This window comes from Falco punctatus (assembly GCF_963210335.1).
Source record: "Falco punctatus genome assembly, chromosome: 5".
Lineage (NCBI taxonomy): Eukaryota > Metazoa > Chordata > Aves > Falconiformes > Falconidae > Falco > Falco punctatus.
In genome coordinates, this window is record NC_137584.1 from 39,080,795 (window position 1) to 39,642,038 (window position 561,244).

Below are 561,244 nucleotides of genomic sequence, written 5' to 3' on the forward strand. Positions count from 1 at the left end.
ACAATTTCATGGAATGGGAGTCATTAAAAGATAAATCAGAATTTTTAGGGTTAATTAAAAAATAGATCAGAATTTTAGCTTATCCATTACAAAAACTATTGCTCATCTCGTTCAGTATTTAGCTGTTTCCTAATTTAAATGTATCTCGTGCTTTTAGTCTGCAATATATTCAATATTCACCATGAGAACAGTCTTTCAGAAGGTGAAGAACTCACATGTAGGTGAATGCCAAAATTAATACAAGTTAACCAGTCCAACTTACCTTCTTAGCACGTTTTCTTTTGACCCAGTTACAAAGCCCAGACAGCCTTCCTTGCAGACACTTTGTGCTTCACCTTCGCACTGTGGCAAGTGGAAAGGGTTTTTTTCTTTTTAGCTATTTGAAAATCTGCATGTTATGCAAATGAAGCTCCCACATACAGTTAGTTTTTGTTTGTGTGTTAGAGCTCTGAAAGGAAATCTACTCTCGTTTAGCTAATATGGTTATTGTGGTTTCTCAAATCTTACCACATGTTAGTTTTCTGCCACCACTAATTAAGGAAAGAAAACATTGAAAGATAAGGAAAACAAAACCACCACCTGAATTATTCCAGAATCCACATGTTTCTTCTGGAATGACTAGGGATGTTGGGATTTTTTAATTCTAAAAGAAAGGCAGCACACACACACACACACACCCCCCCACAGTTCCATCCTACTTTAATGTTCATTCAGCTAAATTTGGATCAGCCTAATCTGATTCAAAAATCTAGCCATCAGCTGAGGTTCTGGTCTCTCTTATTCTTTCGGGCTACAAAATGTAAACTATACATTTACATTCAGGTTGCTTATATTACCTATTTAGTTTTTTTAACACTACCATCTTATATTATCAATATATTTTTTCTCATTAATTCTTCCAAACTTTCCTTCTTTTACTTGCATCTGGCTTCTCACTCCCTGTCAAAGATGCTTTTTCTGGTTTTGGTATTTCTGTATTTAGTTTTTTGTTCTCCCTATTTCTTCCTCTTTCTTTGTTCAGCTTTTCTAGATTTCTCTTATTTCCATCTCTTGTTGTCTTCATAATTTCTCTCCCGCATTACAATTTGTAGCACAACTCACTTCCTTCCCCTTTGATCTTTTTTTGTTCCTATTTTCAGCCTACCTCCCACATGATTCCACCTACCCCCCTCGTGCCAGGTGCAGCCCTCCTCACACATTATGAGGTGTGACGGTCTGAAATAGCATGAAACCAGCACTGACATTGCATTGACTGGCATCCATCATTACTTGATAATTACTTGATCACCTCTGTCAAACCAGTTAGAGAATACAGAGCCCTCTTAAAGGCCTTCTACAGGGCTTTTGCCATGGGAGAAGATAGGGTTTAGGAGATTTAATGGGTAGCAGTTGTCAGTAGAGCACTTGGGAAGGAGAGGTACTGTATAATCAATGTTTAGGTCTTGCTCCTAGCCTGAGACATATGATTGCATTTGTAAAACCTCCCAATCCATCAGTTTTCTTCCACCAATGCTTTTGCTATTTAATTTGAAAGCAGTGGGAAACCAAAAAATTGAAGGGAAACAGTCTGCTGGTCATGTGAAAATGGTAAAGATTCAGAGGTAATTTCTTCTCAGACTGAATGTGGAATTTTTGAAGGAGGAGCACAGTCATATTCAGAGCACTCCTCTGCTTCACTGCAGCATCACTTCTTAGAACCAGCACAGCTCCGAGCTGGCCTGGCTTCCAGAAAGAAGCATAGTGAGCAGTAAGTGTATCCTCCCATTGATAATCACTGGCTTCAGGAAAGCTGGTTTAAAATACTTTATTTTTTTGGAGAAAATGTTAATGAAAACAAGAGTTTTAAACAAAAAGTTGACAGTTTTGATGGAAGTTTGTACAGCAAAAATGCCAGTTCAGAAAAAGCACCAAGATGAACAGGTGAGTTCTGATCCAGTTGTTTATGCTTTTATTCTGAGCTTACCAATCAGACTGCATTTCCTTGCTTTGAATAAAATAGGCAATGAGTAACATCATTCCATGGCCTAGGGTCTCACAGAAGCCTAGGCAGGAAAAGACTTGGAATTCATAAGGAACAACAACCCCCATGAGACATAAGAGTAGCAATTTCCAATTAACACATTTCAATTTTTCATCAAAATGTTTCAGGGATAGCTAAAGGCATTCTGCAGGAAAACTCTGTTTTATTGAAATCATGCTTTTTTCCATTAAGAAACAATTTCAGCAGACTATTTGCTGTCAGTTATATTCCTTTAATTTAAGAACTTTTACCTGAATTATATTTGGTCTGTTTTCTACTATTGCCCTTCAGCTGCTGATCTTAGAGGTTTAAGAACCACTTCTGGTGAAACCATGACCCAAGGTTATGCCAGAAGTAATGAAACTTTACAGTGATGAACAGAATCATACAACCTGTGCATTGCCAAGGGACAACTGAAAGAAGATGCCAGGCACTTGTAATCTCACTTATCTGCATTCTCTGCCCACAAGAAACTGTTTTACTGTCCAGAAAATACATAATTGTTCCTGAAATCACAAGGAAGAAAGTGCAACATGAGTCCCCGTCCCTTATTCTCCATCACCTGCACAACGCTTTGCATACAGCTGTGCATCACCCAGATATTTTCTTTTCTCAGTGGGACATGATTGCTTTCATTGTAAATGTCCTTTCTGAGGTCACGGAGGGGGAAAGTGGCTTCATTCCTGTGTCTCCCATGCCCAGTGGGAGACTTTACATATTAGAAGTACCTATTACAACATTCTTTGATCCCGTCTGGGTGAATGAATCCATGTAACTAAGCCCATGTTACTGCAACACTTAGACAATATGTCATTATGAGACCGAGCTTAACACAGCAGCTACACTCAAAGGCTTAAAGCTAGATTCTTGCTAAAGTGGATCTAATTTTTTTAAATGAAATGTATCACTATAAAGAAGACAAAATATTGCAAAGTATGTCCAAGTAACTGCTGCTTGCTGAAGTAAATGGTCCCCTGCAAGAAAGTTCTGCTGAATTGGCTGCCAATGTATGACTAATTTACATTAGGCTGTAGAAGACAAGTGAGTTTCTGTATCAGAAATGCTGCAAACACAATGCAAAGAGACAAGCAGAGTTAAATATGCAGTCGCTGACATAATTGCTATGGTTTTAATGCTGTAGTTAGACCATACCCATTGCGGTAACACTTTTTTTTCTTGCTTACTCAGTCACTCACTCTCTGTTTCATGTCTCATTGAAATAACTACCAAAGTAGTTTCTCAAACCCTGTCATCAGCCTGTACTCCCAGGCACTGACATTTCAACCTGAGCAAGTTGAATTCATTGACCTGATTTCTTTTTAGAGTTATGCTTTCATTATATGACTATTTTTACAAGACACCCACAACCATGGAATACCCCAATGACCTCTCTTCGCACAGCAGTGGCCTTCATGGCTAGGGTAAGAGCAAAAAAATAGATTTTAAAAAGTGTTTATATACCTAATGATGCAATTGGTTATGTAGTATGGAAATTTTAAGGCATCTGGGATCCTGGCCCTCAACTAAACACACAAACGCTGAAATGGAAGAATGAAATTTGAAATTGTGTCTGCAAAACATGCAGTCCCTGGATTAGCTGGATACAGCTCAGAGATTTCTTTATTCCTGTATGAACCAAGACGCAGCACTTGCTTTTCAGCTGGTGGACTGTAATTTTCCCAGTTGTAAAGACAAATTAGGGGGTTTGGCTGGCCACTTCAATGAGATAATGACTCCCTTACTTTACTTCTACACCATAGTGTAGGCTATAACCACTAACCACACCTATAATCTGAGGCACCCTGGAGAAAAACTCTCACAAGAGATTGCTCTGCAGGGAGGAAAATCTTCCAGATTTTCTGTACAGCAGGAGTTACTGTTCCTAAACTGTCACCACTGAGATGCCACTGGTATAGGAAGGCGGTTGTGTCCTAATCACAGACCCTCTCTATGGTCAGCTGTGGATCAGTGTCATAGTCAAGCACATGTTTAAATCCTTCTGCTTGCAATAAGCTTTAAATGTATTGGTCACTTAACTGTTGCTGTGGTCAGCAGAAGCTAGGTACCTCAGTCCCTTTAGAGACTTGAGCATACACATGAACTTCCATGTGGATTGGGAGGGAATGTTAATGCACATTGGGGTGCTGTGCCATGCAGATGACAGGGAGAGCAGTTGCTGTCACAGGATCCTCTGCTACAAACAGCTAACACAGCTCTTAGAATTCATACTGCAGCAGATAGTTCACCTTTCACTTCCTTTCTAGGAGTGGGCAACTGCTGTTATCATTTGATCTCCAGGCCTTCATGCATGCAGTCACTTACTGGTGGTTACTGCTTTGATAAAATTGATTTTTCCACTGTGATTACAGAGCTGGTAAAAAACCCAAAACCTAAAAAAAACCACCATAGAAGTAACAGGAGGCACATTACTGATCACTTCTTTGCAGAAGCAGCCATCTGGCAACTGCTGTCGATTAATTCTGTACTGTAAGAGAACGGAATCATGTCCTTACATCTCTTTGTTGAGAGATAATGGGTTTGTTTCTATAAATATAAACTAGCCCACACTGAGAGAGGCACCCCATAACACTGTGGGGCAGGTATGTTGGAGAACCATGCTGCACAGCTATATTAGATCTACTGAAATAATACTCTAGGGCAGCAGGCTGGATAGCAAAGAACAGGAGGTGACTGGCCCAGATAGCCAGGTATATCTCTCCTGCCGGGGGCACTGGTAGCACAACGGGACAGATTCAGTTATGTCGGCTTTCTGGCACTGATTTGAACTTAGAACTGTGTTGTAGTTTGACGCTGGCTGGACACCAGGTGCCCACCAAAGCTGCTCCATCACTGCCCTCCTCAGCTGGGCGGGGAGAGGGAACGTAACGCCAGGCTGCTGGGCTGGGATCAGGGCAGGGGGAGATGGCTCAGCAGTGACCCTCACGGGTACCCTGACTCGGCCTGGGGGAGTTACTTTAATTTATGTAGTTATTATTAATATTAATGTATTCTTTATTTAAATCAGGAAAAAACCACCTCCCCCCCCTGCCTCCCTTCTTCCCGGTCTGAGCTTCCCTCGCGGTTTCTCTCCCTGCTCCCCCAGCAGTGCAGGGACACTGGCATGGGGCTGGGGTCAGTCCCTCACACGCTGTCCCTGCCGCTCCTGCCCTGGCCTGGGGGCTGCAGGGCTGCTGCTCTCACACAGGCCCACTCCTCTCCCCAGCGGCAATTGCTGTTGCTCATAATTTTCCGCCCCCTTCTTAAATCCGTTATCCCACAGGCACCGCCACCGTGGCTGATGGGCTCGGCCTGGGCCAGCAGTGGGTCCATCCTGGAGCCGGCTGGCATGGGCTCCATCGGACATGGGGCGGCTTCTGGCGGCTTCTCACAGAAGCCACCCCTGTGCCCCCCGCTACCAACACCTTGCCATGCAAACCCAGTACAAACCAGAAAACCAAAAACCTGGTTATGGATCTTGGCTGTAGCAAGGAAACTTCTCCATCTGCAGCAAGCCCAAGACTTTTTAACAGGTCCCTCAGTATATCTTTCCTATCCAGTGCAAAGCTATGCCAGATAGCTCAGGTGTCAGATGCAGTACAGTCCCTAAAAGATCCATTTATTTTGCTCCAAGTTAGATCGCTTTTGATGCCTGCCCAGGCACCTTGCTCATCTCTTCATGTCATTGTCCCTGCTCATTGTAGGGGCAGTGGGACTAGAGGACCTTTAAAAGTCATTTCCAACCCAAACTACTCTATGTTTCTATGATTGTGTTGTGCAGCACAGACATGTTCTTTAATGAAGGGAAAAAGCATGGATGTTCGTGAGGACACACTTAAGAAAGCTGGCAACTGATAGCTACCCTGCTCCCTCCTCCCCAGGATGTTTTGGTTACCTCCACCATTGAGATTTAGGAAAGTGTGCTAATATTAACCACTCCCTGCTCCGCTGCAGCTTCCTCCCTCTTTGTTGACCAGGGTTGGTGTCATGCTTTACAGTTGGCAGACATCCAGATTTGCATCAGTCCTTCACTCATCCCTAGTGGGCTCTCACTGCCCCAATGTTTCAGCACCTATCCCAGGAATCACCACCCAGACACGAGCAGGGACACCCTCACCAGAATCTGCAGCAGCTCCCCATGGCTGCTCTCTGTGGCCTCACACAAAGCAGTCTTGGCTTTATCTGCTTCCTCCTACAAAGAGGGACAGGGAGGAACCACGCTTAGCATGCCCCAGCATAGTTCCTCCCTTCAGAGAGGACTATCTGACACATGTTTCTTCACCCTGAAAGCATCTTTCTGTCCATATTCAACTGACCTCACCAGTCTGTGTTTGGAGTCAGGATCATGCCTCAGCTGGGAATATCTGAGCCAGCAGTCTTCTGCTTTGATTACTTCACAGGCACAATATCCCTTTTCCTATTTCAAAGCTCAGTTTCTCTCCAAAATACCTCTGATCCTTGTTAGCTGAAATGCTGAAATGAGACCTGGTCCAGCCAGTCATATCATTCTACCTGCTAGCAGTCATCAAGGCAAAGATGCTGCTCCTCTGCACTTTTTGTCCATTTGTTTCGAGTATACTCTCTCTGCTCAGTCCTGAGTGCCAGGACTAAGTACCCTAACTCTCGAGGCACACATCACAAGAACCATTTAGCAGATTACCTTTTCATATCAAAGGTACAAAGCCAGAATCCAGAACTGTAATTGGTTTCTTAAAGCAATGTTGGTTACATGAAGTTTGTGTAATCCATTCCTTGACTTCTCAACATTAGTGTAGAATGAAGGCATGGGGTCAACACACCCACTGCTAACCACTGTGATTCATTTAACGCTGCAGCATCGACTCTTCAGCCCCGTCTGAATCAGGGAAGACCTCGGTATCGTGAGACATTCAGATTTCTGTCTACTTCCAAATGTGGGCATAGTCCCAAAGGTGTTTTTCAGTCAGATTTCAAAGGACAGTTGAGCCCACATGGCAGCTGCCACAGGCAGCGGTCCCCTACCTTCTCCTGGGCTCTGGCATTTGCCTTTCTCTCTGGGTGGCTGGCTTACCTTGAACAGAAAACTGTTCATTCTCTTTGTTGGTTTGTTTTGTTGTTTGGGGTTTTTTCCCCCAAGTAAGGACTTTCCTCCTTGTTTAGCAAACACAACCGACTCTTTCAGGGGTCAGGCAAAAGCCACAAGAAAAGCCCAGACCTTGGTCCTAACTAGAGTTGGGTCTAGCTTGCCTCCCCTCCCTCTGCTTGTGGAAAAAGGGTTCTCCTTGATGAGATTTGTCATTCCCACCTGTGACCAAGAGGGAAGGTCTCACCCACACAGGTGAGGTTTGCCCACACTAGCCCACAGTGATACGTGAAGTCTGGAAAGGATCCCCTACGCCTCACTCTGGCATGGTTCTGGAGGGACAATGGCATCTTCCTGGCAGGACACAATGTGTTGTGCGTGTTGGTCATGCCTGAGTCGCCCTGCTGCAGCTGGTGCATAAAGCAGCCCATCCTTCAGCAGCCCCCTTCTGCCAGTCCAGCAGAAAGAGGTTTCTGTTACATTCTGTTACGTTGATGTCAAGACTGGCATTCCCTGCCAAGCCAGGTCTCTGGGGACATCTTCATCACCCAGCCTCACAACGGAGTGTGTTCCTCATGTCCAAGTTCACACAGCAACCTACTGTCAGCCAGTGTGTGTCCAGGGAGGTTGCTTTCCTTTTTCCATTTTGACATATACAGGTGGTACATGACATGAGCTTGAACTACTGCCTTTTGTAAGGACAGAGGGAAAACCTGCTTCCCTGTCATCACCAGTCCCAGCACAAGCGGGAAGGGGACTTCTAGGTCTCGGCCTACATGGCTGCAAAAGAGAAGGATGTAATGCCACCTCCCACGGCAAACACAGGCAGCAGGACTAGAGGGGTTTGTTCCCCTTCAGGTGCTGCCAGACCTGTCCAACCAGCCTGATCAACACCACCTCTAGCACAGGCTGGCTCACACCTTTGTCAAAGAATCCTTGTTGTTAATACTTCAGTGTTCCTAAAACAGGCAAACAGCTTCCACTAATACAGGATTTTTGCTGCGATTTTCCCAGCAATTTTATGTGATAAACACCGTGCCTTGGCTGTGCCAGAGAAAGGCATGGATTCCTACTAGCTGACCTCAGCCAGAAGGTTCCTGGAAGTTCTAAAGTGATAATGTGGGGCTGCTTAAAAAATTTAATGCAAAAAAATACAACAAAAGAACTTGCACTATGATGCCTTACTTAATGGTATTACTGAAAAGTAACTATGAAAGGAGCTGCACTGTAATTACTAGATTCATGTCCTTTGTTACTGAGATGCTACTGCCTGATAACTGTGAGCTACACCTCCAAATTCAGAACTTCCCCTGGGTCTTCCACAGAAGTGGAACTGATGGCAGGATTAATGACTCAAGAAACAAATTCTTGTTATGATATGGTATTGTGATAGTAATTTATCTCTGCGGGTTCCTCATCATGTGAACCAGCTGCAAAGCTTCAATATTCAGGTAGACACTTCTCCGTGCAAGGTGTGGTAGATAAGGGATAGGCTGAACTTCTCAGCTGCATGACCCTGCTCACCAAGGGTGAGACGGAGGCCACGCTGGCAGCGGGAGAGAAGCCCTCAAGTACGTAACGTAGATCCTGCCTGATTAAGTGAAAATGGAGGGTAAGCGTGAGGCCATTCCAGCCTGCGACAAAAGGTGTGTGGGAAAAGCCAGCGTTTTTGCAGCTCTGCCCAAAGGATTTCTTATAACTTTTCAGTAACCTCTGCTTACACCAATTTTACTTTTCTGTCACAGCTGAGTGCAACAAAAATTGTAAAAGGTGAGGCAATGTTAGACTGAGACATTTTTAGAAGCAATAGGACATTTGTGGTTACAAGTTATTTGAAGCTCCTACTATGGAAGATGTTCCATCACTGAGGGCAGTACAAGGTTTTATTCTTAACAGCTCCCCTCTGATCATATGTTAAATAAAAAGCTGCTATTTGAATAAAGAAGAAGCTGAGAGAGTTCTGTTTTCTCTAAGCCATGTACTAAGGGTGCTTTGGTTTGGAGAGGGCTTCAGATAATTTTTGCTGAAGTTGAAATCTTATTATTCTAATAATTGGAAAAGACTAGAGTCAGACCTGGTTTTTTTAATAGTCATAAATACAGAGTTCACTCACTGTCTCCAACTTTATCTTGATATATCTGAGGTGGCAACATCCTACGTTAAATGTCTTTCATCTTCTCTCTCTCTGCTGTCCTGCAGGGCCCAGGGTGGTTTTCAGTCTGTGTTAGAGTACCTTCACATCCAGCTCATACTGAGGCTTTAATGCTCTTGTAGACAGCAGCTTCTTCCTGGGATAGTTCCCAGCCTGCTCTCAAGGTGGGTCTCTTCCATCCCTATCCCACTCAAATGCTTTGAACTTCAGACTAGTCTCTGAAGCAGTTCCCCTGCACTAGGACTTCTAAGCATGTCTCTGGGGTGCCCAGTTCTGCCAGCAGCACCTCCTGAATGTTTAACCTCTCAGTCTGCCTGCGTCTCCTCTCACCCCACAGCAGCTTTAATGTGCCCCTAAAAGTGCAGGTCTCCACTGCTGAGCTTCTCAGGTACTTGTTCAGTGTTCTTAGGGGGAAACCCAAGTCTTCCGCTTGAGTTGAAGGCAATTCAAGGGTTTTCTTCCAGGACCCTGAGAAGACCAGTAGACATATTAGTGAGGCCTCCCACCCACATACAGAAGTATGAACTGTCTTTACTCTCATTGAGAGCCTGTTACCTTTCTCTTTCTCCTCTCCAGATTGCTCTAAAGGCTAGGATCATCACCAGGGTGGGTTTCAGTTCCTTCTGAGCAATAGCTTTGCCGTCTCCTCAGACCTATCCCAGACTGAACTGAAACAGTGGGTCAGCTACAAACCATCTCACTTTCAGCAGAGTTGTAATGACAGACCATTGTCCTGGGTCAGAGAGGAACAGGGTGACTGGCCCAGCATGGAAGGAAACCCACAGGGGCACTAGTGGTGCTCAGGGATATAATGAGCTTCACAAGCTGTACGGTCTGACAGATGGCTGGCTTGCAGCAAGGGCATCCACCCACATTTTACAGTTGAGGACCTGGCAAACAGAAACATTAAGTGGCTTAGCTTAGCCAGAGTGACCGTGGCAGACCTGTGAACACACCTTGGGAGATGTGGGTCGGTGCCATAAGGACTAGATGGCCCTTCCTTGGACCATCTTCAGATAAAAGTAATTTCTCCTGGTGCTGGGAGCAGGGGTGGCTGGCAGGAGCACAGCTGCATCTGTTGGGTTTGCTGTGTCACCTTGCAGAAACCAAGTGCAACTGGGAGCTGAGGAGGAGATGGGATGAGCAGGGGCAATGCAGGGACAACAGAGGGAGAGGGATCCAGTAGGAGACATGGGGGAGTAAAGGCAAGAAAGGAAGTGAGGAAAGTCAGAAAGGAAACCAAAGAGGAAACATACTGTATACAAAGGGAAGGAGCTTGAAATAATGTCAAGGGACTTTTTAAGCCACCATACTGTGGCTACCTATGCTGTGCTTAGCGTGGCTGAGTTCCCAGTCTGACAGTCTAATGAATGCAGAGGGCGTCGCTCGGAACAGTGGCTTTTACCTTCCCACAACCCATCAAATTAATGGGAAGGAGGAATACCCCAGCATCTTGCTAATACCATTGTACAAACCCGAGAGCAGGGAAGGCTCTGCGCTACAGGGCCTGAGTTGCCTCACCATGCTCCACCAGAACTTCAGCACTAGCCCCACATTGCCTCACCACTGACCGTTCAGGCTCCAACATTGGATGATCCTCCACTGCCCTTCATACCTCCTTTCTGTGCCTAACAGACTAGATACAAATCTGTGCTTGTGCAGCTTTCTGCAGGTAGAGGTTAACACATGGCCATAAGAGACATCAGTGTCCCTGCCCTTAGTCACTTCGGTAGGTTTTCCATCACACCATTAAATTCTTTTCCCCTGGTGCAGCCTTGCGCACAGTGCAGGGACTGCTCCTTCCCCGCCAGAATGCTCAGTGGGGACCATCCTCTCAGCACCTTCACGCTGGTGGGCAATACCTTGAGTGGTAAAACCGTTTTCCCCAGATCCCTGGCAAATTCTCCACCATCAGAGCTTTTTCTGCACTGCCACAGCTGTAGCATTAAATTCTGTGAAATACCATATTTGTTAAAATAACGACCACAGTTCAGTAACAACCATTCCAAATAACTGCACGGCCTAGGTCAGTAGCAAACAACAGGCTACTGTGGTTTTAGATTAAACCCTCACATTAAGAACAAAAGCCAGGGGAGAAAAGGATCAGCTGTACTCAAGAAAGCAGTCTGTCTTTATCTGTGTGGGCAGTTTATCACAGCTTCTGGACTCCCATACTGTTGGAACCAAGGAGGGAGAAAGTAAACTCCGACTGATTAGGTTTGCTTGATCTGGATGATCTCTTTTATATTCCTACCTGTTGAAAGTTTGTTTCAATTCACTTCCCCAACCCCTCAAGGCAGCGCAGAGAGGATCAAGTAACAATAAAATGATTCATTAGCAGAATTGGACTCTACTGTGCGGAAAAAAAGCAGTCAACCTGAGCAAAAGTGCAGTAATTACGAGAAAATGTATAGACAGTATTTATTGCAAAAGACCATGCAACTGGACAGTCTTCAGTTTGCTTCCCATGACCGACAGATCCTTGGTGATCAGTAAGAACATTGTCAAACAACAGCATGAGTCAGGATGCATCCTTTTTATTTTCAAATTCAAAGGCCACAAGAGCAAACCACATTGGGAGATGAGCAAACAAAAAAGAAAAAGGCTGTTCTGCAAGATTTCCTGTTCCATGATGCATGGGTAATTGGCCTATATTTGTGACCCCATTTTTATTTCAGGTTTTTAGCTGTACTGCAGAGATTCAATCCTTTGGTACAAAGCTTGGGCTGTGAAGGAGCAGAAACAGTCAATGCTGGGTACAGAGCAAGTCTTGAATGAGGCACATGGCTCTCTAACTTGCACGCTTTCTGACTTTCACATTGCCTTAAGCCTGAAACAAATTTTAAATGCTACTTCTCCAGCAAAGGGATGAAGGAAGACATAGAAAGAGATAAACAGCCTCCTCCCTCAGGTACCTCTTTCTGAACTGCACGCAAGCCTGAGCTGCTGGGTAGGACCCTGGCCCGGGGAGGGGGCACTGGCTGTTGCTGGCTGTGGTGGTGAACGTGCTGTGGCGTGGGAAGGGAACCTCTGCGGTTCTGCTCCTGCTATTAACAAGGGAGAGGGCAGTAAGTGACATTTGTGGAGCTACCCCTAGAAGTCATGCATTTCACAGGCAGAACAGCACTTTACATGGTTTGCACTGCAAATAAGTCATGCCCACTTGGTGCACTGCTAGAACTGTTGGGTCACAAGGTATTTCTGTTACACAAAAACCAGTGGCCAGAGCTATGACATCATATAGTCTACATGCACTGCTACAGCATGCAACGCTTCATCTTTTCCCAACAAACATTTTCTAGCATGCTCCCTACAGCACCAGGCCACAGCCAAAACCAAAGTCCACTTTCTAATTTTTGTTTAGAAATGGGATTCTGACTTTCTGCTTCAAAACCAGAATGCTCCTCACCATTAATCTCTAATGTGCTGATGTTATTTTTTCAGACTTTTCAATTTTTATCCTGAAACTATTCCCCACACCTGCAGCTCCCTGCTCTAAATTGCCCAAGTCACTATCTGCTTCACTGTCAAGCACATGGCCGCACGCCCCAGGGAAGGGAGCACAGCTTCAGCCGTCCCTTCCGCAACGCAAAGGCAGTTTCCTGCACCAAGCCACAGCTCTCCTGCTGGCTGTGGGCACTCTTGCTCTTTCAATCAGTTTTACCTAACTTTAATGTTCAATCGGTTTTACATAACTTGCTCTCTGCTACCACCCATTGCCTCCCAGCTTTGCTCTTCTTTGGGCTATGTGCTTGATTTCTTTTTCTTAGTATAAACTGGATTAGCTTGGGTTCTTTGACACTCATTTCTGCCTATACTTTTAGTACTTCTCTGGACTCCTTTGCATCTTTCCACAGTTTAGCTTAATTCATTTTGATATTTAGTGCAAAAGGAGCATGCATGCAAGGAAGCAGTGCAGAAGAGCTACTGAGCATTAACATCACACTAGTTTATCCTACTTCAGCTTCTCAGGTTAGATGGCCCCAATGCATTCACATTTTTTGACTGGTACTTGCAACTCCTTCAAATGAAGTACCATTTCATTCATAGCACACACATTGAAATCAGAAACTAGTGGAAGAGAAGTTATTAATGAGTTTTAATTTCTCTTTCATGGAAGAAGTCCATGAGAATTTGTCTTATTTCTCTCCAGGAACATTTGATTTCTAATGTCAGCACCTCCCCACATCTGTAACCACACCTTAGAGGGACCTTCAGTCAAAAACCTGCTCAAAATTCAGACTGTCTCATAGTTTTGTTTAACAGTTCCTGTTCAGGTGCTCAATTTAAAATTTCACTTAGGGCTTAATTAACTTAGTCTACTGACTGAGTGTAACTGAGGAATACCAGTTTTGCATGCTACAGTTAACAACAGCGGGGCAAGGAGGTGGTGAGTGTTGCTTTTTTATAGCACTCTGTTAATCTACAATTTATTCCTTAAAGGGTTATTTTAAATTTCATACTTCTCCCATTAATGTGTGTTAATCTATGAAGTTTAAGTGTACATAATACTAATCTCCAGGATTGCTTTAGTCTTTGAAAACCAGAAGCAGTATTTTGTAATTCCCTCTTGGTTTGCTTGGATTTTTTTAACTACATATCTTTCCATTTCATCAGTTTCCTTTTAATGAAGAGCACAGCCCTCCTACCTTGCAGTTCAAAGGAGATGAAGAAAACATCAGTCAACATGTCAGCCACTCATTTGAGCTACTTAACAGCATAAAGGTGCCTTTTCTTACAAAGGTTGCCAGAATAATTTTGTAAAACCCAGCCTCTGTAAAACTTTTCTTAGGTAGGCAAATACCACATTGATTTCTAGGAAATGTACACGTCAAGATTTTGCGTAAATTCATCCCTAATTAATCCACAAGCCAGAATTATTTAGACTGTTTTAAGCATCTTTGTGTTTAGAAAGGGTTGGAAACAGTGCTCAGGGAGGAGACAGGACACACATTGCTGGTCAGGGGCCAGCACAGCTGGAACAGCTGCTGAGCAGCAGCCTGTTTGCACACAACCAGCCCCTTTTATACTCTTACCCCTCTGTTTGCCCATGCTTGTTCCCTCAAACCACCGTGATCGCTCCCCTTTTCCCCCTTTTGGTCCTTGCCCTAAATATAACAGGATTTAACCTAACACTCACCCACATAAAATTAGGTGGACTGCACCATACCCTCTCCTTGCACAGTGTTTCACCTCCTGGGTGGGCTGCACTCCCTGAGCAGAAGGCTCGGTGCCACCGCATATCACCTCCGAGGGTCTTGTTGGTCTGCGTGGCTGTGGTGGGCTGAGCCTCACAGCCCCACGCCTCAGGAACAGAGCTGCAGGATCAGAGTACACCCAGCCGTGGCAGCTGGACTGGCAGGAGTTACCTCGTTCCTCTGACCTCCTTTCCACTTGTGGAGATGAGCTTTTAATCACATAACCTAACAGAAAACACCAGAACTATATGCCTAAAACATGATGTGAACATCAGTTTAAAAGTGATTCTGCATCAGCATTTAAGTAAAAAATGTGACTGGAAACACTGCTTTGCCATATGCCATCCCCTTCCCAATAGTGCCCCTTGCAGCATGCCCTGAAGGACATCTGTCAGCCAAAGTAGACCATGTTGTGAGCACAAAGTAGAAGTTTTTCCATTTCAAGGCAAAAAAAAAAAAGCAGCAGTTTCTTGCTATGAAGATGCATGTCATACTTTTACAGGGGAACTGTGCAAATGACCTGATTTTATTGCCTTGTATCTGTTGTGGTTTCCCTATATGGAAACCACATTGAAACAAAATCGTGATTGAAACAAAACAAAGCTGCTAAAGAACTGAAAAACAACTTTTAGAATCCTTGCAGCTTGTTTTTAAACATAGATAGATCCAAGGGTAATGATCAGCTGCAGTTACTTGCACAGCGCACTACCCAATTATATCCTAAATTCATGTCTTCTGAGAGTTTATGTAGTGGTTTAACCCCAGCCAGCAACTAAGTACCACGTAGGTGCTTGCCCACTGCCCCCACCCCCAGAGGGATGGGGAGGAGATGCACAATACAGTTGCTCACCACCCGCTGACCGATGCCCAGCCAGCCCCCAAGCAGAGGCCCTGGCCAACATCCCCCAGTTTATATACTCATCATGACATTCTATGGGATGGAACACCCCTTTGGCCAGTTCAGGTCAGCTGTCCTGGCTGGGTCCCCTCCCAATTTCTCGTGCCCCTCCAACCCTCTCACTGGCAGGGACCAAGAAACTGAAAGGTCCTTGGCTTAGTATAAACATTATTTATCAACAACTAAAAACATCAGTGTGCTCACTGTTCTCACGCAAAACCCAAAAAACTCCAGCTACTAGGAAGAAAATTTGCTCTGTCCCAGCTGAAACCAGGACAGATTCCTTCAAGGACATAAGGTTTAAAGCCTTACAGTACAGTTGATGTTAAATTAGTATATTTTACAAATACTGGCTTTTTTCAGTGGGACAGTTTGCATGTACATGAACATCTGCAACAATAAACCATAGCAGAACTGTTTACATACAAACGAGGTAGTTTGCACGCACAGAAGCGGCCAGATGGAGTCAGTCTATCCCATAACAACTAATCTTCTGTCTAATGTCTGCTTTGCTAGAGTCATGGAATAGTTTAGGTTGAAAGGGCTCTCTGGAGGTCCAGCCTCCTGCTCAAACCAGACCTAACTTCAAAGCTAGATCAGGTTGATCCAGGTCTAGTCCATCTGAGTTTTGACAATTCCCAGTGAGGGAGAATTCACAGCTTCTCTGGGCACCTGCTCTAGTCCTAGACCATTCTCACGTTGATTTTTTAGATTTTCTTTCATGTATGCAGCTGGAATTTCTCTTTATGCAATTTGGCTGTTGTCCTTCCCCTGAGCACCTCTAGGAAGAGTCCAGGTCTGTTTTCCATACAGCTCCTCATAAGCATGGAAGACCAAAGCTTAACCACCCACCTTTACCTTCTCCTCTGCAGGCAGAACAGCCCCAGCTCTCTGTAGGCCACATGCTCCAGGCCCATCACCATCCTCTAGCTCCTCCACTGGACCCTTTCTGGTTTTTGGCATCTCTTGCACCAGGGAAACCCAAACTGAACACAATACTCCAGGTATGGTCTCACAAGGAAAGGGATACAGGGGAAATAGCCGCTTCCTTTAGCATGCAGGCTACATAAGCGTGGCCAGCAGGCTGAGTCACTTCTCCAAGCTTTCACTCTTCACAGCTGCCCCCAGGCCCTTTTCTGCAAAGCTGCTTTTTACCCAAGCCCACCTTTCTACAACTTGGTTACATAGATGCTTTGGGAGACTGGCTAAAGTCAAAGAAAGTGACAACCACTACGGCCCCAAGAACCACGATAGAAGGTAATCACATTGGTCAGTCATGATCTGCCCTTCGTAAACCCAGGCTGGCTCATTCTCGGGTTCTCAATCAATTTATTTTCATTCATTTACTTTGAAATGGCTGCCATGAGAACCTGCATCAAATTTCCCAGGGATGAGGTGAGGCCAACTGATCTATAGCTTGGCTGGATCCTCTTTCTCACCTTTTTAAAAGCTATGCATACCATTTTCCTTCTCAAGTCATCAGGAACATCCCTTGATAACCACCTTTCAAAGAAACCTGGGAGCAGGCCTTGACAGTAAAGACAGGTGAAGAACAAACAGTACCTCGGTCTTTTTTACTTTACCTTCATGACTAAGTCACCCACTCCATTCAGCAGTGGGCCCACATTTTCTTTCCTCTTCCTTTTACTGATGCCCTGCTTGCAGAACACTCTTCTTGCTGCCTTCACATCCCTTGCTAGTTTCAGCTCCAGCCAAGCCTGGATGTCCCTCACACCATTCCTGTATGCCCATGCAGTTCCACAGTCATCCCTTGTAGCCCGTCCTCACTTCCACTTTCCACACAATTTTTTGCATTTGAGCTGAGCCAGCAGTTTCTCAAACAGCCAGCCTGTCCTGCCTCTGCCTGTGCATTGTTTTGCACAGTGGAAGGAATCCTTTGGAAAGGCAACCCCATACCCCTCAGGGCAGCCTCCCATGGACTCCAACAGAACCCTGAACAAGAACTTCACCACCCTGAAGTCCAAGACTATTACTCTGCTACTTGTCTTCCTCTTTGCTCTCAGGATTTTTAATACTGTCATCTCATGGTTGGTGTAGCTAAGGTTGCCATTGACTCGTGCATCTGAGCACGTATTCCTTATTCCTGGGTAGAAGATCGAGAGTATCCACCCCCATCCTGACAAGCACCCAGGTAAAAGATGATCCCTAACACCTAATACACAAAGTCTCCTGGCTTGTTTGCATTCTGCCATGTTGCCTTTCCTGCAGATCAGAGGTGGTTAAAAATCCCCATGAAAACCACAGCATGTGATTGGGAGACTTCTTCAAATTGTTTAAGGAAGGTTCCATCCTCTTCCTTTTCTCAAATGGTCTGTTGCAGGTGCCTGCCACAATATCCCCTTTGCTGGCCTCCCCCTTACCCTTGACAACAAACTCTTGGCGAGCCTGTCATGAGGGCTTTTTCTGTTCCATTTATGCTCTGCACATTCAGACGACTCCTCTGTGAACCTCACCTCCTCCATTTTTCTTCTCTGCCCACCCACTGTAGCACTCCAGTCATGCAAGCTATTCCTGTCATCCCAGTGATGTCACAGCTATGTGACTACAGACTTTCCCTTTCTCTTTATTCTGTTGCACATTTTTGTGTGGAAGAAAACCTCAGACGACCCCAGTCACCCTGACTGCTTGCAGTGAGGGATGTCCCTCCCTCAGACTCTCCTGTGTGTGCTCCCTTCAGCTCCCACAAACCTGTTGAGTGTGGAGACCAAAGCCTGCAAACCCTTCACAAGGTTAGCAGCCCTTTCAGTAAAGATACTCACCTTCATCAGGTGCATCCTGTCTTTTCCTAGCAGACTTCATTCCTCAAAGAGTGTCCCATAGCCATAAAAAAATTCAGAGCCCTGCCCACGACACCAGCAACATACTAGAGGTGAGCTTGGGCAAGGAACAAACAGGTCTGACGGGCAGGGGACATGCCTTCATCCCTTTGCAGAAGGAAGTCCCTGGGTACTGTTACCTGTTGCTTTCTCTCAGCCTCACTGGCTCCGGCACCATGGTTGGATGCGTCCCCCAACAAAGCTCGCTCCCCGTCCCGTTGGCAGGGCTCTGCAGTTCTTTCGGTGAGCACCTGCAGCTAGAGAAAAAGCTTTCTTGTCTCCTTCATGGGAACCCCAGCCCTCCCCTCGCTAAACATTGCCTCTGCCCTTCCCCTCCTGCCATGCAATGGGCGATTGGGGTCTTTGCTCTTACAGCGGCCACCAGGTACCTCTGCCCTCCTCCTGTTGGCATCCCTGATGCCATCCAGGCTGCTTCACCGGGCAGCTCAGTGTCCTGACCAGGGCAGAGCTCCCGCAGGCGAGGCTGCTGTTGTCTCCAATCTCCAAGAAGCTCCAGGCACTCCCTGCAGCCCACATCTGTGCAGCCACATCTCCACCAGGGCTGAGGTCCCCAGTACACTGTGGTAGTACTCTGGCTAGTGTTAAGGACTGTCTTGTGGCTTGTCACCAATATCACTTGTGTCCTCCACTGGTCCCAAGAACTGCCTATGGCCTTACTGTTCACCCTCTTCCCCTAGCTCCTCCCTGTTTGCACAGCTGGTCGCAGTGGTCCTTAGGTGTTAAGAAAGAAGATGAACCTGTTCAGCCTCCCCGGTACGCAGCAGGCAGCTTCTCACTCTCTGTTTCAGCTACATTTCTCCCACCTAAGGAATGCCGGCTGTGCCCTTATGCACCACCCACGGACCAGGACACACAAGCCTGACACACACCTGCCTCATCCCCATTAGGTTTCCTGCACAGTCTAAAACTCCTCACCCTGCTTTTTGTTCCCAGCTGCAGTTCATTTAAGTGTCAGGTCTGCATTTTTTCTCCTGCACCGCACAAAGCTTTAGAAAGCTTTTTTGAGGTGCTTGCAAACCATTCTGTTCCCCTAGGCCAGGGGTCCTCAAACTTTTTAACCAGGGGGCCGGCACGCAGATGAAGTGGCAGGAGGCCATCTGCAGCTGCTTGGTTTCTCCCTGCCCCCCCCCCCCCCCCCCCCCCCGCCGGCTGTAAATACCGGGGGCCGGATTGAGGACCCTGGGGGGCCTTATCCAGCCCCCGGGCCGTAGTTTAAGGACCCCCGCCCTAGGTCAAATGACACACTTAATGAAAAAACCTCAACACTAAAAGCAAACATTCAGTTCATTGAACAAAGGAAGGGTTCCCCCAAACAACCTGTTAAGTGTTTGCTCAACTTTGTTGTCATCTCTCCACTGTTCTCAGCTACTGTACCAAGACAATGCTTGACAACTGCACTTGTAAAAAAGAATGATGTCCAATCTCTTTCTGTACTGAAAAGCTCGCTACTCATTCATTGACCATTTTCCCCTGAGAGGTACAATGGACTTAGATGACTAAGGCAATTCATTTTGAGGCCTGGGAGGGAACAGTTTGTAGCACTTCTTTGAACAGAAAGTTATATACTTACATTATATTTCTGAAATACTAGAAAGAATAAACGATTTGAAAAAGTCACACAGGAAGTTTTGAACTGTGATTGACTAAGACAATTATGGACATATTCCAAAGAAGTGACATATTGTACATGCAATGACAGTTAAATGCATGTTTCCTATTATTCTGTAGCAAAGAAAAAAAATAATAAAAAGTCACAGCAGCAACAAATTTTAATACCACAGAAGCCTGAAACCAGAAACTGTATGCTTGAGGTCACTGGGCTTTTTGGCTTTATTTTTTTTTCTTCTCATTTTTATTAGAAGAATTGAGTACTATTTGCGATATATAACCAAAAGAACTGATGCTTTTTGATATCCATTGCAGTTCTGTGAGACGTTCAAACTTTGGCTAAGTCAATGACCTTAGATAGCCCAGTTCCTTTTTTTTGTTAGAAAACAAGATAGTCATATGTTACAAGTTATGAATGCAGTATTGCAAAAGCATTATAGCTAGTCCATAGAGGATTTAGATAAACGAGATCACTTACAAATCTACCAAATCTGCACCACTTAAGATTCAGTTCAGCTGCTCTCTTGGCTCACTTTACAAAGGAAACATCAAACCAAAAAGACCTACCAAAAAGATGCATCTGAAATGAATATTTCACCATTTCCTGAAATGAACATGAAGCACTGTAGTCATCTTGCTGAGTCTGCTGCCTAGACAATGCTAACACTAGAAGTTTGTTAGCTTTTATCTACAGCTGAACTGAAATACCCACAGATGCATTGTTTCCTGAAGAGAAGGCTGGGCTTTGTAGAAGGTATTTATTTCATCAGTGAAAATTTCTACACCAAGAAGCAAGCAAAATAGTAAACCCCTTTTCTATTATCACCCAATCCATCCTTGTTAATAGTTCCATACCATTAATATGGCTGTAGTAGCCATAGCCGAGTCCTTAACTGTTTACTTCTGGAAATCACATTATTTCTTAAACAAATTACAGCATACGAGTGTTTAACAAAAAACCATGTTTCTAACCAGACCTAGCTGCTACAGACCAGTCAGTTGTAAGTGCCCCTCGACACACTTCCTCCTCTGCTCACAGAGATGCCTGCAGAAAAGCAGAACCAATACAGAAGAACACTAAAACAGGAATATTCCCATGTTTTATGACAGGGCTCTAGTTGTTAATTCTAACATACAGAGGAGGTTGGGTACTCAACTGCATTAGGTCCTTTAGCAAGAAGCCTAATTTAAAATACCAACCAATATAGTTTGAAGTGTTCAGCAAAACAAGCATTCAAGAGAGCTTAGCTTGTCAGTCATGTTTAAGTAACTATTAATGGTAAACAAGACAAATTTTTGCTCATCAAGATTTTATTTTTTCCCCCCATTGTCTGTTGAATCATACACCATCTGACAACTCTGATATCCAGTAACCCTAATCAGTCTGGTCTTAATTAGACTTTAGGATTCACCATCAGGAACTGCAAGATCCTTTGGGCTTACAAAAAACCTGAGCACGCACACATTCTCAGCTGCAGACTGGACTAACGCGGAAAAAAAATCCTTCAAGAACCCCCCCTAAAACCCACAGGGCTTCCCGAATTTCCTAAATGTCAAGATTTTTGGTTCAAGAAGTCTCTAAAATACAATTTAGCCAGCACAATAGCTTTATTTTGCAATTTGAATTATTATACACAACTCGGTAAAAGCCTACAAGAGGAACAGCAAGGAGACTTACCACTTTTTGGCATTTCCTTATGTTAGAGTCAAAGTGCAGGGTCTCCAATTAATCCCCAAGGTAAAAGAACAATATTTTGCTGTTAACAAAAGTAATGTTAACACTTAAAATATCTAATTAGTTATTTAAAAGGCCACATCTTCAAATGCAATTAGAAATCATTTAATAAATTTTTGTTTCTTTTGGTATGATAAATTGCCACATATCCTACAGCTAACTGGTAATGGAACATCAGGCTTTCCCAAGACATGTAAAAAAGCCAACACCGTCTCTACATTATTCCATACACCTTAAAAATGAATGGCAGAAATCAAATGTTCCCAGGTGTTCAAGTGGAATTTTATTTCCTTCAGACATGCTGTTGATCTTATTAAAAAAAAGGAACAAACAAACAAAACAAAAAAAGAAAAAGCCCAAACCAAATTTTTTATACATAGTATCTCGAGGCACAGGTTCCCCACATACATAAAAAAAATGAGAAAAAAATTTATTTTACACAGGATATATCCTATGTTACAACATTGTTGCTGTTTGTAACCTATGGCACATTGATTTTTTGGGGTGAAAAAAAATTCTCTGTGTTCAGCTGCTACAATATGGCACAAAGTTAAAAATTAACATCATGACTAAATATCCTGATGCTTTTCTGCTGGCTATTTTGGGGTGCACATAAATAAAAGGCACACTTTTCCTCTCTCCTCTCAAATCATTTATGTACTGTACAAGCCTAACTGTACTGCTCCATGCCTGCTGGCCCAGTGCAAAAAAAAGATTTAAGTCAGCATCCAATGCTAGTAGCTGCTCTATATGCTTAACCAATGGCTTTAGATTAGCATGCTACTTCCACTGTGGTGAGCACTGAGAGGCCAACAGTGTTCCTGAAAAAAATTACAAAGCCAAAAAAAAAAAGGAAAAAAGAAAAAAATTAAGTTATTTATATTCACTTACATGTATATTTTTCAAATGTGTTCACAATGTTCAGAAAGTGCACGTTTTGAAGTCTTGTTTCTGTATTACAAATGTCCATGACCTATATATTATAGCAGCGCCATGTACAACAGTATCGTTAAAGAGCTGTCAATGTTTCCATTACTGACCCTGTTTTGCAAGAGTATAATGAAAATACAAGAATTTGCTCTTAGCTAGAACTTAGTGTCCATAAATGTCTTCGGTATGGTATCTTTAAATATTTGGATTCAATTCTGTACAGTAGTCAGAATCTGAAAAACAGCACACTAGTGGTTTCACTTTTTGGCGCTCATTTTTACATAACAAGTATTTTCAAGAATGAAAGTGAGCACATGAAGAGCCCTCCATAATAAAAGCTCCACAAACCATTACCACACTGTTAAAAACTTAACAAAACCCAGTAAGATTTAGTTAATGATTTGTGGATCCTTACAAAAATCACTTTTCATGGTTTAACAACAGATAACATCAATGAAATTATCATACATAAAAACAGCTTAGGTCTTAACATCAATGGCCTGACAAACATTTAAACAAGAATATCCGGTGTTAAGACTAGTGCTAAATTTAGCTCCTCTCAATTTGATATGCTGTTAAAAAAAATAAATTCCAACTTTCAGAAGAGTCTGAAAAACAGCAGTTTCAAGTAAGTCTGGAGCAATTAGGTATTGTGGCTAGAGTTACTATAAATACATACTACTTGCTGACTTGACAAAGTTGTGTTAAAAGAAGTGTGAGTTCAACTGCTACCTCTGAAGGTTCTTGCTTTGGTTATCTTAAAAAAAAATTAGACTGTTATAATAGCAGTGCAAGTTCACTATAAAGCCACATGCATCTCTGTCAGTGTTTTCTTATCAATTGGGTTTTATTATGCCCACTGCCAGCAACGGGCATTCTGCTTGGAAAATTCATCTCCTGCTGTAAAAGATTTGGCTGAACCAAATGAAGAAAATAATTCTGACATCAGACTCAAATGGGAATGCACCGTTTCATTTAGTTCTTGTTAAAGAGTATTTAAAAGCCTTCTCCACCTACAGTCTTTTTGAAACACAAGGCACAAATAGGGAGTGGACATTCCAGCAAATAGTGATTGTCTGAAATTAACAGTCCACAGCAGTCTTCTAGTCCAGCATAATGAAACACTTTTGCTGTCCAGTTTTATGCCACATCTTCTAGATAATCTGCAACGTCACTTAACTGAGAAATGGTAAGGTCTTGTGTGATGCCTTCAAGCTAGAAAATAAATGAAATTACAAACTCAGAAATCATAGAAACAGTAAGTATAAGTATTATTTCTTGTAGTCCCTCCTGTAGCATCCCATTCTTTTGGCCTCACGCTCTTTTAGTGACATCTCATACTCCTGAAGATCTGTCTGAGTACCTCCTAAAGATATAAGGATAAGACATTCCTATGCCAAATACTAACCCAGTGTCAAATACATTTTACATGGCTAGAAACAGACAGTGAATTGTGTTACAAAACAATTGTTGGGGGGGGGGGGGGGGGGGGGGGTGTTTTGTTTTTTAATCAGTGTAGTATCTAGACTTGGCAAGACTACTTGGTGTAAAGATACAGAACATAACAAATAATACAGCCTTATCCTAGGAACATATGATAATGGCACTTCCCTTCACGGAAGGTTAAAAATAAAAAAGGCAAGATCACAAGAACATGAAGAACAATTTTAGAAGATTCATACTTTATCACTGGCATTTGACTCTTCTGTTTCCACAGAAATTTCATCTATTTCTTCACCAATACTGATATCACTTTTTTCTGAGCGATGGCTAGTACTAAAGAGAAAGAAAACCATAAATGAGGAAATAAGACTTTCTTCTTGAACATCCAGGTGTTACGTTCACTTTATACCTGACATTTGACTGGGATTTCACTTCCTAGCAATTTAAATATGAAGTTACTTAAAACCCCATAACAGCTAAAGACTTTCTACCTAGATGAAGCCATGATAAATACTTAGGCCTCAATCCTGTAGTTTACAACACCAATACCTTAACATCGTAAGGTTAAGGCTGTTCAATATTTATTACTGACTACTCATGCATGATGCTTTATTTCTTTGTTGAATATTTCAGCACACACCATATTCATTGTTTAATAGCATTGTTAAGTGAATGGTTCAGGAATAAACCAAACACCTTCCACAAAGAAAGCAACAATTTATAATAAGTTAGTACCCGATTTTTAAGGAACTCATTACTACCTACACAAAAGGGATCAGGTACTTTCATGTTTGTAACCACATGTACTAAAATAGCAAACGGAAGTTTAAAGGAGTTCCGAGATACTGACAGACTCCAGCAATAGTGACTAGCCGAAATATTATGAAATAATTCAAATATGCTACTGTATATGCTTATAATGCAAGGAATACTATGCTACTGCAGTATCATCCTTCTCTTACCTGTTGAAGTCATCAGCATACTCATCGTCATCTCCATTTCCTAAATAATTTTTAAAAGGTATTAATCAAACAAGTTTTATTGCCAAGAAATGCAAAAAAAAAGAATCTCTTCCTGCACCCAAGCATATGGTTTGGTGGCCAGCAAAAGTGTCAAGTAGATTAAATTACTTGAGCAGGTTAGGAAGAGACAATGACTTCATATTTGTCACTAATTAATCTCAAGCTCATTTATACAAACCGTTTTGAAGTTGAACATACATTTTCGTGATATTGACTACATTGCTGAAGTCAAAACTGAAATACATGGCAACTATTTTGAGAGAGAGCTGATACTTCTTATATCACATCATCTTCATATTGCTCCTTCATATTCATATCGTTTACAAATAAACTTTCAAATGTGTGGATGACAAGAAAATAGGCCACTGAAAAACAGTAAGACTTGCCTGGCTATATTTTTGCACAAATATAAACCCCCTCTTTTCTTAGAAATCTAGACAACAAACAAAATTTATCATTTGATATTGGCAAACATATGCATAGAGAGAATCAAATTTTTGCCACACATGTAAAATACTAATCCACATACAAGACACCCATTTTGACTTTTCTGTATTCCTTTAGATCAGATCTTGCTCTTAACTCCAGTAAGTTTCAAAACGGTGTTAAACAATGACAGAAGTAAAAGCTGAAGATTTTAGTTCAATATGTGTATTTCAGTTTCTCAGATTCCTCTAAGAAGCTGGGCCAGAACTTAAGGGTTTACAATATCAGAGCTTCCTCAGGTTTAGCAGTTACTTGCCTAATTCTAGTGATCCCAGTTTTACATTCACCAAAAGCAGGTCTTTCAAAACAGAGTTTCTATTCAAATCTGTAAGAAAACAAAAGCACTTATATCAGAAATTTGACTTATGACTCTTTAATAACATCCCACTAAAACATATACATCAACCATTTATAACAAATGTTCTTTTATAATAATCTTATATAATTTTATAGTGTAGTATGCTAATATTATATGCAATTTTCAGGTCTGAACTCCGCTAACGTTTAAAAACGTGAGTAGCAAACATGGACAGTCTCCCAGTATTCAGGATCAGGTTTTACAACATGAAAGCAAATATCCTTAAAGAACTTCTGCAAATAATTTAAGGTAACAATACAAAGGAGTAAGTCAATTTCAGTTAGAAACCAAGCAACAGAATATTATACTCCTGAAAACTGCCTTATATAGACCAAAAAGAGGAGTGTATATAAGTATTTCATGCTCCAAAACCTAAGATGCCCCAATGATGACATAATACATCAAAACCGCTAAAAGATCACTCAGATAAAAATGCATTATTATAAAGCATATTACACAAGAAGGGGACCACATACTTAATCACATTTGCATCTGAATATGTAGTGCAGTCATTGTATTACGGGAAATATATCCTACATTTATCAAAACATAAGAACATGTAAAAACTTACTACTATCAGACTCCTTTAGCGAAGGTGCACCAGTCAGGGAGCTTAATCCACTTTTTATAGGTGGTGCATCAGAAAGGGATGCTAGACCTCCTGCTTTATTAGCTTCAGTTTTCCTAAAACAAACCAAACAAATAAGCAGTCTACAGAGCTGTGAAATGTGCGTAGTGACTTCTTTTTCTATGATTTACTAAATGGTCGTAAAACGAGAACAGCAATATTCACAGCAAAAAGAGCTAGGGACAAAGGACTAATCGTTCTGTAATCTTAACAGTAGGCAGTTTACTGGCACAAGTGTCAAGCGAGACTTCAGTAAGACAGTCACTTTCTCACCTATGCAAAGACTTCTGCCTGCCTTCTTTCACAGACAGAGCTCCTGCACCTCCATCAGCATCACTGTTTTTATCAAAGGGCCTTTCATTATTCCCACATGAAGAAAGATTCAAATATAAATCAGTATTTAAATTGGTTTGGTTTACAACTAAAACTACGTCTGACAAAATTAAGAGTAAGCATCTACTGTAGTGATAATACAAAACAGTTTATGCTGTTCTGCCTGCTGTCAACACAGTTGGAGGAAAGTCAACATGAGGGGATCTGCTGTCAAACTGACTTGCAAATGCTTCTGCATTTCTTCTGGTAACATCTACTAAACTAGAGCAACACTCTTATTACTTGAGCACAGCAAAAGAACACCATGAAATGATACTGCATATAAATGATATTTAGTTTAGATATCAATAGATATCTAAACTAAACTTCAAGATAACTTGACATGATAGCACAAATACAGTTTTTTTCAGTTCTGAAACAAAGCTATTTTATAGTCCAGTCACTATTCTTGTTTCAAATGGTATTTTTCAGTCATCAGACTCCATAGAGGAACAATTAAAAAATGCCCTTTGGAAGCTTCTGCAGAATTAGCATACGCAGAAATAACAATACTTCACTGAAAGCATAGAACTGCACACAAAAGGTGCTGCAATGTGAAGAGGAAACCCTCGTCTGTTAGAAAACTGTCCTCATTCTCACAATGGAGCCAGTTGACACTTTCACCAATTTTTTGTACAAAGCCATCCAGAACGCTAAAGCATTATCCTTATTATTGTGCACTTCCTTTAGTACTGATTGCTACTGCAGCTCTGCTGCAAGAAGAAAAACCAGCATCCATGCTTTATGCATGTTCATTCCACCAAATATATAGCCTTACTGATGCACCTAAAAGTGATACAGGTTTTTCCACTCAGTGTACATCCAAGAGATCCCACAAGACACTGCATTTCAAAGAACAGAATCATGGAAATGCACCTTTCAGAAACAAAATATTGCAGAACAGATCTAAACACTGGCATTTACAAGCATAAATAATCAAACATCTGCTAGCTCAAAGGCCTGCAAGCATACAGAGGACAAAATAAACTTGCATTAAGGAGATCATCCATGTCACCTACCAGCCATAAGTTCTTTCTGGTTTGGGTATAGGATCATCAAAAAAAGAATCTCCCTCTACATCATCTTCATCCACACCTGGATCGCTTTTTTCTTTGGTATTTAAGTCTTTGTTTTCTAGTTGAGGATCTAGTTTTGTTTCATTAGGCAGAAAATGAATGCTTTTTTTGCTTGCTTCCCCTGATGAGACACTTGTATCACTTTGAGTGGTTTCAGCATCCTTGAAAGATAAAGAATGAAAGGAGTTAAGAGTATTATAAGATGTAAACACTTAAACAACATATACACCTACCATTCCTTTTGAAAAAGTTAGCTCAGACTTATTAGTATTTTTCAGGAATTTATTAGTATCATCAAGAATCACACAAAAGGAAAAAGTTAGATTTACCACTTTTATAAAGGAAATGCTATTTATTGTTGCTGCCATCAAAATTTTTTGTTCATCCTCTGCATTGCTTTACTATCTAGATCACCTCTACCATAAAAACAACCAATTTTAAAAGATGTTGGTCATCAAATAAAGAAAACTAGACAAATTGATTCTTATCTCTTAGCTTTGAATATAGAGGGGGTTGTTTGTTTTATAGCCTGGAAATTATGTGATGCTTTTAGTGTTATTTTACATCCCACCTATAAACAAACTTTTTTAGTTATAACTATTATCTTCAAGAGAAATCAATTTAAACCCATGCAAGTTACCCTGACTTCCATATTACAAGGTAACCTCAGCAATATAATATTAGGTTTTAAACTAGCAAGTGTAAGATGACTGCAGTTGATGACACTTTCTCCCTTCAAATACTAAAACCAAAAATGACATAAACAAGATACTTTGAAAGTACATAATTTTCAGTCTTCCATGCTTATGGCTCCGTCCTAGATACTCAAGCATGTAAGGACTATTCTATGTACTAACTTTACATAATACAGCTCAAGTTGTTATCTTTGCAAAACTTTGTGGCCCAAAGAACAATATTCAAATTTACCTAGATAATTAAACTCACTTGAAAAAAATGGATTCTTATTTTTAACCAATAGCGTCTTTCTAAGTAGCAAGCAGTACTGCAATTTCTATCTTCTCCTCATTAAAATTAAGCCACTTAATATCTGTTTATTAACTTCCTTCCTGCACACTAATAGCAACAGTTTTAGTTTTAAAACAAAAACAACAGTATTGCTTAATTCAGATAATCAATATGTAGCTTGCACTGTGTCAAGTATTTCTTTATCAGGCTGAAGTATAATTTTTGAACTGCAGGCCATGAAAGTTGAAAAAGGCCTGCCAAGGTCATTTTATCTCAGTCACAGAACCACATTCACTTGCTGGCAACAGCTCAGTTGTTCTAGGGCAAGAACAAGTAAGTGGCAGCAACAATGAAATTTTAATTTCCTATCCTAGAGGAACAGAATCATTGTTGAAAATTAAGAGCCTAGTGATAACCTGACTGGAGTAAAAGGGAAGTTACTGCTACTTTTCTATTCTGGGCCCTGAGGGAGTGAGCTGCTGCTATCTCATCTGAGAAACTACAAGCACAACAGTTGGGCTTTGCTTGGATTCATATATCATAAAGCTTTGCTAAAGTGCACTAACTACTTTACAATTGTAGCGATAGGTTAATGATGGCTGAGGGTTCAAAGAGCAACATCCCTACCTTGAGTTTCAGACTTAATGGTGTTAATAAATCAGAATGTGGTTTCACACTTGTACTTAAACAAATGCAATTCTCTGCTGCTGCCAAGAGCTGTGGTCTTGGTCTCTCCCAGCACACTTCCTTCTACATTACATGTATTGGTTGCCAAGTCACAGTCAGAGCCAGTTAAGCTCACAGGTTTGCTGAAAAAACACCAAAGAATCTCAAGTTTGATCAGGAAGCCTAAAGTGTTCAGGCAACTTCCATCTTGCTCCAGCTGGGACTGGCTAAAATTTCCTCCAAGTATGTTGCACAGGCAGAATATTTTCCCATCCTGCCTTTACCAAAGAGAGAGAGAGAGAGAGAACCAGGAAGAAAATACATCTAAAAACTGTAGTCCCATTAAGATAGCCACTACTTATTCTTAGAGGAGTATGTAGTCCAACCAACAGCTGTTGCTATTCTGTAAGAATCATCCATACAGAAACCAATTTTCTCCCATTTCTGAGATAAATATATTTTCATGGAGGATTCAGCAATATATTATGTAAAGAATTTCCAGAACAAGTTCATCTCCCACTGCAATAGAATTATGATTTGCCTGCCATAGCAGATGAGTATAAAGAATATAAAAAGCCTGATCATAAATTCCAATTTATTGGAAATTATATTCTACTTGCAACCTCATTACATCAGAAAAAGCATGTAAATGAAAGTGTTTTTATCACCACCTCAGCTGCTGCTGCATGCTATAAGTATTCAACCCTCAACAACACACAAAACTCTCCTGAACAAAAGCAAACATGACTCAATGAACCATCTTTTACCATACTTTAATACTTCTTGCTCAGATTTAAATACTATTTGGTAGTTTCTTGTGTGCTCCCCTTCCCCACACCCCTCCCCTCCACTCTGACCTTTATTCCTGTAACAATGATCAAGTGATAACCATCAGTGGCAGTCCTAATGTATGCATCTGGTCCTGATGGCTGCATCTGACTCAAAGTGGATTTGGGGGAGACTGATAATGCAATAGCCAAGGGCTAATTTGAACAATATGCTCACTTAACAGTGCTGGTCAAGGCCCAACTCAAGCCAGGTTTGAAAGAAACTAACTTCTGTAGTTGGCATGCAAATATGACTAAGTCGATCATCTTACTCCATAAATATCAGTGCCCAGGGCTCACTGTGCTCTCGTGCACAGCAGTGGGCTGCACGCCAGGATCTCCCCTTCATTAGGGACACCGCTCAAGGTTACTCTTCGAGGCTGAGGGATTCCTTGCTGTGACAGATACTCAGTAAAGTGATTAATAGCATGCTAAACTGAAATCTCAGCTAAGTGGTATAAAAGGATTGATTGTGCACATACAACTCTTTAGATACAAAACATTGATCCAATTTGGGACGAAAGTCTGGATGCAGCTGCACCTAAACTCTCTGAGAAGGAGTTTAGAACAAAACAGGGTCCTTTCTGAACCTCATGACTCGATGGGAAAATTTCCTTGGCAGTTTTGTCTGACTGTCCTCTATGCAGCAAATAAGTGTCCTTTGCCATCGATTCTTGTTAAACCACTGTCACATCTATTATCAAACTTTTTTACATTTCTCTTTTATGTCAATAAACATATTGCTACATCTTTCTTACAAGTGAAGTACATCATTTCTTTATAACTTAGACCTTAGAATAAATCCTAGCATCACTTTCTTGTGTCCATATACCTATTGGGGATTAAGTATATACACATTAAAAAAACACCACTATTGACTGGACCAGTCCCAGTCACTATAATTAAGCTGAAGTCAGTCAATAGAAGCTTGTGCATCTATAGATTAGTAATGTAAGTAGTTGATAGCAGCCTGAAAAAGAATTCTGACCTCAACACATAGAACAATGCAATGCAATGCAATACAGTATCACATAGAGAAACAGCATTAATCTTTGGAAATCATTCAGGCATGGTTTATATTTATTTTCCATGCAGTTTCTACTAGTGTACCTAGCACTGTTTGAGCTGAGTACAGGAGTTCCTGTTTTGATCAGGCCCAAATAATTGTGATAAAAGAACTAAGACTGCCATTTATTCCCTCCTCCAAAGCAGTTTCCAGGCATAACTTAAAACTCATTCTTATCAATTTAGTTTCCTAATGAAACGAGTCTTAAGACACTATACGCCTTTGTGCTTGTGACTCTGTCTCCCCTAACCAATTTATTTTGGACTGGCTGGCAAAGTTTAACCACAGTAATAAGGGCAGAAGTTTCAAAAAAGCCCCAAACATCTGCATAACTGCATTGCCAAAAGTTCTGCCAAGAATAGACATAAAGGAATAAGATTTATACCAGACAGCAGACGAACCAGCCTTGAGGCGTGCATGGACATCCAGAAAAACATCCATATGAAACCTGGTTCAAACTACAAGCTATTGGAACTACTTTTTTCCTCTTCTAGACTTCTCCTGAGGAAAAGCCATATAACAAACACTAACCTCTTCTCTTTCTGACCTACTTATTTCAAAAAAAGTAATTTAAAATTGAAGATGAAAGGTAGTATATGCAAGGGAAAAGGGAATATTTATGACTTCTAACCCATCTTCAGTAGTTCTTAGCTAATCTAGTACAACCCCAAGACAAAAGTAAGGGCTCAGGTATAAAGCAACAATATTAATAACAGAGATGTTTAATCAGCATTCAGATCTTTTTAGGGGGGTTGTTTTACTATGAAAGCTAGTGCCAAGCAAGAATTATCTTCTACAGCAGGTCTGAAATTATTAGAATTTCCATTCAAATGTCAGTTAAAGAAATATTAGCTTTTAAAATACTACCAACAAGCACAGCAATTAATATAGTAACTCAATCTTGAAATGAAGTTTGCTTTTCAAATTGTATAGTTTCTGGGTTTGCATGGCAAAAAACTAAGGAAGAGGAATAAAATGAAGCAGATCCAACCCGAGATGGTCATATTTTCTTTTATCCTTACCAATCCCTCTCCAAACGCATGAACTAACAACAAAATCTATGTGATGTTTTATTTCTCGGCTTTGATTAGTGAGTTGGAAAGCTTCCAAGTAATTTCCCAATAATCCTGAAAAAAGGTATTAAAACTTTTTATGTGATCAGATTACATCAATAATTTGAACAAACTTTAGTACTTGAATCAGGGTTGTTTTCCTTTGGGTTGTTTTGTGGTTGGGTTTTGGGGGATTTTGGGTTTGTTTGTTTTTTTTAACGGAGTGTAGTGCATACGGAAATGCTGCTTTTCCTGCTCCACACTGGTAATTTGTGTCGATCAGTTCCAGTCAAATGTAAATAAGTATTAGAGCCTGGAAGATATTAGTTAATACCAGTTTTGTGCTAACAGGAAGCAGCAGAGAAAAGACAAGCCAGAGGCCCCAACACAGAGACAGTTGTATCCTAACACCCTTATCAATGCCAAGGGCAATCAGCCAGCTGCCTGATACACAGGGCAACGCAGCTCCAACCTGTCTGCATCTCACAGAGGCTGCGTGTATGTGCTGTCATGTACCCAGTCAGAAAGGTACAGGACTTTACAGATCATTTAAATTAATGCCATTGTATCTGCAGTTTCATAACAGTTCTCTTTTACTTATTACACATATGTTATGTAGCTTTTTCATTATATATAAACACAATCTTACCTTATTTGGTATGGGGTTTGTACTTGATCTTCCATCAGATGATTTTGATGTGGCACACAGGCTATCACTTAAAACTGGAGCCACCTAAGAAATTCAACATAAACACTTCTTAAAAATACATTGAATTTTGTCGTAATACCATCCAACAAGAAACAAGACTACCATCTTCACTCAGTATGCAAACTGCAACGCTGTGATGTTATTTTAGGAAGTCTATGACAACTACTTCTGAATTTAAGCTTTTATTGTGGTAATTAATATATCCTGGGTGCAGAGAATTCTTCTTTCGAGCCACAATCACAGCAGACTAATCAAATGCTTTTTCATTAATTTAATTTATTCCATTAAAATATTACTGTCATTGCCTTTAGATAGTTCAATAGTTCCCTATATTAAGTTTTAAATGCGTATGTTTTCAGAACAGCTTTAAAGCTTTTAACAAAACCAAACCTAGGCTTTTCAGGTCATATTAAAATTAGAAGTATGCCAAAGAAAATAGGTACAGCTAAAAATGTTACCAAACCACACTAGCAATTAGAAAATAAGTGACAGTGTTGTGTGCTATTTAACTAGGTTCACTCTGTGTTACTATGTTGTAGCAGAATATTAGTAAAGCATACTAGGGTGACATCAAAAGTAACAGATTAGTCATAATTTTATCTTTCAGCATTGTTTTCTGATAAGTTACATTGAAGGCATAATAAAATATAATAAAGCCTTGAAGCAGTGAAATACTATAATAGCCAAGTGTTCTTAATTTCAGTCATGGTTTTCATCACTGAAATGAAAATGAATAAAGAATTATGAAGAAAGAAAGAAAATACATGTTAACACTACTTACTTCCCCACTGCCTGAAATCTTTTTCTGCTGACATTTTTTAACAACCTCCAACAACAGGGGACCACCCACAGTACCTTCTGCTTCTATAATTCCCAAATCTCGAGCTAGGTTTTCTCGACCGTCAAGGCCATTTAGCTGGGGGGGAACAAAAACAACACATTAAAAAAAATAAAATCACAACACAGAAATAGCTGTCAGAAAACAGTATATATTTTGAAATATAACTCCCGAAGTTTTTTATTCTTATTTAACACAGCAATATTTTGACTAACCAGTGATTATTTAAGACTTCTGTTAGCATGTGGGCTAAAGTAATGATAGCCTATTGCATTATTTACATCTGACCTGTACCTGAACTTAGCACAGACTGTTGTAAATATGCAAGTATTCATCATTATCATGTTTCATGATTTAAGGATTTATATAGTCAAGTTACTTTAGCCTATCAGATTTAAAAGTGGATCCTAGGACACCTAGCCAGGGGTTCCAGCAAATACATAGATGAGAGAGTCCCCATTCCTGTGCATATAGAAGTGCACCAACAGAGGTCAACACTTACTTTCAGTCTCTGTTTCACTTTAAAAAACTATGGATTTGGACAGAAACAAGAAAGAAATTCAGTATCAGCCCTCCAACCAAAAAAATTTGACACAAAAAAAATAAAAGAAAAATACACTTTTTAAAACAGAACTTCACAGCAGAAGCAGAATGTTGCAGCAAATTCAGGTTGGTTGGCATAACCTCCAAATGACTATACTGCAAAGCGCATCAGCTCATCTTGAAGTCACAATTATTTAGTGACGCTTCCTATCAAAACACGGGTCAAGCAAATACAGAAGCAAGCCACCACTAGCCAAGCACACTGAAACATGGAAGATAAAGAGACAATACAACAGACTGCTCAGAGACGGGGGCTAGTAGATGAAGTAAAATCTTTCGGCACTATACACAGCAGCCTTGGCCAATTAGCTTAACTTTGTCCAGATTTCATATATGTACTGCAAGAGGTGAAAAAGACCCTTACTAGAAAAAGGAAGGTGGCATTTCAAAGAGTATGAGATGCCGTTACAATGTGCATGAAGCACTGGTCCCCAGATTGAGTGGCAACATGACAGAAAGCTTGACTTTCTATCTCAGGGGTCCTCAAACTATGGCCCACAGGCCGGACACAGCCCCCCAGGGTCCTCAGTCTGACCCCCTGGTATTTACAGAACCGCCGGGGGTTGGGGGAAACCAAGCAGCCGCAGATGACCTCCTGCCACTTCATCCACGCGCCAGCCCCCTGTTTAAAAAGTTTGAGGACCCCTGTCTGATAGCATGAACATAAATCTATGTACAGATGTGTCCTAGTGCAATAAATGCAGTTATGGATATTTGGTAAAGGACAAGAGTGTACAGGATTTTCTTCGATTAAACCCCTAAAAAGAAACATGAATTTCTGAGAAACAGAAGTCAATTAACTGACTTAACAAAAATAAATTAACTATTCAAACTGACATTAAAAATAAAAACGAGTATTGGGATGTAAAGATAAATCCTTCAATTAAATGGAACTGTTTCAAACCCAAATTTATTACTAAAATCTTTATACCATAAAAGGGGACAAATGAACAAATGTGATGAGAAAAAACTCTAACTTGGTATCAAAAGCCTAAAAGCAATCAGTTGGGCTACATGATCATTTTAGGTCCCTTCCAACTGAACTGTTTTTTTCAATCACTTTTTGTCATGTACATCAGCACAAAGTCCTTTGTTTCACTGAAATTTCTCTCAGAGTATATTACTGACATTTTAATTTTCATGTAACAGTATTACCTTAATATCATGACACAGTAAAATTATTGGCAAAAAATGTTGCAGGAGTATTCTGTTGTATATACTGCTATATGATTTCACAAAAAAAATAATAATTGTGGATTCAAAATTAACATATTATCAAGCATTGATTTTTGATAAAGGGAATACTCACTTATTAGCACACTCTCCTGGAATATGTGTCTTTAAGGCAGTAAGTACCCTTTACAAACTAAATATAATTTTTTTTTTAGAATAAACAGAAGCAAGCGGCTTAAATAAACCTACTATAGCTTCTGTATTCATTGCCATACACTCCAAACGATCAATATAGCATACAAATAAAACCAGTATATCTTACTGTGCTTGATTCAGGCTGAAAAACAGCCAATGTCAAATCAAGATTGAAAAACCGTAGAAATTCTGCAACAAGACCTGCTACCAAGCGACCTAAAAACAAAATGCAAAGAATAAAAATACACCAGACAGACACAAATATTTAACATTAACATGACTTCAGTATGAACGTCTGCACTGATTCAACAGTCCTACAAATATCATTTAGACATTCAGCAAACTACCACTACATCGCTAATTTGTGTACCAATTTCTAACTCAGCCATCGTATAAAAAAGCAATACTGCAGGAGCATAAATAGAGACTGCTTACAAAATGCAGGTATAAGATTATTTTTTTAGGCTATTCAGCTGTTCTAAAGACAACATTTTGGCATTTCTCCTATGCATGCATTCACTACTGTGCCTCTGCAGTGTGTTTTCACTGATTACTGTTTCTATCAGTCCAGAATGCTTCTGAGTTTGCGTAATCATAACTCATAATGAAGTATTAATTGAAATGCTTTAGTCACCTCACTTCAGCAATATTAAACTTCAAAAAATACAGATTTAATTGTATTCTGAATGAATAGTATTTATGACATCCCTTGTCATAAATATGAACAAAACCATGAACAAAAGCATCCTTTATGTCATTAAGACTGTACAGGTAAAAGATACAAAGATTTAATCCTTTGTTTCCTGGTTTTATTATTTTGAGAAGTATACTAAACAAAGAACTTACCGTCTTTTGTACCTAAAAAACTTTTCAAGCTTTCATTTACCAGAGGTGCTTTGTTCTGTCAAAAAGCAAAAAACAAACAGTAATTAACATCAGCCTCATACTAGCAAGAAACTGAAAATCACAGCAAGGTGGTGTTTTGTTGTACACTGTTCCACAACGATGCCTGACACATTTAATTCACCTCTTTACAATCTACCTTTATATTAATTCTACCACCTACAAGTAAAAGCTGGAGAGCCACACATTTACTTAGGAAAAATCAAAATCGTCTCAGTGTTTCTATTATAAAAGCTACAAAGCTAGAGTGATTTCACCAAAATTCTTGATAGTACACTGATTTTTATTTACTTAATGATTAAAAAGGTAACTTAACTTCCCAGATTGCTCCTCTAACATAGCGCCAGTTTTAAGGAAATTCAGTCCCACTTTACAAAAAATGGGAATTTACAAATCATCTAGATAAAACGTGGATCGTGCTAATTAGTAGTTCACAGATCAATATTAATCTTCTATTAATCAAAAGACCTTCAAAGATATGAAAACGTTCTTTTTCTCCCTTGTTAGATTTGCCCTCTTCAACTTTGATTTTTAAACAGAGATAAATCAATGTGCTACGTTTAAGTTTGTCAAAATTGTTCAAGGATTTTTCAAACCAAATTCTACGCGCCACTCCTAACATACCAAAATATCCTGGGTAAGAACTTAAGTTGAAGAAAAGGGTCTGTTACAGGGATTTATCACTACAGCCGTAAATGCTAACACACACAAAGAGCTGCACAATAAAGGAAATCTATCTTGCTTAATATTTAGGAATTCAGAGTACTGAAAAGTATTAATGTATTTCCAGCATCTCCACAGCATAAAATTAAAATATGATACTTTTAAGCCTTCTGAAAAAAGGGTGAGCCAAGGTCAACTGCAGCAGATCTCTCTTCAGCCCTGGTGCTCCTCAGATAGTCTGGGAAGTTGTTCTCTTGGTGTTCTATAATATTCTGAAGCTTCCCATAAGAGATGGCACTGTTCCGCTATATCACTCTTCCATTATGCCTTCTTCATAGATTTAGATTTCTGGAATATGAAATCTCATACCATAGAATAACTACTTGCCTTCCTTACTAATGTGACTGTAATGTCTGTTACAGTTGTGCAGTTTTCCAGAAAGAGCACAACTGTCTAACCAGTAGAGGAATAGTGCAGTTTTCCATTCCTGTCTTGAAACAGAGCCTGAACATACAGCACCCTCTCCCCTTTAGTTCTAGAAAAAGGAAAGACACAGGGAAACGAGGCAATGCCAACAGTAGAAGGGGTCACAAAACTAGCATCTGCATACCACTGCAGTACTGTTACTTTATGGTGCTAGTGTCACATACCCCTAATATTGTCAAGGTATCAGTACATATTCCATCTCTTAATTCAGAATTCCTTCTCAAATATAAGCAAATTATCCTGAAGTAAGCCTACAACATCCATTTGAGAAATAGCAGAAGCATTAGCATACTTTGCAAGTTACTGCATTAAATTGCTTTCACAATAGGCTTGTCAAAAAAACCACTACAATATTTTAAATATCAAAAGATGTTATTCCAATTTGATAAAACCTTAATCAGTCAACTAGGTATTTTTTTTTTACGGAAGTATTTAATGGAAAAGATATTTAGTTACTCCAGTCAATTGGACAGAAGCAATATAAAACCAGTAGAGAAAGTTACTTAAAGTTACAGTCTCAAAAGGCTATGTAACAATTCCTGTTCTTAAGCATCGATACCCTGATAGTCCTGTTCTGCATTCTTTAAGCATCATGCTCTTATGCAGTAATACATAATTTTCTCTTGTTAAATTTCACAAATAGAAAGTATTAAAACTACTGTATTTAATTCCACATGAAGAACTATCAGAATGCTGATTTTTTTAAGGTTCTCTTACCTCTACTTTCTCTTGTTCTTCTAATGCCAAAAAAACAGCTGCCCGCAACTCTGCCTGCCAAAGAAAAAAAAAAAAAACAACCAACAAACTACAAACAGCGTTTCTATAAGCACTGTTTTCCCTATGCAAATAGAATGCAAAGAGCCAGCACTTAGCTTAACAGCTATTTGTTTCTCCTCAAGCAACATTGGCATTGATTGTGATCTACATCACTGCAATTAATACACTTGAGATTACAGGCAATGTGACTTGAGGCTGACAAAGAAGAGCTTTCAGACATAAGTTAATAGCTTGTGATAATATATTTTGGAAAGTTAATGTTAAGACATACAAATTGCTGTGATTTCTTGTCAGATCACACTCAAAGAAACAACTTCTCAAGGAAAAGACAGCATGATTGAGTCACTCAAATACTCCTATGGTGAGGTTTTACCTAGCTGATTTTGAATGTCTTAATATCAAGGATCAGAATTCTTCCAACAATTGTTTTGCATATTTAAGCTTAAGCCTTGCTTACTTTTTTTTTTAATACTACAGTTTCACTACTTCTTTCATTGAAAATATCAAATGGACAACATACATTGCATTTGATGAATTAGTTTGCCATTTTCATCAACTCTTGATCTGACATTTTGAAGTAGCCAGCACATAACACACTGCAGTAATAAACTGTAACAGATGGTACTACTCTGTATGGTAGTTTTCTTAAGAGAAAAGCAGCAAGCAAGCTTTAAAGAAAGATTGATTTCTATAACTAAGAATAAGAACAATACAGTGAGCATCTGGATTTTCTCATGTATATCATGAAAGGTAACTAAACATGGATTACCCTGCAACTGTTCCCTCCCACAGAAAAAAAAAAAATCATGGCAAAAATAAAATAAACCTTTCCTTTTTAAGCATAACCCTCTTTGGACATGTTTTAAAGGGACAAAAAGTAATGCAACAAAGTTTAACATGTTTCCCATCAAAAGAAGTGTGAAATGCTTACCACAATTGTATGCAATGGTCATACTGCCAGTGCAGTTACATTTTTTCAGGTGCTGGGGTACGCAGAGCATTCAACCAGCAAATCCTCTCAGAATCCATTAATTTAAATACTATTCTTACAAAATCATTTTACATTTAACTTTCTGACCAACAGCTAGCAACTTGTTTATTTAGTCTTATGTCAATATGAAAACTATGTTTGCAAGGCTGACTTTCTGTTCCACTGATGCTACAGAAACCAAGTATACTGACATAAAAGGACAAGAAAAAAACAAACAAAAAACCCATTAAACTGTTCAAAATGAAAGACACATGGGTAGGGGTAAGTCCCTTTAAGGGTCTGCATCATGGGACAGTAGAACAAAGTTGTCTGTAAGTAGTTGCCATTACATCAGCTGATCCAGAGTCTGACCTGTTTGAGATTTTGCAACAGTATCACAATTGTTATTCCTTTTCTCCTAACTGTGATTGTTTGTCTGTTCTACTCCTCTAGGTCAACCCAGTGGCTTTTAAATACAGACTGCATTGCTTTTCTTCCTCTTCTCATTCATTTAATGACATAGTGTCAATTTATCTCAAATGTTGCCATTCCCCATTAATAGCAGGTTCACCTTTATTTCATTTAGTGCCCAATTAATATCCTTATGGCTAGGACCTCATCAACAGAAAATAATCCCACTGGTATTTACTACATCTGCCTTTGGTTTACCTGCAACATCTAGAATACCACCCTGTAGAGGAATGAAGGCAGTGGGCTGATTGACATGGATGATGTGCAGCTGTAGCTCATTCCCACTAAGTAGTTATATAGCCCTGAGGAGTGTGGGAGAGGGTGTTGGACAGAGGAGGAGCAGTGTGGTCTGACCTCTGGAGGAAGGAGAAACAGCATGGACAGTAGAATCTGACTGACGGTAAAAGCCTTGTTGTGGCCTACTAGTTTGGTTGTGCTGCAACGCCACCCTTCAGCCTTTCCACAGTTAAGCAGCCCTCCAACTGGTCCTTCAGTCCTGCAAGTGTCACAGCAAGTTTGAAGTTAAACACTCCTGTATTATCTCCACAAGAAAGCTTTCACCATTCTAACACACTGACCTTCACCCTTTGAGCTGGTTATATTTTGAGAATATCTTGCCATCATCTGAGCAGTAATCTCAATAAATTTAGACATGGAACCATACACTTCAATCTGTGTGAGGTTAAAGCAGTAACTCTCAGGTTCATGAGGAAGAAAGTAAAAAGCAACAACGACAAAGCTAAGGCCAAGGGAATAATCACCCCAATACAAGGAGACAAATCATACTACGCGGTAGGATGGACAATGTCATATAAGCTTTTCAGGACCTGACAAGTCACAGAGAATTTGAACACCAGAGACTGAGACCAATATCAGGCATGGTCACAGCAATTTGCTCCCACCAGCAGATAAGCAAGCTTATGCAGCTACAAAGATTAATCCATTTAAAGAGCATTCTTCTCCCTGCCCACCTTTTTTCTTTTTTAAGTAAGTGTGAAGGGTTTACATTTGTCTTTGCCCTAGTACCCTTTGGCACCAGTCCAATGAGTTCCATATATTGTTACAATCTGCTTTTGCCATCCTCCTATTCCACACTGCTTCATTCTGCTAGCAGTTTTCAACATAATTCAAACATGTTTTGAAGAATTTTATTCTAGTCTAGTAGTAAAGCAGACCAAAGCTTGATATGCAGCTTCCCCACCATATCCTTCCTAAGTCTTCAATAAAACAGGGTTATACCAATAAAGCAAGATGCTGACAAGTAAGGTGACAGTGTGTATCTACCACTCTTGCATTCACCAAAACAGCAGGCTTCCTTCTCATCCTGTGGAAGATGCCCATTCCCTTCTATCCCCAAAGTAGTTTTACCGGGTGAGAGCTCATAATAATGAGACAGCTATTTGATTTCACTGAACTTAGCTAAAACGAGTAAGGCTAACATATGACAACCACTGTCTGTATGCAGTGGGGAAATCTGTGGGTCAGTATTTTGAAACAGAAGTACATTTCCACTTTTCCTCCCAGGCATGTACAGTTCGACAGAGAACACAGTCTCTTGCCAGTTGCTGTTGTACTATAAATCAGAAACTTGTAGCCCATGAAAGCATCTTTTCTGCACCTGGGCTATAGCATCCCTCTTCAAAAACTGGATAAACTTATTCTGTTCTAAACACAGAGCTTCTAGCATATCTCTGAGGTAGAGGAAAACAGCTCAGAGTCCGCAGTTCCCTGGAAAAGGAAAAACAGTTCTTACTCTGTCAAGAGCTCCCCAAGCACAGTTTTTAGGTGGCATCTCAAAAATGCCAGTCTAATTTGGTAATATGGTCTTAACAGTAAGATAGCAAGCACCTACCTTGACAAGATTATTAGTTTGATATAGTACACTAGTAAAAGCCATCCACAGCAGCTTACATAGCCAGATGCCAGATAAAAAAATAAAAGGATAAGATAAAGACTGTTCAGGACTGAAGGATGACCTGTAGCCTCTAACTACCTCACACCTGCAGACTCCTTCTGACTGGAGGACCATTCCCTGAGAAGGTGGGGGAAGCAGCAGCAGCATGGCAAGTGCTAAGTAAAGCAGAAATTGAGATTCACCACAGAAAATATCAGGGACCAAGTGAAAAAGGTAGGGTTTTTTTGTGGTTTGGTGGGTTTTGTTTTGGTTTTTTTTTTTTTTTTTTAGGTACTTGGTGGATAGCAGGCAGTACAGTGATTCCTCCAGATAACCTTAAGAAAAATCGGAGAGCCACAAATGCCCCAATCAAGGAAGGAGTTACAACAATTAATGGTAACTTTAGGATATTGGAGGAAGCATGTATCTGCCATTTCCTGTCCATTGTACTTGCTCTTACAGAAAGGTAAACCCTGGGAGTGGAAATTAGAACATACAGAGGTGGTAAAAACTAAAAATACTGGGACCGCTACACCCCCACAACCCTATTATAGCCAAATGGGGTTGAACGGAACACAATATATGCTGTAATCTGTTCCAAACTGGTCCCCATAGGGCAAAAAAAGACTTCTATTGTTCAGCTCAAGTGCACTTAAAGAAACAGAACAATGATTCCCTGAATGGGAAACCGGACTTTTATCTTCAGTCTGAGCAATTAAACAAATTGAGAAAATGCATCGGGGACAACTTAGGCAAACTAAAGGACACATTACTAGAAGCAATCCTAAAGAGGTCTTCTCCCCCAGAGGAATTGCACAAAAGCGCCGATCAGAAAATGGTATGCCTACCTAAGGTTTCCAAATAGCAGATGCCCTTTTAGTGTTACAACAACTTTTGAAACCTTCACCCCTTCTGGATGTACCACCCCTCACTGAGGGTACACCAAAAGAAAACATTTGGTTTACAGATGCATTAGCAAAAAAGGTAAATAAGGCTGGCAAACAAGTAACAGAGGAAAGTGAATACAGTGCACAAGTAGGAGAAATAAGAGCAGTTGTTCTGGCAGCACAGAATGGAGCAAAAACCATCTATGTAGACTCCTATGCTGTGTGGGCTGGTGCCACAGTGGCTCTGTCATGAAAAATCTTGAATCGGGAAGTAAACAGATCCCCAATTTGGAGAAACACAGACTGGCAATTATTACTATACATAGCCAGGAAAACACCTTTCAAGATGGGAGGGGGTAAAAGCTCATGCTAAGGATAATCAACCAGCCACAAAGTGGAATCAAAGATAACTAAAATCAGTAAAATCAACTTAAATCCTGAGTGGTATTGTTTGGGAGAATGGTTACATCAAAACCTAGGCCACAGAGCTAAAGAAGCACTTTGCTGCACAAAGGCCAGCCCATGAACAGAAAAACTTGTGAAACTATGTTTACAGAATGTCCCCAGCACAGACTGAAAATAAAGCAGAACACCCTGCTAAAGCACCACCTCCACATATCAATGAAAGGAAAACCTTACGGTCTACACTGCAAATTGATTATATAGAACCATTCAAATCCTCTGTGGGATATCAATACATTCTTACAGGGGTCGAGTCATCGGCTTGCTTGTGGTGGTGACCAAGTGTCAGGAAGCCAATGGGCAAAACACAGTGTGAGGGCTATTATTTTGGTTCTCAAATCCACCTACTCCTGATGTTATCCAAAGTGACAATGGCACACATTCTTCATGCAAGATTGGGCAAAAGGAGGGAACTGAGTATTCCACACCCCATACTACCCTCAATCAAATGGGATGGTACAGTTAATGGCTTATTGAAAAGGAGTCCCAAACCAAGTGAGGCTCCATGGGATATGAAACTTCCCGAAGTACTCTATCAACTAATCACTAGGAGCCCACTGGAAGCCCTGTAAAGTGAGCATTCTTTGTAAAAACCTACCACAAGAAGTGATTTAAATTAGAATGCTGGGAACTAACCAATAGCTCTTGTCTGAATGGGAAATAATTAAAGGAACCACCAACTCACTGGTGCCACAACCACATGGTAAAGACCAAAGTGTTGTGCTGGCTCTTTAGTTGTATCCAAGCTCACCTGTGGATGCCATCTACAGTAGCAGCAATTACATAAGAGGTGAAGAAGGCACCTTACCCACTGACATTTGAAAGGTAATTTTTGATAATATAAAAAATTGGAAATATAATTCCACACCTGATGGTATTTAATCAATTTTACTTATGACCCCACCAAGAATAAGGCCACAGCTTTTGTCTTAACCATATGCAATGCTTTGGTATACACCATATTCCCAATCATTGCACTAGGATTAAATCACAATGGAGCTATACTCTATCCATTAGAACACAGAGTATGGGCTCAACAAAACAGAAGCGAATGGCAAACTATTGATGTTAATGCATGCATTGTATGGGAAGAACAAGTATTTATTTGTGGGACCATTAACACCATCAAAGCCCAAGACATTTGCCTTGACACTGAACAAAATGTCTGTCATTTTGAAACACATCCTGATAAAATCCCTGAAACTGTACCTGTATATAGTGGGAAAGGATATGTTCACATGAAAACTCTTTGTGATTTTATATGTGTAGATAACATTACTGTAGATAAAAGCAATCACCCAAATACTTCTGTTGGTAACTTTAGTCAAGTTGTGGGACATGACTTTAATTATTCAGCTCCTGTTCCGTCTTATCAATTGTGATCATTATATGAGTCAACATTTATTGCCTACTCCCACTGGCATTAATATTAGATGGGTGAAGAAACTACTACAGCACAATGACCTGTGTCAATTGCTAAAACATGTCTCAAACAATGGATACAAAACTGTCCATCATGATACAGAAGAGATACACCATGTCTTAGGTAAGAGTGAAGAATGATGGAGAACACCATTGGCAGGCAGCTCTTCCTGGATGGTCACCAACAGCAACAGAAGTGTTTAATCTTATGTTTCACGCAGTTGTGATTTTGCTGACGCCAATATGTTTACCGCTTAAAATTATATATAAAACAAATAACCCCATTTCAACCACACAAAACAAACAAATTAATGAATAAGCACTATCTACTTACCATGGACCTATAAGCACACAAACCATCAGTATGCTATTTATGGCACAGAGGGAACAGATGACCATAACACCACTCTGTGAAGGTAAGATGAACTGACTACAGTCACAGGGTGGAGTGTGGTGGTGTGCTCCCAAATTACCAAGAAATTAGCAACAACAGTATCAGCTGTCCAAAAGCATTACTAAGTCTTGTGGTATTAGTGATGCTAATCTCCCTCATATTTGTAGCAACAGCAAGGTCCAGAGGTGAAAAATTCAGGTGGCATAAACTTTTTTCCAGAACAAAAGAGATTAAAAGATACAAACCAAAAAACCCTAAAGTAATACAGGAACACAGTAAGAAGCATAATAGCTCTTCTTGCTCTGATGACAGTTCCGATAGGAGAAAGAAAGATCACATTCTCTTCAAGACAGAAGAACATCTCCATTTGTACAGCATGCATCACACAGTATCGGTGATAATTTTCACTGAAGTACAAATACCCACAGTTACATTCTGTATGTTTACAGAATTCATTAGGAAGAAGCCTTATCCCTCAGACTTATTCCAGTGATTAACAACTTTATATACATACACGAACGCACTGCATTTTAGAGAACACAGGAGATTCTCAATTACGAGTGGCAAATATATTTACACATCTTTCAGTTTTCACAATATGACTTCATTAAAAACTCCAGTGCTCAATGTCTATGGTAAATAGAAAAATCATGAATGTATTTTTAAATTAAATTTTAAATTAAAGATTTTTAAAGTATTATACAAGTAACATTTTTCCAGCTAAATAATTTACATCAAATGTACCCAATAAATTAATCTCAAAATAAGAGTAAACTAATAAACTGCAACCCATTATAAAAATCATATTCCATTAGAGAACAAAGGCATCACCCTAAGTTTCCTTCTAAAAATCACTCCATCATTATATGTTACAAAAGGTATTAGCTGACAGCCTGATATATTCTATCCACTGAAATTATTCCCCTTGAATTCCAGTCCTTCCAGAACTGTTTCTACCTATAGTGCTTCATTCCAATTCAGCTATACATTGACCATATATCTTTCTCTTCAATATACCTACTTCAATGAATCTTAAATATATTATACTTAGCTTTCTAGCCTCATCAGTCTTGAAAAAGTCAGCACTCATTCCGAAGTATAAAATAAACAACTGTTTTGATAACATGTAAATGTTCATTCAGTTCTACCACATACTAAAAAATACTGACACACAATTGATAAAGAAACACTATCGATCACAACTACATTTGTTATATTTTAATGGAAGGATGATGGTGATTTTTTTTTTATGCATGGCATAATTAATTTCAATTAAAAGCTGACCATTTAAGACTACTTGTTCAATCTTAATTCTTCTGGAAGACAACTGACTTTTTGTCAGGGACTAGCAGAAAAATTCTGTAAGTCATTGATACTATCAATCCACAGAAAGTCATCAAACTTGCATGCCAATTTGAATTCCTCAAATGAACAGCCTTGACCGTAATCATACCATTTATTAAACAGTAATTCCTGATATCAAAGAGAGACATAACCCAGGAAGTAGGATGCAGTTTGTATTTGTCTGTCATTTGCTAGTTTGCCTTAAGGATACCTTACACCATATTGGATACTATACACTTACAGCATTATGGTGAAGATCACAATAAGTTGTTGTGTGTGTATATATGTAACTATTTAACACAAATCTCAATGAACTGACAACCATGGTACAAAAACCTGCATACTGCACACAGACATTAATTAAGAAACTACAGGTCATGTGCTCAAAATGACCTAATTTGCTTGTGATTTTTTTAATCATCACTATATGTTTATTGGTTAACACTATGTGAGAGGTTAACAGGTGGCCCAAAAAGCCTATCTGATGCTTAGATAGAAAAAAGGTCTCCTGCTCAAAACAGTTACATGAGCTAGAATCTTCACTACTTAAGGAGTTTAAACGAGGATTATCTATTTGAATATGCAGAACACACATTTCAACAAAATAGTAGCATTAAAAATGTGACGACAACTAGCCCAAAATCCAGTGGACTTCAAAGTACACACACAAAGATGTTCTCACTTCTATTAAGCACTTAGTTGTTGAACTGTTGCTGAAACATCAGCAATGGTCATCTACCTCTTCAAGGTCTAAAATAGAACGCTGTGGATAACCACCACCACAACTGAGCCAAAATCCAAACTCCATTTCTCCTTTAGCTTGGAACTGAATCCAGCATTTCTTATGCTTCTGTATCCGCATGGCTCTTTGCTATACTCAATAATTATTGCTAGAAGCTTCTAACTTCAAAAAGAATACTTGAAACCAATTTTCATATCCTTTCTGACACAAGCTCAGGCTACACTACAGGCTTGGAAGCAGCATACACTCCAATATAAGAAAATACACAGAAGATAGTGTTTAACAGCATTATTGGCTCCCTGTAGGCAATCAGCATCCCCAGAGTTTCCAGGTTTAGGAAGTCTCCAAGACACAGCTCAAGCAACCCACGCTCAAGAAAAGCAACGTTTAAACAGCGACCCTCAAGAAAACCCGTTTGAAATTTTCAATAGGGGCTTTTCGTATCGAAGCAGAAACTATAAACCCTGTCCCACAGCACCCGGCGGCTGAGTATTTGCCGTGGGTTTGGCAGCTGCCAAGGTGAGCCCCTGCGGCCGCACGGTACCTAGGGGGGGCGAAACCGCAGAGCCGGGCGCCGGCCCCCCGCTCCCCCCCTCGCCCCGCCCGGGCGACCCTGCAGCTCCTGCGGCCGCCGGGCGGACCCACGCAGCGGTCAGGCCTCAGGCCCCGGCCTCCGCGTCGGGCGCGTACCAGCTGCACCGCGCAAGGCGGGCGCTGGCCGCGGCTCCCCGCCGAGCCGCAAGCCGAGGAGCACCGCGGGGGAAGCAGGCGCCACCGCCAGGCCGTGACGCCAGGAGAGGGCCCCGGCCAGGAACACCGGCTGGAAGCGGCAGCAAGAGGGGACGAAGCCCGTGGAGCCTCAGCCCCTCCCCCGCGCTCCGCTGGGCCGTTAACCGCCGCCGGCGCCGGCCAGCGCTGCCCCCTTCCCGCCGGGCGACGTGTGCGCGGGCGAGAGCCTCTCCTTTCCCCCACCTTAATCTTATTGAGCACCCCGCTGCTCTCCAGCGTCTGCACCAGCAAGTCCCGCAGCTCCGTGTCCTCCTCCGTCGCTGCGGCCGCCATCTTGTTTCTCCCTGACAACCGCCCAAACTGCGCTAGCGGTAGGACGCGGCCGGCAGATTCGCCTCCGCTGCCCGCGGAGGCACCAACCCAGCGGCGGAGCCGCGGCAGCGAGGCGCGGCGGGTCGGTACCCACCCTCAGTACCACTTCGAAAAAGGACGCAGAGAGGTCGCGGCCGCCCGGCGCCTCTGCCGTCCGCGGCGCCTGGAAACTGCGGCGGCAAATAGGCAGTGCGACCACGGCGCCGCGAGCGGCGGGCGGGAAGTTTAAAGCGGTGGGTGGCGTTAACGGCCGGGCTGGGCGGGGCGGGGCGGCCGTGCGGCCGTTCGCCCCTTCCCTCAGCCCACCTCCCGCCACGCTCGGATCCAACGACGGTTAAACCAGCCCGCCCACGCTCTCCCGCGCCCCGGGGGGTCCAGCCACCCTGTGCTCGCTCTCTCACCCTGACGCGGGGTTAAGGAGGGACCACCCTCCGCCCCGGAGCCGCGCTCGCTCCAGCAGCGAGGACGACAGTCCCAGGCCTCTGAGGGGGTAACACGCCTCAGGGCGGCGGCGGGCCCCGGGCGAGGATAGCGCCGCCGAGCCTGCCTGCTCCGCCACCCGTAAGAGCATTAAATAAGAGTATTAAAAGGGCTACTAGAGTCCTTGTTTCATAACAACCGCATTCGTTGCGTTAAAAGCGTAGGGCGGGGATGTAGGTCTGCGAGGCTTCAGCGTTATTGTGCCTTATGAACAAAGGTATAAATCTTTGCAAGTTGTAATGCTCAATTTGCAGCGCTACGTGTTGCTTTCAGGCCTTTTTTCCCTTTTTTTTTTTTTTTCCCCACGCTGAACTTCCTGTGATTTTTTCTTGACGAGAACTCAAATGTATGATAAAGAATTTCAGAAGCTACGAATACTCAACGTGAGCAAGTACACACACACCCGGGATTGAGCAGGGCGCTGCTGGAAGCTGATTTTCGAACAGATGCAGTAGGTGGCACTGGTTCTTCAGCGATTCCTAAGGGCTCAGTCACGCCTGGGAGGAGGGCAGGTGTCATTCATACTCCTCTGCTTCTACTGAACCCACGGGAGATACCGCTGGATGCACGAGCCGGTTTCTGTAGCTGCCCAAAGAATATAGCACTGCATCTTGAAGTCCTGAAGTTTTGGAAACACTAGCAGACTTTTGCTTCAGTACAAAATTGTGTTAAAGTACACCTGCAACACTGCACTTCTGAAGCAAGATAGTGATAGTTTCCATCTGATTTTTCAAAACCCTATCAGAATATAAATGCAGAAACGTGTCTGGTATTACAGTTATCGTGGTTTTTTCTCCACTAAATCTCCAAACTTCATGCAAAGATAAAACCCACTTGACAAAATACTTGATGGAGATTGCAAAGCAAAGGAAAAAGATCAGTAGACTTACAAGAAAATTTATAAAATTCATTGTCAGCATTTCAGTAACAGTGGCTTCCTGCTCTCAAATACACATAAACTATTTCGAATCCAGTCTACAGATAGCCCTTTTTGAGCGCTGCAAAATATCAGAATACTACTTAGCTAAACGGTCACCTTGTAGAGGGCAGCAAAGCATTCTAATAGTCCAACTTCTGACTCAGCTCACAATGTACTGTCGCAAACTCTTTCATATTTGAAGGCTGCCATTTTGAATGTATGCAATTCCCTAGTCTATCTTTATGGAAATAATAGAAACCCATTGAGGAAGATAAACCAAAATTATTTTTACTGTTTGTATAGCAATGTAAATGTGAGTAACGTGTTACCACAAAAAGAAGGAAAATGTTTTTTCATGGGAAACCTAATATAGCTTTAATAAGATTCTATGAAATTAACACTGCATTATTAAAAAAAAACAACCAAACAAGCAAACCCAAAATGCTGCAGTGGCATTGCTACAGGCTCTCAACACAATTTAAACCAAATTTAAGCTTTCAAAATCATGTGTGGACCAAGTCTATTGACTTTAAATTTGGACATGGGATTATTCCTACATTCCAAAATTTATGCATCTGCTTAGAGTATTGTAAATGTCTTATTAACACACAATTAAGAACAAAGCTTAGTTCAATTTGTTGGTTCTATTTGTGCAATGGGAACAATCAAAGCAAAACAATGCATTGTTTTAGGGAGACAAAATTTGAAAGTCTCTATCCTGAGTCTTAAATCCCAATCTAAATGTAAACTGCTGGAAGCTGGAAAAATGCATTCTTCTGAAGCGTTTTATGTAAAATCTTTAAAGATGAATCATGCCAACCTCATTTTGAGTCAGGTTCTTTTCAGGCAACACATTTCAGCACATAAACATACAAAAATCTAAGATACAACTACATTTGTTCAGAACTTTTTTGAGGAAAATATTGTTTTCATGAAAAAAATAAAACTTTTCAAATGCTCTGACATTTCCTTAGTTTTCCACCACTAGCATCTAGTCATAGCATCATGAGTGTTAACAGGGAGTGATCAGGAGAGAAAAGTCAGTGCTGAAATAAAATATCATAGTAATTCTAACGAGAAATTCCCAAAATGAGGACTATTATTTTTCACTACAATGTTTCTCACATTTTGGAGACCAACCTGTTCTCAGAATTAATTACACAGAGCATTAAAAGTCCAGTTTAATTCTTAAATTGGTGTTGGAGGCTTTAGTTCAGGAAAGCACTTCAGTAATTTTTAGTTTTATCCCAATTCAGAAGAATATTCTAAGCGTGTTGGTATGTGCTCATGTCCTAGGATTTGAGTGTGTGTGTGGAGCCACATCCCCATAATGCAGGACATGGATATGAGTCAGGTACCAACCCATAATCCAATTTCAAGTTGTCACACTTCAGGAACACTCAAAGGTCCCAACAGTTGCCATGGCCTCTATGCAGATATTCTTCCATGTTAATTTCTAGTCCTTTCATTATGACTTACGTGGTAAATTCTTTCTGCCTTACTTCTAATGAACCGCCTCTTATGTTGTGCGTAATTCCACCGAAATCAGTGGATGCTACCAGCAGCATAAAGTACAGCTCAAACTGACCAAAGTGCCTCAATCTTTAATATAACCACATGTCAGAACATAGAAGAAATAGTAAATTCCAGGCATTAATTACTAAACAAAGTCTTGACACCACTTTACATCTTATAAACCTGGATATTTACATATGCTTGTCAACAATCCCTAACATTCTGAGTTGTATTAAAGTTGCCTATCTGCCAACTATTGATGAAAGGTGAACATATTTTTGTTTCACAAATGATTATTTGAGAAAGCAGTCTCATGATGATTGGTTTTATTCATCAAACAGGTTGCAACAACAACTGTTCACATTACTGAAGTAATTTCTTAAAAGCAGAATATTTTTGAATCTTGAAAATGCTGAAAAAACTGAAAGAACTTGCCTTTCTCATTACAGGTGTCAGCATCTACATCTGACACAATGTTTGACTTTAAATTATTGATTCATTAACAATTTTCTTGTTTCCAGTAAACAGATAAATATTAAATGGAATGTCTTAAGGATATAGTTATCCAGCGTAGCTCTCCATTGTCTTTCTCATATTCCTCAAAAACACTCTCTTTAATAATAGCCACCATTAACATGCACTATTTTGTAATGATACTGTGACATAAAAATATGGCTTCCTTGTCCTAATATCTTAGGAGCCTACAGTATTTCAGAGTAGCTTTGGATCTCTCTTTAAAACCACCTTAATGGGAAACTTGTCTTTGGGCTTAGCTTTCACAAAATGCTGAGTGCTAACTTGGCAGCCTCAGAGTGTAAATCCCTATTGCACCTCAAAACAGGACTAACATTGGAGCACAGTACCTTGCAAGCTAGATTGTATGTGCAGTACAGCGCACTCTTTACATCCCTAGTCTGCAAAGATAAAATCTGAGGCTGAGAGAATAACTCGGTTTCCTGACTCTTCATGGGCAGTGATGAAGACTTCAGTGCCAGATGGAGTGGCGATGCCCTCAGCAGGAGGAGGAGGAGGAGCAATGCTGAATACAAGGATCTGGAGAGCTTCACTATTTTTAACTCTACAGCAAAATTTCTGAAACTTTTGATACCTCTCAGACACTGTCAGAGACAACAGCAGATGGATTCCATCCAGCATGACATTTTCATGTTTCCATGGAAAGGTGGGCAAAGAGATTCATTTCGCCTCATCCTCCTTATCCTGTGAATGTGTAAACATAATGAAAAAATTGTTGCCAGTGAATAATACTGTAACTTTGAACAAAGACCTATTACACAGACTGTAATTAATCTGTTCAAAACAAATGTTGTTTTGCTTGTGGAAGTAGATCTGCCCACATATTTCTCAAGTGTGTTAATGGATGATGGTTGTGACAGATCCCCCCCAGTTCAAAACTATGTAATAGTTATTAATAATCACACTTTGTATTTATGATTCATGCACCAGCAAAGAGGGGTTGGAATATGTTTCATGGTTTACTATAGTGGTGAGAAGACAGTGAACCATGACCTGCCTCGGATATTTATGACTCATCCCTTTGGATTCCTTTTTCCAGAAACTTTCTAGTGTTTCCAAACATGACTGTTACCATTTCAAAATTCCCTCATGATTTTGGAGAAGTACAGGTGTCAGCAGTCCCCTGTTCCCCTCGGGCTGTTTTTTGTCAGCAGTCTCCAATTTGCTACTCGAGTAGACTACTTCAAAACACAGAGCGTCCTTATTGCACCCCTGAAGACCTCTGTGCTGCACCAATGTCCAGTAGGAAATCAAAATTAAAACCTGGATTACACTAAACAAGGCCCAACCAAAGCATCCTAATGGATGAGCAAAACCACGCATATAAATGGTCTCCTCCGCGGGCACCTGGTGTTTCATGCCTCGGCCGCGCACACAGGGGCCCGGCCCACTCCGCGGGGAAACCGAGGGGCGCCCCAGCCGCTGGACAGGGGCTCCGCGCCGCCAACCGCCACGCCGAGCCGCCGCCGCCAGCGAGAGGCGGGGCTGGCCCCGGCAGGCCTTGCGGAGGGCCGTGGCCCGCGGGGCGGTGGCGGGGCGGCGGCGCGGCTGCCTTCTTCCCGCCCGCTCTCCCGCCCCCTCTCCCGCCCGCGCCCTCCTCCGGGGCGGAGGCTGTGCGAGGGCGGCCCAGCCGGGAGCGCCGCCGTGCGGGGAGCGGCGCTCGACCCTGGAGAGAGGCCCGGGCCGCGGGGTTGCTCCGGGGACAGGGCCGGAGCAGCGGGCAGAAGGTAACGCGGGCCGGCGGAGGCAGAGGTGAGGCCTCGGGTCCGCGGCGGCGGCGGTCGGGCTGGGAAGCCGCGCTGCTCCGACTCGCTGTCGCTTCCCGGCCCGGAGGCCGCGGCCGCGCAGGGGCCAGGTAGCGTTCGGCTGCCCCGGGCGTTCCTCTGTAAACTGCTGTGCCTGCTGCCTCCCGTGAGGTTACGGGTTTACACCGAGCGAGGTGGGGTTTGCGGGGTTTGGTAAGGGCTCAGGTTGTCTCAGGTTCTATTTCTTACGCCTTAAATTCCCCTTGAAGCAAGTCGGCCAAAGACATTGCAATATTTCCCAGAGTTGGGAAAACTGCTTGTAGTTCTTGGTACAGTTGTCATCAGGTTTAGCACCCACCTGTTTGCTGCTCGTAGGCATCCTGCTTTGGGTTCTCTGCAGTTTTGCCCTCTTTACAATTTATGAGAACACCTTTGTAATATAATGTGATGATTGTTTATCTCGGGAAAGCGCTTTGTGGTGTCGGGAGGCCGGGCAACGCCGTGCTGGTGGTGGAGCAGCGTGTTGGCTGGCGTGCGAAGGGGACATGGTCCTCGAAGGGGACACCATCCTCTGCTTCCTCAGGAAGGCGGTGGCAGGGCAACTAAAACCTCTGCGCCACGAGTTCTGCTTTGGACTGTGTGAGAGAAATCATGAGAGTTTTGCTCATAAGGTTGCTGTGTCGGGGGGCGTGGGTATTGCCGCTGAAAAATCTTCAAAGCGCTTTTTGCAGTTACTTGGGCCAGCACTTGGGCTTGGGGTGAGTGGTTAGCAGGGCACGGTCCGTGGAGGTAAAATTTGCCAGAGCTAAGAACGTTGTAAATTAAATTAATGCCTCTGGCATACAGTTTTGTAACATGGCTGGCTGACTCGTGGCAGAGGTTGTGTGTGCTGGTTGTTTGAGATAGTCCTAAAACCTTGGGTGTTCATTTTTGTAGTTCTAGATGCCAGGCTAGGTGTCCTCATTCGTATCTCTGGCAGTTGTTGTCGACATCTAGCTGTATGTGCTGTGCTGTTAGCCGTGGGAGTCCTCTCACTAATGCTTAAGCGCTCTTCTGCAGGCTCTTTGCTGTTTTCTGTCTATATGCCTGAACTAAAGTGTAACCCAGGAAATTCGGTATAAAATATAGGGTTTATTAGTCAAGTTAGTTGTTAAAAGGAAAAAAAAAAAAAAGTAGATTACAGGTAACTAATTGCTCATGTCCAAAAGAAGCATAAGGTTTTATATTAGTATTCAAATGATAGTAAATGTGTTAAAAGATTTCATCGCTGTTTTTGACAAGTTCTCCCTAGCCCTTGATAAGCCTGGGCAGGTGATTTTGACACCAGCACTGAACAATGCTAGCATAGCTGAGTAGTGACCTTGTCCTGGCTCAGTTATGAATATGCCCACAAGTGCTGTGCTTTTGTATCCAGGTGTAGTAAACCAAGAGTCATTCCAAAGCTATTCTTATTTGGAATTTTATCATTTGTGAAAATGAGTAGACAGCCTAGTTTCAAATAATGATTTTATGTATATTTAATTTTGAAATTTTAAGTTTTCTTCATTATGAAGTCTTTTGGAGGTCATGACTTCTTTATAACTAACTTTAATAATATGAAATCTCTTTTTCTTATTAGAATAAAATGGGTGTAAGATTTTTAATGTCATCTTTCTTGTATTTTTTGGAATTATCCAGTGCAGTTTTTATTAAACAGAATAAATTTTTATTAAAAATGGATGTGCTTCATACATCTTAGTTGGTTATACAATTTCAATTGGGATGTATGTCCTCAAATGTGCATCATTTGGGTGCTTTTCAGTTGGGATTGGTGTACTTTTCATCTCCCACCATGAATGTCACAGGTGAATAAAAGATCAGTTTGAGTAAATAATTCTGTCATGATAGCTGCAATATTGTCTTCTGAGATAAAACCTTAAAGAAAGTTTATATATTGTTTATGAGTGGAAAAAATGTATTTTGTTATGTAAAAGTTACAGATCAAGGACTTTAAGAACTGCTCGCTGTCTCTCTTGTCTCTACGTTCTGGTTCCAGGGTGCAGAGCAATATGCAGAATAAACAAGTAGACAATATGCAGAATAAACAAGTAGATTCCACTGTTCTGATAGCAGCATTATTTTTTAAGCCCCCCCCCCCCCCCCCCCCCCCCCCGTTTCTGGTCATTATTGGATCAAATGTAGGAGTCCAATAAGAAAGGGATATGATTGCCTCTGTGCTTTTTTGCAACTTAGTTACTGGGAGTAAAATGTTTCTTTGTGCCTGCTGACTTAAGTCATAGCAGGTTGCAAAAGAAACACCATAATGCTTGCTGACCTATTTTTCTTTCATAATCTACTTCCTTAAGATGTTTTTTCCACAACCTTGTACAGTGCAGCCCTTTTTGGTGGTGGTGTGCAATGTTACTGTCTTTAAGTGGTACTTTCTGCTCTCTGTAAAAATGTGCTTTTTATAGGTAGGGCAGAATCTTACGTGAAGACTCCTTACATCTCTCAGTGGTTTATCTTGGGTACATAGTTTATCATGCAGAAGAATAAGGTCTTGCTTGGTTGATTATCAGTTGAAAATAACAGTAGATGAAATCATAAACAGGTCTGTGAGGCTGAATCTCTCATCAATTCCTACTGCTCAAGTTATGAGACTTAAGATCACTTCAAATGCAGAACTTGTAGGGAAACTGGATAGTTAATTACTTATTTTTAAATTTTTTGTGTGTTATGTGGATATATCAATTTCTTTGCACATCTTGCTTTAGCTTTTGTTAAAGATTAGTTCTGCATTATCAATTGCTTTTGTACACAAGTAGTACACTCTAAATGATTTGATTTTTTTTTGTGCTCATCTTGCCTGGTGAGTGAAAATCCTTCAGGCCTTTTTTTAAGAAATTAGGTCAGAAAATTAACAGTTGCCAATCAATATTTATCTAGTAATATCTTCTGTTAGGTCAAACTGTTTACCTTGAAAATATAGCCATTGCAAATTAGAGAGACATTAACATATGAAAAAGTTGAATCCCTTAAAGACTAGTTGCTTTACAATGTAGCAAAACCTTGTGATAAATCTAGCTGGTTAGCTCTTACAGTTGTTACCCAAACCCCTCACCAGTTTTGAAATCTTGGCAGATTTTGCAAGTTGGGAGGCTGCCTCCTTTATACATCAGCTCTGCCATGGTATTTGCAGGGCTGTGGGGTAGGGCTTCTGGGGAACCTACAAGCAGGGTCCAGAGCCATGGGACAATGGTAGAAAAATTGATTATTTTTTTGTGTGTGTGTTTTTTTTTTAATGAGGTGTGGTTCAGAATTACACTGAATTTCCTGAAGTTAGCCTTAATAGCTGACTCAGCAATGTCTTTACTGGTGTCAAAACAGGCTTTATTTGAACAAGAAAGGTTTAATTTTAAAAGCTTCCTAGAAAAATGGATATGACGTGTGTAGTGAATGATCTTTGAAGGGACACATAGGTTACATGTGGTGTCTTGTAGTGCTTTTTTTAGGGTTCTCAAAATGAGAAGGTCGGAAAGTAGGTTTGGTGAGGTGTTAATAACCACATGTAAATCCATGCATGTTTCTGTTTCTGGCTTCGGGGAGGTAGCATTTGAAATGCTGTGAAATAGTTGGCAGATACAGGAAGCAGCTGGTTCTTTTTGATCTCTGTCCAGTGAAAGTCCTCCTGTTGGTGAAAGTGAAGTTTATTTGGGTTTTTTTGCCTTTTGTCATCACCTTATTTCTAAGGTTCATGAGCTAGTAGGCAGATTGCACGTGGTTACATAGAGGCTCTCTTGGGTTTATAACAAGAACAGAAACTAATCTGGTTTTAGCAGCAATTTTTTTAACAACAGTTTAGTGGTTGACTGGTGTTTAGAGAGTCTCGTCCTTGGACATCATACTTCCAGTGAGTTTCTAATATCAGCCTTCATCAACCTAACACGAGTATTCAATATGAAGTTCAAAGGTTCTTTAACGAATCACTTTGGGCATTTCAGCTGAACACAAGTAGAGTCTTTATGGTTCCATAGAAGATTTATGAATCTCTCTTTATTGGAAAGTGGCTCTATTGGGACTGTGTGCAAGTAAAGCAAAAAAAAAAAAAAGAAACAGTGATCTCATCCTTCATCTATTAGCTTATGAAAATTGGTGTACAGGCTGGGGAATTGAGCACAGCCTTGAAAGAGATCCTCATTTTACCCGTGGTTTTAAATGTAGTCTAGAGTTGATTTTACCTGCTGTTTCTGAGATAGTTGTGTTTTTAATACTTGTGATTTAGTGCATTGGCTAAGTAACAGATTTCTTCTTTTAACATCTTTTTACAGCTATTTGATTAACAAAATGAAGCCTGCAAAGCTGCACTATTGGATTCTGGGTTGGTGTTCTATGGCATTATGTTGTTGGTGTACTTCAGATAAATTCACTCAAAGGTAAGTTAGGCTTTAAAAAGAAGCCCTGACAGTTCTTTCTTAAATGCACAGCAGAATACTTCTAATGAGTGTAAACTTTATTTCATTATGTGCTGTATTTCCTTAGACCATTGGTAAATGAGGCATCAACATTAACTGGAGTAGTGGGTGTTATGCCTAAGAAAACCTTTAAATTTATTAATGTGTCAGCATGAAAAAAAGAGGGAAACTTAAATTACATTAATTGCACTTAAAAACTTTGCAGTCTTTCTTTAAATGAGTCATTTAGACTTGTAATAGTAATGACAAAGATCAGAAATATTTCTGGGACCTATAACGAAAAACTGGGATAATCCTTATGGCATGAATTGTATCAACTGTTACACTGTGTATATTTTTTTAGTTGCTGTTTTCTCAGTTCCAGTAATTTTAAATTCCTTTTCACACAGCATCCCAGCTGGGGTTGTATTAGTGCCGCACAGCCCTTTGGTGGTTGGCGCTTGACAAAATCTGAGCTTGAGTACTAATAGAACCCACACCCCAAATCACACCTTTCTGTAGTATAAGCTCAAATTCCTGTTGCATTGTACTAGGAAATAAACTTTTTGCATTCCTTAAATGTCTTGGCAAGAGAATGGTTAAGGGTGCTCAGTTAAGTGCTGAACTTCATGTAACAGCTACCTTGTAGCTGGTTGGTAGCTTAGATGCTATACTGAGGTTTCTGGAATCCCCAGGACTTGGGCTATGGCTTGGCCATCCGTCCTGGCACAAGAGGCAGCTCTAGAGAGGCACAGTGCTGAACTGCATAGAGGAGGATAATTCAGGCCAAAAAAAAGAGGGGAGATATCCCTGAAGCTGGGTAGGTACTGAAAATGGCTTTCCTTGGATTCCAGTTCTGAGCTTAAATTTCTAAATTTTATTTGGTTAACTAATTAACAATTCGTTAATAAATTGGTCTATTTAATAACGAAAATTTTATGACCTGTCCTTAGCCAAAAAGTGTGCTTTGGGAGAATTTGTTTTGGCATGTTGGTTGTTGCAGAAGTTCAGCTGCTATTTCAAATATAGATGAAAGATGGTATTTTTCTAAGCAAGGATTTTTTAAAGCAAGGAAACTAACTGCTGTACAATACTGGGGAATTACTCTATTCAGGTTTCCACAGCATCAGCGAAGACCAGTTAGAAATGTTAATAGTTTTCACTGTGGCTATAACTGATGCCAGAGCTATTCTGCTAAGTTACTTAAACACCACAGATACATGTGAATGCTTAAGAGAACGTGTCCATTGCAAACTGGCAAAACTAGAGGAAAAAATTGAGATGTAATGTGGGAGCATCCTTGCTTCCTCAAGTTGAGAGGAATTAGTTTTTCTCTTTTTCTTCTTGTATAACCTCTGGCAAGCAGTAATGAAGGACATGTGTCTATTAGCTTCCAGAGAATAGCAATTTATTTTGACAGTACTGCACATAGTGCTGTCAGTTTGAACAATTTACTGTTCTGTTTTTGTTGATTTTCCTACTTGCTGCTCTATTTAATAATTCAGTGTGGTTGCCTAATAGCTGAATTTATCTACTGTTTTGTCTGAAGCAGCAAGTTTTTTTGTCTACTCCTAGTTTATCCAGAATAGATCTGCTCCAGACTTGGAAAACTGTTGGAACTGTTCCCTCTGTAGAAGTGGTAGAGACGTGGCATTGGCTTCAAACACCTTTTGAACAAAATTTTTAAACTTTTTTCTTTTCCCTTTCCCTCTGCACAGGAAAACGATAATACTGATGCCCAGTACTGGGCTGCACCTAGAAGATTCTTAACATCCTAAACAAAGATATCAGGGGGTTTTGGTAATTATTGTTGTAAAAGCTTGCCATTGTGCACTCTCCTAAATATAAAACAGAACAACGTGTTTCTTCCATATTTAAGAAATGGGAAGCATATGGAAATAGGATGACAGGAGTAGAATTTGTTTAACAATGAAGGGGTATTAGCAGGTTTCTAAATATTTTGTTTCTATGTGAGTTCTTAGTTTGGTCCTGCTGTGTTTGGAATTCTCAAATATTGTGATAGAAGCTGTAAGCAACAACCAGCTCTAATAACAATGCATTATGCTAGTAAGCATTGTGCTGCTGCCTGAAGGTATTGTCCTTTTAAAAATGCATGAGGAAAAATGAATATTTCTGTGTTTCTCCAGTGACAACCACCCTCATAGCTGGAAAAAGCTGTATCTTGCTCATCATTGGCCAGTGACTGTATGTAAGGTGAGATTTTTGTGTTTTGTTCTCTTTTATCCTGACAAAGGTAGCCTTAGATGATGTGTTTAAAAACAGACTGAAAGAAGCCCACCAAGCATTTAATCATGCTTATGCCCTTATATCTTTATAAAAGCTTTTTCTGATCTTGGTGCAACTTTTGCTGCTTCCCCTGCACTCCAGAGTAGCAGTAAACAAGACGGGATGTGTTGTTACAGCTCTAGTAGTCAATGTAGGACATACTGTATGCTAAGCCTTAATTGCTTGTTACGTATTTTGTGATGTCTTGTTAGTTGTAAACTTAATCCTAGACTTCAACCAGACTCTTAAGGAGACTTGCCTGTCTTGTCTGACTGAAGACAGCAGATTAGTACTTGAACTGGTTACTGCATGATGAGTTCTAGCTTTGTAATTTTGGCTCCAACATTTTAATAAGCCATCAAATATGGATTCAGTCAGGAAAAAGAGAACTATAAAGCTGTTATGGCAACTATAAAGCTGTTATCTCTGAGCATTTCTGTATTTGAGGGGTGGGAACCAAAAGCGAACCAAACTTTCCAACATGTGTCTGTCAAAAGCACAGCTAAGAGTTGTACTTAAGTCCCTTTTGCTATTAAATACCTACTACCATCTGATAAATAGAACCTTTTTGCTATGCTGGAAATACTTGAAGGCCTCTTCTCATGCAGGTAAGTTAAAAATACACTATACTACAAAATGGAAGATGTATCAGATTTACTGACACAGGGATGAAAAACCCTGTGGATAATAAGCTTCAGTTTCAGGCATATATCTCTGGAGTCAAAAATGTCCCGATTCTTGGAGACTTAGGTTTATTTATTACAATATCAGAGTCCTATTTTTTGTGCTTTAGGTACTTCTTTTAATTTCTAATTCCTGTTTCTGGAAATATGTATAGAAACAGTAGCAGCAAAAGTCACGTACTCCCAAAATTTCTGAGGAAAAGTAGATGTACTTTATATTAGTTAAATGTGGAGGGGAGGTATCAATAGCAAAGCAGATATGTGTGACTGAGACCAGGGAGTGGCCACGGTTACGGTTTTTGTTTGCCTGTTTTTGAGGGAGAATAATGGCAGATTTGATGCAATTTGTGTCTGATTTTCTGTTGAGTAAACACTTCTGTTGCTGACTTTAAGCAGAGAGGTTGATGTTCAGGAGCTTGTAGTGCCTGGCGCAAGTGGGCATTCAGAGTCAGTAGCAGTGCAAACCCTTGCTTACATGAATGAAATGCAAACAATTAAAAAAATACAAATCAAAACCCACTACAAACCAACCAAACACAAAAATCCTACCAGCCTGTTTTCCCACTGAATATTCATGCTAGCTACTACTCTTAATTCCAGGATAGTGCTATTGGTAAATTAATAAATAACCTTTATAACTTTCCAGTGAAATTGTAATGAATAATTGAAGATAGTAAGCATCAGAAAATGTAGGCTTTCTTATACTTTTTTGATTTGTTGTGATCTTCTTTAGTAAGAGATGGATGGAAGCATTGCAAAGGAGCAAAGAAAAAGTGAAATTAAAATCATAGTAAGTGACTTTTTGCGCAGTTTCACATCACTGAGTCATATGAAGAAACAAAATCTCAACTGTACTCCCCTAAAGGCTTTCTTTTGCTAATATTAATGTAAGGGGAGTTCCCAAATTCAGCTGTGGGCTTTTTTTTTTTTTAAGTACCTAGATTCTTCTGCATGTTCAGTGTATTTATATTTGATAGCTATGTTATTTCAGGAAGGAAGTATTTTTAATGTCATTCTGCAGTTTAAAACTGTTGACATGATGTTGAAAGGAAAAACAGCTGAGTGAAGGAAACTGCAAAATTCATATCATTTATGTAAAAACCTTTGAGACAGTACTTTGTGCTTATTAGCTTGTTTCCAATGTAAAGGCACCTGGTTATAAACTACTTCACTGGTTATAAACTACTGTGTTCTTGGTAGGTGTGTGGATGACCTACATCTTAATTCCTACCTATTTTGCATATCTGTGTTAAAGTTTTTTGGCTTTTGAAGGCCTGAAATGTCTTTTTTTAAATTTAGTGGGCACAGTTCAGCATGCCAGAAATTTGAGAGTACACATCTCCCAGCTCTTTCAGTGCTTAAAACTGTAACGTGTTCAGTTGGTGCTTTTTAATACTGAGTGTGATCAGCACCATTAAACTGGAAAGTGTTTTGTAACCATATCTTCTGAACTAATTCATTCAAATAAAATAACGAGTATCATGGAAGCAATAATAATCCCAGGACTTAACTACTGACTGCTGCAGTGAAAGGGTGAAGAGAGATGTTTTTCCGCATCATGTGATTAGAAATTCCAGTACCATGTAATTGACCTAAAGTGACTATGTCTTCTACAGAGATATCCAAGATAAATTCACAGACCTCAAGTGATTATGAATTCAATGTTTCTTTAATAAATTGTGCCTGTGGTGTAACTTACTGAACTTCATGTTGTTAATTCATGTCACATTTAAACTTTCTGGTCACAAATTAACATGAATCCTGTTGGGTGGAAATAGGAGCAGCTCAAAAGCAAGAAGAGGCACTTTCCCCCTCCCTTTTTATGGAGTTGTGAAGATCTGTAATTCAAAGACTTAAAAAGACAAATATTATTACAGCTTTTGCATCTTGGAGATGGCAAGAGAAAAACTTATGTGGGTGTTTCCTTTTGAAATGGGGAAAATCTGGTGCAAGTTTGTAGGCTGTTTGGTTCCTCTTCAGTTGAGAATGGGAAGGATGATAAAGAAAGGAGTACTAAAACCTGCTGTCATGTGCCTTTTACTGCACATATGTGCTGATGAAATGAAAGAATCAAAGAAAGGACAACAGAATAGGCTGGTGAACGGAACAGCCTGAATTCAAGTTTGAATGTAGTGTTAAGCAGCAGATGATTTTTTTTTTTTAATGTGTGATAAAATGTTTTCCTAATTTCAGGCTTTGGCAATAACTTTATAGCAGAGGCTTAAAGGAAGAATAGAAATTACTTTTTTTTTTGTTTTGTCTTAAACAGAAGTAGTCACATAATATAGAAAGAATTAAAGGATTTAAGGTGGGGGCAGTACACCGTTGTGATCGAGCATTAGATCAAAAAGTTCCTTAGATAAAGGGATACCTTTACTTCTTTGTTTGTGTGCTAAGCCAGGTGTGTCAAAGTGTGTGTCCAGCTCTTGACATGCTATTTTGGAAGAAAAGAAAGTCTGTTTGTTTTGTGGTTGGTTTTTTTTTTCTTTTTCCCCTAAATGCTCCTATAACTCATAAGCTAACTCTTAATCTGTACCTCCAGCTTCTCTGTGAATCAGCTCTGGTTTAGATGTTTTTGTGGGTCTTTATCTTCTGTAAGGATGAACACGTGAAAGGTTGTAGCTTATCAGCTTGTGCTAGAGAGGAATTCAGCAAGAATTAAATTCATTTTGTTTCTCTCCTCCCAAATTTTTTCAGCAACCTTATAAATTTGGTTCATTCATTGATTGGTTTTACCCCAGGAGATGAGGGGAAGGAGGAAGGGGAATAATTAAACACTTTTTGAGGGAGAGAAATTGAAGAGGTGAACTCTCTCTGCAGCTTCAAAAGCAAGGATTTTTCATAGCAATTGTGATGTTTCATTACAAAATAACACTTAAAATTAATCCTAATTAAACAGATGGTCTACTTAAAAAGGTGGTTAAAAGGGAGAACAGGATTAAATATTTCACTTCCCAGAAGATTACTTTTTATTTAAACTTGGAGTGTCTGTATGTGATCCAGTAGCACTACCTTCTCCTGTGTACAAGCCACCAAACCAAGGGATTTATAACTTGGGCAGCTCTAGAGGTAACACTTCCATGACAGTTTGATGTTTCACTTTCTGGCATTTCAGAGGTGGAAGGAGCTTCTGCGCTTCTGACAGCTGCTGTTTATCCGATGTCTTGCTATTACAAATCAGCTAATCTCTCTGCTGCAGCATTCCCTCTCAGCATGGTGGGTGCTGTAAAGGCTCACTGGCACTTTTCTTAGGGTTATAGATCATGTATAGTTAATTTTGATTGGTTTGATTATCAGATTGCTTTAAAACAGGAGAAAACAATGTTCCTGTTTCAAATTAATCTAGATACAGAAGGCTTTCTGGGGTTCAATGCCTACTTGAAAATACACATTTGTAACTCAGTTTCACGTCAGCAATTGCCTGAGGGTGAATTAATTCTTCAGCAATCAGTACATGATAAACAGGAAGGTTGATAAACAGTGTTTTTGCAGAAGCAGTAGGGGTACCCAGCTTCTGAGACTAACATTTGCTCATTTTATGATACTGATTTGAAATGAACATTGGTAAAATACTGTGACTACAACTAAATAACAGCAACAAAGAAGGAGGATGAATGAAGCTGACCAAAGTATGCAGAATGTCAGCTGATGCATTGTAGCTGTTGCATTGACCTCACAGTTCTGACAGCACACAATATAACACCAAGAGCCTGGTGAAATGTGTAGAAGAAATTCCTAATAAGGTTAGTGTTGTGATAGGGGAGAACTGGTTCCAGAATTAAAATACTTCTGGCTTTCCTTTAAGCTGTCTGAGAACTGTGGTTCAAGATTGGATAAGGAACACAATTGCACTGTTCTTGTTACTACCCTTGGTTGAGCAAGCTGGTTAGCTGTCAGGATGTTTTTCAGGGGATGATGCATTAGCTGCTGGCTATTAATTTGCTGTATTTTGGGCTAGATAGCTCAACTCTTTCAGCTCCACAAGCTTGTGTCATGACAGGAGCAGTATTGTTTAGGTGTTTGCAATGTGTGTTTGTTGAAACTACTTTCAGGAAAAAAGCTGTTGCTGGGTTTAATTGGTTCTGTTATTGGTGGCAAGAGAGGAGAGGAAGGAAACTAGCACAGAACAAGAAAGTCTTGCAGAGCTTGCAGTTTTGCTGCTGCTAGCCTGTGGCAGGTGGAAGGCAATTAGTGAGATTACAGGCCTCTGCTTTTCTCTACACTGCTTTTGCTCTGGCATCGCATAAAAGGCATTGTGGTATAATTAAGACAGGATACACAGCTGAAGAAGGAAGCTATTATTATGGGAAAAGAAAGTCTGAGGAGGTTGTTATTTAGTGGCAAAAAGTGTTTACTAAAAAGAGCCATAATTACTAAGCAGAATAATCAGGGAAAATACAGTAATGGTATTCTGTGATGATGAACATGGACTTTTTTTGACTCTGTTCAGGAATGTGTACTGTGCTGTAAGCAGTAATTAATCATAGAAGAGTTTAGGTTGGAAGGGATCTTAAAGGTCATCCAGATCCAGCTCCACTGCTGTGGGCAGGGACACCTTCCACTAGACCAGGTTGCTCAAAGCTCCATCCAGCCTGGCCCTGAACACTTCCAAGGAGGGGACATCCACAACTCCGCTGGGCAACCTGTTCCAGTGCCTCACTGCCCCTCACAGTGAAGAATTTCTTCCTATTACCTAATCTAAATCTATCTTCTTTCAGTTTAAAACCATTACCTCTTGTCCTGTTGCTGCATACTGTAGTTAAAAGTACCTTTCCAGCTTCCCTGTAGGTCCCCTTTAGGTACCGGAAAGCCGCTATAATGTCTTCCTGGAGCCTTCTCTTCTCCAAGCTCAACAATGCCAACTCTCTCAGCCCGTCTTCTTAGAGAGGTGCTCCAGCCCTCTGGTCATCTTTGTGACCCTCCTATGGACCCGTTAAAGCAAGACCAGGTTGTCCTTATGTTGGGGGCCCCAGAGTGGCATGCATTGCTCCAGGTGGAGTCTCATGAGAGTGGGAGCAGAGAGAATCACCTCCCTCAACCTGCTGGTCATGCTTCTTTTGATGCAGCCCAGGATTTATCTGGCTTTCTGGGCTGCAAATGCTCATTGTCGGGTCATGTTGAGCTCCTTGTCTATCAACACACCCAGATCTTTCTCCTCACAGCTGCTCTCAATTCATTCTTGGCCCAGCCTGTATTTGTGCTTGGAATTATCCTGACCCACGTGCAGGGCCTTGCACTTGGCACTGAACTTCATGAGGCTCACATGGGCCCACCTCTCAAGCCTGTCCAGGTCTCGCTGGATGGCATCTCCTCCTTCCAGCTGTACTACATGGCTTGGTGGTGTTGCCAGACTTCCTGAGGGTGCACTCAATACCACTGTCCATGTTACTGGCAAAGACATTAAAAAGTGCTTGTCCCAATACCAGCCCCTGAGGAATGCCATTCGCAGGCATAGGATGATTATGTAGGCTATTTCTCCTGCGTTATCAAAAGTTTTTTACTAGGGACTTTGTGTTTGGTGTTTTTTGGGGTGGTTTTTTTTTGGAATGCATATGGTCTTTCCTCTTCTCTCTGTTCCCTTATCGCTCAAGTCAAAATATTAAAAAAAATATTTCCTAATCATTTTACTTGCAATAAGCAACGTATTTCATATCTTCTTTGTATTCTTCCCTTTAATGCAACATTAAAACTACTCCTGGGTGCTTAAAGATGGTTTTGTGCTTGTCTAATATTCCAGTTTATTTTGATATTTTTTATTTTAATGGCTCTGCATTCCCTGAAAAGATCCGATGATGAAAAAAATAAGTGAGCTGCCAGCTGGTGTATCTAGTGCCATTCATTTAGCATGCATCAGGCTACTTTGTTTCCTGAGAACCTGTCCTTTGTCTTATTTTTACACTGCCTGTTCAGGATACCCCCTGGTATTCACTTGATCTGCTTCAGAATTTTAATGCTAGTTGTTCTCTGCAAAGTGGCACAACCAAGTGGATACTTTAAGTAACTGAAGTTTACCAATTCCTGATTTGGGCAAGCAAAAGTTCTCATGTCTTACTAGAGCCTTGGAACACCAGTGAATGATCTGCTTTTTTTTTTCTCTCCTTTAAAACATCATCCCTGGACTCGTATAACAAACATTCTGTATTTTTGTTTCCCACAGATGAGTGCTAATGATTGTCAAGACCCACCGGAGTACTGGACAATCCATGGACTATGGTATGATCATAGAGTGTTTTTATTTCAGCCTGGAAAGGAAAAATCAAATTTTGTACCAGGATGTTAGTATTTTGTTTGTTTGTTTTAGGGCTTAATCTATCTGGTTTTATGATTCCCTGAAACAAAAACCTTCACTTTGTTGGAAATCAAAACCCTGTTGTTTGATATAAAACTGAAATACACTTCTGCATGTCATGATTTGCAAAGCTCCTGAAATAGTCTTGCCACATGAGTGTTTTGTTTATACATTTTCTAAGATCAGTAGTGTTCTCAAACAGAAAGGGAAGTAGTGTTTCCCTTTTTTTTTTTCCCCTTCTCTCCCAGCGTACACAGAATTTCTTAATGTCTCGTGACTGCATGTGGCTTTAAGTATCTTAACTCAGCACAAATATTGCAAAAGTACAGGGAAAAACTAATTGCTTCAGGGGAATCAACTCATGGGAGTTGGTGCCTATGGCAGCATTTCAAAGGTTTTCCTGACAAATGCAGGGGAAAATTCAGTGCAGGACTTTAAGCTATCCATCCTGGAAAGGTGAACAGCATTATGTCTAGATTTCCAGTGAGTGTCTTGGTGGTACTTGCAGAATCATCACTTGGTGCAGTGGTTGAGGAGGTCAGTGTCATTAGGGGCATCATGTGCAAGACCCTTCCATATCATTTACTCCCCCCACAGAACTTTTACACATAGGGAGAGGGACTGGAGGGCCTAACAAAGAGCTTCTGTGTGGAAATGTTTTGGCCATAATTAATGTCTTGAATTTTTATTTCTGAAACATTGCGAATGCTGATGGGTTACTTGAATTGTTAAATAAAATCTTTAGCTATAATCTTCCATATTTAAAATTCTGGCTAATGAAATAAACCAGAATGATATTAGTTACCATTAGTGAGTTAGGAGACATATATTTTCACTTTTGTTTTCCTTCCCTAGGCCTGACAAAACTGAAGAGTGTAATAGGACATGGCATTTCAATGTCACAGAGATTAAGGTATTTACTTAAAACAAAAACAATTGTACCAAGCAGAGCTATGCAATTACTTCTACACATCCTATATGCAAAATCTGTAGCTTACAATTTATCACTGTTAATGTTTGCTGAGAGGTGTGTTCTTTTAAAGACTCCACAAATTCATTAGGTGCTTCTGGTACTACTTGAAGTTGCAGTGCTTGTGGTCATTAGCAGCTGTTCCTGCTTGGTTTTGTAGGTGTGAGGTTTGACTAGTACAGCCACATCCTCCTTAAATATAGAATACAGGCAGTGGATTTGCAGTAGTAAGAAGTACTTGTGAAAATGTGGTTACAGTCAGTCCATGTTCTCTCTTCCATTTTCTACTGCAAAGAACACAGAAAGTGTGAGTTCAGAGTACAGTTTTCTGGGTGTTTCCTCCCAGGGAATTAAGCATTCTTAATTTTTTTTAATTAAAAAAAAAATCCATATTTCACTCAAATGTGTTGTGAACGGGGAAAGGAGGCTCGAACCAACAAATGTGAAAAGCTGTGTGATTGAACAACTTCTGCAGGGACAGTTGAAGGAAAAGCCTACTTTGAGGCAGTGTGTTGGTATTAGTACTTTCAGATGTTTAGCCAGTTGTACCTACCTGTTACCTTCAACAGCAGCATGTTCAAAATATTGGGGAAAAAGACCTTTTCTCTTTCTGTGGGTAAATGTTTTAGTTGGGGGTGTTGAAAGATGAGGCCTCAGTTCTAGAGAATGTTGCAATGTGTGTAGATTTTGTAAGAAATACTTTTCAACACTGTAGGTTTATTGTGATACTTTTAGGATCTTCTGTCAGACATGAGACACTATTGGCCTGATGTGCTTCATTCGTCTCTGAATCGCACCCAGTTCTGGTGAGTACAAAAAAACCTAAGAAGTATTTTGGATATTGTTTTATAAAAAAATGAATTGATCTGACTTGGTAATTCTTCAGGTGAGACATTGTGCCTGGGAAACGGTGTCCAGGAAGCCACTGAAAGTAGTCTATCTTGTCAGTCTCATTTGCAAAATAGATCTATTTTCTTGTTAGAGCACCTGCAGGTTGCAGCTGTTGAGAAGGCTATAGCAGAGGTTTCAGAGAAATTAAACTTAGTGAAAGAGAATGTGTTTCCTTCCTTTACCCCCAGGGAGGAGAAACAGCTGCTGTTGACATATTAAATCTGAATAGCAGTAGCGCTCCTGGGGTGTCACATTTAACTGCAAGAGTAGCTTTCAGACCTCTTCTAGCTAATTTCGCTGTGTTGCTGGCCTTGAGAGACCTTTCCTTTTGGGCTTTCAAATTTTTTGAAGGGAATGTGCATCTCTCTTAGTCTTGTGCTTGCTCTGCAGAAGGCACTTCTCAGAGTCTTAAACTGGTTCCGCAAGTGTCTTATGGCAACCTAAACTTGTACCTGTTGAAAGTGGTGGTCTCACTTTTTTCTCCCTCCACACCTTTGTTCTTGCACTGTGCCAAGGAGAGCACGACTGCTTCTTTCTGTGGTAGCACAGTTTTATGCCACCTTAAACTGTTCCTGGAATTAGAGTAAGAAAAATGTGTCATAAGTCTAGCATCTCTCATGTGCTGGCTACCTACCTATTTATAAAAACAGGTGCATGGCAGTTCTTATTTTACTAATGGGTGGTTTGGTAGGCAGCAGGTATGAACAAATACAGTCGAAACCTTTTCCCCTTCAGTTACAGGCTAGCAAATAACACTTTTTTTTCAATACCTGGAAATAAGAAATATCATAAAAGCAATACAAATGTCAGGTTATAACACTGTAACTAATATTTTGACTGACAAGTTAATTCACTCCCTTTCAGTAAGGTGACAAGTGCACTGTAATTGGCAGCTCTAACTGCATATTTTTGTAAATGTAAGCTTTTAAGCCAACTGAAAGCCAGTAAAATCCCATTGTATGTCCCCCTTCAGTTAAAATACTGTATTTACTTAAAAATTAACAAAAAAAATCAAAAATTGTCTGTAGCATAAACTTCCTGATACAGCAGAAATAAGAATCTGAAAGTAAAACTGACTGTTCACAGTTATTGTAGACTAAGGGTATCTTAATTGGGTAAAGATTGTGAGCAGTCACAAACCAAATGGATATTGACTATCTTACTGTATCATGTCAGGGTTTTCCCAAGGCTGCTATAATTGTGTATGTTTCTTCTTGGATTTACCTCTAACTGTAGCCCTGGCTTAAAAGGGGAGGTAAAGAATATTTTTTCATGATTTTAGTATGGCTGTGGGTGCTTCTGTAAAGGTAGTTGCACATCTCTGTTCACCTTGTTGACTTATGGGCTGTGAAAATTGCCCCCCAAGAGCTTGAACTGGTCAGGCTAGAATGCCTTAAGGACAAAGGGTTATATGTGCTTTATATCTCAATTTATTAACTGAAACTGTCCCTCTTATAGTAGTTAGTAATTTTTTTGACCAAATAAAAAATTCTACATCAGGAATCCCTTCAGGATCAGTTTCTACATATACAGAGAAGGAATCAGTGTTTAGCCTATAGGACAGCTGGGTCTCCCTAATCTACATTTTGTGGGCAGCACTTGCAGCTGTGCTCTACAGACCTTTGTTCCTACCCTAATAATGAGCCGGTCTTCCAGCTGGGTGGTTTCTATAAACCTCAGACCCACCTGATATGTGTCCTGACTTTGTCACATCTGTGTGACTTTGTGCCTGGGGGAACTCTTGCCTTGTACACAACAGGGAGCAAAATCCTTTCAACAGAGCTGAGTTGTACTAGTTTTGTTCCTTTGCATTTCTGCAGCCCGCTAAGACTTCATTTGTAGGACTTGGCTATGAGGTATGCTAGTGGAACACTTACTCTTAGCAGTGCCATAGAGGAATTGGTGGCTAGTGGAACCCAGTCTAGTGCCTTAAGCCTCACTCCTGTGTGGCTGAGAAAGTACTTGTGCCTTCTTACAAGGAGGAAAAGATGAAAGCAAAGTTCTTGACAACTAGCCTGTGCTCTGTGCTACTGCCTAGCGCATTGGTATGTCTAGAGGTACAGAAGGATGGGTGGCCTTCATGAATATCCACCTGCCATCCCGCTGTGAGCTGAGGCTCAAGTAGAATTACCTTGTCCTCTTGTGGTCTAGGTGAAGGGTAATGTGTCTCAGTGAATAACATTGAGACATTAATTCTTTTGATTTCTAAACAGATTATTTTATGTTATTCCTTAGTACCTGCAGCTCCTTCCTAACTGCTTCAGTTTGCATGTAAATGGAAGAGGTGAAGGTGAAATTTCATATGCCTGTGCTGAATGGTCAGAATTAGCTGTATCTGCATTTTTTTTCACAAAAATTTTTTATGCAAAAATATTTTTTTGCAAAAAAAAAGTAACGCTGTCAAGAGTGTTATCTTAAAGTTTCACTAATTCAGTAATTAGAGTCTCTAGTGACTCTAAAGTAGTTTTCCATTCGGGAAGTTCACAGGACTGATTAAAAAAACTTGGGCACAATGTATTCTTGACTTGTGGCAGCTGATGATGCACAGGCACTGTCTGTGGGTAGGTCTGTGTATTTTTACTTGAGATCCCCACAGCCCCATTGCCTGGGCCATGTATCAGTGCAAACTGGACCAAACCACTCCAGCAGCGGTCCCATGGTAGCAGTAATATGCTTCTTGAGCACCATCAGATCTTTACCCTTCTCTTTCCGCCTTCTTTCTGGAAACAGCAGGGCACTCTAATACAAGTACTACAGAAAGCCTTCCAAAGACAAGCACAACACTTTACCCTTACTTTTACACACATGCATGCATATATTCTCTGAAGAAAAATTGACATCCTACATGCAAAGCCTTGCCTCCAGCTTACTGTGGTTCCAGTAGTCCTTTGGATTTGGCTGTTGTCTGCTTCTGGTCCAAGCTAACTGCTCAATATCTCTTGCTAAATTTATCCCTAAACAGCTTCCATTTGTTTTAAAACTGTGGTCTCTTTTTCTCATCAGTAATTTTAATTCCCTTGTTGAGAAATCTGCTCTTTGGCCCATATAAAGTGGACATCTCCAGGCAGTAAACAATTCACTTGAGATGCAGTCAGGTTCAGTGTTACAGCGAAGATGAGAACTCTCTACAAGGCTGAATTTGGGAACATACAGTAAAATCTTCTAGTAACACATCTTCTCCCCTGCCCCAAATCTTTTGACCCCACAGCTGCTTTATTCATTCTCTGTTCAGAAGTAGTGTACGAATTTCTCTAGGTAAAAACATAACTTTTAAAAGTGTTATCATTCCTGAGGAAAAATATGAAGTTAATAGGAATGAGCAATTCAAAGGCAGGCTTTCAAGTGAATAATAGTTGTCCTTGTACTTCTCTACTTTTCTGTGACATACTTAATGTATCATAAGGCCAGAGAATGCTGTGGTAGTGGCAGGAATTTGTGATTAGATAACTTTTTGTGTACATCTGCTGAATTGATACCTATTTAATACAGGGCTCATGAAAACTTGAAAAGAAAGAAGAAAAAAAACCCCCATACTCCTTCCCCCCCTCCCCAATTCACAGGTGGCCTTATTAAAGATTATACTGTTTATTCTTTCAATAGACTTTAGAATTGATATAAATATATTTTGAGCTTTGCCCCCCCCCCCTTTTTTTTTTTTGGTCCAATTTGAGTTTGTCATAAAATTGCAAGAATTGCTTTCTTTTGCACTGTTCCTTTTTATTAGAAGACTTGGTGGGGGAATAGAAGAAAGATTTGAGAGCAGGCCTGTGAAAGTATTTCCACAGGCCAAAGTAAAAGCTGATGCAACAGTCTTGTCTCAGTAGCTTGTGCAGTTTGATTGTTCCACCCTGTCATGGTTTAACCCCAGCTGGTAACTAAGTACCTTGCAGCTGCTTGCTCACCCTCCTCCCTCACCCCAGAGGGATGTGGAGCAGAATTGGGAAGGGATGTAAAACTCGAAGGTTGAGATAAGAACAATTTAATAATTGAAATAAAATAAACCCAACAATAATTATTATAATTTTTATTGTTACAATAATAATAAAAGGAGGGAGAAGGGAGAGGAATAAAATTCAAAGGGAAGTGAGAAAAGAAAACAAGTGATGCACAGTAAGGTTGTTCACCACCCACTGACTCTTGCCCAGCCAGTCCCCAAGCAGCGATTGGCAGGCCCTGGCCAACATCCCCCAGTTTATATACTGAGCATGAAATTCTGTGGTATGGAATATCCCTTTGGCCAGTTTGGGTCAGCTGTCCTGGCTGAGTCCTGTCCCAACTTCTTGTGCCCCTCCAGCCTTCTTGCTGGCAAAGTCCAAGAAACAGAAGAGTCCTTGACTTAGTGTAAGCATTACTTAGCAACAGCTAAAAACATGAGTGTGTTATCAATGTTGTCCTTAAATCAAATCCAAACCCACAACACTGCACCAACTACTAAGAAGAAAATTAGCTCCATCCCAGCTGAAACAAGGACACACTCAAAATAAGGGTTAGTCTGTTCAGTTTTGAGAATTTTTTAGTGCTTTGAAAGTACATTTGACAGATAAGATTCCACTAAAACTTATACAAAATTCAGAAATACTTATATTCTAGGCATATTCTTACCATTCTGACCTCCAAACATCTCTTTGCAATACATGGAGAGATCTTTGTATCATAAGAGCATGATACGTGTTTACTTCATAAATTCCTTCATTTAATTATTTCAAAACCGAGCTGATTCAAAGGAGACAGCTAAATAAACCAAACACTCCAGCCGTTGGGGCTAACTTAATCTAAAAAACCCACCCAAATTCTGCTTTTGGCTTCATAAAGTTTTGTCACACTCTTGTGACATGAAGTATTCTTAGTCAGCTTTGGAATGAAGCAATGATTTGCTCCATTGGTATCTATCTTACCTTGTCACCTTGCAATGCCTAATCTTACAAAGACAGGTGATGGACGGGGGAGGAGAGTTTTTTTCCTTTTGGTGGGATAACAGGTGAAGGGTTGAACTATAAATTACTTTCACACAAATTCATACACATAATTTATAGGAAAACAGATTACTAATTCTGAATGTCCCAGGTCATCCAAACCGTTAGACCATCATCTCCTTTGTCTTCTGCAGCTCTTACATTAATTTGAAGTCTCTCTTTTGCAACTGCCGCTGTTAAGGCCAACTCATTTGTATTGTTTTAACACCACTTATTATCTGAAAGGCTTTTTCCTTAGTCTGATGTTACAAACCATAATGAGGGACTTTGTGGGCTTTTCCCTTACTCTCCTGGTAGGTCCAAAATCTTGGTAAATGATACTACTAAAAAAACCCAATATATGGATATGGTTGTAATTGAAATGGTGGGAGTTCTCTTGGTTTGCCTTTTTGCATGTGCAGTATTTTTCTGAGTGCAGTGTCTTACTTCACACATACAGCCTTTCAGATGCTTGCTTTAATTGTATTGGCTAGCTTGTGCAGCATATAATGTTTTCTAAAACTTAAATTTTGCTTTTCTCCTATAGGAAGCATGAGTGGGAGAAACATGGCACTTGTGCAGCCACGCTTCCAATCCTTAATTCTCAGAAAAAATACTTTAGTAAAGCCTTAGAACTCTACCAGCACATTGATCTTAACAGGTATGTAAATGAGCTCAGTGGTCTGCCTCTTATTTCAAACAGTTCCTAAAAGGTTCAAATCTAGCCTAAAAAGAAAAATCTAAAAATCTGATGGCAGAGGGGAAATGAGTATTAACATAAATTATTTTTAGTACTGGAGTTCAGAGGAAGGATTGTCTACTCTGGGAAGCATGTCTCTGATCACCTCAGAGTCTGGTAAGCCAGCAGTGTTCTTTGCAGCATAATTCTAAACAATGTGAGCCAGTAAATTTTGAGAAGCCTTATCACTTATATCTCGCTACCAAAAGCTATTCTACCTGTAAACTTACAAATCAAGTGACAACCTCCCCCAGACTTCTGAGTCATACAGAGGGCCAAACACATGCTTCTAGAAAAGACAGTGCTGTGCTCAGAGGAAAGGACAAGCTGTGGGCAAAATCCTGAAGGACGTCCTGGGAAGAGGCTGAGAGGTAACAGCAAGAGAGGGTGTCCTGAAGGGCAGTGTTCAGTCACTGCAAGCAGCCCTCTGCTGTCCTTTCAAACAGCGGCAATGTGACAGTCTTGCTTTGTCCTAGGGGCTGATTCCTCCTCATGGTTCCAAAGTGCTGGCCATTCCAGATACAAAATGTTGGTGGGAATGTTGTGGCTTGTCCAAGCACTGTATGTACACGTTCTGGCTGCAGGTGAATGGTAGAAGGTCAGAGCCCTTTCCTGATCAGTGCTTGATATGAGTAGGAGAATGTTTCACACAGCTTTGTTGACCTTGAATTGTGTCTCTCTATCAGAGAAAGGAGAGAAGTTATTTTGTATCTAGAAACATATCTTAAAAATAATTTAAAAAAAAATTAAAAATAGTGTTCTGTCGATGTTTTTTTCCAAGCAATCTCCTAAGACAGACTCATTCACTTTGCACATGCACAAAGGAAATATGTCTTTCTCCCACCCCCCTCCTATTCTTGTAGGTGTCTTGTAAAACTTAATCAGATTTTTCTAGACACAGTGCTTAAGAGCATGTCGTATGTAGTATTAAAATAATAATGTCTGATAAGTCAGTTGCCGAAGTAGCTGTGATGGTGTGACTAAAACATTTACAGATGGCACAGTGACCAGTTATGTGACTTGATACCAGCATGTGTAGCACTGAAAAAGAGTAGCAACTGAAACATAGAAATCAATTGCTCAGAGCATATTCTCCGCTGTAAAAATGCGTATAATTAATCTTTACTGAAAAGAGTAATATTTTCTCTGATTTTCTGATACTCTCTGATATACACTGCTGGTACTCTCATTGTACTTCATTTTACCTGAATGAGAAAAAGTAGTGGTAGTGATTAAGAGACTGTTTCCAGAAAGGGAATTATTGAAAAGAAGTTATCATGCAGGCTCTTGTAAGAATGACAGAACATTGCCTATTTTATTGGCCTCCTTATACCCCGTGGAAAATGGCTATGATGAACAGCTAGACCTTTAGTAAACTGGGTTCAGTCTTCCCCATGCAGAACCTGACCTTGGAAGGGTTGAGTATTATTAGCACTCATGGATTAAATCCATGTGAGATGCTGAACATTCCCACTCCTTATGGAAGAAGCTGGGACGTAGAGGCTTGGATCTATTGGGTCCTGACTCTTGTCAGCTTGGAAGTGTGGACTTCCCTCAGGGCTGAATCTAAAGGCGTATATAGGCCTGAGGTTTTTGTGAGTTACCTTGTTTTGCTTATGTGAACAACCTTTCCTCTTCAAAAATCTGTTCATTAGGAAGTGTTTCTGCCCTGGCATTGATGTTAATCCAAATCCACAGACCATGTTCCTCTCCCAGCGTGCTGTGCACCTCCCACCCCAGCAAGCCCACCCCACGTTAGAACATGAGGGTGCCTAGAGCAGCCTCACAAGTCTGTTTCCATCCCTTCTTGGTGGCCAGAGCGTAGGGGTGTGGCTCGAGGCAGGGGAAAAGAGGCAATTAAACTACATGTACTGCCACTCAATGGAGTATTCTGAAGGTTCAGTAAATAACAATGATACAGCCCTTTCCCCTAGCCGTGTCTGAAGACTTGACTCCCCCAGCTCCTCAGATTAAGGCAGGGGAGAGGGTTCTTCCTGACCCTACTGAGTTGGATGGGAAGTAGCCTTTCAGAAAAGGGGAGTCTTTCCTAGGCTTGGTAGTGGATGGAAGGCAAGTTTCCCTTCCTCCCCATTGTTGTGATGATTCTCACTAAGATTATCTGTTTACCTAATGACTATGAAGTTATGTTTGCGTACAGGAACTGTGGAAAAATGTTTTGTCTTTGTTTCAGTTGTCTCCTGAAAGCTGGGATAAAGCCAAGCAGTTCGTATTACCAGGTAAGAGGCAATCTTTTATAAAATAAAATCACGTGCAGGTACTTTTTTTCATCAGGAGTCATGTAATTTCTAGAGAATAAGTGATCTTTTTTAAATTGCTCTTTAACATTCTGATTTATCTAAAAGTTTTTGTGAACTTAACGAGTGTGGGAGCTGTTGGAACACGTGCTAGTGACTTATTAATTTCTTTAAGCTTTTTAATTTTTCAGATGACTGCCATAAAGGAAACTCTTACGAAGTTTTACGGTGTAACACCAAAGATCCAATGTCTTCCTCCTGAAGAGGTAAAAACTCCAAACACACACATATACAGAGCCCAAACCCTGCAAAATCAAAAAAACAAAAAAAAAAAAAACGTCTAGCCAAACAAAAGACCCAACAACTTTTTTAAAGACTACTTTTTATCAAAAACCAAAAGCAAAAATAGAGTGAAAAATCTTCAGCATGGTGAAACTTAGGTATCGGTGTTCCTTGTGTAATCTCTTTGCAGATTAGATATTGCTCAGTTCTTGGAGTTGAGTTCATAAAAACGTTGCTTACATACTGGCATCACTGAGTTCAGCTTATATTACTGTTGCCACAGCCTTTTCTTAATGCAGAAAAATTGTTAGTCAGGAAGTGTCCATTCTTCACCTAGTAACTTTGCTGTTGGTATACATACTCAGAAAGTAGGAGCGCTGGGTTTTAAAGTTCTCTTTGTCTTTAAAAATTTGAACCTGCATCTCCTGCATGTGCTGTAACCACCATGCTAGAGGTACTGCAGTAACTGAGTACTTTTCAATCCTCCTGCTAGGGCTTAATTGCCATATAGCAAATTACTGTAACCAACAAGAGTGAGCTGAATGGAGCCAGCGACTGTCAGCCCTGACAAAGGTACTGCCTGTCAGCAGCAGTCTTTCCTTCGCAGGGCATCGCTCATGTTCTGCATGAACTGCCTCCATGGACAGACTCCTTCAGAAATAAAGCAGCCCGGAGGCTCTTCTCTGAGGTTGTTCTTAAAAGCCTGTACCTAAAGAGGTAGAAAAAGGCATTTTGGGCTTCACTGTCGTTCAGGATGACTATATTCTTTCCTCTCGAGCCAACAGTGTCTAGAATTTCCATTTCTTTCTACTTTTCCTTGCCAATGATTATACTGTGAATCACAATCCAGTAGAGAAACACACAGATGCTGTAGCATAAAATACAAGTCTCCGTATCGAAATCAAAATGCCTTTGGAGGAACAAAATAGTATTTTGAGCAATTAAATGGGTAGGCTGCATAGCTGTTTCTTCCCTTTTTCAGCTAGGTTTCTTTGCTTTTATCCAACAGGAAAACAAAAAAACAAACCCAAAAGATAGCTTTCCCTCTTATGAGTATTTCCTTATTATCTCAGCTTGATAAAAGTGGTTTACTACAAAACACTTGGCAGAGTTATTGCCCATACACAGACAATTTTATGAAAAATTGCCAAGATACAGTTGAAGTTCAATAGCTTCTGTGTTGTTAGCTCATTTACTTTAGTAGTGCTCTGAGTTTTTTATGCTCAGATGTTTCTTCATGTGAAAAAGAATTCTAGGTTACAGCATTTTCAAAAAGTATTTTTAAGTTACTGTAAGCAACAGAGGAATGTGAGTTGGATGTGGGTTGCACACTCACCCACCTTTTGATGTTGCAGAAATACAGAGCTAACACAGACTCCAGTTTCTAGCTCTGTTCACTGGAGTTCTGCCATTGCTTTTAGTACAGTTGGGGTACTGCTCAGATTATGTGGAAGTAATTTAAAGCTTGAGTCTCCTGTGCTTAACAGCTGAATCTAATGGGTAATAGAGAGGAAAGAGTACACCACAGCTGTTTGAAGATAACCCAATTCAGAGCTCCAGCCTTGTCAATGCCTGAAGTGCGTTATGGAGATACTTTGATATTTAAAACATTACACATTTGCTGTGTTCTTAAATTTCTTAAAAAAAACCCACACCCTAAACAAAAAATAGCCCACCAAAACCCAAAGAAACCCCAACAGTAAAAAACTCAATCACAAACAACAAAAAAATACTCCACCACAGTTACTTTTGTCTTGTATGTGTATTTTGGTTCGGCTCAAAGGTTTCAAAACCAGTTTTTTCCTACCATACATTTTGTCACACCTGAGCATTTTGGGGGATTTTTGTATAATCTTCTGTCCCACATGAAAGGCTTCCATGCCCGTCTGTCTTATTCGTGGCCAATATTTTTCTTCCTAATCTGTCCTGTAGTCCAAAAATGACATTTCTGCTACTTTTGACAGCTTGCTTCTGTGTTCTTTTCAGTAAAAGCTATTACAAAACCAAGTTTCTTTGCTCCTTTTTGGAGAACTTTCTTTGCCTCAATTCCCATCCTGCTACAAGAGATTTGGTGAAAGGTGGCTTTCAGGTCACACATACCTTTCAATATTCAGAGTTCAGCCATAACTCATCAGTAAGGTGAACAGCTTCTGTGTACTGTGCAGATTTGATAAATGGCAAGATAATCTGTGTCGCGGTATTTCATAATGAGACTAGTTTGGCAGATTCCCCATGTTGCTGAATAATGTTGGGATGTGTTTTGTTTCTGTCCATCCAGAGTGGATACCTCTGGTACCCGTCTCCTTCACATTTTTAAATGGCAAATACACAAATAAGCACTACTGTATTCTATAGATAAATAAATTCTTCAGACATACTGCCTTATTTTCTTCTCCCCATTAAGCTGATCTCATCCCTCATGTTTCTAGGGTGAAAAAGCACAAACAATTGGTCAGATTGAATTCTGCTTCACCAAAGAACTGCAGCTGAGAAACTGCACGGCACTGGAGGGTGAATCTGACCCAGTGCAGGCTGACTTGAAGCTTGGAACTGAGGAATTGTCTGTCTGCAGTGACTCTCTCCCAACCTATTATCCTTCACAGGTCCAAGATCACAAATGAAGCCATAAGAGTTTGAAAAAGTTTTTAAGGAGCAACAAAACCCAAACCCTTAAACATTGTATCTTGGAAAGTGGCCTTGACTTAGTAATATTCCAAAGCCCTGTCCAGATTGCAGGCATGCTGGGAAGATTTCTGCTGGAAAACATACTTCTTTCGCCATTAAAGGAGAATGGTCCACATTGTATTATCAGTTACACAGGCTAAAGTATTGAATTGTTGCTTGGATATTGATGAGATCAGAATCTGATTTACAGCTTTGCCTGGACTTTTTGGTTTGCTCATGTTTAGAATCAATGTTCAAAAGAGAACTGTGACTTCTTAGTTAAATCTGCCACTTCTTGGTTTCTGCCAGTGAGTTGGGGAATTTAAGTTGTTCTTTGTTTTGAAAGAATGCTTGTCTTTCTGAGATTACTTTCTTCTCAAGAAATTGTCATCTAATGTAAACAAAAAGAACTTGGAGACCTGTCAGAAGATCCTTTCCCAGACATAATACCCACTGCCTTGTGTAAGTTTCCTTTCCAGAAGTGCTGAACAGAGGCCAGGTCCTCTGAGGCATTAAACCTTTCATCACTCAGGAGATCACGGTGGACCAAAGATGACAGCTTATGCATAACTACATAGTGGATGAAGTAACATTCATCGGGTTTTAGCATTTCTGCGTAAAGGTCCTCAGGAAGACTATTTGTAGCCTTACTTATTCTTTGATTGATTTTGCTACGTTAGCTTGATATAGTCTTGAAGAACAGCCAATCTTAGAACTTAACTTGCTAGTGTAGGAAAACGTTAGGCCCTAGAAGTATGTTGTTATTAATTTTTCATTGTATTTGAACATTTAGCATTACCACAGAAGTGTGAGTGCCTGCACTTTTATTCAAAAATGATTGTCACGTAATCACTTTGTTCCAAGAAACAGCTTTTTATAGGTGAAACAGCAAATACCACAGGATTTTCAGTGAGAAGTACAAATGTTAGCAATAGTGCATCTCCACCCCATAATAATAACATGCCACAAAGTTGCACATTTCCAAAGGGGACAAAATTTGGGAGTAACCCTGTACTTTTTTAAACTTTCTCTTCATCTCTTTCAGATAGTACTTAGACAGTACATCGGTTTTGAGTGGACTAAATAGAGTGCAAACAACTTAAAATGGACATTAATTTACAATTCACATCATAAGTTGATTTTTTTAAAAAGAAGCAAGACTCACCTTTTCCTCAAAACTGTGCAATTTTTTTAATGGTTTGGATTTTTTTTATCCTTGGAAGTCCTTTGTTCTTCTTTTCCTTTCAAGGTTCTCGGGGTGCAATGCCATATCCTTGCTTGTTAAGCTAATTAGCAGTGAGGGAACTGGAAACCTAGGCTGGTAACTGCCATCGACTATCTCATAAACATCTTGCTGAGTGCTTTTCAGTCACCAGTTCAGTTATGAACACAGTCCTTAATCAAAACAATAGACTTCTCAAAATCTCACTATAAATATTGCCACCTTGGATGAGCAGGTACAGTATAAAAACATCCCACGAAATCCTCAGCAACATGCTGTGCTGCTGCCAAGTGAGTGATTGTTGGGTTTGCCTATTTTTCTGCAATTTTAATTCCTTGGTCCTCTTCACGTTAGAAGAAAAGCTGAAACTTGGAAGCAATGGTGGCATTGGTTCTTGCACGGACACATGCTTAATGGAAGCTCAAATCAATGGCCTAATTTTTTATTTTTAATTGCAGTATAAGTTATATATTTTTTTTATGAACCACATAATGCTTAGGGAGACAAATACATTATGAGTTCTCTGCAGTTCAAATGTAATGCATTAATTTAAGGAAAGCCAACAACTGCAAATAGGTACTTTGCACGGAAGTGACAACAGACGCTTAATAACATCCACAATGTGAGGTTCAAAGTAAACCTGATTCTTGCCAAATAGTCAGTGGATACAGACAAGAGTTAGAAATGACCAGCCTCTGCAGTAAGTAGATCATATAGCTTCCATGTGGTTTTGAACTTCATTTTCAAATGCAAGAAATGCGAGGGACGTGCTAAGTTTTAAAACTTTGAGGAGAAACTAGTATAATCTGAAATGAGAAAGGGAGAGGAAGGGAGGGAGATGGCAAATGCAGCAGCATGCTAAACAACAGCCTGCAACTGAGTAAAACAGGTCGGATGTTAAGTCAAGGTTGGCTAAAAATAACCTCACAGACTCTGAAGTTGTTTAAAGGACATACCTGAGGTACTGCATTAACAAAACCACACACGTTCTTTTAATTGTACTGATGTTATTAAACATTAGATTTTGTAATTTGCTATGATTAATTTATTAGTAGTAGTAATAAAACACTGTGTATGACTGCCATTGCTTGGTTTTTGACAATCCCACCTCCCTAGCTTTTAGGAAGATAAAAATGCCTTTTAAAAGCTACTGACTGATTTTTATGCAGAGAAGTGCCAAGACACTGTAAAGTTTTAAGTGATACGTTTAAGGGCTATGTCTGGATGTGGGCAACCAGGAGAGGTGAATGAATGGTGGCACTGGTTCAGACCAAAGATCATGTCCTTTGTTCTCTCTAGCAATGGCTTACAGCCAGTTACCAGCCTTGGCGGTTGCTTTTCATCAGAATGTATAATCTCAAGGGTTGGATTAACACAATTTAAATACAGGAGTTAAACATAGGTATATTGGGAGCCTTAAAAATCACTTCAGTTCTTAAAAGTGTCACTCACTTTCTTAAGCAAAATAAAATCTGTCAGCCTTGAAGATTCAGTATAGCCTGGGGAAGATGTGGGCTATATTCTTTTCTGCATCATTGAATAAATTAGGTAAATCCCTGCAGGGGTGTTGTTTGTGCAGTCTCAGTGCTCTATAACACTAATCAACTCCACAAAGGGAATTAGCTTGTTTATACTGTTTGTCTGAGTGCCCTCATGCAAAATGCATAAGCATCCCATGGCCCATAGGTTAGAGCAGGGGCTGTCTGTCCCCTTTCCAAGGACAGTTTCTCCTCTAATACCATGGGAAGGTTCTCTTCTCTCATTCTCTCACTGTCTTCCTGGCCTGCCCTGAGCCCTTCTCGGCTGCACAGGAGCCCAGCTTCAGCCAAGTTTACGATGTGGAGGGAAATACAAGATTGGAAAAAACAACTTCTAATCAGTTTCTCTAGGTAGCTACCCATGCATGTGTATGTTGTACTGAAAGCCATGTCTGTCTCTCCCTACCAGCAGCCGGCTGCTCTGCCACTGCCAGCAGGAACAGGAGATGGGAGAAGCAGAAGGGTCTTCTCCCCATCTCCCTGGTTCTTAGTGGGGGCAGCAACCAGTTGCTGTTGCCCAGTTGATAGGTAAAGATACTTTTGCAGGCTGAAATGGAGGTGGCACAGGCCTGTGTCCTGTCCCCACTCCACTCTCAGTAGCTGGCGAGCACGGAGCTGCGCTGCTGCCCATCAGAAGGAAAAAAGCGGCAGCAGGACCGCAGTACCCACGCAGCAACATCAATACGCTGTGAGTCGAGTCCCACCGAAGTGGACAGCCTAGGTGTCTAGAGCAGCAAAGCGGCAGCTGCTGGCTTTTGCAGTGGGAAGGGGGATTTTCATAGGGGTGGGTTCTTGAATTTAGTCACCTCATTTCTGGTGTGGTTGTGCTTCAGGCTGTTGTGCGTTTTTTGGGTCTGGCTCTGAGCACCATTAAGCCAAAACCATAGAAGGTTAAGGGTGCTACTAACAGTATTATTGCTGCCTGATGACGATACGGATGATACAAAGGGAAAATGTCAGGACTTTGCAAGTCACTTTCCTGGGAATGGAGCAATCGATGATGAGGGATGTTGTATTTATTCTAAATTCATACTGTTTTGCTGCTCAGACAGCTTCCTTCACTTTCTTCCTTTTTCCTTCACTTCCTTTTTCACTTCACTTCCTTCCCTTTCTGTGTGTAAGTACTCCCTGCTCCATAAAGTTGCCCTAGAAGGGATTTCCATTTCTTGTGTTTTGGCAAATAAGAGCTTTAGTACACAAGCTAAGTGAGACCTGATGTGGGAGATGGGCAGATTATTTTATGTTTGTGTTGTTCATTATTCCTTACCCCAGAGCATCAGATTGGGCAAGGATTAGATGAACCTAGCAGCCAAGCAACCAAGCCCAACCATGCCCGCAAATTGGTGGTATGAATCCTATCTGTGTTCAGCATGAAAACCACAGTGCTCAGTATGAAGGACTTTCATTTCAGAAACCTTTTATAAAAAAGAAGGAAAAGTGACCATGTTTGATAAGAAAATTTTTGAGCAGGTGATAGAAAATACCTAAGCAAGCTGAAGAACACCATGATGCTGTCTGTAGGAAGCACTTTTCTGAATACAGCCTCACTTACAGAAAAGAGGCTGTTCACTTCAGATTTTTCTGTAACTCACACAATTCTTTGTGTTAAGAAACCCGTGCTCTGCATGTAAATCAGAGATGAGCCAAACAAAATTAGCAAGAACTAAAAGCACAGCGGTTACCCTGTAATAATTACAGTCCCTATAAGTAAGTGTGATGCATCCCAGCAGGTACCCACCATTAGATCACTTACTTCTGCTTAGTATTGTTGAGTAAAACTTAAGTGCTGGCAGCTTTGGAGAGAGGCGTCTCTCTTTCCAGAGTGCTCAGCTGAGGGAGGAGTAGCTGTGCATAGTTGCAGCAGAGGCTGGAAGAGCTGTCATTTTAGCCCATCAATCTTCCACAGATCCATCTCCCTTACCAAGATTTCATATTGTTACAATTGTGAAGGCCACACGTGTCCAGGTGACTTGTGCTATCAGTTCCCGGTGCCAGATGTTGCAGGTGTGTGTTCAAAAAAATATTGTGCAGGGAATGTCCCTACTCGTAAACCTTGTTTTGCAGGTATTTGCCAAATGCCTGAGGCATGCATTTGTCAAGGATTTATTAGTGAGGAGGCTGGCTGACAGATGCGAGAAGTAGGAACCGCTTTCTTGTCTCCCAGGCTCTCAGATGTTTGGGGCTGGCCCTGCCTTCTTTATCCTCCCTCCCTTGGATATCTTAAGAGGTTTCATCTCTCAGTGTCTGTGGGATTCAGTGAGCAGTTGTCATTTCTGAAGCCTACTGCAGGGTGATCACTGTAACAAAATAGCTCTGGGACACAAACTACCCTTTCATTTCCAGCACCTCATGTTGTTTGCAATTCCCTTAATTATCATCAGTGACTTGAGGCATGAACATACCGTGCTCTTCAATCTCGCAGGGTAACCAAACCATTTATGGAGGCACAGATATTGTAGCAGAGAGAAATCTCTTAGGTCTCATGGACAAAATACACCCAAAATAAATACCTTTCTTACCCCCCCCCCCCCCCCTTTCCCTCCCCTCTTATTGTTTTGAGAGATTCTGACTGCAAGTATCACCAGAGTCCTGGAGGAAGGTAAGCATATTAATGGATAGCTTCTGATCCTTTCTGTTATCCTGGTTTTTGGCATGTCTGACTGATTGACAGGCTTGCTGTCACACTCACACCAGACCAAGAACAATGTCTCAATAAATTAAAATCGATGGCAAAAAATGGATATTCATTAAATGAGTTAACAGTCTGGGGCCTCCATAATTATTTAAACAGAAACACGGCATGGATGGCCTGGTCTCTCTGGGCAGATGGAGGAACAGGGAAATGAGAGTATTTCTTACTTAGCTCTGCCACTACCCCCCTGTGAGTGAAATTCAACCTGAAATCGCGTGACGGTTTCAAATCCTACACAAATCAAGTAATACTTACATGCAGTTGTTGTCTGCAGAGGGCATTTCATCATCCCTCGCCCTGGGCAAGTAATTAAAGTCTAAATGCTTAAAAATATCATGGCTTTTGGAAGCAATTAGAATATCTGGTCCCTACAATGGAATCAAAACCCAGTTTAAGTAGCTGAGCTCCTTTGTGCTTGCATGGTGGGAACTATGTGGCGCTGCAGAGGGTTGACTAATGCAATAGTTGGACTAAGTCTTAAATCCAGCTCCTTCCCAGGGTGGTAAGGGAGCATTGTCCTGCTCTTCTGGGGCAGCTCTCCCTAAGCCTTTTGGGATAAACCAGGTATGGCATTCCTGGCAGGAGCCCCAGATAGCGCTGGTTAGTGTAAATATGCACTGTTGAGTCATGTGGCACAGTCATGGTCCTCCTGTCACCCAGGAGAGGTTTCTGCTAATACAAACAGCCCCTGGAGAAAACGCACAAACAGATTTTATAGTAGACGTGAGAATCCAGGGCTTCTCCCTGCTTGAGGCAATTGCAGCCAGTTTTCTTCACAGGGGGAGACCTGGAGGAGGCCCTGTGCAAAACAGCCCCCAGTCTGGTGGTTTGGGTGCTCAGTGGGGAAGTCCTGGAGAGTCCTACAAACAAAGAGCACCAGCCCTTTCAGCTCTGTGTTGGGCATAATGGCTGGTGTCTTTTGCAAAAAGCTTTATCCTGTTGGTGTGAGTGACGTGGGCTCGTAGGCAGCTGCCCCAGGGACTGGTAGGTGAAGGAATAACCTGGCCAGGCAGGAGTGCATTGGGTGCTGAACTCCTCCTCACCCAGATGGGCCATCCTCAGCAGCACATCTCCGAGTGCCTGGGGAATATCAACATAAAATGGTGGGAGTGAGGACCTTGCAGGACTAGGTGAACCAGAGTTTCCTAAGATCAGATTTTATGCTTTGCATGCCTAAATTCCCCCAAATCTCACAAGAAGTACACAGGCTTTTTCACGTCCATCTGTTAAAATTTGATAAGCAGCATTTCTGTGCATTTCACCTTCTCCAGCTGAATTCTGCTGGAAGCCTGCAGTGGTCAGTGGTAGAAATTTTAATTACTGGCAGCTTGTTTTATAAGCCACAGAGAGCCAGATGGAGCCAATTCCACAAAATCCCGAAATATAAATAATGTAGTATTTAATACAGATTCTGAAGTTGCTTCAGGTTTGCAAATCAGCTAGTTAATAACTTTTCATTTTAGACATACTGAACACTGTAATAACCTGATGTCATTTTGAACACAGTGATTAAGTATTCAGTTTACAAGACAAATGGAGACTCATTATAATCAATCAGGGAGGATTTACATGAACATGAATTGCAGGTATTTATCACAGTTTCTCAAAAGAATATTTTGCTAGCTATTTTGAAAGAAAGAGCTGCTTCTTTGCTATTCTGTAAAAGCACTGTCTTCTTTATAAAGAACTTCTAATGAGATCTTTTTCCAATCCTAATATTTTACAGTATTCTGACTGCATTATGTCATCATGGGTCGTTGTGACGTTACATAGTGAGTGTGACAAATGTATTTTCTACCGACAATTTCTTAGCAATCTGTTTTGAGTTTTGGTCTTTGTGATGACTAGAATGAGAGGAAGCTTTACTTTAGATAATGCAATAGGAACTGATTCAGCAGCCAGTGACTTCCAGTACACTGGCCAGAAAGAAAAAAAAAAAAAAGAAAGAAAAGAAAAAAAAAAGCAGCAGCAAGGAAAGTAGTATTTAATATGCTTAGTTTGTCATGTTTGCTTCACTTGGAAAATGTTGGGATTTTTCCAGTAATTTAGAGCTCAGTGACATAAGTAATTACAAGGTACCCGTAGTTAAATACATACACATTCAGTTTTTTTGTTATTGTAATTTTTAGTGATTTCAATTCCACCCATCTCTGAAAGTTTTGCACTGTATTTATCTTTTTTACGAGATCACCTAAGCTGTAATAAGAGAATTACCAATAATGGGGTATTACTAATATATTGTAGCAGAGGAATTGGAATAAAATTGGTTCCATTTAGCCAAGATTTCAGAGTGAAATATTAAGTAGCATCATCACGAGATTTAGAGAAAGAAAACCAAGCTGAGGCTGCTTTTGTGAAACTTGCTGGACATTTTTTCCCTTGGATTTCTTTACAGCACAGAAGGCCAATGCTATTGCCCCCAGCTACAGCACCAGGGACTCCTATTGCTTTAAGATAAAGTTTTATTATTGGTTGAACAAATCACAGTCAGACTCTGCTAATCAATAACCTTTGCATCATGAATGACTTACAGTAAAGCTCCTGGCTTATCTCCCCATTTTCAGTAACAGCATGTTTCTTTTCAAGGTTATTTGGCATCATTCATATTTAGACAAAGAGGTTGTGTTTTGTACTCACTTTTTGTGAAGATACCATTTACATGAGCATTCCCTGATATGTCACAGTCAACTTGGCACATTTTCACTGAGAGATGTTGGTATTCCAAGACAACTGGAATTTGTGTTCAAATAACAGAGCAGAAGGGTTGAAGAGAAAAACATATTAATTAAGTAGTTTTGCCTTAGAGAAGGAGTTACATTTCCATGGGAAGAAGGGAGCAGTTTTGTCGTAATTTTCTTTATTCCACATAGATAATTAGATATAAGGACTCTGAGACAGTGAACATGCCTCAGTGCAGCCTGACTATGCCAGACAGTTTATTACCAGATTTTATTCTGGACTTTATCTATTTGCTGGAATAAACTACCATGTGACCTGCTCTCAGAAGCATCTCAGTGTAGTTTATGAAATAGAGAAAATTGTACCATTGGTGTCATTTCTGTGAGACAATAAGCAGTTCCAGATTCCGATAGTTGTCATTTTTTTGGAAACAGTTTTGAGAAACGCTTCCCAGTTTTTCAGGTGAAAAGTGGGCTGTGGTTAGAAGAGGGGATCGTCAAACTAGCTGGCATGCCAACTGTGTCCAGGCTGGATTTATACCAGGACTCATCCAGAACATTTCTGAATCTCCGTTACTCACACTGTGGTCATTGGCTACATATCCATTTCTGTCCTGGAAGAACAACTTCCCAAGTCAACCATTTTCAGCAAGTCAGAATTTTATTTCCCAGTGAGCCTTTCCTAGACTTCAGCAACCACCAGAAATCGTTCCTATTGCAGCCAAGATACTTGCAGTTCTGAAAGTATCACACTGCAGAGATGTGCTTCATCCTGTAGCCAGATCAAAGCTTTAGCATTTCAGACAGTTCAATTCTGAAAATCTGGGATTACTTGTACTTCTAATCTGAATTTCTGCCCTGTTTACATTAGCCTTCTTATTCTGGTTTCTATAGAAGAGGAGGAGAAACCAAAGGACCAAGCGACTTGCTGCATTTTATGCTGAGAAGTAAAACCAGCCATGAGCAGAACCTCATTTAGTGTTTCATGTTTTAGGTGAAATTAGATTTGCAGCATTAGTTGCTCTGTTTTGTTGCATAGTATTGTAAGGGATCTGGCAGACGGTTGGTTTATGTGACAGAGCTGAGTTATAAATAATTATGTTTTGTTCCTACAGGTGCTGGTTTACAAATAGAATGACTGCAGGAGAAACAGAGTCTGAAAATACAAGTGCCACATATCTGAGCTCAAAATGTAATAATTTATAACATTAAGGCAAGTCAACATGCATTTTGAAACACTTCTTAGAGGTGTTTCATTTTCCCCAACAATGTGCATTGCCCATGTGGAGATGAATTTTCACTGTCCTTGAAAACCTTGTAAACTGGAGCTGGTGGGAAGCTGTGCTGTCAGTCGTCCTGAAGAGCAGGGCTCTGTGCAGTACACAACTAAGAACACTGACCCCTCGGGAAACGTTCCTAAACTTCACGAAGGGTGCTTCCCTGTGGGAGGCATTTTTGCAAATTTCTGTTCTGCTTGATTTGGGTTACTCAGGATTAAAAAGCTTTTCTTCTTATCAAGCAGCATATGCTTTTATATCAGGGTGCCCCAAAAACTGAGACCATACCTAGAGGTTGCAAAGCCTGATGCACATGGGCTGTTTTCCCGACAGCTTTGCAAGAGGTTCAAGGTTTTCTTTGAAATAAATTCACCACCTTGATTGCTGCTGTGAGGCAGGAGAGCGCTTTGCAGCTAGGATGGACAGGTCAGGAAGTGCTGGTCTTCCTGGTGGATATTTTACTTCTGATTCTAGGTCTTTTGAGTGTTAGAGGTTTGGAAACAGGTAGCAGTTTCACGGGGATTAATCCAGTCAATCAGATTCAGAGAGAAAGGAGTAAACAAACTGAAGAACTTTTTTAATAGCTATTTGCTTATTTTTTGAAATAAGCACGAGTGCGATGAGTAGGCTGGGCCAAACCTAATGTAATTACTTGGCTGGTGATCTGTGGTGGAGTTTGTATGTTTTGATCAGGAACAGATTTCTCTGGCTGGAACCAAGCAGAGCAGGAGCCCAAGGAGGAAAATTGTCTCTTTTAAAACCATTTGGAGGGTGCTGTCTGAGAGGTCTGGTAATTAGATATACGTCTAAGTCAGGGCAGCTGTTTGCCTTGCGGGTTTTTTCTGGTATGTGACTTTTAGCTACTTGGCCATGTTGTATTGCAAGATAATACAGGCACAGAAATGGTTTAAATTGCTTTAGGTAAGAAACTTCTAGTCAACCATGTCACAGTAATGTTTCAAGGCAAATTGCAGCAAAATTGTACAAATGTTTTGCCAGTGATTTAGGATGTCATAAGCAACATTTGTCTGGTTTTAGTGATACTGAGATATCATAATTATTCAGGTAAGCCTTTGCCTCTCCAGTGATAACAGACAGATGATTAAGACACTGTTTGAAAATAATACTATGTCTCATAGGCCTTCTTCTCATATGCTACTCAACAAGGATGATAATTTTTTCTTTCAGCAGGCTATTGTGAGGCTTTATTATTGCTTATAATGAGGTTGATGATATTAGGGTGGAAATTGTACCAGTAATTACTCAAGTCAGAATATTCTGACATGAGAAAATAACATTTTCCAAGCACCAATTAACTGAGCTGAATGAAGACTCAGAGATACATACAGAGCTTATTATTGGTGACCTATAGAAATGATACGGGTATAACTGGTTCTAGAACATTCAAGCCAGCAGTTATTTTAGCCAATTAAGCAGTGGAAGCATGTTTAGAGGTTTTTTATCGAAGCAGTAAAAGAAAGTATTTAAACCACTATGTTTTAAATGTGAGGTAGGAACGTAGGGTTTTGGAAAACGGCAAATTCTAAGATAAAACTATTTTTTATGAACAATTTAAAAGCTGAAATGATGCAAAAACCCCAAACTATTAAAGTAGCTACAGCAAACAGACATTTTTCCACATTAGACAATACACGCTCAGCCATCATTTTGGTGTTAAAATCAAGATAAATTAGATATACTTAATAACCATATGTGTATCAACTTTGTTGAGCAAGGTGCCTAAGAACATGTATCCAAAGATGAAGCATCGCAGAATTGTCATGGAAACCATTGCAAAGTTACATTTGCATATAATTACCTGTGTTGCAACCATAAAGGAAGAAATGGGAGGAGAAAAGACAGAAAGACAGGAATATCCAGCACAAAATAAGTTCCAGACTTCTAGTGGCTGTGGCTATTGAGCTCCTTTTGATTCTCATTATTTGCCCAGTTTCCATTCACCTATATCTCAAACAACCACCCCCAATCAAAGTAAAAAAACCAACCACAAAACACTAAGTGGAATACTTTTTAAGGAGGTCTGGGGAAAGAAGACAAAATCAGTTTCTGAAAAACTGGTTGTACCCTTACGTGGAAAAGCAAAAGGGCTGGATTTCACTCTCTGTTGTATCTATGCAATTACAGCAGAACAAAATGTGTCTGGTTTGGGCTTATGCCATCTACAGAGTAATTCTGATCCCTCTGATCCTGTCTTCTCAAAGTTTATGGGATAGTAATGATATATGTAACAGATACCAGTTGCTAGCATGGAGTATTTGTCAATGTAATTCGAGATTTGGTTTTACAGAAGTGCCTGAACTACTAAAACCTTTGAAGGTTATTTATTTGGCCAGTTCTTTTCAGCTGAAAAGCTACAATTCTTTGTTCACTACAACACTGAGAGCTTTGCTAGAGGGCTTTCACTTATCTTTCTCCACTCTTAAATGTGAGGAATAAACCTAGCTCAGACGGTCTGGGCTGTACAAGTGACCCCTGAGGACACTAGTATTCTTCATGAGGACATTGTATGCGGGAGGTTACCCGTAAGGGCTGATGATTATCTTGGAAAAAGTATAAGTCTTGAAGCACCTCGGCAAGGCCACAGGGCTTCCTACTCTTTCAACAGCTGGCACAGAATATCAGGTACAACAGGAAGGAAGTAGAAGAGTTTCTCATAGCGTTAGTAGCACTTCTTTTTCAGGCCAAAATTTAATTATAAAAAGAGGTCTTCAAGGTGATACGAACCTGTACCTAAATGGATTTCTAGAGGTAATGATTCATACATCAGAACAGTCCCTCCAGCACATACATGAATCTCTGTTCCTGTTTTAAAAAAATTCTAGAATGTAGAAAGACTTTTAAGCAGATCTGATTTTTTTCTGTAATAGTACGATATGTTTATGCTAATGTATTGCAGCATTTGGGGGAATTGATGAAGACATAGATTTGTTTACATAGAAAAAAATTACAGTTTTCTAATTGCAGTGATGTTAGGGTCTGCATGAAGTCAGGCATGTCATTAAAACTATCTGCATTTTCCTTGCTTTATTTCTGGCTGACACTGAAAATGCTAAATCATTCCTGCTGAAGGAACTTCTGACCCTCAGTTTCAAGTCCTGTTTGTAGAGTCTACAGGCAAGTCATTACATTTAAAACCTTTTGAGGATCTCTAAGTATCCTTTTCCTTTGTTGTATATTAATGCTACTAAGAAGGTCTAGGAAAAGTTGTGCATGTGTAAAACCAGCCCAAATCCTAAGAACATTGATTTAAGCTGTGACAAAGATGTCTTACATAGCCATTTCATTTGATTGGCATTGAACAGTGGATTCAAGTAGTCCTTCTCTACTTGACAGAAATTCCTGCTTACCTTCTGTGCAGTTAACCTCATTTTGCAGCCTTCTGGTTGCAATATCCTTTGCTCCTATGATCCTACTTGGTCTTAAAGCTCATTTTCAACATCAAGATAGATAGGATCTTATCCTACTTTTACCATAAAGGAATACTGTGTGATACTGCTGCCTGAAAATTACTTAGAAAAGTTAAACAAGGGCTTAAATTGGGGCAACTTTGTAGGAAATGCGAGGATGTGTGAGACAGAGCAATACCTCTGATGCAGAGAGGTTGAAAAATACTTCAGTTAAAGCCAAGTGAAAGCATGAGATCCCAATGATTTCAAAAAGTAAATATGCCCTTATAAAGATGGATATAAGGAAATTATAAAAAAAATAAAAAAAGCAGCACAAATACTAAGAAATCCCCTATAAGGTGACACTTTGTTAAGAGGCTAAACACTCACTCGGGATGTAGGGATCCTTCCTTTAGCTTCCTTTTTTGCCCAAGAGGCTCCATGCTTCCTACCACTCACGAGAGACCCTCGCCTGGCAGAACAGCCTGGTTTGGATTGCATCAGCTGTTTGTGTTGCTGTTTCCCTTTGCACAAGATCAACAGTTTTTGCTGATGTGACTGGGTTTCGGGACTCTTATCCATCTGCTGAACACCTGAGATGCTAAATACAGTCATGATTTGTCCTTTTTCTACATCTTAGTGAATTTTCATATGTTTTATGAAAGGTTAGGCAGGTTTTTCAGCAAGACTGAAGTGTTTCTGTACCCAGAGAATAACAATTAAGGACATCCACCGGTGTGTAGAGAGCAGGAAGTGTAGGCTAAAGTGCCTTCAGGGCAAAGCAGTGGCAGCAGATCTGCAGTGCTGGAAAGGAAAGGCAAATTATGCAATGCACTCCTTTTCCTTTGCTTCCTAGAAGACATTTTCATATAAAAGAATGAGGTATGGGGTAAGAAAGTGCTGGGAGTAAGTACTATAGATACAGTCATCACTGTACATATCAACTAATCAGGAGACTCATTATTTCATAATTATTTTGTTAGAGATGAACGTTATTTTTTCTGTCTTCCTGTGTTTTGTTTTTATAAGGGTTGTCATTCCGCAATGCAAGTAATTTAGAATCCAGTTCCCCTTCACTGAACTTGGTAATTGCCTCCAGAAAACTTTAAACTGCTTTCTAGTTGAAAGGATGGAAAGAGACTCAATGCATCTTATTGAAAAACTTCACAGACAGGCTCCATGGCCTGGGGATTGTGCACTTGCTACAGGAGGCATGAGACAGCCCTTGCAGGCACCTGGGAAGCACGAAGGTGAGAGCAGGTTCATGCAGTGTCCCTTAAGATGCCAGTTCAATGTGCACAGCCTGTAGAGTTGGAGAGCAGGAGCTCACTCCGGCCAAAGGCTGCGTGCGGAAGGGATCAGTACAGCCTGCTGCAACCCTGCGGAGAAGAGCTGATTGAACGTGGTGTTCCTGTAATAAGGTGCACAGGACTTCTGTCAACATTATAAAGACCCTAAAAGACCTTACCAGTGGCATTTGTACGGATGGTCCAGGTTAGCTGGACAGCTGAAAATTTAGGGTTAATTCCCAACTTTAGCCTCGAAAAATCAGCTGAAGGCAATCATTCTGTGTAAGAGTTAATTAAACCCTGAAGACCCAGATAGACACAATGAAGCTAGAGTGGGGAAATACTAGGCCTTTGAGAAAATGAACACGTGTGGATACATTAAATGAAGCTGGGGAATGAGGGAGGAATTATCCCTTGCATTTTGTATTACTGCTTATTGAGGATAGATGGAAATGCTGTGAGGGACTTTTACCACACTGTTCCAGATTTGAATTGACTGAGAGCCTGTGCAATCCAGCTAAACTTGAACCTTTTGTTTTTATTCTTTCTGCTATGACCTTGGTTTTATACAAGCTTGCTAAAGCTTGAAAAGCAAATTACAGGTCTAGTGGGTAACAGCAGCTCAGAGCCTGCAACATACCCCATGTGTCTGTTGGAATGGCTCTAATGAGGCCAAGGGAGCTTTGTTTTGAAATCTAGAAGCATGACTGCTCTTGCAGAATTCTGCTCTTTGCAAGGAAAATTGTGCCTCATTGGCACAAAACTAAGACCTTTGGTTTGCTCCTGGTTGCTATCGCCCTGGTTCCTCTGATTGAGTGCTGCTAGGGAAGTGCTGCAGCTCTGGTCTAGTTTTGTCTCTTTTTGTTAAGCCTTTGGCCAGCTGATGGTCAGGCTCATTTGGTCACCTGTGTGTAAGGCCTTGAAATTTTCTTGGAAGTGGCCTTAAAAGTAATTTATGATAATGAATTCTGCTATTCTTGCAGAACAGCTGTGTTTCTTTTCTAATACAAGTAAGCTTTTATCTATCAATACTCATACAGCAACTTTGGCAGGCTTTTGCTTGTCATGCTTTGCCTTCACAAATTGTGCTTTGAATTTATTTAGATTTTTTTTGAGAGGTACAAAAGCAAGCTAGTGACGTATAATGGTTCTTGTAGCAGAACATGGAAATCATAATTTATAAGGGAACATCAAACATAAGCCAAATATAAAATTCTACTGCAGCCTTAATTTTATTTACAGTCAAGAAAAACAGATTAATATTGGAACAAATGTATTAACCTACATGTGTTTCAGAGCTTTTCAAACTTTACAGATAGCAAGATAACAAATGGATGATAAAAGAAAACCCAGGAAATCAGTAACTCGGAACACCAGATTGTTTTACTAGTTGGGATTTATTCTATTATACCCTCTTTCTTCAATAATTATTGTTAGCAACAAAACACCACTATACCTTACTATTACTATAATTTAACACTCATCTGAATCAAAGTGGCAGTGAGCTAGTGCCCACCTGACTGACACCCCCATGGGCCAGATTCGAGGCTATGTGGGTGCTTGCGCTCCATGTTTCTTCCCTCACAAACACTCTGCCCTTGCTTGAGGGGAGGATGAGTGTCTGACCCGCAGCAAACAGGACCACAGGAGGCTGAGAGCTGCTGATGCAGCAGGGAAGCAACTGCTCCAGCCTACCCAGGAAACTTTGTTCCTGGAAAAGTCCAGTCCAGAAAGTGTTCCCAGCACTACCACCATGAGTACCTTACTTTCCCTCTAAGACCTAGGAGCAGGTGGCTTGTGCCCAGGTGTCCCTTGCTAAGCTGATGAGGAGCTATAAATTAGTATGGGCTGGGAACGTAGGAAGCTTTTTTGCTTCTTTGGCTGTGGTCTTGTCTGTAGCTTATGCTGCCTCTGTGTGGGAAGCAGTACTCTAGGGCAGCAACATTGCCTGTACACTGGATTTGGAAGTGATCTATGGATGTGGGCTTCTGGAGCTGCTCTATCTTGACCTGTGAAGGTGGGAAAGTGGCTTTGAGCAGCCCCATTTCCTTCCCCCTTCTCAGGTGGAAGAAGGGTACCTAGAGGGAGGAAGGTATGTGCTACCAGTCTGGCTTATTCATTGGGAGGAAAAAAAAAAAAAAAAAAAGTCACAAATGGTGTGGAAAATGTATTCCCTGTGCTAGTGGGCTTACTGCTTCTATCTGGGTCGTCCTGCTGTTGTGCTGTGAGGAGGGAGGCTGGCTGCAGGGCATGACAGGCTCACCCACAGGTACCCCTGTCCCAGCCTTGTGTGATCCTGTCCTGCTGGCAGGTAGGAATTCTGGTTTGGGCATGTAACTCTTGGTGATATTGCCATGGGAAGTACTTGCTTGACCTGTAATGTCTACTTTAGAAAGAGCTGCTATATTGCAGCTGGGTGTCTGCTCTGCTAGTGGGCAGTGCAGGTGACACGTAGTTTGATCCCTTGTGCAGCATGGTTTTAACTTGCCCATCAAGCTGGTTTTTCTTTTCTTCCCCCCCCCCCCCCCAAAAAAAAAAAAAAAAAAAAAAGAAACATGAAATGTGAGTTATGTGGGGGTGGTATATAGCTGTGCCATGTCGCCTGGCTTTCTGTTCACTCTCACAGTCTGACAAGACTGTAGTTCCAGCCTGTGGCTTTCTGTCCCCTGCTCTTGCCTTTGCTAATATCAAGTGCAGTGATGAGGGGGAATATTTGCTGGAATTGGGCAGTTGATAGATACAGGTTGGGCTGCAATCTAAAAAAAACATTCAGTCATCACCCATAATAAATTTCATTTCTTGAGCTTGGATATTCAGGGCTGTACCTCAGTCATCTCACATACTTGTCTGTAAAAATAAGCAGCTACTGTGGTGTTCATTTGGAAAAAGTAATCAAAATACAGCATGTGACACATTTTAAAAAAAAAACAAACTACAAAACCTGTCACTTCTGTGTGTTTAAAATTCAAAACTCTGAAGAAATTCACTCAGTTTTGGGGAGTTGGTGGTATTTTTTGGGGTGGGATTTTTTTTTCAGATACAGATACTTAACACCTATAGCATTTAGCACCTCTATTTTTGCTTTCTCATCTTCAAGCTAAGATCATCTTAATCAATAATCAAATCATCTCATCAAAAAGACAAGTGTTAAGTGGTTGAGGGGGAGAAATCATACTGCATATTTGTTTTATGGGTTAGAATTTCTTGATTCCTATTTATTTTGTGTATGTGCTTTCTGTAGTCTTTATTGATTTGAATGTCACGTGTTCTGTTTGAAAGGTAATAATTCCCTTTGAAACTAAGGGTACTTGATGTTGCAAAGCTTTTAGAATAATAGAGGATTGGGGCTGTTAACTTTGAGGAGACTTCATTAGCTTCCTGACTGTAGATTAGATCACTCAAAAAGGAATTTGTGAAGCTGAACTATGTCACTGACTTCAGTCGATGCCGCATTGGCTCCTGTTCTGAGTGGGTGAGATCAGATTTACTGAGTGAAAACCCAACCTGTGTGCACAAGCCTCCAAAGTAAATTGAGAATGAAACGCTCCAGCATCCTGGTCCTCCCTTCCACTCAAGGGAGCAGCTTCCTCAACCTGCCAAAGCCAGAAGGACTTTGCAAGAGTCTCTTGAATGGGTGTTTTTTGTTTCTCTGCCATTCCTGCAAATAATATTGCAGTTGCTGAAAAGCTTACGTGGCTGTTAAAGGTTGGATTAGTTTCTTTTGTCTGAGTAGACATGCTAAAAGGAAAGTGGTCAGTTAGCAAATATAAATGCTCTATTTCAATGTCCTTTTTCTTGACACACTGCCACTTTACCTAATGTTGACTGAAAAATTGATCTTCTTTTAGGAACACTGTAATTGACAATTATTATTTTATTGCTGTATGTTTAGGCAGAGTGCATGTTTAGCAGGATCTAAATGAAAGGGTGCCCAAAAATGAACTGGTACCCTTGTCCTCAGTCACCTAAAGTGTCTGTGTCACAGTTATTGGGTAAATTACTGTGTGGGATTTTTATGACTCGGCGTGTAATCTTGTGTCACGTTGCTACCCTTGTTGATTTGTGCTTGGGAAGTATTGCTTGCAGTCTCCTGATACTTTTCTATATGTTTCTAGGCAATCTTGCCTTCTCTGCTATCATAATGTTACCTCAGCTACTTAATTTTCCTTTCTGTAATGTCAGTTTTTAGTTGTCGGTTCAATTTTTTTGAAGTTTATATGGAGAATTTAATTTCTGAGCATTCTGTCACCAGAATAATGTTGTTCTGTGTCTGAAATAACTTCATCATGTAATTAGGTCACTTAGTCAGTAGTTACATTTAGAAGTACAAGAAAATTGTCAACCTATGTGAGAGCAGTCTGTTCCATCTGTGAAGGTTAATGAAGACCTAAATTTATTTCTCAGGTTCAATTTCCCCGGTATGCAGGAGTAGGACAGATGCTTTTACCCTGTATCAGCCACATCTGCGCTGGTGAGGTGCAGGCTCGTTGCCTTCCCTTGCTGGTGTTTCTGTCCCAGACTGTTCGTTGCTTTCTTTCTGCGTGGTCCAATCGAGGTAGCAAAGCTGTCCCTGCTCCTTGCAGTAAGGAAGAGTTTAAGCACCTGGAGGGGGTTGGTTGCAGCTACCGTCTCTCTCCCTTGTGCTCTCTAGGCCTGGCTATGTGCCCTGCTGCTATGGCATTGAGGGGACAGGCCTGAGGCAGCTTCCCTTGGTCCTTGTGGAGAGGAGGAGGGTATTTTGGGGTGGCGGTGTCTCTGGATGCAGTGGGTGTGAAAGGCAGGGTAAGTGAAGGGAGCCCCTGCCTCAAATGTTCTCCCATCACCGCCTGAATTGCTTTATTGCCTCCAAATCAGTCTTTCTGACCCCAAATTGAGGGGAATGTGACTGTCTTTTCCTTTCTCCGCCCTTCATTTTGGCTGCAGTAAATGTTGAAGCTCTGCTAGAGCTGCTGAGAAGCCTCGATCCAGCCTGACGTGAGCTGCTGTGTCAGGCTGTCCTACCTCTGGCAGAAGTGGCTGCAAGCAGCAAGCACACAGGAGCCCCTTTGTGTGGCCAAGGTGCCACTGCTGTGATGGTGACCAGGCGGAGGCAGGAGCGTGTCCTTGGTGCCTCTGCCCTCCTGCACTGTAAGCTGCTCCTTGAGGAATCATGTGATGTATTTTGGGGAAAACATAGTCTCTGCTGCACTTGTGCGATGAAAACATGAAGTCACAAAGTTTACTGTAGCCTTGTGCAGCAGGAAAGCCTTTCACTACAGCTAGTTTTTATTGACTGTGTTTAACTGGTGATTTTTTTTTTTTTTTAGTGTAATGGGGCTTTCTGTGTAAGAGATTGCTCAGTGGAATGCTTCTGAGTAAGCATCTTTGCTGCAAGGGTCCCTTCATTTCTTAAGTGCAGGAGATGGCACAGAGGAGTATCCTGTGTTCGGCAGCTCAGCTCTGCAAGGGGGTAATGTCTCGCATGGCCAGGAGGCCAACAAGCTTTGGATGTGGAGAAAACTGGCAGCAAATTGGCTCAGTCGCTCCAGGTGTATAGGCCCACAAGTGCAAGCATGTTGCAGACACCTAAATTGCTTGTGGAGAAACCTGTTACCACCTGGTGTGGTGTAGGTGGCACTCAAGACACAGAGCTGAGACAGGACTTTGCTGATGCACTGGTGATGCTTTTGGTCTTCTGCACTGGCTTGTGAGCCCCAGGGCACACAGACTATAAAGCCAGACCCAACACTGTACCTCAACTAAACTGATGGCACAGAGCAGGAACACAGTGGGGCTCCTGCTAGGCTAGCCAGTTAGCCCTACCGGGGACATCAGCTAAGCTGCATCTGTACTGAAGGGCGTTGGTCTACTGCAGATATCTGACCTAGGCTTTCTGTTTTCAAGGTAATTCTGGTTTATAATCAGTTCCTAATATTACTGAATAGGTAATGTAGAATGTGTCAAGTACCTGCAAGCTTAATGCGGATAATTAACAAGGATTAATGTGAGAAGTGTTTCTTTTTCTACAGCTCCTAGCAGCCTTCTTCCCTCTTCTGCAGAGGCAGCACGTTGGTTGGTAGCACCAGTCCGTTTCAGGAGCCCAATTACCATTGTTGCTTTCTAAGTATTGATTTTACTGATCAATCTAGACCTTCTTGTTAAATACAGATGGGGAAGCCAGAGCATTGCAAGGGCTAAGAATTAAGCTGACCTTCTTTCTGGTGCTGAGCATTTCATATTTCAGGCAATACAGCAGACATAATTTAATTTGAAAATGTTAAGCTATGAACGCTTTATTTTTGTCTGCCACTGTTTCCTTTTGTGTTTCTCAGAGATGGCCAGGCATGTACTTCATGACTAAATAGTAAATTGTTTTAGCAGCACAAAGGACACCTCTTATATTGAAGTAAGCAACACTTTTCTGTGCCTTGCGCACTTAGCGATGTGTAGGTGGTGTTTTGTGCTTCTGTGTTCTGTGTAAGTGATGGTGAACATCCAAGTGCTGAACTTGAAGCAGTTAATGCTGAGGCACTGAGCAAAGACAGCTTCTGCTGAGGAAATGTAGTCATTTTGTTTTAGTAATGAGCTTAAAGCATTTAAACATCTGCTCTTGGGAAGAAAAAAGTAGCATGGGGGATTTTGTTTGTTTACTTGCTTTCAATCAAGAAGTGTAGCTTTTGATAACTTTAGTATAAAATCAAAAAAGCATAGGCAACTGAGACTTCCCTCTGCCAAAGAATGGTGCATGGTTCTGTGCAGTTTAAAACCTGCCCCACTTTTACTACTTCCAGCATTTTATACCTGTCCACTACAGATTTCATCCATCTAACACAGGCTTGATCACACAGATTATAGGAGACTACTCATGCACAGCATGTTTCTTCCATACTTGGGATGGTGCAGTGACAGACTGAGGCTAATATGGGACTGGTCTTGCTTTCTGCTTCCCTGTAAGAAGGCTGCGTTTTATGGTAAACTAGAGAGGCTGTTGATAGATCCACATGTGATAGAAAGTGGGCTGTGTGACTCTAACATGATCACTGGGATGTGCTCAGACATCTCTACTTGCTGTTGAGGTTTCTGCCTGTGTATGCATTGCCTTCTGCTGCTGTGCACTGACAGCAGCCTGCCTTCATCATAGGGGGTGACCAATCCTTTAGGTGAAGGCTCTCCCATCAGCAGGTCTTCTGTGGCATAAACTGGAGGAAAACAACAACAATTTGCTGTCAACTGATGTATTTTGAAGTGTTTAAGTGTCTTTATGTGTTCCTCCCAGATCTGTGCCTGTATGTTGGAGAAGGCAATATATGTGCATATTCCATAGATACAAATATCCTCTAGAATAAGGAGGCTAGAAGTTGGCTGATTGCTTGCAATCTGTGTGTGAGTATGTGCTGCAGGCAGAGTTCCTGCCCTGGGAGGTCCATCTTCTTCGGCTGCAGTATGTAACGGGAATGGAGACTGAAGTAATCTGCAGAAAATGTTGCTAAGCCTTTGCTCCTTTTTGTCCTTCTGTCTTGGGCAACCCTGTAAACTTTGAGGCAGCTTCAGTGCACATTTCTCTGTGTAGTCCGATTGCTTTGGTGGTTAAGGGGTGATCCGTGGTTGGGCCCCTGACAGTTGAGCATCCAAGACTTTCCAGGAGCCCTTTGGCAGCAAAAAATGGCATCAGACTGGTGATGTGCTCAAGTGGCTGGATGTTCTCTAGTGCAACATCTGAAAGGGACAGGAGGGTGTTACTGAAAGGGATGGGAGAGTGTTACTTCTTTGCCCCTAACAATTTTTTTCCTTCCTCGTTCTACAGTGCTGTTGGCACTTCAGAGACCCAACCTTTTCTCAGTGCTGGTACTTGAGGTAATCCCTCATTTAAGAAAATGTTCCTTGTAGCTGTTGTGTGCCTGGGAGATGCTGAATATTAAGTTTGAGAAGCTGAACGGATGAGTAAGTGTCAGCCTTGACCTAAAAAGCTACATGCCAGAAAGGAGACTTCACTTGGGTGAAGACTCAACTGAAAATTTAAAAAAGGAAGAAGAAAAAAGTAGGCAGATAGTGCTGGTATGCCCAGCTCAGTAACTGGTGATGTTTACGCTGTGGCAAGCAGGAAGAATCATGGGCTTGGGAATGCCCTGGAAGGTGGGAGGATTTTTTTGCTGGCTTCTGCATCAGTAGTACATCTCTTGGCCATGTTCTAGGTGTAGATAGCCTGGCAGAAAAGGTTATCTAGCTTAAGCTTTGAGTGAAGATGTGCAGGCAGATAAATGCCTGAGTCTTGGTGTAAGGCGATTACATTAAACCTAACACTGAAGTCATGAACCTAGAAACATGCTGAGCTACTGACAGAAAATAATATTTCTCTGCTCCTCTTCCCTTCTGTGTATCAAATGGGAAATAGTACTTTCCTTTTTCACAAAGCAGTGGCAGTGTAAGTTACTAGTGTTAAAGTATCTTAATACAATATATAGACAATGCTTTTAAGAATTTTTCTTTTGTACTTATGCATCTCCTCCCAGTGTAGGAGTCATAACACAGCAGAATATTGATGTGTCTAATCCCCCACTCTGCATCTGGCAGCAGCCATTAGCTAGTACTCAGGAGACAGGTAAAAATAGATTAAAAATCACCATGTAAGTAGTCCAGTGCTTTGTTTCAAAGAAGATAAAAATGCTTTTATACTCTTGAAGCAAATTGAACTCATCTTCTTGTAATTCTTGGCCTAGCTCGCATATCTGCAAATATTACTTCTGCGAAAGTGTGAATGTGGTTAGCTAATCTTTCCTTGGGGAAAAAAATCCATAGCTACTTCTTGCTCTGACCAGATTTCTGGTGTCTTCAGAGGCCAATTGCTCTGAACCTCCATCTGCTGCCTTGCGTGTTTTTCCTCTGCTATGTTCCACGTATGCCATCCCTCCTTTCCCTTCTATTTCTTTACCATACTCCTAATGTGGTATTTTTGGAAGTGGACTATTCCCAGTTTTGTGATACTCATTCCTTTTTCAGACCCAATGTCTTTTGTAAGTAGATCATGCTTCCCTCCCCAAATTTCCCTCTGGATTTTTCTGCTGCTCTATTCATACCAAAGAATGTCAGTCTTGGCCACCCATTAGATGTTCCTGTAATGAAAATGACTGAGCATTTTGTGGTGACACAATTATTTCTAACACTATGTGATTAAGAAGAATTTGAAACAAAAGATTCATTACATCAAATATGCCCATCTCTAATATGGGAGAATGTAGTTTGCCAAGTACTTGGGAATCTGAAGCTTGTGGACATCTAAAGATGCTTTTCCTTGCAAATGAAGATTCTAAAAGAATACTTAAATTATTACAGAAGAAAATCAGTGTCCTTATTAATGGAGACCCTGTTACTGCAAAACCTCTAGTCAAAAACAGTCCAGAGTTCCATGGGATTACTCTGAGTAAAGGCAGGAAAATAAAGGGGAAGAAATGACTGGAAACTGCATGAATTTCCTTTTAGCCGAGGTTGAAAAATTCTGCTTTTCTTTAGGTAGGGATAAGGAATGGGATGTGAAATGCATGCTTTGGTTAGTCTAATGAACACTTAAGTCCAATTCATATCTTGGCGCTGAAAGAGTGCAGTGAGTCTACTGCAGGATACATACATTGTGCTTATAACAGAAGTGTATATGCTAAAGCAACAATGAGATCTCATCACTTGGGTTTCTCTTTTTCTACCTTATGTTTAGACTGACTGAACAGATCTGGAAATATACTGGGCTCTTCTGATACCACAGTTTAGTAACAGATTAATACTTAAGAAAGCATGTAACAGCGTGTCTCAAGAATGAAGTTCTTAAAAGGATGTAGAAACAATAGATCTGTATGCACGTGTTTTTAACTTGACTGCAGATGCAGTGATCCCAGACTTACCATCTTGATTTGCCTCCCCTAGGATTCCCTGGATATATCCCACTTCCCTAGCTCCCTACTCTCAGCCTGTGGCATCAGAGCTGTGTGCCCCAGAGCCTAAAGTGCAATCCTGTCAATTGGAGCTAAGCAGAGCTTTTTAAAATCAAAATGACCCATGATATAATCATGCACAGTCTTCTCTGGGAATGTGTCTGTTTGGATTGATGAAGGTCTCTGGGTTTTGTGAAGCAAGCATGGTTTGGGTTACAGATTTGTTGTGCTTGATCTCAGCTCTGGCCTCACAGCTGTTGGCACTACAAGGCTGTTTGGGAGAGCGTGTATGTCATCCTAAAGGTAGCAAGTACACCTGCATCGTGTGTGTTGCTGGGGAAGAAGCAGGGGCAGAACACAAGAACCAGGGAAAAGAGCAGCCAGATGCTATCGCTTCTGATTTCAGGTGTGTGTCTGTTTTGTGATTGACATCACTCCCACCAGACCTCTCTGAGCAGTGAGTAAAGCTGGTAATCTAGATATTTAATTGGTCAATCTGTAAAGCAGATGAAGCTGCATAATTGGTGTCACGAGTTGTTAGTTCTGTGTTGGCACAGATATCAAGTGTTCGTATTCTACCGCAGAAGTGAAAGACCGAGTTCTGGCAGCTGTACCTGAGCGCAGGGCTCTGTCTGTAGCTCTGGTTGGGGTCCGATTTGGTTTTTTCCCCTGTTTTGCCTTTGTAATGGTCAGTACATTTGACACATTCTCTCCTAACCCTGCTTGGTGTTTAGAATTACAGGGCAGATTATTCATGTTAAAGAGTTTGAGGGAGCTGAGAAGGGCCTGGAGGAGGAACGCTCCCCAAATGGTCTTTTGTAGGCTGGCGGAGGAGTTCTTGCTGTTCACTGAACCTTGCTCTGAATTTGTACAGCACTGCTACTATGGGAATGAACTGTGGCTTTTTGAGCATGGAACAGAAGAAAAATGCTCTTTGCACATTGGCTCTTGGTTCTGAAATTGTTCTTTGAATAGCAGTGACTTATTTAGCGGTAACGCCTTTCGGAACAAGATAATAAAGTTGCCGGAACAAGGTAGTATGTGTGTTTTAACCTCAATTTGAGGACAGTCCAAATCAACAGCTGGGTATCTGGTGCAGTGTGTCAGGCTTGTAATAGTAAGGTTGTTACAGGCTGCAACAGCTAGAGGAGGAAGGAATGGCAAATGAGTAGACACAGGTTTCCTAGTGAAGAAATAAAATAACAAAGCGAGTGATAAGCAAGATAGTCCTTTTTATAAGGCTGGAATAATACAGGGCTCGGTAAACTTGAGAGATTCTTCTGTAGCTGCTCTCACTACCAAGGGATCAACGTTTGGAATTGTGTGTGTGGGGGGGGTAACCTGCCAGTGTTAATTCCTATGTTTCCTCCTTCACCCTCGGCCGTGCCCCCTCCCCTGCCAGGTGCTGGGGGGGCGGGGGGGGGGCCGCGCTGCCGTTGCCATGGCAGCACCCGCCGCATCCTCGGTCTCAACTTTCCCCCCTCGCTTAAAAGCGGCGGCGGCGGCGGCCCGGGGGGACGGGCGGGGCGGCGAGGCTCTGCGCGGGCTGCGGAGCGGCTGCCGTCGCCTTGCCCTGCCTCCGCGCCTGCGGAGCGGCGCCGCCTGCGGGGTCCCCGGGGCGCAGAGCCATATTGCCGAGCGGGCGGAGGGTCCCTCGCCGAGCCCCGCCGGGTGTCCCGGCGCCGACCGACACCTTCCTTCTGTCTCCTTGGCAGCCGCCGCGCTTTCCTTCTGCTCGATCCCGGCTTCTGGCAGGCATCGCCCAGCATGCCGATCGCACACTTACTGGAGCTATGGAAAGGGATAGAGGTGGAGCCCATGGAGACGGAGGTGAGCGGCGGGTGCGGGCGGCCGCTGCGGTGCTGCCAGCGCCGCTTCCCGCCGGGGCACCGCCTCGGGGACGGGGCGCGCTGCCCCCCCGGGACCCCCGGTGGCTGCTGCGGGCCAGGGCAGAGCCCGGGCTCGGAAACCTGTTGCCCCGCAGCGGAGCGGTCTGGCGGGGAGCGGGGCTGCCCCGCAGCGGAGCCCGGCGGGTGCGGCTGCCTCCCGCCCGCTCCCGCACCGAGCTCCGCTCGTAGCCGCGCTCCGGGCTTGGCGTCGGAGCCCCGTTCCCGGGATTTGGGGCGGCTGGGAGGGAGGGAGCGCCTGAAACGGATGGAAACCGCCGAGCAGGCTGCGTGGGGCTTGGGCTCGCATCCAGACACGGTGCGGTGGCTGGGCTGGGGCTGGGGCAGGTCCGCGGTGTTCGCTCCCGCTGTGAGTCCCGAGCTTCCCTGGGCGCTTCCAGTACCAGCGCCAAATCGGTCAGATCCTCGCCCGCCCGTTAAGCACAGGACTGCTTTCAGGATCATGCTGGAAACGCAACACTGTGTTAACTAACTGGCTGCTGTGTTACGTGCTCACGATTTGCCTTGTAGAGTTTTCATTGCCTGCAATTTAAGATTGCCTTGTGTCAAAGAAAGTGTTCCTCTTCTGTGCGGCTGAGCAGATTCCTAAGTATCTGTGGCTCTCCAGTACTGTAATAAAAGCAAAGTATTTCAGGTCAACTGTTTCCAGCACAGGATATGTGTTTGTACCAGGTAATAGAAACAGACGAGTGAAACTTGTGAGGTGGAAAGGTTTTGTGTTTATTTAATAACACCCCGTCCCCCGGGGTGCTCTTTGATCTGGGTGCTGTAACAGTGGGTTGAGAAGAGGGATGGGGGGAGTGCAGCCTATCCAGCCAGGTTACAGGGAACACAAAATACTTCTCTAAAGAGGAGGCGCTGAACTGTGGAAAGGGTTTCATGCAGAATGTTAGCTTACATTCCAGTATCATTTCTGTTGTATGGTTTAAACATGTATTATACCAGTGTGGCTTATTCTGGAGTCCCTAGGTTAAGAACAAGTATGAGGGGCTTGCAGCGGTTTAAATCATGTAAATCACTTCCGAGTGCTGCTGCTTGCTCCACTTCATGTGATGCAAGGCATCAGAGTGCTAGCAAACAGGTTGTATTTGGGAAACAGCGTGTTGCTCCCGTCTTTGGTTTTAGATGACAGCTGCCACCTTGTGAAGTTACTTTCCTAATGAGAAGACTTGTAGAACTATAGTTATGGCAAAGTTTTCTGCCAAATATCACAAAAATTACGTTTTTTCTCGTCCCCTCCAAGTCTGCCTTTCCGCTGACCACAGTACTCAAACAAGCATGTACATGCGTGTTCTCTTCCTTCCTCCTGATCTTCCTCCTAAAAGCAGTTTGTGTATGTGTCTGGTATTTTTTTTTTCTGCCCCAGACAGAAAACACTTCAGTTAATGCCCAGATTGTCTTTTCTGCTGCCAACTTCTGGGGAAAAACTTCCCTAGATCATAGGGTAAGATCCTGCACTAAGGCCCAATGTCCGTTGCTTGGGACAGTAGCTTTCTATTGTTGCCTGTTTTGTTGGTAGAGGATCTTCAGACCTTTCTTCCAGAAGGAACTGCGTGGCTTTCCTTACAGAGTGTAACTGCCCCATTGCAATGCTACTTGGGTGGGTTTTGGTGGGGTTGCTTATGTATTTCTTGCTGTGAAGAATGCCATAGCTGTGAGCTACGCTGTTCTGTTGCTTTTGCTGAGGTTTCACTCACAACAGCTTAGGTTTTTAAGGAATTACAGGCATAAACTTTTCAAATGAGACCAACAGATAAAGCACCATCCATTTGCTCTATTTATTGCTATCTCTAAGCACATCAAAGATGTTATAGCTTATAACCCTTTTAATTCATGCTGTAGATAAAACTAAAATACTGTTTGCTCAAATCTAGTTAAGGTGTATAGAAATTAGTTTTGTCTCTTGTGGGCTATTGTCTATGAAGACCAGTTGTCTTTTCAAACAGTAATGGCATTTACTCTGTAATGAGCAGAAAGCAGCCTAAACACTAATGATTGGACTGACTCGAGGGAGTTGTCACAGGCTCTGAATCTGTGTGGGATAAAATGTTTTCATGATTGTCTGCAAGTTGTTCTTTTTCACGGAAGCTTTTCACAGTTAGTAGACAAGGAGGGAGACTATTTTATTTTTCTGTGCGTATGGACCTCTTTTGGCTCCCCTTCCCTAATGCCAAAAAACCTTTTAAAATAGAGGAATTTATGAGTGCCTGTGCATGACTCAGGTGAATGACTTGCAGATATTAAAGACAGCATTTATAGTAAATCAATCGCTTGATAAGGAAGAGTGCATTGAGGGCATGTTTTGTATTATATTTTTATAAAGGAAGATTGGAGCAAAATCCTGCTGCTTTTGCCTGTTGACTCAGGAAGTCATTAACTGTGTCTGACAAGTAAGCAAGAAAATTGGGATATTTGCTGGGTCTAGAATTTCTTTGTGGGTTGGCCAAGTTATCGATCCCTCTCAAGCTGGATGGAATGGGTGGTATGTTACAGCCTTGGGAATATTTTCCTGAGGAAAGGCTGTGTGATCAAGCTCTAAATAATTTTACTACTTGTTTTCCATAGGGTTCCTCCCTTGATAGATTTCAGCTGAGCACTCATTAAATGACAACATTTAAATGGGAGTTGCGTGTTTAAAATATTTGGTCCTATGTATGCACATATTCTCTCTTCTTAGCAAGAGATACTGTTTGAGTTCTCTAGTTAAGCTTACTCATTAATAATTCTGTTCAGTTCTTCATTCATTCCTGTGCGATTTCTGACAAATGTGTTTTTTGGCTATGCATCAGCAATTTCAATAGTGCTAGTGTTCTCTTGCTTTCTCTTATACCTCTTAGAATTTTATATATCTTGGAGAAAGCAGGTCCTCATGGATTCAAAGGTTAATTTACCCAAGTGTGAAGAATCGAACATGCCTGCGACAGTAGTATAAACTTGGAGCGACTTAACTGACTAGAAGTAAACTGACTGTATTTTGTGCTAGAACTTGGCTTAGAATTGTGTCTCTCAATAACATTTAAAAGACTTTTTTTTTTTTTTTTCCTTCTGTCTGTTTGCTAGCCTGTGGCAGAAGATGCTGCCCCGGATGAAGAACCTGTAAAAGAGGTAAATCTGTTAATTTCCAGATCACACAAATGTTAGGATATTATTATAATGTAATCTTCTGTCTTTTTGGAAATGTCTCTGGTACTTCTTCTCCCCATGCTTCTAGCCCTGAAGATGCAAAATGAGCCCATTACTTGGTCTGCTATTACAAGGTCAAGTGAAAAAAAAGAATAGACTTGTTCAACTAGAGGTTAGGAATTTTATGTGTGCTCTTTCCAAGAAAACACAAAATTTCACGAGACCTATGGATTTCCTGCAGAGATGATCTTTGTAATGACCTCAAGGAGTAGCTGTCATAATAACAATGCTTGTGGATTATGTCTGATGAATCAATTCCCAAACACTGTTAAACTGAATTAATTGCTGATTGTCCACTAGGCTGGCTCTTAGAGCATGACAGAGCTAACTCTTTCCTTCAAGTTCATCTGTTGTTTGTATTATTGTGAGAATCAAAGAAGACAAAAAACCCCCAAAACAATCCAAACCTACAGGAAAAACACAAGTCTTGCTTCAAAGTGTTTAAATGTCAAATAGAAGAGGTAGGAGGTGATATGAAGATATAAACCAGGTGAGAAGGAATCAGCCTTCACTATTACGGTGAGCTGGGGGCAGAGCTTGACTGTAAAACTGGCTGTTGTTGGTCCCAGATGTTATTACAAGGTGCTGCTGGCTTGTATAAACTGAGATGTGCTTGAAAGACCATTAGGTATCTCCTGATCTCAAAACATCAAGGAGACTGAATCCCTTCAGGTTTGAAGGGAGGCTGCAAAAAGACTTGTCTAAATAGCCACCTCTGAATGTGTTAAGCTTCCTAGTATATCTCAGACTCCTTGAAATGTCAATCTTACCTTTGTGATGTTTGGTTTTAAGTGCAAGGGTATGTTTTTTGTCACTTCCTGCCATGTTAAAGGAATAGTTTTAACACCTCATAACGATAGAAAGGAGGAAGAAGTCTTCGTTTTGAGCTCTGTAAAATGGATGCAACTTCCAAATGCAATTTTTTCTCTCCTTTTCCATTTCTTAGAAAGGGAGCATTTGAATTAATCTTCAAAAAGCTTGGGGCTGAAATTAAGTGCAGGTAACTGGACTCATCACATTATCTTTGAGGATATTGCTGAAGAATAAATTTCTGGCTTGTGGGTTAGGTTTTTCAGAGGACGTCTTTTTGTGTGTGTGTGTGTGAATATAGCCTTAATTTCCTAAATCAATTTAAACCTAGATTAGGGCTTCATCTTAGAATTCTATGTTTTAAAACTGGCAGAAAACAAATTGCTCATAATGACTACTTATATAGAAACCTGTCCTGTGTTCTCTCATTTTCTGATGTGTTTACTGCTGTATTACAATTTGCAATTTGATATCAGTAATTGCCTTTACCTTTCTGTGTGTCTACTCCTGCCTCAGCAAGGCAATCGCAATGTCTGTATGCGAAGTGGCAGGATGTACTTAGGTCTGATTGAAAAACATGCCGCACTTGTGCATTACAAAACACATACGCAGTGACCACTAACAAATTAAAATGAAATATCACTGTCCAATGTTGAAGTACCCTACCCCTTCACTCCACTTTTCTCCATGTGCCTTCATTACACAGTGCTGCAGAAAAATACAATAAGAAAAACTGGGATTGTTTTTCACCCTTACACTGCTGCTGTCGTGTGATTTCAGCTCTTGACTGTCTTAGTCTGCAAGCCCGTTCTATTTCTGTGAAGCTTGCATCCTACTGTAGTGATGTTGTAGGAAAGAAGATTATTGTTCTGGTGACTTTCTTACTGGTGGCTGTACTGTGCCCAAGCCTAAAGCCTTTTTAATTTTTCTTTTAGGAAACATTAAAGCATGACTTAGTGAGTGAATTTAAATGATGTAATACAATGGATCACATTTGCTTAAAGGTTGTTCTTGTAAATAACCTGCTTCAGGCTATGTTGGTTTCTTGTTCTTTCTCCTGTCCTGTGTATAGCATGGAGAAATGAGATGGTGACAAAATGCATTATAAAAGCTGCACTACTTTTTCTGATGTCTGATTTTGCTATTCTTTAAATGTCTTGGGGGTATAAATTAATGGGATTGTTGGATACAGCAAGCATTTTGGAGGCACATCTTGGTCAGTGTGTCAGCTCTACTTTAGAATTGTCAGCTAGATGACTCAGGGTTGCTGTCATCAGGGTGTTCCCCTAGGATGTTCTCCCAAAGCCATGGACTCTGCTTGTCCTGTGACAAAGGCTAGCAGGTTAGCTGATGGGAATCTCTTTGAGAGAACTTCCTGCAGTAGTTCTTAAGCGATGCATTTTTTTCCTGTAAGGAGATTCTTTTTGCTGCACTAAAGTTTTTTGATAGTTTGACCACCTGTGATCATTAGAGGCCCAAACATACTTAAACAAGGATGATGTGCCTTGTGGTCTGGTCTTGGTCAAAGTTAAGCATTGATATTATATCTAAATCCTTCTTGAAGGTGCAGTTGGTATCAAAATTCTCTGTCACATCTTCCTAAAATAGTGAGCATGTACAATACAGTTCAAGGCACTTTGAAATCAAAGCATTCAAAAGCTACATTGTTAACACTGCTTTGAGCTGTTTTACTCTTTCAGTGGAATTTGTATGCTGTAACTGAAAGCTTGTGTGTGGCACTTGGGACAGTAGAGGAGAGAAGCAGTGAAAATGCTGATATCCAACCAGAAGCAGAACTGGGTAAATCCTCTTAAGTTTTGCTCTATGAAAATTTCATGGCAAAACAGAAAATAGCAGGACTTGGGCTTACTGTTAACTCTTGTACAAAGTTTCTGAAGATGCATGTAACTTCTGCTGGTACTGTGTGCTCTTGTGCAAATGTGAATAATAAAATTGGAGGGAGCAAAGGTGGATGTCCTGTGTGCAGTCTTATGGTAAGCATGCATTGCAGGCACTACCACTGTTTATAGAGGGTATGGATTTATTAGATCCTTAATGAAAAATCAGACTTTTATAACTAATGGTGGTAATAGCTAATGTGATACTGTTGAACAGTCAGTGATGAAGACACAAAATCTCCACAGCAGTAAAAATTTTACATTGCTTGCCGTATAGCTACTGTTATCAAGGCAATGATAAATATTGATAGTATCATAGAAAGCTGATGTTGGAAGGCATCTCTGGAGATCCTGTAGTTCAACCCTCACTGCCTGGCTCAAAGCAGGGTCAGCCACAGGAAGGTGCTTGGGACTGCATCCAGTTGGGCCTTGAATGGACTCCACAACCTTCCTGGGCAGCCTGTTCTAGTGTGTGATAACCCTAAGAGCAAAAATGTTTTCTCATGTTTAAATATAACTTCTTGTGTCTGGCTTGTGCCCACTGCCTCTTGTTACTTCACTGGATACCACTAAAAGCCTGGCTCCATCATCTTTACTTCCTACCTTCGGGTATTTATACACCTTGGTGAGATCCACCCTCCATTCTTTCCATGCCCCCTGCATTGTCTTCTCCTGGGGAAAACAGTTCCAGCTTTCTGAGGCTTCCCTTTTAGATCAGATCCTCTTATCCCTTAATTTTTGTAGTGATCCACCTTCACTGGACTTGCTCTAGTATGTTCATGTCTCTTGTGAACTGGGAAGCCCAGAATAGGACACTACTCCAGATGTTTTAGCAGTGCTGAGTTGAAGGGAAGGATCACCTCCCTTGACTTGTTGGCAACAGCTTTTCTTAATGCAGCCCAGAGTGTCGTCAACTTTCTTTGCCAGAAGGGTGCATTGCTGGCTCATGTTCAACTTGTTCCCCAGGACCCCCAGGTCCTTTTCTGCAAAGATGGCTTCTAGCTGTGTGGCCCTCAGCCTGTAGGAATCCATAGGGTTACTCTTCCCCAGGGATAGGACCTTGAATTTCCCCTCTGCTGAACTTCAGGATGATGCTGTTAGCAACTTTTTTCCAGTCAGCAAAGGTCCCTCTGGACAGCAGCACAACTGTCTGGTCTATCAGCTACTCCTCCCCATTTTGTAAAATCTAGACTTGCAGAGTGTGTGCTCTGTCTGGTCATCCAAGTCATTAATGAAGGTGTTAAACAATATTGGACCCAGTGCTGAGTGCTGCTGTATGTCTCTAGTGACCGGCCTAAGCTGGACTTTGCACTGATCACAACTCAGAGTACAGCAGTTCAGTATTGGATCCACCTCACTGTCCGCTTATCCAGTCAATATTTAATCCCTCAGTCCAAGATGATATGGGGAACAATGTCAAGAGCCTTAAGATCGACACTCACTGTTCTGCCCTCATCCACCAAAACGGTAGTCTCTTCATAGAAGGCTGCCAGGTTTCCTCTTCACAAATCTATGGTGGCTATTCCAGATAATTTCCTTGTCATTTATATGTTTGGGAATTCTTTTCAGAGTGATTTGTTTTACCTTTCCAGGGATTGAGATGAGGCTGACTGGCTTGCAGTTCCCTGGATCGCCCTTCTTGAAGATGGGAACTATATTTTGCTTCCTTCCCCCTCTCACGAGGCTCTCCTAATTTCTGTGAGTCTTCAGATACTGAGAGTGGCCTCACAGTGGCATCTGCCAGCTCCCTCAGCACTCACGGATATATCTCATTTGGTCCCACAGATTTTATTTTTTGTATGTCCGGTTTGTTTAAATGTTCCCTAACCTCATCATTTTCCACAAGTCTTTTCCATCTGTCTCAGGGGCTTGGGATTCCCAAAGGCCTGGCATTACCAGTAAAGACCAAGGGCAAAGAAGGCGCTGGGTACCTTGGCTTTCTTTGTACCCTTTGTCATCATCCCCCTTTTCTCCACTCCGCAGCAGGACCAAAAGTATTCCTTTTGCTGCTGATATACCTGTAGCAGCCCTTCTTGTTGCCCTCCCTGTCCCTCTGCAGAGCCAACTGCAGATGGGCTTTGGCTTTCCTGATACCATTACTACATGCTTGGATAGCATCTGTATTCCTCATCGCCTCTCTGTGGTTTCTCCTCTCATTTTCATGTCTGAGTTTTGTCAGAGGCTCCCTGTTCACCCATGCAGGCCTTCGTATGATAGCCTGTTGGTCAAGGCAGCTGAATCCTGAGCGTGGAGAAGGTGATCCTTGAAAATTAATCAACTCTCCTGGACCCCTCTTCCTTCCAGGGTCATCTTCCGTGGGATTTAACCAAACAAGTGCCTGAAGGTGACAGAGTCTGTGTGGCTGAAGTTCAGGGGTGTGATCCTGTTTTTTGCTTTCTTTTCTCTCAGAATCTTGAGCTCCTCCTCATGGTAACTGCAAGCAAGACTGCCTTTGAACTTCACAATCTTGACCTGTTCTTCCTTGTTTGTAAGGATCAGGTCCAGCAGGACAACTTCCCTCATCAGTTCCTAGATTTCCAGTGTCACAAAGCACACACGTCAATGCAGAAATTCCCTGGATTACTTCTGTGCTTTCAGAAGATCCCATGGTGGATGAAGTGAATCTTCTGAGAATCAGGGCCTGCACACATAAGGCTTCTTCCAGTTATCTGAAGAAGGCCTCTACTTCTTACTGGTCAGGTTGTCCGTGGTAGGTACCTGCTACAGTACCGAGGCACATCTGTGCTGGTGTGATGCTGAACTGCCAGCATCAGCCTTCCTTTCAAAGGTATTAGAGCAATAGTCAACTGCAGAGACAATGGGGAACAATTCCAGACTGGGATTGTCACTAGGATTATCTCAAAACAGCCTAACCAGGGTATACATACTAGAATTGCTGGTATATCACTTCATTTCTCTGTCAAAAAAAAAAAAAAGGCATCTAACTTAAAGCAGGTCAGAACATTCTGGTTTGCCAATCAAAGAGTTGCTTTGGTTGCAGAATTGGAGATGTGGTGGTTGGTTTTATTTATTTTTTCAGTAGTATCTGGTGCACTTTCCCTTGTCTCCCACCTGAATTTATCAAAGGTCTCAACACCTGGTATGGACTGTTCAATCCATTATAAAACTAAATGCATGTTGTGAATGACTTTTAGTAGCAATCACGAATACATACCAAAGTTAAAACTATCTACATCTTGGTGGTAAAGCTTGCAGGTCACCAGTTAGTATGTATATTGAGGGTCTATAGAACCGAACAACTAAGTGTCTCTGCTGCCTCATTAGTTGTGAGTTTGGCTGTCAGGAGTGATCACAGAGCACAAGCTTTTCCTGGTACAGGAGGTTATTAAAAAGAATGACTGAAGCTTCTTGGTTATTTGGATCCGTGTATATGTTTTTATACGTATACACACACACACAAAGAAGTCTGTTCCTATGACCCAAGCGCGCTTTTTTTTTTTTTAAAAGGTACAGCCTGTCCTTTCAGGGAAAAACAAATAGGAAGCTGATCACCAAATAAGTGGTAAGCCACAGTGCAGAGAAGTATAACTATATAACAGGATGTGAAAACTCTTCATGACGGAAGCCTAGTTCAGTTTGCTAGATGATAGCAAAATATTTACTTAACATGCTGATTTTTTTCTTCCTCTATAAAAAAACCCCAACAATCTGAATAAAAAAAATAAAAAGTTGATAATCATGAAAAGTTTTCTTATCAAGCAATGCGTTATCACAGTAACTAAGTAACTGTGAGTCCAGATATGCTATACTCATCTTTAAAGCGGCGATGCATACAAGCATTTCAAGGTAGACTTTTTTTCTTTAGATGGAAGTAGATACTGAGTGAGCTCAATTTGCAGCCTGACTACCTGAAAATGATGACCTTGCATAGATCCTTACAAAATTACACTGGTGACGTATTTAAGAAACAACTTACAGGTAGGTGTTTTCTCCTTCCTGAAAGTTCTTCTTTGAGAATGTTATGTAGGTAGTACAAGCTGTTTTACCTTAAGTAAACTTGTGAAGTTTCTTTATAAAATCTGAAGTACTTGGCCCTTATGAAGGATTTGGTAGGTAATAACTTTGTAAATTGTTTTTTGTACATTTGGGGAGTTAATCCATAGTGTAGACTTCTAACACTTAGACAAATTGTAGTTACTTACTTTTTTGAATGAAATTGATCAGGTAACCAAGAGAATATTGGCTTCTGTTTAATTTCATGCAAAATGGCATATATGAAGTGTTTTCTTGACAGAGGTGAAGGGTTATTCCACCACTGACTTTGTGTGAATAAAACATGAGAGGGGACAGCTGGGGTCACAGAATGAATGAATTGTCTCCTCCTGTTGCACCTCGGAGCCTGTGTTCAGAATCCCAGCAGTGGAGGGAAGCTGACAGGACAACAGCTGCGCTACTGTCTTTGAAAGAGAATTTTGTTACCTCTGATTCCTTATAAATTGACTTTTTGTTGTGGCTGTTCTCATCAACTGAGTTTGGACAGACATAGGGGGGATACTGGGATAAAAAGGAGAAAATCCAATTTATTTTCTTTACTTTGATCTCTTTCTTTCTCTTCCACTTTGTACAGCTTGTCCAGCAAATAAACATAAACTTCACGTTTTGGACAAGGTATTGTGTAGAAGAAGTTATTGCACAAACTGAAAGAATTGTGACATTTGAATGGGATATCAAACTTTGGTTTGTAGCTATTTTTATTGCACAGCCTCTGCTACTTTTTTATGGTACTTCTTTGTATTGCTCTTGCTGCTTTGAGACAGCATGCTGTTGTGGCTCAGATGCATCAGAGACAGGATGATATTTAAAAAAAAAAATCAACTTCAGAAAATGTCTGTGAACCTTGTGCAGGGTTTCTTAACCCGTCTGGCTTTCTGCAGCCATTGCGAAGATGCTGATGACCTATGGTGAGTGGCAACCTGCACTCAAACTACTCTCTCCATGGCCAAAAGGTGACAGAACATGTTTTTCAGAAACCTTGGTCTTCAAGAACCAAAAATTAACTCTGGCTCTATATCTATTGGACTGTAAGTGAGGAGGTGATAGGTTTTTAGCTGATAGAGAAGGTAGCTGATAATTACAACTGGTGGCAGAGCTTTCCTTACCAGAGAGAACAGCTGATGCTTGCTCCCACTGAAATGTGACTCTCGCACATGTTGGCCGTGACCTTCTTGAGCCTTTATTGAATCAGGACTTTGCTGTGGCAGTGATCTCACTTCTGTTCCTGTTGCTCCAAGAAGTACTGACACAGTGGGGCGCTGCAGCCTGCAGAGTTTGGGGACAATGCGTGAGGGGTGGGTGTGGTGTGGTGGATTTTTTTTGTAAGCTTGCAATGTTCATCTGTAGAACACCTAACCAACCAGTTTTTTTTCCTAAGTAAATACCCAAACAGCCAGCTCCGATTTACTCAGGTAGGCACTTGGATGCATAGTAATATATATGTTCAGAAGCTTTTGAAATAAACTTTGCAGACTCAACTGTAGCAGTCGCTACTTAAGCAAATGTCATGCTGAAATGGGAAAAAATCTGACAAAGTATATGCAAGATGTAAAACAAGTCACAGAATTGAACTGCTTGATTTTGAACGAGGGTTGTTATTTAAGACAAATAAGTTCATTTGTGGAAAACTCTTCCCTCGTGAAAATTGATTTATTCCATAATGGCAGTCAGTGCCCAAGGGAGTGTGCTGGCTATGAGCAATTTGTGTCATCAGGAGAGATGAGTCACTTGGCTGTCCCTAGAAGAAAGAATAAATTGTTTCTGTGATGAGTATTGTGCCTCCTAGAGAGCTGTATCTTTTAAAGTGGAAACAAACTACATCTTATGCATAGGTGGTTACACCTTTAGGGTGCGAAAACCCATTTTTTTCCCTCCTTCATTACAATGAGCTGAAAGTCAATTGTTTTCCATCTTTCTCCCTAGGTTACTCTAGTTTTCATGCTCACTCTGAGGTTTGTTCTCTCACAAGAATGTAGGGGGTTTGTGTTGAAATAAGAATTCTTCCTTTGAATATGCTTCTCTCCTTTCCTGCTGCTTTCAAGGTTTATGCATAGCTTTCTCCAAAGAATAAGTGATGTGATAAAGAAGCAAGACAAGCACTGCTGCTGTTCTGGAAGAGAAAGCCTTCCTTTGACTGCTTTTCTCCAAAGATTTGATGGGCAAAATCAGAAGGTAGCTCTACCATCTGTGACTTCAAAAAAAAAATAATCTCAAATTAATATGGTTAGACAAAGAAGAATTATCATGTTGTCATTGTAGATGTCAAGAATTAATTTTCTTTTCCAAAGTAGTTATGTGCTTCAGAGTGCAATTTATTTTATCCAAGACCTGACTGTTTTTCCCTGTTGACTAGAAAGGGAGCTTTGGGTAATTTGGGTAATAAACTAGTCTGGCTGCATTTGAGCAAACGAGTCAAGCCCAGAACTTCTGCAAGTTTATAGGATACCTGATCAGTACACGTGCATGTTTATTACACTTAGGGTTTCACACAAATTATGTTGAAATTTACAGTGGTGTGTAAAATGTGTGGTGTGTAGGTTTTGTTATTGTTCTGGCTGCTCTAAATATATTTTGGGAGTCCAGGAAGGCCAGCTACCTCTCAAACACCTGAAAGCTTAAAAATTAGCAGATATTTTGTCTTACTTGGTCAGTTATTTCTGACAGGTGGCCAGAAAAATAATGTTGTATAAAGGACTGCATCCACATCAGGAGAGTGTGGGGCTGAATATAAAGATCTGATGTCTAGGATTGCAGGTGGGTTTTTGTACAGTATTGCCTATGTGAAGCTAATAGCAAGTTCCCGGCTGTTCAAAACTTTGATCCAGCATCTATGCAGAATTTCTTGCATATCTAAGTCACTTGAAGTGTAGGGATCATAATCAAATGTTTCGTAATTATATGAAGTTCAAACCTTAAGTCTTAACATTTTTATTCTGGATATGAGTGAGTGGCTTAGGAAATGACAAATTCTGACCTTGTTTAGACCAGTTTCATTAAAAGTGGGCTTGGATTTCCTGATTGCTATTTTTGTCTTTATTTCGTAGCTTTCTCCCCTCTTTTAATTGGTATGTTTGTGTGAAGTCAGTGATTACTAGGTTTGTTTAGTCCAGCCTAGGGTTCTTTCTGTTCGCAAACATAAAGATAAGGGGAGGTGATATTGTATGAACTCACTCTAGGATAGAATGAATTTTGTAGTTAAAATGTAATGATTATAAGATACATGACAACCCCTGTGTATTGTGTCTGCCACCATCTTGTGAGGCTGTGGACATCCTAAGCTAAAGCACACCCAAGGTTTAGGTAATCTCACACATACGAAGTGAGATTAGGCGGGTTTAGGTAATGACTATGTATAGGCATTAATTGAATAGTCATTGTTTTATGGTATAAAAGATAGTTAATTACTTTAGACATGCACGTTAGGCGGAAAGATCCCCCGTGCATCCAGCGCTGCCAATAAAGGATACTTAGTCACTAAGAAATTTTGACTTCGTTCTTTAAATCAGAGGGAAAGCATAGTGTGACTAATTGGTAATCACATGTATGATAGATGATTGAAGTACAGTCTATCCCTTTCCTTGATGTCTTGTGTTATTTGTGGTGTCCTGGGTTTTAAGTGTGGTGTTTAAGCATATTTATTCATATATTCAGGCACTTGAATAAATAGCCTGATCCTTTTGTACACTGTAGTAACCACAGTTCTCACCTCCGGTAACTGGGAACTGGGGGTTTCTTAACTTTTACCAATCTGAAACTTTCTACCTTGGTCCATTTCTCAATTTTCAACTGTGGTGAGAAGGTAATACTAATATGTTTAGTAATACCCCTTATGTTATGGAAGAAAATCTTGCAAACAGAACAATGAGCAATACAGTACAGATATGAAAAAAATAATATACTTTCCCACGTGAGACTGTTATTTGAGGGGATTGCTTCCTGGTATGTGCTAATAAGGATGCATGTCTAATTTACATAATCCCCTGTGTTTTCCTACAAGAGGTCTTTTATTATGATAAACAGTCTTGAGAGAGACTACTTGTATACATCATGGCAGCTTTTAACACAATTTGCTAGATTAATCCCTTTTTTTAAGGGGACTAAAGGTTGTGAGTCACCCTTCTCTAAGGAATTAAACTGCAAAAGTGGTGTTTTATGTCAGTGAACCTTCTCTGAGCGTCTGTCATCAGAAAACTGGTTCTGACTTACACAGGAGAAGTGTGCCTGAGTCTCCACATTCCATAGCGTGCCTGAGGGCTCCGTTATGGACTATAGCACTGGTAGCTAAAGGTGCAGAGCATCCTGCCTGAAGTGCTGCAGCTGTGGTCTCAAAAGCTACTCTGAGTGCTCTGCCCAGCTGAGTATGGAAGGAATGGTAAGGGGCAGTAGATAGATACAGATATATATATATACACATGCTTATTTATGCTTTTAGCTAAAAAAGATGGTTTTGAAGTGCTTGGTCTCTCCATCTTCTTTCAAGTCATTTTGGGAGGCTCCTTAGAAGTAAAAGGAGGAGGAGGGTTAACATCTGTTCCTAAAATCAAAGCTAGAGCAAGGTGATGATTAGCATTCCTGACTGCACCTGACAAAACGGGCCTCAGAGGTGAAGTCTGTCTAAAGCCTGTCCTGCAGCAGCACCGCAGAGGTTGTGGAGGTGGGGATGATGGAGTCCATCCAGAGGGAAGTTTCCCTAGGGCAGCCTCCTTTGGTCTGTCCTGCTTGTCAGCAGTAGCCTTGGTCCCTTGTCCCTGTGGGTGCCAAGCAAGGTCAGAGCTCCATCCCAGCAGGGGTGGTGTGCTAGCTAGGTTGATTCACATAGAAAGGTGCTTGAAGGTTCCTTCTCAAGCAACCATCTAGGTTCTCCACAGAGGCTGAAATGATTTCCTGCACTGTTAGCAACCAAATACTTGGAGAAGATCATGCCAAATCTGAATAGCTAGGCCTGATACGTGTAATGCTTTGAATTCCTGGGGGGAAAACTGCAGGAGTACCCGTTTCCTTTAAATTTGATGGGCTTGCTGTAGTCCTGCACTGGATGCACAGAGCACATCTAACTCTGAGAATGAAGTCCAAAGATCTGTCAGGGTAGGAGAATATGATGTGTGTCTGGGATTACTTCTGTGTCTAATTACATTATAATCTTGAACGTCCTGATGTCAGTTTTTCTAATCTGGCATATGGTTTCCTCACACTTGTGTGGGGAAGGTGACCCCGAAACTCCACAACATGCCTCTAGTTTCACAGGGAGAGGTTTCTCCTTCTGGAAATGGTGTACAAGAAGCAATCTTGTTGCAGATATTGACACATTTCTGTGGGTGACTGCAGGAGCAGAATCATGGACTCAACGACATATCAATATGATCCTAGTTGAAGTCACTTAAGTTTCTGCAAATTTACATACAATGTTAATATTCATACACACATCACACCTTAATTCTATTGGTTACATATGCTGTTCACATGCTGCTATATAGATACTAATTGGTTAAAAGCATACAAGTGGTTAGTCCCATCATTAAAATTGTTGACATTCTTGTGGTCATCAGTTCCCAGCTCAGCTCTTCTGCCTGCTTAACTGCCAAAGATTCTGTTTTCTTCATTCCAGGTGTCTTTCTCACACAACTGTGTGGCCTTGCTGAGCATAAAACTTTTAATCACATGAAGCTGCTAAAGCAAGAGTGACTTTTGATAGGCCAGGTGTCCTTTTTCTTCCAAATACATTGCCACAGGTGACAATCTTCAGTGAATGAGAGATTAATATAGGTTAGAGATCTGAATAGTGGTGTCAGTTTGCAGTGTGTAGTTAGGTTACCTCTGTAAAGAGCGAAGTGATCAAATCCTTTAAACATCTGAATCCCATAACCAACAAAAACTGAAGCAGTCAAGCACAATGCCAAATAAATGTGACTCGATATCCAGAACTGATGCATCTCATGCAAGATCTTACTGTGGATGTAAAAGTGAATGAAAAGATGTGACAAGGTGACAGCCTTTCTCTTACTGGTTTGAATTGGGCTTGTTTTAAGGTTGCATCAAGTTTTACTATCTCATAGGTCAGTACTGATAACTGTGCTGAAGAGTTTGTCATCATTTGGATTTGTGGTGTGGGAACAGCTGAAGGACTAATGTCATCTTCTACAGAGCAGGTGTGGGCATCTGAAGCTTGAGATGTGTTATAAACGATAACAATTAAAACAATTTTATTTGGGGTTCAATCAATTGAGGTTGAGAAACAATAAGCAAAAATGGCTCTGGGTGCGTGGAGAACTCAACTAGTTCCACGACACGCGCACCCGAGTCCTAAAAGCAGCGTCTTTTATGCCCAGATCTTGACCAACCTCCTCTGGCCGGCTGTTCATCTTGCCCTTTCCCCACTGGGCCGTTAGGGTACGCCTTCTCCTCCTCTTGGCTCTCCTTTGGCGCGCTTTTTCAAATCTCAAGGTCTTTGTCTCCTTCGGTGGGCCTTCTTCTCTGGCATGGTTTCGCTTTCCTTATCTCCTTTGGGGGCTTTTCCAGGCATCGATTGCCTCAGTGGAAGGGGAAGCCATCACATTGTCTTAAAGGAGAACCACACACGCCCACTCACCACAACTGCGATACAGGTCCCAGATTTACACAGGGTACAACAATTACACTTATCACAGTACATTCTATTTTTGATATGAATCATGACTGCATTTATCACAAAGTGCATTAGTGGGACAGGTCTTGAAAGTCAGTATAGCCTGTGTCAAAGTGTGTCAGTTCTGACTTAGGTGTTTAAGGCTAGTGGTCTTTGGCTGGGGGTTGACAGTAACTGCATCTTCCAGGATGTTTCATAATGATTTCAAGTTGACAAAGGAAGCAACTCCAAGCATGCCTGTGGATGATCTAATCCATTGCTTTAATGGGAACATTGAATCTTCTGTTATCTTTGTTCTGCAGGATGTAGGCCCTCAGCTGTACAACTTTGTGCTGGTTGAAATGATAGTGGTAGACCCTGACTCTGTGCAATGGTCATGTTTGTGGCATGTGTTTTGAGAGAGAAGGAGAGAAGCCTTGGCTCTGGAGGTTGTCATCCAGTAGCTAAAAAAATTCCTAGTCTCTAGAGTAAACAAAGCTGCTGCCTATGCTGTGGTGTCAGGGAAAGAGGGTTGTAATTACATCTTTCATCTCTGTGGAGAAGAAATAGGAACAATGTAAGAAATGTCAGTGCCCTACACTAACAGGTATGAACATTGCCTTTACAGTGTCAGCCTTGTAACCTGAGTGTCAGTTCAAGCAGTGAGTGGAGGTATTTCAGATTGCATCTTCTGATGTTTGATTGTGTCCCTGAACTCAGGCCCCTCCTTGTTAATGTGAAAAGCTGGTCATCCTGCAGATCAGCACAATGATGGTAAAGAGGATACCCAAACAGCATTGCCTGCATGGGGGAACTTATTTCATTGTAAACTACTCTAGGCATTACAAACTCTGAGAGTGCAAAGGACTGTACTTCACTTCTGTTTCCTTGCAACAAACTAGTGGTGCATATGGTTTTTTTCTTTACTTACCGTTGCTCTCAAATTTTCTAGGATGTGATGGGAAGTGGTTTGTAGCTTAGCATGTTATGGATGTTCTGTGGATCCTTCTAAACCAAACATCTGTTGCATGTTTTTTTCTGTGGTCTTGTGGGACCTCAGATGTTAGAGGTCTATTCTCTTTTTTCTTATTTACTTCAGCTGACCATCACCAGTAGCGGGAATGAGCAACCCATGAACAACAGGATAATGTATGTATTTGCACAATATTTTCTTATTTTAGCACCAGCACTATGTTGTGCAGGCTTCTTTTGCTAGTAGTTTATCTCCGTGTTGCATCTTAAGGTATTTTCTTGAAGCTCAGAATATTGTAGCATCTTACATTATGTAAAAGAAGGCCACAAATAACAGTATTTATGGTAACCCCTGAGTAAATGCAGTGATGTGTACAATGATGACACAAAAATCACGGTGATAACATTACCACTGCTTCTTCTAAGTAGTCTTTGGTCTTGATGTGCCATCCTTTCTTGGAGATAGCTTTGTAGAAGACACTAAAGGGAGAGCAGGAGATTATTGCAGTGTCATTTGATAACATACTGAGGCATAGAAGAAGGCTTGATGGCAATACTTCTGCTAGCGCTGGTCAGTATAGCATCTGTGCTTCAAGAGTACAGTAGTTCTTGGGGTTTTTACCTTGTTTCCTATCCACAGTATACTTGCTTGTGAAGCAGGATGTTTCCTCCTGGATTCCTCCTGTAGTAATTAATTGCTCAGCTCCAGGAGTAAGCAGTTAAGTTTGTGTTGCTTTGAGTTTGCTTCTGTGATCTAGCTTCCGTGAGTCATACTCGTGCTTGCCAACTGGAGTTAGTGTGAGTTTTAATTAAATGTGTAAAACATTTTGAACTTACTGAGTCATTTTCCTGAAATATGGTTTGTCGTGCTGCTTGTAGCTGGCAGACTTGCACACCTTTTTGGTTCACAGAGCCAGCTTTGAATAAATAATTGGCTTTGGGTGGGGGGTGGGCGGGATATTTGGTGTACATACTGTCAGCCTTGAAGTAACTGTGTAAAGAGTATCTAATTAGTATTTTTTAAATGCCCAAGACTAATGAGTGTATACTTAATGTGCAAATGAAAAAAACAGGTTCTTTTGTTTGCTTCATGCTCATCGTAGTATTTGAAAACCCTGGAGGTTTTTATATCTAGGTGAAGCTTATGCAATCCTACTGATGAAGAACCTAGGCAGAATTGAGCTGCTGTCCCTGGAATCATGCACCTTCCCTGGATTTGAAACAGGAAATTGGAAATTTATCCTTATTTCATACAGGCAAGCAGGAATTCTCATGCACATCAGGAGATCAGCCTCTAACATTGTGACTCCTGGATCCTCACTTTGTTTTCTCTAACACTTTAGTTCTGCAATAACCTCTTTTGTAAATGTAGCTGTAAGAACCTGAATATATTAAGCTCTAACTGTGACAAAGAATAGAAAGCTAGCTAGAATGAATTGGAAGAAAAGAAATTAGAAGTTCAGCTTCTATGTAGGATAATTGTTTATCTCTTAACTTGCTGATGATTCACTGTTGTGACTGATTAGATCAGTAGGAAATTATTCTTCTTTATTCTTGTTCCTACAGATTTTACCAGGTTCTACTAGTCTTTCTTTCAACAGTTCTCTTAAAGCAGCCTAACTTGCCTTATCGGCTTTGGGAGAAAATTTGACCAAGTTTCTCTAAAAAACCTAAAATACGTATTTAGTTCTAAATCTTGTAGACTGGAAACACTGGAGGGACCCAAGTTTTTCATCTTAACTTTTCTAGTAGTATAGATGCTAATAAAGTAATTGTACACTGGGCTGTGATTACAGGTACAGAGTGGGTTGGCATGGCAACCCATTGCTTCTCTGGCTTGTGAAATGTTTTATCACTGCAGCAGAGTTCACTTTTGGGAATAACTAGAGCTACAGAAAGTGCTTGCTACATGTTTGGAATGACGATTTCATCAGTTTGCCAGGTTTGGTGCTGGGACTGTGGTGGTTTTTGCAAGTTAGTGTAAAGGGATAGGCACAGGATGTTTTCCTGGGGATTAGCTGGCCCTTAACTCTCACCACTGGTGGCTGGAGTTGAAGATCTAGCTATGGCAGAATGAGTTGAAGTAGGCTTCAAAACCAGAAATGCCTTCCTTGTTTCTGCTATGCTTTTTTTTTTTTTTTTTTTTTTTTCCTCCCCCTCTCTTTGTGACCTATATATGGTACGTGCTTTCTAAATATTCCTACATAATGGTCTTTGTGTTTCCTTCAAGGTATTACAGCTACTTCATTGTATTTACAATAGTATCTTTGTGACTTTTTAAAGCACGTTGCAAGCATGCTTACGGAGAAGTGTACAAAATGGATGTTACTGTCTGGTGGCTTAAACAACTGTGAGTATCAGTGCACACTTGTGAGCCTTCTTTCCAACTGGCTTTGCTTATGACTCTGTTATGAATGTGAGGTAAAAGTGCTTCTGGACTAGTTAAGGTAACACTTTCTTTGCTGTGGATATTGAGGGAGAAAGCTTATTTCCTTATGTCAGTCTACAGAGCCTCCTCTTATTAATTTATGTTTTATTCCTGGCCTGGTAATCTTTGCCCTTGCTGAAGGTCTTAGCCTTCAGCTTTATTGATAGAAATCTAGCTCTACGCTTATTTCAGACTGTCCAGCAAGAGAAGTATGCATGCAGACCAAATGTTTCCAGTGTGTTCATACAGGCTAATTTGAGCAGAGCTTCTGATCCTTCCTATTGAGCAGAAGTGCAGTATCTCAGCTGTACAGATGGGATGAGATCAGTCCCAGGCCCTAGGAGAGAAATGGACCATTAAAATACTGCTTTGGCTGGCTTGCTCTTCCTGCCTCTTTTCATTCTTTAACTGATGTAGATGCATCCTGCATGAACAGTTGGAAAAGCATCTTTCTATGAGATCCAGCAGTTCATATCCATGGCTGCCAGCTGGGGGAAGTGCTTTGTAACACCATAAGCGCTATACAAAGCAGATGCTGACCCTCGGGAGAAGCGGCATAGGACTGCTTTCCCTAGATGTCTGTATATAATAGCTTGTGCTGTTTCAAAAACGAAATCTAAGGTTAATCAAAGTGTTCCTTTCATAGGAATAAATGAGGTTCTGGAGGATGGGGAGCACCTGCAAATCCTGTTCACTTGGTTGCAGCAGAGAATACAGGTGCTGGATGCCTCCTCTGTGGCAGCTGCTGGGTCAATAATACCTGAATTTCTGTCTGCAGCTGACGGGGAGCTTTGGTTTTGCCTGTCTTTCACAGGGGACAGAGAAACCCTCTGAAATTCTGTGCTACTGTTGATTTGCTGCCAGATCATCTGGAGGTGTCTTGGAAAAAGAGGTGTAGCTCTTCTCGCACTGTTTCTCTTAGCTCTCCTTTCTCCTGCAGTGGGCTTCATGCAATGTGCAAACACTGCTCTTCATCACTTGATTTTAGAGTCCCTAACTTGCATTGCTAAAACTCTTTCATCTCCCTGTAAAAGTAAAGGAGAATTAAGATCATCTAATGGAATACTGCTAATTTTTTTTTCTGTTAGGCTTTTCATAGCCAAACAAGTGAAACGTTTTCAGAAAGTATAATTAAAACAGGAGTTTCACCTGATCTCATGACTCCAGTTTCAAGAAGATATGAAACTATGGAAGACTTGCTTGTGGGGATTGGGAGTGTATAGCTTTTTGTACAGAAGCCTCCTTGCTTATGGTCTCATCAACAGCAAAACCCTTCAGCCTTTCAGTATCTTCTGCCTGTGGAATGTTTCTGAGGCTGAATAGCTGACTTTCTAATGAAGCCCATGACTGAAGACTGTATGTGTGCTGCAGATTATTAGGGGAGATATATTGCCATCCCCCCTATGAAGAAAAGAGGCCTGCCTCAGGGCCCAAGGTTTTACATGTAAATTTGAAGAACAGTAAGGGTTGGTTTGTTTTGGTTTTTTTGATCTGGTGGGAAAAGTATTGTCCTTAGGGTAGAATTCAAGAGTTAGGCATGCTGTTTATGGAGAGTCAGATAACTGCAGATCCAGGCATCCAAATCTGTCTGTATGTTGCATATGGCAAGTTATTGTAACCAAAAATTTCTCCAAGACTGAAATGAACAATTTTATTGTTTTTCTTTGTTTCTGAAACATTTTGTTTTTATATATGGTAACATAAATAGTATACTAAATCTGTTGGAAGTGGAAGTAAAAGAGCTTTCTCTGACTTCTCCAATTAGTACAAGAAAACTGGATATGGGAGTCCAGGATCAGCTTTCCTCACTGCTTGAAGACATGGAAAGGGAATCACTCACCTGGGGACTGAGTTTCTTGCAGGTGTGGAGTGCTTTTTGCTGCTGGGATGCAGTTCAGCATGTGTGAATTAACAGAAATGTTCAGAGACTGAAGGAATGGTACCAGCTATATATAAAGATGTTTTGATGCATACACTTAAGTATTTTTTTTCCCTCTGATCTTCTGACTAATTTGAAGAATAAGGCTGAAGCAGCTTCAACATAAAAGCAGCCTAAACCTCAGAGGCTTGGGTGCTCATAGGAGAAACTGGATCAGAATTATTTTCATCATGGGTTGCTGTGACATAATACAGAATTTCACAGGGCTACCAGACTTAGTGTTGTGATAGGTAGGTGTGACTTTTGCTTAAGCAAAGCAGAGATTTAATTTTGATTTTTGAGTATTAGCCTGATAAGCTGGATTCAGACATGTTCTTAGGCCAATGAGCAATTTAACATAACCTGACACCTAGAAACATCCGTAGGCAAAGGGGCCAACTGAAACAAAGTCTGTTGGGTACCTCTGTCTGTGGTACGGGAAGCGTTGCCTCTCCTGTCCTGTGTCAATACCAGTCATTAACATCTTATGTGATTTCTTTTTTTTGGGGGTGGGGTGGGGGGTAGGGGTTGTGTGTGGAGCAGATATACATAATACATACCTTCTGTCTTTTATTTGAATACATGACACTTTTGTAAAACGTACACCAAAATACTTTCGGATAACACGATGTACTCTTCTTACAAGGTGCTGCTGTCTAGCTGGTTGTGATCTTTCTTCAGCTGTGGGACAGAAAGGTTCAGTATCAGGAGTAGATAAGGGGTGGCAGCATGAGTTTAAGCTAATGACTCTGTACTCAGTGTTCAAAGACCCTAACCCATGCTACTTCAGATGTATTGCTATATTTTCTTGAAATAGCTAGGCTGAAGCTAGCAAATAAACAGCAGCCACATCTTCTAAGTGCAGTGTGGACATGCTTGCAGCCAGTTGCCATGGGGACAAAGACAAATCTCATTTTAAAGAATTGTGCTGAAAACTACCATATGCCAAGGCTGCATGACCTGTAAGTAAGCAATTATGCAGCAGTTTCCTCTTAAGGATGCTGAGGTTGAGAGAGTTGATTAATCCCTAGCTTGTTCCTAGGGAAGCAACATTTACTATCACACTGATAGTACGTCCCCAGTAGTAACTTTTGAATACTATGGCCATCTTCAGTCAGACTTGAAGTGGGGGTGGGGGGTGGGGGTGGTGTGTGTGTGGCACTTAGACCTCTGTTCTCTAAGGTTTTGTGAAAATTGACAGATGAATAGAGGTGAGAGACTCAAAGCAGTGCCCTTACCAAGGGAAGGAGAAGCAGAACTGTACTTGGCTACAAGCCAGCACTGTTCAATGAGATAAGCAGGTGAGGAAATCTGTAGGCAACATCCCTGTCCAAAAAGGCAAGAGGAAGAAAGGGATCTGAGGTACCGTAGCCATGACTATGTTGAGAAACAGGCTCTGTTAATTCTGCTACTTGAAGAAGAGCCTTACCTGCTTTTCTTTCTAGGAAACTTCATGTTCCCAAAAAGAAGGGTGGAAGTCTGCCAGCTTCTTTGTTTCCCTACAGAAACCAGATTGTGCTTATTGCAGCTACGTGTGGACTTGTGGGGTTTTTTTAACCTTTCTTTGATGCAGCTACAAGACTAGCTCAGCTTTGAGAAAGAATACATTTTTAAGGATAAAACACGTGGATTCTTAATTGTTGTCTGCGAGAACAAAAAGCAGCCTTTATTCTTGCTGCTGGAGCGCTGTGCGGACGGGAGCCCTGCCTGCCCCGCGGTCCCGCGGGCGCTGCTGACACCTAGCGTGGGCTCCGCAGAGCGGAGCAGCCGGCTGCTGCAGCTCCTGCAAAGGTCAGTAAACTTACTTTAAGCTTAAGATGTCGCAAAGATTTTGATCCTTAACAAGTTCTCAGTTCAAGCATCAGATAGCTTGCTTGCATGCCTCGCTCATCTTCCTAGCAGCGCTGTTGCTGCAGCAAGCAGCATAACCTCGGGAGCCTGGTATTTTGGAAAGTGTGGTCCCTTGTTACTTGTGGTGACTTCCTCCACCAGCTGGCTTAGTTTAGGCCATCAAATTAATAGTTTCATATTATGTAAGGCAGACACCCTGTTTTCCACAGATGTAACTGCCCCAGTTACGTTACTGTCACTTTGGGTATTGATCATGATGCCTGCACTACTGAGACTAACACAACACTCTGCCTTTTTCATTAGTGATAACCGAGTGTCATCTTGAAGGGAAGAAAGCAGGTCTTGGAGAGCTGAACCAAACCCAAAAAGCCGGGTGAAACTTAACCATGGTGATTAAGTATTTCTAATTTTGAAGTTAAGCTATTGCAGAGCTTCCAGATAAACTTTGTATGTCTGTATTTTAAGCTACTTTGTGTCTTGTATCCTTATACTCTATATACTCTAATAACTGGATGTGATGTAAGTCTGTTGTGGATGATAGTACTGAAGTGCATTTTGGAGAGTAAGTGTCATAGCTGTAATTGTTTACTTCATTTTAGCAAGTCTTCATCTTAATTTTCTGTACAACCATGCCCCAGCCACATTCTGAAAGGAACATCTCCTGCTGTCCCAATCCTGCCCCCAAAACAAATGACAACCTGCAATTCTGCCATTTCTGCCACAGATTGAGTTCAATCCAACTTGGGAGCAGCTTCTGCTTTGAGTATGAGGTTGGTCTAGATGACCTCTAGAGGTTGCTTGCAGCCTAAATGATTCTAAGAATCAAGATTTTTGGTTTCTGTATTCCCCTTGTTCTGGCTTTAAAGAGTGAGGAAGGGTTCATTCTGTATTTCTCCTTAAATCATAGTCTACCATTTGAATAGAAGGTACAAGAGAAGTGGGAGTTGTTTCTTAAATGAATAAATGATGACATTGTCAGCTCTTGCACGGTGTTGGGAATGCTGTCACAGGCATATAGCAGTGTTGCAGGCAACAGTAACTGTGGTGCAGCATATAGGATCGGACAGGGAGACTGGCACTAGGTAACCTGGGTACAGTTCTGACAGCTCTTCTGGCACGGCTGGGATGCTATTTGGGATGCTGTACCCAGCTGGGTGACATGTATTAGTCCCATTGTCATAGAGCTCAGTTCAGGCCAATCTAAAGCAAGGCTGCAATGAGGCATTTTGATGTTTGTGGTATATGCATCCATCTTGGTCTGAAATTACTTACTTTCATCTATTCCATCTTTTAAGCCTGTTGCTTGGATCTGCAGCACCTTATTTTAAGCAGCAACAGCAGTGCCACAAAGGGTGTGTCATTATGATGGCGTTGTCGTTGTCATTTTCATGTTTGTTTCATTTGAAGAAAGTCATTAGCGGGGAGGCAGTTCTCACCTCGTCTCCTTGGCGCGGCTACCTCTGCCAACAAGCCCACTCAGCGGTACAAGAGCCTGGAGTTGCAGTGCATAGCTACAACCTGTAACTGGAGCAATGGGATTGTTCTGGGATGATGAGAAAGCTTGCTGAGCCTGCACTAACTTTGTCCAGCAGTAGAGGTCTGTCTTGTTTGGAAGAAGGATTTTTATCAGTTAAGAATGAATTGTTACCGGAGAACTTCAGTAGCTCTACAGTCATGTTAAGGTGGGGTTTTCTTTCTGTTTCTTTGAATATGATTTTTTTTTTTTAATAAAAGATGGTCTGAAAGTGCTGCATGGAGTTCGGTGAATCACACTTGCCAGTGGCTGGGAAATGCTGGCAGTCACAGAACTGGTATGAGAAGCTGTAACTGGAAGCTTAAGCCTGTACCCCCTTCCCTAGCTCCAGTAGTTGAGAACAAGCTGGAAACCATGCCAGATTTTTGGAAACGTGGCTACTCATTAGGACAAACCTCGGATGGGAAGTGAGCCTGTTCTTGTCTTGAAGCTTTCAAGTCAGAACTGAATTCCTTTCCAGAAAAGGCTTTAGCCAAACCCTAGTTACTTGGCTTCAGGTAGGCATAAGTGGATGAAAGGTCATGGCTAGAAAGGAAATGTTATAGATTATTATAGTTTGGGGTTTTTTTCTAATGTTAATTCACAAAACTACAAAGCTTCTGCCAGAATTTTTCTTTCAGCCCAAATCAGCTCTAAGTATTCCCCATACCCAGTTATCTGGCAGATCTATGAAGCAGAGGAACTGTATAGGGTCTAGAAATTGTTTTACAAGCCCCTAAGAAGCACAGGTCTCTGTTATAGGTTTTCTGTGTTACTTAAGACTCAAACCTCATCTAGTTCTGGCATTGTTATCTATTAAAGTATGTGATCTTTCCTTCTTTAACCCCTTAGTTGTACTGTCTTGGTATGATATTTCCCTTTAAGGTGTGATGCTATATTGCAATGAGCTATTGGAAACTTTTTTTTTTCATTTTGTTAAAGTTGAATGATCTCAGACCAAACACAGAATCTGCCATTTGAGTCAAAACTATGATAGATCCTGCTAATTATCTTGCAAGTAAAACATCATACAACTTGGCTAACTACACAGTATACAGATGTTCTTGTTGCCTCCATCCAAACTTAATGCATGTTTGCTGCTAATCAGTATAGATTTTGAAATCCTGATTCCACTTTCCTTCTTAATTTTGCAGATAAGAATTTGTGAATTTCTTCTCTAGCATTGTGGCCATGACATTGAACTGGTTTCTCACATTAAAGAGCAATTTGTGAAAAGTTCTTTGGGTACTTGGCCATACAGAAATTTTGAGAGGTAAACACAGTGTGAAATTCTGTATAAGTTAATTGGATACCTGAAAATAAACTAAGCTTAGCTGAAGGTTACTGGCTTTTTCCTTTTCAGTGTGAATACAGTCCTGCATTAGCAAATCCTTAATCAAAGAGATCTTGCAGTTGCCTAAATCAAACTGCAGCTTATGTTATTGCTGTCTTCCTGATTTGGTTGAACTGTATCTTGTAAATATAACTTCAGAATAATCCAGTGTTGATGGTGTTTCTGCTGCCTTAATTGCTTTTAAAATTCTGGACCCGCCCACTACCCCTGAAAGGTGAAATGCCTAGGAGAAACTCAGTTTTCCAAGCATGAATCCTCTTGTGCATTGTTATCAGTTGACTCTGTTTATTTGGTAGGGTTTGTTTTACTGTCAGTTATGACCCCCTGCCAAAATTACTGGAATTATAACAGAATATAATTGCCCTACTTTACATGGGATAATGAGATGATAACAAAGGTGATGGGAAGTATGTTTTATTTACGAGCAAAGAACTTATATGTTGTCACAATAACGTTACATTCTGCTTTCACATTTTTGGTATATCCACATAATGTCACAACAGAAGAATAATGACGTCTTTCATCAGAAGATGAAAAAACACTGAAGGTGAATAGAAAAATACTTTAAAAAAATCAGTAATGTAGCTATTAGGAGAAATCTTTCAAAATCCTTAACAGTGTGTATATACATATATATATATATATATAAAATCTCTCTAAGTATATATACCTAACAGGTATAGCCCATTGTGCCCACTATTGTGTCACTGTGTGTACCTGTGGGAGGTGCAGAACACAGGCTTTGGCACATCAAGCCTGTTTCTGCTTGTGAAGTGCACAGGAGGTTCCGCAGGCAGGGGACAAGTGAATAGGCTGGAACAGCAGAGCTGTGCTGCGGGGCTGACTGTTCTCATTTGGAACCGTGTTCAGTTCCAGCCATTTCACCTTTGAAAAAGCAGAGTGAAACATGACTATTAAGAGCGAATGGTTGGTCGAAAATTATTAGAGGAAGGGAGAGATATTTATGAGGAGATAGGAAGAATATGAAACAGCTTTAGTTAAAGTTGAAACAAGTAGGAGACGGTTCTTCTGGTTTGTGTGTTTTGCTCTTGTGTAGAGGTGAGGGTCAAGGAATTTTAAACTTGTTTCCTATATGTACGTCTAAAATGTGGAAGAATTACAGAACTAAAATGCAGATAGATTCAAGTAAATGCTAGTAAATTAAGAGAATAGAACTAAGTATGTATTTTGTCCTAAAGGAAAGATGTGAAACATTTGCGGTTGTTGGCTCCCTGTATTTCACTGAAGTCGTGTATTACTTCTGTTTCTATATCCTGTATAGCCATAAGCAGGGTGTAAAGGTCACCAATTATAATACATTGTTTTTGTAATTCTGAAAATGTATGCTCTTACAAGAGTGATTAGATTGTCCAAAAAATTATGGCAGAGACACACACTTGTTAGAGCACTCTAGATACATGCTGAGATGTAAGTCTGAATGAGACATTCACTCTGGGCAATAGACTTTCCTGGTTCACTGTGCCAAGGAATTACCCACAACATGAATTCATCTTTACAATTATTATCGCAGTAAGAACAGTATATGGTATAAAAGCTTATCCTTTTTCATACCAACGTAACAACCTGGGTTATTGACTTGGAATTACTCTGCCAATTGTAAAGTTCAGAAGTTAAGAATTGGTGTTCAAAATCTGACCTTCCACAGCTGTTAAGTGTTAGATTTTAGGCCCATAATAACTTACTGATATGGTATATTTCCAGTATATCTCTAAGTTACATAAAGACACAAAAGAACAGCCCAAAGCACAGAAAGTCCATGCAACTCCAGTTTGCAGCCAGAGCTGAATGATCAGTTACTCCTCCTGCAGCAGTGTTGCTTATTTTTGTGCAGTGACTTAACATTCAGAAGTGCCTTCCTGAATATAGCCTTTTTTGGTTTAACTTTTTTTTTTTATTCCCACCTTCCTCTGCCCCTCCCTTCAGGACACTGTAAAATTTACGCCTAAAACTTAAATCTGAAAGCAGATGCATTTGTGCCAAGCACTGTCTGTGCTTAGAGCCGTGCTTTGAGTGCATCCCTCCACATGCATCTGTGTCTACGAGGTCAGAATAAGTGCACTACTGGGAAGGTGGTGATTTGACCTTGTACTTCTAACATTATTTTTTCCAGGTGCTTCTAACACAGCTCTTGCTTTGGGTTTTGGAATGGCTGTTTTTTTCATAAAAATAAGTAAATAAAAAAACTAATGAAAGAGCTGAAGCCTGTTCCTAAGATAAATAAAAGGAAATGTCAAAGCTCCAATGCATCTTGCAGATTAGGTTCTTGTTTTCCAGGCAGTCCTAGCAGTCAGCTGCAATTGCAATGAAAACAGTAGCTCGTAAGAAAAGTACATGATGCGTAAAACTCAAGTCCAAAAAAACCCCAATTTGCTTAAGTAGTCCTTGCTCACAAGTGGTTTTATAGATAGAAAGCTTTCTCTGTGATCAGAGCTTGAGCATCTGGTGTTAGTCTCCTTTGACATGAGTATTGCCTGTTGGCATGTTCTCCCGTCCATCGTAATGATAGTGGTTCATTTCTGCCTTGTAAAAATGCTGGATTCAACCTTCTTTTTATTGCTGGAAAACTAGGTCTATCTGTAACATTATGATGGAAATTAACTATTGGGGTTCCCCAAATTGTAACTTAACTCTACTTTGTGGATAAAAGTAAACGCTTGAAATAGCTGTTAAGTTGCTGGTTCTGTTGTCTTTCAAAGAAATCCTTATCTAGAGAGATATATATCATACTGAATACTGATCTTAAAATTAAAAAAAGGAACTCAGAAAAGTCAGAGTTAAAAAAATATAAATCAACCAACACCCCAAAAACCTGTTGGTCAAGGGACTATTGTGTCCTCTGCATTTTTTCCAATGCAGAGTTAGTCAGCTTACTAGGGTCTGGTACTTGCCTAGCAGACATGATGCATCGCAGTCTTGATAAGACTTCTTATTTTGCAGAACCATGCTGTTGTGTGAGACCTCAGAGATGGCTCAGCATGAGAGCAGAGCCTGCTAAGAGCATATCTAAGCTTCAGAGCCAGCAGCTTCCCTTGGGTTGCTGCTGGTTGGATTCTTCAGAGCTCAGCGATCTGTGTGCAGCCTTGTCTGGAAAGCATAGCTGTTTATTGTTATACCCCTGTGGCAGCTGGACCTTGGTTACAGCCTTGTCAGTGTGCGTGAGGAGTGAAATTTCCTTAAAATGTTGGCTGTTTCTGTGATGTTCTTCCTATGTGTGTGCTTCATTGTCTTTGGGTCTCATTTCTGCTCAAAGTCAGTTCTTTAAACTTTAGCTGCAAGTATCTGCAAGGTATGTACTTCTTGGAAATTAAACTTCTTTGAAAGTTTGTTAGGCATGTGATCTTGCCCATCAGTGACTTCCATGAGGGTCCTTCTCTGGAGCAACCTTGACTTGCACCGGACCTCTACAAAGGAGCCCTCATTTCAGTTTCAGGGTTGAAAAGTCAGGATGCAGTTAAGGCTGAGCTGTCACAGCATGGCAGCTGGCAGTGTCCTGCTGCTGGGATCACACCAGAGCTTCATGAGCTATGGTACGATCACATTTTTTGACAAGACTTCATTGGTTTTGGCATATTTGAAAGCATAGAGCTTCATTTAGAGGAAGAGTTCTCTGGCTCTTCTACAAGAGGAGTCTTTCATGAGAACAACTTAGCTGGGGCACCGAATTAGGTTTCCAAGTGTGAGACACTTCCACTCTGTACAGTGTTACTGGATAGCTACGGAACGTGTGCTGGCATTTGTGAAATAAGAGCCAGTTACTACATTGGAATACACTGAAAATATTGTCAGAAATTGTAATTTCCTTTGTTTTCACCAATGAGTGCAGTAGGAATTGCAGAGTAAAATGAGTTGCCCCTCTTTGCCTTCCAAACTTGTGTGTAAGCCTTGACTACGTTAGGAATCAGGTAGAGTCATCGCGTGTTTTAACTAATGTGAGTTTTGCAACCGGTATGCAGTGTGAAGCCCTAAACTCAAGCTTAGTTAAAAGCAGGCCAACGTTTCAGCACGAATTTGAATCATAATGCACCTCTTGAGGATAACCTACGTTTTGTATTCTGAGAGGAAAAAAAAAATAAAATTATTGTGAGTTTGTGTGAAGTCTCCTGAAAAAGCTCTTGGCTGTTGGAAAGATTTGCAGATGGCTATATTAAGCATCTTCTTTCAGTAGCTACTGTGTACTGATGTTGCTTAAAAAGGCTTGTAAATAAAAATCAGCTTGAGAGTGACTTGTATTAATCATAAAAATTTAGAGAAACAACGCAGAGCTGTTTTACCCTCACAAAACTCTGTAATAAAGAGGGGAAAGAAATCTGCATCGAACCTTGATCACTGTGTCCAGATTCACAGTAGAACATGGCGTGAATCCCTTGAAACCCTGGCCATAAGACTCCTTAAGCTTCGGGGTATAACGAGTTTCAAGAAATAAAACAGGCTTCTCTTAAAGTTGTTCTCATTTCCCGTTAAGGTATTTCTACACTTAGAACTTCTCCAGCTGTGATGTAACAGTGTTTCTCTCTCTCTTTTTTTTTTTTTTTTTTTTTTTTTTGTGGCAGAGATTTCTGATAAAAAGGTGATGCAGTCATTTCTTGATTGAGGGCATCTCAAAGGGTAACTTGGGGTCTTTAGGGCATTAGGGAGACAAAGCAGGTTCTGTGGAGAAGTTTATTTTCTTGCTTTTATTGCAGTAGTCCTTGGTATCAGTCTCCCAGAAAACTGCCTTTGTCGTAGGTGTTTGGGAAGGTGTGAGGGGATGGGGATTCACGTGAGAGTTGTTCTAAGAGCTTGAGCGGAGTCTGCCAGGCAGTGATGATCGCTAATTGGAACAGGAGGGAAAAATCACAGCAAATGCCTGCAGTGGGTGCTTCCAAGCCCAAACTGCTGAGGATTTTGGCATTGGTTTCTTTGGAAGGGGAGTGGAGTTCTATTTTCCAAAGACGATGCTTTTGATTAGCTGCCACTTACTTAGTGCTATCCAGAAAACAGGCAGTGCCCCCTGCGTTTGGGTTCCTCCTCTCTCCCTCAAGGTGGCTCTTGAGGAGCTGGAATTGGTATATGAGGACAGAAGAGGAAAAGAAAAAGGTGTCTCATACCTCTAGCCTTTTGAGGAGTAGGAAGGGAGAGAAAAAATATCTGGTTTTCTGCAATTCAAGTTTCCTGACCAAGTATACTTAGTTTGCATCTGTTTGTTGGGTATTTTATAAATACCTGTTCTGAAAAATAGCCTGAAAACACAGTCTCGTGCTGCAATCTTTCTGGATCTAAGTTATTAATGACCTGTAAGAAAACAATATCGGTTCTGCTGCTGTGCAGCCCCCCCCCCCATTATCTTGACTAGATTTGCACTAACCAGTTGTCTGGAGCATAAGATAAATATTTTTTGCACTGTAAAGGAAAGAATTCACTCCTCTGTGTATTAACCTCAAATAATTGAGGGGGGGGGAAACTTTAACAAGACTTCTGTTTTGTTTTTTAGCGTATGTAGATCAACAGCACCGCAAGCAAAGACCTTTGTGCCCCAGTGGCAGCATGTGTGTCAGCAGCTGCCACGCTGCCCCTGCTATGAGTTTGCTGGTAGAGCTGCAAGAAATGGGATTTGAGTCCTAAAGCAGCAATTTTTGTTGCTGCTGTCATGGCTGGGTCTGGTAGACAGACATCAAGGAAAATCCCTCTCCTTGCTCATGAGAGCCTTGTGTCAGGAACTGGGCTTCTGCACGTTGGATGGGAAGCATGTGGTGATGGTGGAGCTGGTAGCCCTTCCCTTTGTGAATCAGGGCCTGAGCGTGTGTTCTCAGTGTAGATGTGCAGCATTAGGGTTACCCGGAGTTGCACGTTAGAAGCTGCAGCTCTTAAAGATAACACACACTGTTTAGAGTGTCCAACTTAAGATTAAGAAATTATTTTGGAGGGTCCCATTTCTAAACACAAACAAATAGTGCTGGATTTGATCCAATGTTTACTAATTTATTGACTGATTTTTGCAGGGGGTCAGCTAACCAGGGAAGAAACTGGTGTGTGTTAAGCAATCCTCCTAGTATTTTGTAAGTTTGTGATTTTGTAAATCAAAACAGGAGGTGAATTGGAGAACTGTCAGCTACAGGGACTGATGTTTGGTTAGAATAACTTATAAAATAGTTTAATATTACTTTTTCAAATTGTGCTTCCTCTTACACTTCCTTTTACTCATCTGAATTAAAGCAGGAAGGTGTTTTATCTTCATATTTGAGTTAACAAGGAAATTAGAAAGGTAATTTAAATAGGCATAGAAAAGGATATGTCTAATACCACCTGCTTCATATTGATCTCTTTAATATTGGTTCCAGTGAACAGTAACACTATACTTAAAGAAAAATCTGAGCTGTGTTTGTCTTTAATATTAAATACTGTAATAGATGCTATATATGCAAAACTAAGTGCAGCCATAGAGTCCTTATTCCTTTTTCAGTCTTGCAAACTGTGCTTATGGCTAGCTAGCTCCTCTTGGGATGCTAATGCCATCTTTTCCATGAGAGTTAGTATTAGATGGGAGAAGGCCTGCTAAGAACTGTGTAGTTGATGATAAATATAAAAAATACTTCATTAAAAAAATGTGGCGTTTCTTCTGTTGGTTAGGTCAGAAAGATGAGATAAGCATACGTCAATGAATGAAGCATCTTTCATTTAAGTTGCCCAAGCAAAACCCATGTAGCACAAAACAGCACACAGACTTGAAAAGTAGCAGTGCCCAAATGTGAAGATGTTATGTGGAGTTTGGAGGACTTGTTTGTTTGTTAAAAGCTGCGTTTAGCTGGAAGAACTATGAATAAGCAGAGACTGTATGTGTTGGGTCTGACTGTCGCATTTAACAAAAAGCAATTACCTACCATAGTAACCATGACAGAGTTCAGAATTTATTCATGCATACATAAATACCTAACAATAATGTTAAGGTTTCTTTAGTCCTCAATGTGTTTTTTTCCCCTTGATTTAAAAACAAGAAAAAAACCCAACAACCAAACTCAGAAATTTAGATTTATAGCTGAAAGTCTACCTTGACCTTTTCTGTAATGCATCTATTTCCAAAAACTGGTGCTGTGTTAGAGGGTATGAAAGAATGTCTTTATGGTACTTCCAGATTAAATCTAATTATTTAACTTGAACTGCACTTTAAAGAGCTAGGTGAACTTAGAGGCTGTAATGATGACACATTATCTTGAAGGAAGTCTTCTGAAATTTTTAAGACTCTCTTTAAAGTATTTTTATTTGTGTATATAGAGGAAAACCTTGCATCCTTTATAGAGGTGAGTGCAGAAACAGAAATGCAGCCAAATAATTACAGTATGAAGAACTGAAATTCTAAATCAATACTGTTTGACTTTAAGCTTCTAGGTGGAAGTTGAGATACTGAGAAATGATGCAAATCCTGGTGAACTGGATTAAGAATTGTGAGATTGAAATGAGAAGTAACATGCTTCTTGGTAATGCATACCCCAAAATGTCAGGTTTTTTAACTGTATAGTTTGAAGGGCTCCAAGTTTCCAAACCAAGCCTGCCCTTTTATAGCAGAAACTATTGAGAAGGACGGTAGGGTTGCAATTTATATTCCTGCTGCATTTGTGCAGGTGGCTTTTATGGTGTCTTCACCATCCTATTTTTACAAGTAGTTTGGATTCTTCTCCACCTTACGTGGTACATGATGAGACTTTTATAAGAAATGTTCTTTCTTGTCTTTTATCAAAATTACACCCAAAGGCCTCAAGTGTATAACTCCCCAAAGAAATAGTACTTGGGTTCCCCATTTGCCAGTTCTGGAACCATTTCTTGAAATGGCAATGCAATTCTTCACCGTTAGGGTGAATATCTGATGGCCAGAATATTTTCTGAATACTTTCACCAGGTCTACCGCTTACCTTCAGCTGTTGGTTTATTTCAGTGGCTGTTCTAGGTCTCTATTTTTTTTGGTTTTGTGTGCTTTGACACAGCTTGCGCTTCGGTTCTGTGGCATCGTCAATGTGCCTTTTTGATAGGAATAGAGTTTCCCATTGGTGTGTAGTGGCATCTGTTCTCAGAGTTTGGTTCTGCATTTTGCTGCAGCTGTGGTTTGCCTGTCATGTTTGGCCCATCCTTAAATACAACCTCTGCAGCAAAGTGTGTACTTAAGTTCAAACTTCTGGTTTCCTTCGTTTGCCCTAGACCTTGCTGCTTGCTGGAGGTTGAGTATGTGTGTGTCTATAGGAGTGGAACTTTGCAGTGACACTTAAGAGTGTGGTACTTGGGTCTGAAGAATTAAGCAGCAAGAGGGCAGAGGAACAAACATGGATCTTTACAGTGAGGGGATGATGCATATGGCAGAAAAGGTGGAGAAGGACTATTACAGATTTGAGAGTGTGGGATTTTTCAGCTGCAGCTTGTGTGAAACGATATTTCTAGTATAAAAACAAGAGGTGGAGATTTGGGAGTGACTGACACTGTTTTGAAGACACTCCCCTCATAATACATTTCTGTGTATCCTCACACCTGCTGGTTCTTCAAGCGCTACAGTACTGGTCAGGGAGGTAGTTTGATGAAGTGATTTTTAAACTGATTAAACTAGCTGCTTCAGTATGTGTTCCATTCTTAAACACAGGGATTACCCCTTTGGCATAAGTGGGAGAACACACTGTTTCAGAACAGGTTGTCCTACAGCACCTTGCTGGCTTAGGACACCAGGCCCAGGAGGTGCAGCATCACTGCTGTGCTGCTGAGCCTTTGTCCTTCCAAACCTGGAGCTGGACTTTGCTTGCAAATTCCCAAAGGGAAGGCAGCGATGCCCGTGATCTCTGGTTCCTATGGCATTGAATCAAACTCAGCATTGGTACGCTCTATAAATACCTCTATGTGTATCTGTATATAGCATCTTTGTGTGTAATCTCTTTCTTCATAGAGATCTTTCTAAAAACCATTCAATGGAAATAAGTCTCCAAGTGATTTAAAGAAAACATAAATGACAAGCTGTTTCCTGTGCGTGGCTGAGTCACATACAATGTGCACAATTAACAGGTGCAGGGTGGCAAACAGCGCTCAGCAGGCAATGCCGGGCAGGTTTCAGAGTCCTGAATGTTGAATGAGTCTCTTCTGTAGCACAGGGTTTGAAAGGATCAGCAAGATACTGAGCACCTTGGTATGTCTTCCATTCTCCTGTAAATTCTTGCTTCTGGATAAGCACCTTTTTTAACTTTGCAGGTTTTCTAGGGAGAGATGCAGACCTCATACTTGTTCTCCTCTTCTTCATGCTGACAACACAGCTATAAGCTTTGGCTGGAGCTGGAGTGTCTGTATATAGATAGCTTCCTTGTTTGACTCAAAGATGAGATCCAGCCTAGCTCTTGCCTTTTAATCTGTTGCTGGGCTGGGCTGGCATCTGGTGACGCATTGAGCTAAGCTGGCTGCAGCGAGTTAATAGAGAAGACGAAAGGTGTCAAACCCCTGCAGAATGGCTCAAGTACTTGCAGCGTCTGACCCATATCCTGAATGCTGAGAAAAAGATGATAAAGCTGCCTCACAAGAAATTACAGAAATTTTTCCTTAAAAAGGTAAAATGCCTTTTTTTTTTTTTTTTTCGTTTGCTGCTTTGCTTGCTTTAATTAGGTTGATGACAAAGTTTGACAATTGCATTGTTTTTGTGCAGTCAGCCTTGTGATTTCTTTGCACAGAGATGCCTCAAACTGTTCTCCTGATGTAATGTTATCCTCGGCTTGTGGTTTGGGACATGATGAAAACCATCCAAACCATACTACAGCAGCATGCTACATGGGTTAGTTAGATTACAGCTGCAGTTTACAGGTTCTGTCACTCTGTTGTGTTATTCTGCCTCTTAACCTTGCTCCTTGACTCTGAATCTGTCAGGCAATTTTAGTGCTTTCAAAGTTTTTTGCAGTATGAGAAAGAATGCTGTTCCTTGACTGGTGCTCATTTAAAAAAGGAGTTGATATTCAAAAATGATGTGCGTATATTTACATGTAGGCTGTATATTTGTAGTCTGTTTTCAAATACACCCTTGTAACTCAGAGATACAGTAACCTCTAATAGCAAACAGATATTTTCAGTTAGAACAAGTAGTTTCAAACACAGGTTTTTAGTTTAAAACTGCCCCTAGATCATATTTTTCTGTCAAGAACTATACCTAGCTAGACATTGAGTGCTGTGGTAATTAGCTACCTGAAATAGCATCCTTTGTCTGCATTATCTATGAATCCTGTTTTCGCAACATATAAACATTTATCCCCTAGGTTATGAAAATATATATGCTTTTTCCCTCTCCCCCTCTTTCTCATCTTGGCTACTCATACACACAGTTTATTAGTGGTTGATCAGAAGTACAATCTGTTTATTCTGGAGAGCATCTCAATTCTAGTGCAGGGTGCTCTCAGTTGTCAGTTGGAGTTTCACATTTTCACAATGCAGTATAACTTTGCATGTATGGGATTTCATACTGATATCTGTAATATGCTGCCTCAAAATAAAATATTTGACTTGGTTGTATTCTTACTAAAACAATTTTAAAGGGGTGCAAAAGAAGACACTTGTGTTTCAGTGCAAGTTAGAATCTGGCACACAGTTCCCTAATTTTTGGCACCTTCACAGATGCAGATGGTTGGTTGTACCTCTTACTCTGGAGTAAGTTTCCAGCATTTAAATGTTGACATACTTATGCTGTTGAACTGCCCTTTTGGGGTTTCTTATATTGACCGAAAATAATTTTCCCCTTTTGCTAAAGTATATACTCCCTACTGTCTGCAATATCTGATCAGATGGTCATATTTCCACTGGGATATAATAACAACTATGGATTTTCTGTTATACTCTTGCATATAGGACTGAAAGCACCCCATTGATTAATGTGGGTTAAAGTGCGAGAGAAGATGAATTGTGCTAGATTTGGTTTTAATGTAATTGCTGAAAATGTATTTAAGCTACTGGTTTGAAGTGACGAAGCGAAGGTGGCTGCAACCAAGAAGGTGGTGAGCATAATTTAGCATGCAAATAGCAGTAGGTCATTCATAGTCTTGAGTCCCATAGCAACTTGCTGTCTCAAAAAGAGGTGTCTGTGTGGTGCCACGCAACAGAGATATCAAATGGGATTGTGTATTTGCCTGTGTTGACAGTTCATGTTATTTCTCTGGAGGTGGAGGAGTATTTTCAGCAAACTATGCTTTTATTTGTGGTAATGTGTGAAACAAACTGGTAAAAACATCTGTAGTCCTTCTAAGAGTTATATGCTAGTTCCCTTTCTAGAGGCCTTTTTCTAAATGCCGGGAAGGGCAGGCACCACACAAGTGGCTAGATCCTGCCCTCTGCTACGTGTGCACACCTTGGACTCAAGTGAGTGCATGAATGTATTAGGAGGGAAACTTCACTCAGACTGGCCTTGTGCTTTAAGTTACAGTAGCCTATGTGATCCCAGATTCACTGATTATACCAGTTAGTGCTGCAAATGTTTTTCCCTTCCTTCTTAATGGCTGTTGCATGCGAGCAGGCAGTGTTGTGGTTAAAAAAGAAAAATGTAATCTCCAGTAGTTGGAAGATGAATTAGGTGAATGTCTTTGAGTGGTGGTTGGGAAGAATTAATGGATATTTTCTGGGTTACTTTGCTGTAATAGTCAGATATGGAGTTAATCTAATAATTTCTTCCTTTACTTACATGGCCACTGTCACAGCCATAGCTTTTTGAAGCAAGTTTTGAAAAGGACCCATAGCTCCCACCTTTCTTTTGTGAATATAACTTTACAATTGTCTACTTGATGGCTAGCCTACCCAAATGTTGTTCAGATGTTGGTGCAATTAAGTCACTAAAAGAACATGCTTGTAACTTTGCATATGAAAGAATGCCCCAAATCAAGAAGTCCCTTAAAAAAGTAAGTATATCAGACTTGGGGATGGTCCTGTATTTTCTGGGAAAAAGTATCTGCTGAAGAACTACATTGAACTTGATTATTGCAGTGAACATCTTCTTCAGAGCTTACTCTTCAATATTATGTACTGAAGCAGCAGTTGAACATCTTATCAGATGTTAACGCAGCTTGCTATTTGTGTAGGCACCAGCAGCTCTTAGACAAGAAGTTCCTAAAAGAACTTTATTTCAGGACCAGCAAAAATTAGTTGGTAACAGTACATTTAACAATCTTGTGGACTACTGAACTTTGAAAGAAAGGACAGTTGCTTAACATGTGCTAGTGTCCTTTCATGTAAATTTATCTGTGCAGCAGGATTTCTTCTGAAAGCTTTGTCTGAAACAATCATGCAAAGGCAGAGAGAGGTTTCCTCCTACAGTGCAATAACATTGAAGTAGGATGCTTAACAAAATCAATATGCATAGAAAATTTAGTGTTGGAAGCTGTTTAAGGAATGGATATGAAAATTCCTGCTTGTAGTAAACTATAATTTAGTAACTGAGTCAGCAGGAAAAAAAACCTAATTAAAAAACATTTTGAATGGCATTCTGGCAGAGGAAAATAGGTTTTTATTAAAAATGAGTAACTTAGAGTTTCACTGTTTAAGAACAAGATGTAATTTCTGCTGATAGGAGAAAAGTAGTTAAGCAAAACAAATTAAGGCTTCAGCCAATACGCTGTTTTATAGGGATCTGGTGCTGTAAATGCTGATTGTATGATTTCTTGAAATGTGTATATTCTTGGTAGCACTAAAAGGAAGGATTTTTAATTTTCTTCAGTGTTGTGAAAAATGATTTGGTAACAACTGTAGTATTGGCAGAATATTGCTCTGTTATAGCTTGTGATAAATGTCTCTGCCTTTTTCTCATTGCCACCAGTAGATGTTTCTGTCCTTCAGGAATGTGTGAGTGAGTCAAAGGTTACAAAGGAGAGCAGAATGAAAAGATACATAGCATCAAAGGAGTCTGACAGTGCAGACCTCTTAGATGTCTTCCTGTACATTCACACATACGTGAGTCATACATATGGGCCAGGTATTTTGTGATCTTCTTAATGTTTCTGGTGTGTTTTCATATTTTATATAAAGCAATATTTTATACACATGTCTATAAGAGTAGCTTTCTTTGTCCTATGCATGCATGTAGTCTGTTGTCTTCTGAGGGACCTAGGCAGCTTGTTGAGTTAAGGGGCTGCCATATCTTGATGCTGCCTGTCCACTTGGGGTGGAACCCTTTTGAATGGAAGGGTTTTCAAGTCCTCTCCTCCAATGTGCACATACCTCCTGTGATATTCACTGTCACAGTTCCTGTCCTTGGTGATGATGTTGGTGAGTACAGGGTCAGCCCTCGGGAGCATGGGGAACTCTAGCAGTGTTTAACTGACTTCTGTTTTACCACGCGACTGTTGCAGTGGGCCTGTGTGTTAAGATACTGAAACACGCCTGATCTGACAAACAGTCTACTTCTGTCACGACTGGGACATTGTTAGAAAAAGACAGGGATAGTCCTCTCCAAATAAATTGGAGAGTGCAGAAGGAATGAGAATTAATTTGTGGACCTGCTTTGAATGAGTATGTGGGGGTTTTCTTGTGTGCTGTTTTCTAAATAACCCACTAATGGTGTGTGTGTGTGTGCATATATATGGCGGGTTTTTTTCTGTATCTAGTGCAGAGAAGGTACAGGTTGGCTCAGCTGTCAGCTGGAGCCAGCTTCCCTGGCTCAGTCTGTAAAGACTGAGGAGTTTGGCTCATGAGGGCTCTGATTTTGTGGGTGATGCTGGCCCATCGTGACCACTGATACTGCTTTGTCTCATAAGTAAATGCTAATGAATCTTCATTTTCCTATTGTAGAAGACTAAGAGGAAAGCAAAATTACTTCAGCTTGGCAGTTGTAGGGATGCTGTTGAAGCCAGGTGCAGAAAAGGAGTCTTTCCATTTATTGTCCCCCTGCGCTGCCTCAGACTGCTAAGCTGCCCAGAGCTGCTGTGGTCTGGGACCAGCAAAGCTGCTGGCAGGGTATGAGGGTGACAGGAGACTCTAAGTATGAAGACCTGGGTCTAGTCAAGCCAGGCATCTTCCCTGTGTGGCAAGGGGAGGAGAACAGGTTGGAGCTGGGACACCAGGTCAGGGGCAGAGCTCTGGAAAGCCAGCCTTGTGTGACTGCTGCAGCTACTGGAGGGATGGGGCGGGATGGGGCCGGCTGGAGAGGGCTCTGTTGCTTGTGCATGGCGTGGGGCCAGCTGCTGCCCTGCCACCTCTACCCTGCATTTTGCAACAACATCCCCCTGCCTCTCTGGGGCTGTGGTGTAGGTGGGATTGGGCAGGGGGAAGACTTGCCGCATACATCAGCCTGTTCCCCAGGTGAGCACCTGCTTTGCTTGTGCCTAGAGTTGACCCCAATGCTGTATTGTCTTCCAGCTGTAAACTGGTGTTAAAAAATAACTGTAATCTTTTGAAGATGTGGTGTTAACTGCAAGTCTGTGGATGTCTTTGCAAGGAACCTTGCTGAAAATTGTACTCTAGAAAGAATGTAATTAATTCTAATAATTTAGACCCCTGAAGTCTAGACCAGGTGATGGCCAGGCATGCCCCTTTGAGCGAGCGATAGCACACAGAGAAACCACTGTCAAAGTAACTCCTGAAGCAGCAGTTTTCTGAGGGGATGAAAGAGGGAACAACTGGATGTTATTTCTGGCTGGACTTAAAAGGAAAAGTTGCAGGCAGGAGCAGTCTAGGCCTGTCATCCTTGGTCATTTGAAAAGGCTTACCTACTGAAGGTTCAGAAGGCAAAGTCTTGGACCTGCCTGCATGATGGTGTCAGGAATTAAGGCTCTTTGAGCTTTTCACTCCCATCTTGTTACTGCAGTGAGTGGTAGCTGTGTGTTTTGTTGGTAGTCTGTTTTGAAAAATTGCAGGGGAAGCTTTCTAAAGCATGCAAGTCTCACATGCTTTTGCAGATGTGTTTCCTGTAGCTGAAGCACTGTGTTCACTTCTTGTTAACATGTCAACATGGAATGAAGTGGACTGCTCACAAAAAAAAGAGGGAGCTTCCCTTCAGGTCAAGGCCGAGGCTTTTAAAAGGCCAGCAATAAAATTCTGAGTTTAATAATGGCTATAGTTGTATCTTACAACACATATAATATACACAGCTAACTGGCCTTTCATGTATAAAACGCTATACAGCTTTTGCATGTTGCAACCAAAAAGTTTTATTCTCTGTATAAAAAGGAGTAAAAAGTTTGAATATAAACCACTCTTAAACTTAAATTGCTTGATTACTTTCAAAATTACACTGGGAGCTAATCTTTACACTTAAAGGATTATATTCTGTTCTTTCCCCATGCAAGAAGACTGGTATGTATTTTCTGCCCTCTGTATTGGTAACTGGATTGCAAAACAGTGTTGCATTTGAGGGAAGTGGGGGAAGGATTTGTTTCTGAGCTAAGCAACATACATATTTTTCTTCTCACCTTATTCTCAGAAATAGCTGAACCAGTCAAGCTTGAAAGTTTGCAAAAGAATTGAGCCCGAGGCAGTCTTCTGGCATGGAATACTTCAGTCTAAATAGACTTGATTTGGCAGAAACAGGAGCAATTGAAGCATAGTTCTGTGATGGGGATGTGTCAGCAAATTCAACAAGAGGTGGTGCTCGTGGAGGTGGCATGGGAGGCACAATACTGAGGGAGAACACAATTCAGCTGTTGGGAGATGGTCTTCACACACACACGTGCACACGCAGCCCAAACCTGTGTCTTGAGCAATGCCATGCCCAGTTCTGCGAGCACAACTTGAAAGTGTCTACTTATGCAGACCTCTACTATGCCAGTAGACAGCTATGGCTATCCAAGGGTTGTGTAACTGGATTACAGGTCTGATGCAAATGAAGATTAAACCCAATCTGAGAATTTGTTGTATGTGGTGAATGTGCCTCAGTGCAGCCTGGGTGGAGTTGTGTTGGCATGTCATTTGCTACGGGTGATATGGCAAACATTTCAAGGTCTAGAAACACCAGGGATGTGTATGGACAAGAAACTTTTTATTGCTATATTTGAAGCGTTGGAAAAATGGGTTGCTTTTCAACTGTCATGATGCCCCTAATGAGAGGTTTGGATAGAACAGCAGTAGTTATGTGCAACAGACTTATATTTTATGTGAAAACTCCCTGAATCCCTGATATGAATTAAGGAAGTGAAGTAGCAGTTGTGTTTTCCTGAGCCTCAAATGCTGGATGAGCCGGATCCATGGCTCTTTACTGCCAGTTTACTGGCAGGCTTCCTTCCCCCTGTTTACCAAAAAAACCAAAACCAACAGAGAAACAATTAAAATAATTGACAACAAAAAACCTCCAAAACAAAAATTAATTAAAAAAAGAAACAAAACCTACAAATGAAAAATCTGACAGTGATGCTGGAGGACCTGTGGAAGAGACAGCAAATTCCTACCTCCTACACATATTTGTTGCCCTCCTACAAAATTGCTTATGTGGAGCCTAACACTGTCTTAATGCTTCAATAAACTGTCGATCAAGTGTGATGCAGACCTTGGTAGCATTTCAAGAAAAATTGTATTGTTTTGGCCAAGTAAACACCCTGGGGGACTGTAACTGCTACCAGATCTCTGCCTTCAGCCTGCTGCAGCCTCTCCATGTTCTTTGCAGCACGGCTCAGGCTGTGCTGCTGGCCCGCCACCTGCCTCGCCTGGCTCCACAAGACATGTCCCCTGGCCGTGACCCACCATCAGCTGCCGAGGACCACTGGGGAGAGTGACACCTTCTGCGTGGAGGTGTGAGTGTGCTCTCAGTGGACGGTGCTTTTGCCTCCCTGGCTGAGGATGAAGGACTGCTTGAACTGTTCTGAAGTTTACATGTCTACAGTGTGTCACCAGCAGGCTCTTCAGTAGGGCTGGGAAGGCTGTGGAATAGGGTCTAACTGAGGAACGCTGCCTGGGGCTTCAAGATGGGAAGAGGCACTGACAAGGGTTGAAGAAAGGAATGGGGATTTTCACTCTAACCTTTGTAAAATCAATGCGAATTTTCTTGCTGTTGCTAACTTTGTATGTCTAGTAAGTATATCTTGTAATTTGTTATCTAGTTTAAAGAACTGATAGGTTAAGAGACTACCTGAAACACCATTGTAAGATTAAATAAAAGGAAATCAACAGAAAAGAACTGTGTGCGTCACACACTAAGCTTTGTCTTATGTAGGTGTGTGCTAGAAGAACATGAAATGTTCTTCCTAAATCCTTCTTGTGCAGGGGTGACATCTCCCCTGGAGTGCAGGACAGTAGTAAGATCTTCAGGACTAGTTGCTATAACAACTACTGCCTGAGGGCCTGGTGCTGTGTGTGGAAAACGCAAGGCTTCACTCTTATATGAAGCTTTCTAGTACTGGGGAGTTCTTTGTACTGCACAGTGATTTCTTGAAATGTGCAGTCAAACCAAAATTGAAGTTCAGGGGGAGAGGTACGGTATATCATAGCTTTCTCTCCCCCTTCTCTTCTCCAACGTGTTTCTCTCCTTTATTAACACATTGCTTGACATTGTGCAGTGTCTCTCAGAGAGATGGTATGACTAATCCACTGTTAGTTCATAAATGTCCTCACCCAAAATACCTTTTTTTCTTTTGGCTGGAAGCAAGTGGTTGCTCTGTTCACAAGGATCTTGCCACTGGCATTTGGGGAAATACCTTGAGGCCTCAAATATGTCCCTGGACTCTGTGTTGGGGCAAATGCTAGTGTTGTAAACCCTTTAAATAACAAATCTCTTCTGAGTTTTGGAAAGGAGCTCCCTGAGCGGCTGACTCCTGGCCGTACTCTGCTGCCTGCTGTGTGCCTCCAAGGGCACCCACGAATTAACTTTTACTGGCAAAGGTGCAGGAAGACGGATGTGTATTTGGTTTTTAAAGCAAAATCGATGCTGTTTGAGGCTTGCTACTATGAATATGCTTTGAATCTCAAAAAAAGAGAAACTTGTGGGAGCTGATGAATTAGTGGTCTGAAAAGGGCTAATGTGCCCTGTCTGCTCAGCTGCACAGCTGGAGGGAATTATCCCCAAGTGTGTGGTGGGTGTGTGATTGTCTTCTGAAAGGATCTTCCAAATGTCTGTGTGTGATATGGGATGAAAGTATAGGGCTCAGGAAACTATTGGATAAGAACTGGTTTAAATTAAATAAAATAACTGGTTTAAAAAGAACTGGGGTAAACTCCCTAGTTCACTCAGTTTTGGTATGTTGAAACAGTGGGAAAATATGAATTCTTAGTGCCTGTGACACAGCACACTGATCAAGTGTAACTATACTGTAGTTGCTAGATGTATCTCTGGAAAACAGCTGACACTGCTTTCAGATCAAGACTACTTTCTCTGTACTTCTCTGTAGTTCATTTTTTTTCTTCCTGTGAGAGTATATGTGGCTTTCTGTTAAGAAAGGCTTTTTTTGGTTTTGTTTTGTTTCTATTAATGACCCTTAACAGTGGTGATCTTCAGGTCAACTTATTGCAGCTTTTGCACGCTACTCTAGCTGATGTGGTACATAATGCTGGAGACTGGATTTGTTGCAGAGGACGCTGCACAGAATTCAGCATGGCTGATGTCTTTTAGTCTGCAGTGCATTGTACCTAATTCTGCACCTGCTATAGCACTTTTAGAATAGCCCTACAGCATAAAGGGCTATCCCCCTCTAGCTCCCACGGATACAAAGGCCAGAGGTAACGGCAGTTCACATACTGTTAAGGATTGCTGTTCCTGCAGCTTGGCTGTTCCTGCCCTAGGTTTTGATATACCCCTTAATTCTCCCTTTGAGCCAGTCCCACACTGTTCACTCCCCTAACACTTCATTGAGAGCTAGTGGGGACTCATGGTGAGGAGACAGTTGAAAGGAGCATGGTGAAGGAGCAGAACTGTGTATGAGGAAGTGCTCAGTCTTGGTATGCAGGGAACTGAGTCAGATGGGAGTCATCCCCATGTTCTGTGGGGCCACAGAAATGTGACACGGGAGTGGAGTCTGTCTGCAGAGTTGTTAGCTCAGCAGCCTTTGTGGGGACAAAGCTGGTGTGAAAGAATTGATCCACATTCCTCCCACTTACCCTGCACTTTTTTTTTTTTTTTCCTGTAGCCTGTTATCCGAGCTTCATGTATGTACTACATTTGTATTGCCTCTTAAAAAAAACCCAAAATGTATTACAGGTTGGAAACTCTTAGTAGAAAAGTCATTGTTAGAAATATGTAGCCCTGGCAGAGGAGTGTGAGGCAGAAAGTGATGTTTATGTGAAAGATGCTTGAAATATATTATTTATTCTCTAAAGCTGTAATTTTTAAGGAAATATAGACTTTTGGTTCAAAGATGATGATGGGTTTTTTAGGGTTTTTGCTTTCTGATCCACTGAGTGATTTTTCTTGATGCAGTTTTTTTGCCTAGTTTTGCTCATGCATTCAGAGGAGTGCATATTTCTCCATGAGGTCTGGCAGCACTCTGTGTTGGCTTTAGTCAATTCATACTTTCTGCACAGGTAGTATCCTAGGTCTTTTGTTTTAACAAGACCTTGTAATGATAAATATCATCTTCTTGCCCTGGAAATCAGAGCTTTCTCCCAAATGTCTTGATGTTCAGTGGTTCCCATCAGGTACTTTTCCCTGCATGGAGACCTGTCAGAGAATGTAGTTGTAAGTGCTTTGTGCCCTGTAGTCATTCAGATTATTTATCCTTTGTTGAACTACAAAGCTCATGATGTATTTTAGACGGGAGAATGAGTTACCAGCTTCAGAAACAATTTGTGAGTATCTCGTGTGAGCAAGTTGATTTCGTTCCAGCACTACCATTTTCTTCACAGGTATCTTGAATAGCAGTTAGAAATATGGCTCCCGCCCCCCGCCGCCTCCCCCCGGCCCCGGCACACACAGACACTTTTTGCTGTTCCATTTCCTAGCTGACTTTCTGGCGTATTTCTTTCAAAGCTTCAGTCTGTTATACTTGATTTCTCTTTATCTTGATCTGCTTTAGAAAAAGATCTTCAGTTTTAGAAAGGAATAGACTGCTAATAGCATAGTTCAGTGAATCGTGGATTCGCCTTAGAGGTTTATTATTGCCAGGACAAAATAAAACATTCTCAATTGCCTTTGAGCCCTTTTACTTGTGCTGCCTCCTCTCTAGTTTTCTTTCTTTGTTGTTTTGTTGGTTTTTTGTTGTTTTTTTTTTTTAACTTTAGGATCACAGTCTCTAATTCAATGGTGGTTGTATGATGAGTTCTATAATGTAAAAGCTTCAGAGCTGCAACACCCATCTTGTCACTGGCTATGAGTTAGTGGCCCAGATTCTTTCCTGTGCCATGTACTGGGATGCTGGGAAGTCCTTCATTAATTTGATGGTACTTGATACAACATATGTGAGCATTTCAATGCTTTAGCCTCCTAACGCTGCACCCGATGGACAGTACAGGCCACAGACCTATTCTTGCAGGGGATTCAACTTCTTCCTTCCTATTCTTACTGTTCATGTATTTCTTCAGCTATCTCTTTGGTTACACCTAGTTCTGTACATCCATCAGAAATGAACCCAAATTTGTACTGTAAATCTATACTGGTATTTGCAGGACTTGTTGAATAAACTGGGGCAGACTGGGGAAGCAAGAACTTCAACTGCTGCTAGGTGTTTAAACATAGTAATCTTGCACATCTGCACTTAAAATGTAAGTATACATGTTACTAGATGTAAGCTAAATAGTTTGCCGGGTAAGAATGTGGACATGTAGAAATTCAAAAATAAACCTTGCAGGTTAATTTGTATCTAACACATGCAATACCATTTGAGAACTATCTGTAACTGGTGCAGTAAGATGGCTACTTCCACCAAGTTGCAAGTCCAGGGTAACTACTTTTGAAGTTTTTGATAGTAACTGTGTCTACTCAGTAGTTGGCAACATGACTGAAGGCTCAGATCCTTAAATACCATTGATGCCTTTGTGCTTACCCAGAAACTTTGAGATGTACAAACAGTGGAGTAATTGCTGGTCTTGCAGTAGAGCAATGTTAAGTTCACTTATTTTTTTATAAGGCTTGTGGAAACCCAAACGAAATGCAAGGAATTAGGACAGTGGGCTGCAAGAGAGAATATTTGGATGCTGTTGCTAGCTCTGTTTTGTTATTTTGGTTGAATGTTTCTGCATCCTGGGCCACAACATCCCTAACTTGTAGCTTGTGGTAGTTTTATTTTTCTGAAATGACTTATGGGCAAAACTGTGAAAGAATAGTTCTTGTTGTTTTAAAGTTTTCCCCTTCTCAATTCCCTGCTTATTTTTTTCATGTCTCTTCCCTAGGTGAAATTTGGGAATGTGATGTAAGCAGCATTTTCCAAACTGCATTCAAAGTCAGGTTCTCCGAATGTTGTAAGGTTCAGTCTTTCTATGTGTTGCTGAATAGCTACTCTTTTGTATGCAGTGAACATGGATGTTGTAGCATTACTGTTTTGGCAAAATGTTTTTGTCAAAGTCCAAACAACTTTCTCTTGCAATCACTCAGTATTAAAGCCTTTCTACGAGTTCAGGTGGAACTCGACTCCTTAACTACATTTTTGCTTGTCTTGAGATGTAGACTATTTTGGAAAAAATAGTTTCTTCAAGCTTCTCTTTAAGGAGAAACTTCACTCCCCTGCTGAATCTAAGACATTTCAAACTGAGTATTTTCATGTGTTTCACCTTAAAGAAAAACTAGTGGTTGAGCACGGAGACTTTTCTGTCAAGTTTATCGCACCTTCTCCTTGCACTGCATTCAAAAGGTGCCGTTTTGAAAAACAAGACTCCTTTTTCATCACCTAAATGACTTTAACCTCTTTCTCTGCTAAATGCTCAAGTTGTCTCCTGTTTGCCAGCACCATCCCTGCATTGTTTGCCTTGTTTTTGAGTGATTTCCCATTTGTTTTATCTGTATGCAGGGTTCAGCACTGTAGCTAATGGTGCAGCACACATGCTGTGCACAGTCTGCTGCAGGCACAAGCCATCCTTCCTGTTAGTAACTACTCCAGCATTCCAAATGTTGTTCAGGCCAAGTTAATTTTTCTCCCCCTTTTGCCAGTGTGATCTCTCTCTGTCTTTGCCTTTTCATTTTAATTAGTGTGGTCTTCCAGTTCTGTAGTTGCATCCCCTTGAATCTGGGTATCTGGTGTCTGTGCAGGAGATATATTCCATACATATTTCTGCACGTTCAGCTGTAATTTTTTGCTTGCCATATTGAGTCCAGCAGGTATTAACAGGGACATGTCATGTTCAACAAGATCTCCAAAAAGTGGGTGAGCTGGGATACACACTAGGATTAGGGGACAGAAGGTTGTAAGTGTGTCTCTTTTTTTTTTTTTTTTTTTTTTTTTTTAATTGTATTGAAATCAGAGATGTTTATGCAATCTTTAAAAATTAAAGGGAAGCAGGCAGTGTTGAGGGAAAAGCAAATATTAATATGTCTTTAATGGCCATCTCACAAGGAAGTTAGTCTTGAAATGGATTGCCAGTGCTTTTCTACATTACAATACTACAATCTGATAGGATGTGGAAATGTTACCAAAAAATATATTTATCTTGAACTGTGGCTAGCTTTCTCTTCTTTTATCATACAATTTTATACTGAAATTTCTTGCTTTGCTCTCAGGATTCAAGTATTTCTCAGCTCTACTTTCAGAGAAGTAAAGTGTAGCAGGAGCCATGCAATTATATTATATGATTCCCCCTGGCCCCTGCACTTTTCTGAGTATTGCAGTTAAAGGAACAATGAATGGACTTTACTGTGGCTTTTTACTTATCTCTTTCTTTGGAATTTGGACTTGCCTTGGTGCCTTTTTTCCCTGTGCTAGATTATTTATTCCCCTCCACATTATGCTGCACTATACTTCTCACTTCTGAAAATTGCCATAATAAAATACCTACAGGCATCTCAATATATATTTCTTTTCTAAGTGATCATTTTTCTTTTCTTCTCAATCCATTGCTTGATGTTCTAAATGAGCCTCTACAAGCCAAGTGATAGACATATAAAGAGTCTTCTATATGGAAGTTATTCTCATCCCAAACTGGTTTAAAATTGTTGGATGTTCTCTGCATTATAACAATATAAATATAGTGGTGAGTCATTCAAGTTACCAAAATAAGAAATTAATCTAGATTTTCAAAATAAAGCTTTTGTATGAGCTTACTTGTTTGGTATAGCTCTTGGAAATATCTGCAAGATGTTGATACTGTATTTCTGTGGAAGGATAATGCAGCAAGCAAATAATTCTGTTTCTTCATGACCGAATGTCGATAGGATCTCATTCCCTTTTATTATCCTCTTCCTGGTCTGTCACCTTGATAGTTATACTGTTTTCCTCCTCCCTCAAGGATAAAGGAAAAGCCCTGTTAAAAAAAAAAAATAATAAAAGCACAAGCTTTCTCAGCTGCTTGCTCAATATAAGCAACCTGCAAGTCTGGAAGATAAAGGTGCGTTTACATAGACTGAAATGGCCAAGGCCACTGCTGCAGATACTCTAGCTTTTCCTTAAGCTTTTTAATAAACAGGAAAATGAATGCTTACTTAAATTTCATCTCAACGGGATTATCTTTGGAGGTTTTAACAGAATGCATTGTTCAGCTCTGAAAATCAAGGAGGTCTTGCAGCCACCGGACCCCTTTTTGTTTTGTTGCCTCCTCCCCAAAGAAGAGTCAGTTAACACGGGAAGGCATCCGCTGTGTGCCACTTCTGAGTCTGGAGGGAGACAGAGTGATCTTAGTGCAAGACTAACAACTGTTGTAATCAGAAGGAAAACTGACTAGAAATGTCTAAAAATATTTTCTTGACACTGCTTCAGGGGATCAGAGTTGGTTTTGTTTAACAGAAGACGATAGAAGGTGCAAGCTTGTGCAGGGAAAAATGGAAAGCATCTATGAAAGCATTAAAAAAGTAAAAGTGCCTATCAATTTGATGAGCTGTGGATTGCCATGGCTATGTGCACCTATGTATGTAGGCATTCATAAGCAATATTGTGAGTAGGCAGAACTGTACACTGAGAATTGAACCTCTAGTATTGATTTGTCTGAATTGCCTTACAGGGTGAAACTGTGAACATTCTTATTTATTTGGGAGAGAACTAGCAACAAGTGCAGGTGGCTGACAATATCTAGTTGTGAAAACAATCTTCCCTCAATAGAGGAAGAAAACATGTAGCAGCAGTAACATTGTTAAAAAAATCCCAAACCACCAAACAACAAAAAAAAAACAAGCAAAAAGAGGAAGGGGAGGGATAAAACCCCAAAGCAAACACAAGCAACAAAACCCCCACCAGACCTTAGAAGTTCCTTTATTTTCCCTGGAAGTCTCACAATTGTCTAGTGCTTCGGTTTTGGACAAAAGCTGTCACTTCAGTATTGCAGCTTTTGGGGTAATGATAGTCTGCGTTGCTCACTGAATGACACACAACCTTTGTAAGGATAGCTGAAGATGGCAGTAAGAGACCTGTTGATTTTTATTTTTATTTTTTTTAAAAAACCCAATAATTACAGAAGAAACTGTGGTAAACCTGAAGAAGTTTTCTTTGTTTTGATCTTTGCCTTCCTGTTTGATGTTGGAATAGAGTGCAGGTTTAACTCTTTTCACTTTGAATGGCCTTCTGGTTTATCACATTTAACTTTACATAAAAGGAGTGGGTTTTAAATAACCTTATCCCATTAAAAGTTGCAGGTAAAATCTCCATATTATCTGACTGTAGTGAGAAAGAAAGATTCAAGAGAGTAACCGGCTTGATCTGAAGAGAAGCCCTGCTTCTACAGATGGGTGTGCAGCTGTGTTTGCCCACTTAAGTAAGTTCAGGCTAACAGAACCGATGATTTTCCCTCGCTGCTAAACAGATTACTTGCTGCCAATGTGCTTCTGTTGTGGAACATTTCTGAGGGGCCGAAGAGTCAACTGTTGCAGATGATAAAGTTGGTTACCCAAGGCAGATGTATGTCTTGATCCTCATATATGTGTTGCGCTAAATTTGACAACAATAACTATTTGCTAACGGCTTTTATTTGGCTGCACAGCAGGTGCAGCTGGTGTTTGTCATGTGTCTGTGTCTAAGCTTTGAATTTCGTTTTTGGTAAGTTGCAGTGGGAAAGGTGGCAATGTAGGATGGCAGAGGTTAAGGAAAGGGTAACAAACTTATGCTATTAAGGCCATGCAGTTACTTAAGAGAAAGTTAAGGAAAAGGGTAAGACTCTTCTAGTACTTTTTTTCGTCTCCTTTAAACTATTTTGGGGAAGAGCTTGCCTGCAGAGCTGGCTCCTGAATTAAGCAATGTCAGCCTGTATCGGTGGACTTTGTACCAAAAAACAGTGTTAAATTAGTAAAGCATTTCTGGATTTTCCTCCTCCTTACTCCACTATACACACAAATTTGTTGGAAGAAATGGAGGGTGAATTCTCGTATTTCATGCTTAGTATTCAAAACTTAAAGCTTTTCCTCCCAACATTCATCAAAATTTGGCACAATCCTGAAATGTAAGGCACTTCCATCAGACACCAGGGAAATAAAAAGTGACAGAATGTGTCAAAGCTGAATGTTGCTATTTTTGGAAAACTGTTGTAAATATTTAATTTTTACACTGTCAACGTCTTTTGTCAGGAGAACATAGATTCAGTGTGGTAATCAAATCTCAACTTAGAGCTACCGTGGAAAAAAGAAGAATGTCAATGTACAGTCACAGGCTCTGATGAAAACTTTACACAAGCTTCTCATGTGACTCAGCAGCAACCTGTCACGAGCATTTTAGCAGCTCTCCCTCCCGTTAGACTCCAGCATGCTGCTTTCTGCTTCGGATCAGGGTGGGTGCAGTTGTGGGCTCTGAAGCTGGTACGCTGGGGGAAAAGAAATCTCTTGTTTACCCATTAACATTTGATCCGATCACTCATTCAGCATTACCAGTAGCAAACAGTAGTTGCTTGGTGTGCTCTGTGTGTGCATATGTGAATATTGAAAGCTGTTCTGCCGTTTGGTGCCTGTCTTTAGGAGGGAGGGTGAAGGAGCATAATTGATGCTCCCCTTGGACAGCCCGGAAGCCAACGAGGCTGCATGAGCAACAAGCCTCATGGGCAGAGAAGGTGCAGAACGCCAGCAGCCTACTGAATAAAATATGCCTGAGTCCTGGTTCTGTCCATCGTTTCCATGGCAGCATGGGGCACTGTGGCCAGATGCAGCTGAGCAAACTGGCAGTCTCCAACCTGGCTAATGACTCTTGGCAGGTTTGCCAAGGTGGTGAAGGGGGGAACCTCCCCACTGGGCTTGCTGGGCAGCAGTGCCTCTCATGGAAACTGCTAGAATTTATAGAAATCAAAGTCCATCAGAGAGGAGAGGTAGAAGACAGTGAGAAGAAGGCAGAAGAGCCATCAGAGACACGGGTGGCTCACACTAAGTCTCTGGTCAGAAAGATACAGGAGTAGGAGGAAAAGGTGGAAAGGAGAGATCTCAGTCTTCAGAGGACTGAGCTGGAAAAAGAAAGCAGGGTGACTCAAGAGGAGATGGATGCCTGTTTTGAGGAAAGGAAAAAGGAAGGTAGGAGGGAGCATCTGTAAGCCGTTGTGAGGAGCTGGCCCAGGTGGCGGCTGTTCCTGCAGCCTTCCGACCATGAGCTTGCCTCTCTGGGGGGAGATGCCCAGGCAGGATGCAAACAGAGAAGAAGGGAAGTTGCTTTAGCTCACTATTGCTTTACAAGCCCTCCCAACTTGCGTCACTCTAGAAGGATCTATATACACACATTTTTAATTAAGAAGTTTAGTCTGGAATCCTACAAGCCGATTTGAGAAACAGTATTTACAGATGAGTGACTTTTTTTAATTTTCCTTTTAGGTTGTCAGTGAAAGGCTTGTGAAAGGGTGGTGGGGGATGGGGGGAAGATACCCTGTCTTGTAACTCAAGATAAAGTAATGCTATAGATGTGGGAAAGGTGCTTGTGATGAACTTTATAGTCTTCAAAGTGCTGTTAGATTTGGACTAGCGTAATTTGGAATACTACATAATTTTGGCCTGAAGTTTATTTTGTGTAAACTGTATTACAGTAACTTAATGTGTGATAAGACAACTGAGTCTGCCTGTTTGAGAAGACTCTCCAAACAAAGCAGGTTTAGACATTTTTATTACCAGTGAAAAACACCTAAAGTTTATATACCTTTGCAAATAACTAAAATGCAGACTGAAAGTGACCCATAGCTGTAGACAGTTAGTTGGAGGTCAGCAATCAGATAACGTTTCACATTAACTGAATTGAATGAGGGATGAGTACAAAAACATACAAAATCCGTTAATTCCTTTTAGTCCCCCCCAATCTGTGTGATTGTGGATAATCCTTTGGGATGGCACCAAAATCAGTATGTGGAGTGTAGTCGTAAGCATGATGTTCAGCCTTGCAGCATTGCTTGTAGCCCTTTGGCACTTCTCAGAAACCACATTGAGCATCATTTTCTTCTCTGACCAAAATATGAATGTCTTCAAATTTAGAAGTGCCCCTGTTACCCTCTTCCTTCTTGTTCTCTGCCTTAGATTTCCTCAAGAAGCTTACATTGGATGGTGCAAAGAGCACAAACGTGTTTTTCCAAATAATCTAAAGATACGGGTTTATTTAGGTTGTGTTTAGTCAAGAATGGAGACATTGAAAACAGGAAAGTTCCTGACTTGCTGGAAAAAAGCAAATTAACATCTGTAAGTTCATCATCTCTCTTTACGAGTCACGTGCTGGGGCTGTTTACTTCAGGCTTAATGTTCTTTACAAAAACTGCTGAAGATTAATAATGCTCTGTCTACTTGAAGGACCATTTGACTTACCATGGTTTCCTCTCATTTATTTCTTCTTCCACCCCTGCCACTTTAAAAGTATTTCTCAAGACAAACAAGCTGAAAAATCCAAACCCTCATCTTAGAGCAAGGAATTAAAAGGGGTCTTGGTTATGCCTAGACAAGTTGATCTTCCTTGTTACATGCACGTCACTCTTCTTTCACCGATCTGTCTCCAGGTTTAAAAGTGAGTTTTGTTTTCAAAAGATGGAGGTGTACTTCAAAGCAGTCTTGAATCTGTGACACTGGAAAATGAAGAAGGCTGTAGATACGGGGAAAGTGTCATTGCAGTTGAAATAGCACACGCTTCATTAGGAATACAATTTAATTGAAAATCAGCTTTGTTTACAGTTTAGCTTCATAAGCTTTTATTTACTCTTTGCTGCACTGATGTCTGTGCAAATAGCTCATGCTGTGCTTTAGCAGCATTACCACCACAACTAGTTCAGACAGACAGATGGTGTGCTATTAAATCTACCTGCCTGCCTGCCTCATCAACAGTGAGAGTAGGCATGAATGGTTTAGCTGGTTTTAGGAGGGGCGAAAACCCCCAGCACTAATACTAAAGCAAATTGACGCAGCACTGTTTATGACAGCCCTGACACAAGTGGTAATGGGAACTCCTGAAAATCTTGCCTAGTTTTTTTTATTTAATATTTTATTAGATGGTTCTTTTACTTCACTGTTGTTCTCATGGTCTCATTCTGGACTCTTGATTGAGCTTTAATATATTATACTGGATGAAAATAAAACTTGTACTTAAAGATAATTAAAGGCTTTTATTCAATTGGAAGGGATTGGTATTTAAATATGATAGCAATTATAATAAGGTGTCTTACTAAGAAATTAAGAGCAATTTAAAAAAAAAAACCAACCACCAAATCAAAACACTGATCTTGTGTGTATAAATAAATTTGTGATTACTCATACAGGTTGCCAAATCATCTGACTCAAGGACTTTGTTTCTGGTAACAACTAATCTGTTAGATAAGGCTATGGGTATTAATCGCTGCCTTTTCTAGGCTTGTCAAGAGAGTTTAAGTCAAACATGCAAATGAAGAAGGAAAAAACCAAACCCCAAGAGATTAGCATATTTAGTCTTATCAAAAGTGTAAAATCAACTTGGTGAGTCTTGCTTGGTTCACAGTTTTCCCCTTCTGTGTGCAGTCATCTGTATTGGCCTGGGAAGCAGCTACAAGTTCTCTTAGCACTAGTAAGGGGCTTTTGTTTTGGTTCCTTGCTGTTTGTTGTGCTGGAGCTCAGTAGTATGGGGAGAAATGATTGCACAGTTTACACTTCTGACAGTCTGAGAGTTTTCTTGCATTTTTACGTGGAACTAGTGGTTTAGGATCATCTTTCTTGTTGCTTTCCACAGCACGTGGAAGCACGTAGAGCAGTTTTAATCCAAGCTAGACTCAAGACACCAAGTTGTGCAGGCTGATAGGATTTAATGTCAATGCAGAGGAACTTTTGAGTATGTTGGTTTTCTTTCAAAAACTAAGAATGCATGTGCTGCTTGCGTCTACATGTGTATCAGTTATTTCTGTCTGGTTGTTCTCAAAACTGCTCTTTTATTTATAACAGAGATGATCTATATATTTTTCTTGTTCCAGAAGGCTCAATTTTCATGACTCATTTTGAGCTAATCCATTTTTGGGGACCTATCGATGTATGGCAATCTGTGGAAGGAAAATAAAGATCAAAAGCAAGTGGCATGATGTGGGAGAGGCACTGGAAAGTGCTTAGGTTTTCTTAAATGAATAAATCTCACGTTTGTAATGGAAAAATTCCTACTACTTTACCCATGATCAGTTAATATTTTAAATAGGGGGGCAGGGTGGAGGACTTTAAATACTGAATGATCAAACACGGTGCTGTATGAAAAATACAGGAGAGCCTGCAGAGGTAATGTTACATGATATGAGACCCAGAAGCAGAAAAACTCTGACCAGCTACTTCTATCAATTTAGAAATTCATGCTCTAAGTAGTAGCTGCTGGTAAAATAAAAGGATCAGAACATATCCCCAAACACACATAACTGCAGCCTTTTCAGTCTGCTCCGAAGATTACTTCTCCACCCGCTTCCCCATACCTCTAACTCACCTATTCTGGTTTCTTATTGAGGCTTACCTACAAAAGATGTTTGTTATAAATCTCAGCAATAATAGTTCTGATGCACTTAAATAACTTCTGTGATTCTCCCATGGTCTGCTTCACCCTTAATTTCATTTATTAGAACACTAGCACCCTCCACCCCTCTCCATTACTATACTTTCCTTCTCTCAGTTGTATGGTTGAGAGTGCTGGCAATACGCTCCCATCACTCCCTGAGCTCGGGCTTGTAATGTATGGAGAAGTTGTTAAGGGTCTGAGGTATTAAGGATCGGAGCTGATGGTAAGCTTTCCAAGCATGTTGCTGACCTGATGTGCAAGGTTAATCTGTTCGATCTATTTGATGATGACCAATAACATTAAATATTTGCTGAGTAAACTTCCAAGAATCTAATCAGCTGTTACAGATAGCAGATAAAATGATTGCAAGGAGGCCTAATTCATATTAGTTTAAGAGGATGGCCATGAAAAATGGTCTTGTAGATGTTGTACTATTTAACAGCTTAGTTTTGGGCTTAATGTCAGATACTGCTGTAAAAGACTTTGTCCTCCTACTTGATGAATATTTCTAGACACTTTCTCAGATACTGTCAATAGTAGATTATTACAGCTAAATCTTTAAAAGAAACTATATTCACAGTTTTACGGTGGTGGCTCTTTTGGCTTTATATCCCTTTGATATTTGTCTTGAACTGCATAAAAAAGAGCATCAGTAGTTTCAGTGTGGTCCACAGGACCAGACACTTGTTCAACTGCATATGTGTCCCTTTTGAATTGAAACATATTTTGTATACGGCTGGAGAAGAAATTACAATTTAGTTTCTTCTGATGTAATATAGTATGCGTGCATGGAAATTGCTAGGTGATCCAAACCAATATGAATTAGCATGGATGATGGGAGGATTTGCTTCATAATCCCATTACTGCTCTTAAATAAACCAGTACTGCAGGCATAGCGATGGGAGCAGATGAACTGGTGTTTTCTAATCTTAGGGAATGAATGTTATTTTGTAATCAGTGTGTTCCCTGCCTTTCTTAGCAATCAAAGATGATTGTTTTCCACATCATTTGCTAACCTGGTCAGAACTGTCGCCTCATAACTTCATCTTGGTCTCCTTTCCTTAGCAGCTAATTTGTACTGTGCAAAATCAAGCATGTGGATTGATGTCTAGATTGTTCATGCACACAATGATGTGGATCAACTTGTTTATTCCCTGAATTCTCTTTATGGACTTATTTTGTTATGACACTTTTTTTCAGTTACTGATCTGAGTAGTTCCAGGAGATGGCTGAACACTCTACAATTTTCCACTTCAGAAATGGCCATGCAGCAGCTGGAGTGAAAATGTTCACATATATACAATATTCAGTTTGCATAAATCAAAAGGGTGATGCTGATGTATTGCAGCTGGGGATCTAGGCCATCAGAGAGATAATGTACAATGAATAAAACTTGATTGAAGCATGCTATAAGATCCATTTGTGGAAAAGATGTTATTTATGAAAAAAAAAAAAAAGAAAAAAGTAGATGTTTGCTCCTGAGATGCCCTTTCTTTCTGTTGTTGGATTTTGTGGAGTTTCACAAGCTGCTTAATTCTGTTTCCAAGCTTCGTGGACTTGATCTCACTTCCCGCAGCAAAGCCAAGCCCTGAAAGGTGGTGAGAGAAGTCTCAGCAGAACTGTTTCTCTTGCCGGTTTTATAAGACTGAGTACTAGCGAAGACCTTTGCATGATTTTCCCCTTTTTTTACTCTAGTTTTCTTTGTTTGCAGAGCAAGCTCTTATTTCTGAAATTGCTATACTCTTCCTTTGCAAGGAACAAGTGCTTTGGAGCCTGGTGCACTGCTGTGAGGAGATGACAGTCTGTATGTCTCATATTTGTTTTTCATGCTTTTCTTCCAAGAGTTTATCAATCTCTGTCAGCAGAGTCTGCAGTGGGACTTTCACTTTTATGTTCCTACTTACTTAGGATGCACCTAAAATAAAGCAGTGGTGCTCTTGTTATTTTGAAAAATGATCTTCCGCAGGCAAAAATACCCTTGAAAAGTTTTGTGCTAGCAGAGTGCTGAGTAACCACTAAGGAATATATTTGGCTAACAGGTATTTCAGCCGAGAAGAGAAAAAGTGGATTTGAAGTGCCAACTTCAAATCTCAAGTAGAGAGATTCTAGGAAAAAGGTAAGTATTTCTTGTTTTTCAGATTTGTGCTACTGGAATAAGCATGCATGATAATAAGCATCCATAAACTTACTTTAAATGAACCAAACACCTATACACAGAGACTCCTTCTGCTGTGATTTCCTCTTTTACGTTGTACCTTTAAGCCTAATGCTCTCTGCTAACAAAACCTTTCAAATATATATCAAGAGACAAAATAAAAATGATTAAATCCTTTTCTACCTCATCCTTCTGGAACATTCTGCATCAGTTCACTTAACTGTTCAACTGCCAGGAGAAGCAGCTTTTCCCTGATGAGTGGAAAATGTTCTTTACTGACAAGTGCTGAGATGTTGTTGATTCATTTATGGATGGATTGGTTAATTTGAACTCTTTCTAGTATTACCACAGATGCTCAGAATGTAGTAGACTTATTAACCATCACCACCCTTTTCTGAACTTTTCTTCCACAATTTTAATACTTTAAAATAGCAAATGAGCATTGCCATTCTGTTGTCCTAGAATTATTTTTGTGATACACAGAACTAAATTATGGTTTTAATTCATCAACAAGTAAAAGTTCATGAGGGAGAATACAGAAAACTACAGTCAAGTTGTGCTTATATCCCCTCTTTTCTCCTTGGAAATTCACCCCAGTTGGAAAGTCTCAGTTTTGTAAGAGCATCTCTGGAATAATTTTCCTAAACACTGTGTGTTAGTGAACTGTATAGATGCTCTGCTTTTTTTTATATTTCCTTGAAACAGGGTAAGCGTCTTTTAAGCTTCCATCACAATGTGTAATGTACCAATGTTTTTGAGGTACCAGCAGCATATCTAATGCAATTAACAGGTTCTCGGGACCCCACCATTTCATTGTTGAATTTTCATCTCTTCTTTTTCCAGTTATACTACATCCATTTTATTATGCTTCTTAAACTAGGACTTTCCTCCCTCTGTTTAAATATATAACCTTTCGGAGGAATTTCATTTTGGCTACAGATTTCCTTCATCACAAACCTTAATCTAATCCTTATTTTCTGTAAAACAAAACAATACTTTTTTTTTTTTTCATACAGCTTGTGCATATCATGTGCTTTATAATTAACATGCATCTATTGAAAGCATCAGCAAACTTGTAAGGGGGAAACTCAATAGGGGGATGGATTATTGTAATGTTAACCTGGTAAATGACTTGTGTGGCCATGGGTTTTTTTTAATGATTTCATGGAACACTAGTTATTCAAGTACTTGAAAATTTCTGAGGAAAACATCGTTGAACAAAACTTACGTCTTATTCTTCCAAGGCTATTTGAGTATTGCTATTTGAATTTACACAGTGAGCTAAGAAAATTTCCTTTTTATGTGCTTCAACTCTTCACGTAGATGACATTTTTCATAGCTTTAATTCTTATGTCTTTTTGTCAGAAAGAAGGTGTATAAAGAGTACAATAACTTGTATATCATCAGAGGGATTTTCATTCAGTATTATCCAAGTCATAAGAATATTTTGGGAAACTTAGAGAGGACGTATGGGTTTCAGCAGGCATGATCAGGTAAAGATCCCTGCCAGCTCCTGGTGGTGTAGGGAGTTTGAATGTGTATTGTGCATGACAACTTGCATTTGTGAAGGTGCTTTCATCCAGGGGACAATGAGATAATTCTTCAAATATAGGCGGTAAAGATGATTACAAGCAAGGTTCTGCTCTGCCTTATGCCTCTGGGAGCTGACAGCCTCAGCGCACGTCAGTATTCTCTGACAGGGCTGCAGTTTGAGCCCACTTGGCCAGGGGCAGAGACTCCACAGACAAGATTTAATGGCATGTCCCTGTTTCTCTTTTCTCTTGTGTAGATCATCACACATGGGGTGAGTAGAGGCTCATCTGATAACTCAGTCAGAACTGGGATTTTGCTTTATCAAATGCTATAGGCATTCAAGAAAGAAGACTGTCTTCTCTCCAGGCTTGATGGTTGCTTTTTATTTTTTTTTTTCAGTCTTCCTTCTCAGAGGAGCTGCCCCAGAAATAAAGTATGTTAAAACTTTCTAATCTGCTTGAAACTAATTGGTTGTCAACTGCTGCTCCTCCTGCAGATATGGGATGTAATAATCTTGGACAGTATTGATTTCCTACGGGTCAAATAAGACTCTGAATAGGAATTGTCTAAATAAAAAGACTGAGTAATTTGAGTGGTATTAACAGGGGGAAGCCTGGTGCCAGGTGGGATGGAGATGCAGATTGTTTCCTGTAGAACTGAGTGCTGGGGAACTGCTGCAGTATCCTGGTGTAGTTTCATTTACTGTTATATCATTTTGGCTTGAAAGTCCTGAATGCTGTTTCTCATCAAGAAAGCAGTGCTTTTTGGTGTTTTGGAAAAACTGTGGGTTTTACTTCTTGTTTCCTTGTCATTTATAGTGGTTATGCTAAGGATCAGCCTTGTTATGCCAAGAATCAGTGATAGTTTCCCCCTGGTAATGTTTTACTTCATATCTTTATGTTTATGCTCTGTTATTCAACATTGAATTACAGAATCATCATGTGCTGTCACTGAGTGTAGACTGCCTTATCCAGAAACACCCAGAAGAGTTACAGCTGAAATGGTTAAAACCAAACAGAATTATTTTAAAAACAAAACCAACCAAACAAAAAAACCCAACAAAAAACCAAATAAACCAAAACCAACAACAACCAAACAATAAACAAACCATGAATGGGTAGGGAGGAAGGGTTTGCACTTTCCTCCTGTTGTTGTGTCATGTAGAAGGTTTAAATGTAGCTTGTAAATCAACTTTTTTAAAAAGGAAAGATTTCCTTTCACTATATTTGAACAGTATATGGGGAAAAAAGGTCTTGGCTACAGTGGGACCTTAAGTCTTTGTTATGGACATCACTATACAGCTTTCAGAGACAGCTGACATAACTTCCAAATATCAAATGTCAGCAATCATTTCTTTTCATGTTGTCTTAAAAGTACAGAGAAGTATGGATATGATACTGCTGATAGCATTGTGAAAAACAAATAAAGAAGTGGAACAGAATAAAACATTATTAATAAAAAGAAAAATTTTCCCCCTGTTTGTAGATTATTTTGGGTTATTTGTTTTTTTCCAAGTTACATTTCCTGTTTAAAACACAGTTTAACTCAGTATTTTTCCTCAGATTTTTCAAATCATAAGTGTGAGTCAGAACTCTCCCAAAGTTATGATAAATACCCATTACAATAATTTTATATTGGCTGATGTACCTGACAAGCTGAAGAGTGTCTATGGCAACTATTGAGGATAATGAGGCAGCTAATATTTTTTACTTTAGTTTTGGTGTAGTTATTTATTTATTTTGATGTATTATGTATTTCTCATGTGCTAGCAATTTTTTATTTGAAATTTATGAAATGCAAATCTGATAATGCTGACATTTAGATCTGTTTTCCCATTGGTGGTGATGTGTGTGTGTTTTAAACTCTGAGTGGCAGTAGTGATACACACCCAGGATGGTAAATGGCCTTTTACGATTGTGAGGGTTTCGAAGACAGAGGTGCAGCAACTTGCCGAACACCTACTGAAGTTCATGACATGCTCAACAGCTCTTGAACACTGCTGTATCTAGTCTCATTAGTGCTTTTTGCAGCTTCCCTCTTCACGGGCCTCTTACTTTTGACACCAGCACAGACACCTGGTGTTGAAAGATTCCAGGTTTTGCTAACTTCTCCACTAGGACAGCTGTGTATACATTTTGTCACACGACATCCACCTATAAGAACACTTAGCAGTACCTTCAGTAAATTAGTGTATGCCAAAGCTGCTGCTGGTTTGGGCAGTCAGTTAACTACTTGTTATTAGGAGCTGGGAAGTTCTGCAGGGGCTGAGGGAGAAAGGCAGAAAGAGAGAAATCTTTACGTGCTTCCCCAGGCTCGCTGTATTGGCACCTCTGAGGCAGATGCTGGCCTGCTTGGCCTGACCCAGGATGTCCTGTTGCTCTTGTGCCTCCATCATGCTTGAAAATCACGAGTCTCCTGATGCACCGGGATAGTTTTAAATACAAGCCTGAGGGAGACTGATGCAGCCTTTTTGAATAGCTTTTCATTAAGGTTGCTGCTGTTGCAATCCAAGTTCATTGCTGTTGGGCACGGCGTCTGTTCGACATGTACTGCGTCATCTGTTGCTTCAGAGTTGACTCTGCCCTGAAGGGCAGAAAAGTTCTTTCTTCCCCTTCCCCCCCCTGTTTTTCCTCAGCTTGATATGGCTTTGTTCTGATTCAAAATAGCATGAGACTTCTGCTTCTGTGGCAAAAATGCACCCACACAGGAGGTCTACATCCCTTATTTTCAGAAGTAACCATTATGCAGACTTTTTTTTACAGTAATATTTTTGCTGTAACAGCTGTGTTTGAAACCATAGCTATCTGTATTGCGCAGTCCTTGAGGAGGAGTCTTTATTGCTTGTAAACCCATACCCATTATCAATTTTGATTTAGTATTATCCACTGTAAGATAACTAGAAAGCGATCCCTTCTTGCTACTACTGTAATCCTTTCATTTGGTCTGTATTGATCCACATATTAAGGTTGGCAACCTTTGTGAGTTTGAATCGGAAGTAATTGACATTTATGCAATGTGGTGTTTGATACTTAATTTCAGGCAAGCTATTTAAAAAAGCATTTCTTCTACGGATACCATAGGAAAAGAAAAAGGTTAGCTTTCATCACCTTCTTGCCCACTGTGAATCTATGGTGCTGGTCAATAGGCTATTCTGTGCCATAAATTTTTCAAATTGTTTTATGTATCACCATTTGAGATATTTAGGCAACAGCAAACAATCTAGCAACATGTGCAAGGAGCTTCCTTCAGAAGATAAAACAAATCTTTCTGCCCTGTTACTGCTGTAATTTCGTATGATGTTTGATAGTAAGATGTTTCTTACTATGATAGTAAGATAGTGATGATGTTTCATTTGTCTGGTTCTCATTGGTCTCACGGGTTTGTTTTTTGCAGTCCTCAGCACTTTGTCTAATGGATACACCGAAGCCAGTATGGATAGTAAGAGTTACACTCCTGTTTCGCTGTTTTGACTTAAAATATAAGCTCTAGTTCCACGTTCAGCAACAGGAATTTTTTGCTCTGAGAGGCTTCTTGGCTGTCGTCTTGCTGCACCCACCGAAGCACTTGCAGGACTGCTGGCATATTCCAGAACACCACCGGCAAGCCCATCATCCACGCAGGCAGCATGCCCTCAGCCCATGCTGAGATCACCCATGTGTCCACTTGTCCCTGTAGCAGTGCCTTAGTCCTCCTGGGAAGCCTCCTACCGATGGTCTGTGTCTCTGGGGTGCTGGCTGCCAGTGTGCTGCGTGTAAGGGAAGTGGGGCTGCTGCTGCTGGGGCTGCGTGCAGCTAGTGTCTTCCCTGATGGATACCCTATCCAGCTCCGAGGGAGGCAGGTGTGACATACATGTGACACGCAACGCTGCATGAGGCTTGCAGGAACTGTAATTTAGCACAGCTTTGGTATCTGCGTGTTTAGGACCTGGGTTAAAGGGACTCTTCTTTTGGAAACAGTTTGTCTTGTGTAAGCGAACCTTCCTTGCAGGTGCCCAAGAACTGGATATTCTGGATAAAGGTCTTGTGAGGAGTGGAGCGAGATGACCTTAAATTCACGTATCGGCTATCCAACCTGTATGCTGAATTGTAATTGGTGAAAAAGTTATTCAGTCTGCAGCTGTGAAAAACTGGCCTATGTTTCTTTTGAATCAGCTTAACCTTTTCCCCAACCTTGTTTTTCAAACCTGTTGGTACAAGGGGCAGCACGGCAGCCTCACACAGAACACCTTTGGCTGGAGGAGGGAAAAGGTTCATCATTACTTCCAGTTATGCTCAATTCACCTGTCTCATTCTTCTGTCAGATCATTAAAACTGTGTAGCGAAGCATGTCTGTAGTTGCCTGATCTGTTTGGCTCCCTGGGAAATAAATAATGCAAGCTGATATTTCCAGACTTACGCAGCACGACATGCAGCTGATTTGCATCGCCATTCATCTATTGCCAGTGGCGTGGCTGTGTGCAGTAGGAGCGAATCTACAGTGTGAGCAGGTGACAGTGTGAGCAGTGGGAATGGATGGGATGGGGTGGCTGGAAGTTCATAATACGTGTGTTTAATTAGCATCTTTTAAGTAAACATACGCCAATGCTGACTGCTTGTGAGATGGGAAGAGGTGCGATTTAAAAAACTGTAGAGATCTGAAGGGTGATCAGGCAAGAATTTACCACAAAAAAACCAAACAACCAAACCCTGAAACTAATGGTACTATATTGTAAATACTTAAATATGCTGATTGCAACCTGAGGTGCTAATGGCTCATAAGTTTTAGGAACAAGTAGGAATTAGTGCCTGCCTTGTATACCTGAGGTTATAGAGTTTATCTGAGCCATTCTACACAAGGACCAGAAGTTTTTGATTGAACTGGAGCTTATTTCTTTAGAAAGAAAGCTTACTCTCAGTTTAAAGGCTTTAAAGACTGAAAAATGTATGAGTGCAAGAATATGTGACCTTTGGCTTATATACAGCTTCATCTTCCCCCTAATATACATATCCAGTTTGATGTGTTGTTTCTCACCTTTAAATCTTTCTCCAGCTTTCTTAAATCCTTTCTGTAATTCAAGAGACTCTGACGACTTAAAAAGTTACTTTTTAATTCATAAACCCGCTGTTTTGCACCACCAGGTCTGTCGTTATCAAGTTCAAGCCTTGTTCCTGTTACAGCTTGGCACTTACTCCAGTCCAGCACAGTTCCTCTGCACATCTCTGCGCAGGCTGCCTAGGTCCGTGTGATCTGGCCCCACTGGCAACCCAATGGTTTTACTTCAGAGTAGCTTTTCAGCTCCTGCTCAGCTGTTGTGCTTAGAAGTGACAAACATGACCCTTCCGCAAAATCTGCATGCTTATCTGGCACCTATCCGCAAAGTACTTGGTGCCTATCAAATACTGATTAAAGCACTGCTCTTATGACTATGTATTTTCTCCAGTATTTTTTCAGTGAAGTAGAAGAGAGCAAAGTTGGTTTAAAATTTTAAATAGAAGGAGAAAAAAGCTCTGTTTCTCATCTACTTCTCCAGCTTTTCTCATCTACTTCTCCAGCTTTTCTCATCTGCTTCTCCAGCTTTTCTCATCTACTTCTCCAGCTTTTCCTTTTACTTGACATCATTTTTTTTTGCCTGATCACACCACAGCAACAGCAAGAAGAGCAGGAAGATACTCACAGCTTGGAGGGAAGTTTCAGTTCCTAACTCTCCTTTTGGCCTATTGTTTAAAGGGCTCAAGAGCCGTGGAGAACTTTTCAGGATTGGTCTACAGTGTCATTGGAATGTCAGGCTTTCTTAGGAAGGAGAATTCCCCCCTGCCCCATAGTCAGTGTGTTGGGTAGCTGCCAGAGGTGGAGGTCACCTCATTCCTCGCTGCCCTGCCAGAGTGCTCCCATAATCTCTTTAGTTTTGGTAATACGTGAGTTTTGGTACTTAGCAGACCTCTGTGTGGACTGATTCAGGATGCTAAACCAGAACAAAACCTTACAAAAGTAAAATTTAAAGTTTTATTTTAGTTTATCTCCCTGAGATGGTTGTGTGGTGCTACCGCCTGCACACACACAAAAGCTGTCTGATTTGAGTAAGACTGTTGAATATGCAGACAGGCAAACTTGATTAGAAATGTAGCACATGATTTGCCTGTTTTCATTTTGTATTAACAAACAATTAAAACCCATCTTGTCTTTCTCAGTTTACATACCTGCAGAATTAGATCTCTTCAAGGTGCAGTAGTCAAGAGAACTGGGTCTTGTTTCATTTGTCTGGTTCTCATTGGTCTCACGGGTTTGTTTTTTGCAGTCCTCAGCGCTTTGTCTAATGGATACACCGAAGCCAGTACGGTTCTAGATAGGTGTGTTTGGGTTTCTGAAATCTCTCAACAGTTAAAACCAAACCACTTTGTGTCTGTTATCTGCCATGTGAATCGGTGTATTTTCCCCCCATGTTTTTCTTCCCTCTCTCTAGTTTTTTGTTTGTGGTTTTGTTGCAAGTTGTCTAGGGAATGAGCTGGTTATCCTCATTTTATTAAAGTGGTGTTTCTGTCAGATAAGTGTTTTAACAGTAATGGTGTTAATAACAGGTGGAGTGGTGTTTGCTTAGTAGTCCTAGGAACCATTTCTCTGAATCTTACCTTATCCAGGTTCGCCAGGCAGATGTTCAGAGCTCACAAACTCACTTATACTATTCAGCTTCCAAAGATGGTAGAGCGAAAGATTTACAGTTTTGATTTGGAAACAGAGGAATTCAGCTCTTTACCTCAGCATTTATTGCTCATTGTCATGTTTTCTAGCATTATCTTTAAAACCTCAGACACTAGAATTGTGCTAATCCATTAGAAATGTGGCATAGATTTATTTGTTTTTTAAAGCAAAACATCTACTTGCCCTTCTAGAGGAAGCCTTGATTGTGTGAATTGGGTGCGGTAGCCTGAAAAGCTGGAAGGCAAATAGAAAGAGCTCAATATTAGTCAGTCCTGGAAGAGCTCATTGGTTTTGGGTGGGCCCCACTATTTCTAGGAGCCAAGTCTCCCCTTTTTGAACTTCAATGTTGAGCAGCTGAGCAGGCTGAAGTCACGGGGTAGGGGGCGGGGGGCTTTCCCATGTCCCTGCAAGGCGCAGGAGCTGTTGCAAGCAGTGGGTCAGGACAGGGTGCTGCTGGGCTGGGGGTGCCAGGTGGCTCCCAGCCATGGTCCTGCCTGCTGCCCCAGCTGCACCTTTGTCCTCCCACCTGCATCTTCTGCAGGAGCCCAGGGAAGCACACCTGAAATCCTGTTGCTCAGCCCCCGTCAGCTGGCAAGTGGTGGAATGCAGGGAAGGAGGTCTAATGGAATTAAACATGAGTGATATATCAATCCCCCACCTCAATTTTAAAATAAACTTATTAAGAATATAAATTAGGGCGTACAGATAATAAATAAGGTAACACAATATGAATATTGCTTTAAAGACATGTAAGCAGCACTGCTGTATGAACTTGATAGAATCCTAATGCTGATGCTCTTACCAGCTATTGAGAAATCCTAAAAGGTGGCCAGTCTGTAATGGATGAGTCTGCCCTAAGCTCCTGGTGTTAAATTTCAAGGTGGGAATTTTTGTAAGTGTACAAGCTGAGTGCTAGGAAAAGGTAGTTCCAGGAGAGAGACTTCTTTTTCTGATTGATTCAGTGATATGAAGTGGCATTATTGCAAATAGGGTAGCTGTCCATTGTCTTAAAATCTTTGGCACAACAGAACATTGGTCCAGGACTGGAGTTTCCAGATACTGCTGGTCGTCTGTGTTGTTCCAAAGCTATTGATAACAAATTCTTATTTTGCAGCAGTTGATCAAATGTGTATCTTTACTTGCGGGAGAGAGATGTACTTTTCTAAAACATTTTTTGCTAACATCAATGTATTGCTAAGCAAAAATCTCATGTTAGAAAACAGAGACAGAATGTTTTCTTAGTCCTTTGTTTATGGCATGTTTATACTCTTCATAATTTTCACTGTTCTAAGAGGTATCTGACATTGTTACGTTTTCAGGTTTTTTTAAAAAAACATTGAGTTGCAGTATATAGTTTGGCCACTGAATGTCTCTGAAAACCATACAAAGTTCCAGGAACAGCAAGTACATCACCAATAAAGAGCAGAAAACCTGCATAACTCTATTGAATTCCACAGTTTTCACTAGGGACAGTCACTCAGCAACTTTCCCCAGGTTATACATCCTGTGGTTTAGCATATCCTGATAACTGGTCCTTTTCTTTAAGTTATTCTACTTCTACTTCGTGTATTCACAGAGTATAAGGCTGGAATGCACCTCTGCACTATGTATCCTGCTGGCCTTCTGATTATCCCTGCATTTATCCCCCACACAGCCTGCAATCTGTATTTATGAGCATCCAGAATGCAGTCAGGCTTTGCTGAAAGACTTCAGGGGACAGACAGATGCCTTGCATCTCTTAGCACTTTGTTCCTGTGCCTAGTAACTCTTGCTCAAAAACTTTTTTGTCTTACTGGAAATATGAAGTGGTGGGCTTTGGCTTCTGCTACTGTTTCTTGATGTATCCTTGTCAGCTCAGGTTAAAAGTATTTTGGAGGTTCCAATATGTCCTATAGTCTTGACACTTCCTTAAAGAACTAATTGTATTGAGTTTATCAAAAAGGGAAAAAAAAGTCTCTTAATATGTTCTCTAGCTGTTGTTTCATACTCCCTGCATCTTCTCTGACTTTCTTATATTCTTCTAGAGACGTGGGCACCAGACCTGGATCAGCCCCATGTACAGAGGTAAAATTGTCACTGCAGAGCAGTGGCAGGAACGAGAATATGGGTTTCTGAATTTCCAATTTAAATCCTCTTCTTCTGAATCACACCTTTTTTTTTTTTCTACGCAGTAGTGACTGTTCTTCATATCATCTGTTGTTTGTAGTACCCTCTATCCACTTGACTTTTGTACTGCCCATTCTCTAAATTTTCTCCCAAACCTCTCCACAGAAGATCCGGAGCTTCTTGTTTCCTGACAGATGTATTTGCAGTAACCTGAGTCTGTTCTTTTGATCTAGTAATTACGAAGCACCTTGAAAGGTTTTTCATTAGCATTTAATCCTAGACTGATCAGCTCCTGGTTTTTATTTAAATACCTAATCAAACATAATCTGCTTGTTTCAAGACTGAAAGCCCTTCATCGTGGGCAGATGATGTTCAGTAGGGCACTGGGCACAGTAGGGAAAAGCGTCAGGACTTCGGTTTGGAAAGTAATACTGATTTTACGTATGGATCTGGGCTGTTTGTCTTATGGCTCCAGCTTGCTTATAAGCACATGTGTATCTGCTGCAGAAGACTATTGAGTGGTTTTAGACAGCAGTTTTATAGGTCTTTGAAATTCTGTGAGAATGGCTTTTGTATATGTTTCTGACAACAACTGATTAGAAATAATTATTTTCCTTTATTTGAACTTTGAACATCATTGAGCTGTCCTGTGTGGATTATTTCATTGCTTGAAGAATGAACTATGAAGTAATGAAATGAAAAAGCAAAAAATTATTCCCAACAAAAAAGAATCTAAATAAAATTGTTAAATGTGGATAAAAGACATGACTCACCGTGCTTAAAACACTGATGACATTTATTATTGAGTTTTAGAATAACAATTTCTAGTGGAGCTGAGCTTGTAACCAAATTTCCAACTTCTCATGCTTGTTGTGGGGGCGGAATTTCTATGTTTTGGTTGGTTTCAGTGAAAAATGTTGACCAGACCTTTTCACACAAACATTTTGTCAAGAAAGCTTCCCTCAGGTCCCGGTAAGGAAGTGTTTGTGGGGTGTGTGGATGACAGGGTGGGTGCACGTCGTGACATTCAGACCAGTGGCCCTGGCAGAGAGGCAAATGCTGCATGTGGGCTTGCAGTGGTCGCCTGTCTGGAATCAGGGCTGAGCCAGCTGGCACTTGGGAGGCATAGGAAGGAGCTGAGGAGGGATGAGGAGGGGTATTGCAGGGGGGCAGAGCTACTGTGTGGTGGGAGAACTTCTTTAATTAAAGCTGTGTTGAGTGGGAGCTGCAGGGAAAAGGTGATAGCAATATAAGATATGCATCTGTAAAATGGACTTCTTCGGTCTCCTGTGTGCAGAACAGGCTTGCTGATTGCCCCTGTGGTTTGGCAGTGTTACACGTGTCATGGTTTTTGGAGCTGTCTAACAAATTTTAGGGGAAAACTTTATGATGCCTTATGTATTTTACAATAATGTATCATTTCTATGTGAAGGCTGTCATGGGTTGCCACTGATGGATGTTGCTGGGAAGCAGTATCTGTAGTATGCATGTTTGTTATGGTTTCTGGACACTGCAGCGTGCCTGACCACGCTTCACAGCAAAGTAACTACAGTTTATATGCTACCCTATTTTTCTTATGTGTGCAGTTCTTTGTATAAAAGATCTGAATTTTTTGTTTCAACAGTGACAGTAAGTGCTGATGCTGCTAGCAAGACATTCACCCTTAAGTAACCATTTTTCTTCTTTAAATAAACCACAACTGAATTTGACCCCAGTCCATGGGTAACAGGGGTACAGTTTCCATGCCTATGTAAGTAGAAAATATGTGGAGATGATCACATGTGTAAGTGCATAGGAGGGCACTTGGGCAGGTACACTGCTGGGTAGGATTTTCCGTCACTGCAGTTCATTTAAGGCTGATCCGTCTAGGTAGCTAACAGTTTAAAATACAGATTGAGGAGTAACTGACACAAATGATATCTCTTGTTACCCGTTCGCAGTGCTTGATATACAGAATTTCGTCTGGCATATGAGTTTATCATCAAATATAAGGATAATAGTTCTCTAAAAGTTAATTTTTCTGTATTTGCCCTTTACATTAACAACAAGATGACAACTTTCTTGCTCCCTACCTCTGCAATAAAATCTACAGTAGGTGTTTCCTGAGGAAAAGAACATGTTCCAGGGAGGCAAATGTCATGTTGCAATCATTAAAATAAAATAAATTAACCTACCAAAATGTTGTTTGTACGGTTGCAATGCCTAGAGGCTTCAGTCAGAGCTGTGGAGGCGTTGTGTTAGGCACCAAAGAAGTGTGGAGGAAGGCAACTGTGGGAGAAAGAATCTAGCTGGAGGAGTTCACCAACAATCTAGCACCTGTGTTAATTAAAGTCGAGACTTCTTTGAACAGGCTTAAGCTGTGTAAGGAACTAGGAGCTTTGGTGGCCTCTAGGGCTAGAGACCTCTGGGCTACGATCCCACAGAGGTGTAAGTATCCACCTTGTAGGGCATGGGCTTTGAAGGATGATAATTTAATACTGTACTGGAGTGAGTTATGAAGTATGCTTATTCCCTACTGAGGGATCAGATAATCTACCAGAGAAACAGAAAGGGGTGTTTACAGTCAATGATCTTCAGGAATTTGAGACTGGATGAGAAATAAAACTTCTACTCTGCTCTGGGTTAGGTCTTCCAAATATATAATCCCCACACACAAGTCTGGTGAGGGAGAAGGACAGAGAGCTATTTCTGGCCTAGAGCAGTGTTTGGTTTGGTTTGCTGTTGTTTTTAAGAAGGAAAAAGAAAGTAAGAAAAAAAAAAAAGCAGCTTGATCTCATTCGTCCCAAGATTGAATCAGGATTTGTGAGCTCAAGTACTGTGAAGCCCTTTTGAAGCCGTCACTGGCAAACACAGCTTGGTGTTTTCTTGATAAGATGTTTCTGTTCACCCACTGTTGGTAAAGACCATATGTTTTAGAAAATCTTTCCCTAAAAGTAATGGGTTTTCTCACTGAAGGGCATCAAAGCCTTTAGAAAACACTCCCTCATCAGGTCTGAAAGAGGCAAAATTTCTAGCTGGAAAATTAGAAGAAAAATGATAAAGTGAAGAATGAAGGAATTAATTTGAATGTGTACTTTTTTTAAAAAAAAAAAAAACAAAAACTTTTTAAAAGAAAGGAAAAGCTAACGAGCTGCCAAGGTCTGTGTGGCTCTAACTGGTGTCTGGGAGAACTTGTGGAGATGCATGTCTAGGGGTCACTTCTCTACCTGCCCCATTTCAGCAAAACCTAAATGCAAAGAGGCTGCTTGTGCTACCTGCTGCTGCTGAGCTGGTGAAAGTTTCAGCAGTTAGGTAATTTCTTTCTTTTGCATGATTTATACAACAGCTGCTATTTATCTGCCCCACTCATTATGCAGGAAACTTTGGATAGAGTGTGCTGTTTTAAAACCATTGCCAAAATAAGAATCGTGCAGAGTATTGAGTATGTGGTGTTGCATGAGTAATAATAGCACTGAATTAGGATGTGTAGAGCAATGCTTCCTGTAGCTCTTCTGATCCATTAAAAATTATTTACAATTCTCTAATAGGACATATTTGCATGCATTTTTAATTTGGTAATTTATGCAGCAAGTCATAACTGTGACACAAGACTGTAATGAGCTTAATTTTGAGACCACCTCTTTCACAGTCCTTGCAATAAGCAACTAACTGGCAAAAATTATGTACCTGAGTTTGCCAAGAGATATGTTTTTGTAGTTTTGAGGAAAGCGCTTTAGATGGGATCTTGAGTGGAAAAAAAAAAAAGACACTTCATTCACTGTAAAATTTCTGGCTTTATCTGTGATATGTTTCAAATTTATCTAAAGAATAACTTTCTGCAGGTTTAAAGGGAATAGCTTCAGCTAAAATTATACATTTTGCCTGTCATGATAAAGTATTTTCCTCTTCTTGTCCAAAGATTTCAAAAAATATTTGTTTTTAGGAAGTACAGAAAATGACTTCATAAAATGGCTGTGATAATCATGGAATTAGGCTATACATGTTCATGTGCTCCCAACCCCAGTCATTTAGGCAGTTATACATCCTTTGGAGATAGGGATGGGATGTTACCCTAGTTTGACAGCCCAGTAAGGCAGAGGTGAATACTGTTTTCTCAGCTTTGCAACTGGAGCGGGTAACTGGGAGGGAATTGAATCCAGGCTTCTGGAAGCTTGAGCTAATGCCTTTCCCTCTGCTGTGGTAGGGAGAGGGAGCACTCAGCAAATCTGATGGATCCTGGCAGGGCTAGAGGGACAGGGCAGAGCTGTTCTGTTTATATAGAGTTCAGAGGGGTAGAGAATATCAGGGTTCGGTCCTCTTCTAGTGCTGGGTAACTACGAAATCTTTTGGAGTCCTGGCTCTCAGTGGCGTTTCTGTCGCTGAGCAGAGCTGGGTCTTTCCCTGGCATATTGTGGGCAGTTGGGTGATACTTGTGTAGCCTCTTTTTTTTGCCTTCGTTCTTTCCTTAAGAATGTTTGAAGTAAATCTACTGTTGCAGAACAAAGAGTGGGGATTTGGAAGAGTTTGGAGCCTGTCAACATGTAGAATTCCTGTCACTTCTGCTGCAGGCATGGTTTTGTTTAAGCAGGACAAAAAAATTGGCAGATACTTAATTTAAACACACAAAAAAATTAAGAAATTTGGGACTTGGCACAAGTACAGAGATCCATATTGGTTCAGAAATCTTAAATCTCTGTCTTAACAAAATGTTAGATTTTTCTTTTATTCACAGCAGTGTAAATCATAACCCCACTGAAAGCTGTTGATTTATTCCAGACTTACGCTTGCGTGACCGAGAGCAGAAGTTGCTTCATTAGTTTTGTGCAAGTGGAAAGGCTGGAGTATCCAGGTAACCAAGTGGTTGTACTTAAGACACAGGAAATAATTCACTTCCTTATCTTCCTTCTAACAAAAAAAATTTGTAAGGCATTGTGGGTTTTTTGGTGGTTTTTTTTGGGGGTGTGTGTGTTTTCTTTTTAAGATTTGTAAGGACTTCTAGCCAGCCTTGCCTGCCCGCAGCCAGCCCCTCCGCGTGAGCTGTGTGCCGTTGCCCGTGGCTTGTGCTGTGGAACTGACACCCAAGCGGGTGATTCAGATGCCTAGACTTTGGCCCAATTCCCTTTTTGTACTGGCTGTCACTTTTTCCCTTTTCTTATGCCAAGATTACCCTCTGGGTTGGGTATTGCCTCTCACGGCTCTAGGAAGGGGTCACCCTGAGGCACCTCCTTGCAAGCTGGCACCACGCGTACTGCGTGCCTAGTGCTGGAGCAAGCCGCAGAGGGACTCGAGCGTGAGCAATAAGGTGAGCCTGCAGCTGCACTGCCCCTTCCTATCAGCTTCATCACTTACAATTTTATAAAAGCAGAGCACGACTCTTCTTTTTGTGCATTGATGTTTGGATTTATCCCTGTGTATATATATAAAGGCAGTTATTTACTGAGGGAGGTGGATTCCTGCAGCATGTTCCTATTGCCTTTTTATAATAGCTCTTCTTGGCACTTTCCTGGCTCTTGTCACCCAAGAATTTTTGAGCAGGTTATGTGTATAAATGTATTTAAATATCAGTGTGCTCCTGTGATACTTAGAGGCCAGAGTAAGAAATGCACTTACACTGCTCTACTACCTGTTTCTGTGGCTATGGAAAACTACACTGTTTATACCTTCCAAAAGATAGCATGGCTAGGAGAGCGTAGGGAGCTTGACCAATATATGTTGACTCACGGGAAAAGAACAAGGATATGCGTTTCAATGGCACTTTTTCGTCTGTTTTTTGTTTTCTTTTTCTTTTAGTAATGACTGGGTGACCAGGAGCATTCTTTCCCCTCTTTAGGACTGAAATGAATGGGTTAATTGCAGGGGAAGGTGGTCAGCATGCCATAGCTAGCTGTCCTTTTGCTGATCTAGTCCTCGGGAACTGTATTGTAGTGCCCTCCTTTAGCAGAGCACTGTGCTTGCTGAGGAAAAGTGCTTTGCAGGATGAAGATACCCGTCTGTAACTGGTTAGAAACAATTCAGGAGGAAGATGCAGAGAATAAGTCGTCTTTCACCTGCTTGTCAGGTAGGAAGTTTTTTAGTGTTGTAGGTTTTTAAACGTCCTTGTCAAAGATTCATTGTGCTTGTCAAAGATTTACTGAAAGATCTTCTGATATTGTGGTTAAATAGTACATATGAAGTGGAATAGCTTTACCTTTGGATAAAATTTGGGTATATAGCCAGCTGTGCAACACAGGAACAGATCTAACGATCTCTTTGCAGGAACAATGGGATGTTTCCATTTAAGTGATTCAGTTGGGTTACTGGCATGACTGAGGTGCTTCCAGAGCATCTCTTACGATAGCGTATTGTGCTAATTGCTACTAAAACGTCATCTTAAAAAAAATCAGAATGCTTTGAAGAATCTCAGGCAAACTGTTTGTGCTGGGAAACTTCCAGGGTGATCAGTTCTGTGTTCATGATCACATGTATATTCTCAGAAACAGTGGAGTGCCTTCGCTTCAGATTTACTGTAGATTCATGAAGACTAGCAAGAAATAAAACACCTACACACAGAATCCTTTTCTTCACTATTTCTTATTTTACCTAATGAAACTTCTTTACCGAGAAAGTAATACACTTTTTCTTTCATTGATGATACCAATTAAATATACCATAGTTTGAGAGATACTGAAATTAGTAGGAAAATAATCCACTTTAAACACAGTTTCAGTTTTCCTACCTACTCCCAACATTAGCTATGGCCTGGTATCTCAGCTTGCTTGTAAATCTATTAATGTCACATTAACCTTTTGAATGCTATAAAGTTATTCAATGCTTTATTAGTATTAAAATTATAGATGCATTAACCACACGTTTATAGGCATTATTCTAGGCAGTGATTTTCCTCCTAGTTCTATAACAATCTGATTATTTTTTCAGGCTTGTACTAGTCCTTAGTTAAAACTCTTTAAATTAACCCCTTTAATAACTAATTACAGAGATAATGTTTGTGTGTGTGACTTAGTGTAAAGCACCTCTCAGGCTCCTTTCTAGCACGTGGGAAAGGAAGGTGCACACCTCAGGTTTTCCAAAGGAAGGGTAAGGAAGGAAAACATAAATTTAAGTAAGAAAACTTGAAAGTAGACATTGATGGCAGTTCTGTGATGCCTATAAACTTAGCGATTATCTCCCAAGAAAATTACTGTAGGTCATGCTATTCATTTCTTTCCAAAACAAGCAACAGGGAAGAGAGATCTTCACTCTAGGAAACAAGCTGCAGTTTAACTGTGTGGTTTCTTAAATTCGTTATTTTCTTTTATGTCCTGACCGTGTACCTGGAGCTGTGTGTGATAACAGCATGAATCTGACGGCACAAACAGAAGACAGGATTTAGAAAAACTATTATTTTTTCCCAACCCATAAAGGTTTTTATTTTCTTCAGGGGAATAACTTGTTTCCTTCAGTATACTTCTATTTATATCTTTGATGCAGCAGTTCCTCTTGCCTTTGAGGAGCTTTTACAAGGTATGTTATATAGCAATTGCAGAGTGTCAGGGCTAGGTGCTGCAAGCAGCTGGATGGGGATGGTGGCAAGGACAAGCAGTCTGGTTGGATAGCTGCTGTCTTGCTCTTTAGCCTGGTGTGCACGTGCCATGAAGTACTAATGGCAAAGGAGGTCTCCCTGCCATGTAAATCCTTACTTGTCATTCTGTTGGGATGGAGGGGCTGGTGTTGTGAGTCTCGCTTTCCACAATAAGTCTAGTAAAATTGCAGCTCAAACTAGAGATCACTGAATTAACCTGTCTGGCTAGGGGAGGACATCCTAAACAACTCCTGTTTACCAGGATGAGTAGGAGTGCTCCATTCTCAAGTAAAAGAGGGAGTGCTCATGGAAAAATATTTTAATTTCTGAGAGTTCATGCTCTTTTCCATCTGTGTGCTCTTCTAAGGGCTGATAAGGGAGCCCTTACCTGACAAGACTGAGTGAATATATTTACATCACCTTTCTGGTATGCATGAGAAAAAACGATGTAGCTACAGGCAGCTGAAAAATCAGTGCTGAGGAGTGTAGAAGCCAGTTGCGTTTGCCTTGAGCAAGAGTTAGGTAGCTGACTGAAGTGCTTTTCAGGAAAAATTGCTTGAAATACAATGCTTGCCCCTGTAAAGAAGAAAAGGAATACTGCTGTGTTTAAAGTTTTCTTAATTTTAAATCTCCAATTGTATCTTGGATGAATTCAGTCACAGGTTACCTTAAACATGTGCAATTGTCATACTGAAAAGCTATTTATGGGAAAATACTGGGATTTTTAATTTTATACTGTTTTTCTGATTGTGGCCATTTACTGATATACTATACAGTAAGTGAATAAAATATGGAAATAAGTATATCTTGTGGGTTTAAGTGAGGACTTGTACAACATTCTGACTATGTTTTAACTAATTTGATTGTACAAGCTGAAGTGTGACTTTGTGCATCTTCTATTGGGAAAACATGCTTAGCTCTTTCTCAGCTTGGGTAGCTGAAGGAAGTGAAGCTTACTAAGTCCTGAACAAACATCTGTCCAGAGTATGCAAATATTTGCTGAAGCAAAGCTACATAAGATGTGGATAAAAGTGCCTCGTTAGCTGTTGTTTGTTTCAGTTCAGGTTTCTCGTTGCAGTTTGTTTCAGTCCACAAATTAGCATGCCAGTAGCCTTTTATTGCATTGATTTCAATGTTTTCAGGGAGCAACAGCTGACTGATTGGAGGGATCTCAGACCAGCTGGCAAGAAACATGGAGCCTGATTCTGATCTTGCTTACATGAGGAGAAACAAGAAATAGTGGTGTTTACATCAGTGAACACTAGTGTAAAATAAAGTTATTTCAGAGGGATCAGAATGAAACCCATTGTGTTTTCCCTACACCCCAGAAAGTCATACAGAGTGAGACTTTCAAATCTATTCAATTGAAATTACATTCAAATGTATTTTAAATGTCTGAGCAATCTCAACCTTTGAATGCTTCAATTAACGTGCTGAGCCAAATCTTACCCTGGTGCAACTCCACTGAAGTTGCTAGACATACACTCGGGATTAAATTGGTTCCTAAATTTTACTTTAATTTTTCTAGGGCAATGTAAAACGAGTTCCCACAGATCTGATATGTCACATGTATTTATATTTTCTTTTAAAATGAACCTGAGTAGTAGTATCATCTGTTTCTTAAGTGTACTGATTTTGTCTCATCTTCTGCTTTTTGTTCTATTCCTTTGTATAGTGGTATTTGTCCTAATGATAATTATGCTTTATGTGAGTTCTCTGAAGGCACAAAGAGCTTCAAAAGCCATAATTAAGCTATGCAGCATCCTTAGGAATCAGGCAAATGTCATTACAAACTTTTGAGTGATCAGTATATCTGGTCAAAACAAAGATGGATCTTCCCCCTGCCCTGGGTTTTATGACTGGGAACTAATCAATTACCTCAAAGTGGTAGCTGCTAATCCAGGTTTGAATTAAGAGGATCCTTAATTAAAGATATGCAGTAAAATACTTTCTATGGATTGTTTTTGCAACATCTTAGTATATTTTTTTTCCTTTTAATTGTGTAAGTTGGTGAGAGATTTACTGGTTAGTTGTGTTTCCAGCACCTTGAGGCTGATTCCTGGGAAGTGAGGGCAGCTCATACACTGTCTCAGTGTTGTTTCACTTTCCCAACTGGACAGACAGGCAGAATTTGTGTACCCTCACCTGCGTTACAGCCAGCGCAGTGCATCTGCATAACGTCATTTTTTTTTTTGTGAATGCTGTAAATCCCTCATGTCAGAGCGAAGGTTGTTGACTGGTTGTTAAGAGTACAGGAAAAAAAGGCAGATAGAGTTTTTGTCCTACTGAGTAGCTTCCCCATTGAACTTTTGTCTTTAAGGGCTGCTGTTGACCTGAACTTACTTACCGTGTATGGTAGGGTTTTGGTTTTTTTTTTTTTCATTTTAGTTTTAATACGTAAAATTAATAGTCTGGCCAATAACCTTGCTGTTTAAGAGTGACTTGGAAGTTTTGTTATGTTACATTATATTGACGCTGAGTCTGCAGTCGCCTTGTTGTACACATGTCAGGATGACTGAGGCTTTGGCAGGCAGCCCAAAGGCATTTGTAGCGTATTTCTTCACAGAACTCTGCTGTAGTAAGAGAGAATTGGTAGACTTTAATTGCCAGGCTCCCAGTTTGTGAAATATGTATTCAGTATCTTTTAACTTTGGCCTTTGGTAGTAATTTTTGTTCAGCTTCATCTACAAAATTCAATTATTGGTGATTTAATTAAATGATAAGGGATAAAGCACCATTGAGGGACTTGGCAAGAGCGAGGCTGTTGAAGCCTGGAGTAGGTCTGCCCTGAGCAGATGTAATTCACAGCGCGTAGAGAGAGCTCGTGCGTGCCACAGCCACATCTGCATCAGGGCACCTGGCTGCGCTCAGGAGCACAGGCAGGGGCAGGATTTTGCAGCAGATCTCACTAGAAAATGAGTATACTGCTCACGCACGCAGGCAGGTTTTTTAACATCTTGTTACAACCTACACTGGGAAGAGGCAGAGACATGAACATACAGAAATGTTCATTTGGATGGAGAACCCCGTGGTGCAGAGCAAGCATCAAGCAAGAACCTGGCTTCTTCCACAGTCCAGGTGAGAGCCATAGCCTTTGGCCTATTCTTCCAGAATTCACTTTACAAAAACAGTGGCAGGGAAAATTGCCCCCAAAATGAAATGTTCCCAACAAATTGTGCTCAGAAGACTGAAGGTATTTTGCCTCTGCTTTCAAACTGAGGAGTAAGATTAACTTCAAGTGAACTCAACAATAATAAAACAAATCTAAACTGTTGTCGAATTCCATTTGAATTACAAAAAAACACTAGAAGGAAGTATTTTTATTGTTCTAAGTCAAAACATTCAAAAGGTTAGGGTTAAAAGGACAAACTTGTGGTTTCTTGAATACTTGTCATTATGTGGTCTGGTGCTGCATTTAATTACGTAGTCACATAAACACTTGGAAGTGTCTCATTCACTGAACAGAATTGAGTGTTCAGTTAATCTATGTTGACTTTTCTTTCATCCTTTTTCAACACATGGTTGAAGGGTTGAACTCATTACATGTTACCTGCTCTGAAGACCACGTTGTTCATTTCCTTCAGGTGCTTTTACATAGTGTGTATGGTTAGAATCTGGGGTGCTTCAGCAAAAGCACCATTATGAGATAAACAGGGGTGTTGTGCAGCTTGAAGATGGGGAAATTATGGCATAAATATGCAAATGAAAGTGTTCTGGATACAAAAATTCATAAATATTCTGAACTGTTTTAATTGAAACTTTCCTACAAAAGTCCTGTGGCAGGAAAGTGACTGTTTGGAAGGCGAAGTCCCATGGCAGTGTTTGCTCAAGTTAAAAGTGGCTGAAAATAAGGTCATGTAAAGGAAGCATAATTCTTAATGTTAAACAGCATTTTATTATATGTGCTATATATATAGTATATAATATTATAACAGCAGCAGACCTGCTTCTTAATACATTTAACAGACACAATGTTTCATTCAGCAATTTTTTTCCTAACAGTTTTATCTGTGTATTTTGTCTGAGAAAGAAGTTAGACTAATATAGGAATTGTATTTTTTTTTAAAAAAATATTTTTAACAACGCGGGGTATAGCAGAGATGAATCATATATGTCAACTTATGTAACACACAGCAAAGAGGAGACACTTTCAGGCCCTCTTCAGGAGTGTATCTACAATATGAGTCTGGTAAGTGATCAGTGTTGTATGCTGTGTTGTACTAAGCTTTTAACATGATGATGGGACATAAATTGATTGCATGGTTGTGCTATATTGTTTGCAATATCTGTTGTATTTTGTCTCAAATCAGGTCAGACCTGTTGCTATGCTGCTTTTTATGCTTATTCAGCTTTGAAGAGTGCAAATAGCAAAAACCTATTGATTCTGTTGGCTGAATTAAACATGTAATATACAGAAAAGCTAAACTGGTCCTAGCAACTACATCAAAACCATTAACTTTCCTAGTCTTTTATGCTGGTGAGATGAACGTGCTAGAGGGTTTAAGCAGATCACCTTGGTTGGTGATCTCATCACTTCAACTCTGCCAAATCCCTCCCATGAAATGCAAGAAGGCTGGTGCTGAATAAGATATCTTAGCATTGTCCCAGGATACTTCTAGATGTTGCTGGAGGTGTTATTGTCAAAGATGTTTGCACAGCAGAGCTCAAGAATAAATGCTTCAGTTGCCCCCCACAAGAATAGGGGCTGTTTACAGTGGTGCCACAGCCCAGCCTTCATTGGGTGAGTCATTAGGGCTGCAGATCACTTTCTCCTGATTTACACAGACTTGCAATGGTGTGTTTCATTAAGGTCTTGGGGGAGAAGGGTGTAAACTGTTGGAATTAGCCTACACAGGCATGCCCAAGTGACTTTCTGATGGTTTACAAAGGAGTCTGTGGCAGAGCAATGAGATGAATTTAGGACTAGCCTTCTCCCCAGAAAACCCACCTATAGAAACAGTTTGGTTTCCTTCAGACTCATCTGTAGAGCTGGAGGAGACCTCCTTCTAGGTACTTATTTTTGATTGCCAGTAGTAAAGAAATGCTAACAATTAGAGCACACACCCCTGACAGAATCTCTTCAAGCTTTCAGTGGCTGTATGGCATGTGCTACTTCTGTCTCACCGGCATCATTAGGAAAATGCATTATCAGAAAGCATTTGAGCCTCTTTCCTGAGCAGCTGAATAAACTGCTTTCTTGAGGCAAATATTGTTGTACTGTAGATAGAAATCTTTATCGCAGTTTAGTCTGGGGCTAAAAAATATTTCTTTTCTTCCTTTCCTCTTCCCTTCACCCCATCTGCTCCTATTCAACCTCTTACTAAAAGGATTTAGTATAACAAAAGACATGAGATAAGTTGTCCTCGGAAGCCAGAGCGTGTATTTGAGAGCAAAGGCAAATTTTTCCTGTTGGTCAGCAGTAGCAGACCATGTTTGCGCATCATTGATGAAGGGGCAAGGTGTTTCAAACCCCTTGAAAAAAATCTCATTCCTACCCATAACCTAGTTTTCCTCTGTTTAAAAAGTTACTAGTTAATGGTCATTCTTCCTTTTTGGTACAAATATTTATTAATTGTTTTTTCATGCAGACTTTCTGTGGATTTGATGAGGATATAGAAAGGAATATGGGAGAGCATCGTTTAGCAGCTGTTAGTACAAGAAGATGCAGGGTAGCTGGAAAGTCCGGGGAAGTATTAAGCAGCAGGATCAACTAACTTTGGCAGTCCTTCACACCTGGTATGTTCTGAATATACCATTTAGCCTGTCTCTAGCCAGCTTACGCACCTCAACCAAAGCTGCCTCCTAGCACACATCACGGCTCTGCAGAAGTGGACAGAGCAAGCTGCCTACAAGATTGGGTGACGTCTTTTGCTCACAGTGAACTTCAGTTTCACCAGTTTTGCTCCCCTGAGTTTGAAAATGGGCCTGGGTCTTCAGAGTTGGAAATGAATATCAGCTTGCTTTCCTGGAACAGTTGGAACCTCATTCAATAGGATGTCTCTTATTTCTCCAGAGACCCATATGCCTGAGAGCTCTATCTTCTCAATTAAACCACAGCCCCTCTCTTTTTCAATTTCCTGTGACTGCTGAAAGGTGATTTTTCTTGTACTTGCTACCATTTCTTTAGGGTCTTTTCTTTCTTCCTTTCTTTGTCATTATCTGTATTCCTAGTGGAATTTGTGTTAACTTGTTTGCGGGTATCTGGATAAGGATTTTCCAGGGCTGGAACGGTGATTGTTTTTAAATCATTAAAAATTATCTGTATTCCAATTCATTCAATAAGGGAGATTGCAATGGAGAGGGAAGAGAAAAACCCCCAGAATGCAGTAGCATGGAAGGTGGGGAAGACTCCCACACCTGTGTTCTTAGTTAGCACCAAAGTTACCCCTGTGATCTCCTGGATTTCTTCTACTCAGAAAAGGGAGATTAAAAAGTTGTCAACAAAAGAGGCTCCAGGCCAAGAACTGTGCCTAACAAAAATCCCTTCTGCAAAGAGAATATTTTTGTCTCCTGGTTTGATATCACATCTCAGCAATCTTCAATGGCACAGTGTGAGTTTGTGTTCTTTTCACTGTTCTTGTTAGGCTTTTCCTATTTGACTGAAAATACAGATGTATTGCTTGTGTTTTAGTTTTGTCTTATCAATTGATCTTTAGTATAGCAAATCTGGCTGATTAAGTTAGGTTTTTTTCAAGCGTGTCATGATTCTTTAGCTCCCAAAAATGAACGTAGTGTGGAGTCCCCGTTCATCACCCACCCCAATCCAAGCTCTTCGAGGTGGGTAGTGTCTGTTCATTTTGTTCAAAAGTCAGTCTCAGAATCCTCCTCTGTACTCGCCCCCTTGTCTGCGTCGGTGTGCCAGGGAGTAGAAGTTTTAATTGGCAGACTGTATTTGATGGTTTTCCTTGCAGAGATCTTCACAACTCCCTCCTGAAGAGCCTTTTGCAAAGGTTCTGCTGATGCTCAAGTAAAGCTGTTTGCCTTGTGGTCCTTCTCAGGGATGTAGGAGTGAGTGCCGAGGAGCTGAGCAGAACTAGTTTGATCGCAAATGACAGCAAATCTGACATCAGAGGAGCAGAGGCAGGAATGAGAATTATCATGTGACTGCTGAGAGGACTTGAGAGGAATCAGGGACCTGATACAAGTCTGAGAACTGCTTCCCACAATTTCAACATTGCAGGAACCCAAATAATATTGGTTGGTTGTTTTTCTTGCTCTGGGATAAATATGGACACCTATTAGCTCCAGCTGCAGCATGAGGAATGCTCAGAAATAACAAAAAATGCACATCAGATAAAAGCAATTCAAAACAAGGGAAGAATTCTGTGATGTGAGTCTTACTTGTCCAGGGTTACTTGCCACATAAATAAGGACAGGTGATGCAGGATAGCAAAACTTGATGAAGTCGCTTGCTTGATGTATTATTAGAAAAGGGAGGGTGAAGTAGAGAACCACACACTAAATTAAAAAGGAGGACATAAATTTCTACAATATATATATTTTTATTTATTAAAATAGTGTTTGAAAAAACATTAGAGGAATGGGCAAATCTTTGAGCTGTTGGAAGGATCAGACAAGTAGTTTCTGAATGAGTGTTATGGCTATCAGAGCCAGCAAAATCATGACCACACCAGGTAACTCATTAAAACTTCATGGACTCTTGAGTCAGGGAATCATTCTTTATTATTATGTTTACAGAGGTTCAGTAAAGAGAAGATGTTGATAATCTGTAACTATCAAATCCATGTTATTTGAATCCTGTTACTCTCATGTCTTTATTTTGTTAAAAGGCAGGATGTAAATATTAATTTTATTGAGAAGGAGGTAAGTGAAAGTGAAAACAAGTGTCAGCCAGGTAGATCAGTCTTAAGGGTGGGAACATGCTGTGCTGAATTGCCCACACAGTGCTGCCAACGTGTATGAGTCATGAGTACCGATGCCACTTCCATTTATAGATTCCTTAGGAACAGAGGCAGCTCTACATGCCATTGAGTGGCTTTTTTTTTTTTTTTTTTTAAGAAGGTTTGGGCTGAAACTGTTTGGCTCCACAGAACTGATTAAATCCACGAGATGTCCAGACTAATTCCCCTTTGAGAAATTACTGAAGCAGTTGCCAAATCCAACTCCTGTCCTCTGGGGAAGTTCCAAAGCTTTGGTAATTGTTTTTGTCCTCAGAACATTCAATCCATTAGAAATGTTCATATAAGACATTAAAAATGAAATAGTATGCTTTAGAAGAATATCAATATTTTGAAGTACAAACTTCTTGAAACAAAATGCTTGATTCTTATTTTCCGAAGGGAAAATTCCAAAATATTAAGAGCAAATTGAACCAGATTCGCATTCTGAAAATGTCAAAGCTAGAAGGTTGCTCAGTTCCAGTTATTTCATCTATAAGGCATAAGCTAGTCTCATGGACTGAAAGACTAGGGTACCTTGAGCTATCTGAATGTACTGTATGTGGAGTGAGCCACATAAGCTTCCAATATCTCACAGAAAGAATGATCTTCATGGTCTACATAATCCAAGCTGAAAATATCTACTGTAGACAAGTCCTTTGTGCCTGAAATAATTATCAGGCACTCTATTGGGATATTTGTTGTTTCTATTGTTTCCATTTAAGACAATATTTTTCTTTATTCCATGCTAAAAAGAATTTAGAGAATGTTACTGTTTGTACATATACGCACACATATGTGCGTATCTATTTTTATAGTTATAGCTGCACCTAGAACAGTCTCTCCATATCAACATTTATCACTTCTCAACAGACAAAGTTTCCGGCATCCAGGTGGGAGCATCTACCCTGGGCAGAGCACGCACACGATGTCACATATTTAAGTCCCAGGAATGTAGTTCAGGTTGAGAGCTTGAAATTGTCACTTGTGTCCTATATGAATGTCTTAACCTTGAGGCAATTTTTGGGGTGTTATGATTTTAGTCTCTCCTGTGAAAACAGTTCTGCTTTATGTAAGTAATTAAAATACTAATTGAATCTGGATCTTTCACAACTTGAGTTGAGTCCCATAACCAGTGGGCTTAGAAAAACAGCCTAGTTAGCCCTGTGAATGTTAATTAGTTATACAAGATGAGGTTACTCCAGTAGATTAATTGAGAGCAGCTCACCTGAGAATAGCAGAGGTGGTGGTAATTAGTGCACTTGCCTAGGCTGTAGGAGACCCACTCGTTCCTGGTATGACAGCCTGAGCTGGGATTTGAATTAAGGTACCTCATATCTCTGGTGAGGCTGTGGCTGGTTAGATTGTGGATTGTTTCAGAGAAAGCTTGTCTAGATTTTCATAAGAATTTGTAGTTGGTTTGGGGTTTCGCTGGATGAAGAACAAGAGAAAAAGAAATCCTTAAAATTGTTTGTAGCAGAACAGTTTCCTCTTCATAGATCTATTAAGGATAACAGCACAAAATCAAGATTTTTTTTTTTTAAAAAAGTATTTACAAATAATAAATGACTTCTGAAATAATTAATTTGTTTATATTATGCTTTACAATAATACATAACAAAAGTCACTCCTGTTGCTGGTAGGAAAAGTAGACAATGGGAAACATGATGTTTGCATTGGCCTGTATTTGTGTCTTGATTTCTCCAAGTGTTTATACATTTTTCTTTCTCCTGACATCAGAGCTATGCAAAAGCCTTAGCACTGTGTTTATAATAGATTCTGCATACTTAACAGCAGTTCCTTTGGGAAAACAAAACTCCAATATCTAGGAAATGTTGCAACCTGTCTGCCTTTCATAGGATATGACAAGCTTCCTCCTTGCATGGTACGTGGTGTCTGCCTGCACGCGTGCTGGCACTCCCCACAGACAGGTCCCAGACACTTCTGATACAGGCTGTTCCCTTTCAGATGTTCCCTACCCACCACGATGGATCGGTGAAGAATGTTGGCGAGACATTGTGGAGAAGCTTGTGCTGCCCAAATTCTTGAATGTATTTGTTTCTTGGAATGAATGGAGAACTCCTCTCCAAAATAGGCTGGGACTGTGTGCAGCACACCCAGTAAGAACCTGAGTTCCAAAATATTTTAAACTCTTACCGTGCTTTGAGCAGGACACAGCTTCACAGAAAATCTTTTTGCCCTCTCTAAAGGCACGCTGTTTGCATATGACCAAATAATCTGTGTCATGCCTTAGAAAATAAGAGGGTAAGCGCTCCTGCGATAATTACTGGCTTTGGCATTTAGTAGATTATATAACCCTACTCACGCAAAATTGTGCTTTAGCAGTACAATCTTACTTTAAATTGCTGAATCTGTCTATAAAGTCGATCTGTTACCTGCATCAATTGTCTGCAAGTAGTTTTGCTCCGTAATTTGTATGAGGGAACGGGCACACTGAGGCCGAGGTAAGTTTCTGTGATAATGTGTTGCATAGTGATTCTGCAGATCAAAATGGTCGCTACCCTTAACTGCAAACTCTCTTGGCTTTGGAGCCTCTGTTTTTTTAATGAAAATTCCATTGTGTTGCCTGGTGCCAGTGAATCATCCTAAATGCGCTGTTTCTCTCACCGAGGCAAGCCCATGCGCTGTGCCAGGCTCGGCTGGAGCAGCTCTCCAGCTGCAACAGAGAAAGGGTAGATGGCTCCTTCCATGGCAGCACCTTTTTATTCCTTTTGGCAATTCTTTTTGGCATTCAAAGGCAGCCTTGTTCGGCTTAACTGCTTTATCTAATGTTTAGTAATTGGAAGCACTGAGGTGAAGCCTTGATTCACTACCACAGGTAGATTGGTATTCAGTAATAAGGTCAAATTTTCTCTTATTTTTGTTATAACTCTGAGCTGCCTGGTGCCCTCTGTGTAAGCATCCTTATTTGAGACGTGTTGAAGTTTTAAATGTGAGTTGTTTCTACTCCTGCACCTTTAGCCCAGCCAGGGGACCAAACAGTTTCTCTAATGTCATGGTCCTGTAACTTTCTCTTTATGTCAATTGACTGGAGATGCCCCTCTCATTCTGTGTTACTGTTCTACTCTCCTTTTTGCTTTATTCAGTCTTCAGGTTATTACTTGATTTTAGAGTCCCATCAGCAACATTCTTAAAGCATGTGCTAATGTTGTCTGTCACTTCCTCCCTGTTAGGCTTTAATATTTTATGCCCACATGCTCAGCTTATGATGCCTGACACTGTATTTCTGTCCAAGAGATTCTGGAGTTCTCCCATGAGTTGGTTTTGTTTTGTTGGGTTTTTTTGGGGTTTTTGTTTTTTAATAAGTTGATCTCTTTTATCAAATGCTGTTGTGGAGCTCTGTGGCTCTGCTCTGGGCAAGAACAGACATAATAACATGACTGAAATATTTGTATTTAATATCAATTGCAATTCTTGCTTCTTTTTTATCCCCCTCCCTAAACTTTTGCAAGTCTATAAAAGCCAATTCCTGCCTTGCTTTTCATTGCTTGAATTGTTGGAGAGTTTCATCGTTATTGTATACCTTCTTCCTAAAAAAGTAAACCGATCTAAATTTATTGATATTCCTTTATCTGCTGTGGGGTTAGTTTGCAATAATTAACAGGCATGTTTTTTGTCTTCCCTGTGAATAAAGTGACTAATATGCTTTGCTGTGTCTGCTAATAACTGGGCTGTTGTTTTCACTTGGGAAGCAAAATGAAAATCATCCAAATGTACCATTTGTCCATGATACTTCTCAGTTGCTCTCTGCATCTAATTTTGTTGCACACCAGTCATGGCCAGTATTAACAATAACAGGAATATTATACATTCTGGTCTTATTCCAGTTATGATTACAAACAAGTGAACTTTCTGACAGCACAATGGCTATCAACAGCTTTTTGGACATCTCTAATATTTTTCATGAATGGTGCTTGTCACTTCACATTAGTTCTATAAAACAAGAATAGCCACTTGACACTGATGATTTAAAATCTGCTTAGTGCTCTCTTGTCTGGAAACCTGCTTCCTTCTTGACAGGTTGCAGAAGGAAATAACTCCTGATTTTTATTTCCCACTCTCCTTGGTGTTAAGAATAATACAGGTTTTTGCTAGGTGTTGAGGCTGACAGTGCTACCATCATCTGAAACACCTGCTCTGAGTCTTTCTTCGGTTCCACTGGTGTCTTGTACTTTCCGTATTCTTTTAAAAACCATGAGAGATGACTGATGGAGTATTTGCCACTTCTTTAACAAATGCTGTCTAACCAATTTTCCCTTTTTTTATTTACTCACTGTTGTAATTTCTGACACTTTGAAGCTTTTAAATCAATGTCAGACTGACAGAAGATCTTTATTACTAAGTCTTGTCCATCTTTTAGGCTTGATCTGTTTAAGACAATGTAGACATATCTTGAATGTTGCTTTTTCTTGGTACTTGTTCTTTACTGAGAATCTGTTTGTACGTTGGGCAGGACTGCTGTTACTGCTTTAAAAAACATCCATTGGCTGTTTAGCCTCTTCCAGTCTAATTTTGACCTTTCAATCTGTGTCTTTCTAGACTTGGCACTTATTTTTTCTCCTAGCTTCTTGCAGTCTTTTGCTTTCTTTTTCTTACTGCTACAAAAGTGACGTCCGAAAGTTACTCCATTTTTTGTTAATTCCATTAGGAAAAGTCTTCTGCTTTCCTAGCTGTACTATGGAATAATTGTAGTTATCACAAGATGCCTAAGTCTTCAAGGTAGTTTTTTTACCTTTCGGGCTTTCAGTTATGAACTGTTAACTTGAAGCCATTTTTTGAGATTCTCATCTTTGATTTTTACTTTAGCCGTGTAAAAGTTACTGTTCTACCCTATATTTTGTTCCTTATGTGTGTAAATATTTGTTGAAGAATACTATTTACTTTAAATGGGGTAAATTTATATATGAAAGTTGTACACCAATTACAATATTAGTTTCTATTTTCCTGCAAGAAAATGGGGATAGGCTTGTGCATTTTTCCCTGTGGAAACCACATAATAAAAATATTCTGATACCTAAATTAAAGGCAGTTTGAACTTAGAATTCTGTACCACCTTGGAGATAGCAGCTCTGTCATCATGAAGTAAGTAGACTTCATGTGTTGGTGATGGTTAAATGCATTTCAACTATTTTATAAAGTGAATTCCTTAAATATTCCACTGATAAACATTTGGAAACAAAATCTGTTCCTTCAGCAGTGTGCTGCAAAGATTTTGTTCATGCTGTGTACCTGTATGTTAAACTATTGTGCCAGGGTGTGTGTTCATACTGCAGCTCTCGTATGTCATTTAAAAGTTCAGTTAGTTCTTTGCTTTTCCTGGCAACATTACCAGTGATTCTAAGCTGCTTAATATCACATTAAGGCAACTGACTTCTGTGCCTCCCTGATACCCAGCGTTCAATTTCTCTGCAAGGGATTTGCAAGGATAGACATTTCCATTTTGGTGACAAAGCAAGGTCAGAGCATTCTTGTGCTCCAGCACCCAGTCCATGCAAGGATGCTTAGTTATTTTAGAGAGAGACCTATTTTAGAAATCAATTAACTGCTGTCACCTCAACTCACCAGCCTAGCAATGCTCCTCCTACTTCACTGCCTGAGAAAAAAATCATAAAAATGAGCACTGTGTCTCTACTGGAAAATGTAGTAGTTTGTCCCTTTCATATGTGTCTTTCTGCCATGCCTGAGTCTTGCCTGCATTGCAATTATTTTATTGTACTTTATTTTATTTATACAAAAGGTGTACCACTGTCACTAGCACTTCACCTGCCATGGTGGGATGCTGAGTGTACACAGCCCTTAAGTTCCTGCAGCCACTTGCAGTGATAGATCAGCCCAAGGCAGCTCAGAGCAATTCCCTGGTTTTTGAAAACAGCTGCCAGAGCTAACAAGCTTGGACTGCTGGTCCTGACAGTCTGCGTACATACAGTGCCGAACTGCTGTTAACTGCAGTGAGGATGCCTTTGCATAGATAAGTCTGTATGTGGGTCAATTCTGAATACTCAAAATCCAATGAAGACTGAGGACTTTAAATTTGCCCTTCAGCTACTTTGAGGGCAAAATAATCTCAGTTTTGCAAAGAAAACTGTCATTAAAAATGTTTTTCTTGGCATTTTCTGGAAAGATTTTTTTTTTTCAGTAGAGGAGCAAACTGCATCCATTCTTCCGTTGTGCTCACGGGCAAAAATCCATGTCAGTGAACACTGGTGTTGACATACTGTTTATAGAAAACACTTACTTAGTGGCACTATAAACAATTTAAAAAACCCCAACAAAACCACCAAACCAACCAACCAAAACCAACAAAACCCCAACACCTCCCAAAATTTTATGTTAAACATTTTGGTATGGATTTTGCCTATCCAGATTGCTCAGGGGGTTCCAACACAGAATTAGTATGCACATAAAAGGACACCAATTGAAAAACATGCACATTTACTGTTTTACTGTAACAGAATGGCCAGGGTTGGAAGGGACCTCTGGAGATCATCCAGTCCAACCCCCTGCTAAAGCAGGTTCTCCTAGAGCAGGTTGCACCGAGAGTCATATCCAGGCGGCTTTTGAATGTCTCCAGAGAAGGAGACTCCACAGCTTCTCTGTGCAGCAGATGGAACTTCTTATGTTGTACTTTGTGCCTGTTGCCCCTTGTCCTTTTGCTGGGCACTATTGGAAAGAGCCTGGCCCCATCCTCTTGATACTTGTCCTTAAGATACTTGTGGACATTAGTAAGATCCCCTCTCAGTCTTTTGTCCAGGCTGAACCGACCAAGCTCTCTCAGCATTTCCTCATAAGGGAGATGCTCCAGTCCCCTGATCATCTTTGTACCTCTCCACTGGACCCACTCCAATAGTTCCCTGTCTCTCTCCCTTGAACTGGGAAGTCCAGAACTGGACCCAGCACTCCAGATGGGGCCTCACCAGGGCAGAGCAGAGGGGGACGATCACCTCCCTCGACCTGCTGGCCACGCTTCTTCTCACGCACCCCAGACAAACTGGAGCAGCCAAGCAACATGAAACCTTTACCCTTATCTGTGGGTGAACGCTGTTACAGTCCAGCAAGGATGAGACTCAGTTTGCTCACATAAAAAAAAAAAAGGCACTGGTGGTTAGAATTGTTCATAACTGGATTCAGAAATCTTGTCTACCTAAAAGCCTGTTATGGAAAGGGGGACTTAGGTTTCTATTTTTACTTTGTATATAAAAATGGCCTGACTAGTGCCCTGCGCACCAGCTACCACAGCCAATGAAAAGTCCTAGCTTTGTACTCAGTAAAGGGTATGACGACGTCAGTATCTGCAGTGTTTCCTATGCTTCACGTCAGGTGAATGGAATGGCAAATGTTACAGTAACATGACTAAATTGTCTAAGCCAAAGTGCTGGCTGCATTCACCGAGTGTTCATTTCCAGTGAGGCTGGGTTTCTTAGACAGCTCATGTCTCTGATGCCTCTCCCCGATCTGCATCATCCTCTTACAGCTTCTCCAGTTGCACATGCATGCTGTAGGTATTGCTCCGATTCCACACACTCGGGTCCAGGCAGTGTGAAGTTTGGGGAAAGCCTCATCCTGCACAGGGGATGAGAAGTCTTGGTCTGGTTTGTATCAGCAAAGCTGGTTCTCTTGAGGTCTACAGCAGACAGCACAGTAAAATCTTGATCCATGGTTAGGACTCCCAGGTGCTGTGTAATACAGACACTTAAGAATATCCTAGTTTCAGGCAAAGTTAAATCCCAAATGTACAGATAACAGCTTTCCTTTCCGTGTTAGGAAGTTAACGCTAATCCAGTTCAACTGATGAGTAGTTGACGGCTAAAAGGAGGAAAAACTTCTGATGAAAGGTTTCCAAGATATTGAGAACAATGAGAAATTTTATGAACTGCTGATTCTAAGATCCATTTGTTCTTTTTTTTTTTTTTTTTTCTTTTCTTCTGCAGTTAGCAGGATTATTTTTTTCTTCTCCTTTAACAGCATGAACTTAAGATATGAAGCTAATGCAATTACCTCTTCCAGGGATAAATGATGTGAAAATCTTGCAAATCACTCTTAATGCTTCAGCCACACTATCATTAGAGGTTGTCCCTTGAGAGGGAAATGGTTTAAAATTGTGTGCTTGGAAGTTCTGCAGTGGAAGAATCTTATTTGGGTTAGTGTAAGGATAAGAGAAAAAGCCACAGACAGGGCTTAGGAATTGATTGTTACAGACTGAAATCTGGAGATCCATATGGTATGTCTGTCAGAGGCTCCTAAGAAAGCTCAGTAGCCATAGTAGCAATAAGAAGATCCTCTCATTGAGGAAGAAAATTTTGGAAAATGAGGAAAAGTAGTGAATTAACTGGTAAGCTTTCTCAGCGTAGGGAAGTTACTAGTGGGGACCTGGGCTATTTATAAATGATCTGGAAAGGGAGAGACAAGGGAAACAATGAGTTTAGTGGTACTGTGTCACTCAGCATCATGAAAAAGCTGATTATGAAGAAACATCAGGACCTTGCAACACTGCATGTGCAGTAAAATAATAGATTATATTCAGTATGGATAGATGTAAACTGATTTATATGTGGGAAAAAAATAATCTTAGTTTTATATACACGATGATTGGCTTTGGTTGACAATTGCCACTCTGGAAAAAAAAAAAAAGTTGAGGTTATTACAATTCTATGCAAGTGTCAGCACGGTGCTCAATAGCTATGTAAAACACAATAGACTGCTACAAATTATTAGAGAAAATCAGAGAACAAAATTAGTGTCTTTATACATTGTAGAATTATATGGTGCACCTGCATCTTCAATACTGTGTGCATCTCTGCATTTCAGAACAGGATGGTACAGAAACGAGAACAGTACAAAGAAGAGCAATCAGAGTAATCAAAGATGTGGAAGATCTTCCCTGCGAGGAACAACTAATTAATAAGAACTTTTAGCTTGAAAAGGAGACAGCTGAGGGAAATGTGATAGAAACCTACGGAATCATGGCACTTGGAGAACATGAGCAGAGGTTGGCCAACTTCTCTCCTAATGTAAGAGCATGGGGCTACAGAAGGAAATGAGTGAGGGACTTGAAAGCAATGAAATGAGCTACTGTTTTGTGGTCTGTGTAATTAAGCTGTGGAACTCCTTGCTCCAGATGTTAATAGTGTGTATAGGTTCAAAAGAGGCTGGATAAACTAATGGTATAAGAAACTCTAAGTGGCTGCTGAGTGTAAAGGCTACTTTTGGCTTAGGAATTCCCTGACCCACCACCCAGTGCTGGGAGGATATTCAGGAAACATCAGGATGTTCATGCCATGTTCTCCTCCTTCCTGGGCAACTGCTACAGGCTGCTGTTGGAGAGAAATACTGGTCTCCTTGGGCCTTTGGTCTGAGCCAGAGTGCTTGTTTCCAAGGCTGATAAATCCCTTGTTTCAGTCTTCAGTGTCCCTTTCTCCAGCTGTAGCTGACCTCTCCAAGACTCCTGATCAATTTCTAGAGCTATACATATACCAGGGACATTAAATACCTGGCATTACAGGACAGATTACCGAGGGTTCCTGTTTTGGCTGCAGTAAAAGCTTAGCCAACCTGTGATGTTTCTGAGAAAATATTAGGAGCCAACAAACAGATGCCTTTTGACAGCACTTCAGCTCATTAGGAAATGTTCGGAGCTCTGTGGTCTCCCAGGAGTTTAGGATGCACAGCAATTTGTACCCTAATAAAGGGCAGAAAGGTAAACTGGGTAGTAGCGCTGCCGCCTGTGCCTGTAGGCTATCCCGCAGCTGAAGTGGAGCAGCAGTTCTGCTCTCTGCCCTGTTTGGTGAACACTTGCATCAGTGCTTCATCACAAGTGGATTTTATCACATTTCAGGCCATTTATCTTCATAACAATGTCCTTTGGTACAGCTGTAGAAAAACCATGAAGTAGTAAATCTGCCTGCTCTGTACTCTTCAGAGGTACTTTACGGTAACTATTCCATCTACTTTTTCTTTTCACTGTGAAAATCTGAGCATAATATTCGAAGCATAGGCTACATAGGAAATCTAGTCAAAAGAAAAAAAAAAACAGCAGGGTTTACAGGTCAAAGAGGGAAAGAGAACATTTTTCTAGTTCAGTAATTCTGGCCTGTCAAATTTTCCACAGTTCTGCAATGTGTAGTCAAGTTATTGGCACACACTGTACCTGCAGCTGAGAGCCCTGACTGGGAGGACACAAGCTGTTGCACAACCATCTAGGTTGTTCTCTCTAGAGACTGATGGCATATTCCTTGTGACAGGCAATACCTGAAGCAATTATCTGCATCCAATTAATGTTACCGCTAAAAAACCTTTAGTACCAATTAAAGAAATAGATTTGGTATTTTGCAGTACTTCTCTGTATCTTACAGCACTTAGGAGCTGTAAAAGTGTAATCCGATAGCAGGTAACCACCGTTAGCACGGTCATGGTCATTCAGCTCAGCTCACAGTGCGCCTTCTTGAACAAGTATTACAAGGTTGTCTTTGGTGGAGTTACTCCTGGTTTGCAGGAAGGAGAACAGAATCATGCCCAAAATATTTACTTTTGTGTATGTGGAAACTTCACAGAGCTCTTCCTTGGAAAACCTTTCCCCATCTTACTCATCTACAACCAGTCTCAAAACTGTAAACACTTTACAACAACTCCTCTGTGGCGTAACACTGCGCTGTTTTTTTTCCTCCTTCTTTCCTTTTTCTACTGCTGTCAGTTTTGCTCAGGGAATTTCTAAGCCTGATCAGGCAGAGTACAGTTGGGGTGAAAAATTACTTAAAATAACGTGATGATGTTTATTCTTTCCCCACTCTGTGCTTCACCAGTGACCCACTACATTGCTCCTGAATCCCCTACTTTTAGCGTGCAAATACTAACTCAGCATCTGACCCATTTGTTTCTGCAAAAGTAAAGTAGTGTTGACTCAGTGTCCTGGCCACGTTTCAGCCTGGGTAATTACGTGCTTGTCTCCATAAGTGTTTCACTCTGACTTTCCTTTCAGTAAATGGCTGTATTCTGGCTGTTGCATTTCAGGTGGGTCCTGCCTTTTCTTTTACTGTTCAATTGTTGTCCTGTGTTACCTGAAAGTACCTTCATTTTGAATTGTGTAGCAGTCCAGTAAAATATTTTCTCTTTTGACACACAGTGCGTATTGAAACCTTCAGGGAGGAGATTTACTTCTATGTGTTACTGTTATTATCTCAATTATTGTTGTGTAAGAGAAAATATGGGCATATTTTCAAGTTTAAGTCAAGGTGAAACAGCAGAGGACAAACACCAAGAAAAATAAAATGTTTTAATAAAAAAATGCAAGATTATGAGTTAACCATTGAACTTCAAATCTTTTCAGAATGTCTTACACACAAAAGAATATAAGAAATGCAGTGACAGCTTCCTAAAACAAAATTTAATTTGTATTCAATTTTTTGCTTTTTTTTTTTTTTATACTATTCGACTCTCATCCTTGTACTCCTGGCCCTGAGGCGAAGAGGAGTAGGTTCCACAGAGATTTTTGCTAATTGCCAATTAGTTAATTTCCTTTTTTCAGAAAGTCATCTATTTCCTTTAGTTTGTGCAACTAGAAGAATGGGAAAGGGCCTTTACTTCCAAAACCCTTGTCATTGTTTTTCATTAAACTTGTATTTTTTCTTCTTTCGATGTGGATCCACTTCCTACTAGGCAATGGCCATCCTGACAAGCCTGCAGTCTGCTGTATTCAAGGGTTATTGTCTGTGATGTGGAATGAACTCTTACTACTGATGTTCTTAGCAGAGTCTGTTATCTCTATAGCAGAATGTCTTTCTGCATTAACATGTGTGTATATAAAAATATGTAAGTGTAAAGATTAATAAGTAACAATGCTAAATCAGTTTTTATTTTCACTTTGTCTTTAATCACGAACCGAAGGTGCACTAGGATATTAAACTGTACCTTCATTTTGTCTAAAGCTATTGTATTTCTCCACTTTGTTCTCCTCTGCTCTTGACAGATATGACACTTCCCTACTTCTGCAATTTGTTCTGGTCTTATGTTGATTCATTTATGTACCTCAGATGTTGATGGACTGGATTTCTTTCTTTCATACTGTATATAAAGCATAAACTTTTATTCCAGGCAACAGCAGCTGGCATCAATCTGCTTTGAGGGCAAACTTCATTTCAATCTTCTGCAAAAACCTTTGAGTTATTTGTCTCCCCATATCTAGTGCTTTTTAGATACAGTTACTCTTCCATCTCTCAAGAGATCATAGAATAGTTTGGGTCAGAAGGGACCTTTAAAGTTCATCTAGTCCACCCCCCCTGCAGTGAGCAGGGACACCTTCAACTAGATCAGGTTGCTCAGAGCCCCATCCAGCCTGACCCTGAATGTTGCCAGGGATATGGATATCTACCATTTCTCTGGGCAACCTGTTCTAGCTTTTCACCACCCTCATTGCAAAGTTTCTTCTTTCTATCTAGGCTGAATATACCCTCTTTTTAAAACCATTGCCCCTTGTCCTATCACAAGAGGACCTACTAAAAAGTTTGTCCCCATCTTTCTTGTAAGCCCCCTTTAAGTACTGAAAGGCTGCAATAAGGTCTCCCTGGAGCCTTCTCTTCTCCAGGCTGAAAAAAACCCAACTCTTTCAGCCCTTCCCCATAGGAGAGGTGTTCCATCCCTCTGATCATTTCTGTGGCCCTCCTCTGGGCCTGCTCTACCAGGTCCATGTCTTGTCAGTGCTGAGGAGTCCAGAGCTGGATGCAGTATTCCCGGTGGGGTGTCACCAGAGCAGAGGGGCAGAATTACCTCCCTCAACCTGCTGGCCATGCTTCTTTTGCTGTAGCCAGGGATATGGTTGGCTTTCTGGACTGTGAGTGCACATTGCTGGGTCATGTCCAGCTTTTCATCCAACAGTGCCCTCAGGTTCTTCTCTGCAAGGCTGCTCTCAATCTATTCACCCACCAGCCTGCATTGATACCAGGGGTTGTCCCAATCTAGGCACAGGACCTTGTACTTGGCCTTGCTGAACCTCATGAAGTTCACATGGGACCACTTCTTAAGCTTGTCTACGTCGCTCTGGACGGTATCCCGTCCCTCAGGTGTGTCAGCTGCACCACTCACCTTGGTGTCATTGAAAAACTTGCTGAGGGTGCACTTAATCTCACTGTCTATGCCATTGATAAAGATACTAAGCAGTACTAGTCCCATAATGGACCCGTGAGGGACACCACTTGTCACAACCTCCATCTAGACATTGACTGCTACCCTCTAGAAGCAATCATCCACACAATTGCTCATCCACTGAATAGTCTACCCATTAAATCTATACCTCTCCGGTTTAGAGAGAAGGTTGTTCCGTGGGGACCATCTCAAAGGCCTTACAGAAGTCCAGATAAATAACATCTGTAGCTATTCTCTTGTCCACTGAGGTAGTCACTTCATCTTAGAAGCCCACTAGGTTGGTGAGGCTAGGACCTGCCCTTGGGGAATCTGTGCTGTCTTGAATTACCTGCCTGGTCTTTGTGTGCTTTAGCATAGCTTCTAGGAATATCTGTTTCACGATCTTCCCAGGCACAGAGGTGAGGCTGATAGATTGGTAGTTCCCAGGGTCCTCCTTTCTACCCTTTTTAAAAATAGGTGCAATGATGCCCTTTGAAGTCTAGGTAAAATGGGTCAATATTCACTTTTGAATAGTTCACGTTCCCTTAAAATACTATGCAGTGGTAGTAACAAGGCCATCATTGCTACAAAATACGATGCTGAGAAGGAAATGTTGACACCTGAGTCCCTGTAGCCTGTAGAGACTTATTTCATTATTTAGAGCAAGGAGCATAGAAGGCGTATGAGGAGCATCCAGTGTCTGATAGGTACATAGGTTATTTGTGATAACCTACGTACTTCTTCATTGATGAGCTGCCTTATGAGTCACTGTTAATATGACTTCCAAGCTTTAGGATCTTGTGCTAGTGTTCCTCAGGCTGTTCTCTGGAAGCCCCAAGCGTATCAGCGCTGACCCTTAACCACAGCTTTTTTGCTGAATGTTGCACTGGAACTGCTCAGTCTGCCACCAAGCTTTGTTAGCGTTGGTTCCCCTTAGGAACTGTTGACTATATAGAACAAAAGAGTAATGCACATGCCTTTTGGCAGGTTAATTTATATGAAATGAATGATGGATGGTACCTTCTGGGCACATTTTACATGACTTGCTGGTAGTTCACATTCACTGCCTTGAGGCATTCATTGTGACCTAGTATAAGCAAGGATGTGTGACTCAAGGAACGTGTTGGCTGCCATGTGTCCTTGCTGGTTCACTCTTTCAGATGTGTCCCCTGAGGCTAAGCAAAAGAATAAAGCAGCTGGGAAGATTTTGCCCAATTTTAAAACACTTTCCTTTTGTTTAGCTATGACTTAATCTTTTAACCATTGATTTGTTATGCAAAAACAATTAAACATCTGTGGTTAAATTTCAGGAGAATTCATACATTGTCTATAAACTTGTTTGAAATAGAAGTGCCTTAGTCCAAAGTTATAGTTCTTGCTATAGTTTTCTGTGAAGAAGGAATTGCCCAACCTAACGCATTCAAAGTTGCGTGAGTGTTAGGGCATCTGTACAATTTTATCACTAGGCTCTTGAAACAAACCATCTGTTAGAACAATTTACATCAGAAAACAGCTTCCAATCTTAACTGGTCATGCAGCGAGAGAACACCACCGTTACTTCAGCAAGCTTTGTACTGTGTTTCAGTGTTTGATAATACCTCACAGAAACTTTATCATATGTAACTGATGCACACCTGTTGTTCACTAGAACATTTTTCATAGTTCCTAATGATTTCTACTGCCCTTCTTCGTTTTTGTTTACCTGTGATACCATGTACTCAGCCTGTAGAGAATCTGAAGGCAAAAAAGTAGCATATATGCTGGATGGGGTGTTAAGCAGAGCTCAGCCTTCACAGGGAGACAAATAGTCCTAGCGCAGTCAGTCGTCAGCTTTGATAGCTATACGCCACTGATACTCACAGTCTGAGGTACCAAACTCTTTCTGTTTTCTTAAAATGGGAGCAAGTATACAAATCTGGATGATACCACTTTGTGAATATTAACATTTTATGGCAATTGCTGTCTGTTCTGTAGAACAGAATTGATGCTGGTTCTTTTCCTTTTCTCTGGGAGTGAAGTATTCATTTCCCTCCATTGTAGTTATTAATCCACAACTGAGACATTGCCATTTGGTGCTAACAAGACCAGTAAAGTGCAGAAATGTTTTAGGCCACTGTACTCACATTTTTTCCCCCTTGGAGATAGTTTTCCTCTTGTGTGAAGAAAGGGAGCTTGTTTGAGGATTTGTAAAAAGAGATTTCACGAGCCTTAGGGTACCATAGACCTTATTCTCTCTGCCCCTTGGCCTCCCATTTCTCCTTTTTTGCTAACTACTACTCTACAGGGGATAATCCACGTTCCAGTAGAATTAGCTGTGGTTAAAGGTGCTCTGCAGCCCACGTTTAGGGTAATGTTATCTGGTGCTGAAAATTATTTAGATGCCCGTGCTTTCAGGTGCTTAATGGAAATCCTGAACTGTCTCCAGGGTTATTGTTAAAATAGTTCTCTGCTGTTCTTGTTTGAGGAGACATCTAGGCATCAGTGAGGACCGCTGCTGTTTCAGGGCTCTTCCTCAGGTGGCTTTTTCTCAACATTGAGCATCTTTTTTAAAAAAATTTCTGTTTCCCCTGCATAGTAGGTGTTCCATCTGCTTCCATGTGTTGTCTTGCAGACTCTAAAGCAGTGCAGGAAAAATGTTTTGCAAGGGAAAATGTGAACTCTTCTTCTGAGCTGTGACTTAATGTACTCGTGAGCTTAAGTACTCTAAAAAATATTTCTAGGTTTTACAAAAAGCCTTCAATTTTCAAACCATTGTATACATATGGATGAGTTTCCCAACACCTTTTTTTAATTCTGATTTGAGTTTTGCCATTCCTGAATACTGGAGATAGCAGAATGACAGAATTAACGACAGGAATAGCTGTGAACAAATACTGCAGTCCATGAATATTGCATTCACTCTGAGATGCAAATTTAAAGAGTCCCTGAACATATTATTTTGTAAACACCGTTAGTGTAAAGCAGGTGGTTTAAGAAATGGCTAATGTTGCTTAATGGCTTTCCAGCAACTGTTCCACTTTCCAGTGCTGTCCCACCCAGAAAAGCATTTTGATGATCCAAGCAGGTGTAATTGATGTAAAATATCCCAAACCCATGGAATTAACATAATTTTACAATATTTTTCTGAAATTGTAATGTTGAAAAATTTAATCTGATATGCAGCCTAAATATTCCCTATTAATTTTATCATATTGCCTCTAATTCTGATATGCATGATCCTCCCTATCCCCTTATTAGCAGCCCAATTAGCTTCTCCTTGCTTTTTTACATTTAAATTTAATCTTTTAGCTATTTCTTAGTTCTCTAGAGAAATAGAAGAGTAAACCAAAACTGTTTTCATCTCATTTGCTTCTGTGTGCTACCCTTTGCTCCTGGAGTAGCAGGTGGGTGGGGGGAAGTGGAGGGAAGGTGTGTGCAAGGACTTGCTGCCCTGCACATTTCCCTGGGGCTTCAGGGCAGCAGCAAGCCTGGAGGGAGGATGGCTGCGGTGCCTTGGGTGCTGTGGGCTTGTGCTGGGTAACAACAGCCAGAGGATGTCCAGAAAAGAGGAAAGTTCATGGCATGTCCCCGAGAATTTAACCCACAGCAGCAACAGCTCATGTTTCTGTTAGAGATGGGGACTTGGGAGAGGATGGATGACACGTGCTCTTCTCCTCAGGTGTTGCCCAGTGCCTGTCAGCTGTGTTTCCAGTAACACTTAGAGCTGTGGTCCAAGAGATGATGATCCAGCCTGCCTTAGATTGCATGATCTTACTGTGTCGCCACGCATCATAACAATGTTGCAATAGAAGTATTGAACTAAATAGTACCGTACATGAACTAAATAGTACAGTTTATTGGGCCCTGGATATTGTTTAGACAATTTTGTTAACATAAGCATAGAATAACAATTGCAGTTGAAGGAAAAAAATGCACTACAGAGATCCCATGATGAACCTATGTCATAAACTGTGCTAGTTATGGCTGTGGCACCATCCCTGTGTAAAACCTCATTAGCCATTTTGCTTCCGAGTATCAGGAGTTACTATCTAAAGAGCCAGCTATCTGTGCTATACTTCTAACTGCAGAAACCTCTCTTATTAAAAAAAACCAACACAAACAACCCACCCAAACCTCCACAACTATGTAAAAATGTATATTGGCTAGATATCTGGTAAATATGCAAATGTGTGTCTATTTCTTTTAAACAAAACAGCAGCAACAGAATGATTTTGTCTTGTTAGCAGCTGAAATTCCTTCTGCAGCTTGTGTGATAGCTGTGACTTTGCACACCAAAGGAAGCAATCTGCTGCTCCTGCTAATCCTTTCAGCCCCTCCTGAGTATTTATGGGGCTATGTAGCCTGAGTTCATTAATGTTAACATGGAATCAAATAAATATTTTTCATCGAGTATTAAAAATGTTGTTTATAATAAAAGTCCTGTAATTCCTATCTTAGTCTATTTTGAACGTGCTAGCAGATGGAAGGCTCTCCGCGCAGGCTGTGCTGGGAGATACCATCTGCTTAGCCAGGCCACCATCTCTGTGCCTCTCTTGCCAATCTGGTTCTGAAATGTGGCCTGAAAACACTTAGCTTTTGTCTCCCTTTTGTGGATGCTTTTCAGTCTGTTATGTCTGGGTCTTCCCTCGTGCACCTCTATGATTCACCTTCTCCTGCTGCATCTCTACAGATCACAGCACTCTGTGTCTTGGTGTCTTATGCCCCTAGCAGTGATGGCAGCCTTGGCTCCCCAGTAGTTTTCAGGATATCTTTTCCCAGGACACATAGTTCCCATTGTAGAGCAATGCAGTCTACATATAGAAAATTGAAAAATTATTTATGTTACTAGTCAAGCCATTTGCTTTTCTAACCTGAGAAAGTAAAGGAGGTGAAGAGTGTTGATAGCAGCAAAAGCTGAAGTATAAATGTAAAAATTTTGCTATTTTATTTCTAAAATGTTAAAACATAAACTGAACTGGCATGTTATCCCACCAGTGGCATAAGGAAACATCATAATGCATACATGCTTAGAAGAATGCTGTGTTTTAAAGGCATCGTGCCATGTCCTAAGAAAATCTTTAGAGATACATTAGGTTTCTGTCTTAATCTACCAAATGGGATTTGAATATAAGTTTAATTTTCCAAGAAGTCAATTAAACAGCATGAATATTAAAATGTATCAGCAAATCGAGTTATCCAGTTACACTCAGCATTGCATGTTTTTGCTTCCCTGCTTCAGCACAAAGCAGGGCAGCAGTAAAATTGCAACAGGCTGCTGAGATTCAGTTTCTGGCAAATGACCTTGCGGGGATACATACTCATTAATCCGCCAAGACTGTGACCCAGATCCCTGTTCCTCCTGTGGCGATTGGGTTCACCTAATTACATCAGCTGTCACCTGATTCCTGGTGACATCACAGGTTCACCTGACCTAAGCCCTGTGCTTGAAGCAGGTAATTAAGATGAGCAGAAGACAGCAGCGACTTGGAAAGACAAACTGGCAGAGACCGCTCAGCTTCTGTCTTCTTTCAGAAATGTAGTTTCAGAATGATTAGGGAAAGGAGACTGCCCAACGAAGCACCCTGGGCTTTTTGCTTGGGCTTTTTTGCAGACTGGTTATAAAGAGAAGTTGTCTTAATGATTTTAGAAAGCCCACAAGAAAACAGTATCCACCTTCCCCTATTCAAATGGTCTTGTACATACGTGGGCATCTTCTACCTCCAGCCGCCTTCCTAGGGTGCCCGTCCAGCTTTCTTAAATGCCACCAGATGTGGTGTATGTGAGTTTGGCCGCGGCCTTGCTGTATCTCGCTGGTCTAGACAGAGATTGCATCCTGATGACCTGGAGACTTCCATCGTGTGTATTCTTGTTGCTTTTCCCCAGGTGCGAGGAGGAGGGTTGCACAGGGTCTGCTAGGGGAGGCTGCAGCCTCAGAAGATGAGAAAGCCTGTACTTACTTTCTCAGATGTTCCACTCAACAGATGTGTGCCAGGGCGTAGATTAGAAAATTATCATTTTAGCTCTGTGAAAAGGCAGTTTGCACCTTCGGAAGTAGTCAAGGGGGTTGTAATCTTGACCTCAGTTGAAACTGTCTTGTTTTCTTTTGCACAGTGTAGATAAGCTCCCAGAAAAGTTTCTTCCTTCTGTGAAAGGTATGGAAAATGTTTCAAGCCATCTACTCAGTTTCAGTTAGTCCTGGTCCTTTTTCCTGGTCATCTGTGCTGGAGAAGAATAGCAACAGCCACCATGAGCTGCTCTCTACTTTGTATTGACCTAGCCTATAAGAAGCATATGCCAGAGAATAAGGGGGACCTCTGTTTCCTTCTGTGTTATCTTAAGGGTAGGACAATCCAACAAGTTGGGATTTGCAGTATGTGGATTTCCATTTGCTGAGGTTTCCTTCCTTGCTCAGAAACAAAAACTGGAACTTAAACATCCCTATTGGAATAAAGCTGGTAGCCACAAATGCCTATTTACTTAAGCAAAATTCTACATGGAATGAATGCTGCTTGTCCGTAATTTTAAAGTCGTGTGTTGATCTAGGACATTGATTTGTTTTCAGTTCCATAATTTCCTAGTTGACATCTTCTGTACTTAAATGAATAGTAGAAGCTTTAATTATTGGAATTAGTTATAGAAACTAGTTACCTATTTGAAATATTTTTTGGTGGAAAGATGCATTACTGAATAGCAAATATTCCGGCAGGAAGATACATGTTTTGATGAGGTAGAGGGACTCAACGGTTTGCTGGTTGGGGGTGGAATATTTTGTGTAATCTTTGTTTCTTTTTAAGAAAACTATTTTCTCCTGAAAATTGTCACAATTTCCCTCCCCCCACCTTTGTAAACCTTAGTCAACTGGAGAATGGGATCTTGAGTGTCTTTGCAACCTGCCTTTTCTTTACATATTAGTATTTAGTTCTGAAAATTATGACTCTTCTTCTCATATGTCAATTTAGACTATAAATTCTTGATACTCAGTTTTCCAAATAAACCTAGGAAGAATTGTCTGAAATGTACTTAATCTGCAAAGTGAATTTATAAATTGATTTTGTGCACATACATCAGGGTTAGAGGAATGATAGCGAAATGTATGCACATTTCATACCAGCGTACATCTAGTCGCTAGCTATGTGAGACCCATTTTGCACTGTTTAAAACTGTAAAGCAAGTTTCAGAAAATATTTCATTTAATCTTTCTCAGTCTGAAAAAACAGTCATTGTTCAGTAGCAAAAATTTTAAGTGCTCTTGTCAAAGTCACCTCTCTGGAACCACGTTTTAAAAGGTAAGTCTTAATTCTACTCTAAATACTACTATTTTCATAAATAACGCATATCTAGTAGTGCATGTGCTGTATTAGTGACTATCTTCATTTACAGTTTCATGAATAAGGTAGCTGGTAAAGGGAGAGGTCTGTATTCGTAATGCAATCACCACTTTTTCTTTTGTGTAAGGTGTCGAGCCACAACTTTGTATATTTACTTAAAGCTCCATAAACTGTTCTGGGACTCTGCCAGTTAATTGCAATGCATTGGATCAGTCAGCTCCTGTTACGCTCAGCCGGGTCGGCCGCTTCCATTAGCGCTTGTTCTAATGCACGCTGTGCAGTCGTCTGCGGGTAGCTATGGATAGGGCAATTGCTGTGAACTGCTACACGACCCAGATAGAAAATTATTCTTCCACTTCCTAAGCAGCAAATTTTCATCTTGACTGCAATGCACAATGTTGTTCACAACATAAGCCCTCTAGGCTGATGTTTTATAATTTTTAATTTGACTCCCTGTCAGAGAAAGTCAATACATGGAGAAATCCCTTCATGCCATAATGCACAATATGGAAGTCACTTGAAACTCTCCAGATGGATGATTTTAAAATGCTTTTTCAGTATGTATTTAATAGGAATTTGGAATTATTTTCTTCACTCTTTGACTCATTTGAAGAAGAGATCAGAGTCCTTGAGGCAAGTTTTGGTTTAAGCTGTTATTTTCATTGTATTACAAACAATAAGGAGTGGACAGACCTAAAACTGTCAAATTGTGGCTTGTCCAAGAATTTCCTCTTGCTGTGAATAGGAGCTCAGAACGAAATTTAAAGATGTCAGATGCTGTCTGCTAACATCATGCTTTTTCTATTTTGACTACCTAAAAAGGTTTTTTTTTGTATGTCTTGGCTGCGTATTACATTCTAGTGTAGTATGTACTGTGTTTTAGTATAGGTCCTGGTTACATGTTGCAGTCTACTCTGTTTTGTAGCCTTTGGCCCTTGAACTGCTTCATACAGATTGAAAATATTTCTAGTAACATATAAATGTTACTAGAAATGTCAATAAAAGAAGGTAGCTTTCATTGGAATTTTTTTCAGTGTAAATATTTACAGCCACTGTCCAGCCATGCTCTTTTTGTTATACCAGGGTGTAAGATTTTGCATAGGGATTGTTTCCTTTCAAATGGAAGGTCAGCTGGCCAGCGCGGGGGCTGGGCTGGGTTTGTTGGGCAAGCTGAATCCCATGCAGTGGGAAGAAATGACCCAAAATAAGTAATGTCAAAAGCTCCAATTCCCTGGGACCGTTACACGCCGTAGCTAGTTTTATCTTGAGTGAGGCCATGGAGTCCCAAGGAGCCAAACATCTCTGCTCTGTCCTGTAAAATATTCCTGAAGTTCTGCCAGGTACGTAGTAGGTGCTGTATGGACTTTGGCTGTCTGATTTCTTGTACAAGTTATTAGGTCATATATACCCCCTGACCCAGCCAAATTCTGGAATAACAGTTTCTTTTCAGTAGAAAATTTTATGTCTTAAGCTTAGGAAGGCATTATTCTCTTAAGTTGCATTAAAGAGAAAAGGTGACAACAAGCAAACTGAAGCAGTTTCTGCAGTTTCAGGTCCTACCTCCTGGTTTGCATGGAGAGTCACTGCTGTCATCCTCATGAGGCCATAAGGGCTTTCAACCAATGCTGGCATTTGGACAACTTATTTTCACCTCTAACCGTCATGACTGTATGGGGCAGCCCAATCTCCTCCCTCCTCCTCGTCAGTCAGTGGCTCTGTGTTGCTGCCACTGCCAATTCAATACACTGTTTCGTTTCTTTCTCTGTCAAAGCATCCAAAACGCTGTAATTTTCATTAGCTGACTAGTAGTAAAGGAGCATGACTGAGTTGAGCTACAAATGACAGATTTGAAGTTAGCATATTGTATATCACATGTTGATGGATGTTAATGAGCTTCTGGTTCTCCCAGTCATGTCACCTCTGATTCAGTCATTAAATGACAAGGGTCCAAATAACAAAATATATCTGGAGTACCAGCAATTTATTTCCTGCTATCAGAGAAGATTAATCTGTATTCATCTGTGGGAGGAAATCAACTCAGATTAAATTTTGCTTTGGCTTTATATTGGTACCAAATTGCAGCACACGGTGGTATTTTCAGGGTAAGGACAGGCAGATCCTCCTGCCTGGAGCTGACAGCTGGGAACGGAGCTTGTGTGGGACCCAGTGCTCCACAGGGCACATAGCCATTGTGATGCTTTCCCATTGCTCTGTGTATTTGCTGCTCCCTGCCCTCGTAGCCCTTCAGAGGAGTGACTAGCCTGGGCAGCACGCTCTTTGAGGTCAAGGTGATGCATATATGTCATGGTAATGGCAGAAGTGTGATCTGAGCCTTTTTTCTCCATTTCATGTGCTCTGTCTGCTTCGGCACAATTCGATGGAGTTTAGTGTCACAGAAAATGGGACCAGGAAGCAGAGGCTGGGGGGGTCTGTCAGGAGCCTGGGAAGCTGTGAGCAGGGTTTAAAAGCACAGGAGGAACTTCCACTGCCTTGGCACCCCTGGTGGGGTCTGGCCTTTACATCTCTTCATCTGCAGCTCAACAAGATAGGTGAGCGTGCACAGAGTCAAAAACAGACATAGTTCCACTAAACTCTTCTTTTCCAGTCGCTGCTGACCTTGTGCCAAAGGCTCTGGGTGGGGCCAAAGCTTTCTGTGCTTTGCCTTAGCCCCAAACTCAGTGTTTCTGGGAAGTTTGATCTCAGTCTAATTGTCACACAGCTAAAGTATTCTTTTTCTTTCTGGTTTGGTTTTGCCTGTGAGCCTGTTCGAAGGCAAAGTGCATTAGTAACAGCTCATATTAATGCCATTTGTGACTAATACATTATTTCAGATGAAAATAAGAGTAAATGATCATGCACTCCCTACAGAAATTATAGTACAACTGTATTACATTATTTCCTTGGTTTAAGGGTTTTCATTGCTATGAAACAATGATGATGTCATAGTACTATGAATAAAATCTAGTGATATGCAAAATAAGTTATACTCATTTTATGTCACTTTAACTTTGATAGATGCTGGGCAAAATGTAGAACATAGCCCAGAGTGACAAATCTCATTCAGTGGTGGCAATTTCATTTCACATAATCTTTTCAAGGTCAGAATATCTCTGTCATCTGGGATTTAAAAAAAAGGGTGAGGGTCGGCTAGTAAAATCATAAAGAATTCATATATACAGATTTTTAAACATACATTGGATGACTGTATAAAACAATCTTAGTGTTTTAAGGATCCTATCAGTCTTTGCCAGTATTCATCATCTACATAGGGGATATCTCAAAACCATTGTGTTCAAAATCAAAATGCAGCCTTTATGCTGTGCCTGCTTTAGATTTGAATTTATTGATCCATAGTACCCACACATCTCTCTACTCTTTTAAATGTCTGCAATTAATCAATAACTTAGGTTTTGGCTCTGTGGCACTTTTTTCATACTTCCCTTTTCTTTGATATGATGAGAAGCACATTATGCAGTCTCTCACGCTCCTCAGAGAGGATCCTCCATTAGACTTCTGAATAATTAGGGAAGATATTAAAAGTAAGAACATTTTCAAAGACAAATGTTCTTTCAAAATTGTAACCCCTTGCTGTTGATATTAACCAATTGTTGCATTTCAAAACAGTGTGTGCCCATACGCCTGCATACAAAACTTTCTGCATTTTCAAAGGCACAGATGGCAGCTAAACAGTTCAATCTTTCTTGGCCCAACATAGGACCAAATGTTCTGTCACAGCTGTGGGAATTAATAATGTAGCAGTAAAACTGACCAAATGTTATAAATGGGTCAGTTTTCATTTCCAGGCATCAAGCAGAAAAAGAAACGCCTTTGTCTCTGTAGATGCTGGGGCTACACCTATGTGTATTGTGGCCCCTTTCCTTCCTTCTGGTGGTATGGAGGAGGAGGAGGTACAAGCTGGTGCAAAGTGTACTTTTAGGACTCTTTCTGCTGACAGGGCAGGACAAGGTAGGTTGTAGTTAGATGATAATGACTCAAATAACTAATGATGTTTTGTCCTATGTTATTGTAATGAGGAGGGACTTCAGCTGGGACTGTGAATTTGCTCAGCTGTACGTGATGTCATCTATTACCCTTCCTTGAAGAATAACCACACTCATAAAGCATCTTTGATTAGGGAAGGGGCTAAAGTCTGGAGGTGCTAAAAAGCGTTCTGTGATAGATGTGAAAAGTGAGTTTATGAAGGCACTTACAGACCAACTTCCCTGAACATCACACAGCTCATTGCCTTTACACGCGAATTTCTTCATGAAAACTGAGGTGCAATGGGAATAAGTGCAAGTCAGGATCATGTCCTAAATCTGCAAGTAGGGAAGCACATAAATCTGTGAGTTCTGATGATAGAGGACTGAGTACTAACCCTGTTTTGATTCTGAATGTCATCGGTTGTCATTGTGGATGACGTGTGTATAATTCTGCTATGTCATCTGCATACTGTTTTAGGGAATTAGAAATACATTACAGCATTACAGGATTCAGTCCCACAAAGATTTATGTGGAACATTTTGCTCTTTTACATAAGTGTTACGAGGTGATTTATGTCATTCTGTAGGAACAAAATTTACATTTGTTTTCCTTACTAGGAAATTATTCCAGGAACAATAGTAAGGAGTATGATAAGAAAGATACTTCTCAGGTTTTGCTTTAAAAAAAAGGTAGGATAATGTATTATATTCTGACTTTCTCTGTAAACATGTTCATACCCCTCACTCTTTGTTAAATTTCGGTTTTCATCTTTTTTTAAAATGAAAATTAGAATCTGCAGTTTCATTCTGGAGCAGAAATCAGTGGCACAAATTTAATAACCCTGAGTCACATACTTGTCCTGTTAATTCTTCCTCTCTCTGCAATCCTTACTCTTCACCGTTCTCCTGTTCCCTCTCCAAGATGCCTGAAACAAAACAGGAGAATAAAATCAGTAATGTAAATTAAAAAAACCGCAGTCCTTATAGGTGGCTAATATTAAATCTGCTCTCCTGAATGTTTCTCTGTCAGCAAGTCCCAGTGACTGGGCTGCTGGGTACCTCCTGAAAGCTGTGACACTGAGAAACCAGTTTGATCTACTGAGTGGGTGTTAATCCTTGTTGGGATTAACAGTCTAATAAAATGAGACTGATAAATATTTGAGGATGGCTGAATTGCTTATAATTATACTGTTCATGAGTAGTACATAAATCATGGAGGAAAACCTTACGGTATCTGCTTTCTGTGCTCTGTTTTGATTATTTTTTTGTCATGGAAATACTTAAAATTGCAAGGAAGGTGAAGCCTTTGCAGAGACTGGCTGGCTGCATTGGCTTCCAGAAGGACTCTTTTGCTTCTGAACACAAGTGTAACTTACCCTGCACTCCATGCCTCTTCTGCCCCTGCAAGCTTATGCCTTGTTTTCTGAGCTGGGAATGTGTTAATACCTTCCCCCATGGTTATTTGTCAAAGTTAAGTCCAGTGATTAACAGATGTCAAACTTCTCAGATAGGGGAGAGGCAAAAATACTCCAAATAGGAATTGTTGTTCCAGCAGAGGGAATTTTTAGAGGACTCTGCTGTTGGCACAGAATTAGAGCATTACTTTAATTGAAAGTCTTAATTTGAGAACAATGAAAACCTAGAACAGAAGTTACATTGCTTTAACTCAAATTCCGGATGCAGCAGACCTTTCAAAGTTGCAGGGGAAAGAGGCGAATTGTGCATGGCTTTCCACCTAGTGACAATAACACTGAATTAGCATAAATGTGTTGATCCTTCAGAACAAAAATGAGTATGTCACTGCTCCCCTGCTCCCCTTACTGGCATGCTGATTCATGCTCAGTGAACAGCTGGACTAGCTGACTTTGATTTCAAATGGACTGTTCACAAAGTTATCTGCTCAGCATAACCCTGCCTGGCTGGCAGCATGCTGGGAGCACAGGATATAGAGATGATTCTGCTGCTGCATGCTTATGATTCATTCAGCCTCACAGATTTCAGTAGTGTTCTGATTTCTTTATAGCACCAATTAGTGAAAAATGAAGCAGCAACACTTAGGAATTTATCTTTGAAAAATTGTTGACATTATGGTAATACTTAACGGTATCACCCAAATAGCAAGTGTGGCACCTGTATGCTGGTCTAATTAAGTTTTTCAGACCAGGTGTTTAAAAACAAAACCAAAACACCAAAAGCACAAACATTTTAATGAGTGACTCTTCCTTTAATTATGCGCTTACCAGTCATCTGGGCTGAAATTAAGAAGTAACCTTACTTTAGTCTGGATTCTGATTGATTCCCTCCTGGTTTTATGTAGACATATTTATTTTACACACTCAGCTGTTGTTGGACCACATGTGGCTGCACGCACTCAGCATCTGCCATATCTATATCACTGGGCAGAAATTCGTGCTAAAGGAGGAGGCTAGTATCATGGATGGTTTACAACAAAATAGAGACTTCCGTGGGGATAATATCAGTGAAGTCTTTCACATGATAGGGAGTGAAGGCCCCACTGAAATCCAGCTTTTCCTTTAGAAAAGCACAGTTATGCACAGGGAAAGGAGGATGCTGATGGGTTGCAAAAAATTGTGCTTAGAAGCACAGAAAGTAATGAGTTGTTGTAGATGTGTGTCATGTTGTCTGGTTTTTTTATGATTGCCGTGGGAAGACTCATTACAAAGTACGTGAGCAGCATCCTGTCTGGACCTCGGAAAGATTATGGAACTGATGATATGGATACAAGTAGGATAGGATGTCTCAAAAAGGAATTTTCAACAAAATGCTGATCAAAATAAGCTTTAAAATTGTGTTAACATTCCATCTCATTCTCCAGATGTGAGAGATACTATGTATAACTTAAAAAAACCAAGGCAAACCCCTTTTGACGTTTTTCAAACCTAAACCTTTCTGAATGCTCAAACTTTAGGGCCTGGATTGTTTAAGAAAGTTCCCTGGGAACTGTCACGAGCGGTACGCTGGGATGGCATGAGGCTGGCATGAAACCTAGAGGGACACTGCATCGTCTCAGATAAGGTGAGGGCCAGGTGCATCTATGTGCTATATGAGGAAGTGGTAATATGCTAAAAAGACAAGAAAAATAGAAGTCCTGCAAAAAAATCATCTTTCAGGAATTTATATTGGAGTCTTTTCAGCATCCCCTGACAAACCTGTGTGAGCTGACAGAAGTAGTGATATAGAAAATCCTAATTACCATATCGGACAATAGAAGTATTTATGTATAATGAGCCTTTTATGGTAGAGTTATTCTTTATTCTTTTTTTTGTCACATAAAGAGATTTGGGAAGAAAAAAATAACATTTTGTAACTTCATCTCTACTCAAGATTTTTATAGACTTATAATGTGAGGGCACTTAATTGCTACTTATTTTCTAGCATGCAAGCTTATGGCTTCTAAAACAAACAGTGCTTTTGGAGGAAGGTTTGTAATGAAGCTGAATTTTCAGTTTCATTTTATATTAAAAAATTACTTATGGAAGCATCTGTTGGAAAAAATGCTTTTTAAAGGACGGTGCATAAAGACAGTGATTTGTGGAGTTTGAAGGGTGGGTGTGTGTGTTTGGCCATTTGAACTTTTCCCTGAAAAAGGAAAGTTTTCCATTGAAAGTATAAAAACCCCGTTCCTTGATAAATGAAAAATACAGTAATGATTTTGCTGTTTATTGAGCATCAGGTGCGTATTGGGTGTGCCTGAAAGGTGAATACAGCTTACATTCAAACAAGCATGCTTTCATTATCTCGGACGTCCCTGAATTATAGTCAGTTGGCTGTAAACCTAAGTTAAAGAAAGATTTTCTTTAATTTGGGATCTGGTAAAACTCAGATCAATGAACAGGGAAAAAAAGCATTTGAAAGCATAATCAACAGCTGTTCTCGTGAGTGTAAAAAAGGTAAGTTCACACTGTTATATTTAACATCGTGTTATTAGATATACAATGAAACCAGCTACATGAAATGAAAATTGTTGGAGCATGTAATTAATTAATGATCTGTTACTGTTTTCCTATATTTCAAATAATGAAAGGTTCTAATTTCTTTTTCTGTGTTTTTCCACATTGTCTTTGATTAGATGTTTCTATATTTTACAAAATGTTTTAGTTCCTCAAATTGATGCAGCAGTTATTGATTTTTGCACTCTTATTTTTGTATTATTCAAGCACCTAATATGCACTCAATGCTTATGTAGAGAACACGTGGCTTCTCTAAAGACTGACTGTGAAAAGGGTCTTGATCCTGAGAACAATGAATGATGCAGGTAGCTTTTTGCAGATGAGTAATCCCTTCCTGACCAAAATACTTTTTTGTATATTACCCTCTATTGAATTGAATGGAAACATGCTTGCATATACTTGCCATGGGTCCTAAATGAGAAGTAAAAAGGCTAAATATTTGCATTTGTGTTATATGTATTCTTTTTTCTCTCTGCTTAATTTAATTGGAGGTGTAAACCTGCAAGTGTTTTTGTTGGGTTTTGGGGTTTTTTGGTTGTTTTTTTTTTTTCATACTCCATCTAATGGATGCAGAGACTGAGAAATTTGGTTTGGGGGTCTCTAGCTTAGGTTTTTTTATCAATTACAGTATTACTGTTTTCCTAATAATTCACAATATTGGATCCTGCAAATCTATATTGATGGCAAGAAATCTTAGGGAATATTGTGGTGAGCTTTTGGAAAGTGCAATGTCATTGTTGGGTGCAGGTTGTCCTTCATTCCCTCCTTTCAAAAAGAGGAGAGGAGGCATCGTGTCATTGCCTGTATCAATCAGTAAATTAATAACTTCTTATCCAAGGGTTTTGAATGCAGTAATTAACATCATGTTGTGTTTCAAAGCTTGGCAACTCTGGAGTTCAGAAATGTTTTGAAGCTTCCCAGGCTCAGAGGTAAAGTCAGAATGGATAAAAGAGTTTACTGTTGGTCCTAGTCTGTGTGTGTGTGCTCAAGCCTTGCTCTGGATCTCCATCCTGTGTAAGCACAGCATACCCACAACACATTGCACAAGTGATGTGAGGTCCAGTGGACACACTGTACACAGGCGTGTGTACATATTTGCCATGGGGAATCCTAGACAGAAGTGTGGTAACCCCAGCCTTGCTGCTGTAGGTCTGCACTGGGATCATCAGAGCCATGGGCTTGCTGACAGCAAATGGCATTAGCCGTGTGGCTGCCCTGCACGCTGCTGGCTGTGCAAGCTGCCTTGTCTTGCCCATGGAAAACTTGGGATAGACCTTTGAGAACTCTAAAAAAACCACTATATCCTCATCAATGATCAGAGGAATTATTCTCAATTCATTTTAAAGAAGGGACCTGGCCCTGTGAAAGACATAAAGCTAAAGGCAGCTCAGGGTATTGTCGTGGGTGGAATCATGCACTTCTCTCATACGAGAGAAACAACAATGTACTTTACTGATAAAGCAGTCAGTTAACAAAGTTCAATGGTAAATGTGACAGTGGTTTAACAAGATTCAGTGGCAAGGTACATGATTATTTACTGAACAGAGGACAGGGTCAGACAAACCTGCCAGGGAGACCCTCCCATTGAGTCATGAGGTTCAGAAACGACCATCCTCCTTTCTAAACTCCTTCTCAGAGGGGACTCTAGGTGTGGAGACTCAGTGCCAGGTAAGGTCAACTTACCATACCACGTAAGGTCCTGTTTGGCATTACAGCTAATCCCACCTCATGGCTGGATATCTTGGAAGGGTGCAGATCAGCTAACCTGTTCTTGTATGCTCCGACCATCAACCTTTGCTCAGGTACTGGAGCTCATCCAAACCCTTGGGAAGGGGGAGCAGTTCAGGAGCTAAACCAACAGAAAATGTGTGTGTGTAGGGTTCCTCCTTGCTCCTCGGACCAATCCACTGCAGGTCCCCTGGCAAAAGGCAAGAGGATGTGTTAAGGGAAAGGAAGAGAAAAGGTGACAGAGCATGGGAACCCCTCTATCAGTAGCAATAGGGTGTTATGATGTCAAACTGGACCACTGTAATTATCATGAACTAAAGCATTGGGTGCCCATCAAGTGAAGCAGAAGGTGTTATGTGATGAGGCATGGAGTTGTAAGGGGATGATTCTGTATTTAAGATGGACTCGGTTCTGTTCTTAACTTTATCACAGACTTGCTGAGAGGTCTTGAGCAAACAGTTCCCCACCTCATTGCCTGTTTCTCCGTTTAAAGTGGCAATAATAACTGCTTTCCATTCAATAGAGGCTATTCAGGTGCTTAGATGTCCTCTGGTAGCGACTCTTATGAAAGCAAAACCATAAAGTGCAGAACTGAAAAGATGGAAAATTAGGAAAAGACATGTTAAGTTTTTGTGCTTTGGTGTTGCTTGGACCTATAGGCTTAAAAAAGCAGTGTTCTTTTAATTAAAGTTAAAGCTTCATTACTCCTGAGTAGAGAAGAGCTTAATATGAAAATATCATTGCTATTCAGAACTACCAGAATCTATTGCAAGTCATCTGTGAATCATCTCTAATTAACAAGGTACTCTATTACAGGGCTGTTTGAACGATGACAGGCTATTCTTTGCAACCCTTTAAGCTAGAAACTATTAGCTTTTCATTATCTCAGTTATTTTTAATATTCTGGAAAAGCTGTTTGTGGGTTTTGCCTGCCAAAGAACTCCAAAAAGCAATGTTGCCATTGGAGAATAAGGGTATGGAGTTTGCCTCCAGACTCCCCAAGAAGGATATGCAGATTCCCTGAAATATCTGGAAATCAGAGCTGACATGGAGTTTGTGTGCAGTCTGCTTGTATGAGCTTTAGAGACATTGTTGTTAGTCAAGATATCATCAGAAAATGTGCTAGATTTGAGAGGCAAGTAAAGGCAATAAGACCAAGTCATCTTAAATAGAGAGCAAAGATTTGCAACATGCCAATGACTGGAAGACATTCAACGTGGCTTCATAATCTCCCCAAAAGACAAGTTACTGAGCCTGATAATAACTGAGGGTGAAAAGAAAAATAAATATGTATTTTCCACACCTAGAAATTGTAAAGAATAATTTGACCTGCTAATAACAAGTTGTCTACATAGCCAGTGCACACTAGCTTCAGCCACCAACTTTGTCAGAGCGTCTGAAGAATTCAAACCCAGCTGGATGTGAATTCAACAGTCAGCGTTTAATGTATATGAAAATTATGTATTGTGCGCCTCCTGATTTAGAAATAATACAGTGGAAAGGATACTTATGGAAGCATTTGTGAGGAATGCATTTCCCAGTAAGAATAAAGGTCATATTACCTGGTTAGGTAATAACCCTTTGGTCATTGAAGGCTTAGGGCAGCTGCATTACCCAGTGTGACCCATTTGGTAGCTGCCAGCATCAGCTGGTTGCTCTTTTATCTTCCAACCTGTATTTACGAAATCTCTATGCTATAGTTCACAAGTGTTCCTTTTTCTTTCCAAGGACATGTGACTTTTTCAGATACTTTTTCTTCCTTTTTCCTTCTTATGTCTCTCAAAGGGATTATTGTTTGCTGGTACCGTCCCGTGGCTACAGAAGATAAGTCAGGCTGAGAGTACAGTGAAGATGTGGCTGGTCTGGTTTTCACTGGAAAATGGGGGCAATATGATTAGCAGAAGTTACATCACTGAGATTTGAAAGACTACATGCCAGTAGTTTAGAAAATGCATTTTGGGTGATGAAGGTAGTTAGAACAATATGGTAATTTGTGGTACCGTAATTCAAAAGGAAACAAACAAACAAAGCATGCTTGCAAACAAGAAAACTGAAGTAGGAGTATTCCATAAATCTCATATTCTCCCATTAACCAGTTTGAGAAATGTATTTTTTTCTGATGGGAGGCCTGGTATGTGCTTAAGAATAGGAACAGAGAAACTGTGAGTGATCTGATTAAAAATCAGTTGCAGAAGAACTAACATTTACTTTGGCCTAGCAGGGATATATTACATATGTTACAGGTGATTCAGCCTTTTACCCTACTAGGATGCTGTTAGCAGGGTCCAAGAATGACACAGTGACTGTATCTGCTCTGTGCACCAACAATTGAAAAGGTAGGATGTTTGGGAAGGGGTTGCAGAAGGATGGAGAAATCACACAGTAATGCCCCTGTAGTATAAGTGCCTAATAGCCCATGTACATTATCTGAAAACATAGTCACAGAGGAAATAAGAAAATTCTAGAAAATAGTAATGCCAATGCCTAGAGACATGCCAGGATTTAGTTAAGAGATTGGCATTGTGAACAACAGTGTCTTCAAAATCACAACACAGAAAACTGTCTTACCGTATCATTGGTACAATCACATAACTGTAGGAAAATTCTCATTAAAGGACACTAAATTCAGATCTAATCCAAGGAAACACACTGAGCTTGCTGTCAGAAGAGGTTAGCAATAAATGCCTGTTGTCTTGAGAAATTACTGAGGGAAGGGCAATTTATTTCAAAACTTTTCAAGTTGTACAACCAAAACAAAGGTAATCCCATATTATTCCTCAGGATAGACATGAATGCATGCAAGTTTCAAGAACACATGCCAGCATGTCCGGTGGCTATCATGTTAGTGGCTAGGTGAATTGTGTCTTGTCATCTTTTTTTTTTTTAAACATTAATTATTGGTCCATGAAAGATACTTACTGAGTTGTAAGAAACTTTAAGCAGTATAAAAAATCCCATGTATCCTTGAAGACTACTTTAAATAATGCAGGTAGTGTTTCCACAGTTTATTGCTTATCATGAATGCATAAAGGTTAGCAATAACAATTTCTGGTTCAGGGCAATTGCCTTTTTTTTTTTTTTTTTTTTTTCTGTTTTGATACAGTGAAGTTGCATGGAGAAAGCAATGCTGCTGTTGCCAGTAGTCACAGGAGTGTATGTTTGGGTTCTGATGTTGAGATTCTGGAGATAAGAAAATTTTGGGCTGCTTCACTTCTACAAGTATCAAGCAATCTGGTGAAAAGCGCATGTCCAAATGGAAGTAATAGAGACAACTAGTTAAATTACTTTATAAAATAAATAGGTTTATATACTTTTAAATGAGAATTGCTTATTTATCAAGGGAAGAAATGCACTGTTAGGGCATACAACCAATGTGGATTTTGACCACTAATGATTCCAAGAGGCAGAAAAACATGAAAAAACCCACATAAGAAAACCCAACCCCTCACAATTTCTTAATGGTCTGTAAAATTCAAGACCTGATAAAAGAATTCAGTTGTACAGAAAAGGTCAGAATGCTCCTCTGATGTGGTAATGCAACTAACTAATGACTTCAGCACAGGATTATAAAGCGGGTTTCTGTCCTGAGGGAGCGATGAAGGAGGAAAAGGGAGATGGCCTATCTGCTGTAATGCTTGCTTTCTGAATTCTAGAGGCCCCCATTTCTTTTTTGCTTTATGTCTCTCTTAAATTGATTTCCTACCTGTCCCTTGAAATCCTTCTCTTCTAACCCCCTTTCTGGAGGATCCGTGGCTAGATAAAATTGGTTTAATGCTGTATAGTTTGGGCGAGGGACTCTGTGGCTCCACAGAACAAGAATGGCATTATCAAAGAACCTCCTTTTTCTTAATTCTTTCTGAATTGGCAGCATGACAAACTTTTCTTTGTCCTCCACTACTTCTTATCTCCCATGTGTCTGAGATTGTAGGTTATAATTTGGAACTCTCTGATACAGGGAATTGGGAGAGAGAAGCGTGTGGAAGATCTATAGACAAAAAAGGCTGACAAGTGCTTGATTTTTCAAAAGTTGGTCTCATTCTCCTACCTCATATTTTCTAACTACTGCTTAAGATTTTTGCCTGTTGAATGAACATTAAAAATGGAAGATGCATGTTCACGCTGTGTCCTTAAAGTAGCCTTGGTCCCAAGTCAGGTCAGCGTATGAAATAATTCATAGCAAGAAACACTGCTTTGGAGCTGTAAAATGTTTTCGTAAGTCCAGCAGAACACCTCCCAGCCCACACAAAGCAAAGAGGGAGCCTTAGGTCCAATTACAAGCTAGATGTATGCCATTAACATAGCAAATAATTAACAACGCTTTGGTTATAGTGGTATTTCTAGCTCCAAATGTGTTAAAAATTCTGTTAAAATACCAAAATCTTAATGATTTTTAAAATGATGCTGTAAAAAAAGAAAGTTACATTTCAGGTGTGAGTTTAAATACTTTTCAGTGGATGGCTTACATTTATACTTACACAATATGTTATTGTGTATGGCATGCAATCTTTAGCCTTTGTCTTCCCCCCCCCCCTTCTTGAAAGAATATAAATTTTGTGAAAAGAAAAGGAAGAAAACATATGCTGCCCAGAGGAACATCTTCTTTGGCATCAGAAAGGCATTGATGTTAGAGGTCCCAAAGGAGTGATCTTGAGACTGTCCTGGTTTAATACTTTTATAAATAGCATCAAAACAAAAGCTAAGAAAAAGAAGGTGAAATTTGCTGCTAGCATAGAATTTGGAAGTGCCAACAATACAGAGAACCACATCATTGCATAGGAAAAGTGGTTGATGCTCATTTCTGTGCTATTAAAAATAGAATTAAATCAGTAAATCACCGAGCCAAATCAGGTACTGAAGGAAAGAATTTGTCTCACTCTAGCTCCCTAAAGTTAGACGTCTAATAAAAGATAATAGCCTAGGCTCCTTTTGCAGTCAATGTAAAGGCATTCCAGAAGATAAATAATACCTCTTACCCTGTGCACCTCAGAGGATCCAAAAAGGGGATTTCAGAGCTTTCTGTCTCTCTCCACTGAGTACATAACAGGTATAGAAATGCCAGTTAGACTACACCACTGAGGCAGACTGGCTTTGTCTCCTGCTCAGTTCCAGTGCAGGGCAACAGTGAACCACAAATCTGAAATAGGCATAGATAAATTGAGGAAAACCCTGAAATACTTCTTGCGATGAAGAACTTCTAATCAATGTTACTACTGAGGCTCTGATAAAACCTCTTCTGTTCATGGCATCTTGAAGGAAGATTAATACAGACATGAACAACTCTAGGACAGGGCTGTCTATTGGGACACAAGCATGGGGAGATGGTTGAGAGAGGGGAGGTTAAAAGAGCCCACTCACATTTAGCACAGCCAAATCAAGACTGTGAGGAGATATGATTACCTTTAAAAAACAAAATCTACTTATAAGTAGGGAAAAGGAATACTTAAAGAAAGGTGCTGGCATAGGAGCAAGTGATTTTAAGTTGGCTGTGGTGCATCTAGGGCAAGCACTAGAGTGAATAGGAAAGTGAGTTTCTGGACAGCCTCCCAAGGGGAGCAGCAAGTACTGGAAACTTAACTAACTACGCGATGACTTTGTGATGCCATTAAACCAAGTTTATAAGAGTTTGAGCAATTTATATGTGGATTGGCTGCCTGTGGTTACATCCATGTTACGTTTGATAATGGCTCTCAAATTCACTGAGCAACGTGCATCAAACATCAAAACTGTAGAGCTCGGGTCATGCCATTTGCATTCACACAGATGTCTCAGACCTGTAGCATCTAGCCTAGTTCTAAGTGTACTAGTGTAAATGCTAGTTACATACAAAGATTTGTAAGATGTGTGCATTTGCGTGTGCAGTTATACAGATGTAGCAGAACATGGAATAGCCTGACAGGTAAAGCATTAGCAGTCACAGAAGACTAGGTCAGACAAATGGCAGAAAATATTATTCAGAAAATCAGTTAGTGTGATGCCAGTTAACGCCCCTGTAAGTTTTGCCCTACGCTCCCAGTGACTGAACTTCTGCACTAAAGGGGAACGCAGTGAATTCCAGTAGGCTTCTTGGCTTTCCCAGTGGGTGGACTTGGCACCTCTGAGTCAGTAAAACAGCAGTGTAGGTTCCTGAAATCTCTTGTTCAACTTATTCATCAGTGACCTGGACAAGTACAAGTATCTTAGGGGTGAGTGTCAAGAGGAGGGGGCCAGGCCCTTTTCAGTAGTGCCCAGCGACAGGACAAGGGGCAATGGGCACAAACTGCAACATAAGGAGTTCCATCTGAATATGAGGAAGAACTTGTTTACCTTGAGGGTGACAGAGCGCTGGAACAGGCTGCCCAGAGAGGCTGTGGAATCTTCTCTGGAGACATTCAAAACCCACCTGGACATGATTCTGTGCAACCTGCTCTAGGAGAACCTGCTTTAGCAGGGGGTTGGACTGGATGATCTCCAGAGGTCCCTTCCAATCCTGGCCATTCTGTTATCCTGTGTATTTCTGCAGTGCAGTGATAGGTTACTCTTTTTCATCCTTTGGGATCTTTTTCCTTTTAAACAACTTGAGAACCTTTTATAGATTCAACTTTTTGGAAACCATATAATGGCAATGGATGGTTCTAGGTTTTGTATGTTTTCAGCCAATTCACTTCTGCTAGTTTTATAATAGAGAAAAATACTTTAGGATGTTTTAAAATACTCTTTCTGTACCAGAACTATTACCTTAATCTCTGCTATGCTCTCAAAAGTAGTTTGACATGGCCCAATCAGTGATTCTAGTTCTGCTGGGCCAGGCAGCAGCAGCATGCTCCTTTCATATCCGGGAAGCAGGCAATTCGTGTTGGTATAACTCATCCCTGTCAATAGAGAAGGCAAAGCCACCTTGCAAGCACACATTTCTGTACCCACAACAGGAGAAAATACTGAGTAGACATGGATATTTGTAGAGTGAATCAGATCAGGGAGATGAACTGCTTTAAAATTAATATTCCAGGGTGTTTTTTGTCCCGGTTTTAACTTGGACCAGTTCTTCAGTTTGGTTCATCCTGTGGCTGTGTAAATACTTGTGCCAACAGGGAGCAAGAAGGAAATGCTGGCCTGGAGATGGCAGAGTGAGGCCACAAGTGATGGCTTATTCCAGGACTAACGATATCCTTTTTATGATCCAAGATCCTTTTGTCTAAAATGCAACAAACCTGCACACAGCCTCCAAACCCACCACTAGCACTGTGAGAAGCAGGTGGCATTAGCTCCACTCCTCCTTCCCATGAACTTTGTTCCATTTCCCATTTTCCAGCATCTCTTCTAGCTGCACCCATCTTGCAGCAGGTTAACAGGACCAGGGCAACAAGTTGTATTTTCCTTTTCAGTGAAATCTGATATTTCATATGTATTGCTGTGACTCCAGAAGCCAAGAGATTCTGAAGTCACGTGTGCTAGGAGACACCCAATAATACTGCAAAAATCAGTCCTGCTACTAAAAGGATTTCTCTCTGTTACCAGCCTGTGTTGCTACACGACAGGTATAGCCCCCTGAATGTCCTTTTCTGATTCCTTCCACTCGTATTTTTTCTTGCATGTTTTTGGACCTTCTGAACTCTAGAGATGTGCCATAAAATAGTCCCTAAAAATCAACTATCAGAAAGCAATCCTTTTCCCTTCAAGCTCAAGTTTTGGTTGGTTGTGTTTTTTTTTTTTAAAATTGCTATTTCAGTTTTCAAGATTTAAGAGAAATGAAGGTAAGAAGACGTGAATCATGCATCTGAAGAGAAGATCTGAGGAATAGGGTGTCAGAGAGGAGGTGAGAACTCAGGAGTGAAGAAAGGGAGAAAAGATACTGTAAATGTTAAGAATATAGTAAAATTGCAGTGATAAAGCAGTTTCCAGTCCCCAAGATGTACAGCAGCAAGGCTCTGCTGTGCCTTTTGAAATGCTCCTTGATGGCCTTGCTTGTGTATGTTTCCTAGGAAGTCCAACCATAGCAAGCTGCCCTTTAAAAGTGCTCTGGAAGATGTAAAAAGTCTTTATTGTCTGTAATGGAGGGAGAGGGAACCTTCTTACAAGTTTGTGTAGTAATTGCATTATTTGTTCCTTGTATCCAAGGAACTTTCTCCTTTGGGAGTTGAAGTGAAAGAACAATCTCAGTCTTTGCCAGTCTCCTAATGGGTAGATGTTCTGTCCCACATCACTTTGTGTGATAAGATTGCATATCAGACATCAAAGGAGGTATCACAACACAAACCCAGATCCCAGTAATGTACTAGGACAAAAGTGTCACATTTCAGTGAACGTATAGCATGTGAATCACACGCTATACACTGCGTGCTTTATGAATTTGAGATGGCTGCTTTGTGACATAAACCTAAATTTACACTTCAGACAGAGGTGGTTCCTAAAGGATTTTTCATTGATTCAAAAACAAAGTGCTGGTGAAATAATGAAGTTGTGTTGTGTGTTGAAGCATATTTCATTTTGTTTGAATAGCAATCGCTGTATTTAGGTAGACAGTTTCACTTGGCCACAAGTGTGTGTTGTGCCCCATAGTGTACTAAGGAGGACAGCAGAAGTTCTGTAGGATTTTAATCAGTATATCTATGTGTATGAATAAGCATTTGAATTTTCTATTAAATAGTATGGCTTACTTTATGATAGAATTAATTCTACATTTTAATCTCTAGTTGATGAAAAACAGACACAACAAACTGCCAGTTTGGCATTGCACATATGGGAAATAGATTCTTGTTTCATATCTGTTTGTGTTATACATAGTCAGTGTTGCTTATTTCTGTTTATACCTCATGTTGAATTATAGAGCTATTTCAGGATTTGAGAGGATATACTAAATTCACTGAAAGATGTCAAAGACTTTAATTGACTTAGTATGATGAGTTGACACTTTTTTATCAACTGGGTTGTCATTAGATTAATCAAACATTTGGACATTGTATGTTCTGCATGCGCTCTTTGTAACTAATTTCACACACTTGATGGATGAGTAGGAAGACATATACAAGATGTTGAAATTTCTTCCAGATATTTGTTGAAGCATCAGTCAGGAAGGCTCACCTCCAACGTAGGCAGACTCAGTTATGCAGAAAGTGTATCCTGTGCTTCCTGCTGCCTGGCGGCTTAGGTGGGAGATGTGGCACTAGAGTTAAGAGAAGGTGACACTTTATGTAGCTGAATTCAAATAAGGAAAAGGTCATCTAGCATATTGAAAATAGGCAAATTATAGCAGACTCCAGCTTCGTAACAGCGATCACTCCTAAAACAGAGACATTTGTATGGCTTATCTTTCTTGCTTTCACCTATGGTGCTTTCACTGAACAACAATGCCTGGCTCTGAACCCACATAGTCCTTGCGGTATGCAGAGCCCCGCTGTTCATCCCTCTGTCTTTGGTCAGCTGTTGGGCGGAGGTCACTGATCCCAAATGAGCTGCCTACACATACACTTCTACAGTTGAATGCTGCTGTGAGGATATACACATGCAGCCCAGGGCATGGGGATGTTTTCAAACTCAGGTTTTATTGCTTCATGATGTCACACATCTTAGAGTAGATGCTAACATAGTAATTTTGCTAGTACTATTCCCACATCCTTCTCACTTTCTGGTGTTATGAAGTCCTCATGCCAATTTCTTTAGCTTTACTACATAAAGTAGATGGAAGATGAGTTTAATACTGGTTTTAGTTTGTTGGCCATAAAATGGAGCCTTGGGCTATATTGTTCTAAGTGAATTATGTGGTTTGGTAAATATCAGATGGAATCTAGCTAACTTTATTGAAGGTGAAAACAATTTTGCATGATTTTTGTTTCACACTTCCCATGGTAGCTGTATTACAGACATAAAGAGGGGGTGTATCACAACGCTTCAGACCTTTTTTTTTTTTTCCTCTGCCTGTTTCTTCAGCTTCTATTTCAAAAATAGGCAGGGAGAGCTGTGCCTGTAATCTGGACCTAAGTACTGTTATTACAGTAGTTTAAAGCAGTCCTTCAGCATTTGTGCAAAAAGAAATACAAGTCCAACAAGAAGGAACCCAGTGCTAAAGATTTCAAGAGTGGCTACTGACATTTTTATTTATGAATCTCACCTTTGTGGTATCTAACATGGGGTAGGTGTTCATACAACCTTAAGCCTGTTTTTCAGCAAGTGTTAGGTGTGTAACATATTTGAAAATATCCTGTATGTCATTTGCCCTGCTAGATGTAATGCCTACCAAAGTAAATTTGCATGTCCCTTTGGTTTAATCTTTTTCAACATTACTCATAGTTAATCTGTTTCTGTAAACAAAACCAACAAACATTTGCCAGGCTTAAAGTGAAATTTTGGCTAACAATCTGTGTGTTTACTCTGAAAGAGCTCTCATGCGGCGGCGGAGTGCTCAAGCCCAGTTTGAAACAGGCATGACTAAACTGCAGCGCAGGTGCAAACCTTTAGGGTCCATCTTGAGTTTACACACCCACTTGTCAAAATCAGGAACCTTGCTGGACTGCACTCCAGCTCCTTACGGACTAAAAATAGCTGGATTTTCTTTGCTGGGGACATGGGGTGCCAGTAGGAAAGAAGACGATAAAAACTGCAATCCGTGCCCCCATTCTAATAGAGGATCCAGTGTGTGACTGCGTTTTGTACATGCCCTGGAGCTAGACATAGCCAGAGAGTTTAAGGTTCTCCAAGGTCATACAAAATAGTCTCAGATATAGAAGAAGGATATTAATTCAGATCACTCAGCTCAACTAAATATGAAGCTTTTTGTCTACCCAGTTTACTTCTGTACTTTGGTGTATAGTTTTATTAGCTAATTGAAGGGGAAAATTTTACCTAAAATCAATGCTTTCCTGAATAAAAGTTTGCAAGTTCCATTCTACATTTGTCTCTCTCTCAGGATTTCAATGGCAAACATTGGTCTGGCTTTTCTGCTTACTGCAGTGTCAGTTCGCTCTGTCAATGATTATTAAAAGTAAAAATGAGGGTTTCAATAGCTGTTCCACATACTGTTTTTCCTGTTAGGTGTATGATATGTTTCAGAGCCTATCAAGGTAAATTTGCCTATTAGCAGATTTCTAATGAATGTATTCATTTTTAGTATTGTTCATGGCTGGTCTGAATAAACAGTAAACATGCTGCGTGTAATGAAATTCTTCCATCCAATTTTATATTGGATAATGTTCACTCAAAGTGGATATTCATAAATACTCACGTGATGAGATGTTCTTTATTGAGTTACCAAGTAGCATCCTTCTTTCTAAGAAACCTCTAGTCCATTATAGGAGAACAGACAAGATTTTCTACTTATTATCCAAAGGCAAGAAAGCAGAATTGTATCTTCAGCAACCTCCTTCAACCATGCTGGAGTAGAAGCTTATGTAATATAATGCAGGTTGGGATTTTGGGTTCTTTGCCTTATGCTCTTATCTAAGCCACCAAAATCCAGCAAGACCAGTGTACAGTATCAGCCAAGAAAGTAAAACTCGAAGTAACATCATTAAAAAGAAAAAAAGAAAATTGAAGCTGGTGCTTTTCCTGGCCTGTTTTCAATGCAGATTGGTAGACAGCCTGACCTCCATCCTAGAAGTAGTCCACAGCCAACCGACGTGTATGTGGCCAGTGATGCTGTTGCACATTTGTGTGAGTCTCTGCGTAGCAAAGCACATATGGGAGCAGTCAATGCAGCAGTTGCGACACTTGCCAATCTGATGTTCAAGAACTAACACAAGATGCTTTTGAGAGTTAAAACATCTGTCATCTGCCAAAAACTCAATCAAATCTTGTTATCTTGTCCTGAAGCTATTGTTTCTGCAGCGGTCCCAGTTCTCCCTGCACAAATAAGAACAAGCCGTATGTCCTTGCAGGGCTCCCCATTTGGTATCTCTGAAAGTAACACTACTCTATCATCATGTGACTAGTGGGCATTTAGGAGGGATTGAGGAAGTGGATTTTTAGGTAACTGCAGCAAAGAGACCTCTTCTGCACCAGCACGACACATACAGAGATGGTTTGGCCTCTCAGTGCCACTAAGTAAATTCTTTTAATCTCATCTGCTGAAGTACTCTAATGGAAAACTATGAAAGATTTTCCATCTAAAGCTACTTATATCCCTGCAAAACACCAGCTTCAAATCTACCAAGAACTTATTTTGATGCTCAGTTTTAAGAACATTTGAAGATGTTGAATGGAATCCACTAATTGGAATATCACCATATTGAGCAATACTGGTCTTTTTCAAAGAGAGTCATTCTCTCCTGTGATTGCTGCACTTGTGTTTATCCTATCATGTTTCATGTAATTGCCAGTGTGCCGGATAATGCTTTGAGCAATTAAGGAGTTACACATATGTGGGTATAAGAGGTATTCTACCTTTGTCCAGACTCCCGAGGCCTTGAGACTATAAAAGTGCAAGATTAAACAGGTATTGTAGGCCTGTTACGTTGCTCTCTGGAGTAGAGAAGGCTGTGGCCCAAGAGTTCTTTGACCATCCTGCCAGTTCATCAGAAACAGATAGACAAGGTGTATGACTTTGCTTTCTTTTCCCTTCTAAGCAGTGATTTTAGTTTGCAAAATGGCTGAAGGGGCCTGCACCTCCACTGGAAAATTCTTGCGGTTCATGTATGGAAAAGGTTGAAAATTACTGAACTTTGTGATATGCAGATAGGAGCAGGAGGAGGTGAGAGAAGGGAGAACAAACACTTTCTTTCCTGCCTATTCCCTTATATGCTCATCCAGCCAACATTGCTGATCACTTATTACTGCTGGTGAGAAGAATATCTGAGGTGGCAAGTCACTGCCTGTATTCCACAGTGCTGGTAGGGTAGCGTACCTGTTTTCTGAGAGAGAGAAAATTCCAGTCAACTAAGTGGCATGCTAAACTGGACAAGGTGTTTAACCAGGTACGACAGCTGGAAAGGCTGGGACACACATTGGTACACTGGTCTAGTGAGAGCAAAGTCCAGGCATTTATTTGGGCAAAGCCCGTCATATTTTGTAAAAGAGTCATCAATAAGAAAAATAACTACTTCACTTGTACATTGCAGAAACAAAAAACGTGGAAGTTTGCCCAGCATTCAAGACAAGGAAATGGCAATCACCGAAGGGTCATATACCATTTACTTACCCGGGGGAAAGTGTTGTTCCTTATTCTGCTATTTGGTGTCTTTTGGAAACATCTGTTCTTGCTTCTGATTTTCTTTATTGACAGCATAAATGGCACTGTCTAATTCACCTTTTCTGTAGCGTTGTCTCTTGGGCCCCTCTTGTGGGAGTCTTGTTTTCCCTTTTCTCTACATGCCACGTTCTGCTATCTTAATTTTTCTCTCTGTGGTGTCTGTGCCTCTGATGCTTTCTTACTTCTCTCTGCATTTTTTTCTGGTTTTCTGATTAACTTCTTGAGGAAGGATAGGTAATACCGATTGCATTTGTAAGGAAGATACTATCGACTCATGTTTTTACTTTTACAGCTATTGCTAAATTTGTTCAAGTAGCAGTCATTCTGGGTTTGCTCATAAATTGTTGATTCACATAAAAAATCAGCAAAATATTGGAAATAAGGTCTGATGTGTTGTATAATATAGTTATACCACATTTTTTTCAATAACTTTGTCATCCAGCCTGTGGTTTCTGGCAGACATCTTGGACTTGTGTGTTCTTTCATGCAAATGATTAGCTCAAGCTATTGTGTTTCTTTAGAAATTGATGATTCATCCAGCATCGGCCACTGGCATCCTTCTCACTTGAGTTCTGTAGAGGCTGCTTCACTGCCCCATGTGAATTTCCTAAGTCTGGGTCCTCCAGTCTGTTACTACTGTTGATGTGGTCCATTTGTACACGTCCAGAAAGGACCTTTAGCTTTTGTTGGATATTAATTGGGAATTTTCCACTTATCTTTTAAAAGCTGAAACCGTGGATGTGTAATATCTGATTTCAAGTTATTTCTGTTGGTGAGTTTGTCTTGAATTCTTGTTTTGGGCTTTTTTTGGTTTTTTTTTAAAGCCCTTTTCCAGCTGAAGTAAACTTTATTCGGGTATTAAATTCACTGGGAGGAGCAGCTGCCATGGTCTTGTATTTATTTATTTAGTGTTACCGCAAATGTGATTGTAGTTTTAAAAAGTATATTTCAGAATACAGATTCAGAATAGAATATTACTGGTTGATGACAATACATCATATGCCCCCCTCCACCAGTTTTGTTGTTTATTCTTGTCTTAAATGAAGACATTTGGTGAATTCTTTTTACATCAGGTTCTTCATCAGTTAAAATTTCTCAGAGGGGAGCCGATAAATAATTTACAGCCATGAATTTCTAAGTGCAATGAATTATTCGCGTTGTAGGTTGATCTGACAGTTATATGTTTATAAATGTAATGATTAATGTTCTAATTTATTTTTTAGCTTTCATCTTTTTATTAGAGTCATTGGGAAAAGTGGGTATTGTCTGATTAACTAAAAGTTTGAGTTAATGTTTTTGAAGCCTCTTCTCATTTACTTTTCTGAAGCAAAATTAAGTGCTGTGTTTTGAAGCATACCATGTGCATGGAACTGCAGTGGAATTTGCTCTTCAGATATTTGTCTGTATGCTTTAGTTTTACATGCTGATGCACTCTGTTTCGTTTCTCTATTTTTACTCTTTTTAATGTTCTTTTTTGCAACTCGGTTGTTTTTTATAGTTGGAAGATTACTCTGCAATATCTCTGTTGCTCTGCTGCCCAAAAGGCAAAGAGCAATGTCTTGGCACTGATGGTTGGTTGTGTTTTCTGTATTTAGTCCCTAATCACCTGGCTGAATGGGGTGTAAGGAAGCAAGGAGATCATGCCTATTGCCATGCCTGTGTCTTGACAGGGATGTAAGAGACTTACCCCTTAGCCTGGACATGCTGTCCATGTTACAGTCTAACTTTTAGCATTGAAGGCTAGCTGTTGCTCTGATGTTAACAAAAAATTACCAACACATTGTAACTGTTTTGGTTGTTTGTTTGGTGGTTTTGTTGTTGTAAAGAATAAAATTCGGAATCTAATAAGTGTACCTGATGGGTATTAAGTCATAGCCTGTGTAATCTTGGAAGTTTATTAACAGAGCATGTACATTAAATGGTGATGGCATGTCTTTGTATGTGAAAGGGCTACATGCATAATGGAATGGGAAGGTTGTGATAAATGTTTAAGTATAAATAGTAACAGGCATTCATATACTGCTTGTTACTACACAGAGTGGGATATACACCCAGCGTGTATTCAAAGCTGGGAAACTACCATTTCCTCTGCACTAATAAAGATGTTGGCGTCCAGGTGGGATTTTGTTGTATCTGTGATGGGAAGGGAACTACTCTGAACCTGTCAGAGTAGCAACCACTATTGAAAGCTTAGGTGGCTTACACAGGTAGGAATGTGTGAGGCTGCCAAAAGCCTTTGCCAGCAGGAAGCCTGGCCTCACCGGTGTCAGAAGCCTTTGCCAGCAGGAAGCCTGGCCTCACCGGTGTCAGAGCAGCCCTCTGAGAGCAGTAGCAGTGGCTGTGCGGTGTAGCAGGGCAGGGCAGGGTGGTCAGATAATCAGGTGAGTCCCTGGGGCCTTTCTGCCACTTGGGATTTTGCTGATGCAGAGTGGTGAGGAGACATGAAACTAGACAGGCTGCATCAGCAAATAATTTTGGCCTTGAGTTATTCCAACAAAATTGCTTTTTTACCTGTTTATTGTTTTGCTGGTGAAAAGGGCTTTGGTGCACCTACAGGTAGCTTAGTTTTGCTGGGACACTTGCCCCTGTTCCAGGTTGTTTAGCCAGGAACCAACACAACTGTAGTGGCAAAGGGCTCCTACACCTGACATGGCTTACACTGGGGCAGCACCCTGAAAGAAACCCTAGAAGTATTTTTGTTGCTAGCCAAGAGAATTAGAGAAGCCATCAGAAGGAGATGCTGAGAAGAGAAAGGGATAAAACAGACTGCCACTGTGCTACAGTTACCTTAGGCTGGGGAGACAGCAGTCATCCAGGCACAGAGGAGTCGGAGGCTGTAGTACAGAGACCAGCAGTAATGGTAGCCTTTCCAATCTGACCTCCTGAATCTGACCACAATCTGATCATAAATGCCAAAACCCTCTTTTTTCTTCTTTTTTTTTTTTTTTCCTTCTTAATGCCTTTCCAGGTACATATGGACTGTGGTAAGCTTTACACAGAAGAGAGGGGCAAAGGAGCTGTGAACAAAGCAGGCAGTGACAAGCATGACCACCCAATGTAGTTTGCAGCAGAGTCCAGACATGCACTTAAAGCAAAATACATTTCTTTCTTTTAAAGCAAATTGACTGGAGTGGTATTATCATTTAACCTCCGAGATTCTTCTCAGGCTGTAGTGGTGTCAGCTTTCCCTGGGCTTATTTATCTGAGTCAATAATAAGTCACCAGAGTCACTCACTTTCCATATGAGTTTATGGGAGAAAGGCATGTCTGGGTGCTCCTTGGTAGTCAGAAAGGAAAGGCTGCCAAGGGCAAGGACCCCGAGCTGTGTGCAGGCAGGCAGAGAAAGCTCTTTGGTCTCTGGATCACACTGAGATGCATCAGTTTTTGAAGAAAAGCTGAAAAATGTGATTATGTTGGGGGAGGTGGGGGTACAGCTCTGAGTCTGCATGCTTGCAGTACAGTGAGCAGCTCAAAATTACAGCCTGCAAATAGATGTACACGTTTAACTTCTTAGTAGGGCTGTAACTCCCTGCTGTAGTGCAATAAGAATAGGAATACTTAACCATTTAGATTGTGATTTCTATTTTCAGGGCTGTGCCAGCCAGCGTTAGGTACTTCAGTGTAAAGCAGGCGGGTAATCTGTGAACAGAATTTGAAGCTTTTTGATTTGGGGGGGAGGCAATGTTGTTTTGCATACTCCCCAGAATAAAAGGAGGTTCAGACCCATCTGCTCCAGCAGTGGGGTCATGGCGTCTTTCAGCCTCCTCCCAGGAGAGACTCTCAGGCAGGAGCTGATTTCTTCTCGGCTCTGACCACCATCGCCCTCAGTAATTATAGCAGCGTTGAAATTCCGAGCTAAAAACAGAAGTGCAGCATGTGCCTATTCCCCATGTGATTCAGAAACCAGGAAATTGAAAGAGCCTGACTGAGAGGAGAGGGAGTGCAAAGCAATAGACACATCTAATATTTATCTCAAACCTGCTACGCCTGGGACGCAGGAGCTGTCATCTGCCGGAGCTGATTATGCATGCAGCCGAGCAGAGCCTGATTGGGTGTAGTAGGACCTAAGGCGAGGGAGAGAGGGAGCAGGGAGAGAGTTCCGCTCGCAGCACCGAAATGTAAACAGTGTGAAGCGAGAGGGAGTGTAAAGCCTTTATGCTCTGAAGAGCCAGCAGCCGGCCGCGGGCTCCCATGGCTCCGGCAGCGTACCTCTGGCAGGTCTAGCCGTGCCCGGCTTGGTGAACAGAAGCAGACGTTTGGAGGATCTCCTGCCTGTGGATACAAATAGGGGGCAATCGGGATGCGCTAGCTTTCTCCGGCGGCGCCGCAGCTCTGTCGTGCTCCGTGCCGCAGCTGGGACAGGGCAATGGACATGAACATGAAGAAGTTCACAGTGCGACGGTTCTTCTCGGTCTATCTCCGCAAGAAGTCTCGGTCAAAGAGCTCCAGCCTCAGTAGATTTGAGGTAAAATTCGCCTTAACTTTGTTAAACGTAGCAAATGCCATTAGGTGCCGGTGACAGAAATACAAGAGAATCCTGCGTTTACTGACGTGATAAATAGTTAAAGGTGATCTTTCCCTGGAGGTGGTGATATTCGCACCTGATGTTCTTTGTTTCAGTGTAATTCAGTGCTTTTTCTCGGTAGTATTCAATACATTGCATAATGTATTTAGTGTGTTGCTAAGGATCCTTTTATCAGCCCGGCAGGGGAGAGGGAAGCTGGCTCAGGACATCATGAAGTTGCAGGAAATAATTACGGATCCACTTAAATTAGCACAAATGGCACCATACTTTACAATAGCTTCATATTATAGTCTTCCTCCCTTGTGCATATACCATTCTTTCTCAGTGCCAGATTTCCAAATAATTAATCAGTTTGCTAGTGCCTTTTATTTATGCGGTATGTTAGGGGTTTGCTTGCTTGTTTGTCCATAGGTTCTTATGCTTGCACAGATTTTTGCATGTCTCTTCTCTCCCATGCATCCTGGTGTTTTGTTGTTGTAAGGAGAAGTTCTTCAGGAGCTAAGGGACAATGTCAAATTAAGCCTACGATGATTTAGCAGTGTGAGGAGATGAAGGCAGTTCAAGTCGGTGGTATTAGCAGACAGGAATGTGTGAATGAGTTAGAACCGGGATTTCTGCCTCCCTTCCTTGAACCATTGTTCTTCAGCCCTATATTTGGAGCTGTGAATAGTCGGCAGGATGTGAGATCAATTGAATAGATGTCAGTTATATTTATGTTGTTCACTTTATCATTGCAGATGATCTGCAACCTCTGCATTAAAATAGAGGTAGATGGGGCCTGATTCCCCTCTGCCTCACATTTGTTTTGTGCTGGTGTACTTCAATTGACCTCGGAGGAGTTACTCTGATTTGCACCGATATTCCCAGGAGGAGGATTAGTCTCATGCTGTGTGAATACATTTTAAAGTGTTATTCTCTTAGTGTCCCATTTAAAGTACCAGGTAATTGTTTGAATGTGAAGTTCTTCATGTGTCATTGCTTAAACAGGACATGCAGAAAAGCATGGTGTTTGGCTGGCATGTTTTGCTGTGGTTTTTTTTCTTTAACTCTTTAAAATCAGCTGTCTTGAAAAAATGGTCATGTAAGGTACCTAATTTTATTTCACTCATCCAATAGTCATGCTATGCATTTAAAACCCCTAATAAATCAAAAGCTCCCTCCTTGCACCAGCCCTGCCTCTCTAGGACTGAGGGGACAAGCAGGGAACCCTTCCTTTCCCTGTTGTGAACCCAGAATTGAAAAAGGCCAACCTGAAATAGATGTTCCTTGTAACACACTGTAAATTCACTAAGCTCGTGCTCCACTGGAGCCAACACAAAGTAGACCTGGAGTTACATGAAGAAGTTCTGAGGCAGATGAGTGTCTGTGTAGGCTGCCAGTGTCAGGGTGTGGATGTTGAGGGGAGGTGGGTCACACTGTAAATTCACTAAGCTCGTGCTCCACTGGAGCCAACACAAAGTAGACCTGGAGTTACATGAAGAAGTTCTGAGGCAGATGAGTGTCTGTGTAGGCTGCCAGTGTCAGGGTGTGGATGTTGAGGGGAGGTGGGTTTGAGACAGCAAAGCCCCACCAGATCTTGTAACTATTCATTTGACAGTGCCATAGTTTGGGAGAAAAAGATTCCACCACACTAATTGTTTTACTGGCTGACCTAGCATGAATGACCAGTACAATTCAGCATTTGGAGCAAGCCAGGCCCTTGCTTCATTAAAAAAAAAACAACCAACCCCCCCCAAAACCTTCTTTACAATTCCTTTAATCATCAGTATTAGATTTACTGGATGTTTTCAATATCTATGAAATAGTTTTCCCTTACTTGATCTTGTCTTGTAATGATTTTTTCCCCCCTGTCTTTAAATAATTTGCTTCAAGAAGCAGCTTGATATGTATCCCATCACACATGTGAGTTCAGAGCATTTTGTCCGTTTCCCTCCTGTGCCCCTTGACTTGGCAGTCATGACCAACTTTATGCAAAGTGACTCAGTATTATAATGCAGCAGGGAATAAGGGTTGTTCCAATGAAGAAGAAAAAATGATTCATAAAATCTGTTCTGCTATTTAAGTGTGAAAATCATCAGAGATGTTCTTGCTTAGAGGGGGAAAAAACAAACATGAACATCAAGCCCCCTCTGTGATTTCCATCCCTGAGTACTTCTGTGTATAAATTTGTAATTGCAGGCTAATGAGCGCTTGTCAGCCAAACATAAAGTGCAAGGAAGCCTGTTGGTCGTTGAATTATTTAGAAGTCAGAATATTCTTTGTCCTCATACGTAGATATTTCTAAAGAGGCAGTAAAAGGCACAGGTTATTACATCATAGAATGAGTAAGTGTAAAATAGAGGAAAGACATTTGGAGAAAGCACATGGCATTGCTTTGCTTAGTGTGTGTTAGCTAATGTACCTGGCAAGTTATGTGTTGCTAGATGTTACTTGAAATTTGGAAGGGGGCTGTTGTTCCTAGCTTGTGTAGGATCTTTGTTGTAGTGTTGTTTTGACCAGGTGGGTGGGATTCAAAGGGTTTTAAGATAGATACTCCGGATTCAAGCATTTGAGATCTTTAAAGTACCACTATTAAAGTAGATTCAAAATAACATAATATTAGTTATTAAGATCGTATCATTAATTACTTTTTCCAGTCTGGTATTCACTTTTAATTCATTGCAATGAGCTTCATAAATTACAGAGCAGGGTATAGATGCAGAAAATGAGTTAGCAAGTCACAGTTTGCATCTTGACCTTTACTTAATCATTTCATATGCCAATATCATTGCTGTATCAACAAGATCATTCATTGCCCTATGTAAATATCTGGGTTTCACACTTTGTCCTGCTAAAGGGAGCCGAGCACACTCTGGTAAATGAGATGTAACAGGAGTTTTGTTTCATCTTGCCCAAAATGTGTCCCCTTTTTATTATTCTGGGAAAACTTGGCTGAAATTTGAACTTATCTGGCTATACTTTCAGGTTTTCAGTTTATATTATTTTTCAGTATGGCCTGCATTGCCCTTCATTTATAAGGTATCTAGTGATGTAATTTTATTAAATGTGCAGAGCCAAGTTTTGCCCTTCTGCATGCACACAGAGTTCTTACTGAAGTCAGCTGAAATCCAGCAAAGTCAATGGGAACTGCATGTGTGCATCCAAGAGAAGGGCTTTGTTTATGGTTCTTGCTGAGTGTTGATGAACATGAATGTGAAACCATCAGGAGAAAGTACGCACAGTGTGGATCTACTAAAGACTTTGAGCCCCAGTGGAATGCATCTTATGGCAGTGAGCAATATCCCTTGATTTATAAATCAAAAGTTAAATATGCCATTTGAATAAGCTAGGAAAGACTTAAGCATGCAAAGAATTTGATTATATTTATACCAGTGACACAGAAGCATATATTGGGGTTTTTTTTGAGAAAATGACCAATTAAAACATTAAACCCTTTGATTCTTCTGCGACATGTTTCAGATTTTTGCATTCTTTATGTATTCTTAATTCATTATTCTTTAATTCTTGTTTTGTCTCACTGGTAATGGTGAATCCAAATTCTGTTTGGTCTACATATGGGGCTTTTAGAGCCTAGCAGAGTTCTTTCAAATTAATTCAAAATTAATTTGGACCCTGGTGCATCTCAGCATAGTCAGTTGTAAGAGGCAGGACCTCCTGTGGGTGATTCATGTATGGGTCCTCTTTGGGTTCCAGCATTGGCATGTGGCATATGGAAGCAAGCCTATGCAGTTTGGTAAGGCATAGTGCAGAAGGATTGGCACTGGCTTTATTATACTTTATGATGATAGATTTTTTGTTCTACTCTTAGGCTCTGATTTTGATTTCCTTTAGGTTTTAATTAGAACAGCCTTAGGAAAGTGGTCAGCAAATGCTGAGCTAGACTGCTCCTTTTACACAGTGAGCTGGAGCAATGCTTCACTTGCAAACGCTTGTGAATTCTTCTGCACTTGTATAAAGAATAATTTTGTTCTTTAGCAGTAGTGTGTCTTTCATTCTGTCTTTTTTTTTATTTTTATAGATAATAGTTGGGTAGAAGAATATATTCTTTCTGTCAAAGGTTAGACTGAAAGGGGCGAATTAAAGAACAGAGATGGGGATTAACAGCCCAAGACCAGCTCTGCAAGGTGCAAGTCCTAAGGAAGCTTTAGGTGATTTTTTTCCCTTGGTAATGATCATCTTTGTGATGTGTGTTCTTGTTACAGCAGAAGTTACCAACGCTATTGTAGTCTGACTTCCCCCAGCTGCCGGCAAGACTTGTGGGAGGAAATGCTGCAGTTCTTGTAGTCTTGCATGGCTTGCTAAGGGGGAAGGGGGGCAGGGCAGGGAATGGAGAGCAGGAGGAGGACAGGTCACTTCAGGAGCCACAGGATCGAATTTTCAGGCTCATTTTGATAACTTGCTGTGTCATTGCAGATGGTTCAGACCTCTGTGTCCTTCATTCCCCATTTGTAAAATGAAAATCTGATGAATATTCAAGTCCTTTGATACCATTCTACCTACTTACACTGGGTTTGGTGCTAAGAGAGGTTATTCACATACGTACGCATTTATAATACAGGAGTCTCTCCCCAGCTCCCCAAATACTTCTACCTTTATACCAAATAAACAGTCTCTTGCACCTCAGGCCTGCGATGTCCTCCTTCCCACAAGCCTCCAATTAACTGCTGAGCTACAGAAAGGGAAAATTATGCAAGTTGATGTAGGGATAGCTTGTCCGTAGAAAAATAATAGAAAAATAGGGCTGGGAGGGATTGAAAAAAACCTTGATCTGGACTTCCCGTCCTCCTGCCTAGGCAGCATCAACTACATCTAAACTATCACACGAAAGAAAGATGTTTTTCTAACCTCTTCTTAAAGGCCTCCGACAGTAAATGCCCATAACCTCCCCAGGAGGTATATTTTACAACATTATCCTTGGTGTCTGAGAGCTTTTCTTACGGCAATTTAAGCCTGTGTCATCTTGTCCTGCCCGTTGTTACTGTGACAAAGAGATTGTTTCCTTTTCTTTGCAGCAAGATTTTATGCATTTGAAAGCTTTTTAGGTCCCCTTTCCTCAGTCTCTGCTGTAGGGTAGGAAAATTACTTTCTTCCTTTCTGAAAGTTAGGGACTTTCAGGAGCAAGACCTTGTGCCAGTCACAGCAACATTGCTAAGGAGAAGCCCTTCCTTTCCTTTGGATGCTAATGGTCCCTTGTAAAAATCACTTTTATTTCAAAGAACCCTACCCTGTCAAAGACCAATCCAAATTGTTATTTTATGCTCCATTTCCACGATCTAAATGCCTGCGTGATGCCTTGATCTGATGGTATTTGGCATCCAGTCCAGAGCTGACAGCCTATCCTGGGCTCTCATGTTAGATCAATCCTGACACGCATCACACAGTTAAACACAGACTTTGGTCACATACCCAGGGTACACGCATGTTTGGGCATAGCGCAGGGACCTGATATCCTCTCATAACAGACGAGGTCTTCATTTAGTTGTGGTATGGGTCTTCTCTGATCAGCTGATGGGCCACACACATGTGTACCTTATTTGACTGGCGATGATGCAGTGGTATGGTGAACACGTTTGGTCATGATCACAGACAAATGATGAAGAGTGAAATGGGGAGGCTGATGCCTGTCCATTGTGTCTGTGGGCAAGGTAATGTCCTGTTTCCCTGAGCCTGGAGCATCTGTAAGCAGGTGTTCAGGAGGAAAAGAGCTGAACCTGGTGGACTGATTGGGAACTGTGGGCAGCTAGGCCCCTGCCTAGCAGTAGAGTAACTTGGTTCTATGGAAGTGGAAAACATGTAATTTTATTCTAGGTTTTAGCTCATAATGTTATGGCCTGGCTGACCCTGTGGCACAAAAAGTCTGTTCTCAGAGGACTGAGCTCTCCTGCACCTATTTTTATAATCGGTAGCATCTGATGCATCCATTTTTCTGCTAGTCTCAGGAGAGGACTCCTTTTGTGCGTGCTTTTTGTATTTGTGTCCTCACAGGTAACTGAAAATATTTCAAAGGACAGACAGAAATTAGAACAAAGAAACTTCTTAGGTTTATGTACCAGTTACTCAAGTAGAAATACTTTTCATCTAAATATTTGCTAGTCAGTTCCTTTTGCTCACTTCAACAGGACCTACTGTCCCAGGTTTGCAATGATTTGTAAAAGTATTCGGCAAGGAAGAGAAGCAGCAATGAGTTCTGCACTCAGGACATACACACTCTCTCTCTCTGTGATGCCGTCAGCTTTTACAGGGCACAGCTTTGCTTCCTGAAGAACGGTCTCAGGAAATGGAAAAGAATGAGAGTGGATCATTGAATCTACCTTGAAAATAGCTACCTTGCTATTTTCAATCTACCTTGAAAAAAACTTCCTGACTATGTGTAAGGAAGCAAGCGATACATCTGTTCAAGGTCCTTGCAGCACAGCTACCATTTGCACACTTGGACCTTTTGTGCCTTCCAGGCAGTTTGGGATGGAGGCTCCCTCAGTGGGTGCGTGCGTGGTGATGGGGCAGCCACAGCATGGATTTGGAAGACTTTGAAGGAGCAGCCATCCCTTAGCTGTGAAATGTTGCTCGCTCCTTTGAAATTTGTTGCCAGTATCAGTGTTTCTGCAGAGCTGCTTTTACTGTGGGATGTGAGAGAGCCTAGAGCTCTCCTCTGAGTGCCAGGAGTTCAGGGATACTAGAAGTGCAAACCACTGAGAATGCAGAAGACAAAACAGCGGTGTTTCCAATGAGAAGAACCTTCTTCTCAGATTGCAGTGATATTATTAGGCATTATGTAGCAGTGTGTGGGCAAGAAGGGGAGATAGAGGCTGCTAGAATGCTTTCAGGTGGTAAGTAATGATAGTAATTATGCCATGCCTCTTTCCTGCAGGGCCAAATTTGGACCTGGGCGTGACAGGCAGAAGGCAGTAAACAGTTCTCTTCAAGAGTTATTACAAATAAACTGAAGGCTTTGGGGGGGGGGGGGGGGGGGACGGACACGACATGACAACTGAGTGTGTAGGTTTTTATCTATAACACTTACCTTTGACTGTTGTTAACAGGACTGTTAACAGGTAAACAGGAGATACCCAGTCCTGCTTGTTCTCAGAAGCATCACTCCCCAGACAAGTTTGTGGTGCCCAACAGGATAATGTCAGCTCAGTGCTGCGATATGGGGCTTCTTTAGGGATATCTGAGTGCTGAGTGGTGTCAATTCCTGCTATACATTATGGGTAAAAAGTAGTGGTGAGCTGAGAGTGATGATAAGCAGGAAAATAGTATTTTTTTTCTTATTTCATGTAAACATGTGGAATACATTTTATGCACATGTATATACATTCAGGATCTCTGATTTTATGCTGTACATTTCTTTTTTGAAGTTCTGTAGGCCTCAATAAGGAGAGAACTAGTATGATTAGACATTTTTTAAAGTTTGTATGGAAATTCAATTTTAAAACTACAGAATTTAATACAGGCTGCTGCTTGTAATACAAATAATGAAACAATATTTAAGCATAATAAAAAAGACATTTCTGTTCCAGAGGAATATTAGAGCTTGCCCTTCAAAACTACAGACAACTTAACTCCATGCTGAATTTGTGAGTCATCTCATTATTTACAAGACTGAGCCTTAGACTTCTCCATAGACAAATTAACACAAAGATGTGTTCCAGACTCAAAGCTTTACCGTGTCCTTAGGAGGGAAGGAATCGAGTATTTCCTTCAGCTAGCAGTATGACATAGGCTGCTGTATGCCATAAAGAGTGAATGAACTAGTTGGTGGTGAAAACTATTGAAAAATGGTTAAAAAAGGTCTTTAAAAGCTCAAACTTACTGGTTTGAAAGATCTGTGTGTTGTAGGACGTGCTTTAGGATTGAGCCTTTTTGGGGGTGGTAACTCTTTGGAGAAATAGTGTTGTCCAAAAAAGTGGGATTGCTCACACAGTGTGCAAGAGCCAATTGACACAGAGTTCAGGTATGTATTTGTTACAGATTTGCACAAGGCTGGGGTCTAGGTGGTATTCCACAAAGCAAGCCCCAACTTCAGAAGAACAAGAATATGTATTTTCCAAGCTCTGCCTAAAAGATACTATTGGTAATTAGTTATGAATTGTAGTTTTCTATTGGTTTATACATCTTTCACTTTGATTTAAAGTTACAGCATATTTTTAATTTATTACACGTGTCCTGGGCTGGGGGAGGAGAATCTTTTAGTCCTGAATTGAGTTGGTGGCTGCAATCTCCCTATGCCACCTTTCCCTCCCCCCTAGTTACAGTCTCATTCTGCTGACTTCTTGTCTTTGTTGCAATTAGCTGGCTGTTGGCACCTGCTGGGGCAGGATGTTCTCCTTCAAGGGCACAGTCATTGATACAAAGTTACAGATAGATGACTAATCTAACTTTCCTAGAAGAGAATCATTTCATGTTGACAACAATAAGATAACAGGGATTTAATGCATAGCTAGACAGCAATAGGGTGTGTTCTTGGCATATATCAAGCCTGGCCATCCCAGAGGTCAGTATTTTGGTCTCCTGTTTGGACAGAGGACTAACTGTTCTATGTAATTTATATGTAAACTGGCCAGCACTGATAAATGGTACAACAGAAAACCTTCATATTATGTGCTTACATAAGCAATTTTCCTGAAAAATAAGTAAAAGGCTTGGGCAGATGTTTAGTCCTTTGGTGTATTAGGTCTGGGTGAGGTGGAGTTAATTTTCTCACAGCAGCCCTCACAGTGCTGTGCTTTGTGTTGGTAGCCAGAAAGGTGTTGGTAACACCAGTGTTTTGGCTACTGCTGAGCAGCGCTCGCACAGCACCGAGGCTGTCTCTCCACCAGCTCCCCCCTCACTAGTAGGCTGCGGGTGGGCAAGATCTTGGCAGGGGACACAGCCAGGACAGCTGAGCCAAACTGACCAAAGGGATAGTCCATACCACGTGATTCTGCTCAGCAATAAAAGCAAAGTGAAAAGAGGACGAGGGGGGCGGTTGTTATCATGATGCTCGTCTTCTGGAGCAACCGCTACACGTACTGAAGCCCTGCCTCCCGGGAAGTGGCCGGACATCACTGGCTGATGGGAAGTAGCAAATAAATCTTTTGTTTTCCTTTGCTTCTGCTTTTATTAAACTGCCTTTATGTTGACCCATGAGGGTTTTTTCCATCTTATTTTCTCCCCTCCATCGTGCTGAGGAACTGTGTGGTAGAGCAGCTTGGGGGCATCTCACCAAGGTCAACCCACCATATTTAGTCAGAGGGGGAAGAGTTTTTCTTTTAGAGTATTTTGTTTGTTTGTTTTGCTAGTAAGTAATAAAGAAAATCCTACTGCAGTTCAACTTTGTCTTCTTGACTTCCACATTGAGGGCAACTAGTAGACAAGTGCTGTGACTCTGGCAGATATCTTTGCCTTTGATTTCTGCGTCAGCACCTCTCCATACCAGTCTTTCCTGTATGAGACAACCTCTGCTTGTGACTAGAAAATGCCTGAGACAGCAATCAAATGTTGTAATTGCATTCATTTTAAAGTCATCTGTCTAAATATCTAAAATTCTGCTGTATTGGCTGTTGGTCTGCACAATATCTACTTTATTCCTGTATGATTATGTGCTGCAATTATTACTGAAGTATAATCTGAAATCAAGGCTTTATATTAGATTATTTCCATGACACAGTTCAAAACCATTTATAACCACTGAATTTGAATTTTTGATTACTAAATGTGTGCAGGTGTTAAATAGTGCATACTTCAAAAGTTTTTTAATAACATTTCATTATATTGAAAAGGCTTGAAGCTTTTTCCTGGCAAGTAAAATCACTAATTTTTCTTATGAAATGAACTTAATATTTTGTTAAATTGGTATTAAAAAGGTAGCTAAACCAAGACAGTTTCAAAATGTGAATGGTTTTCATGTGATGGCAATACAAAGGAATTTTAAAGTGCTGGCATTTTAAGGCTGATTTCAAGCACATTGCAGTGCCTTAATTTGAAAGAATAGATGCCCTTCTGGAAAAGACGATGTATCTGTCCTTGTTTTCCAGACTCGCACACCTTTGGGAGCTACCTTCTCCCTTCTATGTGGCAATCAGTGAATAGGCACAAAAGGAGGAAAGGAAACTGTGGTAGTTAATCTCAGCTCTTACTTCTGCATTCTGTCAACTTCTCTTCAACTTCTCCTTCCAAAGGTGGACCACGTATTTAGGTTTACTTGAGAAGTGTGTGGTGTGAATCCACACAGAAAAAGCCCTGTGTGTAAAGGCAGGAAAGCCCCCACTGAAGTAGGCATCAGCTTATCCCTCTCAGTCTCTCCAGCATTGCAGAATTGTCTGGGTTTATGACACCTGCCAGTCTGAGGTAATAAAACTGCTTCATTTTCAGTGTTAAAGCTTCTTTGTTCATGGATAAGTTTTAGCAATTGTAAAGCAGAAAATACATAAAGCAGAAGTTGGGTCAAACTAAGCTGAGGGGGAGTGAGGAGACATTTTGCTTTCTCCTTCAAAAACTTTTAGTGTACTTCATCCTTGGTTTGATGGCTAACTCAAGCCTTTATGTTATAAGGATGAGCATTTTGGGGTCATTAGCTCAGGTCTGAAGAAAAGGCAGTTGTTAACTGCAAACTGATACAAGGGAAAAAAAATCACCAGTGTTACTAGAGCTAGAGAGAAACCACAGTTTCCCATGATTTGTAACTGAGAATTTTCTTTCTTTCTCTGTGATTTCAGGGTTTTTTGCTTTTGCAGAATTGGAAGAATCCTTACTAAAATCATACTTCAATGCACCTGTTTTTTTTCCCCCACATTTTTGTGGAAAGGTTAATGTCCGATCATAATATATTGAGAAGCAATGCTGGTGACGATGATGGGCAGGAGAACTTACTATGCCTGCAGAATAAGCACAGATAATATTTACTCACCTACTTCCCTCTGTTCCACCAGTGCAAATATGGCAGCATCCAGATGTTCTTTTTTCCGTTCTACAGCTGTTAATGCCATCAATGCTATAACATCCCTCCTTGCACAGCAGAGAAATTCACTCTGTATTTACTTTTCTCTGAAAGGCCATGTCCTGAAAAAACATAAAAATCAAATGACATCTTTTTGCCTGATGGTATGAAATTAATTTCTAAAAGCCTCAGTAACAGGGATTTTGTAATCTAGCAAATAAAATTCTCATTTTTCCCAGATAGGAAAATCTGGATGGGACACTAGGAGAAATACCATTAATGGTTCTGAAGACCGTTGCTTCCAAAGCACACACTGCCTATAGTGATTATCTGCCAAAAGCTACTAATTTTATCCCAATTGTCTTTTTGAAAATAATCTCTCCAAACATCAGGATAAAGTTTACAGACAATTTACTTTTGAAAATGGGTATTTCTCTATGAAAGGGTCTAAGTTACTTACAATCATATTGTTTGCTTAGGAAAAGATAATTATGTGATGGTGCCAACTTGTTCTTCTGCTTGGTTTAAAAGCATTTTCTCCTTCTGTAACAGGCTTATAAAAGAAGCCATAAAATTCATTTGAGTAATGTTTATATTGAAAGAAGTGCTGTAACAAGCAGATACATGTGATTTTTTGGAGGAGTCGTTCTTGGACATCTTCCTCTGTGTAGAAGTTTTTCCTTGGAGTTGTAAGGAAAGTCTTAAGTTTTTTATTTAATATTTCCATATTTCTCATAATGCATGTCAAATGAGTGGATTAAAAATGTAATCTTCTCTAATGAAGGCACTCTGGGTCATTGCAAAACCAGAGCTTTTCGAAGATTCTTATTTAGGAAAAATAGATCAGTCCTTTGCTTCCCCTCTTGACCACTTGTTCTATTATTGATTGGTTTAGCTTTTTTTCTGACTGTTTTGTGCTTGTCTTCTCCTCCCTGTTATTTTTCACGTGCATGACCATGGCAGTTATAACCCATCCCTGGGTAAGCGGGGACTTACAAACCATTTAACATACCGTACACACAACACAGTCAAGAGAAAGATTGTCCTTTCCCCCTTGCTTTCTAAATCCGTTTGCTGGTATGACATTCATGAGGCTGAGACAGAAATAAGAATAGAGCTCTCTCCATGGAGTACCACTATGGTCCACACGCTCTCATTTATCTTTCTGGTGATCAGACAGCTGTTGCTGTCTGGGATTTTGAATCATGTCTTCAGGGAGGCACATCAACTCCCCATTTTCCAGTTACTGAGGAGAAGAAATGAAGTTGTTCTGCCTTCCTGGGATCTGGTTCTTTATTCTTGTCTTTAGGCTTTTCTTCCCTCTTGTAAATAAAGGTTGAGGATTTGAACATGCTGTGCACTGGCGTGTAGAGTCCCACAGCTGGACTGCAAAAATGCTGAGCTCCACACTGATGGAAACTGTGCCATTGAGACAAGGCTCTTGGCTCCTGGTGCCTACTGAAACTCTCACTTTGCCTTCTCAGATGTTTCCCTTGTAAGGTAACAAGTTCTGCTTTTTCCTTCTCCCTCAACCTATCCTTCATCTGATTCAGCTTTTTTTAATTTATGCTTTAGACTCAGACAATGGGAACCACATGTTTTTTCTTTTCTGTTTTGGTACTTCCTACCCTCAGTTTACTGGGGTAACTTGGGAGTCATCAGTAAAAACAAAGCTCTGTTTGAGGAAGTGCTGATTCAGAGGAGACGCTCAGCTCCGAGGCTGGGCAATGGTCAGATAGCTCCAAAGAAAATCCCAACTACAATACTTACTACATATCTCAGAAATGTCCCCCTCTCCTATAGCATAGTCCTTACCTATTTCTCTTCAAATGGATCTGCATTCTGGCTTTCCAGAGTTTAAATGTCTTGTGATTGTTTCAGGGAGAGCAGCAGCAAAAAACTCCTAGAGAGTCTCCTTGCATCACAGGCTCCCGAATGCATTGTTGAGGGTTTCATACCTATGACTCAACTCTGCTTCCAACTGTGCGTGAACGTCTGTCTGGGATTTTAGCTCTATATAGTACCATTTTCACAGCACTGTACTTTGTTTTTAAAGCACAGTTACTATGGCATCTACAAGATCTTGGAAAATAGTGAAACAAAGATTTCCATGTTACTATTTTACTTTGCATGACAGCTTCTGTGTTTTCACCCTCTGGATTTTCTTTTGAACTTTGAAGGAAAAACAACCTCAAAGTGAAAATCAGCTGCCAGTTTTGGTTCATTTCAGGTATATGAAGTCACGCAAAGCCGGATTTCTGCTTTCATAATGTGGTTTCTGCTCGGTCATCATCCATTTCAACTTGCTGGAAGGAGTAAACTTGTGTAGTTGTTCATCTTGGGGTTTTCATGACAAATTTCAAACTAGCTTGCATTAATAATAAAAAGATTTTCTATTCAAGGACCTTACTCTAGTAGTTAAGAGGTTTAAAATTTACAATGCTATAAAGTCTAAACCAGTGCAAACCTACGCAATTCAAAGGGAAAGCAAAGCAAATTGCTCTTCTCCCCCTGCCCTCCCCCCCCCCCCCCCCCCCCCCCGCCCCCCTTCCCCGGAATTGTAATTAGAGCTGAATCAGAAGAAAACTTGAAAACTTGTATTGCTTTTGTTGTGACACTTAACACATTACCAGATTGGCATTGTTGCTGTTGATACAGCAGTATTCCTTCCTCCCTGCCAAAACACGAGATGTAACAGAATGCATTACCAACCTACTCTAGGTAAACCTCTTTGGCTTCTGCCTCTCTCCTGGTTGGTGGCCTCAAGCTGTCAGCAAGGACTACACAGAACAAATGTTGCCCTCTATTTAAGTCCATCTTAAATTATTACCAGCTTCTGGGCTAGCATAAAACTGGACATGTAAAGGAGTTACACCCTGGCCGGTGTCAGGGTCTTACATTGTTTCTCATTTGCTTTTCTGAAAGGGTGATCTGTCGGTGTGCTGCGTGCCTGTAGCGCAGTCAGCTGAAGGAGGTTGTCTGTGTGTGAACACAGGAAATTATTCAAAAAGGGAATTGTTGGTTTGGATTCATTTTTAGCCTAGTTGTCTAAAGAAATGAGGCATAATACATCCCCTTGCCCTTTTCTGGCCTTTGCTTTGAAAGCATTGTCAAATTCACAGAGACAGACAGATGAATAGTGTTCTTAAAGACATAATGTTCATGTAGGAGTCATGAAAATACAGGGCTAGAGAAAGAGACGCCCCTACTACCACAAAATGAAGGAACAAGGGGAACAAGAGTGGAAGCATACTCCTTAGCCACTGAAGGAGCCAAGCAGAGGAAAGTGGCAGAAGAGGGGGGCAGCCTGGTAGGAACCTGGGATACATCACTGCACTGTTTACAGAACAGTTTCTATACTTCAAAGCCAGGAAGCAAGCTAGGATTTTTTTCTGAGGACTGTGTTTGAATTTGCTGCGGAACCAAGTGGATCAGTCTACCTGTATAAATATTTGGGCTTTGAAATGCTATAGACCCCAGTGATGAGATTATTTATCATAATAATGCAATCTTTTAGTAATATCTTTTCCCATCCTATGAAATAAGATGGCTCTTTTGTTTTAGCAATTTCTACTTCTAATCTAATGGGTGAAGCAGGAGTGACTAGTAGCAGTATTTTGTCAAGGTTGCTGAGATGCTTTTGATATAAGGGGCAGGCAACATAGCATGATGCTGGCTGGTTTTCTCTTTGAAATTCAGTGATCATCTTTGTGTTGAAATATATTAAAGATGTTTGTTTGGAGTTACTTATCATATGGTGTACTGAGGGAGAAAAAAGGCATTGTACTATAATTTATGGAGAAGAAACTCGCGAAACTTAACATCAAATGACTGATTGATTCATCGGTAGAATTATTTTAACAATCCTATAGATGTTAATAGAAAGCGCAGGCTGCTAAAGTAAGAGTTCATCAGAATAATTATCATAGTACAATAACAAATTTTTAAAATGCTTGTTACAGAATTATAATAAAGCATCAGTGTTTTCTTGAAATACCCTGTCTTGCTAGTTGATATCGGCTTTGCTGACAAGAATAATTAATTTCTCTGGATGAAAGTGGGTATTTAGACTGTCTAGCCTTTGGAGTGAGCAATGAGGAGTCCTCAGGCAGAAATCTTTGGTGCAAGCAAGTCTGGGAAAAATATCGTTTCCCACTTGCACTCTCATTGAAATAATACATTATAATAATTATTACAAAATTCTGTTGGATATGATTAAATTTATAGAGTATCAAATTAATTAGATAGTTTGATGTCTTATATTTGCATGCTGAATGGTCAAGTGGGTCAATATACAAATTTTTGACATTTTCTGATGATTGCAGGATGTGTAAATAACAAAGTAAGATTTCTACATGGTAACACTGCAGAGCTGCTAAACTTCTTAGCCAAGCCCTGGCCATATACCTATGCCCCACAACCTGGAATTAAAACTGACCTGTTTTGTACAGCCTCCTTACACTTTGCTTTGAATTACAAGTGAGACATTAATGCATACAGGAGAGAAGGGGACTTATGTGGGCACATATAATAAATGTTTTACACTAACCAGATTATACACATCTTTTTGTCAGACATTCTGTTCTGTTGTTCACAGTAAAGGGAACATAAGCATTTAATGCCTAGTGGCATTTTTAATCCTTTTTAGGACAGTTTCTGAACAGGATTCTGTTTATACAACTATAAAAGAATATTTTGTAATTACAGCCATATTTGTGTGTGTATGTATATAGTATTTATACAAATAATGCATGTAATAGTGTAAACACAAATAGTATGGCAGTTTTTCCATGGAAAATGCTACTAAGAAGATTAGAATTTCATCTCATAATACCATACACAACCTCTTATTGACTCAGAGTAGAGGTTTGTTTAGTTCTGCTGGACACCAAACAGATTAGCAGCTCAGGTTTTGGCTGCTGACATTCCTTTTGGACTGAAAATTACTAGAAAGTTCTTTTTTTTTTTTTAATTAATGGAAATCTCTCCCCAAAAAAGGTATTGTGTAACTTATTTTAGAATTTATTTCTCCTTTCAAGGATCTTCACTCCACTTAAAGAGATTTTTCAGGGCATGACTGAACAATTTCTGACCATCTTCCTTCCCTTTTGTTCTCATGACTGAGCTGTTTTTCTACATCATCTCCTGTACCGACAGACACAGGCTTCTCCCCTTTGGTCTTCAAAAGCCTCTTCCTGCCCCTGAAAAGTGCTGTTAATGAAATCATCTTTTCCCCAGTTGCTTCAGATGCATCTTCTATTCCACTGCTGAAGCTCATCCTGTAGACAAAACCACTTCCCTCCCCTTGTTTAAATATCTTAAAAACACCCATTCTGGCCACTAACAGAAGAAAACAAGCTCAATAGAGCATGTCATGCTGCAAGTGTCCTTTCCTTGGCACTCCCGTGTTTCTTCTGTTGCTTTCATTTCCACTTTGTAGCCTTCCTCTTTGTCCTCCCTTCTGGTGTCATAGCAAAGGCTGTGGACCTGCTTTGCCCAGGGAACATCTGCTAGTCATTGAGGGCAGATCCACATTCATATTTAAGTCCTAAATACTGAAAGATATTATTACCATTGCACAGATGTTTTTCTAATTCACACTGTGCACCATCTACTAGTGATGTACACCGGTTTTCACCCGGCAAAATTAAATCTAAAATCGCTAGTTGCGCACTTTTTTGGAGTTGTTCAAATATCTGTGATCTTTCACAAAGTCCTCCAGCTTTTGCTTTCATAGTGATACCAGGGAAGCAAATGTCTTGCACTCAGTGCTTCCCCTTAGCTCCCAATGTATTTACTAGCATAATGTTAAAGAACCATCAGTTATCAATTCTGTATGATAATCAAAACTGTTTGTGTGATTATAAAGGTAAAATTCCAAAGCAGAATTCCAGACATTTATTTTGATCCAAATCATAGATTTCTGTGTTCTGAAGGGCTCAATTTCATGATGATAAATAGCTCTTATTACAGAGAATACACATGCTGTCAAGTTTCCTCAGTATTAGTGCATGTGTGTTGTATTTCACAACCAAACCCTACCTTCCCCTCCGCCGCCCCCCAGCTCACAAGCTGCTTATTATTGTAAGAAACTTGAAGATGGGAAGTACTTGGTTTATTTGCTGAACAAGTGTCCCGCAGACCAGATGTACACTCCCTGTGGCGTGGACACTGGATTTTGCTGTTCTTTACTGTCCCACCATGGTGGCCCATGCATTCTCATCTGTCCTGATGTCAGTTGTGCTGCAGCCAACTTCTAGAGAACCAGCTTACTACTCCTACACTAAAGAGACTTTATGTGTCTCTGGACCAACTAACACTGAACTTCCCAGTAGCCTCTAAGTGTACTTTTCCCAGAACGTTCATCGTGTATGCACTCTGGATTCATTCAGGGGCTCCTGGTAGTTTGAGCAAAGAGACACAGATATTGAAGTTCTTATCCTTGGAAGACATAAGACAAGATTAATGACATCAGCTAGAGAGGATAAGCTGAGGAAGGTAAGGTAACGTGAAGTTCCCTGCCAGCTGCGGGGAAGGATCGGGCATGCAATCGGAGGATCACACAGATCAATACCTGGTTCCAGGCCTTGTCTCAATGGCTAAATTTCAGGTTTTTTGATCATGGGTCAGTTTACATGGCACCAGGCCTGCTGGCACCCGGTGGGGTTCACCTGTCTGAAGGGGGGAAAAGGTTCCTAGGTCAGGAGTTAGCAGGGTTCATTGAGAGAGCTTTAATCCGGATTCAAAGCAGGAAGGGAATAAAACCAAGCTTGTTAGAGATAAGCCTGGAGGCAGCATGCCAGGATTGTATGTGGGCTCAACATCATGACTGAACTGCATCTGTGCCAGGGCCTGAAGCATGGGCAACAAGCAGGAGGAGCTGGAAGCCATCGTGCTGCAGGAAAACTATGACACAGTCACCATCGTGGAAACATGGTGGGATAACTTACATAACTGGAGTGCTGCAGTGGGTGGCTACAAACTCTTCAGAAGGGATAGACAAGGAAAGAGACACAGTGGGGTAGCTCTGTATGTCAGGAAGTGTTTTGACTGCCTAGAGCTGAATGATGGTGACAGTAGGGTTGAGTGGTTGTGGGTAAGGATCAGGGGGAGAGCCAACAAGGTGGATACCCTGGTGGGAGTCTGTTATAGACCACCCAACCAGGATGAAGAAGCAGCAGAAACATTCTACAAGCAACTGAGAGAAGTCTCAAGATTGCTAGCCCTTGTTCTCATGGGGGACTTCAACCCCCTGGATAGCTGATGGAGATACAACACAGCAGATAGGAAACAGTCTAGGAGGTGTGGCAGATAACTTCCTGACGCAGCTGGTCAGTGAGCTAACTGAGGGGGGAGATGCCCCACTGGATCTGTTGTTTACAAGCAGGGAAGGACTGGTGGGTGATATGCTGTCTGGAGGATATCTTGGGCATAGCGATCTTGAGATGATAAAGTTTTCAATTCTCAGAGAAGTTAGGAGGGGAGTCAGCAGAACTGCTATGTTGGACTTCCAGAGGGCCAACATTGGCCTGTTTAACAGCCTGGTTTATAGAGTCCCTTGTGAGATAGCTCTGAAGAGCTAAGAAGTCCAGGAAGGCTGGACATTCTTCAAGAATGTAGTCTTAAAAGGTGCAGGAGCAGGCCTTCCCCATGTGCCAAAAGACAAGCTGGTGAGGGAGAAGACTGGTTTGACTGAACAGAGAGCTTTGGCCAGAACTCAGGGAAAAAAAGGAGAGTTTACCACCTTTAGAGGAAGGGGCCAGCAGCTCTGGAGAACTATAAGGATGTCATGAGTTTATGCAGGGCACAGATTAGAGAGGTGAAAGCCCAGTTAGAACTCAAGCTGGCCACTGCCCTAAAAGATAACAAAAAATATTTTTACAAATACATTAGAAACAAAAGGAGGGCCAAGGATAATCTCCAGCCTTTATTGGATGTGAGGGGGAACATTGCCACAAAGGATAAGGAAAAGGCTGAGGTGCTTGATGCTTTCTTTGCCTCAGTCTTTAATAGTAAGACCAGCTTCCCTCTGGGTTACGCAGCCCCGTGAGCTGAAAGACAGGGATGAGAAGGAGCAGAATGAAGTCCCCAGAGTCCAGGAGGAAATGATTAGTGACCTGCTGCTCCACTTAGACATGTATAAGTCTATGGGGCTGGATGGGATCCACCCAAGAGTACTGAGGGAGCTGGTGGGGGAGCTCACCAAGCCACGATCTATTATTTATCAACAGTCCTGGCAAACTGGAGAGGTCCCAGCAGACTGGAGGTTAGCCAAGGTGACACCCATCTACAAGAAGGACAGGGAGGGGGATGCAGGAAATTGCAGGACTGCCAGCCTGACCTCAGTGCTGGGGAAGGTTTTGGAGCAGATCATCGTGAGTGCCATCAGGTGGCACGTGCAGGACAACCAGAGGATCAGGCCCATCCAGGATGGGTTTACGAAAGGCAGGTCCTACTTGGTGAACCTGATCTCCATCAACAAGATGACCCTCCTAGTGGATGAGGGAAAGGCTGTGGATATCGTCTACCTGGACCTTAGTAAAGCCCTTGACACCATCTGCTACAGCATTTTCCTGGAGAAACTGGCTGCTCATGGCTTGGATGGGTGTGGTCTGCCCTGGGTTAAAAGCTGGCTGGATGGCTGAGCCCAAAGCATGGTGGTGAATGGAGTCACATCCAGCTGGTGGCTGGTCACAAGTGGTGTTCCCCAGGGCTCAGTGCTGGGGCCAGTTCTGTTTAATGTCTGTATCAGTGATCTGGATGAGGGGTCAAGTGCACCCTCAGTAAGTTTGCCAATGACACCAAGTTGGGGGGAGTGTAGACCTGCCTGAGGGCAGGAAGGCTCTGCAGGGGCATCTGGACAGGCTGGGCTGATGGGCCAAGGCCAGTTGTATGAGGTTCAACAAGGACAAGTGCCGGGTCCTGCCCTTGGGTCACACCAACCCCACACAGCGCTACAGGCTGGGGCAGAGCGGCTGGAAACTGCCTGGTGGGAAAGGGCCTGGGGGTGCTGGTTGACAGCCAGCTGAGCATGAGCCAGCAGTGTGCCCAGGTGGCCAAGGTGGCCAGCAGCATCCTGGCTCCTATCCAAAACAGTGTGCCCAGCAGGACTAGAGGAGTGATTGTCCCACTGTACTGGGCACTGGTGAAGCATTGCCTCCAATACTTGTGTTCAGTTCTGAGCCCCTCACTTCAGGGGGGAGTAGAGGTGCTGAAGCATGTCCAGAGATGGGCAATGGAGCTGATGAAGGGTCTGGAGCACAAGTCTGATGAGGAGTAGCTGAGGGAACTGGGGTTGTTTAGCCTGGAGAGGAGGATACTCAGAGGAGACCTTACTGTTCTCTACATCTACCTGAAAGAAGGCTGTAGCGAGGCGGGGATCAGTCTCTTCTCCCAGATAACTAGCAATAGGACAAGAGAAACAGCCTCAAGTTGCACGAGGGGAGGCTGAGTTTGGATATCAGGAAAACTTTCTTCACTGAGAGGCTGGTGAAGCATTGGAACAGGCTGCCCAGGGAAATGGTGGAATCACCATCCGTGGAGGTATTTAAAAAAAAAAATGAGTAGATGTGGCAGTTGGGGACATGGTTTAGTGGTGGACTTGGTAGTCCTGGGTTAAACAGTTGGACTTGATGATCTGAAAGGTCTTTTCCAACCTAAATGATTCTATGATGTTTTAAGGATTCCAAACTCAGTTTTATCTTATGGGGGGTGGGTGGGAAAGCAGTGTTAAGAAAAGACAAACATTTTCATGTGTTTCCTTGCCTTTGTGTCTTCCCCTGCTTAGGTGTTCTTTGGCTTTGATCAGGCTTCTCTTAAGAGGGTTTATATTCAAATCTCTGTTTCTGATTCATCTTAGTAAAAAGTTTTATATCCTACCCGATACTGTATGGCTTCTCATCCCAATTGCTCTTCTCAAAGGATTTGTGCTCTAACCACATTGTTTCTCTTCCTGACAAGTCACATTCAACAATACCCCTCTCTGGAGGGATGTATAAACAGGAAAACAACTAAATATAGATCACAGAGAGAAGGAATAGAATGCAACAGTGTATAAAAAGGAGTGCTTGGACAGATGGTGTAGGGCCTAGAGGAAATCTAGAGGGAGAGAGAGAGAGGGTTGAGAAAGAACAATGGGGATTGGGGCTGGTGTGTGTGTGGGGAATTGACCTGCAGCGTAACTGGTCTATGGGAGAAAAGAGGTGGGCAGAACATCCCTCTGCTCCCTGGAGCAGCCTATAATGAACAAGGGCCAAACCAGACTTGAAACCTTGTTTACTTTGTGTGTATCTGCCACCTTGATCACAAGCTCATCAGCAGAACAGTCCTGGGTACCGCAGCCACATCCTCCTGGGCAATCTTCTTTGGCAAAGCAGAGGGCAGGGGATGTTAGTCTTTGTATTAAACAGAATATAAACATTATTTAACGGAATGGCAAACCATGAGAAATTTAGTAAGGTACTATTTTTGCTATCTTCCTGCTCGTTCTCTTATGGTTTTTAGTTTTATTCTCTTCTGTATTAACGCAAATTCCTTATCCAGAGCAGTCTAACAGATGCCAGCCAACAGATTGGCTTAGAGGAGAAAGAGGGGCCATACATCTCATCCTCACTGCAGCCCTTACCCAGCTCTTACCTTTCCTGCCTAAGCAGGTAGAATGTGACCACAGCACGTTGCTGTCTGCTTACACACATGCACCAGGACTGGACTATATTCCCAGTTACCATACACTGCAACTCTCAGCAGGCATGCATTGCTACCAGTGCCTCTAAATTGGGAAGATGAAGTGCTCCTGTGGTGGGTTCCTGTAGAGGGATGAAGGCAGTGGGTTGATTGGCATTGATAACATGCAGCTGTGGCCTTGCCTTGAAGGTAGTGGGTTGATTGACATGGACGATGTGCAGCTGTAGCTCGTTCCTGCTAAGTGGTTAAATAGCCCTGAGGAGGGGCAGTGTGATCTGGCCTCTGGAGGAAGGAGATGCAGCACAGACAGCAGAATCTGACCAATGGTAAAGCCTTGTTGTAGCCTACTAGTTTGTTTGTGCTGCAACAATTGGTGCCCCCTGTGAGGCTGACTGAGTTGGACTCTGATAAGTTTATGTAATGTCATTGCTAACTACCATCCCATGGGATTGCTGGGCCAATGGAATGAGTGCTGGCAAGATCCGCTGCGTGTCTTAGAGTGGTTATTTTTATCTGTACAGCCACGGAAGACAGTAAGTGCTCAGATTGAACTAGTATCAAAAATCATCACCAAAGGATGTACACGGTGTGTTCAGCTGACGGGCCAAGATCCCAATTACTTGATAATTCCCATTGAACATGTTCATGTAAGCTGGTGTTTGGCAAACAGTTTACCATTTCAATTGGCTCTGGAAGGATTCAAGGGACAAATATCCTATCATCTTGCCGGTCATAAATTATTGCAAACTTACTTGGACATACAAATACTTAAAGCTGCTGGTAGCAGATAGCCCAGTGCAAGGGCCCTACGGTCTTTACAGATGGTTCTGGGAAATCGGGAAAGGCAGTGGTCACTTGGTATGGTGGGAAGCAATGGCAAGAATTAATACACTTGACGCAGGGATCACTTCAATTGGTTGAACTTAGTGCTGTTGTTGCCTTTAAAACGTTTTCTTGATGTGCTGTAAACATTGTTAGACTCTGCTTATGTTGTGGATGTTGTGCAACGCATTGACCATGTGCTGCTTGAGGTAAATTCAGAACGATTATTTTTTTTTTATTAAAAACATTATGAGTAATAGTGAGTCAACGTACACATAGATATTACATCCTGCACGTCTGCAGTCACACCGGATTGCCAGGATTCATATGTGAAGGAAATGCCCGTGCTGATGCTCTTTCAGCTCCTGCTTGGACTCCTCCAGTACCAGATCTGATATGACAGGCCCTCATATCTCATCAATTTTTTCATCAGGGGGCTCAGACACCGGTCGGTCCATTTAAAATATCTTTTGCGGATGCAAAATCCATCATTGCTGCTTGTCCAGAGTGTCAGTGATTGGGTCCCAGACTAATGTTTCCACAAGGGGTCAATCCATGCAGATATCAGTCCTTGGATCTGTGGCAAACTGATGTCACACATGTGCCTTCTTTTGGTCATTTATACTCATGTGTCTGTTGATACCTTCTCAAAACTTGTATGGACACCGGCCCATACTGGGGAGAAGGCTCTGGATGCCATTTCACATCTTCAGCAGGCTTGGGCTGTTCTGGGGGTTCCAAAGCGTCTCAAGACAGACAATGGACCAGCATATTCATCTGCATGCATGGCCAAGTTCCTTGCCTCTTGGGTGGTGGAACATGTTACTAGCATTCCGCATTCCCCAACTGGCCAAGCCATTGTGGAACGTATTCATCATACTTTAAAGCTACTTCTTGAAAAACAAAAAGGGGGAATGGGTTCTGAGACTCTGCATGCTCGTCTATGGAAAGCTGTCTATACATTGGATTATTTGACTGTGCTGGCTGGGAAAGGATGTCCTGTGATTCTCTCACATTTCTTGTCTTTGCAGGGAGGAGATCCTCCTATCTGAGCAAAGGTTTTAATGCAAGATCTACAAACGGGAAAATGGACAGGCCCATGGGATTTAATTACCTGGGGATGAGGGTACGCTTGTGTCTCCGCAGATGCAGGGCCACGGTGGCTTCCAGCTAGGTGTGTTAAGCCTGTTTTAGATCCTAGAATTGACAAGAGGACATCAGATACTGGCAGTTCCACAGAACCCTTGAGAGGGGGGTCAGAATACCTGGGTGTCCTGATGTGGAGGCTGAATCAGACGTAGCTTTGTGCCTTCTTAACGCAACCTAAACAGCCTTTCCACATACCCTGCCACGGGCCCTACAGTAGGTTATGGACACAGCCTTTTTGGTGAAAAACAAAAAGAGGGAATTGTAGGGGAATGAAGGCAGTGGGTTGATTGGCATTGATAACATGCAGCTGTGGCCTTGCCTCAGAGGCAGTGGGTTGATTGACATGGATGATGTGCAGCTGTAGCTTGTTCCTGCTAAGTGGTTAAATAGCCCTGAGGTGTGTGGGAGAGGGGGTCAGATGGAGGAGGGGCAGTGTGGTCTGGCCTCTGGAGGAAGGAGATACAGCAGGATCTGACCAATGGTAAAGCCTTGTTGCAGCCTACCAGTTTGTTTGTGCTGCAACAGGTTACCTGCCTTGCAGCAATGGCAACAGGAGGGAATGGGTGGCTGTATCTCTGCAGACAATTGCTTGGTGTGCTAGCCCAAATCATGGATGGAGCAGGACTGGTGCTAATATGCCAGGCTGTGAAGTAGGGTAGTGATGGGCAGATGCACTATCTGTTCTGCTGCCTCCAACATAAGGGCAGTAACCTCCAAGGGAGATGGAGCCAACACTGGGAAGCAAAACATCTTTGCCATTGCTAAATCTGACAGACCCTGGTGGTTGGAGCCTCAGGTCGTTCATGGAAGGACACCCAAGGATCTGTGTAAGTTAGGGCTGGATTCAAAACCTTCTGTCGCTTCTCTCTGTGCTCAAGTGGTTTCTCTACAAGTGTGTGCTGTCTTTCTCTTCCCCAATATGCTTCCAATGGATCTGCACAGGCTAAACTCTTTGTTGCTGATGACCTCTTTTTGGAACGGTGATGATTCCATGGGGCTTTTTATATTGCCAAGAATTTTTATACTGTTTTGCTTTCTCTTCTGTGTGGAAGTCTGCAATTGCTCATATTTCTTTAGAAACACATTTGGAAAAAAAATCTAGTGCAGAAACTAGCTATCCTATGTCTCATTTAATATTGAGAAATATTCTCGTCCTATCTCTTATTCTTGAAGTGAAACATATGTTCATTTCAGGGAAATTTTTCTTGTTTGAACAAACATGAGGAAAAATAAGATCATTATAGAAAAGGCATACTTTTTTTGGAAATCAGGCAAGCAGCACAGGTAATAGCATTTTATAATGTTCTAAAGTGAGGAATAATTCAGTTATTTTGTTGTTTTGTTGTTTTTTTTTTAATCACCAACTTGATTAGAAGAACATTATTTTACAGTTAATTTCTTTTTTTACAAACTAAACGTGTATGTATATTGCATATAAGGCACAGCAAGCTAATTCTGATATTAGTCTGATTGTGGAAATGTCTGTCATCTTTGATGAGACTATATTCTATATGCACAAATCTTGTTGCTTCAATGCAGGACTGAAGCAAGGGTCTTTATATTTCTTAACTGTTTCACCCAAGTACCTCAAGCTTTAGTTTTTTCAGGAAGTGATCATAAGGGACTTACTCATTTTGGTATTTTATGAGTTCTCAGTCTTAGAATATTTTAACATTGCACAGTCTATACAGAAGGGCACAGAAATTGGTAAAATTAAGTTCTCTGATGGCAGAAACATTTCTAAAGATCATTTTTAATATAGCCTGAACTCTAAAACATTTTTTTGCACTTGTAATTACTCAACCTTTAAAATGAAAGATGTGAATGATCAGATATTTTGGATTGAGTTTACTTTTTTGTTCTGACTGTCCATAAATACTAGTTAATGTTGAGGAAGAATTAGTAACTGCATTTATATTACAATAGAAATTTATTGGGAGTAAAGACAATGTACACCATTTTTTTTCAATAGTCTTCAAAATGCTGCAGACTGGCTACACTCTGTATTCTCCTCTGTGGTAAAACCTATGCGCAAACCTGCAAGGTTTTGGGTTTATTTCCTGACTTCAGCCTGTCAGAGAGATACTTTATTGTTTGAAAAGGTTAGATTGATTAGAGCACAGTAATAAAAGACCACAAATGTTACCCCATCTGTCCCCAAGAACAAGATCAAGGTACCACTGGCAGGAGAACCAGTGCAGAAAAGGCTGCGAAGTGCTGTGCCCATCCAGTGTCAAATAGAAAGACACCACTGGCCCTTTAGAGCTGGGGGCCTCCTGCAAGCTACAAATTGTTCCATGACTTTTTTGTACCAAGGAGGTTATCTAATATTGAATTTTAATTATTTTCTAATATGGTATTAACTGGCATTATTTCTGATGTGGAAAGTCTTAACAGCAGTGCTTGTTACATACAGCTAATATGTGTTAGACAAGTAACCATGAATTAACAAGTAAATCATCAAGAATTTGGTTTCTATATGCCAAATAAACGTTGCTGTCATGTGTTGCTAACAGATCTCTGCATTTTTGCTGCTCTACATCCTATTCTAAAAGTATATGATGTTTTGTGCGCTTTAAATGTTACATATTTATGTGAGATTATAATTCAAATGGACAATCAGGTGGTGATGAGTTGAAGCGTTCAGTTTCTCTACCACAGATACACACAGAGCACTGCGGTTTCTCCATGACCCCTGTCTGCTTTCCCCAGTTCTAGCTCCTGATGCCATCAGCAGTCTTGCTGCAGCCCCTGGATGTGCACAGGCATGTGCACACAAATTCATGCACACATGCGTAGACACATCTGTCTCTCCAACCTTGTCCATGCTCTAGACTGCTTATTTCACAGACTTACAAGCCTGTCCCCGCCTGGGGACCAGCAGCCACCACAGCCTGACTCTTTGGCCCATGCCCTGAGCCTCAGGCATGCCTAAGGAGGGGCTGGGACGTGAGGGAGGAATGATGGATTATAAATACTTTCCTTTTTAAGATGTTTTGCCATAACAGATTTGTAAGAGCAGCAGTGAGCTTTCAGTTTGGTTGAGGAGCTGTCACTCTTGACTGTGGCTATTCTGTGTCAGTACCTACCGGTTGAGTGAGAACGGGCATGGCTGTGCTAGGTGTTTTGGCTGAGAAGAGACAAAATGCCCCAAGGACTTTGCGAGCAGGGGATGTGATGGGGGAGCTGGCAATGAGGGGCTATAGCAGGGAGAGGAAGTTCAGCAAAACTTGGACTGATAAGGTGCGGTGCTTCTGGAGGCGAGGAAGGCTCAGGTAGAACTAAATCTAAAATGAGGGAACGGAGGAGAGAGGAACATGGGAGAGAGGAACATGGGAGAGAGAAGGAAAGGAGGCAAAATGAAGTAGAAGGCAGAGAAACAAGCGTGTGGAGATGGTTGAAGTAAACAAGTAATCAACACAAGGCTGAGAAGTTCTCATCAGAAGCATGCAGAGTGCTGGATGTCTGGAAAAAAATAGCCATTTTGACTGTTTCAACAGCTGTTCCTGCCACCTGGTTTTGTACTCTGCAAATCTTGGCCCCTGCCCTCCCCGAAGTGCACTGTGGTGAATCACAACTGGTAACTCCTTCTGCTGTAGATGCAACAGTTTGAGCTGAGGAAAGCAAATATCCTCCAGTGTTTCCAGTTTTTGGCTGGAAATCCTGTGATTGATAGATAATCCACAGGCTCCTACTTTTTCTAGCATAACAAAGTCCAGCAAAGAACATTCAGCTTGCACTGGTATTACAGGGGAACGCAGTAAAACGTCTCCCTGAAAGATGGAAGCAAACCCAGCAGGATTGTGGCTGGTCAAAGTTACACCTGTGTACCAGGCAACATTTCATTTTCATGTTCTCGCAAATAACAAAGCTAGGCCAGCAAAAGCTTGATGTTGTAGATCAGACCTAAAACACTAGAGATATAAGCCCAGCAAACTTCATTTCCCATTTTCAGTAGCATCTTTTCCAAGTTAGATTTTGCTGTTTTGTAGCGCACTCAGTAGAGCATCACTGGCAACCTGCCATTTAAGATTTTGTTTAAGTGCTTTACTAAAAGAAGAACTTGCCCTTTACAATGTACATGCAGTTTGTATACATTACTGCATGTACATGGGGGTACAGTCATGACCAGGAAAATATCACTAGCATGATGTTACTAGGTTATTATCCGTATGTTTTTCCTAGATCGTGTTTTTGTTATTCTGTAATACAAAAGTGCTACTGATTCTTAAAATCTGACTTGCACTTTCCTTTCTACATGGTTCATATATTTTGAATTCCCTTAAGCTTGGACAATGAATCTAAGCCAACAGATTCTGGGTTTTTTTTCTTTACAGACTACACTGTGTTAATTTGATTGGAAAAAATGGGCCCAGAGACTTAAATGTTCATTTGTCAAGGTCACTAGCTATTGAGAATATAGGGTCCATGCCAGTTTTTTACAAAATGCTGTGTTAATGTCTGTATAGTATATGAGACTAGAGAGAAAAACGTTGGTGTGGCTCTATCGCTACAATGCATTGAAGAGGTACAAAAAAAAAAAAAAGTCTTTCATTTCACTCTTCAATAATTATTTCATTTACTGAAATTACCACTATAACTCTGAAAAGTAATGCTATTCCTTTCAAAACCAGTTCTATTGACTTTAAAAGGATATTTTAATATCACTTCATTTGATGATAAGTTTAAGCAAGGGCTTCAACACAAAATTTAGGTCTTGAATTTAAAATCATATCATATATTTTCATAACCTAAGCCAACGTTACTGGCTGACATAAGGCTCCATTTAACATGGAATATAAAAGCAATACTTTAGAGCACAATGAAAGATAAAGCTTAAGGCTTAGCTATTATAAATTCACTCTGAGGCCTTGACTGAAGCTTGGACCGATGTGATGGCCTCTTAGGTCAATTTTTCATCTGAAGGGAGCTTTTCTTCTAGCTGTTGTGTCTGTGTAGTACTGCAAACTGCAGAAGACACAAATAGCAACCTACAAATGCATGCTCCCAGTCCTGTGCTTATAATGAGTGTGCATTTCTAGTTGGATGCAAGTCAATAAGCATCTAGTAGTAAATTGGACTGTGGTACTGACTAACATTTCCAACTGTTAGCCAGTGGAATGAGTGATTTTCTATGAGCAGAAGGTGTACGCAGATGATCAGTTTTCTGTTGGGATTACGTGTTACCAGTGCAGTTGTTCACTGGGCTGCCCAGGCAAGTGATTCAGGGCTGCTGGTGTGTGAGCTCACTGCTGTAAGCAGCACAGGCTGGGTTTTTCTAAGCCTTCTCCAGTACTTCTAGCAAACTGTGATTCTCTTCATTTGAGATCTAAGCCTGTAAGATTGTGGGATCTATAGTGTCATGTGAACTTAGCATTAATGTGGAAAAACAAATCGGTAATACACAGCACGCTTGAGTCAGCAAGTGACTGTCCAGCTCTTAGGCTATCTTGGGCAGTTTTACCACCAGTTAATGTAAAAGCCTAATGCATCCTCTTCCTGGCAGTTTTGTCCCCTCACTGTTGACAGGATGTAGTAAAAATAACCTCCAGCCTATAGATATCTAAACAATGAAACTACCGATACAACTTGGGGGGGAGGGGTGTTTGCCCCCTATTCATCAACACTAAGCAGCAGCAGGAGGTAAAACTAGTTTCATTAGATTTAGCTTAGTAAAAATCTCTCATAAGACTAGAATATAGTTTCTTCATTTTGTTTTCAGAGAATAGTTGAGACAGGTTAGAAATATACTTTCCCCTTGAGGATCAAAGCAGTTTGTTTTAAATGTCCATGGTAATCTGTACACAGCTCAGAAATGTGTCTGGTAAGACTGAAGGGTAACTGAGCTCCAGCATGCAGAAATTAATGGAATTTCACATTATGCTTGGGACAAATATGACTATTTCCAGTTAGGGTGCCTGATTAAAGGCTTTAAGTCTTAATGGGTACGAATAAGTTTATCTTAGGTGAGTTGGTCCTGGCTCATCTTGTAAAATGGAGCGAGGTAGAGATTAATATCTGTACTCACCTCAAGGCAGAGAGTGAAATTCTGCCTTCTTAAATAGGTTTCCTGTACTGGTCTCTGTTGAAGCAATTTATGCTCATTCCACTTGTATTTTTACTCCTTGCACTGAGTATTGTTAAGACTCACAACCTCTGTGCCAGTGTCCCCAACAAGAAGTACAAGTGGGGTCTTTGGCCTTTTCCCACCTCAGGTCAGTGGGTGTGTTGTGGCACACCATTATTACAGTGTACAAGGAAAACTGTTTGCTCGGGGAGAGGTCACACAGGACCTGAAGCTCCTCTCCCCCTAGACCTGCTGGAAGGATTCGAGGAGTCCAGGCAGGGCAGCAAAGGTATGGATCTGTGGCCATGGGCCAAATGCAAGTCATATTCAACAGTTTATGAGAAAGGCAAACCAGTTTCTTTCCCCATCATACTATAAAATTTGATATAACTTATGTTGGAATGTGACATCTGGACTGTATTTATGCTCTTTGGTGGGTGGGTGGAAGATAGGAAAACTATTTTACTATGAAAAGCAATGTGTGACCTTGTGCTGTTTACATGCTTATTATTAATGGTACAGCCTATTGCATACTAGGAAAAAAAATGCAGATGTTATACTGCTGCATTTGTCATAAAAATCATAATCACTAGACAAGTCCAGGCAAAGACTGCTCAAATGCTTATGAATAATACAGCACTGTGTTTTAGTTGTGATTGGCTCTCTACAAAAATTTTTACTATTTCAGGAAGGTGAATGAGCTTCCTCTTAAATAACTCTTGCTTGCTCTCAGAGGAAAAAGATTGTTGGTCTGCACATCCTGTAGCTTTTACTTCTCACCACCACCCACTACTTTGTCCCAGGGTTTTTTTTGTTGACCTCAGGCTGTCTTCTCTGCTTTGTCTCCTTCCTCTGCTACCTTCTGCATAGTCCCCTGTGTAGTCACTGCTGTTGATTTCTCTATTTCTCGTAAGTAAAAAGCATTGTCCCTCTTGCATGGAGGTACACAGTGTTAAGCAAGGGAGGCTGCCTGTGTGGCGTGCAGGCTTCTTATCATCCATAACCATGACTGGCAGTAAGGTCAGACAAGGTGTTCAAGAAGTAGCTGCAGGGACAAGCAGCTGCAAGTCACCAGCCTCCCCTCATCAGTTCTACTCCCAAATTCACTTGTGTCATGAGGCTAAAGCAATACAGTGCATGTGTCTCCCTCTGCCCCAAAGCCTATGCACAGCTTGATCTCATGTCATGCAACTGAGGGACTACAGATGACAGGAAATTTCAGGAACCTTCATTGACCAATGCATCCCAGGTTCCGGTAGGCATACAGGCTGACCTGCAACCTCCTGAGATTTCTTTTCAGGCAAGAGAGTAGAACAGTAGAGATGTGGGATTTACTTTTGCAATAAAACAGTAATCTGAATATAAATGAGGTTGAATTTTGGAAGCAGCTAAAAAGGGAGATTAACAGAAGGGATTTACATCTCTGTATTGGTTCACAGTGTTCTTTCTCTCCTCCTCTAGTTGTTCAAGGGGTTTCCTGTGGCATGTGTCAAAAGTGTGTCTCTAAGCACTTGGCTAGTGAATTATGCCTTTGTGATGAAGGTTCCAGGCACACTTCCACTCTTCTGCTGTCTTTAGGTAGAGAGGCATTTCTGGGGAGCGGGTACAAATTGTGATGAAAAAACTGCCTGAGAGAGTGTGTCCTAAAGATGCTCTCATTCCAGTTGACCTCATCCCCTCTGGAAGTACCTTTTACAGCTCAGACTTTTTGTCCAGAAATACTTTACCTCTAGTTGTCACATGCTTTGCTGTGGTCTCTGCATCGACATGCAATGATGGAGTTCCCCTAGGTGATCATGAGGAAGGAATGCAAGTCATGGGCTACTTCATGCCTTCCACCCTGAGGAAGAGTAATCAGTTCCTAGATAAAGTAGCAAAAATTTTAATGAAAACAATGATAGTAATTTATATTGACAGGTTCCTTTGGTAGATAAAAATGATTCTCCACTTAGCTTAAAGTTGTATGTATGGCTGCAAGTATTTAAAAATCTGTTGAAGTAACTTTCAAAATATGTTTGGGAACACCTGGGTTCTGAAATAGTCAGATGCTGCATGCAAGCCTGTGCTTTCTTCCCTGTCTTACTAGAAACAGATCTTTCCTCAGTAATAATTGTAATGAATCATTGATTACAGGGATTGTCCTGGCAAATATGCATTTATAGTCTCTTCATCAATAATAAGGCCCATTGTTTTCTGCTATGTGTTTTTTTTCTTGTCCATTTTTGAAGAACTGCAAGCAAGAAAAAACATATTTTTACTGACTTTTCTGAGTGACGTGACACACCTGACTGCCTCCTAGCATATTGGTTCCAATAGACATAGAATTAGTGGTACAGTTCAAAACTGCTGTGACAGAATGGCATATTTTAATACATCATTTGGGAAATGTGAAAAGGTCAGCAGTCTGTGGAGCAGACAATCAAAGAACTTTGATTTTCAAAGAAAGAATAACCTTTAGGCAACCGTGCCTATTGTTCTTGGAAGGAGTGGGGTGGGAATGTAGCTATTAGAATATGTTGGAAAGCACAGGAGATTCTTGCTCTGCAATTTCCTTTCCATGCTTCATCCCTTTATTGGCATAGTCTCTCACTTCCATCTTTGCTATACCTTTTACAGGTGGAGTTGCCATCTGACTGTTTTAAAAAAAAATATTAAAAAATGGTGACCTCAGACAAACAGTTGGTGTGTGGGCAGATATTGGATGCACAAAACCAGCATTTTCAGTGAATCCAGGACAGAGGAGACCTAGTAGAAGCGTGCAAACTGACTTGCATGTGCCCAAGTTAGCAAGCTGAATCTTGTGTGCTAACTGAAAAAGCAGTATGGCCAAGTGAAAAATGGAGAGGAGACAGCCTGTGTCCTGCCTGTTAAAGCTCACACAAGCCAGTGGGTTACTTGGGCAGGAGCTGTTTTAATAGGCAGATGCACAGGCAGTTTAGAAAACACGCTTTTGTGCTGGGGGCTTTTTCTCTGCCTTGCAAAATGTCTGGTATGCAAAGGGCACTGAAGAACTGTGGCAGCTGCAGCAGTGAGGTGGAACTGCCACTTGAGCTGTCCTTCATTTCTGGAAGTGATGGGGCAAGGTTGTTTGGAATTGTCCTGAGGGTCCAGCAGAGGACAAGGAAGATGTTCAACTGCTGCAAGTTGCCTTAGCTCACATTAGCTGTTCCCAGAGGTTTTACTCAAGCCTTATCAATAGCAACCATTTCCTTCAATTCTTGTAGGAATTTAGTGAAGGGACGAAAACTGTTGGGTTCACAGCTTTGGAAATGAACAAGTCTTTTTGATTATGAACAGCAGAATCAAGCATCCCTGTACTACTTTACTAATACACTTCAGATCTAATAGGCGCAAGACAAAATAATAATTCAGTTTTTATACCAAATCGTATTCCTGCCGATCATATGACATGTGGTAGTAGTGTTTAACACACACACATTTACAGGGAATTCATTGCAAAGTATAAAAGTAATTTATACAACTTAGTTTCTTCTGATTACTACAACCTTGCAGCATTTTACTGAATGATAAAATTAATATTTTACCAGTCAATTTTGTAGCCTTGACCTCTTCAGGTTGCAGCCTTGCTTTTCCCCCTGAATGCCACCATTTCTGTATTCCAAAAGGTAGAGTTTGTTTTGAGCCTCACAAATAGTCTGCAGGTACAGCACAAAAAATTCTCTTGCAAGAAATACAATCACTTCAGAGTTGTTTTCTCAATTTCTCATTTTCTTCTGTTTCCCTTCTCACATGCTGTTACTGTTCCCCCTCACTATGGTCTGGTGAAAAACCAACTGCTTATGGTAAGATGTGTGCAAACTACAAACAGAATGCTTCACACCTTGAGGCAGCTGCCCATAAACACATGGGGAGTTTCTTTTCACTTTTTTTCCTTTTTTTTTTTTTTTTTTTTATTTTAAACCTTCCTGAGAACTCACAGGTGTATACAATTTATTTCAGGGGGTCCAGGATAGATAGCAGCTCATTAGCAGTCCTCTTTTGAAGGTATGTCATATGCTGATGGTGACCTCTGTCATAACACTTTTGTTCTTTGTGACTGCTTTCTGGGCTTGCAAATGAAATAAGGCCTTTGAAGGTTTGTACTGTGTTGCTAGCAGTGCATCTAAGGTGCCAGCAATTGCTCACAATCGTAGAGCAACAGTAGCTGGACTGCAAAATTTGGGCTTGCTTTTCCTCCTTTGTTAGTGGCTCTTTGAAATGGTTGAAGAGACGGTCCAGATGATGAATAAGATTGCTATATATTCACTGTCAGGAACCAAATAAAGTAAAATTAAAAAAAAAAAAGTGGCAATACCAATTTTTCACGTGGGTAAGAACAGTAAAAAGAAACAACAAAAACTGTGAACCGCTGGACAAGCATATTCATAAAACTGGAGAGAGAAATGCCTTCAGTTTCCTCTTGCGTCACTGGAATTCTTTATCTGCTTCATGGCACTGAAAAATAGTAAAAGGTCATGGAAAAAATATATCTCAGCTCTCTTCTGGTCTGTTCCATAGATGAGAAGGATGAATGGGAGGTGCCTCCTTGGAACTGATGACAAAATTTGACTCATTGTATTTACTTAATTTTTTAAAATGTTGGGTTTAGTAATAGTGATTTTTAGCAGTTTACTTGGAGCATGCAGGGACTAGGGATATTCTTTGTCAGAATTGCTGGGCTGCGCCTCAGCCACACGGTCCTCATGAGATTTTGTTGTGCTGATTATTTCTGGTTCTCAAATATACTAAATTAGGCAGAATCATGGAACTGTTTCTCCAGTTCATTTTCTCTCCATTTATCAAATCTGTATTTTAAAATCTTGCTTCAGGACTGTACCTGCCATTTCCTTTTATGGGACAGTATACTGTCATACTAGTTTCCACCATTTGATTCGTAATTGATAGCTTTCTTCAGTGGGGCTGGAAAATTAACTTGGATACACATTAAAGTAACATTTAAAAGACAACACATTTTTGCTTCAGCGGAAAAGAAAAAAAGGCTTTTGGTGAAATAACATAGGGTACCTGTGAACGTGTCTTTTACTAAAACCAGAGGCTTTGTTTTGTTCCAACAAGGATGCAAATTCTACAATTTTTTGCTCTCGTTAAGGCTGTGGATGAGCAGTTGGGAGTTAGGCATTTTACTGCAAGACTGTGATAAATATTTTCAGGCATATATAGAAAGCACAGTGTGTTGCCGTGTTCCTATACTAGCTGGAGTCTCAAGAACACTATAAATCATAAGCACAGGGCTACACAATCCTGTATAGAGACAGGATTAATGACTCTGGCAAAGTGCTTGCAATAACGTGGTTCATGCTTTTCAGGTCCCAAGCTGGAGTCTCTGTTTAGCTCCATGTAACGGAGGTACTTATGTCCCTAATTGTCATATAATTGTTCATACAGTGATTTGGAAGTATGGTGTGCTGTGAGTGACTGGAGTTACTTATTTTTGTTCCAAAGTATGGATTGGAAATATGAGTGAGTTGAAAGGAAACTGGGAATTAGGCCGATATCCTGCAGACGCTTATACAGATGTAGCAGATGAGTAGGCATGCTCATATTTAATCATGTGCATAAATGTTTACATGAATAATGCTTTGGTTTCTGTTTTTAAAGGGAGGAGGAACTGTTAAATTGTTGCCTTTTGTCAATTCACATTTTACAAAATTTTAATATCTTTTCTTTATAGCTTCTTAAAAAAACTGCTTGTAGTGCAAAAGGCCTGTCCAGGTTTGTCACAGCAGCCAGGAAACTAGAACAGAGCAATGGGAATTATATAGTTCTAAATAAGTAGTGCAGATACCAGAATTATCCAGTAAAAGAATTTTGGTCAAATCAAAGTCAGAATTCAGATGCATTGTAAGTAAGAACAGTATAGAGCATATACTTTCTGACTTTCAAAATGAAAGCCCTCAATACCTGCAAATACTTCAGACACACAAGAAACTGTATGCAGCTAAGTTGTCCCCTTGAACTTAAAATTATTGCAGATTGCTTCAAAATGTTAAATTTAGAAATTTCAAGTACGTGAATGTGGTGGTTTGACCCTGGCTGAATGCCAAGTGCCCACCAAAGCTGCTCCATCACTCCCCTCCTCAATCGGACAGGGGAGAGAAAATACGTAGAAAAAACTTGTGGATCAAAATAAAGCCAGTTTACACATTACTTTTGCTTTTGTTTTATTAGAAGCAAAGGAAAACAAAAGATTTATGCTCTACTTCCCATCAGTAGGCGATATCCAGCCAGTTCCCAGGAAGCAGGGCTTCAGTATGCATAATGATTGCTCCAGAAGACAAACGTCCCACAATCGAAGGGATCTTCTGAGAGTCTAGGCAGGATAGACAGCTGTTCAGTCTTCTCTGTGTTGTTGTGTAGACTACACCAAAAGTCTACCAGTACCCCTTTGAGTCCTTGAAGACCCTCTTCTGAGGTAGTCTGTGCCAAGGCTACAAAGGGCCTGTGGGCCGGTCACAATGGAATGCCTTTCCTACTTCACCCTGTTAAACTCACCTCAGCCTCCAAAACAGACAATTTGCGGAATCCCCTGTCACTCTGGAGCTCCAGATGGGTTCTGTGCCCCATACCCTGATGGTACCAGCATGCATGTGCACCAATGTCTACCAAAGCCTTATATTTCTGTGGGTCTGATGTGCCAAGCCATCGAATTCACACAGTCCCAGTATACTCGGTCATCCCCTTCTTCTTCCTGGCCGAAGGCAGGGACCCTCTATTTCTGTTTTCAGTCAGAGTATTCACTGCCTGACCCTTTCAGTGCCAGATCAGAAGCCCCCTCGCTAGGATCAAGGGAGGTGATCTTAGTTCTTCTGCATCTGGGAGACGGCTGATTGCCTTCTCGTGTCTCTGCAGCAAATAATCTGACACTCTTCTCAGCTGACCCCTTCTTAACAGCTCTACTCCTTCTCAGTTCGTGTACACAGGCTTCCAGATTAAAGTTGGGATCACCATCCCACTTCCTTACGTGCTTCCCCTGGTCATACAGTGCACCACGCTGCATGCGCCTGGGGCTCCCTTTCCCTCTGACTGGGACAGGAGAGGGATAATTTCTTGGGGCATCCCTGACAATCAAGGCACTGGCCCATAGGCATGAGGAGGTACAGAGGTTTTCTTCAAAATTTTGGAGTCAAGAAGACACTCTCTCCACCGTTGGCATATCTATATCTAGGTAATACGTTGCTGCCAAGCTGTTAGAACATGACACTGGGGCACTTTGAATCCCCTTCCTCTACATGGCCCATGTGCACAGGGCATCCTCTGGATCTTTGGAGACCCTCATTGTTGTATAGATCACTGTAGACGACTTCCAGCACTGTTATTCCCTCAGGTACTGGATGCCTTGATCTGTGGTAATCCCCTTTCCTGGGGAGTTCACAAGATCTTCCTTGAATGGATATTTTGCCCTCGCACCTGAGAGGAGCTGTCTCCACAGACTGCAGATTGCTGCTGCTTTTCCATTTCCTCTTTAAGTCCCCAGGTTTCTAGCAAAGGATCCCAGCTGCTGGGCGTCCATCCCTTCCAGCTTCTGACTGTCAGCCCCATTATCGCAGCATTGGAACAGTCAGGCAGCAATCCGCTCGCCTGGCTGGTGGCTGTAATCTTTCTGCATGTCTTGAAGTTCTGATGAGGTCGAGGACCATGTAGTTTCCCCTTCCTGTCTGAATTTTCTCACTCCTTCCTCCACAAGATAGCTCCTCCAGCACAGCAAGGCCATCAGTGCCAGGGCAAAGCACGTGGCTGTTAATTGTATTAACGTGTCCCCAGACTCAGCAAAATAAAAAGATAAGCAGTGCAGCCAACAAACTCTGTGACCCACACAGGAACTTGCCACTTAATAACTCCTAAAACTATAGCATGCTTCATACAAAACTGACGTTGTCTCGTGCCCCATGTTGGCTGCCAAAAAGGACTGTGGTGGATTGACCTTGGCTGGATGTCAGCTGCCCCCAGGCTGCTCTATCACTCCCTTCCTCAGCACGATGGAGGGGAGAAAATAAGATGAAAAAAACCTCATGGGTCAAGATAAAGGCAGTTTAATAAAAGCAGAAGCAAAGGAAAACAAAAGATTTATTTGCTACTTCCCATCAGCCAGTGATGTCCGGCCACTTCCCGGGAGGCAGGGCTTCAGTACGTGTAGCGGTTGCTCCAGAAGACGAGCATCATGATAACAACCGCCCCCCTCGTCCTCTTTTCACTTTGCTTTTATTGCTGAGCAGAATCACGTGGTATGGACTATCCCTTTGGTCAGTTTGGCTCAGCTGTCCTGGCTGTGTCCCCTGCCAAGATCTTGCCCACCCGCAGCCTACTAGTGAGGGGGGAGCTGGTGGAGAGACAGCCTCGGTGCTGTGCGAGCGCTGCTCAGCAGTAGCCAAAACACTGGTGTTACCAACACCTTTCTGGCTACCAACACAAAGCACAGCACTGTGAGGGCTGCTGTGGGGAAAATTAACTCCATCTCAGCCAGACCTAATACAGTGAAATTCCTGCTCTGCTCACACTGGAGCTAAAGCACAGTGCAAGTAGATATTAACAGTTTCATACCAAACTATTCAACCAGGGATGTATGAGGACTCAGTCTCCCAAAGACCCAATCTCCAGTGTGCAGATGCTTAGTCAACTGTAATGCAAGACAGACTGACTTTATTGCCCCTTCCCCCAGCAAATAACTTGCAGGTATTCCTTCAGAATGCATAGGGTTAACCCCTCTAATTAACTGAAGCAAACACCACCTCACCTGAAAAAAACAAATTGTCACTGAAACATGATATGATCTTGGGTATGTGGAAATTTCAATTAAGTTTTTACTAAGTAAGCAACATTTGGCTGGAAGTTTGGGGGTTTGGCTAAGAGTTTGTGTCAGCTTTCAGCTGGCCTTAATTTTTAATAATATCTCAAAATACAGATTGGAAAAGTAGTGGTGCTCAGCACTATGTGGCAGTGCAGGCACACCATGAAATTTCAGGTGTATGCCCAGTGAAGGCTCAGGTAAAGTCTTGCTGAGGCTGGTTTAACGCATACCATTCGTTTAGGGTGAAGGTAAGCAAAGAAGGTCCTTCACAGAGCTCATAGGTAAACAGTAAGGCCCGCTACCACAGCTACAGGGTACATGCAAAGCAAAATTGTCTGAGATGGTTTGCTTAGACTCAGCGGAACGAATAAAGCTTAAGGAAACTGCATGTGCGAAGAAGAGAACAGCAAGGAGGCCCACAAAGGAGACGCCTCAGAATCTGGATTGCACTCTGCATGGCCTCTAGAGAACATCTTGCTGACCAGAGTCTTGCACCTGGGATCAAAGGCACAGTTTCTCCTCTTTTACAGCTGCCCTTATTCTGTAGATAGGATTGCATAAAGTACCTAATTCCGTCAACTCCCTTCTTCCAGTAAAAGTGATCATAAATATTAGCGTTTCTTGGATGAAAGAGGTCAACAGGTATTACTAAATAAACCCACCAGTTTTTCATCATGCTGCATTAAATTGAGGAAATTGATGTAGTTCAAGCCTTTACGTTAGAAGTGATTATGGGGATTCACTTGCTCTGGGTTTGAACAAAGTATGTACCTGTATAATGCTTTCTAAATTTCATTTGTGGATTGATAGGCAGGCAAATATTTGTGAAATATATTTGGATTTAGTTATTAGGTTTTCAACAGAAGGTTGATGGTATAATTTATTTTTCTACAAAGCATATTTCAAAGATACGAAAGATAATGGAAACCAGCATATCTGAAGCAGTAAAAGTGTGAGTTACAATAAGTAGACATGTTGTGTGGAATTTACAGAGGACCCACAGGAATCAGCTAACTATAGAAAAGCCTGGTCATTGCATTTATATAAGCTATTGTACTTTATATCTGATTTTTTTTTTTTCCAATGTGCCTTCTGTGACTCATCTTTCTTAAAATAGTTCATCTGGTAATTCAGCAAAGACAATACATCACATACTCTTTCATACCTGACTGCAGGGAGATAATGACAATGTGGGACTGGAGTGGGGGAAAGATGTAAATAAACAGATCTCTCCTACAGAAGAGAGCAGAGCTGAACCTGGCTTCAGGGAACTGTGAAAGCTCTGTCTCCTGGGTAAAACAAACATAGAAAAATGTCTGTTTTGTTATTTACAAATATAAAATTGAAGTATTTAACCAACAGAGGGGTGGCAGGCAAATGAAACAATATTTATTTCTGATATCAGTCCATCTAAAGGAAGAATATGAGGCCAGAAAAAAGAAAGAGGACTCAGGCTGGTTTCTGATTTGTGTTTATCAAAGTACTGCTGAAGAACATGCCCAGATTCTGCTGTACTCTAATGAATTTTGAAAGACAGCAGAAGCAGTAAGAGAGAGAAAAAGGAAGCCAACAAGGGCAGGGAAGTTACAGGAACAAGAACTATTTCCAACAGGGACGGGAAAAACAAAAGGATAACCCCCCCCTTTTTATGTCATTCTTCTATTACACGCTAACTTAAATATCCTTCACGGTATCATCTTAAAACTATTTACCATTTTCACCCTTTGCTTCTCTTAGGTAGGAATAAGAATTTGCAGTCATTATCAGAGCAGACAATGCAGGATATTTTTTTTTCTTTTTTGGTAGACTGTTGGCAAGGACTGTAGCAGAACATAGGCCAGTAAAATTAGCCTTGTAGTAAAGCAAGCAAAATGGTCCAGCCTTCCTGAGGAGGCTTTACAACTACAGAGGCTGCTTTGTGAGTGTTGCTGCCAGGACACCTGTCCTTATGCTGGTGGAGGGGAGCTCAGCCATGAGGGACACTGAGTAGGTAGCGTATTGTGCAGTCAGAAAGAGCCATGAAAGAACATACAGAATGGAAAAAGTAATAAAAATTGCATGCAGATCCATGCCTCTTCTCTACATTTTTCAAGAGCTTTTCAGATTAGCAGTTTTCAAAAAGAGTGTTTTTGCTAACTCCTCCTGTCTCGCTTCATTTTCTGATCTCTTTCTGTGTTTTCTTAAAAAGCTCTTGGGAGCACAACCTTCTAACAAAAAACGTCAGTTTTAATTCTAACCTTCCTATGACTCTTCTCTAAGGGCTTCAGGTTCTTCCGGTAATCGATCACCTGTTCATATATCACCATATATTCATATCGCATATTCCCCAGGTTCACGTGTCTTTCCAGTGTTACATTTCAGGATGAGAGCAGTATATGCCTAAACTGCTTGTTGGTTTGTATTTCTGCTGTTAAGATGAAACAACAGCTTTGTTTCAGGAAGGCTGTCTCTCCACTCCTTTCCATAGTGATCACAGCCTCTTAATGCAAAGCTGAGTTGATGACCTAGGTGGACCTGCTGCTGAAGCCCACAGGTGTGGAAAAGCACACAGCCCAGAAGGCAGCCAAGGAGGTAAAGAATCAGATTTGTCCCTCTGGAGGTACCAAACTTGGTTTGCAGAGGGGATGTGATTCATCCTTGCAACCAAAGTACTGTCTCTCCAAAGTAAATCCAAATTACATGCCAAGCGTTCTCACATCCCTTTGGCTGATGCAGTTAATGCACAGTTCAAATCGGAATGGAGGAAAACTATCACCCTTCACCTAGGGCTTGGACAGGCGAGCTATGGGTAGAAATAGGCTCTAACTCAGTTCAAATCTTGGACATGCAAAATAACACATGTCTATCTGTGTATAATTTTTACCTTTGGTTTTCATGTTCTGACTTTACTTGGAAGTGATTTCAGGAATTTATTTTAATGAAATCTTTATGGAGAAGGAAAACGCAGATTAGAAATTAGTTTCAGCTAAATGAGGGGAGTTAAACAGATGGCCAGCTGCTGCATAAAGCTTAGAGAAAACTACCTGCTGTGCAAACTTGGAGTTGGGGGGTTTGGCCTTTTGTTTGTCTTCAAGTTTAGAAGCTCACAAAGAGTTTAATTAAAGTTACCCACTGTTACTTAAAATAGTTCTATTCCTGCTGTGAAACTGCTTTCAAAGGCTCTTTCCAACACTGAATTAAAATGATTACAGTATTTAAGATCAAAAGTCTTAAAATATATTAAATCCCATAATTCCCATTCTTTTCCCCTTTTCCCAGAGATGTGGAATGTATCAAAAAATCTCTGCTTTGAACTCAAACGCATGGCTATATTTATTTAAGTATGTGCTTTATTTTCCTATTTTTTTGAAATGGCATTATTCCTGCTGGATTAAAGTATGAAAATCTTCAGTGCAGCAGAAATCTAGGTATTAGTCAATCAGTTTCAGTATCACCTCTGAACCCACAATTTCAAACTCTTCCTCTACCCCCCCCCCCCCCCCCCTTTTTTTTTTTTAACCTTTTCAGCTGCAGATTTCTACCTGGCCACATTTTTCTATGCAATGAGTAATTTCAACATAACAGAAGGCTCATGTTATTTAAAAACAGTTGAGCTGTGGTAGTCATGAAATTCTGGGCTGAGATGGTGCCCTAGTCTACACTGTCTGTCCGACCTATTGAAAAAAAAGTGATGAGAATGTGTTTGTGTATCATCCGCACTGTGAAGCTTTGTTGTGATTTGCATTTGTCCTGAGAACAGTGCTGGTGCAGTGAGCAGATACGTGTTAAGGACCAGTTTATAGTGGTGTGTTTTAATTCTCTGTAATGTATCTGCTTCTATTTCTTGCACATAGTGCTTGAGTGCTCCTAGCAAGTAATAATAGAGTCCTATGGACTTCAGCGAGTGTTTGAAACAGGCTCCAAGTTTCTTATTTGGGCACGTTTAAAGATAGATTTGACAGTAGCAGCAGTATCTCCATGTAGTTAGTTGTCAAGTGTATTTTATATTTGCTCGGCTACAAGTACTGCATTGCACAACACATCGCTTCCTCTTTCTCCACCTTCCCACACTCATGAAAAGTGGTGAGCTCAGCTGTCTATGAGACTGTGAACACATATGACATTTCTGTGAAAAGATTTTCCTTAGAGGATGAAGCTGCTACTTCACAAAATTAAGTATTTGAGATCTTTATCATCAGAATACTGGGTCATTTTATGGACTGACTTCCAAATCTGTTTGCAAGTATGTGTACCTTTTGTTAGTAATTCAAACTAGCTTGCTGATGTTACCCTACTGACCTTCGCTTCCAAGTGCACAGGGCAGGAAGCATATACGTGTCCCTGCCAAGGAACTGTTAGGTCTGGATAATGTTATTGTCTTTTCTTTGACTCTGTAGAAATTGTCTCTGGATACTGTACCCCTGTGTGGTTTATTCACTCTATATTAATATTTTATTTGCAGTTACAGGGCGTAAATGAAATTTGCCTGACAGCATTGTATGAGGCAAAATTTCCTAGTCCAAGGTAGAGGCCAGGAACCAAGTTAGCGTTAACTCTTGGAGCTCCTGATTTCAGGAGCTCTGTGTGACCCCCCGATACAGGTGAGGTTTGGTTTATATACTTTGGGATTGCTTTACAACAGAGAACTTGGGGCGGAATTTAACAGGTCAGCAGCATGTGTCTTCCATGGAAGCTGAAAAGAGCATACTTTAGAGACTTCCTATGTCTTCAAGGTTGTGAGGTTTTTTTGCATACTGTGAAATGTGGTGCTTTACTTGGGTGCTAGTTCTTGTGTCATATGGTTTGTTTGGCTTTCAGATCAAATATGATAGTGGTGCCTTTTTATATATGCAAAATGGCTTGTGTATTAACTTCTTTATTGTCATTTGGGAAAGAAAATAAGACTAACATTTTGTCAACTGGCTGTGCTTGCTCCTGGATTGTCTTGGAGAAATGTGAATCACTGATGTGTAAGAATATTTACCTGTGATTGTGGAGGAAATTCTAGAAGCTAAACAGATGCATTATGCAATGTCAAAAGTTTGGGAGTATTTTGCATGTGGTATTTGAATTTCTTAGATGGGTCCTAGAAGTACTGGGTGAAGTACCTTGGTTAAGCTATATGGCCAAAGCAGACCAAATTGTCAAATATGGTCTGCCTTTTTTAATGTCTTTCAGGTGAAGATCAGCTCAATGAAAAGAATAGTAGAAGACTATTCAAAGTTTTGTTGACCACTGGAAAAATTTAGTTTTTAGTGTTTTAGCCTCTGAAAACTACTTTCACATTAAAATATAGGTAGAGGAGCCAATCGCATTAAAGGGGATGCAAGATAAGTTTTCTATTCAGATGTTGAGGTTTTCTCCCATTAAGTCAGGACCAGAAGCAACACTTGGATCTTGATTTACATCTGTACGTGGGACTGGGAGAAAACAAAAAACAACAGTAAAACAATATTTAAGAAATGTAAACTATGAGGAAGGCCAATTGGGTTTTGGACCATGAGGTTTTTATTTGGGGAAGGGGATGTGCAGGAGGAGGAAGAAATGGTAGTTGACCCAGCAGTGACCAAAAATAAGCTTGGTGGTGTCAGGTTAACCAAGTGTATTAGGAACAGCTGCTTTTCATGTGTACCAAACAGGATCCCTGACTATCAGCTATCGACTTTTCTAACAGGCATCTGGAGTTCCAAACGTGATACGCCAGCAGCCCATTACTATTTTGAACAAGACCTCATATTTCTTCTTCTGAAGATATATGAGAAACTGCAGTTCTGGTGACCTCTAGCAGACCTGTATGACTTAAGCATCCAGGATCTCATTTCTTCCTTGATAATTGTTTTTCTGCTCCCTTGAAAATTGAAGGTATTAAGCTTGTTTCAGTCTGTGTGACAGTGGTACTCTCTACACTCTGCACTAGGAATCAGTGGTGTAGAGGCAGCCTGGCCTCTCTATACAGTAGGAGTTTCTGGAGGATGGAAAGTGGAGGATTCCTTGCTCTGAGTTCCTCCCTGATAATCCCAATTAGTAATGAGGAACTTTGTGAAATGGAATTTGTGTATAAATTAGCAAATTTTTTTGGCATAGAGCATGTACGTCAGAGTAATACCAGAATACCAACCCCACCCCCCAAAAAAAACAACCAACCAAAACACCAAACAGTATTTATAGGAGCTAATTGTGTAAATACCTTTCCTATTCTGTGTTACACTAATGAGAGAGGATGAAGGAGTTGCACTGAACAGGGAAACAGGAATAGCTTTCTGGCCATTGTCCCTCCTGAGGCAATCTGCAAGCTCCCTTCTGAGCCCCAGACCCTACTCAGAAAAAAAAAATCATGTTGACTTTGGCACAGATGTGTGTCTGTAGCTCTGGGAATAACTTGTCCCTGACTGGCATAGAGAATTTGCATTCAATTTTTATGAACCCTCATAAGGCCATTGTTCTCCAGTTTCTGATTGATTGTCTTTATGTAATGAGGACAACTAATATAGGCTTGTCAGAGTGACTGAGGAAGGTCAGCTGTGACTGCTTCAGTTTAACACAAGCTGCTAAAGTTGCAGGGTAAATTATGTTTTGTTGCATGCAGTGGAAAGCACATTATTTAAGTGTTGTGGTTTTTTTAACTGTTACCTGAGGAATGTGCTTTCTCCCTCTAAATCTTACTGTATTGTACAATAATCTTAATCACAATTTAGCTCAAGTTGATTGATATGCTCTGGCCACGTCCCTCTGTCAGTTTTGGAAGGTTGATGCGGAGTAAATGCTTCCAAAAGTTCCTGATTTGGGGTGCTCTGGAGGAGGGGTGCCAGTTTTCAGAGCAGGTAATCGGTCTTAACTCAGACTGAACAGATTCATAAGAATTCAGCATCTCAGAAAGCCGAGCTCACATGCTGTGGTGTGGGCATCAGGTACTATTTATTACTTGTGCTGCCATAGAGTAGGGCTAGGAAGGTGAGAGACTGTAGACTCTGCAATAAAATCTTCTTAAGGCCTGCAACTTAACTTTGTACAATCCCCAGCTCAGCTGCATTACATTCGTTACTGGGTCATGCTGAAGGGTGTGCTGATGTGGGCATGACTGATGTCTGAATCACCTGTCTGGACTTCTGGAATAAAAAAAATTCCTCGCTTCTTCCAGACAGCCTCTGTCACAGACCCAGAGCCCACTGCATTAACCCTCCACAAAACCAAAACACAGAGAGGATGGTTCTGCAGAGAGGTGAAGTAGTCCTGGGTGCACCTTTGCCCCTAAGCAGGAGTAGCAGAAGGAGGTACTGGCTGCAGTAAGCTCAGATAAGATTCCCAAAAGTATTTTCTTGGAGTCCTTTCTGTCACTCCCCCCCCTGCCCTCCCCAGCCCCCATACACAATTCAGAGGTCCCCACACCAGCCTTAGAGCCTCCCAACACTTCCACCCATTCTGGAGTTACCTGTTGATCCTAGCACAGACCTATTCATACCCCTTACTCCTCCCCAAATACGCTTCCACTTGAGCCCCACACACCACCAACCATTGTTGTAGATCCCTTCCAGCTGTTTCTACTCCCTATTTTCTCTCCCAGTCCCAAATCCCTGCCCACCTGCACCATCTTGCCAATGCCAAGCTTCGTCTTGGTTTTCCTCTCCAACCTCACCTTTAGGTCCCTAGGGTCCTACACCTGCCTTACCCCTTCTGTTTCTTTGCTCCTGCTACTGTCTTTTTGGTGGCCACTGCTGCTGCCCTGTATGTCAGACCTGTGAGAGGCCACCTCTGCTCTGGGCTTCCATTTCAGAAGAAACCTAGTCTCCTGCAGTGAGGCTGTAAAAAGCCCAAGCTCCAGCTACACACACCAAAATCATACAAGATAGAAGGCAGAAGACTCAGAGGTTTCCTTCTTTTTCCATTTTCTCTGCTCCCTGTTCAATGTCCACCTCAAAGAAGCTTGTCTGGTGGGCCAGTTGTCACCTTGGAAAAGGTGGTTCAGTTCTTGAGTCTCTACAGCTGTCCTAGGTTTAGTTTGTCTCTGTTTTGCTGCTGGATGCTGGGACCCGGCACCTAAGCTGCTGGTCCTCATGACACAATGTCTCATCTTAGTCCACTGCTTATGTTGGTTGCTCAACATTGTCCCTTGTAGTGCTCTCCACTTTTCTTTATAGCCCGAGCTTCTCCACTTCAGCCTTAGTCTGTCTGTCCGCTGGGCAAAGCTACCCCTGGGACAGCATAAGAGCCACACAGTCCTCTTGTCTTAAAGGGAAGGGAGTCTTCCTAACTGAAGGGCTTTTTCATTCCCTTGAGAAAAGGACTCTTGGAGCCATCTTTGCCCGGCAGTTCTTCACACGGAGAGTGAAAACAGTACTTGCTCAGCACGGTGTAGGTGCAGAAGGGTTTGTCTTTTCTGAATGTGACTATAAGTGTCATAGTTTTCTGGGCTTTACCACTTAGCTGATTTGAGAAGAAAATGTCCCCACGTGTAGCAAAAAATACTGTCCCATTGCAAGCAGTTCCTCTTCTCCAACAGTTGTTAAGTAGATTTGCCTCTCCCAGCGCATAGGAATGGATTGCATTGCCTTCTCCAGTGTCAGGCTGCTAGGCTGATAATTATAATAGCTCGATCTGTGTATATTTACATATATAGTTCTGAGGGTATTTGTGGTGATCTGACTTTTCAGCCCTCAAGGCAGAGAAACTGGAAAACCATTCATGGAAGTCTTGTCAAGGAAAGAGGCTTTTTGAAGTGAATGAAGAGAGAGTTCCTGGTGAGGGACATGTTATTGCCTCGTTTTTATAGCTGAACAGGTTTTAATTCTGTTGTAGTGTGAATTACTATTATAATCTGAGAAGCAGCTAACAGCATTTTTTGCAAGAATGTTAGTACTGGTTGTGTATTTTCTATATGCTGTGCTATTAAAATAAATAGCCATTGTATGAAGTTGGATCAAACATTTTCCTGCTTATAAATTCTGATGGCCAAGTCATGCCGTAAAAGACCTTGCTACCAGTCTCCACAAATATGCTGAAAATACTTTCTGTAACTGAGGCTTTTGCATCCAGACAAATGGCACTTTAGTGGGGTGAGATTCACTAATTACAGCTGTTTGGTCAGACTTGTGTGTGCTGCGTGGCTGGGGTCATGTCCGCAAAAGGGGGCAGAGCTTCAGTAAAGGTTCTGAGGGTTTCCTCAACATGCTGACTGTGGGACAGGTGGGTTCTAGGGTGGGTATTTTGGAGAAAGGTGGCACTCAAACCATTCTTTGTCTTTGCCTGTTCCCAGAGGATTTAGCTTTATTGCTGTGTTGAATGGTAACTGGTCCCCCAGGGTTTGGTGGAAAAAGGTTCTGGGGACATTTTTGGACTGTTTGTACAGCACGGCTGCATCTTGTGGTGGTACCTGGTGACCATGGCATTTCCATCTGGACTATTTCTCTATCGTTATAGAAAGCTTCAGTTGCAGACATTTTCACATAGGTGAAATAAAATGTATAAAAATTAATCATAAAATTAAGTATTGACTTTGAATTAAAGTTCTGTTAAAATAATGGCATTGATAAATCCATGGATTGCTGCTTGCAAACACAGCTCTGAGTCTGCCTGGATTTAAGTACAGTTGCATAATCTAAGGGAGCACTGTGTTAATTTTAGGATGAGAGGTGGTAATTTTTGTGCTGCGCTCCTATACCCTGTAAATCACGTATGAAATTGTGAAGATAAATGTTAAGAACGAAACACTCTCACCAACAGGTAAGAGGTTATTGTATGGAAACTGGTGGAGTTTAGACAGTGGGTTCTGATTCCTGTGTTTGTTGCTGTTACAGTTTGAAGGGACTCATACTGAGAATATACGTAATATATTCCTGCTACAAGGCCTTTTTACATTGCCAGGGTGACATGAAGAAAGGAGTGATGTAGTATGAACTGCAAAATAGAAATATCCTTGTAGACATTGATTTTCATTTATACTCAGATGGCCAAGAAAAAAATCAAAGTACCATCAAAAATGACACTTAATGCAGCCGAGGAGTTGAGAAGCTGACACTGGGAAAGGGAGAGCAAAATTTATGAAAAAAGTCCCTTTGCCTATAGCACTGCCCTCAACATCACCTCCATTCCTGCCTGTGACCTTGTCTGGCCTCAGAGCTGGCTTCAGTATAAATGCTGTATTTTCAGCATTATTCCACACTAGGCAGCTTTTTGTTTTATTTTATATTTCTTCTGTCTAACAGCAAATTTAGTCATAAATCTGTGTGAGAAATTTATTTTTAAGTTGTCTTTAAAAAATAAGTGTTCCTATTTGGTATTGTTGCGTTCCTCCGTGCTGCCATCTGTAGCTTTTCTGTGCTGGCTGAATAGAAGCTAGCTGGAAAATCTCATTTAGGATTAGGGTCAGCCTCCAGCTAAATTTGACGTGGATGCCATGGAACACTTAAGGATTCATTGCTAATAAGCAATTTTATCATTCATCTTCACGGAATCAGGGTGAACATTGTCTATTAGAGGATGAATTTATTATTTCAGCTAAAGAATTTACTAATACAAACTTTGAAACAGAAATTAAAGCATGTTTTATGCATCATATATTTCTACAGAAATTTAAGAATTTTGCTAATAAACCCAGTAATTACAACATTCACAAAGAAAAAGGTTTATCAACAGGTTGATATGAGGTATGATTGTTTTTATAGCTTTGCATACCCATTTTAAAGGGTATGACTAATGTAATAGTTGTAGCAAATGAATAAGAACATTTTTGTTGGAAAAAGGTGCATATAGTTCATTTGGGCATTCTATACATTGCTGAATTGGTTGACTTATTTCTTAATTTTGAGTGCTACTGTTAAAGTTATATTAATATAATTTTATTCAGGCTAGCCTCTAGCTTTCAATAGCAGTTACGTGATTTATTTCAATATAATCATTTACTCTTTAAAATCCCAGTAATTCCTGTAATAATATGAATTTATATTTCAATTTCTCCTTCTTTTCAGAAATCAAATTTGATAGAATTGAATTTGGTTTTGCTTCAAAAATTTTGCAGGCAGTTTTCTCTTGTCTTCTCTTAAAGGTCAGGCATTTCATTTCTTTAGTTTCAGTGTTTGAAAGCCAGAAATTCTAGTCCCTATGAAACACTTCAGACTTGTCTGCCACAGTCAGGTGCACAGCCTCAGCAGACAGGTGGGATGTAGGAAGTGGGACGAGCATTGCATGTGTGCTCAAGGGCAGCAGCAGGTCTGCTGCCTTCCCTGCTATGCCTCCGAGACGTGATCTGGTATGTGTAACACGGGGCTACACCAGGAGACAAATTCTTACAGAAGTCGTTTGTGGCCAGTGAGTGCCCTGAGATGCTGCCATACCAGGTGCTCATTGCAAAAAAGCAATTACTTACACCATGCATCCTTTGAACGTGGAGATGTTTCACACTTATCTGTTTAGAAACCCTTTCAGCATAAGGCGCATCAAGTACCCTCTCCAATATTGTCTTGTCTTATCACCTGAAATCCGTGCATTTCAGAAAAGTGTTTTGCCGTTTGATGTAACTGCTTTGAGGCACAAAATGCATTTCTGTAGTGTAGGGTCTCTTCTGCACACACTACTGTGTTGTGTTTGTAGATGTACGTACCGTTCACAGTCACTCTAATAAAGTTAAGTGCCTTTGAAGTGCAAGAGGACTTTTTTAATGAGACTTAATCTTACTATGTGCTTTTATCTGATCCTATCATTGCTTGTTCCCTACATTGTAGGAGAAGAAAAGCTCCCTGAAATCTTGTTCCAAAGTATGAAATGGGTGTAAAATCTTTCTTTTTAACAGGAGGCTGGTGGGGACGGTTGGGGGTAGATCACAGACCAGAAGCACGGTGCACCAGTAAAGTCTTTTAGACAACATTTGGCTTTGGTTTGGGGTTTATTTGTTTGCTTTTTGCAAAGCTGCAAGCTTAGAAGATTTCAGTGATTTCTCTCATTAATTATATTGCTAATCTCTGCCCTGTAAGTTAAAGCTCCAGTTCCTTTGAAGTTGTGACCCTCTTTTTGATTTATCCATAGAGCCTGTTAAGCATCTAACTATAGCAGTTTTTGTGTGTTATTACTTTCTGCAGTTGTGCTCAAGCCTATAGGGCAAGAGAGGTATTATTCAGCAAGTGTCTGTGGCAACAGTGGGTTGTAATTGCTAATTAGGCAAATGTATAGTAATTTAGCAAGTGAGTTATTTTAGACAGCCTTGATTTAATTATGTGCTATATGGATCTGAACAGCACATGAAGAACTGAAGAGGGAAAATGCGTCACAAATTGTTCAGATTGCTTCATTAAAGCAAGAGTTTGGATTTTCCTTGGGATACAGCTTTAATAAACCAGTTTAAGTAGACTATTTCCTTTAGGAATTCAGGCATAAGTCACTTCCTGAAAAAATGTCATTAATTATTCACAGCAGGTCTCAGCCATTGCTGCACTTTGGTCCCTGCTCCACAGGGGAAGCTTACCTCCTGTCCAACTGTTTGTATTGCTAAAATTCCTGCAGTTTTTTTACAGGCATGGAGCACTGCAGATCTGCTGAAATGGTACATTATTATTTCCTCCTTACATGCACAGTCTGTGAAATACTTAGAATCTGCTCAAGTAGTGGGTGTGTTCTTTTCTTCCAAAATATATTCATGGTGTGTGGGGGGCCAGGAGGAGGAAGGAGCAGAGAGAAGTGGCACGATCCATTTCCAACTTACAAACATTTTAAAATGTAGTGGGTTGGATACTCCACTCTGGCAAGTTTCTTTGCTTGATACAACATGGTATGTAGTGAACGTGAAAGACAAGTGGAAACCCTCATGGAAAACTTTTCCTTACTGGGGGCATTTCCATATACGTAGTGGTTTCTTCTAAAGAATATGCTCTTATAGAAGAGATGAGACAGAACATGCAGTGGAAGGGGATGATATTGCTCCTCCACTGGTGCTGCTCTCGTTTTTTGCCAAAAAGTGGTACTTCCAGCTCAGGAAACCACAAACAAACCTTTCTGCTTCTGAGTCTCCTGCTTGCTGTGTCAGAGTACAGCTTGGACAAAGGTAAACAGTGTGGTGTTACCTACAGAGATATTTTAAAAAGGCTGAATGTTTTTTAGCTGTAAGGATGCATGCAGAGATGATGGAGCTGCACCTGCCAACACAGCTGCATTAGGGCTTCTCGCCTCACAGCGATGTCCTCCGACTCTGCTGGCAGTGTAGAATTGCTACCTGGATCTAGTGTATAAAACAGATGACGCTGTCACTTTTGTGGGCAAGAGGGAAGTCAAAGCAGACTTGAGACGGAGAGCCATGTCTCTTTCTCAGCACGATGTCCTGCACTTCAGGTGTCCTTTAGGGAGCTGGGTGATGCAGGGATTCTGCTCTGGGCAGGAAGGGTAAAACTGACAACAGCTTTTTGATCTTAAGTTGCAATAAGGTAACAATACTTTGTGTTACTAGTTTTCTGTTCCATGTGGGTCCTATAATAATTTGTTATCAATTATTGATTGCAGGAATCGGTTATTCCAGAGTTATATTCCCTTCGCCTTTCAGAGATTATACACCCTTCTCTGCCTGACGTTTCATCCTTATTCATGAGCAGCACTAATGAAGCAGGTGTCCAATGTAATTCTCTTCACATAAGCTTAGTATCCATAGTTCATGCCACTGAGGAAAAGGCATTGAGATAGACTGCTGAAAACTAAATCTGTTCTTTCTGCTTCTGGAAACCGTAAAGATGTTCAAATATTAAAGAGAAGAACCTGACTTCTTCAGGTTGTAGCAGTAAGTAGTGGCAGCAATCAACCCTGAGAAGCAATTAATTTACACAATAATTAGAATCAATTGTTTTTATATGGAAATCAAAGGTTGACAGCCTTTCTCAAGCACTGAATGACTTGAAACTTGCTTCCAAATCCAGCTGTGTCTTCCATGTCCCAGCTTCAGTCGGGTAAAATTTGCCGTAGCGGGTTTGCTGCCAGACACAGCAGCACGTCTTTATTAGCAGCAGGGCTGCCCATCGGCTTCTCCTCGTTCACAGTGTTTTCAATCATACTTTTTTTTATGCTTCAACTTTCTGCACTCTGTTCATTACTGCCTGACAGCGTTTGTCTGTCTTTCTGGAAGGTCACAGGTAGATGGCTGGGGTTAGTTCAGGGCATGTACCAGGCTACTTTAGCAATACTACACTAGGATTTTGAAAAGCATTTCAGTACTCAGAGAATGGGAACTGAACTTTTTCAAATATCAATGCACTCATGTGAAGTAAGCTAAAGTAAAATGCTGTTTAATGATTCATAATTGCCAAGAGGCTGTGATATTAATATGTAGCCAGTTATATATTGTTTAAATGTGCATGATTGGGTATAACGGAAAATAAAAAAGCTGGGTGCCTAGTAACAAAGCTTCATCCAACCTGTTCTGGATAAATTTGGGTCATATTTATTTTAGATTGACTTCCAGAATGTCTCTTGGAGAGTTTCCAAAAGTTAATCAATATATATGCTGTGATAAACAGACTATTTTTAAAATGTGCGTGACCATTTTCCAGTTTTAGATCGGTCATGATAGGCAGATTAGCAGCTCCCAGTGAACTCCAGAGTAAGGTAAATGATTCAGCACAATGGTGGGGTCAAATTCTTATAGTCAGGGGCCTGGCAAAATACTAACAAGTTGCCCAGAATGTTTGCTGGGAATAAGCAAGAAGTTCTCCAACCCCACAGGTTCCTCACAGGGACCTTCTCCCTTTCTGCTCCCCTCAGCTGCCCTCTGATGGGTAGTCTGAGTAGAATTTTGCCTAGGGACATAAGATGAATATAAACACAGAAAACTAATAGTCACTAGTTACATCAAACATGAGTGGAATTTTCCAGCATCGTTATTACTTATTGTACGTATCACCAAAATGAACAGCATATCTGGCCAGAAGCCATGGTCCTCCACTCTGGTGCTCCACAGGGGACAGAAGATGACCTTGCCCAGGGATCTTGCCAGAACGCGCAAGACAGAGGAAAACAAGACAGACACAGCGGCAGAGAGGGAAGTACAAGCAAACTATGAGATAAAACTGAGCAAATTGTAAAGCAACATGCTCAGCAGCCAGTAACCCCAGTGATGGACAGTTTTGTTTTCCTTTTTTTTTCTTGTGAAATAGGTGTTTGACATACTCCTTATTTTTTACTATGTGCAATGTTAATCCTGTCAGTAATTCATCCTCTATGTCAGTTCCTACTAAATCTTGACACTTTTCCAGAATTCCACGCACAAGGCACAAAAATGGAAATATTAGACCGGATGTGGGGAAAACTTGCATACTTGACCTTAAGATAATGAATAAGAAGATGAAAAACTCAGTAAAAAAGGACATCTGTTAGGTTTGGGTAGTTTTCTCAGGAAAGGGTAGATGGCAAGGAATAGGGAAACATGTTTTCTTCTGCACCCTCTGCATCCTAACACTGTTCTCATCAGTGGCTTGCTTGAATAGTTTGACATGTTAATGCTGTGTGTGATGCTATTGAGGGCTGCCACAGTTGCAGGAAATCTTCAGGACTGTTCTTTGCAAGTGATGTTCCTTCAGTCTTAGCAACTTTTGAAAGTCACCTAGCATTTATGACAGCATGTAAGCAATCTTGGTTGTAAATATTAAGAACAAAGTTTGAAGATATTTAAGGAATTTCCTCTGGGAGGGTTAGCTGCTTACTCTGGAATGTTTTATGCCAACACTTAAGGATGAAAAATGAGGCCAAGGATTGCAAATGGTTAAGAGGCGTGTTACAGATCTAAAAAGCTAAGAGTTCCCTTCTTAATTGTACCCATGATGAAAACAGATTCAGATGTTAATATTTTTATTGTTTTACTATGAGGAATCTAGTGGATCTTCATATTTTTAAAATGTATTTCTGGAATGTGCAGTAGGAATTTTCGGCAGTAAATTTCATTTCATGTTAGAAATTACAGTGACCCATATGAATGATCCCCAAATATAACACTGTGAATTTTATATGTCAGATTCCATTTCAAAAATTACAGTTGCAATTAGAAATTCTTATTCAATATATATTTGAGATTGGATGGAATTTGAAGTTAAAAGATACTTTACAAGATCCTAAGGGCACTTGATATTGAACTAATAGATACTGTTAGGAAAACCATAGCTTCCAGTTCTAAAGTCTGAGGAAGGAATCCAAAAAGATTATAGTCTTCTAAAAATGAGAAACAAAGCATGCTCATAGCTTTCAGCTTCTAACACTGATGGGTACTCTATGTGCAGGTGTGATTAGCAGCATAATAAAAGTCCATTTTCTTTGCAAGAAGAAAAAGACAGTTACTTTGCCCTTGATGATTATGCTGCTAGATGTGAGTAATCTTTAGGGCTTTGTCAAATTTATGAGCAATCATCTGAAGTAACTGCATAGAGCTTTTAAAAGACAGTAGATTTTTTTTTTTTTTAATTAGTCTTTTTTTTTCTTTTCTTTTGGTCTGAAATTCAGTTCCCTATAGAGAAAGCTAATATGAATTTGGCATTCATGTGTTATTTAAATGTTACTTTATGGAAAAGTTACCAAAATCTTTAATTCTGCTGGGAGTAAAGATGGATCAGTTTGCAAGTGATTGACTACAACAGATAATACCAAAGTACTACAGCATTGTGAACTTTTTATAACTATACTTGTAGCAAAATGAAGAAAATTGTATTCTTCAGATGTGTGATATGCCTTGCTGTCTGCTTGTATATTATTTTCTGCATATTATATTATTCAGGAGAAGTTAAAATCTCAATTAATACTTCAGGACCTCTACTGCATAGAAAGGTGTTGTGCTACATTCCTCCTTATAGCAAAGTTATAAGTTAACAAAGTTAACTTTCCCCTGTTCTCAGAGGGATCTGAACCACACACTGACTGTGACTGAGAGTTGAAGACTTCCACTGGAGAATGTACCATAGGTACACTTTGCACTGGCCTTGACATCGATTTTGGAAGGTGGAACTTTCCCTGGGAAAGATATTATGGGTGCTTCTGAAATTGGCAGTATTCCCACAGCTCTGCTGATTGACAGCTTAATTACCTGCAACTGGAGTTATCCTGTGTTGAGGAAAAGGGGGAATGACAGCACTTGGGAGTTGAAAGCTCTTCTTCATGGCAAATCGTAGCAGGAGGAGAAGTTGAGTTGCTGCTGTGGGATGTGCTATAGTACCATGGCAAGAGCACCCACTAACCCAGGCTCAGCCACGAGCTCCCCAGCCCAGACTGCCGTAACAGTAATGGGCTGCACATGGCCACCCAACTTTCTTGAAGGGAAAATCAAACAAGAATAAGCAAAAAAGATGGAAGAAATATGTTTAGAATTAATTTGCTTCAGGAGGTTTCAAGGGCTGGTGAATTCCGTGAATTACTTTTGGTATGAACCTTTTTTTCAAAGCACCTCCACATCTGTGAGCTTCTCTGGTTCTTTTCCCCCATGGCCGGAGGCCTGTGGCCCACAGCCCTCGAGGCAGTAAGGGGCACCGTTACTAAGGGTGAGCAACTCCATGTTGCACAGTCAACAGGATAGCTGCAGTCACAGGATTCTGTGGTGAGTGCAGGCAGCAGAACATCTGCTTGTCGTCTCCTCAGTCTCCAGGATGGTCTGGAGAACAGTGGGTGTGTGAAATGCATGGATGTGTTCATCTTTGGTTTCTGGAGTCCTTGAAAGTCAGGGACAGGGCAGATTTACCTCCTGCTGAGGAACCAGAAGAAGGTGTGGTGATCAGAGAGACAGAGATTTTAACTCCTGCAGAGGGTGCTACAGTGAGCTGACAGAAAATGCATGGAAGCCATTGATCGACTTCAGCTGGCCTCAGGTCAGGCCGTAATTCCCTGGCAGTGCTGGGATTTTTTTGTTTTGGTGAGCCTGTGCTGTGGTAAGCTGGGCCACGGAGGACCTGACTCTTGTGGCCCGGCTAGAGGGGACAGGGGTGGGAGGCCGGTGTGTGCCCGGCACAGCCTGCTCCCCTGGGCTCCCACGGCGAGGCAGCCCCTGCCCGTCCCTGTCCCCCCGTTCACCACCACAATGGCAAGGCGCTCAGGGGCTTTACCCAGCAGCACAAGCTTTGTTTGCTTCACGTTCCTGTCAAAATGCAAGTCCTGACTTTATTTACTTTGGGATTGCATAACCTTAATTTTGTTCTTTTCGCAGTGCAGCACCTTAGGCTGGGAGAGACGGTGTCCTTAGCTGCCTTTATACAGGGGTTTTATGGCACTGCTTTATATAAGCCACTTAACGCCTTTTTTCGTGGTGGTGTTGCCAGATGGCACCTCTGGTACGTACATATTTGCCCTTTACAGATCGCTTAGCTTTTCTTGACCGGAGCTCTGCCTCTCTGCTGTACCAGCAGGGCTTGGCCCTGCCCAAGAGGGCGCGAACTGCTCAGAAATGGATGTTCCGCTCAACCAAAGACAAGGGAGCAGAGCATGGTCCCACCATCCCCAGCAGTCATTCCATAGCTCCAAGTAGCTTATTCAGCTGGGCATCTGCTCCACGCTCTCACAGTAAGTCCTGGGAAGAAAGGAGAGCACCTTTACTTTCTGCAGTGGCTATCGACCTCGCATCAGTTCCATGGGAAAAACCCAGTATATGAGTTTATGGGTGCAGCAACTCTTGAAAACAGTGTGCCACATTGTGGTCAGTGTGTTTCCTTTATTTTAAATAGGTACATTGGCATATCCAAGCTGCTGTCACAAAATTTTCCAAGAATTTGAAGTTTACTGAGGTCTAAGATTTCCCTTTCTAAAGTCATCACTGACTGCAGGGTTCCTCATCTGGTCGGTGGCTGCATGTAAGGTTGCAGAGTGAACGCCCTTGTTCCCAGGACAAGCGTTCAGTCACCAGCTCGATCTAGATGAGACTTCAGTGAGACCTGGGGTGTCTCCGGCAGCATGACCAGTCTGGTCCCTGGCAGGGCAAGTGGTTCAGTCCAGGCTTATTTTTCTAATTTGGGAGTTAATTGGTCTGTCCTGTGCTGTTCCCCATGTAAAGAGAGGTGCTATGAAATTATGTCATTTGAGGTAACAAGTGATAGGGAAGATTTTTGTGCATGTGTGTGCCTTCCATCTCAGCCTTACCCACACCTTCTGTTACTCTGATAAGTTTACTGCTACAATACCAAATTTAAATTACAGCTATCTACTAACATGATTTTCCATGCAGACATTTTTTATGTAACGAAGGTTTTTTTCTTTAAGTCACCAAGTCATAAGATTTATAACAGTTTTCAAAAGTTCCTTCAATTTTATAAACATTTCCCCAGAATTTTTGCTTGAAAAAAATATCATGCTTTTTGTATGTAATTTTTCAGTTTTTGTCTTGAAATGGTTTTGAAAAGCAATGTATTAATTTTTTTCAACTTACCTTCAAACTAAGATGAAAATTTAATTTTAAAAAATTAAGGAAAATGAGTTTTTCCAGCATCTTCTAAAGACCTATTGTAAAAACCCAGCTCAAAAACTGTTCTCAAAACATGCTCAATTAAAAGAAAATCCAGTTCTAGCTTTATATATGTATTTATCTCAAGTGAACTTTTTAACAAAATCCAAGATAGTTAATTAAATTTTCCAGCAGATTCTTAGTTGACTACAGTAGTCTTTCCAATAAGTAGATTCTTCAAATTAAAAGCAAAGCAAGATGAAGTCTATTAGAGGTTAAAAAACGTTCTTACATTACAGTTGAGCTGATGTTCTTCGAGAAAGCATGTCTTTATTTTAGCATTATCCAAGTAACTGAGATAACTGGATGCCTCTGGTTCCAATATTAAGCGTGTGTATGCTATTGTATGTGCAAGTAGTCCCAGAAGCTCATTAAGAGGTAATTGTCAGTGAGAGCTGAAGCTGTTACTGGCTCAATGTTTTTGGTTTTCTTTCCCTTGTGCTAAGTAGTCTCTTATTCTAGAATCGATTAATCACTAGAAGCACAACACAGTCTTCATTTAGCAACCCTGCAAACACCAATTTCACTGTTTATTTCCTGAAATACTGGAATTGATGTTTTTTTGGAAATAGAGAAACCTGTTTCACTGTGGGTTCTACTTAGAAGATTAAAATACTCTTTCTGTGCAAATACAGTCTACCTCTAGGATTATTGTAATTGATAGCTCTGTCTGTTGGATTTGTGGAGATAGCTATTTTCAGAATGTCTGCAGGTAATGACTGTTCTCTGACTTGTTAATCTCTTCTCTTCTAATTATCCGAGTGGATGTTGCTTAACCCATGAAATGGCCGGGACCAGTAAGATCTGAGAGACCAATAAAGCATGTAAGTCAGGGGGGAAGCTTTAACAAAAAGTTGGGGAAGGGACAGTCAGTTAGCAAGAGAGATGAAGGCATGATGAAGACAGTGAAACTAAAAATAAATTTTGAAATTGTATTTTTCAAAACTTTCTGGAATGGCAGACTTTGGGTTTGGGTGAGTACTGGCGGTAGTTTCTGAACACAGAAAGGGTTGTCCACCTGTATAGTGGTCTGAAGCGAGCACGCCTCTTCATGCTGCTTCTGTGACCTGTGCAAATGATGAATTTCCAAAAGCTGGGTACCTGCAACTCGTCAGGGCTCTTGGGACCTCTGGAAAAAGAGAATTTGGGGTTTCTCCAGAGCAGCATGTTGGGCTCGCACTGATAACAGTGGAAAAGGGACTGGGGAGCAGGCAGTTGAATCCTGCAGCAGTTCCTCTAGTGACCTGCTGTTTGACCTTTTGGAAAGCAGAATATTGTTTGAGTGCAGAGTAGGTAACCCTCCTCCAACACACATTTGGTACTTATCCCTCCTAGTGAGCATACGCTGAAGATCTGTACAATCTAATGGGGCTGACCTCTCATTGTGGCGTTTCAAGGGATCTGTGCCTGCAAGGGCAGGGTCAAGGTTACTCCTGCCTTACACAAAGAGGAGCCGTATTGAAATGTCCCAGGCAGCCCTGTGCATGCGGACCTGAGCACTGCATTGCCAGCTCTGGTGACATGAGTAATCAAACCTGAGAGCTATATACCTCACATTGCCATACAGTTCTGCAAGCATTAGCGTGCTCTAGACTGCACGGTGTTTTGAGATGGGCCATTTAATTTCCATTAAACTAAAAACAGCTTTCAGTGTACTGTGTGCGTATGAACCTGAAGTAAAACATTAATACCTGCTGTTACAAACTCTGGAGATTTAGAAACATGAATTGTAGAGACCATTAAATTCAAACTTAGCAATTACATCAGCGTTGTCTTGTGATAGGGCTGGGGAATCAGGAAATGTGGGCTTTATTCCTGGTCCTGTCAAATTCACTGTGTGACCATAGGCAAGCAGCTTAACCTCACAGCATCCAAGGTTAATCGTTACCCAACTTGCAGAGTTTTCTGAGACTAGATTAATGTTTCCGTTGTTACTCTGACATCCTGCAATGGATGGTGTTCACAGTGCGTATGCTGTTGATAATAACAACACATTAAAATGAAATGCAGATTACTCTTTTTTTTTATTTGTTATAGGTTAAAAAATGCAGAAGTTACAGCCTGTGTGTTTTGGCATAGTATTTGATAGAAATGGTTACACATAATCAAGCAAGTCAATTTATGTAAGAATTAATTTTTTTGTTTTTAGACATGAGATTAATCCTAGGTTTTTGATGACCCAAACTAGGTCAGCAGTGCAGTCACTTCAGCAGTGCAGGAATACAGAAACTCTCCAATGGAAAATTATAGCAATGGGTTCCCTGAGGAAAGAAATGTACAAAGCAGCCCTTTCTAACGGCAGTCAAAAGGAAACCATCAATTTTTCATTGCTTTATAGACGCAGCTACAAATTGCAAAACTCATCTTCTTTCAAAGTGGTTTTGGGGCCTTTGGCGTTAGTGGCCAGTGGAGTAAACCCTGTATTTGGATTGCTGAAATGTTTTTCAATGTTAGCAGAAACTCTGAAGAGAATTTAATTTACCCTTCACAGAGAGGGAAAGCAAAAATGAAGGGACATTGCAGTACTAATGCAACGCTGGGCTGTTCCTCAGGCAGTTACCCTCTGGGTTTATAAGCAAAGGTTGTGTATTCACCTTCTGTACTGAAGTAGTTTTGTTTGGCAAATAATTTTAACTGGATTACTAAAGGCTCTGACTCTTTCGTAAACCAGGTGAACCATGCAGCTTCCCATTTCTCTTTCAGTTGAATTAGTTTTGAATTACTGGATTTGATAAAGCTCTATATTATCAAAAGATTTTTTTTTAGAGACTGCAACATCTGCTGGCATCCTGTGCAAGGAGCTTTGAAATCTGGATGAAACCCTAGATTTTCATAACCATTTTCTATATATCTGGGGGTTTTTTTATTTAATTGATCATGCATTCAGATGTGTATCACTTTAGGGAAAGTTACTTTACATACTTATGACAGTTCCAGGGATCTTTTTTTTTAATCCAGTTTGTTTATGGTTGCTTTTTGTGTAGCATTATATTCTGGAAGTAAGCTCTTTCACACTGAGGAGTGCTGAGTTATAAAGCTAGATACTAAAGTAAGGGGATGAAGTTCTTCTGGCTGGGGTGGCGTATCAGGAGCACTCGGCATCCCCCTTGGCAGATACTCACATCAGGAATACGTGGTCCAGGTGCCACCTTCTGAATACAAAAAGAGTTGGTGGCATTTGTCTCTTCTCAGAGAAGACTTTAATTCTGAAGGGAGATAACCTGGTGGAATTCTGGGTTTTCTTCTACTCCCTTTTACAAAAATAGGTGAACTAATACAGCATTATCTGGTTGTTGTCTAGACTGATGCAGCCAAGCAGCAAGTAAAATAAAGGCCTAATTCTTCAAGCATTTGACTAACTTTGTCAATATACTGCAGTCACACTGCTGGAAGTCCACAATCAGGATCTAATAACTTCCTCTTTTTCTCAAATAACTTTTAAAAACCCAAGTGAGGAGTGTGGTTTTTTTCTTCCATGAAATGATGCTCTTTATGTACTTTGATGTTGATCTAAAGTCTGTAGAAAGTCCTGTGGTGGTCTTTGAATCGAGCCAGTAATTTGTTAACAGGATGTTTCCATGTTCTTTTACTGCTTCAAACTTACCAAAACCAACTTTAGAAACTCTCCATTTACAAAGGAGATGACAGCACTAGTTGATTAAAAGGGGCATAATTTGTTGCCCCACTTAATCTCATTTTGTTGATCAGCTGCAACAGACAGTGATGCCCAATTCACTTTTTAAATGAATAAATTTGGCACATATGCCTGACAGTTCTTCCTCTTCTTGTACATCAGCAGCAGCCTCTAACTAGCTGGCATTCTGCCACCGTGAAAAGCAAGAGTTGTTTTCACTCAGTGTGCATCTTGTGTTCACCATCTGTATCCTCCGTTTTTAGGGCCTGATCCTGCAAAAGTATTACAAGAGCAGTTTCTTCTCAAACATCTACTTACATTGCCAGCAGTAATGGAGCCAAAAACAGAGATCAAAATTATGTCTATTAATAAAGTGAGGGTTTTTTCTAGATCTGGGCCCTATTTTCATAAGGTAAATCCTGCATATCTGTTATAAATCTTGTAATAGCCGCCATTTGTTAATAGTATTTATTGTATTTACAGCCATGTGCACACACGAAAAAAAGAGTATAGTATCAGATAAAAAAGAGACAGCTGAAGGAAGGTAGGATACAAGCTGGTTACATGTTAAGTGGCATCTGTTCTGGTGTTTCTCTGCCCTGGCCAGGGAATGATTTTCCTGATGTTTAACCTGAATCTTTCATGTTGTGATTGGGTTTATTGCTCCTGACTTTATCCGTACTATAGTTCAGATTTGGTGCATGTCTCCAGTCTCACATAGTTGGCTAATTAGTGTAGGCAGATACTGTAACAGGCTTTGTTTAGGGCTTGCAGTTTCCACACGTAGATTAGAAGCTGGGGAACAGCCACAGTTTAGACCAGCAGTGTTACTGGTTTTTCCCTATGTGCCAGAGCAGGTTGGGAGGTAATTAAGAGACCAAGTCTGAGAACTGGTCGCTGGTACCTGTCTGCAGTGTTCAAGTGGGTTACAAACCTGTTTGTTGCCGCCTTCTCAGGATTTCTGTGGCATTTATAATAGCCAAGGGATTACCCTGCAGTGTTGAACGGTTGTGCAGCTGTGGCAGGCTGGGAGGTTGTGTCAGCTTTGTTCAGTGTGACTCTTCACAACCCAAACCCTTCTGTCGTCACTTTGAGGCCACGCTACTGGAACATGCCCCATGTTTTTTGCTTTTCATCTCTTCCAGAGCTGACTGCGAGTACAATATGTCCTGGTGCTTTTCTTTAATGCTGCTTCTCTGGGGTGGTATATGTTATGTGAGCTACAAATTCACTCGCCTGTGGCTCAGTTTCAAGTTGGGCTTTAAGGGACTGGTTACAACATCCTGAATGCAGAGCAGCTGGAAACCTTCTCCAGTGTTGGGGAGCTTCTGAGGGGCCAAGGGGCAGCTGCTCTGCTCATCTCCCCATCATGTCCTTCATGATGCTGGTGTGGCCCCCAGGGACCTGCAGCTGCATCCCACCCCGGCTCCTACCCAGCCCAGACCTGATGCTCCTTTCAGCGCTCTCCCAGACTGAGCTGGCAACCCAGATTTTTGAGATGGGGTGAGTGGAAGGCAGGCAGGTGGTTTTCAGGTAGGGCAGGGAGGAAGCTGGTTTGCTTGTTTGTTGGTGAAGAAAATACTGCAAGGGCTTATGTGCCTTTCGTTGGTGACTGCTGAGGGAGAGGTGTTCAGTAGCTAACTTTGCTGATTGGCACTGTTTAGTGTGATGGCCTCCTTAGGCCTTTCAGTGAACTTTTACAAAAAAATAAAACTAATTTTCTTCTGATTATTCTCCAGATAAAACCCAGTATATACATGTATAGATATTTTTTTTCTTGTTAATAATTGGAAATAATGTTGTGCATTTCCTATAATACTGTGTTTGATATGTGTCACCCTGGGTCAACTTGCAGCCTGTGTATAAAAGGCTTACCCTATTTTCAGTACTCTCAACTGTGAGAAAAATGGCTTAGATTGCTCTCTGCAGTTCCAGGAATCTTAGTTATAAATGCACTTAATCAACCTCCAGTGTCCTTAAAACATACAGCTTGTTGACGTAAAAGTAGTTACAGAAATGAGAAGCTGATGTGAATCTTTACTTCTCTTTACTCTTACCTCCAAATGAAGACTATTTACACAGCAGTGTTATATGTCACCCAGCTTTACTACTTCATATAAATGGAAGTTTAGATACTGCAACTGTGCAGGGCTGTAATTCTGATGTTACTTTACTCTTCAGATGGATCCGGTAATGCAAACAGCTTAATGCAAACTCACTGATGACCTCCATGTGTATCTTCACAAACATAAGGAGTTTTATGAGGACTAAAGACTTTGATATTGCCCTGTACAAAAAATTTCAGTTATAAGGTCTGGATAAAGTTCAAGGATAGCAGATGTCAATTTACTCAGTCTTTGTGGGTAAAGAAACATCTTGAACAGTGAAACCAAATCAGAAAAGACACAGGCCAAAAATAATATTTTTGTGAAAACTGAACACGTAACAAAGCAAACTGGAACTCTGCTTTGGCACAGCAGAACCCTGCTGTGTAATGGCAAAGGAAAGGAACAGTTTTAAATGTAAATAACTTAAAGAATACAAAATGCAAAATTTGTGACAAATTCGTAATCAGCTTTTCACTGTGTTTTACATTAATTTTTTTTTTTTTTTTACTTACAGTATTGGCTTAAATTACAGAAACTTTTGGCTTCTTGGGAAAACTGGCATTGCTTATTGTTTATGACAGGACAAATGGGGAAAACAAATGAGCAACGAACGTGTGTTTGATTAAGCACTTCTTTGAAGTAAAACTTTAGTGTGGTTTCAGCTTTCCTCTTTGGCTTTCACTTGTCATCTTCTGATTGTATTGTCTCGTTTTGCTCAGTCCATAATATTAATTTTAGCTTCCTGTTTTCACTGATTGATAGAATTGCTTCACTTACCATTTGGTTGTCTTTCTGCTATTATTTATAAAACATGAATATAGTAAAAAGTGGTGCAGGTTTGGTTAGTTGGCTGGAGTTACAAGACTCAGTAAAAAGCCTATAATCTATTGCAGATATTGCCTAGGATTCTCTGAGGAGCACAGTAAGTGCATTATCTGTAAAGGAGCATGAGTAACTGTTGTAACCCTGTGTTTTGTACAGGATTACTGAGTTCCAGTGGGCTTCTGATTCTTTATGTAGAAAAAGCAGCTTGGTGATTTTACTGTTGCATCAGTTTCTTCTTCAGAATTTTGTCTCGCAGCTGCATTAAGGATTTCACTGGCATCGTAGCCTAGTGGACCGAGCTGGTGATTTTGACTATCAGTGTGATAGTGTCCACCATACAGAGCATCAAAAATCATTTTTATTTTATTAGCTTGATATTAAAAAAATGGATTATGCATGTAGGAAGTGTGGCATTGTATTTTGCTGTTCATTTTGCTTTGCTCAGGTTACTAACTGAAACTATATTTGAAATGAAAGTTAGAAGTATAATAGGAAGAACTCCTGTAGGCTGTGCCCGTGTGGTTTTCTCTGAATGGAAGAGTTTGGGACTCCAGGAGTCCCAAACAGCTTTGTGGCTGCTTTGAGCGTCGGAATAATCTCACAGTTTATTGTCCAGTAGCCTTTAATTCCTCCAGCTTGTTGGCGATGCACTTACGGGACAGGTTACGGAGCTGCACAATGCTCCTTTCTGTTGATGGCTCAAAGATAATTAAGATCTTTAGCTGTGTAGGTGTAGCTCTGTAATCACGTATGGGCAAATCTGTCTGTTTGGTAGGACAGCAAATGTGGGTTGGTCTCTCTCATCTTGTGCCTGTACAGTGTACAGCGAAGGGGACTGCAGAGACCCCTTGTCCTTTGGGACTGGATTGCCTTAGTGGGCCAGAAAGAGACGTATCCCATGTATCCGCCAAGGCTGGCAGGCCTGAACAGGCCAGTGCTCTGGGCTAGCTGCTTACTACACAGAACCATTGAGTTTCACAGTAAATCTCTTTGTATGTTGATTTCACCCTGAAGATATGCCATATGTTGTCAGGAAAACATGTATGGTATGAGTCTAGGCTAATCACAATTTTCAGTAAAGCCATTTGGATCATTTTTTTTAAAGAAAAAAAACCTACTACCTGTGAAGATGCCATGGGGGTTTGTTGTAACAGTTTTCAGCAGAAATGTTGAAGTAGCCACAGGTCAATTAAAAAACACCTGGCAGGAACCTGGTAATCTCAGCTTGACCTTCTGATGTTTGTATATGCAATTTTAAAAAAATACTTGTAGAATGAAGGCTAGAGCAGTGAATTTTCTCTAAAACTGGTATGCTCAATACTTTAAAACCCTGGAGGCTTCTTCTGCACGGAAATGGATCAAACAAAAAGAGCTCCTTTTCACTGCCCGCCTTCGTCATCATGTACCTTTGCTTTTAATAGGGCCTTTGTGAATAAAGTGGCTGAAGATGAGAATCACGAGTGCTTGATGTAAACATCGCTTTGTATGGCTGTGACAGAGTAAAAAGGCTGAAGGGCACCTGAAAGCCACATCTCGCAGTCTGCAGGCATGTGGTGTGCACTGCAACTGGGCTCGGTTTTAAGTTGTCTTGGCAGTCTTTTAACTGATGTCAGGGGATCTAATGGGCCAAACACTGCAAGGATTGTGCTAAAGAGTAAAACACACTTTGAATTAAGAGACTGAAGAAACTGTTCTTTTCTCGTGTTTGTTGAAGCTTCCCGTGGTGTGAAAGCTTGGCGTGACATCTGACACAGTGTTGTGGTTTTGCTTCCGCTTTCATGTCCAAGAAGAACCTTGATTTCTCTGATTGGCGGTGGCAGATCATGGCAGCAGCCAGGCAGGGTAAGAACTTTCTGCAGAAGGATGTTGCAGTAGTTGGTACAAGTATACATCAGGCCATGAACCGATGGGAGCATCTCGCATTGTTTGTTGGAGGCTGTAGAAAATCCATAGTGAAAAAGATGGGTCGATCAAAGGCTGGCATGGAAATACCCAGTATAATGCAGTGTACATCTTCTGAAAAGCATGTATGCTCCATTCAATGCTAAAGGAGTCATTGAGGGGTGTGGGAAGGGAGAATAAACCTGTATCTCATCAGCATAGGCTTTCTTTACAGTCAGCAGAGAGAAAGGGAGGCGTTTACCAAGTATTAGAGACCTGCTTTTGTCTGATACAAAACAGCCTAAAAGCATCCATTTCTCTGTCAGCCGTACAGACAACTACCTCATAGAGAGACATATTTGGATGAATCCTACTCTGGAAATCCTTTCAGACTTTGATAGACTGTGGAACAGCTTTGGCTGAACTGTTGTTGATCCATTTCTGTATTTGAGCATATTCATTTAATGGCTCTTTTCTACACTTACATATATAGCTGGTTTATAAATAATAATTAAAATTGTAACAATTGGTCTGGTAGTATTTAGGAATTTGGCATTCCAATGTTATATGCAAAGCTTTTGATTTTTGCAGCTGTGAAGCTGTAGTGATAAGCTCATCGAGATCCCAATCAGCTGAGAACCATCAAACTTACCACACATGCACTTTTGTCATACAAAACCACATTATACGTTGGAAATCTCTGCAAAAGGGCAGGACTGGTGCAGCAGTTTGAACTCTTTGAAATGAGGGAGACTTCCAAACAGTATTGCAAGGGTGTTTCTCTGCATACAGATGGATTTTCTGTGTTTTGTATATTCTCATTCCTAAAATACACATCTTTTCAGTTTGGTGTATATATGTAATGTATGCTTCTGTTTAGTACTGTGTAACATTGTAATTGTAAACAATTTTTGCTTTCACAGAAAAAAGGATGTGTGATAAGCAGTTAGCAGCTCGTTCCTAGGAGATCCACTGTGTGAATCTTTGATGGACACGAACTAAATTAGAGGCTAAATTAGTAGTTCACAAAACCTCAGAATGCAATGAGCCTTTTCCTAGGCCAGATTTCCAGTAGACTGCTGAAAGTCTGTTTGGACAGGTACTTGTGTGTGGTAATTTCAGCCCCTAGGCACTGAAATACGTACTTCTGCAAATAATGACCTGGGTCTTAGCCATGGAAGTAATAAAAGTACACAGCTGAAGAGATAAATATGCAGTCCTAGTATCCCTTGTTAAATATTTGTCCGTGAAACTGGAGTCTAGCATGAGATGAGATATTGTCAGGCACTTTGTGTAACTTTTTATTTTATGTGTGCATTTTTTGTGTAAATTCAAGAATTAAAGCTGGAGTCTATATAAGTAAGCAGTGCCTGCATCCACAGCATTCATTCGTGTTTTGGCAGCACAGCCAAGTGGCTGGGTAAGGCTGGAGGATAAGCTGGCACTTAAGGCTGGATGATAAGGTAGCACTTCAGGCTGGATGGTAAGCTAGCCCTTAGCTAGCTGTGCAGCAAAGCCTCGTCTCCATCGTGCTCTCACCGTTTTTTCTGGGAGCAGCTTCCCAGTTGGATCACTCCAGTATGTACGTGCAAGCCTGCACTCTCTCCTCAGCCCAGGTAGATGGCTGGGTATTTAAATGGGATTAAGCTGCTGCATAAAAGGGACAGAAGTTGCATTTCAAGTTGTTTGATATCACAGTTGTTACAGTTTGCAAAGACAAAACAATTTCTCCCAGTCTTGTCTCACTTCTCTGTTGGCATAGGCACAAACCACAGTTGCGCTTGTCCTGTAAGTCCGGTGTCCTTTTTGATACCCCCTTTCCTCTATCCCCTCCACATCTTACTCCTCTCTCCATGATGTTGCTAAACCTTGTTGTATTTTCTCTGCGGAATTTCCCTTTTGTCATCTTCACCCCATCATCCTCTCTCCTTTAGTGCCTTCACTGATGCTCCAAGCTGTGAATAGTAGCAATATAACTAATTTGTATTTGCCTTGATTCCATAATGATCTCACATTACTCCATTTCCCTATTAATACTCTGCCTGTAAAATGCCACTGAGATAACAAACTTAATTACATGTTTTTTCCTAACCTAATAGCAACAGTATGCCAGTTTGTGAAGTACAAGGTGGTTGAACCCTTAGCTGATGCTTAATTTAATTAATAGGAGGATGCAAAATGCGCTAGCTCTTGGAGAAAAAATGATAATTACTGAATCCTGCAAGTGATTTGTAAACAGCAGACTGGTGTTTTTCCTAAACTGACTAATCTAACGCTTCAGTAATGTGATTATCTCTTATTACAGCCTTTTGTCCACTCCACCTCACATTTTGAGATGAAACCTGGTATTTTTCCTTTAACATGCATATTAAAGATGATTCAGTTCTTTAAAAACACCATGCAAATGCACCAAGGCTTTGTTAGAGTCTTTTCTGCATACTGTGCTGTGGTGCCATTGACACTGCTATGGTGAGCAGTGTTTTATTTGGATTGAGAAACAGTGAGGAAATGGTTGCAAATATGTTTTGCTTAAGCAGTTTATCTTCCTAGTGCAGCTGGAGTTTTTATTTCACACTCAAATGCACTAGTAAAATGTCAGGCACTTTCTTTTTTTTTTCCCCTCATCTGTGAAGCAGCTGAGTACAACAATAAGGGAACTGAAGTATTTATATTTCTTGAATAGTATCCTGAACAGATCGACCTTTCTGTCTGCCTTCCTTCTTATCTGGGCCTAGTATTATAGTACCTGAGCATTTCATGGTCTTTCCAGTGTCCTTATGCTCCAGTAACCACATGAAAAAGGAAGATGGCCTTACCTGCATTTTACAGATGGAAAGCTGGGACGCAGGGGTGTGGGGGCTCTCTGTATCCTGTCATGGAAGTGCGTGAACGATGAGTTGCCATCACATTAGGACTTCCCCATGAGGGCTGGTGCACTGCAGCAGCTGCCAGGCAGCTCTGGTGAGCAGGCTGCAGTGGTGGGAGGTGGTGGCATTCCAGAGAGTCTGCAAGTTCCAACCAGACCTCACAGGGCACATTACTGACCTGGGAGCGGGGCTTGAGCAAAGCCTTCTGTATAAAGGTAAGTATTTTTTTAAAATGTGGTGATGTATACTGTCCCCTACTATTGCATGTATCTTCATAACCATGTTTAGTGGTGGCATAGCATCAGCCTAAGGAAACAAGAATACTTACCCTTCTAGGAATAACATTCATTTCTTCTAGGCACTGGATCCAGACTTACTTGCAGTTTGTTCCTTGGTGAATGAGCAGCAAGTGTTCTTTTGCCTGTTAACCACCAGAAACGATTGGTAGTGGACCTTACAGCTCTTCTGAGATGTAAAGGCCAAAGGCACACCTGTAAACCATGCCAAGTGGGATGTTGATGAAAACAGTCCTGCTCTTATTTATTGTAGCTTAGAGCAATATAGCAGAGTTCTTTGTCCTTTAATGGTGTGACTCATTTCGAGACTGTTTCTGTTCAAGTTCACAAATGTATTTGAGTATTCATAGAGTGCTGCTGTATGAGTAAGGCTGGCCAACTGTTTGTATTTTTTTGTGACCAGATGGTTCTGCTTTTGTTCTGCTTTTTTTAACCCCTTGCTTCAAAAGGTTTTTTCATAAGCTTTTTTACTCTCCAATCCACGTTAAACTATTGCAGTTTGCACCAGAATTAACGTAAAAATTAGAGTTACCCTGGGTAATGAATTGAGTCCAGGCATGAAAGTTAGATCAAGCGTTGGCTTCTCCCTCTACTTCATGTGTATCTGCACTTTGAATAAGAAGATGGTTCTCCTTCGCAGTCATTATGTTGTATATATTTGTCCTAGTCAAGAACTGAGTCTGTAAAGATGCTAAAATCATCAGATAAAGAGCACCAATCTTCAAGACTAAGATGTCTCTATCTGAGCTAAAGGAGAATCTGGTTGTAAGCCACCTGATACCACATATTACTGGATACATTTCAGACTATTTGCCTATCCATTACTGCAGTATGAGATAATTCCACGTTTGTTTCTGTGTTAATTCTCACAGTAGTGCCATGAGATAGGAAAATACAACTATCCCTATTTTTCAGGTTGGGAAGGAAGTAGAAGTAATGTCTAATTTACCAGAGCTGCAAAATCCTGATAACTGGATTACTCCCAACACCTTAGAATATTTTTTAAGTGCCTAGATGTTTCAAGTATCTAAGTTCTTTTGAAAAATAAGTAATTATAATAGAAGTTCTATTAAAATTTCCATGACATGTATCTGTTGACATCTTTTTTGTCATGCCATTAAAAAAACTGGCCACAACACTACTCTATTTATAAAGTGTTTTACAAAATTTTACAGTAAACATTAATTCATCTTACACAATTGCAGAACTCATCTCAGCAAGTTTTCTTAGGCTTTATTCTTAGTCAGCAGTGAGAAATGCGCACTTTTAGGATGTGACTTCATCTTACCTCTTTCAACCATGGAGTGCCTGCTTCTCTCTATTGACTGCAAAGTGAGGCTAGACAATTAGCTCAAAATATTGTCTCCCACACTATAAATACTTGCATTTACTTAGCTGAATCCAACCCTAAGTGATTTGTCAAAGATGCATAGGAAGCTTGGTAGCACAAAAGATTGAACCCAAGCTTCCCAAATACTCAAAACATCCAACTCATGGATTTCACCAATCTACCCAGCAAATTGTATTCACTCCCTTTCTCTCTGTGATTCCTCTCTTCATGTTTAGTTTGTTTGATTTCAGCTGAACCTCAACTATAATGATATGCATTAGGGAGAAGAAACTAAAAATGTAGGATAAAAAAATTGAGCTGGAGACAAGTGTTAAAGAGGGTGTAATAGATGTTCTGTGTGGAAGAAGGTCTGCTAAATTTAACAGGGACCAATAGTATTGCGCTCCACAGAAATTGCTCTAAGGTTTTTGTTTTCCACCAAGTTTTGACCTGCTTGGTGGCATTCCATATGCAAGATAAAACTTTCAATTTACATTTGTGAAAGGTCTGGGAAAGAAATCCCAAATGCTCTAAAAATTATTGGGCATTATTTAACTCTATATGAGCTTTTGAGAAGGTAGGTGACCTTATGCTTGAAAGCCAAATACAGACCTGGCATAATGTCCAGTGAATTCACAGTGAGTTCCACACACTTCTCTAAGGGCTCAATAAGTCCAATTCATTGTTGCTAAAGCAAATGTTAATTGACAATAGAGAACAAAACAACCAAACCCATTTATGGTATTATTGCTCAGTTTACATCTTTCCAGACCACAACAGAAGCCAGGACTTGGATTACAAACCACTTAAAATAGAAGTTTTCTTTTACAAATTTTACTCCAGCTGCTGGAGACTGGCTCTGGAAGAGGCTAATAAAAATGCTCCTATACATATTTTATTTATTTTTTAATGTGGATACTTGTTCTCAAAGAACTGAACACAGGCCAGCAATTCATTTCCTGCACTAGGCAGCATTTGAATAGCCTATTATGTCTTGACAAAAATTACTCTCCTATGGGTTGTGCCAGATTAGAACCTGTGACACACAAGTGGAAACCTGGCCTCATCTTTATCAGACATATCCTGTCCTAACTATTCCCATATCGGAGTTTTAAACATGCTTTCCTAATGAACCATATTATTTTGGAATGTTGTGTTGCCTGTGATACTTGGAAGTTAAATAGTCATGATTTGAGTTTACGTTAGGTGGTAACCTGCCAAATGGCAAGACTGGTAACAAAATGAAGCCTGTATCTTGAGCGTATGCTATAGACGATTCTCCTAAACAAATTCTCTTAAAGAACTACCGTTATTTCTTATTTCCTTTTGCCATATTTTCATTCATTTCTTCATTGACCTCAGGCCCTAAAGCATGCAAGCCCAATAAATCTAAAGACTGGAGAACTTGCATATCAAAACTGCACATATTTTTATTTGAAAATTAAGCTTAACTTTTCCGGCCATACCTGCATGGCAGTCTTTATCCTGTGTAACTGAGGAGATGGCCAGGCAAGGAATAAAAATAGGAACGCTTTTACTGATTTTGCAAAACAATAATCATCTTACATTAGCACCATCACTTTTTCGCATGTGATATGGTTGCATAAATTTTTCCATCACTAAAAGTAGCTGGTTCTGGAATGACCCTCTCTCCAGATGTTCCAGACCATTTCAGGAAGCCTTGCTGAGGAAAGTTTTTGCATGTGGTTGAAATATATTTGGAACTATTAAGGTGGTCTCTGGATTTGAGGATGACTTTAGTTCTGGTCCTTCAGAAACCTGTTAGAGAAGAGCCAGGCAAGACTCCAAATGGGGTTAAACCTCTCAGTTTTCTAGGAGGTATTCTTTCCATACTGTTTGCTGAGAGGTTGTGGAGCAGCAAGATAGGAGGCTGTAGAGCTGAAGAGAAAAGAACTACTGTCCAGGAAGGCCTGCCCTTTTGCATGACTTCTTGTACCCCATTCCCAGGTCTGTACCCCTACGCTTCTGGATCCTATTCGGACACGTGACAGTGAGTAGGGAGGTATTGTTGCAGTTGGACGAGTTTTCTGTGGTTGCTCTCCAGCAGCCACTGAGTGTTAGTGCCTCTCTTTCTCCAGGGTCTACACAAGGAAATCTTGGAAGTGATCTGAAATCAGTGCTACAGGGAGCAGCTGCCTCCTGGGAGCACCAAAACAGATGTGCCTGTGTCATCCACAGTCACAGGGCCAGAACAGTGGCTCTCTTCTCCTATATCCCAAAAGAAAGGAGATCAAAATGGCCTTTCCATTCAAATACTGGGTTTCTCATGTGTTCAGAACTTCTGCCAACTTGGGAGGCTTGAGGGAAGCCTTTAAGTGAATAATGCAATATCGAATCAGGTCCTGAATAGGTCTTTCTTGTATTAGCACAGAGAAGGACTTTCCATTCTGCTTTCATCATGTATTGCTGCTCATTGTCATCCCTCCCCTAGTCTGTGCTGTTCAACCGTATGCTTTCTTCAAGCCACCAAGAACATCCATCTCACTTTTGTCACAGGATGATGCTTTTTGTGCAAACATAAATATTTAGAGAAGTTTACAAAAGATTAAGCTTCATCAAGTCAAACATTCCTGCTAATGCAGTGTCGGGACAAGTCAGCAGGGAGCAAGAGCCTGGGCTGCTGTGCACAGCTGTTGCAAGACCAAACTGTGGAACATTCGTTTTTGACTCCATCAACGTCATTGATCAAAACCATTTTGGACGTTGGCTCATGTTTTTTTTTCTAAAGTGAGATCCTTTCCATCAAAACAGCTTCTTCAGTGTGCAGGCTTTGCCTGTATTGCCAGTATCTTGCCTCAGGTTTATTGTTATGTGAATTCCTATGCACATGCACTGCACTTGTAGGACCAGTGAAAAAAATCCATGTTAGAGAGCTTTCTAAGATGCAACTCAGAGCAAAAATAGTTGGGAGATCTGCCCACAATGCTTATGCTGTGATAGTTTGTGGTTTACTCTGATCATCAGTACCTGAGAAAAAATATGCCATATTAATTTAATTATTCCATATTAATTTAATACACGGAGACTTCAAAAGACACAAATGATAGGGGGAAATTCCAACTAAGTAAGAATATTAAAAGAGAACTGTAAAACTGTTGGTTTACTTTTTCTTCCTAGTAAGGTAAAGCTAGCAAACAGTAGTCATTCCAGAATTCATGCAGCAGAATAAGTAATCAGAATATAGAAATGCATGCAAGGCAAATGGGTGTATGTGTGCAAACACATCAATGTGTATATATTTTTAGATATATATATAAAGGAAATAGTATTTCCTTTAAGGAGCTGTGTTCTTCTTCAGTCTCAAATACTGATAGTTGGGTGTTTTGCTCCAGTGAGAAGTGGGTTTGTCACACCAGCTAAAATACCATCTACCTCTTGGACAGCTCACATGTAACACCTCTGTTGTGATGACCAGTGAAAAAAAAGGAGCTGTCTGGCATGCTTTCCTTCAGTGCTGCTTTGCTGCCCTGTTCTAGTGAGGAGACCACAGGAAATCCACAGGAAATCCTACCTTCCTAGAAAAATATCCTGCTTCCTCCTAAGGACCCGCAGAGCAGGCAGCTCGATGCAACTGTGGGCATTTCTGAGCTAGGCAAATCGGAAAAGAACAGTCTTCCATAGGAAGTGGCTCAGGCCCCATTGTTTGAGGCACTGAGAACCACAGCGGACAAAAACCAGCTGGTCTGATCAAGTGTCAGTGATATTTTTTGGGCAGGAGTGTTGGGCTAGATGACCCCCAGAAGCCCCTTCTGTGCTTCTCTGATAAACCCTGCTAGGCCTTGTGTTTAGTTCCATTCTTTTAAAATAATATTTTTCTGAGATTTAAACTGAAAACGCATGTAATTGAAGTGTTGTGCTTTTATTGTAAGTTATGAATTAATTATGCTATTCTCTGGGAACAGTAGAATTTTTAAAGCATTCTTCCAGCAAGCTGAGTTATCATCACTTTGATTCCTCCAATATATTCCCGTAACTGAACACATTTCACGAATCTAAAGAGATTATATTAAATTCAATAATACAATGAGAAATATGCTTAAGGTTGTAGGCCTGTGACTCTGATGACTAATATGAATGGACAAACTGAAAGTCACTCATCATTTAAACTTGCAAATATAGCTGAAGTGACTCCATGGTTCAGGCTGAAATGCAATCTAACTGAATTAAAAAGGGGGTTGCTGTTTGCAGTAGATGTCATCCACAGTTTTTGAGATCAAGGTGTCAAAGGAGAATTAAATCTTAGGAAGATACCTGCTGTACATAAAATCAGAGTTAGTTTCTTTTTTGCAGAGCTTTGTCTCCTAAACACATCCACAACCTGCTACACTTGGTTGCAGTGGATGGTCCTTGCTGAGCTGCGCTTCTGTGCCAAAGAGAGATGGGCCAAATTGTGACACGGTGACTAGGTGCCCTCAAGCTGCACTGACTTGAGGAAATGTCATGCAGTGTTTTCACTGTATGATAGCTGTCAGGGGGGTGTCTGCACACAGACGCCGGCCTGCAGAAGCCAGTCCTCCCAAACTGCCTGCACTCGGTGGCAGCAAACTCCCAAGCATGCGAGGTCTGGTGCAGAGGTGATTCAGGACCCTGACTATGGGGAGTGATTTTTAGCCTTAGGGAGTAACTGCTGAACAAGATGTGGGGCGAGCCCTGCAGTCCAGATACTTCACCTAAGCTGTAGTACGGCAGGGTGGGCTAAGCTGAAAATAATGGTCTTAACCGAGGTGCAAGTCTCTCAGCTGCAGGCAGTTTATATAAAGATGTGTGTCCCTCAAAATGAAAGCTCCTCACTTCAGAACTTGGTGGAGCCTTTGGTAATGGCATGTAGATAATTCCTGGTTTCTTTAGGAAACAGCTAATACAGTGTGTTGAATTTGTATCAGTTTACTATTGTTTCTTTCACCTGGAAAAAAGATTATTTTTTAATATCAAAAAGATATTCCCACAGCAATTAAAGTAAAAAAAAAAAACCAAGGAGAAATCCTGGCAGTTATGTACTTAGACAATTTCTCTGTGAAAACTGGTTATGGGTTTCAAACATTTCCTTTCAGGCAAACCTTAAACTAGAGGAATTACCATCAGAAAAATGAGTTGCTGTGAGATGACGATTATTTTCCATGATTCTGGTAGCGTGCACAAAGTAGAGGAAGCTTTCCAAACCAAGAAGAGGATATAGTCCCTGTTCCAAAGCATGTGAGTGTAAGGAGGCAGGGTAGGGAAGAGAAAGGATGAAGCTATAGTATAGAGAGCAATCCGAGTAATGCTTGCCATGCATCAGATGAATTACAGCTGGTAGAAAGTGATAGCAGTTTTTCTAGAGGAGAAGGGAATTAAATTTATTTTTGTTTAGTAAATGTTGAGTAAATGAATGTGTTTTGGCCAAATGTTTTTTTAAATGCATTTTCATTTTAGGATTTTATTGCTCTTTTCTCCACATTCATTTTTAAGAATGGTAAACAAATGTTATATTTCCAGGTTTTCTCAAGATACTTTCTTGGGATAAAAAGGACAATTGCCAGAAATTTCCATATAAAAATAATGTTTATGAGATTCCAGTTATTCCTACTGGGTGCAGAAATATTCAAACCTATTCCTAAATGAGTAATTCCCTTTGATCTAGGAGATGAAACAAGAAGATTTTGTGCTCAAAATCCACATTTTACTTGTAGAGAAGTTAGAACAAGTTGTTTGAATAGGAAAAACAGCTCAAATGTAGGTGTAAAAAACATCACAGAAATAAAAAGGTGTGTAAATAAAATAAAATAAAATAAAAAAACCCTCAACCTATCTTTCCTTGCCGTTGTGTCCTTGAAAAGCAGGTCCTTTCTTCCAGGTTTCTTTTCAGCTCAATGACTTTCTGGGTTGCTGCAAACTCTGTGTAGTCCCTCTGGGTCTCACATGACTCAGTCACTCTCTTTTCAGAGGAATATGCCAAAGTAACATGAAAACAAACACGTAAAACAAATGCCATATGTCACAGCTTATGAGATAAAAGTCCTAGTTCGACTGGTGTCTTTAAGGATTATGCACCCATTGACAGTGGAAATATTTTAACAAAAGAACCTGGAAAATCCAAAGTTTTTAAAGCTAATTCCTGCAAGCAAGAAAGTGTGTGTCATTCTTCCCCCCCCCACCCCCCACCCCATTTTTACATCTAAATCATTAATTTATTTTCTGTTTAGAAGGTTACAGGTAGTAACTTTCCATTCTGAGGTAAATAAGGAGAGCTACTTCTAGCAGTGCCATTTCTTTATTGCCTGTTCATAAGAAGAATTGCTGCTTAAGACTGAGGGAGCTTTTTAAGATGGATTTAAATTATACTTTGAGGGAGAATGGGAAAGCATGCAGACGAAAGTGTACCGGAGCCTCTGTAGTACAGCTCTGTGTGCATGCTGCTCTGCTAGCGAGGTCTGTGATGGGCACACCAAGCTCTGCAGAGTATTTTTGTGTTTCAGCTTGTTTACCTCGTCATATCTTGAGGCTCAATAAACAGAAGCAGCAGGCCTGGATGCCCTGACATTACCCTCCCCAGCCAGTAGCAGGCATGTGGAATATTTGGACAAACATTTGTTTATATTTTTAAAATTTCATATGTGATTGTAACATCACAGAAGATGAAATTTTAATAATCAATATGTTTTGTTTCTTACAAATAACAGCTCTGATTTGGGGATTTTGTTTTTTGTTGTTTCCTTTGCAGGAAGAAGGTATCGTGAAGGAAATAGACATCAGTCATCATGTGAAGGAAGGTTTCGAAAAAGCAGATCCTTCTCAGTTTGAGCTGCTGAAAGTATTAGGACAAGGTTCATATGGAAAGGTAATTTTTAATGCCATCTAATCACCTAGAGCAACACAGAAAATGTTGTGTCCTTTCTCCGAGTTCATTTACACTCGTAACATTATGCATATATAAATTGTACTGTACAGGCAGACAAGCAAGCCCAAATCCCTTCTATCTTCATTTCAATAACACTTTCGTCTTCTAGCTGGATTCCTGTACATAAAACGGTTTAGGAAATAGTGTTTATGGCTCTGGATCTGAATTAACAAGCACAAGCGAGCATTAGTGAGTATCACTGTTTATAAAATTAGACCCCCTCTCCCTCTTTCTGACCCACCCACCAGGGAGGTGAGTGCACACTGCGTGCTTACTTGGAGGATGGAAACAGGAACATTTGGAGGCTTAAAGAAGTTAGCTCACCAGTGAGGGCAAAACACAATCATGGCGAAAGCCTGCGGGGAGCAAACCTACCTGTATGACCACAAGCTAATGTGTAGAGAAACAACGTCTTTATCTGAAGTCCAGGGCTTTTCTTAATCCCAAAGACAATTGTTCTTCAGCAGGATGTGTCAGTTGGAAATGAGAATAGGAAAGATGGAGAGAAAGGGAGGAGTCTTAAACTCTTCCGATGGTTTAAATAAATAAGACTTTGAAACCTGTGGAACAGTGAGCCTCATTTAAATCAGGCATAGAATTCCTTATCATTTAAAGTATATTATTTTGTGGAGTTTTAAAAAAATATTTCCCAGCCTTCAGTTCAACAGTGAATCATTCTGGCTAACTTGAAGAGCTGACTTACACAGAAAGTTGCTGAGGTACCCAGCAAAAAGTTGAACACCCTGATGAATCACAGCCTTTAGTTTTATGCCTGAACAAAGCCATATTGAGAGTACTAATCAACTTCCTATCTATTCTAGAATTATGTTGATAAGCAAGTCTGTTAGAAGTTCCCTGAGATGATAGATATTGGGAAAGTTAGTGTTCACTAACAAGTTTTGATCTAGAGAATTTCTTGAGAGCACAGTAGTGGTATTTGAGTTTTAAAGAAATGTGAAAAATCAAACAAGTCAAAATTAGATTTACTGTATGACTTAATACAGGAAGGAGAACAAGAGAAGAAAATCTCTTCTGCAAAAGTAACAGAGGAAGGATGGCCTGTTCTCAGATTCAGGCAGTAAAGGGTTTAGAAATGGTTCACTCGCTGTCTTAGATTGTACTCGAGTATCGCATTAACTGTCCAAGTTGACCTTCTAGCTTTAGGCATTTTATAAGCAGAATGCCTAGGCCCTTTGCCACTTCCCAAAAGAAGATCTGATTTCTGAGATATGCTCCACCCAGTTCCCTGGGCGATTAGACTGTAAGTGTGGGCATCATACCTGTTTGGAGCTGTATATGATTACAAATTACTTTCCATGTCTTATGTGAAACAGGTCAGTAAACTTTCAAGAGCAGCAAAGATGCAAGGAAGAGAAGTCTGCTCTGTGTTTCTTATGCAGTCCCCAACTACCTAAATTTTTTCACCTTGGTATTTGAACTAATGGTTCAAATCCATAAGTCCCTGAGGATGCAGAGCAGTAAGTTTTAAAGTTGTTCACCTGAGGCCTCAATAATTTCTTTGCAGGATTAGAGAAGATGCCTTAGGTGTCAGACTGAGTGTTCTCAACACTTTGCAAGTCACGGCACTTGTTTAGCTCTCTAGGTTGGGGTTTGGGTGATACACCTATTGCTCCAGCTAAGGGAGTTTTGCTAGTTCAGGTGTTAGTAACCTGAGGTGTTGGCAATCAAACTAGAAAATATAAAGTCATGCTCAGCCACATGCCTGTGCTATTCTGGTGAACATGTATAGCATAGCTAATGTAGCCAGTCAGGTAAGCACTCCAGGACCACTTGGTGGTTTCAAGAACAATATAACTTTACCTTTAAGAATAATCAGAAGGATGGCACCATTTTGCAATAATTTTCATTTAAAAAAATTTTCATTTGTTCTGTTTCCTTTTTGGTTTGATGATTATTTTGATGTTCTCTGAAACAGCACACAGTGTTCTTGACTCATCTGTTTTGGATGGAATGCAGACAAGTGCCCTATCCCATGCAACAGGGAACAGCTGACTAGTGACTAGTAGTGTAAATTGATAATTTTGCTTATTACAGCAATACGGGTATTACAAGCTTTGCAAGATTACATGGCAGATAAGATATTTTTAGAACTGCAGCCTAATATTTCTGCAGATGCAGCATGCTGTGCTGTCCTATGTGCAGTACAGCTTAAAATCATTATCTTAAGGGTTTGGGGTTTGGGTTTTTTGTATAAAGATTCCATACCCGTTTTACAGAATAATAATACAGCTGAAAATCCAGTTTGGGCAAGCTTACTTTTGACTTTCTTCTCCTTTTCAATGTAATTCAAAAATTAAATCTTTTGCTTTAGAAAAGCATAGAAAAGGGCTGCATAGAAAAATATCCCAACAATACTCTGTTTAGTCAAACTTCTAAATGAATTTACTTCCTGCTAATGCTGGAGCAGCTGAGCTTAATTTGTCATGAATGTTAATGAAAAACACTTCAGAAAGTCTTATGTGTTCCTGTTGCATCCAGATTTCATCATTTATTCCTACAGTTGTGAGCACCGGAGGTATTTGTGTGTTCGTCAAACTAGGCAACAGGAGATGGGAACAAGCAGCATGTGCCCAAGCTCAGCTAGTTAGGGCAGCTCGGCTGAGGAGCTGTGCATATCTCATATGCACAGGAAACATCTTGAGAAAGATAGTTTCACCAGACGTATCGAATCGTATTGTAGAAGTGTTGTAGCTGTGATGCTGTCAAATGTAAAAGCCTTGGTTAAGGTGTTCAGAATGAATTTACCTTTTTTTTAATATATTTTTCAGCTTTTTTACCTGGTTGTTAGAAGTTGTTCTCCCTCCCCACAAACCTTTTCATTAAAGGGTGTTTAAGAAAAATCATAATCTGTTTACAGATATTTTTTTCAGGAGGAAGAGTCTTTCAAGTTGCAAATAATGTGCCAGGAACAGACTTCCTCCTTTTTTTTTTTGACTTTTTATATTATGGGTAGAGACCGTTAACAAAGCTGCGTGATTCCTGAATAAGCAATGAATAAAATAATTGCTGCAGATTTTTGTAATCCAACTAGATATTCATTAGTTACATAATTTCACCTACCCTTTGTTAATGTATATATTTTGATGTATATGCTGTGCATGTGGGTTTACATTTTTTTCTGCATTTGGCTTCTGCTACTGTCCAGTAACACAAGTGCTGAAATTTAAAAAAGAGACACTGTTGTCTGGTGTTTCTGACCTCAGTGGACCAAGTGAGTCTTGGGAATCAGCTAAAAGATTTATTTTATTTTCAGTTATTAAAACGCTGAAGGTCTTATAAAGACCAAACTAAATTACTGATTCCTTTGTTCACTGCCCTTCCAGTGCTCAGACGCACTTGGGGCAAATAAGAAATAGTTACATGGAATAAAACAAAAATATACAGTTTTAACTACAATTTTATTTTATTTCAATTAAAAATTTACACTGCCAGAAGATGTAGCATAGGAGACTGTAACAGGGAGAACTGTCTTTACTATAATAACCTCTTTATTAATCAATGTAGTCCTACTTTTTGTTAAGTGTGCACAAACAGATTTTCAGCTGAATTAACTTTTTGCTTGAGCTACATCTTAGGCAAGTCACCGTTGATTACTTACAGCATCAATTACACCAAATAGTTTTTTTCTCCTTAGTTTAATTGATGGCAATAATTTCAAGACCCTGCACATTACTAAGGGCAAATGAGACATAACTTTTTTTCACATAAAGCTGATCAGAATACAGAAAGATGTTTGTGCACTGATTCTGACTCTTCACCCATCTTTAACTGAATGCATAAGGGCAATTAATAATTTTGACTGTATTTTCTTTGTGAGGCAATAAAGGCTTAACACTGAAGATTTCCAGAGCTAGCTCAAACAATTGCGGGTGAAATAGGTACGAAGTACTTTCAGCTAATAATTTTAATTAGATTTCCTGAACCATAGTTTCTATCAATCAAATACCTGAACCATAGTTTCCTTTATCAAATGCAGCAAGGCTTGTAACTGGAAGTTCAGTACTCACCCACGTGAGACATCTGCTTTTTACAGGTATTTCTGGTGAGGAAGATCAAAGGATCTGATGCAGGTCAGCTTTATGCCATGAAGGTACTTAAGAAGGCAACTCTGAAAGGTAAGGATTGAGACGGTGTCTGCGGTGTCTATTTCTGTGCTATTTTGTTATTTACTTTTTTTACCATTTTTTGCATTGCTGCTGTCTTGTATATATGAGTGCATGAATATGTCTCTGCCATCCTCCAAAATTCTGCTACACTGTTCTAGAAAAGGATACACAAAACTCATTACATACAGAATGTGGGAGCACACAAAACTCATAGAGTGTGTGAGCAGGAAAACAAGCCTTCGGAGTTCTCCAGCTGCATGCTTTCTTCACTTTCTTGGTGTCACCTATAGCACTTCTATTGGGCATATATTAATTTGTATCAAAGTGTCAGTATCTTTCTGTTGCTGAAGTATTTTTAAATAAGGATATTGCCAAAGTAAAATGTGGCTCCTACTGAGCAGAAAAGCCTTCTAGCTGGTGCTTCTCACTATGTGCCTGAAAATTCATCGGAGCGTATTTTCAAGTGAGAGGAGTCATTCTGAGGTTGTTGAGATTGTGCTTCTTTGTGGCTCATGACCACAGGGCTGGTGTTTAAAGCTGGTCATCCTCTTACAGGGCCACTGGCTACTACAGCCGCACTAAGACAAAAAAGAAACTTCTAGTAAAGCACAGGACTGAAATGCAAACAGAATTAAGTTCAGTCTCAGCTGACTTCCTTGCCATTTGTTCTTCCACAGAGTTAGGAAGATCCAGTCATCTTCTTGTTTCCCTGATACAGCTGTATGCTCTATTTTTTCCCCTCAGCAGCCTGACACTTTTTGCAGGTAAGGTGGACACAGTTCATCTTGCCCAGAGCTGCTGTTTTGCTCTTTCTTGGACAGCGTGGGTTTACAGAATGCAGTAGAGTGCCTCGATTTCTATCCTAATGTGAGGAGACAGTTCTGATGGCTTAAAAACCCAAGCTGCTTTAGCGTGCCTCGATTTGGGGAACCAAGAGAAGAATGAAGCTACCGGTAACTGCAAGGTAGAGTTACAGCAGGTGGTGGCAGGCAGGCACAGCACCTCTTCTGAGTACTAACCAAAACAGGGAAATGGCAAACCATGTATCGGCACAGCCCTTTCCCCTAAGAAAGCCTTTTCAAAGAAACGTTAGTTTGAAGCGATGCTGGTGTGCCGATCTTTTTGTTTGGAATGTAGATGAAAAAGTTTGTTCTGGCAGGACAGCCTGGTGTAAATAACCACTTAAATGGTGATGGGCACATGACATAAAAAGTAAAAGGTCAGGCCTTTTACGTAATACATATAATAGAGTGATTCTCTGATTTCTTAACCAAGAGCTGGACCAGGACGTGCCCAAACTGAGCTGAACTCAAGTCTCAGACCCTTCCCTACTGGGGCACGTATTCTCCTGCCAGGCATGGTGTCTGAGGAAGGACTGTGTGACCACGCAATGTCATCACGTACCAGAGACTTACTTCTGTTTCTTTTGACAACCCAGAACTTTTTGCCCAAGGTGAAAATTGGGTGTTCTCTCTTTTTTTGTGTGTAAATCTGAGGTGTGTAGAGCACAAACAGCTTTGGAGAGGGGGCGGGTTTCTCCTGCATCCCCAAACACATGATTGTCACTTATTATTTGATACCTAAATCTGCAATGTTATATTTCATTGGAAAAAAAAAAAAAAACAAAACCAAAAAACAACCAAAACCAATAACCTGTGTTATGGCAGTATTTTAGGAAATCTCAAAACTTAGATGGTGATTTTAAACTACCCAAAGTATTCCACCAAATTTTTCTTCCGTCAAGAACAAAAACACCTCTGTGTTTGCAGTTCCTGCGTTTGTTATAACACAGAACCACTGCTTCTCTCTTGCCTTGGCCACTACAGCAGGCTGCTTATTGTTTCCTTAAGCATGGTTTGCAAGATGCAGAAGTTGAGGCTGCTTTGTGGTCTTACTGGATTGCATTTTTCTCCCATTCAGGTTACTTACCCCTCTGCCTGGTAGCTCTCAATTTCCCATTAATCTCAAGATAACTAGCACATCAGTAGGAACTAATTTGTCCACGCTAGTTTCTACAAATAAGTTAAACTTGATAGCTATTTAACTCGAAGTGCAAAAAGGAAGGAAAAACCCTATTGGCACAGGACAAGTGAGACGAGCAGCAATGATGAGGATCATTGTCAGCAAGCTTCCATGTAACTTTCGGCACAGAGATAATATTCCTGATAGCGTAATTTTATCTTTCAAGTGAGAATGCTGGGTTGTTGCTGCCTACCTACACTCAAAAAGGCAGGAAGTCACTCCAATGCGAAGTATTTATTGCCATGTCAAGTAGTGGGAGCAAAGCCCTGAGTACTTGTTAGCACTGCATTCAGTATTTACTGAAAAAAGGTGTGCTACGAGACAAATCCCAGAATGATGTCGGTTCCTAACCTGTACTCTGCACAGTGCAGCATAAACAGGAAAGGCAAAGCTCCTGGTGTCAGTGCCATTGACATTGCCACACAGCCCTAAATATCAGAGCAGTTTTCTTCTTCGGTGAAACAAATTTGCAAAACACATACAATAGAGAAAGGAGAAAGAAAAAAAGAGAGGCTAGCAAAACTTTTTTTCTTTTCTGGATTAGTCTGAAGAATTAGAACCTGGATCAGTAAGGTGGTGAGGGAATTAAATGCCTTCAGGAGTGATGGATTAAAACTAGCTTTGTACCTTGCTCCGAAGAACAACAATAGGGGTTCCTGCCAAAGGGTTTCATATCCCAGGAGCCTGAGTCTGGCCATGGCTGGCTGATAATATTTAGGAAGAAGCAGAAGTATAAAACAGTGCTTCCTCCAGCAAGTTCTGCCTCTTTCTGGGGTAGTTGTGCCTTGTTAGTGTGATTCCAACACTACCAACAGCAAAGGGTAGTATAAGAAGGCTACAGCAATCATCATCAGCACTATTCAAGCATTTACAGCTCAAAAAATTTGTTTGATACAAAAGAGGCTTTGTAGATCAATTGCATGTATAGATTTAAGCTTGAAAAAGATCTGCTAAACAGTAGAACCATTCCTGCTGTGAAGGGAGAATTGGAATCCAAAATATTCTGTTTTAGACTGCAGAAGTTTTCAGAGGCACATTCTGTACACACAAGCATTTGAGAAAACAAAATTAATCTTTACCTCATGAAGGTTTCTATTAAATGCGGAGTGTATCTGAGTAAGCACCTATAACAGCATGGATCCCTGAAAGTGAGAAAGCCACTGCTTCTCTCAGTTGTGAACGAGAGCATCACACACAAGTTTCTGTCCTTCATGCCTCATTTCCTTTTGCAGGAGCTCATGGGTATCTGGTTTTCAAAGCAGAAAACTTCCTGAAAAAACTAGATAAAAGTTACATTCTGATTATTAATTTTAGGAAAACCTTGCCCAAAATGTTTGAGAATGTTGTATCTGTTAAGTGCCAGCTGGCAAATACATCACATTCGAGGCTGCATGTATACAACTCTAATTCATCTGACTTTGAAACTCTATTTATTAAATTGCAATACCCTAATAGCTACATTTGAAAATATAAACCCTTTTTGGATGGTCCAGGTGCTCAGACATTTAGGCACTTAAATACCTTGCACGAGTGAGACTTTTGCCTTTCAGAATGTCATTAGATAATACTATGAAATACCATCTTACAATGTTGCTTTCATGTCTTCATTACACTCTACTTTTTTTTCCTTGAAAATCAGATTTTTAGATAAAAAAAATTGAAAAAGAATATAGTTGATCCATATGTTTAAAAATTTACAGATGCATATCAGTGAGTCTTCACTGCCTGATCTGAATGCACCGTGAGACTGAGGAAACAAAGAAAAGAGAGTCTGTTCATTCTGTTTATATGTGTGCCCTGTGTTCATCAGCAAAGCTGGGACAGAGGGAAAGGGCAGTCTGATTATTTTGATTCACTCAGTATTTCCCTCAGGGTGTCTTAGGCTCCATCAGCTTTACTGGATGTGCTTCAGGATTCTGTGAACAAGAGCTGTTTAGATCACTTACAGTGTAAGCCTCATTAAATGCCCATGAAGTGCCCATAAATCCCCAACAGGTTGCTGTGTTGGAGTGTAAGGTCTACCTCTGGGGCTTGAAAATCAAAGACCCATCCCTCCAGGAGCCATGCAATCTTAACAAAAGTGGCATGAAGCCATAATTCACTGACATAATGTGTATAAACTTTGTAAATGTTCCAGCGGTGATCTAGTGAAGGTTATGTGACAGGTCACAGGGAAGTAGTTTGCATCTGCCCGTCTTGTTGGTTGTGTAAATCTTGCACTGGAAGCTATTTGACCCTGAGAACTGAAAGTCTACCTGTTTCTGCTTATGGGATTTAGAAATGATAATCTGTTTTGTCAAAAGCTCTGAAGTGCTTTGCAGTTTATGATCCACTCAGTCTAAGCCCCTAGGCTTTTATGGGTTTACAGTTGTGCTGAGTGCGTGTGATGGTTATAGATGCAGCAAGCAGTGAGAGCAGCTTTAGTGACTCACAGAGAGCTTGTGTGTTCTTGGGGATGTTAGATCAATTATATTAATTGAACAACTAACTTAGATGGCATCAGCTGGACTGTGATTTTCTTCTGAACTTGATAAAATTGTAGTAGTGGCTTCTTTGTTTGGACACCAGCTGAAGTAGCTTCTTCAGTTTTCCTCTGCATGTGACTCAGTTTCCCTGCAATAATTGTGGTGCTTAGATCTAAGATACTGAACTCCAGTGGTTTCTCTCTGGTTTGAAGAGAACGAAACTCCAGCAAAACAAAAAACAGAAGGCAATATAATCTTATAAGGCAGGACTCAGAAAGAGCCTTCACTCAGATAAACCTAGCTTTTCAGTGCTGAAATTTTCAAGATGTCTTGTCCTATTTTGCTCAGCCCCTGTGTTTGGTGAAAGGCCTTGTTATTCACCCAGGTTCACCCTTTAAATTTTGATTTATTATCTTTTCTTAAAGTGTTCTTCAATCTTTTTTATATCTTCCTAGGCCTCTTATTACCCTTTTCTAAACAATTCACCAGGGAAGTCCTGACCACACTTGGAAGTTTCCTCGGAGTCCAGACCCCACAGCAGAGGCCCTGCTGTTTGGAGGAAAGGTTACACACTCTGCATCCTTGGAAATTACTGTCTATGTACAGCTTCTTTACTCTGAGTATTGTAACTCTCCAAGTGTTGGGGCTCTGAGCTCAAAAAAACATTGCTAGACCTGGAAGTGCCCTTAAAGAGCCATCTGAGACACAGACATAGACCCCGTCCACAAGAAGCCATACACTAAATTTTCAGTCTGGGAGGGAAATAGCAGCTTCTTTGTGCACAAACATGACAACATTTGATTACTGTGTATATTTCATAAGTGGCCCTAAAATGTAAAGATCAGCCTAGTCAGTATGTGCTCAGCCACACGGCAATGCTTTTGGGTCGCCATCTGGACCTTGCCCATTTGCATGCAAGTTTTGTGGGCCAGGAGCCAAGGAGAAGATCTCCAGCTTTGTGCTGAGCTTCAGAATATGCCAACCCTGCCCGTCATGGTGTAGGAGCAAGCTGGAATTAGTAGCTGTCATCCAAGGAAGCAGAAGTAACTTGCCTCCCCTGGGACTTTTGAAAGTGAAACCAAGACGACCTTCAACTCACAGTGCTTAGAGGTTACTATCGGGCTGTGGCTTTACAGTGCCTTTCCAAGGCTTCTTGTGTCAGACCACCTCTTTCCTCCTCCCCTAAAAAGTCAGCTTATCTAGGGCTTGCTTTCTGAAGGAGGAAAGGGTACAGTACATTTGAGAGAGCTCACTTAGGTTGTTCCTAATGGGCTGTACAGAATAATGCATTCATATATTATAAGGAAAATGAACTGCGCAACTGTGCACAACTAGCTCATTGTGTGTCAGCAAATATTATAGAGCATCCCAGCCTGAATATACAGCATACCTGACAGATCAAAAATGACAAAAAGCACTGCTGGAAGTTTATTTTCATAGCGTTTTCTGAAAAGCAAGATTGTAGCTTTTGGGTTGGATAATTAATACTCTTCAGTGATTCTGTCCAGTGTTTGGATTCAGGTTTGCATGAGAAGGGAAAACTTTTGTCTATAAATATAAACTGAGCATATGTCACTTAAAGATTTATCTGTCTCTATTTAAGCCATGTGGGACTTCTCATTGTATGAAGTCCTGATTAAATTATAGCTTCTTCACAATGCCAAGTGCATTGTAAAGATTCATCAGGCAAAAATTCCCACCATTAGACATTCAAGAAATGAACTCTGGTATTAAAAATGTTCTCTGCTTTGTAGCAAGGGAACATTTTGGCTAGTTTGTTTTTACACAAAAACCTGTTATTCCTCATGGATGTTTTCCTAAGTGCCAAAGAAAATTCAGCTTTCTCTTCATGAAAGTTTTGGCTGTTGAGTTCTGTATTGGGTCACCTTGTTAAAATTGTTGCTCAAGTTGCTAGATAGTACCAAGTTCTTCCTGTTGTTCTAAGAAGGACAGAATTATTAAGTCCAGCCTCCCTGTCTTTCTGCCTGTCATTCAGCCAGGCTGATTGACATAAGGGTACACACTTCTGCACTTGTCATACATACTGTAGGTAACTGCAGCAATATTGCCCCATCCTTTGCTGTCCACACATTTGTTCCAGTACAACTCTGCTATTACAGTAACACCAAAATATAGCTCACTGCATAGTTGTATGTTCACTTGGAACACAGTCAGCAGCTTAGTATGTTGCTGTACGCGATAGCTTTGTTTTATTCTCCCCAAAGAGTACAGGCCAGGACTTAGAAGCAAACCTCAGCTTTCTCCATGAGAAGTCAGTGGTGTAGCAGAAACTGTGATGAGAGTCCTAGCATCCAACAGCAATGATGCTTTGGCTTGGGCTGGGCTTTTGAAGCAATTCTTCCAGTCATCTCCATATGCTGTGCCTTGGTTTGCTGGGCACAGCAGTTTTGGAGCACGCAAGCTAGGTTCCCTCCTGATGAAACTAAACCAGGACCACAGCTAGTGCCCTCCCTCTCATGGACCTTCAAGCCATGGGACCAAGGTGTGACATCAAGTGTGAGGCAACCTCAGGTCCCAACGCCCACTGTTACTTCCGTAGATTGCTGGCTGCACACACTGCTTGCTGGTGGAGTCGTAGGTTTAAGCCAAAGTTTCAGACTTTGCTGTGAAGACATTGAGTGCACCTGTGTTTGTGTTTTTCACTAGGTATAGCACAGAGCTGTCTTAATTTTTTCCATCTTTTTTGCTAAGTTAACACGCCCACGCCATGGGCCCCATTAGCAGCAGCTGAAATTGTTGCATTATTCAGGTATTCATATGATGATTCCCTAGAGAGCACAAAGGAGATTCAAATCTGAAGTCAGAGGAAGAGAGCACTGGAAAGTCTGCCGATTTCTTTGGCAGAAAGGATATGTGCTTCACCTGTGATCAAATTATACAAGTTTGTTCTAAACGTTTGTTGAATCACACTCTTCTGTCAATGAAATATGGAAAGAATGACTTCTTGAAAGTTTCTAAAAAAGCAGCAGCTCTTGCAGGTTGCATTTGAATGTGTTCCTTAGCTATTCCAGCCAGTCAAGGAATAAGGTTGCTTTTTTTCCAGGGAAGAGTAGTCCATCATATTAATTTCTTTTTTGATAGTAAAAAGCAATTTTCCAAATTGCCTTCTAATTTTCAGTCAATTTACCCTCTACCTCTTTAAGTTTCAGTTGATCCTGCTGTGCTTGGCACAGTGAATAAGTAGCAATGGAGACACTTGAAACTGCAGCTCCTATAGGTACCATCAGTAAAAAGCTTTCAGACCCAAATTCATTCTTCAAAGTCCCCATAGTAGACTTGATCAAGGGCTTTCAATACTGCCTGCTTTCACATGCATTATTCATTTTGTCATATTCATTGCACTGTATATTAAATGACACTTATTTGCAGTTATTCCCAAATTGGTGGTTGCTTTACAGAAAAGAGCACATTTGGTAATTTTTGCTGTCAAGTAGCAGATTGCTGTTAGTTGCTTTTGGTGTAGTTTTAGGAATAGAGAGACTACACAGACAGTTGTCCTGAAGGCATGACTGAAATGTTTATCCTGTTTGATAAATGTGGTGCATTTCCATTTTATCTGTAGAAAACCCACTTTTCCCAGGAGTGGACTGGGAGGTGCAGTGGCCTTTGTCAGCCCTCACACCCCTCACCAGCAATAGCTGGAAAGCACAGAGAGAGGAGAGAAAAGCACAGCTTAGTTTAATTGGGACAGATCTATGAAGACTGATGCGAAGCTCCAGCTGAATGTATGAGTCCGGAGTGAGACAGGCACTGCTGGCTGTGTGCAGGGCTCTGCCTAAGCCAAGTACCTGGGAGCAAGGGCTGTCTGATCCCTGGAACAACCACAGAGGCTCAGTGGTTCTGCTTTGGAAGCATAACTCGTGACCCTGTGTGGATCAGCGCCAGGTAAACCTGCTGGTGTGGGATTCTCAGAGTGCACCTCGCTCCTTGCACTGCGCCTAGAGCATCAGTTGAAAAGCACCTGAAGAAGTCCCACAGCTCACCACCTCTGACCTAGGGCAGAACAGCTATGCTTTTGTATCGTTCCTGACAGATGTTTGCCTAACACAATCTTAGACTGTCCCTATCCTTACTATTAAAAAATGCATCGTAACATCTGTCCCATATCTGCCTTGCCACAGCTGAAGCCATTAGTTCACATCCTCTTCACTGAGAACAGTTTCCTCTCTGCAGTTTTCTTCCACATCTTGAAGATTGTTATCGTGTTTAGCTTCCATCTTCTGTAGGCTGAGAATAATTTCCTTTCCTTCCTCAGAGTTAATTTTTTCTGGATGTCTGGGTTAGAAAATTTAGTTATAAAATAGTTAAGTCAAAGGTGACTGTTAATGTGATCTGCTCTGGCTGAATGTTCCAGTTCTCAAGTCTTCTGTGAATGCTTTGTTATTGCAGAAGCAGTAGCAGTACCTCTGCTCTACCAAGCAGATTATTGAAAATTCAATGTGTTGGGTTTTGTTTTTTTTTTTAATTGAACAGATTAAAATGTCTTGCTGCAAAGACAGCAGAGTGGCCATATTGTCGAGATGTTGAATGCTTATTCTTGTGGGGAGTCCCATTCAGAGAAAGTTCCTAGGAAAAGCCAGCCTAGGTAGAAGGATTTGTAACATGGCCCTTCTTTGCATTGTTTAGCTTCAGAGCTGAAGCAGAACATCAGTGGGCAAGACATACCCAGGGCAGTCAGGCTTTACCAGTGAAAACCTAACACTGGTCACTGTTTCATCTTGCCTGCTGCCCCTTTCCTTCTGCCCTTCTAGCTGGCATCCCATAGGCCAAACGGGAATCTTCATGTGAAGGTGTGCTTTTCTATTTTTCTTTTGGCTTGGTCTTGGGGCTTGAAATTTTTTGTGTCTTGTTTATCTTGCACTGTCTTCAAGGAGCTATGTAAGCTTTCTCTTTGCTTCTAATACTTCTAATTTTAAGCAACCCTCTGCTGAAAAAAGAAAAGCTATTGCTGGCAACCCATCGAGTCAGCTGCGTAGCACGTGAATAAACCACTGGGAGCCTTTTAATCCTGCCCGATGTCCAAGAACTTGTTGTTGGTACCACGAGGCTGCATGAATTACAGGAAGATAAAATGTGCTCTTTTGGCAAATACAGGCTCAAATGCTTTTAGTCTTCGTCCCCTTTGAATTTATGTCATGTACTCTGTCCTTTCACGGCAGGCTGTGTTTAGTATAGGAGCTGGTGCCTCAGTTTGGAAGTTACAAGACTTTGGCTCTGCTCGTATTTTTGCTACCAGCCTGCTGCATGAACATAAACCAGCTACTATTACTGCTGCTGCTCTTCTCTATCTCCATATCTGTAACGTTAACCTAATTACGCCAGCCTCCTCTTCACAGTGCTTGATGTCCTTACAAAAAGCTAGTCAGATGTTAATGGAGATGTTATTAGCACTCCTCCTCACTTAAGTGCAATCTGGTGCATTATGGAATTTAATGGGTAAAGAATCCAAACCAAGAAATTGTTAGGAAATGTCTCTTCTATATAATGCATTGACTATTAGAAATAATTGGAGCTATGACTCAGCTGTACCTTTGCATAAATTTGTAGCTGTAGTGGAAAGCTAAACTGGAAATACTATAGCTAAATATCCCTGGGATTTTTTACCTCCCTGATGGACTCTGCAAATCTTTGGCTGTGGTACAAATTCGTTATCTATATGAAAAGCATTCGTTTATTCTGTTCACTGAATAAGTTGCACTGGTTGGAGCATCCAGTGTAATTGCCATTTAACCAATTTCAGCTGCCTGCGACGGCAGTGCATTTGTAGTTGGTTGGAAACCAATTTGTAAGCATCCTCTGGGAGCTGCATCCCACTGCTTTTACTGGTTCCTATAACATAACAGAAAAATGTTATTTTCTTTGAAGCATGAGGACAGGCTAACAGAGAGGTCAACACTGCCACTTGATGCCGTTTTAAGTCAGAGTGACAGCAGAGGGCAGGGGGTCAGATGCACTGGCCATGATTTGCCTCACAACATTGCCATGAGATTGTAAACCTTCACCAAACAGCTGGCTAGGCATTCTGTTCAGCTGGAGGTGTGCTAGCACTCAGCTGGCTCTCCATAAAAGTTAGAGGGTACAGTGTGGGGAGACTACCATCTGGGATTTGTTTCAACGGAAACAAGATTATTCTCTGTGTTTTTATACTCTTCATGTGGGTTACACATGTCAGTTACAGCTTCCTCATGGCTGTGGCATTTGCTCCAATTTGGAGGTTTTGATGATGTTCAAACACAGACCAGCGATCGGCGTCAATGACAGCTTCTCCATTCTGTTTTGTCTACAGCATTTTCTATCTGCATGCAACTTGAGAGGTTTCCATGATGCAGTAATTTAACTAACATTTTCTCAGCAGTGGTAGATTATTTTTGTAATAAATGTAATAAAATATTTTTATTTTATTTATAAATATTTATAAAAATAAAAAAGAAAATTTAAAAATGTAATTAAAAAAAAGTCTGAGTTGCTCAGATAATTGCACTGTGTCATCTTTCATCTTTCAGACTTCATATGTGCTGTGACATAGTTACCATTTAGTGGGCAATTGTCACCAACACTAACTCAGAACTGCCTTTTGTGCTCAGCGGGAGTTTCAGGTTTGGGGATCGTACTGCTATATAGGTTTTGTCAATGCTGATCAGTTTTGTTTTCATGATGGATACAATAAGCTACACAATGTAAAATATGAATGTCATATATCTAGATAAGATGTAAATAGGTGTAGGTACTAACTTGACCTTTGCATGTTATCAAAAGAAAGAAAATGTTTCAAGTGTACATTTACAAGGATTATTTTGTATTTTTGTTTTTACGTGATGTTCCCCACGTTTACATAACCTTCACCACCTATCTCTGTCTCCTAGAAAACTTTCCCTATAAAGGGAAAGGGATAGGCCGTCAGCTTCTGCCCCCTCTCTCCTGCTTTGTTCAGGAAAATAGCCAGTGGCTTTGCTCAGCAGCTCCAGCAAGCCCCCAGGAGGAGACTTTTAAACAGAAGATGATTTCTTAAGCAGTATGTTTTGACCTTAGTACCAAGGAAGCCAAGAGGCTCTTCCTAAACTATCCCACTAAAAGCAAAGCCTTCATTTAGCTGACTATTCAACCTACTGATGTTGGGACATCCCCATTTTTCAGAAGCCCCCCAGCTGTCTCCAGTTGAGCTGGTGCCTCCCAGATTCTCAAGGGCAGATTTCTGGGGCAGTGGAAAGCTGCCATTCCCCAAGCCAAGCATTAGGGGTAGTGGCAGACTTGGAGATGTGGTCTGGTGTGTGGAGCCAAGCAAAAGGCAATAGGAAGGGCAAAACCACAAGTGGAGAAGTGGAGGGCGAGAAAGAGAGAGGGTCATAGATCTTGCACAGCACGTTTTCCAGGTGTCACTTCCAAGCGGAAGACTGAGCTCTGAGGTGTGAGCAAGACAGCACCGGAGCTACTCTTCTCTGCAACTCCAGGAAGCAGGCGATAGCTGTCTGGCAGCTTCTCCAGAGCATCCCTTATCCTGCCCCTTTCCACTTGGGACCCGAGAGCGGGCTGCAAGGGAAGAGGGCTGCCCAGTTCCAGCACTGGCAAAGCAGGCGCTTGGTGGCTTCTCTTGGTGGAGAAGGGAAACGGCAGGAGCGAGGCTGTTCAGCCCTGCTGCTGGGGCAGGGGTGGATGGGATTTGAAGGGTGGCTGTAGGTGAGACTGGTGGAGCAAAAAGGAGGTGCTCACGAGGTGTAAGACTTAATCTCATTACGTGAGATTTGCCAGTGTAAGGGGACTCTTCACATGCACCTTTATTAGAAATATTCAGAAATCCTGCCATGCTGTTATGACACACTTGGTTTTTAGTTTGCTGTAGAGTTTATCACATGAGAGGGTTTGAGAACACTTTTTTTTTTACAAGCAGAACAAAGGTAGTTGCTTCCAAAGCGAAGCTTTGAGGAAGCCTGAAAGTTTGCACTCTGCATGTAAGGAGTATAGTTTGCTGAGCAGTCTGGAAGGAGTGTCACAGGACTGGTGGCTGCTGTGCTGAGTAGCCCCAGAGGTGCTGCATTGCACCTCTGCATTACCCCCAGCTATCAAATCCAGGGTAATAGCCATAGTGTTCCAAGGCTTTTGATACGGCTATTTGAGATCTCAGAATTAAAAGCACTGTGTGAAACCTAACTGCTTATGGTCACTCTTCATAGGGTTTTAAGTCCATTCCCAATACAAATTTTTCATTTCTGTTTTGTTTTCACTTTGCTGGAATATTCTAACATAACATTCAGGCATTAATACTGGTACAAGTGCTCTGTTTCAATCAGTCTCCCAAACATTTGTCCATAGTAGTGAAATCTAGAAATTTTTTTAGAAAATGCACTTTATTGACATGGAGTCACTGCAGCAAAGTAGCACATTGGGAAAGATGCAATCTCATTCCCCCACAGCCAAGGTAGGCTGGTTTCTTATGGAATCATTATTTAACTTCTTCTGTTCAGTTGTGTTTCAGAATATGTCAAGTGATGAGGCTCCAGTCCCAGCCCTTCAGTCTGCTCGATAGGGGTTCATCTGGTTATGGTCTGCCTGACACAGCCTACATTTCCTCTTTATTCTGTGTCACTTGCTTTCTCTTATTTATATTCCTTTCTTTCATTTTATTTTGATAAATAAGTCTTCTCTGTCCTTCACATTTATATCCTTTAAATATTTATCTGCTGTCCTCCTGTCTCCCTTTAGTCATTGCTTAATACAGTTTATGTTTAGCTCTTGGCAGTTACCCAGTGACATAGGAAAAAAGATTTCCTCTTCAGTTAGGTATTCTTTTAGAGTTCAAGCAGCTACATATATTTTCGGAACTGTATACAGGGACCGAGATGTAGATAGTGAGATCCTATTAATGTCAACAGCAGTTTTACTACTGACTGTTTTAGGGCCATGATTTCACCCAGAGACTTTCTGAATTTAGTCATATCTTCCACAAGGCTCCCTATACGGTAGTGAAGTCCAGGCTGAAAAATAATTTACGACTAAGCACTGTGTGTCTCTCCTCGCAGGAGAAAACACTAGATAAGCCTTTTTTTCTTGTTGTTTGTGTGGCCAAGGCCTGCTAGTTGCAAAGCTTTAGTTGGTGTGTTGATAATAACACGAGACCAGGCTTTTCCTTATGCTCTAATTTAGGAAATGACCTTGCCTTGACTTCACACCCTACTTTCTGATGGGACTGGAGGCTTCTTCAGTGACAGACAGCCGTCTCACAGATGCTTATTGTTTTTATGAGGCAAACATATCAAGGGAGCTATATTAAGCGTGTCTGTGTAGCATGTCAGGGCCTGGGCAAAAGTTTGGTTTGCCTGAATGTTGACATTCAATGCCACAATTTTCTTGAAATATTTGAGTTCTAAATCTCCATCTGTTTTGTGTGCAAGTAGCTCAGAGGGCTGGGTTGCAGGCAACCTGATAAACTTCATCCTGCATGGTTTACAAATAGAAGCTGTCTCAGGGCTTCACATCTCCTAAATCAACTGAATGTCCTCGGGTTTGGATGATTAGCCAATATCCCAGCTTCCTCAGTGATGCCTTGAATATACTAGTTACTCATTTCACAAACCAAAATATTTGGAAATCAGTAACTAAAATGCTTGTCCAAAACATTTTGTTAGAGCAAGTCAGATTGGATTGGTTCTGTGTTTACCTCATCCAAGCAGTCTAATGGAAGAAGTGTTTAGAGTGAGAAGTCAGCCTAGTGCAGTCATGGCCAGGGCTGCTGCATAGTTTGGGGTGAAGTTTAACATTTGCTTCGTGCTCCATGTCCAATCCATCCAAACCCTCCCTTCCGAGAAATGCACCTCTCACTCTCCAGTCTCTGCCTTGCATTACCTGTACCAGAACTGAGCTGGCAAACTGCTCTCCAGTTAGGCCATTGCTTCATACTTTTGTATGTTTACCCGACACTTGGAAGACATGAGGGTTCTCTTTTAAAAATTCCCGGTGGGCTTGGCAAGCATATTTTTCCTGAAGCACCCGTAGATCCTCTTTTTTATTAATTCATCTGAATGGACATTGCAATTGGTAAAGAAAAGATTCAGTGTACAATTTCGGGTAGAGCGTCTATCCATAGGAGCGGGGCTGCTGAGAGAAATTTCACTTGAAAAAGCATTGGTAGTAAGTGTTTCAGCAGAGTGTCCTGATTTGATCATCTATCTTTTTAAAAATTACATTCCCTGAAAAGCTCCAGTACCACCCTCACCCCCTTCCACCTCTCTTCCAGGCTTTAGAAGTGAATTAGTAGTTGTTCAAAGATCCTGGAGAAGAAACCTCCCTCTCGGTACAACTGGCTTTTTAGGCCCTAGAGACTAAATAAAGGGAACATATTTTTTTTTTCTTAGAAGGTGGGCGTATCCCCCCTTAGAAGAGGGAGTATCTTTGCATTTTCACTGCTAAGCTGTGGTCACTCCCAATACTTTTCAATCATAAAAACTATTTTTGCCTTTGATGATAACGCTGCAGAACATGATTGTGGTGGATACCAAAGCACAGATAGTTTTCACACTTCCACAATAATCTGCAAACTTTATTTAGCCCTGCCTGTAAAACCCACAAAACAGGCGTGTTTTAGGAGCAAAGAGCATCAACAGTTGATTAAACAACGCGGGGCTTCAAAGGAAGGCGGTGAAACTCATTAACCTGAGAGACCCAGCGGTTCCTGGATGTCTGGATCATCTCCATCTCAAGCAGGGCAAGAGAAAAACAGTTTCTTCATTGCTTCTGTTGACCTAGCAACATCACAATAGCAAACACAAGGCCAACACTCAGTTAATGCTAGAATGCCCCACGGGTAGGAAACATTTGGCTCGGTGTTGCCTCTCCTTTGCAGCTACACAAGAGTTAGCCAATGCAGCAGGGCAGTAGCTGCAAGGGAATTAGAGCCTGACAGGAGAGACAAGAGAAGTTGGATGGTGAGAATTCATCCCTCTTTGAACTGTATTTAAGAGTAGGACTGAGGAGTATATGTACCTGTATATCTTTTCTCTTTTGAATTCTCATGTTAGAACTGAATTTTAAATACCTATTCTGTGAGGGCAAAAGGACCAGCTGTCTCATAACTGTTTTCAGCAACTTTTCTTTATTGCAAAACTATATGAAACAGCCACCAGTTTCTCCTTTCAGGTCATAATAATTTCCAGAGTTACTGATGAATGGTGTTTACTGGGACCTCTGAATTCTAAGGCCAACCCTCCTATTCACTTGTCATTTTGAAATTACACCTATTCCTAAAGCGTAGGTAATTATTGTGTGTCAGTAAGAGTTAATATTGAAATTGTTGCTATTGCCTGCAATAATAATAATAATTATACACCTGCTCAACAGAAGCAAATATAATAAAAAATAGGAGTATGTGACAGTAGAATTCAAGAAAGAAATATATTGCTTCACAGATCATTTGACAGGATATCACATCACATCCACTAAGGTAAATATATTTAAATAAAACATATGCTTTACTTTTTTCAAAAAAAAGAAAAAATACATGACCCAGGTGCAGCTATGCAGAAGTATTGATTGAAGGCTTTCAGTTTTGCACAAGTCATGGACAGATGTGTTTCCAGCTGTAGGTTTTGGCTTTTTGGAGGAAGCTCCATGCTATCAAATGGCAGTTTTCTCTGCTCTTCGTTGAGCTATCTATTCATTTTGTTTTTAAACACGTTAGTTAGAATTGATTTATGCAGTTGTAAGGGGCGTAATTCTGACTTTGTTGGTGTTGTACATCACGATAGGATTTGTCTTGTTGGATAACATTGCACATTTGCAGCTCACAGACCTTGGTGGGGGGATTGGGTTCACCTGGGAGCTGTGCACAAGCACATCTATGTATATGCAGTTGGCCCAGTTCTGCTTAAAAATACTTAAAAACTGAAATTTCACCTCTGCATAAGGACATGGGGTTTATATGTTCATCTGGCTGGTCTGTTGGTCAGTACTTCTCTAATGACAGCGTTGAACCCACTGGCTAATTTCAGCCAAAAATCTAAAGTGCACTTAAGCTCCTTTCTGCAGCATCTATGGGATTTTTGTGGCTGGGAAGAGAGATCCAAGTTGTTGTCCCAGTGGGGAAATAGTGGGAGTTTGCAGCTGTCAGAGGCTCCAGTGGGCAGGAGGGAACCCACTGAGCAGCACCCGCAGCCCACCAGGCTGCTCCTTGCTGGCAAGGCTGTCAGGAAAACATGGGAAGTCAGATTACTGTTCTGAGGATTTGTTGTCATCAGAGTTAGTATGTCCTAGAAACCCATGTTTGCTCCTGACAACTCCCGTATGTTTTTTTGGTTTTTTTTTTTAACTTTTTTTTTTTTTTTTTGCTAGCATTAGATTTCCTCAATCTGTCCTTTAATTCTCCTTGTTGGAAAATCAAGCAGAGGTAGTTCAGAGGGATATTGCAAGATTTAATTAACTTTTCCAAACATTTAGTGAGAATAATGAATAGGTGATAAATAACATAAATGGAAGTTCAATATTAAAAGTTTAGGATTAATTTAGAGATATCTGTCATTCCAAATCTCAACTTCAAAATATCCAAGCTACTTAAAAAAAACCAAAAAACAAAACCCAAACAAAGGAAAGTCTTTGATTTCTTTAAAGCCAAATATGTTGTTTCATGTAAAAGGGGGGGGAAAAGGAAGGGAGGGGGAGATAAAGTAACCTCTTCCAGACCCTGGACTCCTAAACCCCAGTCTGTGTTCATATTGATTTTTCAGAGCGCCCTTCTACAAAGGAGCATCTCCTGCTCTGTGAATCTGGTATTTTTCCTTTGCTGTGCTAGGGTTGAGTGGTAAAGCTCTGTTTTTAATGGCTCTTTCCCCATCTTTAAAATGTTCCGTACTTGGGGGTGCGGATGATCTTTCTTCCAGAAAAATAACCTTCACAAAATTATATGCATTTCAAAAGAAATGTGCATGAAATCCCTATGTGAAGCTATTGATATACTTCTATATTCAGGTGTCAACAAGACACTTTTCTGTTTTCCTTTGTGTTGTTACAATGCTCCGCTGGTAAGGTAGGACATGAAAGGCTGCTCTTTAGAAGATTTGAGAACAATACTGTGGAGCAGAAGCACAGTAATGCAAATAGTATTTCCAAGCAGGGCCATTGAAGCCAGATTATGATCTTTTTGGGAAAGCCTGTATTTCTTCATATCTTGGGTAATTAGTCACCACAAAAGTACTTCGTCTTCCAGATATACACAGTGTGGATTTGAAATTAGAATCTAGCTCTCTGCTTTTGTCTACAATGGCCAGCATTAAAACCAGATGAAAATAACAGAAATAGAATTGAAAAGGATGTTACACATAGTTTTATGTATATATTCCATTTTCTGTATCACACATATGTTTCAGTGCTATGTGAAGAATTTGAAATTGAGTTCATGTTCCGGAGCCAGAGCTTTTGTTCTATTAGAGGCATGGTGCTGAGTTTTAGGGAAGTGGGGAGGGTCAAGGATGAAATTTAAATCCATATTTTTATTCAGTGATTTACTTCTCCTGCTACCAGTATTTTCTGATGGTGATTTAATTCAGTTAACTTAGTTTCTAGCTCCCCCTGTTCTTGCTTTGTTAATTAATTAGTGCTCCACTCCTGGGAGACCAGGGACATCTCTTATCAAAAGGTCATTTTGAAAGGTGGGGCTGGGCAAATAATTCATAATCAATAATGCTTTTTGCCACACATTTCTGAGCAGATTGTGAAACCTTTGACATTATTCATGTATTTTCTTTGTATACCGTCTTCCTGGAGGAACAGCTGTCTTCTAAGTGGAGTTGCTGGTGTCAGGCACGCAGGGGGGTTTCTCTCCCTGGTGTTGTGGGTCAGGGGATTAGGCAGCACTTTGGGTAAAACTGTCAAAAAGGATAAAAATCCATAAGGACAAGTCACTGGAGGCATCAAACCCATCATCTGACGACCCATTCCTAGTTAAAAAAAAAAGTAAGCTTTCAAATGCCAATTTCAGTCTGGTGACACCAAGATTGCCTCCAAAATCATTGGAAAGAGACTGGCCCACTCAGAGATGCAAGCAGAGAGAGCACCAGGTCCTGCCCTGAACCACCTCCAGAGGACTCTGGGGAGGCACCAGGCTCCTGTGCCTCAAGGCAGCCAGCAGATACTCGTTCTGGGACTGAGTTATAAAAGGATCTATGCACCTAACACCAACTTACAAAAAATAAGATTTATCACTTTAGTGCTATTGAAGAGTTTTAGAACCAGCTTCAGCTTTAGATGCCTTGCAGAGCTCACAAGATCTGTCTCCATCCCTAGAAGTCATTTAAGTATTGCTAGAAGTGTATTGGAGCATCCAAAAGTCCTTTGCTTGCATTAGCGAGACTACACTAGTAAATCAGAGATGTTCACAGGGCATGAATGCACAAATGACTGCAGTCATGAGCAAAGCAGACCTGTGCTGCACCTCAGCTAACATGTAGAGAGACCATTTCACCTGTGAGGCTGGCTCCCTGTACCGTTGACTGACAGAGGTGAGAGCAAGGTCTGAGTTCAACACCTACAGAGGAAGCTGGAATATATCGCATACGCCTCAGCACCACCTGCATGGGCAGCCACAGCCGGGCAGCCCCCGTCACTGGCTCCCTGCACCGCTGCTGATCCCTGGAACAGGCAGGATTGAGGCAGACCCGCTCCCTTGCTCTGCGCTGGTCTTCCTTAGAGATGTACGTCTCAGCTCCTGTCTCTCAGCACTGATGCAGCACACCGTGGTTCCTCCCACGGGTGAGCCAGAGCTGGGTTTCACTATACAGAGGATTTTGCTGTTTATGAAGTTTATGATTTATATTTACGTTTATGATTTGCAGCTCAGTGTCCTTAGCTGAGGCAATCCATTAAGATGTCTGTAATACGCACTCCCTTGCTGGATCTATCTCTACAAAAAACTTTTCAAGAGGAAAGCTGTAAGTGGAAAATGGTATCGGTCATGGGAGCACTAACTTCAAGTGTCTGTGCCCTGACGGGATCCAGCTGGGACCAAGGGGAGCATAGTGTGGGACACATGCAGGGCACCATCAGGGTTTCAGCCTAAGGAGGAGTGCAGACCCTGTCCCACTGCCACCCACCCTCATTAGTGGTCTTGCTAGCAAATGGTGCCCGTGGGGTCACAGGCTGGCTTCAGCCACGCTGGGGACAGCAGTGCCCTGACAGTGACAAGCTGCAGTGCTGCTGAGCCTCCGGCTGCCCCAAAAGCCTTATTTCTGCTGGCAAAAAACAGGTATTAAAAGTAAGTGTAGCCCCATAATGCAATAGCTACTGAAGCATTTGATTTTCTGTCCCAGTAGGGACTATTAAGTGAGTACACTCAATATTTTCATTTTTCTTTTCATTTCCCTGTCCCAAGTTAAACCAAGCTAGAACTGGGGGAGACAGTGCAGAGGCGGGGCGGGGGGGGGCACATGGTATGGGACAAGTGCAGTACACAGTTTTGGCTGTGGCTGCCCAGGTGTCTGTGGCTTTCAAACAGGTTCTTCTGCAGGCTAAGGCAAATTTTAAGAAACCCTCAGCTCCAACAGGATCTTGTCAGAGAAATCTTTAATGAACAAGAGGAGAGTCGCTAAATTTGATGGTTTGGAGTTCAGCATTATTTGTATTTGTCACTAGGAGCAGAAAGTATATCATCTTACATGTGTGTATGTACGTGCTTGCATACCTACCAGAACTTCCCCAAGTAAAACTGTTCATCAAAGAACAACACCATGACTAATTTACACTGTGTAAACAAAGGCAATTTACTTTTTCTTTGGCACTTGAAAATTGAAGCTGAAATGTAATCTTCATAAATTAATACCAATTTACATTTGATGCATGTCTTAGCTTGTGCAAGGCTGTAGGTAAAAGCCTCCTGCCTTGTAACACCAAATCTATATGCAAAAACCAAAACTGCACTGCAAGTCAGATTGAAAATTATTTTTCTTGAAGTTGAAACATTAAATTTTACTCTAGGTAAGTCTGAAGACAGACAAAAGACCAGCAAAGTATTACACACAAATTTAGAAGATAGCTTCAAGATATTTTTTTTTCTGCTAGAATTAACAATTACTTTGGGCAACAGTGAGAAGGGTAGTATGATACAAAAACATTTGGAAGTTATTCTTTGACCAAGATGATCCCAGGAGCAATACCCTGGCTCTACTGAAACCAGTGCCTGAGCAGTGTTTAACTTCACAGATCTGTGACTTCAGCTTGGCTATCCAGTCACCAGATACATGATAAGTTACTTTCCCCTTATGGTGAATTAGCAATAAATTTTAATCAGTATTACAGTGAATAAATTAGTGTCTCTTCTATAAAATCCCCCTTTACAGCTCCTGTAGGCCATGGTTTCCCTAATTAAAGTTCTCACTGAGCTGTCTCGACATCCTGCTGAACCGATACGGTGTCATTGCATGTACATCAAGGGATGTCACTAGGTCATCATTACTTTACAGCATACATAGCTAGAGATGTGCTGACTCTTAGCTTTTAAGTGAGATGTATGGACAAGAAGTTCATTGGCTGAAATTTAATTTATATTTCTATATTTAAATCTCAACTAAAGTTGATATGAGAGCTTCAGAGGGGGAAGCAGGATTATGTTTTTATTTCCTTATTCAGAAAATACACATCTAGTCTGTTAATGAGAAGGAAATCTTTTTCTCTCCTTGGAAGATGCTCTGAATATACTTCTCCCTTTTCTCCTTTCCCTTCTGTACTTCATGGTTATTAAAATGAAAACAACCCAAGTAAAAACTCATACCTTAAATAAAACCCTCTGCTTAAGCATTTAGAGTTAAAAGTAAGCAGTAACATCTTCCTCCGATGTTCAGAGCTCAACAGACAGAAATGGATAAACTCTATTTATTTGCTTGTATCCTCAGCTGCCTCCACTTCTCTTTCATACCACATTAATACCTGGAAATGGGAACTGTTTTTATTTCAGGCTGGGAGCTGCTTCCTCCCCTATTACAGGCTCCACCAGTCTGGTCTTTTCTGTCTGGTGGCAGGGATTATTTCAGGGAGAACTAATCTGTCCAAGCTCATGCAAATACTCTTCATGACTTTGTGCTCATTGCTCCAGGTTACATTCTCTGCTTCTGTCTGATGCATCATTTAAAGATAAGTGGTAAACCCCACCTTTTGAACCAAATTCAATACTGGTAGAAAGGGCAAGAGTTTAGCACATGAGTGCTATTTCCAGTGAGCATTTTACTCATATCGGTGAACATCTGGTGTAAGAATTACTTACCCAAGCTGCCTGTGCTCCCCACTCAGTGCACTGTACTGAGGCCCCTGTAAGTGGTCAAAATGAGGATGGGGGAGCTGAATTATTTGCGCTTTCCTCTGCGCTTTTGGTGTACATCCCCTGTCATTGCCAGGGAGAGGGCAGGAGAGGCTGTTCCACAGTGCTAGGCAGGTACATGTGCCCAGGAGAGCCCAGCCCTATGCTGAGCAGTACTGAGCTGGGCTGCTCAGTCAACTTCACTGAGGCTGCTGAGCTCCAGTGCTGGTTTTGAAGTTCTTTGAAGATACCATCAGAGAAAAGGAATTCACTCAGAAGGGAATCTATAGAAACAGGTCCTTGTCAGAGATTCAGTTATTTTGGAAATGAGTGGAGAAATTCATGGTGGTACATGTTCACTGATCCCCAGACAAGACTAAGCAAAGATATGGTGTTTGCTAGGTCACCCGTATAGCAGTAAATGCCATTAACAGTAATGATAATGAGGTAAACACCTCATCGTCCCGGGCACCACAGCAGCTATTCAGAGTGTCCATGTCTCCCCATGCTGCTGGAAGAGTCCCTCCATAGATAGGATCTAGCTGCCTGAATAAGCAGTCAGAAGTAATTCAGATCAAACTTTAGCAAATTAATTATCTAACTGCCATGATGTAAGCACTAGAAGGGAGATTCCCTCAGTGGAGCAGACTGGGACCACTCAATGCTAGAAAAAAATTTCTGAAGTGCAGAAGAGAGATATTTTCCCACTCACCACACCTGGAAGATGACAGAGGAGTCAGACTGAGCCAGAGGCTCATGCTGTTGAAATGTTATGTCAAAGTGCCATCTCTTCTTAAACCCTTTTCTGATGCATAGGAGACCCACGTCACCCCGATCCCCAAAATACAAGGTGGCAAAAGAGCAGGTGAATTCCTATTTCTAGGTGTATATAGAATAAAAGAAAATAAGTTTTCCCTCCTGCTATGACATCTAATAATAAACCAGAAAGGAGAAGGAATTTAACCTTGCATATGTATTAAATATGATGACAATGCATGTGCAGCACACAGTACAATAACTAATTCTGACAGTGCGCTGTGGTGTGTAAGCAGGTGCAAGCACGTAGATAGCTCTAGGGAGGCTACTTTGGAGGTTAAAATCAGGCACAGCCAAGGCACATGGAGGCAATAGAGTAAGAAAAAGACAGTAGGAGAAAGCTAGTAGGCTTGTCTTTCTAGAGAATACAATTAATAAGTTCTTTTGTGGTAAGACTGCATAAAAAGCTGACCCTGTATAGCTTCTGTCCTCAGTTGAAATCAGGCAGTATTTGATGCTGGAAGATGGGCAGGGCAGGTCACCAACTCACGTGCCAAGCTGTAATCCTGATTACAGGTTCCAGTTACCTTTTCTGGCAGCCGCTGTGAAGGTGGTGATTAGAGCAGCTTTGGAGGATACTAGGTTCAGAGCGGTTACGGGGCCATGACTTCGGAGAGCGAGGTGTCTTCTGGGGTGACATAGCCTTTTCTTTAATGTCATTATGCCTCCTGTATGCAGGTAGGGAGAAGGGTGATGTGGCACCCTAACAGGTCCACAGCCTATAACCACCACGGTGGTGGCCACCACAGTAGCAAGCAGGGCACAGTGCAAGGGTCTATGGCAAAGCACCTAGTCAGCTGTGCCTTTACCTGTTCAGGGGTTGAAACGATGGGGACAGGAGGGCATGCTGCCGTTATACCAGCCTGTTCTCACACCTGTGCACCTGTAAGCACAGAGGGGCACTTTGCTAGGCTATCTAACTAAGCTTATTGGGAAATGTCCCGCACAGAGTGTTCAGCAATGCCCACCCGCCCTGGCATTCTGCCTGGGAGCATCACCGTTTTACAGCATAAGAAATGCTTTGCCTTCATGTAGGTTAAGCATTTTGTGAGTGTATGATGCATGGTGATTTTTACTCATGAGATAAGATTAAGATTCTGAGATTCTCTTTGTTTTGATTTTTATCTACAGAGTAGCTTAGAGTGAATGAGCTGGTAAAGCTTTCCCTGCTATTGAACTAAGCAAAGCACCAAAATAGCAAGAAATCCAAGTGCTTCTCAACTCCTATTTAAGGTTTTTAGATCAGCTGTTTTGGACCTATTTTTGTGCATCAGTTTTTGAAGTACAGAATATGTGGTTTCATTATGGTGTGTACTTGGGTGCTGAGAGTACTCAGCTTCTCAGCAGCTCCACAACACATGCAGGTGACAGAATCTCACTGGGATCTCAGGCTTCACCACCTAAAATAGTTTCATAACATTCCTTGTAGATGAATTTGCTGAAAGCAAATTGGCATTGTGTAAGACAAAGAAAGAAGAAGAAAAATTCAATACTTTCATTATGGAAATAGTAAATTTCCATATGTGTGTGATTGACTGAAAAATGAATCTGTAAGATCGAAGAGCCGATATTGTGGGGACTTGAATCCTCCTCAATGCCTGACTGTTCTGCTAAATGTTTTTGCTATGAAATCTTCAGTGTCAGTTTTGATTAGTTTGAACTCAGCTCACCTCTGTATCTATTTTTTTCTCTTACTCTCTGTTCATCTCAACCACAGAAAGTATTTTTATCACTGCTATCACACAATAACATCGCTACACATAAAATTGGGGTTTTTTTCTATTTTCGGTCATCCTTTTTTCTTTATTACCAATTGTTTGGATGGTTTATTGGAATCTTAAAATATTTTATATAAATCACTTCCAGAGAGTGCTATTCTGTGATGCCTCATAACCACTGCTAGCATCAGCACAAATCAAAAAGTTAATTTGCACAAGGTTAACCCAACAAGCTCTGGGACTGATACATTCTGTTTAATCTTACATGAGATAGAGTTATTAATTTTCTGTAGCTTTCATTTTTGCATTATCATTCTCTTCTGCAAAGCATAATCACCTTCCTGGGTTTTGTGATACTGTGGTCCCTTTAGTGAGGATGGTTGTCTACAGATGAAGACATGGTGCCTTCCTGAAGAGCTTACTCTTACTACACAGACAAGACAGGCAGAAAAAAGGGACGCTAGAGAGTAGTGTGATTTGCCAGAGGTCACACCAAAAGCCATCAGCAGAGCAGGAAGCAGAATCCAAATCACCTGAACCTCATTGCAGTACTGTATCCAGTCACCATGCTGCCTCTTAATATGTCACTGTTCTTGTTCTTTCTTTATAGTTCGGGATCGGGTACGATCAAAAATGGAGAGAGATATTTTGGCAGAAGTGAATCATCCTTTCATAGTCAAGCTTCATTATGGTAACTATAATAAAATATAATTCATGTTTGTTCTTAAATGGTTGAGGAATTGTAACTAGATGTGTTATAATTCCATACAGATACCCCCTGCCTACCATCACTTTGTCTCTAATGAAGTCATAGAGGCTACCTTTGTGAAAATCTTCATTTATGCTAAAGGAGAATTTCAGTATAAGTAGGTTTTAGTCATTCCTCCATCAAAATACATTTGTCATAAAGCCTGATGTAACAGATAGTGCTGGTGGGGTAGCTGGTGAGTATACATCTGTCAACCCCCTCACCTGCTGTCAGGTATCATTTAGAAAACCAGAGAATCTAAATAAAAACTGTTTTTAACAACCAGCACCAATCCAAATTTATATATGTCTGTATATGAATGTGGTGTCTTGCTGGAGTTGCCTTCCTCTACCTCACCAGTTCCCAGAGGAGCCCCATTATTACTGTAAAGGGTCTTATGAGGACATTTGGGATAGTGCCGGCTCTCCTCTCACACTACCCTGAGAGCTCCTCTCTATGCCCAGTCTTCAGTGACTCCAGGTACATTGTGCAGTGGAAAGCAATATTAATTTGTAGGTGCTTAGCATGGAAAGAAATATATTAGTAACACATTGTTGTCTCTCAGCTGATACCATTTTTTCCATAGTCTTAATCTCAATTGTTTAGTTCTATACAGAAATTAATTTTTTTCTGTTCTCAAAGTGCTGAAACGATAGGGAAGCTAATGGCATGAATGATACGCTGCTAGTCAACAAGATTAATTCTTTGGAGATTTTATCTTGATTCAAACTTCCAACATCTCCATCCTTTTCTAATGCAGCATTTCAAACAGAGGGAAAGTTGTATCTAATACTAGATTTCCTGCGGGGAGGGGACCTTTTCACAAGACTCTCCAAAGAGGTAAGCTGACAGATTTTTTAACTTAGCAATGAAAGACTGTCCTGGTTTTCCAGAACTCAGAATAAGTTGGTGGAAATGAAAAATGGTGTTGGGAATAGTCCTGTTTATATATATGTAATAGATCTGTATCATCTTGCATCTTTAAGTGGGTTCTTCATAATTGTATTTGAATTAGGCCATAGGTAACGCAGCACATAAGCATCATTTTCGGAGAAAACTGCACCACTACTAAGCCATTCCCGTAGCAAAATAGCGCCAGACTCACTGCTTGCAAAATGTATCTTGGAGATGAGGGAGTCTGAGAAATCAATCCCCAACACATTTTGCCTGGACACGGGCACAGAACCACTGGAAAAACACAACCACTGCCAGCAAAAAGAAGAGATGGACGTAGGTCAGGAGCTGACCCCCTGCAAGCATGTAGACAGCAGGGCATCAGCCAGGGAGCAGGCGAAGAGCCCTCCCACAGGTCAGAGTCCACGCACCACCCCACTTGGAGGTTGGTTCTCACAGCCCTCACCTGCTCTCCCCCTGCCTGCCGGGGGGCAGCTGCTGCTTCCATCACTTCCCTGGGCTCCCATCCCTTCCCTGCCCTCCGCAGCTCCTGCGCCTGGAGGGGTGCTGCTGCTGGAGAAAAAGGCAGCCAGGAAACGCTCCAAACTTGAGTCTCACTGGTGCCTGTAAAGCACGGTAGCAGTAGGTTTTCTGGGTTCATTTAGCGCTTGCCTGCGGCTCCAAATGCCTCTTTGAGCAGGCTGGCTGTGTTGCTTGACACAGTGCATCCTCCTGCATTTAGCCTCAGGGAGGCCCTTGTGGTGGGTTGACCCTGGCCAGACACCAGGTGCCCACCAAAGCCTCCCTATCGCTCGCCTCCTCAGCTGGGCAGGGGAGAGAAAAAATACAATGAAAGGCTCCTGGGTCAAGATACGGACAGGGAAAAGATCGCTCATCAATTATCATCATGGGCAAAACAGACTTGACTTGGGGAAATTAGTTTCATTTATTACCAATCAAATCAGAGTAGAATAATGAGAAATAAAACCAGACCTTCACCACCACCACCACCACCACCACCACCACCACCACCCCCTTCTTCCCGGTCTGAGCCCCCCCCGCGGTTTCTCTCCCTGCTCCCCCAGCAGTGCAGGGACACTGGCATGGGGCTGGGGTCGGTCCCTCACACGCTGTCCCTGCCGCTCCTGCCCCCTCAGGGGGAGGCTCCTCACACCCTGCCCTGCTCCAGCCCGGGGTCCCTCCCACGGAGACGGTCCCCCATGACCTGCCCCAGCGTGTGTCCCCGCGGGGTCACAGCCCGGCCAGCAGCCCTGCCCCGGCCTGGGCTCACCCCTCCGCGGGGCCACAGGCCCTGCCAGGAGCCGGCTCCAGCGCGGGCTGCCCACGGGGTCACAGCCTCCTGCGGGCATCCCCCTGCTCCGGCGTGGGGTCCCCACGGGCTGCGGGGGGGATCTGCTCCGCCGTGGGCTCCCGGGGCCGAGGGGACAGCCTGCCTCAGCCTGGGCTTCACCGCGGGCTGGGGGGGAACCCCTGCTCCGGGCCTGGAGCCACCCCTGTGCCCCCCACTACCAACACGTTGCCATGCAAACCCCATACAAGCCCTGCAGGCAGTACAGGAGGCTGTGGTAGGCCTGCCACCCCGGGGCTTCTCTACACCCCAGCACTCTCTGTCACCAACATGATGTCCCCAGCCCTTGGTCTCTTTCCAGTGTGCAGATACAGAGTGTAGGCAACCACCTAACACACACTTCAAAGATAAGACGGGAACCTTTCAGGTGCCATCCTCTTGAGGGGAAGCTCTGTTTGCTTCTCTGGGTTTGGAGAGTTACTGGTGGACTAAAAATTAAAAAAGCGGTGAAGACAGTACTTTTATTCAAAAGTTCCCTAGCTTTTTTTTTTCCCCCTCATCCAATTCCTGGTTCAGTGACATGCTGCAGATTGTGATGTGCAGCACAGCTCAGGACTCCAAGTATTCACCTTCAAGGCTTGTGGGCTAATGCAAGAATACCTTTGCAACAGGTTAATTACATTGCCAAGTAATGATACTTGTATAAGTACTCAGTTCATGGTAGCAGTTATTTTTAGTATAAGGGAAAAGATTAAAGCAAAAAATATCCTTCTTCTGTTTGGCATGAAATCGGGCTTTGCTAGTGAGGCAGCGTACTGTCTTAGCAAGGGCCTCTGAGGTTTCATTGAAGAGAGAAACTCTTTCCTACCGAGGGCAGTTACCCCTCCTGCACAATCAGGGAACTCAGAAGTGAAAGAGAACAGCTCAGATTTTGTACTCCTTTAAAACTTCACATTTTGTCCAAAGCTTTTCCAATGAAATGCAATGCATTGACTTCTCTGATTTATACTATTGAGTCCTCTGAACTCGACAGTCCTTTTACGTACTCCTTTTTCCAGTGTTTGCAGCTCATCCTGTCTAGCTATACTTCACAGCTCTTTAGTGGCAAAGTATCACAAGGGAAGAAGTTATGGGAAAACTTGTACTGCTCGCAATTTGTTAATTATGGACTTGGTTGAATGGTATTGACTTCAGTGGACTTTCAGTCAGATCCCATATACTACAGCATGCGTGCATGCAAAGCTTGTCTCTCTTGCTCTGTCTTTCTGAGACATCTGACTTTAACTAGGGATATCTGTATAGATTAGATTTTTCCTGATTCTATTTATTTCATCTCTTGCCTACAGTATTTATTTTAAATCTTATGAATAATTAAATTTATTTTGATAATTAATGCAATTTTTATGTTCAGACTAACTAGACTAACTATTTTTGCTTCTGTATCCTTTCTCTTTCTAGCCTTTGCAGTGATATTCTTAATTAAATTGTGACATCTGTTATCTGAATCCTCTTTTCCTCTCAGCCGTCTGCAGCTTCTCAGAGCACTCAAGTATTGTTTCTACCCCTTTCCAAGTGCAGAGAGTTAGTTTTAAAAATAAGCTCAGCAACTTCTACTGTAGATATTTACATTTACATATGACATGTATATTTTTACTGAGCTAACTCATTTTACTTCTGTCATACATAGCATTCATTCCTGTGTATCCATTATATCAGCTTCTCTTTCTGCATTATTACCATTGTACATATTGAGATTTAATTAAAGAGAACTTAGTAACACCTGGGATATAATGAAATCTGAACCAAAGGGTTTTCTTGCCATCTGAGTTTTTCTGAGTGTTTTTTCAATTACAGAAGTTTCTTTCCATCTAAAACAGAGTTTTCAGTGTTAACAGTATCCATATCAGCTGTAGAAAGGAAACAACTGCCCTCGTTTTATACCTCATCAGGCCCTGGGTTTTAAACAGCACATCACTGCTTAGGGCATCTGCACTGAGATATCTTGAACCCTGAGTGTATGTGGTTTTAAATCCATCTCTGAGTCTTTTCATGCTGTATATTCTGCTTGGGTTTGGAAGCATTGCACTTCCCCAGAGAGGTTACCCCATGTTATTTCATTGGAATCTGGTGACAAAATGCCAATATTTTAGCAAATTAAGAGATAAGCAAAGCACTGAACGTACTGAATTTTGCATTCAGTTCCAAAGAGTTAGAACCTTATTCATATTACTATGACATGATATCATCTAAACAGATCAAACAGATGAATGAAAGCAGCATGTTTTAAGGATCAGAAGTATTTGACAGATCAAGTTTTGTTTTACAAGGGGAATCTGGTAAGAATTGTTAATGTGAGCTCAGACAAATTATGGAAATTGAACCTGATATGATGGTCCTTCCAGTATTCCTGAGTTAGACAATTTCTTCCCCATGTCTGTTTAACGCAAGCCAGCCCACCACTCTCCAGTAAATAGATGTGTTCTTCTCTTTCTCTCTAGGTGATGTTTACAGAAGAGGATGTCAAGTTCTACTTAGCTGAGCTAGCCTTGGCATTAGACCACCTCCATGGTCTTGGAATTATTTACAGGGATCTAAAACCAGAAAAGTAAGTTAATGAGAAAGAATGAGCTGAAACGCAAATATGCGATATTTTAGCTCATTTCTGCTCCTTGTCATGCTAGTAAGTCAAAAGGTGCCAGAGGCTCTGCCTTCCTTCTTGTATGTGAGACTCTACAAGAAGACCCCCACCAGCAGTAGGATCTCCATATCATATCATATCATGTCATGTCATGTCATGTCATATCATGTCATGTCATGTCATAACGTATCATATCACATCATATATTTTAACATGAAGCCAAATATTTTGACTGCTACAGTGTGATGGGGCCTCTGTGTGCCCGGCCTTCAGTTTAGTGAATGATCTCAGTGCAGGATTCACATCTCTGTGCCTGTGACTTCAGCATCATTCTCCCATTTGCAGCGTTTAATCTGGCCATCCCTTTGTTGCAGTTTAAACTGCTCAAAGCAACTTCACTTCTAGCTCATCCAAAATATGTCATGGTACTGTTCAGTTTTATTGTAGCCATTGCTTAAAGTAAATGAGCATCTTTGAAAACTAGAGTTCATATTAGTTCATGAAAGACACGATAATCAGGATTTTAAAACCACTTTTATTAACAATCCAAAATATTTTCCCAAGAATTAGTCTAGCTTATATTTGCAGCTATTTTCTATTCCTAATGTGGTACTATGGAGCATTTTCCTTTCTCTTTTTTCTTTGTAGTATGTCTGTGGACTAAATGACACCCTTAGAGTTATCACTGGGAGTGACGTGATATTGGTTTTTTTCTGTGCTACTTGCCTGGTGCTTGCCTGCATCTTCTATGCCAACTCCAGTAAAACAGGCCGTAACATTTCAAAGCTACCAGACTTTTAATGTAATGGTCACCATTATTTAAAATAGATGACCACTGATGGTAGTCTAGCTGTTGCTTACACTTCCAAAGTATAACAGCAGAGCAGCCTTTTCCTTCTATGACATGAAATTAAAAAATATGCAGCTCTTTCTTTAAAATGGAGTGCTATTGCTTTCACACCCATGGACAAAATAGAGACCAAAAGCGATGGAAGTTGGACTTTGTAGGTGAGGAGTTGAAGGAGAGGAAGGGATTTCTCTACAAGACAGTACTATGTGATTTAAACTGAATTTTATGTTTTGGTTATAAAAATCATAGTAGTAGTACCATATAAATGCATACAGATGTATATAATGAGACCTCTCAGTCCTTTGGGCTATAGACTCTTTCATAGGTGACTGAAATTTCCAGTCTTGCCCTTTTATGCAACCAAAACTGACAGAGTCTTTGGCAAATACAGGAAGTTATCCTCCAAGTTAAATAACTGAAGGGAGAAGCTACCAGTTTGTTACTAATATGAAACACAGGTAGGCAGCAGTCACACTGTAAGTGCCACTGTCACGTGCTGTTGCATCATCTGCCAGTAGCTCTTTGGTTTTAACTTAACTCTCAATTGCTGTTTTGTTCGTTCAGCATCAACCAACATGTACATAATAGAATAACTCCAATTATAGGTTTTCCATTTTAAACCTTCTTTCTAGTGAGTGTTAGTATAAATCACGCACCACTTTTCTTTCCGGTGTTAGGTGATGCTGGTTTTGAAGGTAACATATGACATACAAAGCTGCTATTAGAAGGCATTCAAGTATGAGCCTGTATATTCAAATATAAGTCACAGTGTTGTTACATTTATAGGCAAATGCCGTAATTTTTTGCTTTACAAGGAGTTAGAAACTAAGGAGAAAATTAAGTGCGTGTCAAAACTATTCACTGTATTTGAGATACTGAGAAGCTGATTTTTCAGCATTCTCAGCATTAAGTGCCACTTTGTGTGCACAAAGTGCATCTCTCACTGACTTCAGTTGCAAGTGAGACCACTTGAAATTTCAACAGACCAAACTGCAGTGCCTGTTTCAGGGATCAGTGAATTGAGAATTTAAAGCTCCCCTAAGAAAGGAAAGTGTCACTGATTTGCCGTTGTCACATAGAAGTATGTTGAAAAGGCACAGATGGAATCTGTTCTCTGTGCATTTTTGTCTGAGCTGAGACCAGCCAGCCAGCCCCTTCACTGCACTGCTCTGCTAAAATCCCTGGGTATTACCTGTTCTGACAACTGCAGCAAGTTTTCTCTGGAAGAAAACAAAAAAGTATCATCATGTAACTAAAGACCATTACACAGTGAGATCACTGTGTAAAGTTAAGGTGGCAGCCCTCATTCTTGTATTTCCTAACTTTTGAATATATGGTTTATGGTCTTTAATGTACAGTTAAATACATACCAGTGATACAGTTGAACCTGGATACAACTGTCATAGTATAAAATTACTTTAGAAAAATATAACTGTTGTTGTACAGGACAGGGAATGACCTAGACTAGTATAAGTCTAATTTATACCTGGGGATAAATCAGGATACCTGATTGAAAACCATATCCTCCGAAAATAGCTTTATAAGTGCAAAGCATATGTGTAGTCATGCCTAGGACAGCAGAGTATGACAGCCTACAATTTCACTGGAACTTTAGGTTCAGATTAAAAGATCAGGTACAGCAGAAAAAAATATTTATTCTGAAGGGGGGGAAAGTGCTATATTTTTAAGTTACATCTGGGAAATGATAGCTTTCTAAATAAGACAATAAAATAAAATTAGAACATCTCAGGATGTTCTCATCCTCCCCTTGCCTCTGGGCAGGCTCAAATATATCACAGTCATTACAGGTGTGTTGCTAATGTAGTCTTACCTAGTAGTCTTAACTTAGTGCTTACCTAGTAGGTAATCTGAAATGTCTTTGCTGTAGTTGGAGCTCATTGCTCTTTGGCCTGTGCCCCTAGACTCCCCGACCTGCTTGCTCTGCTCTCAGCAGCAGCCTCAGGGGATTGTGAGCACATCTTTATCCTTGGACCCTCCTCTGTACCTTAAACAATCCAGCTGCTGAACTCTTCTTCACCAGTCAGTCTTTCTAGGGGTTCAGGAATTCTCATTCCTCCCCTTTGTTTTTTCTTGACCTGTGTCTCCTCTGAAGTGCAATGTACAGAATTACACCCACGTCTTCAGGAGAACTGTTACCAGTCTGATTAGAGCACAATGTTTACTCTTACCAGATTTGCAGAACTGGAGATAAATTAATTAGTTTTTAATTTCCCGATTCTCTCTTCCCCCTTTGTTAAAGATAGACACTGCATTTGACCTTCTTTCATTGTTCAGTGCTTTTGCTGTCCTCCAGAAGCCTCCAAATGTAACTGTTAATAGGTTAGAGATTGCTTCAGTCAGCTTTGTAAGTATCCTGAAACAAAGTTCATCAGAATTGTTTGTGTCAAAGAAGACTAGTTAGAAAATAGCACCGTTCAGACCACTTGAAAGAATCCTCAGTACAGTAAAATTTAAGGTTCGACATTTAAGATTCCCTGAGCAAAAATCCATATTAACAATTCAAAGCTATGAATTAATTTTAAGTGCAACCAGAATATATACTCTGGGAGTTTTTAAAGTTAGCTGTACTTCCTTTAAAAAGGCAAGCAATTGAATTTTCTGGTTAAAGTCTTGTTTAGAACAAGCAGATGCTTCCTGTAAATTGTTGCAGCCCAATTCTTCTCCTTGGGTTGTCTTGGTGGTTTCAGTGGCATCCCTTGTGGAACAAGATACTGTTCAGTCACACTGAAACCCATGGAGTGAGTTACATGGTGAGGCATGTCTCCATTTAAGAACTGCGTGATCAAGCTATTAAGTACAGTAAATATACCGAAACAGAAAAATGGGAACTTATTATAAAGTAGTATATGATGCGTATGTTATTTCTTATGCTGTGGTTTAAGGGTATGAGTGACTCAGAAGTAACCCTACGTTCTGCAAATGCACAGACTTTTTTATTTATCTTTGCCTTTTCTATCTCCAGGTACCCAGATGCACCTTGATACAGTTCTGTCATGGGGGCTTATTTATGAGGAGTGGTTTACGCTGTAATGCCCTTAGCTGTCTGTACAAGGGACAGCTCATATAACTGCTCATATAACAACTCCAGTAATGTCGAACTATATTTAAAAAAAAACAAACAAACAAACTGCCACTGTTTAATGCAGCATGTTGCAAACCTTACTAATTAATTTATGAATGTAGCTTCTCTGTGTAGAAAGGGAAGATCTGAGAATCAGCAAAGGACAAAGACTTACGGTGGAAAATAACCATCATCTTCCACTGAAGTAAGCAGTCCCTTTTTGGGACTTCATGGTGTCAATTTAGCCACAGCAGAGATGAGTTTGGTGTAAGAGTGTTCAGCGCAGTGAGATAGTATGGGGTCATGCAACCACTGAAATGTCAGAAAACATGGAGAGTTTCTGAGAACCTTCATCTCTTTGGGAGATATTTGGACACTCCACTCTATCTGGTACTTTCACAACAAAACCTGCGATCAAATTTAACACTCTTTATGAAGTTTCAGGTTTTCTTTCCAACCTGAAAATTTGGCTACCATTTCTGAAAAACATGGAGTGTGGGTTGAATTTTCTGCAAATCTGAGCTGACTTGGAAAGAAACTTAAATCATCAAATAAAAAAAACCCCAGCATTCCAGCTTTAATAGATTTGGCAGATCTTCTCGTTGATTTAGATATGTCAGAGTTCGAAGTGAAGCCTAAAAGACATGACTCAAAACTAAGAAAAGAGAGAGAGAGAGAAACAGGAGACAATTGCTTTGGCCTAGATTCAAGACATGCTATAAAATAATGTCAACAAGTAATAACAAAGGCTTTTTATCCCTTGCTAAAGTTACAGCAAAAAATTAATATGGAGTTTGCAGTCCTAAGTTCTACTATGAGCTGCTTCTGTAATTTGGTGTATGTCATTCCCCCACTACTACCTTAGCTGTCCTGCCTCTAACATGGAGATATTCAGCCTTGATTTTCTCAAGGCATACTTTTAAATTGTCGGTGAAAGCGTTTGAATGTTTGTGGGATGAGTCTGAGGCTAAAATGTTGTTGTTTTGAAATAACAGGTTGACAATGACAGCATCCTGTAAAAACAGTCAAACCTTAAACTGAACAAATAAAATGGAAAAAAGTCATAGTGAAAGGTTATCACTCAATGGGATTATAGCCTCTTTGAACATTTAAAAGTAGTCTACTTCTTATAGTTTTTTATAATTTCAAAACAATGATTTAGGTAAAAGTTTTTTCCCAAGCCTGAATCACAACTTCTGGTTCTTTTTTCCCTCCTGCAAAATAATACTAGCTTATTTCAGATTAGCTGATCCTGCAAACCATAGCTAAAGTAATTGTGATTGTCACAATAGAATTTCTACTACAGACAGCATAGGATAAAGAGGAACTGCAAAGTGATAGAGATAGAAAGAGAAGACAGAAAGTATGATCAGATAGTAAGTTTGCTTCTACAGTCAAAGGAAAACCATTTGTCTCTTGTAATTTGGATGCTTAGAAGCAGGTACGGTTTTTGTTTCTTAATGTCACTCTAAGATAACTCAGTGCAACGGGTTTTGGTTTGGTTTGGGTTTTTTTTTCTCACTGTTAGCATATTTTTTTTTATTTACATCAAATGTAATTTTCAGTTCAAAACCATACCATTGTATGTGTTGGCAGATGGCAACTGTGGAAACACCCAGCTGTCCAAAGGGTGCTGCCAGGGGCCACAGGGGAAGCTGCAGGCAGCTGAGGGCACTGTATGAGGGTGATTAGGGAACGTGAGACGGAGGAGGGAACTGTAGATCAAGTTTTAGGGGATATAGGACACACATCCATAGGAAACCAGGATCCGTTCATTTTACTGCTCGTGCAAACATTAAGTGTGAGAAAGCCTGTTGTATGCTTCTGGCTTGCTTAGCCTAAGGCAGTATTATCAACGCGATAGCTGCGCTGGTATTGCCTCCATACCTTTCATGAGGGGAAGGGATGAAAAACATGTATTGTATACACAGAAAAGCAGCATGGATTTTCAGTAGGACATTTGTAAAATACAAAATCGATGTTTCTGGGGAAAACCCCACAACCTTTGAACTGCATTGTTATTTATAGGGGCTTCCTGGGTGTGGGGCAAAATTTTGGGTGATTTCTGTGAACTTAACTCCCCTTTGCTGTTTTTCCAGAGCCAGGTCTGTGGAGTTGATATGTTCATGCTCACTTCCACACTGGCAGGTGCTTTATTCTGTTCTCTTCTGAAACACAAGCCTCTCATTTAGGGATTGCAGTTACAAAAATACATTTAAACATGCCTGTTTTAGGCTAATACTTCAAAAATTATGCCTTGTCAAGAAATCTGGGGAGAAAGAATAGAGGTAAAGATGCTTTTATTGAGAAGAAAATTCTTTAATTATTGAACACACAGTAGTGACTCAGCTGCTGGCCTTTGTTTGATCCTTTCTTTGATGAATTACACAATAACAGTCTGTTCTAAACACACAAATGAATGACAGAAGATCTTATCTTTTCAATTACATTTCAGCACAGAGACAACCTTTCACAAAACCGCAGCCCAATGTGTTTGTTTCACTTCTGTCTTATTTTCTTCCTGAATAATTGAATTAAAGTGACTCTCTAAGAGAAGGGAAATACACAGATAGCTGACACCTTGCTAGATCATTTTGAAAAGAGAAATATGCTAAATCTATTTAGAACTGAAGAAACACTACCCTCATTTCTGTGTCAGTATTTATAGGCAGAAAAGTTACCAAAATTCATTATTTTTCAGTGTGGTGTTCCTTCTTGTTTCCATAAAAACTAGCAATGCTTTTTGGGAACTACAGTCATTTTTCTTACAGAAATGTTGGAGTGCCTTTGTGAGAATAAAGTATGTTGGCAGGTGGCAAACGTGAGAACACTTGAACTTGGCTTCCAGGCTGAATTTTCATTTATGTTTCTGGACAGAATAAATCAGCAGGGTCTGAGATCCATGCAGTTAGGCAGTGACTAGTCATTGTGCTCTGTTTTATTATTTCAGCATGATCGTATCTACCTTTGGAGTTAATTTTAGGTCCAATGAATCCAAGCCATGATTATTTGTGTGCTTGCCTTTATTATATGAGAAAAGCAGAAAACCTGTAGCTCCTTCTTCTGCTGGAAGCAGATACTCTGCAGTTGCTGGCTTTGAACACTCTGTTCTTTCTGAGCTCAGTTTGCATGCCCACCCTGAGCATGCTATGGAGTAAGGAAGAGGGTCCCCATACAACTGCCACAGGCCGTGCATGCTTCAGACATGAAATTAGATGGAGCTTTGAGGATCTTTCTTCTTTCTGGAGGCTTATAATGCACTGATGGTTTATTTACATATGTATTTGAGTCTTGCACATCTCCATTTCAGTCTTAAACATGTTTTATTCATGTTTGTTAACTGCACTCTATGCCTGCCTAATGAATGAATGTTTGCTTTTTTACTTTACAGCATTCTTCTTGATGAGGAGGGCCACATTAAGGTAACAGGTAAGTGAGGAACGGAAAACTTAATGTCTACAAGCTCATTTATTTTTTTTCTGCAGTTTGTTACATGCATCTTGGTCTTTGTTTGGAAAGAGTTTGTTTACAAAAACTCACAATCCAGAAGAGTTTGAGTGTTGGGCTTCTCTTCTCTGCAATTCATCAAGCATCCATGCTGCACAGCACATGGAGAACGTAGCATTTTCTTGGTGAAATTATACTCTCGACTGATACGAAGCATGCAGGCTTGGCTGCCTACCACCGTGGATGGAAGGATGCTTCCAATATGACTGCTCACTCCAGATTAAACTCTCTGAGCTATAACTGTGCAGAGGACACCTGGAAAGACATCCCTTTCCCACCCTGGCGATGCTGTCTGGCCATTCTTTTCACTGTGTCCACTTGGGTTTATTATTCCTAATGCTTTGGTTATCTGAGGAAGAATCCTTGCCAGCATTGTCTTCTTCAAACCCAAACTGTGATTTTTTCTGCTTATTTAAACTCCCTCTTCTGCTTTGACCCAGAACCTCATCCTGAACAAAGGAAATGATACACCTACTTTCAGAATGTATTAACAAATGCCAACCAGGCACTCGACATAGGGAGGGCTTCAACACACATGTGCCTGTGGCCTTTCTCCACACAGGCAGAAGGGTGTTTCACTGGCTGGTTGGTGTGTTTTGTTTGAATAGTTTAAGTGAGCAAAAGTGTAAATAATCATTTTTATAGGCCTGACAAGTCTTTTTCATTTCAATCTATTTAGATTTTGGTCTGAGTAAAGAAGCCATCGACCATGACAAGAGAGCATATTCATTTTGTGGGACAATAGAGTATATGGCCCCAGAGGTGGTCAACCGACGAGGACACACGCAGAGTGCCGACTGGTGGTCTTTTGGCGTACTCATGGTAATGGAAAAGTTGTCTTTGTTGGAGGGGTGGCTGAAGGAGTGATCAGAGCCCTCAGATAAAAAGTGCCACTTTCAGCAGTTATGGGTATATAGAAAAGTAGATGTGTAGTGATTGCTTGATCATTTTCATTGCATCAGCGACAGTGAAGCAGCTGCTCCTGGAAGTATATGAGGTAGCATTTGGTGCTAGGTTCTCTCTCTTCCTTCTTACAGTCCTTTGCTGTCTCAGTTGGTTAACATGAGTCATGAGTATTTCTGCTGCACAGAAGCAGGCCAGGGCAAGCTTGGAAGAGCACAATCATTTCAGAAGAAATATCTGCTTTTTCACTGACATGGTTTCTATTAGGGAGCAGTTCCTCAAGCAGCAATTTTCAGATGTTCAGGACATCCTCTTAGACAAACTCAGAAATTTACTCTCTTTTTCTACAAAATATAGATTAGAAAGGACATTTATTAGTGGGCACCCTGAATGTTTCACAGGACTTCAGTGGTTCTTTTGTCATTCATCTGTCTCCTTCACATCAGCATTGCTGACTCTGGTTCCACTAATGAGATTCAGGTAGTTTTTGGACTGGTGGTGGATCTCCTGTAGTCTTATTAGCTGGTGGGAGACTGTCACTCAAAACCTCAAAAACCTCTCTTTTCTTCTGGTGGGAAAAGAAAACAAATACATACAGGCACTGTACCATCCCTCCTTTCTTGGTTTGCCCCATTTTGCTGTGCCTTGATTATGACTAGTTTGGGATGTTTGCGTTGCCCTGAGTGCCTGCTGCTGTTGGTTTTAAAATGATGTAGTGAAACAGTTTTAAAATGACGGCTCATCACAGTGGGGAAATCATCAGAAACGGACATAAATATCAATTGACACAGAGGAATAGCTAAGAATTTGTCTTTTACTTACATGTCTTTGCATTAGATTAACTATCCCAAAGTTGTAGTTTTTCTCCACTGTTGCTTAACCTTTAAGAATCCTGCAAGATATTCTGGAGGTAGTTCAAGTGGAATCAATATGAGAAACTGTGCTAATTAATTTTTATACATGAAAATCAATGAAAAGTTAGTTGAAATGCAACATTAATTTACCAAATATCAGTCATGCTAGATTAATCTGATATTTTACTTGATGAGACAGCTGTCTTTTTCTAAACAAAGTAAATTAAATGGATTGCATGAGCCTCCATTATAATAAAGTATTTGATACGGTGTGCAAGGGAAATTCATTAATTGAAGATACTTTCTAGCCCAATAGTTGTCCAAAGGTGGTATCATACCTATACCATCTGTGAATGCATCACAGGGGAAAACACCACAGAGAGAAAAGGGCTATTTCAGCTAAAGACTAATGTTGCCCCAAGAGCAGGTAGGAGTAAACTCTTCGTTAAATGTCGTTAGTCTGGAAAGCAGAAGAAAGCTTGAGAAGTGAGGCCCTGGAAAACACTTGCCAAGAAGAGTTCTGCGAGAGGTATCTGACTACAGTGGAGCTGCTTGGCTTATGAGAAGGACCCAATAACATCCTCCTGAGCGCTGCAGTATTTGACACTGAGATGCAGCATCAGCAAAGTTTTTCAGAGAGGTATTGAACCCCCCTCAAACCAGCAATCTAAAATTAGGTGTTCAGGTGCTGACCTGCTTCCTCCAGCACTCATCCAGCCTCTTCAGCCTGTGATGCCATTGTTGCTGAGGAGGACGAACAGAAGATCAAGAATAAGTTGTTTTGTGACACCATTAGTTTTTTTAAAGCTATATGAATGCTGTAGGCTTTATGAAACAGTTATTCCCAGCATCATTTTATCAAGCATAGTGCTGTCCCTTGATCGCAAACCCAAACCCAAAAAATGCATTTATTACTCTTATAGGGATACATTCAGATAATGTAGATGATGATGCTTTCTCCTGAAGTGTGCAGGCTGCAGGTCTACTCATGTGTTCAGTGCACGGCCACCAATAGGCAATGCAATACAGCGCAGCACTGCAGCTGTGGCTGATACTGCACCTCACCATGGTCATCATGGCTCCCTTGCAGAACCAGGGCAGAAGCATAAATTAACATGGCAATGTGCTTTTCTAGTACAGCTCCCTTTCCTGTGGCATAGAAGCTATTTTAGGTAGCTATTTATTACACTACATACCACAATCTGTAGAGGATGTTTAAATTCTGTTTACCCTTAAGTAGACAACTGGTGCCATCAAAGGAAGGAAGGATAGGAAGCCAACATGAAAACTAGTGAGAATTTGGGGTGGAGAGGGCCTATATCACTGATCTAGCTTGTTGACAGTAGTTAGTCTAAGTAAGTATTGTAATTTATTATATGACTTTAAAAGGAGTGGGACAGCCTTATCTCCTATGGCCACAGATCCATTTGTGGATGCTCAGCACTTCTGAACCATATAAGTTTATTCAGGAAAATCAATAGGTTATGTCCCATATAATAGATATATCCCAACGCTTTAGATTTTTTATTATGTATTTAGTTTTGGAGGATAGCTGTGCCTTCTCACTATCTGTCTCCAGTTAAATGATGATATATTTGGTGTATAGATTGTTTTTCTTTCACCTGCTAATGAACTCGGCTCCTTCCTCCCTGCTTTTTGCGAGGCTTTTTTTTTTCCTCCATCTCTTTTTCCATCCCCTCCCCCAGGGACTCAATGTGTTAGAATTAGAAAAGATAACAATCCGTATAAAAGAAGATTAGTTAGAGTAAATTCTTTTATCTGTAAGCTAATGCTTTAGGCTTTTGAGTGCTACCACACATCATAGACAAAAGCAGCTGTAATCATTTCAATCTTTTATTCCTTTTTGAAAATTAACTGGCTGGGGCAGAAAAAGGGTATTTCCATACACTAAAGGTGTGCTGTCTTTCCCTCTGCTCATTTCTCCTTGTTTTCCTTGGTCTGTCACTTGTATGGTCTATTAGGGAAGCTGATTTTCTGCCAGTCAGAAAAACTGAAGAAAATTAAATGGCATCCAAATGATTTATTAGCATTTCCTCTCTAAGTAATTTGCAGTATAATGTGAAATGTACAAAGAAAATACACCAGTTGGCGGAATATGCATAGATTGAAAGGAATTGAATGCAATAGTGTAACTCTCACACCTAAAATTTCGATCAAAAGGGGAACATATTAGGTAGATAGTGATAAAATGGCCTGTAACCTAGCCATCAAAAGAGCAACCAACCACTCTCTTGTCTGGTCTGTTCTGTGAATAAGGGATTAATGCTACAGTAAGAAGAGGCAGGTTGCTGGCAGCTACTTGCCAACCTGCATTGACCAGGGCACAGGCTAGAATCAAGCTGAGTGATCCTTGAAGGCAACCTTAAATGAGGTGTGTTGTAATTATTAATATCAAAACAAACTTGTCTGAAAAAGTCTAAATTCTGGTCTTGACTTATTCATTATGTTATTAATTATTTTATTATTATTCAGTGGGAGTTTTACTATCAACAACAGTAAAACTTCATTTACTACCAGCTAAGTCTTTGACACAGGCCACAGAACTAAAACCGTTACCTGCTCTGTTCATTTGCTGCTCAGTTGGTTTGAATTGTTTCATGGTAGCTTAGTATGTGTCAATGGGTATAGTTATACAAATCTTGAAATTCACCCTTTCCAAGCATTCTAGAGGACAGTACCTGCTTCTCATGTAGTGTGTGATGACAACTGCTGGGACCCAGTTAAAATTTTGTAGTGGTGAGTTTATGTGCTTTATCATGACCAGACGGATTCTGTTTTCTGCCTTCCTGCGTCTTACTCATTGCATTGGAGATTCTGGATAGGCCATATTCTACAAAACCTTTGTATCAAGAGATCTGAATGAACAAGCAATTGGCTTAAACTATTAGAAAGTTTTGTGTATGACTAATACTTTTTCAGCTGTGCTGCAGGAGCCTGGATGCCCACACTGCCATCTCTGAATCCCAGATAAACTGGTCTGCATGATATAGCAAGCACAAGTCTCTTGGAAGGCCTCTCAAAGCAGTGGTTTTGTAGTTCATCATACCAGCTGATTTACAAGGCCACAGACCTCATGGAGTTTGTATCTGGTTTAGTTCAAGAAAAAAATGCTGTACACCTTTGAGATTCATGTGAGCAGAGAGGGGAATATAACTAGAGAAAGAAGAGGTTTGATGACTCATTAGGCAGTCCCAAATAAAAAGAAATGTGTTTATATTCTCAGCAATGTATGAATGTGTAAGTAGTGAAGTCTTCACAATGAAAGAAAATATCCTTTTCGTATTCAAAGTAGTCAGCTCTGTAGTAATTTTGTAGTAGTAAAAATTTTGCATTGAAAAAATCAATGTGAGACATCTAAGCAATACAATCTTCTTTTGCAAAATCCCATCATAACACTTGTTTTATTCCCAGTGCAAGAGATGGGCTTCATGAACAGTATTTTGAATGTTTATGCTAGCCGCTACATGAAGGTATTCAAACCCTTTGCAAACACTAATTCTTTATGCTTCACACCTAGCAAATAATGAAAAATACTTAAAGCATTTTACAAATTATAAAAGTGGGTGGCTGACCAGGTCCAAGCTACTTGGAAAATGACTGGAAGTGCTGTGAGGGGAACCCAGCCATTCTGACAAAAGCATCTCTCTCTGCTCTCCAAAACTGAGTGGTACCAAGTTTCTCTGTAACACTGAATTTTATCTTAGGCTCTTTTAGCAGACTTGGGCTGAAGTAATTTTCACGGTCTTCTCTCCTTCCATCTGCTGGGAAGATTCATCTGGCAATCACCCCAGGCTGTGGATTTTTTCTCATTCATTATCTTTCTCAATGACCTACTAGGGTCACTTCTGGAATGTATTCCCTCAGGAAAGGTGGCCCTCTTTGCCAAGGTCTTCTCACATGTATTGCTTCTGGGGTCTCCAGTGCTGGTGTTTCACCTACTGAAGTTGGAGATTGCCCTGAAAACTAGAGAAGGAAGCACTGCACAGTATGCCAAGACCTAAAGCAGGGGCTGGATTAGATGACTCCTGAGGCCCCTTCCCATCAAGCTTTAATTTTGTGGTTCCCTTAATAGGCAGCTGAACCTGAACAGGGAATATTTGCCTTTCTTGCTGAATATTGGTACAGAAAGGAAGTCAAAGTTGGAGGGAGGCACAGCCTTCTGAAGTACTGGCTAACAGAAGGTGGCCTTCCACAATACCCAGGAAGCAAATCACTGGGAGTCAAGGAGTAAACAGATGGTTTATACAGATGGGGAAGTGGGGAGAGTGAAAACTGAGTCTCTTGGCAAAACTATAGGGTCTGCTTTAGGAGCCAAAAACACTACAGAGTTTCTTCACACCTAGGCTCAGCTCCTTGTCAACCTGCTGTGACCCATACAACTCTGTATTCATGTGCCAGGGTGTTAGCAGCCAGTGCTCACTTCTGTTTGCATGTTTGCGTTTAGCCAGATTTTTGATTTTTTGAAAAAATAAGCAGAAAAACAGGTTGTTATGCAGTAAAGTGGTAGCTTTAACTGATGACATTAACTATTTCAATTATTTTTTTCAGTCTTGTTATTTCATTGTTAACCTTCATTAAATTTAACCAGCACTGCAATTGAGAAACTGATGCTTTCTTCCAGCTGCTGCTTAGTTGAGTTCATTGAAGTAAGAAGCTCTGGTACATTTAACTCATGTAGCTGTCTTTAAATATTGATGTTAAGTGCATTTTTTCTGAACCTGAATTAATCTTAACATTAGAGCTGCGTAATTGGAGACATGTGGTAACAAAGTGCTAGCCATTAGAGCAGAGCCGTAAATATTCCCTGCAGCCTCCAGGATGGTCATTTCCCCTGCTCCCTCCTGCAACTTCAAATTTCTTTTTTCCTTCCTTCCTTCCTTCCTTGCTCCCTCCCTCCCTCTCTCTCTCCCTCCCACTCTCTTGGACACTGCATCTGAATTTCTCGCCTTTAGGTTTCTTGGCCCCTTGCAGCCACGGTGCATTTGCAGCTCTTTCTGTGATACCGTGGTGGGTAGGAACTAGTCATCTTCTTCTCACATAGTCACTGACCAGGCAGTTGCTTATATCTGTATCATCTGCATCAGCACTGTCAAGCCCATTTCTGCCAGAAGAAATGAGCTGTAGCAGTCATTCAGTACTGTTACATTAGATTTATTATAAAATAATCTGAGCAAGTGTAAGTGAACATTAGGTACTTACCTGAACATAAACTCTTTAGAAATCCTGAGGAGGGTTTGGTACAATACATACCACCTCTGCTGCTGCCCTGGGAAGCAATGTCTCTGCTCCTCATCCTCAGCATATCTGAACACTTTTACCAGGGCTAAGGCAGTAATAGGTCAGAATTACCTTGAAGATGGCGTTTGAGCTCCAGTGTCATTTAGGCAGTTTTAAAAATTCTTCTCCATTGTATTTCTCTCTAGAATACGAGCTGCTTTCCCCCAGGCAGCTCTTCTCTTGACTCTGGTAGGCCAAGCAGGAGTTAACACATTTGTGTTTTCCAGATCTTGCTTATGTTTGTCAGCCGTACACACTTTTAAAAAGCATTTTCTCCTTATTTCTACTATGTCTTTTATCGCCTTGAGGTACTTTGTTACTAATGCAGATTAATCCTTCAATTAATTATAGTCAATTAGTAATCTGGCTTCTAAACCTTGCCTCTGCCCTCCTCCCAAAAATACAGTAACAATTTCACGGTTACAGTTTTCTTACGTTTTTTTATGGTATGGCCATATTTAATCTGGGGAAAAAGCAGAGTCAGGCTGTGGGGCAGTCTGACACAGGTTTTGGCAATGAAAGCATCCTTTTTTTGCACAAATGTGCTTCCTGAGAGCAGTGAAGCTACTTGTGTAATAAGGTACAAGAACTACATAAAGGTTGCAGAGTCTGTCCTACCTTAACAGGTTTTTAATTATAGCAATGAATATTAATTAGTAGGTACTTAATATATTAGAAGGGATCCAAAGTCTGAGTCACAGACATAAGTAACAGTTCTCCTTACCCTCAATGGACATTGTCCTCCTTTGTGCCTGAGCTGCATTATGTTCTTGATGTCTTGGTGTTTGTCATAACCTTCATCATCCCTCAGTCAGAGGAACCAGCTGCCGCTCATACCCTCACAAAACACGGTGGCAAGAGCTGCGTGAAAGATCTGATATAACAGACAAGCTTCTTTAGCTGGGGTTTTTGTAGTTTTTATTACAAATGTGAAATTCCTGTCAAATTTACTGAAAGCACTGATCTGTTTCAAAGGAACCATAACTGACTGATGTTTTCACGTGTACATTAAGCAAATCTTTGATGATGATTGCTAAGTTTTGCTTTGAAATTTGGGTTCAGTTAAATGTGACACTTGCAAAATTCATCACTAAATACAGCCAGGGAAACCAAAGTGGGAGAGAAAAAAGCACACTCAAATGCCTTGAGAATGTGGGGGTTCTGCATGTTTCTCCTACAAAGTATAGCAGTGGCATCTCTAAGTGGTGCAAATATACAATCAAAAAGGTGGTTCAACTCAAGCTAAAAAAATGGGGAGTGACATGTTGAACCCATTTTCCTTGCATGACAGTCCATGCCAAATACCTAAGAACAGCCATACCCATTTAGACTAAGGGTCCCTCCAGACCAATATCTCGTCTCCAGCATTGGCCATAAAATAGGTGCTGGAGGAAACAGCATATATGATGACACTTCTTCCCAAACATACCAAAACTTGGCCCCAAGTATCAGTGTGAACAGCTTGTAACAAGACTCTTGAACAAAACAGTCATGTTGGTCCTCCATGTTCTGCGTAATCCAGACTTTCTGTGTCATTTTCTTCTGAAGTACAGCTTGTTGGACCATTTCTTTTCCTCAAGTTTTCAGTTGTGTAAGGTGGATGTAGTATCTGTCAGCTATGCAGAACATCTCAGTGCTCATTTGATTTACCATTTTGTTGTTACTCCACAGTTTGAGATGCTGACAGGATCATTACCCTTCCAGGGAAAAGACAGAAAGGAGACAATGGCACTCATTCTCAAGTGAGTACCGAAACCACTTTCATTCCTCTAACTACGATGGGCAGCCTATGGGTCCTAAGTATATGAAAGCTAGAGAATAATAATGTGCATAATGTGCTTTTCAAAGCTATGTGAGGCATGAATTTGGTAAGACACACACAGCTGATGCCTGCATGTGACTCTAAAATTGCCTTCAGAATAAATAGTAGGAAGTGAATTGCTCAGAGAGCCTTGCAAAAGAGATGTATCATACTTTCTGTAATAATAATGTCATTATCCACAGACAAGTAGGAACAGTCAAATTTCTGCAGGACAGTATATGTCTTGTTGTTGCCAAGTTAGAAATCTTTTCCTTTACAAATTTCCCATTCATTTAATGTTAACTGCAGACATAAATACTTGAAGCTTATCTTTGCTCAGTATTACATTTTTGCTCTGTAGCAGTGAATCACCAAGGGAAAAGCTTTATTGTCTTTGATCAATATGTGATTTAGTATAATTATTTTCATGATTTTTTGTTTGTTTGTTTAAATTCCTCGGGATTTCCGAATTTATTCCAGCAAGCTAAAAATGTGGAAAAAAATCTGTAGTGAATGACCTATTTAGGTTGCAAAAGGTGTTAGGAAATTCATTAGATGTACTCTACCACTAGTGAAGCCAGTAGTAAAGCCTTCTGTATCAGGTCCTCACTCTGCATTGCACTTATGCTGAAGCAGCCTTTGCATCTGCCCATCCTGACTACTACAATTCCATTTTTTAAACCACAGTGGGATGGAGAAAATTTTTGAAAAATCTATTTTCTTTTCAAGTGTTGTGTTCTTTCAGAGCCAAGCTGGGAATGCCACAGTTCTTGAGCATAGAAGCCCAGAGCCTGCTGCGAGCCCTGTTCAAAAGAAACCCCTCCAACAGATTAGGTATGTGTGTGCCTTTGACTGGGGCATTTGTTGTGGCGCTCTGACTTGTCAGGGGCTGGTAATTTCTCTTGGTGCATCTTCTCTGATAGTTATCCTCTTCATTATGCAGCATTTTGCATTCCTTTCCAGAGCACAGTGACCCTTGAGCATTACTAGAGAAACCTGCAAAGAGCACAGGCAAACTGTTGGAATCTAAAGCATGACATTAACTTGTACTTTATTTTTTCAGTGAACCAGGAGAGTAAAACACCAGCATTTATTTAAAATGAGGTTAAGTTAACTTCTGCCTAAGATAACATAGAGAACTGAGAAACAGGTATCTTTTAAAATCGGTATAATTTAGCTGCAAATCTGAGGTGTGGAGCAAAAGGGAGTAGAATTTCTCTCTCCTGTTCTCAAATACATTTTCATGCTGTATCACTCTGTTTGCTAGGAAAAATTTCACAGTAGTCTTTCTTCTTACCCTAAATATATTCTCTCCTTTCTTACTAAAGTGTATTCAATCTTTGTTAATAATCCTATTTCAATTGTGCTAAACTAGAAGTGTGTATTGGATCATGTATCTAATGTCATCTGAACCTTTGTTTGGGAATTTTATTAAGAAATTAATTGCACTTGGCAAGGTCATGAACAATGCCTGGTGCATAATTTTCATTCTTTGGTTTTTACGTGGAAAAATAAGAACAGTCATATCAAGTGAATGATATGAAGATAACAGCACTGTATTGATTTTCATTTGAAAACCGTATCTACTTCTCTGAAGAATTTTGGAGGTTTCTTTTTTTCCTCACAGGTCTCATATCCTGCATTTTGGGTTGAACGAGGGAAGAATTTGCTTCTGAAGGAAAGAGACAAACTTTTCCTTCATACCTCTGTTGGGTTTTTTGTGACCTTAGGAGCAGGAATTGACCTTAAGAGCAGGAGTTTATTCCTTCAATTCTGTAAACTGTATCGCAAGAAGAAAGCTGATGTATTTAAGTATGTGGTTGACTGTCATTGCCATCCATAGGAGTTCTGGCAGCTAATAAATGACTTGTCTTTTAGAGAATGGCATAGACTGGTTAAATATTGAGACTCGTGAAGAGCAATTTGCTTTCTCTCTTGCAAGTGTTTACACTTGTAAAGTTATTTCAGATTGGACACATAAAATTAGAGGCAAAAAGCTTAATTAGGAAATAGCTTGTTCTGAGATGTGGAAGGAACAAGAGGTGCAAGAGAGGTTTCTTCCTTTCCTTCTTGCAGTACCCACACCTACTTCTCAAGTGCTGGCGGTGGTGCTGCTGAAGGTCTGCTGAGTAGCACTTTTGGTCCTCTGCATAGCAGTCAGCATCAGTAGCCAGACAGGCAGCAGAGCGCGAAACACTGGACAGCCCACTTCCATCACCATCTGCCTGAGCAGTGGGGCCTGCCGTTTCTAATAGGCACACATGGGTGTGCATGCCCATGTGTGGAAGATGGACACTCTGCTCTGTGCCTTTGAGCTTCTGCTTGACCTTTTCATGTGCTGGTAGCTCTGTCCTTCACTTCAGGTGAGGCAATGCGTGTGCTACTCCAGCCCTCTGCTTTAAACTGGGCACCATCAGACTGCCAGATTTGAGCTGAATGGATGTTTTCTACTGGGTGCAGCAGCTCAGCCAGAGCCCCTGCCTCACGCAGAGGTCAGACACAGTAGCTCAGCTGTTTTCTGAGAGAGCCTGGCTCCTGTGGACAAGGACAGTGTGGAGCAGGCTGCCTCTCGCTGTGACTGCTGGAGAGAGCCAGGAGCCGAGAGCCCTTGTTCCACACAGGGACCAGGGGACAACCTGACCTCCTGCGGGACTGTACAGGAATGGGGAGCCAGTCCCTCAGCCTGCTGCTGTGGCCCCCCTCCTCCCCAGGGGGACACCCACATGGCCCGCAGAGGGAATGCCCTCCCATAAGTTATACCTCTTTACCTAAGTGTTAGCTCTTGTACTCTGATACACTGTAGAGAAGACAGTGGAAGAACACATTTTCTCAGCAAGTTTCAATTGCTCTCAAGCAGTTTGCTTGACATTAGAGAAAATTAGAGTCTTGGGATTTCAAGGTTTAATCTATGTTCAGAAAAATAAACTGCTGCAGCAGATATAAACTTTTTCCCTCTCCCTCCCTCTGCTCCTTTCTGCTGTTTTCCTCCCTGTCTCCGTCTCTTGGTTTTATTCTGCTCTGCTCATTTTGTGGCTTCCCACAAGCTGCTATCCATCCAAAATGGGGCTCCAGTGAACTCAGTGGGAGTTTCTGGATACCGGTCCTTAAATAAAAAGCTATGCACTAAAATAAGCGAAGTTGTTTAGTCTTAGTCATGACAATTCTAGCCCCCATATTGTCTCCCTTTTAATAATGGGGAATTGCTAAGGATCAAGGTTTTAAACCTGAGGTTTATTGAAATACTGGGAAGGCTGGCAGAAAGGAAAAGATTATTTATCACACAAACATCCAGGGAAATAAAATGTAAAAGAGTCACAGAAAAATAGATCTTAACATTTCAGGGGTGGCGATGGAAAGCTTCTGAAGGCTTTCTCTCTGTTTTAACTGATTTGAGAATCAGCACAAGGACGATGAAAACAGACTTCTTGGTAATGGAAGAAGGAATACTTGAATGGTTGACCTAAAAACTGAACATAAGTCTGTAGATAAAAGGACTGCTTCAACTTTGTGGATTTTAGCTTTTTCTGGGGAAGGAATAATAGTCTGAATTTAAAGAAAAGTAGACTTAGATATCCTGTTTTGAAAAATCTTTGGAAATTTAATGAAGCACACTAAAATAAATGAATGATATTATGGATCAAACATTTGTTTTCAGCCATTGTTTCAGAAGTTTGAAAATCTGGAAACAGTACTTAGTTCAAACATGTTTTTAATGTTGGCAAGATGAAAGATGATGAGCTTCGAAAACCATTTTATTCTGACTACCAACTTGCGTTTTGCCATTTGATTTTGATATCTTCACAAATAGAAAGATTGATGATGTATTCTAAAAGTTCGCTTTGAAACTTTGTTTTGAAGCTTTGGATTATCAATGGAAAAAAAATAGACTTGAGGAGAGATACTCAGACAAGGCAGAGTAATCCAGTTTACCTGATTCTATTTTTAAGTCTGGTGCCTTGATTAACGCTTTAGAAAAAAGTTTTAAGGAATGGAAAATCTTTCTTCCTTTGACATCCCTTGTTATGGGCACTGTCTGGTTCTTTTCTGAGCCTATATGCTCTCCTGTACAAATAGTCTGCACAGCACTGCTTTGGTAGTACTGCACTGCTTTGGTAGTACTGCTCTGATTAAGTACAACAAATTTCAGACTATGGACAAGCATAATTTAAAATTCTTAAAAGAAACTAACTGGAATATCCAGGCAAACAAGGAGTAACCATCTTGGAAAGGAAATTGTATGATGAAGGTGTTAGTTCATTACATTTCCAGAAATTTAGGCAAGGGAGTCATTCTTACTTGCCCTAAATCTTGGATCTGCTCAGGCAGGTAAATGAATGTAAAGCACATTTCAGGAGCTCCCTACACTGCTGAGAAGTACAAAGGTTCCAGAGTCCTTATAACTGAGAAGCTTGGCCAAGAAAGTATAGAGTAAGAGCATGTACCAGTAGATTCAGAGTAAAAGCCAAAAAAGTAGTTATTATTTCCTTAATCTCATGTTCTCAGAGAAGACACATTCTGCTTTAGCACATACAGAACTTTGTTTCTTGATTTTGCAAGATGATCAGTGACTGTACATCTTTCTTATAAACTTTAGGAATGCATTTCAAAAAATCTAGCCCACTAAAAAGATTCTGAAGCTGTGTGGAGACACTAAAATTTTATTACCTGAAACTAAAAATGTAGAAACTCTTTCTGCTCATTTTGAATATACAAATAATCAACTTTCAAATTTCATAGGTCTCCTTTTTTTCCCCTTAATATATTTCAAGACTTACATTATCCATAACGATTCAACAATCAAAACCAATTACAAATGAAACATTCTACTGTTACTGCCCACAGACACTTTTATTGCAGGCATAAAACAATCTTAGATAATAGAGTTCTCATTTATTAACATGAGGCTGCTTTTATATAAATCCTTGCACTTTCTAATGCGTTTAAACTGGCAATTTGATCTGAAAGCATTATTTATCTTTTTGGATCCTCGTGGGAGTGGATGGCACAAAGGAATATTTGCAGGCAGCAGGTTTGATTGTGCTGATTATTAAAGAATAATAATATAATAACAGATAGGCTTGATGACAAAATTGAAGTTAAATTGAAGTTAAAAACACAACTAGAAATCTAGAAGAAGGTGAACTGGGTTTGGTCACGCAGTGTGCCATTGTGTACTGCACTTCAGCAGTTTGCTAAATAGCCATCTCTATGCCAAGTAGCATCCATCCTCATGAAACGGGACTTTGCAGTGACAGCCTCTCCAGTGCTTATTTTTTCTCCATGAAAGCACATCTCTTTCCAGTACCACTTTAGATTTGCAGATGGTAGATGAATGGCTGAAACATGCTGAGCAAATTCAGAAACACAACCATAAGCACCGGTGCCTAACCTCTCCCATGGACTTCTGCAGCAAGGTCAGGGTTGCCCCTCCATGCTCCCAGAGCTGTCCCTGAACGCACCCTTGGGCCACCTCCCTCCTCCAGTTGAGGAGAAGACCAGGCCACACGCTGCTGCCTGTGGCCACAGCGCACAGCCCAAGAGGGAGCCATGGGCTACACCAGCAGATCTTGTGGCAGGGAAGATCAGGAAATAAAAACTGCAGGAAACACTGGACTTTCTCCTTGGTATAAAATTGGTTTCTGGGAATTGGAAGTCCTTCACTCTTTGCAAAATTAGGCTATTACCATTCTAAATCTCTCTGATACATTGAGCTAACCAGAGATGGAGTCAAGCCTCGGCACTCCTAACAACGTATTCCTTCTGTGCCAGAGCTCTGAGGTGGCCCCAAGTGGAAATACTGATTTTTCAAACAAATTCCTATGTCAAACTGCATGCTGCATTCCTTGCTGCACACTGCAGTCTCACACTAAGAGAAGTAGCTATGGGTGGGCTTCTTCCTTGCTCCTGATTTCTATGGTTTTGTTGAAAAAAAGAACAACAGTAGCAAAACTGTAGCTTTCAAAATAGATCCTCTGAAAAAGGCGGGTCATTCCCATCGCACAATGATGTGTCCATAAGCCTACAAGAGAGGGGAAAGGGAAACAGAGGGGAAGGGACAGAGCAGAGCAGAGTGAATGCATTAGCAGTTATCCTCAGTCTAGGGAATATTACCAGCAGCTTACAGTGTCTGTAGCATTTATCCCAGTCCTTCAAAATCAGTTTGGCACTTGGGTTTCATCCTTATGTAGCAAAGAACATCTACTGCACATTACAAAGTTTCCAGTCAGAGCCGCTGAACACAAAACATTTTTCATAACTATTTCTTCTCTGAAGAGTTGCTTAATGCGATTCTCTTCAGAGTAACTGTGTTGGTTTCGTATTTCTGTTGGCATTGCTAAAATCAGAATGAATCTTCCAAGGGAATCTAGTGCCCACGTTAGACGGTGCATTGAGAAAACATACTAGGGAAGATATAGAACAAGTCTTATTACTATCCAAGCTTTAGCATTTGTTTGTTCAGTACCCATGGGCCATAAACAGCATTCTAGGGAAAAGTAAGAATAGGGTAAGCGTATGTGATATTTCACCCAAATTCTCTCCCAATCTACACCTGCTTTAAGGTCAAGCAAGGGGTTTCCTGAACCTCTTTGTGGTTTGTTAAAGTAATCTTCAACAGATTTCTTTTCAACATACTCTTCTGACCTCCCCCTGAACCCATATAAACATTTTGCATCCATATCACATTTTCCAAGGAATTTATGTCACACAACTATCTGTTGCCTGAGGAAACATCTCCTGGGTTTTCTGAACCTGATACCTGCTAGCATCATTTAATGATCTATCATAAACCTCCTCAGTCATCTGTTTCCAGGTTGAAAAGTCCTGGCCTGCTCAGTCATTCCATACTATTCCTTGTTGCCTTCTTTGTTTTTTACTACTTTAGTAAGTATACCCTTTTATAGGTGAGGGTGTCAAACATTCTGTACTCAAGTTGTAGGTGTACAAGACTTGTACAGTGACAATGTAATGATGTTTTCCCTTTTTTCCTCTTTTCTCTTTCTAAGATTTGATTTCATGTTGTGATTGCCTATAACTGTCTGTCCATCATAGCCCAAAGACCTCACTCCTCAGTGGGGCCCATCATCTCTGAGCACATCATTTTTCATGGTAGGCTGGGATTGCTTATCCTTATGCACATCACTTACATTTGTCTCTACTGTAAGATTACCAGGATGGAGAAGTAATCAGAACATTCCTCTTGCATTATTATGCAGCAGGCCTGACAGACAATCCTGCACGTTATGTTCAAAAGTGTTTGGTTTTCATATCCATTCATCAGTGAATGTAAAGCAGACTGTAGGAAGCCATTCCTGATCAGTGCATTTTGGCAAACACCAGTAATGTCTTGTTAACAAGGAGAATGGATGTCACATTTTACAAAAACTTGATAAGACCCTTCTAAAGCTGCTTGTAATGTTGATCCTCAGAAAGTACAAATACTACATGTAAAAAGCTGAGTACTGTGAGGTGCTGAGTGCCTTTTGCAAGGTGCTTATGAATCCCAAGTCCTTTTGGGAATCAAGTATGCTCAGCATCGTTGTAAAGAAGTGCTGGGTACCTTTCAGGAACTGATTCCAAAATTTCAATGCAAAGCCTTTGCTTCCAGGTGTTATTTTTCCTACTGGAAAATGAAAAGTGCTATTAATAAAATCAAATCAACCCCCAAAATGACATGCTAAATCATCTCTCACAGTTGTTTAATTATTACTGAGCACCTGTTGGGTTTTTGATGGCACTGATGCAAATATATAGAGCTAGAGGAATAAAAAAGGCAATCTTCAGTGAAGACATAAGGCAAAACTAATGAAGGAATTCAGTTCCTTACCAGATCGCAGAAGAGTTTCCCTAAGTTTCCTATAGTAATGTAACAAAAATTTAACAATGAAAGAAACTAAGAGTAATGATTTTGGTACCCATGCAAATTTTGAAGATGGTATTTGAAAAGGGAGAACCTAAAACTGTGGCTTACCCCAAATCATAGGTTCAGACTCAAAATACCAAAAAAGCTCCAAATGATTTGGAGTTGTGTCATTCTCCGCCTATGGAGAAAGGATCATTAGACAAGATTTGAAAATCAGTGCGGATAGAAGAGCTGCCGCTGGTGGCAGGTAGCAGCAGTGCTGTAGTATCAGGACATCTTGCTTGGGGCCTCTCCTGGCCTTGCTGGTGCATGTGCTGTGCTGCAGCTGAAATCCTGCGTCTCATCTGAAGCCTGAAGAGAGTAGCTATTCAGCCTTGGCACCAGCCTCAATTAGAGAAAAGTAAAAAATACCCAGCCATCAGATTTTCATTAATAAAGTGCCCTTGCCTGTACTTATGGTAGTTTATACTGTTACGGCAGTTGCACTGTTCAGGGTTTCTGGCTTTGTCAGAAGAAAAGAGGGGATGGGGAGGAAAGCTGGAGAAGAGGTGTCATGCAGCACTCTACTAAGCATGACTTCATTTTGATTCTTTCATTCTCTTGTCAGGTGCTGGATTCGATGGAGTGGAAGAAATTAAACGTCATCCTTTCTTTGTTACTATAGACTGGAATGTAAGTGGAGCAGCATTTTTTTTAAATTTGTTATTTTTGTTAGCTACCTTTTTGAAGACGAACTACCATGCTTAGAGAAAATAAGAAATGAACTCTAACATAGAGAACCCAGGAGCCAGAGCCTTTTAAGTAGATGCCTATATCACTTGCACACATATTTGGCAGTATTAGGTTTACAGCTGGACTCAATGACCTTAAAGGTCTTTCCAACCTAAATAATTCTATGATTCTATATATACATTTGTTCACATACCCACAAATGAAAGAAATAGAAAGCTGCTTTCAACATTGCAAGTTTTTTTCTAACTGCTTGTCTTTATTTTGTCTGATGGTCTGGCTTATCACGGTACTACCTGAGGCTATTTGCAGTGTTCTGCAGAATAATTTCCACATTCAGCTCTAATAAACGTGATGCATTGATTGTGGGAGCTGGACTGGAGTGAAAATGAGCAGCTTTAAATGAAAGAATTCCTGTAATATTTCAATTTCAAAAGAAAACAGAGCCAAAGGACTGGCCTTGAATGAGATACTCCAGAGGAAAAGGGGCTGGTGCTCTAAGTCCCTCCACCTTTCTGCTTTTATGTTTCATATTTAAATACTTGTCCCTGCTCACTGGGTTGGGCAAGCTGCACTAAATGCTAGATATACCCTTTCCGATATCAGTGACCTCCAGGAATCCTTTTCTCTCTCGGGATTATTCAGAGCAACCTCAGATCTGCTCTTACACATCCGCCAACATTAGCTCCAAGGAGCTCTAAGACCTCCAGGTGCACTCTTTTTCCCAAAGAGTGTGATGCTACTGGGACTGTCTGGATATCCGTAGAGCTGGTACAGCAGGCTGTATAGCAGGTTGTGATGCTTTACACTGGGGAAATCATAAATCTTCCAACTCCTTCTTGTCAGTTTGGCCTAAGTGACCATAGGACAGGATCTGGCCCTTCCACTGTATTGTCATGGGGGGCTACAGAAAAGCACAACGTAGATGGATTTTCAGAAGAGTAGTTCTACATCACTGAATATACAAGTCAACCAGCCAGAACAGGAACAGCAACTCCTCTTATAAGCGGTTGATATTTTATTGAGGTGAGTCATTAATTTAACATCAGCACTCAAAATTGGAACAAACATTTGATCAAATGTAACATGGTTAAAGTAAGACATGTCAGACATGATTAACAGAATGGTAAACAAGGATTTATTTTATTGCTATCAGCTACAGCTCATAAAGCTGGCAGTAGAGATTAGCTACGTATTGGATTTAGACTTGCAACAGGTCAAACCTTCTCACATTTTTAGTGTCATATTTGTTCAGATTGACTTATTGTTAAGACAAACCTGGTGACAAACGCTTTCCGTTCTTGATCTGGACATCTGCCACTGCATCAGAACTCCTGTTTTCCACATCCTCTAGGATTTTCTAGGTTAATTTTATCTGACCTCTGTTATGCTATTGTTATATTTCTTTAATATTTGATCTGAATTAGCTCATGAATGCTAGTGTAACAGGTCACACTGATGCAGTTCTCACTATAAATTCTGATAAAATGGCATGAATGTATGTGACAGACGCATTTTTAAACTGCTGCCCAGTTTTTACAGTAAAGCAAATTCCTCTGTGAAAGTGCATTTTGTGGTGCCTAGGTGGCCTTTGAAAGGGCTACAGAATCATTTATTTTGGAAAAACTCATGAATCTGATTTGAATTGCATGTTGAAGAGTTGGCACAGCTCATAGCCTGTTGCAAGATGGTCAATGAAGGTGGAGTTTGAGATTTTCCTTTACAGTCCAGCTGACTTTTAGTCCAATTACATAGAGTCTAGGGTCTCTTTCCTTTTCTGCTTCTTTCTAATCATGAGATTCTGTATCAAGACTTTACATCTATGAAAATATTAACTGAAAAGAAAAAAATGGAGAGATGAAGAGTTGGGGGGGTTGTGGCTTAGTTTTTGGGTTTGTTTGGGTGGGTTTTTTCTGTATTCCTCTGATACCTCCAGTCCTCATCTTTGCAATCAAAATACAAGTCAAGTGCATATGTCTCAATGTAATAAGGAGCACTGGGGCAGTGGCAGGTTTTCTCCTTCTGTGTTTGTGGCTCAGTAACTCATCACAGAGAAATGAAGCTCTGCATCTTGGAAAGGTTTTCAGCGAAGTCCGTTCTGGACTGTGAGACTCCTCAAGACCACCTTCTCTCATGATGATTGGTGATTGTTTCAAGCTTAGTTCTTTAGGGAACAATTTCATGCCTGTCCTAAGGAAAAGGTACAGTCCTCCATCATTTGAAAAGTTTAGGGAAGTATGTACCGTGGAGAGGCTAGGTATGCTTGAACATGACTTGGAGCTAGACAGGAAGGTGGATTTAATTGCCCTTTGATGTCTTATCTAGCCCTTTAACTTTGCTGAAAACATAGATGTAAAGATCCATTTTAATTCAACACAATTAGTGCTTATTGAACTCTTGGAGACAGATGGATCATTATAACAGATAAGCTATCATCTTTGTACTATATTTGCTCATTTAATCCTAATTTTACTGTCACTCACGGAGAACTTGGGAGGCTTATCTAGTCACAGCAGCAGTATCATATGCATTTCAGAGTGCTGTGAGCCAGCCTGGCCCTGAGCTGAACCCAGGATTTTGCCTTGCAATGACCATCCAACTAACTGTTAACTTGTTCTCCATGGACAGAAACAGCAGGGTCAGAGAAAAGAAATGGATTGGGCACAGGTGTTTAGTGCTGATCTCTATACAGTTCAAGAAAAGAGTCCCTGATGCCCTCATTTTGTTCTCCCATCATGTACACAGAATCTCTCACATCAATTTGCAGGCAGTCAGCAAACAGCATTGTTGAGGCAATACATGAATGGTGATTTATTTTATACCTTGGTAATACAAAGACCTCAGAGAGCAAGAGGCAAGGTCTTTTGGAGAGCTTCTGTACTACTTTGGCAGCTATGATAGACAGGACTGCTGCAACTGACAGCATAGAAACTTTCAGCAACTGCATTAAAACGATCCTCCACCAAGAGCCCCCTTATCACAAAACGTCAGAATGGGTTAGTGTCTTCTAGAAGCCCAGTGCAAAACAGGTATTTTTTTAAGCAAGATTTTTCCTACAAGAGTGGCATGATAACCAGGAACAAACCACCAAGTTGTTTCATCTGATTTTAAAAAGACTCAAAACAGAAATTAATTAGCTGCTTCCTTCCAAGTTGTGTGTGAAATCTAGATATCGCAGTGATGAATTCATTAGAATTGCAGACGGAAATGTATAAATCAGACCTTCATTTCAGAGTACTGTCAGAGCTGTTCCCTCAGTCTTTGGATTGGGGCTTGGTTATTGTCTCTATCACTGAAGTGTTCACCTGTTGAAGCAGTCATTTCCCACTTGTTTTCCATCTTTCACTGTCTTCAAACAGATGCAGCCAGGCATAGTGTCTGGTTTGGACGAAGGCAGCGAACACAGTGGAAACAATATAAGCAGTGTAAAAAAGCCCCCTGCACATGCTCCTGCCCAACACAGCAGTTCTGATAGCGTGTGACCACTGCACACATAGGCAATGGATGCAATCCTGGAAAACATGAGTGTTGCCAGAGAATTACCATCCTCCCCCTATCCTTTCCCAGATGCCCTTCCCATGTTCCAGGGTGCCATTCTTCAGCACAAGTGCTGAATTTGTGTCACAGTGCCTACTAAATGCCTTAGAGCAGTAAGACATTTCCAAAAACTTTCATGTATTTTTCACCTTGGGAAGTGGTAATTTAGGATTTTGTTACTGGGTGAAAACAACTATACAAATGAGACTCTTACAGAGATTAAGTTCATGCCACAATTTAAGTTTGGGTATAAAAACTGTCAGATTGTCTACAGTTCACTTAGTGCTACTTATACACCAGAATTTAAACCTAAGGTGGCTGCTGCTCCAGCCACATAGAAGTTCCAAAAACATGAAAGGTTTTGGAAATGCCTTACTGCTCTAAGGCATTTACCAGGCACTGTGACACAAATTCAATAGATCCTTTGTTAAATGAACAGACTGTCTTTCGTGATCAAGGTTGGGATTCACAGGAAGGAGATTAGATGTCCAGCTCCTTCTGAGTTTTACCTGCTTACTACCCTTGCATCCTCTTTTCTCCCTAAGACAAGCAGACCCAAAATGAGTTGACCTCAGTTCATGTCAGTCATTGACTCTGAGAAAGCAGAATCTGGTTCCTGATTTTTTCGTTACTGTTTCTTTTTTCCAGGTCATGCATAAAAAATTTCTGGGTTTTCATTGAAAATGAAAAATGAAATCCCTTTTTGCAGACTGCAGTCAGAGGAGTGGGCTATAAACAGTAGTTTTTGTTTAGATGACAGGCTAAATTGGAACTAGAGCAAATAACATGCTAGAAAATGAACCGTCAAATACAGCTGAGAGAAGGAGTGGGAAGAAAGTGGGCTCAAGTTCTATTTCCTTCAATATTAATCAGAGATCAAACTAAATTGAAAACGTGAATTATTCAATTGCAGATTTTACCAACAGCAAAAATTTATCCCAAGGTCTGAATTCTGCAAGCTTTTCTATTATTTGCAGGCAATACACTGAGTCATTAATCTAGGAGAGAACAAGCATTTTAGAAGGTAGTTCATCCTTTTGTCTGCTTATTGAATTTTCCATGACAGGTGTATGAATCAAAGAGTTTATTCTCACACTATGAGTGCATCACTGTGGAGGGTAGCATCTTTCTTTTTCTAGAAGGTGTCTAAGGAATAATTCAGTTCTTCATCAAAGAAACTGAGTTGAGGAAATTACTAAATAGTTTTCAATTAAATAATTTTCTTTTTCTTGATATTTGCCAGGCACACGTACAGGGCATTTATATTTCTGGGATTTTTTAGGACTGCATTTTTTTTAATGATTATGAAAAAATAACTGCTTATAAATAACAAGAGGCAGACACATGTTGCAGTATTTTGTTACTAGTCTCCCTGGTGTATTACTTGAGTCCCAGCTGAGAAGGTGTTCAGATGTGGCTCATATTAGGGATCTGGTAACATACATTAAGAAAAGGTCTTTGGGACCTGGGGGGAAATCAGTTACTGGGGAAAAAAAAAAAATGTGCCAAATCAGAAAAGAAGTTGATAGAAGCTCATGGTTTCTCAAACTGCTATAGAACTGTGTTCTAGTTAATCCATAGGCACTTATTAATCTAAAGGTACTGATTATCAAAGTCTCAGAAGGATGTGAGGGGTTGATAAGTAGACAGAAGGACGGATATGTATCCAGGTGTGAATATCTAAATCAGTACTTTAACACCTTGAAGTTCATCCCCCTCATTCTGTGGATTATGCACTTCTGACAGCCGCTGGATCTGACAGCTGTGTGTGATGCACAGTGATTCCTGATACCTGTCAGTTACATTTTTCTGTGATAGGTCAATGCTGTGGCCATTATAAAATATTGGGTGTGGGATGTGGGGTGGTTATTCTTTACTAGGAAAGAGAAAGACACATTCTCAAGAAAAACCGTTGAGGACTAAGGAATGCATTTCTCTTTTATAAATGTAGAAGGAGTGTGGAATTAAAAAAAAAATAAATATCTTCAGCTGGTTATACTGCTGCAAATAACACACATATGGTGATATTAAGCACCCAGATTGAAATTTATATGCTTCAGTTAGCACTAACGTATCCAGTCTCTTTTGAATGTCTAATACGATGCTCCAAAATAATAGTTTGGATATGAAAACTGGGATTTAAACTGGGACAGCTGGGACCCTATTCCTATTAAAATAAGTGTTGGAATGTCCAATGACTTCTGGATGCAGAGCCAGGGTTACCATGATTTGGGATGTAGATAACGCTTTAAACTTTACCAGAACTTAAGGGACAGCCTGATAGATATAGTCGAAGACAAGATTTGAAACTTAACTTGCTATATCATTTGCCACTCTGGTTTGTTTCTGTTGGAAGGGATCAAGGTGATCCAGCAGCCTCAAATAATTTTGGGAGCACAGTAAGAGATAATGCTAATAAATTTCTAAAATTAGAAATATTCTTGGAAAATCCAGAAGGATCTCAAGTCCTCCAAGAGATTTTTATCGCTGTGTGTATAGAAAAGACTGGCTGTGATTCTTACCATTTCCTTACATCAGCTTGTGTCATGCTGTGTTTTGTAGTTTACAGGATGTGGGTTTTTAAAGGAAGAAGCGTTCTGCTTGCAGCAATGCTTCGTGTTTAACTGTGTTGGGCTGCCCTGTGGTTTAGCGTGCCTCAGTGAATTGCCTTTGGTTGTAGTGGTTCATTCAGGGAACTGGAGCCAATATGGGATGGGAAAGCCCATAGATGACACTACTTTTCTTGTGCTTGTTCCTCAAAGATTTCATTTAGTTCCCGGATTCAAGAACTTGGGGGGAAAAATTTTTCGGCAGTTTACCTTTTGCTGTTCCTAGCTGTCTAGTTAGAAACACCAGAAATAATTTTTATCACAAGTGGAGAAGGAAATGGAAAAGGGAGTCATCTAGGCTGCGCTTGGAGGAGGTACCTTTCACTCACAAGCAGCTTCTTTGTTTCCATCCCCTCCCAGCAAGCAAATTTGTGATTACACATCTTAGGTGGTGTGTGACTCATGATGAATCTCAAATCCCTCCCTAGTAGTGGAGGATGTGGGTTAGGGATTCAAAATACAAATGTAGCTCCAACAGCATTTAAGAAACTACAGATGGGGGGAGGAATTAAGAGGCCAGAGAGGATATGGTTACAATAATCAAAAGAGAGTGCAGTTCCCAAATGATGTACGACTCCAAAACATTTTCCAGTTTTTGGACCTCACAGGATGAGGGGTGCATTTAATTCAAGGAGGAAGCATGTGCATGTGACCATATTACTTTCTGCAGTAGAAGGACTGTGGTTGTGAATTAAGACAAATAAAGAGGAGCTTAAAAAAATATAGCTTTCTCAAGGTGAAATCCTAGCAACAGAAAAACCTTCAGTAGGTGCTGAGATCTCTTTAAACTTCTGTGCAGAAAGAAAAAGATATATGTTAATTACTAGGTTGATACTTTTCAGTTGATGAGTGACACTTCCTGCTTACGATTGCAATTGGCTTTTAATTATTTGGAAGACTTTCCATTGTGGCTCAAGCTCACAGCAATTATTCATCTCTTTTTCTCTCAGAAGATATGGAGCAGTTTTACGCAAGCAGGAACTTTTTATGGTGAAATGGCCATTAATTATTGCAGTCGCTTCCAGCCTCACCATTCCACTTTTCCAAGGAATCATAGATTCAGCCACAAACATATGCTTTATGCGAATGATAATACTATGCTACAAAATGTCCTGCCTCAAGAACCTTTACTTATCTATGCAAAATCAAGTTCAAATTATGTTGATATGTATATCTTTTAGGTTTGACCACATGCTTTATATTACAGAATTTAATTCAACACAAAACCCACAGTTAAAAAGAATCTTCCTGCATGAAAAGAACTGGACAGGCATGTACTAATCTCCATAAAATATTTTGAAAAATCAGCTCATAATGAAGTTGTTTTAAGAGAAAATACATATTAAAAAGTCATAAAATTGAGCTCCCCAGCTCTTACCATGATTTGAAAGTTTAGATGAAACTTTATATTTGTGCTCGGACATGTTAATTACTGGCCGCTGTCTGTGGCAACTAATTCAGCCCTTTGAAACCTGAGAGCAAAAGTATTGCTAGAAAGGGAATGCAGTCTAGGGACTGAAACATGGAGCAGGGATTCCAACTGGAGCTCTGCTCACCATGCTGCCATCAGCATCATGATAATTTTTCGCCATTTTTCAAGCAGAGATGATGCAATGATCACAGAAATCAATAGGTCTTTCCATTAACCCCTGTAGGCTCTGGATCGGATCCAGACATGCTGCACCTCAGTGCGTCTGTCTCCCAGTGTGTGTGTGAGTGTGCGTGTGGATGCTAGCAAAGGAGTACAGCATAGCAATTTCTTAAAGATTGCTAAGCATGAGTAAAGAGGCCACAAAGTCCCTTGCCATAAAAGCAGTGCATCAGCATGCATTTACAGTGTTACTTATGTGATCCCCTACATGCGCCCTCACTCGCCAGCACAAGCTCACACACTAGCAGTGTTTACCTGTTATATACCTTCCTCTCTTCCTTACGGTTTTCCTTGATTTTGCTGCTCTGCTCAAGCCACATTTAAGCCTTCAACAAGTTTCCCAACCCATCCACAGTGCTTTCCTCCTAACATCTTTTGATGGGAATTTCATCTAATCCTCAGCTGTGAGCCCCTTCCCTTTCACCAGATATGCCAAAAGAAAAGTCTCTTGTTTAGGTTGTAAACACCAGGCAGCCAGGCCTGTTGCTCAGTTCAGTCTGGCAGGGTGTCAAACATATTGCTAGTTCTTGAAAAATTATAAATGCTAAAACAGTCACCACTTCCTGGTGGTTCTTTGTCCTGATTGCCATCGCTGCGCTGCTGAAGTCACCCACACACAGTTGCACGTTCCAGTCCTGCCCTGAAGACCAGTGAATTTCCAGATGCCCCAGATGAAATATTGTGCCAGTCTATGGGCTAATTTTTTACCAGAAACATCTGTGTTTACATTGTGGATGCCAGTAACTAAAAAGTGCAGGAACCATCCAGAGCACAGATATTAAGTCATCCCACCAATCAGGAGCCAGAGCTGTGGCTGTGTCATCCTTTTTTGTCAGTCCTGTAAGTATGGCACAGAGCTGAGAGGGGACATCCTAAACAAAATGGGGGAGCCTATCTGCAGATGCTGAAGGTGTACTGTTTGTCATTGATGGAGATCTGTTCTTCTCCTTGTAGAAACTCTACAGGAAAGAAATCAAGCCGCCTTTCAAGCCCGCAGTGGGACGGCCAGAAGATACCTTTCATTTTGATCCAGAGTTCACATCTCGGACCCCTACAGGTTAGTAAGGTGGTACATGGGTAATGCATCTTTTCAGTGAGTAAATTCATTCTTCCCCTCCCCATTTCAATGGAGTCTAAAAGTCTGATCACCTGTGGGTTTAATTGGTTTTGCAATATCCAGCAGGAAGAAAAGGCTGTTTTGCATTTCCAAGGAAAGAAGCTCACAAGCATTTTACCGACTTCACATCAATTTGTCTTCATGAAGGACATTTTTACAGGAAAAATGACTATTGATTTGCTGTTATATTATTGTTGCTTACATTAGCTGAATTTAACTATTTTAAATTACCTTGGCTTCAAAGAACTTTGCATCTCTGCAAGTTAGTATATGATATATATTCCATAGATGTTTTCTTTAATTATGAAATCCTATAGACTATGGACTGTTGGAAGTTAATTTGTGGTTAACAGTAATGAAGAATCATCAAGTTCTCAGATCAGCAGAGTTATGCCATCAGGAAGTTTGGGCCACAGTATTTAGAAAATCCTTCTATTCAGAATGTTGTTCCTACACTTTCTGGTTCCTAACAGGAATATCACACTTTGTGCACTATATATATGAAGGTGATTGTTGCACAAAACACCATCTTTCCACTCTTTTAGTTGAAAGCAACAGTACCAGTAACTTCACCATGGTAATCCCAGTTACAATGTCACCTTGCTAGACATGGATAAGCTACATTACATTTCTGCCTGAGATATTCCTGTGTAAAGTACCTACGTATACATTCTAAAATGTAAAAAATTAATTAGCTGTTGTTTGTAAAACACTTTGAAGATGGTAAGCACTGTAAATATCACATACTATTGTTGCAATAACCAAGTATAAGGTCTCAAGCTTCAACCTTCAAATTGCCCCAGAACTGTTGCAGTGAGAGTAAAAAATCTGTGCTTTCATTACAAAACTGACTGCATTATAGCACATCAATCAGAGCTGAGATTTCCTGTAGTTTTCATTCAGGCTTATCACAACCTTCAGCCTTTTTCTTAAAACTAGCCCAAACTTCTATCCAAAGCCTGGCTCAAACTTCCTTTCATGAGGTATGAAATAGTGGTATCTACTCAAAATCTTCTCTCAGTATTGTTTTCTAGGTTTTTTTTGGCAAGGCTGTGGCAACTTTCACAAGCTATAAAAATATTACACTCTGGTTATTTAGGTCCTACTGGAACATCCACCTGTCTCCAGTATGTTTTGATATTTCTGTCCCACTGCATGAAAACAAATGGTCTTTGGATACCAGCTATTTCACACGTTTGATTTTAGCTTTAATTCAGATTCCAGAGGAACTCATTTTCTGTTAATATTGGAGACTGCAATTTAGTCTGATCTTGAGAGAACTGCGGGCTGGTAGTGCCCTGGAAAGTCTCAGAGAAGCATTAAGAGTCTGGATTGCTTTGGAAGTTCACACTGATAGGTTGTCCTGGCATGCAAGCCCTTGTACTCCATGCATGTATTGATGCCCTGGGTTATATTTTACACTGTACATGTTACTACTGTTGCCTAATTCAATTTGATGTTACATGCAAGACACTGACTTGAAAATTTTGTCTTGGGGTGGTGGCTGGGGTGGGAGACAGCCTGCCTCAATTCTGCTTTTTTTTCTGCTATTACGGCAAGTGCCTGAGAATCAAACCCTGTCTTTTCAAAATAGGTTTAGTTGGAAGCGTGAATACCTTTACACTTCCAGAGTGATAGAAAAGCCCTTGCAGACTGGCAGCATATTTTTCAGCCCCTGACTCTTGACTGGTTGGGTCAACCAGAAAAGGAAAGCATCACAAGAGTGTTTAATACTGGCTCATATTGCCTGTGGAATCAAACAAGAGCCTTTCTTTTTTTATTTTATTTTTTTATGTCATGACATAGGCCCCATACAAATTTACCCTGTTACTAAGAATGTGTATCCAGACAGAAAGCACTCTAATAATTACTGTTTCATGATGATAATGCGGTTGTGTTTTAATGAATCTGTCAGAAAGATATTACCAAGGAGGTGGCCCAGATGTATACAGTCATTTTGCACTGTCTTTATGAATGAGTTCTCCTGCCTGGAAAAAGGTTTATGTCAAAGTTTTGGATTCAGTGACTTGCCATATCTCAGCAAGTTTCTTTAGCTTGGAGGTTGAAACATATTTCTGTAGATTCCTAACCTCAGCTCTGAGTGAACCAAAGATGTGGTTTCTGACAGTGGCAGTTCACCTCTATGGGTATAGTTTCACGTCACTTTTTCTCAGGGATTCATCTGAGTTGGAGTCACTTTTTCTGGCGGCTTGTTTCACAAGTCCTCCATCGTTACATCTCATTTGTGCTGACTCGCCTCCTGACAGGGAACAGGAGACTGAAACAATCCAGGTTATAAATGGTGATTTGAACAAGGATCAAACCAAGATCATTCTGGTGACACAACTTAGATTTAAGTCCACAAATATTTGTACTGTTTAAGTGATGGGGCAGCACGCTGTAACTGGCGGGGATGTTTACACTGGCTTTACTACTGAGAAAAAATACGTAAAATTGCACCTGAAGTATCTAAATTTCCTCCTCTGCAAATAAGATAAAATGTTTGCAAACCCCAGTAAAGCATGCTGAAGTAGATTACTTAGGACTTAACGAAGCCTTTGAAAATCCTGTAAAGTTAGATGCTCTAGTGGGACAAAACATTATGACTTTCACAGGGAGAAAGATAACCATTGTACAAGATTAGTGTTTGTAAGTGGATCTAATTCAGACATATGAAATGATTATGGATTTATCAAGACTAGGAAAATTATTTAGGTTTCATTGCTATCAGTTAATTAACATGATTTAAACATAATTTTGCACTTAGCACAGGTGGTTTATGGATCTAATTCAGACATGTGAAATGATTATGGATTTATCAAGACTAGGAAAATTATTTAGGCGTCATTGCTATCAGTTAATTAACATGATTTAAACATAATTTTGCACTTAGCACAGGTGGTTTAACATTTAATTCATATGATGGGCATATCAGTTTGTGGTGATGAATATTTAATATTGAACACCATATTATCAGTAGTTCTTCTACAGTGTTTGATGAAGAGATTGGCAGTGAATTATGAAGGAACAGTTCTTTTTAAATAGACATGACCTAGCGCTTACATTTTAGAGCCAGATCACAGCTTTTCTGAAGTTCAGAAGTGTTCAGATTTGAATTATTGTCATTCCTTCTTTAAAACAAACATTCTTTTCTCTTCATTAATCCCTCTTGGAAAATCACTGCTGTATATACACCACTGCAAGAAGTACCCAGTGATGCAAGAAGTCTGGTGTGATTCATCCATGTATTTGCAAAGAGAGTGCCCATCAATATACTGAGATAAACAAATGGCTCGCATCATTTTACCAAAAGACAAGTTTCTCCATGTACTTCTCAGTGAGGTCTGACTTGCTGTGCTTATTTCTACTCCTGTCAAAGCTGAGGCAGCTTTGTAATGAGACATAGAATTAGCTACAGTCTCAGTTTTGTTCATTTCTGAGCAGATAATTTGTTTTAACCATATTCTGGCTTCAGATGTTCTGTTCGTTTGACCAGTAGATTTATACAGGGAGTGTCCGCACAAGGAAATACATTCTCATATATTTTCAGGACCTCAAGCAATACTCAGTCTTCCATGCCATTGCCCTACACACTGACGGATGGTGCTGATGATGTGGGCAGCCGAGCCAGGTATAAGGTCCAGTGGGGGGGATGTATTTACATCAGTGAAACTGAGTATTTACACACCTCCTACAAGAAGATAGCTTTCTAAAGGAGGTTTAGCTCTGTAACTTTGCTGTGGTAAATGACACGTTGCACTGGAGTAAATGTGAAGGAAAAGGGAGAAAAAAACCAAACCTCAAAAAAAAAGAACAAATAAAAAGTGTACAGGTTTTAGTACTTTAGATTTTATACTACCTACCCAGCTACCAAGGAATGGTTTGCAATCTGACTCTTTCCTGCTTATGAAAATGCCTGGGACAAAACATACACTGGGGAGAAAGATCTCTTTAAAGCTTTTCAGAATTTTAAGTGAAACACAACTCTTCTCTTCTTGCTTTGTCATGCTGTTTCTCTCACTGAGTGGTGGTGCAGGTACTGGGAATTGCTCTCTAGTTATTTCATTCCAAAGGTAGAATAATTCAGGGCTTTTTGAACTCCAGCTATGCCTCCCCTGGATTTTTCATGTCAGAGGAAGGAATGAGGAGGAAATCTCCATGAAGGTTAGTTAAAACCATCCCAGTCATTTTGTTCACCTGAGGACAAGTCAACCAGTGTCTTCCCTGGAGTAAGTCCCAGCTCCTAAAGCTGTTCCAGAAGATCCCTGTGAAGCCACAAACCACTGCTACTGGAGCACTGTGCTTTTACACTTGCTTCAGGTCCTGTCTTCTCTACATGCTCCTGACCCACACAACATACCACGTTTCTCAGAAAGCACTTTAGCCTTTGTAATTTCTGTAGTCAAATTGTGCTGCAAAAGACAGATGTAGCAGCTGCAGCTTTCTTCCACCCCCTGGTGAACCTCTGCTAAGCCAAACGGGTGGCCTGCGTTGAGTCATCCATCTTTCTCCTGCCCTTGCTATCCTGTGCTTTCTCTCTCTGTGTGGACTCCTCGCACAGGCAGTGCTTTGCCTAAGAATGAACATGTACTGTGAAAAAAACCTTTATATCCAAGGTAAGAGATCTTTGCAAACAATATCCCTGCACTGTTCAGATCCAGAGGAAAGGGATGGAGAAGGCACACCAAAGCCTTTATATGGAAGTGAATTATATTTACGTGTGTCTGCCAGTTTGGCAGGATCTGCTGTTGACTGACAGGGGTAACTGTCTGTTGCAGGTGCTGTACAATGTTCTTTATGATCTTTATGAGGCCATTTTCTTTCTTCTTCTACAGATTCCCCAGGTGTTCCTCCAAGTGCCAACGCTCATAATCTTTTCAGAGGGTTCAGCTTCGTTGCCTCTAACTTGGTGCAGGAGCCTGCACAACAAGATGTGCACAAAATCACCGTTCACCCAATTGTGCAGGTACTGATGCTGATGTTACACTTCACATTTGGTGGGCAGATACATATGTGCATAGTATATTTAAACTGCCTCAGCATTCTCACTGGTATTTCACAGCTACCCAGTGTAGGTAGAAGGCGTTTACATGTAGGAGATGGAAAAAGAGAATGTTTTCCCAGAGGCTTTTGTCTGTAAGTTCATGTTCTCCACAGGCTTTACAAAAGAAATAAGAATTGCACCTTATCACAAGTGAAATGAAAAGTACTTCTGAATACCTGAAACACTATTCCAGTTTTGCATACAGGTCAGGTAATGAAGTGTTTTTTTCCGTAAGCGCATGTCTTCTCAATGGTTTTGTCTTGGATTATGTGGTACAGTCTGTGTTGGCAAAGGAGCTTAATGCACTACTGCTGTAGGCTCCCACAGACCCCAAACCCGGGTTCCTGGGTGGAAGAGGCCAAGGTGTTCCTGTTGCCCTTGTACCCACAGCCTGGGAGCCTGGGTGTACTCACGTAACCCAGAGAAGCTTGACGGGGGAAGTACACTTGCCAGACATTTGGTTCTTTGCTGCCATTCCCCTGCAGCATGATCTCCAGTTATTGTAATTTAAACCAGAAATAAATTGCTACAAATGGCTCAATACACCAGGGGAACACTGAATCGAGAGAAAGAACTGGACTACTCAAAGATGCAGCAATTTTCCCACAAGGAAAAAATTCCTCTCCTGTCCACAGCCAGAAGTATACATGCCTCAAGGGGAGAGTTCCTGCCTGTGGTTTTCATAGGTACTCATAGTTTTCATCCTTATTTTAAGAATTTACAGTGGAATATGTCATGTTCTTAAAGATTCTCTTATGCAACACTACGTGAAATGTTACCCAAGCAATTACATCCCAGAAATTTTATAAATATTCCTGTTGCTTGCTTTGTAAAAGTGTATTGAATGTTAACACATGAATGCCTTACAATCTAGAAGGTTCCGTGTGGACTTTTCTAGTGCAGTTACATTTTTAGACAGAAGATCCTAGAGGATTTTTAGAGCTGCTGGTCATTTCTTGAATCCTGGGATGGAATTTGCAGCAAGGCATCAGATTTGGGCTTCACCATCTAACCAATCCACCTGCCCAGACATTTTCCAAAGGGCATACGTACTAATGATGCCATAGTTCATTCTATAGCCTTCAATAAATAAAATTAGAAATTTTGAAGTATTTTGCTACTGTTTTCACTAGTAATATATTTTCTTAAATTAGATTGGCTTAAAATAGTAACCTCTCTCACACAGAAATCATAATTAAACATACACTGGACAAGAACTCCAGTGGTCTAGAGGCACACCACATATGTGGGTATCTGTTTTGAAGACTGTGGAGCTATTAGTAGTTTGTAAGTTATCTAGTGACTCGGTATTAGAAATATATTGTCTGGGCTTATGAGGGGATTTGGGCCTACAGTTGATTGTGAATTTCTAACAGGAGGTGATTGTCTGCATTCCATAAGTAGTTCAGAAAATCACTGCTTTTTTGCCATTGCTTCTACATAGACAACTCCATCTTACAGACTGGAAAAGGTAAAAAGAGAGGGGACATGCTTGTTTAAGTAAAAAGCTTCAGATTTTTGTAACTGGGCTTAGAAAAACTGCTAAGGACAAGAGTAGTCTGTGAAGGAGATGAGATCAAGCCCTTCCTTTATTAAGACGAGGCTAGTCCTTGCTTTTACACACCTACATCCTGATTGCCTTGTTTCCTTTGGTTTTCCCTATAGCAGTTACATGGGAACAACATCCACTTTACAGATGGATACGAGGTCAAGGAGGACATAGGAATTGGCTCCTATTCAGTGTGCAAGAGATGTGTTCATAAAGCTACAGAAACAGAGTTTGCAGTGAAGGTAAGAAAGTCTTGTGGTAAATTCCAGAAATGTGGTTGAGACTGCTCTGCCAGCCTGGGCAGCACTACGGTCAGTGGATATTTTGCAGGCTGATTTCATGGTGGGTGTTGCTTGGGGTTTTTTCTCTTTTGGAAGATGACAAGTTTAATAAGCCTTATATTATTTCTCACACTTTAATCTCATCAAGTAAAATTCCTGGATGGAAAAAAACTTTACAGTCTCACATGGAAATCTTGTTAATCTCATGTTCCTTGCAAACGATGGGATTTTTAACAGATCCTACACTGAATCATCATAAATAAACAAAACAACATATAAAATTATTGCAACATTGAAATAGCTTTTTATTCTTTTTCAGGTTACTTAGTTCTGATATTTTTTGTTGTAATTAGACAGATTTGTCAGTGAAAACCATGATCACCTTCAAAACCACAGATTTCCTTTTGTGTCCTTGATGCTACACAAAGGAGCAAAAGGCAATCTTCAGCAGAGAGTTAAAATATTAATTTGGTGGAATTTAGCTGGATATTAAAGACAAGTCAGTGAGCTACAGACTTGGTCAAGCAACAAAATATGTAACAGAGCCACCACAGCAGCAGAGGCCAGGAGGCTGCTAGGATATAGGTGTGAGGGAACCTTTTCTAATAGGGAAGAACTTTGGTAGGACTGCTTCGGAAGGTCATGCTCAGAGGACTAAGTCACGGTCTCTGTTAAATGCTATTGAATAAACAGTATGCAACTATTACCGTGTATGTGGCAAATGGTTGTGAGGTTACAGCTCGCAGGGAGAGTTCCAAACATCCAATTTTCTTTATGAAAAAGATGTAGCAATTAAAACATTCATAAGTTAGAGAAGTATTTCATGTTTTTGTTCTTACACCAAAAAGAGACAAGCTTGAATTAAATGAGGAATTAGTATAATGAATTTGAAAAGACATGAACAGTTAGGTCAGATCCTTTCATTCTGTATGATCTCATGGGAATAGATTCCTTAAGTGAGCATAAGACAGAAAGTAGCTCCTTGAAATTAGTACACAGAGAAATTTATTACCATACTTGCAGTAAATGAGGGATTCCAACCAATTGGCACTCTACTTTTTTACATTTTAAAAGTTTAGAAAGGATATGTAAACATAGCTTATAAATGAGATTGTGTCTTGGCTATCAAATGAGATGATGGGAACTTAATGAAGATCTAAACTGCAAACCATAACATAAATGAGATACAGGTAGTCAAAAGAATAATATTAAACCTTTTGTTCAGTCTTATTTTCCATTACAAGACATGATAACGCAGTATCCATGAAAGTCCATGAAAGTTTTAGAGCCTCTACGTGGTGGCCACAGAAACCTGGAAACCATTAATAACTGACAATCTCTTGATGTCGCTGCTCAAATAACAGTTGACTTTTCCAGCATACTGAGGAGCATGGGCCTACCAGCAGGTCTGTGGCTTGCTCACGAACAAACTAGAATTTTCATTTCTAATGAATGGGAAAATTAGAGTTTTCCAGTGGCCAGGACATTTGTCAAGAGATGGCATTATGTTATAGTAAGTATGGCTTCTCTGTGTCATGATGGAATAACACACTTTGCTCATAAGAAGGACGTATTGATATGTTTATTGACATAGAACAGCGATTTAACAAATCTTCATAGTAAATGTGACAGTAGTTTAACAAGATTCAATGGCAAGTTACACTTAATTATTTACTGCATAGAGGACAAGGTCAGACAAAACAGTCTTGGAGACCCTCCCATTGAGTCATGAGTTTCAGAAAGGACCCCTTTGCATTCTAAACGTCTTCTCAGAGAGGAGTCTAGATACAGATGGATTCAGATTTAGTCCCAGATTTTGTCAATGGTTTATGTCTAAAGGATTACAGAATCACAGAATGGCCAGGGTTGGAAGGGACCTCTGGAGATCATCCAGACCAACCCCCTGCTAAAGCAGGTTCTCCTAGAGCAGGTTGCACAGAGTTGTGTCCAGGTGGGTTTTGAATGTCTCCAGAGAAGGAGACTCCACAGCCTCTCTGGGCAGCCTGTTCCAGTGCTCTGTCACTCTCAAGGTAAAGAAGTTCTTCCTCATACTCAGATGGAACTTCTTGTGTTTCAGTTTGTGCCCGTTGCCTCTTGTCCTGTCGCTGGGCACCACCGAAATGAGCCTGGCCCCATCCTCTTGACACTCACCCTTAAGATATTTATAGACATTGGTAAGATCCCTTTTCACTCTTCTCTTGTCCAGGCTGAACAGGCCCAACTCTCAGCGTTTCCTCATAAGGGCGATGCTGCAGTCCCCTGATCATCTTCACAGCCCTCCACTGGACCCTCCCAGTAGTTCCCTGTCTCTCTTGACCTGGGCAGCCCAGAACTGGACCCAGCACTCCAGATGGGGCCTCACCAGGGCAGAGTAGAGGGGGACAATCACCTCCCTTGACCTGATGGCCACGCTCCTCCTGATGCACCCCAGGATCCCGTTGGCCGCCTTGGCCACCAGGGCACACTGCTGGCTCATGGGCAGTTTGCCACCCACCAGAAGTCCTGGGTCCTTCTCCACAGAGCTGTGTTCCAGCAGGTCAGCCCCAGCCTGTACTGGTGCGTGGGCTTGTTCCTCCCCAGCTGCAGGACCCTACACTTGCCTTTCCTGAACTTCATTAGGTTCCTCTCTGCCCAACTCTCCAGCCTGCCCAGGTCTCACTGAATGGCAGCGCAGCCTCCTGGTGTGTCAGCCACTCCTGCTGGCTTTGTATCATCAGCAAACTTGCTGAGAGTGCACCTTGTCCCCTCATCCAGGTCATTGATCAGTAAGCTGAACAGGACTGGTGTTCAATTATATGACTGATCATATGTGCAGATTATATGTGCACAATCAATCCTTTATACCACTTAGCTAAGATTTCAAACTTCAGCTTGCTGTTAATCAGTTACCCAGAATCTGTTTCAGCAAGGAATCTCTCAGCCCTCAAGGAGTAACCCTTACAGGCATCCCTACTCAAGGGGAGATCCTGGTGTGCAACCTGCTGCCATGCAGGAGAGCTCCATGGACCCTGGGCTCTCTGATATTTACGGAGTAAGATGATTGATGTATAGTCATATTTGCATACCAGCCATATTTCAGTTGGTGCATGCTCAACTAGTTCTCAACTTCTGAGCAAGATTTATGGTCCTTAGCTATTGGGTTACCTGTCTCCCCAAGTCCAACTTCAGTCAGATGCAGCCATCATGACCACCGCTGGTGGCTAGTGGCTGTTATTTATGTAGAAAAGGCAGGGGAGAAGCACACAGCCACATTGTAATTAAATTACATCTGTGATGAGCAAAATGTATGTTGAAGTAATAACTTTTATTTATATCAAGTATTGCTGACGGTTTTATCAGTTTAATACAGCCAGCATGAAACCAAAACAGAAAGACCTTGGTCTTCAAAGCTTTCTGAGTGACTGAACCCAAGAGGTTCCAGCAACTACTCAGCAGCTGGGGGTCTGGAGTACCTCAGAGGATCCAGAGCAAACTCAACATATGGAGACCTCAAAACTCCAAAAGAATTTAACACCTCGATGCTAGTTTTATGCTCTTTCCCATTTTTATTAATCTTTCCACTTTTAGTTTTTTCTTCCTCCACATCTTATGAATCTCTTCTTATATTGCCAATATGTCTTCACATGTCTTTATTTTGACCATCAGTTTAGGCAACACATGCAGCATCTCAGTTTCTGACACAGTGTGAGTCATATGTGTAGCACAGATTTTGGGGTTGGAGACAAGACGGTTGGTGGGTTTCTGTTTGTACTGTCTTCCCAGCATATTGAGCGCTGCCTCTTTGGTTATTACTCCTATCAATATATCAGTTCTACTTTTCCTTCAATTTTATTTTTATTTTGTATTAAGATTATATAATTTTGCTATCAAAGTAGCTCATTTTTATAAAGATTGCACAACGCCACCCATTTCAAGTAATAAGATAGTACAGGAGTTGCAACTGATATTATCATAATTATATATCAGTCCCTTTAACTCTCTCTATAAAAATCACTGTAATTAGATGCTTTTGATTTCTTTTTGGTACATATAATTTTCTCAGTGCTCCCTAACACATACCATTCACAGGAAAAAAATATCTGCAGTGATAGTTTGTATGATAGGCAGCAGCCCCATTTGCCTGGCACCACCTCATTAAAAGCTCCCTATTTAAGATGAACTGCCGACACGTCAGAGAGCATCATCCCCTCTCCCCAGGGGAAGCTGGTGATTGGGAAGGAGTTAAGGAAATGGCATGGTAGCATCACCACGGGAAAGACACACGTTGTGTCACTGTGTAAATAATCCCTTCATGGAGAATGCCACTCACCAGGCCTTATTTACTACTGCTGTGTAGTGCCATACTGAGACAGCAGAGTACCGAGCCAGAGTAGCCTGAGTCAGAGCTACAGCGGGAAAATCCACTCTGCAAAACAAAACCTTTCCTAGGCCAGAAGCAGAATATATTTATCATAATGCAAAACACGTCAACCCTTTTCGTTTTGCTGGCCATCTGCAACTAATTGGAGGACATCTTGTAGAGATAATTAGACACCTAGCAGTGCAAAGTAGTTCTTTGGTGGTGTTGTAAATGCACTTGAACAGATTTGGAATTTCACTTGTTTCTGAGTTCGGTGTGACTAGGCATGTCACTCCAAGGTGCTTTTGGAAGTCCCTTCAGACATCTCTGTGCACCTGTAGGCATCTAACTGGCTTTGTAAATCAAATGACTGAACCTGCAGAAGAGAATTTTCTTGCAACCTATTCCCTCTTCTTTCATGTCCTCTATAAAAATGAAATGCTAATAATCAACTCTAAATCTATTTTAAACATGCCTTCAGGCTTCTAAATGCAATATTTAAGAATTCAGACTTCTATCTCCACTTCTGAGAGCATTTCAATACCATGCAACAGAAAACTTTGTAGACAGCCAGATTTCCTGCAAACTGAGTCTACCCTGAAACTAGTAGCCATCTACCTGGGTCTGTGCAGGTAGATGTTGGTTTAGCAGATCTTTGTATCATATTCTATTGCATGTACATACTCCGAAGTACTTGTAAAATTTTACTCTTAGACTTTTTTTCCATCTCATTCCCAAGTGAAAAAAAGTATAAAGTTATGAAATATGAGTAAGTATATTGCTCATTCTTCCAAATGCTTTATAAGATTCTGGTAGAAAGAACAGAGATGGAAAAAAAAGAGTGTTTCTCCTCTGATGGACCTCTAATGTGTTTCAGATTCTTCTGCTAGAATATTGATCCCCCTGACTACAGCAGGCTTAATGATTTTTAATAGCAAAGGGAACTGGCATTGCTGATCACAGTTACAAGCTTCACATGGGTATAAATGTAACAGTGAGGTCAGAAGCAAAGGAAAATCAGATCAAACTATTTCAGTCACATCAGTATCTAGAGAAAATAAGCCTAAGTAAAAGAATGATGCCAGAGCAGATGGGAGGGATTTCTGTGGATGGAAGAAAGTCTGCAATGGAAGCCTAAACAGATTAAGAGCTCTCATTTGGAAAACAAAGGAAATGCTACAGTTCAGAGTTCTTGGTGAATCAGATTTTTCAAAATCTGCCAGAGATTTGATGCAATTAGCGTATTACAAACATTTTTCTTTACTTAAAGCCATTGTGCTGGTTTCAAGCTTGGATCCCTACTTGTAGTGAAGTTTTTGAAGCTGGATTTTCAGATTTCGTTCTTACTAATGCCAGATTAAGTAAATTTGCAAAGGACCTGATTGCATCCTCCTTTTTCTAAAGATTTCTCTATTTATATTCACTTCTTAACTTCAGGGGAGATTACTGGTGGATAATAGCCGAGTAGACACTGCTGCTACTATGGTCTATTCTAACCCCAAATCAATTACTGCCCCAGACATTGCAGAGGTGGGTGGCATAGGTGCCAGCTTCAACAGCTTGATGTCAACTTCTTTCTTCTCCAGGTCAAAAAAATACCTAACTGGTTAAGCCTTACGGATTTTTAGTCCTTCCATGCTGTTAGAGCCAGGGTGAACAACTAGGTAAAAGGAAATTTTTCTTTCCCTTGAAGAACTAAAATATACAGTAGACGTAGTCCCAAATGGCAAGTCCAATTTTGCAGATGCCAATATCACAGTGGAATTTGGATCTTGAAACACATGTGAATTTCATGACTTTTTCCTATCTCTGTAATGTAGTAACCAACTATTTGGCTCCAAATATTCAACAGCTGTGAGCAAAGCCAAATTTTGCAGTCTGTCTGCCTCTGGGATACAGGTTAGCTTACATTAGAGTCCTAGTAAATCCTACAGCTCATATATAATTCTGGTAATTATGAAGCACTGAAAGTACATCTAGATCAGCATGTTTTGGTATGTGCAGACTGGGGAGAAACTGCGTTTTAAATAGCTATAAAGATGCAATACCAGCAGAGAAGTGATGTCAACATGCTGTAATAAATAGTAGTCATTAACTCATGAGAGCTGTTTTTAGCAGGCCTGTGTAATCAGAATTGCTATATACTTCTATTTATTTGCTCATAACAGTGAGTGACATAGTCATCAAAAGTTGTATGAATTCCACACTTGCTTCATAATTTCTTTACACTTCATTTTCCTCTTTCATTGATGTTCACAGTCTTAGTTTGGTTGGGTTTAGGTGGTTGGTGTAAGATATGCTAATCTAAAGGCAGGAGGTTACACAGCGGTATTTAGGTGGCTCCACCACATTTTCTCCATAACCTATATTATGCTTACATCAAGAGTTTAGTGCTGAATGCAGAAAGAGTCAGTAACCAAAAAAAATGTAGTCATCTAAGCGCATCTAAGATGCAGCATGGTACACTCTTTTGCAGTTCTTTTAGAGAAAACGGGAATCCCAAACACATGTAGTTTTATTTATTGAAACAGGAAAAGGGGGGGGGGGGGGGAAGGAAGAGAAAAGATCAGTCCAAAGGTCATCAAATCTCCTTGCCAGTTAAGCTGACTGCAGATCTAGAGTGATTTGCTTAGATTTGTTTCTCCTTAACCATAGAAAATCACTAAAGTGACTTTCCTCTAAAGTGAAACAGACCGTGAAACTTTCAGGGGAGGTTTTATGTCTATTTTTGTCTGTCTGGGAGGTACCTAGTGTCTGGTGGAACACGGATAAATATATCAGTATTTTAATAGGCAAGTCAGTGGAAAGTTTGCTGGATAACCTCAGATTCCTTGGTCCTGAGCCTGCCAGCTTGTCATCACTAGCAGGTAGCCATCCACTGTTCATCCAGACTTTCCTCGCTCTGCCTGCACGAGAGCATGGTACAGGAGTCAGGCCCCAGGGTATGTGAACAGATCTCCAGGTCAGACTCACTGGTAAATGCATCCCCTTTAAATTTAACTTTGAAATTTAGCAGAAGTTACCTGCTGCTGGAGCAGAGCAGTAACAGGACTCTGCAAGGGAGAAGATGGGCTGAATGGGTATGGATCAGATGCCGAGGTCCTGTCTCAGTTCTCATTCAGTCCCTAGTCATGCAAACTCATCTTGATTTTGCTGGGTGGCTGTCACAGTGTGGTTTGTATGGATGAGAGTATGGCTTTATCACGTGTCACACTTGAGGGGCATCAGGGAGAACATGACATGATGTAAAAAGACCTCATTAAAAAACCCGTTACCCAGCTGAAGGGAAATGGCAGTGATAACTGGGCTTCCTTAAGCCTTTAACTGTCTGCTCTTCCCCAAAATGGCTTATCAAATTATCTATGAAGAGCATATCTCTTGCCTCTGCAATATCATACTAATGATTCTGGAAGATACTTTCCCATATTTTATTGAGAAAATATCTCTGACTTCAGTGTTGCCTAAAATTTTCATTCCTGAATGGTATGTAATGAAGCTGTTCAATATACTCAACTAATCCGTAGGATGGAAACATGAAGATTTTAATACCAGCATCAGACAAGCATTGCATAAATTTATTGCTAGCATAGTTAAAGTTTTATTAATAAAATAGAAAAACAAATCTATAGATTTCTGTCTTACTAACATGCCTGCATATAATTGCCTGCAGTACCTGAGTAGGACTATTAAACCCTGTGGGACCATGTGCTATTTTGCTGTTCATGGTTTAAGATAGCATATAAACAAATTAGAAAAAAATCTATAGCAGAAAATATGCAAGAATTACAAGGCAAAATCTATCAAGAGAGCTACAAATATATATGATGTAAGACAGACGAGTCCAGTGGGATGCAATCAAATCTATAAATATCTGTAAGGTGATATAAATGATGGATGGCAACCATTTGGCTGCTAAAGGCAGAATGTCTTGAAGCTAAAAAAGGGAGTTTCAGAAAAAAAAAAAGTCTGATGGTGACAGCAGTTGGTAAAACAGACTCTTCAAGGAGGTGACCAAGACGTCCTCCCCCTCACACACAAAACAGCCTGATCTGTCATATTAATGGAAATACAGCCTTACAAAATATAGGGTCAGAGGTATAAGACCTGTCCTTACTTTGATAAACCACAGAAAACACTTACCATGTTCTCCCATGAAATCTGCTTTATAAAGCTGGGATTCAGGAAATCCTGTTGTCCAGACACTTCAGTAAAAGATGTTTTCCACTGTCTGAAGGATACTTAAGCTGGTAGTATGGCACCAGAGTCAGTGGGCTATAGGTCGCCATGTAGGAGATAACATGCTTCAGAGCAGAGTTAGGCACAGATCTCTGTGCTTCTTTGGATCTGCATAGGGAGGGCTGTTCTCCAGAGCACTCTGCAAATAAAGCAGCATGAAGAGCCCTAGACTACAACTGGGATGCATGGTGGATACAGCAAGAATGATTACAAACAGCAGGGATGGGTGTCATCTAGATATGATGGAAAGATTAAATTATTTATAGTAAAATGGATGAGGTAGCGAAGGAGTGGTGGAGAAAATCGTCTATGAGGATCTTATGTCTGGTTGTGAGAGTATTTTTGAAGGCTTTCTTGGTTTTTCCATTTCAAACAACTTTATCCAAGGCCCAACTTCCACACTGCAACACAGCCACTGTGTACAATTTCACTCGCCACAGCAGGAGGCAATGTAGCGTATTTTACATGCTGTCCTCAGTTTTAAAGATTTGGGTTTAGTCAAATACCTGCAAAACTTCAATGAGTCTTACTTTTCTGTTGTTCTCATTTGAGTGTGTTCGGATTTCTGCCCATAGAAATAAGTCAGTCCTCCAAAGGAGGCACTGCTTGAACAGGCACGAGCCTGCAGCTACCGCTTCAGAAAGGATGGGCCAGTACAGCGTACTGGGCTCTGCTTGAAGGACTTGGGAGAAGAAGGCAAGGCAGAGGGCCAGGAGTGCCTTGAGCACTTCTGTAAGCAGCAAGGTTCTTTGTAGGAGCGAGAGCCATTGCTGGCTGGTGACTTTTTGGGTAAATGGGATTAAGCATTGCTTAAGTTTTAACAAAATAACAGAGGAGGCAGACAGGAATACAGAAATGTGTGCAGACCATCTCTTAAACTCAGCTTCAGAGCAAATCTTAGATGTGCAGTGGCTGTACATCCCCTCTGGCATATGGATTCCTGCAGCCTCCTTCCCATTTGGTCATGAATCTCTCAGTACCTCTCTCCTTGGTGTGGCTGAGCCTCTGAAGAATGTGAGATGATGGTATTTCTCACTGCTAACTAGACCTTTTCTGAGACCTAGGATCAGGCAGAAGTTTTCCTACAGCTTAGTAATATCTTGTTTCTCTTCTCTAGCTTGCTTGCCAAATACCTAAGTATTTTGGACAGAATTTGGTCCTTTGTGGCTCTGTTTCTCTTTTGTGGCCATTTAAACTGTGTTTCTTGTATTTGTCTTCCATATTGATGCAATAATTTTTCCCTTTTATAGGATCTGAATCTGATATACTGGTTTCCATCCCCTGAAGCTTTTTCTGAAAGAAGGTGGGAGTAGCACTGCAGTCATTTTATGGACTGAAAACTCATCAGTCTGATCCAAGGACGTGTGCTAGAGCTGAGCAGAGCAGGCTAAAAGGCAGTGCAGAGCCTTTCCCACCAAGCTATTCTGCCTCCAAAACTGCAGACATCTCTCTAAAATGAGCTTTTATGCTACGCAGGTGCTATTGAAACAGATTTGTTAATGTTTCTGCATTGCTTAGAAAACGTGTGCTACTGTATAAACGCTAATTAATAAGTACTGCAGTTCCAGCTGACAGTTTAGGAGTACAAAGTCAGCAAACAGTTGCAGAGAGTGGGCATGCTCTGTGTGCGGAAAGTTTAATGTCTTACCTGCACGGTTTGATCTGATGGCCAGTCCTTATTTCAGAAAAGTATTGCTAATTAGGCCCGTTTCTCTTAATAGTCATTTCACTATTTTTCTAGAAGATTTAAGCATGGATAGGGGGAATGAATTTCTGGAGCTAATCAAAACTAATAGCCCAGCAAATAGTCCCTCAGAAACTATTAGGCTTGGAATAGTTCTCCTTGGAGACATCTTAAATGCAAAATTATACCATATCCTTTTAAATAATATTAGCCTTTCTGCAATAATTTTCATCCTGCTTGAGTAATTTGACATCGAAAAAGGAACGAAATTAAAACAGATGCTTGGCATGAATAGGGCTCATTTTTAGATAAGGAAATACTACTGAAGGGGAAACCTGTACATTTTCCAGTGGCACAGAACTGCAGAACTCTATCTCTGACACTTTCATTGGAATTAATATTGTAGATGCAACTGTCATGTTAAAATCTGTGCATGCTCTTGCACCTCCTTGCTTCAGAAGAGATGCAAATCCCACCTATAGTCAGTTCTACCAGTGGTGCCCTGAATTTTCAAATATATCATAGATATGGCATAGACTTAATGTGCAAAGGGACGCAAAATTAATTCTCCCTTTGCACATCCCTCCCCACCCAGAAAAGGAAAGGATGGCTACAGGGACATCGCACCACACTGTATTATATGAATCTCTTCTTAAATGTGATTAACCCATGCTTGCACTCTGAATAGGCTTTAGAAAAAAACTTTGAAGTATGTAATAGAAAACGAAGCAGCTTTAAAAGGTGTATAAAGCTCTCTTCCTCCTCCATGTTTTTTTTTCCACAAAGTCATCATAAGTTCTCTGGCTCTGGTCAAAAGGAGCTTTACCTACGCCTGCTGCCTAAACACACTGGCAGCCTTGGCTGTGGTCGTTGAAGGTATCGCAGTGCCCAGGTGTCTGCCCTGACCTTCTGCTGGACTTTCTGTTGCTGTAGCCAGAGCAGCAGATTAGGGCTGTATCAGTAGGTCAGCTGCCAGTTTACACTCTTGTATCTCAGTTTCAGCTGTCAGGAAAGGTCACTTGGGGCAGTTGAAGACAAGGCAGATGCTGGTCCCATTTGGGACCAGAAGCAAAAAGAGCCCTTATGCCCCTCTGCAGCGTGACCCGCTAGAGCTCCTCAGTCAGAGCCCCACAACCTACTTTGTATCCATGCCCATGCTGCAGGGTGTACCTTTAATGCTTCCCGATGTTTGTGGTTCTTGCTGTGGAATAAATCCACTAAAACAAAATGAAGGCTTGTTGCTGCCGTCCGTGGTAGTCGCACATACCACAACATCAGGGGTTAAACCACAGCACCAGGATCAGGCACACTTAGCTTTGCCAAGAAGGGAGATGGCTACTGTTGCCCTTCAGGGGAAAAAATCAAGTCAGACCCAAGGAAATGTTTGACTGCAGTCTTTTTTGTTCATTGAAGATGCACCAAGTCCTTTCTCCCCAGCACAGGGAGACCCAACGACAGGCCGCAGTCTCCTCACTGCTAGCTCCAGCGTAGCCTGGCCAGAGCCCCATCCTTTCTCGTCAGGCCTGTATCATTGCTCTTCCCATCAGTGCATATCCTGTTTCTTTTCTGCCTTCTTTCTCACTCTGTTGCTTTTCTCTCAACCTTTCTTTTAGGCTGTTCATTTTCCAGACAGCAAAGGCAGTTAAATTGTCACCTCCTACCTCTTGCCTTTTTCCAGTCTCACAACTGTAGTGATGGAGAACTCCATGTGAGAAGCACAGCCGTCTTCCTCATACAAGGTCACCCAGGTTAATTTTGGCTGCTTGAAAGTGCAATTTGTATTAACAGGGCTAATTCTGTGAAAGCAGATTAGGGAGTGCTCACACATACCGTTTCTTTGGCAGGGCTGTGAAGGCTGTAAGTCCCAGCTGGTGGATGGTATCAAACAGCTGAGAACTGTAACATCTGCTAATGGCATAACTAAATCCAGAAGAAAATTATCTACACAGTCAGAGGGCATATAAATACCTTCACAAAGCTGCAACAAGCAATATAAATATATACTGTCTATATAGTTGGTACACCGATTTCAGCAAGGCTTTACCCACACAGAACTGGACTGATACACTCCTTCATACTCATCAGTCCACTCTGGCAAGGGTAAAAACATTGAAAACTCTCTAGTGAGGGAGAATCTGGTGGGGTTTTTTCCCATGCAAAAGACTTGTAAAAAGACCTATAAAAACTGGCCAAATGCATTAATCAGGATTTTGAAAATATTCTCTTCTGATCCTTTCTCCCTTGATAGAGGAGTTCAGTATTGCCCTGTGATGGAGCTCAACTCATTTTAAAAATATCATGAGGTTCTTACCCTAAATTCTGCAGAAGAAAAGGCACCTTTTCTTTCAGATAGTGAAATATGCAAAGGATGTGATAGTCAAAGAACACACAAGTCCCCTATTAGAACAAAGGACACTACTGCATGTGTTGGAACCATTTTACTCTGGAATCGTTTCATCTACTGATGAGTTTCTAAGCAATCCCTGGGTGTCCAATACATAGAGAAAAGTCTATTTTGTTGTATGGCTCAGTTTCTTATTTTTCTGAAGGACAACAGAATACGTCTGTGCTTCATGGCTCTTATGTGCCAAAGTACAACAGAACTCTTGTTACCTTTTCAGTTAAGTTAATTATACAACATGATGGCTTTCTGGGTTGGTGCTTTTCATCACACATCTACAGAGATAAACAGAAAAGTAGCATAATTACATACTACTCAAAACCTCCGCACTAGTAGCAGAGAAAATCTTCCCTTCATTCTGTAACAGAGGATGTTTGTGTATACATTTTAGTTGAGTTCAACTCAGAATGAGCTTGCTAAAGAAAAGACAGCGTTCCTTGCACAGGAAAAGCTGCAGGAGGTTCACAGGCTGTCACAGAGAGGAACAGGGAAGAGTCTGTCTTCAGGCAAAACACAATGTCTCAGAGGAAACAGTGACCAGGATGGCAAATGCTCTTTGTTACTACATGAAATATTTAGACGTTGCATAGTTCTGCTCAGCTTTTAATCAGGGTTTAGGAGTGTCATTGCCTATCTAAAATTCAGAAAGACATATTTATCTTGCCAGCATCCAGCAGTAGAGCTTGAAAGCTACTAGATAGCAAAAAAATTAACTGATAGTATTAATTCTGGGCAAGAGCAGACACTGTGTCACATGCTGTGGCCATGTGTGGTCTCAGGTAGGAAGTCTGAGGAGAGTATGGCAGTTCCTGTATCCAAATCTGTAACATTTAATGTTTTTTTCTCTTTTAGCATTGTAGATTCCAGTATATAGGTAGGAAAGAATCCAGAGCCTTTGGTCCTCATTGAAGCAGGGTAGCCAACAACAGGCTGTCCTTGTGGGGTCTCTCTGGGCAAATGGGTCCTAAGATTAATTTGAGGACCATACCTAACTGCTACATCCGTTGAGTGGGAAGTGCCACATATGCTGTGGTCTGGTCTGCACAATCTACACTGACTGAATTCTGCGGACAAACCTAAAACCTCTCCATACACAGACTGTCAATAGAGTTGATCTTCAAAAATTAGAGCTAATTAAACTCCAAAGCAGGAACAGTAACACCGAAATGGAGAGCCAAGTGCCTGGTATGGATGTCTGCTCTGGTGATGGCTCACTGCCAGTCAAAGCCCTCTGGAAAGCGCATTTGTTTCCCCACCCAAGGAGAATCTGGGGGGGCACCAGCACTCAATGCAGTGGCAGCATAGCCCCGAGGAGCCAGCAGATGATTGCCAGGTGCCCCCTGAAAAGGACTAGCAAGAAGAGCACCTTGGTGTGTTTCCAGGAGGCAGAGTACAACCTCAAGATAGACTTTGTAATGTCTCCCTCACCTTCTCTGACAATTTCTAAGTCTGACTTGGTGAACACTTTTCAAATTACAGTCGTGGCTGCTTCATATATCTTGGCATTGACCCATCCAAGAAGGGAGATGTGTATGTAGATAAGCATGTAGGATTGTGGACCAGGTGTTCCACGGTGATTTTGGACTCTGTGCCCAGAAGCGTGTGTGTTGCTGTCTGGAGAAGCACGTGGTTACTGCACAAGCATGGCAGAAGCCCTGTGCTTTTGCCAGGAGGCCAAGCAGTCTGGGCAGCTGGCTGGCGAGAGCAGAGGGAGCCATGCTGGGGCTGCATCCATCCTGCCTCCCTCCTGCTGTGTCTGCACAAGGTGCTCAGAGCATGATTTTCCTCCGTGTTATATACAGAAACACACTGAAAATCAGAAAGTACAGCTGCACAAAAAGTGCTTATAACACCTGTCTAGTGAAACCACTCCTTTTCACTTACAAAATCGTTTAATCTGATACTTGTTGAGAACATCAGAACTACTTATGAATATCGCTGGGAGCCCGTGGTGCATCTTCCTTAGGTCCTGTGTTCAGTAAGGAGCCCTGGGCCTGCATTTTACTGCAGATCATTTTGGCACTAGGCTGGGGCAAGATTTGCAGATGTTCTGGGGATGCAGCACCTCGTGTTGTGATGAGAACACCTCGGGGCACAACAGGAGGCAGCAACCACCAGCCGAACCATACTGACATGGCAGCTTCCCTCTTTGGAAAGTCTGGTGTGCGTTTAACAACACACCAAAACATTTTCTGAAGGCTCCTGGAAGACCAGGAGAATGGGGTATGACCAGAAGATTGGGGTAAGGAGCTTCTGTGGCCATTGCAGCACGTGACTAATGCAAGTGTGCGTACTGCAGCCAGTCGAACTGAAGAGAGATTTCTGCTAAAGTCACAGCAGCTACCTCCTTTGCTACTTTATTAGTCGTGGGCCAAGGGTAAGCCACAGGGACACTGAAAAGAGTTACCGTCAGGGTGACAGTCTCCCACCGTGGAGGGAAAAAAATTGTTCTGGTCTGCCCAACCAGACCGCTGAGAGGAATTTAGCAGGTCCCTTCACAGCTCTGTAAATGGCTTGTTGTGTGGTTTGGGGCAGCTTGTCCATTTAATCACTGTATTGCAGCTTGTGCACACATTAAAGCAAAAAGCATGCATATTTAGGAGGACTGTCTTGTGATTTATATAGCATATTGTGAATTAGAAGCATTACACATCATCTGCTGCTGTTGCTACCAAATCAGTAGCAGACTGCTTCAGGTTATGTTATTTCGAGGTTTTTGTCAATAGCTGAGAATATTTTTGGTTTGCATTTTTTGCAGGCCATATATATACATTTCTAGTCCTGCATTATTAATAGTTACTTAAAATTTTCCACAGCTCTGGATATTTCCTTTGACAGGAAAATACAAGAAAAAAGGAATCTGGAATATACTGCTTGCTACAGTGCCGTAGTGACAGTAGTACTTTACATATTGGTAGTAATACTTGCTGCAGTAAATTGTGCTGGTTTGTACAAGGCAGGCAGATCCTAACAGGCGCACATGTGCGTAACTCCATTAACTTTACAAGAGCTATATTAGTTTAGCCAAGGAAGTGGCCCTGAGGATGTTTTTATATGTTAGAGTTATTGGCTGAGTGGGACACATTCAGTCACTGTGGTTGTATTTATGAGGAGTCATTCAATCAGGGTTTCACTGGCTTTTTCAGAATGTCTTGACTAAACAGGGAGAACAACAGTATTCTAAGGAGAAAATGCTAGTAGAATTTTTTCCACTCACCTGTTTTTGAGGTTTTTCTTTTGTTTATTCAAATGTAGACAACAGCCATCTACCTGCATCAGCCCCCTGTTGCACTTTCACTTGTCACGCTGCTATTAATTCAAAATCAAAACACTGATATGGCTTCAAATGCATACCTCAACCATGGACAACTGCATTGCAACATCATTATCACTGCAAATGCATGCCAGTCATGGCAACTATGAAACCTCTGAGGATGGCACTTCTCATCAGTGCTCCTATTACCTGTATTTGGGATGTCAATCAAAGAGCTTTGATCATTTGCCTAGTTGAGAGTACTGATTAATGTTTCTCCTTTCACAGATTTAAATGATAAATATGAAACAAAAATTAGCTATAAAATAATCCAAGCGAGATCTCAGTATTTTGGAATCTCAAATGCAACGGCACAGGGAACGGCAAAAGACTCATTCTACTGAAAACTCATAGGAGTACAGTATTTTGGCATGATTTCTTACTGCTGTTCTCTAGCATTTGAGAAGTGCCATCCGAAGAGCAGCCTTTCCATGCAGTAATGCTCTCTAAGCAAGAGGTGTCATGTTTTCCTGAGATCTGCTGCTATAAAACTATAAAGTTTTAATGTCTCACTATATTCTTTGCTAAAGCAAAAGATGGTGAATACAAAGAAGTGATATATAAAACAGATTTCTCTTTAGCTTAGGAATGGGAAGAGTTTGGTTACGTGGCCAAATGCCATCCCTGGCCCCTCTCTTGTTCATTACAACAGCATGGCCTGAAGAGCCAAGTGATACCAATAGCTTCAACTCAGATCTTCTCTGACAGTAAATGTCTACACATTTTCATTTCTGACAAACCCACCTGATAAGTAATTTCCATTAATTTATCAGCAGATATATGAGCATATGCCAATATTATGAACATATCCATTTTTTACATCAAAGAGGTCATTGTAAAACTATTATTATTTTAAAACTCTCCAGGTTGTTTGATTTATAAATGATGCTTCTTTTAACTGCCATTATTTATGGGCAAACAAAACTATAGGCATCAAAAAGAGGGCCTACGCCTCCAGAATCTAAATTATTGCTCTATCTGCTTTTAGCATATAATCAGCTTGGCTCTCATTTGCACAGGGTTTGAGCTGTTATTTCCTACAGTTATGATTAATAGAAGAATTTTAAATATTGATTTGTTTAAACTATAGAAATTGCTTGGTTTGTGTTTAGTGCTGCTAGCTGGTATCTTACTATACTGTGCTTCATTTATTCCAGATAATTGATAAGAGCAAGAGAGATCCCTCTGAAGAAATTGAGATCCTCTTGAGATATGGACAGCATCCAAACATCATTACCCTTAAAGATGTGAGTAGTCTTTGAGCACTTCAGCATTAAAAGATTTTCACCTTATGGTCAGGGTCACCTTCTAGTTCATGTCTGGAAAATTCTTCGCTTGAAGGTCAGAGCTAAAACCAGACCCATTGAAATAAAGGGGGAAAAAAGTGACTTAAATTTCTGGATAGCGGTTGAAAGACCAGTCAGGTTATAGATTCTTCAATTACTGTCTAACCAACTATAATAAAACCAAAGGGGCACAGTGCTGGAGAACAACAAAATGTGTTTGGTTTTGCAGCACTTTTCAGAAGCGAGATCTCCCTGGCTGGGTGTTTGGGAGCAAGCCGCTGCGCACACAGTGTGCTGGTGGGCAGGGGACACGCTTTCACGAGCAGCACCCGCTCCCATGCAGCTTGTGGTATCTGCATTGTTGGGAAGAGGACAGCTCACAAAGTCTCTAGGGTTTCTTTCCCCTGATAGTGTTTTAATGCCAGGGAGCCTGGCACATTCTACTCAAGCAGCCTGAGAAGATATGAAGGCATCTTTCTTCAGCATTTCATACGAAGAACAGCCTTTGCTATGCTTGGATGCAGTAACGACCTTTAGTCAGAGATGCTTTACTTACGCTGCCTGCAGCCTCACCTAGGATTGTCCACATCATGCCAGATTCAGAGTTTACAGAAAAAAATCCTGCTGGTGTCAGTGGCCAGTATGTTATGGTTCAGACCTTAGAGAAATGTACAAAAAATTTCTAATCGCATGCCCTTAGGAAAGTCTCACCTAATTCATTTCCTGTTAAAAAAGTATCTTAAAATCAGTGCAAAAGAGGTATTATATTCCTTTCCAAAAACATTTAGCATTGATGACTATAACACCGCCTGTTATTGCAGTCTAGATAAAGGATTATGACATGAAAGGGGCTGTCTTCCAATTTAGACAAAAAATAGCTCACCCCTTGCAACTGACGCTGAAGGTACATCTTGTGGCTGATGTCAACAATATATTCACCAGAATTGCAAATATAAACTATATAATGTCATTGGAAGAGGTCTTGGCCAACAGAATAATACAGTTCATTTAGCTGATCATGACTCAAAGGGAAATATTGATATTTGAAATGGCAAACGTTACCATTTAGAAGTGGAAAGAGAAAACACTACTGAGAAGGAGGCTTGAGTGAAAGCCAGCAGACATTTCAGGCTGTGTGAGGTGGTGCTGCTTTCAGCAGCTTAGTCTGCTCTGCTGACAAGATAGCAGATCAGGAAAGCTACATATCTGTGTGGACAAATCAGTGAGTTGCTACAGATACAAGAAAAAAGTAATGGTAAAGTAATTTTATAAAGTTGCCTTTTTTGTTGTTACGTGTAATAAGCACATTTCCCACACATTAGCTGACATTTTCTTCTTGCAACATCTCACACAAGCAAGCCAACACTGTGATTAAAGGACCAACCTTTACCAAGTTAACGAGTCCAAAATAAACATTTATTCTACTGCTCTTCCAGGTCTATGATGATGGGAAATACGTGTACCTTGTGATGGAGCTGATGCGGGGAGGTGAGCTCCTGGACCGCATTCTTCGGCAGAAGTGTTTCTCAGAGCGGGAGGCGAGTGCGGTGCTGTGCACCATCACCAGGACTGTGGACTACCTGCACTCTCAGGGTGTAAGCACTGCTTTATTGGCTGTCTGCTCAACCTTGTTAAAATCTGACTTACAGAAAATGCAAATAGCTGTGATTTGTCTTCTCTGAAATCTATATACTTTTTTCTCCCCCCCAAAAAAAAATCTTTCTCCATATTTATAATTCCATTTGGTTTGTGAAATAGGTTCACGGGCTCTTCACTCCTTTCCCAACTGAACTGCAGTATGTTGAAGGGTTATCTTCACTCCCAAACTACACTGATTTTCAAGTTCACGTACCTTGATGAGATACTGCTTTTTTACTTTTTATCACAGTCACTATTGCAGTACCTGATCTTTTAACAGAATTCCAAATAGGGTAGCTGAATCAGCAGATAGGTAATAAAATGAAATGGTCAGCTTTCCAAATGAAGTGACAGTCTGAGCAGCTGATGGGAAAGGATTCTGACATGCTGTTAAAGAGCTGGCTTTTAAAATCTAAGCTCTCTATATATGGTAGTTTGAAAATCTCTCCTTTTCCACTTTTCACGGACAAGCACTTTGGATGACTAGTCAAATATCTGCTGCTTTTTCTGTTTCACGGTTAAAACAAGTGCATTTTGTGCTTGGGCTTTTATGTTTTCATGATAGTTTTTCAGTCTTGCTATAAAAAATAAAGGTTGCTATCCCACAACGGAAATGCAGCATGTCTGGTAAAACACAGCCACTTGAAGTTGTGTGCCTACAGAAAGGACTTTTGTGAATACATTTGGAAATTAGGGAAAAAATAAACCTTCCTTTTGTGTGTTAGCCACTCATGTGGACAGTTGCAGGAAGACCCTTACACACTTTCTTCTTTGCCTCTCAACTGAATGTTTTAGTGCTTTCAGGTTCCAGGAGACTCTGACGCTGAGGTGTTTGTACAGCAACCCCCTCTGACTGCCCCTGGGAAAGGTGTCCCTCCTTAGAGTAGCAGTCTCCATCTTAACACACCAGCAGAGGCTGTCAGACACGTTCTTTCTGATTTAGCAGGCTTTAACCTTTTTTTTCCCCTTCATTTGCCCAAGGCTTTTTAAAGCAACTTTTCTCCAAAACTTAAATATGAGCTCTTGACCTTCCTCAACCAGCAGACCAGAAATGGCAGCCAAGCCTGGATGCTCCCTGACCTCCTCTCCTCACCTGTTACTCACTGCTTTCTTGCTAAGGTGGTGCACCGAGATCTCAAGCCAAGTAATATCCTCTACATGGATGAGTCAGGAAACCCAGACTCCATCAGGATCTGTGACTTTGGGTTTGCCAAGCAACTGAGAGCAGAGAACGGGCTGCTCATGACTCCCTGCTACACGGCCAACTTTGTCGCCCCTGAGGTAGGATCGCATTTCAAAGCTGTGAGTAACACACATGTCCAAGAAGCAGTTCTTCCTACTTCTCTCCCTTTTCCTCACTGCCTCTACAAGAGCAGCAAGGCAGGAACCAGGCTACCAGCACTTGCACAGCCTCTGTTACCATAACTTTCCTATTCCTGGTCTTGTCAGGGCAGTTGTTTTTCTCCTGACAGAAGGTGGTGTCTGTCTTGGACCAACATACACGATGCTTTGGCTCATAGTACGATAAATACCAGGTTTCTCTCTAGCTGCTTCTGCTTAGGCTGTTTCCCCTCTAGGGCACTGCATCAGAACAGGATAAAACTTAAGAGGGAAAACTTGAATAAGAATCAAAAGAAAAATCCATGCATTAAGTCCTTGCACGCTGAAGTCAGTGAGAGCTTTATTGTTGACTTCACTGAGCTATAGAAACAGCTCTCCTCTTGGGTTTTCCTACTACCAATCCCTCTTATTATGGGGGATGTAGGAAAGGGCCGTTTTCCTGTTTTTACAGATGGGGAAATGGAGGAAGACCAAACAGCTTGCCCCAAACGTGGAGAGGTGGCTCTGCATCACTGGCGAGTGCTGTTCCTTTCACGCAGCCCCATGGGAGTGGGTTTGGGTCCCACAGCTGTTTGAATTATTTGGGATGTTTGCTGTATTAGACCCTTGAGCTGTTTATAGCTGCTTCCTTCTGATGGAGGAGCAAGAGGTTAATTTCCTGGGTAATTGTCCATTTCTTGGAGCGATGCTTATCAGCAATTTTAGTATTTGCAATACACAACTCCAGATGTGTGTCTCCCTCTGCTTGTTATGGTCCTTACAAGAAAAATGCAGAACTATTGCCTTTCAATATTTCATCTGACCTCTACTGCCAAATACCATTCTCTCAGTCGGTATCATTCTGCATTCTTTCCTTCCCCGTAAATCTCCTCCATCTAATGTTAATCTATATGGTATGTAACCAGGAAGAGGAAAATCGGATGATCTTTCTGTACAAGGTCCTTTCACGATACCAAAAGTTAAAGGAATCACACCCTTCCAGCATCAGGAGAATTTCTTAAACTGAGACCACTGCTGAAGCAATATAAATTCAAAGCAGATTTTTTTCAGTAAAAAATCTTCCATTGCCAAGACAGATTGGTTTGTTATTTTATTGCTGTTTGTTGGGTTTTCATTTTAGAAAGTGGAATGAGCAATTTAAATTTTATCAAAATACGTAAAAAAGTTCTGTGGCATCACAGCAGTTCAGTTTCTAAACCAAAAAATAATCACGTTCACGAGATTTAAAGCACTCAGATTTTCTCCAAGATACAATGCACTTAAAATAGGTGTAGCTACTTTGCATGATGGGCCATTTTGTTTTGTGTCTGTAATGACAAATGTTGCCAGCCCAAGGCAGTTTCAGATCAGACTCTTCTGATTTGAACTGAGAGCAGAAATCACTCTGCCAGATATTTGTGATCAGTAAGACAGTTCCTGCTAATGCAGGAAACGTTTGAGAGTAATTGAAACATTACCAGACCCGGCAGAGGGCTTACACAGAGCCTTAAGTGCTCTTACATTTTGCCCGTGATATAATGCTGCCCTCCAGCCTAGACTTGACTTCCACATTCCGTGAGCCCCGCTGCGACCTCTGCAGAAGGGCGACAGAAAGTCGGCTGAGCTGATGACACAAGAGGACAGTGGCAGAGGAAGGAGGGCATGTTTGCCCGCTTGGACGTCCCTTTATTTTGGAAATATTTCGGCTGGGGGTTACATGAGACTCTCCCAGAGAAAGACGCAGCTGCCACCTAGTGCGAGCAGTGCTGCGTGCAGGAGCGCGGAGCGAGGCAGGGCCAGGAGGGAGAGGCAGCCTCCCCTTTCCCTACTGATGCAGCAGGGTCTTTTTGGATGAAGTGAAAATATTTTATTCTGCAGTTCTCCTCCAAAATGCCTGAAGAACTACTGTTTTTGCATTTGAAATTATGAGACTGTTTACTAGCTTCCATACCCATACGCATCCCTGCTTGTGTCACAGCTGAGAAAAGGCTGTATTTGCAACATTGTTAATCCAATAAATCAAAGCCTGTAGAAGTAAAGGGGGTTGGGGTTGGATAAATATTTGAGCCATTATCAGAACTGGATGAACCCAGGGGAAGTTTGTGGCACTACCACGTGTGGCACTAAGAACCAGCTCATGCCTGTATTTCGGATCCCATCAAATTCTTGAGGTGACCTAAACCCCTTCATGGGTCATAAATCCATCAGCATCCATTAGAGCAGGACGCCACTGCATCTTTTGCAAAGCTCTTTCCCTGACTGATTTATTTCTAAGACACATGCCTGTTACTGTTTGATAACATCTGCCCCATAGATCGAACACTAACCTTTTTGGCCAAGGTTTCCCACACTTGCTCCTGCCAGCTCAGTGTTCTCACTTTAATCACAGTTGCAGAGACCTGCTGGACACGTTTTCAAATAGCAGCAACATTAACTGATAACTCTTACTAGATCCTGTTGTTATCCATGGGGTGAAGTTGCTGTTGATAAAAGGTAACTGACAGCAAAGCTTCCCCAAGGCACTAGCATAGCGTGAATGTCCCTGATACCTGGCAGCGTTGTTGCAAACTGCATGATAACATGCAGCAACAGCTGCCCATCATTTGGGGGTTGTGTAATCACTTGCTTAATACCCTGCTCCACTAAATATCATCACTGCCCCATTTTTCTGTCATTTGCCTTGGACTTGGTTGTCCATGGTTATTGGAGGAAGACAGTAATGGCAATGAAAATGTAACTGTTCAAGAAGCAATGAGAATGGCTACACCAGCGGATAAATGTTGAGTATTCTGTCTCACAGGTGAAGCAAGAAACAACAGTTTTTCAAATAGCAAAGAGCTTTATCCCATAAAAGCTAGTATTAATAGAGGGATGCAGGAACTAAAGAAACAGAACAAATAAAACAGCCAGAGAGCGTATATATGATGTGCAGGAAAGAGGGACAGAAGCACAATATTACCAGCTTTGTCAACAAGAGGAAATGCAGCTTTTTCTCTGGGTTTTTTTTTTTCCAGGTAGCAAATGTTCACTCAGCAGCATACCTGGCAGATGGTTTCCTTACCACTCATCATATGTAAAATCTGTCGAGACAACATTTTCTGAAACTGTTTTTTCCCAGCAGTGCTTGGTCTTTTCTGTGATAGACTTCAGATAGCTGAAATCACTCCTGGGTAAAAAGGCTGCAGGTCAGAGAAATACTTGCTGATTTTGTACGTTCCTTTTTCATGTGCTTTGCAAAAAATTAATATATCTACTGATCCATCAGAAGAGGACAAAATTCTCCTTGTGTGTCTGAACTGAATGAACAGAAGGGTAGTTTGCTTTTACCAGCAAGTGGAAAAGCTGGAGGTGGTCCCTGAGCTTTCCTGTGCCAAAGAGAAACAAAGATCCTCCCCTAATCTCAGCAGTGCTGCCTCACTTGGTGACTTCACTTTCACTTGGGCTTGCACTGCCTCCAATAGGCATTTCTTCTACTATTCACTTAGCATAAATGAAATCTAGATTTTACCCTTACTGCCATAGCTCACCATCCTGTACCAATAATGAACCTACTGATCAGATCTTTGCTGAGTACCATGGGTCTTGTTTTCCCCATCGGAAAAAGATCAAGTTTTAGCCTGTTATCTGTTATGCCCAGTCTAAATGTGGCTACTTTTCTGAATACAGAAGTAAGATAAGAATAAGCCTTTTAGCTTTCTTTGCAGTTGTCATGCATCTTTATTAGTCTGACATGAGATATGTGTTAGTGTGCATCCATTTGTTGTATCAAGTCCAAACTGAGCTCAGACATGCTTATCACTGTCACTCAGCCCTATGCTTGTTGCATCCACAGTGTTCTGGGAGACCTTTATGTTAGGAGGATATGTATTAATGGGCTTTTTTTAAGAAACATTTTAAAACACTGAAATGTTGTTCTGCTTTGCTGTGTGTTAGATGGTCAGAGAGGCTCCCAGACCTTCCACCAAACTGCACTCGTCTGCCTCACTGTGGAGGTGACAGATGTGCTGGACCTGGATGCTAACCAGCTCATTCTAGCCTGGGCTTCACCTTGCTCCACACCACTACTGAACAGTTTGATCCTGAGGCAGCCACCTGTTCAAGCCAGTTATGCGGTTAAGCCCTGGAAATGTCAGCAGATATAGCCACTAATCGGTGCTTTTTGAAGATCAGAAGCTAAAAATGCAGGAATGCATATTAACCTATTTTCATCTCTCTCTTTCCTTCACACAGGTCCTTAAACGCCAAGGTTATGATGCAGCCTGTGACATCTGGAGCTTGGGGATCCTACTGTATACCATGTTGGCAGGGTGAGTGAAGGTTTACCTGGAGCAACAGTCTCCAGTAGGCTCAGCACTTCAGCACTGATTAAGCCAGAAGGGAGTGACAGAGAGAGACATCAAACTGTCTGGCCTCCTTTGAGAAGTGTGCTCAGTTGTATAAGGCAAGAAAGTAGATGCCAAGACCTAGAATTAGAATGTTTCCCCAGAACGCACACAAGTATCTTTGACACTTTACAAGACGTTTAGGTTTTTAACAGCCTGTGCCCATAAGCAACTGATACCTAGACTCCTGAAAGGCTCACTCACCACTTAAGCAAGTGTGAAAGTTTTACACTAGGAGAGGAGCATAAGAGTATGAAAAGCCATACTATGTTCACCTTATCCATAACAGGATGTTCATTCATTTCTATTAATGCATGTATTCTCTTCAGCTTCATTCTTCTTCTACTGTTGATATTACTGTAGTATCTGAGTAACTTTAAAGGCCCCCAAAAAACCTCCAAACATAGTTTTCATATGATATTTCAAAAATATGCTGCAGAAAGGACAGAAAGTACATGAACAGACCAGCAAGAACAGCAACAGGCAGCAGGAACTTTTGGGGGGTACTTGGCAAAAATACTGCTATCAGTGTGTTGACTGAAGTTAAATACTGACACAAAAAGACCCAGAAAAAGAGAGAGACTGAAACAAGCAGTGAAGGACAGGAATAAGTTGTGCTGGGGTGAATGGAAAACACAGTGGGCAAACCCAATCTGGAGTTATCAGGCCCCTGAAATTCATTTCTCAAGGTCTGGTATGTGCACATTTGGTATGCACATAAGTGCATCTTGAAGTGCAGCTTGAAACTTTTTTGGTGACCTCTCACAGCTCTTTAATCTGCTTCCTGATCATTCAGCTGTGGCAAGAAGCTTGGATTCATTCTTAGATGTATACAGAAAATGAAGAGTTGGACCCTACCCTTCTGTTATTCGTGTCTCTTGCCTCGTAGATTATAGAAAAAGTGCCAGAGGTTTCTATCCCATCTATTTTGTTCCTGAGTACAAATGCGTTCACCATTAGCTGAAATATATTGTGACTTTCTGGGTACGTGTCACAGTCTGCTTGGATATTCAAAAACCTGTTTCTTTAGGCTAATGCCATAGATTTGCAGTGATACACAACCAGAATCAGTAAAATAAAATCAACACGTTACCCACAGTTACATTTGTTTAGCTGATTGTATTCAAAATGCTTCTTTTTCATATATGAAGACAAAAATCCAAATATATTTGAATCTGAAATACAAATTGCATAACTTAGTGAATATTAAATTTGCCAACAGGTGCTATTAACTTGTATCTCACTTTTTTCTGTGCTAAAAGAGAAGGTCAGTGTAATGGAAACAGTTGAGAAGTGCTGACCTTTTCAGTGCCACGACTGCATTTAGGGATGGTCTTGTTCTTCCTCACCAGAGAAGAGTTAGTAGGCACTGACTTTTATTTGCGTCCAGGATTTTATTCTGTTCCCATCATCACTATGAGCAGAGAGGGCCCAAACAGCCAGGACTGGAGCACAAGCCTGGGATCCTGTGAATACAGGTAGTGACAGACCTTGGAGTTTTAGCAAGTCCCTAACTCATAATTTATCCCTCCTGACTGGAATAATATTACTTATCTCTTTGAGCTGAACTTCTGTGAAGTCTGCAATGTTTTTGAAAATTAGAAAATACGGCATGAGGAATTGAATTTGCTTCTAGAAACCAGGTGGGATAGGAAGCTGTGGCCAAACCAACTGTTTAACTATCTAAAAAACACCGGCAAGTTTTCAGAAGAGAAAAGACAGAAGGAAGGAAAAATATTAAAATACCCACATAAAAACCTACACAGCTGTTCAAGATTGCAGGGTAAAATTTGGCCTGGTAGATTTTAGCCAGCTGCAAAAATCGTATCACTTGTCACTTTATAAAGACAAATGCATGTGACGCAGATTTTGTAAAGCTGGGTGCATGTCACTATTCATTTCTGACTGGCTAGATCAGGAAGTAGCCTATTGCAGATCATGTTTTGCCCGACAGACTTGCATGTTATGGTTTACAAAACACTGAAAAATAGATTATAAAGGGTTCTTTTTTCTACTTTTTCCCTTTTATTATTTTTCTCCTTTCTTGCCATTATCAAGGTACTTCTATTAGCAATAAAGCAGACTTAAAACACTTAAAGAGGTAAAAACCTGTCTATCTCTTAAAAAGAATATTTCACTCCTAAAAAACTGGGAAGAGAACAAAAATTTAAAAAACAATTAAGGAATCAGTCTTTTCCTCTGCCAAACAACTTAATATGAGGAATCACTGGACTGTATAGATTAAGTCAAAATGAAGCAGTGATATCTGGTCCATTCTGGAACCAAATTCCTGTAATCGGTGGCAGTTAGCACTAGATCCTAGAAATCATATACTTGCAAATTACACTGTATTTTTTTTTTTCTCTTTTTTTAAATAGGTTCACTCCTTTTGCAAATGGACCAGATGACACCCCAGAGGAGATTCTAGCCAGGATTGGCAGTGGCAAATATGCACTTACAGGAGGAAACTGGGATTCAGTATCTGATACTGCAAAGGTCAGTGAACACTTTCTCGGATTTTTTTTTATGTTCTCTGAAATGGGCTTGCAGTTTGCAGTTATTACAAACTTAAGAGAGAGATAGTCAGAAGGGTTATTTCTCAGTGCCTCATGAAATAAAAACTTGCTTCCTTATGTTTCTACCACTCCACATGAAATAATGTGTCAGGAATTATGGTAGTTTATTTCATTAAACTAAAGCATAATACAGCACCATCAATTGTGAATGCAAGTGTAGGGTTGTCAGTGTATGATCTCTACGTGAATCACCTTTTTGCTCCTCAAAGCTAGCCAGGAGCAGGCAGTTCACAAGCTAGCGTTTTTAACTTCTGTATAGTTCACAGTTTAGGCTACTCATCTATCACAAAGCATGGAAACCCCAGGAGAGAAAATTCATCTGGTGCTGAGACTTTTGGGCATGAAGCTGCACGCTAGTCTATGAGACATGTAGATGGGCAGGAAAACGTTCAGTTGCCTGGCATAAATCAGAAACTTTGACAGGATTTAGAGATTCCTGCAAGAAATTTCAGTTTTAGCAACTGGTAGTATCCAATGGAAGAACTTTGATATATCCCACCACTGAACTGCAAGCGATCCTAGTAACATACTGATCTTGCTGCCAACACCTATGAGCCTCACAATGGTCTTCTTATCAGATGTCCAGTTTTGAAATGAAAATGCTCAGATGTGGTAGAACTGATATGGTTGAATTTTAGCCACCTGAATGTTAAATTTCTAAGTTTCTCTTGTAAGCATGCTTTGGAGTCAGTGAGGAGATGCCTCCAGATGGCATCCTCTCTAGGTGTTTATCACCAGTAATTAACACTCACTCAGTAAGGTGAACACACTCCACATCATCTTTTGACTGGGTTATCAGCTGAAAGATGAACATTGCACATAAAAATTTTGAAGAACAGACTTCACCCTTAACAAATATAAAGCATATCTGAAGTGCATTCCTCTCCCCATTGGACTTGCTCACGATGACACTGCCGCTGGGAAGATCTTAGTGAAAACTGCACTGCTATTAATTACTTTTCCCCTTGCTGTTTTCTTCCTTTTAAACCCAGGACATTGTGTCTAAGATGCTTCATGTAGACCCTCATCAGCGCCTCACAGCAGTCCAAGTCCTAAGACATCCATGGATAGTGAACAGAGAGTATCTGTCTCAAAACCAACTCAGCAGACAGGATGTTCACCTGGTGAAGGTACATCCTATACCCCTGCCTCTTCCTTCCTTGAAGAATGAGCTGTCATTTGTGTAAATATTCTGGGAAATGATAGAGGACCGAGGATGATTTTTTTGTAATTTAAAAATTAATATGGCACTGTATTAACAGTAAAGGTTTTTGACCTGTCACCTGCTTGGTATTTTTAACTTCAAGCCGCATTATCATGACCTGGTGGCATTCCGTGCACATACTGCTGCCCACCACTTTGAATGAGAGACACCCCAGATGTCTGCCAGCTGAAATGTTGTTATCATTTCATGGAAATCAGCCATGCACCTCCATTTTTTCAGGCAGCTGTATAGGAGAAGGGAGGGGGAAAGCATCAATGAACTGAATTTCAGCCCAGCATTCTCTCTTTCTCTATTTTACAGGGTGCAATGGCAGCCACCTACTTCGCTTTAAACCGAGCACCTCAGGCACCAAGGCTGGAGCCTGTATTGTCCTCCAATCTGGCTCAGCGGCGGGGCATGAAAAGACTTACCTCTACCAGGTTGTAGCAGTACCCCCAAAAGGCCTCTTTGAAAACCTACAGTTTATTATTTGAGAAATTCATCTTTACTTGGCTAGCAGAACTTCTTCAGACAACCCGCACACGACATCGCCAGAACTAGCAGAAGCCCAGCGTAAGGCAAAGTTCTCTTTTGCTCCGTCATTTCTGTTACATTCCAGCCAGGGTCCCAGGTTTAACAACTTCACAAAGATGTGCCAATTTTGCCAGTAGCTCTGTTTCCTTACTGAGATAAAGCCAAATAAAGTAGGTGTGCTTCATCCTTCCCACGCTAGGAAATACTGGTTTTGAGTCCTTAAGATATTCCATGGGAGCACTGTTTTCATTTTGTTTCTCAAGAAAAGCACTTTTTGCTATGAAGATAGCAATCAGGTTTGAACGTTTTCAGCTGTTCCAGCATGCATCAGGATGAAGTGACCTGGCTGGTCACCAGTAGACATCTACTGATCTCCACTCACCCCAGGAAGAGTGAAGGCTGCAGAGACACATGAACAATACCTAACTTGAAACAAGTGCTATACAACATGAAGAGGAGAGCGAGCTGTTGGTGGTGGAAATATCTTCTGATTTCAAGAAATCTTTTGCACTTTGCCCCTGCCCTCTGTGGAATGAAGGCAGCACCGCTCAAGGAGAGCTTGCCACCAGCCCTGACTGACTCAGAGGGTTCTGAAAGCAGAAAACCTCTGAGAAACTCACTCCTCTGAGGAAATTATTGGGTCTTACAAGACTGTGGGAAAGCATTCACGTAAAACAGTGTGAGCAGGAGTCTGTGGATCAGGGGAGGAAAAGGTGTCTGATCTTGGCCAGCAAGCAGGAGGTCTGGGAGGACCAGGTGAGGGGGCTGGGGAACCCAGCAGAGTCAGGGAAAGGGACACGTGACTTTGAGGGCAGTAGGCAGAAAGACCCATGGCAGCATGGTGGGTGGTACTGCCAAAGCAAACTAGCGTGCACATGCTTTGGGGACAAACTGGGACTCCTTTTAAAAGCAAGGAACAGTCCCTCCTCAGCAGCTGGTACAGAAGAAGGCAGCTGGGCTGCCGAGGGGCTGGCTGGGTCGGTGCAGCCATCCTCCCACACCATCACTGAGTCTGCTCTCGAGACCGGCTCTGGCAGGCCAGAGTGCCACCCTGAAGCAAGTGAGGCCACTTCCAGTCATTGCTCCCTGCCCTTCCCTGGCTGCTCACCCGAATCTGCCTCCACCACCCAGCGTTCCGTGCCCCTGCCTGGCTGTTCTGCTCTAGCAGAGCTAAACTCCCTGTGCCGCCTGTGTACAGAGAGTACCCACTTCTGAAGAGTCCAGCTAACTCTGTTACAAGCTTTAATAATAATAAATTATGAGAAGAATGCTCTGCTTTTATATTTATATAAATATGTACATGTGTATTTATATACATATAAAACAAAAGTTCTGTACCCTACTACCCGGATTTTCCAGGTTCAGGGAAAGAAAACTTCATTGAAATGATCTCAGCAAAATGGACCTTTTTTCTCATTCCCTGACTTCAAAGCAAGTGAGCAAGGTTTGTGGTGCCGGATGTGAACTATTTTTTTATTCTTTTTCTTCCCCATTTGGCTTATGGTGGTCACGAGCTGACCAGGATTCTTCTTTGTACTGCTTTTGTTAATTTTTTTTTCCAAGTAAATTTTTTCACCTCAGATGCTTTGTGGGAAAAGCTAATGTTCTATGTTGGCTTTTTTTCTCTTGTGACAGGAAAAAAAGAAAAATGTGAACATGGAGCTTCATATGCTAGAGATGGTAATTTTTCCTTGCTGGGTAGTATGTGCATCTCGGTGCTGAACTGGAATTACACCTCTGAGTGTCCAAGGGAACAAGGAGTTGCATTTGCTATAGCAATATGCTTCCTAAAACTAGCTCTGTTCCGATGTTGGCTGAAATTTGTTTGTTTGCATTAGCCTATTTTTAGATTTAAATTTATTCTTAATAATTTAAACCTATATTTAATGTTCAGGTTTATGTGCTGTGCACAGAGGACTGCTGCAAAGCAGCTCTCCACGAAGCCCTTCTCTTTTCTAGAATAAACAACGCTGTGAAACTTCACACGGTGGCTGAATTGGCTTGGACTGATGTGTGCAAACATGTGCAGGTGTGTGTCCATGGTTATGTACACAGCAGCCATCGTTCTCTCCCCCCGGCTAAGCTGTGCTCAGGATCAGCTTTTTGCTGCCTTTATACTTTTCCTCTCGTTAGAAGTCTCATATATTTCTTCTAGCAGCACACTGCCAGGCGAGTCTGCAGGCAGGTGATACCCTGGCTGACGCAGAAACGCTCTTGCCAGGCCTGGTTTCCCTGGAAGTGACTTCTGTCCTGGAAGAAGGCAAGATGAGCATAAGGATGCTAAGTGCATCCAGGAGGGAGGGCTGGATTTTCTGGGGTCCCAGATGATTTGTGCTGTTTCAACAAAATAAATTTTCAATGGTCTGTGTAATTGTATTGTAGATGGGCAGAAAGAGTGTTGTAAATATTATGTACAGGTTTTGCCTCCCCCTCAGACTTCCTGGTCATCTTTCATTGCTTCAGTTTGATTTCTCTTCACAGTCCAGTTCCCTCTTGATATACTTGGTCTTAATTCTTTGAGCATTTTTTAATGATCTGAATATTATTGTAGGCCAAACTTACAGGATGTTGCTCTTCCCAAAGTTTAATAGTTTGAATCTCTTCTCAGTTTAGCTCTTTCTAACCCACCAGTTATCACCTATTAACCATACCAGGTTTGGGCCACATACAGAATGATACATGTTGATGTCCATTAATTACTTTATAAGCCTATAAATCACATATAATGGGGTTTGCTTATTAAGATTTTGTTGCCAGTGCATCCAGATTTATGCACATGCGTATGTATATGTAAATACATACACACAAAAAATGCTGTCCCAGCTTGTTCAAATGACAATAGAAGTGTAGTCAGCGCTTGAGGTGATGCTCAGCAGGGTTTTGTCTGTGGTGTTCTTGAAAATCTGACATTGAAAATGGTAGTGGTTACTCTGGGTATGGATAGAGTACCATCCTTCTCTGGGTATGGAATGGATACCATTCATGTTCTGGGTATGCATAAAGTACCGCTTCCATGGACGCGCCCATCCATGGAAGAAGCTGTCCCATGCAGCCTCCCTTCTGTCCCAGCTGTGCATCCCCACACACTCCCAAGGCAGATTAGCCCCCGCTCCCCAGGCTTGTGCACGGGAGGTGCACTTCTGAGGGTTTTCTGACCTGTTTCAGTCAAGATGAACCCAATTAAACCATTTCCACTGTCAGTCTTGCTGATCCAGTTCACTTGGACTGAAATACAAGAGCCTGCATCAGCAAATCAAGGGATAGTCGCTCCTGGCAGAGAGGGAAGAATAAGCCACGAGCACTCATTATTTCAGACCGGTAGCACCCGCCACTTGCCCTGGCCCAGCTGGATGCAGGCGAAGGTGCATGGCCATGGCCTGATTACTGCTACAGCTGCTTTTAAACCAGCATTTCCTTCCCAGGCTCCTTGCTGCAGTATAGCTCAGCAATAAGCACTTATTCTTTCTAGGAGAAAACGTAACTGAAAAAAGCTTAGGCTCGCTCTCTCCTCTCTCCTCTCTTTTTAATCTTAAGGGACTTTTATTAAATGTTATGTTTAACTCCTAAAAGTCTGAAAATCACTTTGAATTAGATCATACCATCTTGCACATTATCAGTCCAGACATGACCTAGTGCCTTCGGCTATTGCAAATAGTATAGTTACATTTCTGAACCGTCAATGTGTGCAAAGCAATGACCGTCCAAGGCATACTGGAGTGTATCTGTCACAGAACATAGGCAGCTCATCTGGAGAGCCACTTCAAAAGCTGTCATTCAGCTCAGTCAGTAGAGGTAGTCTGCCCAGCAGGGAGGAGGCATCTCCCCAGACTTTGCAGAGCTGGACCCCATCTCTGCAGCTCCAGGACTCTGAAGAAACCAAATGTCCCTGATGAAGAAGATCATGGGAAGAGCTACCCCAGTTCCTATGCAGCACCACAGCTTGTGTATATGGCAAAGGTGTGGGAGATGCTGCTCAGAGGGACAGCTGACCCCTGCCCCCCATCCCTCATGAATCTTTTACTTGTTCAATTTTTTCTAAGCAAGTTTTAAGAGCAGATAGCGTTTATAAAGCCTTTTTCAGCAAACCACAAGAGACCCTCACGACACTTTGTAATCAGTCCCCACATCTGGAAAAAAAAATCCATTGATAATAAATTCTGGTTTGTTTCTCCCAAAAATCATCTTCAGCAGCTCCCTGAGATGGCCCTGGGTACTGGGGATAACCCAGGCACAGAGAGCCGGGAGAAGCTTGTCTTACGTGATGCAATGTCATGACATGATGTTGCATGTCACACTCTTAGGAAGTACAGATTGTGTGTCCCTGTGTTTCATCTAACCCTGGATGTGTTCCTGGGCCTCTTTTCAACCAGATTTAGGGTTCACTAGGTTTTGGACTGAGTTTGAAAGGGACAATAAATCTGTTGGTTTACAGGGTAGATCAGGCTCTATTAGAAATCAGTATGCAGATCTCTAAGGGACAGGCTGGCTTTGTCTGTGTGGTGCAGTGATCTCTCTACAACTTGTACCCAGCTCTGGTACATACAAATACATACAGACCTTGGTCGAGCATGGCAGTTGCTGTGTATTCTATGGTATGAATTATGCCAGGGCTTGCATCATTCCCTAAGCCATGAGTGCCACAAGGGTTTTATTATGCTGCCGGTCCACAGAGCTCATGCCAGCATATGCAAGTGCTGATGCCAAAAAAAGGCAGGCAGGCACTCTCTCTTGACCTCAGCTACTCATCTGTCCTTTTGCACCTCCCTTATCCCGGTCACCATGGGGCAAAGCAAATGTTTGTGCATCAGAACAAGTGGCTGAGTACAGCAGGAAGGCAGCAGCATCTGTTTTGGCAGCAGTGCTGTCAACACATCGGTGTGGCCACAACTTCAGTGTTACCTCTGCCCCTCTGTTTCTGAGTTACGCTGAGCTGAGCCCAAGCGTGGCTCAGAGTCAGGGCGATACTTGTACAGCAGCGTGTTACCAGTGCCAACCTGTGGGCACGGAGTGGGGGAACAAGCCCAGGCTTGAAAAGTCACAAGTCCATAGAAGCTCCCTGTAACCAGACGATGTAGGGCTGCAGATGACATGCCATGGGTAAATAATGTTGACTGTGTGTATTTTTACCACCACTGACTTTATAAAGAGGACAGAAAAAATCCTGGAGTTTGTTTTTAAATCAGCAATTTTTACAGAGGAAATACCTGATTTTGTGGAGTGCTACAGCTTTCTAGACCCCTAGCAGGAGAGAGGCAGACAAACATGGAAGATAAAGCAGATTACAACAGCAGAAAACAAGGTATCTTAGCTTTCACTGGAAAACTATTTTCATTCAGGTGTTCTGAAGCTGTCTTAAGACGTGTAGCAAAAATGCCAAAGCAAATATTTAGAAGCAAAGATACCTTGTTGAACATCTGCAGACGGCGCCTTTAAACAAAAGCCACGTGAGCTCCGGGGTCACGTATCTGAATCCTAAAAGATAGGCAAGCAGCACAACTGGGACAACCACCCCAGATATTCCTTACATTAAAATAAAAAGGCCTAAAATAATGTTAATAAGATGCTTTAATATAGTTCATAAAAAATAGGAAAACGTGCAAGCCCATTTTCTTTTCCTCTTTCAAAGTATACAGCATATCATTTAGAAGTGTGTATCCTCACCTCATGGCTAACCCTGCTCCTGAACCCCTGTATTGCCCTGGGACATGGTGGCTAAGCTGCTTCTGGTACCTCCGTTCCTGTTTGAACATAGTCCCATAATCCCCCTCCATGTCACAGAATCATGGAATCATTTAGGTTGGAAAAGACCTTTAAGATAACCAAGTCCAGCTGTTAGCCTAACACTGCAAGCCCACCACTAAACCATGTCCCTAAGTACCGCATCTACACGTCTTTTAAACACCTCCAGGGATGGTGACTCAACCGCTTCCCTGGGCAGCCTGTTCCAGTGCTTGACAACCCTTTCGGTCCAGAACTTTTTCCTAATGTCCAATCTAAACCTCCTCTGGCATAACTTGAGGCCATTTATGCTCATAACACAAGCAACAATTGCACTTCCTCTTGTATTCTGAAAGTTAGCAAAAATTTGAGTGTTTAAACTCAGAAGATAAAGTGAAGTTAAAAGTAAGGTTCTGACTGTGTACAGAACTAAAATTCTCAGTATTTAGGTGAAGGGTGAGTAGAAGCCTGTCCAGAATGAGAATGTTACAAAGCAAATAAAGTCACAGAAGTTCTTAGAGCCAAATTTTAGGTAAAATTATTCATAAGTTTTGTGAGCTTAAACCTTGCATTTCCATGTGCAACTAGGTGACAACACAGGCACATCAGCCAGCTAATCAGGCATCTGATCATACGTGTCCGTGCAGTCTTGCACATGGAAATCTTTTGCAGCCCAGTGTTGAAAGTCTGGAATTAAGAATTTGGCCCTCTGCATCAGCCGGTGTTGTGTAAACCATAATGTTCAGTGTTGAACTGTACAACCACTGCTTCTTGCTTTGCTGTACGTAGTTACACAGTCAATTTGTGCTCCATTATTTCTCCTAAATTTATTTTACAGTTGCAGTTTTCAGACTAGCTTGAAAGGCAAATGAGGAAAATGCATGTCCTCTTTGATAAAGGCAGATTTTGAAAGGAGAGGCTGGAATTAAGCATTTGAAGTGCAGAAAGTGAAAACCAGTTGCTAGAAGATTGGTTCTGATTTGCTACTCAGAGCCAAATCCTGCTTCCTTCACTCTTGCTGTATTAGTTCCTTCATTCACGTGCACCTTCAGTGAAACAAGGGGACAAGCTCAGAGCAGCGTCCCCCTTCCTGTCCCAGTGGTGGAGTGTGGCCTTTAGGTGACGACACGGTGCAAGGGGTTTACTTGGGTAGTATTAAATGAATTTGACCTTGAAATGAACCATGATCTAGCACTTTGTTTACAGGCTCCATATTCATGTTTACAAACCATGATTTCTGAGGCTCACGCTTTTTACGTTCCCTGTATGAAAAGGGCAGCCGGTGTACAGATATTTATTATGTTTACCAGCGTTTCTGAATAGATTTTTTTTATAGTACATGGTTTTATGAAGTGTAATATTTTTATAGCAGAATGATGATCTTTGGACTTTCTATATTGTTACCTACTGTTTGCAAATGAGCTCTTTGCTCCCTTTCTTCTGTGCACTGTACCCAGTGCTGCTGCTGCTACTGTTGCTGGCCTCAGCTGCTGCTGCCCCGTGTGACGTGGGCTGACGGTATTGTGAAACTGTGCAAACTGACTTCAAAGAGCTGCAATTGTGCTGAAGGGCTGGCTGTGTGCTGGGTCCCTCCTGGCAGGAGGGATGGGGAGCTGTACTGTGCCAGGGCAAGAGTTTACTGTGGATGGCCCCCAAGGAGAAGCCTCAGTGCTCACCCTTGTCTGTACTCCGCTGTGGCTTGGCATGCCCATCCTTTCCTTTCTTTATAAAGAAATAAAAAAGAAAATAAAGGATTCTGCTCGTTTTTGCATAGTTCCTTTCCAGTCCCCAAGCACTGGCCATGTTTGAATGCCATGTGTTGGTCACAGTAAAAGCACAGTTACCTTTTCCAACTGTATCTGGAGCTGTTACCTCTGTGCAGCCTGAATACTCAAACCTCCGCTTTGGGAAGCAACAAGTAAGCCTTTAACCCCACATCAGTCAGGCAGTTCACCCAGCAGACAAATTTGGGGTTTCACTGTCAGACAAATGAGCACTTTCACACAAGCTGCCTGGCGAGGGTTTCCCTTGCCCCTTAAGGAACTTCCAAGGTATGGTTCTGGAAACTGCTCACCACTGGCAAGCAGCCTGCATATCCTTTCTGCTTGCTGAACTTACTAGTGACCACAAAAGCAAAAGCAACCTCTCCTGCTTTGAGGGATTCGTTCTGCTTCCCTGGTGTTACCATGTCTGAGCCTGCACACCATGACACTGGCGTTCACGTCTGTGGATGTCCAGCAGCATCACAGCGGTGGTGAGCCCAGCCCAGGCTCCCCACAGGAACAGCATGTGGTACCAGACAGGGAGAAACTGCATGATTCTGGTCCAAGCAAGCATGACCAAGCAAACTTGGATTTCAAATATGTTACTCATAGGATTTCTGCTCTGACCATAGGTCGTCTCATGCTTCTGTTCTCCTGCCAGCTGCTCCTCTCCTTCTCCCACTTCTGCCCTTCCTTTCTTTTCTCTGTCCCTAAAAGAGTGGGCCCTTCCAGCTCCTTTAGACCTTATGGTATGTGTATGTCATGTGTAGACATGTGTATGTTCCTCCCCATCCTCTTCCTCCGCACCACCCCAGTACCTACCATGAATTATTCCTCCTCTCTCTTATCAAGCTTCTGTCCCACAGGTCCATCTTGTGGTTTTCATTGCCCTCCCTGGCAGGCAAGCCAATGACTACTGTACATCCATTTTTATAGGCCCAGTGGCTAACAAAGGAGGTTTTTCTGAAGAACCATAGTCATGTACGAGAACATCCAAATGGGAAAAGTGAGAGGAGAAAAAAAACAAGCAGCCTTTCTCTTCCTTCCCTTCTTCTAATTCCTGCTTTCACACAAACATGACCAGGAATGAGCCAGCTTCAGCCACTGTTGGACATACATCACTTTGCAGAGGACCTGGCTGGGAAGCCCTGTGGCATGCCAGGCCCTGGGCAGGCAAATGTGAGTCACCCTCCAACCCCAGAAAACAAATAAATGAGATGTCTAAAAGGAAGGCTTTGTAGAGTATGTTCAAGTGCCTGATACAAGACATGACCCTTTTAGGAAATCTGCATTAGCAACATCTTCAGTGTCTGCACTCACTGATATGTAACCATGCTTTTTTCCCTGGATAGAGAAGAACCCATTTGTTGAAAAAAAAAAATTAAAAAAGTAGCAAACAACACCCCTCCCCCTTGTAACTCTGCTCTGTAGTCAATATTAATTTCCTTTTTATATCTTCCTCCTGCTTTATCCCATCCTAATTCACCTTTGGCCGCTTCACCCCCTTTTTGTGTCCCACTTGTGGTGTACCATCAGCATGGTCCTGAGTCTCACAAAGTCTTGTTATATGCCTGTACAGCACCTTGTTCAAGGGCAGGATAACTGCTGGCTGAGCATCCCAGGCACTACAGCAAGGCAAATAACAGGCAGTAACAATGATAGCTCATGTCTGAAGATGAAAAGAAGCAGAGATTTTGCATTAAAAGCTGTGATGACAAGCTGAAGACAAGCTATGCCCAGCTATTCAGGTTAAGGATAGACCACTTCGCAGTGCACTGGCTGCTGAAGACGCCCTACTCCTGCTGTCCAGATGCAAGATGGAAGAAGAGGAACTCTGTCCATTCTTCTAGATGGACTGGAGAACTGTTTGGGGTGCTCTCACTGTTTTCTAAACAAGCAAAGCTGGCCGGAGTTCAATTCCATTCTTTGTTGAGGAAATTGGTTTATAAAAAGGCTGGTGACTCACTGTCTGCGGTGAGGCTGCACGTTGTTTTGGCTTGGCACTCTCCTGCCTCAGTATTCTTCCCATCCTGCAGTCACTGGTAAAAACAGCCACAGTCACAAAGCTTCACACTTTCCCTACTGTAGAAAGCAGGCTTCCATTTTAATGAAAGTCTCCTTTCCAAGGCATGCAAGTGAAGAGCTGCTGATTTCCAGGGCATTTACCCAGACTTTCCAATTGTCACGTTACTGTCTGGGCTCTTCTCTGTATTGTATACTCTGTTATAATCAGTGATCTGCTTTACTCACCCATTCAGACTAGCTGCTTCTCCAACGGATAGTCAATGTGAGGCGTGAAGGTGCGTTTTACCTTAGCATTTGACTTGGATTTCAGAAGTGAACCTCCACATATGCTATTATTTACAGTGACCTCAACTGAGTCTGACACAGTGGGGTGGTCATCCCCTAATGTCAGTAACCATGTCGCCTCGAAGTCAAAACCAGCATACTGAGAAAAGAATTTAATTTAATTTGGATTTAAGCATATGAGACTTTTCCTAAAGGCGTAAATTTATTTCATCTGCTGATGCTAAAACAATTTAGTCTTTAGGAACATTAGCTGTTACAATGGAACCTTAAACACAGAGAACAGCAACAACCTGCATTTCACTTCAGAGAAGTGACAAGAGTGACCCATAAGCTTTTAAATAGTCCTGACAGTGCTGATCTTTTGCTATTTGGACCTCTGGTCTCACTTCAAGCACCAGTCTGCTGCCATCTGTTACACTCTGAGCGGAGTTGCACATTAGTTGTTGGGGCTGCGGTCCTTCTATCATGTCTGTGGACTAATACACACAGGTAAAAACTGTCCAGGAACGAACATGCTCCTCAATGTGTGCTTAGACAGGCAGAAATAAGGTGGAATACACAGCCAAGATGTATTCATGCTTTCGGCCCAGTGAAAAAAAGTGCATGTTCAGCTGAGCAAAGGTGAGGATTATTTATTCTGCGATTCAGGTGCAAATTTGTTACTACTCTCCCAAGCCCAGGAATGACAGCAACCTTCTGTGAAGCTCATGTCAGGTATCCAACATGCACATTCACACAATTTGCACAATCCCTAGTTCCAGGAAGTCTCCAAGTGGCCCCATGTTCTACCATCAGATAATCTGTGAGGAAAAACACAGCACTGGCATTTCACAGGATCACAGAATGGCCAGGGTTGGAAGGGACCTCTGGAGATCATCCAGGCCAACCCCCTGCTAAAGCAGGTTCTCCTAGAGCAGGTTGCACAGAGTCGTGTCCCATGTGGGTTTTGAATGTCTCCAGAGAAGGAGACTCCACAGCCTCTCTGGGCAGCCTGTTCCAGCGCTCTGTCACCCTCAAGGTAAAAACGTTCTTCCCCACATTCAGGTGGAACTTCTTGTGTTTCAGTTTGTGCCCCCATTGCCCCTTGTCCTGTTCCTTGGCACTACTGAAAAAAAGCCTGGCCTCATCCTCTTAACACTCACTTTTAAGGTATTTGGAGACATTTGAAACAGGGTGAGTTATATATTACTATGTCCACCAACATATGCAGATATTGTTGGTCTTACACTAGCATGACCTTTAAACTCGGTATGTTTTTACACCATTTATAGCAATTCAAGTCAAGAATACCCCCACTGTGATGCAGTCAACAGCTAAAACCTCAGTCTGAAAAAGGCTGGGTGGCTGCCTCAGTCACAGAAGCTTTCTCCCAGATTATGCCTAATTTCAAGTAGGATGCCTAACTGGGGAAGATCCATTGCCACTGGCCACATTCTGTGCTTAAATGCCAGCGCTTCAGTCTTCTCAAAACTTTCAGTCAATATCAGCAACAAGCACCTGATGCTTTTAAAAATCAATCTATAAGAATTACAAGAAAAACCTCACCAGTGTAACTGGAAGCTTCATCCCTGGCTTCTAAAGAAAAGCTGAAGAAGAGATTAGGCAGTATGTGTTAAAGGTAAGAAAACGGCATGCAAAACCCATAATTCAGGCCTCAAGTGCCATTTTTAAAATGCACCAATGAATATCACTGAATATATTTAAAGTGTGCCGAGTTCAGATGCAGAGAAAAACACAAAATGCCTATCATGGAGATGATTAAAGACCCTGGCCTGTTCAGCTTATCCTGAAGATGGCCAAGAGGCGACTTGATTATTGCCTACAAGAGTCTTCACAGGGAGAAACCCCCACGTTCTGGAAGCACAGAGAGCCAGACTGAAGCACAAAAGCGGGCAAACATCTGGGTGCAGCGGCAGAATGGAAATAAGACAGCCACAGTTTTAAAAGTGAGACTGTCTTTTCATTGGAACAAAACAAATCTGTTTTGTTTGAAAGACAAAGAGAAAAAGGGGTCTGCCATTCCTCTCAGTCACTTTCAGTAGACACACCTTAGGAGACACAAAGCTAGTACAGCGGCAAGTGGATGACTTCAATAGTCTGCAGTAATATGGAAATGAATTTAAATGCTATGATGGTCTCGCTTGGCCTCAAATATGGCATGCATTCATACTGCCCCACCACAAGCAGTCAGCACCGAGAGAACAGATCAGGTTTCCACAGGATTCATGGATGAACTGCAAAGATTAATTCAAAGATTATTAGGCCACAAACAACTGGAATAATCAACTCTCTCTGTTTAAATTTGTGTCTTTACTGTCTTTAACAATATAGAATATCCCTCTGAAATTTTGTGATGTTTACAACTATCTATAATGTTAATTTAGAATGCCGTTTCACACCATTGGTGCAATATGGTTAAAACCTGTAGCAAGACTGGATAAATGGTGTTCCCCAAAAAAAGTAAAACACTCACTGCCTTAAGATCGAAGTCAGTTACAATAGCATTAGTAGTGTCCTAATCCTGTGAACAACAGGAGGGCCTTAAACAAACAGATGTCAAACATGAGTGAAACCTTCCAGTACAAGGAGATAAAGAAGGGTCTAATCTTCAATAAGCTCTCCAATTAGAATTAAGCTATTTGAGAGAGAGTGAAAATTAGACCACAAAACCTTGAATTCTTAAAATTTCCAAGGCCTGGAGCTGAATGATGACTCATGAACTGACTTCATGCAGCTTCTGCACACCTGTAAGATGTACTCCAAGAAAGACAGAGAGGCTTCAAGGTCCAAATCACAGTATCCTGGGTATTGAAAAAAAAAAAAAGGAAGGAAAGTGAGAAGTAAATTGTCAATAACAAATGCAAATCCTGTTCATAATAATGCAGAGTGACAGTGAAAAAAGGTGCTTCTCCAGGGAAGACACTACCCCGCTCCCTCCCTCAGCTTCAAGATTGTAAATGTTAGCAATTCCATAAGAACAATTTTTGATAAACCCTAAACACTAACAATCACATCTAGTGAGAGTTGTTCCACCTCTGTGACAAACACTGCAGGAGCAGTCTCCCTGAGGTATGATGTGGCAGAGATCTTGTGCAGGACAGCCACTTAGTCTGGAAGTGCTGCATAACCAGCCCCATCGGGGTGCCCTGCTGCAGAGTGACAGTCCCGCTTTTGAGCCCAAAGAGCCTTAAATAAATCTACACAGCTGGAAGCTTGCATCACGCTCCCGGGAGATGGGATATGTGCATTTGACCAACACCAGCCTGAGGAAGGAGCTGATGCGGTTCCCTGCTCTGATCTGTAGCATCCTTGGCAAGCCCTGGAACCGCAGGGGTTTCATGTGATGCACAGGTGAAGCTCACACTGCCTCCTCCTGAGCTTTCCACAGAAAGGAAGGAGCTGCTCCCAGCAAGTTGTGAAAACATACTTCTGCGCAGCCTTCAGGTGGGACACTCTAAGCAGAAATAAGCACCAAAGTCACAGGGTGGTGTCACAATAAGGGCATTCCTCTGCTCCACATCTCCTCTTGGTTAGGTTTTGTTGAGCTTCCTGCTCAGTGTGAAAGGTTTGACTTCCACTCTGGCAGGGAAGCTGGGTCTGCAGGGCAGATGCTGCGGTCCACTCCAGCTGCCAAGGGTCAGGAGCAAGGTATTGCATGGCTTTTGGATGTTGGCTCTCATATTTAATTTATAAGGCTCTCAGTGTAAAAAACAAAATATCTCTTGCAAAAAAACAGATAGTCCTTGTGAACTCAAACTATAGCATCGCTACCTAATACTAATATTTATTTGAAAGATTAATACCCATACAAAAGATGGCCTCAGATGTCTGTGGGACATAGTATTTCAAATCTTTCTGACAAGAAAAGGACCCTCCAGTTTGGAGGTTGTCTATAACTACCCATCTCACTTTTGCACATGCACATTTGGGTACATGAGTAAAATGCATCTATTTTTTTTAAAGTATACACACTTGAAGCAGTACTTTTTTTTTTTTTTCTCAGACCTTGTATAAACCTGAATAACTCCCTGTTGAGTCCTGAATGGCCTTGTAGAAGTCCATCAGGACCTATTGTTTATTTCACTTTGATCCCAGTAGCTTTGGAAAGGACTTTGGCATGTTTACCTTCAAGTTACTCATCTTGTATGTCCACAGTTTGTTTATCCACTGTAGTCTACTGAAATTTCCCCCCTTTCTTTTAGTTAAAGATATAGGCCAAAGGTGATTTCAGGGTCCCTATCTGGACATGCATCACCAATTCAATCAAAGACAACCTTTGGCTTCCTCTAGTAAGTCAGGGGCATCCTAGATGCTGTCTTGCTCTCACAGTTCTCCAGTGAGCAGGAGAAATCTCAGTCCATCAAGTGAAAAACTGACCCTAACTTAAGCATATTAAACAGCACCAAGGATACTGTAATTAGACCAAAGTGAGCCCTGGTGTAATCATGCCTTTCTGGCTTAAGTGTGCTAATTGCTTTTTTTCCTAAATCAAGCCTATCAATATTTATGTTCAAGGCCTTCCAGTGGCAGTAGTTTGGGTAGTCATTCTTTAACAGGGGAAAGGCTGGAAGAAGAGGGAAGCACAGAACTGTACTTTTCTGTAGGAATGATCCCCCCTTCCTGGCCATCCTCCAGCCTCACTTGGGTTATTTAGGCTGGGTAGAGCCAAGGCACCGGGAAACAGCATAATTAAATATGCTAAGTGAATTTATCAGTGGTGAAACATACCAAGAACTTACATTTTTATCATGTTCTACTAAATTTATATTTATTCAGCTCAAAAAAGACCCATAAGTCCTGAGGAAAGGATTACATAGCTAAAATGACTGTTACTATCTAACAGTATCAACTTTGAGCCCTTCACTTTCTGCCATCAGTCAGAACCCTGATTTTAGTTTGCTCCTTATAACCTGTGGGATGTTTTTATTGGATAAAACACATTAAGAAGGACACAGAAAGCTTGGGAGAAAACCCATGACTAGTTCTTCTCATGAAATACAAGTGTTTCAAGACACACTTTGCAAGGTAGTGATAGAAGGAGTAAACCTTCTCACAATGTTACTTGAAATGTTCGTGCCACATCATTGATACTTCTTCCACAGAAAAAGGAAATAGTGGGGTTTTTTTTAATAGAATAGAAGATATTTCTAGTTGTTGTTATCCTATTGGATTCATCACCATGGCAGGTTTTCCATAATGAGGTAACCAACTCTGCTTTGCAGCCCAGTTTGATGCCTGCTAAGAGGTGCAGGCTGCCAAGTGAGCACCACCAGCCCTACTGCTCTGCTCCTCTGAACATAATTACAGTGATGGCTGTATGTCATTTCACTGTAAAAGATTTCCCCGAGTGAAGCAGGAGAATTTTGTAAGGTCATGTTACAGGAAGAGGCTCTCCTACCTCAGCTGACCCGATTTAGCAATATAAAGTACAGAGTGCACCTGATGGAACAAGCAGCCCTCACCTCTTCCTTCCCAAACACTAAATAATCATCCACAATTGCTTCAAGGATACCAGCAGTACAGTGGTTCAATGCTAGAAACAGCAGTTTTGGGTTTCTTCTTACATGGATGTGAGGGGCATGGTTTTTAGAAAATGACCATTTATTGTCCTAATTTCTTTACTTAAGAGAATTTTATAAGTTAAAAAACAATTACTGTTATAAAGGTCCATTTTTAAATAGTAACCACTATATCCTTGTAGCCCAGCACCTGTATCTACATTACTAAGCAGGAGCATAAGCAACTTGTGAATAAACCCATTAACTGGATTCTTTCCCCATGTTGTAAAAACTGATTTACTAAACAGCCCTAGCAATATAGTTTTATGTTTTGAAATAAAACCTAAAATTATCTCATTTGAAACATAATTAAATAAATAGAGATGAGCTTCAGCTCAGTAAAAGATCTTAAAACAATTAAAACTAATTTAGTCTTCATGATGGTAAAAACAGATGCATTCAGTCATCACCACTACAGGTATTGCGGCATGAAGGTGGCTTAAGTAATTTCAGCTGCAATTTTAGCTGCCTATTTTATCATGTGTGACTAATTAAAGACTCAGAGCAGCCTCATCACAGAAAAGCCACATCATCCAGTTGCCCTGAGGCTCTGCTGCACCACACACATGAAGTGCTACTCGTGCAGGGTGCATCCTTTATCTACAGCTATTTGGCTTTTAGCAAAAAAAAAAATCCTAGGAGAAAACTTGCCCATAAGAACAGTTGTACTGTAAGTTTAAGTAGGGGAAGACATTGGTTTGGGTTGGTTTTGGTTTTTTTTTCCCCCACCCCTTGAACAGGGTTTGAAGCTGTCAGACCAGCAGCCGGGTGGTTGCTGCTCCCACCCTTGAGCAGTGGCCTCCGTCTAATCCAAGCTGCTTCTCGGGCATGGAGAAAAAGCACTTGTGCAGCCTAGCTGCAAACTCAACCACTGCTCTGCCGGAGCGTTGTACTTGTTTCTCCTTGTCTGTACACAACTCTGGACGTCATATGCCTTTCACAGCACAGGGTAAGCTGTTTTATATGTGCCTATGATATAGACTGTTTTAGGGCCAGAGCTGTGTGATTTCCTATGTATGTAAGTTTAGAATAACAGGAATAACTACGCTAATAAAAGCTTCAAGTGTTCAGACCCACCAAACCATAATCCAATCACGACAGACAGGTCTTTTTGCATGTAAGGCAGGGAAAAGCAGCAATTACAACAATTGCCTGGAAGGCTTGTCTTCTATGCTCACAAAATACTTCCTTTTTTTCTTTGTTTTAGGTAGCACCCCTTGCTTCAGTTCCTTATGCACAGCTGTTGCTTGGCTTGCCTACAACGATTGTTAATCACAGTAGCTGCTTTTTCCAGATCCATTTTGCATCTATTTTATTTTTCAGTTCTTTACTTTGTTCATTATAATTCCTACATCATAGTGTTCCTTTGGCCATTAATAGAGGAGGGTCTGTCTTTTTCTTGCAGTCTTATTAATATTACAACATTGTCTTATTTGCAGGTCCTCAGCTGGAATCAAATGAGGGGGTTTTGATGTTTTATCCTACTCCAGAACCTACTGAAAACTGCAGATGATTAAATGCCTCTAGTTCCATAATGTAATAATTTATCCTAATTGATCAGGTTTTACATAGAAACTATTAAACTTGCAAATTATATATGCTGATCTTGTGTGATAGTGTGCCAACTCCACGGTCAGTGTGAAAACTGTTACCTGCTAGCTTCTGTGGTTTTCAGCACTGAGAAAACAATTTCTGCATTTCAGGAAATGTTTTCAAAAGTGAGGTATAGCTCCTTCTAAAGTGATTTAGTTGTTACGTATTTATTTTAGTTTTCTTTAGACTAATACTAAATTCATATTTCTGCTAGGATGTCTCTGCAAACATGTCAGGGCTGACCACGCATTTGCAGAGATTTTTGCAGAGATGCATAAGGCAGCCTCCCGAGTTAGCATTCTCGGGCATTCAATCTACAACTCTTCAAGCACTCCTGCCAGCACACAGGGATAACGTACCTTGTAGTCAAAGACACAAAAGATAAATGCAAGTATCACATCAACCTGTGCTCTTGCTTGGCTCCATTTGATATTGCAGGCTGATTAAATGTCAGTCAATGGCTCTAGTCAACCTTCTCATCTACATACCATAGGATTTGTGTCCACTGTAATGAACAGGTATTTCATTACAAGGTCTAGGAAGACTGTCTGAGCAATACGTATTTCTCCATATTTTTCTGCAACTTTGGGAGTACCACAGCAGGGAAATAATAGCTACTTCAGTCCTGAAGTCAGTTTCTTGAACAGCTTGTTTAATTGTAGTTCCCTTGTCTGTCATGCAACATTTAAATAATGTTTCCCTGCAATTCCTTTCACAGCTGGGAAAAGGCATCATCATTCTCCCCTGCAGATGTTTGTTAACAGTTATAGCAGGTACATCCTCTAGGACTGACTTCATGTCTTATGCCAGTACCGTAACTACTGCATAGCCTCAGTAGATTGTTCTGCGATGTCCAAAACACTATTTTCTTCACTGGTTTTATTGCCAGACAGATAGTACATTCCTCTCACCCTGACAGGGACATGCCACCATGCATGTGCCTACAAAGACATGTCAAGAGGAAGAAAGAGATGCCCCAAAAGGAGAAAAATTGCAGGCTGTTTTACTCAGCAGCTGAATCTGCATTTGATGAGGTCTAGAATTGCTGGTTCTTGAGCTGCAGTTCTGAGATGAAGAGAAGAAAAGGCCATACATCCACCACAGCTGGGAGGCTTGCCCCTGCCACCCCTGCACACAGAGATGAGGAATGTGGGATATGGAGACTCTCTTCCAAGGAAGACACAGTATTCATCTGCTAAACAGACCCATCATCCAGCAGCTCACCTCCTCACAGATACAAATTCCAAGATACTGCAAAAAATTACTAAGGCTCACACAGCTCTGGCGTCCTTGTGAGCAAAACCACCAGCACTGAAGATTTTTGGAACCAACGATGAAGGAGCCAGGGATGCTCTCCTCCATTCCCTCAGCTGCAGGCAGCAGATCAGGAGAGTGCAGCTGTGTGCTGGCAGCAAGGGATGATGAGATGCAGAAATGCTATCTACATAAAACTTCTGTTATCAGAGCGTGTCCCATGTAGAGTAACTGCTGGACAACCCTAGAGTCTATCTGCTAAAAACAAGGAAGGGAATTCAAGACACCAGCTTGCTAATCTAGTGATTAAAGACGGTCAGTAAAGTCAATAGCTGAGTTAAAAAAGTAGTGACCTGGCCAAAGGCTGAGGGAAAACAAGGAGAATAACAGGTCAGCCTAATAAGCTTCAGAAGCATCTCCTCACAGAGGTCAGAAGTACAAGGCTAATGAGAAACAAATGAAAGCAATGGGAATTCCAGGAAGAAATTCCAGGAAATGGCAGGTAGTGTTTTTGTGAAGATAATCTAAGGGATAAAAGATTGCAGAGGATCTGTCTGAAAAACAAACCAGCTACAATTTCCTGTTCTCATTAGAAGAAATGTAGGAGCAATCTTGAGACATACATGGCTTGGCTTATTCACAAGCATTTAATGACCTAAAAATCAAAAGCGAACATACAGTACACAGACAAAAGAACATATGAATAGATGAAAATAAAGGAATGATGTCAGCTTGCAGATAACAGAATCAGAAAGGTTAAGGTATGGAATCAGTTTCAACTATCATCAGACAAAAAAGACAACTAAAAAGTTTGATAAAAGCATTAAAAATTAAAATAAAGGAAACTGCAGTCACTAAATAATGCAGAAGGAGCTCATAACAGGTAAAGGCAGAAGTATGGTAATAATAACAACTCAAATAGGTCTAAATTCAGCATGAAAAATTAGATAGATGCATGCTTCAGACCAGGAGAAGAACAGGTGAAATATATTTTAGAAAAAGTGTGTGGCATGGCCTAAAGAAACTTGCTCTGAAGGTCCACGAGGCCCTAGCAGAAGCAATTTGAGATCACCAATGATTATCCTTGGGCTCATGAAGAGGACAGGGCAGTCCAACGCTGGAGAAGAGCATGTGTCTGAACAGAAAGGGTTAACAAGAACCCAGGAAACTGTAAGTCAAATGGCCTAATTTTGATTTTAAAAAAAATGCTAGAATAATTTATTAAACAGTCAGTTAATGTTCACTCAGGGAACAACATGCTTAAAAGTACACCTAACATGGACCTGTCAAGAGCAACTGATGTCAAATCCAATCCAATTTCTCTGGTGAACAGGCTAAGGGGGTAAAAAGGAAGCTGTGAATGTGATAAATTGAGGGAGTCTTTTATACAGCTTGTGATACTCCTACAAGAAACCTAAAAAATAGTATGCAAATAAAACTACTATAAATGCATACAGAACTGCAGCAAAAGCAAACTTTAGATCCTTGTTAGCTGCTTTTGTTGTGTAACTGGTAGAGCCTGTCATGTGGGACTGGTTTCTTCTGGGCACATTTGTAGTTAATGATTCTTTCATTAACCACTTTGAAAACAAAGCAGGATACTCTCAAAATTAGTAAAGGGTACTTCACTGCTGGTGAAGGCTTTGACCCTTGTTGGGGCTATGCCTTAAGAAAGCTGTAAACAAAAATGGAGTAAGGAAAAGGTTGAGATTTAAAAGGCACAGCCTGTGAGAAAAGGCTGAAAGAACTTGTTTACTCCAGAAAGACTAAACAACGATGCCTTCTAATGCAGACAGACTTTTTTTTTTCTCCATACGCAGAGTTAAGAAAAAAAATGACAAATTTTCAGTAAAAGAGAACAAGGCTACATTTTTAGGTAAATTGTAGCTCTAACATCAATGACTGAGCCTGGCTATATAGGATAGATGGAATCCTGATACAGGAAATTCTTGTTTGAACATATAGAACTGACTTCCATACATCTTCCATCATCACGAGTCAAATCAGCTAAAACAAATGATTCTTTGAGATCTCGTTCAGATTCACATTTCTGCTTTTACATGAGGAGTCCACAGAAATTAATATGTTAAGCCTTCTTGTAATGCAGTATACCAAGAGGATTAAAACTCTTTTTCCCACACAGCAAAGCCGGGGTGGTTGTGGGGTGTCCTATCATATGCTGCAGATACAGAAAAAGGAGAGGAAACACTATGCTTTGCCTCAAACCTGTTGCTCTCCAAGCAAGCAAGCAGCAGGAGAAGGGTGCATAGCTCTTACGCTCTTGTGGTTTTTTTTAAGGAAACAAAGCAGCACCCATGGCCTCCAGGGCTTCTTGCAGAGCACAGGTATGCCCCAGGCTGCACTCTCTCTCCAGTTCCAGACTGTAAAAACTGAGGCTGCAATTCTTTGGAAAGCAGGAGATAAACATCCATTTTCACTATCTCTAGTGCACTCAGCAAAGATAAAAGATGTAATTCACATATAGGTATTTGTTTGTATGGCCCAAATTTTATGGAGATGGTATTAGCAGGGTTAGAGTTTATCTTCCCTTCTAAGCATGTAACTCTGCTCAGGTATGAAACAGAAAGTGCTGGTGAGAGAGACGGCACCTTGGCCCAGTCCAGGTGCAGAGGGAAAGGCTGAAGTGTTGCAGTGCTGTCATAACCCTGTACTTCAAAAGCTCCAAATATTCCAAGTCCACAATTGGGCTCTTTAAATCCCCTCGGGACTACCCTATGAAAAAGATCACTGAAGCAATTCCGGTCCCTCAGATTTCTGTCCTGCATTGCATATCGTATGGCTTCGTGTCCTCTGTCAGCTCAGCCATGGCAGGGACGGGGAGCCGTTTGTCGGAGGGAAGCCGGGACTCGCCCACCCGCCTCCCGCCGGCTGCGGGTAACGGCCAAGGGCGATGCGGGCACGGCAGGCCTGCCGCCCGCCCGACGGGGCCTGCCGCCCGCCCGACGGGGCCTGCCGCCCGCCCGACGGGGCCTGCCGCGGGCGCGTCCCGCTCCTCCCCTCACGGATGCACCTGCCGGATCAGGCCACCCGGCACCGGCCCTCAGCGGCGCTGGACCGCCCCCGCCCCCACCCACCTCCGAGCGGACGCGCCAGGCACCCCGCACCTCGGCGCGGCGGGCGCGCCCCCCCCCCCCCCAGGCCCCCGACTCCCTCAGCGCCCCTGACACGCGCCACTGAAGGGCTGAGGAGGCGGAGCGAGACGCCGCGAGGGCGGGGTGCGCCCCTCGGCGGCCAATGGGAAGCCACCAGCCGCCGCCCTGCAGCCAATAGTGGCTCGGAAAGCCGCCTCGCGGCTCTCCCCTACGGGCTGCAGAGGAATGCCGGCAGCTCCGCCGACGGCGACCCTCCTCGTCGCGCTTGAGACGCCTTCCCCCCTCCTCCCGCCGCGTTGCTTTACGGCACCCGGCCTCCCCCTCGCCATCTCCCCGGGCTCGGAGCCCAGGCGGAGAGAGGCGGGGCCGCCGAGGCCAATAGGCGCCGGCAGCGCCGTGGTGACGGAGGGGGCGGTGGCGCGGGCGCTGCCGTAAAGCGGGCGCCGGGCGGCGGCGCGGGGGAGTTGTCACCGGTGCCGGTGGTGGCAGTGCGCGAGGCGGGTGGGCTGGGCGCTCCTTGCCGCCGAGGGCCGCCATGGCGGGGGCGCTGGGCCGAAAGGCCGTGGACTATGTGCGCAGCAAGGAGTTCAGGGACTACCTGATGAGGTGAGCGCGGGACGGGGGTCGGCGCTTGCCGCCGCGCCCGCCTCTGCTCCGGGCGGCCGCCGCTCTGGCGGTGAGACGGGACCGGCGCCGCTTCCCCGCAGCCTTGGGGAGCCTGAGGCGGCAGCGGCCGGGCGGCGCCGTTTAACCTCTGCCGAGCTCGCCCTCGCCGGCGGGGGGTCCGGGAGGGAGCGGGCGCCCGTCGGGCGAGGGAGGAGCCGTGCGGAGGGGGGCCGCGGGGCCGCGGGGCCCGCCGTGCCGTCGCGGCGCCGGTGCAGCCCTCGGCGCGCCCGTCCTCACCCCGGCTGGCGGCGCATGCCGGCGCTGTCAGGCTCCCGCCCGCCCCACCCCGGCGAAACCAGCCTTGACCTTGAAGCGACGCGGTTTGAAACTGCCGCGGCAGCCGCGCTGCCCCGTGACCTCCTGCCCCCGGCTGTGGGGCCCCGCGGCTCCTCCCGGCGCGGAGCGGCCCCGGGGGGCGCCGGGCGGAGGCGGCGGCAGGGGCGCGCTGACCGCTGCTCGCGGCAAGGGCACGGGGAGCTTTGCCCGGCGGTGGGTGGCAGCGAGCCTGGTGGTAGATGCGGCCCTGAGAGCGGTTATTTAAAGCTCTGAGTGTGTGTTAATAGGTGCTGTTTTTCAGAGGCTTGTTAGAGCCCCGGTTTCACGGGAGTGTGGCGTAGGTCACCTCCCAGACAGCTCGGTGCTTGTGTCACGCTGCGGGCTTTGTGCTGTGGCCAGGGGCATGGCATCCTGGACTGAAATCACAAGAACTTCTTTTAAAGATACAGTTGGGGCGTGCTTGCTTCAATCCGGTTGAGCTGCTGTGCAGGAACAGTCTCAAGCAGGCTGAAGTTTCTTTGGCTGACAAGCAGTTTGACAAAACCAAACATATAAAAACGGGCTTTTCTAATAAAGGTGGTTGAGCAAGCAAGTTGCTTGCTGTTCTACCTACATCTATTGCAACTGATGTTTGATGTTGAGCAAGCATGTAGGAGGACATCTGTTTATCTGAGAAACTTAGTCTTGGTTAAAGTAGCAGGAGATGGTGTAAGCCTGCATGGAAGAGGGACTGTAACAAAAAGGCTCAATATGCAGAAGAGTTTGGCTGGCAGTTGCAATGTCAGGCTCCACAGAAACAGTGGATCAAAAAAATGAGTAAAACATGAGAAGGAAGAGAACATCCTTGAAACAAAATGAAGAAAGGCCGGAGCAGGCTTCTACGTGGATTCCTTTTGAAAGTTTTGATGATACGGTGTAAGCTTGCTAAATGCATTTTAATGTTCACATTTAGTTGATTACACCAAAATTCATGTGAAGCATGTAAATGGCCAGTCAAACAGGGAACTGCTTCATAATTAGAAAAAAACAATAAAAATCTGGAAGAAGGAGCAGCAGCTTCCTAATACTGCCACAGTTACTTACTAGAAGTGCCAGTTTCCAAAGACTGAAAAGGTAGCTGAAGTGAACCTTTTCAGATGCATTTCATCCTAGTTCTAGTCTTGAAATGACCTATATAAATAAATCTGTATTGCAAAAAGGAGCATTCCACAGGATTCTACCATTGTAAGAGTTCTGCCTTGTTATGTGCAAAGACACCTGAGTAATTTGTACTTCTGTTACTGGGTGTGTCGTGAAGGGCTCAAGTCAGTTGCTCCATCTGGTGTGGCCTTTCAGCATTGTTTCTTGCTTATTAGGAGACAAGTGTCTAAGTTGTTGGCTATGTTGAGTTTAAAACTTAAATAAGTCAGTAAAAGACTGTACTCCGTCTTCTCCATAAGAGAAATGGAATGTATATATTTTAGAGCTGTTACCTCTTTACATTCCTTCCATTCCTTCCTGAAGGCTCTTGCTTCCCCAGACTACAGGACTCTGTCCTGAAGAAAATTCCCTTCTTGCCTTGCTCACAGAGCAAGAGTTTCCTCCAAGCTCTGAGACTGTGGTATCTGTTCTAAAAATCAGCATCTAATCACTGCAGTGAAGCAAGGCTTTTATGAATGTGAAGCTTGTTTGTGGGAAAGGATGACTTGAGATACTGTTTGTGATACCAGTGTTGTGCTTTAAATTGCCTGACTCTAAATAGAATAGCTGGTTATCTAAAGCAGTGGAATTGAGTGTGCTGTTATTATGGCTTGGGGTGGTCAACACTGCAGACATCTATCAGAATAAGTAGCTTCATAACTTGAAAACATGAAAGCAAGAATAATGAATGCGCACTGCTTTTCTCAGGTGGATATATCTGGCATTTGAATTGTGTTACATCATGGGTTAGCTTTTGAATCTTGCATGAAGAAACAAGATAAACTGCTTTTTAAAGCTGTCATTAATAATTAATTGTTCTGCCAGTTTTACATCTGGCTTCTCTCAAGTGGTGATTAATGGGGATCACAATGACTGTAAATCATGTGAATTTACCCTTACCATGTCTTAATGCTTTAAAGTAAGCATAGTAAGAATGTAAACTGTAGGTAGACTTTTGCTGCTTGTCAAATGAAGCAGTAATGTTAATTTAAAACTAGCTGATTAGCTTACGAAAGCTTGGTAGCTCTTATGTATTGTGAACTTGAAGTTGTGGGTTTTTTCTATAGATCCTAAAAATGTCAGCTGTCACTAAAGTTGTATTATCTAAGCCAGTAATAGTAGGCAACCGAGTCGTCTTTTTATCCTAATGATTTAAAGTAGCATCTTCTGGAAATCATCCGGTAAAAGAGCTTTCCTCTCCTTTTGAGAGAGAAGACCTAAAAGCCACTCTGCACAGGTTTCTACCATAGGACGGTGCCAGAGCTTAAATTAGTTCAGTAACGAATCTTAAGGAGTCCCAAAATTTTTTGGTAAAAGAATAAGCACGGAGATCATCATTTTCTGGGGGACTTTATCTCTTTCTGATGACTCAGCAGTAATGCAAACCTAGTGGCTGTTAATGTAGATGGCTTTGAAATAGATAGTTCATTCCTTGTAAAGCTTGAGCACTTAAGTTGACTTAAGCTGTCCAGGACCTTTCTTTTAGTGGAAATGAACTTTAGAAAGAGTTAGTGGCAGTAATATAACTAAATTTAGCTGATCTGCTGTTCTCGTTAGTAAGTCTTTAAACACAAGGACATTAGGACTTTAAAAAAAGAGGTCCTCTACTGGGTTATGCTGGAAACTGAAGGATGTGGTGCCTGCTGTCACCACCTTGTATGCTCTGACAACTGAACAATCTAACCCTTTTGCGGAAGGGTACCCTTTCCACTTAGGGGATGGTAGTGTGGGGGAAGCAAGTGCTGACAGTTCATCTATATTTGCAGAATGTTCTCTGATGTATTAATACATCCTCATTGCCAGTATGAGGAAAATACATGCAAAACCTTTGGAAAAATAAATCTTTTTCCCAGTATAGCCCTTTTGGGATGGATTGTGGTAGCAATATAAGGTATTGATCAGCTGATGTCTAGAAACCTAGAAAGCAGACACACAGAAACTGAGTGAGTAAATCCAACAACTGTTGTTCATAGTTCTGGAGACGTTAGTACTAAGTGTTCCCTTTGTCAAGGGATTGAATGAGTTCTTGGAAACGAAGTCTTGGAACAGAGTCACTTCTTCAGGAATACATGCATGTACTTGCTGCAGTATCCTCACTGTTGGATATGGTGCATTTGGTGCAGCTGCAGAGCTTTGGGGCTGGATGCCTGCTTCTGGAAGAGTCTATATGACCTTGATCTGCCCTCTTCTAGGAGTATAATAACTGTTCCAGTCTCATGTGAATGTGAGGACAACCTTGCAAGACCTCAGCCAGGGCTGCCTACTCTGTTAAAATAGCATCAGTCAGATTCTATTTTAGGCTTTCACTTGCCTGAAAACAACTTTCACTTTAGAAATGAAGGCTGACTTCTGTTGGCACAAAAACATTGTATCATGAGATATGAACTTGTTCAGGTAAAGTTTTATGAAAAAATTGAAGTGTGCGCTTGTCTTGCAAACTTCAATGAACTTGCTGCAGTTCACTTAAGAAAGCAAAAAACAAGTGGTTAGACTAGTCAAGGACACCTTAACAAAGGATCTTGAACCACCCTATGGCTTACAACAAAGACTTGCTGAAATGCCCATGTAGTGTGATTTCCTAAGTAGACCTGACTGTTCCCTTAACACAGCTATTTGTAAAACACTACTCTAAGAAGATGCAAAACAGTGTGAAGGAAGTGACTGTTACAAAGCGTTCTGCAGCTTGGGGCAGCTATAGGCTTTATATTATTAGCAGGTTTCTTATAAGTAGTAATTCAGAACTGAGTCATATCACAGTATCTTTGTTAGAAAGAGGATGTTTAAAGGTCTGAGGCATTTTAAAAGTTATAGTAGCAAACAATCTTGAATATATGCTGTAGTCAAGCTTTTGTGCATAGATCATTACGTTATTACATAAATTGGTACCTAGACGATCACTTACATGAACTCCATACATGACCCAAGTGTAGTTGCATGTTAGATACCTGAAAGTGTGTTAAAGCTCATGTCTGGTACAGCCATCCTTGGCCTGAGCTTAGTGACAGTATGATCTCTGGCAATGTTTGGTTTGACCTACTTGTGTAGGTCGGTATAAAAAGAATTCCAAGTGACTTCTTCAAAGCTTCCACAGAGGAATTGTAGCTGTTCAGCTTTGTTGTGACAAACCTTGATGGCTTTTTGGCATCCTTTTAAACTAGTTGGGGTGGGATCTTGAATGCTTTGAAGTCTATGGGGGGTGAATGTCTTCCACAGACCACAATGGGATTTTATCTTTCTAGGAAAAAGATACTTGAGCAGCAAATACTTGTAAGAATGACAGCTCTTGAGGGGAAATGGGATTATTTTTTTTTTTTAATACTGTTACATTAAGCAGGGTTAATGCCGGGGCAGTTTCCTGATTTCTACCTATACTGTTTGTGGTACCTTTCTCTCTTTGTTGATTATGAAAGAAAGTAACACTTTTTTTTTTCTGCTTTCTTCCATGTGCTTCTTGAATGGAAAATAATGATGGCCCACTCAAACAGTACGGTAAGAAAATGGAGGGGGCTCCCAGTTTCATGTTCACCCTAATTTCAGTAACTTGCAGTCTTTTTGCCTGAGCACTGTTATGACCTTGCCTGCATTTGATAAGCGTGCTGCAGACTTCCAGGAATGATGCACTAGTAATGCAAGTCTGAGGTTAAGGTCTCCTAAAGTAATTGCTACAAAATTAAAGGGGTTTCATTTTTTTTCCATACTCCTTGCGAAGGAGATGAGATCAATCTGGAGCCACTCTTCTATATAGCAACAATACAGGTACATAACTAAACTACCTGAATTATTTTTAACCAGCTTTATGTCAGACAATAAATGGTACCGTATAACTCTCACTACAGACTCTTTCCTTCAGCCTTTAAGTTTGCTCCTGAAACTGGGAGAGGGTTTTTTATGTTGTGAATCATAATGTTATGGAAGACTTGCTCTCCTACACAGACCAAAGACAAACTGTATAGGTGTAGTTCAGTTTCTGTGTGTGGAAACTTTAAAGTGCAGCCTGCCTGGAGGCACTTAACACTGGATAACCATCTCAGGTGACAAGGTTCCCAGTCTGCCTCCCTGGTCAACAGAGGAGTTGTCTTGCTGTTTTACTGTGCAAATCATGGTTGTGACTAGATGTTTGTTTCTGGTGCTCTTATTGTCCTTTAAAACTATTTAAATAGCTACATTAAAGCCTATAAAATAACACCTGTGCTGCTGACTTAGTTTTCTGTCAGTGTTCTGTTGCAAGGTATCTTGTAAGTGGTGCTATAGGTACATTTTTTTACACTAGCTATCTAACCATAGCTGTACACATGCAATCTTCTCAGTTATGCTATGTTACCTCTGATGTGCCTGAAAGACTTTAACCATTACAGATGTCAGTTTTCCTATCTGTAGGAATGTAGTAAAATGCACTTACTGCACTCTTCAAAATACTCTTATTATGAATCTGAGTTTGGATTAAAGCATGTTCTGTAGACACTTACTGAAATACTACGTTGTTTTGCATATTGCACTAAGGTTAAAATGTCAAAACTGTGTGTGCAAATTAAACTCACTTTTTCTATACTTTTTTTATAGTTAAGTTTCTTACATTGCAACCCAAATCTGCAGGAAGCAAGTGTGGCTTTTAACCTCACTGTTCTGTTACAAGCTAGTATCCAGACTACAAGAGAAGTCTTGGAATTAATGTTGCAAGAAACTTAAATATCCTCCGACAATTGCAAATAATTGTAATATCTGCAGTGTTAGGGGAAGTGTCAGGAGAATGGATAGTTGGTATCTGCAAAGCTTTTTCTTACAAGGTGCACCTCTTGCTATATCTGGCTAAGTTATTTTGAGCATGGTTTGTTTCCCATTAGAAGATGACTGTGGAAACAATTCTACTGAAGCTGTGTTACTTGTAACAGTAGTGGAAATTGGACTTAAGACACTATTTTTTCTCAGTTCGGAGTCTTTTAGATAATACCCATCAAACTGAGCTCTTGTCAGTTTTTCAAAGTTGATTCTTTGTTTTTTGTCTCAGTTTTTCTCTCAGTGTACATACATACCTGTAGCTAACTGCTCTACTGTCATATCTGTCTAATCACTGAGCTTTAGGTAGTCACTGAGTGGTTCAAGCAATTGTAGTTGAAGCTTTAGGTAACAATTTGGTTTGGTTGCGTGGCCCTGCTCTTTCAAAGAGAAGATGTAAGCACTTGGAAGAATATGCTGGCTGAGTGTTTCTTAACACTCAGCATAACATCGAAACAGTTCATTTCTTCACTTCAGCAAATCCTTGTGTTTTCATTACATTTTTGTGGAGCCTTATTTGAAAGAGGTGAATGCTAATTCTCTGCATAGAAGTGGGATATAAATCGAGGTTATTATATGACTATACCAATCAGACTGCTGAATGATGGCTGAGGGATAATTACACAAAACTGGATTTCAATGGCCTTAGAGTAGTTCCTCTCCAGTCTGCAAGAAGATTAAGAGTGGGTGGTTCTTTGTTCCCTCCTGAAGACTAGATCCTGCTAAAAGGAGGGTTTAGTTTTTCTCTCTTGCATCAAAAGTAGTCCCTGTCTTGGAATTTTACCCTTGACCCTGTCCTCTGAAGCTTTGTGTAGCTAAGGAAAACTATAGGAACACTGCAGGAGGACTATGTTTCTGTGTAACTTCATTTTCCTTTTCCTTCACAGCACTTTTGGGGACCAGTTGCCAACTGGGGACTTCCTGTTGCTGCTATTAATGACATGAAGAAATCGCCAGAAATCATTAGTGGCCGAATGACATTTGGTAAGACCCAAGACAAATTTCTCATCAGTACGCTGACTACAGAATACAGATTCTGTCTGTTGAGCGGTGATCTGTTACTAGTTGCCTGCAAACACATGATCAAAGCAGATATCAAGAGGCCGCTTAAAAACTGAAGTGCTGAGACATTGCAGAGCTCTTTCAGAGAGCTTTCCAGTAACTTTTTTTGGGGGGAGAGGGAGGTGGATCTTAAGTCTTACCAGTTTTGATCACTAGATTCCCTCTTAAAATATCATTCTTTTGGTACCTTATACTACTGCACACACTAGTTCAGAATGTATCTCTTTACCCAATGTTATTCTTTATAGAAAGAACAATGATGCTTTGTGGTCAGTGCAAGACAAATGCCAACCCTGAGAAAGCAAAGAAATGGTAATGCTTGGTCTGCAGGGTGCAAAAAGCAGCTGAGGGAGATTAACTCCTTGCAAACAGTTGCCTGTGAGAGGCTAGTGTGACTCTTAGAAAAGTGTATTTCTTCTTAAATGCATAAGCAATACTTTTCCCACCTTTTTTGGAACATGTGTAGCCTTTGCCTAGATGTCTGTCCTTATGTTCAAATTCTTCTCTAGGATCATAAATCTGCTAGGTTTAATTTATTAGCATAATTTTGGCATTATGTCTCTTCCTTAGCTCAGTTAATAACTTAATGCTGAGTAATTCTTCTTCCCCAAAGCAAAATACTTCAGGTTAAGAAAATTTGTAGCCTCCTGTTCACTAGGTTCTGCTTAGCGTAATTCAGTCTCTTAATTAGCTTCCTCTGGATGGAAGACCAGTTTAAATAGTCTCTGGTATAACAACTGTTTTGTAAACAACATTTTGGTGGCAGCTACCCAGCTCAGCAAAGTTGAGGCACTTTTTTTAATTTTTAAAAGTATATACATGGTGATATGTGTACAATATTTTTTTTCAATCTTCTAGGTTCTGTACTTTAAAAAAGACTGTTGTCCCTGAATACTTAATTTCCCAATTATTTCTTTTCTTTAAGACTCTCAGAACTTTGTGAAACTCGTGACTTTTTGAGTTGTAATTTCCTATATTTAAATGTAGTTATAGTGGGAGAGTAGATTAAAATTGTTTCTCATCTTGCTGAAAAGCAAGTAACAAAACTTTATGCTTCTGAATGGCCTTGATTTCCTGAGGATGGAAAGCTCCTTCTCTTAAAGTCCATTTTAAAATGTTCCCAGCAAGAACTGTGTTTAAGTAATAGAGTATTTTTTAAAATTCTGTCATAGAAATTGTCAGAATAATTGTGTAGGACAAGCCTTGTCTCATTGGGATTGACTCTTACTCTCTGGCTGAGATAGTTTAGGTAATAAATGAAAAAGATTTCGGTTGCATCACAGGAAAGTCTGAGGAAAAGGAGTTTTTGTGGAAAGCTGCAGCCCTGTAAATTTATTGTGTAGCAAAAGTGAACAATTTGGTGTGTTTTCCTGCATGGATTTCTCAAGTAGACATGCTTGTAGGACTACTGGGAAACTCAAAGTTGTGAGGAGTGTTCTGCTTGTCATTATATTCTACTAGTATGAAAATTATGGCTCCACAAAATGGAGATATTAAAAGTCTACTAACAATATCATGTTTTGCAGCACTGTGTTGTTACTCCTTGACTTTCATGAGATTTGCCTACAAAGTGCAGCCAAGGAACTGGCTTCTTTTTGCATGCCACTTGACTAATGAAGTTGCACAACTTATTCAAGGAGGACGACTGATCAAATACAGGCAAGTCATGCTTTTAAAAAGGGCAAGTCATAAACTGATGGCTCTTGGAGTACTCTGTTAGTGCCTTTTAACTGTGGTGCAAACCTCTGTGTGGTTTCTGGAGTCATTTAACTTCATTTTGCAAACATATTAACAGGCTTGTTGTCAGTAGGCTGAACTATGATACCTTGCTTTGCACCTCCCCTGAAACTGAGGGGTGCACACAGAAAAGGCTGAAAACCCTTATGGTCACGGATGTAGGCAGGGTTATCAGCATCTGCTGGCTATTTTGGGGTGTGTTTCATGTATTAAGTCTACATGTGTCTGTCTCTAATTCCTGAGACAGAAACATCTATTAAACTGTGAAGGGGTTGTATATCTGAAAGAGAAATCAAGCAAAACCTCTTTAAGCTGGCTGTTCTATATATGGGATGAATTTAACTGAGTGTGACTGGGGAACAGGCTGCAAGCAGTCTCATGTCCTTCATTGTGTAGCAAGTAGTGCAGACACTGCCCCAAGCAGTCCTGATGAGTCAGGATTATGGCTTTTCTCTCTTCTGCTCCAAGAAATCCATGTGAAGCAATGGGAGAATGAAGCCTCCTGAACTATAACTTAAAAAAAAGGGGGGGGTGGGTGGGGGGTGGGGGGTGGGGAAAACCAAACCTGAGCAAAACTGCAAGTGGACCAGCCTTTGCATACATAACTGGCCAAATGTTCTGCTATAAGTACAGATAATTTTTTTTATAGCAATTGCAGTTCAGTATTCACTCTTACAAAAGCTGTTCTTCTCTTGGCAGGATGGAGAAAAAGAACTAAACATCTAACTTGAAATAAGCCAAGGAATGTGTTCAACCTGAATTACAACCAAGGAAGACTTGCCATCTACAGTTGCTGTGACAATTACAACGTGGGGATAAAACAGAAAAACTTACTATGAATATGACCCCACAAAGAATCCTTCTACTAATTTTTTTTATCTTGCCTTTTAAAAAAGTACTATTCGGCAATGTAAACCATTGCATTTAAAGTCTTGCAGCCTTACAGGTCCATAATAACTACCCTTTTAATAAAGAGTTAGTCATCCAAATAACAAGCAATATTTGAAAACCAACTTTTTTATCTAACAGTCTACAAAAGTGGCCCATGATGGTTTGACAAAACTTGTTTCTCAAATCACTATGAACAGAGGTCAGTGAACAGAACTGTAGGTGGTATCAATGTTCTGTGTATTAACATACTCTTAAAAGCCATTTAACTTGGGTGCATTCATTCCTGTTCTATTTTTAACTTAAGCAGTGGCTTGCTATTCTACAAGAACAAATGTGTAGATAGGCAGCCTGGAAGTAACCAGCTATTCCTCTTCCCTTACTGCATGCCTTGTCTCAGTAAAGAGACTTCATTAACATACACTTTTATGTCGCACATTATTTAAAGAAGACTTGGAAAAGCAAAAGCATAGCACTGAATGAAGGAAGGCGATGAAGTCTAATACTCTTCTCTAAGAAGTTCTAAATGGCTTTTATTTTTTTCCAACTGTTTGAGTTGCTCTAGATGTATGTAATCCTTATACAGGCAAAAACTTGTCTGGAGTCTAAGATCTGAAGGACACAAGGTGCCTTTCAGTAGTTTTTGACTTCATTGGGAGAGTGTTTTCCTGCATGACCTGCCTGAAAGTTACGTTGCTGCAAAGATATAGATGACAAAGAATGTATGTGATGGGTTTTATTTCAGTGCAGTGGTTTTGAACAATAAACATGTTGCAAATGGCAATAAATCCCTTCAACATTTCTGAAAAGTTTTGTTTGTCGTATTGTGATACGACATGCAATACGTATTGCATCCTAAAGTTAAATTTTAGTATGGAATGTCATGTCTAACAGCATGAAGTAAAAACAGACTGGAAAAGTAAATGGTATTCACCTGTGTATGTACTGAGTTTAGGCAAGTGTCCTCTGGAGCCTAATACCTTGCACTTCCTCCAAGGAAAAAGGGATGTGGATACTTGACTGAGAAGTATTCCTGCTGCGATAGGCAGGGTTGAATTCAGGACTCTCACTATGCAGGTGAGTAAATACTACATATTGTTTTCTAGCAATTACAAGATAGTCAGTTAAAAACTTGCTTTAATCTTAGGTTGATGCTATGATCCAAATCATATGATAGCTACATTTTGTAATGGGCATAGAAGAAACGGGCTTGTAGGGTATGTCCTGCTGGATGGGTAAAGCTAGTACTGACTGCTACTCGTTGCTTTAGTTAGTGTGTAAAGCTGCCCCTTCAGTACTGCTCTCTTGTCACAAAAGTAGTCCTCTTCCCCTTCTCACCCATCTCCTGCAACGGAAGAAGCATTAGGCCTTTGTATAAATGATACAAGCGGATAAGGATAACTGATATCTTAGCACCTTATAGTATGTTATCTTATTTCTGGAGAGAAAATAATTGACAGGTGAGTATGAACTTCCTAGGTATGAAATGTAGTGGTTTAGGCTGCTCTTGGGTAAAGTGTGCAATACATGGAATATTCTAGTCTCACATGGTGCTTTGCTCACTATTATCTGCTGATTGTTTTAACTTCCCTACCTAGAGAATACCATTTACATGAGTCTATCTTCTCTCATTCTCTTGGTAGCTGCCTGCACCATGTTTTCTGGTGTATTTTTGTCTACCTTTCTTTTTTTTCTTCCCCCTGTCAGTTCACTGTGACAAGGCTTAAGTTCTTTTCATACTGGAGTAGTGCATGAGTGGGTTGCAGGTAAGAAGTGGGCTCTAACTTGCTTTGATTAGGCATTTAAACCAGTGGTGCTTCCTGCAATCCATACTGGCTTCTACAAAAAAGGGAAAGGGTGGAGGAAAGGATCCTTCCTGACGCTTGAAGGAACAGGGCCCAGTCTGGGATGGGGCACTGGAGCGTGGGGTGGATGTTCCACAGCCTGTCTGCCCAGTGACAAAAATTTATATGGACAGTGCCACTAAGTAGCTTGTGACCTGTATGCTGTCCATTATTTATCAAGCTATTTGCATACCATTTCTATGTTTAAATAATGGTGTGTGGGGAGCCTTAACAAATGAGGAATTGCAAATAGCTTGATAGATAATTGCAATAAACGTATGGTTAATTTGCAGCCTCTTACTCTGGTACAAAATACCAAGACACATTGGTGCATGACCTTTTTGGGATGATGCTGTTTGGGATAATCCAAAAAAGAACATTTTAGAATAAACTGTAGATATACCTTAATGGAGCTAGTGGCTTCCTTTTTTTTTTTTTTTTTTTTTTTTTTTTTCTCTCTCCTTATTTGCCACACACCACTAGCATTGGATAAAAGAATGGGACATATGCCAGCTTCACTGATTAATAATAATCAAAAATTACCGCTCAGTATTTACATTTGATTCATAAGATTATAGGACTTGTCTCCACATGCTGTTATTCTGGAATACCTATTTAGTTTTAATTTCACAGCTTGCTTTAGTCCTCGTAACTTTCAGTAGTGGCTTATGTCATGCCATTAGAAACCTGTGCTGCTCTGATCCTACATGCTGTCCTGTGTGTACTGCTCCTGTTCCACCTCGGTAAGGCTGGGAACCACATGGCTGTTCTTGTTTTGCTGCAGTGGCTGTTGCTGCAGTGTCAGCTGCTGTTTTCTTTCATGCTTTCAGACAGAAAAGAATTTCTTGCCTTTCTGAGCAAGTGCTGCTAGACTAACGCCAAGGAATGCGACACCCTTAGGAATTCAAGTGGGAGACAGTACCAGCTAAGCTCTCTGTCTCCGTCATTTCCCCCTTTCTCCCCAGTTTGAGCTTGAAATCTCTTGACCCACTTCTTCAGGAGCAGACTTAGACCATAATTTACTACAACATTAAAATAGTTCCCAATCTCTTCTGCAGGTAACAAGAGTAAGTGTCCTTGATCTGGAAGCTTGCTGATTTATTGTTCAGATGTGGAGGTCATTTTGTAGCAGGGTAATGGACAGAAAACATTGATGATAATTGTGGGGTTAGAAGAGAAGAAACCTCTTACAAGGCTTCTTTAATGAGTGTAGTAACAGCTGCTTATAGTGAATTCAGCCTCTCATAATTGTCTCGGGTACAATCATTTCAGCTAATACGGCTGTATATGATATATTCTTCTTTTTAATTTTGTTTCTATGACTTCTGTATGAAGAAGTGAACTTTCCCTACTGTAAAACCTGCAGAAAACTCTTGGCCATGGTACTGCAAATACAGCCTGCCAGCTCTCGGAGAAAACACAATCTTAGTAAAAAGTAGTTCTCCATAGCATTGTGGATTATCTTTTGTTCTCCATGCAAAGCACAATCGTGCCGTCTAAGCAAGGACAGCAGTGTAGAGAACTGCGAGGGAAAGGGGACCAAAAAAGTCTTTTAAGTTTGCAGATTGAGAGAAGGCAGCAAGAAAGGGGGAGTTTGCCCCTTGGGACCAGGAGAGGTTTTGACGTTAGAAGTAATGTGTTCAGAAAAAACAATCCCGGATTAGGACAGAGTGGTCTTCCAGCTACTCCAGCACTTTCCCTGTGTTCTTGCATTAACGCTGATACAAACTGTATTGTGGCCCAACTACTATGTAGGGCATCAAGTGCATTTACTTACACTGGAAACACACACAGTTGATGTGAATCTGTATTATGCTGCCACAGGCGCAGATGTGTTATTGTGGTACGTGCCAGTCATAAGAAAGTGAAGGGAGTCAAGAAGAGCAGGAATAAAAAGATGACAGAGAAGAACAATACAAAACCTACTAGTGTGTACTAGCTTAGCACAAAGCCCTTTGTGAATATGGCCTGTTTCTTCATGCAGTGTGACAGACTACCAACAAGATAAAATGGCACTACAGGAAAGATTGACAAGCACAGTTCCCAGCGCTCTGGTTTCCAGCCTGTGTCTCACAGGATACTCTGATCCTCTCTGCATTTGGGGCAGAACAGTGCTAACTGCGTAATGTAGTATGTCTGCGGTTCTGTTTCTATAGAGCTAAGAGTAATTTCTGCTGTCAGCTTGTGCAGACGTTAAAAAGTTTATTCTGGTTGAATAAGACATTGCTGCAAGTTTCACCATCTTTGTAAAGTAGAAAAGCAAGCAGTTTAGTGTAAAATGAGGCAATTTCTTTATTAATAAATTGTAGAGAAGTCTGTTTCTCCCCATCCGATCCTTTTCTGCTTTTGTTGATCTAATAGCTGCCAGTGCATTGCATTCAGTCACTGTGGTAACCACTTATAAATAACCAATGTCCACAGAATCAACCCAATAGCAACCACGAGGCAGAAATACTGGCTTCCTGGATAACCTGCTCGGAGTGTCGTCACTGAGGTCCTGCTCCTTCAAGATCATCACCTCTATCACATGGCCTAACCCTGACCACGATATTGCTCTCTTCCTACTTTTTCTCCTCTTCCCTTTCTTCCCATCTTTTTTACCAGTAGGTTTTGAGTAACTATGGCAACAGGCCTGGGAATTTGGAGCTTACTCATTTTGTCTGAAATCTGGGTCATGTCTTCCTCATTAAGTGAAACTACTCTATGGGGATAACTGACCCAAACTTGGCCCTTGCCGCAAGAGAAGGCAGCACTTGCAAGTACTTAGTGTAATGGCTGTACTTGGTCCACTGTATAGAAAACTGTAAAGGTACAAAGCAAGCCACTTGTAGTTTTGAAAGTATTTAATAATTTTTTGAAGGCATTTAACCCATAAGTTACACTGGGGAGTATGATGCTGTAATTGACGATGATTTATAGGTTTGTTGGAACAGTCTCACGTCATGCTTGTTGTCCTAGGATATGTATTAACTGAATGGATGCCTTCTTGGAGTGGTATTGAGTGGTGTAAATGATACTAGTAGCCTGTCTCATTCTTTGAAGAGGACATGTAGTGTTGAGAAATCTTAAAGCTGTCTCCTGGCAGGACAAGATATTAATCTCCTCTAGTTTGTCACGCTGCACCCTTCCTGGATCTGAGATCACAGCTTAAACACAGAAAGATCTCCAGTTTCTGACTTGTAGCAATGCCAAGGGAATAGTAAGACTATCTCAAACATTCCTCTTTTACACATTTGGATATACCATGTCTCCTTGCCCCTGGGATTACTTAAAATCTTAAAACAATTACTGTATTTGTTCAAGGGGAAGCCATGCAAAGCAATAATTACAAGGTATTTTTGTATGCGCTTGATGTTAGGGGTCACCTGGAAGCAAAGCACAAAGCTGACAGTGTGACTGGTAACCTCTCTAATACTTTGTGTTTCTTGGACTGTAAATTGGTAAATGTCAGCATTGTGTCTCAGCAGGATTATTGTTAGCAACAGGAACAGGTTCAAAGATTTGGCAGGGCACCCAATATTATATGTATTAGTTAACCAAGTCTCTGTGATACCCGATCTGGGCATACGATGCCACAGAGGGAGATGAGCTCACAAGGCTGGCTGTTACTTCCTTGCTTGTGTGGCGTTAGCCGCGATAAGCCAGCTAAAGGCCAATTTACCTTTCCCTCCAAAGCTTTGTAGTAGGTCACGGTGTTACTGTGAACCACAAACACACCTAGCTACTGGGTGCCTGCCTGGCACTCCAGGAAACAGCTCTTATTTCTGTAGTTGGTTTTTGTGTACCTCAGCTCCCTACATCAGAGACCGACAAGTGAGATCACTTTCCGTCTCTGAAGAAGGGATGACTAAATCTAGAATGGTTTGAGTCACAATAGAAACAATTACCATGATGCTGTACAAAGCTGCCAAGTGTGTGTTCTGCCTGGTGCGCCTGTGACTCTGGGTGATGTGCAGGAAGCCTCAAACAAATTACAAGTGATGTTGTTTCCTGAACTAAGGCGTAATTCTGCTTCCTTGCTCCTTGTGTCTGGTTCACCATTGCCTGTCGCTGTCAGCGATGCAGACTTGTTGGAGGGTCATAACCGCATTTTCAGGAGCATGGGATCTTTTCAAAAGACACAAGGGGCTTTCATCCACACTGGTGAGCTCCCTTCCTTTCAGGGGGCTTCAGAAGCTGCTGCTCTGTTTAATGTGAGATACTTGCACCCAGCAGCAGGATTGAGGTTGGGTCTTACCCAGTAGAATGGGCAAATCCCTGAAGCACCTCTATTTTCAGTTTTCTACCATGCTCCTGGTGGGACTCCACAAGAGATCCTTTACTTAGCATTCCTTATGTGCTAGTTTTGGCTGGGATAGAGTTAATTTTCTTCATAGTAGCCTGTATGGGACTGGCTATGTTTTGGATTTGTGCTGGAAACAGTGTTGGTAACGCAGACGTGTTTTCCTTACTGCTGAAGGGGCTCACCCAGAGCCAAGCACTTTTCTGCCTCTCAGCCCACCCCACCAGTGAGTGGGCTGGGGGGGGACACAGTTGGGACAGCTGATCCCCACTGACCCAAGGGATAGTCCATGCCATGTGATGTCATACTCAGTATATAAAGCTGGGGGAAGAAGGAAGGAGAGGATGCTCGAGTGACGGTGTTTGTCTTAACCTCACACATGATGGAGCCCAGGTTTCCTGGAGGTGGCTGAACACCTGCCTGCCGGTGGGAAGGAGCGAATTCCCTGTTTTGCTTTGCTTGTCCGTGTGGCTTTTGCTTTGCTTGTTAAACTGTCTTCATCTCAACCCACGAGTTTCCTCACTTTTACCCTTCTGTTTCTCTCCCCCATCCCACCAGGGGGGAGTGAGCAAGCAGCTGACTGGTGTCTAGTTGGTGGCTGGTGCCTAGTTGCTGGCTGGGGTTAAACCATGACAACTTGTAATCCCTGGCTTTTACCTTTCAGCAACATTCATTCAAATATTCCATTTCCAAAGGTGAAGAATGCAAAGGTGAGGAGGGATATGGGACATTAGAGCCCTAAAGTGTTACAAAGGCAATCACAGAACTCTTATTTTTAAGGAGTAATGTTTTACAGGTTTGCAGCTGATAAAGCTATGAGACTGAAGGGTACAGACACTGCGTTATATGTATTAAAACTTTGCCATTGACTTCATCAATTCAGCAACTTGGCTGAATTCATGCATTTTTTCAGGAAGCAACATTACTTGGCAGATTTTCTTGCTAGCTTCAAATTTAGATGTGGATACGTGCAAACTAGTGAGGTCAAAAATCGGTGAAATCTGTAAGAGCAGACCACACCACACCACACCTTAGGAATACAGAAGTAAACAGGCTGGCAAATCCATAATGCCCTCATCATGAAACCAGAGATTAGCTCCAAGTGTGGTATGTTTGTCAGCTAAAGGCAAAATGATACTTTGTTTTGACTATTTTGACTTGTGTTCAGAAAAAGAACTTGAACTTTTTAGACAAGCAGAACAATTTTTTGATCCCACCACCTTATCAACCAAAATTCACCAGTACAGAAATATTGAACAACGTAGGCCTTCTGAACTGCCTGTTTTTCAGGGCGAGGTAAATGGCAGTCTCGTGGTATTTCGTGATAGTGCAGAGAATTAAGAGAATTTCTGTTGAGCAGAGGAAATAGGAAAAAATAGATTTGGGGTGACTGTGCCAACCTGCTGCTCAAGAAAATGGCAGGGAAGCAAACAAAGCCCTTTGCCTCATTCAGGAGTGAAGCGGCTGTGGGTGCCAGCCAGGCAGCGCAGCCCGGGCAGCTGGGAGGTGCAAGCCAGCCCCCCGCACTGCTCCCGGCTCAGGCCGCCACGTTTGTGCTGCTCTTCTCTGCTTTACAGCAGCCAGACTGTGCCCTTCCTCACACGGAAGCAAAACCACAGCTTCAGCTTGCTCTCTGCCAGGTGCTTACGTGTCTGTATTCCCTGTACAACCAGAAAGCCACCAGTAATCCAAGGCAGAGCCCAACACTCCTGCATAAAGTCATGCAGGACAGAAGGGTAGACCCAGATTTAAATTGTAGCTATTTATAGCTATCTATAAACTGGGGGGAAAAAACAAAAACCAAAAATAACTTTTAAAAATTGTTTTTATATTTTGCTCTCAGATATGCTTCGGAATTGAGATGCATTTGTAACAAATCACTGGCAATACTTCAATGCCATCACTTTCGAGGGCTACTTCTGGGCTGCCTGGACCTAATCTCTCTTTCCATTGCTTGAAGTAGCAGTCCTATCATGCTCACTGTACATAGATTTTTGTAAAAGTAAAGAGAAATTACATATAAAGGCTGGTCCTACATTTGATTTAGAAGAAGTAATGGTGAGGTTTCTCACCCTAATTCACCAGACTGAAACTTAGGTGTCTGGTGTAACCTAGTCATCTATGTTTCCTCTACAGTCACCAGAGAGCAGAAGGCAATCTCTCCCTTACTAAAATAACTGCCTTAGATGAGAAGAACTTCCCCCGAAAGTGCCACTCTCTCTCCATGGACTGTAACAATACAGAAAATCACTCTAAATTTTAGGCTTAATTTTTTTTGGCTGCATCTAGTTAAAGTTAATAAAAGAAATAAAAATTAAAGCCTTGAAGAAGGTGGCTGTGATTTTGAAAACCCAACAACTGCTTGTTGGAGGTAGCACAGGAGACATGCTACTGTTACAAAAGCCTTGAACAGATGATCAGGTGGAATCTAATGCCTGCTTGGATGTCTCTGAGTCCTGGGGTTGCCATGAGGGCGAGTCTAGAGGTGAATGTTCTCTCTGGCATCAAGCCAGCTCCCCCGCGCCTGAATCTTGCAGAAGACTTTTGTGAAGGCACAATCAGCAGCACCTCTCTGGCCTGCTCGCCACCACACCCTACCTCAGCAATTCCTGGTATCAGCATGGCAGCATTCAGCTTGAACAAACAGGTACTGCCTTTCTACGGATGAGTAGGAGGGGAGGGGGTCCTGCGCCTGAGGCTTCTTCTGACTGTGCGTTACCACCTTGAAGATGAAACATGGCACCTTGAGTAGTCGCTTGGGTTGGGGCTTTGTGAGAAGACTATGGAGATACAGAATGGCTTGCACAGCTTTGGTTTTAGTAGGGAGTCCAAAGAATTAATCTGCGGGTTGTCTGTTGCTTGGGAGGACATGGGGAGGAGACTGCCATGCTCTGACACATTTGTTGTCATGCCATTTCCAGTAGAAGCATGAGCCCACAGCATTTCTGTGGAACAGAGGAACTAGCAAAAGTAAACTGTGGGTAATTTTTGCCATCCATCTGTTCAAGCAAATAGCAGTGAGGCAAGCAAAACCCTTAGCATTATGCAGCCATGACGCAAAGTACACTGGATGCTGTATTAAAAAGGTCTCACTGACCTCCCTGAGAGGCACCTGAAGCATCAGTAGGTTTTCTGTCCTCCATTCAGTGCAAAACCAAAAAAGCTAGTTTCTGCTCCCACCAGCTAATACCAGCTCTGCTTCCCTGCCCCCTGTATCCATTTGCCTTGAGCTTCTAGCTATTCTGCTACTGCAGAACTAAACAGGCTGTAGGGGAGAGAGCTTCTTGGGGTCCAAGCTGTATGGATGTAGCCTGCCAGGCCCTGGTAGGCTGAATACTTCAAAGCTTCATTTCCCCTGTTCCTCACAGGCAGAAGTCAGGGCAGGGATGGGTCTGTCCTAGTGCTCCCACTGTCCTGCAGAAAATTTTGCTCCCGGGAAGCTGGGGGCGCACAGTTGTAAGCCACAGACTGCCTTGGTTCCTCCTCCAGGGTAGGCAGGCATGCTTTCCTCAATTCCGTGGGGTCCCCTGATGAAGAAGAGAGGCCCCAGGGAGGCAAGAGGAGAGAGAAAGGACCCCATCAATATAGTCACTGGCACCATCCTCCAGGAAGCAGTTCTTGGTCTGGGGTGGCAGGTGCAGGGGGGGCATGGGAACAGCAGTTCCTGCCGGCAACCAGTTCTGTTCAGAGCCACCACTAAATGACACTCCCATGTTGACACCTTTGGATGAGCTGCAGAGGAGGAAGGTATCACCAAGGACCTCCACTCACTACCTCTGGCCCATCTTAACCACAAAACACCCAAGGCATCCAAGTCAAGCAGGTGGCAGCAAGCTCCAGATGGGATGCCATGACCAGCTGGGCCTCTCCCTTTCTCCTGGCAGCTGTAGGCATGGGGCCACTGGGCATGCCACATGCTAGGAAATGATTTTTGTGCACACACCCCACAGCCCCCATCCCTTTTCTCATTTCTCCTCCCCTGTTCTGAGGGTCATGGTCATGTTGTTCCCTTACACACATTCTCCCTGCTTAGTTCCTTGCAAGGTATGGGCCACATTAAGCTCACCATTTTGGTGTGTTAGACTACTTTTACACACGTCTGCAAGTGTTTCTCCCATTCCGAATTCTGGCCTCGATCTAAAGCCTCCTGAGGTGCTGATGGCTTGTCATCAGGCTGGAAAGGTATGGTTTGGGTCCAAGTGTTTCACCTAAAAGCCAATGTGCACGGTGTGTGGGAAACAAGATTCTTAAGTGTGCGTGGGGACAGGAACAGAGTGGGAGCTCTCCTGTCACGGAGAGGGGAAACCTTCCCCCAGGAAGAGGTAGGGAAAGGTTTCTGTCCTGAAGGGCGTCACTGGGGCCTCTGCTGCCCTGACTCTTATCAAAAGTTTCACTCACACAGCAGCAGGTTACTCTGCCCTTATCACTCATGCTCCTCTCCCGCCCTGCCCCACGTTGCTGCCTGCTGTCACTGCAGACAAGCAGCAGGCTGGGCACACCTTGCCATCACTGGGTCCTTTTCCCTTGGCTGCCAGCCTCGTTCCCCCTGCAAACCATCCTGGCCAGAGCTGTGGTGCTCCTCCGAGGGCTGGTCACACGGCAGAGCCACGTGCCAGGGCGCAGGACCAGCCACAGAGGCCATGCGGGCTCAGCATCTGCACAGCACAGGACAGGGCTTATGTGGAGCGACCGTGCTGGAGCAGAGCGGGTGATGGCTGCGGTGCTACTGGGAACGAGCAGGCGAGGCAGCCAAGACACAGGGGAGCGTGGCGGCCCCCACCATACCCCTGCTCCCGGGGGCAGAGGTTGACAACACAGAGCCATACTGGAAACCTCCACGTTAATATATGCATTACGGTTACCCGCAGAAGGCGGCCTTTACAGCTATTCCCACTTCTTTCCAGCCCACCCACGTGTAGCTGGAAAAGCACCTGGCTTCTCGCTGGCGGCCTGCGGGACGCAGCAGACGTCCCTCACTCGAGGCACGCCCAGGCCGTTCACACCGGTGCGCTGCCGCCCGGTAGCTGGGTGACCCCCCCGCCCGGCCCACCCGCACCGCGCCCACGGCCCACCCGGGGCGGCAGGGGCTCCGGCCGGCCGCTCCAGGGCACCGGTGTTCCGGGGGAGGCGGCCCCGGACGCGCCAGGGCCGCGGGTCACGGCGCGGCACCGCCCCGCCCCCGCGCACGGCGTTGTTTAACGCGCATCTCGCACTGCCGGGCTCTTGCACGGCACGTTTCCGTGCGCACCGAAATAAGCCTGTTCCGCCCGCACCGGTGAAGCCAGGACACGCGGGGAAGGCCGCCCTTCCTTCTCCTCAGTGCCTCCGGCCAGGCGCGAACCGGCGGCCACCTCACCCCTGCCGGGGCTGCCGGGGCGGCGGCCGGTAGCGCCGTCGGGGCCGCCCGTGGGGCCGCCCCCCGCCCAAGCGCGCAGGCGCGGAGCCGCGGCACCGCCCAACCGCCGCCAGGGGGCGAAGTTCGCAGCCGCGCGTCACTTCCGGTTGGGGGCGGGGCTCGGCAGGGGAGTGCGGTGCGGTCTGGTCCGGTGCCGTCCCGTCCCCTCCGGCGCGGCGCGGCTCTGCCCGAGGGGCGGCATGGAGAAGCTGCGGCGGGTGCTGACCGGGCAGGACGACGAAGAGCAGGGACTGACTGCGCAGGTACCGCCCGGCGAGGGGCCGTTCCTCTTCCCGCTCCCCGCAGCGGGCCGGCGCCCCGCGAGGGACGCAGGGGGCCGAGCGTCGCCAGCGCCGTGACGGGGCCTCGCCGAAGCCGCCCGGGCTGGGCCCGCACCGGTGTCTGCGGCCTCCGGCGCTACCGCGTTTCCCGCACTTCCCCCCGCGGCCCGTGCGGGCACCGGGCCCGGCCCGGTAGCGGGAGCCTTGGCGAGCTGGCGGTGTGTGGAGGAGCTCCCTGCGGCGGGGATTTCGGGGCCTTTGGGTTTATTTCCCACATCCCGCTTCGGGATAACGGGGTCTCCTCGTCTTGTGCACACTGTTCCTCCTGCATGGCCTTGGTACTTGATGATCGGTTAAACAAGAGCGTTTCTTTTTAAATTGCTTCTCCATTCCTTTATGCCCTTGAATTTGCAAAAGCAGAGGTCTGCCTCTTGGTAAAGATCATTTTGTGTGTATTATGCTGAAGTTCCTTTTTCACCCGGTACTCGTCTAGTACAACTTAATTTTTCTATTTCTTCCCCACAGTCTTTCTCATAGTCAGTTTCAGGGTTTGGTTTGTTTTTTTGCTGTGTTTGGACACCATACGCTTCTGAGACTGAACTTTGAGGTTGAAACAAAGCTGAGCAGGCTTATAAAGAGCCATTTATACCGTCATGTCCTTTTTAATTGATGTGACTGCAGGTCAGAGTGTGTGTCCATCCGTGTCTGTCGTTCCCCCCCCCCCCCCCCCCCCCCCCCCCAAATCATGGAATATCCTGATGTGCTACATGCTGCTGGAGCATGGTGGAGGAAGCTGGAACACAGGGCGGCCCTGATGTGAGCTGCAGCTAATAAACCTTGGGGAACTAGCATAACCTCACTACTGTTGGTTTCTATGGCGTAACGCTAGTTCTAGCAGCTTGCTGCTGACATGCTTCAGTTGCCTTTGCGCTGAGTTGCTGCTGGTCTTCAAGGTTTATGAACTTGGCCTCTTTGCCCCAGCAAAACAGCTAAATCGCAGTCCCGCCTGACTGACTGTGGAAGCAGCGTAGCCTCTGTGTCTTTTCACACCAGAACTGGCTGCCAGCGTTTGAGAGGGATGCTTCACCTTCTGATTTTATTTTAGATATGCTTACATCTCTGTTCATCTTAGTTCAGTTGCAAAAGAATGAATTAAATCTGCTGTCCCCGGGCACATCTTACATGAGGCACATGATAGTGACATAGTCTTCTCCTTTGCTTGACACAGTGATGTTTGTTTTAAGTCAGTGATCAATAGATACATGCCTGAGTATTTAATACTTTTCTGTTTGAGGTGTATATCCTAGGGTGGAGAGAACTGAGCTAAGAATTTGGTGTTTGTTAAATGCCAGTAACCAAACTATATATGATTTGACTGTTGAGTGTAATGATGACGTTATAGCTGGAGAAGACTTAATGCAGCAAAAATCTGCCCATATTTAAAGCCTATCCAGTACATGATAGAAGAAAATATGTCTTCGGTGTACAGCAGAGGAACTTCGTGCTGAGATGAATCAGAAAGATCTTCTTTAAAGTAAATAGACACCCACCAAAGAAAAACTCCAGTGTTTAGGTCAGGCAGTGTCTCTGCTGCAAGTATTCTCAAAGTAGCAATGTATTTCTAGGCCACTGGAAATCAAGCCTCTTTTTAGTGAGGAAATTAATATGTGAGATTCACTAAAGTCACAGCTTTACAGCTGAATGGCGTCGACTATTTTTAAAGTCTGTTTAACAGAGCAATAAAATACGTGCACCCATACAGAGAAGGATACTTTTTAAGAGATAAGGTTGTGAAAGAAAATAATAAGGTTATGCATTTTGGGTATAAAAATCAACTATTTCAGATGACCTTTCCGGAACAGTGTCATGTGTTTGGTTAAAAACAGTGGCCCTCTCTTCGGAATAGCTGATAGTTTTGTAATAGCCATCATATGGTTCATATTCACAGATATCTGTATTCTTGTCCTTTGTGATTTTTTGCAGAACTGTTACCACAAAGTCAGTAGTAATTGCTGTTAAGTAAAGTAGAAGTATATAGTGAGACAACTGTGTTGATAGATAATTCAGTGAAGCCTTTCTGTACTTTCTAAACTCCTCAGGTGACCAGCTGTTGTTTTTAGTTGCAATTAGATCAATTATTCTTAAGTATATATAAAAAAAGGAATTAAAGGAATTCATTACCGAAATGTATCAGTGTAATGATGTTGTCAGGGCAGCATTATGCTATTTAGTTTTATCAACACCAAAACCAATATAAAATCAGTCCATTTGATGCATCGGCTTATTTTCTGGCTGTAGTTTCATGACAATTTGTCGATTGATAACTGCTTAAAGCATTCAAGAAGATTTAAGCAAGGAGGAATAGACCACATATTTATGATTCTTACATTTTACTCTAAAGTGTTGATACAAATACATATAAGGAATACATACATCTAGGGAAAGATGAAAATATGTCTCTACAGATATTTTTTGAAATATTGCTTAGGAACTCAGTTCTGCAAATGTATTCAACATTTTTTTGAAATCGAGCTTTCTCAATTACTTTCATATTCTTAAATTTACTGTCAGTAAAAATGTAATTGTTAACTTCTGGAACATTTCTTAAAACCTGTAAAAGAAAGTGTTTCTATTTTTTTGTTTTCCCACATGGAAAACTTTTATAGGGTCATTAATATATGGGGGGAGCCTAGGTGGATGTTCAAAACCACAAGAAATGTTTTTGATCAAAGGCAGCCGTGCAGATTATAGTTTGTATGATTTGTTGTGTGTTCATAGCAAGCCATTCAGTAAAAACACTTACCAGTTCCTTGCAACTTGTGAAATTAGACTGTTGCAAGACTCCGTGTTTCAGGAAGTCTGCCTTGTAGATTCCAGTTTACACTTAGGGTTTCCTCTTGATTTCTGTATGTCTTGGTCATTTCTTTGATGTAATATTTACTTGAAATATCCTGTGAATAAAAATCTTTGCTTCTTGCCCAGAGACTTGGCATTACAGTTTTGCTGTAGAAAACTATGAATTTCTATTAGTTGCTTTCGGGGGGTTTATATTGCTTAGAAGCAAGCTCATAAGCAGTATTGCAAGAAGTGTATGGTTTAGAGGAACTCCCTTGCTACCGCTACGGCACAGTTCTCTGTATCAGCCTTCCACCAGATGTGGAATTTGCATGGCACTTTTTCAGTCTCCTGAGTAAAAGCTTCTGCTAATGCAATTACCGTAGAGTATAACGCCGACTCCTTTTATCTGAACTCTAGGATTAGCTGTACAGCTTTTGTCAAGGCAACAAACAAAATTCCTAATCACCCTTATGTTGCTTCCTGCTTTTGTTGCATAAGACAGCTTAGACTTACTAACTTTTTCTTAGGGTTTTGGTTCATAGTCTCTGAATGTAGGTATAAGAAATTAAGCCGTTACTTCAGGGGGTCTCTGCTCCTTTTACAGAAATTGCAGTTCCTGCAGCACACATGGCAAAATAGGCAGGGGGTGTGTCAGGTCCTCAACTTCTAACAGATTGTAGCCTGGCATTTTAGCACAAGCTGAAGTCTGTGGTTTAAGTAGTTGAACTATGTACCTGTTACTAAACTTTTGCAGCAAGGTGCTTCACTACAGGTGTGAAACAGACATCTCGGAGAGGTAGCCAGTTCCATTGCTTCCATGAAACTTAAAAAGGATTAGGTCCCAGGGAATAAGAAAATGCGTTACCAGATCTCCAGTTTCAGGATTTTAAACACTGTATTAGCAAGGTCCAGCTTGATAACATAAATGGTGATGACATCAGGAATGGTTGAAGGATTAGCCTTCATTTTAATGCCAATTAATTTATTTAGTTTTATTATTACAGAGAATGCTGTGTTGTGGTGCTCTGGCAGCCCTTGTGCCGCAGCTTATCTTCTTGCAGTTCATGTGGATGTATTGGCAATCTTAAGTTTTTAAGAATTAAGTCCATGAAATGTATTAAACTAGTTTTAAAATCACACTTTAAATCTGGTAGCGTTTTTTGTTCCAAACTTTTGTGTGGTTCACTCATTTATGGTGTTGGTATTTTTTTCCACCTAATAACTGTTAGGGATTTAAATGAAGATAAAGCTAATTTCAAATTTACACGAAACCCCCCCCACGTTTCCTGGTAGTTGTTTTAGGAACACCATCAGATATTAATACTAGAAGTAGAATAGCAGTAAGTAGCAGCAATGTGCCTAATATATCTGAAGAAATTATTTACCTTCATCCTTTCCCTGTTTTCTAGGCAATCTGAAATGTGTGCGCTGCATGTACTGATAGTATTGGCCCATCCACACTTAATTTCTGTGCAGGAGTGGAAAGAATTTTTACTCTTGTTTTTCTTTCCCTTTTTTTGTTGTGCGTTTTTCTTTTTTTTCTTTTTTTTTTGTGTGTATGTGTGGTTAGTTGCAGGAATAGGTGTAACTAAAAGCATGACTCAAATAGCTATCTTAAGTTATGCCCTACCAGTTCTTCCTGCATCTTACATGTGAATGCATTCAGGAATATGACTATCAACAGTATCTTTCAGTTGCTGTTTTTGTCTTTCTTTAATGCATACATAAGGATAAAAATTTGGACCCAACAAGGTAAGCTGCATCTTCTGCCCTTTGGGAAGTTCTGCCTTAACTGTTGAACACAGAGACAGGGAAAGAGAATTCAGAACAGTATTGTATCCCAGCTCTCAGTCTGCTGGGAGAGTATGCAAGTGTAAAAGATTATTTTACATACCCTGATCCCCCTTCTTAAGTAAACATTCAAAGTATTTAATTTGATTAAATAAGATTAGTAATTTCTTTATAAGTAGGCCAAGCTATTCCATGTTCGTGTACATTCAGATGCTGATTCATCACAGCACATAAATATGTGCTTGTTTGTGGCCCTTTTTTGTTAAACTAGGTATAGATTCTTCATTTGTACAGATGTGAAATCATTCTAAGCAGTAACCAAATTCATTCACTTACCACTGCCTGAAAGAGAAATTTTTCAAGAGATTAGGAAAAACATCAGACAAATTGACTGGGGAAGCCCTAACTTGTACATTTGGTTAATAATCCTTGATTAAAAATTTGTGTAGACTAGGTAACAAGAGGACAAATTTGCTTGTGTCATCTGAGCAAATAGACAAGTTAGCTTTTTATGGTCATCTTACTTAAGCTGTAGCAACACTTCACTTGATAGACCAATTTAGAATAGAAAGTATATTTTAATTTTAGTCACCCAGAGTAAGCTGAAATACGGTGTTCTTAAAGCATGGGTGGAGAAGATGAGCTGAGCATATCTAAGAAAACACTTCTGCTGATAGGAGCTGTTCTTCTGCCAGCTTTGTGCCCCTACTTCGTAGGTCAGCCCCCCCACTTTTCTGACATCTTGCCGAGCTGGTTTGACTCATTAGTCTAGCATAGGACTAAGTCATCAGAACAGAAGAAACACTAGTTCTCACTTCTGGGAGCTGTCAGCTAGCTCAGCTCATTAAGGGGTCTTACAGGTTCTGGAGTCATACTTGGAGAAGCAGGAAGTAAAATGATCCCTTTGGTCAAGCTGGCTGTCTGATGGGACCTGCCTGCACTTTCGCCCTGTAAGGAACAGTAGTTGAAGTGGGATCATAATGCTTGCAGTGGATACTTGTATTAATATGTACCATGGATTCTGTCTAGTAATAGAAAAAAAGTAGTCATGTCTATAGGAACATGCAGTGCTGCACAAATAGATTCATCTGCAAATTACTAGAAGGTCCATTCATTCTTCTGCTTTGGTACAATTGCGTTTATTTTCAGTTGTAACTGTACAGTAAAAAGAAAGTCTCTTTCCAAGTGGAGCAGTATTGCTTCAGTGCCAGGATGTACCTTCACAAGTTTTGTCTTTTTTCGTTTGTTTGTTTTGGAAATATGTTTCCAGTTTGCTAATACAATTTCTTAAACTGAAATAATTAATATGCAAGCAACTGTTAAGCAAGGTAAAATAACTTTCTCACTGAAAAAATATTTTGTTTGAAATGAAGGACTTCAATAGCAAAGAAAAATATCCTTAGATTGTTTAAAACTGGGTTTGTAATCCCCCCCCTTTTTTTTCCCCCTCTTCTGTTAAGGTCCTCGATGCCTCTACACTCAGCTTTGGTACTCGAATCAGGTGGTTTGCCATATGTTTCGTTGCTGGTGTTGTATGTTCTATTCTTGTAAGTAAAGTTTGGGTTTGTTTTTTCCCCGGTAATATTTTACTGTTCTACAGTTGAATCTTGTTCATATTCATACTTTGTATATGATTCTGTGTTTGCTTTATCCTGTACCTAAATTTTGTATCCATACGTTTAACTGGACCATAAATTTAAGCTTATAATTAGCATGTAGGGGCTGTTCTGTAAATGATGATTTTGACCATCTTTCTCCTGTTCACAGCAGAGAACGTTTTTATTGTAGCCTATTAACATTTCTTACTAAAAGGTTTGAACACTGACAAAATATGCTCTGTTTTTAATTTAGATTTGTGACTGGTATACTAGGAAAGAGCTTGCGCTGCTCTTCAGTGTGTACCCGGTGTAACCAACCTGTCATTCTCACAAATCAACAGGTGATGACTGTGGTAGCATGTTGACAATTGAAAAACCTGCTGCACTCCTGTTGATCTTACAGTCAGCAGATCATCTGTTCATTCTTGAACTTGAGGTGTTGGCAGGAGGCTCAAATCTGCAGTTAAAAGTTGAGATCTGTTAATTGATTGGGTCTATCAAAATCTGACACAGGTAACTTGCAGTACAAGGCAGTTCTTCATCTGTAACCAAGGATGGTTAAACCAAGGAGACATGTAATGATAGAAAGAAGCAGCTGTGGAGAGCAACCTGTAGGTTGAGGCTCTCACTTCAAGATCGCCAGTCACTGGATTGTCCTGCAGGTGGAAGCTTCTGATTCTTTCTCAAAACTTGTGATTTGCTAGAGTCCCCGAGTCCTACCTATGAGACGGGTCTTACCTATGAGGAGTCTTATTTAAGTGGTAATCAGCTCAGTAAAGGCACTGGGGAGTGGTATTACTCATATTGATATCTATGGCAAGTACAGTGACAAACTCTGGCCACATGCTTGCGTTGGAGAGGGGGCAGGTTCTTGGGAGGGAGCTCAAGACTGGTTGGAATCACCCTTTTTTAGGGTTGCTTAAGCATTATTTGGTTGACTTCCTCCAGCCCTCCATATTTTTTTGCAGGTAATATTTAACCAGTGTAATCACAAATTTTAGTACATGCCATGTCTGTGCTTTAACACCTATTATCCTTTGTGTGCAGGTGTGTGTGATGTATAGTGGGGCATTGTAACGCAACCGGAAGTGTCCTAAGTAGAATAGAAACAGTACAAAGAAACGTTATAAGCAATATAAATAAACATTGCTTAGTTGTAAAAACATTGTGAAATATAGTAAACCAATATATTACTTTGCCTGTAGGTGGCAATAGAAGTATGCTGAATTGACTGCTGCAAAACAGTCTACTGGTATATGTTAGAATGATGCTTTTCATAGTCGGAAAATATATTTATAGGCTATAAAATCTAAGTAAATTAACTGATTACAAACATACCAATAAACTATCTTTTATAGGGAGCATCGCTGTGGTTCCTGAAGGGGATCAAACTTTGTGCAGTGTTTTACACCCTGGGAAATATTGCTGCGTTAGCCAGGTACAATTTCTTAATTTTTGTTAATAGAAAAATACCCTCTTTTTCATCTGCATTTCCATTTGCTTGTACTCTCAAATGGTGTCTGTTTGTGGTGTATAAACAACATTGATTTCATATTGAAATGCTAATAACATAAAACTGTGTTTGTCTTAAAGTTTTAAGTTTATCATAATTGGTGAATATCAATTATTGTCATTGCCCCATTGTGATGCTTTACATGATTGTTTTGTGGAGACACCACAACTGCTATCTGAAGTATGAATAACAAATTGCTGGCTGAATGTTTTGTACTTTTTACAGCTAAGTCCTTCTGCCAGGTACAGAGGTACCTCAGTTTCAGGGGCAAACTGGTAGTCTGCCCACTGTGTGGATGCTTTGTTACTGGAAGGAGCTTTTTTGCTTTTAACAGAGAGAACGTTCCGTTTCTGGGAAAACTCTTTGAAAAAGGAGGGGTTCAGGAAATCCTCCTTTTGACTGTAAGGCCAGGCAGAATCTAAATACCGTTCACAGTGTATTTTTAAACTCTATGATTCTCTGTTCCCCATAATAATTAGTCTTAAAAGATTTGCAGCAGGGACCTCCTAGGATCAAAAAACTTCTTTCGCTGTTTGAAAGACGTGTAAGAATTTGATGTCAATAAAGTATTTTCAGTTTTTGTTTGTCCTCCTCTTACTGTCCCATCGTATCTGAAGCATGGTCATGGGACTTAAAACCCATGGAGTCTGCTCTTGACTTTCATGGACTCTGTGACCTTAGTTGAGTCACTTAACTCTTGAGTCAAAGCATTCTTGATCTGTTAAAATTCAGGTGAGTACTGTTAACATTTGAGAAATGTGATGGTGTATTGCTTTTCCTCAACAATTTTGTCAGGGGACAAAAATGTTTATACTGGAGTTGAGTCTCATTTGTGTAACTATTCCATCTCATACTAAAAAAAGACAAAAAGTTAATGTTGGAGGTAGACAAAATTGACTGTTTCCCTTTCTTTCCCTTACCTTACTCTTTAATCTTTGTAGGTGGTTTTTTTGTTTGTTTTGGTTTTGGCTTGTTTTATGTGTGGTTTTTTTACCTAGTATTTTGTATGTGTTATCACTGCTTCAAATCAAATTAGCATTTTAGAAACTTCGTGCTAATCAAGCCTAACTGTCAGTGAACTAAGAGGAAAGGTTTTACAGACTGGTATTTCTTTTAGGAGAATGCTGAAAAACTATAGTCTGGACTCCAACTAAAGTTAGAAGTAAAAAAGGGCCCCCTTCCCCTTCAGTAGTCCTTTTAGATATGAACAACAGGCAACTATGTGCTAAGAACTGTAGGAAATGACAATAAAGTTCCAAATTGACAAGGAGATTTAAACTTTTGCAGGTTTGTTTGCAAACCTGTATTTAAAACAAATGCAGTTAACATTCTTATGAAGTAGTCCTATCTAGCCTGCTTCTACTATGATTTTCCAGCCACAAACACGAAAACAATTACACTTACTTGTTCCTTCTCTGGGATGATGAGTGTATCTCCTACAGAATATGTTGTCTATAAGGAGGATCCTGTGTAAGTGGAGGACCTCTAGATTTCTTCCAGCCTTCCTGCTCCCTATGGATTCTCTCACATCTCTTGAGAAACTCTTGTGATATCTGTCTTTCGATGCTAATCAGGCTGGCATCAATGTATTTTACTTTCTGTATTTTTTCTGCCTATTTTATGTGGTGAACCTCCCTCGTTTTTACTACTAGCCAATATTTTTATCATCCCAATCCTTCCACTAGCTAATTTTTTATTGTAGCTTTTCAGTCTCTTTTTTTTGTGTGTGTGTCTTAATTTTATGGCCCAGCAGCCATGATTAAAAAATACTGAAAAAAAAGTTAGTTTGGGTTGCAGTGAATTTAAATATTTTTTTTCTATTTAATTGAGAAAACATTTTTTTCCTTTTAATATGGACTTCTGAGGTCTGTCTATGCAACTTAGAAAAAAAAAAGTGAAGAGGATATATACACAGAGTTGCTGGTAGGACAACATCGGGTTGTGAAAGGTCATGGCTTCAGTTTACTGCTTGGGCTGTGGATTCCCATATTTCTTCCATCTTAGAAGATGTGTGCTTCACCAGGCTTATGACTGGTTTTGGAAAGGGAGCTTACCAAACTCTTTCCTGCCACTGGTTGTTTCATTTAATGTAAATATTACCTAGAAAAGGAGCTAGACTAGATTTCCTTTCTGTAGTAAAGCATTCGGACCACCACAAAGTTACAGATATTCTTGCTCCCTTACTAAGTTTTTCTGTTTTTCTATAAAGCAGAATGGCTTCAAATATTCTGAGGTGAGTCCTTCCCTGTCACTGAAGCCAGATAATTACTCCTACGATTGTGAATTTTTAGTTCGTATCGCATTTCTTTGCATGAACCGGTACAGTATAGTGTTGCTGATGGTTCTAATTCTCCCTTGAAGTTAACTTCAGAGTAGAAGAAAGCAGGAGGATTTAAAACAAACTACTGAACTTTTTCCTTTTTTTTTTTTTTTTTTCTTTCTTTCTTTCTTTCTTAGTTTGGGCAAAGAGTTAGAGCTTCCCTGTAATACTGATTGTAGCTACTTGTGTGCTGCCTGGGTAAGAAGTTTATTGTTACTACAGAAGTTTGGTCTTTGTATTCTTTGCATTCTTTTGGCAAGTCAGTTTGTAGAACAGTCTCAATGTGAAATTCAATAGACTTCAACTTGACAACCCTCTGCTATAAGTGGTAAGGAAAGAATTCCCTGACCAGGAGTGATTCAATATGTAAGCTGTTTCCAGGATTAAATTAGTGGAGTATTTCACCTTTCATTCTAGCAGCTCTCTGTTGCTACACACTGAAATGCCTTTTTTTAAAGGCTTTGTAGTCATCTGACTGTTGGAAAACTGGTTAATGACCTATTGTCTTTTACAAAGGTTTATTTGAAAGTGATTTACCAGTTGTTTTGTTTTTTCCCTCCTATTAGTACATGTTTCCTGATGGGGCCAGTGAAGCAACTGAAAGCCATGTTTGAGCCAAAAAGATTAATAGCTACAATTTTGGTGTTGGTAAATATACTATCTTTACTTCCTTTTGCTAAAAAGTTTTCCTTTAGCCTCAAGGCTAAATTTGAGACTTTACTAAAACGAGGTTATTTCTCAGTCTACCTCTTCTTTGTACTGAGTAACAATAGTCAAGTTGATTAGCTTTGTGTATCATAAAGTTTATCTAACTCCCTTCTATGAGCCTGTGGTTTTGTTGCTTATGATGTTTTTAATTAATCATTTGGTGTAAAATGTTCTTTACTAAATATTAATATTAGATTAATTTATTTTCTAAACCATTTCTTCAAGACCAAGGCTAGAGAGACACCGTTCAGCTACTGTGGGAAGTCGGTGGTCACCAAGTCTAGCTTGACAGTTGTTTGTTGCCTGCAGCTCTGTTTGTGTAGCTTAATGGTTTAGCACTTTCAAAGCAATGGAGAAAATTAATTTCTCTCCCCAATGTCTGGGAAGCTTCAGCTTCATGTTTCTCCATTCTGAGGTCCTTGTCTCCTTTTACTTTCATGACGATCACTTCTTCCAGGAACATGGGAAAACCAGCCTTGTCCCAAATCTCAGAATTCCTATCCCAAAACTCTGTATTAGGTAGTTAAAAACAAGTTTCTACACTTGCTTGCTTTGGTTTTGTACTTATTTTCTCTCTTGTTCCTCCTGATTTTTCAACTCTTATTTTGAAATGTAGTTGGCTGTCCTATACTCCCTGTCATACAACTTTCTTTTCTAGTTGATTACAGCTGATGTGGACAAGAAACCCTTCATGAATTATTTTTGGGTGGCTGTCTCTCTCTCACACACCCACATGGGGGAAAAAAAAAGTTAAAATCTCACTAGAGAAGCTCACGTTTGCCCATATCTTCTGGAGAAGTGCCTGGATCCTTGCTTGGACTCTGAGCTTTGTTAAAGAGGTGACATTTTGCCATCTCTTCCAAATCATACTAAGTCCTAGGGAATTTATGTTTCCTAGGTCTGCCCTAAAAATATCCCAAGAATATCTCCAGTCCTCCAGAGTCTGTGTTTGCTGAGCATGAATTCTCCAATACCTCACAGCTGTGGCCTTTTTCTGGTGAAGCTGAGGGCCTGAGTCAGGCGGTAAAACAGCCAGCACAAAAATTATTTGCTCTGATGATCCTATCATCCACTGTGCTCAGACAGGATGACGAAGAAAACTTGCTTTGAAGGCTATAGAAACAAGACTTGTCAGGGAATGGGAAGAGAACAGAATAGGGAAAACATCACAGACCTACCTAGCTGTTCAGAGAAGCTACCAACACTGTTAGGAAAAGACAGAGTGAAAGGTTTCATCTAACAAAGAACAGGAACGTTGGATGAGTGCTAAGATCATTAGGATAGAAAAATTCAGTAATACGGGGAAGAACTGGAAAACTACAGGTTAGAAAAATTGGGATGTGTTTGTTTTCATCCTCATCTTAACACAAAGCTAGAATTGTAGGCAACTTGGGAGTCACAAATGTTTGAAAAGTTTCAGGAGTGTGTTATTTTTATCTCTTTCCATGAAAAGTGAACTTTTTTTTCAGTGAAAATTAGAGTTTCATTCTGTTTTCTGCTATGTGTAATGACAAATGGGGAGAGCCAGGTGAGATTCAGTGGAAGAGTTCAAATGATGGTTAAGTTTGCACAAATGGTGTGGTTAATTTGGCACAGTAAACCATATCATTGTAATGTTCTATCAGAGGTATTTAAGTAGCTTGAATAAAGCCTCATGTGAGGTCTTGCACTGTCTATGAAGCAGCTGCTCCCTAGTGGGCTCTTCATTACTGTCGGAAGATGAAAAAACACTGGCAGAAGCAGAGCCTGTGTTTGCCAAATACTGTAATTGTGAACGAGTGTTTTTAACAATGGATTGTTCGTAGTGATGCGTGTACCTTTCTTGTCAGGGGTTGATGTTATGAATACTAGATCCAAAACGATACAGTGTACTGAAATAATAGAATAGCAGTTCCCAGGCTATTTCGTTGCTTTCAATCAGCCTTTATCACCAAAGCCCACCTCTTAATAGACCCAACACATAAGGCTACACAGACCTGGTTATACTCCTCCTGGTTCCTGAAATTGGTTCCTGCCTCTTTCTTCTAAGACTTGGCCCAGCCCTTCTGGCCATGGAGCACATCATACTGTGCTTTCAAAAACACAACTTTACATGGATTTCAGCATATAGTCATTGTGTGACAGCCTTTGGCTCTACTTTTTTCATGAGTCAATTCTGAAAATGCTGATTACCCATTGAAAACATGAAAACAGTTATTGTATTTGCTTTGTTGTGTATTTGAGTATTCATTTTTTTTGTGTGTGTATGTGTGTCTGTCCTTTCATCTTCCCCCAGCTTTTCCTAGTATTGACTCTGTGTGCTGTATTCTGGGTGAGTGAGAATACTTTGTTCCTCTAAAGAGCAATCTAGCTTGGTTAGTTTGTTAATTGCATTACAGCTTTAAACATACAGTTCAGTTCTAGAGGAAAGATGAGCTTGTGTGTGGTATTTGTGTTTTCAACTGCAGTTGAGTTTAGGTGGCGTGATGAGCCTTCTGGCTACAAGGCAAATGTACCTTCCACGTGCATGTGCTGTAGATGAGAATACAAAATCTAGAGCATCAGGTTCAGTCTGCAGAATAAGAACTAAGAAAAGCGAGTTAAAATGTACTTAGTGATTTGTAATTATACAAATTGTACATTTGTCAGAGAATATCAGAGCATGTAGTGGTCGTTAGAAACCATGGGTTTCTAATATTAAACTGATTAAGGCAAAGGAAGAGAGACAGAAAAAGTAGTGTCAGGAATCTTGATTGACAAACTGGCTGTATGTTCTGTAGAAGTAAACATGTAGCTGAAGTGAACTGACATATTTGCAGAAGTACAGCATCATGAATGAAAGTGAAAGCAATAGCATTGATGCTGTTAAGCATTTTCGAAGCTGGAGAAGGTTTTCATAGCATGATGCTAACGGAGTGACAAAAATAAATGGAGAGTTCTTGGAGCAGGAAGGACTAGCAAATTAAGACAAGGAAGTCTGGGCATTGTCAGTTAACTAAATTTTTGAACAAGCTGTTGCAATTGTTTATGGTATAGACTGGTGCAAAACTAACTAACTTGCAATATTTATTTTTACTTAGTGGAACAAAAAAGGTTTGGCACTGCTATTCTGCATATTGCAGATGTTGGCAATGACCTGGTAAGATTCTTAAAATTCATTTTAATTTCTTCTCCCTGCCCCTACCTCTGTGATTATATATATATATATATATATATATATAGCGCTTTATAATGTGCTTTGCATAATGTAATTTTGCCCAAATGCTAGCCTCAATCTGTTTTTCAAAGTTAGGTTGTGTAACTTCAGCAAAATCTATATGAAATCATCTTGCAAAAATGGTAATTTTAAATATATTCTGTGATGTGTGAACTTATTTGAAACATTATGAAAGGAATATAGATGCAAAAAAATTCTCATGCCTTTTCTCTGTTGTGAAAGTAACTGTATATCCATATGCCCTTCTTCTGATTATCTCCCTCTTTTTTTGGGTTCTAACTAAATTTTCATTTTTGAAGTGGAGGAAACTATATAACATTTCTATGGTGTGTGTCCTGCCCAAGAATATTGAGCAGCACTGGGTAAAGAGCGGGTGCATGTGAAAGGGTAGATCTAGTGCAGCGGGTACTGTGATGACCATCCAGGTGCGCTCAAGGGCTGGGCCTGGGAATGTGCGGGCACACTGGGTGAATGCTTGCAAACCTGTCCTAAGTTTTGGAAGTTACTGCCTTTTCTATGGAGATAACTGAACAGATTCGTTGTCCTTGTCCCAAGTGAATTACTTGGTGCTAGTAGACGATCCCAGGTAACTACAGTTCCTGTTTGAACTTGCCCTGAATACACAGTGTCTCTACTGAACTTGGGTCTGAGGACAAATAACCATTTGTTGAGGATAGGGCCTGTTGGGCCTTGTGCTGGGCCCAGGTAAGTGCTTGGTGCCAGATAGAGGGAAGACTGCTAACTCGGTGTCCTACATGTTTACAGCAGACAGCTTCACATCTATTAAGTGGTCAGTCTGGGCATGAGAACAAAGCTTAGCCTGGAGTCACGTGAGAAGCGAGTTTCAGAGGATAATAGAATTATCAGCTGAGTGTCACGATTGTAGCGTACTATTCATACTACAGCATATATCTATAGAGTTACATAAATAATATGATTAATGTCTATTTCTGTAGTAATGTATATTATTTTTTAAACTGGAAAAAGTTGTAGCTGTCATATTGAAGACTACAGTTTTCCCAGAAAAATCCATTCCTTTTGAGTCTCGTGATAGTAAAATCAGCCTTTAAGTTTATGTGCAGTAGAAGTTACAAATGATATAAAAACCCAATAAAAAGTGGAAAATCCTTGGTGGTACAGTAAGTTCTTGCCCAAATATGTCATCTTTTCTTGGGTAAGCATTACATTGAGTAGGTAATCTTGTTTAAAAGTTTTGTTACAACAGGTTGCTTTTATTAATGCTTGACTAAAGTGAAATAATTGGGCACGTGAACACTCAGTCAAATATACTTTTTTCCTTTTTTTTCCAGGTATAGTCTGTCATATATTCCTTTTGCAAGGTGAGTCTGCATAGTAACTTCCATCTTAACAACAGTCAGTTATCTTTATGCTAGGGAGGGGGAAAAAAGACTGTAAATGTAGTATGTGAAAAATATAACCTCTTCCGTTTACTTTTGCTTTTTTTAGAAAATGATATAGCTGAGCTCAAAGTAATGCTTAATATAAGCTTTAAATACAAGTGCATAGTAGTTCTTTGTTAAATTTCATTCTAGTTTTCATCACTGAAAATAGAGGTTGTTTTGGTTTTTTTTCAATTCTCCAGTGATTTAAAAAGATTGATGCAATAGTGACTTTTTCAGTACTAAAATTAAAGATAACTTATGGATCTGAGGTCTTAGATAAAAGCAAACAAACAAGCATAGCTTCAGCTGCTAAGTCTACTTCTGAATTTCTCCATTTTTAGGAGAGGCAAAAGCAATGCTTCATGCTAATTTTCATTTTGGCAAGCTTCTCTTTCTCTTTTCAATCTTGTGTGTACAAAAAGGCAACAGAAGCTAGCCAAACACATTATGAAACCACATGCAAGTAAACAAATGGAAGAATCTATTTTTTCTGTAGTGTTGCATGTAAAATGCATTTGGTCTTTCAGCAGTGTGGTTTTGTAAAAAATAAAGTGCTTCCATGTTTATATATTACTTAATGAGTTTTTCTGTAGTGGAAGTGGGGGAAAAATACAAAGTACTGTCTGGCCCTTTCATCTGGTATCTCCCTGTAGTGTTTCTGTCTTTGCCAAAAAATTTGTACTGTCGATTTATTTTTTTTTTTAAGCTTCAGGTTTGATCTAGGGATGAGTAAGCCACATAATTTTTTTGTTGTTTTAAGATAGTAGTTGATAATTACAATGGATTAAATACTGTGAACTGAACTCGGGCTTCAAATTGTCATCTTACTATTTCTGACATCTCAAGCTAACCCAGTCAAAAGTAGTATTCTTGAGTTCTTACAATTCCTGTGGGCTTGTGACAGTCTCAGTAGGGTCATTCCTTCCTTACCCTCCTTGTCTTTTAAATGTTCTGCTCTGCCCAGAAAACAAGTTGAGCTACTAGTCACTGGTATTTTCTTCCCTACCAACACTACTTCAAGTTCTGGACACAAAACCACTGTTATATGCACCACTTTAATTTATTTGGTTTTATTTGTCTACTAGATTTTGAGCCAAAGAATTTAATTTTACACAGGCTGCCTTTAAGAGTGCAGTGATTTCTTTACGGATTATTGAGTTACTTGCTTATGTGGAATGCTATCATAAATTTAATGTATAGGTTGCCTGCCTTCTGGAAACAGTGACCTAAACCACGTTAAGTGCCAGACAACAGTATTATATAGTTTATTTAAAGTATGCATTTATCTTGATTTTAACAAAATTATCATTACTTGATTTAACTCTGCTAAAGGTTTACTCTTAACAATTTACTTGTCTGTGGTTTTGTGGTTTTTTGTTTGTGTGGTCTTTTTATTGTGGCTCTCCTGCTGGCATGGCAGAAAAAAACCCCGACAACAAAGAACATACATATAGTGACTTTAAGGAGTCATAGTATTTTTCTTCATTTTTCAAGTTGACTAACAAAAAAAATATGGATTCCACTCCTTAATAAGTTGTTACATCGTTTTAAATAATGAAAAATAAAGGAGATTGAAGTGAGTGATCTAAGCAGAATAGTGAGAAAACCATTTGTTTATTGTCAGTTAAAGAAACAGACCTCTTCAGATCTTTCAAACCTTAAGGTTTAAGCTGGCTGAGCCGGCTCTTCACCTTGCAGTCTTAGTGCGGGCACTTCAGACTCTTCAGCCTGTGCTTTTTTTTCCCTGCAACACCATGGTGTAACTCCAGTGTGGCTTGGACTCAGAGCACCTGTGATTTGCTGATTGTCTGGATTTGGCGTGCTCCTCAGCCCTGCCCTTGCTGGCCAGCCTTTGCAAAATAAGGTTTTGACCTTTGTTAAGCCACCAAGTGTGCTGCAGAACAATTTTTAACACTGTCTGCATTTTAGCCTGTGCTTGAATATAAACAGTGTTAAAGACTTGGCCAATATGGGCAGACCTGAGCTTCAGAGTGGGCTTGAGCCTTTGCTTTAGCTGGTGCTGTAGATGTAGTCAATGTAACAATGGCTGTTAAGGTCCTGCACTTGATAAACTATTGATTTTTATCTTTAGTTTATGTAATATTTTAAGTATGTAATGGTTGATATGTATATAAAGAAAATAACGTATTTTAATTGACTTTTTTTTTCTTTTTAAAGGGATGCTGTGATTAAGTGCTTCACATCCTGTCTAGGGTAAATTACAAACAGGATCTTCTGTATGCTTTAAAAGCCAAGTCTTATTCCTCTGTGAATCTTGCCCTGAAAACTGTACTTTTTCCACTCATGCAGTACCCAGTAACAATTTAGTGTGTTCCTTGCCTTTTGCATTTGGGGAATTAATTAAAATTTTTACTAGAAACTTTTTTAAAAATAAACTGGTTAAACTGTTTGTGTTTATCCTGGAACTTTTAGGCTTTTTTTTTTTTTAACAAAAAAGTACGTTTAAATACTTTGTGCGGAGTAGTCTTAAAACTACCTTGCATCCAGTAACACTTTATTCCCCAGTGTAGGCAAGCCACTAAGATCTGGGTAGTATGCATAAAGATTTCACTTACAGTTCTAAAATTTGCAATGTGCCGTTTACATTTGTATGTTATTTGTTGTACGCTTTTCCAAAGACAGAGTTTTATAAACGTTGTAAAGATTTGGTAAGTTATAATTAACTACTCCTTTAAAATGTCTATCCATGTGCCTTATGGAAAAATCCTAATGAGAGCGAATATGTGAAAGGTCTGTTTAAAGCTTGTTGGATTTTATTAAAAATCTATATTTAAAACTTTTTTTTTACTTTCATACTTAAATACTTTTTACTAGAAGAACTTACGGCTAATGTATAAATGAGATTTGTGAAATAAATTAGTTTTAAAGGTGCCTAAACTATTTTTTCTTTACAAATTGGCTATAGAGGGCTAAAAAATTCAGCATTACACTTGAATAAATATGAAAATATGAAAAGTGGGATATATAGATGACTACATCCTAATTTGGCAATTAGGTTTGCAGAAGTGATTTTAAAGCTTCTTCGTGTAGTATTTAGACAAACTGTTTATTCTGACTTAAACTGATAACAGATTGAAGTGAAATACTCTTAATACTTTGCCTAGCTTCAATAAGATGTCTCATTTCTGGTTTTTTTTGCAACTAAGAGCTATTCAGTTATTCAGGATCAAAGTGAAATCCTTAGTATTTGATGGCTGATGTATTACAGAAGGTTCTTTTTAGCACAGGATGGATGTGCTTGATTATGTGCTTTCTAAACCCCAGTTGTTTTGGGTTTTATTTTTTCTTTCTGATAATCCACAAATGGAGGAATGGATTTGAAAAGATGCGAGCTGCAGTTTCAGGAAGGGGAAAAAGCCCCCTGCCTGTAAGTATTCAGGGTTGAGGCTAAAGAGACAAATTGCAGTACATTCCTATATATCTCAGTGTATGTTGCACAAAATAGCAACATGTTTTGGGGAAGCTGTGTGAAGGATGATTGCGTGATTTTGCAGCTAAACTGCTGATCAAGCCACACCTTTTAACTGACTAGTAACAGTAAACGTTACAAGTGCCAGTGAGGCATCCTTCCAGCTGGTGATAGGGGACCAGGTAGTCCTGATTGCTGCAGCAGGGTCTTGGGCTTGTTAGTGCTGCGTGGTGTAATGACAGCCTTTCCAGCTCTGCCTGTCACAGCCCATGGATGCTGATGGACCCTTGAGTGAATTTTTAGTTCCTTTCAGTTTTCAGTTTGCATTAAAGATGAACTAGTATGTGTGTAGGTAGTGATGGATGTCATCCTGGAAATTACTATGCTGCTGCTGACCACAGCTGGCACTGGAGAGATCCCATTCCGCTGGTCAGTGCTTCAGGACTGGGTGGTTGTTTGCTCTGGAGCTGGTTTTGCACATCAACCACCAGTTCTGGTACACAATCACCTTTACTGTGATCTTTAATTAGAATGGTATTAGTTATTTAGGTTGGTTTGTTTTTTGTTGTGTTGTGGGTTTTTGTAATTTATGTGCTATGGTAAATAACAAAGCTAACACTCATCAGTTAACACTCAAGATCACCAGAACAGAATGGGTTCAAGAACTGAGGTCCAAAAATTCCATGTACTGGTATGTTTTTGTATGCACTTTGGTCTGTTTATATCATGTGCAGTCTTCTTTTTCTGTCCTGAACATGTAAGGATAAACTTTCTTTATTTGCATACACCCTGTGTTCTTTTGTCAGTATTTCTGCACCTTCACATCTGCCTGTTTGCTGTCTATGAATGTTCCAAAAGTTCACAGCTGATGCATCCTCATTGTATGATACCCTTTTATGACAGCGTGAAACCACAGATGTGAAGATCTCTTATCCCTGTGGATTGCATACATCCTTCCCATCTGTCACAGTCCACTCAGTGGACTCGTGATGGTTCATTAACTATGATCTCAAAGCGCAAAAATCAAGGTGACCACGCCAAGGGGTTATGCTTCAATCAAACAGCACAATTTTATTGTTTGCCCATAAAGCAGCATGCGATAGGTAGAAAGACAGAAAGTGAATAAAAGGTAAAGTAAAAAGAAAAGGAAAGAGGATTATAGCTACCACCACGGGTCCAAGGCGTCCCTAGGGTCCCAGGTCCAGGCAGCATCCCACCGGTCCTTCCGATCGTTGTGATCCTTGGTGGGGAAGATCTCCAAAGTTCAGTTGCTAAAAAGTTGGCAACTTTTTATGCCAAGCAACACACCTTGCTCCTCCTCTGGTCCATGGACTCCCGCCAGTCTCCGCCTTCTCGAGCCAGGTTATCTTGACCCAGAGGTGGGTAGCTTCACACCAGGAGGCGTGTTCTTGTATTGTTTTCTGGTTCGGTGTTATGACCACAGTTGTGATCCATCTTCTGGACAGCTGTTATGTGGCCTTATTCAATCCCAGGCTGCAGGGAACGGCATAGTACTCCTCGTACCGTGCAGTTCTCTTTCCCAGGGTCTTTGTGTCTTGAGGTCCATGAGGACCACATTCCATCTCCAGGTCTCTGTTGGCAATGTTGAGACAATATTGTTCTCTTTAGACCGACTCTTACACCATCTATTGATAAAATTCTGGTACCCTAATTAACAGTACTTTGAAGTAGAATCTGTAGAAATTACAGGCGGTGGCTTTTTAGACTACATTTTGAAGAGGTAGTAATCTTGGATTCATAGGAATACGTGTTTACTTAATTGCTACCCTATGAAACCTCCCTAAACTCTATTCGTGTTCAGGTTACTTTTAAAAGGTAGGAGACAACTGCCTTCCTCCTCAACAACAACAACAAAAAGAGAGAGAGAATAATAACAAAAACCCTGCAGAAGCGCTGAGCTTTGTTTCAGTCACAGGAGGAGTTAAGGCGAGGCAGAAGGGTCTCGGGACCAGGCTGGCTCTTGCCAAGCCGAGTTGCTCTTGTCCTCAAACAGACGTGTGCGTGTTGGGGCACCGCGGGGTGCCAGCCTGCCCCCGCTCCCGGCGCGCCTGGCGGCGCCCTGCACCCTCCGCCTGCCCCTCCTCGTGGCGCTGCGGCGGCCGGGCTGCTCAAAGTGTCGCTGATGCTTTGACGGTGGCGGGAGGATGCCGCTTTAACGTGGCGTTCAGAACCCGCCCTTTCACGCTGGGAGGCCTGAGGACTTCGAGAGGAACTGGGGAGGTCTCAGCCTGCCCCCGGGGCCAGGGCCCCCCGTTCCCTACCCTTCCTTCGCGGGAGGCGCGGCGGGACGGCCGGCGCCGGGGGGACACCTCATCCCCGCCCCGCGCCGGGGAAGGGTGTTGCCGGGGCGGGCGAAGGGCGGGACGGGGGCCGGCTTACCGAGGGGGAAAAGCAGCGGCCGTCGGCGCAGCCGGAGCCCACGCCCCGCGCTGCCGCCGCCGGCCGGGGGCCGCTCGTCCGCCGCTCGCCATGGGGCTGCAGCCCCGGCGCGCCGCGGGGCCCTGCCCGCCCGCGGGGAGATGCGCCGCCCTGCCCGGAGCGCGCCCCGCCGCCCCCTGGGCCCGCGGCGAGGAGCCGGAGGGAGCGCCCGGCCGCACCGCCTCCCTGCCGCCCCTCCTGCCGGCCCCCGCCGCCCGGGCGCAGCCCAGGAAAGCGGCGGCGGCCCCCAAGAAGGCAGCGCCTCGGCCCGCGGAGGAGAAGGCGGCGCGGAAGGCGCGGGGGGCGCTCCCGGAGCGGGCGGGGCCCCTCTCCAGCTCCTGGCCCTGCTCCTCGCTACAGCGCCGGCCGCCGGCCGAGCGGGGGTCGCGGCCGCCGCCCGCCCCGCCGCAGCCGCGGGGCCGCCCGGGGGCGCCGGGGGCCGCCAGCCGCTCCTGCGAGAGCCTCGGCGGGGCGGCGGGGGAGCCGGCGCTGCGCTTCTCGCTGAGCCTGCCCCCGGAGGCCATCCGGGTGCTGCAGCGCCGCAACCTGGAGCGGCAGCGGGGGCAGCCCGCCCCCTCCCCCGGCGGCAGAGCGGCCCCGGCGCGGCGCGGCGCCCGGGCGGGCGGCGGCGACCTGCGCGCTCTGCTGAAGATTTCGCTGCTCAACGACCGGCACCGCTACGACGACGAGGAGTACGAGGAGGAGGAGGCGGCGGCGGCGGGGGCCGCGGTGGACGAGGGGCTGGTACGGAAATGCACCGAGTGGCTGCGCGGCGTGGAGAGCGCGGCCGGGCGCGACCGCCCCGACAGGCTGGAGACGCTGCCGCACCTGGGCACCCTCTGAGCCCCACCGGGGCGGGGGGCGGGGGGGCCGGGGGAGCGGCCCGGCGGGGCCGCCTGGGCCTTTGTGATGCCGGCCGCGCCGGGGGAGACCCGGCGGGTGAAGGCGGAGCCGGTCCCCGGAGCCGATCCCCGGAGCGGCGGCGCCGCTGTGCGGCGAGGGACAAAGGAGCGGCGCCTGCCCCCGCCCGCCGGTGCCGGGGTGCTGGGGGGGAGCGGGGCTGGCTGTGGGCGTCCTGCCTCGCCCCCCGTCTTTTGTTTTTTTAAGGCTTCCGAGTACTTTATAAGGTGTGCGTGATGCTTTTGTATATTTGTACATAAAAGTTCGTTTTTATTTATTTGAATAAATGACTCAACTTTTGTGTGGCAGCAGCCTCGGCGCGTCCGTCGCTCCGCCTTGGGCTGTCGCTGATCGGTCCGTGGCTGCCGGGGGGGTGTGCGAGCCCCCTGGGTGCCCTCGGGATGAGGGGGCGGGGGGTCACCGCCCGCAGAGCCCCCGTTATACACCGTACCGGCTGGGCGGAGGAGGGGGGGCGGGGGGCTGCTGGTGTCACACCCCTGCTGGGCGGTCACGGAGACACGTCCGACCTTTCGGGCTGCTGGCAGCGTGCGGGGGTGGGGAGGGACAGCGGCAGCATCCTTTGTCAGCGTGTCCCCGGCCCCCCACCCTTGGGACCCGCCGCAGCCTTCCCCCCGCCTCAGGCTGTGCCCGTAGCTGATGCTCCTCGGGGCTCTGTGTGCTGCGAGGGGTCAAGTGTGCAAAAATCCCGGCTGGAAAGGGCAAGGTGAACCTTAACAGGCTTACAGTTATCTCGGTCGCTTACTGCCGCTCTCGTATTGTTACCTGGCTTCTCAGAACAAAAGTCAGCCCTAGATACCTGCTACGGAATGGTAAATATTTTGAAAATGAATGTCAGTGTGTAGGGACATGTGAAGTTGAATTTATGTAGCAGAATAAAACACAGTGTAGTGCCACAAATTGGGAATTACACATGTCCTGTAGATAGGTATCAGTTGTTTAAACCAAATTATGCCTCTGTTGATCATTCCATTAAATCACAGGAGATAACCCTTTCTATAGATTAGTTGCATAATGTAGTGATGTGCTACATTTTGTACAGTATTCCCTTTTGTTCCAGGTTTGTTCAAACATTCTTTCCGTTTTTTTTTCTTCCTCAAACTGAAGGAATAACAGAGGAGATGTTTTGAGAAATTATTTATTAAATGCATTGATACAGCTATTGAAAATAATGAACCAGTATAATACAGGTGTGAAATAGCTATACTCAAAGGCCAGAGAGAAAAGCATGGGGCAGGAGAACATATGGAGAGTAATTGTGTTTCATTTAAGCAAATGTAGAGTAGGTTGTAGTGCTAGCTATGAAAGACATGGATCTTCATATCATTGTAACTGAGTTTGCAAGTGGTTCTACCATATTCATCAATTTTCAGTAACATCTTCGAGAAAATCTGCCTTAACAATCGCAAATTTGCTGCCGAATTTAATTTATGCTGGATTGATATCACACCAACTTTTTGTTATTATTGTTTTGGTTTTCCCTTTTCTAACCATGAGGAAGACGGTAGCAGCCAAGCTGCAGCTGAGTTTTCCTCTTGTACCTCTTTTGGGAATGCCGGTTTATAAAGGAGCATCATAGACTCTTACACATGTTGTTCCTTAAAACTGCATTGCACTTTCATATCAACTATAATCAGCATCTCCAATTGCAACAAAAAGCGATTCACTCATTAAGGGCTGAAGTATGATAAAGCTTGCTTGTGAGGCTGAAAGCTGCTTTGTTCAGAGTCTGAAGTGCGGCACAAAATTCAGTAAATTTGAATGCACAACAGCAAATACAGCATGACTTGGGGGCTTGAGACGGGGGGGTGGGGATTGAAGAGGACTGCCAAGTCTGGCAAAGGAAAAACCTGCTCAAAGTAACCAGAAAGAACAGAAAGAAGAAATTGAGAACTCAGGAACTGCCTGGGTAGATTGATTATTCCCCCCCCCCCTAGAATTAATTTGAACAAAGCCACCCAGAGATCATGCAGCTAAGATCTTTTGTGTTAGGTAAGTCATGGTAACATGGTAATTGGAAGTGAGCCTGAGATGGGCTCCCTCTGCGATGAGGACATGCAGTCCCAGTTTGGGGCTGGATGTTAAGAGCCACTGGGCTCTGTGGAGTCATATAACTACTGTCTGCTTGGAACTTGGAACATTCATTAAACGTTAACATCAGGATTTATTGTTTTCGGTATTTGCTACTTTTCTGCTCTCTTTTAATAATAAATGATGCCCCTAGTGTTCTGAATGCTTTTGTCTGAAATGCCTATAAATCTTACAAATGGTAGTAAAATAGACAGACGAAGTTACTTCCTACATCCTAACAGTAACTTCTGTCAATTTTGCATGTAGCTTAGCTCTTGGTATTTTTTCAGTTAAAAAGAAAACTGATGGATTCTCTTATCCAGAAATTGTAGGTAAATTAAACATAACAGAACTGCTTGTTTAGTTTGTTAATATGTGGTATAATAGATGCTTGAGCCCAGTGGCAGGCTTCAAAAGACAAAAACGCCTATGGAGATTCAGACGGCGAAAACCCTCAAGTAAGTAATTGCATTTGCCTTTGTGCAGTACCGCTGCTGTTATCTAAGATCCATTATTTAATTGTATGCCAAGAGGCACTGAAATACAAACTAATCATGATTCCTTTTCTTGCTGCAAGAGCGAAAGCCGTCTGAAGCATCAAGAACCAAAACATGCCAAACCTGCCACCACAGCACCGGTGGGTACCCAGTTGGTCCCTGGTCAGCCTGGGCCTTCTTCCAGCTGAGACATGGGTTCAGGGCAGGGTGCTGTTGGCACGACTGGAAAATGTGGGCACGATGCTGTGAAACAGCATCTCGCTGGTCCCTCGTCTGTGCCTGTGCTCAGCCGACACAAGGGGAGCTTCCCCTGGGTGGGTAGGGCTGCTGTCGGCTCGCCCCCCCTCCAGTTCTCAGCCTGTGGGGTTGCCGGCGTGTCCCAGTGCAAGGATTGACCTAAGTATGAACTGTTCTTCTGTACTGGTGAACAGATCAGACATGTTCAGGAATGCTTTTCAGGTACCATAGGTCTGCTTTTGCCATAAGAACGATCAAGCAGCCTGGAAGTCACTATATTTGCTTTTTACAGTATATTAGCCATCTTCAAAGTGCCTCAGCCTCCCACTCATAACCCTTTCAGCTGCTGAAAGAGACTTATGAGCAGCTGGTGCCATGTATGCTTAAAATAATCGATACTTGCTTCAGGGCCCTTCCTCCTCCAAACACATCAGTACAATTTATGGTGGAAAAGGGGAGGGGGGGGTGGAAAAAAAGACATTCTGGGTCTGTATTTCTCTCTCTCTCTCTTTTTTTTTTTTTTTTTTTTTTTTTTTTTTTTTTTTTTTTTTTTTTTTAAGGTGGCTAATAAATGGTCTCAGCCTTCCTGCTGTTTCTGAGCAAGCCTGGAGAAGCGAGGCACAGGTGAAGCCCATGATTCCTTAAACAGCCCCAGCCCTGTGCGTCACTGAGTTTGCTCTCGGGTTCTAGCCCCAGTCTCAGCTCTCCCACCCTGCTGACACAATTAGCACCATCTTTCTTCTCAAAGCTGAGGGGAGAGGATGTTGTCGCCCAGCTTTTATGTTCTTTCGTGGTCTTCCTCACCAGAACACTTGTGATGCCCAGACAAGGGGTGTTCCCTAGGAGCAGCTGTCAAACAGCCCCACTGGCCCCTCTCAGGACCCCAGCCCCGCTGGAAGGACCCCAGCCCCGCTGGTGGGGAGCACCTGGGCAGCTGCTCTCCTAGGGGGCTGGTGGGCAGTGTCTGCCTTGGGAGCAGCTCCCCTTCCCCCCTGGGGGGTGTTTGGGTTTGTGGGTTGGTTTCGTGAGGCACTTGAAGGCACGTGCTGTTTTCTCTCTTAAGAAAAGCCTCTCCTAGGTGGTGGCTTTGTAAAGAGAGGAAGAGCTTTTGAAAAGGTTTGGCTTTGATACTTCCTGAAAGAGAAACCACCATTTTGCAAGGACCGGTTACAGCGATGTCTGAGCTCCCAGCCTGCAGCGATGCTGGTGATCTACTGCTTCTGGATCTGTTTCTGCTCAGCTCAGGCAGCACTGAGGTTACTGCAGCTTGGTACCTGGCCTGAGAAAGGCACGAATGTTTCTTTCCCCTTCCTAGGGAGGAAAACCTCAAAATACCACCTTATAGTTTGTTATTCATAGGTGTTCTTGCTGCTTCTGAGAATACGGGGAGAACATTGATGCTAACTGAATGAATGCCTGTAGCAGGGCTGCTCAGCTGCTGGGATCCAGCCTGGATCTCCACCAGCTTCAGCAGCCAGTCAGCAAATGATGTGGTGTGGGTGAGGAGCTGCTTCCGGGGGAGTTCACCGGTTCCCAGTGGGACACAGTAAGATGAGTGCATAGGCAACGAGATAAGGGCTTTTAGCCCCTTTTAATTTTACTGAAAGAGTTGTCAGAGGTTTTTTGGAAGGATGTTATTTTAAGTCATTTTCCCTTCTTTGCAATGTATGATGAAAGCTTGAGAGCTGTGGAATGGCTTAAGGTTTTCTTGGTTGTTCTGTTTTTATAAAATTTAAGATATCAAAAATATCCAGCCTGTGTTTTGCGGTGAGGTGTCTTGAGATAATGACCTTAGGTCATTCTTACTGTGAGGGCTCGCATCGTGGGTGAAAGTGCCAGGTGTGATAAAATTTTTAAGAATTATTTCCACTCCCCAAATTAGTTTTGCATTGTGGTTAAATGAACTGCTGGGTGAGAGTCAACTGATGTTCAGCTTTCAGTGCTCTGAACTAAAGGAATATAAGTTTCCTCATCTTTCCTGTCATTATTACACTTCTGAGTGCTGGTAGAAGCTGAGCTTTGAATGAAAAGGAAAAAAAAGTTCCTAATTAAGCATAAAAATAAATTAGCACGGAAGCTCTTAGATTCTTAGCAATTAGCACAGAAGAGAGCAAATTGTAGCAATTTCTGGTGTTTCAATTTCTTTTTTAACGCTCACATGGCTGCTTGAGTTTCACCCATCAGTGTAGTACCAAGAGCTGATCAGGTAAGTCACATAATGAGGGGATGGGAAGTGCTTTGCAGCGTTTCCTTTGCTGGGGCATTTTCCGAACAGCAAAACCCGAGTGGGAACAGCACAAAGCGACAAAACTCTCAATGCTTTAAATTAAAACCTAACACAGACTGTTTACAACAGAACCGAAGTAGGAGCAAATGAAAGCAAATTTCTCAAGAAAAGAATTGCCCCGGTGCCGGGGTGATGGTGGCGTTGGGAGCGGAGTGATGGTGAGAGCCCAGTGCGAGGGCAGCACCGTAGCGGTGTGGGGTCATGAAAGCCCCCCAAAGTGTGCCTGAGGTGGGACCTGTGGCTGGGCTGTTCTCACCCCCGAGGTGGGCTGGTGCTGCCCCGTATCATGCCGTCCCGTTCACCTTCGCTCTTTCTCTCGACAGACCAGCAGGAAAGTTATGGTTCTGGCAGCCGCCCGGCTGCACTGCCCAGAGGGTGCATGTCCTCCGGCTCTGGGTGTTACTGGTTTCATCGCAGGAAACAGGTAATAGTGCTTAATAAGAAGCTGTGGCTTTGCTTTTTATTTTGGTGTGTTTGTTTTTGTTAAAACACAGTCCTTATAGTAATTATGGTTATGTTCTTTGAAAACATTTTAATGTATTTACTGGCCAATATTTGAAGGTCTTAAAATCTGGCCGTTTTAATAGATGTTCGTATGACACAGTCCTGTCCTCCCTTCTCATATTTTTTTTTTCCTGTGGGCACTACAATTATAACTTCTCCTGGAGTTCCTGATAGCAAGCTAAACCCTCTCCCCTTTCTCCCTATCAGCTGAATAAATGTTTCTAGGAGGCTGTTGTGTGGGACTGCATGTCATTAGGATTTATTTTTTTACCAGTGTAAAGTGCTGAACTAATCTCAAGAGTGAGTTTCGTGACTGACCAAGTGAGCTGTCTTACACACTAACATGTCTTCTCCACGTCAGTTTGCAATGACTGAAATCTCTTCTGGGGACAGGCACAAATGCTCTGTACAAACACCATTAAAAAGGAACGCTGTGATGCTCTGCTGTTAAGATCTTGTTACAAATTTGTGCTGGTCACTGTGTTCAAACGTTTGTTGTATGGAGAGTTAATTTTTTTCATTTCATAGGTAGTCACTAAGCTGCTTTTAACTTTGAGTAAAAAGTTGTGTGTAGACTTTACGCAAGTCAACTTAGAGTAGAAATAATTTGTCTTGGCAGATGTACCTGGAGGATAATGCATGAGATGCCATTAACAAGTGATTCCTTTAAACTACAAATAGAAGGAAAGTATTAATCCCCCACTTTCAATCTCATGGCTTCTTAATTTTTCCCACTGAGCTTACAATGAGCTTCTGTCAAAATGGGAAATAGTCTGATCCAGATACTGTTAGTGATCACCATGATATCTTTAATTTAAAACTGTCAAGATTGTGGGGGGAAATTACCATGAAATAGCAAATACTGAATTCATGTTGATGCTTATAATGCCTTTTGGACTGGTTTTTGGTTCCTGGCGTGTTTGGGAAAGCTTTTTGTGCAAGGTAGGGCATTCACATCCCTGTTGCTAACCTTGTTATCGGTCCTACTGACAGTTTACTGTTGGGGGGGTGTCTTTCTTGTTTACTTTTTCTGGAGTTCTTACAAATATATGTCTCTATAGTGCTTCTCTCAGCTGCCCATGGGAAATGCTTTATTGCAATGTTAAGATTAATCAGTTTCTGGGTTGGTTTTTTTCTGCATTTATTTACAGCAGTATGGCAAAGTAAACTGGTTTGTATACCAGCCAGAGTTAAAAATCCTGTGATTTGTGGATTACTTGGAATCTGAAGGTTACTTCCGAGGGCTTAATGGCATTTCTGAAAAAGTCAGTGGCCCATAGGCTTAGATCTGGTAATAAGGAATCTCTACCTCCACTGGCAAGTTATTTAAAAAATGCTAAAAGCCCCAGGAACATACATTAAGAATGCATAGCTGTCAAAACTACAGACTACTTGGGGCAAAGGATTAAAAAAAATGGGTTGTCTAGGGCAGTACTGAAGTGTAAGTAGACCATGGACTACAAAAAGTCATCTGCCAAATTGTGCTCTTGTCTGAATGAGCAACTGAGGAAATGTAGCATATCAAGTTAAAAACCTAAAACATACTGTTCTTGAGTTTGAAGAGTTGATTTTTATTTTTTTTTTTTTTGGGGGGGGGGGAATCCCATGTTTTCTTTTTCCTAGCTTCAGCATGATGAATATGAAAAGAAATTTGAAGGCAATACCTCTTGCTAACCTCTGGTGGATGAATACAGATTGTAAGCAGAAGAGGAGGAGCGTGGCAAACCTGGCTGCAGACAGCTCTGTCACTGCTGGCTGATCCCCAGCTGTGGCAAAACTCCCTGCTCAGCTCAGCCCGCTGAGCTGCTGAAGATGCCTGCTCCCTGGGCTGGAGACCTTTGCTCGTCTTGTTTGTTTTGATACAGCCAAGGAGAGCTTTTGCAAATGGCTGAGTCGACAGATGCCAATGAGATATTTTGCTGTAAATCTCGATTGCATGCAGCAGGACTGAATACTTTATTCCTATTGCATTGCCCACCAGAAGAGTTTTCTCTGCATCCTGTGGGGTTTTGTTGGGTTGGTGGGGTTTTTTTGGGGGGCGGTGGTGGTGGTGGTGATGGGGCTTAAACCATTGCTAGTTAGACACAAAAGAATACAGAGGAGGTATTGTTAGTAATCATAGAGCAGCCTTGGATCCTTGGACAGGATCACATAGAATGTGGGGTTTCATCTCACCTGACACTCTCAGATGTGCCTACATTGACTGTTTTAGTTGTTTCCAGGGGAAACAGCAAGTTGTGTGAGCGATGCTTGCTCTCACCATTGCCTGGGTACTGCTAAACAGCAAAGGGGTTCACTTTTGTTTGAGAAGCAAGCGGTGTGGGTCACTAATGCTTCATTTTTATTTTTTTTTTCATTAGAAGAAAAAAACTACTTTGTTTGCCAGATCATATCTTAAGGTCTTTGGTGTTTATATCTCATTCATAGTCCTGCAATTTATCCTCAGTTAACATCACAGCAAAGTTAAAATAACCTTTGTTTTGATTCTCTGAATGATTCGCCATCTCCCTTTGTGGCTGTTTTGTTCAAAAATAAAGGGGGGGGGGGGGAGAAGAGACTATATTCTATGTACAAAGGAAGAAGATAAAAGCATCAGTCTGTTTCTGTACCCCCTACGTAATATTGCCATAGTAACAAGGAGCTGAATGCAGCAGTTCATCACCGAATGCCGAGGTAAAGCAGGCACTCTTCTTATTCAAAGGAATATTAGTAAAATACAGATTTTTAAGGTGTCAGTAAGGAATTAGGAAAAAATGATCTCGCTTACAGAGCACACTGTAAGCTAATAATGAAGTGCCACTTTGTAAGAAGAGAGGGCAATTAAGGCATTTAGCAAACATTTATAATGCTTCAAATAGGAGTGTTTTATCTTCCACACAAAGCCATGCTGAGTTGTGAAGTGCAGTCACAGATAATATATTTTGACATTAAATTTGCATGAGATGAACAGCTCTCTCTTCTGCCTAATACATTTCTGGCATGACAGTTGGCTGTGGCTATTGCCAAATATTTGTACTGCAGCATTGACTGGCTATGCTCTAATCCTGATTAAAGTATAAGTGGGTAAAGTATTTTGTGTATTTAGCACTGCCTGATGTCTCCTAGATCCTAGTGCTATTTTTTTAACCATTAAACCGCCTCCGGAGGGGATGAAATTCTGATCCAGGTGTGTGCATCAGGTTACAATATGTATCTTTGAAATTTCAGTGAAAAATATAGTCTGATTACTCTCAAAAGTAAAATTTGAGAAGGATAAAAATGTGCACCCATTTCAATGTGCTATTGTGTAACACTTACTATTTTAACATCTCTGTGCTTTGCAGCAAGGATTTGACATTTAACTTGTTATATTTCTGTGTCTAAAAACAGATATTTAAAAAAAATGTTCAGTATTTGATCAAATGATGGATTAAAAAGGAAATCTATTACTGGAGACACAGAGTCTCGAAGGCCTTATTAATTTGAAAGTTGCTGCGTTGTTTGGGTTTTTTGTTGGTTTTTTTTTTTTTCTTCATGGCTTTTTCAACCTGAAGTGTGTTTAAAATGAGGGCTTGAAGCATGGAGCAGAACTTTGCCAGCAGCCCCGGCTGCCTCCTGGGATGGGGAGGTAGGAAGCGGCTGCAGAACAGCTTCCTACGCCACGAGCGCTCTGACAACCTCTCGTGCTTCTGGTTGGGGTTAAAACACAACAAGGATGCGAGCTGGGGTATCTGGGGAAAGCGGTCTGTTCTCAGATGCCTGGAAAAATGATACAGGTTCAGGTCGGAGCCAGGCTGAAGGGAAGGGCGTGCTCAGCCAGGAGGAGTGGTGGCTGGCGACTGTCACTGCTGGAGCCAATAGAGGCAGAGACCGAGTGATGAGTGCTGGCAAACGCCTGTGAAACCCCGAAGTAAACCGTGTGTCCCAGTTCCTCCTGCAGTTAACTCAGGTAGCAGGTGACAAACTGGCTCCCCAGGAGCTGCCTCCTTTGCTGGGCTCTGCACTGGCACCCAGGCACTCCCCGCCGTGCCGGCAGCCAGTGGGGCGGGCAGGGCAATGCCTGCGGTGCCGTTCCTTTGGGAAGGTAGGAAGAAGGCTGGAACTCACTTTCTCCTTCTTATAAAAAGCAGCCTTGGAAACCACAAACACATGCACACCACGGTGGTGGCGTCAAGCATGCTGAGGTTATGTACAAAGTAATTCATCCATCGCCCTTCATTTAAGTGCTTATCAGCTTTTATAAGCGATCTCACCACCACCTACCGCTTAGGATTTGCTGTGCCCCGGCAAGCCCGGTGGCCTTGCTAGGGGTTCGTTATGCCTTGCTGTGACAGGTTTTACCACAGCTCCCTGCACCAGCAACTGGAAAATGCCAGAACCCACTTCATTATGCAGCCTGTTGGGCTGCACGTTGACATGTTCTGGTTGATGTTGACCGTGGTGCCTGGTAAAAGGCTGGCAAACCCGAGCTTTTGCTTCCTGAGCATACTAATGGGGGCTTTCTTGTGTTTCATCTGCCAGGGAGTCTGTGTGTGGGAACGGAACAAATAAAGATCGTGTAACGTGGTCTGTCTCTGCAGCTTGGGCAGTTGCCTGAAGGGTATTTTTTTTTTTGCTTGTCTGTGAGTAGTAAATCCTTTTTTTTCCTGTGAGACTGTGTTGGATCTGACTTGTGGAGCCCCAGTTTCAAAAACAGCTCTTAGGTTTTCAGGGGCAGCTTTTATTGTAGTGAATTCACTACAATAAAAATTTTAATGGAACTTCTGAGTATAGATTTGAGAAACATTCTTCTTGAGTACTTCTTTGTTACTTCAGGATATTTTATCCACACACACCTGTCTTTGCAGCCACGTTATGAAAAATGTCAATGCACCTGTGGGAGGGCAAATCTTCAGTACTTAATGTCAGGCACTATCGATGTGGGTTTTGGTGTCTAATTTAGACTGGTGAATGTGTCTGTGAGCTGAATGCCTAAAAACTAGATGGGGTGATGCCAAGTGTCACCTCATTGTTGCCTCTTTGACCTGTCGTAGATTCAGACCCTTGCCTTAATTTATACGTATGGTGATTCAGGTGGTTTTGCACAGCAAAAATCATTTTGTGTGTGTGTGAAAATGGCGAAGTACTGAGGTTAGGACTATGATGTGTACTTTCCATGGGGATTTATTTAAGTTCCTTGGAAAAGGTAGACAAGACATCATCTAACAGAAGAACAGAGCGATGATAACATAAGGCAGCAGTGTTTGTGTGGGTTCAACATAGTATCTTGTGTACAGCTAGAAATTAATTCAACACATAATTAACCTGTTAAGAACATTAGCATACACGCGAGCAGGTTCGCACTTGGATTAACAGTGCATTTACAGTGACTTCTCAGCATCTGGGTTTATCTGGGTCAAAATTTGAATCATGTAAAGGAGGGACAGGTATGTCGACATATGTATTTGTTTATTCATCTGTTGAATACTGTTGAATACTTTTTCTGCTTTTCCTGGTGTGCATGCCAGGATACTGCAGAGGATAACTCACTTTTGTGTGATGCCAGCTTTGCACTGCTTACGTTACTTCCTCTTCTTCCAACAACCACCCACTGTTTCGTTCCTCGCCTGTCTCCAGGCTGAATTACTCTCAGCTGGTGCTGCAGGACGTATGGAAAGCTACAGTAGAAGATAAATCGCATGCAAAATCTTAAGCATTGCAGGTGGAGAGTTGCATGAGCTTAAAAGGAGTCTTAGACTGTCTTGTTTCAGAAAGTTTTCTCACGGTGGTTTAATTGCTTCTTTGTTTAGCTTTCTGCACTTTTGCTGCACTGTCTTCGAGCCCTTTTGATGATGGATCAGAAAAAAACTTCAGAACTGTGTTGATAGGGAATAGGTGAATAGTCAGAGACCAACAACAGTCCCTTTTCATCTAAGCTAATCTACTCGTCTGTTCCATGTGTCGGTGCCCACTGTAGACTAAAAATGTGAGCTCAGCTCTGGGAAGTGTGTTAAATGGTCTCAGAATGGTGTTTCTGGGAACCTCTGTGCGGGAAGAGGCAAACGGGATGTCACCAGGGAGCTGCTGTGAGATGGAGGTGGGGGAAATAGAAAGATAGAGTTGATGTGAAGAAGAGTAGGCCGGAGTTTAGGGACGTGGCACAACAACAAAATACCTCAGTCTATGGCATGGTTCCATTTTTCTCTCATAAATCTTGTACTGTCCACATGGTTCTCAGTAGCATCATCTTGCCTCTGGAGAACACGAGCACCTGCACCATCTGTCAGTCTCATCCTCTCTAAGGCAGAAGATCCCTGTGTTGTTCGCTGTTAACTCAGTGTGGGAGTACATTCATCTGCATTCATAGCGTAATGAGTGCTTATTCCCCTGGCTGCTTTTGACAGGACCGTAAAGGTTTGCTTTACTTTGCTGCTTAGGATCCTTAAAATGTTGGATTTAGAAATGAGAACAGGCATGGGTGGAATTATTGCTACTGATTTTAAGTTTCTCTCTTTAGCTTCTCTCTCTCTCTCACTTACAAAATACAGTCTGTGCCATAAGGTATCATTGGTGTGTTTCTTCGCTCCAGGCACTGTTATTGCCTCATACTTGGAGGCTGAGGGCTGTAAGGTGGGTGCCAAGGCTGCCTTCCACTCTGCTCAACACAGTGGGTGCGTGCAGACCTTTCTGCAGGGTGGGAACTGCTGGGATTATGCATGTTTGCCTGTGTCCTTGGTAGCAAAGGATTACTTACAATGCAAGCAGGATTCTTCCCACTGCGAGCAGTGTGCCTATTGAACAGTGCTTTGGTGTTTAGCCAGTGAGATGGATTTTGCAAATAAGCAGGAGGAGGAAGTAGTGGTGCTTTTTGCTTGTGTGTTCTGTGGTTTGGGGGTTTTTGTTGTTGGGTTTTTGTGGGGTTTTTTGTTTGTTTGTTTGTTTTTTTTTAAACAAAACAAAGTTTCTTTTTATATGTCAGTCATTTTTTTATTTTACTGTCCTTCTGCTTGTTGTCACATCTGCCTCATTTTGCTGCTTATTAGATACACATTAGATATTCACCAACTTTCAAAATCAGTCACTGGCATCCTTGAAATTTCATAGCAACAAATTGTACTAGTGAGAGTGAGAAGCAATGTTGTGCGGGAATGTTTTAGAATTATAGAATCATTTAGGTTGGAAAAGACCTTTGGCTTCATCAAGTCCAATTGTTTTCAGTAACGCCAGGTATTTCTGTGAGATGGTAACTATTTCCTTTGCAGATGTCAGTCTCCTGCAAACAAGAAAGGTGTGTTCAGACTGCATCTCAAATAGTACTTGCTAGGGGCAAGTAAACGTATACGTTCTTAACTGTTTTGTTGTTGTGACCACTGGTGTGGGAGCTTGTACCACCTCAGAGCATTGGCACAAAAGCTATTGCTTGTAAGATTTGGCATAAGAGGATGCTTTCTGAAGGGTCTGTTTCTTGGAATGACACAAATCTAGTGAATGCTGGAAAGTAGCAGGCTTAGCCAGAGCTGGATGCTGAACAGTTGATAGATAAAACCAAGAAAAACCAACAGGCTGCAGATAGAATTCACTAAGTAGTATCAGATTGTTCTGTATCTGGTACGTGAGTACTTTAGTTCCTCAAGCCAGAGCTGAGATCACAGGTCAGTGCAGGGCACAGAGCTGACCTGTTTTGCGCTCCTGCCGTTAAACAACCCCTTCCAACCCCAACCTCAAAAATGAGAGCATGTCAGGGGCTTATCCTGAACCTGCGTGCTGTGCTTGCCTGGATTGCTTGCCATTTTCTGAAGCTTAGAAACAGTCTGACAGATACCTTGTTCAGGCAGGTAGTGCAGCTCTTTCGGAGTAGTCTGGGTTTAGTGAGACATTAGAGAAACATTTTTAACAGCTCTTTTTTTTTGGTCTGTACTCTAAGAAATCCTTTGATTTCTTGATATCCCAATAAAATTCTGTTTCTCAAAATGTGTAACATAACCAACACAGTTTAGTTCTTGCTTGTATCAAAAATTTGGGCAAGCCTTACCTGCCTGTGAGCGCCCAGAGCTGTTGTACTGCCACAGGCCATCCCTCCAGACCTCCAGCTATTGCCTGTGTCCCGCGGGGCCTGAGTCATACCTGCCTACCTGGTATGGATGTCTCTGATATACTAATTGCACCACACATGACACAAGAAGCCTTCCCTTTCAGCAGGATGTATAAGTTGTGTAGGATCTTTGGATTTTGGTTTTTGGCTGTCCAGTTCTGTTCTGGACAGCAGAACAGTATATCTGCTGAGTATGTTGTCAGTAAGTATGCAGAACTTCAGTTCGCTGGAGATGTCTGAGAACCAGAAGCAGGCTCTTGGGTTTTGAGGTGTGTGTAGCATGGAAGAGCATGTTACAGCCAGATATATTCTAGCTTCATTCTGGTTACTGGCTGAAGTTAGCCCTGAGTTTTGTACCGAGGGGTAGCAACCCAGGCAGCATGTTGAGTCAGTTACTCAAAGCCTTAGAAACACAGTGCTTGCGCTAGTTCTTTATATTTTGAGGTAGTTCGTTAGCCTGTGTTATTGCTTGATAGTAGCAAGAGGAAAAGTATTTATGAATTAAAATTTACATGCTTAGATGCATGAATTACGTGTTTTAGCAGGATCTGAATTATACATTAGCAAAGACAAGCATCCCAGCAGGTATCCATTGCCACAGTTGCACAACCCCTCTCTTTTTGACACTGATGCATCTTTGTATAGAATAACCACAAGCAGAAGGGGACTATCAAAGATGGCAAAGAGGAGAAACATCAAATCAGCATTTAGTGAGGAAGCTGAAGAAGGTATGATGAAACAAGCCCTGATGGATCAGGTAATGCCATTATAGCCGGCTATCTGATAACTGACACTGCTGGATTTCAGGATTTGTGATCGAGTAGCAGTTTTTTCACTGCAAGGGTGGTCAAGCATTGGAGCAGGCTGCCCAGGGAGGTGGTGGACTCACCATCCCTGGAAGTGTTTAAAAAATGCATAGACATGGCAGTTAGGGACATAGTTTAGTGGTGGACTTAGCAGTCCTCGGCTAACAGGTGGACTTGATGATCTCAGAGGTCTTTTCCAACCTAAATGATTCTGTGATTCTATGAAATGGCTCAGTTGCCCAGAGGCTGGAACTCCCTATTCAGCTCCAAAGTGCCAGGAGAGTTTCTGTGTTGGTGGAGCACCTTGGTTTATCTGGTAAGAGAATGAATTCTGGTGTCGGTTGTGGTTATTTTACCTGTTTCTTTAATTCCTTTGTTTATTTTTATTCTTTGTTTATATCTGTGTGGGCAAGAGAAAAATTGGACTATATAGCCTAATGCTGAAGACAGTTTTCAAAAAAACTCTTGTTGTACCTACAAAGTAAGGGAAATGAGATTTTTCAGTGTGGTATTTTGCTGTTATTGTGCTGCAGTGCTCGTTGTTTTCAACAACTAGCAGGTGAGAGTCTGCAGACGAAGGCTGGTAAGGAGTGAGCTGGTCATTTTCAGTACAGAGCATTCACCTGTGCATCAAATGATAGCTGACCTTGATTAGCCCAGATGTGAGAGTGATAGAATTCATCAGCATTTATTTGCATAATGGCACGTGCAAATATGTGGTATGTAGAAGACTTTTTTTAAACCCTTTTGTAGTCAGTGTTGTGGGATACTCTCAATATTTCCTTACTGTTAATGCTCATCTCTGGTGTCTCCTCCAACAGAACGCAGTGGGAGGCCAGCAGCTGCCTCCCCTGTGTCTCAGCTCGTGCCTTGCTGATAACTAAGAGATTTGCCTTTTCTTCAAGTACCGCCGTGTTATTTGCACGACAGTGGCGTGACAGCTATAATTTCATCGTGCCAGAGATTGTAACTGTATGCAGCTCAACAGGCACCTTTTATTCTGTTGCAAGTTTGAGCGTAGTTTTCTTTCAGCCAGCTATGGCTTTTCTTTTCCCCCTTTTGCTGTATCTCTTTGTATACGTTGCTATTTAGCATGTTGAGTGGCTGAAATAATTTCTCATCAAGGCGGCTAGCAAGGCAAGCTCGGAGCGGCTCGGGCCGCAGGGTGCGAGCGCTGCTGGTGGGGCCGGGCGGCCAAGGCAGGTGCCCGGCGGGGGGACGGGGACAGCGGGTGTTACGAGGTGACAGAGCAACGTTGCCATCTACTGGGAAATCGCAGGAGCGGCCAGTGACGCACAGCTGGAAAACATCTGCTTTCTGGTATTGATAGCCTGGAATTTGAAAGTGTGCAGGTAATAATAGCGTGTATACGCTTGCACCTAAAAAAAGGAAAGCCCCCTGCTCAGGTTGTTTCGAGCTGAGTTTAGAGGAAAGAGGCTTCCAGAAATTAGGGAAGGAAAAGAGTTCATGGACTAAACCTGCTAATGCCTGTCCCTTTCCCCAGGAAAATCCCCAGCACCACGTTACCTTCAGGCAGCGTCTGTAAGGCTTCTGTGTGCTTCCTTGTGAAGTATTCTGCAGGAGGCCTTGTGGGCTGTGTCCCCCCGCTCCGTGCCTGGAACATCCCCCTTTCCCAACCAGCCCCCGTCCTCCGACCCAGCGGCAGCGTTAGTGTGTTTCTCCCTCCAAGGGCCCTGTAGTGTTAGGAGGAACATAATGCATTAACTCGTTTCTTTTAACAATATAATGCAGATACATTTCTTAGGTATATATCAAAGACCAGTCTGTCTCTTCCCTTTGAAAGACACAATAAAACAAGTATGTGAAATGACTTTTCCAAGGGCTTTTATAGTTTAAAGTTTCAACCTGCTAAACAACTTAAGCTCCTTCATCTTTTTCTTTTATTTTCCATCTATACAGGTTATATATATATTGATAAAAGATGAAAAATATACACATTTTGTAAAAAAGTCCGCTAAGCATACATTAGTTAATGAGACTCTCCACACCCCACCCCCATGCCACTTTAAAATGTATAAGGATCTCTACAGGCAAAGAAATGCTGTGTATGTGTGCTACCAGGACCTGCTGAATAGGAAAGTTCAAAAGCAAAGAATCCAGATTTTAGTCTGAATTTTAGGGTCAAACAAAATCTTGAACAGCACAAAGAGCAAAAATGTGTGAGGTTGAGGGGCATGAGGATGTTGGGCAGAGGGGGTAACACAGCAGGCAGAGTATAGCCAATATTTATTACTTATAATATATATTATATATATATATTATTATATTATATACCAGTGTGTTCATGGGAAGATCTGCATATTTTCTGTTACTGGGAATTAATATTTTTTTCTAGTTAGGGAGCACTGCTGGAATGCCAGTTTGTTACAAGAAACAAAATAACCAAGAAGACTGAGAAATCCCATTAAGAGAGGGAGTTTGAAAGCAGCTGTCAAAAATCTGCCTTTGTACGGTCATTATTAGTTAAGCAGAGCTGGTGTGCTCAAACAGGGTGCTCCCTTCGACAGAAGGGAGCAGTGACACTTGTACTTATGGCAGTCTTTGTCCGACTCCTATGGCTGGGCATTGCCTTGCAGGAGGATTGCCTAGCAGGGTGGTGGTGGATCTATATCACTTCACAGCTCCAGAACAAATTATATATAAATATATATATAAATATTTTTTACCCTGTCTTCTAATGCCTAAATGTTAAGCCTTGAAAATTAATTTTATGTCTCAAGGTTTCCATCTGTTCTTACAATATGACTTTGTGCTGAATGAAGAGAAAGGGCCCACCTCTTCCCTACCTCCGCTGCAATGGATGTATGAAATTCTTTGAATTATGAGAAGAAATTTATTTTTGGAAAGACTTTACTCAGGTTTTCCTCCAAAAGCTTTTTTGGTGCAGGAAAGAATTTTCTATCTCCGGTTCAGCTAAAATGTACAAATTGGCACTGAGGGCCTGGATTATTAAGGGGCAACTTCAACATAGACACATACATGATTCAGCAATTTATGCATAATAATAAAGACTAAGCAGATTTTAAAGCAGAAAATTGGCTGTACTCTAAGCACAATAAAAGCAAAATAGATCAGGCAAAATGGAAGGAAAGCCATTTGTAACAGTGACTACAATAGTAAGGAAATTTTTTCCAATGATAGATGAAAGATATGTGAGATGTTAAAACCACTTTTTAAGTTATGCCATCACTGAAAATGTAACCTACTAAGAGTAAGAAGTGTGATTTGTTCTCTTTTCTTGCTTTAATTTGGTATACAAAGAAATTCTGAAATAAAACTTTTAAATAAACTAAGATCTTTTAGTAAGAGACAAAATTTAACCGCTGTGCCTAGAAACTGCAGACAACCCAGCCATCTCCAGTTTTTATAGCTTGCAATTCACCAAATGTCAATTGTGGAAATCTCCTTCCTGTCTGTCACTCGGGCTGCTAGCACTGGCATCCTTTTATGGACTCTTACTCCTTCACAGTTGCTACTTTTTTTTCTCAGAAAAGGGGAAAGCCCTCCAAAATTTTCATGGGTGGAGCATGCCGTGTTTTCAGGAAGCACCAGGGAACAATTCTGCCTGTAGTGAAATAATACATTTGGGTTTGGGGTTTGCCAGTCCCCAAAATTCTGGTGGACATCAATACCTACTGTTAGGGCGTTTTAACAGATTTTGTAGGTTTGGTCTGTCAGCTTGGCTGCACAACAGCTTTGTTACATGGTGAGAATTCTTCTGCCCCATATGCATCAAGGTTTTTGCTCCCAATGGTATTTTGTTTAGCTATGAATTTCCACATTCCATCTTGGACTGTTATTACCCAGCTTCTGATTCTGTTGTTAGAAAATCTTGTTAAGCTGGGTCACTGACAGGAATATAGTCAGAGCACTGAGCTGAATAGTTTTTTTGTTGTTGTTGTAGTACTAGCCTGCAGCAGAAACAGCTCTCATTCTTTACTCTCATGTGCTGCTGCTTTTGTCAGCTCATGGATTTTGCAGCGAAGTGCCCTGTTGCCCCTTAGCAAAGCTTTCCCTGGGATATCCTTGTTTCTTTACACTAGTTATTCCTCTGGCAGGGTCTCTGAAGACATGAACGTGTTGGCCTCTGGAACAGATGCCACAAATCAGTCTAGCACTTCTTTCTAATTTTAATGGAGATGAGCTACTAGTTGTAATTTCGTGAATCTCTCAGTTAGGATGTAGGGAGACCATAAATCTTAAAGCAACAAACATCCCCAAATCCTAAGCTTTGAAGTGAATAGGAGCTCCTGGGTTCATCAGCACTTTGGGGAAACAGGCTGCTTAACTAGGTGTCCAAAGCCATTATACTGGTGGGGATTTGGTTTTTGTTGTTGTTGTTGTTTTCGGGGTGGGTGTGGTGTTTGGTTTTTTGCTTTCTTGTTTTTTAAAAAAAAGTTTGGTCATAATTTTTCAGGAAATCTGCAACAAAAAAGTTTGTACAGTGTGAGTGGCAGCTTCCCTGCACAGCCTCAGACAAAGCCAATGGATGCTATAGCATCCAAACCAAGCACTTCTGTGCCAAGCCAAGCATTTGACTTTGGGGTTTACTGCATTTATTACTGTTGTTAGATTTGGTTTGGTGGGAGGGATTTTGGGGTTTTGTTTGTTTTCAACTTTATAATTAAAAAAAAAACACAATAAGAAAACTTAACCCAAATTTCAGCTGTTTGTTTTTTTTTTTTTAAGCTTCTTCCATCAGGACTTTTCATTCCCTGTCTCACATCTTGCCCTTTCAAAACTTACTCTTACTTATGTATGGGATGTGATAATCTAAGCAATTGCTATAGACATCTGTTAAAACATGTTTCTTTACAGAGTATAACATAACTAAAAGTATGCAATATACTATTATGTTCTTATCCGTGCTTCCTCATTTTTGTCTTAAACTGAAAATTCAGTTCATCTCCATAGTTTCCATAGATGAATAGTTAGTTATTCATGCCGTGTGCTGTTACTTGGAGATGTTTTATTTTTAGAGAACTAATGAAGTTTTCCCAGTACACAAACTATGTTAGCAATATACTGAAACATAAGTGAAAAACCAGACCAATTCCTGATAAATCCTTGCCAAATCAGTTAGGGAGGGAGGGGAAGAAACATGAAAGTAGTATCATGGCTTATCATCTATTAACGAATCGTATCGTGGCACAAGTGTTTATATTTTACCACAGGTTAAACTCTTCGGCCTTTGTTGGGCAGTTCTTGAAGACTGACTCACCCTGTGGGCAGGCTTCAGCAGCTTGGCTTGTTGGAGTGACAGCCCGTGTGGTGCGGGATTTGTGTTCGGGTGGTACAGCTGTGCTTCTGCCGCGGCACTTAGCAATCTTATTGTGGGCAGGGGCTTACATTTTGTATCGGGGGTTATGCTGCCTGGGGCATTAACAGGCACCTGAACAGTGCAAAGAAGTAGGTAAGAGCTGGACTAGCCTAGTCGAGGAGGCAAGGGCCATTCCCGGTGCTAAGAAGTGAGGTGCTTCACTACTGCTTATAAATCTGCAGCATTATTTGTGTTGGGTCCTTGGCAGGTTGCAGCAGTACCATCAGCAATCTGAGGTCCCCCTTTGTAACTACATGATCCGGACCTTCAGTAGGTGGTGATTTTTTTGTGTGTTTTGTTGTAGTGGGTGCCTCAGGGGGGTGGCTCTCCTGCCCAGAGGCCCCAGGGTGACGATGCTTGTGCCCTACAAAATGACCCTGGGCTGGCTTCATTGGCAAAGGCTCTGCCTGCTTAGGTCTAGCAAAGCACAGCCTTCGCGCACTTGTGCCCTGGCAGACGCAGCAGGTATATATATATACCTGAGAAAGGGTATTGGCACATCTCAAAGGCGCTATTTCACCGACACAAAGCCTACGTGGTTTCTGATTCTGCTTTTATACAAAACAATGCTGTATAAAGTTAGAACATATGTCCTGAACAACATCTCCATATTCCATTCCTACCATAGGTGCTGGATCACCAGTGTGCCATAAATATCTTCCTTGTTCCTTTTTCACCTGCCACTTGTTTTGCAGGACTTTGTCATTTGCTGTCCTTCTACCCTTGTTAACACGGTTTTGTGCAGGTGGCTTATCTATTGCTCACAGCTTCCATAGGCTCTTCTTTGATTAACTTTAGCAAAGCCATTCCGTCTCACCATTCGTGCTCTAGCAAAGCCCACCCACAGTGCCTGAAGTATTTTTCTGGCACTACCAATCTGGTCAAACCCCACATCAAAGAATTTGGAGGCTTGCTTCCAAAAACTAAAGCAGAGTGTAAGTGGGTATTTCTCCCGATGTTACAGGCCACTTGGGAACGTCTCATGCTTATTCTGAAGGCAGCTTGGGTGGAGCCTGTGAGCTTCAGGGTTATTTTAAGGTTTTTCAGGGTTTTTTTCTGTGATATTCTTACAGTACTTGTCAACATTGTATGCAACACACAGCATGGTGGAAAGTGTATGAACCCTGAGCGTTTCTTTCATTCTATGTTTCATTAATTAGAAGTGGTTTAAACATGTGATTACATGGTTCCCAAAAGATCAGGAGTAATATCCTCTTCCCCCCCCCCCCCCCCCCCCCGCCCCCCTTCTTTGTTTCTTTGACTGTAATTACAAATATACAAATGGTAGAACATGGTTTAAGATGCCTTATGGAAGGAAGTAAATGCAAATATTTAAAATTTCAAGATTTTTAGATATAAATCCCCAATTCCATAATATCCTTACATTAGTTTATTAGGGAAATAAAACTTAATGTTCAAAATATCTACCTTGATTATTATGGCAAATAAAAAAGAAAAACAATTAACTCAGTAGATTACATTAAGTTGAAGTATAAGTTCTTCCAAACATTTATAATTTCCTTATAGGTATCAACTGAACTTCATTTTTAAGCCTACATGCATCATGTATACCTTCCTCAAAAATAAGCATTTCTCTTCTTTTGAAATTTTAGGTAAATTGTTGTAACACTGGATATATTTAATCAACCTGTATTGGTTTTGCATGGCAAGGTGTTGGTAGTGGGGGGCACAGGGGTGGCTTCTGTGAGAAGCCGCCAGAAGCCGCCCCATGTCCCATGGAGCCCATGCCAGCCGGCTCCAGGATGGACCCACTGCTGGCCCAGGCCGAGCCCATCAGCCACGGTGGCGGTGCCTGTGGGATAACGGATTTAAGAAGGGGGCGGAAAATTATGAGCAACAGCAATTGCCGCTGGGGAGAGGAGTGGGCCTGTGTGAGAGCAGCAGCCCTGCAGCCCCCAGGCCAGGGCAGGAGCGGCAGGGACAGCGTGTGAGGGACTGACCCCAGCCCCATGCCAGTGTCCCTGCACTGCTGGGGGAGCAGGGAGAGAAACCGCGGGGGAGGCTCAGACCGGGAAGAAGGGGGGAGGGGGGGAGCTGTTTTTTTTCTGATTTAAATAAAGAATACATTAATATTAATAATAACTACATAAACTAAAGTAACTCCCCCAGGCCGAGTCAGGGTACCCGTGACGGTCACTGCTGAGCCATCTCCCCCTGCCCTGATCCCAGCCCAGCAGCCTGGCGTTACGTTCCCTCTCTCCGTCCAGCTGAGGAGGGCAGTGATGGAGCAGCTTTGGTGGGCACCTGGTGTCCAGCCAGGGTCAAACTACAACACAACAAGAGGACTCTAAAGAAAAGTAATTAAGTAAACAAAAACAGGTATGTGATGCTTACTCTTTAAAATAACAGAGAGGTCAACAGAGTGTTTGCTGCCAGAAGTGGAAGTACTTGTCAATGCATCCATCCTAGAGCTGAGCAATCATTCTGGCCTTGCTCAGGAAGGAACAGGATCCCTGCTCTGGGCTCTGTTTGGTACCTACAGACAGCTTAAGCATGCATTTCAAGTGCTGCATAAAATAGAGCTCTTAATGTGGCACATTCCTAATTCAGACTCTGCTAATTACTTTTCCTGTTGGCTTTGGTCTTGCCACATTCTTAATGATATGATATATTTTTATATATATATATATAAATATAATATATTATATATAGAAATATATATAATGCAGAAATATAAAGCTAGTAACTGAGGTTATTCGCATCGAAGCTGTGAACGTCTAATTTCAGTTTCCTGTTCTAATAATTTCATGTCTTTCATTTCAAGACCATGAAGACCAGCAGCATTTTTTGTCTTCCTTAGCTTTGGCTTTCCCTCCCTGTTCACAGGATGTCTGCTGCTGTTCATGTCTGCAGTCCTGACACAGGGGGCAAGTGACAAATCAAAGGAATGGCAGTCAGTGTAGGGCAAGATAGAGTCAGCTCTCAGAGGCAAACCTTACAGTGGTCAGTAAAGCTTGGTTAACATCTGTGGGACCCTGCAAGACAAATTAATAGATTGAAAGGTTGGGATCTGCGTTTCTGTTTGAATGTTAGATTGAAGCTTCTTTGAAAAATAAAATTGAAGAAAAATCAGAGAAAGAAGGTGATCTCCAAACAGAAGGTGCTTTAATTTCTAAATAATGAAAAGCGCTTCCTCTTCTGTTCTCCAGGTTTTAAAACCTAGAGAATTTGCATAAAATATCTTCTTATACCCTGATGATACCTATCTTCTAAAATATGGACTGTTTTCACAGAAAAAGTGACTTTGGTTCAATTATGCACTAGTCTGATGAGAGAAAAATGTACCTTCATAATGCAAGTAGAAGCAAGCTTGTTACTGTGAATCTAAATAGTTCTGGATCAAGTAAACTAAGCTGTTGTAACTTGGGGTTTCCTTTTTTTGGTTTTTTTTTGGTTTTTTTGTTCGCTTTTGTCCTGGGAAGAACAATCCAGTTGCCAGTACTGCTCCCAGACCCTTTAAGGTTCATCTTGTCAGATGTTAGTCTATCTTCACTGGTGAAAAAGGTGTAGTTTTGTGTCAGGACAGTTAGCAAACCTGAGTTGTCCTGAAGTGCTGTGAAGTGAACTTCCCAAGGTTATTTTCCTTGCTGACTTTGGCAGGTTCACCTCAGGGTAAATGAGTGTCTCATCTTCCCAAAGGCAATGTTTTGTTACTAACTTGGGGTGGGCTCTCTGTGTTGTTTATGCTGAGAGAGATCTCCTGCATTGCTGACAAGTCCTGAGCAGGCTGATGGAGGAAGATGATTGTCTGCTGGCTCAGGTGTCAAGCCTGGCCAGAGGCAGTAGGCAGGACTCAGGTTGATGGTTAGATACACACTGTGGCCCAGAGGAGCTTTCGGAAATTTCCCTGATAGTGGAATTGCTGCAGCTGCTCTGATATAGGAATCCCCGACAGCAGAGATCAAAATTAGTTTGTGTTTACCCAGAAGTGCTATAATTTCAGCTTTGACCGCAGGGTTGGCATTGCCCATGGATAATGTGTATTTCCTAACAGTTCAAATATCTAGGACCCTTCCCCACAAAGCATTTGACCATTCTTAAGTTAATTCAGTTCCTCCCATGTGCTCTTTAACAGCTGTCACATGTTGGAGTTTGAACTGAGCCCAAGCTTGACATAAATAGCTGGCAAGGCACTGGGAGGAACCTGGCTTGACTTTGCAGATGTAGGTTGGCTTCATGAGGTTAAGGATGCTGTTAAGCAGAGGGTAATAAAGACTGTACTGGTTTCAAAAAAATCTGCTTAAACCAGGAAGGCAAGATGAGTTTGGAGCTTTGTCTGAATGACACCGAAAGTGATGGAGGATGCCTGCCCAAGTGCTGCAGGCACATGTGCTCTTCATATCTCACTGCCAGCAGTGAAGAATGCAACCAGTAGTGCATTTGTATGTATTTTTTACACCAGCGTGTGTATATATATACATGCAACCTGTATTGTTGATTGAGGTCTGGTTTATGTCTTGCCTGTTTTCTGAAGATTTAAGTGTTCCTTCCTTGAGCCTGCACCCTAGCTGTTTAAGGTCACACAACTAGGAAAACAAAGTAGATTTACAAGAGGTACCAGTAGTTGACTTGTTGCTGTTCTTTCAGTGTAACTGTAACCAGTCACACAAGCATCACAGAGCAGCCTTCAAGGTACTGTGACCATCCCCTAACTTGTTCTCTGCCATCTGCAAGGTAATCCAGTGCCTGAAGCTCTGGACCTTCATCAGTGTCTTCTCAAAGTTGGACTTCCAGCAAGAGGAAGTTGAGAGACTTGTCCCAAGCATGGTGGTCATGCAAACAGGTGAGACTTAAAAAAGAACAACTTTGTGTAAACTTTTGTACCGTGATGGCTGCAGTGTGTATGGGAGGAACAGCACCTTTGGAGTAGAGTGAGGTGCTTCATTTCAGAAAACACTTCATTTCTTTTGTGAGAGTTATAGGAAGTCAGTTGCATGGACACATGGGTATTTTGGATCATTTGCAACATAGTCATGAGTCATCTTTGGGTGGCACTTTGCCTCTGCTCTTTTTATCTTCTTGAGAAGAGGGTCAAGTGAACAGCTGACACTCGCCATGTAGAAATGGCAGGGAAGGAGAGGGGAATCCCACAATAGCCAACATTCAAATTAATAAACTGCTTTGTACTTTCAGAACTGTACGCATTTATTGGCTTTTGCTTTACAAATAGGAAGGTTGTGGAACTTTCTTCAAGCTGAGAAATACGAGTAACTGATGATTGACAATTATCCATTTTTTTTGTTGGCTGCTGAAATCAAATGGACCAAACACTGGCACAGTCTTGAGCGAACAGAAATAAGTTTAAAGCTGAGAAGCTTCCCAGGACAGGAGGAGGTATTTGACAGTTTTACTAGCTGGGCACATATGTGCTGGCCAATTGACCAGGCTGGAAAGATGAATATATATTGAAAAAAACATATGTTGTGAAATACTAAGTCATATAGAATTTTTTTAAACAACAACAAAATTCCTTGTTATGTTTTTTTTTTTAAGTTGTATTAAAACAACTGTTAATACAACGGAGAAGTTTCTGTGTCAACAGGCTAAGAACAATAGGTATTTTAAAGGATTTTTATTTCAAATTCAATTTAAATTCAAAATAACAAAACCAATTAATTTTATTTCAAATTCAAATCGAAATAATACGTGGTTTGGTTGGGTTTTTTTTAATTCCATTTTGTGTGGATTTTTAAGCAAAAGACTATTTTAATGGCTGATGATGAAAGCAAAGTTGTTCTAGTCTATTTTTGTTGTTTAAGAAATGTGAAAAAGGAAGTTGAAATGGTGAAAAACAAAGTTATTTTGGGGAGGTGATGTATGGAAGACTTGTTTGAATGTGTGGTTAAATTAATTCTTAAGATGCTACTAGATGCAATTTCTCAATTATTTTTTTAAGGATAACTATTAACTAGGATATATACACATGGTTGAGAATAGTCTTACCTACTACTTTTCATTGCTTTTTGTATCACTTTAATAAATTTTGCAGGTGTTGTTTAAAAAACCTAAAAGAGTAAACTCTGAAATATCTCTGAACTTTACAACTAGATAAGATGTCTCAAAGTTTTCCATGAGATGCAGCAAGCTATTTAAATACATGCTGCCAATTTCTGTGCTCCATGATTTTGATACCAGGATTGTTTTAATGACCTAGTAATTTAAGCAGGTTTACAACTGAGTGGCCTTATTTTGCATCTAAGATTACTAGTGAAGAGCAAAAGCTGCTCCTAGTTGCTTTAAAAGTCTCGGTTTCTGTATTGATCTTTTGAAGGTTACTTTGCCTGAGAAACACACCAACAGAAGTAACAGTCTAACTTTGCAAGACATTTTTGTCTGAATTTGTAATTAGAAATATGGAGTTTGAGTCTCTGTTTGCGCGAGAGGGAAATAAATCTTCTGCTTAAGACAGCTAGTATATCTGGTGCCACATATCGGGTTGTCTCTACAGGTCCCTGTTAAAGTAGAGTTGTAGGCTTATTAGCATCCTATTAATATGTGCATAAAATGTAGTCTGTGTCTGAGCCCAAATACACAAGCTGGGAAATCAAAGAGAAATCATTCACACCTTTTGCTGGCTTCATCCTGAACTTTTATTTAGCTTAAAACAACTTCCTTAAGAGAATTTCCTCTTCTAAAGGAAACACTTTTCTCCATACTTAACAGGGGAATAATGCATTGAATTATTTTTGGAGCAACACAGTTACTGTTCAGAGAGAATTGCTTTAATCCTGACATATGAATCTTAATTTTGACTTGTGTAAAATATTAATCAATTTGAAAAGTATTGAACCATCTGGGGCTTTTTTTTTCTTTATAGGTAAAGGTTAGGGAAGTGTTGAGTAGAGAGTATGTTCACTTGTGTTTTACCAAAACATTATAAAGAAAGGACAGCAAAGGCTGCACTGTGTTACAAGCTCTGTTTTATTTACCTGAAAAATAGTAGCCTACTTGTTTCTGAGTACTTTAGGGCTTTTATATATACTGAAAAATTACTTCTAAAGCTCAGGTTGGTTTAATACTGACTTAGATAATGCAGTAGAAAAACCTTGTATTTAACACTCACTGCAATTTAAAATGAATTCTGTTTAGCTTATGGTAGCAAGCAGTTGGTTTATGCTGAATCAATATAAGTCATTGTTCAACTGAAATAAGAGGTTTTTACAAGTTTAAAATTCAGTGTTTAATTGAAGTGTTTTCTAAACCAGCGCAGCTTGGTGCTCAGGCAGAGGCTGTTTTAGTTGTAAAGTCACGTAGACTGCAGTCTGATGCTAGTTAAGCAGTGTCCTCTTCCCAAGCAGATAGGGAAACACCCTGCTAATTTTGTCAGGCAGAAAAGAAAAAAATTCTTCCCGAGTACAGTACTGACTCTTATATTCACATTTGCAGTTTGGAAATTTGGTAAGTAGTTTTTTGTCAGCTTATACACATCTCATAATATTTTCCCCTGTATGTACTAACAGTGAGACTACCACTTGACTATTACTATTTTTTACCCTGTGATGTTATTGTGAGTCCAGTGGTAACTGGCCATGGAAAAGTGCATTTGGTCTAAGCTGGTTATGCCTTTGAGCCTGGCCTGGGCTCCAGAATCGTTTAAATAAATTGTTAGGAGCTGTGGCGCTCTGTGCACAGGGGAAGGACGCAGAGCACAAGGCGTAACTGTTGCCACAATGGGAATAGTATTCAGGGTGGCATTTGTGTAAAGCAAGTTGAGGTGGGGAGGGAATAGGATAGATCCTTGCACATGCTGTTCTGTCTGGTGCCTAGCAAAGTCTCAAGCATGCCTCATGCACTGTTAGGAATTGTTGAAAAGAATGAGGGAACTCTGTTAAAGCTTGAGGCCCGAGAAAAACCTCATTTGGCAACGGAAGCTGAAGTGTGTGCTTTTAAAATCAGACCAGCTATTTATGTCCTTTAAATAAATCTAATTTAACATTTCATAAACATTTTCCAATAGCTTTATGTTGTTCAAACCTACAAAAATCTATTTTTGTATGTCATTCTTCAAGATTTTTTTTTAAGAAACAATTTTCCCCTTCATTTTCCTGACTTGCAGCCACCAGTGAAAAGTGTCCCCTGAATTGCCTGCAGCCTGATGCCTGCTGGTAACTGTGCTGCAGAACCAGCATGGGCAGCCTCCAGACAAGCTCTTCCCACACTCGTGTGCCAATGGGTCTGGAAGCCTGTGTGGAAAAGTCACTGTATCCAATTACTAAGTTGTCATTCAGATTTGTAAAAGTATGCTAATGCTTCTTTTTACAGGAGTTCCTTGCACATTATTGCTCAGGGCTTCCACATCGCTGTTTCCCACTGTTAATGTCAAATAAATACATGGGTGACTGGAAAATACAGGCTTCCTCTGCCTGGGCTTGCACACACAAAATCGTTGAACTTTTGTAGCCTTGTCAGCTGTGTCACAGGGGGCTCAAAGTCTAAAAAGAAACACCAAGTCAAGTTCTCTTCCAGTATCTTAAGCTTCTTTAAAGTGACTATTTTCCACAGTAAGTTGTACACACGGATATAACACCATTCAGATTAACATGGAATAAAATAACATTAAAAAGAACCACAGGTTTTTTTCTGCCCCAGATCTACCTATGGAGGAGGCCACATTTGTAGAAATTAATTGGTCAGCTCAGGTCTTTTGCTGTAAAGGCCCTTACATGTCTAATTGCACTCATGTTCTTTGGCAGGCGTGTCTGCATGGATGTTGGGGGCCCTGAAGTATTTTGGGTACCGTGCAGGAAAACAGCAGTGGTGATGAAAACAAGCATATTTAAATAAGTGGCCGTGGTTGCTGACAAACTTTATATCAGTTTTATCCTTTGCCATTTCAAACTGGAAATACTTGAGATACATTGAAATACTAATGTTTATGTAGCAAAACTCTGTAGAGCTAATTAGTTCAGACATGCAATGCACTCTGAAGTGAGCTTCCACTCGTCCCCCCTTGGCACTCAGCATCTCACGTCATGGAGCAGAGTTGAGGTCAGATGGATGGAGAATGTGTTTCTCCTCATGCCTGCCAGCTCTAGCAAGTTTTCCAGTCCATAGATCCAGATGTGAGGTAACCCAAAGTAAAAATCCCAAAGTGGATGTTGGGTCCTCAGCAATCACTGTTGTTCTGCAGGTTCAGCTTCTGCTCTGCTGTGCTGAAGTAGATGTGGCCAGAGATGCGCACCCAGAACCTGCTCGTTTCATTGCTTTTACAGTGTCTGCAGTGCATTGTAGAGGGCGTGAAACTTTTGATCCTATTGAGTCGTTTGTACTGATGGAGTCTGTAAAACTGTATTAGGACTTAAAATCTTTAGCTCGGGTATGTTATGCATTCATATGTAAGCAAATAATCACTTATTTTTAATCTTGGCAGCAATTTATTTTGAGCAAATAACCTACAGACTGCAGGCCTGGTTGTGCCAGTCTGTGTTAAAAAATAAAAGTCTGTAGGAGCAAAGATAGTAATTTTGGAATTTTCCCTCTTCTAGTTCATTACCTTTCTTTACCCAAATCTTGCAGTTGCTCTGCATAGGACTGTATATATGTAATATATTATGGAGAGTGGAAGCAAGTGGGCATATACAGCACAGGCGCTGCTTTGCTCTGCTCATTGCCTGCAGATGCCCAGGCTTTGACGGTCTGTGAGCAGCATCATTGGAAACTGGGGCTATAAAACCCCAGTGTGTGACCTGTTGATCTCCATGGCGTCTCCTGGTGTTTCTGTTTTACAGTCCTTTTACATCTCTCTCACCTTCCGAGTGCTTGCATTACTGGAATGCAGCACCAGACTCTGGGATAAGGCAGGTGAAATGGTTGTAAACTAAGAAGGATATTAAAGATTTTGCTCCTCTCCTCAATCATTTTGGATTTCAGTAAGATTATTAGCATGACAGGGTTATAGTTATATTTAAAGGAACACAAAACATGCAATACTGTATGGAGACTGGTGCTTCAGTTGTGACTGTGAGAGTTACTTACTAACACTTAAATATCAGTGGTAAGTGTGTGTAAGTCTTTCCATCCAGCACAGAAATGCAGTGAAAGGTGAATCTCATGTCTACATTTTACTTGCTTTGTGAGACCAGGCTCTGACTTCTAGAATTTATAGCCATTTTCAATCAGTAGCTCACTTAATCATATTTTCTTGCTTTCTCCCCATCTTCCAAATAATCGACATGAGAAGAGAAAATCCTAAAGGGGAAGAGAGTAGGAAATGAACAGAGAAAAACACTAAGTGCACTATCTGCCCCTTTCTCAACCAATTTTTGAGTTTAGTTTATTCAGGGCTTGTGAAGTAGCACATTGTTTTTCCCGTGCAGGCAGAAATTGGGCACCAAGTGACTGAAGATTATGTATGTTACTGACACTAGCCTGAATTTTTCAATTCCTTTGACAGCTAGCCTTGCAAGCATGCCAGGAGTGAATCTCATCAACGTATTAAATATCGTTCCCTATAGAAAGTAAATATTAGTGCTTTAAAGCACCTTGCAGGCTGTGTCCAGTGGGTTCTGAGTAGGTTTTTGTTCTGAGGTTTTTATTTGTGTGCGTTTAGCTATATTTGTAAGTGGTAAATGCTAGCATATACTTAGCTAGCACAGAGAGAAAGAATTCAATCTGTTTTAGTAGTGCAAGAGGAACCCTTGAGAGTTACTCCTAACAAAAGCTGTTCTTACCGTTTACATGAATATTATGCTGAATCTAAACAGAAACCTAGCACTGCCGAAGAACAACAGATGTGAAAAACTTTATTTAATTGACACTGTGGTGTCAGATGGATGGGAGCAGTGAGCTAAACAAGTTCCTCCTCCGGGTTTGTGCCTCAAGATTGCTCTTACAGCTTCATCTCTGGGGCGCTGCTATGCTCCCACCTTTCCCCTTTGGCCAGCACTGACAGATCTTTCCTTTATTTGGTAACAGGCTCCTATAAAACGTTCAAGATTTTTTGTATATCTCTGTCATATTTAAATGAAATCACCTAACAGGTTTGCAACAAATAATTTCTTAAAATTCAGAATGTGAACCTCATTGACTTGGGAGAGCAGAATAGCGTGAACCTTTGATCTTTAGGAAAACATATGAAAAACCCCAGACCCTCTGACTATAATAGATTCAGTGGTCTACAGCTTAAATGACGGAGACTGTATGATGATTTTTTTTCCCATGGGGAATTTAAAGTCTTACTTTCTTCATGAGCCCAACTATAACATGAATTTTTCACAAGTGTATGAGTCTATATACTCTAATCTTGTAGCATGGATTTCTCTTAACACGAGCTGCTTAAAGTATCTCACCTAAACTAGTAATCTAAGACACACACCCCACCTCCCCCAGCCGATAGCAATGCCAGGGTGATTCATCTCACCTGCTTTACTCACCTATCCTAGAATGGGATAAATGGCAATCTGGAGACACTTATCTCTCTTGCTTGACTACAGAAGGAGCCTGGATGACTGGCTTTGCCAAGCCCCCTGATTTGTAGGTGCCTATAGACCAGGGAGACTCTCTCTTTTGATCTCAGTGCTGGAAGGATTGCTTATATAGAGATGTATATGCATGTAGTTGTACTAATAATAACATCTTTCCTATTACTCAGTGTTTTGTGTATGTATTTGTGTACACTTAAGTAAGCAGTATTTAAATGTGTAATTTCGTGTCCCAAACTTCTTTTTAAGAAGTAGCAAGACAAAACTGAAATATGCATATGCAGATATAGTTACACAGGCGCAATAGTTTCTTTCCCACATAGGAACAGGGCACCTGTCATTGTAATGAGTGAAATTCCCACCAGTTTGGTACCTGGGAAAGGCCAGTCTAGGCTGATCTCAAATGGGATACATAAACCTTATTCTGAAAATTTAGTAAATGTCCACCATAATTGTATCCTTTTAGCTGCAGAGGAAGATGTCTGAGCTCACGTATTCATGGAGTGGCACATCAGCAGAGCCCAGCTCAGTTTAGTTCATGGTAAGTCTAGATCTATGGCAATGGGCAAGCTGGTTAGGTTTTCTGTACCCAGGTTTTCCATAGTGCGGTGTTTTTCGTATTGCTGAGGAACCCCAGTGGCTGGATAGTTTCAGTATACTAACCACTGCTATGCAGCACTCCTGTCCTCCAGCATACCAGGAAACTGATGCAGACCCTTCAGCACTTGGTTCCTTGCTGACCTGAAGGGAATGACCAAAGTACTGAATTTCTCTATCCTGGTGGCTACATGGTCTCCTTAAAATGCTGAGCTACAAAGCGCTAGCAGTGAGAAGTCAGTGCTGTGGCAGTACTTGGTGGTTGCTAGCTGCTTCCCGTGAAGTGAGCACTGGCCAGGTGAGCTGTGGGTACACACAGAGACGGTGGGATCTTCCTGAGTTATCTTTCCGAATCCTAGGCTGCCAATATCTGGGAATTATACGGGCACCTCTGTACTGGACACCTGTACAGCAGAACCAAGATACATGTCGCAGGGCTTAAGGCATATAGCTGGTTTTTCTCTGAGACTCATCTGAGAGGCATCCTGGGAACCCTGTTGCAGAGTTCATCCCTCTGCCACAGATGATTTTCAGTGGGGGTTATGGGGGCTGTTGCACACAGAGGCTGCACGTGAACAGCCCAGGCAGGCTGCTGGAGGCACAGGGGTTGGGAGCTTCCATAGGAACTGTTGGCAGAGGTGGTGGAAAGCGCCAGGGGATGGGTAGCTGGGCACACCTTTGCCAACAGCCAGCAGGGATTTAGCACAAAGTGCTATTGGAAACTAACTCGCTCATCTTACGTTTGCTTTCCTATTTTTTTTTTTAAATGGCAGAGATGGGTTGGGGGGGGAAGGGGGGGGAAGAGGGTTTATTTAAAATGAAGGAAAGTTGAAGATACACGTGGGAAGCTCTGAATTAGCACAGATACTGTCTGCTTTCCTTGTTTTCTTGTAATGTCAAAAGCATCAAGTAATGTTTAAACTTCAACTGGTGATGTTTTGATTAACTGTCATGTAGCTAGCAATGATGTTGGAAGCAAAAATGGCACATGAGCACACCTCCACCCTGGGCATTGATAAGACAAGGTTAATTTAGTGGAGCTGAGTGGACTGTTCCACCGATATCGTGTTATATCGTGACACATTCTAGAAAGAGCTCTCCATTTTCTGGGCTAGATTTTGACTTTCCTCTGGTTTTTGCAGTGGTATAATGCTGCAAAAGTATTTCTTTATTTTGCCAAAACAGTGGCAAACTGGAAAATCTTGGTCTGGGAGATTCAACCTGCTTCTTAAAATTTACAATCTCAAGATGCAAAAGTAAGAATCTTATTTTGTGTCACATTTCAATAAAACTCCCAACTTCCCAAGGGAAGATGTGAGGCACAATCTGTGAGTGACTTTAAAAGGCTTGGATAATTTTTTTAGGTTCTTTGGGTAGCAGATACAAAATACATTTTAGTTGATATAAGGACCCCAAATTTCATCTATTTTGTACAATGTTTTTGGCTTGAGTATATTTTGATGTTGTTTATTATTAATTATTTAAGACCTTGGCTTAATTTTAAGAACAATTTTCTTTTCACTCTGATCTTCTAAAAATGCTGTGCTTTGAAAAAAGAAAGTTGTTTTTGAAAATCTGAGAATTCTCAAATATTTCCCCTGTGAGCCCATTTTCCTGACCCCAGCCGTTGTTTGTGCATTCTCCTCCAAAAGAGAAGTTGAAAAGGAGAGAGAGACAAAGAGGAAAAGGGATCACAGTATCTCAATTTTATTTTCTTTCCTGAAAAGTATTCTCTTAGGACAGACAGTAATTGTTGTTTCTAATGACACAAACTTGAAGGGAAACAGAAGACGACTACAAACAGGTTTATGGGCCTATCAGCAGGAATATGTGGCTACAAATTGCTGAGTAAATGAAACAGCCTGTTGTTTCCTAAGTCTAAGTTTGTGAATGTTATGCCAAAGTATTTGAGGAGGAGCTAGAGCACCAGGCGGTGTAAAGGATACCTGCTGGGTCCTAATTGGTGCTCACTGTTGTTAATGGCTTCCTGTGGCTGAATGTTTACTTGTCATTTGTTTTGTGCTTTGTTTCCCAGCTACTGGAAGGAAAAAAAATACTGACCAAAACTTTATTTTACTTTTATGTGGACATCCCTGGACATCAAGTGCCATGCTGCAAATTGTCTCACAATGCTAAATACCTCGAGTCTATTCCTCAGTCCTATAATTATCTGGTATACTTCAAAAGTTACATTTGTTTTGCATATTGTTTTCTATTTTGGAAAAAAAGATATATTATATATAAATTATATATTTTGGAAAATATATTAATTATATAACTGAGGAAATTATGCAATATAAATATCTGGGGGTTTGTTTACTGCAAGGTTTTACATGGTTAGACATTGAAAAAATACCTCAGATAATACCAGTCTATTTTTAAGCATCTATTTTCTTAAGATGTCAAATTTTATGGGATACTTGTGAGTGGTCTGTGACAGATGAGGAAGAACGAAACTTTACATGCTTGGAAATTTCCTACAAAAGAGTTCCTGTATGTGACAGCCACTGTCTCGTTTAGTGGTATTTTTTTCTGTTCTAATCTGAAGGGACTTAAAAAAACCCCAACTACCCAGGCCAACGTTTCAGACCCTTTGCTTGCTCTGTCCTTAGTTTCCCTAACAAGACAGCCTGTTAGTGCCAGCTATGGTGTGAACACCTCCCTGCTGGGAAAAAGGAGTGTAAACGCTATTTTTAAGTAGGCTACTGAATAATTTGTGGTGAATAACCATGTATATACATTACTGATCAAGAATTAGAACCAGTAAAAACTTCCTAATCCCATAATTTTAAATCATCTACTTCTCCTACACTGGGTTTTGGGATTGTGGGTTTTTTGAGTGGGGTCAAGGGAGATTTAATTTCCATAATCCTAGAAAGCAATGCAGATTTATGAGAAAAAAATGCATATATCCCAATTTAGTAGCTAATTCTTATTCTGCATACTTCTGAAGAAGAATTTTCAGCTATTTGCCCTCTGTTCACAGGGGTATACAGTCTGATACATGAAAACATAATATAATTACAAAGAACTGAATCAGTTTTTTAGAGATAAGGCTATGTCTGAGAGCCACTTCTATAGCAGTAATATGTTAGATTTCATTCAGCGTTTGCGATGCCCTCAGAAGCAAACCAGACAATGCAGGAGAAGGTTTCAATGAAGTGCAGGCCATTTTGTCTGGGGACATAAATATAATTCCTTGATTACCATTGACTGCCATGTCAGCTGTTTCACATACATGTTCTCTTCCATGTGCATTTGGCTCGTACACCTTGCAGATGCACTCTCCACGGAGTATTATCTCATGCTATTTTGTGTTACCACTCCAGATAACACCACCTGGAACTCTCCTTTATCAGGCACCAAGTTTACAAGCTACTAAGAGCTGAAGGAAACTTCATCCAGTGTAAAAGACTGGGATTTAGTTATTGAGTTCCAAATACTTAATCTGTGCTTACCTAGATACCAGAGAGAGGAAAGGAAGATGGCTCTAAAATTATTTTTGACAGGTGACCAGGTAGATTTCCACTTTGCAGACTGATCTCAGGAAAAGCACATCTAACTAATGTGGGAGCCCTTTTCTGTACTTCGTGAAGAATTGTGAACAGTTAAGAATAAAGAGGCATCTAAACTGCTTTCCTCTGAGTAGGAAGATGATGATTTAAAAAAAAAAAAGGCAGAATAAATTATTTGCCCCATCTTCAAGGGGAAGCTTAGTATATATTAGAGTAGTCTCATTCCAAAGTATGTCACTAACACATCTTCTGGCATTTAGCAAGATATTTGGTATCTTTTTATTTCTTTTGTTGTTGTTATTGAGTATTAAATAATCTAGTATTTTTATGTTCTCTTTCTCTCTCAGATTAGAAGACTACAGAATGAACTAACAAAGTGTGGGGCCTTAAAGAACCAACAGGACCGTGAAGACTTTCGGATGCTGATTCCACAGGGCTGTCGTTTGGAACTCAAAGAAAAGCCAGAGGATACACAATCAAAAAGTTGGTTTTCTTGCACACCTGGGTATATCTGAATATTTAAGTAGGTTGGGGGGTGGTGGGAAGGTGGTGGTGGTGCAGGGAATAACCCCAAAGCAAAAGTGATTGCAAAAAATGGCAGGAAGAAGGCAGCAAGAAAAGAAGCCAGACCTTTAATTGTTGTAGGAGTGTGTAACACATTAAAATCAATGCAGCTCGTTTATGTCAGCTGAGAACCAAGCCCAGTAATGTGGTGTTATCCCTTTAGACCAGTTCTTCTGTTTATTACATTATATTTTTTTCCGCTTGTTAAACAAAAAATATCTCGGGGTCTAGAAAAAGGAAAACTGAAGTCCATTTCAAATAGAAATATGAAACAACAAATTCCAAAGTAATCTTCTTTCAATTATTTTAATAAAAAAGAAGCCTATATGCCAGAGTATGTAGAAAGTCTGATTAGTTTGCCCAGCATGTTTTGAACAGGTGGTTTTCATGACTGACTATACTACAACATTAAACTGATTATTCAAGTACACTATCTTTGGATTAGGATGAGAAATACCTTGACCTTACCATTGTAGGAATTGGTGTATCACTTGCTCATTCTGATCCTCTTAAAAGTCATTGAAATATGCAGATTGCATGTTCAGTCTTTGCTACCTTGCTCCTTTCTTAACCTTTCCCTATTTATTTTACATCCTTATGTTGTTTTGTACCCAAATTTTTACCACAATCCTGCAAATACCTACTTGGTTTGCTGGAGCTATTCCATTAATCTAAACTTGCCTGCTGAATCAAGGCTGCCAGATCTATGAATTAAGGGAAAAGTGTATTAGCTGATTAAACCTGATCCCTTGATTTCTATAGAGGTGTCTCAATCTCCATCAGTAGATTTGGAGCATAGATTACTCTGCACTTATATCTTCATATACTATAAAATATCTTGTTTTACACAAATCTATGAGTACTATGATATTAAGACATTAAAAAAAATAATAGCGATAAATGCTAGTCTAGAAACTGAGTACCTGAGTGTTGGAAAGCTGTTAGAATTGAACAATTTTTATTCCTTTCACAAGCCAGCAGTAAAGTTTTGATTATGATTGTGCTTTGACTTTACAATGATTGCTTCCCAAAGTTTGCCTTTCGGTGCCTTTGTAAGAACCAGTATGGAGCAGCCAGCTCTAGTTTCCCTAAGCCAAAGATGTGGGCAGCTGAAAAAGCAATTTGTATTATAGGTAAACAAAACACTTGTGCTTTCAAATGGTGCTGCTCAGACTTTAATTATGTCATCCAGAGTAATTTCTCCCTGTGTCTAAGCTGTGCTTGGTACAGGAGAATAGTGGAGGCAGTTACTGAGAGCCTGGCAGTAACTTGAAAGGACCTGCCTCCATGCTTCAAATGCTTAGACAGGCAAAATAATTCTTTTGCTGATAGATGTTCCCTGAAAAGATTAAGTTGGCCCAGTAGAACAGTATTTTGGCCTGTCAGCCTGTGTCTTCACTGTGGTTTTGCTAGAGTAGTTGTGTCCCATGGTGGTAGAATTGCTCCTTGCCTTCCCCACAGTATTCTTAAGTCATGTGGCTGCCTGGCAAGGTTTAAAATGTGGACCTGGCTTTTGGAACACACTCATCAGGCTTCTCAGTTCTTTTTAACTTCCCAGTTGAGAAGAAGGAAAATTAGTACTCTTGTCTTTTTCTTGGAGAGCTTGGGATGATCCTTTCATTTTACTGTAAATTTGAGAGTGAACTCACGTCCACTTGCCTACCACACGAATAACACTATGCTGTATGGTGGGAAAGGACTGTAGAAAGGTAGAGAGAAATATTATTTATTCAAGCAGTGTTTTCAGACTAGGGAAGTTCTCTTTCAGATTCAGGGACCTGCTGCTGCTGTTAGGGGGAAATAAGAGAGATAAAGAAAAGAGCCTTGGAGAAAGTGTCCAAGTTTTCAATGTTGCACACACGCAAATTAAGTGGTATGGAGGCAGGGAGAGTGTTTGAGGGTATATGGGTGCAAGAGGAGTGACACAGAGATAAGGAGAATGCAAATGCTTAGAAGAAGCTTTGTTGGTATTTGCCCCATCTTCTTGGTAGAACACCTTCCCTTCCAGCTCGTTACTGCCAGGTGTCCTGTGCGAAGGTGCTGTAGGCTGAAAATGCAAAAATGTTTGAAGGTTGGTGAGGAAGAACACTTGAAGAGACTCAATAGCATTCCCAGTTCCAATTATATTCATTGGAGAGATTAATTCTGCTGTCTGAAAACTGTTTTGGTAAAAAAACACTTTTGAAATAAGCTGGCAATGAAAACTGGTTGGCTGAAAAGCAGCAGGATATGAAGGAAAGTAAAAATATCTCCTATTTTTACTTCAGTCCCCTTCTCACCTCCTCCCCTCAAACCTGCTAGTTGCCCCTCTTTGTGTACAGTTCACCAGCTGTGCCCTGTGAGATGAGCTGGGGTGGGCCATGTTCCTCACACCTCTGTGCAATGCATACATCGCTCTCCCAGTCTGCCAGACTTGGCAGTATTTCTTGGGCCAGACTGTCAGGTTGCTGAGGATAACTTAAGGTTTAATTTGCAGTTTGCATTCTTTTCCTAAGTACTGCATGGTCTGTCAAAAGCAGTCGTATGATTATGAACTCAATGGTTCCATCCATCTATCTTTTAATTTAATAAAGTCAGTTCTGTCCAGAAGGTATTTCACATGTCGGGCACACTGAGCTCATTTATATTGCAAGGGACAAAAATAGCATCCTGTTTCTACAGGCATGAAAAATGTGGTGAGCCTCAGCCTCCTCCTGACAAATTAAATATTCAAATCTTCAATCCAGATATTTTCTTTATGGTACACAGGTATACTTGTGGTCATTTTGTGCCTGAATTTACCTGTTTGGAGCATATAATTTGCTGTATAAGCTGCTATGTTTGCTATATAATTTGGGTACACAGTTCCATACTAGAATTTTCTATTTAATATGTTTACAAATTTACAGCCTATTTACCAAATTATAACCTAGACAATGAAACAGGTTGAACGACAAGTTGTATGTTTTTGGTTTGGGATTTATAGAATTGAAAATTAGGACTTTATCCTGTATATTTGACAAGGTGGGTTAAAGTTTTATTTGCAAGTACAGAAAGTGTATTACATGACCTCTAACCTTTTAACAACTTGGAAGGAGTTACCATTGCTGAATTCTGGCAATGTTACTACGAGTTAAAGAAGCAGTTGTGTACATGAGGAAACTGAGGGGTGGTATATCTGGTCTGCTAGGGCCATTTTGCAGTAAAAGATTAGATTTTTATTTGTTTCTCTCCTTTTATTTTTCCTTATGGTTTTCCCCTCCCTGATTCCAGTGACAGAACAGGAAACAGAAGTGAATTTTTTTTTCAAATACAGGTATTTGGCTTGAAGGAAAAAAAGCTAGGAAAAAAAGCTACAGAATGTTTAGAGATGGAACTTTAACCATCTTTTGGTTTAATTTTCATATACTTCTCTGGGTCTCCTTAACACAGGGCAGATGTTATCAAGTGATACTCCATTTGATGTTCCAATGTGCTACAGGCTTTTTTTCTCTTCTCAGGACAGCTGAAACCAAACACTGCAGTAACTGACCATCAGAACAGCTTTTTCCCTATCTCTGGACTTCTAGTGTATTCAACACTGTTATCTAAGTGATGGTTACATCATCACCAGTAGTAATAGTGTTTGTGTAGAGGACTTTTCTCCTCCCTACCACTTACTCATGCAATGTTGGTTGCTTTCTGTTTTCACTGAAGAGAGAAGCTATCAAGTTATGCTCCCATCCCAGTGTGGTGGCAATGCTGTGGTGCCCTGACACTGGTCTGATGTCCTTAGCTCCAGTGGTGGAGAATGGGCCTGCTAATGCCCAACTATTTGCTTGGACAACTTCAGCTGGGTCTCTTGCATTTGCTGTCATTGTCAAGGTGGCACAATCTTCCTGCAGACATGATGCAGGTGACAAGCTAGGTTTTACTTAATGGATTTAAACTATAAGGCTGAGACCTTGAAGGTGGCCTCCAATGTGAGAGGTGACTCATTTGATCGGATGAACACTTTTCTTTTGCTCAAAAGAGGGCTTCAGCCTCTTGTGCATCTTAAGACTCAGCCTCTTTCCTCCTGGTTAGACTGGAGAAAAATGTGCTGTGTGGACTTATAAGTGAAATCTTGATAGACCTGAAGCTGTGCAGGTCTCCTCTGTTAAACTAAAGATGCCACTTAGATCGCCTCTCAGCTGCAGTCCCCTGTGTCAGGATCTCCTCTACAGCATCACCTGGCATGGAGGATCCCCCAGCCATCCCACTGCCACCCTGGCTGCCTGCACGGCCACCACCACAGCAGTAGTGGGGCACTTCAGAGCAAAACGCTGCCTCAGTTGTTGGAAAGTGGGTATCTGCAGATGCGGGAAAGTGCAATGACCCAGTCACCTCTTCTGACTATCTGTCCTCTTCCCTAGTATCATCTCTGCCTTTCCTGGGGAGCACTGTAACTGACTGTAGGAAGGGAAAATAGCTGGTTATGTTGCCCCGTGAGGGCAACAACATGCCTTGGATAGTAATAAATGCACTTTCTATAAATGAACTTAAATATATGAAGATTTACTTGAGTTCTGGGTAGGGTTTAGCATTGGAGCTGGTTTGCAGTGAATGGCCCTGATGCACCCAGGAGTAGTTTGCAGTGAGCAGCTCCGACGAGCCGCCATCCTGCACCGAGCAGTGGGGCTGGGGCCAGCTCTGTGCTTTTGTGTAGGCTGGCAGGAAGGCTCACTTGGACAGCCACATGTGACTAAAAACAATTTATTCTATTGCCATTAAAGTACCTATAAGGCCATGTTAATTTCCATCTTTACAGTCTAGGTAGATATTGCCTTTATAAACAGCAGGTTTGTCTATTCTTAAAATTACTTTTCCATAGGATTTAGCCACCAGCTGAGGCCTGTGGGAGGATTTAGATTAACCATTATGCAATGTGCAGAACTGGCGAAAAGGACCATGAAAGAAAAGTGAATTTTACCCTTATACAGAGAGCAAAAGTGAAAACACACAATTATAATTTGCCTCGTTCTTTATTTAAGGAAAAAACACCACGCATGAATGACTGTCTAGTCTGGGTTAGCTGCAAGAAAGCCAAGTCGTGCACCCAGAGAAAGTCCTAAATTACCTCCCTGTGCGCAAGCACCCTGGGTTCCCACCAGTGTAAGTGACAGCAGAAAATGGGTCGTAAGTGCTGGAAGTGAAAAAGCACCCTCTCCTAGCTTCTGGAAAGAGTTTTTTTCGTAGACGCTTTCAGGTGACTTTCTGTAATTGTTCCCAAATGAAGGGAGGATTAGCTCAGATGTCACCAAACCGTGAGGAGGCCTGGCTGGCCTTTCATCCTGCCCCAGGCTAAGGGTGGGCCTTGCGGGCCCTGTTTGCCTGACCCAAGGCAAATATGTCTTGGCTCAGTGCTTGTTTCTATATGCTTGACTCAAGCAGAAGTGATTGTTCACAAATAGGTGAGAGAAAAATAAAGTGGAGAAATGAAGGGGCAGCTTTTTATGCGTGAAAAGGGGAAAAGGCTGCTTGAAAATTGCTTGAAAAACCTGAAAAGTTTCAGGCTATTATATTGGCAGAACAGTAAGAAGAGACAATGAAGTGCAGTCAAGGTATTTTTAGAAGAATTATACTCTATGGAAAACAGATAGTTTTAGCCAGGAGTTCAGAGGGGCTGGTTGAAGCGAGTTGGCTTGTTTTTTCTTACCTGGCTTGGGGCAGCTTTAATAGTGTTCCCAAGGGTGGGATGGGGAAAGAAAAGCAAGAGGGGAAAATGGCACCTATTCAGATTGGCTTCTGGATGCTCACTTTCTTTCCCCTAGTATTCTGCATTTTAGGAATATATTTCCAGTCACACAAGGATCTGCAAGTCGTTATAATACCGAGCAATTCTATAGCTACAACAGTACACCTATGCAATGCAAGTATACAGGTAGCCTCCTGGGTGCAAGTCTGTGGAGATTCAGGCTCAGAAATCTTTTGGTTTTCTCCATTACATGCAAATCAATTTCAATCAAAGGCCGTGTCCGTTCACAAACTGGCACTGATTTAAATGTATCTGTGATTTGTAAGTGGTACAGGCGGTTGATGTGAGTTTTACACAGACATTGCTTAGAGTGTTTCCTGGTTTTGTGGTCCTGTCCAGCAGTGTCAGAGAGATATATTCAACCCTTGTATTAAGATTTGCTTGTATGTTTATGCGCTTATGTTCACAGCGCAGACCTTTATACATGTTGGTGCCATTGCACTTAAGTTCCCTGCTCCCATCATAAAAAGACAGGCAAGTCTTCTTTCAGTTTTCATTTAATTCCACTGTGTACTTCAGCTATAGGTTAAGTGAAGATCCTCAGCCTCATGAAGTTAAAAAAAAATAAATCTTTAAAATAATTTTCCTCTGAAGTTCTTGTTCTCCAGCTCTGACTTTAGTTTACAAGAAGGCCAACTTCTTGTGGAGTTTTTATATTAGCTTGTTGCAGGGAGCAACCCTAGAATAAGGGAGTACTAGATCCAGAGTGTTTAATGCACCATGTCATTTCTTTTCAGAATTTAGTTTTAACTTTTTAATACTTCTCCTGAGCATTAGATGACAAAATAGTATAGATTAGTTCAGCTGGAAGGGACCTACAGTGATCATCTAGTTCAACTGCCTATCAGTATGCAAAAAAAAGAAGAAAAAATCAGTATGCAAAATATTTTACAAATTAATTATTGCAATTTTGTTCCAAATTGTAGGTATTAAAACAATTAAAATGTAAGCAAGGAGGTGTTGTTGGTTGGGGTTTTTTCTTGGATGTTGCTGCTATGCATAATAAACTCTTAAAGTGAATGAGGATTAGCTGAATAGCAAGAAAGTAGATTCCATGTTCAACTGTTCCTGATACTTGGAACACTGTTTTGTTTATATCTAAGCAGAACTGCATATATTTAACTGTTGAAAGATGGAGTTTTAACTGAATCAGTCTTGAGCATAGAAGTGTAATGTCTTTGTTCAGGTAAAGACACCTACATTAGGCTATACGTTTGTGGAGACCAGAATGTGGCAGACAGTCCTGCTGCAGAGAGTGGTGGCTGTGATGCTCCAGGAAGGGCTGCCGATGGGCAGCTTGCACACAGCCATGTGGGCTTGAAGGCTGAGAGTTTCCTGGCATGAGCACCAGCTGCTTCGTGCTGCTTAGCTTCTGTGCTAGAAAGCTTCCCTCGGCACACTTGATTTACTATTGTTGGCAGAGCATCAGCGGCTCCTAAGAAATGGTTTGTAGTTTGGCATGTGAAGAAAGCTGTGAAGATGCTGAGAACAAACAGGTGTGCTTTGGTTTTCTGAAATGACAGAGTATCCTGAATCAGTAGCGTTTGTTTCATTCCCCCCTTCATTTTGTGCCTCTTGATAGTTAGATCTGAAATATAAAGATACAGTTTAGTAATTGTTGCCTCTTTCACTGGAATTATTTTAACTGAAAATAAACAGAAGGAACTAAATGTGTAAGTATATTGTGTAAATGTGAAAGCAAATAATTTCTTCACTCTCTTATTCTAAGAAAATGAGGGTTGCTTGTAATTCTGCTGTCTGTCTGTCCCTATTTCTGCCCCTACTTTTGAACACACTGGCTAGTTTCATCTCAAGGTTTTGAAAAGGTTTGTGAAAACTGTTATCTGGGAACAGAAGTGTGAGTCAGGCACGAATCTGAACGAGAGATTTCAATGCAAGTTCAAGCTGCCTTTTTTAATGTCACTTTGAGGACATGTTCAGCATGGTCGCTATGAGGAGCCAGCAAGTGAGACCTTTTACCTATCTTTTGGCATAGAATTTAGGGATAATGAGCAGGAATTGGAAATTCAACAGTAAGGGAAGGGAAGTCACAGAGGATATAGAACAACTATTTTTGTTATTGCTGTTACATTTTATTTTTAATATAGTTAAAGCTGCTATGGACTGATTATTTTACCACATGTAAGTGCACAAGATCCTGGGAGTGTGATGCATATATATAATTCAGTTCATCACAGTTCCATAAAGACAGGAGCAGAGAAAAACTGAAGAGGAAAAGATTTATAGTAGATCAGGATGACCAAGATGTGGACAAGCACGTTGTCTGGATTTGTTTTATTGAGGAGGATGACCTGAAAGACAGGAACTATTCTGGCATTGATAAGTAGACATATTCAAAACTGAGGGTTTAGATATGGGAAGGGTGTTGCTGCTAACAGCAATGGAGAAAAGGAAATAACATAAAAGGAAAAATACAAGCTGTTCAGTAAAAACAGCAAAGTTTAGTATTGGGCAAATGGTCATCCTTCCAGGGCAGCAGATCAGAAGCTTATTAAATGTGAAGGGCTAAACTGAAGGAGATCAGTTGGGTATTGAGATGTAGATTTGTGATCCATTTACCTAAAGGTGATAGTCATATCAGTGTGAAGAGAGGAGGCTCCCTGAGGATAAGATACAGAAGATGAGAACCAGGATAGAGCTTTGAAGAGCTCTCGCAGACTGGGGAGAAGAGACAGAGGACAACGAGGAGCCATTAGAGGATGATGAGAAATCCATGTATGTGCTGGGCTGCAGTGTAAGAACAGGGGGGCATCAGAAGTGCCTATGGCTTGCTCCTTGCAGCCTAGATCATACTTACTGTATTTGAGCTTGCCTGCTAAAAATAAGATGGATGGCCCTACCTAGGGGCCAAATCCAAGGTGAGTTTTAAAGGAGAAAAAGAGTGACAAGGAAGGGTGGGAGCCAGGATGGAGAAATATAGTGCAGGCTGTCACAGGACTGAGGAGGGGATAAAACTGAGATGCATGCAGCGTTCAGCACAGCAGAGGGGAAAAGGAAGAAGCCAGGATGGGTCAAGGAAGAGGCGCTGATTGCGAGTAGGAGTATTATGCTTCAGAGGGATGAGGCAGAAGTTTAAATACCAAGGAAGACTTGGGACCTGAGGTTTTGTGTATACTGTCTAGGGGCTGCTGTAGTGTACTTGAATGTTAGTAGCTGAAAACTATGGCTTCCCTCTCTTCTTTCCCACACCTGCTTCTAATCACAACAGAATAAATCCCTGAACTTCTCTATTTCATGCTTCAGAGAGCCTTCTTTTCCCGGAGCAGTATCACTCTACATGTGTCCAGTGCCTCTCGTCCTGAAAAAAGCCCTGGCTTTTCCTCCTCTCAGGCATCACTGAAATGCACCTGCCTTAGGAGGAGGCAGCAGTCTGTGGACAATGCGGTCTTGGCCCTCAGTGCAGGGGCAGGAGGAGAGGCTGCCCCTCTTGATGTGGAATAGCTTTTGAGGAACTGCATTTTCTAAGGACCAGCCTTGCCATCCCCACCCAAATACTGTTTCACTTTTTGGTATAGAAATTCCAGAAAAGCAGCCACTGATAGGCAAGAAATCGTCATCAGTTGTATAAATAAACTTTCTTCCCTTTCCAGGCTACCTTCCACTCGCACCCGTAACTCCCAGACCAGAGCCTCCTGAGCACCAGCTGCTCCTGTTTAAACTCTAGACACAGAAGCTGAGATGAAGGTGAAATTCTGTTATTTGAAGTTGTATGTGTTGTTATTCACTTCACTCTAAAGTTACTGTTAACCTTAGCAGCAGCTGAAGTTAGATGTGGAGCAGCAGATACCTGAGAAACTGGATAAAAATTGGGTAATTATGCATAATTTCTAGGACACAGAAAGAATAGCTCTATAAGAATGGAATTTGGGGATTAAAAATAAAAAATCAGTGTTTATTTAGAACATTTAAAGCGGTTCGTTCTGAAGTGGAATGGTGGTTTGTTGGTTTTTTTCCCCCGTATCAGAGACAGGGCATGGATTGGGCATTGGTTTGAAATTAATTTTTGTTTTTCATTAAGAGCTTAATGTGCTCTTGGTAAAGGTACTCAAGGGGACCCTGCTGTATTAGCTTGCTGGTTATGAGGCAGGTGGATTATGGGTGGAAAACAATCCATGTGGAAATCAGTGCAAAGTAGCTGGTATATTGTAAATAGACAGGTGACCCTTCTGACAGTGAGCTTCCTTTTACACATTTGGCGATATTAAGGAATACGCTTCTTTACACAGGGCTACTACAGGGAGATATCCTGAATATTCTGTAAAACGGCCCTTGGGAATGTATTTCAAATTCAGTATTCCCAGTTATCTCTGGAGTGAAACTCGATAATTGGGGAAAAATAGTCTAGAGTTGTTAACTACAAATGTTTCCCTAAGTGGAGGAGTCTCGGTTATGATATTGGTGGTCTCAGACCTCCCAGCACGGGTGACTGGTGGGGAGAATGGGAGACCCATGTCAGTTCATTTTTAGCGGCACAGGTGAGGAAAGCCAGTGAGCACCATAGGTCTTCATGCTTTTCGGCAACCTCACAGTGAAAAAGCAAACACAGTATGACTTTGTTCTTCGAAAATCTGGGGTTATTCAGCCATGTAGTTTACAAATAGTAATGGCCGAGTTCATGTGCCGGTGTGGCCAGGGAGTTTCATGTTTAACCTCGTAGTCAACTGTGGTGTGCTCTTGAAGCTGCATCACTGGGACAGGTACTCGCCTGTGGGAACTGGAAATGCTGTCCAGGAACCGTGATGCCTTGTGCTGCCAAGTCCATCAGTGTGAGCTCTCACTGTTTTCTTCATCAAGGTGGCTGCTGGGGGAGCAGGTCCTGCTTCAGCTGTGCCAAAGAATGAATCCTAATTTGTTTTAATGTGCTTAGAACATAACATGTGAACAGACAGGGTTGTTTTACTGTTTGTGTGTATATGAGTCATTGCCAAATCTCCTACAAGTCCAGTGTATAAAATGTGTCATCATGTTGTACATAGTTCCATATAGCTTATTGGTATTATCGTAACATACAGAGAGTTAGATATACAGCAATATGCAGTGAAATGGTTGCAGGGGTGTTTGGCTGAAGCTATACTTGCAGACCTGTTTTCTTTCACCTTGCTCTTGTGTTGTCATTTATATCAGTGCAAGTAGGTGTAAACTGCTAATTCAGGGAGGTGGCAATGACTGCCCAAGGTGCAGAGAGGAGAGAATCAGACTTTACATCTATAATACCTGGTATTGCACTGCAAAGTATATTCCCTGTGAGTTTATCTTCCAGAGCACTTTTCAAACAAATAGCTGCATCTTTGTGTGGTGGGGTTTTTTTGGTTGCTTGGTGGTTTGGGGGAGGGGTTGTTTGGTTTTGTTGGGGGTTTTTTGGTTTATTTTTTGTTCGTTTGTTTGTTAACTGAAGAGCATACAGAGTCCTTTATCAAAACCGTTCTTTAAGAATTTCAGTAGAAGTGCTGAAATCGAATGCAAAAGGAGCACTTAAAGGAGCAGTTATTAAAAGTTATTTGTTGTTAAGGTGTGGATTTTTTTTAATTCCTCCTTAAAAGCATCCTCAGTTTTGTCTGACATATGGACCTAAGACCCACACATTCCACTGTGAAAGTATCCCTAATGATGTGCTAGTTCTCAAGGATGTATCAGAGTGCTGCAGCTAACACCCGATAACACTGCTCACTCCAGTGCTGGCACACTTTGCCTGCTGGGTGCAAAATCTCTCCTGAAACAGATCTGAAGCAAGAAGTAGAGATCTGCATTGACTTGTAGGACCATACAGCAAGCAGCATCAAAATCAGTTCTTACTCATACTCTTCTTTGTCGGGAGGCTAGATAGAATGTCTGATCCTTTCCCTCTTTGGATGTCTTCTTTTTCCTCTTGATTCCTGTATACAGGAAATGCAAGTGTTACTTGCTTTTGAAGCACTGAGCAATTTTCTTTTTTTAAGAGCATAATAGTTTTGCATTGTGGCAAGATTTTGCTTTTTATTTTTTCACAGGACTGAAATCAAAGCAGAGCTCCTATGTTTAACACATTAACAAGAGCTAGGGAAGTTATAATGAATATCTTTGCCCTGATACTGACACTTCCTTAACTTTTGTCAGAACGACTGTGCTCAGTTAAAGTAATGGATATCTCAGAGTTAATGCCGAGTGTGCATCTAACAAAGAACTGTGGGATGCACACACTTGTGGAGGTTGCTGGAAATAACTTCCTTTCCTTGCTTTAACTTTTGTTTGCAGGCTGCTTGGGGTTTCTGCAGGAAAAGAACTACAAGGACTTTGTTGTTTACAAACTACAATATATAACTAACCCTGGCACTGGGTCTGGGAGGCTGGTCTGCTGCATTTTCTCTTTGCTCAGCTGGCCTCCTGCCTAATCTGCCTGTGTAACTGGGATGTTTGTAGTTACTTTCCCTCTTGGTAGCAGCTTGTGTTGTACTGTATGATCAGAAAGACACAGACAAGATTGTTTGTAGGTTTCTTTAATTAGACCAGCTGGAAAAAGGAGATGGTCTCTAAGGCACACAAACTCTTCTCCAGGCTAAGACTAATAATCTTGTAGTTTGAAGAGCACTAACCAAACTTCAAAGGGTGTTTTCTCCCTGACGTCTCTGCATCAAATCCTGTCTTTATTCATTACATCTTACGGCCAGGAGGGCCTAACTGATTTTTTACCGGTCCATTGTATTTCACCCAGCTGTCACATAGACAGGGCAGTGACTGGTGTTTGGCCAAAGCAGGTAGTCCAGAAAGCAATTCAGTTTCAGTAACGACCTCAGCTGTTACTGTTTGTAAGTGCTCTTGGTAATGGGCTCTTGGTAAAGTACTCAAGTGAAGCAGGGTGCCTCTGTTAAAAGCGACTGGATCAAATCTACTGCTATGTGCACTTAAGAGCATTGAAAGGATAGGGTCACAAGGGACCTCTGGAGGTTCCTCATCCGACTCCTGCTCCAACTTCAAATCTAGATCACATTGCACAGGATCTTTTCTAGTTGAACTTGACCTGTCTAGATATACTTATTCTGAATCTGCCCACTGCCACAAGTGTGCGATTTCACAGGGAAATTTTAGATCAGATCCATTACAAAATCAAAGTGTATTGCATTCACATGGTTATCATTGCCAACCTAACTTGTTAAATAATGAAAAGCTGCTGACTGCATTAATCATGTTTTTATTCAGCAAATCATTGTAATAAACTCTTTTATCTAAGAGTCTATAAATTGTTTGAGGTGTTGATACAAATTTTGGCATGAAACTTGCCATCAACTGATGCAAATCAAACCTACCTCACAGCTGAGGTTTCCTTTGCTGCCTCAGTCATGAACCTTTGCACCTCTGGCTCATGCCTGGAAGTGAAAATGTGCAAACACCTTACACTTACACTGCTTCCAGCAGAGCCAGATCCAGGCATTTCTGAAACTTGAGTGCTGTGCTGCTCGTATGGTCCTCCTGAGAGCTGCACGTAGCAGCCACTCGATCAACAGTGATTTGAGGCAGATGGAAGTTATGGGAACAAATGGTGAACCTGTGCAATTGCACTACTGTACATCTCATGGAAGTGTAATAACCACCCAGAATAAAATCACTGTGTTTCAGGTTTCATCAGAACAGCCTTTGCACAAAGATTAATACAGTCTTCTCCACTCTCCCATTTTTGTATTGAAAGAAGGGTAAAGTGACCTGAACAAGGTTTTAAATCTCTGATTCCAAGCCCTAGTGTTTCAGTTCTTGGTGTCTGCGCCAGATCTTGCATCTTCATGTATACTTACTTGCATCTTATGAAAGATCTCAGAAAGAACCACTGTAATTTCCTAGCTGGTAAGGAAAAAAATAAAATTGTTTCAAGAGTTTTGAGGTTTTGCTATTGTTAACAATCAGTTTACTGCAGATGCTGTAATTGCATGAGTTGGTGCTACAGCTAAGCTAATATAACAGCTATCACTGCCAAGTCCTGCTCCCCTCCCCTTCCTGTCCTTGGTCTCCTGCTAGTGCTTGTCTGACACCAAAGTGAGTCAGTTCACAGAGCTCAAACAAAACAAAACAAATCATATTTTTGAGTGTTTCTTTGTTCTTTCTACTGATTTTCCTACCTTAATTGTGAACTAGGCTGGGACTGTAGTTTAACAATAATTTTGGATTGATATGTGGGCTGTGTAAAGTGAAGGTATAACTACCAGCTCTTCTCTGCTTGTGCTCCTGCTGGAACTCACACCGCTCATGTCGGGAGTCAGATCTTGGTGCTGACCTAGAGGGAAATCATCTCACTCTGCTCCCTGATTTTTCTTTGGGTTGGTTTTGAGCAGTTTTCTTGATATGGCTTACTACGTAGCTGTACAAATACTAGAAGGAAGGGACAGGACCTCCTTCAGCCAGTAACTTCCACTTATTTTGGCCACGAGAGAGTGCATAAGGGCTACTTCAGCTATGCCCATGTAAAACTGCACCTGTTTCACTGACACTAGCCCATTTACTCTCTACTTCCACTGAAGGTAAATGACAGCAGAACACAGCCCAATGGAAAGACAATATGTTGGATAAAAAGAGTGCAGCATGGAAAAAACAGAATCTGGTCTGCCCAGAGGTCTTTTTTTCTTTCAAAGACTTAGATATTGTCTTGAATAAGGAAAATATAATCTCTAAAACAGGCCTGCTTGTTATGTCAGTTACTTTTTTCCAGGTGAAGATGCACTTTAGGATGGCACATCAAGGGGCAAATACACCATTATGAGTTGAATATCCCATTTAGAAAATATATCCTTCTGACTTTCTTTCTTCTGCCCACAGCACCAAGCCAGAGTGTGGGGATCGGCATGCTGCCAACATCCGCCTCGTCATCATAAACGCATGAAGCCCCAAAAAGAAACTGAGCAAATATTTCCTAAGGTAAGTGTGAAAATCCCATCCTTTGCTGGGTCCTTTCAGCTGAGTTTTGCTCTATAATTACTAAGCTGAGTGTATGAAATAAAGGCCACATTTGTCGGCAGTTTTTTCCAGTGGCTTTACAAGAGTTGCACTTGGTAGCCATTTCTGCAGAGTTACTCATAAGTCAGTGGGTGGTTTGGTTACGCTTGGCTTCAAAGCACTTAAGAGCTGATTTCATTGCTGTAAAAAGTTATCTGAACTAAAAAGGAAAATATTTGTAACTTGTCAGTTCCCACCTGTTGAAAAGGCAGTTATGTTACAACCATCCTATTTTTTAATTCTGATTTTAGTACATCTCAGATTTGTCTTTTTAAAATAATAATAATAATAAAATCTTACCAAGGCATATTTTTTGCTTTAATCATACTTTTTCGTATGTCCATAAGGTGCAAGAGTAGTAGTCCAGCCTTGCACAACATGAGGCTAGTGTATCACTTGAGTTGTGAAGATCTTGCCTGCGCTTTGCACATCGGAAGGGATTTCAGGATGAAACAGTACATTTTTAAATTAGTTTTTTTTACTTCCAGTTAGTAGATAGTGGGAGAACTTTGGCTGAATGTCATCTCTTTGCTGCACTGGCCCATTGTTCAGGCCTACAGTTAGTCCTACTTTGATAATCCAGTGATGTTTAGCCCTCACCCTCACGCTTCTCCAGAACAGATACTTGCATTCTTTAGAGCATAAAAAGTCAAATAATTTCTTGGCCTGCTGCTTGAGTTGTGCCACTCCCATGTGGGAGGATCTCTTACTGGGTCCCCATCTTTTCTTACCTTCAAAGTTCCTTAAAGCTTTTCTTCTCCATTGCAGTATCTCATATTGCATTGCTTTTCCAATTTCCTCAGCTATTTTCTTCTCCACTCCTTGCCTGTATGGTGCTGCCCAAGCACTGTACAAGTTCTCTGAGCAAATCCAGAGTGCCCAGATGACAGTCATCCTAACTGTCCACCTCGCTGTCCTGACTGGAGAGGATCTTGAAGCTCAGTATAAGTTCTTCCTTTCCCTTCACTGGTATTTTTCTGTGTGTCAATCTCTTGGCCAGCTTGAGATGTACAATTCCTTCTTGAACATTAAACATAATTATTGCTATATAGAAACTACTATACACAAACCATAGATGCTACTTAGAAACAGGTGACAAACTTTAGTCAGGAGCAGAAAAGACAATACAATCTTAAGACAGCATTTTAAATTTCAGCTTTAGCTGGAAGTGATGAAGTATTCCAAAATACATTCTAATTATTTACTAAAACCCACCGCTTCTCGTCTTCCCCACCATGATCTTGTTCTATCATCTGAAATATTGTATGTGCTCAGAAATTGCCTCTACTCCATTCAGCACCAGAATAAAATTATATGAGTGAGTGTAATGTGTCAACACTGAAGTGTACCAGCTTGAAAAAATGGTCAGTATCAGGACTTCAGAATTAAGGAGCAGACTGTTCTTTGTTTGGGGGGTTGGGGTTTTTTTTGGTGTGTTTTTGCTTGTTTGTTTTTTTAATTTATATAGTTTCCTTCCCATTGCTGTGATATTTGTCTATACGAGACCTGAAGGATCTTTATGCTCCAAATTGCAGTAGAAAATGCTTCAAAAAATCCCTTACCATTGCAATAGAGAAAAGTTCAATTTTTGCCTAAGAGAAAAATTAACTGCATTAATTATTGCTTTGAAACACAACGGTCTTCTGAGTCTGAAAGTTTTTTATTTGATGTATGGAGACTGTTGTTATTGACAACAGCAATAAAAAGAAAAACTCAACTGGTTAATTTGTTTCTTACTAACACAGTGCTGTCCTATTTGACTTTCAAGATTCTTAGATGAAAATTTTTTTCAAACATCAGCTTGTTAAGCCTTTGGACATCCAGTCGGGTGGATAGTCCCTGAAATGTGGTCATATCTGGTGGTGTATTTACACCCAGTGCATACTGAAATGCACTCTAGAGCGTGGGACATGATTTGAGATAAGGAATCTAATGAAATTATCTGAATTGGGCTAATGTAACAGCTAAAAATCAACTCTTCTAAACAGCGATGGGGGAATTGCAGCACAAAGACTCTGGTTTTTACAGATTTTCTTCATTCATCTCTCCAGGATGGTAACGCTTTTTCTCACTGTGCCTTGGAGTCCTTGTTCCCTTTGATCATCATCTCACAGTCTTGCAGTTTCACTTCTCACTCCGTCTGTTCCCTCAGAATTCCTCCCACCTTCCTCTTGGTTGCCAGATCAGACAAGGTTTGGCCCTTGTCGTATTATCATGGATTTATCAAGTTTTAATGTTCTTTAGCATTTCTGCAATTAGAATGAACTGAAAAAGGGAGAAATGTAGAAGTGGGAAATATTTATGTGTTTCATATCCTCTGGTTTTCACAATGTGTTTTATTTGGATTAAACTTCACATGCTTTCAGCATTTTGATAGTTTTGAAATTGTTAGTTTGAAAACAGTATTTCACTTTAAAAATAAAAGCACTTAGACTTGGCTATAGTTTATAGTTTTTTCAGTTGCTCTAAGCTGGCTAATCAGAATTCAAGAAAAACTGCAAACCCCAAATATTTTTAATAGAAAAAGTTTGCAAACAAGTCTGGGAAAATCAAGGTGTACTAGAAACTTCTTATTCTCTGAGTAAGCTAGCAGGGTTATAAAAAAGCAAGGATAGCCTTGCTAGCCTGGTGCTCCATCCAGGTTCAAATAGGAGATTTAACCTTGCACTGCATTGTGCTGTGCCTCATTCAGCCTTAGGGTTTAAGCTTTTGATTTCAAACTAAGAAGGAGCATGTCCTACTAACATAGCATTAAATGCTGGACAAATAAGCTGGTAGAAATGAGAGTTTGGTATCACAAAGGTACTTATGTAAATTAAAATATATCCCATGACTACACTGATAGGAGAGCAAAGATGGCAACAGTGATCTGCAAAAACTATTTTGCCAGTGTGCGATGTTGATAACCATTCTGTGTTTTAAGTAGCCTATAGGATTTAGTAAAGAAGGAGATGCCCTGCTGTGGTATGTGTCACTTGTGGCATGCAAGTCATCTCAGTGTATCATGTGGCTGGGAGCTGCAGTTGCCACTGCCCCAGAGAAAACCCCATAGCACAGTCCCAGTAGGATGCTCAGCAGATGAACCCAGACAGAGTCCTTAATTGCCCATGATGAGCACATGAGCATGCCTGGAGGTGACATGCTTACTCTTTGAGGCTTATAGCTGGCTTTACCAAACAGCAATTTGAGGCATTTCAAAGGGGACTTATAATGCAGCAAATTCAGGGTGCTGTATGTGGCGCTTGCTGGCAGTATCTACAAAAAAGAAGGTTGGGAATCCCAGCACAAAGAATCTTGCAGAAGTCTAGAGAAAGGCAGAACCTAAAAATCAGCCTGAGATAAATCCATTGTCTCAATTATTTTTATATTTCAGTGCTTCACAACCTTTACACTGTTTGCTTTCTTGTTTCATTGCAACCTCTCATGGTGAGATGAGGGTTGTGCTGCCACCACCACCAGAAAAAGGAGCTGTGGTGCAAAAAGGCTGTCTAGCATACATGTGGCTGTTGAAGAGTCCCATGGCAGAACAGATAATTTACCATAGCATTCTGCAACAAACACACACACCATGCCCAGTGTCCCTCAGCTTTTCAGTTTCTAACATGCTTTTTTACAAATTTATTTTCTTGTGAGAGCACAGAGGAATGGCTCATCGCCCTCCAGAACCGCAAGGTCAGATCATCCTTCTTGAAAAGCTGATGCCAAGGTAGTTTTCATGAGCTATGTAACATATGGTTGGGAAGACATCTGAGGCATGACAAACATAACGAGAAAGGCCAGTTCATGTAATTTAAGCGGCTTGTGGGTGCAGCATAAAGGCTATTGAGATTTGTTGAGTTTAAAAGAAGATACTGTTTCTTGTGCTTTGCTGTTAAAAGCTGCTGACACAGATGGGGAGGTTGTTACAGTCCGCTGCAGAACGGGTAGCTAAAGATTAGTCTGGCAGTCAAGGGAACCAGCAAGAGCAATTATTCATGAGCTCGCCTTACCCATCCTTCTTACAGCTAGGAAATAAGTTTCTAGCAAAAATATGGAATGTTGATACCTTCTCTGTATCTTGCTCTGTTTCCCTGCTGAATATGGATACTCTCACAGTTCTGTTCCTGAGTTAGGTTTTTGAGCTTTGGTTGCTTTTTTGGGGATATAGATCGTCTTTGTGGAGTCCTGAGATAAGCAGTTTGTGTTATATTTTGGTGCTGAAGGTAGCAGCACAGTTTCCACAGCAGTTACTAGAAGAGACAGTGTCTTACATGTACCAAGTTCCCTTGAAATTCTGTTGTCAGAACTGGACTTAGGAGTGGCATGAAGCACACATACATCATTCCCTAATGTCCTTAGAAAGACCACCTGATCCGTTTGTCAGCAAAGGCATGGTGTGCCAGTCCTGAGCAAGTTGTAACTGCAGGCACAGGGAAAACCACACTGCATTCTTTGCTATTGCAGACAAGGTCCATTCTGGTTCCCACTGGCCTTTCTTAAAGAGATGTCCTGCTATCTCGCAAGTTCAGGTGCCACTCTATAACACAGCCAAATGCTGAAGTGGTAGCAGAAGCATAACGCTCCTGGTTCCAGCTCATTTATTGTTGGCACTTCTTCAGGTTTGTGATTGCTCCCTCAGTTTAAGTTTCTAGGAACTGCTGCATCAGAAATGGCTGTTCAGGGAAATAAGGTATTAGGAAAAAAAATATGTAAGCAGGCCAGAAGCCTGAAATTCATCTACGACTGCTTGCCAGAGGGGGCATACCCATCATGCCCCAGGTATAGATGGATACGCAGTTCCAGAACTGAACTTGCATCTTTGAGCTTTGGGCAGTGCCCAGCAACTCTGTATCTTTAGGAGCTGTAGCAACAGAAATTGTAAATTTCTTACAGATTTATGTGTAGACTAATCCCTACTTTACTTTACTTTAGTAAAAACTTTTGATATATGCAAATGATGTGTGGACGAACAGCAGAGATGACGCTGCAGCCAGCACTTTTCTGCATCAGTAGCTGCTCTTAAACCTCCCATCGCCTCACAATGTGTTCCTCACTAGCTGCTTATCTGCTTAGGCTTTGTTAGCATCAAGATACTGCCCAGCTTTCAAATACTGATGCAGAAGGCCAAGGTTAAAATATAGATGCCTAAAGATTGGGGTGTTAGGGGATGTAAGACCTAGAGGTTGCAGAAGTGCTAGTGTCCCACACCTAGCAAGGGGCTCGAGGATGGAGTTTAAAGCCCAAATGCAGCTGTTCAGGCTCTCTCTCCTAATGGGACATAAGGACAGTAGTTAAAGCTGGGCACTAAATATTTTGTGAAGTCTAGGCCATGCCTTGGTGTTTGAATGATCTGCAAACTTCAGTCCCATTGATTCTGAGTGGCAGAGAATATCATGTGTCACTTGTGTGTTCTGGAAAATTGTTCCTGTAGGCTATTAGTTTCAAACACTTATTTCTAAAAATCTTGAGTTCGAATTGCTTAAAGTTGTTCTTTGGGCACAGTTCAGACCACAGCTTGAGTAATGTTCAAAATAAAGCAGACTTTCAAGTGATTTTTACAAGGTAAGAGTTCTAGATATTAATTATTATGTTGTCCAGTTATTTCAAGAAGAGCAGCAAATTACTGTGCTTTTTATGTTTTGGGGTTTTTTTCCAGCAGTTGGTCTCCTCTGCCCTCATTGCCCAAATGTAAATGGGTGCGGAAAATCCCAGATTAAAGTTTATGACATAAATGAACCCCTAATGATTTGATTTTTGTTTTCCTCTGTTAAGGCCACATAATGAGAGCTGCCTGCTTATCACTGGGTAAGATCACTGAGTGATTTAATGGGAGGTTAAATGAAAAGTAAGAGTTTTCATACTGGTGTGATGCAAATCCTGTGTCCAATTAAAGCCTCAAAGCATTTTTTAAAAGCTGTATAAAAGGTGAATCATTTCTGTAAACAGCCCTTAAAGTGAAAACCCAACACCTTTGCTGTGGGAGAAGTAATACAATCTCAAATACCTTTGCAAACAAAGAGTCCCTTGCCTTCTGCAAGCTGCTCTCTTTTTTTCAGCAGCTCAGCATGGGGTGCCAGAAAAATCATTAACGGGCCCATCTTGCACTTCTGGCTTTTCCACACCTGCGTATCACGATCCCTGCTGTAACTTTATGGACCGTGAGGAGGCAGGTTTGACGCCATGAAACACAGGCTCAGCTAACAGCTGCAGGATGGGCAGAAAGCCAGACAGTAAAATGTAAAGAGGAGGAAGGAGGGGGATCACCTTTGAAGTTTACAAAAAAAGCATGACTTTGACCACTTCCTTTTTTAATTAGCTGTCTCAGGTACATTGAGCCACCAGTTTGAATGGGAACTGGTGGGGGTTTGTTGGAAATGCTGAAGGTAATACTGTAAGGGTTTCAGCTGTATGGGGCTATTTTTTTTTTTTAACTTTTTGGTTTGGTTTGGTTTTTTTGGTTGTTGAGGCATTTGTTAAGTTTAACATCCGAAGCACAAAGTCAGGGAAAAGAGCTTATTCTGTTTGGGAATGCCTGAACTACAGCTAAAATCTGTATCTTGCAAGTGTGAAAAATAACATTAATGCAGTGTTGAAAGTTAGGATTTTTATCACACTCTAGCCAGAAAATTAATGATTACCATTCCCATAGCAATCGGGACTCACTTCTGGGGTACACAGGTAAATTTTTTAATGCATGTATATAGTGTTAACTTTTGGTCAATATACACGCTACCACCAGGAGGTTGCTTTTGATTTGCTTTACTGTAGCTGAAAGAAGAATTGGAGGCATTCTGTAGAGGAATTGGAGCCACTGTAGGAGCCAAACTTTCCTGTGCCCTCAGGAGACCAAAAGCTAATTTTGGACTAGTATGTTCTTTGTATTCTATGCACGTTTAAGTGTGTTCAAGGAGAAAATACAGACTGTAGTTTTCATCCATGTAGGAGCTACATGCATTTAATTTGTAAGACTGTAAATCAAGAGTAAGTATGTTGATGTTAATTGTTTATATTAGGGCCACATCCTGATACATGTGTTTTTTCTAAGATATATTTTTATGACTGAAAAGGCTTGCGCTTAAACATGCTTTAAGGATAAGGAAATCTGTTTGTGCCCACAGAAGGATTTATAGTTGTTGATATTAAAGCAAGTAATTCTTATAGGGGGGATTCAAATTATTTGCATATTCTTGCCTATGCAATGATAGTGATACTTTACGGTAAGTGTTAAGAGACCTAAACACTCGAAATATTTTCCTTTTCTCCTGCTGCAAATTCGGCAAAGGCATTCTCCAAATAGAAGACTGCAATTGGAAGGAAAAAAGGAAACCAAAACTATTGTTAAGTGCCACAGATCCTGTAAGAAAGCAGAAGCAAAATATGCCCTAACTTATAATTTTAGTAATAAATATAACATTCTAATAATTCAGAACTGAACGAGCTATCTACCAGGCTGAGAATTTCCGTGAGGCAATTGAAAGATAATGCAGGCAAATCCTGGTTACATTCAGTGGGTATTGCTCAAGCCTGGGAAAATTCATTTGGGAAGTTATCTGAAGCACAAAAAAACCTTCAGAGTGGGGGGGTGGAGGGTGGGCGTGGGGGTGGAAATCAACAAAACGATCTCCTGTCCTGCTGTAAAGTGCAAGGGACCTCACAGAAAAGTCCAAGGGTGCAGTATGAATGATGTAAAACCTCACTGCGATTTGTAACTGCAACAGGCCTAAGCCTGTTCTCTGCTTGAAAGAAAAAAAAAAAAAAGGAAAGAAAAAATAACATTGGCTATTAGTAGAAGTCTGCTGAATTCAGGTAGAAATGTTTCAGCTTTATACAGGAGTTGCATCTGGTTCAGTGTGTCAGTGTGTTTTAAAGACTTCAAACAAGGGCAAAAGGGGGCACCAAACTGCATGTTGTGTTATATACGCAGCTGGTTTGTATAATTTCAAAAATATTTTGGAGTCATTCTTTTGTTGTGAAGTTTTTTCATACAATGATTTTAAACAGAAAATTAAAAAGAATGTTTTAACTCATGTTTATAAACTGTAGTTGAAATATATAATACAGCATAAGTAAAGCATTTATGTAAATTAGCTTACACTATTATTTTATTTCTTTTTAGATAATCTATTTTTAATACTCTAGTATATACTCTAGCATATTAAATCTGCCTGTCATTCCTTTGTGTTTGTTTTTCTGACTCTGGCCATAAGAATTAACAGAAATCATACAAGAGAGCGTGCAGAAAGATGACTCCTCCAGGTGATACATCTCCCAATATAGGAGTGTTGATTTTATTTTTGAAGATCAGGTACTATAGACAGACTGCAAGGTGTTTTCAGAAGCAATTTCTATAGACAAGTGGCCTTTAAAAAAGTTTGTCTAGTGTTTATGGGTTGTTGGACTCTACTTGGTTAAGCATAAGACAAAAATTGTTTCCCAATATCATATTACAATAAAATATTTTGCACACAACAGCTTTTTGTAGAGGATGGTAGAATATAGGTGAATCAATAACTTAGCTCATAAGTTTCTTGTTTTATTTTTATGAAAGCCTTGTCAAAACCTGCACGTTTTTGAAGGGATGAGGATCTTGGAAAATTATATTAACTGCAAATTTTTTAGGCTTACTAGGTTATTGGGACAGTACAGCTGGAAGGTTCTCTTCTTCTAAAGAAAAGATAATCTAATACACTTCCCTGCCCAGCACAGCCTCAGATAATACTCACTCATCACTGACAGATACTTATCTAACTTTTTCTCAGGGACCTGCTTGCCCTGTCAAACCCTGTCCAGAGCCCCCCCCTCCCCTTACCATTAAAATGTATTTCTTAGGCTGGAATCTCAACCTTCTTCCTGCAACTTTAAACCTGTTCCTCTTTGTGCAGAAAACTGAGTGCAGTACTCCCCTTGAAGCTGTAGCAGAGCATATAATTTAATTATTATATTTTGTGGTTTCCAGGCTGGACTTATGTTTATAGCTCCTCTTGCAGTGTTTGGGTTTGCTAAGCTTGCGATCCTCAGTAGCCCCTCAGCTTTCACTGCTGTAGAGCTCACTCCCTAACCAGCTGTTTTGCAGCCTGTTTTCCTGTAATGGATTATTTTTGCCTGTGCGCGCTGTCTCACATTTGTCTGTGCTGGATAGCCTGCTGCTTCTTCAGATCACACTTCCGATTTGTCAAAATCACTTTGTATTCTAAGCCCAGCTTCCTGGTAGTCTCTTCCCGCTTGGGTGTCATCCACAGGTTTAATAAATGCACCCGTTACTCTGTCATCCAGGTCACCGCATGATGTATTATGGACTCTAAGATTAATACAGGATGCATATCAATATATTTTGTCAAAAGCGTTAAGCTGTGTCTAGTGCTTCCAATAGTGGTCCTCAATACTAAATCAGGAGCCACAGTGGTGAAGTGTATGGATGTACAAGGGCTCAGGCCTAGAAAGAAAGGAGTTGGGAAGTAATAGGAAAAAAAAGCAACGAGATCTTGCTGATAGAAATAGAGCCCCACTTCCTAATAATGTAGTAGCACGTCTAGTGACAGAACTAAATGTTGAATTGGAGATAACAGAAAAAATTCTTCTGTTGAGGCTAGGCTCGCTTTTCCCCTGTGTCCTTGTTTCAGGTGGTTTATGAATGTCACCAGAGGAGAAGTCTCACCCCTGCCATAATTCTTTTTACGCTGCATTAGGGACTGGATGGTGGCTGTGTTTCCCTTTCCCAGGTGAACCATAACTGAAGTTGTGACTCATTTTCTACTCTCAGGAAAGTAGAGCTGAATTCTGTGATGTCTGGATCAGAGAGCTTACCTATCAAAAGGGGTCCCAGAAATACATTTATTATTCTTTTGGTACCTTGTAGCCCTTGCAACGTGGGGGCCACAAAGTCCCACAAGTTAAGTAGAGCAGGTTGTGTTGGTTTTGGGGACTGTCCAGGAATTCTAGTTGAGTGGTGGAGATACTAGGGGGAAAAAATAAAAGGCATTTTCCTTCACATCAGCACTGAATGAATGCTGTAGCAGACTGTACACCTCCACGCTGTTTCACAGTGTGATGATTTGAACGAGCCTTCACATGTTTTTTTCTTCTTTTTAAAAGTTGAACTGTTTTCATATTCTTTCTCGAGGTAAGAATGGTGAAGTCTCATTGGAAGACAGCGTGGTATTACTCACTGAAACACAGCTGGAAGTCTGCAATCCCTATTTATGCTGTCGGGCTCACTTTTTGCTCTTTCTGCTTTATGCTAAACTTTAGTGTTGGATTATGTCCCACAGCTGCAGCTTTGCGGGGCCTCCAAACTGCAGAGACCTGAAGACCCTTGTGAGGAGGGGAGTTCTCCCAGCAAATCTTCGCAGCATCTTTGTTATCCATGCTTTCTCCTCACTCCCTCACCCCTGCCCCAACAAAAAAACAAACAAACAAAAAAAGAGGTTTATTTGAACTCTTGTAATTGTATCTGTCTGGGAGAACAACCAAAGTGTCAAGGTATCAAAGTGAAATTCAGAAAAGTCAAGAGCAAGTAGAGACTTGAAGGGGCAAAAGGGAAGTAGAAAAAAAATGCTGGTCTTTATCATGGTAATAGTAATGAAGCCAAGCTGAAAAAGCCCAGACAAGAGGCTGAGTTACTGTACTATAAACCGCTTCCTGCCTCTGGGCTTCACAGGGCGGCTTCCCTGAGCCGATTAGGGAACCACGGAGCCGCTCCAGTTGTCTCTGACCCTTGGGGAAGCTCGCCAAGCCTTGGGACTTCTGTCATTTGGGCATTTCTGGTTCTCCTGAGAAGTGAAGGAGCAGGAAAGACTAAAGCAGCAAAGCTCTCACTGCTTGGGGGGTGGGGGGGAGCCGCGGGCAAAACATCATTTCTTCTGCTGAAGAGCCTCACTGCAGGGGGCTGAGTGTCCTCACGCTGGCTGGCTTCTGTGCCACCGGGGCCCCTCAGCAACCTGGAGGAGGTAGCACTCCGGTTTCCCTTGCTGGCCCTCTCTCTCGAAGCCTACCGGCTGATTTTGTGCTTGGGACCATGCTGGAGGTGGGTGCGAGCACTGATGCAGAAGCGGCCAGAGGGAAATGATTTCTCAGGCCAGGCTCCGGCAGCCCAGGAGACTCCCGTTCTGTGAAAGTGCCCCTAAGCTCCCTGCCTCAGTGCATGCATATCCCCTCGGGGCATCTAGCCCTTCTGGGATGCAATCAGGCTTCTAATCAATTAGGCAAATTGACTGCAGGGGTACGCTATTTCCTATTCACGGCAACAAGCCTGGGTTACTGTTAACTCCGTATTTCCCAGGAGCCCTGATCCTCCCCACCTTGATGTTTTTTTCAGATGCTTGAAGGACAAAGTGGTGAAAAGGCAGAGGAGTTTCTAATAACAGTGGACCGCTCTGTCGCTGCAGAAAGCAAAATAATTTAGCGAAGTCTGGGAGGATTTTGGTGACCCTTTAAAAAAAAATGTTAATTTTGATTCAGAGGTGAAGAGACAAATATTCCAGTAAGCAGATATGGGAACATTTGCTCTTTAAATCCCAGTCATCCAAAGACACGGTGCACATGAGCTGTTTGACAATTAGTCACAGAGCTAGCACTGTATGTATTTAAGTCTGTAGGTGCCACAAGCAGTTTGACATGCCAGCTACCAACTACAACTTTAAAAGGCCTGGGGACAGAAGTTCCAGATGAAAGTTAAGCTGCACTTTCCCTGTCTGTTGTTCTTCATAGCAGGGATTTATTTTTACCAGGCTCTGCAAGGAGTTCTGCATAAATGAGTCACTGGGATACTAAGGACTCCATATAGGTGCAGGCATGTTGGAGGGTCAGGACCATAGGATGTCACATCTGTTCTTCTTAAACATTATTTTATATATACCAGTCTATCGGTTTCACACATTGTTTCCAAAGATGACATCAGTCTACACTATTGTGTCTGATTTTATTTACTATTTCAAGAGTTTTATTCAGTATATTCTTGTCTGGTGTTACATAGGGGACAGAAACACCAGCCTACGCAGTACTGTAATCAGTTGTTCCCAGTGTGTAGCTGAGCAGCCCACCAAGCGTATGGCCCTGCTCTTGTTTCTGCACAGCCCTACCAGTTGCGTTAGCCGCGCTCTAGTTGAAGACAGAATGCTGAAGGTGGTGTATAATGAGTCACCCGCACCAGTAATCTATATATTAAAAGTGGATCCTGCATTAAGAATGGTTCTTGAAGCTTCTGAAGCCCAGCTCCAAAGCCTCACTAGACTTAGTGAGTGACTTAGTCCTCAAGTCACTCTAGGATTTTAGAGATGAAATAACCCTCATTAGAAATAAAATACCTTGTTGAATTTTTGCCAGATTCGCTTCCTTCAGGAGGCAGGAAAGCTGCTGAATTCGTACAGAAAAGCAAAATGAATTTGTCAGCATATACATTTAAAAATTAAAGGTTGCTGCAATTAAAAATTGCTACTCAAAGTCATTAATGACAGTTCATTTATTCATTGCAAATTACAAGCTGAACATTGTGTGTAAAAATGACACAGTCACACAGTGAAATAATGAAAGACAAAGAGTGTTAGTGACAAGCCCTGTTTGCTTGTGGGACCAGTCAGCAGAATAAGGGAAGTTAAACAGTATATATTTTCATATAATATAAAAATTATGTTTTATAAGGAATATTAAATCTTTCTACAGCTATTTCTACATGGTAGAAAACTGTAATTTACCCATAGGTTTTTACATTGCATTTTTTTTTTAATTATAGTAATTCTGAGTCTGATTGAAAGCTTTATCAAGTGAACTAAGTGAATAGGAAATTTCAGGTTGTTAAATACCAAGTGTTATACAGTATTATAAAAATAGTGTTTATTTCCGAGTTGTTCCAAACATGAAAATTCCTTCAAGTCAGCTCACGGTTTATAATAATGTTTATAATAATCACAGTTTCTAACTTTTTTTTTTAATTATTTACAGTACACAACCTCTAAAACGACTAAGAAATATTTCCAACGTGAAAGGTGCCTTTTTTACTTGCATCATATGTATCATCTTGCCTTTCTTAACATGGCATCATCTAGGAGGTCAGTTAATGTCATTATATAAAAAGATATTTAGTTTTATCATATATGAAGACTTTTTCAGGTCTTCTGAGTTTTATCTAAGATAGCAAATAGCTTCACTGTTTAACAGATTTCTGTTGAATTTTAGAAGATGTTACTATACTCCCGTTTGGTTTACAAGTAATTTATTTCCTCATTTGCAAAAATGATGGTGAGGTTTTTATTCACAATTTTTAATCAATGAGTACTAAAATGGTAGAGCAAAAAAATGCCACAAACATTAAAAATCACTAAAATAAGATGACTACTGCTCCCATGTTAACCACGTGCTCAAAACAGAGACCAGCTAGTTGGTACCTGAAAAGCTGATTAAATTTCAGATTTATTTTTCCACATATAACACCAAATTTAGGCAAAGCAAGGTTACAAATTTGCTGTGTTTTATGCTTTGTGTTGTACGAATGAATACATTTATGTTGGACCAAAAGGCTTTAGAGACAGATCAACACTTAAAGAAAGTCCCTGTTGCCTTATGGCCCAGATAGCTGTATTCCCATTTCAAAGTCCTTTTTCAACTACCAGAGCAATAAAATAGAAACGTAATTCATCTTGATTTGGGAATATGAGCTGGAGGATCGGAGTGGCAACTTGCATTTGTTGTTAAAAAGTCCTTTCCTCCTGGAATCCCAATCTTGTTTAGGAAGCTGAAGAACCTCCTTGCAAACATCTTGCTCAAGCTTCTCAGAAACACTTAGGAATACAAATGGCTTTCTTGACTGTTATAGTGTCTCCTTAAGATGTTGAGCACCCTTAGTGTTTTGATGGTCCCTCGTGCTTGTTAATGTTTTTCTCAAGGACAAAGTCACAGGGAGGCTCCATCTTAGGAAGCTAAGTTATTTCAAATTTACAGCTGATCCATGTATTCTTCCCTGTGCAAGAAAACCTGTTTCCATACTTGAGCTCTGATGAAGTGCTTGCTTTTATGACACAAGTCTCTCAGTCCTCCGGAAAAGCAACAGACTGTTTGTAATTGTAATTTGAGGGAGAACCATTATAGATGAGGTATGCAGAGATGCGTTTTTTCAGGGTAGCTCCACAGTGAGATCCCAGGCATGCTGTATTGCATAAGCAATGGTAATTTGGCAGTAATGATAATATCTGCTATATATTCAGAGAATGATGAACTGTACTGCTTTCTTCCAAATGTGTTTCTCTATCTGGTGCTACTTGCAGCAGGAAGCTGGAGAAAAACAACCAGTTTGCAGCTGTTGAGAATGTGTACAGTGTCCACAATCTGGTTAGTAGTCAAATGACTGCAGCTTTCTTCTCTGCTTTGTTCTTTTTTAATGACGAGCTTGCAAGGCAAAGGAAGGACTAAAGCTCCTTTCTAGAGTATTGCTGTAGGTGGGGTGTGTGGGTCTAAACTAAAATTAGTTTCTTCGTAGTGAAAGCTTGCAGCAGGCAGATGAGTGGTGGTACCAGAGGCAGGGAGTTTGCACGTGGAAACCTTTGAAACCGCTACACAGCTTGGTATGACTGGCACAAGGATGAGTTCAGGACTGAGGTAGTAGAAATCTGGTAATACCAAGTTGTAGTTTGTAGACAGACAAGGGGTGGAGGCTGAATGTCCTCGAGCACTTGTAACTACTTGTTCCCATGACAGCTAAAACTAACCGAAATCTTTATTTTAAAGGTTTTTTTGAAAAACTGCTCTTCTGATAGAGTCGATGGTAAATCTGCCCAGAAGACTGGAGTGACAGGAGTTTTCATCTTCTGTATTAAACCTCTCCCTGTTCTGCATGAATTTTAATTAAAATAGATTAAAAGAAATTGCGGCAAGCATGAAGTAATACAATTTAAACAGTTAAAACAGTTCTTGTATGTAAATTTCACATTTTTGTTACCTTACAGGTTAGAAATGTTTTATTCTGAAGTATAACCCAGCAATAAATATCAGAGTAATTTTTTTTAGATCTAGGCTTTAAAACTAGGGTTTAATATCTACTGATATATAATATCTACAGATAAGCCTTTCAAGCATATGATAACAGGATCCTAGGTAGCAGAAAATGAGCTGTGGAGCTACATGCCTTTGAAAAATAACAAACTAAAAATAAGGCTTATGTTCCTAACAGAACACCAGTTTGCATGTATGAGTCCAGAACTGTAGTAAGCCCAGGAGTAAGCACTTACTTTTATAGTACACCATAACAGGGAATGCTGGATATTTACTACTAATTAGATATAATTAAGTGATAAATCAATCTATAAATATTTCCCTCATTTAGCTAATATTTTACTGAAAAGTATCAAAACCAGCAAAATCTATAAATGGGTTATAGTATTCTCAGGTTGTGGGACATTCTTTCTGCACTCGGGAATGTATGGCTCTTAAGAAACAAAACCTTTAAACACTGTTCTTTCACAGGCTTCTCTTGCGTGATTCTTTATACTGTGTACTTAACAAGCAGTGTGTGGAGAGCTATTAACTGTAAGTGTTAGTCTGGTAGAGCAAACCCACATAAAATAGTAGTTAATTTTGACAGCATTTACCTTGCCTATTTCGAAGCACCAACTTTAAATGTCTAACCTTCTGCCTGTCCCACCTATCCACCCTCTGTCACTCATCAGTCAGGGCTGCTAATTCAAATTGAGTTAGCCATGAATCTCACCCACTATGCTGACTGACAGGGACAGACTTTCTTACTCATTCCAAAATTCAGTCTAAAGCTATCATCAAGTCTTCAAGGTGGCAAATAGCTCTAGTAACTAGCAGATGTTATCCAAAGCTTGAGGTAAAGATGCATTGAGTTCTGAGCATGTTATTGATAGTTACCGTATTTAATGCCTTTCAGCTGTGTGCAGGATTCCACTGTGAGTGTGCAGAGTTGCTTTTCATTACTCAAAACAAGTTCGTGTTTTTCCTATCGCAAAGTGAATTATTTGTTTCCAAGAGAACATAAATCACCAGGTCCCATTGGGAAAGAGATGGAGGAAAACAAACTTCCAGTTTTGGCCAGAAACAAGCAACAGGGACAGAACTGCAAGAGATATTCCAAAGCATGCAAAGTTTTCGATGAATCGAGATATGAAGATAATGGAGTCACAGAAATGTGAGTATATTTCCTCCACATAATGATTTGAATCAGCATATTTCCTAGATCACAGCCATTCTTGCAGGAAGCCCTATCTAAAGTTTATTTCTACAAGAATCATAGTAGTTCCTGTAAGTAAAATGCCTATATTCTTTCATTCTCTGACTGAAAGGAGAATCCTGTTTATAATGAACAATAAGGTCTCCAACGCCTTTTTCCTTTTGTAACTGTAATTCAGAACAATGCAGTTCTTAAAGTAATCGCACATTCAAATACAAGTAGGTGTGAGCTTTCAAATATACTGAAAGTGAATATTCAGAACATCACATCCTGGTGTTTGCTTCTGATGTTAAGAAAAACCTGCTGTGCAAACCAGGATGCATGTTTTCAAAAGTCTATAACTTTGTTATTTTGAAGCCGGATTTCTTCAAACAGAGCAAGGCACATATTTACCTTCCAATGATTTGTGCCAACTTTGGTAACCTTAAAAGAAACTGATTTTGAGTTTCCTTGAATGCAAAAATGCATGCAAATACAATTTTCACAGCTCATTTTAGATAGATTTGTTTAGGTGTTTTGGAGTAACATTTTACTAAGTTTATTTTCAGTTGAGGCAGAGAACGTTTGATATTGTACTACCAAAGCAGAAGTGTTCTAAATAAATGATCAGAAGTTAATTTATTATCATAGATAATTTATATCTAATATAATTATTTTGCAAACATAACACTATGTTGTAGACATTTAAATCAGATCTACTTAATTAATTGTTTCTAGTAAACCTTTTCAGAGGAGTTTTTGATGTATTTCACAGTCCAGAGCATCAGAAATCCAGTGCCAGTGCTTTAGCCCCACAAGAAGAAAACCCTGTGCCTCTGACTCTTCAAGAGGTGGCTCTGTAGCATCCAGTGCTGCTAAGTTGATCCTCAGTTATTCTACATCATCACTTTCCTAAGTTCAGTTTCCTAAGTCTATCATACCAAGTTTGGAGGCTTTGTCCAATTTTTGATCAATTGAAGGGAGATTTGGGTTTGACTTTACACTCAAGTCTGAAAGTAGCAACACACAGACTCCAACTCTGCTGTCTGTGTATGGGCATGCACACGCCGGTGTTAATGCCTTTTCCCAAAAAGATAGTATTAGGAACTTTAAAAGTACTGATTTTAGGAGTCTGGTTAGAATTAGATCAGATGAAAAGTGAGAATGCATGAATTTTGAAACATTTTCTCCTTCCTAAACAAAAAAAGTAAAATCTTTTGGTATCGTGTCGCCTCCCCCCCCACCCCAAGAAGAAATCTCAAGACTCAGTCTGGCAATAGGAAAGCTGCATTTTGACTTGAAAACTGAAACAACTCCCTCAGCTAAAACACTGATGTTCTTGGCTCAGACTGTGTTGTTTGGTTTGTTGCAATGACACCAACACCTTGTTAACCTGTATTATTATTATTATTATGTCCTTCTGACTCATGGGGACTGTAATTCACATGAAAAGTGAAGCACAGAATACGTCTGCCAGACTCCCACACCAAACCAGCCTCCTGTGCCATGCTCATTCATGAAACCTCCAGAGCGTTACCAGAGGGGAGACCTCCCTGCATCATATGTAAATATAGTATACGCAGTCCAGCCAAGGGAGCCCCAGTGTAAATAAGCCACCATCCTTACTGCAGAATCTGGCTTAAAGGCAGGCAGGTGTTGTACTTGGCTCCAAACATTCAGACTGGTTTAAGAAACAGCAGTGTTGGGAAGAAGATTTGACTTAAAACCAGGTATTTTTTTCCCGTTCAAATTATACATGTTCTATGAAAGCGCTTACTTTGTGAATACTGCAGTTTTCTCCTTCCTTAAGTAAGTAGCAAAGTACTAAAACATTTTTAAGAATTGAATATAACTGTAACGAGGATAACTCTCTTGTTCAGGACTGATAGTATTAATGTACATGGCTTAATTCTTCAATATAATGGTGAACTTTTGTTTAACTTTATGAACCTAAATCAAGACTTAAACATTGGAAAAGAAATCTTCTAAACTGGAAAAGAATGACTAAAATGTAGAAACTAGAAATTGCCTTTTTATAATTTCTGGAAAAGCTACATCAGGTATAGACTATACATAAATACTTGGAAGTCTTGGTGTTAACCATCATCCTGGCCCTGCATGCAGATAAGAATTTTTGCTGCTCTTTTATCTTCCTTTTCTCTAACAAATCTGCAAATTAATCTTTCAGAATGCTTGGTCTAACTGCAGCTGAAAGCTTAAACTGGTGTCATGAAACACTAATTTCTCCTTTGAGCTAAGACAGCTACAGTACTGAAAATCACAATACCAGTGATTTTTTTTTAAAAAAATTGTACTACAGTTAAGTTGGAAGAAAATATTTTCTAGTGTAAGACTTCCATGTAGCAGTATCTACAAGCTACAAAACCGAATATGAATCAATAAATTAAGCTTCCCAGGAAACAATATAATAAGCATATTCAGAAGTCTGTTCATATTATTGGTTTGTTGAAGAAAATGGTTTTCAGTTTAATTTTATGAAAGACTTCACACCTTACATATGAGTGGTCTGTCTTACGTTGTTTCAGTAACTGCTTACAGAAGTAAACAGACTGTAGATTCACACAGCAGAGACAAGACACTGCTGGCAAGACACTCAGAGAACACAACTCTTGCCATGGGAGAGATAAGAACACTTCAAACAAATGAAAACAGGCCAATGGAAAAGAAAAATCCTCTCATAGATAGATCACTATTTAAAACTAGAAATATTCACTGAGAGCTAGGGGTTTCAACAAAACAAAAAACTATTTATGATGGAGAAAGAAATATGTAAATCCCAGGAAGCTGCATGTAGATAAACCCCCACATCTTTATATATGTAAAGATTGGTTCCCTCACTCTTTAGAACATGAAATGGACAGCCAAATAGGTTTTCCTATTACAGCTGGAAATTGCAAGGCAAATTTCAAATTTAGCCGGGTACGTAAGCTGCCTACCTTGTCCCTGAGAACTGACTGGCCAACTGTCAGTTCGTTCAAACATAGATGGAGTCGAAGTGCCAGCAACTCCTCCTGCCCTCAGCCCAGCTGTTGCAAGAAAAGCCCTAGAGCAGGTATTACAAGGCCATGTTTCAGTGGCCACTGCTAAGTAAGCAAGCCTTTGGAGGGTATTTATCCCACTGCAACCATACAGAAGAGATTGGGTTTGAGGCTTGAACACCGCAGTTACTAGCAGGGCCAGGGGTGCATATGTGAAGGCAGTGTAGCTTCATTGCAGGAAAAGGCATCTAGAGAGCAAGATCATTTCTTTCTTCCAGAAATGGCCACTGGTTTTGTATATCTTGCACAGAACATGACCAACAAGTCTTAAACCAGAAGCAACTGAAATGATAAATGTGTGAAATGTGAAGCCAGTGATGACACTTTACAAAACAACAAAAATGGGAATGGCCAGCCTGCTTTGCAAGAGCAGGGCTATTCTGATAAACAATTCACATTCACAGGAAGAATCTTCCTGAAGTTGATAGTGCTCTCTTTTGAGCCATTTTTTCAGGGTTGACAAATAAATTGATGCTTAATCCAGTTTTAGAACTGAAAATTCAGAGCTTAACCCCATTCATGCCAAAACAGCCAGCTTCATTTCCCACTATCACTTTCAGAGTTCCAAGTAGAGCAGATAAAGAACTGTGTGTGTGTGGGGGGGGGAATCATCCAGGACCAGTAAAGAAAGTTTGCCTGCCTTTACTCTTATCTTAAAATAAATTTTAAAAAGGAACCAACAGTTTTAGTAAAACAAGGTGTCCTGTTTCTTTGCCTTATACTCCAGGCAACAAGCCAGGGGATAAAAATGCTATTTACAACAGACGTGCAAGCTTACAAAAGGCATTAGTAAAGACACATTTTGTTGAAGTCACCTAAAATCCAGAACAAAGGTTGTAAGATTTTCAATGGTATATTTCTGCACTTAACTGCTAATAAAAGTGGCTACTAATTGTTAGGCCCAAGAGTTATATGGGAGGGACCATTAACATGTTGTTCTGGTTTTGAAGTATCTGTCTGCATTAACATAGGGCATTGTAGTGCAGATTACATTGAAATGCTGACTACTCTGCTGTAATAATTGCTAGGAGGAAAACATTCAGTCCTATGCTAAAGAATTGATATTAGTTAACTTAGAAAAGATAAGTCTTGCTCTATTTTTGATACTTTAGGTGGTCTGCTTGATAACTGAAGATATATGATAACTCCCCATGAAGATTTGGCATTTCTGCTTTCCACAAAGAAATGGTTTCCACCAGGAGTTCTTAACCTAAAACAAAGCAGTTACGTATACAAACAGTACAAAAGCTTTGACATTGATGCCAACCTTTTCCTGCTAAATCTCTCATACCCCAGAAGTGAAGCAGGATACATCACAAATTTAAGTTTTAGATGAAACTGTGGGTCAGGTTACTTTTCTTTGCAGCCATCATCCCTGTCCAAGAGAAACTAGTACTTCTGAGCTGCTACAAATATATACATTTAGATCAATGTGTCAAGATGAGTGAAGTCAGTATCTGTAGCCTTGCCATATTACATTTTCATATTTAATTGTTTTTGTCCAAAGTGAATTAAGTGCCAAAAGAAGGGGGGAGGGGCAAAAAGAAAGAGATAGTTAATTGTCACAGCCAGAGCAAAAGAAGCGTGTTTGTTTGCACATGCTAATCAGTTCCCTCTGTGTGTTTATGTTTGTCCCTTGGTTGGTGCAGACTGAGAGTGGGTAGGAATAACAAATTTCTTTTAACTCAACAACTATGCTGCTTCTACCATCTCTTCTCTTCTTCCCCTTTGTTCTGTCCTCCAAAGAAGTTTCTCCTACTGGGCTTCTCCTCAGTTTACCAGATCTGGCTTCTTTCTGCTCCCATTCTCCCCACTGCCCCATGGCCCCTTCCCCCACCTCCCTACCCATCTCCTGCCTGCTCCCACTGGTTTTCCATCCTCCCTCCCAGCACTTCTCTCTCTTTGTTCCCACAGCTCTGGAGATGTGCAGAAGGAGCCCAGCTTGTTGTCTTAATTATTTACTTTTATCAGGGGGGAAACCTGGAACATTTGAGATCCAATTGACAGCAGACAAGAAGATAGCAGAGAAAAGAAGGAAATGTCATATGTGTCAGAAAATTTTCATTCAGAAAATTCAAGTTTTCCTTCAGAATGAGATATACAAGTACCAAGAAAGACGGCATGAAACTTGCATGCAGTTATGACAGATCGCTGTTTTAAGTCATTTGTACAGAATCAGGGATTTTCCTTCATAACATGTTTAACATTTTTGGAAGCACATTTAGACCTGTGAAGGAAAGTGAAGAGAAATTAAGCTAAACAGTCAATTTGGGCTGAAGTTGCCTCAGAAGATTTTTGGAAAGCTTTTGCACATAGAAATGAGTGTATTTTCAAATCTGTGTAAGAACATTTAGCAAGGAACTAGCTTTCTGTGCTAGAGTATAGGAAGGTCTCAGGTGCATAGTGTTAACCTGCTAGTGTGGTGGTGGTTTGGGTAAGAGAAGTACAGTCTCTTTAGAGAGGGAGAGCAAGCACAGCTATAATTTTCCCAGCTTTGGAAGGACATATCCCAATTTTTTCATTAAAACCATAAAAAGCAACTTTCATCACCACCATATTATGATTGCTAGAATAACTGCTAAGCCAAGTTTAAGCAACCAAGAAAAAATGTTTGTAAACTGACATATCTGTCTTATCTGTTGACCTTATTTGAGAAAGGTACAATTGCAAATGAAGCACCTTTGCTTACTAATCAGGTTCTTCTAACAGTTTTAACAATCCTGCCTGCTTCCCGTCTATGTTTGAAATAACCATAATGTGTTACTTACCACTGACTGAATGGAACAAGCAGTGGTCAGACCAGTCCAGTAGTCAGCTTAGGTTGCATGGCAATGCTGAGGAAGCTGAGGGTGCCTACAAATTCATTATCCCTAATATCAAAGATCAAAAGAGTCAAGTGTTGCTCTGCAGCGCAGCGCACAAATTACTTTATAGGGGAATTCTCTTGTGTCCCGATGAACCTATGAAAACTGTCAGACACTAATAGGCAGTAAAATAATTTCTCTAGAAGTTCGCTTCTGCTGTTTGTTTGGATACCTCTCTGGGACAGAAGAGAAATTTGCTATTTTTTTCACCTGAATCCTCCTCCCATGCACTGAAAACAATGAAGTTCTACTTGAATTAGGACAACAGGAGAAGCAATTTAAAGGGGCCCTAAGGATTCAGTCCTTCAATCACAACTGTGACAAAACACTGTCATCCTTGCCAGCAATTCCTTGGCAATTTACAGTACAGCAGTGTAACAGAAGGAGACCTTGCACTGCGAAGAAACCTGACTAGATAAGCAGATCTTCACCTTCTGATTCCCCTGCCCATGCACTATTACACAAATCCTGGTGATCACCAGTTACTCAGCCATCCTGAATCCATTTGGGAGATATATGTCAACCCTGACATCCAGAAACCAAAGTCTGCACTGACTCTCATAGGTTGCATCTACTCTCTCTCCCAAATCAATCCCTGCTATGTCATTACCACTGCATCAAACATTGGATATTTGAATCTTAGCATCCTTCCTCTGAGATGCTTAAATAACTGGAAATTGTGTGAGATCTTTTTGTACATTAATTGCCTAACACAGTGCTGCTGACCAGAAAGGATCCTTTCCCCAGTCATCCAGCAAACAGTTCACTTACAGTCCCACTACCTCTGAACATCTGTGTGTATATAGATGCAATTTACCTCGTTACTAGATGCAACTTAGATGCAGCTGTTTCATAGAGAGCTTTCGGAGACAACTGCTTGATAGACTTCGCTAATGCCTGTTGCTGAAGTTTAAAAAAAAATAAATTTAAAAAACAAAGGGCAACAGTACACTCTATTAGCTAAACTTCTGGGGAATACCCACCTTTTTTCCTTTTTGATGGATCTGTCCTGAAGAGGCAAGTATAACAGTCCACAGGTTGAGAATCTTCCCCTGAAAGGACTTGTAGTGTCACCTACTCATGATAGCGTGTTACACTATTTAGGTGTTGAACACGTTGATTGATAACATAATAAGATACTGCTATGTGCTTGCTTGCTTAAAGACTGGAAAAAATCTGAGTAAATGGTTAATTCCAGTCTACTTGCAAAAGACAGGTTAATATGCTGTACTGCAACTAGCGTAAACTAGAGTAATTGTGTTAATTGAGTTTTATAGCTCACTAAATGTGATATCATTATATATATATGTAATGTTTATACATTTCTTTATATATACACACAATACTTAGCTGGCTATATATGATTTAATTTTGTGCAGATGTATTTCTAAACCTGGTTTTGAACTGCTATGAGGGTAGCAGTTGTTACATTTAATTAATAATGTTATTGAATCCAAACCCCTACTCTCCTCACAAATGTAAGACTAATTTCTGAACTTGTGCAAGCGTATATTTGGTTTCTACATATCATCATCCTCATCCTCAGGAAGCCCTGCCAGGCATCGAACCTTGCTAATCCAAGTTGAAGTTGGTTGAAGGTGTTACTGACAAGATAAAAAAAAAAAAAAAGCAGCTCACAGAAATCAACAGGCAAAAAATAAGGTAAGATATTTAAAACTCTCTCACAGATTATTTCATTGTTCTGAAATGTATGAAAATTTGCTACAATACAAGCCAATGATTAGAAGTCAAAGCTGGAAAGTAAGAAGTGGAATGCAGCAGTGCACACCAGGACATGGTGCATCAATGTATCTGTATTTGTCACATACATTTTGGTTATGCTTCTGTGGAAATGACTTCAAAATGATGAGTACTGTAGTAATTAGTCACAGTGAATTTTCAGAGAGGAGAAAGATTTACCTAAAAGCTAACTTGAGTTAAAAAAAAACAAACAAACTCCACATTTTTTTCATGGATTTGTGGTCAGGTGAAAAATCATGGGAAGTCTGTAATTAAAATCTGAAAATCACAAAGTATTGTGTCTTAAGATCTTGCTTGGTTTGCTTGGCTGAGGTTCAGAATACATAATCTTTCTTCATTGAAAATGAAGTCTAAGCAGAGGAATAGACCTTAATATTCACATGCTTCTTTTCCTAGACTAACAGAGTGTGTGCATAAAGCCAGGCAGGGGAACAATGAGAAGGGAAATACCCCGTTTTGTTCTACTGTACCACAGTCTATCTGATCGAGCTGGCTGGCTGCTGGTGAATGGAGATGGGAATTGACTCAGTCTCCAAGTTTTAACTGGAAGTCCACTGCAAGTGTTAGTGATATAAACCTGAAGTTCAGTCTTAGATAAAGACAGCTTACAAATAATCAAAATTAAAATATTTTGAGTTTATTATTTAAAATGTATAGCAAAGATGTTTATAGTCTTTAATCTGGACACCTTTGGAGGAGAAATACTTGTAAATGACAGTAGCTATTCTTGAGGTAAAGACTCTTAAGCCATCTACTCTCACGTTCCTTTAGGGTGAAAGCATTCCCAAAATAGAATTAACTTTTTTTTTTTTCTTCTCTTTTTATGACCAGTTGATGGGAAAAGGCAGGAGAAATGTTAAGTGTGATTGGTGTATTTTAAAGTGTATTACTAAGTCAGTATCCTTTTCCAGAACATATTTCTGTTGACTGCCTTTTCATGCAAGGTGTTTAGCCACTTCTCCATGAGGATTCAGCTTCCCGCAACCTGTAAAAAGAATCTCCTTTTCTTACAAAGTCTTCTAAAGCTGTTAATTTATGTAGAATGTAGAAAGTAATTTCAAAACAGGTATGAAATGGGCAATTGCCTTTCCCTTCCTGAGGTTTCCATTGGTTTGTCTTCTTGAAGTAGATTCTCACCAGGACTTTCAGCAGCAGGAGCTCCCCTCCGGTGTTATGCACAAAGCTCTTCAGCTACAAGTGGAAGGGAAGATAGTGCCTTTGCATCTACTTCAGGATTTCTGCTTGGAAACGTAGTAACAAAACATTGAAATAAAAGTAATTGGTTATACTTAAAATTTAAGTGTCAAAGTTTCTCAATTGAGGCATCTCAAATATGTCCATATAAAACACCTTCCTACCTCTTACTGTTACTGTTCAGAATTTCTGTTCAAACAATGCATTAGTTGGGCTAAAGCTGTTGAAACTTCAGCTTTCATATTTCAATACTATTTCAAGAAAAGGCATATCCTTTATAAATAGTTTGT

The 561,244-nt window shown here is 41.2% G+C and overlaps 6 protein-coding genes and 2 long non-coding RNA genes across 19 annotated transcripts; 5 read left to right on the forward strand and 3 right to left on the reverse strand.

The window, feature by feature from the left end:
* Nucleotides 1–21,381: 21,381 nt before the first annotated feature.
* Nucleotides 21,382–48,699, reverse strand: CEP43 (centrosomal protein 43). Of its 4 annotated transcripts, XM_080388986.1 has the most exons (14): nt 48,326–48,697; nt 40,563–40,704; nt 38,708–38,761; nt 36,785–36,839; nt 36,066–36,154; nt 33,911–34,045; nt 33,070–33,153; nt 27,787–28,004; nt 26,669–26,749; nt 26,339–26,451; nt 25,666–25,734; nt 24,864–24,903; nt 24,141–24,234; nt 21,382–23,673 (listed from the first exon to the last, which is right to left on the reverse strand). In XM_080388986.1, the coding sequence occupies exons 2-14, from the start codon at nt 40,584–40,586 to the stop codon at nt 23,599–23,601; spliced, it is 1,131 nt and encodes a 376-aa protein (XP_080245112.1). In that variant the 5' UTR covers nt 40,587–40,704; nt 48,326–48,697; the 3' UTR covers nt 21,382–23,598. The 4 variants fall into 4 exon arrangements, with proteins under 4 accessions (XP_080245112.1, XP_080245111.1, XP_080245114.1 ...); XM_080388985.1 differs by lacking the exon at nt 40,563–40,704 and having other exon boundaries at nt 48,326–48,696; XM_080388988.1 differs by lacking the exons at nt 24,141–24,234; nt 40,563–40,704 and having other exon boundaries at nt 48,326–48,699.
* A 4,775-nt stretch (nt 48,700–53,474) lies between these two features.
* RNASET2 (ribonuclease T2) lies at nt 53,475–82,394 on the forward strand. Of its 5 annotated transcripts, none has more exons than XM_080388981.1 (10): nt 53,475–53,629; nt 57,955–58,059; nt 60,225–60,291; nt 67,204–67,259; nt 68,191–68,248; nt 69,041–69,111; nt 74,696–74,809; nt 77,079–77,124; nt 77,334–77,408; nt 79,854–82,394. In XM_080388981.1, exons 2-10 carry the CDS (start codon nt 57,971–57,973, stop codon nt 80,043–80,045), a joined length of 768 nt encoding a protein of 255 aa, XP_080245107.1. In that variant the 5' UTR covers nt 53,475–53,629; nt 57,955–57,970; the 3' UTR covers nt 80,046–82,394. The 5 variants fall into 5 exon arrangements, with proteins under 5 accessions (XP_080245107.1, XP_080245106.1, XP_080245109.1 ...); XM_080388980.1 differs by having other exon boundaries at nt 53,497–53,654; XM_080388983.1 differs by lacking the exon at nt 53,475–53,629 and adding an exon at nt 53,661–53,841.
* Nucleotides 82,395–105,530: 23,136 nt separating this feature from the next.
* On the forward strand, nt 105,531–421,455 carry RPS6KA2 (ribosomal protein S6 kinase A2). 3 transcript variants are annotated; one of them, XM_080388976.1, is made up of 22 exons: nt 105,531–105,920; nt 109,058–109,102; nt 315,669–315,785; nt 319,900–319,981; nt 344,891–344,971; nt 345,789–345,868; nt 349,730–349,836; nt 357,193–357,230; nt 357,988–358,130; nt 366,035–366,105; nt 366,910–366,998; nt 374,633–374,697; nt 383,506–383,608; nt 388,504–388,634; nt 390,378–390,503; nt 407,673–407,762; nt 409,238–409,396; nt 410,559–410,720; nt 414,990–415,066; nt 417,520–417,637; nt 418,710–418,847; nt 419,243–421,455. In XM_080388976.1, the coding sequence occupies exons 1-22, from the start codon at nt 105,858–105,860 to the stop codon at nt 419,366–419,368; spliced, it is 2,211 nt and encodes a 736-aa protein (XP_080245102.1). In that variant the 5' UTR covers nt 105,531–105,857; the 3' UTR covers nt 419,369–421,455. The 3 variants fall into 3 exon arrangements, with proteins under 3 accessions (XP_080245102.1, XP_080245104.1, XP_080245103.1); XM_080388978.1 differs by lacking the exons at nt 105,531–105,920; nt 109,058–109,102 and adding an exon at nt 128,999–142,105; XM_080388977.1 differs by lacking the exons at nt 105,531–105,920; nt 109,058–109,102 and adding an exon at nt 235,922–238,093.
* Nucleotides 421,456–439,382: 17,927 nt separating this feature from the next.
* On the reverse strand, nt 439,383–440,738 carry LOC308064459. Its single transcript, XR_013928390.1, has 2 exons — nt 440,622–440,738; nt 439,383–440,579 (listed from the first exon to the last, which is right to left on the reverse strand). It is a non-coding gene; the product is annotated as an uncharacterized lncRNA (long non-coding RNA).
* A 324-nt stretch (nt 440,739–441,062) lies between these two features.
* On the forward strand, nt 441,063–452,154 carry MPC1 (mitochondrial pyruvate carrier 1). The gene is made up of 5 exons (XM_080388998.1): nt 441,063–441,370; nt 446,371–446,374; nt 448,546–448,642; nt 450,247–450,379; nt 451,157–452,154. Exons 1-5 carry the CDS (start codon nt 441,300–441,302, stop codon nt 451,173–451,175), a joined length of 324 nt encoding a protein of 107 aa, XP_080245124.1. The 5' UTR covers nt 441,063–441,299; the 3' UTR covers nt 451,176–452,154.
* A 10,140-nt stretch (nt 452,155–462,294) lies between these two features.
* LOC308064458 lies at nt 462,295–462,870 on the reverse strand. The gene is made up of 2 exons (XR_013928389.1): nt 462,528–462,870; nt 462,295–462,495 (listed from the first exon to the last, which is right to left on the reverse strand). It is a non-coding gene; the product is annotated as an uncharacterized lncRNA (long non-coding RNA).
* A 77-nt stretch (nt 462,871–462,947) lies between these two features.
* Nucleotides 462,948–481,406, forward strand: SFT2D1 (SFT2 domain containing 1). 2 transcript variants are annotated; one of them, XM_080388996.1, is made up of 8 exons: nt 462,953–463,129; nt 469,237–469,323; nt 470,733–470,812; nt 473,774–473,855; nt 476,191–476,226; nt 476,975–477,033; nt 478,422–478,451; nt 480,693–481,406. In XM_080388996.1, the coding sequence occupies exons 1-8, from the start codon at nt 463,067–463,069 to the stop codon at nt 480,730–480,732; spliced, it is 477 nt and encodes a 158-aa protein (XP_080245122.1). In that variant the 5' UTR covers nt 462,953–463,066; the 3' UTR covers nt 480,733–481,406. The 2 variants fall into 2 exon arrangements, with proteins under 2 accessions (XP_080245123.1, XP_080245122.1); XM_080388997.1 differs by lacking the exon at nt 469,237–469,323 and having other exon boundaries at nt 462,948–463,129.
* A 2,383-nt stretch (nt 481,407–483,789) lies between these two features.
* On the forward strand, nt 483,790–497,798 carry PRR18 (proline rich 18). Of its 2 annotated transcripts, XM_080388995.1 has the most exons (4): nt 483,790–488,008; nt 488,666–490,816; nt 491,171–491,217; nt 492,520–497,798. In XM_080388995.1, exon 1 carries the CDS (start codon nt 484,435–484,437, stop codon nt 485,224–485,226), a length of 792 nt encoding a protein of 263 aa, XP_080245121.1. In that variant the 5' UTR covers nt 483,790–484,434; the 3' UTR covers nt 485,227–488,008; nt 488,666–490,816; nt 491,171–491,217; nt 492,520–497,798. The 2 variants fall into 2 exon arrangements, with proteins under 2 accessions (XP_080245121.1, XP_080245120.1); XM_080388994.1 differs by having other exon boundaries at nt 488,666–497,798.
* Nucleotides 497,799–561,244: the final 63,446 nt, after the last annotated feature.

Excerpts from the sequence above, each read along its gene's own strand:
- MPC1 (XM_080388998.1), top strand. The coding sequence starts at position 441,300 with ATGGCGGGGGCGCTGGGCCGAAAGGCCGTGGACTATGTGCGCAGCAAG. Across the intron at positions 448,643-450,246 it reads TAGTGGCCGAATGACATTTG|CACTGTGTTGTTACTCCTTG; the intron begins GTAAGACCCAAG and ends CATGTTTTGCAG.
- RPS6KA2 (XM_080388976.1), top strand. The coding sequence starts at position 105,858 with ATGCCGATCGCACACTTACTGGAGCTATGGAAAGGGATAGAGGTGGAG. Across the intron at positions 410,721-414,989 it reads CCAACTTTGTCGCCCCTGAG|GTCCTTAAACGCCAAGGTTA; the intron begins GTAGGATCGCAT and ends TCCTTCACACAG. Across the intron at positions 418,848-419,242 it reads AGGATGTTCACCTGGTGAAG|GGTGCAATGGCAGCCACCTA; the intron begins GTACATCCTATA and ends TCTATTTTACAG.
- PRR18 (XM_080388994.1), top strand. The coding sequence starts at position 484,435 with ATGGGGCTGCAGCCCCGGCGCGCCGCGGGGCCCTGCCCGCCCGCGGGG.
- RNASET2 (XM_080388982.1), top strand. The coding sequence starts at position 54,299 with ATGAGAGTTTTGCTCATAAGGTTGCTGTGTCGGGGGGCGTGGGTATTG. Across the intron at positions 68,249-69,040 it reads TCAATGTCACAGAGATTAAG|GATCTTCTGTCAGACATGAG; the intron begins GTATTTACTTAA and ends TGATACTTTTAG. Across the intron at positions 77,409-79,853 it reads AATGTCTTCCTCCTGAAGAG|GGTGAAAAAGCACAAACAAT; the intron begins GTAAAAACTCCA and ends TCATGTTTCTAG.
- CEP43 (XM_080388985.1), bottom strand. The coding sequence starts at position 48,415 with ATGGCGGCCGCAGCGACGGAGGAGGACACGGAGCTGCGGGACTTGCTG. Across the intron at positions 36,155-36,784 it reads TTTTTTAGGTACAAAAGACG|GTCGCTTGGTAGCAGGTCTT; the intron begins GTAAGTTCTTTG and ends TTTTGTTTTTAG. Across the intron at positions 34,046-36,065 it reads TTCAGCCTGAATCAAGCACA|CTAAATGGCCTTGACGGTCG; the intron begins GTAAGATATACT and ends GTTCCCCCCCAG.
- SFT2D1 (XM_080388996.1), top strand. The coding sequence starts at position 463,067 with ATGGAGAAGCTGCGGCGGGTGCTGACCGGGCAGGACGACGAAGAGCAG. Across the intron at positions 470,813-473,773 it reads AATATTGCTGCGTTAGCCAG|TACATGTTTCCTGATGGGGC; the intron begins GTACAATTTCTT and ends CCCTCCTATTAG. Across the intron at positions 478,452-480,692 it reads TCATATATTCCTTTTGCAAG|GGATGCTGTGATTAAGTGCT; the intron begins GTGAGTCTGCAT and ends TTCTTTTTAAAG.